We start from the raw sequence: 500,803 nt of genomic DNA, 5'->3' as shown, positions 1-500,803 counted from the left end.
GTCTTAACTTTAGAAAAAATAAGGGTCGATTGAGATTTAACCTTTACGACAAAAGATATGTTTTCAAACACCCATTGAAACTTTTTCTGTGAAGCACCATTTTAGTAGCACCTCCCTTTGAGATATATATATCCCGGTTGGTACGATATAACAGGCCTTGCGTTTCCTTTGAAAATGTTTTTAATACTCGCATGAGGTTGCAGCTTAACAGAAAGATATTACTTGATTGATTGTTTGTGTTTGATGCCACTTTTAGTATTGCTATGGGCTATTTTGGGGTGTCCAAGTTTTGATTCTTACGGGGGGCCAGAGAACCACTGACGTTCCGCAAGAAAACTGGCAATCCTTGTCAATAAGCATTAGATTCACCTTTCACATACCGCGTTCGAACTAGCAACTTCAGTGTTGACATGATAATAATACAGTAGTTGTACACTCGACTGCCGATGCCAATAGAAAGCGACTAAACTAACGGATATATTCAACTTCTCGTTAACGAAGTTTCATTCTCCTTCCGACTGTGATATCATTCATTGCAGTTTTGTGGGATGATGGGTTGTTAACTTGTTATTTATGATAAAATTAAGTTTTACCCAGGTCGATGTAATTGCTAGTACCGTTAATGCGACATTACGATGAACTCAAGAATAAGCTAAAGAGGCAAAGGCTGACGACAACTTAACACAATTATAGGTCAGGTGTCCACTGTATAAATAATTCACAGAAAACCCCAGTAAGACGTTGATATTTTGTGTACACGACGCGCGTTTCTTCTAGATAAGGCTCATGGTCCGCGCTCAAATAAAAAATGTTTGAAAATCAAAATCTATAACAAAGTTGAAGAGCATTGACAACCATAACATAAATGGATTCCACCTCTCGATAAGACCACATATGCCTGGGGTTATGTGAACAGTAAATTAATGGAAAAAGATCGCAAAAATAACATAATTCATATCAACACCAGAGTGCATGTTGACCATAAAGACGATTTATTTTTTAAATCACTTTGAAAGAGCAAGACTTACAGACATGCCACAATGATATGTTTTGTTATGTTGTTTTTGTTTGCCCTGACGTACCTGTTCTAGAATGATTAAAATATGAAATCAGAAACAAACTTAACTTGGTAATATTACATATGTGCGCATTTGGGGAATTACAAATATTTTACATTTGCGAGCAGCTTTTAATCACATTTGCGTGCATTTACTGTACATGCATATATGTTATATGCAAAATTTAGGTAGATCTAAAAAAAAAATACCATAAGTAACATTCTGTTTATACCGAAAAACAAATGCCAACAATAACAACTTGTTATTATTGAATTTGTTTTATGGATTTATTTCAATCTTTTATTATCAATTTCTTCGCCTGTTGAAATGTTGCAGATTCCTTTTTTATTATGAAAAGGAAGTAACTAACTATTCTCATATGTTAATGAACCCTATATGATAACAACCCCTCCCATTTTTTGAGGTAAACCTATATCAACTATATCATCATGAGTATATGTAGTCACCACGTGTTTTCCTTTAACTAATCATATCCCCATAAATCTATAGGAGGTAAGATCATATTGAATCTATATGGTAAAGTTTCATGTCGTACACACAAGCCATCAACTACCTGCTTCTTGCTTTTTTATAAATAAACATATAAAAAAATCCACGAATTGAAACTGTTTACCTATAAACAGCGGTATACTACAATTGCCTTATTTAGGAATTAGGGAACCTAAATTTTTTTATTCCATATGTAATGAGTATGACATGACTGAAATTTTTGCTTGTCTGGGGGTATTTCACTTCAACTAGTAAAACATGAAATGATATACTGCATTTAGTTTGTAAATATCAAAACGTCTGATGAATGAAGACAGAGGTAGTTCTTCTTTGACGAAATGATTGTGTTTATTGATATGGAGAATGTTTAAGTTTAATCGAACTTGTTTTATATCAATAGTAAGAAAGTGTGTGGCATCCTCAAGATTGCACTTTTATACAGGAAAAGAAATACGCGTCTGGCATAAATACAAAATTTAATCCTGGTATCTATGATGAATTTATTTACTTTTGAAAAGAAATTAACTTTTGATGTGACCAATCTTTAGTATACCAATGTCAGGTTAAGAAAAAGATAAATGTTCCACTATTTTATACAAGTACATTATCAGCAAGTAGAATTAATACATAAGAAGTTAAGAAATCAAAATGCATTACAGATAAGTATATAATTTTCTGATAATCTATCGTTTGATTAAATTATAGCAAAAGGACCATAATATAAATTTTGATTTACAAAGAAACCATATCATATGCAAGTGTTTGTCTAAAATAAAGTAGCTGTTCGCTCGATATTTATTTAGCGTAAGAGCACATACTTAGTTTCATGGTAAGTTTCAAACTTAGAACAAAGCTCCATCCGGAGAGATCGCATAGATCAAGCATGGCTGTATAAAACAAAAAAACACAGATTTAAAATATAACGACCATCGTACCTAACAAAAGGAACACAACCCATACTAAGAATATCTTATCAAAATGCCGCAATTTACAACTAATTCTTTGCCAGCTACAGTACTATTCAGTTGTTTTACAATATGGTTTCTTTGCTAACCAAATTGATAATAAATTTCTATTTATGATTAAATGTAAAAAAAAAAGTAATACATGTATACCAGATTTAATCAAGTGATACGAATTGTGAAAGTATTTTATCAGCATGTAGTGCTTTGTGTTAGCTAAGTTATTGAGTTCAATTCGGTACAACTTTCAAACGCAACCATTTTACAACTGAATTTCAAAAGACAATAGATATAAGAAGATGTGGTATGAGTGCCAATGAGACAACTCTCCATCCAAACAACAATTTATATAAGTAAACCATTATAGGTCAATGTACGGCATTCAACACGGAGCATTGGCTCACACCGAACAACAAACTCTCGGGACAACCAACGGACTAATCTATAAAAAAAATAAAAGAAGCTTGTTTCTTCTGTTGTTCCTCTGGATGTTAAAAGTGCTTAAACACAAGTTTTGTAGCGCTCGCTTTTCTACATGTAGGTATTTGTTTTTGTTTTGTTTGTTAGTTTGGTCAGTGAAAGTAAATCCTCTAATTGTTTAAATGAACAATTTACTGCTTGAAAAAGTTTTTAAAAGGAACAATGAAAATTTCCCCTGTATCTGTATCTTGTTCTCTTATGAGATGTGCTTTATCTAAAGTTGCTAAAACCTTTTGAAATTAAAGTATTAAAGAGTATGTATGTACTTAAAACTTGGCAATATTGCTAATTTACCTGATTTTGTAAAATATTGCATCTAATAAGGTACGTCGTTAAAAGAGGGACGAAAGATACCAGAGGGACAGTCAAACTCATAAATCGAAAATAAACTGACAACGCCTGACTAACAATGAAAGAAGACAAACAGACAAACAATAGAACACATGACACAACATAGAAAACTAAAGAATAAGCAACACGAACCCCACAAAAAAATAGCGGAGATCTCAGGTGCTCCGGAAGGGTAAGCAGATCCTGCTCCACATGTGGCACCCGTCGTGTTGCTTATGTTATAATAAATCCGGTAAATAGTCTAATTCGGTAGGTCACATTCATGAAAGGGAAGGGGATTGGAGTGACGATGTAAGGAACATATCCGATATCATTTGTGAAACGGTTATTCCATAACGGTCAACCAACTCGTGATAGCGTCCGTAAAATGTACGAAGGGATGATTTCAACTTCACCATTTGGAACTCTTGGTTTAATAGCTTCCTTGTGAGCAGCAACCCTATATCGTTAATCGAACTAAAGTAAATCGAAGCCGAAGGAATATTTGCAGCAAAACTTAGAATGAATAGATTTATTGGTTAAAAAGATCTTTCTAGTTTTGGATTGAGACCAATTTTGTCAAATTCTATCTAAATAGCTGTCGTGAAGCATTTTTAGTGATTCATAGTTTGATTACAATATGAAAATGAAGAGATGTGGCAAGATTAACAATGCCACAACTATCCATCAGGGTTCAAATAACGAAGATACAAACTGGTTTAATGAATTGTTGTGATACAGTAAAGGTGTTGATTCCGGAACACTAAGTTCTATATCAACATTTTTAAAAAGAGAGAAAGAAAAGAAAAAAGAAACAAAATATGTTTGTGTAATCATAATAATTTATCAAATATATTTTGTGAAATAAATTATGTTATTAAAACTAATATTATTAAGAAATAATATCTAACCAATTAGTGCTTCCCTTAACTATTAGGTAATCTTACATGAGGAATACTAAGTTAAAAGCTGTAAACTTAATAAATTGTTACAGCAAATATGCAATAAAGAGATTGTTTAATTGAAAAAAAAAATCTAACGTATACACATGAATCGATGATATAGAAAGTTTTTTGTAAGACTGAGGGATTTAAAAAAAAAAAAAAAAAAAAAAACCTTGTACGATAGAAATTCAGGGGAAATCGTCTGTTTGAGCACGTTATTTTTCAATTGTGTGATACAAACTTATTCTTTTGCGCAGTGGCAAATTATTTTGTTCGATAATTTATTACAATAAAAATATAATGTTTTTAAATGTTTTATTTTAGATAAAGGGATCTTAACTTAATTCGGTGGCAATCGTCCATTTAGTAATTTAACGCTGATAGTTTCACGAACACATAGATTAGAGTAACCATGAAAATTATCCACTAAGACGTCTTATATGGTCAAAATATTCCATTGTTTTAAATCATGTATGACTCTACAAACTGTTGACATACTAAAGTAAACGAATAGGAATGACTAAGATCAATACATCAATTGGAACCAGGCAATGCATAAAACCATATGTGAAAGACATTACCATGATAAAACATTTTAATTCCGCTAAACCAAGATTCATTATTTTTGTATCAACTTTATTTTTATTAACATATTCAAAATTGATGTTGAGTCGAGACAGCAATCCATCAACACTAGTATTCTAAAAGAAATGTTGGAGTCCACATAAACTGTAAAACAATCAACCATTGTTTAAAAACCATTGCATAGAGTTACTTACTTACTTACTGCCCATTACGCATATTGGCGTGTGGGGCAGCAACGAAGTTTCTCCACATCTGTCTGTTTTTGCCATCTTCTTCACGCTCCCCCAAGTATGTTGGAAATTTGCCATCTCAGACTCAAGTGTGCGCCGCCATGTTATTTTAGGTCGTCCTCTGCGTCTCTTTTCCTCTGGGGTCCAGAACATTGCTGTTTTTGTAAGTTCTTCAGGGCTCTTACGTAGAACATGGCCAATCCATCTCCATCTTCTCCTGCTAATGAGTATTCTGATCTCTTTCTGTTTGCATTTATTGAGGAGATCCTGGTTGGTGATTTTTTTGTGGCCAAAATATCCTAAGGATTCTCCTCAGACTCTTCGTATGGAATGTGGAGAGCTTCTGTTGGTCTGCCTGTCATTCGCCAATATTCAGAACCATACAACAGGATAGGTAGTATACAACAGTTGTATAGTTTAAGCTTTGTCCGGATGGTGTATTGACCGGATTTCCATACGGGCTGCAGGTTATTTAAAGCATCTCTAGCTTTCGACAGTCTTTGTTTGATGTCAGTGTTGGCTCCACCATCTGATCTTACAGTACTCCCTAGGTAAGTGAAGGTATCGGTCTGTGGTAATGATTTCCCGTTTATTATAATTGGTGCTGGGTTGTTTAAACTCATTACTTCAGTTTTCTTAGTATTTATTTTTAGACATATCTGTCCTGCATATTTTTCTATTCGAATGGACTTTTCCAGGATATGTTGATGAGTGTGCGATAGCATGGCAATGTCGTCAGCAACGTAAAAATCTTCAAGAATGGTGAAAGTTCCCCATCTTATGCCTCTTGGGATATCTGCAGTTGTTTGTTGCATCACCCAGTCAATGGCTATTATAAATAGTGCAGATGACTTTACACATCGACTCCAGTTATAATTGGGAAATAAAGTTGTTCACTTCCGACTGTACATTTGAAGTTTTCATAAAAATCCTTGATAAGATGGATCAGGTGTTGTGGGATGCCATAAAGTTGTATGATTTTCCAAAGGGTTTCCCTATGAATGCTATCAAAGGCTTTTTCGAAGTCGATGAAATTAATGTAGAGTTGCCGCTGCCATTCTGTGCATTGTTCGCTGATATTTCTCAGGATGAAAATCTGGTCAACGCAGCCTTTTCCCTTGCGAAATCCTGCTTACGCCTTTCTTAGTAAACTGTCGATTGCTTCAGATATTCTTTTTATAATAATTTTAGCCATGATCTTGCTAGAAATAGATATAAGAGTGATTCCACGCCAGTTTTTTGCAGTCATTTAATGCACCCCTTTTAGGTATTCGGATGATAATACCTTTATCTCATTCTGTTGGTACTATAACTTTTATATACCTATTGCATAGAGTAAAAACAGAAATTTCATGACTTTAACAGACTATCTTAGAACTGTCGGCAACACTTTACTCATTAAAAGACGACAAAAGACGAAACAGAAAATAACTAAAATACAACTAAAAAAACAACAACAAGAGGCTCTTGCCTTTTTACAGCGTAGATAAATAATGTGATCTTATGTCCCTCTCTCTTTCTACCGTTAAAAATTTAAAGACGTGTGGTAAGAACCGACAAACAGTATGCGAAGAAAAGCAAACATCATTTAAACTAAGTATAAAATAAAATTGTAATAATTATATTTAAAATTTTACTTTCAGGAGCTATGTATGCATCATAACATACACTATAGAGTATAAACAGGTAGTCCATATCATTTAAACTTTCCTATGTACATTGTTAATTTGTATTTTCATGTTGAACACAAATACTTGTTTTATTTTGGAATATGCTGCGCAATATTGCGGACCCTTAATCTCCTAATGGGCAAATTGCGGACGATCTTGCAAAGCTGTGGCGTCATGTCAGCTATGTGATAAAAACTCCAGGCGAATGGAAGTGTGTCGAATGCTTCGAATTATATTGTGTTGATTGCAAGAACATTCATGAACGCGGTAAAGCCACACGAAACCATCAGATATCTGCCGTCAAAGATCTAAACAAAGAAATTGTTGTGAATTCCGTTTTGAACTTAGAGTGTACTTTACACTATCATGTTTGTTCAATATACTGTGTCAATTGTAATAAGTGCGCGTGCATAAAATGTGTTACCGACAATCATTCTGGACATATATTCCAAGATCTGAAAGCACTGTTAGACAAGAAGAGAAAAGAATTAAAAACGGTTCTTAACGATGTAGAAACTAGGTTTATTCCGGAAACCCAACAGAGGATTGACTCTTTACCGGCGCATATTCGTTCGAACGAGAAAAACATAGAAGGTTTGAAATTACAAATGGAAAAAGAGCAAGTTCGTTACAATTAGCTGTAAATGAATGTTTAAAACATCATTATACAGAACTGGAAAGATATGTGGACGACAAGATTAACAAATTCTCTGGACATAAAGTCAATTTAGAACAACAAATGAAAGAATTGAAAGAAAGCCTGATAAAATTGAGAAAACTTCTTCAGCCGCATAGTACCTCTGACGTCGTCACCTTACTGGCGTCCTCACTTGATATACTAGCCCCGGAAGCTACCGAAATAGCACATGTCGAGTTCTTACCAGGAAATATGATCGAGAATGATATACAACGGCAATTCGGATCGCTCGAATTTAGTAGAAAGAATGAAGGTCAACAAACGTTCGATGTCGAACCTAGTAATTCTACAGGCCAAATTGATAATCGGGTGCTGAATGTAGTTCAAGAAACTGATGACGTAGTGCCAAAACATATTCCACTTTTGAATAATATAGTAAGATCGTCAAGGTTAACTAGAAGCCTAGAACTCAAAACGTTAAATTCAAGTTTATTTTCTGTCATACCGATTTGCCTTGCGCAAAACGATACAGTATGGGTAGGTTGCGCAAGTAGCAGGCGATTGGAACTTATCAATAACAGTGATTGCGCTTGTGATTTGCCACCTGTTATGACAAATTCTCATGGATTCTCTATAGCCTGGAATGGAGATCTTTTTATTACGGACTTTGACAACTGTATAGTACGCAGGCGTATATATCCGTCAGGATAATTAACACTGATTAAGAATTTCAAGACTCAAAAATCCGGTTTCTATTTTTGCTGATGTTAAAGATTTTAAGAGTATCATCTATGTCGGCCTTATTGATTCCGCCCAGAAATTGACCGACGATTACAAAAACATAAAAGGAAGTGTTGTAAAATTTTATTCGAACGGTGAGGTGACACACACATTTGGAAATGGTCAGCCGATACATTTTACCGTGCCAAACAGAATTACTGGCGGCGTGTATCCTGACAGTTTTCTTGTGATCGACTCTACTTCAAGAGAGAGGGGGCGGATAATATCACTTTTAAAATCTGCCAACATACAATTTACCTACAGACCAATCCAGAACAACACGTTGAATCTGTTCAACCCACAGATTTTGTCTGTACAGAACATGACCAGATCATTATCTGTGATGTTGGCAATGCCATTCTACATATCCTTGATCACAATGGTATACTCAGCCACGACATTGATACACAATTTTGTGGAATAGTACGTCTGTGGAGTTTGGCTTTGTATGGTAACTACACTCTATTAATCGGAACTTTTACTAACATAGGAGGTAAACGGTCAAAGGATACACAGACAGGGGTGGTTTATATAGTTACGGAATTTATGATTAACATGTAAAGTAAACCATAACATGTAATAAAACAAGTTTAGACATTTTATATGCATTAGTTTCAGGAAAAAGAATTTCATTCAACAATACTTCTTTTAGTTTATCAAATCGAAAACTTTATCTAAAGTCGGCATATCACAAAACAATAACAACAAATTATTATGAGCTTTCATAACCGATAGTTTGTAGGTATTCCTATGGCCACAAGTATGTCCCTTACTGGAGGACTTGTTCTTATATATATTCATGGATCGCAGTTTTATGGCAAAACTTAATAACGATATTTCAAAAGGTTATTCAATGATAAAAAGTTAACGAAATCAATTAATCTGTGGTAATTATATTTGGCTGATAGTAATTTAAAATTTATCTATTTCTCATCAATTCGATGGTTTGTAAGGTAGTCGTTTTATTATTTTTGTTTGTATTCACACATCTTCTCTGAGGGCGTTCCTACAGTACCATTAATATTGAATATCACAAGAAGAAATTTGGTTTGATTTCTAATGAGCTGACTTTATATCACAGACCACATGACAACTATATTAACTCACTGAATATGAAAACTTTGAAAACCAAATTTTAAAAAAAGTTTTTCTATCTCTGGATAAGTCAAACTATCTCTACGCATTTTACAGGAATTTATTTTACAGGTAACATATAAAATGTAACATTTAAATAGAGAAATTAAGAATATGCCAAAGGAGACAGTTTATTTCAAAATATTGAAATTCCACATATATAGAAATTTTCTGTTGATTATTTGCATCCGAATCCAAATCCGGTACAAGGTAATTCCAGTGTTATAAACATCGATATACAGCCGACAAGTTTGTTCCCTTGTAACATTTCCATCTGAACTCTCAGCGCTGTTCCCTGTAAACAAAACGATAACATTGTTGACGAAGACGAAATAATTCCATGGCACACACTAACATTTTTTTTTAATTTCAAAAAATAGTTTTTCGTTCTGAATATGCATGAAACAGTTTCCAATGAACGTTTAGCGAGCAACAATAATGAATATTCAGTCGATTTCGAAATCGTATACTTGAAGTGTTGATTTTAGACACATTGTCTATAAAGGCAACATAAGTATACCGATGTTAAAAGGTCATTAAGTGAAACAGTCTATGACTGTGGTCAGTATAGCATGAAATCGTATTCGGAGCCACAAATAAAAAAATAAAAATAAAATTCAAAACGGAAAGTCCTTTATCAGAAGGCAAAATCAAAAGCTGAAACACGTCAAACGAATGGAAAACAACTATCATATTTATGACTTGGTACAGATATTTCCCTAGGTAAAAAGAATGGTGGATTAAACCTGGTTTTATAGTTAGATTAACCTGTTTCTTGTATGACAGTCGTATAGAATTCCATTAGATTGACAAGAATGTGTAAGCAAAATAAACACACTTAATTGGTTAAATTGTCAAAAAATGGGGTACAGAAGTCAACATTATAATCTTAATTACTATAAAAACAAATACATATAACCAATGAGTGCCAATGAGACAACTATCCATCCTAGTCACAATTTGTAAAAGTGAACTATACATTAAAGACCAAAGTGCGGCCTCAACACAGAGCATTGGTTCACACCGAACAGCAAGCCATAATTGGCCTCATGAATATTGTGAAAAGTGAAATAACAAAAATACAAAACTGAGAGGAAAATTCTTAATAGAAAGTGCCTAAGCAAATGGAAAAATCAAAGTCCCAAACACATTAAACAAATTCAACCAAACAGGAATACCAACATACAATTTATAAACAAAGCGAGAATCGAGAACAATTAAGAACCACATGTACATCAACAAACGACTGAGTAGCAGCTACAAGCTTTTAACTACCGAACAATATTAAAATCGTCTTGATTATCATACTGGTACTGAGATGGCCGCTAATGTCAAATTCGAGGTATGAGTCTAACAATGATTTAAATTACATGTAACAATAGACATAACAAAACGTGAAATCCCGTTTTTCATAAATTTAAAAAATAAAACAAGAAATTGAGCTATCAGCTTATTTACACTGTATGGAACAATGTTAACTCGCAATTCGATTTTCAAAAACGCAAAAATATTACAACTTCTGGATATTGAGTTATTTTACTTTACGTTATAATATATATACTAACCGTCAGTCGACTCTTTGCACCTTCTGCTGCCTTAGACAGATCAAAAGATACTATTGAATCTAGATGGTAACGAATCGGGTCATATATACTAACCGTTAGTCGCCTCATTAAGCTTAAACCTTAGGATGCCGTATACTAGCGAGGCTAGGCGGAACGAATCGGGGTTTATATATACTAACCGTCAATCGGCTTTTTACACCTTCTGCTGCCTTAGACAGATCGAAAGATACTATTGAATCTAGATGGTAAGGAATCGGGTCATAAATACTGAGTCCACTACAGCCTGACCCTCGAAGAACTTTAGGACAGGTGTTCTGGTTAAAAAATGTTTTGACAAAATCACACATTCCATCGTAAAGGCTGAAATAATAAAGATATTCTACAATTAGTTTTCGCAAATATATAATTAGTAAATTTATTGATCGTACATTTTCTGTGTAGATGTAGGTATATAAATTGTACTATTATCTTATTAGATATACGCACTGTTTTGGCGACTAACAATCAGGGTCTCCATACAAGAAGTCAGAAAGCCAAACACAATACCTACGAAAAGGACAGCAAAAATGTTTATGAGCATTCCTAATGGAGACAACACAAGAAAAATGTCTCTAAGTAATTAATGAAAATAAGACGTTATAATTTAGGTGCGCCTAAGACGCTTTTCTGGAATTCACCAGGAACACTTAACCAAAAAAATTTGAAGGTCATGGATGTATAAATACATACAAATGACAGGAGCTATATGACTTATGGAGGACCTACAAAGAATAGCTAGATTCATCTAAGGTCTTCTAACACATTATGGGTATATATATAATATCATTTCTTTCCATTAGGACGACACCAACGCTGAATTTTAGTCCGCACACAATTCCTTCATTTAATGATCAATGGTTTTACACTGGAAGTGAGAAACGTTTATTTTTTTTTTATTTATAACATAGTTATTGTAAAAGTCATGATCGAGTTAACATTATTACCATGATCCTATTTTGTTTATACACGGAACAGTTGACCAGGGTCCATTCAAGTTCTTCTCTATGGTAACATTGAGCTTAGGTGCGGCATGTAAGGCTGACTCTATGGATCCCTCAAAATGTACAGTTAAGTTGCCTCTAGCGGAGTTAATATCTAGACTCGATACATGTATCAAACTTCCCCGTCCAGAACCTGTAATATGATAAAACGTATCATGATAAAGCCTGATTGATTGTGTTGCATCGGGTTGCAAATAAAGAATGCTTAGAACGAGAGCAAATGAACAATGAATACAATAGTTCATGTTATAAAACACGTTCGGGTGAATTTCGGCGAAGATTATTGGAGTTGCCACTGGTAAATAAGGCACCAGTAGTATACTGCTGTTCGAAATTTATAAAATTGAGAAAAAAAGAAAAAAAAAACCCGGGTTACAAACTAAAAGTGAGGGAAACAAATCAATGAGGTAAATGGTAAATGAGGGTATATTGGATAAGGATAACTTTGCAGCGAAAGGAGAACATTGTAATCACTCTACACGAGACAATACATTAAAGATCCACATTTTGACCTTACGTGATAAAGTGGATTAACTACATGATACGATTCTCCAAGCTTACCAAACCAAATATTCATACCCCATTTTGACGTATTTTCTGTCGAGAGTTTTACTTGTTGATATCTATGGTTGATATGAATTAAACACATAAACTGTTAGAGCATGCGATCCAGTTTTGATCCCACAGTGAACTTCTGACAAAAATGTGCATACAAGCTATTTGTCACCTTGACAATTCAAATATGTGCTACTTTGAGAGATAAAATGGGGTCGAAATATTGAGCATTTATTCAAAAATCGGTTTCTTTGATTATGATATTTTCAGCCTGTAGAAAGACAAACTTATTGTTTTTTTGTTTTGTTTTAAAAATTAAGCACATGTAGGTTTGTGTTGACACATTTTAAATATCTTCTCTGCATAACTATGCTCGGATTTTGAATAATAATTCTTTGGGTAAGATACATTTTTATTAAATATCATGATTTTAGATATTAAAAAAACATTTTTGCTGAATATTTATTTGATTAGAAAAATAATCTATTGGTAAATTGTTCCTTGTACACAATCAAGCCAAATGAGGGGTCAATATACTCGTTTTCTCACTAATTGTTAAAACCAGTCTAGAATCTATCTTTCCTCGGTATACCATACTTTGGCTTCGCGATTAATAACATTTTTTATTAGCAACGTCATAATGATAACCTTCCCTGTAACTGTATCGTATACCATAAATGCAACAGAAACCCATCAACACCAAAATCTATAAGGACGTCTAGAGGTCAACGTACATCCGACAATATAATACAATACAAATATGTCATTGTAGAGTATATTCGCCTAAAGTAAAGCTCTAAATGTATATCTCTACAGATTTGTTGGTTCACCAAAATGTCGAGACAAACCATGACCACTATACTTAGTGGTATTTATAGGTACATGTACATTAGCATATAATTAGTATTGTACATCGGAATCAGTTGATAATACGGATAAAGATCATCTGAGAACGTTGAGATATTTTTTTCGTGAGAAAACAGTGAAAACAGTTCTAAAAATTTAAATAAAATAATCGGTTAGTAATTATTATGTATTACTGTCAGTCACATCGCAAAAAAGATTACATACCACAATCTGCCCATTGTAAGGACAGCTGGACAAATGACAGCACACACAATACAACAAGTACGCAATATCCCATAGTCTCCCTTCGTTCCTTAAACACTTGATAAAATGTGATTCCCTTCGTCCCTAAAACACTCTACAGAAAGAGATAGACAAGATAGTGAAGACGTTTGTTATCTGACTTCCTGGTGCACTCTACCTGCATACAGCATGGTGAACATAGAATGTTCTCTTATCTACCCGTAAACACTTAAAAGTATATAAAATTCTTTGCGGTGGGGTTAAACACGATCAAAAAGGAAAAGCTGTTTCCCGACGTTCAAATCTAATAAATCCATAACGATGACACCAATCAGGCTTAAAACTTTTAAATTTACTTATCAAAAGACTTATCTGGTCTCAGGCATTGAAGTTTTGGTGAAAACGGAAATGTTCGTATTTCATGAAACAGCTACTCTTACTTAAGGTGGTACCTAACACTACAGGGAGATAACTCTGTAAAGTCAGTTAAACGTTTTAATTACGTTGTGTTGTAAAGGGAATATTAAGTTTCTCAGTGATCAAAATTGGTGGCTGTCAAAGTGGGTTTCATTGGGGTCTAAGCGTGACGCGGGATTGTCGTTTTGTTTGTAAGCGTGACACGTGAAAGTCAAATTATTGTGCCGGGAAAATGGGAAATGACGTCTAGCGGGACACGGGAAATTACAAAAAAATTAGAATTGCTTAGGTACATAGTGTAAGCGGGATACGGGAATCTGACAAAGCAGTAAGCGGGATCCGGATCAGAACCCCCCAATGAGACCCCCGTCAAACTGCTATATACCCAGTGTAAATTTTCTGATATAATGGTTAAAATTTTTGAATTTTTTATATTTTTGTTAAAGGGTTAAAGTAAATAATTTGTCAAAATTTTATGAAAATTAAACGAGCCAAATATATTTTAGTCAGGTGTTGGATACCACATCAAAGGCAACAGGACGTTAAAATAATGTAAAAAAAACAAATCCAGACTCTTAAGTTTTACCACCAATACGTAGTCGAAAAAGTAAACAATTTTCAACGATACGGTACTATTATATTTCTCTATCGGTCAAAGGGCAACCACCATAATAATATTTCTTCCATGTATTTCTATTTCGAAAGGGGAATAACTTCTGTAAACTAAGTGGTCAGCACTCTTCCAATTAAAAAAGAGATGATCGGCACTGGTTTTAACTCGACGAAACGTTATAAATCGCATGATTTAAAATGAGGGACGCTCAAACAGAATATTTGAACGCCAATGCATGCATATGCTATACACGTTTTTAATAGTTAATACACATATAACGTATTGTCGATAAATAATATTTCATTTAGTGGTTGTTGATCGATAGTTTAATATCTTTCGAGTTTTTTGTTTAATAAACGATAAATACAGAGCACGTATGAAGATTTTGATTTTATAAAGATTTTTTCCTTTAGAAAAAATATCACGTTCACTACTTTTTGAGTAAAACTTACCCATTCAGGTATATGAAAATGTTTTATTTTATTTATTTTTGAAATTTCATATTACTTTGATAACATTTAAACGCAATTCATATTTTAATGGTACAGGGGTGGTGGCGTCACATTTTTTGTAAGAATGAGTATCATTATAAAGAGTACATTGAGAAAATAATGATTCAGAAGGAAAGTTGAAATTTGGGTACACATTTATAATCTGAAGCACTGCAAAAGCAAATAACTGTTTAACAAAATACTACACAAAATGGCATATAGATAAAGTACATAAGCCAAAATTAAAGACAAGATCTCAAAAATTACCATAGCACTATAACACAATGGCGAGATGTATAAGTACCTACGATCCACGTCATAAGCATATAATCAAAAATGGATTAACAGTTAAGGTTAAAAATTTAAGATAAAAAAGAACTTTAACACGTAATAAAGATGATGATAAACAAATGCATTCCAGTTTCTTGAATCTATACTTTAAGACCATCGTGTATTATTTGTGAAGTTGATACGGAATTTTTAACAAGGTCTTCAAATTTAACCAATCTAATAAAATATAGAACATTTTTTATTATTCTTGTATTGAGTATAACGAAATGAGAGTTCTATATTTCAAATAGATTACCAATGAACATTTAGAAACAGGACAAAACGTTCTTTGGATAAACTTTATTTTCAGACACTGGTGACGTTTTATAAAGTATATGAATAGCAGCTGCAAGCTCTTCAATTAAGAATTGAATGCTTCTTATTGTAACTTCATTGGGGTGTAAAATCGTTGACCGAAGTACATTTTGTATGAAGCGCGGAAGCGCTTCATTCTAAAAATGTGCACACGGTCAACGCTTTACAACCCTATGAAGTTACAAAAAGAAGCATTCAATACTTATAATTACATTTTTTACCTAGGATCATGAAAACACGATTTGTATCAAGTTTTTATTTAATTTACCAGTGTACTTTATTGTGGGACCTCGTGTCATCATGAATGATAAATTTTATTGTGTAATGCAATTGACTAAGGAATAACGCGAGATGTGCAGTTAGCCAATCAGAATACCGTATTATAATGAAACATATACATCTAATGTAATTATTACCGAATGAGTTGGGAAAAGTTTATCTCATCAGCAGGTGAAGTTGGTATATTGTTACTAAGGTGAGGGAAATTGATAACTCAAAATTAAAATCGTCTCGTTTGTTATACAACTTGGTATTTAGATGACCGTTTTTCTCAAATTCGAAGTTTAAATCACTAAAGTTAGGCAAATGAAGCCGTGCCTGTTGTTCCTAGTTCTGGAGTATATATATATGAATGAAACTCAATCAGAAAAGTTTAGATTGTTAAGGGAAAGAATAACATCAATATATCTGAATGTGAAATTAACTGATCGGGTTTCTTTGATTTGGTTTTTTGTTGACAAGTGTCTGAGGAAACTCCGTCTCATTTAAAAATAGGAAGAGATCGGACAAAGGAGGTGAGCAGTTGGTTTCAAGAGAAATGCCGACAACTATCTGAAAAAGTCTACCTCAACATTATTTACAAATATGCTGCCAATGAGAAACTCCAGTAAATTGATCACTAGTTTCTCTGTGAAGCATGGATTACTTTTTAAGGATTTTTTGTCCTCAATGCTATTCAACTTCGTTCTTTATATGGCCTTTTTATCTTTTTTGGATTCTAGCATCACTGATGAGTTTTTTTGTAAACGAATCGCGCGTCTGGCGTTATACAAAATGTAATCCTGGTATCTATGATGAGTTTATTTACCTTTTTGTCACTATTAACACAATATGCCGAATGGTAGCCCTAAACAATAAATGTATAGCGTATACTGCCATTTTCATAATTTCAAATAGCTAGAAGGGAAATAATTGAAAAAGTACAATTTTTTATATATACTTTTTTCTATGTTCTGTATTGGTATATAACTGATTGTAAAGATTAATGTTTGTTTTTTGTTTGCATTTTTTGTGTGATGATGACAATCCAGATTTTGGATTTTACATCAATAAAATCTTTGACTTTAATTTCAAGTGAATGATGTGTAATAATTGAGTGTGAACAGAAGTAGCAATGCTATACAATTGTTTTAGATAAATAAAGGCAACAGTTGTATACCGCTGTTCAAAACTCGTAAATCGACGGAAAAAAACTAAATCGGGGTAACAAACTAAAACTGAGGGAAACGCATTAAATATAAGAGAAGAACAACGACACAACATTAAAATGTAACACACACAGACACGACATAAGCATTAGACAAAATCCGATGAGAATAACAAATATAACATCAAAACCAAATACATGAATTTGGGATAGAAAAGTACTGTGACACGTCTTATAGTAATGTGAATTCACACTCAAATATAAGAGAAAACAAACGACACAACAGAAACACAACGTTAAAATGTAACCCACACAGAAACGAACTATAATATAACAATGGCCATATTCCTGACTTGATACAGGACATTTTTTAAAAAGAAAAAGAAAAAAGGAAAGAAAAATGAGGAGTAAATTGAGTTGTAGACGAATGAATGGAAGCGTTTTTATAAGCGTCACAATACTTAAAAAATATCATAAGTAACGCAAACATTTTCGAAATAAAGCAAACCTCTACCAAACAACACAAATATTTGTTTGATCTTATTGCTTATTTGAGGTTTCAAGGGAAGCAGTTGTTAAAATGGAGAAGGCTGCACATATCAAAATTTATCACCCTTTCTACTCATTGTAAAATAAAATGCTTGCATATTATTTCGCAGTTTATCTTATATAGCGCACATGTTTGCGTTATTTCGCAAATGTTTTCGTTATAACAAAAAGGCTTGCATTATTTAAAAAAAATGCATTATAACGCAAACCTAGGAAGAAATTTGAATAAAAAATATGTAAAGCGCTAATACACTTCCGTATGATCCATAACATTTTACAGATTATTCTTATTCAAATTATTTTTCTCCTTTTAATGTTCATAATGCAATTCACTTTCTGAACGCCTAGTTCTAAGTATACTTAATCGAAATAAACCCTAAATAGACTGCATATAAATTTATCAATGATGATATAGTAGTGTTTAATTTACGTGTCTAGGGTAGAAGCACCAGAACAAGTTTAGCTCAATGTGAACACTGCCTTATATTAAAAGTAAATAAATGTGTGCACTTCTCTTGATATAACAACCGATGTGATTTAAGAATTGGTATGGTATATGACTGTCCATGGTTATCAATTGACATAAACATAATTACAACTATAGCTCACGGTACGGCCATTAGAATGTAAACGTTCATCTTCCGACTGTTTTGAACAATGACGAAAACCCATACTGTATTACAAGCGACAAAAGATCCCAGTTTAACAAATGTGAAACAGTCCATAAGAGATATATATACCAAAACAATGAACAAATTAAACAGAAATGCCTGATATAAAGCAACGACAAACCCCAACCATAGGGCAACCGGCTTTTGTTTAGGACTGTCCCATAAAGACTTCTTTACCTCTAGTTGTCAGTAGAAAAAAGTAAAATAACAAAACAACCGAACTCCATGGAAAATCCCTTGTCGAATGACAAAATCATGAGCCCAAACACATCAAACGAAGGGAAAACAACTGTCATATTCCTGATTTGGAAAAGGTGTATCATGCATGAGATCATGATGGATTAAACCTGGTTTTATAGCTAGCTAAACCTCTCACTTGTAAGATTTTATTTATGAACAGACAGAAATACCTAATACGTTTACTTTTATTAATTTGTACACTGACATTTTCCATTCGTACATTTAGCTTCACCAGGCGGGCATCTGGATTTATTGCCTGTCGGGCAGTCTGCTGTTGTAGTACATGTATCTAGAAGAAAAAAAAATCGTAATTATTATTATGGTAGTCGTTCGCCATATTGAAATGCAACATAGCAGATCACAAAATGTCTAGATTTTTAAGCAAATCCGAAAATTTCGATACAGGAATGCAATGTAATACATCATTTTTATTATAACTCTGAGAATAGCACTTTGCGGCAAAATAGACGAATTCAGCTTTTCATTTGTAAACTTTCCATTTTTATGTAGGAACACTTCAGTAGCGTCTGCATACGGAGTATATATTTCCTATTATGATTTCCTTGATAGGAAGTTGCTGCTCACAAGTAAACTATTAAACCAAGAGTTCCAAATGGTAAATTTAAAATTCTGAAAATTAAAATGTTATAAAATCAATTAAAATCAGCAATTTTTATCTTTTTGGAAAGGGATGATGTTTGAAATTAAGATTTACTACACATGAGGAAGGAATCACGTGGATTGAGGAGGGAGTTTCTGTCTTTTGATGTTACCGTATTTTTATATTGCAACAACTCTTAATGCAATTAAAGTGATTCTGAGAGTTTAATAACCACACACTGATTACATGCTGCCTCTTGTAATTTTAAGCAACGTCCATTTGGAATTGTGCATTCAAATTTTAACATTAAACCATTACAGTACCATATTCAAACACTTTACCCCTTATACTGCAGTATTTTTCTACTATGAACTTTTGTTTCGGTAAGCCTAATAATGTCTAAAAAAAAAACCAAACACGTAAGAAGTGACAAAACGCTAAGCAAGCAAGAGGTGATCGATAGTTTTACAATATTCGATTCAACCGAATCCAGCTGCAGTCAAGGAAGAAAATACTTATTACATTATAAACACTTACGATCGGGGCATTGGCACATGCCACTTACACACTGTTCATGGTAATCGTTTGCACACGAATATACACACTCTGCATTACTGGTGCAGTCCCGAGCATTACAGATACCTAGATAACAATACAAATAAAATGTAACCAATTTAACAGACGTATACATAGATAAAGTACAAATATCGTAAACGGAAAGTATGTAATCAAATGGAAAAATCAAAAGCTCAAACAAAGAAACCAACAAACAAAATTAATGAATAACAACTGTCATATGCCTGACTGTGTACATGCTTTTTCATATGTAGAATATGGTGGATTGAACCTGGTTTTATAGCTAGCTAAACCTCTCACTTGCATGACAGTCGCATAAAATTTCATCGATGTGTGATCAAGACAAACAGACATAATAGGAAAAAATGTCAAAATAAGGGTACAACAGTCAACATTGCGTTTTAATCTTAATAACTTTGAAACCAAACAAATGTGTAACAGAGAAACACAAAAAGGCATAAATTAAAGACAAAGCACTTAAGAGCATACGATACAGTTTTATCCCATAATGAAAAATTGATGAAAATTTGCAATTAGGCTATTTTTTACCTGATTAAATATGTAATAAAAAATGTACCTTCATGTTATACTTTTTTTAGTAAATGAAGTCGAAATTTCGGATATTTGAAACTTAGTTCCTTATGATATGATCTTTCTTATTTTAATGCCAAATTAGTGATTTCATCCTATTTTCTCGGTCCACTGAACATAGAAAATAATAGTGCGGATGGGGCATCCGTGAATTTGGGACACATTCTTGATTAAAATAAATATACAGCAAAATATGACGTTTTTTCTACATTTATAAATATTTTATTAATATGAGTTATTTGTAAAAATAAAATGCACAAATTTATAGGACATTTATATAAAACAAAATTTACAATTAATTCAACAAAAACAGCTTGTGTTTGTCTTTTAAAACAAAACATTTATGTGTTTCTGTCGAAAGGAAAAATACGTCTACAAATCCGAATTTTGAAGCAAAAATTTTCGACCTCAATTTTCTCAAAAAGTAGCACATGAAGGTACATTTTTTGTTACATATTTGATTAAATCAGATAAAAATAGCCTTTAAGCAAATTTTCATCATAATTTCATTATGTGATCAAAACTATCGTATGCCCTTAAGCAAAAATAAAAGACAAGAAAACAAATATTTACAATAACACAATAACACAATGACAGGATGTATAAGTACCGAGCCACGTCAAATGGTTATTATCAAAATAGACTAAACAGTAAAAGAAATATGATAATAATGAAAAAAAAAAAAAAAAGAATACTATAAAACGTTATCATAAGATAATAAACAAAGTCAGTACCGCAGAATTTATTCTTCAAGAATAACGTGTATTTTTTGTGAAGTTAGCGAAATAAGTTACATAAATGGTTTCATATTTTATAAATTTGGTAGGTTTAACTTACCAAAATACGCGATTAAGCAAAATAAACTAACTAAAACTGCCTTCATTTCTATAATCCTAGAGCTAACCTTAACTGTCAAATAAATTGGTTGAATTATGAAGATAAGGCTAGTTTTTATATATGTCACACTATCAGTAGAACTGGGTCATCTGTTATTGAATCGTTTCCCTCAGTTTTACGGATTTGTTTTTTTCTCTCAATCGATTTATGAGTTTCGAACAGCGGTATACTACTGTTGCATTTATTTGATAATAATATCAAAGGTACCAATTTTACTGTACCAGATGCGCATTCCGACAAATAATTTTCTTAACCATATTTATTTATAGTGGATTTGGAAACAAATTATTACAACTTATATTAATCCCTTGTCACTTTGCGGGTGCGAGTGCTGCCTTGTAGCGGCATTATCCTGCTCTTTTTCGAAATCTACTAGGGTGCAAGATATTGCACTCTCTTAACACGGGTCAACCATTTATCGTCCCAATCCAACGGACTATTATGGTTTCTCGAGACCATACTCGCAAATGGTGTCAAGGGAGAGCCGAAAATTCAGTCCCAGATATTCCAATTTTCTTCTGTGATGCTCGGGGCCACAATATTAAAACCTACATGTAATACAAGGGTTTTGTTGAGGTTTGTTTTTCTCAGTCATTATCTTTTTTATGTTGTGTACTGTTATGTGTACTGTTGTTTTTCTTGCAGTCTTTTTCTTTATTTTTTGACATGGCGTTGTCAGTTTTTTTTCAACCTATGAGTTTGAATGTCCTTTTGATATCTTTCGCCTCGCTAAAACATACGCTGAGAAGATGATTAAACCTTGAGAGACCAAAAATTAATTCAAATCAGACAACAGAGAAAAATGTAAAATCACAAAAATACTGAACTCAGAGGAAAATCAATTCGAAAAGTCCATAATCACATGGCAAAATCAAATAACAAAACGCATCAAAAACGAATGGACAAGAAGTGTCATATTCCTGACTAAGCCATACAGAAAAACATATGTATAAACTGTTTTACAAAATTTGGAGGCTACATTTTGTTTATTAATATTAATCAGTCGGTTTATATTTTGTAGAACCCAAATTATTATTTGAATACATGGTCGTGGACCAACCAAGAGATTAACCCTCGGAGATATTTTTTATCAAAGAAACGAAAAAAACAACTTTAATATTTATTTGTTAAACATTAACAATCACAATATAACAAATTCTTCATTTTACGACAATATTGACAGCCCTAAATTAAAATTATATCATAATTACATTTGACTAGAGACATATCTCTTTAACTGGTATTTATTACATCGTCAGAGGGAGAGGGGAATGATTTTCTGATTCAACCTTTTTAAGTATAGAAATGTACATATTCTCATATCTGTGGAAATATTGCATTCATGCAAAAATAAGCAGATACAAATGTGTACTATATTTGAAAAAATAAGCATTCAATACTCAATATGTAAATGTATAGAAAGATCAAAATTTATATCCATGTATTGGTATTTTCATTATGTAAATTTCAAACGTTGTCATATTTTTTAAATATTAAAAGAAAGTGTTCGAAACATTTCTAATTGAAATAAATTGTATACTTATTTTTCTGTTTAGTAAGAATTATTTTTGAAATATAAATTTTTAACGTGATTTTTACTCATGCTTCTACAGAAATAATACATACATTCGAACATACACTGTAAAAATTGAGCACAGACTCGTATGATAAAATAAATAAATAATAATAAAATAAGATTTTATTATGCATATAATAACATTTTACTATAGTGTCGCATATTGGTCAACACCGTTTATACTATGAACAAGTCACTAATCAATACCAGAGACATATTGTATTATATCTCTACCCATGCTTAAACATTCTAAGAAACCTCTTTAAACTATAAACACTAAATTATAATCTTACGACAAGCGATATAAATTTTAAAATAATTTGAACTGCTCTTATATTTAAATCGTTCTCAACTGCATGCACATCTGTTACTTTAAGCTATTTACAAAGATATAAAAATTAAAATTATCAAGAATAAACTGTCTCCTTAGACGAGAAAATCGTGGTGACGGCTAAAATTTCAAAAAGAAGTTAAAATTAAAATTTCTGGTTAAAGTGCAAAGCAGTTAGTTAATAATTTTCAAAGTAAGTATTATATATTTATCTACTGCCAAAGAACATCGAATTAAAATTGATTAATCATTGGAACCCTTTATATAAATATATCATATAAATAAAACTGAGAAAGAGACAACAACCCGACAAACGAGCAGAAATCATGATTGTATTACATTAAGAACATATATATTAGATATACTTTACCCAGATCACATGTTTAATATGATATAATTATTATATGAATTTCGTTTTTCTTAACAAAGTCGAACAATCATTTACCTTAGCATGCTACTGTTTAAGAATTTGAACTGGACATACATTATTGCATCAAATTTTGATTTCCTCTGAGCAATTTTAAGCAGTTAGCATTTATGCAATTATTGAATATTTTAGTGTATTTTTTTCTTTATATGAAATCTAAAGCGCCAACCGAGACAAAATGTCACATGGAGACTGTAATAAATAGTTTTTTCTGTTGTTGTTGCAATATTTGTGTATTAGTAGTGCTTCACAACCTGACTGGAAAATAGACATTTTTCGAAATACATAATTCAAAGTATGGATAACAGATGATTCTAACCGACTTACATATACTACAATTTAATTCTTCTTACATTATAGACAAAAAAGACAGTAGCGTATTTTACATAGAGACATAAGTATCATTAATCACATAGACTTTTTTTCTTCTGAATGACAAAAAATGTACCATAATTATGAATGATGGTCTTTCTATAATTAAATTAAAAATTAATATGATTTTATTTTCTTAATCAAATTATCTTTTCAATTTGCATTTTTATTTTTTGTATTTTGAAAGTCTTTTTAAAGAATGCTAGAAACAACCTACAATTCAACTTTGAAAGATAATCCACATAATTGTATGCATTTCTTTTTAGATAAGTCTTTCTTGTTTAAAATTAATATCTGATACCAACTGAAATACTGGGTAAAATTTCAGTTCTGAACCATCTGATTGCATTTACAATAATTTGCTAATATGTTTTAAAATAAGACAAATGTTACGCCACAATTAGTTTTCTCCTATTGTAGATACAAAATTAAATGACGGGGGGTTTACGTTTTGTTTTTGATGGCATGCGTTGGATTAATTCATTTACATACATTTTAAAAAATCAAAAAAGTTAAATTGTATACATGCATATATTCTATTCTTGTTTCTGATGGATAAATGTCTCATTAACAGTCATACACATCTTTATATCTATATCTAACAAATCACAATAGGTCAAAGCATGAAAAGATGCACCGTCAACGGGCATAGGACATTTGAGCAAAAATTAAAAAAAAAAAAAATGCACATACTATGGACATTTGAGCGCCGACATCATTGAACATTTAAACGCCAGCATATTAACCATTCCTGTATTTTCAAATAGTACGTTTGAGCGAAATTTTATGTGATACTTTTATATGAAAATAAAAAGGTATGGTAATATTTCCAATAAGATAATCCTCCACTAGAGACCAAATGAAATAAATATTAGTACTATAGTAACTAACTTCCATTATAATGAGCAATTTTATCAATTTATACTTTCCTTGACACCATTGTCAAATACAATCTGCGACTTAAATAAAAAATGATGAATTTTGTTTATGTCAGAAGCCTATGATATAAGTTTCAAGCCCTAACTGACTTGTATATAATGCCATTGCTGATTTGCAAGTTTAATATGAGAGTGCAGTTAAAAGATATGATAAACTTGATGCGTTATAAACTCTACATAGTAAAAAGTATTTCCTACTCGAAATCCTATTTCTACAACTCTGGGGTGAGTAGGGATCATAGAAATAGATCGGCGAACGGACAGATAAAAAACGTAGACTCCTTCATCTTTCTTAATTTTTATCGTTCAAATGTCCTATGCTTTTTCATTTTTTTTTTGCTTAAATATCATAAAATTTCGGCGCTCAGACGTCCTTTTTATCGCTCAATTGTCCTACCATTTCGCTCAAATGTCTATTGTCGCCGTCAACGTCGTTTTAAAATTCCAATTATATAAACCATAAAATAATGTGATTTGAAATTGACTGGCTATACATCCAAGTAATTGTTCTCTTGAATACAATGATTTTTTTTACACATTCGGAAGTGACGTTATTTCGTTCATTCCCAGTGTTCCATACTCAGGCCAGACGGTACATTGTTGTGGATTATTTCCAGTAACGTGGTGCTGAAATTATAAAAACTAGCGTCAACTAATAGCTAAAATACAAATTATTTATTTATTCATTTATCTAAATTAATTAATTTATTATTTTTTATCTTTGAATCTATTTCTTATATTTCAAATATTTATTTATTCTTTGGCAAAGTTACAGAAAAAGAAACAATTGGCCGTTGGATTTTTGTCCCCAAAAATATTACTCCTACTTGATAGTTATCAAAGATACCAGGATTATAATTTAGTACGCCAGACGCGCGTTTCGTCTACATAAGACCCATCAGTGACGCTCATATCAAAATATTTATAAAGCCAAACAAGTAAAAAGTTGAAGAGCATTGAGGATCCAAAGTTCCAAAAAGTTGTGCCAAATACGGCGAAGGTAATCTATGCCTGGGATAAGAAAATCCTTAGTTTTTCGAAAATTTCAAAGTTTAGTAACAGGAAATTTATTAAAATGACCACATTATTGATATTCATGTCAACACCGAAGTGAACGTCTCGAACTTAATGTTAAATTATCCTAATACACAATGTTAAATCAAATGTCAAATAAGACTTAATAAGAAATAATTGTAAAAAATTATCGGATGAACCAGTTTGATCAATACAGCTTATTTTTATTACTTTTGTTGAAATATTCCGCAATGTGTTCAGTTGTAGTTTCCTCTTTATTTTTGATTATAAGAATTTAAAACTGTATCTTATAAAAGTATTACCTCATTAGATGACTTTTCGTCCGGCCAGTTATATCCGACATTGCCCATTTTAGCGCCATTGTCAAGTTGCCTGTTTGACTGGAATTCCGTCAACGTCCGGTGGTTGTAATGTCCCGCCATTTTACTATCGTGGTCGTCGATCATATTCTGAAGATTCGATATATAATCGATAGCAAACTGTAATGTTTTAACTTTCGATAGCCTTTTCTGCTTATTTTCGAACGGAACATGTTTCCTCAACTTTTGGAAAGCACTGTTAACAGCCTGCACGCGCTTTCGCTCTCGTGCGTTTCGTCGTGCCACCAAATGTGGCGGTTTCTCGCTATGTGGTATATGTCGATAAGTTGATTTCTTCGAAGTTGGAGATTTTATCGTCATTTTTTCGGAAGTATTTATGAAGTTACCATAATCACAGGTTCCTGCTTTTATAATTAAATGTGAACTTGAACTACACTGCATTCGTGATAATCGAAAATAAAATTGAAATAACAACTTAAAACTGTCTTCAAATGTCAAAATTTGCGTGTGAGATGTTCTAGGCAGATGCTTAGACGAAGAAAATATTGTTCTAGCGGATATAGGATCATTTAATATTTATGGTATTCGATGCTCCTTATAATTGTTTTCGATAAATGTAAAAGTGACAAAGTTAGCAACCGAAAGGCGAAAATATAATTAACACTTGACTACCACCTTGGCTAAATGTCTTGGAAACGGGGGAAAATTGACGTGCATTGTTTATTTTCTTATTAGCACTATAAAAGGTTAAAAATCTCCTATTTATGGTTCAATACTTAATATATCATTATTTACTTGACAAAATATTCAGAATTATTGAATTTGGTATATACCTCTCAGTATAATACAAGGTTTCTAATGATACAATATGTACGTTCAGTGGTGAATTTTCCATCAATAGTCAGTTTGAGCTCTATATAATAACATTAAAATTTATTTGAAAGACTATTGAAAGGATATCAAAATTAAAAGATGTGGTATTGCCAATGAGACAACTATTTACCAGATACCAAACGACGTAGAGGTGATAAACTAATGGTCACCGTACGGACAATTACCAAAACCAATATTGAGTAGTAAAAACAAGACAAAGGATACCAAATTTTATGAAAATTTAAACTCAAAAGTCGAAAACAATCTGATACTGGCATTGCAAAAACTATATAACAAACTGTATACAAAACACAACAAAGAAACTTATGACTAAGCAATACAACTCCCCCAAAAACGGGAGTGGTCTCATGTGCAACTTAAAGGGAAACATAGTCGCTCCAAGTATGGCAAAACACAACAAAGAAACTAAAGATTAGCAACACAACTCCCCCAAAACGGGAGTAGTCTCATGTGCAACTTAAAGGGAAACATAGTCGCACCAAGTATGGCAAAACACAACAAAGAAACTAAAGATTAGCAACACAACTCCCCCAAAACGGGAGTGGTCTCATGTGCAGCATAAAGGGAAACAGATCCTGCTCCAAGTATGGCAAAACACAACAAAGAAACTAAAGATTAGCAACACAACTCCCCCAAAACGGGAGTAGTCTCATGTGCAACTTAAAGGGAAACATAGTCGCTCCAAGTATGGCAAAACACAACAAAGAAACTAAAGATTAGCAACACAACTCCCCCAAAACGGGAGTGGTCTCATGTGCAGCATAAAGGGAAACAGAAATGAAAATTTCAGGGACTGAATTTTCGGCTCTCCCTTGACACCATTTGCGAGTATGGTCTTGAGGAAACGATGATAGTCCGTCGGACAGGGACGATAAATGGCTGACCCGTGTTAAGAGAGAGCCATATCTCTTGCACGTTAAAGACACCCTTGTAGATTTCGAAAAAGAGCAGGCTAATGCCGCTACAAGGCAGCACTCGCACCCGCAAAGTGGAAAGGGATTAATATAAGTTGCAAAAACTTGTTTCCCAATCCACTATAAATAAATATGTTTAAAATAAACAGATCCTGCTCCAAGTATGGCAAAACACAACAAAGAAACTAAAGATTAGCAACACAACTCCCCCAAAACGGGAGTGGTCTCATGTACAACTTAAAGGAAAACATATCCTGCTCCAAGTATGGCAAAACACAACAAAGAAACTAAAGATTAGCAATACAACTCCCCCAAAACGGGAGTGGTCTCATGTACAACTTAAAGGAAAAAATATCCTGCTCCAAGTATGGCAAAACACAACAAAGAAACTAAAGATTAGCAACACAACTCCCCCAAAACGGGAGTGGTCTCATGTACAACTTAAAGGAAAACATATCCTGCTCCAAGTATGGCAAAACACAACAAAGAAACTAAAGATTAGCAACACAACTCCCCCAAAACGGGAGTGGTCTCATGTACAACTTAAAGGAAAACATATCCTGCTCCAAGTATGGCAAAACACAACAAAGAAACTAAAGATTAGCAACACAACTCCCCCAAAACGGGAGTGGTCTCATGTACAACTTAAAGGAAAACATATCCTGCTCCAAGTATGGCAAAACACAACAAAGAAACTAAAGATTAGCAACACAACTCCCCCAAAACGGGAGTGGTCTCATGCACAACTTAAAGGAAAACATATCCTGCTCCAAGTATGGCAAAACACAACAAAGAAACTAAAGATTAGCAACACAACTCCCCCAAAACGGGAGTGGTCTCATGTACAACTTAAAGGAAAACATATCCTGCTCCAAGTATAGCAAAACACAACAAAGAAACTAAAGATTAGCAACACAACTCCCCCAAAACGGGAGTGGTCTCATGTACAACTTAAAGGAAAACATATCCTGCTCCAAGTATGGCAAAACACAACAAAGAAACTAAAGATTAGCAATACAACTCCCCCAAAACGGGAGTGGTCTCATGTGCAGCATAAAGTGAAACAGATCCTGCTCCAAGTATGGCAAAATACAACAAAGAAACTAAAGATTAGCAACACAACTCCCCCAAAACGGGAGTGGTCTCATGTACAACTTAAAGGAAAACATATCCTGCTCCAAGTATGGCAAAACACAACAAAGAAACTAAAGATTAGCAACACAACTCCCCCAAAACGGGAGTGGTCTCATGTACAACTTAAAGGAAAACATATCCTGCTCCAAGTATGGCAAAACACAACAAAGAAACTAAAGATTAGCAACACAACTCCCCCAAAACGGGAGTGGTCTCATGTACAACTTAAAGGAAAACATATCCTGCTCCAAGTATGGCAAAACACAACAAAGAAACTAAAGATTAGCAACACAACTCCCCCAAAACGGGAGTGGTCTCATGTACAACTTAAAGGAAAACATATCCTGCTCCAAGTATGGCAAAACACAACAAAGAAACTAAAGATTAGCAACACAACTCCCCCAAAACGGGAGTGGTCTCATGTACAACTTAAAGGAAAACATATCCTGCTCCAAGTATGGCAAAACACAACAAAGAAACTAAAGATTAGCAACACAACTCCCCCAAAACGGGAGTGGTCTCATGTACAACTTAAAGGAAAACATATCCTGCTCCAAGTATGGCAAAACACAACTCCCCCAAAACGGGAGTGGTCTCATGTACAACTTAAAGGAAAACATATCCTGCTCCAAGTATAGCAAAACACAACAAAGAAACTAAAGATTAGCAACACAACTCCCCCAAAACGGGAGTGGTCTCATGTACAACTTAAAGGAAAACATATTCTGCTCCAAGTATGGCAAAACACAACAAAGAAACTAAAGATTAGCAACACAACTCCCCCAAAACGGGAGTGGTCTCATGTACAACTTAAAGGAAAACATATCCTGCTCCAAGTATGGCACGACTTGTGTTGGTCATGTAAGTACAAACTCAGTGATAAGTCTGATTCGGTATATGTCACATTCGAGAATTGGAACATATCCGTTGTTCTCTGAGATAGACAGATCTAGATATTTTATAACGGTCAATCAACTTGTGATGACGTCCGTAAAATTTTCGAAGAGATAATTTCAATAACTGCTCCGGATTTTTTTTCAAATCATGGTCTAAAACCTCCCTTGTAAGTAGCTACCCTCTAACAAGAACATTAGAATAGAAATGTAAGCGTAAGCTTAAAAATGGGAACATAAGTTTCTCCATATATTCTAACACAAACTAAATTTTTAATAAAATTAAGTCCCGCATATTCCTTTTGGTAGTATAATATTTTCACTGATAAGTTTTAAATCATTATCATCGATACATGATATATGTCACACATAAGGAAATAAAAACAGCATCCAATTACAAATGTACTTGTAAAAAATAAATCAAGTTAACAATTAAAACAAATACGTTGAAATTAATATGATAGAAATAAAGGGAATGCAAACATGTCGATCAATGTAAACTTGAAGAGATTTAACAACTTATCATTGAAAAGAACGCATTTAGAATATTATCTGCTGGAAAACAAACTTCACATTATTATTGACAATGTGATTACGACAGCTCAGCCACAGGGTTGTCTCCCCTAATATTGAAAACATATTAAACAGGACATTAAAGGAAATTGAATCATGAATAATTAACCATATCATTCTATATTTCTACAGGCTGTATACATGATGTCAATCTGTTTAGTCACAAATTTAACCTAAGAAAGGATTCTGATTTTCTACTTAAATTTTACAGATGAAAACTCTGCATTAACTTAAGCTTATTCTTCTTCCTATTTCATTAGTATCATTTAACAAATACCAATTTACATGACGGAATGGATAGTTTGTTAGTAGAAATACCAGATACCAGATGAGAACATTGAATATAAGTTAAAGTAGCAGACAGGTGAACGAAATGTTATGTTTGCAAAAACTGTTAACCCTTGGCAGACATTCTAAAATATTGACTGTTCATTTGTTCATATTATTAATATTTACATTTCAATGATCGTTACATAAGCGATTTAAGTATAAACAGTAATCATTGAATTACGATACCGGTCAATAGAAAAATATTTGTATGTATTTCTTAATTTTGATTAAGGTAACGTTAAAGTGTGAACTTAATCAAAATGTAAGTAAAATATCAAATTATTATTTTTATTGAGACATGAAAGGACAAATACTTCTTGCCAGACTTCGTATGGTTTGTAGTAATCTATACGAACATTTATTTAAGAGAAATCTTGTAAAAAATAAAAACTGTACTTGCGGTAGAATCGACAGCAGTAATCATTTTCTTCTCGAGTGCAATAATTACTCCCTTGTCCGAAAGCGTACAATATAAACAATTCCGTTTCCATACAGTATAAAAATACTACAGTAACTATTTGGCTGCAATAACCTCAATCAAGAGGAAAATCTTCTCGTGTTTAAACAAGTACAACAATTTTCAGTAGATTCAAAGCGATTTGTCATATAGCTTCGTTCGTGCATGGTTAGGATCGTAATTGGACGAGACAGTCTTAGCAAAGTCCTGGAAACACACACCGCCGCCGGTACATACATATAGGAAAGATCTGACGAAAAAAGTCAACTTTTTTATTTGCAGTTATTTCCTTTTATCTTTTTGACAGGGACACGGATTAATACAACCTTGTTTCCGAATCCTTTAGTATTTAGTATTATTGTATCAATGTATTTATATGTGTATGTCATGTACATGATTTTTTGAAATAAATGTGTTTAAAGTAATGTATTCAATTGTTTTTTTAAATGAAAGCACGGCCTTGTATAAAAAAGTAACATTTCACACCACACGAATTGCAACTCTTTCTGGCATGAGTTTGAATAGTTGAATAGAGCAACCAATATTCTCGTTATAACGATCTGATATATATAAAAAGTTTTTGCTAAAAAAAAAAAAAAAACCCAAAAAACGATGACGTTTTTTGTGATTAGAATTGTAGTTTTAAGCGTTATACATAAAAAAAAATTAGATGAATACACTAGTCTAGTATTTAAATACTCCTTTCTTTTATCGAATACTTAGGTTATTCCGTATAGATTCCTTAGTGACAGTAAACTTCCGTATACAGAAATCTACATTGACCCGTGATTATTTTGCTGATGGTATCAATATTGTAAATCACTTTAGAAATAAATTAAATGTCAAGTGAAATGCGTATTTCCGATATTTAAACACGCCCACTCTGCTCCTGCAAAAGGAAGTCATACTATCCTTTGGAATTATCAAGTTTAATGACCAGCCAGTGATATCTTCATCAAGTGAGTATTTCAGTAATGCAGTATGTTTCGGATTTCAATAAAAATACATTTGACGCTAATATGGAAACTATAACTAGAATAGTTATTACATCAAGAGCTGTTGACCGTAACAGATTGTTAATTGGCAGAAACTGTGCCATTTTATTATAAATTTCAGAAACTGTGCCATTTTATTATAAATTTCGAAAACAGTTCAATAAAAATATTTATTTCATAGCATGTTTATTTTGAAGAGAAAGGGTATTTTGCAAGCACCAATCTTTAACTCTATACATTATGTGTATCATTTAGCCTGGAAAGTCACATGCACAGAAACGTCGTACTTTAAAGGGGCACTAGCTGTTAAATTTATGGTCACCGATTTGACTCAAATTCTCATATTTGATTTATAACGTTAACAATGTAAAACATTTATCCAAACTAGCAAAAGTCTTAAAAAAAAACAGTTTACAGAGCATGGGGTAGATAATATATAGGTTCGTTTCGTGTGTATTTTAGTCCAGAGGCCATCTAATTAACTATCGATTGACCTCAGATGACCATATAAGCGATGTAAACATAAATAAAGATATGAATTATACGTGCAATTGGATTTTTATAGGTCTGTTTGATTTTATTTTATAGATTAAAAATAGATGTTTCTCATTGTTTTTAACCGTATAAGAATGATTTTATGTGCATCGAATTAGTAATCAAATGATTTACCGTAGTTTCACTTTCATTGTTGACATTCTTTTTCTTTAAATAACCAGTACACGTACAATGCATGCGTTGCCAATCTCTAGCTAGGGGTTAAATTGAAGTTCACATGAATACGGATTTAAAGAGGTCGACTCATTCACTTGCAAGTGAATAACTAATTATCAATGTTTCTTAGCGTAATTTGACAAAATTGAACCTTTTTGGCTGCAAAAAGCGAATTGTTATTTCACTATTTCTCTTTCATTATTGATTGAACAGAAAAAAATCAGACTTTAGATTTTTTACATATCTCGTAGCTAGTGCCCCTTTAAGAAACGTCGTACTTTAAAAATCATGTAGAAAAGATAAAAAAAATAAAAAATAAAACAATACACTTAAGGCTCTCAACGTAAGTATGCATTTTGCTTTAAGGATATACGAATACGTCTGTTTTTTTGTAGAAGCAGTAAAACTTCTCCGTCTTTTTCATTTTACTTTTGCAGATGGCTTCAGTTGTTGATTGTTGAATGTGTTCTTGACCTTGTAGTCGAATTTTATGAAATGTATTTTGAGATAACTTTATAGTGACGATTTAAGACAACCAAACATATGTATTGTCATATTGATAATGAATTTAAAAATTGATAACTCGTTTCAGATGAAGATGTTTTTGTTAATGGTTTATGTTTTATGCCACATACATCACGTGTTCATGTCTACAGGAGAAAACATAAATAACGATCACCCATCTTTTACGCCATGTCCATTTGAGCCAAAGTGCAACTGTCACTACCAAACAGGGTCGGAACCGGGAGTTACAGCCGACTGCTCTCATAAACGTTTATCTGACATTCCATTGGTTGATTCATCAGTACGGAACCTTGACCTTAGTTATAACAATATTCATGATATTCCAGAAAATATATTTCAAAATTCAAGTTCACTGATCATATTAGATTTATCCAATAACGTCATAGATATTTTACGTAATGGATCCTTCAATGGGCTTAATTCTCTCAGACATTTAAATCTAAGGAGCAATTTACTGGTTTACAAAACAACCACCTTTCAGGATGCTTGCTTTTTACAACTGAAATCTTTACAAGAATTAAATATTGAGAATAATGTTGGATTTTACAGTGCTGGCCAGATCTTCCCAAAACTAAGCGACCTTATTAATTTAGAAAGCTTAACAATGGACGGCGTAGACGACAAACATCTCTCGGTTCAACTCAGAAACCTAACAAATCTTACTTCACTGAAAATCTCTAACCTTTCTGGTATCTGTGTCATCAAATCTCTTGAAACAAATGCATTTATCAATGTTCCTAATTTGAAAAGGATCGAGATTTTAAAGTGCCAAATAAAAGAAATACGTAACGGAACTTTCCGTCATTTATCAAAATTACAGTATGTTGATTTCTCCTATAACACAAAGCTATGTTTTCACGGAGTCTTAGGATTAATATACGATTTACAGTTTACCTCAAGTAAGGTATTAAAACTGAATAAAATTCACGAAACTTTCCACATGAATACCGCAGTACCAGTAAAATTTGGAGAGTATCTTCGGAATACATCGCTGGTAGAACTGCACGTTGATAGTAACAGAATACAAGAAGTAGATATTGGCGTTCTGCCAAATTTCCCGCCATCTTTAGATAATATCTCGGCTGCAGACAATGATTTCTCGTTTGGAAACTATTTATACGAGACTTTAGCTATGAACATCAGCATTTTGAACGTGTCAAATTTGTTTTCAACTCACGACATATCAAGCGGACATATCAACAAACGTCAGGTATCACCAGCCTTTCAACGAACATCCGAGTTTGTCCAAAATTATATCGATACAGTCCTAAATAGAGGATACGGAGTAAATGTTCATATTCCCTTTCCAAAAAACGTCAAATATTTTTATATCAAGAGATCACTAATCCGATTTACTATTCCAAGATGTACACTTCTCAGTAATAGTTTGGTACATTTTGATGGTAGTGAGAATTTAGTGACGGCATGGATAGGACCTATTTACAATATCAAAACACTTAAGTATTTAGATTTATCGTCTAACTTTTGTTCAAATATAAGCGATTTCTTTTTCCAAGATGGTATTGGCATTGAAACCTTAGTGGTTAATGACAATTTATTAGGTTTCATTATACCTTTTGACGAGAAAGGATATATACTGTCAGCATTAACACGACTGACAAAACTCAATTTGGCACAAAATAGGATCGCTACAATACCACTGTCCTTTTTTAGACAACAAGTCGCCTTAAAAACATTAGACTTAAGTGACAATTACCTTTCTGATATCTCATTTGACATTGATCATATGAATAAATTAACTAAAATTGATCTTTCGACCAATCACATATCATCGCTTGGTATGAATGCTATGAAGGACTTAGACGACTTAAATAGAAAGAATAATCTTACTCTCGATCTAAGTAACAATCCGCTTGCATGCAACTGTAAAACTATAGATTTTATCAAATGGATATCTGAAACTGACGTCCACCTGTTCAGACGTTATCAGTACAAATGTCTACGGGACGACAATACAAAGATCGTGCTCCATCAGCCAAAGTTAGTCTACCAACATTTAAAGAAGGAATGTTCATCATATGGATATGTAATTGCCGGGGTTTCAGTCGCCATTATCTTTTTTATTATAATACTTTTCTTCGGAGTGATATACAGATATCGATGGAAACTGCGATACTTATATTACATGACAAAACAGAAATATCGAGGATATCAACTGCAACAGGATCGCGATGAAACCGATTATTTGTACGATGCATTTATTTCATACGCTGATGAAGATCAAATGTTTGTTCATGATGAAATGATTAAAAATCTGGAGGATAAATATTCTATGAAATTGTGCCTTCACAAGAGGGACTTTACACCAGGAAAAGATATCGCCGGTAATATCACAAATGCCATTCATAACAGCAGGAAAACGATTGTCGTGATGACAGAGAACTTCTTGGCATCTTACTGGTGTATGTTTGAATTCAACATGGCGAGAATGGAAACCACTTACTCACGTCACGGTGACAAGGTATTACTGATGATTTTATACCAACCGATAGCTGTAAAGGATTTACCTTTGATCATGTTGGAACTGGTGCAGTCAGAATCGTTTATAGAATACCCACGTGACCACTTTGGGAATGATGTCTTCTGGATGAAAATCAAAGAAGCTTTGGAATGACATATACAATTAAATAGAATAATTCCAGCAAGAGATTTAAAATATAAGAACCTAAATCGTATTATGAAAATTTAAAATATTGTATATCATATTTGTAAATCTGCCTTTGTATTGTAATTCTTTTTCATCTTCAGTAACTGTTATACAACAAAACTTCAGGATACTGATGATTATTTTTCGTTACGCATGCGCGGTAATATTTGATTTTCTTGTACATGCCAAAGAAAAAAGTATAGAAATTTTACAATTTGTGTATTTATAAACACAAGTGATTCAACCTTACATTATTTACAAAATTAAGCATCTGGGTTAAATCAGTTGACACAGAACATCCTGTGTAAGGTGTGCTCTGAAAGTGTCAACTTTGGTTGATTTTACTGTGGCCGTAGTTAGAATGTTCCATTGAATGATGGTGTATTGGAAAAATGACCATTCATATGTTTCCTTTGTGGTTCGTATGTGTCTATAAGTATTAGGGTGGTTTTGTCTTGTTTTACTGACTGTTGGCAATACTATTTCAGATCTTATGGCAAAGTTGTTAATGCTGCACAAATCTGGAATGAGTTGCCAAACCGTTGTCGAATGGAATTGTTTTTGACTAATTAAAAAAAATGGTACAAACATGGAATCCAAGTGACAAATCATGCCAGTGCAGTGAATGCATATAGTGTTTAAGCCTGCGCTTATTTTATTTTTGTGTGACTATTTGATTTGTGCAATCTTATTATTAAATTGTGCTATGTTTTTTAAGTGCATACAATGCTTTTAACTTTTATATGCCATCTATGGTATCTTGATATGTGCACTTTATTTTTTAAATTGTGTTTTTTTTCATGACTTTTGTATGTGTGTATATCATTTGTTAATCAGTCGATTTGAAAAGCTTACTAGAGCTTGTGTTTCTGTAGTTTATTGCATATCGACTCTAAATAAAACTTTCAATCTTAAATCTTGAATCATTTCAGACGCTACTGCTGTTAAAGTGGTTGCTACAAATGTACCTAATTACTGGTCTTTGAACCCTTTATATATTTTGGATTAGCATCTTTTGTGTGACGGTCGCACAAAATAACTGTCAATGTATTTATCAGAAATGTTGTTATATTCATGTTATATTCCTACTAAAATATATCTTGTACGGAAAAGTAAATGATTCTAACTTTAAAACATTTCAAACATTTAAGTGCAATGTTAAGTATTCAAAATAAATGAATGTTTCGACAAACAGAAAACGTTATGGTTGCACATATTTATATTCAAATATCTAAATTATGCATAATACACAGCTTTTTTTAATTAATCTAGTTATGTAATAACTTTATTTTATTTTCATAGTATTACTTATTGTATGAATCTTACAAAACAAAAGAAAAAGTGGCGTAGACATCAGTGAACTACAATACGATTCCAAGGTAAACATAGACAAGGCTGTTGACAAAACAACCGGAAGAATGTAGTGATGGAAATACTGACCTTTCAGTTCCTCAAGATAAAAAGTAAACACGTATAAATCTCAATTTTATAGATGGTGAACTTTGTTGACATAATATGTTGAGTGTGTCCCAGTTAGATATTATACGTGATACATGACAAGTACAGTAAGTTTTTAGATTGATACCACTTGGATCTACAATCTCTAAGATATATTTTCATATACACAAAGATAAGAAATGTACTTAATATATTTATTGACATGAAGATTTTCAGTGTTCTTGTCATTGACGTTCAAGTATACCCGTATCGCCTTTATTATTAAGTTTATATACACTGGATCTTGGAAGTAAAAAAACTATTTGAACTATTTGAAGTAAAACTATATATCTCTTTATTAAAAAAAGACCAGAATGTTGTACAATGTATCGTACTCGCCTTGAGTGCAAAAGTTTTTTGTTAAATCCTCGGAGGCCTTCAATCTGAGTTTCAAAAGGGAAATACAAGTTGCTGTATGATAAATGCCTAAAATAAACAGTATCAGAAATGGAAACACGTTATGATTAATAATGCTGCATTAATTCTATAGAATTGGTTATACAGAAATAATTTTGCAAAAAAATGCTCCATTTGATAATTGAAAAATTAAGAATAAAAACGTTTTTGGTTTCTCTCACGAGCGAATCCTGACAACAGCGATATATGATCGTATTTAAAAGTAATGATAAGCACAGTAGGTATTGTGTGCCACCGAGATCGTGTTGTTTTCGAGTCACTCGGTCCACTTTCTCAAGTTTTTTTTTTTTTTATCGATACTACATGCGATCGGATTGACTTAATGCTATTTTGCGAATATAATAGTTGTATATTCGTGACTATTTATTGATCAGATTTGAGAAGACATTCGTATTCTCCCGCAAAAAAAATGTGTAATCTCCCATGCAGAGTTATCGTTCCTTACGATTACAAACGGTCATCCCTTTATATTATTTTTTTTAAGTTAATAAGTTGGATCAGCTGTTTATTTCCCTGGATAGTCAGTGGAGTGTAACAGGGTAAATCAAGAGAAGATTGGACTCTTGGTGAAATTTGTAACAAGCAAGATTAGATGAATAAATATTATTATGTTGTTAAAAAAAAACCAACTTTGGTGGATAGTTGTCTGATTTGCAATTATACCACATCTCCTTATTTTCGTATTATAAAAAAATCTTTTCTAAATAAGGACGGTTGTTTCCACACAGAAAATATGTGATGGAAAACTGAATGAAATTTGCATAATTATTTTTTATGTTATTTCGAATAGACAGAAAAAATATTACAGTCATTTCTTATAATTTAATTCTAAATTCCATTTTAAACCGTAGAAAACCATGAAAAAACGTTGATGATGTCACGGTCACAATCATGACTAAATCATGTCTATGGGCTCATAACAAAATAACGTCAGCCAATCAGAAGACGCGTTACATCCAAAATTAAATTATTGAAGTACATTTCCAGAAAATTAAAGCATAATTATGACGTAACGCTGTGAAATCATAACATTGCGGGATTTTGAATTCAAAGTCAACTGAAATGGAGATGTCGTCTTGCTAAGCATTTTCATGATTTTTCAATAAATTCGGAAAATATAACAGAATATAGGTATGTACTTGTACTAAACTTAAGATAGCGGGAGACGGGGTTCAGATAATCGTTGCTATAATTCCATATCTTATATTTTTTACCATTTTCTACCATTTCACTTTAATATTCTTTATCCTTTGATCTCTACTATATTTGTTCTTAACATGCTTGAAATATTGGCCACTGGTCATTAGGCAACCAAAAAACAATAAATGGATTCTTTATATTTCATCCTTTCTTTATTATGTTATCTATAGATTTAGTCCCGCTCCTTTTTGAACATTGGACACGGACAAATAAGTCGTGGCCATGGACAAGTAAGTCGTAGCCACGGACAAGCAAGTCGTGGCCACGAATTAGGAAATCTTTTTTCTACAGCACAGAATGACCCAAATAAGCTTTCACATAAAACCACAGGGTTTCAAATATCTGACAGAAACTAAAAACAAGAGGAGCAGACATCCTTAAAGTAGGCATGTTATACATAGTCTTTTAATAGTACTGAATCACTTATTCATAAGCTAGTGATTTCAAATGGTATGATAATGAATACCTCGTGTGTTTGAAAGAGGGAGTATTTTCGTTTTGCGTTTTTAAGAACCCTTTAAAAAGCAATCACACAACCACAAATATAAAAAAGAAGATGTGGTATGATTGCCAATGAGACAACTCTTCACAAGAGTCCAATGACACAGAAATTTACAACTATAGGTCACCGTAATGCCCTCAACAATGAGCAAAGTCCATACCGCATAGTCAGCTATAAAATGCACAGAAAAAAGTAAAATCACAAAAATACTGAACTCGGAGGAAAATCTAATCGGAAAGTCCATAATAACATGGCAAAATCAAATCACAAAACACATCAAAAACGAATGGACAAGAACTGTCATATTCCTGACTTGGTACAGGCATTTTCAAATGTAGAAAATGGTGGATTGAACCTGGTTTTATAGCGCTAAATCTCTCACTTGTACGACGGTCGCATCACATTCAATAATATTGATAATGATGTGTGAACAAAAAAAACCCCAGGCACAATAGGTAAAAATGTCACAAATAAAGGTGAAAAGTCTAATTCGGTAGGTCACGTTCGTTAAAAGGAAACGGGATTGTAGTTATGACATAAGGAACATAGCTGATATCATCTATATAACAGATATTCCATAACGGTCAACCAACTCGTGATGGCGTCCGTAAAATTTATGAAGTGATGATTTCAGCTTCCCAAAGTTTCACTATTGGGAAGCTGGAATCATCTCTTTAGTCGTAAAGATTTGTTTTCAACCGACCCTCATAGTCAATTTCTAGATATAAATCATAATCAAGTTGCAAAATCAAGAGCTCAACCACATCAAACGAAGGAACAACAACTGTCATATTCCTGACTTGGTACAGGCATTTCCTATGTAGAAAATGGTGGATTAAACCTGGTTTTATAGCGTTAAACCTCTCACTTTGTTGACAGTCTCATCAAATTCCGTTATATTTACAATGATGCGTGAACTAAACAGACATAATAATGACAATGTAAAACAATGCAAACGAAAAAACTAACGGCCTAATGTATGTACATAATATGAACAAAAAACAAATATATAACACATAAATAATCGACAACCACTGAATTACAGGCTCCCATTGACGTAGGACAGGCACATACATACAGAAAGTAGCTCGGTTAATCATGTATGCGGGATCCCATCATTCCCCTAACCTGAGACATTGGTGTAACAGTACAACATAAGAACGAACTATAAAAATTAATTGAAAATGACTTAAGGATGTACTAAGATGATCTTACGTGAAATCAAATAAATCAAGAATTTGGAATTGATACTATAATCTGGAAGAATATTAGTTAAGGATCAAAATAAGCTAAACATATTGATAGGTCATGCAGTTCCTTTTCGAGATATTTGATTCAGAAAATATGACAGGAAAAGGCTTACTCAGACTTTTACCTTGTATTTGCATTGGTATTATTTTGGTCTCAAATCAAAAGAAAGAAAATCAAAAATCGGCTTTAAATTTGGTAAATGACCTTTTATGAGCTACTATGTCTTAATGGGTGTTATGGGTAAAATATTTTACCTTGTATCGTATTGAAAAACACCAAGGAGTCCGAACATCTGACACAAATTCCAAAACCTCACCTAAGTACAAAAGTCATCCTAACTCATCAGATGAATACAAATACAAATACTACACAGAGTGGACGTGGCCGAATACTTGTATATATCCCAACAACAAAAAGACACAGATCTTAGAGTACTCGCAGTAACTCACAGCTACTTCAAAGCCACTAACAACGAATTAAAATAAATCAGGTATCTAGACTAAATGACTGTATGTTGACCTCTAGAGGTTGTTTTGTTTTGGTTTTTGTTTATTGGCTATGGTTGCCGTCTAATTAATGTACAACAAAATTAAATCATCACTGGAAATTCATAAAATAGCAAGGAACCAATTGAAACAGTTCACAGCATTATCCAAAGAATTTTGACGAAAGTAAAATAACAGTACTAGTCCAAACACTGGAAAACACGCCCCTTCCCTCAAAATAACAAAAAAAAAACCAGATCTAACGAAGTATTATAATTCAAATAACTACCAAGAATCTAAGATCCCAGAGTCATATCTAACTTGGATGATTTTGGCGATTTATTTTGGTGTTTTTTTGCCGTTTAGCTTCTAACATTTGGAGGTATTTATGCATCTTTTGCTTTCAAATATTTAGGCTTTCCTGATTAAGACAAGATCTAGAAAATCTCTATGGACGCACGACACGTTTAAAATATTTTTCTTAAATTGACCACAAAACACTATACCGATAGCAAAAGCTTAAAGCGGTCATGAGGTCAAATATCCCCTTACATGCATGTAATGGAATTATATCTTTTGTAGACTACTAAGAAGAGGAGATCTTCTAGCTGTAGAAGGCGAACAAGAAGGAATACAGTATTTCCATCAGGGAATATTTCTGGGACACGATAAAGGCATAGCAGAATTTGGAGGTGCTACTAAAAGAAACGCAACAGTAAGGAATGTTGATTTATTGCAGTTCACTAATTACGGAAAGAGAAGACTTGTAAGAATATTAGTGAACAAACAAAATTGTTTACCCCCTGAAGAAACAGCACAAAATGCCGAAAAGCTCATTGAAAATCCACATCGGTGGGGACCATATGATTTACTGGCAAATAATTGTGAACACTTTGCAATGAAGTGCAAAACTGGTGTAGCAGTGTCATTTCAAGTTATTCAGAGACTAAGGGAATGCCTCAAGAATCCGTTGCAGATAATAAGGTATGCCGGAGCATCAAGTGGTGGAGTAGGATCGGGATTCGGATCATTAGGGAGTAGATAAAGATTACATCAATATTAATTCATCTCTCGTCTGGAAATAAATCATGGATTTTCGAATGCCGCAAATATTTCTGACAGAACTACGTATACGATCCCTGTATTTATTAAGAACAATCTAATCGTTATATGATATATAAAAATTAAATGTACAGCGTTCTCTTATACATTACGTTGAATTTGTTTTCTTTAGAAAATAAATAGAGATTATTTCGTTAATTTCTGAAGTTAATGTAAATATTTTCATTGCAACACTATAGTTTCAAAATTTCCAAAATATCTATGATTAGCCTTTGTATTTATTTTTTGATGAAGTATTTTACTATCCTAAACGAAATGAGGATTTATTCGTAAGTTAAATTTACTTTTTTATGACTGATAAATGTGTGACTGTTGTCATGTATACCGCTGTATGTCGTCGGTCTTTTCGGCAGTTCACACGCCAATCGAACACAAGGGAATACTTTCAAGTCAAATTTCACGAAACTAGTATTGAATATTTAAATTATAAAAAGAGAGTTCTTCGATTTGATTTTTTTTTAGTTTGCTCTAGACTTGTGGAACTTAAAACCGTTAGATTAAAGACAATAAAATTGAGAATGCGACAAAGAGACAACAACCCGACCAAAGAGCAGAAAACAGCCGAAGGCCACCAATGGATCTTCAATACAGCGAGAAAATATCACACCCTGAGGCGGCCATTAGTTGGCCCTTAAACAAAAAATGTGCACTAGTTCAGTGATAATAGACAGCATACTAAACTCCGAAATAAATAAATGAGTTAAAATTAAAAATCGTACAAGAGAGGCTCCTGACTTGGTACAGCCGCATAAATGTATAACATGTATCCCCTATTCCTCTAGCCAATATAGAAAGAACGAACACACATCAGTACGCACAATAAAACTCAGCCTAAAAGAAGTCCCGGTCCGGTGTCAGAATAGGTAACAAAAGAAACTAAACAAAATGACGATGGCAATGATACATAATTTAACAAAGGACTACTAGCAGTTATTGACATGCAAGCTCCATACCTCAATTCAGCAGGTTGAACGATTATGTCTGACTTCATCATATGAATATCTTTAGTTTGGGCAACGACAAACATGAGTGATCCAAGTTCAAAGTTCTTGCCTTTATGTTTCTATTCAAACAATATATGATACATCACCTAAGCAAGAAAATACAAATCCAATCACTGTTCTCATGGAATACATGTAGTACGATTCTAGCAAGCTAATCACATCAAGTAATATAAATAAGATGGAAGACATTTCAGTATACAAAAATGTTTTGAATTTTTTTTTAATTTGGAACACTTTGTGTATAAGCAGACCTTTGATTGTTTCAGCTGATTCAATTAAAATGTGATATAGATGATATTACGAACTTACTATATTTTGTATCGACGCCAGTAGACCATTTTAGGTCAAAGTATACCCTTCAAAATCCAAACAGCAAGCTATAAAGGGTTCAAAAAATGACATGGGTAAAACTATTTAAACGGGAAAACAAGCGGTGTGATTTATATAAAAAGCGAGAAACGAGAAACACTTTTGAACAACATCAACAAACGACAACTACTAAACATCAGATTCTTATAAATACATGTATGTTGCTCTATAGATGTATTTTGTTGGCCTCTATACATACATGTATGTTGCTCTATATATGTCTTTTGAGTGTTTTAGCCTTCTATATACATTTGTATATACATGTCTCTATAGTATTGCTGAGTTGTATACACTACGTTTCCCTATATATGTCTTTTTTTGACTGTATACATATTTTGCCCTAAAAATTTGATGCACCTGTCATCCAAGTGAGAGGTTTAGCGCTATAAAACTAGGTTCAATCAACTATTTTCTACATTTGAAAAAGCATGTTATTAGTCAGGAATATGACAGTTTTGATTTTGCCATTTTATTAGGGACGTTCCGTTTTGAATTTTCCTCGGAGTTCAGTATTTTTGTGATTTTTTGGATTGTATACATATGTTATTCTAGAGATGTCCTTTCTGTGTTGTTGGACTGTACACGTATGGTGTCTTATAGATGTATTTTTTAGAGTTGTTGAACTGTATACCTATGTTGTTTAATGGATGTCTTTTCAGTGTTTTTGGACTGTAAACATAATTTGCCCTTAAAATGTCTTTTGTTGGACTGAATATATATGTTGTCTTACAGCTGTAATTTGAGTGTTTGTTTGTATACCTATGTTCCCCTTGTTTAACCGTTATTAATTTACATAAAATTTGGCAAATATTTTATTTACTCAAAATATTTTTTGTATATGTTCAACAGTTTGTTAGTTATTTATATGTCGGCACTCATCAAACTGTCGCCTTATGTTCCCAGACTTACATACTTGTACAAAATTAAAAATCATCTTGTCCCAGATTATCTCTGTAATTTTCATCCATTGTTCCATCATAATATTGAAAACTATAACTTAAGACGACACGCTAACCTGATACCCATCAGGTCAAGAACAGTAGCATACTATAATTCTTTTCTTCTAGCTACGATTAGAGACTGGAATAGTTTGTCAGCTGAACTAATTACAGCAACATCTTTGGCGAGTTTCAAAAGGTTGTTAAAGAAGAATCTCAACTTGTGTAGTAAAAAAATATATGCACGAGGACATGGTTATGAGAAAAAGATTCATACTAGATTACGCTTAGGGCTTAGTGCCCTTAATGACCACTTGTATAAATATAATCTAACATTAAATAGGTTTTGCAATTTCTGCCCAGGTAACCGTATTGAAAGCACTGAGCACTATTTAATTCATTGCGCCCGTTACACGAACTATCGGATTACTCTTCTACTTAAAATTAAGAATCTGATTTGTCCAGATATAAATATAGCAATGTTGCGGGATCCATGTCCCAACTATCTGAGCAAAATATTAATAGAAGGTAGTGAGTTATATTTGCTATTTTACTTCTTAATCTTGACCGTGAGTGGTTTAATTGGTTAACTTTCTCTTAATTTAAGTTTTCTGAAATACCTTGATTCAGATTGTGGAAGTTGTAGATGCTTAAAACTGCTTTACCTCATTTTGTGCCGAAGTACCTTTGTTTGTTGCAGATTGCAAAGGTTCGCTTAACCTAAATTTCTGCTTATATACCGATATGTTTAATTCAGTTACATTATTTTTTATTTAAAACATTATCTTCATTGATTAATAAGGTACCAAATATTCGTACATGTAGACGGAAATAAACACAAGTTCTATATATTATGATAAAAATATACTATATAAGCTATTGATAAGAATGTACAATCAGCAGCACATGTCATAAGGTTAGAATGTCGGTCATCATTGGAAGTTATATCACTGATTACAGTTATAAGACAACGTAAAGGGAAGATATGAACGCAATGATATTATGTGAGTTATATATCAGCAAAATGTTAGGTTTTATTGTGTTTATACTTTCCTTTCAGTTTTAACCTCTTTCAATACCTGTCTTATCTCATTTAGTAAAAATCGAAAAAAATAATGCTATTGTTACATAATCATTAAAATCTATACGTACCCCCACGAAACCCATTAGTCAATGATTTGTTAGATACATGTTTAAATAATTCATTTCGATTAGTCATTCAACTTTAATAAATACAGTAAGTTTGGTTCATTTAAGTTTCCACTCGCTCAGAAAATGCTGAATTGGAACAGTTTTTGTTTTTATTGGTTAGCTTTTCTCTTTTGGTGATCAGGAATAAGGCTTTTTATTTTTTAGGTGTTCAGCTTACTTGTTTTAAACAAACATGCAGACGCTCTTAATAGTTATCAAAGGTACCAGGATTATAATTTAGTACGCCAGACGCGCGTTTCGTCTACATAAGACTCATCAGTGACGCTCATATCAAAATATTTATAAAGCCAAACAATTACAAAGTTGAAGAGCATTGAGGATCCAAAATTCCAAAAAGTTGTGCCAAATACGGCTAAGGAAATCTATGCCTGGAATAAGGAAACCCTTAGTTTTTCGAAAAATTAAAACTTTTGTAAAACTGAAAATAAACCAATAACATCAATTGCATGAAGCTGAAGAATATGTCTATACTTGTGGCCACGTTCCACAGTGATTTACATGATTTTTACCTTTGAACAGCGGTATACTACTGTTGCGTTTTTCATTATTGTCTTTATTTAATCCTATTTCCAAATTTCTATTCGGCTACACTTCACAAGTTATTCTTTATCCATTTAGTTTCAATGTTGCTTGATTTTTTGCCTTTTTTCGTAGTTTTGTTTTGGGATTGTTTTATAAGTCTTTTTGCTACTTGTGAGTTTTGATTGTTCTTTTGGAAAACTCCAAACTCAAAATTTCCCTACATTAATAGATTAGACCGTTGGTTTTCCCGTTTGAATGGTTTTACATTAATAATTTTTGGGGCCCTTTATAGCTTGCTGTTCGGTGTGAGCCAAGACTCCGTGTTGAAGGCCGTACCTTGACCTATAATAGTTTACTTTTATAATTTTTTATTTGGATGGAGAGTTATCTCATTGGCACCCATACCACATCTTCCTATATCTACTTACTTATGCAAATAAATGAAGCATTCGTTCACATTAGCCGACAAATAGATTCCTTATGATCTAAACCGAATCAAACGCTTTAATTGTAAACATGGTAAAAGTCCTTATTGTATACACTTTAAAAGGTTGTTAATGTAAACAGGTCGAAAGATCGTACTGTCACATTTACACAGGTCTAATTTTAAGCATGTAAAATGGTGTTATAGAATAAATCATTCTAAGATGTGTTGTGTTGGATCTTCATGTTTTGGCGAATCAAGTAACTGATAATCTTCTACTGTTTAAATACTATCTGCGTTTATATATTTGTTTTTACAGATATTACATTTGCTGTTTTATTTGTCCCATCATCTTCAGGTATGTATTGCTGTACTACATTTTGTATTTCAAGTTATCTACCAAACAAGTAATGCTATGTGTAGGCATAAATGAAGGCAACAGTAGTATATCGCTTTTCAAAATTCATAAATCGATAGAGAAAAAAAACAAATCCGGGTTACAAACCTAAACTGAGGGAAACGTATCAAATATAAGAGAACTACGACACAACACCGAAACGTAACACACAGGGTAACGAACTATAATGTAACAATGGACATTTGCCTGACTTGGTACAGGGCATATAACTGAATGGAGATTTGTCTTATTGACATTCATACCACATCTTCTATCCATATATCAATGTTATGAAATAAAAGGGTCTTAATTGTCCTATGCAAGAACATACTTTATATAATTCGATTTACATGAACTATTTTTCAGGACTCACATGTTTGATTTGTCCAGATATTGCTCATCCAAGGTTCTGTGAAGATGTCGGAGCATGTGCGTCAGGAGAGGTACATATTAATTACATATGTGTATTGCATTGTAAACGCAACATACAGTTCAACACACTCACGAAATGTTATTATACTATTCATTTGGCTAAAGAGTGGATATGGGGATGAACATAAAGTCGAATGAAAAGCTATGTATTGAAAACGATGACAGATTTTTTGACAAGAACTCTACATACACACTTGACAAAACCCAAAGTTCCTTTAACCATCTATTTTCATCTCAAAGACATAGAAGAGAGACCTTGGATACAAAAAAATCAAACCATTATCACTGCAAATTCAAGTCGAACGCTAGCACCGAATTGAACGGAAATCGTTGGAAAATTTTCGCGACAATTACATGTTTACCAAAAAAATCCCACTTTTGCACAATACTTAACCATTGCTAGCTTTTATGCAAATGCAGGACACATCAAGTGTTGGTCCATAATCCATGTGTTGTTTTGAATTAAGGATGAGCATTTTTTAAAGACGGACCTTATTAGCAGACAGTTATGCCTTGATAGCCGCCTTTGGAGATAACTTGACAAATATTTCATTGACACTATATTTCATCTGTACAACCTTTACACGTAGCTTAAACTATACATGCGCCACGACTATCTACAAAACTACTAAAATAAATTTACCAGAGATCTTATGAGTATTATCGGTTGTAGAGCAATACACGTCATATAGAATAGATGTGTAATCTAAATGTTCAGTCATTTTTTTCTGTTAATAATTTTGCACAATATTCTCAAATTTCTATTTTAGCACCAATTACTCTACATTTCAGATTTTTTTTATTTGGCAAATGTTATCTATATTCTTTATTTTCCTGTATTTTTTAAGCAATCATCCAAATTTGCATATAAAACATGAATAAGCCTGCTGAAATACACTAAACCTAGAAAGATCAAATATACCAATAATATCGCCAACATACTATCATTATACATTTCTGATGAGATCATAAGTTCAATGAGAAGTAATGGTTCTAATATTCGATATCGGTAGATAACTTTTTCTGTTTTTGTATAGAAATGTGGTATGGAACGTAAAATGGATAACTTTGGAGGTGTATCATACAGTATAGGATGCAGGAGCGAGAAGGTAAAAGATCAACATAAATCGATTGTCAAAGAAAAATGAAAGACACAAAGGTTGAGCAACCGGAACCCCACCAATAATTTAACGAAATTGTCATTGTATTTACAAAGTGCAAAAATGTGTTTTATTTGTTTCTCATTTTGAGTTTTTTGTGTTGTGGACCTTGTGAACCCGTTTTATATGAACTAAAAAACCAATACAACAACGAAAAAACACCATTACATGAATAAAAAGCAAACAAAAAACCTCGAAGGTACATCATTCAAACAATTGACTGAACTCATGCGATCTTAATGTTAGGTATTGCAATCGGAATGAAAATATAGAAGATTATACTGCATTTGTTAAAAATAAAGTCATGAGCACACATCTCTTTATTTATATATTTGAAGATTTTAAAACAATTCTGAACGATTAGAAGCTTGACATGCTGTACATAATAACAGCAACAGTAGTATACCGGTGTTCAGGAGTCATAAACCAATGAAAACAAATCAACTTTATGAGGAAAACAAAGTAACAGCAGGAACACTGAAGTGCAACACAAACATACGAAACACACATAGAAACGGGCTAGTTGATAACAATTGCCATATTCCTGACTTAGTACAGGACATTGTACGAAAAAATGGATGAACATAGTTAAATGGCTACCACAACCTCTTGTTATGCCAATGTTAAAAAATGTCGTTGAAATTACTACACTACGCAACTGATAAATAAAGGCACAAATAGTGTACCGCTGTTTGAAAGTCGTTAATCTATTGAGAGTAAACAAATACGGGTTACAAACTAAAACCGAAGAAACACATAAACTGTAAGAGGAAAACAACGAAACAACAGAAATATTGAAGTGCAACAAAAAAAAAAAAAAAAAAAAAAAACAAACGACAATGCCACGCACATAGAAATAACTATAAGATAATTGCCATTTTCCTCACTTGGTACAGGACATTTAAAGAAAATATGGTTGGTTGAACCTGATTTTGCGGCTAGCCAAACCTCGCGCTTCCACTGAAACACAGCACAAACACACGAAAGAACATTCATCACAAAAAACGCGCACCTTGATAATATAATGGTCGACGCCATATGCAAACTGCAACACAACAACGAACATATAACATCAACAACAAACATGTAATCTCGAAATTTATAAAAACTTTAGAAACTAGCTTAATACTGAAACCTGATTATTGCCTCTCTCTGTACTTGTGTCGTTCAGTAGCTACCTCATTTACGTATATTCTTGCATACATAAGTTGTAGATTTATATTTTAGATATGTAATACACCTCCGAATAATGTCACATCACAGTGTAATGAATGTTGTTCTACAGATCTGTGTAATACACAAGGGTGTGGGGAAACAGGTAAATATTCGAACAAAATAACCATGTCTGATATCGAAAGAAATTCTATTGCAATCAATACGATGAGAAAACTATTAAGTGATGATAGGAATAAAACGACAAGTGCCAAGAGTGGAACAAGAACTGTTTATCATTCCAGGCTACCGGAGCTCATTTGGGCTTTCGGTTCGGCTGATTGTTCTCAGTCAGTTGGTTTTTGTATTATGTCTAAGCTCTTATGTTATGTCTTATGTAATGTCTTGTATATTTGTCACAATGAAACTAAGAAAAAAGCGCGACATCCTCATCAAAGGAATGCAACATAGCACAAATATCAGCAACTGACAGGAATATCTAGAAGCCTTACTGGTCTGTTCCTTGAAATTCAAAAGTAATAAACAAATTTGAGAGGTCGAAAGTAAATCGCACGAATGTGACTTTTAATACTTTAACATTAATCGAAATACTTTTCCCATAGATAATAATGGTGCTGGTGTAAATGTGTGTTATCGCTGTTCTGGTAATCTACAGTCTGAAGTATGTCATAAAATAGCTTTCTGTAAGCAGGAGGAGGTAATTAAAATGAGTTTATATTTCTGTTTTATGATTAATGCTATGAAGAAAACCTTTTCAGTGATCACTAAATCTTTTTCTTGTTTCACCTTTAAAACCACAAAGAGGCAAGGAAATATTTCAAGCATATGTCATGATTAAATCAAAAAGAGGTTCCAAAGAAAGCAGATTTATCTCAATAGTGTTTGGTTAGGTTAACGATCATTACAAAAATTATAATAAAAATGTCCCAGTTTAATGAAGCCCACAATTCAATTTCCAATATAGTCAAATATTGTAATATCATCATTAAAGCATTGTCCAATGCCAAGCAGACATGTGAATGCAACATTCAAATTACACCTAAAATCTGTCTGAATCTACTTTTATTAAAGCAAACGAATAATTGTAAATTAAAAAGATAAAAATAAAAACAATTAAATAGAGCACAAATATGTAAGAACGTTGAACATGGCAATACATCAATTGTTATAAGGACCGACGTTTCAAAAGAGTGATACTGATAGTTTGCAAAGCTTGCCATTTAAATGATACCTTGTTATACTTGTACCTATTTTGCAATGCTTAACATATTTTGTTTTATCAATTTTGTAGTTATGTTTCACGAAGGAAGAGTTTAGAAACGGAGAAAAATACATTTTCACCGGCTGTATGGAAAAGCGCGTAAGTACATTATAGTCTTTGAACGATAATTCAACAATAAAGTCAAAATATTGGTACCGACATCGACTTATTTCATTAAAAAGTCTGGGAATAAATTATCTTTCGTTTGTTGTTTTGATGGTACTTGATAACAATGAAAATTTCATTAAATGTTTTAAAATATTTCGTGATGTGATCATAAGCATCTATAAGTAATAATATAAAAGCTGCAGACATTTTATTTTAAACCTTGAGTCAACTTAATCTTTTCATTTGCAATATGGTCCTAACAAGTCGGACATATACATGAAATTAAAAAACCCCGACTCACCCTTCCCTCATTAACTACAATAAGCATTAATCGATTTGTATTGGCATGCATTAGGACTTCTGGTATTCCACAATTGTAGGTTTTTGGAAGAAGTTCATAAGTGTTTAACAGAACCCTATTATACTTTTTGATCATTGTCATAGAAATGAATGATATTTCTATTACAGATTGACTACACTTGGTCATTGTTGTATTATGTCTCTGATAAGACAAAGGGAGACATGGTAAAACGAAGAGGAGATATAAAAAAATCATAATCATAAGTCGAAAACGCCATAACGGCCGATAAAATGCGAACAAACCATTTCACTAGACAGAAAACTTAAAATGATTGAGTAACACGAACCCTACCAAATCTTCGGGGGAACCCATGTGCTCTTGAGCAACACGAACCCTACCAAATCTTCGGGGGAACCCAGGTGCTCTTGAGCAACACGAACCCTACCAAATCTTCGGGGGAACCCAGGTGCTCTTGAGCATAACGAACCCTACCAAATCTTCGGTGGAACCAGGTGCTCAAGTGTGGCCAACTGTTGTCTTCTTCAATCGTCGTGTAAATCCCGTTCAAGTACATTGATGAGTTATCCTAGTAGATTGTGATTCATGCTATAAAAATATGTTTTCAGTAGTCATTCTTCTTCTGATGGTTCTTTTTCATGTGGAACCGTGTTTAGACAAAAACTTTAATACAATTTGACACATTAAATGGTTAAAAATTTTGAAAACTTACACTTGTATTGTACAAAACGATGTATCTGGAACAGCAAGACATTCACGTAAATATGAACTAGGAACTCCAGGTCAAGATAATTAAAATTTTGAATTGAATTTATAATTTCCTGGAGCATACATGTTTCTGCATTTTTATTTTATATAGATTAGACCGTTGGTTTTCCCGTTTGAATGGTTTCACACTAGTAATTTTAGGGGCCTTTATAACTTTTTGTTCGGTGTGAGCCAAGGCTCCGTGTTGAAGGCCGTACATTGACCTATAATGGTTTATTTTTTAAAAATGTTATTTGGATGGAGGGTTGTCTCATTGGCACTCACACCACATCTTCCTATATCTATGTATCCTTATATCAAAATTGTGTTACGTACTGTACTACAAGTCAGGAATATGACAGTTGTTTTCTAATTGTTTGATGTGTTTGAGCTTTTGATTTTGCCATTTGATTAGAGACTTTCTGTTTTGAACTTTCCTCGACGTTCAGTATTTTTGTGATTTTTACCTTTTGCAGATAACATTGAGGTCAAATAATAGATGTTTAGAATGTTACATGTTATTCCAATGTCTATAATTTTTTTTTATTGCTATTGAAAAACATTTTCAGTGCATATCATATTATAGCTTAAATACGTGGTAATGTTCCGCAACCCCCACATAACAAATTGTTGAATATATGTATTAAAGAACTGGTTTGGATCCCCAAATCTAGAATATATATATTTGTTTAAACTATCATGACAAGTTCGTTCTAGTTAACCATATGTATAAATTACCCATGGGGACATGCCCTACACCCTTCATATAGACAAATGTCTTATTCGTCATGTTTGTTTCTAAGCAATCCTTATTTTGAATTGCTATGATAAGTCGTTTTCATCAACCATAAATTGTTTAAATATCACTACAACTGTTCTGATTTCAAACCGTACAACCGACTATATTTCCAAATTGTCAGGAGAAGATACTTTGCATTTACCATTCATTTATTTTGAACGGAATGATGGGTCATTCAGTGCATTGTCCCTATATACCGAAAATGACTAGTATTTCCACCTTGACAGTACCTTAAAAGTATTAACATGACTTTATTGTGCATATCCATTGCATATAGGAGAAAGGAGATAGAATATTTTCAGTCGACTCAATCAGTATCACCTAGTTATTTAACTTCATTGCTTGACAAAACGTCACCGAACAGAGAATAGTATCTGCTCACCCTTCCGAAACACCTGTTTTGGTGGTATCCGTTTTGCACAATATTTAGTTTCTTGGTATTAATTTGTTCTCTCGTCCTTGGTTCGCCTCTTTTCGTTGGTTTGAAATCATTGGCTTTGATTAGTTTTTATAAATATAACGTTCTTAATATAAATATATCCCAATCAAAAAAAGCTTTCAAGTTTTGAATATCAAATTCGTGTTGAATATATTATTAGTATCACATTAAATAACTCTGCAGACAAATGGATTTATAGAAAAGAGAAAATTAGTTGAAATCTTGTTTTCATTTTCAATCTTAATATATTGATACTTTTCTTGTAGATGTGTAATATGGACATTGGTTCTATATTTGGAAAGAGGGCGGAACCTGATCTACAATGCTGTTCTGATAATCTATGTAACGGTCACATTAACCGAACACTGACTACAATACAACCTACAAAAACGTCAACCCCAGTTATTCCGGCGTCAACAATTGAACCCGTTACATGTTTGTATTTTCAAATTTTGATTGATTGTATAATGGTCAAATAGACACGAGTCACTTCAAAAATCTTTTCGTACATTGGAATATAAGAATTTAAGTCAAAAAGATGATCACAAATTTGACAGCTAATGTTCCTTTTTGATGGTTCTTTTTGTTCTCTGATTGATGTCTTTTCAAACCAAATTTCCACTATCTGAGCTTTTTTTTTTACAGTAATACCAAGTGAATGTACAAATACAGCTACATCTGTAGATTCACTAATCAACTGTGACTTTGAAAAAGTCGATATATGTAATTACATGGAGGATAAAAACAATAACATTGATTGGAGGCGACACACTGGTATGACGTCCTCATTGAATACCGGACCGTCTGCTGATCATACTACATCTAAAGGTTACTACATGTATATAGAAACATCTGTGGCATTGAGAAAGGGAGATAACGCTAGGTACTTCTTTATAGAATAACTGTGATATAATATATACTCTCTTATCATCTATATTATTTTCATTTGTGGCATGTAAGTTGAAATAAAACGATATTTATCTTGTATTTCAAGAGATTCAGAAATGAATATTTGGCCTGGTAATAACTTGAAAAAAATAACGTTGCTCCAGACAGAATGAAAAGGAATGTTCTATAAAGCAAAATACAAAAGATCAGGCATATGCAGGAACTATTCGTGTACTGTATCAATAATATTAAATAAAGTGTTTGCGCGCCAAAGAAACAAATAAGCTGTACTTAGTCTCGCAACCGATATATCAATCCAACAAAACCAAAAAAACAAAAAAAAACCAATAAAAAGTATTATGTTTTATGTATTTATATAGGCCAATGTATGAATTATGATGTTCTTCTATTGTAATACATGTACAGCATTTAACATTCAGGATATGGTCTATGACAGCATCATCGACAAAAGGTCAGTGTATATCCTTCTGGTATAATATGTATGGTGTCTCCATAGGAACACTCAATGTTTACATTGCTGACAATTCTACCGGTACTGAGCAGACAAAGCTGGTATGGTCCCTGTCTGGTAACCAAGGCAACGCATGGCACATTGCAAATGTTCCATTATCGGATCTGCAGTCGATGAAGGTAACGAAAACACAGTTGTACATTTAAATTCATTTTTATTTATTGATTATATAGAAAATTGAAAACTGAACTAATCATAATTATCTGAAAATATAAAATCATAATGTATAATTGATGACTTGTAATATGGTAATAATAACTTATTTTTTACCAATGATTTTCATGTCTTACGTCAGCCAGGGCTCATAGATCTATACAATATTTTAAGCCCTCCGTGAATTACACTTTATACTGCTAGTTCTAATTTAGATACCATTCCCTTTTATAAAAAAATATGTTTGAATAAAGAAGATTTGAACTGTGAGACAACAACCCAATATAACAATTAGAAATAACACATGTTATTTTTTATTCTGTGGTTCGTGACATATGACAATATAAAGGTAACGTAAGGACATTGATTTTTTGGGTTAATTTAGGTAATATTTGAAGGAATAGCTGGTGATGGTTATACAGGAGACATAGCAATTGATGATATACAGCTGATGGATGGCTGTCCCTGTCCAGACAGTATCCATACCCCGGGGCCTTCAACCATTGCTCCTTTATCAACAGAATCTCAGACAGATAGTACAACACCGCCTTCAGTTACATTTACAATAACACCTCAGACATCCGGTGTTGTATCTTCATTACCAACCACTACGGGTAATATATAATTAAAATATATATTCGATAAACCTTGCAAGAAACACAATTCAACATTGAAAACTAAATATTGAGCAGAAATAACCTTACCAATAGACCTAATCTTAGTTGCTTACGAAGTGTGACCAGATCCTCCTTAGCAATGCTATATGTGATAGTTGCTTCAGACCATAGCGGATTGCCAGAAGTCTTTTTGTCGAACCGAGATGTTACAAAAAGCATAAACTAACAGATCACGCGAAAACTCTAAACAACATCTCGAATAGGAAAGAATACGAACTAGTTTTAAACAAAAAGCGATTTGACATATAAAGATACGACATCTCTGTTCACATTTCAATTTATACATTTGTACAAAGAAACGTAATATTAAATGTTACAAAGTTTGTTTCATATATATTTTTATATACATATACAAGCCATGATGCCTAAACGATAGATTCTGGGAGCTGTTCCTAGAAAAGATATCAATTTATCTAAATATTTAAAATAGTGCTATCATACCAATATTTTTCTAACGTAAAATAACTAACGATTAGTTTTAATTATTGAGGTCTATGTAAGATCTTTAATGATATAGACATGAATGTCCTCCGAAAATGCTAAAAAAAAATTCCGCCTTTCTTTTGAAATGTTTATTCAATATTAAAAATATCAGAGTTTACCTTAAGACTGTTAAGAATATAACTTACTTACCGAAAAAAAGATATATGGCTTTTCTCTTTTTTACGTCATTGTTAATATTTTTTTAAAGTACCACTACCTCCGGTGTCAACCAGTCCTACTATTGTGGAATCACCTATCAACTGTGCCTTTGAGAACACAAGTATCTGTCAATATCAACAGGGGTCAGGGGAAGACCATGATTGGTTAAGACATTCCGGAAGAACAAATTCTTTAAATACCGGACCGATTGCGGATCATACCTACAATACTTCCGGAGGCCATTATATGTACCTAGAATCATCAAATTCAATAATGAAAGGAGAAACTGCAAGGTATTATACTCTAAAAATTACGAAAGAAAAAAAAAGAATAAAATAAGGAGAGGTGATTTGACCAGCAAGGGAAAATATCAGGGACATAAACATGTGGATATAAGAAACGTTATGTAATGGTATGTTTCATCAATGAATAAAAACTAATATTGTAAAGGAAGCTATATAAAAACCTATGTCATGATACATTTAGGAAAAAAATAGTCTGATTTATGTAAAGACAATACACAGGCAAATTTTGCTCACTTAAATTTCATACGAATCTCACATGAAATTCAATTCAAAAATTTTACAAGAGTTTCACCTCAAACGAGCTTATACATGAAACCTGTGTGGCCATTAAAGCGGGAGGTTTGGCATGCCAAAAAAACCACGTTCAACCCACCATGTTTTTATTTGAAAAAATGTCCTGTACCAAGTCCGGAAAATGGTCATTGTTATATTATAGTTCGTTTATTTGTGTGTTATATTATAGTTAGTTTCTGTGTGTGCTACATTCTAACGTTGTGTTTCTTTTGTGTCGTTATGTCACGGTACTTTTATATTCCAAATTCATGTATTTAGTTTTGATGTTATATTTGTTCTTCTCATCGGATTTTGTCTAATGCTTATTTCGTTTCTGTGTGTGTTACATTTTAATGTTGTGTCGTCATTCTCCTCTTAAATTTAATGCGTTTCCCTTCTTTGGTTTGTGACCCGGATTTGTTTTTTTTTCTATCGATTTATGAGTTTTGAACATCGGTATACTACTGTTTCCTTTTTTAAGTAATAAATGGCGGGACTTTTTTTTAGAGCCAATGGAAATGAGGCTATGTTGGATAGAAATAGAAAATAGTCTACGTAACAAATCACATATGCACCAAATCGAGAAATCATACATGGGATTTCTAACGTGAAGAGAGCCTAGAACTATCACTACAATAGGCATACGACCTACGTGGCTTTGTATTTATAAATCCTTTCAGCCAGTCGGACACCAATTTTTAGTCAGGGCTAAATTGTCGGAACTAGAGAAGTTCAGTGATGACCATATGTCTTTACTTCAGTCATTCCATAAAATGTGTAATGACGAAAATATCTTTTTTGTCGTTAATCTGTGTACATCATATCCCCTGTTGAACTGTAATATACAATTTCAGAAAAGAACATTTTTTGTTTATATAAGAGTTATGTATAGTCAGTTCCTTTTGGTATATATTCGTAGTACATGTATAGAAAATATTCTTTGATGATTAAAAAAGCAAGCACGATAAGTGTTATTTCAAAGCTATAAAATTAAATAAGAAAGCTTGCTTTGAGAAGATATGACTTGTCGAATTGTAGTGTTGAAGGCCGAAAAGTCATATAAACTATCAACCTATTTGAAAGACCATCAAAAGCAAATAAATTAATGAAAACACATAATAGGTGCTTTGACAATCCAAAACTAAATCATTTCATTATTTATTGAACTATTTAGTAGTTTTATAACTCAATGCACGAATAAATTATAACTTCTGAGTTTTTTTCAAACTTGGATGAAATATAATGATTGAGAGATATTTCAACAAAAGCTTAAACGCTTTTATACTCATGTTTTATGAAATTCTGTAAGTCACAGATGTAAGTTCACAAAACCTTAATCCTATGAGATGTTTTCTTTGTTAGACTATGGACCCCGATGATCACACCAACAAAAGGTCAGTGTTTGTCGTTTTGGTACAACATGTACGGCATGACAGTGGGAAACTTGACAATTTATACTGGTGATAACTCAACAGGAAGTGGACAGCTAGATGGCGCTGTATGTACAATCTCGGGAAATCAAGGACAATCGTGGAAACAAAAATGTATTCTTCTGCCAGATTCTAAACCAATAAATGTAAGTTTATAAACGACATTTAACAAAGGTGTATCTGAGAAAAAAGTGCTTTATTATTTTGAAATTCTCTTTTCATTTGCACTAAAATGAAGCATGTATCGAATGTTTATTAAACAGTTAACAATTTTTTTTATTTTATGAAATTAATAACCGACCTTCATCAAATGAGCACATGTAGAGGTTCTTTTGGGTCTCGAACGTACCTGATGAAGTTTCTGTTTCAAAAACGCACGAGCTCTTAAAAATCGTAAAAATAGTTTTTATAATATAGTTAATTGCTACCTCAGTTTTATATAAATAAGAATTAAAATGTGCTTTGTTATTAAATGCAATATCAGTATTTAGTTCAAATATATAATCTTAAATTAATCCTAATTCTATCTTATTCATTCTTATGTGACGTCATTTTTCATTTTTTGATGCTCTGTTTTACTAATTCAAATGACGTCATTTTTTCGTCATTTTTCAGTTTCAAATAGGACGTCACTTGGCGTAGAGGTTTTAACGTATTCGGATGTGTCTACTTTTGTGTTTCAAATGTCTGGTTATGTGAATGTATTTCAGTTGTTTTCTGTAATTAGTTAATACTTCAGCTTTATCATGTACACTTTTTGTATATTCATTTTATTAAATTTACTGTTAGCAAAAGTATGAATTACTCTAAATTATAGGGATTTTCTGGTAACTTAACAGAAAACTCTTGCCGTTTTTGGCACAACCTTTTTGATCTTTTGGTCCTCGATGCTGTTCAACTTTGTACTCGTTTCGGCTTTCAAACTTTTGTATCTGTGCGTCACACATGGGTCTTGTGTGAACAAAATACACTTCTGGCGTATTAAAATTTTGAACTTGTTGCCTTTTGTTGGCTGTTGTTCGTGTGATTCTTTGTTAATTGTGTTCTCCAATTTATTTATATTGTAGTCCTGTGTTGTCATTTTGATGTTATATTTCACATGGCCATAAAAGTGCGAGGTTTGGCATGCCACAAAACCAGGTTCAACCCACCATTTTTTCCTTTAAAAATGCCCTGTACCAAGTCAGGAATATGGTCATTGTTATATTATAGTTCGTTTCTGTGTGTATTCCATTATAACGTTGTGTCGTTTGTTTTCTCTTATTTTTGAGTGTAAATTCACATTGCGATAAGACGTGTCACGGTACTTGTCTATCCCAAACTCATGTATTTGGTTTTGATGTTATATATATTATTCTCGTGGGATTTTGTCTATGTGTGTTACATTTTAGTGTTATGTCGTTGTTCTCCTCTTATATTTAATGCGTTTCCCTCGGTTTTAGTTTGTTATCCCGATTTTGTTTTTTGTCCATGGATTTATGAGTTTTGAACAGCGGTATACTACTGTTGCCTTTATTTACCTACATCAATATAAGTAATAAAGCTGCTGAAATAACAAAACTCTTTGATTTCGTTAAATTTACCAATACATATTGGTATTTATTAGATTGTGTTCGAGGCAGAAACAGGTGATGGCTATACAGGGGATATTGCCTTAGATGATGTCAATCTTAACTTTGTTTGTCCATGTAAAGGTAAGCTATATATTTTAAAATGAGGATTACTTTACATTACATTTGCTGCTAGCCGAACATAAATATTATTCCAAACCCATGTAGCCTGCATATTAAATATAGAGCTGTTTTCATATTTTGTGATGAGCCTACTCTAAACGAAAGGTAGAACGGATCTTTCGAAATGTTAGGAGTTTTACACGCCTTAACATTTGCTGTGCATACAAACATGATGTCCATGCAGTTAAGGTTTATAATCTTGTAAAAAAGCTGCCCTCCTTTCATTTAAATATTCTTCTAGGTCCTTGAAGAATACTTGCCTAATTTTCAATCATTACACACTTACATATTTTTCTATTTACCTAGTTGTTAATATTGTATTTGTCTGCAAAGATAATTTTATTGACATTTAACTATTTTTCTTATATTTCAGATACTTGTAGCTGAGACCTGAATAGAAATAGGAAAAGAAATTAAAATATTTTGTAATTCTGTATGCTGATGCTATTCGATTTCATTTTATTTCACCTGTATGTATTTCTGAGGTTAAAAAAAATACTGTCTTAATAAAAAGATGATCGATGTCTTAAGGTAGAAGCATATTTTAAAGCCAGTCTTAATGTCTTTTTGATCAAATATAAATACCAAAATTTGATGCAAGAAGTCTGACAATTCGGAAAATTGAGCACTGGCATATGTATCGATTTGATATACGTATATACCGTCAATGGTATATAAAGTATTTTCACAAAGACAGTTACCTTTGAAATTAATATATAAAAAAATAATATATATATACAATGTAAAACATAACATTTCGAACAATAGACGATTTAGGAACAGGGAAGAGTTGCCAATGCTATAAATTATACAAACATAACTATAAAAGTTATAGAAGCAAACCCGCTTTGCATGTACTAAATTCGGATGAAGGCCGACGGTAAATGATCTATAACAAATCTATGACTGTTGTTACCCTTTTAGTTGACAATTTTACGTATAATGTCTGTTTATTTTGTTCATACATTGCTGTCAATATAATGACATGTTATACGACTGTCATTCAAGTGAGAGGTTTATTTGAATAAAAGCCATGTTAAATCCACCATTTTCTACATAAGAGAATGCCGAACGGTGACCTATAGTTGTTAATGTCTGTGTCATTTTGGTCTCTTGTGGACAGTTGTCTCATTGTCAATCGTACCATATCTTCTTTTTTATATGTACCGAGTCTATGTAAATTTGGTGCAGTGTTGTACTAGTGTTATTAAGTATCATATCTTTCATCAGTAAATTTATAACAAAAACGAATCTTAATTATGTTGATCAAAGTTTGACTGCACTTGCGTGTACACAAAGTTGTATCAATGTCGAAACTGAAATTTCAGAGGAAAAGTGTCGGTACACAATGTAAAAAAAAACATGTATGACATTCGGGCTCATACAGAGAAAATCCAAGATTGTCATGACCTCTACAATCGATAAATTTACATGATTAATTAAAGCGAATGCAGTGAACTTAATACATGCAAGTTTAGAAACATTTTGGCTTTGAAAAATAACGATATAAATTCCTTTATAAACAATTTGGTCTGAATGTTTTTTATCTTTCGAGATTTCCCGTCCGTAGATAATTCTATTTTATACAGCATAGGCATATCGTTTTACGTGTTTCAAAACCCTGCGAAAAGGTACAGTGAAAATGGAAATTGTACACTAGAAGATATTTTCTATTGCAGTAAAATACTAATTATAGATTAACTGTACCATTGCAATAAAAAGGGCAACAGTAACCATCCGCTATTCAATAACCTTAAATCGATTCTGAGACAAAACATCCGGGTTTATACTAAAACCTGGGATTATCACATATATCTGTATTTATAACTAACATCTTCTGTACAATCAAACATATTTAGCAAACGTGTGTTGGACATTATTATAGACATTTTCGTAAAATCACAGAAAAAATCAGCTACATATGTTCAAACGCGGAGTTCGAAATTTTTTTGACTACGTCGAAATTTTTTTAGAAGCACTAGCATGGACACAAATTATTTTGTTGTTGATACCGTCAAAAAACATAAAAAGATACTTATTCTAGGCAATCTTTGTACAAAACCATTATGGTTAAGCAGGGTCGTAAATCACCTACATAGTTTTCAGTGTACAGGCCAAGTTTTTTCCTGTGAACAACATCATTGGAAATCGACATAAATCTTAAAAACCTCTTTAACCGATTGCAAAAATGCACCACCGTATTGAAAGTACTTTTGCCTACGTGAATAACGGCATATATTCAGGAACTATTAGTTACTCTGATTCATAGATCTGGATTTACTTAAGGTCTTTTTTCGGTTTTATCAACATTTTAATGTTTGTACTTATTTTGATCGTTTCAAATATTTTGGTCCCGAGCACAAGTTTCCATGCATAAACAGTTAACAATTATCAGCCAAAGAACGGTCTTCAACACGGAGCTTTGGCTCCCATCGATGCAAGCAATAAAATGACTAATGCAAAACAATTCAAACAGGAAAACCCACGGTCTAATTTATAAAAAAATGAGACACGAAAAACACATATGAGCCAAACCAACAAACGGCAACCACTGAACAACAGTTACCTCCTGCCATAGGAAAGGGGCATAAAATTGAAGCATTTTAAACGTTATTACATGCCATAACCGTCACCCTTAACTGATACAGATAGTCACATTACAATATAAAATTAAAAATACAAAAATACTGAACTCCGAGGAAAATTCAAAACGGATAGTCCCTAATCAAATGACAGAATCAAAAGCTCAATAAAATCAAACGATATGTATGACAACTGTCATATTTCTGACTTGGAACAGTCATTTTCTTAAGTAGAAAATGGTGGATTTAACCTTTTTTTTAGCTAGCTAAACCTCTCACTTGTATGACAGTCGCCTCAAATTGAATTATATTGACGACGATTCGTAAACAAAACAAACAGACATAATAGGTAAACATGTTACGACACATTCTAAAATATCAATTGAAATCAACCTAACATGATAAAAGTAGATCGTTTAAGAAAAACAATAACACTGAGCATACTGTATAGAACTCTTAGTAAGCTATAAAAGACATGAAAAATCTTGAACACAAAATGATAAAAAACTGTGAAAAGTTTACTCACTAGACATTATGCACGAATATGATTGATATTTTTTGTCTTTATATTATTTAAGGATCTACTTACCCTTCCAGAAACAACGACATCAACCCCAGTTTGTGGTTGGGTTTGTGTTGTTCAGTCTTAAGTCTTTTACATAGTGTTTCGTTTATGGTTGTGTTTTTATTTTAGCCATATTGTTTTCAGTTTTTTTTCGACTGATGAGTATGATTGACCCTTTGGTATTCTTCGCCTCTCATTTGATAGTCTTTGTGTGTTTTTATCGATCTCTGAGTCAAATCATTTTTATAAATTTAACTGTAGGGGAGGATTCACCATCCACAACCTCTAACCTTGCATCATTCTGTATATACCTGCCCCATGTCAAGGCCCTGTGATTCAATAAAAAAAACTCCAGAATATTGAGTATGGTGCATCAAAAGCAGTCAAAAAATAGATTATTTACAAGAAAAATGCTTACAAACAAACAAGTTCCGATATAATCGTTCCATTGTATGCTAGTTTTCTTATGGTAGCCTTGACTTCTTTATATCTTTGACATATATGTACTCCTACACGTTGAAAATAAGCATGCGTTGGATAATTGCCTTGATTTCAATGTGCAGAATTCCATGTTTGATAATAAACCTTTCACTCTGTTTGAAGAGTCTTTGATTTATTCGTGATGCCAATTTTAGGTAAGTGATCAAACATAAGTGAAAAGTCATTTGAAAAAAATTAGTATTTTATATGTTGTAATTATTTACCAAAAGTCAGTTGTGTTATTCAAATTAGAAGATACGAAATGGGGAATCAAATAGTTATAAAAGGTATCAGGCTTATAATTTGATACCCCAGACGCCCGTTTCGTCTACATAAAAGTCACCAGTGACGCTCAGAACAAAAATAGTTCGTAAGCCAAACAAGTATAAAATTGAAGAGCATTGATGACCTTAAATTCCAAAACGTTTTGCCAAATACGGCTAAGGTAATCTATTTCTGGGATATGAAAATCCATAATATTTCGAATAATTAATATTTTTGCAAACAGTAAAGGAGTAGGTTCGATAAGGTCCTTAAATGGCCCCTTTTGTAGCTAAAATTTCACAATATCACAATGAATCATTGCTTATACAGTGACTAGATAGAAAATAAAGCCTGTGGTTGAAAATTTACGTTCCTGCGTTTTATTCATAACGTTATAATTACATTAGATGTATGTTTCATTATAATACGTTATTCTGATTGGCTAACTGCACAGCACGTGCTATTCCTGAAACAATTGTATTAGACAATAACATTTATCATTCATGATGACACGAGGTCCCACAATAAAGTGCACGGGCAAATTAAATGAAAACTTGATAAAAATCGTGTTTTCATGATTCTAGCTAAAAGAATGTAATTATAAGTATTGAATGCTTCTTTTTGTAACTTTATAGGGTTGTAAAAGCGTTGACCGTGCGCAAATTTTAAGTATGAAGCGCGGAAGCGCTCATACAAAATGTACTTCGGTCAACGCTTTTACACCCCAATAAATTTACAAAAAGCAGCATTCAATTCTTAAATACATGTAAGTAGTACTTATTTTGATTTTGCACTCAAAAAGTCAAAGAAAGTTGGTAAATTTCCATCGATTATTGGACAGAAAACATAGAGCGCATTCGAACAACAGATTTCTTTTATAATAATGTTTGTAAATACATTTTACATGTCTACCTTGAATATCGAGTTTGTCGACGCCTACACTGAATGTTTCCTGGTCCTAAATTTGGTTGAAATTCGGCTGATTTTGTAAAAATTTGCCAAAAGCTCATATATTGACCTATTTTTTATGTACAAATCAACGCTTTAGAATAAACTTTAAAATAGTTCTATTTAACCTTCTCACATGTAAAACGTTTTCTTCTTGTTACATTGAACTTTATAATTGCGGCCAAATTGTCGCGATGAATTTAGTATACGTATATGTCGAGTTTAACTAAAATAATAAAGCGGCCGACACAGTACCATAATCTATGACAAATGAGATGCTTTTAAAGTTTAAAGTATAATTTAGACAAATGCAAGCAGCACTACACTTACTTCACCCGTGTATGGCATGGCGAAAACATTTCTAAATCTTTTCAAAATTATTGTTTACTTTAAATAACAATGCAGATGTTATTGATGTCTTCACCTATTGATTTAAAGTACTGACGAGAGAATCATTGTTTTAACTTTTCAAATTATTTGTATAACTCTTTGACGTGGCTCAATATTTGTTTTTCGAGGTTTTGATTTTGATTTTGGGCGTTCTTATTGGGGATTGGTCAGGGGGTCCAAAGACTTCTCTTGAACTGAATTTTAATGTGCGTATTGTTATGCGTTTACTTTTCTACATTGGCTAGAGGTATAGGGGGGGGGGGGTTGAGATCTCACAAACATGTTTAACCCCGCCGCAATTTTGCACCTGTCCCAAGTCAGGGGCCTCTGGCCTTTGTTCGTCTTGCATGATTTTTAATTTTATTTTCTTGTGTATAATTCGGAGTTTAGTATGACGACAAAAGAGATGATTTCAGCTTTCCAATTGTGAACTTTCCATTTCTAAGTAGCAACTTTCCAGCAGCACCTGCATACGGGGTATATATCTCCCAACTGATACGATATTCCCGTGCTTGCATTTCCTATCATTATTTTCTTGATAGAGGGTTGCTGCTCACAAGGAAGCTATTAAACCAAGAGTTCCAAATGGTGAAGTTGAAATCATCCCTTCGTAAATTTTACGGACGCCATCACGAGTTGGTTGAACTACACTCCCCTTCCCTTTCATGAATGTGACCTACCGAATTAGACTTTTTACCGGATTTGTTATCACATAAGCAACACGACGGGTGCCACATGTGGAGCAGGATCTGCTTACCCTTCCGGAGCACCTAAGATCACCCCTAGTGTTTTGGTGGGGTTCGTGTTGTTTATTCTTTAGTTTTCTATGTTATGTCGTATGTGCTGTTGTTTGTTTGTCCTTTTCATTTTTAGTCATGGCGTTGTCAGTTTGTTTTAGATTTATGAGTTTGACTGTCCCTTTGGTATCTTTCGTCCCTCTTTTATCACTGTACTAATATACATTTTTTTAGGGGCCAGCTGAAGGACACCTACGGGTGCGGGAATTATCGCTACATTGAAGACCCATTGGTGGCCTTCGGCTGTTGTCTGCTCAATGGTCGGGTTGTTGTCGCTTTGACACATTCCCCATTTCCTTTCTCAATTTTACACATTAGGTCTTCATGGTGTTTTTTTTTTCAATTGTTATATCGTTAGTTTTCATATCTTACTTACTCGGGAAATAGTATATGTCATTATGGTGTACTTTACCGCTTTAAATTTCAATTAAAAAACTGTTCCTGTTGAAGTGTCTTTTAAATTTATATTGATTTTTGTGTTGTATGTTTATGAAGTATATTTTTTGATGCTGAATCCCATATTAACCAAGTATGTCTGTTTGTGTTGCTTAACAAATTTTGACAGTTTATCTAAATTATAAACAACTATTTTACAAATGCAGTGGTCAGCATAGCTAGCTATACAATCATGTTTAACCAATCTTTTCTTGTATCAAAATCTGCTTTCCACTCGTTCCGTTAATTAATATAGTTTGATTTTGTCAAATTTTATGGACCTCCCTCTTTTTTCAGTTTAGGGAGCTACCATCTGATTTTTATGGAGGGCTAGGATGAAAAATTTTGTCCTGCATTTTTATTTAGTTGTAATCTCTGTCCTGCCTTTTTATTTTTCACTCTATTCGGTCCTGCCTTTTTTTTTATTAGTTATCCTGACTTTTTTTTACCTAAATTGTCATCCTGCCTTTTTTTTTTGCAAAGTGTCGCATCCTGCCTTTTTTTTTTTACTCAAAACTCCTGTCCTGCCTATTTTTTTCAAATTTCATCCTAGCCCCCCCATAAAAATTAAATGGTAGCTCCCTTACCTTGGAATCTGTTATTTTTGTTGATACGTAATTCAATTGAAGATCATGCAATTTCAATGCTTGTTACCACCAAATTAGTCTGTTTGAATGCTGAATTCTTCTAACACACATGACTATGACTGAATAAATAGTCAACGATCAATCTTACAGGGCGATGAATCAAGTAATATGATTCTGTACACTACAAAATATAATATATAACAAGTCAAAAAGGGTACAACATCACCATTAAATATAATAAAATGAACAAATATTAGATATTTCGGATAACAGATATCCTTCTTCAATAATAGCACGATGTCAAATGAATCATGTAAATATATTAAACTGAGAAACTTTTTCTAAATCTTGAAATTTATACAATTTAAGCGAACACCACAGAGGCTGATACAATTTTAAAATTTCCAAAGACGGCGCAAAGATTACAAAGATATGCCAAATGAAAATAGTTATTTTCGATGTGAACTGGCACAACTCTAAATGTCCAAAGGTTGTGACAGTTTATATGTTATAACTGCATTTAGGGCAGTCCTCAAACAAAAAAAATCAAAAATGTCCTAACCGATCCAAGTTGGTACATGTATAATATTTCAAATTTGACAACGGTAGGGCAATTACAATAGAAACTACACATTTAAGCTTCCCAAACGAATAGCAGTCTTATAAAGATCAATTCAAATTAAGACTCTATCAAAATCTTGAAATTTATACAATTTAAGCGAACGCTGGAACAATTTTAAAATTTCCAAACACGGCGCAAAGACTACAAAGATATGCTAAAATAAAAATAGTTATTTACGATGTGAACTGGCATAACTCTAAATTCCCAAAGGTGGTGACAGTTGAGATATTAAACAACTGCGTGGAAATACAGTCCCAATAAACAGTCCTGACCGATCTAAGCTGATATAATATTTTAAATATGACAACGGTAGAGCAATTGCAACAGAGACTGCGTATTTAAACATCCCAATAATATAGTAATTTGATGATAAGAAAAATGAGTAATAAATTTTTACTAAGGTTCAGGAATAGAACGTGGCTGCGTATTTACACATCCCTGCCAACTGTAATTAAAACTAGTATAATTAAAAAATTCCTGCAAAGTGTAAGGTAGCAATACACAGTTAGGAAAAAAACTTAAAATTGACACTCAAAATTTTTAAACACCCTCTTTCCCCTCCTGTCTAACAAAGAAGTCTTTATATGTGTGTTATGCATGTATATACTTATAGAAAGAGAATCTTCCATAGATTTGATTTCTAATGGTCATAAGGGTGAAATATAATCCCTCTTGGGTGTAACCATGGCAACAAGCTGCATTTCTTAGATACAAAATATAGCAAAAAAGGGGGGTGAACATGTCACAAAAGTCTCCAAAATTTGGTCTAAAGGAAAATTTCAATCAATTACAGTGATACCTTTCCTGAATCCATAGGTTTATATCTACCAAGTGGTCCCAAAAAAATCATATGCTTATCTGCTCGTTTTTCCATAAAATTGAATTGAAAAGATCGAGCACAAAATCTTTGTTGATAAACACTACAATAATGTATGGACCTATGAACGGTACGGATAGGAAAATACGGACTGTCAATCATATAAATGGCCTATAAAACATGTTAAAAACAATCTTAATGTTCATATAAACCCACTAAGAAGGCTATATTATTCTTCAATTATCTAAAAATCAATTTTATTGTACAAAAACTTTCATATTTAAAAAATTCACAGGGGCCATAATGCGAAACTAAACTTCTAACTGTGTATTGCTACCTAAGAGTCTGGACAGTACGGAAGCCGGAGTTACTGGACACAAGTGAAAATAAGCAGCCACGTTCTATTAATTTATTATAGTTTCTTATATCATCGGTTTCCAATTACATTGACATTATTTAGCAGCGACTTTGTCCTTGGTTGACATATTGTAGTTATTTTTAATTACAGAGTACTAAATCGTGTTGCACAATCAGTTGTCCTTCGTGTCAGATTTAAAATTGTGGTCTATTTAATGTTAATCAAAAGGATGGGGTCTTGTTGATTGAGAGCCAGTCAATTTTACACTGTCTTTATCGGTTATAATATGAATTGTGTTATAAAACGATTTATTACCACACATTTATCTACACCTGTTGAAAAAATCACTTATGACATTTTCCAGATTAAGAACTTTTCGTTCTCTATGTAAAAAACTTATTTCCACTTTATGTGTACTGAATGTGAACTGAAGGATATTTTGGTCGGGAACAACATGTTTATTATCACTAGAATTATTTCAATAGAAAAGTTGTGTTCTTATGATTATTATACTATTTGATTTAATTTCTCTTGATAAGTAAAAGGGTTGAGCGCTCTAAAACATATAATACCAAACAACATTCCGTATGTGCCTGTTCAAGTAAAGTGTTTGTAATTTACAAATATGAATACACATCCATTTAAAACAATTTAAAAATGACAAATAAAAAATTGTTTTAATACTTTCTTGCATAAAAAATAATAGTAGAAATGTTTAATTTCCTCTTATCTCATGTTTCATAATATTACCTTCGTTTTTTAGGTATTGTTTGTATTGGTATTGTTATAACAACATCAAATGGTAAGTCAACTATTTGTTATAAATTATATATTGCATGCTGCTGAACTTGGGATTTTGTTGTCTACCAAATTGTTATTAAGGCATTACGTTCCTTTTCTATGGTTTATATATTGTACTTTTTTAAAAATTAATTTTCCGTGTAGGCTTGGTGTATTGTATAGAGTTTTGTTATTTGTTGAATGCCTTACATTGGATTAATTCATAATCTAAATAACTTTTTGTTTTCGTATAATGAGGTCAGACGTCTCATCTACGTGTATACAATGTGCATTATGTTGTTAAGTTTAAGAATATAACTTTGGGTTTTTGCGTTAAGTGGTTGGTTTCATGAATGTTTTTATTTGAAGTAAAACAAATCTTATTACTTAGAATCAGAAATAATGTTTTTGTGCTCCTTGTACATCGAGTGTTGTGTATTATTTTATAAAATCGGTCAGGTCTTTACTATTATCACAATTATTTTTTTTAGATATAATCTAGGAGAGATAATAAGAAAATCGTTTCGCATATATTAAAACATCATAAAAAAGTTTACATCATTGTTTACTGTGGACCATTGGTTTTTAATTCCTCAGATATAATTTTCTCTTACTTTACCAAAATGAGGATTTTACCACGCTGATATTAAAAATTTGTAATAAAAAGTATTGATCGTCGTACTAGATTTCAATCTAAAGGTCAAGCAAAATTCCCAAAACGTGCATAGATTGTTCATGAGAAAAAGATTTTTTTTGTAAAATAAAATATTTCAATGAGACTAAAAAATAAAAAAATGCTGTCACTATACTTTTTTTCTTGTTACAGGTAGATACAATGAGAATTTGCCTTTCATTTGCATTAATCATTTTTTGCTTTAAGAGATATTCCCTTATAAATGGTTAAATTAAAGAAAAAAGATTTTAAAAACATTTTATTTGATATTGAATGAAGTATTTTGGATAAGTAAAAAGTGCAATTATAAATAACTCATTTTTTCTTATTCATATAAAATGTTATTGCAAATATGTCTCAAACTTATTGTACAATCCATGATATAAACTGTATACATGGAATCTTCCTAAAAAATTATCTAAACATGAAAGAGCTAATCTGTAGCAGCTTAACAGTTTAATATACACAAATATGTTCCTTTTATTTCTTTTTATCTGTCCTCTTTTTTTTTTTTTTTTTTACATATTCGTCATTATTTTGATGGTGTATTGTAAAGCAGATATTTAACAATCCCGTTCTTCAGAACTTAATTCATATTTGTTTAATTTTTTCAGCTTTGACATGTTTAAACTGTCCAGATATTATTCACCCTAGATTCTGTCAGCATGTGAGGCAATGTCCATCTGATGAGGTACTATTATTTTTTCTAACTCACAGACATGCTTGTTAATTAATGATTATAAAAATATTTCTGTGCAGTGAAATAAGTATTGTCAAAATTACACGTGACAATCATTATGAATTTGAAACGCTCCTCCTCTGTATAGATATGTACATCTCTGAGTTATTGCAATCATTCAATAACATGCTTAGTATCGACCACTTTCACTTTTCTTTGTGAATTTACGCGAATACCACAATTTTTATTTGCTTATATGCTAATAAACTTTCAGATAAATTATTGGTTACTTTTTTCTTCTGAATTGGTTATTGAATTTAAAATATCTAATATAAAACATATTCACTTAAACTCGCCTTACCATCCTTGCAAATGAGTTTTTTTTTTGTATCACTGATGACAACAGAATTTAACACTTTTATACAACATTACAATATCTTATATCTAGGTGATACGAATTAAAAACATGACTTTTTATTATCAGGTTTGTGGTTTAGAGAAGTTTGTAGACTCTTATGGTGATGTTCGATACAAGCTTGGTTGCTTTTTACCAGCGGTAATCATTACAATTCAACATTACACATTTCAGAAACCAAAAAATAAAAACAGATTTTCGAATACTCAAACATCATTATTATAAAACAGTTAAAGAGGCACTAGCTTTCAAATTCCTGTAGACCAAATTGATTTAAATTCTCATAACATGCTCAAACGTATATCCAAATTACAATTAGTCTGAAAAAAATAAATTAAACAATTATATACCTATATGGAGTTATTTTCTTTCAGAACGACAGGTCATTCTTTTTCAGAATCAACCCGGACGATACCATGTTTCAGTGATATATGCTCCAAGGCATACAATAATGACCTGTGTGAGGTCATTATTTTTCTTGATAAACATGCAATCTATGATTTACTTCAAAACTTTATTCGTCTAATAGTTTTTTGTTGCCGATTTGGAAATTTATTTTTTAAGTTCAATCGATGATAGGTGTAAGAGAAACCGTCATTGTAGTCCCGCATTTTAATTTTAGAGACAACGTGAAGTTTTGATAATTTATCGCTACAATAAAGAAACATTATCATATATGTCAGATGAATTTTAATGTAGACTTTCATAAAATAAATCCAGATTTAACATATTTGTGTGTAAGATTTTGAAAATCTTATTGAGTCAAACTGAATAGGTTGATTGATTTTTGGTTGCTTGCTTAACGTCTAGTGGCAAATATTTCATGCATGTTCAGAACGATACACACTGAATAGGAAATCATACTGTGAACTACATATGTTTTTATTCGTCTTCGTGTCAGTTCTTAACTTTTAAAAATTTATGTATACCTTTTACTCTATCAAATGATAAACTAATATTAAGATAATCTAATATTCTATTGAATATGATTAACGTATCTCACGAAAGGGTCGGAGGGTATATAATAATGTCCTGATTATCTTTTAATAAAATGTATTGCTATTCAAAAGACAATCTTTCTGAATTTTTCATTCGATTCAAGTAAAATTGTTAAAAAAAATAACCACTTTTCCGCGATAGAAATAACATAACAAATAGAAAAAACAAAATACACCCTCCCCCTTTTCCATAAGCTAAGTGATACAATAAAGTACTTACAATGTGTCTTGTATTTGTCATACGCCGTTATCGGACGGTAACAATACATGTGTGTCTTACTTCATGCAGTTAAAGTAATATTTTTATTGTGTATGGATAATAATTTTTAAAAAGGTTTATATCTAAATTATTTAGTGAGTTTTATTTCACATTCTAAATGAGCCGCAGGGCGTATTAAAACCTGAACGCATTAGAAAGGAATATCCCACTTTAGTGTTGTCGGTAAAATAGGATACTATTTACAAATCTTTATAAAATTAATGTTTTTTTGACGGTATATAAGTCAGATAATGCGGTGTGTTCCACGACAAGAAAAACCTTAAAATATTCATTATCTGTAACAGAATTTACTCGATAATATATATATATCAGAAATTCGTTTGGATTTTAGTCTAGACGTCACATAATTAACCATCGATATAACCTCCGATTACTTTCAACGGACATATAAGCCGATATAAGCATCAACATACATATAAATAGATTGCAACCTCGTGCAATTGGATTTTTTTAAAGTCTGTTTGATTTCATTTTAGAGATTAAAAATAAGTTAATTAACGTTTTACCTGTTTAAGAATGATTTATAAGTAAATCGATCCAGTCAACGAAAAGGTTCACCTTTGTTTCATATTTAATGTTGACAATCTTTTTCTTTTAATGGCTGAACACGATTTATTCATGCGTCACCAATCGCTAGCTAATAGGTTAATTATTGTTCACATAAATACGGATTTAATAAGGTCGAATTATTTCTTTGTTTTGTTTTTAACAAAATTGAACCAAATTGGCTGCTAAAAACGAATTATTATTACATGATTTCAATTTTATAAATGATTGAACCAAACGAAATCATATTCTAATTATTTTCATATCTTTTAGCTATTGCCCATTTTAACGTTAAATGGAGAACATTGAATAAAACCCCCCCACCCGTTTTAGTTGTTAAAAAAACAAGTACCATTTGATTTCAATAAGATGTTCTCTATTCATCATTTGGAAAATTCATAGTTTGATTGACAGACAGATGGGAAAACTGACTGAGGAACATTTAGAATATGCAGTGTTTATTGGATGATATAATTGTATGTTGTCCAATGTGGACGTTTATAAAATAATACGTATTGCAGGTATGCGATCGACGAAAAAGATTACTCAATCTTAATCCTCCAACCTCCGGATCTGGGACCGGTCATACAAACTGTTTTAAATGTTGTACATCAGATATGTGTAACACCAATGGTTGTGGAGAAACAGGTCTGGTTACCTTATGATTTTGTTAACAGTATATGTGGTAACACGGTTTTGTTCTTCATTTCGAGGATTCGAACTCACAAGTCACAAGTATGATAAACTTGGAATTACAAATGTTAGATTCACATTCACGTTTGTCATATGATTTGACAATGGTCGATGTTTAGTATATATTTTTAAGATATGGATGTCTGTGGCATATATTATATAATAATTTCTGAAAGTTTAGATGTTGTTGGACTTCGACATTCAGATTTACGTCATCTGTTGGTACATAGTTCTGTGTGTTTAGCTATGTTGAAAGCATAATGCGCATATATATGTCAAATCATGATAATACTAATTTTTGATACTGTATGAGAACTTGTAAAATTTCTAATGCTATTTATGCTAAATGTGTGACATTTTGGATACTGTTACGTTTTTAAGTATAATATATATTCTGTTTAAATCCTAAATATTTGTTTACAGATTCTTTTCAACACAATAGTAAGGTGTGTTACAACTGTGAAGGAAGTCTGAGAGGAGATGTTTGTCGGCAAATATCATTTTGTAATACCAATGAGGTAAACTGTTTTTCCGTAATCAGTACGATATTTTACGTTTGAAGTTAGATTCAAAACAAACCGGACATAGTTTTATAATAAAGTTAATTGCTACCTTAGTTTGATATTAATAAGTATTAAAATGTGCTTTGTTATTAAATGCAATATCAGTATTTAGTTCAAACATATAATCTTAAATCAATCCTAATTCTATCTTATTCATTCTTATGTGACGTCATTTTTCATTTTTTGATGATCTGTTTTACAAATTCAAATGACGTCATTTTTTCGTCATTTTTCAGTTTCAAATAAGACGTCACTTGGCGTAGAGGTTTAAACTTATTCGGATGTGTCTACTTTTGTGTTTCAAATGTCTGGTTATGTAAATGTATTTCAGTTGTTTCCTGTAATTAGTTAATACTTCAGTTTTATCATGTACATCTTTTGAATATTCATTTTATAACATTTACTGTTTGCAAAAGTATAAATTATTCTAAATTATAGGGATTTTCTGGTTAACAGAAAACCCTTGCCGTTTTTGGCACAACCTTTTTGATCTTTTAGTCCTCGATGCTGTTCAAATTTGTACTCGTTTCGGCTTTCAAACTTTTGTATCTGGGCGTCACACGTAGGTCTTGTGTGGACAAAATACACTTCTGGCGTATTAAAATTTTGAACTTGTTGCCTTTTGTTGGCTGTTGTTCGTGTGATTCTTTGTCAATTGTGTTCTCCAATTTATTTTTATTGTAGTCCTGTGTTGTCATTTTGATGTTATATTTCACATGGCCATAAAAGTGCGAGGTTTGGCATGCCACAAAACCAGGTTCAACCCACCATTTTTTCCCTTTAAAAATGCCCTGTACCAAGTCAGGAATATGGCCATTGTTATATTATAGTTCGTTTCTGTGTGTATTACATTATAACGTTGTGTCGTTTGTTTTCTCTTATTTTTGAGTGTAAATTCACATTGCGATAAGACGTGTCACAGTACTTGTCTATCCCAAATTCATGTATTTGGTTTTGATGTTATATACATATGTTATATTTGTTATTCTCGTGGGATTTTGTCTATGTGTGTTACATTTTAGTGTTATGTCGTTGTTCTCCTCTTATATTTAATGCGTTTCCCTCGGTTTTAGTTTGTTACCCCGTTTTTGTTTTTTGTCCATGGATTTATGAGTTTTGAACAGCGGTATACTACTGTTACCTTTATTTCCCCTCAAAATCTACCAATAAGCAATGCTGGCATGCATGTGTCCGAATTTTGATTCAAACTATGTCACAGTTAAAATGGCATCAATAGCATATTTTTCTTCCTATCAAACATGCCTGTAAGTCATATTTAGAGTTTTGTTGTGAAGGCATTCATACATATTTTTATGGAAAAGCATATACTGTACATGGCACTAATACCAAACTAAATGAGAAGCGGATATCAAGATACAAGAAGGAAATAAATGAACAATATTAAAATATTTGAGAAGTTGAAAGTAGATACTGGTTGTTTATATTTTCATAATCTGAGATGTGACGAGCATGTGATATGTTTACATAATTAAACGATATAAATATTGAGAGAGGTACGTAGATAGAGGAATATGCAGTGTGTCCTGAAAATCAGGAAAAACATACTATTAGCTCTGTATTGTTGCAACACGATTATCCTTTCATCAATCCTAATAAGTTTTCTAATATCTGTAACGTTGTTATGTACGTGACGTCATGATAAAATTCAACAGTTATAGACAATTACAATAAGACATTTAGTTAAAAAAAAAATTAACATATAGCTGAGAGGGTGATATAGAAGATTAGTAACCCTCGTAAAACATTGTCAACCTCGGGTTCGCCTCAGTTGACACTGTCTTGTCGGAATAACAATCTCAGTGCTCTATTACCCTCGCAGCTATTTGTTATTTATATAATATTTTACAGAGTAAATTTAGATCTTCATATTTTAGATGTGTTACATGCAAGAAGGAACACGGCAAGGAGAAGTATTTTATAACAGTGGATGTATAGAGAGTCACGTATGTAACTTTTGTTTCAATTATTTATTTATATTCCTATATCTATTTTAATGAATGTGTAAAGAAAAGGAAAAATAAAAATCACAAATATACTGGACTACGCGGAAATTCAAAACGGAAAGTCCCTATTCAAATGGCAAAACCAAAAGCTCAAACACATCAAACGAAAGGATAACAATGAATTACTGGATACAGTGCTAGCAGTTATTTCAGTAAAACAAGTTTTTTTTTTAATATCGTATTAGTTCAAAGAAGTACAAATATAGACTAATTGGTGTGTGATCGACTTTAATAATTCTACATGAGGATTTCTAATTGTAAATGTTGTTTTAATTCAATTCTTTTGTCATTTTTTTTTAACAAATTGTCTTTAACATGTCTGTAAAAAAGTGGCCTGATTTCCTATTTTGTATCCAATGCATCGAAGCAGACAAATCGGTACCACACGAGGGTCTAGTTTTTGTCTATATTGTTTTGTTTTGTTTTGTTGGACTTGTTTTTGGTTTTCTTTTTCGCCAACCTGTCACTAATTTATTAGTTTTGAATGAATTCTTCATTTGTATATTTTGCCTTTTTAAAAGTCCTCTACTTTAATATCGCTTTGACATAGTTCGTCTCTTTAATTTTGTTGATATTTGCTATATTTTTGCAAGCATACCAAATTATCTGCAGCTTTTAAACCCTTGCAAAAAATCCCTAAGAGATCCGGATCCCTAGGTTGCCGGTTTTAAGACACCGTGTTTCTCCCTATTCAGTATTCCGACATTTGATTAGGAGTCAACATTTCCGCGATCTTCATACTGGACAGTTTGTATTAAAGGAACGACCTAATGTATTCATTGTGTGTTTGTTTTTTCGTTTTGAACATGATTTTCTTTTCGCCGAAAAATATTTTCCAAACAAAAATGAACAATCAATCAAACTATCACAAAGTTTTTTAATCAATATTCATATTTCTTTTATATATGAGATTTGTGTAATGTTGTTGCAGATATGCATGTCCATTACTGCTCCTGTAATAGGTCGTAGAGATCTTGAGACATCGTACAAGCGTGACATTTTTAAAAGATCAGGTCAAAACCTCCGCTGCTGTCAAGGTCATCTTTGTAACAAAGAATATGGATCTTTACCAACCCAGAAACCTGGAAGTCAAAATTCCCATCCAACACCAACTTCTAACATCTTTACTCAGTCACCTCATATAAGTATGTTTTTACATTAGCATATTCTTGTACACATTTAGTCTTTCAAAACATTGTTACCTTTGCAACTACATTGTAAGTCTATTACATTTTGTTTTTTAGTATGATCTGTTGCATCTAAGCACTTCTACGTTTCAACAAAATAGAACAATTTTCGGTAAATATAAAACCAAACGGCCAACAATTTGAAAAAAATCAGAAGTCTTTACAACTCTTTTTACGCTTTAACATTTGGATGCTGTTTTGGAACAAAATGACATTTGTTCTGCAACCATATGTTTTTTGAACATACGGATGACGTAAACATATGATTGCAGAACAAATTTTCAATTTTACAGATTTCTTATAAAATAGTGTCCTCGTTTTTAACGGCCTTCAAAGCCTTTGTAGTGCTTTATAAATTCACAATACTTAAAAAGTGCCTCATGCAATAATGCAGTTCTCATAAATGTTAAAACTAATTTTGGTACCACAGTTCCCAAATTCTTAACGGTTCTTCAGGTTGAAAGTAACATGTTTGGGCTCCTGATGGGAAGTACATTTTAGTCACAAACTTTTGTCGTCCCAGTTCAGATCTGACTAGTTTTGTATTGGCCATGGTATATATTATCGAACAGTTGTATTAGCCATCTAAGCTTCTTGGATTCAGGTAAATTTAGATTATAACATCGAATTACACAATTTAATTGATAACCAGCTGTATATATATGTGTATATATTTATGACAATGTCTGTCTATGTTCTATGATTTACCTTTATGATTGTTCAGTTATTTTACATTGAATTTAGGTATATGTCAATCCGGAAAACAATGTTATAATGGCGGGAATTGTCAGTCATCAAACTGCATATGTCCAGATGGAGTTTTTGGTGACCATTGTGAATACACAGGTAACAAGATGTATGCATGTGCCCAAAAATTGGAATTGTTGTTGATAAATGGTTAAATAATGGTTTTAAAAATAATCCAAGTATAAATGTTTTTAACACTAACGATTAAGCGATTGCCATTTAAGCAGTATTAAGTAGTATTTTTTTTTATTAGATAATAATGAAAAATAAAAACAAAATTAATTTAAAAACCATATGAAATTCTTTTACAGATACTTTTTACATTTAGTACTGAAATCACAAATATGTTGCTTTCAACCGGTGTTTTTGGTTAGACCGTTATTATTCAAATGATTGCAAGTCTTTAAATTTCTGAAATTAGGATATAACATTTTTATGATTTTTTTGTTGTTTGTTCCTTTTGCATACTTAGTACACACTTAACATTAAGAATACCTATGGTTATCTTATTACTGATTTAGTATGTAATTGTTCTTTCAGATACACGCGGTACTACTTTTCTGCTCGTATTTCCTCAGACACAATTCCCGGGTTGTCAATCCCCACAAGCACTGATCGGAACAAAACAGAATGGAGTTTTTCACAAATTCTCTTTTTCCTCTCATTACAACACTTCTATACAATTCTCACCAAAGCTGTATAACATACATTTTAACCGGAGTGTTGCGATGACTTCGGATGGAACATTTCTTCATGGTGTTGCATTATCATTCAGTTCAAAAGTTAGTGTATATGCCTTGACATACTGTAATAAATCTACAGAGAAATACAGTGAAGGCTATATGGCTATACCAACTAATTTTCTATCAACAAAATACATTGTTCCTATGTATACAAGTTATTCGTATAATGCTCTAATTGTAGTAGCAGCATATAAACCAAACACTATAGTTAACATTCATCAGAAGCGAAATAAAGCAAAATACACATTTAAAAACATTGTTTTAAGTGCGTATGAAACCTACCAAATTTCAAACTCTTATGATCTTTCTGGAACTCTTATTACTAGTACTGAACCCATAGCTGTTGTGAGCGGCCATGAGGGTAATTACATAGCAGGTGGTGGTTATAATCCTTTTATGGAAATGATTCTTCCATCAGATCAGTGGGATAGAGTGTATGTGATTCCACATATTGCCAGACGGCCATCCAAGATTGTCCGAATTTATAGTAATCAACCAACAAATGTGACGGTTCATTATCAGTTCAAGATAGAATCAAAATCCATTCCCGAGAGAAGCTTTGTAGATTTTGATCACGGCATGATATCGTATTTCAACGCTAGCAATGACGTTATGGTTATGGTGTTTCCTAAGGGACTTGCTGATTATTCCGGTGATGCCTTTATGATGACAGTCCCGGGTATCAACCAGTACTTATCAGTATACGAGTTCGCGGTACCGTCAGAATTTACTAACTATATAAGCATCACAGTATTATCAAATGCCCGGGATGGATTTATTCTTGATGGGAACCCAATGCATCACGAGAACGGAAGTCATATCTTTGGTGGACCGAATCACTATTCTACATTTACAATGCCTATTCATAGTGGTGTTCATCAAATTAGTCATACATCAAACGTCCGATTTGGTCTTTGGGTATATGGTGACGGTCCGAAAGATGGTTACGGGTACCCGGCTGGAATAGCATTCCGAACCGATACTAAGTAAAGCTTAATTAGTCGGAAACACATTTATGACACATATTAAATGGTATTTAAATCTTTCAGCTTTGATTATTGAAGTTTTGTTATAGAAAAAAAAAAGAATCAATCAATGATTAGCAGGTTAAACAATGGATGTACATAAACCCTGCTGACTGCCAAATAAATGAATCCCCAGATGTAAAAAAAAAATGATCTTAATACCAAACTGAAAACAAAAACTTTCAGAAAACTTGGTATACCGTAAACAAGAGGTACACAAAAAAGAACACCATATCTGGATTTCGACAATTAATATCTCTTCAGTGATGTTAGGAATCGAATCTGTATTTGAAAGGCCATATAATTAACCTCAATTAAGTACAAACTCTTGAATTTGAAGAGTCGAGAAAAGAATGAACAGATTATATAAGGATCACCTAAAATAACCGAAACCACTTTTTCTTTATAAAGTTGGAAAAAGATTATTCAATTATACATGTAATACTTTCTTATACCTAATAGGATATCTAATAGTCCTTAACAATTCAAGCATATCAAACACATTCAAATTATTTTTTAATTTGAAGCTACATATGACTTTAAATAACAAATATTTCAATTTATAATATGCACAGTTTGTTCTTAGAGTTTGAATAACAGTATAACAATACATGTACAATTTTTTTTGCTTATAATATCAAAACTTTAAAAAAAAAAATGATAATTTATAACCTTTTGAATAAGTAGAAGCAAACTTGATTCTATGATTCAAATAGAATAAAATGAAACTAACACTTTATAAATGTCTAGCGTATTAAGCGCTTTTCTGCATTTCCCCCAAACAGGAACGCTCAAAGTCTAATATTTGAAAGCCAAGGGTGCATGCGAACCGAATCAGTTGAAGAACTCAGGCAAACAGTTTTGACCACAACCAATTATCCACTCTAAAATATAAAACGTACAGGTTCATAAAATGTCTGTAGTTTACTTTTCGCGAGTACTAGTATAAGTTTAATTACAGGAAATAATAAATACATGGTCATGAGTGTACCATAGCACTATCAACTTAGGGAGAGGTACTTTTTGGATATATTTGTCTCCAGCAGCAGCACCGACCAAATGGTAATAAAAACTAAAGCTACAACTACAATTTCATATATTTATTAAGAATTGCGTTCAATAAACACAACTGCGTATATCACCTTACAGAAATCTAGGTAATCTACAAAATTGAATCAACAATGTAATCTTTACCACAGTCTATCTTATGCCTGTAACGATTTTAGTACGCTTGCACAATAAAAATACGTAGAATATGTATATCTGATTGCAAAATTCCTTGTTTGACTACAGTCCTGTTATTTTGATCACAGTTCCATTTTCGTATTAAAAATGATAATTCTACGTGAGTAACACAATCATAACTGGTTGCTAAAAAATACAAATTATAAGATAGTGGACACACATTGGACATTATTTTTATATGTTTAAAACTTATATTAAGCATACGTCAATCAGGTAGGAGTCTAAAGTCGCTAAGAGATTCCGAAAGACAGCTTGTACTCTTTATACAAATACATTTAACCTTTTGATATATATTAATATTTAAAAGTATCTATCAGTTGAACATTTGCAAATGTAAGGATCTGAAGGAATAAAACAAAAGTATGATTATTAAGAACTAAATGAATCTTTTTGTAAAGTTTGTTTTGTGTAAAAGCGTTGAACAAAGGGGATTTTGTATGAAGCGTGGAATACTCATTTTCGCTAAGATAAAAATAACACGTCATCAATCATATTTTTCTTTTACTTACCTGTGCACTTTATCGTAGAAACTCGTTTCATCATGAATGTAACATTTGATTTTGAAATGAAGGCTTTTAGAACTACGCGAAAATGTCGTTAGCGAATTAAAATAAGATATTATATTATTATACTTCACGTTAAAATGCATTTACATCAAGTAATTGAAAACAATGCTTAAGTTTTACGTTTTGGCTCCGATTTTATTATTTAACTGTCAAAAAAAAAAAAATCTGGCTTAATTTTGTTGTTTTTTCTAACACCCGTAACGTTGTTATGTACGTGACGTTATAGAAAATAATTTTGAAATAAATTGAATATTTAAAAGACAATAATAGTAGGACGTTCAGTATACAAAATTAAATACCACATAGGTGAGAGTGATAGAGCAGATTGGTACCCCTTGAAAAAGCATTGCCAACCTTGGCTTCGCTTCGCCGCGGTTGACAATGTTTGCTCGGGGTACCAATTTGCTCTATCATCCTCTCAGCTATGTGTTAATTATATAATGAAACATACATAAAAGTAATTATAAAGCATAGAACGATATTCAAATTAGAAAAAAAAACATAATGTAAATTGCATTTGTAAAAAACCCTAATATATTTTTTGGTTAAATAAAAAAATTCTCAAAGTCCTGTGCTTTAAAATCGGCATAATATGACGTAAATTTCCGTTGCAATCAGATCATATTTATATTTTGGATGTAAAGCGTCTTGTGATTGGAATTGTTTTGTCAATCAGTTCATAGACATATTATTTTTCATTTGAAGAACGTCATAAACTTTTAATCACGCTTTAATCCGTCTTAACATAGAATTTAGATTGATTTGTAAGTAATGACTCCTCAATTTTTTCTGTCTTTTCAAAATACTATCACAAATGTGGTGCACACATTATAATATCCAGCTACGCGGGTTATATAGTATGCACCACATTATTTATGCTATTTCCTTTTACACTAGTAATTTATGGGACCCTTTATAGCTTGCTGTTCGGTGTGAGCCTAGTCCCCGTGTTGAAGACTGTACCTTGACCTATAATTGTTCGATTTTATAAAATGTGACTTGGATGGAGAGTTATCTCATTGGCACTCATACCACATCTTCCTATATATAAACTAAGATAATTGCACCATCAACATCACATAGTTAGTACATTTTATTTAATAATATTTTGTTTATCGGAATAAACTAAAACGAATACAATAGATCAAACATGTGCTATAAATCCCCATTAAGGCATGTTGATTAAACACATGAGTAAAAAAAAAGAGGTAACTAGAAAATATATTTTTTCTTGTATCAATTTTTCTTGTTACTGTTTTATATGTAGTAAATGAATTTTACAAGATCAATAACAATGATCTAAATATTTATCACTCTCTGTAATAGACGTCATTTATATCATTATGAAGAAAGTATTTCTCAGTTAGCTTCATTTCTTTTTGTTGAAAAAAACAAAGTTTTTCTCAAAACATAGGAGTTATATTAATGTGGAATATTATTCCATCTCGTAAGCGCTTTTCTGAGGTAAGCTTTTTAACAGGAACACATTTAAAGCCATAAATGTATAACACATAAACACATGAATAATACATTATGTACATATGTGACCAAAGCAAAAACACATATGAGTTCAACTGACAAAACGGTACTTTAAACCCATTTTTGGTATATATACAAGCAACATGCACGGTATTTCAAGATACACAGCTAGTAAGTGACGAAATAACGCTTTCAATCTATTCAATTTTTTTTTTTTTTTAAATTTATGTAGAAAGATTAAAAAAAATTAATTGAAACCGTTTTCGAGCTATGAGTGCCTTTGGTATTTTTGAGGATTTAAAACAACTAGCTGTTGCTCAAACAAAGTTTTTTTATAATTGTAATTTTATAACTTTTATAAAAAAAAATAACGAACTAGTACTGGGAACATCAACCCATGACAGTTCATAAAAAAACTTACGATAAATCTTGAACAAAACGTAAAACGATCCAAAAAACCTTGAGCAATCATTGAATATGGCATGCAGCTGTGACCAGCTCGAAACAAACTCAAGTCATCTAGTGAGGAACACGAAAAATACTGCGAGCAACTGTGAACATATCGTGGCGGTCTCGAATAATATAAGGAGAAGATGTGAGCATTTAGAAAAATATCGTGACATCCATGACTATCTATCTCTACCATAACGAGAGCAGACATTAGAAACATAAAAGAAGTAAGGCTGAAGCTATGATTATCTCGAAAAAACAATATATGAAGCAAACACGAGCACAACAAAAAAAATAAGGAGCAGCTACAATCTATGACGAATCGAAAAATGTCGGGAGGAGACAAGCAACATAACAAATTTAAGGCCGGAGCGATGAAATTTTAAAATCAAAATAACGGGAGTAGACGTGAGCAACTTGCACAACATATGGAGGAGCTATGAGAAATCGAAAAAAAGTTGTGAGCAGACTTAAGCTTCTCTAAAATATCGAGGTCACGCATGATTAATATGTGAATTGAGACCGCAGTTCTAAGCATCACAGACAAATGTAATGGGGCAGCGATCAACAGCTTAATAGATATTAGGGACAGCCCTTAGCAGCTCGACAATTACAAATGTCAGTCATGATCAGCTCAAAATGATATAGGGAGCACCTTGAAGAAGCTCCAATCAAATGTTTGCAAATAACTCCAACTGTTAATCAGTGATAAAGAAACATGTGAAATGAAACTGTTAACAATTTTATTAAGACGGTTATGACAGACGCCATTGCTATATTCTAATCTCTAATCAAACGAAACACCTTACAGACCCTAGTATGGACACATGTACTTAAACAAGATTTAGCAACGGTAAATTATTAGTGATTCGGTTCACAAGATGATTAACGACGTTTAGGGAAGAAGATTATGTTTTGAGGACGACTTGTGTTTCTTTATTAAGATGATGCTGGCTTCATTCCAGAGCTATTTACATAGATTGAAAATAAGCTAAATCTATTCTTTAACTTGATTTTCTAGAATAAAGAAACAATTTCCTCCAGAATTTAATTATATCCGTTCCAAACCCAAACACGAGAACGAGGATCTCATACATACATGTAGCATCATCACAAGAAATTGAAAAATATCTGTCCTATTAAAAACTTTAAAAACCTCCCAAATAAATCAAAATTTATATGAGTAATGTCATCTGAGAATAATGTTATAATTGAAAAAGTAAGTATATTGTTGTGTAATTTATTCAAAGAGAGAAATATAATTCTAGAAACAATTTGGTCAACGGTAGTTTGTCCATCTATATTATATTATATTGTAAAACTATACATATTATTCATGTAGAAATTATTCTGCTGAAAAAGACTTGATTTTGTTTATTGAAAAATAATCAATGTAATCAATACATTTGTATGTAATCACTTGATCAGCACGAACCAAAAAGCGGGAAATAAGTCTACTCCATTAAAAAAAATTACGGGTAGTAACGACTTCTGCAATAATTTCATTAACTTTACGAATAATTGCGTGTTGCCTATAAACAATTAAATTATACTTATAACTGAAATACAGTATTTATAAAAGAAGTATCATGTTATCTTAATTCCTTTTGATCTTTATCTATTTATTCACGCCTACACATTGACATGCATAACATATTCGCTTTACCGGAGCACCTGAGATTTCTCCTAGTTTTTGATGGGGTGCGTGCTGTTTATTCTTTAGTTTCCTATGTTGTGTCATGTGTACTATTGTTTGTCTGTATGGCTTTTTCATTTTTAACCATGGCGTTGTTAGTTTACGATTTATGAGTTTGACTGACTGTCCTTCTGGTATCTTTCGTCCCTTTTTTACCAGACTCAAGCTAGCGAACAATAAGCCAGCGAACAGTAAGGAAAACGCGTCAAACTGATCATGCCTTAAAACCGAGGACTTGCAATAACAGGAAACGTACTTATAAATATGATGACAAATAAATAAATATGATGACAAATACTTTCCAGTAGGAAGATGAAATGTAATTCCATTTCAACACAGACAAAGTTTAATTATTTATTCGTGTATTAAATACAACTTTTTTTTAAAGCCGGGAATCTAAAGAACTTTTTAGCTAAGTAACCCTTTCTCCTTTCTCTCTGATAAGGGATGGGTTATTGTCTGTATACTATTAATAACAATTGATAACAACAGGTTACACTAAACTAGAAATTAAACGATTGAAAAGTAAAGCTGATAAATTATAACCATCATATTCACCTTTCGCCTAAGAACTAGCTAGTTCAAGTAATTATTCAAAAGTAAAAAGTCACTCTAGTAGTTTATTCATTACATTTCGATAATAAAAGCGATAAGTTTAAGAATTACACACGTCAAATAGAATGAAAAAGATTTCACATAAATATTTTGGTTAATCTAAACAAAAATTTATTTAGATTCGAGCCTATGTAAAATAACTACATAATCAGGAAACATTTACCTACGGCAAAGAACCGGATGGGGTAGAGTGACCCTACCAACCCCCTTCTTTCCTTCATAACATTTCCCCTATGGCAAAGCTTTTTTGCTCACTTGATACAAATGATAGGCACTTGCCCTAGGTTGCATTGGCCCAAAGACCCAGATGGGTAAAGTTACGAATCTTTTTGAATTGAGGTCCAAAGTTGGGGTTGGGTGACCCTTTCATCCCCCTTCTTTCCTTCATAAAATTTTCCCTACGGCAAAACTTTTTTGCCCACTAGGTACAAATGATAGGTACTTGCCCAAGGTTGCATTGACTTAAAAACCCAGATGGGTAAAGTTACGGATCTTTTTGAATTGAGGTCTAAAGTTTGGGTTTGGTGACCCTACCATCCCCCTCCCTTCCTTTTTAAGATTTTCCCTACGGTAAAGGATTTTTGCCCACTAAGAACAAATGATAAGCGCTTGTCCAAGGTTGCCTGGTCCCAAAGACCCAAGTGAGTAATGTTACAGAACTTTTTTCATTGAGGTCCAAAGTTGGGATAGGGTGACCCTACAATCCCCCTCTTTTCCTTCAAAAATTTTCCCCTACGGCAGTCTTTTTTTGCCCAATAGGTACAATTGATAGGCACTTGCCCAAGGTTGCATGGGCCCAAAGACCCAAGTGGATAAAGTTACGGACTTTTTTAATTGAGGTCCAAAGTTAGGGTAGGGTGACCCTACCATCCCCTTCCTTTCCTTCATAAGATTTTTCCTACGGCAAAGCTTTTTTGCCCACTAGGTACAAATGATAGGCACTTTCCAAAGGTTACCTGGGCCCAAAGACCCAGGTTGGTAAAGATTCGGAACATTTAAAATTGAGGTCAAAAGTTGGGGCAGGGTGACCCTTCTATCCACTTTCTTTTAATCATAAAAAAATCCCTACGGCAAAGCTTTTGTCCCCACTAGGTACAGTTGATAGGCACTTGCCTAAGGTTGAATGGGTCCAAAGACCCAGATGGGTAAAGTTACGTAACATTTTAAATTGACGTCAAAAGTTTGGGTAGGGTGGCCTTACCACCCCCTTCTGTAATTTATAAAATAATCCCTACGGCAAAGCTTTTGTCCCCACTAGATACAATTGATAGGCATTTGCCTAAGGTTGCCTGGACTCAAAGACCCAGTTGGGTAAAGTTACGGAACATTTTTAATTAAGGTCAAAAGTTTGGGTAGTGTGACCCTTCCATCCCTCTTCTTTCCTTCATTAAATTTTCCCTACGGCAAAGACTTTTTGCCCACTAGGTATAAATGATAGGCATCTGCTAAAAGTTGCCTGGGCCCAAAGACCCTGGTGGGTTAAGTTACGGAACTTTTTTAATTAAGGTCCAAAGTTTGGATAGGGTGACCATTCCATCCCCTTTCTTTCCTTTATAAAATTTTCTCTACGGCAAAGCTTTTTTGCCCAATAGATACACATGATAGGCACTTGCCTAAAGCTAAGGTTGCCTAGACCCAAAGATCCAAGTGGGTAATGTTACTGAACTTTTTTTTATTGAGGTTCAAAGTTGGGATATGGTGACCCTTCAATCCGCCCTCCTTTCCTTCATAAAATTTTCCCTACGGCAAAGCTTTTTTACCCACTAGGTATAAATGATCGATACTTGCTTAAGGTTGCCTGGGCCCAAAGACCAAGTTGGGTAAAGTTACGATACTTTTTAAATTGAGGTCCAAAGTTAGGGTAGTGTGACCTTACCATCCCCCTGTTTTCCTTCTTAAAATTTTCCCCAAGGCAAAGCTTTTTTGCCCACTAGGTACAGATGAAAGGCACTTGCCCAAGGTTGCATAAGCCCAAAGATCCAGGTGGGTAAAGTTATTGAACTTTTTAAATTGAGGTCTAAGGTTAGGGTAGGGTGACCCTACCATCCCCCTCCTTTCTTTCGTGAAAATTTCCCTACGGCAAGGCTTTTTTGCCCACTAGGTACAATTGATCGGCACTTGCCTTAGGTTGCATGGGCTTGAAGACCCAGGTGGGTAAAGTTACGGAACATTTTTTATTCAGGTTAAAAATTAGGACAGGGTGACCCTTCCATCCCCGTCTTTCCTTCATAACATTTTCCTAACGGCAAAGCTTTTTTGCCCACTAAGTACAGATGACAGGCACTTGCCCAAAGTTGCCTGGGCCCAAAGAGCCAGGTGTGTAAAGTTACGGAACATTTTTAATTGAGGTAAAAAGTTGGGAAACGGTGACCCTACAATCCTCCTCTTTTCCTTCATAACTTTTTTTAGGTCCAAAGTTGGGGTTGGTTGACCTTTCCACCTCCCTTCTTTAATTCAAAGCAAAGTTCCCACGGCAAAGCTTTTGTCCACACTAGGTTCACTCGATAGCCAATTGCCTAAGGTTGCCTGGACCCAAAGACCCAGGTGTAAAGCTACGGATTTTTTTATATTATGTACAATGTTGGGTTTGGTTGACCTTACGACCCCCATTCTTTCATTCATAGCATAGTCCCTACGACAAAGCTTTTGTCCACACTAAGTAAACTCGATAGGCAATTGCCGAAGGTTGCCTGGACCCAAAGACCCAGGTGGGCAAAATTATTGAACTTTTTTAATTGAGATTCAAATTTTAGGTTTGGTTTGGTGTCTCTACCATCTCCCTTCTTGAATTCATAGAAAATTCCCTACGGCAAAGCTTTAATTCGTGAAAAAAATCTTTATGCCGAAATGCTTTGAACCACACAAGATACATATACAATAAAATTGCACAAAGCTTATTTGATTAGATGATGCATGTGAGTCAATCATATGCATGTCCAAGATGTAGCAATAAATCAATACCTTCGATATAGGAAATGTTGACATGATATCGTATCGATATCGATGTTTGCTTCAAACATCCATGACACAACCAATCATACCAGCTGGATGTAAATGTCAACAATTTTCATAAGACAAACTCAGATATAGCAGATGTCGACGATATCGACAAAATCGAATGGATTTGATTTGATATCGAAGCTTGCTCTATACATCCATCACATAACCATATTTCGATATTGCATGAATGCTAGATATTTGAAGATCCATCAAAGTGGAAAACACATTCTGGCAATCAACGCACAGAGATATCTGGTTAGACCATTCAGACAGCAAACCACAGTGATCATAACTTTCATGCGAACTGGGGTTAGGATAGCACATCAGCTTACAGAGATATAACACCTCACGGAAGGAGAAGAGATAAATCTGATAAAACCAACAGTTAGAAGAGAAATGTTACCGCAAAGGAAGGAAAATATTAAGTAGCCAACTAGTGCTAACAAAGTGATATGGAAAGCTTTTGATGAGGATCTCCTGGAAAACATCTTAGAAGCAAAATTAGCAGGAAAAGTTGAGATCAGTGACGTCCATTATTTACTTCGTAGGAAATGAGAGATTTTGGGTTGATTACATCTGGGAAAAGAGAAAGAACACGAAGTCAGAGTAACCGCAGACAGTAGAAGAACAGGGATCTGAGAGTGGACTTCAGAAGGTTAAAGAATAGTTAAAGAGATGCTATGGAGTAGGAAAGGTTACATCTACAACAGTTAAGGAAAGAAAGGAGTAGATTCAGTAAGACCCCTTTTTGGCCCCAAAATATAGCAGTTTTACAAAATTGTTTAAATGTAAACTTTTAGTAATTTTTTGGAAGGTATAATGCCTCTGCTGCATAAATATAAGCTGTTTTTGGCATTACAATGCACATATATTGGGTACTTGCATCATTAAGTCATGCTAAATTACTGAAATCTTCACAATTTCAGCATTTAAGTTAAATTTGAGACGGTTTCCGTCTTAAATGAAAATGGCCGCATTCGTGTTCATTCTTGATATTGAAAAGTAAGTTGTGTTTAATGATAATACATAACATATATAAAGGTCGAGGATGAACACGGATGCGGCCACTTTCATTTTTGACAAAAATCATCTAAAAAGTGCCATGTTTTGGCAAGTTTGATAGATTAATCATATTTAAGTTTGAATCGGAGCGTTCTTCATGAGTGAATCAGTTAAAATCTTTCACAAAAAAGAATTGAATCAATTGAAATAGACATTTTAGTGTTTGAAAAGTGTCCAAAATCTTCGTCAGATGAACTTGAAATTTGAGGCCAAAACCGGCCCTTACCGGACCTACTCCTTTGGGGGAAATTTAACACACTAACAAGAGCAATAACACATATACTGGTAACATATATACAGAAATAAAGGGGCAAAGGAACGAGTTCAATTTACAGCACAACCGTTTCTGTATATGAAGAGAATATTTGGCGCCAGAGGAAACTCAAAGGATGAAGTCGAAGAAAATTAAAAAAAAAACACAAAGTGATGAAAGGCGAGAGGAAGATCTGGAAGAATGTAAGAAACTGGTAACGCCAGATGAACCAATATAACTATTTGCAATTGATGAGTCAGAACTGAAGTTAAACAAAGTGCAGGATGTTTTGAAGAAAGCAAGAGCAGTACAAAAGCCATTTATCGCACCGCGGGTAAAGTATCACGTTGTGATTGGTTTAGCGCCGTCACGTGGTGTCCCCCTATGAGACCGTAGGGGGTTAGTAAATTTCATAGGGGGTTCATGACGACACGTCCTACTGTTAATGGTGACGTCGTCTATTGATGTTGTTGTATTTCATTTTTTATTTTTCTACAAAACGCAGCAGAAAAAGTCCTGCGTGCGATAAATTCGTTATACGGTTCACTACTGACCCCCTACGAATCCGTAGGGGGTCAGTAGCAAACCATATAACTTATAATAGTATATGTTCCAAGCTTACCAGACGATTCTGGAAGTTTTTGAGAGTAGTTTGGAGAAGAGAAAGATGATTGATGCATGGTATAAAACTGATAGATGTTTTATTCCGAAGGGAGAGAACTCCATGAAAGTTTAGCTGTTTAGAACCATCCCTCTACTGAACATCGAGGGTAAAAAGAACAACAAAGTTCCTGCTAAGTTATGAATGCATAGACCTATCGGTTCAGAAATGAGGCATGCCAGAGGTATCCGGATGTATTGAACATACTAGTGTTTTGGCACAGATCTTAAGAGAATCACAAGAGAAGAAAAGCGACTTTGGTTAGCTATATATAGACCTTGCTTATCCTTACGGATTCATACCTCACACACTGGTACTTTGTGCCAACCACAACAGGACAATGCTGCAGGAATACTTTGATCACATTGAGATGGTTTTTACAGTAGGAGATATCAACACAGCTTGGCCGTGACTATGAGAAGGAATATTAACGGGATGTACATTGTCCTAGTATTGTTTGTAGCAGCAGTGAATCCTCATTATGAAGTCATTGGAAAAACCAAGAAGATGACCATTAATGTCATCAGGTAGAAGACAGCCACAAATAAAAGCATTTATAGATGACATGACTGTTAATTATTATGTTAAAATAAAGCTCTGATTCCTTTCACGGATTTGGCTATACTTTTTGGACCTTTTGGGTTATAGCTCTTCATCTGTTTGAATTTTTTTTATGTTTTCATGGCAACAGCAGCATTTTTAGAAATTCCAACGCCAAATTCTGCTTCAATACATGACAGTCAACATTATTGTGAAGTTTCATTAAGTTTAAAGCATTTTGAATTTTTTGAAATTTTTGCTGCTATATCCATGGTAATATTGTAGTTCCAATGATTGTCAAAATCATTCAAAACCTGGTTATAGTTGAAAACTATTTTGTATGAAAATTAGATGATTCAAAATTAAGGCATACCAAATTTATTCACCAAACCCTGACGTTTTTCGAGTATTTTGACCTGTTTTGCATTGTTTCCATGGTAACGGCAGACATTTTGGAAATTCCAACGCCAAATTCCATATCTACTAATGTTGCTCATCGTTACTGTGAAGTTTCAAAAAATTCACTAAAGGTGTGCCTTATATTCATTAATCCTTAATTAAGTCAGCCCTAAAATACCTACCCTTTTACTTTCTTATTTTGTATCTTGGATTATATCTTTAATTTTAAAACAAAAATATCAAGTTAGTAAATAGCTGTAAAAATGACAAAGAAAATCAGTGAATACCAGTAATCACTGAAACAACTAGTAAATACATGTAATTACTAAATTGGCTAGTAAATACATGTAATTACTAAATTGGCTAGTAATTACAGGTATTTACTGACATGTTTAGTAATTACGTGTAATTCCTAATGTCACCTATTTACTGTAACTTATATAACATAATAGTAATATTTAGTTTGCTTTTAATTTAATACACGGCCAACACTCGGCTAACCGAGAGTTTGGTCGGTTAATCTATATTGAGTATGCGGCTATATCGGCGGTTGGTCTGTTAATCGGGTTGGCTAAAGTCTGTTAATCAGGTGTTATCGAGAAAATCATTGCAAGGTCAGAATGTTTCAGTGTATAACTTTTTAATTATATTTATATCATAAAAACTATTCATGTCTGACAAAACGATTTGGAGTACTGAATCAAGTGGTGTAATTATTTTTTTTCTAGCTTCAATAAACGATCTATAAAATGAAAAGGCGAGTTACTCATCAGTAAATTTATACACATTTTACACACAAAATGTACACAAAAATGACAAGTTGGTTGAGTTTACTTGCATGCAATATTTTGAACATCGAAAAAAGATAGGCATTATGTTTGTTTACCATATTAACATCAATATGTGAAAAATCTACACGAAAAACTGTATTTTGGTGACATAAATCAGTTTTTTTATAAAAATGTGGTCTGTAAATGGGTCGGATGTATAAAACTCGGTCTGTTAAGAGTTATGAATGACATTACAAGCATAATTTAATTGCTATATGGGGTGTTATCTGAATAAAGGGATAGACTCAAGATTAGTGGCTAGAATATATGGAAACAACACATGAACAATGAAACATAAGTTTAGACAATGGAATCTGAAAATTAATAGAAATGGTTTCAAAAAGTGTAATATCAAAGTAATATTAATTTCAAAAGACAATACATACCGGAAATAAACTCCTCATAGATACCAGGATTGAAATTTTATATTTACGCCTTATATTTACGCCAGACACGCGTTTCGTCTACGAAAAACTCATCAGTGACGAAAAAAATGTTTAAAAGGCCAAATAAAATACGAAGTTGAAAAGCATTGAGGAAACACAACTAATACCGGCGTCACACATCAGCGTATAGCACTGGCGTGTTAAAAATCATTTACGCTGCCAATACGCTAGTAATTTTGGATGCATTTAACCTGTCAATCATATTTGTAACGTGTGCAAAACGAGCTTTAAGCGTGTATTGGGCGTACTAGAAACGTATGTTGGCGTATGTTGTATGTTTTTTATGCTGCATACAAATTTCCTGGGATCGTAGCGTTCATCAAGCGTATTTACTTTCCTTCATTGGCTAGAGGAATAGGAGGAGGGTTGATATCTCATAAACATGTTTATCCCCGCCACAATTTTGCGCCTGTCCCAAGTCAGGAGCCTCTGGCCTTTGTTAGTCTTGTGTGATCTAGTATACATATTTTTTAAGGGGCCAGCTGAAGGACGCCTACGGGTGCGGGAGTTTCTCTCTACATTGGGGACAATTTTACCTTTGTCTTTCGACGTACTACAAACTTATGCAACGCGCTTTGAACGATTGCTAAGCGTTCCTATGGCATGCAACTAACGTATACCGACTTTGTCAATTTTCTCTGTACGTTAGGTGTACGCCGGTCTATACGCCAATGTGTGACGCCGGCATAAGGTAATCTATTCCTGAGGTAGAAAAGCCTTAGTATTTCAAAGAAAACGTATGGAATTTAACCAGCTGCATTGCAACACATGACAAATTCATAGATGTTACAGACTTTGAACAGACAAAAAAAAATAAGGCTGGTTGATAACTTGGCGTAAATAATGAATTCGTACGAATTCGAGCGGCCAATCAGTCCATATAACGCTATATTGAAGTGACACACCCTTCAATGAAATGCAAAGAAATAAAATTAAAATAAAAGTTCTCTTTCTATAAGGATACTGTTGCACCGTAATGTAATTTTTTCGTCACAAGTACATCTCATTTTTTCAATGAGAAAATATAAACTAAAGGTAAAGACTATTGTCGTGGCTAAATAACTCTTAACTGACACGATTTAAATTGTCCAACCCATTAACAGACTGTATTCCCCTAATATTCATTAACATGTGGTATTACTCAACTTATATAACAATTATGAAATATTTATCAATGACAATTATTTTTTTAGAACCAAAGTACTATTTTGTGTCCTTTAAATCATATATAAAAATGTGTTTTAGCCTTTTATCCAAAATATTGCTATGCGTACAAGCATAAAACCACATACTTGCGAGACGCCTTTTCGTTTTACTTAAAACTGCGCAGGCTATGCATTTTTTTTACTGGTGGAAAATGTTCTATGATAGATATCATTTTGTCAGACACTTTTCTTTTTTTTATGTGGTTCTCATAATATGGCAAAAATCTGTATATTTAACAGAGTTTAACATTAAATTGTGAGTTTTACTCTTAACAGACGTATAACCAACCCGATTAACAGACCAACCGCCGATATAGCCGCATACTCAATATAGATTAACCGACCAAACTCTCGGTTAGCCGAGTGTCGGCCGTGTAATAACAAAATCGATATTGATACCAATAAACACAATATACAATGATTTAATTACAGTGTTGATTTGGTAAACTTTTAGAACAAGTTTATTTTATATAGGTAATTTGTGGTTAAAAAATCCCGGGCTTAATAATTTTACCAGTAGAACATAAATGGAAAGTTTTAAAACATGTTTTGTTGTTGTCCCCTACTACTTTATTTTTTTTTCAAAAAATATGAATCTACAGTTCCATACTAGAAAAGAAAAACAAATTATTATTATCAGCTCCATTAACAACATGTTTTTTTTTTCAGTAACAAGAATTCTTAATCAAATATACGTGGTTAGTAGGCTAGCTTAGTGAGTGAAAATAATAGTTAAAAGTAATATTGTGTATTAATAAATACACATTCACTATCATATCTAACCTGCCCTACAGGGTCAGTGTGAGATTTTCATAAAAAATGATGTCTGTCGTTTGTAATCCGTAGTCGTCCGTTCTTTTACAAAAGACTTTCCTAAAAAATGAACCGCTCATTAAGATCTACTTATTAGCACATACTTACAACTTCTCGTCTAATCAAATTGCTTGAATTTGCCTTCTAATTTTCATAGTACATACTTTTTCCGTGTACTAAGTAACTACGCATGAATGACCACAAGGGTAAGATTTCATTGTATTGTAATCAAGATATTAGAAAAAAAATTGCTACTGGCTATTTTGAAATAAATGATGTGTTCCAAATTTAACTAAATAGTTTGTAATTAGTTTTCAAAAAGATTTTTAAAATCCTACTAATCAATCTTTTGATCTAAATTTTGTTTTGACAATTAAAAAAGTTTCTTTCATTTAAATAAAGAGTAATAATAATGGTGCTTTATACCTTGATTAAAGTACAACTCAATCTAAAATTTGTAATCCTTTATCTTCCGTGCAATTACTTTGTACACAAAAAGAGTCAACCATGAATCTTTTAAAGGGAAATTATTAATAAAGCAATTTGATATATTTAGTCATAAATTGGTCGATAATTGGTTGCCTAATGTCCAGTGACAAATATTTCATGCATATAAACTATCCACTAGATTACCTTTGGGTACATACCAGGGGCAGATCCAGCCATTTTTAAAAGGTGTTTCAACCAAAGATGTGGGAGGGGGATCCAACTGTTTGTATTAAGATAGTTTAAGGGTTTTATGTGAAATTAAAAAAATGTTTTCAAGAATGTAAAGCTTTCACTGCAATTTAAGAATTGTCTGCTCTTGGTCAATTCATTTTGTCATCTTACCATGTAAATAAGTACATGTATAGTAAAACAACGCTTCGTTCATATCAATAAACATACTTACACCAGCAGCTACCTTCTTTACATTCTAAAGTCAAGGGCCTTTGAAATCCAATTTTTACAATGATATTATAGTGAGTAGATTTACAAAACTACGTAAATGAGCTACATCCAGTCAGCCAAAACATATCAATAGACTAATTACAGGATTACTCAAGTTGTAAATATGTGCTAAATTGGATATTGTATAGAAAGGTATATACTATGAAAATAAGAGCTTGGGGCAAAGCCCCTCGCTCTAATTTTCATAGTATATACCTTTCTATACAATAACAGACGTATTTATTTTCGTCAGTTGACTGTTTATATTGTGTTAATACATTTCTGTGTTATGTTAAATCATCTCAAGTGTAAACAGCGTTCCTATTATTTTATAAACTTTTCAACTAGAAATTATGTGTTGTATGGAATGGCTTTCCTTACTTTCGGCATCCAGTAGTTCCTAAAATAACATTTTCTGTAGATTAAACGTATAAACAATGTATAAAATATTTAGACGATAACCTTTCAAAACAAAAGCGATTGAGAAAACTTACTTGTGTCGAAAAAGCAGATTTAAACCTCCTTTTTAATTTGTTAAATGACTGAGAACTATATTATGTATCAATGTCAGGTGCGCAACTTTGTTTTTCTACCGACCCCAACTTTAGGTATTTGGGTCCAGGCAACCTTAGGCAAGTACCTATCGAGTGTACCTAGTGTGGACAAAAGATTTGCCGTAGAGACTTGGCTGTGAATTAAATAATGGGATGGTAGGGTCACCCGAACCCAACTTTGGACCTTAAAAAAAAAAGTTCCGTAACTTTACCCACCTTGGTATTTGGGTCCAGGCAACCTTACGCAAGTACATATCGAGTATACCTAGTGTGGACAAAAGATTTGCCGTAGAGACTTGGCTGTGAATTGAATAAAGGGATGGTAGGGTCTCCCGACCCCATTTTTTGACCTAAAAAAAAAAGTTCCGTATCTTTACCAACCTGAGTATTTGGGTCCAGGCAACCTTAGGTAAGTACCTATCGAGTGTACCTAGTGTGGACAAAAGCTTTGCCGTAGGGTCTTGGCTGTGAATTAAATAAGGGGATGGTAGGCCAGGGTCACCCGACCCCAACTTTGGACCTAAAAAAAAAGTTCCGTAACTTTACTCACCTGGGTATTTAAGTCCAGGCAACATTAGGCAAGTACCCATCGAGTGGACAAAAGCTTTGCCGTAGGGACTTGGCTGTGAATTAAATAAGGGGGATGGTAGGGTCACCCGACCCCAATTTTGGACCTAAAAAAGAAGTTCCGTAACTTTACCCACCTGGGTATTTGGGTCCAGGTACCATTAGGCAAGTACATATCGAGTGTACGTAGTGTGGACAAAAGCTTTGCCGTAGGGACTTGGCTGTGAATTAAATAAGGGGGATGGTAGGGTCACCCGACCCCAACTTTGGACCTAAAAAAAAAATTCCGTAACTTTACCCACCTGGGTATTTGGGTCCAGGCAACCTTAGGCAAGTACATATCGAGTGTACCTAGTGTGGACAAAAGATTTGCCGTAGAGACTTGGCTGTGAATTAAATAAGGGGGATGGTAGGGTCTCCTGACCCCATTTTTGGACCTCAAAAAAAAAGTTCCGTAACTTTACCCACCTGGGTATTTGGGTCCAGGCAACCTTAGGCAAGTGCCTATCGAGTGTACCTAGTGTGGACAAAAGCTTTGCCGTAGGGACTTGGCTGTGAATTAAATAAGGGGGGTGGTAGGGTCACCCGACCCCAACTTTGGACCTAAAAAAAGAGTTCCGTAACTTTACCCGCCTGGGTATTTGGGTCCAGGCACCATTAGGCAAGTACCTATCGAGTGTATGTAGTGTGGACAAAAGCTTTGCCGTAGGGACTTGGCTGTGAATTAAATAAGGGTATGGTAGGGTCACCCGACCCCAACTTTGGACCTAAAAAAAAGGTTCCGGAACTTTACCCGACTGGGTATTTGGGTCCAAGCAACCTTAGGCAAGTGCCTATCGAGTGTACCTAGTGTGGACAAAAGCTTTGCCGTAGGGTCTTGGCTGTGAATTAAATAAGGGGGATGGTACGGTCACCAGACCCCAACTTTGGACCTAAAAAAAAAGTTCCGTAACTTTACTCACCTGGGTATTTAAGTCCAGGCAACATTAGGCAAGTACCCATCGAGTGGACAAAAGCTTTGCCGTAGGGACTTGGCTGTGAATTAAATAAGGGGGATGGTAGGGTCACCCGACCCCATTTTTGGACCTCAAAAAAAAAAGTTCCGTAACTTTACCCACCTGGGTATTTAAGTCCAGGCAACATTAGGCAAGTACCCGTCGAGTGTACATAGTGTGGACAAAAGCTTTGCCGTAGAGACTTGGCTGTGAATTAAATAAAGGGGATGGTAGAGTCACTCGACCCCAACTTTGGACCTAAAAAAAAGTTCCGTAACTTTACCCACCTGGGTATTTGGGTCCAGGCAACCTTAGGCAAGTACATATCGAGTGTATCTAGTGTGGACAAAAGATTCGCCGTAGAGACATGGCTGTGAATTAAATAAGGGGGATGGTAGGGTCTCCTGACCCCATTTTTGGACTTAAAAAAAAAGTTCCGTAACTTTACCCACCTGGGTATTTGGGTCCAGGCAACCTTAGGCAAGTGCCTATCGAGTGTACCTAGTGTGGACAAAAGCTTTGCCGTAGGGACTTGGCTGTGAATTAAATAAGGGGGATGGTAGGGTCACCCGACCCCAACTTTGGACCTAAAAAAAGATTTCCGTAACTTTTCCCACCTGGGTATTTGGGTCCAGGCACCATAAGGCAAGTACATATCGAGTGTACCTAGTGTGGACAAAAGCTTTGTCGTAGGGACTTGGTTATGAATTAAATAAGGGGGATGGTAGGGTCACCGACCCCAACTTTGGACCTCAAACAAAAAAGTTCCGTAACTTTACCCACCTTGGTGTTTGGGTCCAGGCAACCTTAGGCAAGTGCCTATCGAGTGTACCTAGTGTGGACAAAAGCTTTGCCGTAGGGACTTGGCTGTGAATTAAATAAGGGGGATGGTAGGGTCACCCGACCCCAACTTTGGACCTAAAAAAAAAAGTTCCGTAACATTACCCACCTGGGTATTTGGGTCCAGGCAACCTTAGGCAAGTACATATCGAGTGTACCTAGAGTGTACAAAAGATTTGCCGTAGGGTCTTGGCTGTGAATTAAATAAGGGGGATGGTAGGGTCACCCGACCCCAACTTTGGACCTAAAATAAAGTTCCGTACCTTTACCCATCTGGGTATATGGGTCCAGGCAACCATAGGCAAGTACCTATCGAGTGTACCAAGTGTGGACAAAAGATTTGCCGTAGGGACTTGGCTGTGAATTAAATAAGGGGGATGGTAGGGTCACCCGACCCCATTTTTGGACCTGAAAAAAAAGTTCCGTAACTTTACCCACCTTGGTTTTTGGGTCCAGGCAACCTTAGGCAAGTGCCTATCGAGTGTACCTAGTGTGGACAAAAGCTTTGCCGTAGGGACATTGCTATGAATCAATAAGGGGGATGGTAGGGGTCACCTGACCCCAACTTTGGACCTAAAAAAAAGGTCCGTTACTTTACCCACCTGGGGTTTCGGGTCCAGGCAACCTTAGGCAAGTACCTATCGAGTGTACCTAGTGTGGACAAAAGATTTGCCGTAGGGACTTGGCTGTGAATTAAATAAGGGGGATGGTAGGGTCACCCGACCTCATTTTTGGACCTCAAAAAAAAAAGTTCCGTAACTTTACCCACCTGGGTATTTAAGTCCAGGCAACCTTAGGCAAGTGCCTATCGAGTGTACCTAGTGTGGACAAAAGCTTTGCCGTAGGGACTTGGCTGTGAATTAAATAAGGGGAATGGTAGGGTCACCCGACTCCAACTCTGGACCTAAAAAAAAAAGTACCATAACTTTACCCACCTGGGTATTTGGGTCCAGGCAACCTTAGGCAAGTGCCTAAAGAAGAAAACTGCGTGTAATATAGTTGTAAGCCTTTATTTCTAGTGCCTGAAGAAGAAAACTACGTGTAATATAGTTGTAAGCTTTTATTGCTACTGCCTAAAGAAGAAAACTGCGTGTAATATAGTTGTAAGCTTTTACTACTACAGAAAATCTAACAACAACAAAAAATTAACGTTCCGAATTCTGTCTGTTTTTTCATTTCTTTTCTTTTCAAACACATATATAAGCTAGAAGGTTGAATTGTATCGTTACACTAGTTAAGTGTGAACTATAATTGTTATTCATTGTTCAAACATAAAGACAACAAACACATCTCTAATCAGAGAACACTAAAAAGAGAAAGGAAAAGCTAAGCAAATGTTTTAAATACAAGAATAACTTTATAATTTTGTTTGTGTTAAAATGGTATTGCATTTCGTCTTCCTACTGGAAATAATTGTCTTTAGATTTCAAAGTACGTTTGATGTTATTGCAAGTCTTCGGTTTTTAGATATGATCATGTTGACGCGTTTTCTTATTGTTCGCTGGCTTATTGTTCGCTAGTTTCATTCATCTTATTGTTTGCTGGCTTATTGTTCGCTAGCTTGAGTCTGGTCCTTTTTTTTTTACATCGCCATACACATTTTCTTATCTAAGGAATATTAAGGATGTACACCTCTGAGGAGCCAAAAATTTCTAGAATTAAACTTTTTTTCTTAACCTGATTTTTGGGTTAATGAGACTGTAACAAAATAATAAGTGAAGAAAAAGTCATAGGGTGGTGCACTTCTTTTTTTGCTACGGCCCGTTAAAAATGTCCAATTTTGATGATTTTCCCATTTTTCAACGATTTTCACCTATTTTGGGGCTATTATTGTGAAAAAAAATCACAATTGCACAATTAAACTTTGTTTCATACTTTCTATAAAGATGAAGTGGACCAATCTGAATAATTTTTACTTACAAAAACTATAGGTAGGTAATATAAAAAAGTTTTATCATATTTTTACGCTTTTTTGTGTAAAATTTTCCATGCTGTCAATTTTAAATTTTATGATTTTTCTCAGTTTTAAGAACAAAATGCATATTAATTCAACTTTTTTGTTATAAATGATTGAACAAAATACATATCTAAGAAATTTGAAAAGACCAAATTGATATGGGATGTACATGAATCTTGTAAAATCATTTTTTGTATCCTTTTTTTGGCTAAAAATACTGACTTGATTGGTCGTAAAATTTGAAAAATACACATTTTTTTACACAGATTTATGTTTGATTATTATATTTTTAAAATTCATTGATATTTTCCACTACTAATACATGTTTTGGAAATAATTCACGAACGAGATTTCAACGAGACTGATCGAGACTGAAAAGTCAGAAAAATACATCCTTAATTCAATTTGTTCAAGGAGCCATTGACTTATCGGTAATGTTATTTATAGGTGCAAATGAAGGTGGTTCATGTAAGCAATCTATAAAAGGTGAACAAATAGATTGCATTTGGGAATGATTTTAGTGTTATAACTTGAACTAGATTGGCTACTCTAATACAAAAAAATTGACTGATAAGCATTCATTAAAAAAAAGTATGAAGAGGTCACGCAATGTTAATCATTAGTTTTGAAAAAAAAGATAGGAACATTTGCATAACCAACCAATCTGGAACTTATTTACTTTCATTTTAGGTAAACGTTTTGTGTTGAACATTGTTCATATCAAGTATAAATCAGTATTTATTGTTAATTTGTAATAATAATTTACAGACTTATAATTATATATATGAACATACTTATCAATTATCAATTTACCCACCTAACAACTTCACGAGACATGAGATATACATTTCCAAACCTATTCGGTATTCAAGAGCTTGCAGCTAATACTCAGACTTTGTAAATCGTCACCAGTGTCTGCGCAGAAAATTTATAAACCAGGGGTATGTAAAAGAACGCCTCGTCCTTTTTAAAAAATCATTGGAAGGTACCAAGACCTTGTTGATATATATTCCGTATCAACTTCACAAATAATACAAAATGGTCTTGAAGTATAGATTCTGGGTACTGACGTTGTTTATCATCTAAATAACGTGTTAAAGTATTCTTATATTTGTCTTTATGGATATTACTTTAACTGTTTATTCTGTTTTATTTGGTAATATCCTTTTGATGTGACTCTGTACTGAAACATACCGTAATTGTGTTATTGTAATATAATAATTTATGTATGTTTGTCTTTTATGTTTGGTTATGTGGTTTGTTTATATATATATATAGGAAGATGTGGTGTGAGTGCCAAAGAGACAACTCTTCTTCCAAATAACAATGTTAAAAAGTAAACCATTATAGGTCTTCAAAATGGAGCCTCGGCTCACACCGAACAACCAGCTATAAAGGGCCCCAAAATTACTAGTGGAAAACCATTCAAAAGGGAAAACCAACAGTCTAATCTATATAAAAAACGACGAGAAACACGTATAAAGAACGTAAACAAACGACAACTACTGTACATGAGATTCCTGACTTAGGACAGGTGCAAACATTTGCAGCGGGATTTTAACGTTTATAACGTTTTAATGGTGCCAAACCTTCTCCCTTTTTCTAAAACAATAGCATACATACCTTTTTATCTGTCTTTGATACATATGACGTGACTCTGTACTCATACTTCCCGTCATTGTTTTATTGTGCTATGATACTTTTTTTATATTCTTGAATTTCATGTTTGCTAATGTGCTTTATCTATATGCCTTTTTGTGCTTCTTTGTTTTATAATGTTTTATTGGTTTTATAGTGATTAAGATTATAATCCAATGTTGACTGCTGTACCTCTTTTATGACTTTTTTTACTTATTATATCTGTTTGTTTTGTTCACACACTGATGCAAATATAATAGAATTTGATGCGACTCTTATACAAGTGAGAGGTCTAGATTATTACAAAATTAAATTCAATCCACAATTTCTACAGAAGAAAATGCATGTACCAAGCCAGGAATATGACAGTTGTTATCCATTCGTTTGATAATAGCATATTTACATGACGATATCAGGATATTGGTATTTAGTCAAATCTTAACCGTATTTTGCGATACAATTATAATTCCAAAACTTATAGTATGTAAACCATATGTCGAAATGTTAAGGCTTTAAATAAATATCTATTTGGGTAAGTTAATGCAAGCAAACGAGTTGTATAGTGACTTATACAGTTAGAGGTTTATAATGTTTAATAACCATATTAGATCAATGTGTAAACACGATAATTATGAGCTAAGACAGTCAAGTAGTTCGAGCATTTTTCTGAGTAAGTTTAAAAAAAATTCAAACTGTAATTCTTTACTGTGTGTTAGAATTCATTGGTCGTCACTATCCTATCAACAAATACTTTATAACGGTCAACAATTTCGTGATTGCGTCCGTAAAAGTTTCGATTGGATAATTTTAACTTTACTACTTACAATCCTTTGTTAAATAGCTTTCTTGTTAGAAACAACCCTCTATCAAAAACACATGATAGAAAACGCAGTTTCTAGTAGAGATTTCCAATAAAATTACTTTACTCGACTTAACCCACCTAACTCAACGTATTTCGTCCTATTACATTGAAGCATGACGGAGGGGAGCATACACTGCATGTATGTTTTGCTCTTTGAATACGCATGTTTTGCTGGAATATACTTTATATAAAAACCAACCCCTGTTTCTTAAGATTAAGCCATTGCAGGGTAAAAACTTATTAAAAATGTAATGGAGTAATCCTAAGACACCACTTATAATCTGAGGTGGATACGCTATGGAATGCAATTTATATATTTTATGAATTAGAATTTCAAATAAAAAATCACTGTTGTTTTAAACTTGTACTTGCAGGAAATTAATGAAACAAAATAATGGTAGAATCTTTGAAACACTATGATCTGTTGTTGTTAAAACCAATGAGAAAACGTCTAAAATTGTTCTTTGTTTTTTCTAGGTATTTTATCCATTGGTATTGCAATACATGTATCAGTTTCTTATGGAAAGTCCACCATTTTTTATTGTATGAAATTGAAATTGTGTGACTTCTATATCTTACCGTTGTAAAGAAGGTGAATGAATGTACTTGATATATTATATTGAATTGTTTTTTTGTTTATTTTTTAGTTCCTTTAATCTTAGCTACATTTAGTATACAGAGATTGATGAAAGCAGTATGTTGACCTCTAGGTGTATTTTATTGTTTTTTGTTGGAAGTTGATCGGAATTTAGATGTAATGATATATCTAAAAAAAAAAAAGGTTTACCACCATGACTTGTACTTAGTTCAACTATTTCTTTTTCACATATTTAAAACCTATTCTTCCGGCCATCCGAACTAATATCATTTCTATGATATTTTGATTTTTTTTCAGGCTATATATAACCATGATAACAATCAAAATTACATTAATTTTCTAATTCTAACATCCATTAGAGAATGTAGTGACAAAAATTACCTTCCGTGCAAACACATGGAGCTAGAAGAACTCATTTTTTGGCACGTTTTCCGCGAGGCCATTAATGATTATAAGCTCAAGATAAAGTGTTTCGGAAAATACTAGTAATGAAATCTAAAATACCATAGACATCAACTCCTCGAACACCACCTTCAATTTATTTTAGTACTAACTGTATACTTCTTTGGAACACGCCAATTCAACGTATACAAAGCAAATGGTCAAGAGAAAGAAAAAAAGAAAATAAAATAACATTAATAAGATCGCTTGATATCCAGTAACAGTAAAGACAATTTTAATTTTAAACAGCTTGGCAAACAATTATGTAAAATAATTTCCATTTCCCGAAAACAAATCAAATTGCAAATGAATTTTCTAGTCTACAGGATTATCAGACAATTACTTCCAAAGGGAATGAAAGCTAAACATGACTCGATATGTCGTTGTATTAGAACTTTAAAAATCATACAGACTAACTTGTTTTACATTCTGTATGTGCCTGTCCAAAGTCAGGAGCCTGTAATTCTGTGGTTGTCGTTTGGTGCTGTGTAACATATTTGTCCCATGTTAGGAGGAGGGTTATAGTCTTCAGAAGAGATAAGAAGATGTGGTATGAGTGCCAATGAGAAAACTCTCCATCCAAGTCACAATTGGTAAAAGAAAAAAACATTATAATACTTATGTTTAACCACGCCACATTTTGTATGAGCCTTTAATTTCCAAAGTAAAGTGGTTGTCGTTTGGTGTTGTGTAACACATTTGTCTCAAGTAAGGAGGAGGGTTAGCGCCTTCAAACATGTTTGACCCCGCCCCATTCTGTTGATGTATATTCCGAGACAGGAGCCTGTAATTCAGTAGTTGTCTTTTGTTTTTGTTAAACATATTGGTCTCAGGTTAAAGAGGGGAATGGCGCACTCAAACTAGTTTAAACCCGCCACAATCTGTATCTACTTGTCCCAAGTCAAGAGCATGTAATTTAGTGGTCGTCGTTCTTTTCTGTGTAACAAGATTGTTACAAGTTAGGGAGAGTTTTAAAGCATTCAAACTAGTTTTAACGCCGCGACATTCTGTATATTTGCCTGTCCCGAGTCAGGAGCTTGAAATGTACAGATTATCGTTTGTTGCGACTTGACATATTTGTCACAGTTTAAGGGGAGGGTTGGCGCCTTCAAAGTGAGTTAACACCGTCACATTCTGTGTTTTCCTGTCCCAAGTTAAGAACATGTAATTCAATGGTTGTCGTCTGTTGATGTTTGTACAAAATAAGGGGTATGGTTAGAGCTTTCAAACTAGTTTAAATGTTAAAATCTAATTCAATGTATTGACTAAAAAATTACTTGTAGAGATCAAACACATTTTTTAAAAAGGTGCTGGAACTCACGTTTTTATTAAAAAACAATTGTTTCCCAAAAAAATTACACGTGTTCATTAAATAAGGGACATTACTAAATAAATTCTTTCAAAGATGGGTAAAATAACTTATCCAAGTACTATTTTTGTAATTTGTTTTAAGTAACCCTTTATCTCTAAACTCCACTAAAATCTAATAAATTCTTCATTTTATCCTATAAAATGATGTAAAAATTCATGAAAACTACATTTAGCTCATGCTTCTATTGAAATTTAAAATAATTCTTTGAGTAATTTTCTTTCAAAGTTCCTTTGTTGGCCATGGCGCTGTCTTTTGTCGACTTATGAAGGTAATTTCGATTCAGGTATCTTTCGCCTTCTTTTGCCTTTATATACTCTATTGCCCTACATGTTCTTTTTTGTTATTGTATACTGTCTAGGTTAGTTTTAAATGTTTGAAATCATATAATTAGATGTATATCATATTATTAAATTACGCATTCAAGTATTACCGTATCAACGTGCATAAAAATAACAGAAATAATATTACTTTTTTTACCTAGCTTTTTGATAGCAATAATTGAATAATTTACCTAGACTTTTTATTGTTCTTTTCTTGGAAATCTTCCCTTTTTTAAAGGCACCTTTTATTTCTTGGAAAAATGCTGTACATCCCGATGAATTGTTTACAGTATACATTGTCCATTAAATCAAATTTGAATTCAAATTCTCTGTGTGTGATCATATGTAGATTTTATCAATCCCCTTAAGTGACAGAACTACTATTATAGACACAGTATAGTTTGTGTCAAAGCTAGTTCAGGTAATTGAACCATTGAACCAAAATTTAACATCAATCAAAATGAATTATAAAACGTGTTGGGTATCAAATAAAACATTTCATAGTTTCTATTTTTGTTACAAATAAACAATGGATTTTTACCACAGGGTGTAACGAGGTGGATTTCTGGAAACCCTGAGTATACATCCCTAAATATAAAATTGTAATCCTGGTATCTATGATGAGTTTATTTCACTGATGCACAGTACATGATTATTCACAAACATAGAAATTTTGATTATACATTGTGTTCACACTTCTTTTTAACTCAAGACATTAAAACATTAGTATTACAGTTAATCCCAATAGTGAATTTAGCATTGATTATCATACCACATCTGTTTTTTGATACGTTCATGTAGAGCAATAAAGTTCAGAAGGTCTTTATTCAAATGAAAGAACAAAAACTAACTTGGAATCGGACAAATGGTCCAAATTTAATAGGAGCCTTATGTGTTAGTGCTTATGGTAAAGATGTATTAGAATTTTATATGTTTTATGTTATAATTATCGTAACGAAATTAATATAATATATACAAAAATACTGACTCCAAGAAAAATTTAAAAACGGAAAGTCCTTTATCAAATGACTAATAAAAAAATACATCATAGGATGATCATGATGATGGGAAACATCTGTCATATTTCTAAATTGGTCTCTTTTGCTATATCCAACGTCTCAAAATGTCGCCCGTCTCATATCCGTCTATATTGAAAACTACGACTAGAAGCGTGATGCATATTTTTTTATAGGCAAACATTGATTACTCTGTAAAAACTGCAGTCCATGTCAGAACATGAATTAATAGGGAATATGCAAAACGACAATTCAACATTTGTAAAATCTACTCACTTTTCAAAGTTAGAATAAAGATCATCAAATGAAGTTTACAAGTGGGGTTTCATTAAAAAAAAGATATTCTTATATTTTATTTTTTTCAATTTAAACAAATATATATTGGTATAAGATGGTTATACACTTAGGGATACTTAGATGACACAATTGAAACATCGGATTTAGATAAGTGTCAAAATGTAACATAACATATATCTAAATCACCGGGTTTAGACAAGTGTCACAATGTCATATGAAACATTAAAATCACCGGGTTTAGATAAGTGTCAAAATGTCATATGAAACATTAAAATCACCGGGTTTAGATAAGTGTCAAAATGTCTTATGAAACATTAAAATCACCGGGTTTAGATAAGTGTCAAAATGTCATATGAAACATTAAAATCACCGGGTTTAGATAAGTGTCAAAATGTCATATGAAACATTAAAATCACCGGGTTTAGATAAGTGTCAAAATGTCACATGAAACATTAAAATCACCGGGTTTAGATAAGTGTCAAAATGTCATATGAAACATTAAAATCACCGGGTTTAGATAAGTGTCAAAATGTCATATGAAACATTAAAATCACCGGGTTTAGATAAGTGTCGTGTCAAAATGTCATATGAAACATTAAAATCACCGGGTTTAGACAAGTGTCAAAATGTCATATGAAACATTAAAATCACCGGGTTTAGATAAGTGTCAAAATGTCACATGAAACATTAAAATCACCGGGTTTAGATAAGTGTCAAAATGTCACATGAAACATTAAAATCACCGGGTTTAGATAAGTGTCAAAATGTCATATGAAACATTAAAATCACCGGGTTTAGATAAGTGTCAAAATGTCACATGAAACATTAAAATCACCGGGTTTAGATAAGTGTCAAAATGTCATATGAAACATTAAAATCACCGGGTTTAGATAAGTGTCAAAATGTCATATGAAACATTAAAATCACCGGGTTTAGATAAGTGTCAAAATGTCATATGAAACATTAAAATCACCGGGTTTAGACAAGTGTCAAAATGTCATATGAAACATTAAAATCATCGGGTTTAGATAAGTGTCAAAATGTCTTATGAAACATTAAAATCACCGGGTTTAGATAAGTGTCAAAATGTCACATGAAACATTAAAATCACCGGGTTTAGATAAGTGTCAAAATGTCACATGAAACATTAAAATCACCGGGTTTAGATAAGTGTCAAAATGTCATATGAAACATTAAAATCACCGGGTTTAGATAAGTGTCAAAATGTCATATGAAACATTAAAATCACCGGGTTTAGATAAGTGTCAAAATGTCATATGAAACATTAAAATCACCGGGTTTAGACAAGTGTCAAAATGTCATATGAAACATTAAAATCACCGGGTTTAGATAAGTGTCAAAATGTCATATGAAACATTAAAATCACCGGGTTTAGATAAGTGTCAAAATGTCACATGAAACATTAAAATCACCGGGTTTAGATAAGTGTCAAAATGTCATATGAAACATTAAAATCACCGGGTTTAGATAAGTGTCAAAATGTCATATGAAACATTAAAATCAACGGGTTTAGACAAGTGTCAAAATGTCATATGAAACATTAAAATCACCGGGTTTAGATAAGTGTCAAAATGTCACATGAAACATTAAAATCACCGGGTTTAGATAAGTGTCAAAATGTCACATGAAACATTAAAATCACCGGGTTTAGATAAGTGTCAAAATGTCTTATGAAACATTAAAATCACCGGGTTTAGATAAGTGTCAAAATGTCTTATGAAACATTAAAATCACCGGGTTTAGATAAGTGTCAAAATGTCACATGAAACATTAAAATCACCGGGTTTAGATAAGTGTCAAAATGTCACATGAAACATTAAAATCACCGGGTTTAGATAAGTGTCAAAATGTCATATGAAACATTAAAATCACCGGGTTTAGATAAGTGTCAAAATGTCACATGAAACATTAAAATCACCGGGTTTAGATAAGTGTCAAAATGTCATATGAAACATTAAAATCACTGGGTTTAGATAAGTGTCAAAATGTCATATGAAACATTAAAATCACCGGGTTTAGACAAGTGTCAAAATGTCATATGAAACATTAAAATCACCGGGTTTAGATAAGTGTCAAAATGTCTTATGAAACATTAAAATCACCGGGTTTAGATAAGTGTCAAAATGTCACATGAAACATTAAAATCACCGGGTTTAGATAAGTGTCAAAATGTCACATGAAACATTAAAATCACCGGGTTTAGATAAGTGTCAAAATGTCTTATGAAACATTAAAATCACCGGGTTTAGATAAGTGTCAAAATGTCTTATGAAACATTAAAATCACCGGGTTTAGATAAGTGTCAAAATGTCACATGAAACATTAAAATCATCGGGTTTAGATAAGTGTCAAAATGTCATATGAAACATTAAAATCACCGGGTTTAGATAAGTGTCAAAATGTCATATGAAACATTAAAATCACCGGGTTTAGATAAGTGTCAAAATGTCACATGAAACATTAAAATCACCGGGTTTAGATAAGTGTCAAAATGTCATATGAAACATTAAAATCACCGGGTTTAGATAAGTGTCAAAATGTCATATGAAACATTAAAATCACCGGGTTTAGATAAGTGTCAAAATGTCATATGAAACATTAAAATCACCGGGTTTAGACAAGTGTCAAAATGTCATATGAAACATTAAAATCACCGGGTTTAGATAAGTGTCAAAATGTCATATGAAACATTAAAATCACCGGGTTTAGATAAGTGTCAAAATGTCATATGAAACATTAAAAATTCCCTCTATTCCCACTTTTTATAAATCTGGTAAGAAAAGGTAAAATTTCATGTGGGAATAGAAGGAAAACTTGTGCAAACAAAGGATTATACTGTACAAACATTTTTTAATCAACTGTTAATTGACCAGTGTTTTTTTTTATTAGAACAGGTAATAAGTTATTTTTGCATCTGTATGAATTCTGTTTTTTTTAAACAAAATAAATAATGAAGTAAAGTTAACAGTTTTCACCCATTATTTTATATCTTTGATTATTGGTCCAAGTAATTATGTTTTAAAGTATACTTTTATTCCACATCTTAAGCCAACAGGAATCACCAAAAGCATTAAATTATCGTTAATTTAAAGTTACTTTGGAGTTTGAGAAATATTTATTTTGGATGAATGGCAGATATCCTTATTTCTTAAATTTGGAACTTTGAACATGAAATCTCCAATAGAAACTGGAAGATGGCAAAATATAGAAAGAGAAAACAGAAAATGTGTATTGTGTTAATATTCAGATGCCATTGGTGATGAATACCATTACATTTTTAATTGTTCAGCTTTCGATAATTGTAGAAATAGAAATAGAACAAACACATTGAAGTTTTATGACTTAATGAATTCCCCAAAATGTACAGAACTGAACGAACTTTGTAAACTTATAAAGGAGATCAATAACAAATTGAATTTTTCTGGGTGAACAATTGTGAATGCCTCTATCTACTTTCGTACATTATATATGTATGTAATTGTATTGAAATATGTAAAATTATCTCTATACCTTTCTGTTATTTGGTTTGTTAGAATAAAGATTTATATATATATAAGATTATACTTGGATATAATATTATTTATATCATGATTTATTAGTATGGCAGACAATTTTTTAAAGTTACAAATTCAAAAATTTAAAAATAAATCTGACTCCAATCTATTTATCATAATTTTTCTCTATTTTTAAGTATTTATTTGATGAAAAAAGAAACATATTACAAATAAACAAGGTATTATACCTAAACAGTGTACCAAATATGTTATGCTTTAAAAAAGAAAGACAGGTAAATCTTAGGTGAAATTCTAATTAACCCTGATTGTTATAAAAACAAATTATTTATCAAAACATCTATTGTTATTTGCAAGTGGGAATAGAAGGAATAGTATTTTTAAAAAGTGGGAATAGGAGGAAGACACCATTTAGATAAGTGTCAAAATGTCACATGAAACATTAAAATCACCGGGTTTAGATAAGTGTCAAAATGTCATATGAAACATTAAAATCACCGGGTTTAGATAAGTGTCAAAATGTCATATGAAACATTAAAATCACCGGGTTTAGATAAGCGTCAAAATGTCATATGAAACATTAAAATCACCGGGTTTAGATAAGTGTCACAATGTCACAATACAAAATAGAACAAATGTATTTATATAAGACACCATTGAACCTTTGCGTTTAGAAAAATGTCAAGATGTTTCACGACCCATACCACGGTGTTTAGATAAATGTCGACATGTCAAATTAATCTAACAGAACCATCGCGGATAACAAAGTGTCAAACTGGCACATGACACAATTGAATCACCATTTTTAAATTAATGTCAAAATTTCACTCGACACAACTGAAACACTGTATATAAATGGTCCAGGAACAGGCGAAGCCCTAATCATATGTATAATGGGCTACGTCGTACTCCGGATAATGTTATTACTGAAACTTGTACGCCCTATGACTCAGATAAAGTGCCCTCGTACTCGAGTCCTATGCCTAATTGCCCTGTTATAAACGGGCAAAGGCAAATGGAGCTGGAGTCAACCGGGCAAACATCGGAAAACATGGGCTCATACTAGGACATGTTAAATTGCCAGAGTCTGATAGTCTGGAAAATTAATGTACTAACAGAAATGGAACGACTACGGAATTAGCGAATACTTGGTGTATCCGTGGAAGGAACGTTCCTCCATCTAATGAATATCCTTTCCGGAGGACCTTTTCCGGAGCAAGGAATGATGTTTGGAATGAGTTTATTCAATACTTTGAGAATATATCCGAGTTTAACGTATGTAGCAACGAGAAATCACGAAGGGTCCTCTACTAAGCACTCTTAGGGGACAAGCCGAGACGTATGCATACGGGATGCCAGTAATAATACAGAGAGATTATAATCGCCTGAAACGAAAGATGGAAGAGAGATTTGGACATACGGCGATGAAAGAAAGGTATGTGACAGAGGCAAAACTGAGAAAGAGAAAACCGGAAGAATGTTGAGAGATTTCGGTCAAGCCATAGAGGATTTATACCGTAGAGCGTATCCGAGCAATCCTGAGATTATAGAGGTGAACTCTATTAACACGGCTGGTAATCTACACACGCAGAACATTTGGTTCTGCAATGAAAACCGTGAGAGGATTTTCCGGTTGTGCTTGAGTGGAGTAATTGTCACCGCTTCAAAAGGTATGTACATTTCTAAATCTCAATTTTCTTATTCAACTGATCAAAATATTGAAAATCAGAGAATGCTATGCTGTGGTGAATACTTTAACGAAGAAATACATGTATCATTTACTGTTGTAACTAGAGTTGAACTCTTACAAAATCAGTTGCCCCACGAGAAATCGCCTAAAAAAGTGACATTTTAATTTTAAAATGGTTCTATTTACAGACCTACAAGTTCAAATTTAGTTTTTTTTTAGGGCAATGGGTATGAATGTTGTTTTTGGCGGCGTGTACTCTGTCCGGTGTTGATAGACGACTTAATAATTCAAAAAACTACATTTTTCATTAAGTCATGCGTGAGGGGATCGGTTCTGATTGAGGACATCGTGTATGCGTGAGGGGAAGTACAGAAATTTTTTTTAATCTTTGGCTTTGTGACTTTTGTTGACTCAATAAATGTGATCAATGCTGATTAAAAATCATCACAGATTTGTCCTTATACTTTAACAGATGTAAACTGATCACTGATTCAATAAAATCAAACTATTTAAAATTGTTTGCTCAAATTCAGAAAATGCCATTATTCAAAGGTAAAAGGAAAAGAGGACTAAAATTGACTCTCTACAAAAAGCCATGGAGATAAAAGTTATCCCAGCCCTCGAAGCGAACTAAACCCTGTGGGAGTAGTCCTGTCGTCAAATATACGTCACAGAGATCACCACATATATTAAAGAAAAGTATATCGCCGATCAAAACTTCAACACTTATATATATTAGACGTAATCTGTTCACCCAAAATCACGAAATTTCCGAAACAAAAAGGGCAGATATACAGAATTTATTATTCACGAACATCGATGTAAGCCAAGATAATCTCGAGGAAGACCATAAGGAAGAGCATGTATTAGACAACGAAGAAGACATAGAAGAAGTCACAGAAGAAGACCACGTAGTAGACCACGAGAAAGACCACATGGAAGACATTGAGGAAGAACATAAAGTTTTTCAAAGTGCTTTAGATAAACTCTCAGACGAAGGGAAAAGGGAAAGATTTTTTTTTTTTCATTAGTGGACGTTTTCCTTTAAATCAACATTGCATTCGACCTGTTTTTGGACATTGTTGAGTGGTTTGAAAAGGACGAATCAAGACGAATGAGATACTCCCCAACATCTCTGCAGTATTTTTGGTTATCGTTGACAACATTTTTTGTTTTTATTCTTCGTGAAACATATTATTAAACCCTAGGTTCCAACAATTTATTTCAATATCAATCTCAGTGATTTTTTTAGCACACATTATGTGTTTTTTCATGAACAATGTAGCCTTATTTAGGTAAGTTTCAACGACTCATAGCTTGAATATAAAGATATGATTTGTACTTCCCCTCACGCATTCACGATGTACTCAATCAGAACCGATCCCCTCACGCATGACTTAATGAAAAAATGTAGTTTTTTGAATTATTAAGACGTCTATCAACACCGGACAGCGTACACGCCGCCAAAAACAACATTCATACCCATTGCCCTAAAAAAAACTAAATTTGAACTTGTAGGTCTGTAAATAGAACCATTTTAAAATTAAAATGCCACTTTTTTAGGCGATTTCTCGTGGGGCAACTGATTTTGTAAGAGTTCAACTCTACGTACAACAGTAAATGTTTCTTCGTTAAAGTATTCACCACAGCATAGCATTCTCTGATTTTCAATATTTTGATCAGTTGAATAAGAAAATTGAGATTTAGAAATGTACATACCTTTTGAAGCGGTGACAATTACTCCACTCAAGCACAACCGGAAAATCCTCTCACGGTTTTCATTGCAGAACCAAATGTTCTGCGTGTGTAGATTACCAGCCGTGATTAAAGCGTTCCTTGACAAGTGCGGACATTCTGAAGATTTTCGCCTTGCTGTCAAGCGAACCAGACCTAATACCCTGCAAGAGGCGGTAATTAATTCAATGCAGGAAGAATGCTTAAGAGTTGGAGAAAAGGACATCGACAAGCATTTCAAACCAGTTCAGCGGCCGATATTTGATGTTGGAGACGGGGATAGTGACGGAGATGTAACTACAGAAGCAGAAGGAACACAAAGAGAAATTGTCGACAGAAATAATGTGCCTGATAATTACCCACAAAATAACGGTATAGGATTCCAAGGGCGATTCTATAACCGTGATAGGTGGCGTGGAAGAGACAGATCCCCGATGTTTAAAAATCGTCCACCAGAATTTCCGGAACCGAGAAGGGGACTGTAGAGATTCTTGAGAGACAGATTTACGTACAGGAGATCGACACCAGAGGCCAGGTGTCGGTCATCCGGCATGGACAGCCTAATGGAAAAAAAAACACACAATGAAACTACGGAAGAAGATAGTGAATAAACCATGTGACTTTATGAACAGTTGTTTATTTATTATGTAAACTATGTTGTTTTATACAGAGGATTTTCTGTAACTGTTTATTGTCGAAATTTAAACTTTATTTGGTGCTCAATACCCTAAACACATTGTTATGGTGTCTCGAAGCCCTTAAAACAATGATTAACTACATTTTTTTAAAGAACAGTAAATTCTATGGGTTTAAAAGTTTTAAATGTAAAAACCATTTGAAGACTTAAAATATATCATTGTCAGCACTAGTTAGCACACATATTTTGTTATATTTCTTATTTTAAATAAGTGGTGCTTAATTTACATGGACTTAAATTTTGTTCGCAAAATTAGTTTAAAGTAATTTTGTTTATATGGAGCTCTGTGACCCTAGGTATTTGCTTGGTGTCACTTGGTCAAAATTTTGTTTAGCCTTTTATTAGTAACTCTCGATCTTGAATCCCTAGAATTTTGGTGTTCCAAGAATATATAAGATGAGTTATTTTATAGTTTTGTTATTAAGAGATGCACTATGCATAAAGTCTAGTCAGTCGAAGTTTATTTGTATGTGCAAGACTTAGTGTGAGTTTTAATTATATAATGAAACATGCTACGTCACAGGGTTTCTTAGTTATATATATATATATGTGTGTACCAAAGAAATAAATCACGATGAAAAATGCATTGTTTTGATAATATTTTATTTTTAGACTTCTTGGCTACATGTGTATTTGTTATAAGGTTTTTTAATTTAAGTTTTTAATTGGGTTTTTTTATGGTGCTATATACTGAAAAGTGGATGTTCATATTAAAAGGGGGGCTGTGTAACATTTTTATATGTTAGGTCATGTGTGTTATCTGATTGTATCGGCTTTACATACATCTGAGTATCACACATAGCCATTTAATCGAATAAGAGATCATCAGAGATTATATTTATTAAGAGTTATATTTAGATTTCTTTGTATGACTAGCTAGCCCTAATAATTTGCATATGGTGCCCTAGTAAATTTATGTAAGGAGCACCGAACATTAGGAGCCCGGATGACCGGAGCATCCGGACGTCTGGAGCACCGACTACACGGAGCCCGGTTTCCCTAGCAGTCTATATTTGTATACAGGCTTGTTGGGGTCATATAGAAGAGAAAAGAGCGTGAGAGAAGGCTTGGGGGGGGGGGGGGAGAATTTATAGTATGGAGAGGACAGTAACGTTTATATAGTAGAGATGAGAGCCGTATTGTTGAGCCTGTAGTTAGATGTACATTGTGTTATACGTGTAACTTTGTTATAGTCGTGTGATTTTAGTAATACAGTATTGAACTTTTATTCGACTTCGTGTTTATATTCACGTACAAGACTTCGTTCAGACTACACCAGGATCCATTTATTTATTTATGTGACCAGGATTCCCTTAATTACGCTACCAGTAGATTAAAATGGTAACCCTGTTAAAGAGTATACTTGGCATTTGTCGTTCCGTGTACGAGTGAAACTTAGACACCCAACAACACAACACAATCACAAGAATAAACACTTTACTTGAATTTGCATCACGGCAAACTAACCAACTAACTATTTTTCGTCTCATGACTATTCAAAAACTCAAAACACATCAAAGGATTGGAAACATATGTCATATTTCTGAATTGGTGTGTTTTTCTAAATCCAACGTCTGACTCAGAATGTCTCCCGCCTCATATCCGTCTATTTTGAACACTACAGACTACAAGCCTGATGGTGGTTTTTTCAAAAGAATGCACTGTACGGCCAACATTGATTCCTATGTAAACATTGCAGTCCATGTCAGGACATGAATTAAACAGGAATATTTATTTATCATGATTTGATAACGTCAATAAAATACTATTCGTTCGTTTTCATTTAACCTGCAATGTTAACAAATATATGGTTTAGTATCGGATATATATTGGTTATATACTCTTACGGATGCGGAGAACTTGGATAAGAAACTCATTGAATATCTAGTGCAGGAAAAACACGTTGGCATATTGCCTCAAGCGGTTTCAGCGATTGAAAGAGGTATGCTACATTTTTTTTCTAGATCAATAAACTATTGTCAAGACATCTAAAGAACATTCTCTATTTTTTGTGCTATTTTCACATTTCCTGACTGGTGTGAGAAAAATATTTCTCCTCACTAGTAAAAAATCTGTTCTCGGCAAATTATAGGTTAAAATTTAATTGTGACGTTACATTTTCTTGTTTTCTTCTGAATGTTCTTATTGTAACGTCATGAAAAAGGCGACCATGCCTGAATACGTCTCATCAAAAGTACACAACATTTGTCGAATCTTTGAAATGGAAGGATAAAAATCATAAGAGAAACAGATTCCATCACTGTAACTCGTGTATCAGGATATTTCTCCACTCTCAACAGTTAAATTTTAATTATTTAAAAAGCTCGGCAAGGCTCGCGCTTTAAATATCAAAATTTAACTGTCTCGAGTGGAGAATTATCGTATACACTTGTTACAGTTGTGGAATCTTTATTTCTCTAACAAATGGATTAATGTTCTTCCTTCAGTTGAGGCCAGGGTCAACATGGCACATGACACAATTGAAACATCGGGTTTAGATAAGTGTCAAAATTTCACATGCCTTATTTAAACCATCGGGTTTAGATAAGTGTCAAAAAAAGTAAAATCACAACAATACTGAACTTCAAGGAAAATTCAAAAAGGAAAGTCCCCAATCAAATGGCAAAATTAAAAGTTCAAACACATCAAACGAATGAATAACAAATGTCATATTCCTGACTTGGTACAGGCATTTTCTTATGTAGAAAATGGTGGATTGAACCTGGTTTTATAGCTAGCTAAACCTCTCACTTGTATGACAGTCGCATCAAATTCCCTTATATTCCCTTAAAATTTCACAAGACATAATAGAACAAATGCATTCAGAGGAGACACCATTGAACAAATGCGCTTAGAAAAGTGTCAAAATGTTTCACGACACATACCACTGCGATGAGATACATGTCGAAATGTTAAATTAAACTATTGAACCATTGCAAATAGAAAAGTGTCAACGTGGCATACGACACAATTGATTCTCCATGTATAAATTAATGTCAAATCCCACTCGACAAAACTGAACCACCGCGCTTCGATCAGCGTCAAAATGACTCACGACTTTATAGAACTTTCACGTTTAGATGAATGTAAATATATCACACGATACAATTAAACCGCATTCAGATAGCTGTTATAATGGTTCACTAACAACAGAACAATTGCATTTAAATAAGTGTAACCTGAATGTGGAATGGCGTATTGCTTAAAAACTGCTTCGTCAAAAAATGTTTATCTTACCTGTTGTGCTCAGATGTCTTCTATAGAATTGTACAAAATACTCATATGAAATTGTAGAAGCTTTGGGTGGGAAATATTTACCCTTAAATTTATATATTCGCTAACATAAATTTGAAAAGTCATTGCTGTTTATCAACATTTGAAACGTTTTCAAAATGTAATACGACTCGACTGAACTACCGCGTTCAGATAAGAGTTGAAAAGTGTTACAATACTATTAAACCACTGCATTAAGAAAATAAAATGTGTCAAATTGTTTCAAAGGCAATTGAACCACAAATTTTAAATGTCAAACGGTGTCTTGACATTAAAAAACCACCGCGTTAAGCGTCAAAATTATGCATGACGCAAATAAGAGCTAATCTGTTGACGACTGGTGAAGTATTTATATATTTAAGTTCTTTTAGAATATCAATGAACGTAGTTTAACTGTTTATCGTAAGTTCTTGAAATTGCAATTTCTCACATCCGGAGACTTCGTCATTGTTTTTTTCAAAATGTTTAGTTATGGTACTTTTTTGTTTTTGTTTTGTTATTTCAACACAAAGCTTTGAAACTTTACAAAAAAGTTTGCAATCCTAATGCGATAGTGCACTTTCTATTTTGAAGTAAATGGACTAAATAAATCAACAAATATCAAAATGCTTTCGAAGCATTCAAATGAAAAATATATTTACAAGTTTACAGAAAAACTGGAAGTTTCAAAATAAAACCCTCGAATATATATCAGCAATGAGAATTATATAAGTGTTAAAATTAATTAATCAATGTAATGTTTATGTCAAACAGTTATAATCTACGAACTATTCTTTCAATTCTGAGGGAACTAGCTATCAATAGAGCTTTCATGTTAACTTCTAGCGTGTTTGTATGGAATGTAATATTTTATAGCACACTGTAATTGAACCTTAATAAATGTTACAGTGCATTTCAAGTTTACTCAACAAGAATAGGATACAAAACAATATTTATTGGTGTTATGAGATACATTATTTTTTATAATGCATTTAAAAGATAGGATTGTTTTTAATTGAGAAGCAGATAAATAAAAAATCACAAACTGTTTTACCGAAAACATGTCATCATAGATTTTTAATGTTTGATTGCGTCATTTATACTTTTAATTAAACAAGGAACTTTCAATTGAATGCATTTTTGAAATTGAAATTTGAAGTGCAGTCGTAATCTGCACATCACGAGAGCAGGGAATCAGACCATTCTATTTATGTTAAAATTGTACCAGAGGTGTCTGATGTTTTGTTTGCTCCAATGGTTTGCAAACAACCAATTAAAACATGTACATACAAAGCAGTAATGCTCATTGATCGTATTATGTAAATTTGACCTTGTCAGATTCTAATTATAAAAATGAAAGTAACACTTTTTAAATTGCTGGTATCAAAATACCATCCTTTTTTCTGTGAGTGTGCCACCACCGTACTAGATTTATAACCAAGGTTGTATTAACATGAGCAACACGAAGTTTTTTATATTACGTAATATATGAATGATTAAAGATCTCGAACGATGTCTTGTATAGAAATATGTCTTATAATGAGATTGATAATTCATATAAAGGTACTGGTATAGACAATAAACAAAATATTACACTCATTTGTTTACCGTCAGTTATGATTTTAATGTGATTGGTGTTATTTTGTTATGTTAAACAATTTAATTTTATAAACACTAATTCCATTTTATCAATACAAAAATGTTTTCACAATACGAATTTGAAAAAAATACCCGAACTAAAATATTTTGTTTGACAGTTTTCCACTCAACTGAAGAAAAAACCTAGAAAAATTGGAGGCAAAAGTGCCTTAACCGATATTTAAGATTTAAATTTAATTAATAAACGACCCATTTAGGTTGTATTCTGATTGATAAGGAGATCCAAGAAACAAAATCGTACCCGAAGCAAAGCCTACACCACCGTTGCAAAAAAATACATAAAGACGGAAGAAAGCGATATGAAAAACTACAGTCAACAAACATCCTTGAAGGTGATCGTGCACGTATTCACTTTTAGTAGGAATACGTGAAAGCCGTTAAAGGGTTGCATGAGGCTTTGTCCACATGGGTACAACGTAAGAAAAAATACATAGATATGTGAAGCAGAGATTCTTGTTTCTATATTATCTCTATTGTCAAATACATTGATATGCATGAGATTCAAGGAATTTGTTGACAGGTAAGATTTTGATATGACACCAATAGTAACTCTTCACTGGAATCTAACGAACTTAGTGAATGCTTCTCTACGTCATTAAGAAATTTTGCATGCATTTATTCTTTATATAGCATATATAATGAAAACAAACATATTTTAACAATATGATGACACATCTATTTTAATTATTGGCTTGTAACAATATCCTTCAGGAATCCAAGCTTCTCCTGATGTGCTTTGTAACATTCAATTAATTGCACAGGGCTATATTATTTGTACAATTCTAACATCAAATATATATTCACAAATATTAATCATAATGATCGTTCCAAATGATTTCTAATAGTAACTAAATATTGTTGTTTTTTAAAGTTACTTAATCTTACTTGAAGATTCATTTATGGAAAATGCGTAACTTTAAATGAATTAAAAAATTAAAAGATTAAATAAATAACAAAGGGTGTACAGCTGGTCTTAGCAATAATGTAAACATTCTGATCATGATATTTTAAAAGCTTGCATATAATTTTAAAACGTAGTAATAATGCAGACTATGAGTAAGAGTTATCTTTTCTTAGGTGTTCTGTACCCCCTTAAGTATACTCAGCCATTTTGTTATCTTATAGGTGGTTTAGATTATTTTTAATATTATTTATCAGAGACTTTAATAAAAAATTGTTTGATAGTGATTCAATTTTATACATAAACCTTTCCATATAAAGTTGTTTCTTATTATTTCAAGTTTCTTTTGTAAAATTTCCTCAGTTTAAAGTCGCTGCCTATGCCTTTGGTAGCGATTTCTTTGCCAAATTTATTTCAGCTATCAAGTTGGATTTTGTTTTTATTCCATTCGAAATCACGTGTTTTTATCTAAGATATCAATTACATAAATTAAATTGCTTTTAGTCCATTTGTTTCAAACTAAAGCTTTCTATTTTATTTTTTTAATTTAAAATATAATAAATGTATTGTTCCATTATTTGTTTTTTTAAATCTGTAAATATTTAAGGCTTTTTAGTTAGACCCCCGCCAGTTAATTTCCATATAAGGATAGTTTAAAAAAAAATTGTGTATTCTTATGAAGGTTTTGTTCTGGATTATCTGCACTCTTTAGTTAATTTTTTTTAATTTTCCGTCCCTTTGTAGAGTTTGCCTTCGAGCTCGGAATCGTAGTTATACTTTTTTACAAGATGACAAGTAATATTATATTTAAATTTGAAAGGTGAGAACATGTAAAAGGGTAATAATATGTATACCCTTCCATAATTCAAATCATCTGAGAAAACAACAGAGAAGATGTAAATATTCACGCCTTTTGTTGGTAGGAAAAATGTTTTTTTTTATTTCCATCTCGTCCATTATAGTTACCTAACAATGTTTAAATGGATATATTCATTTCTCATTTATTTACAAAAAAAGAGTCAATCTGCAATCAGTACAAACATAACAGAAATGTGAAAACGAGATAACCATCATTATTATACTCATAATACATTTACAACATAGTTTAACATCCTTAATAGTTATATGTCATCGTCATCTTCTACGCCACTATAAAACGACTGTACAATGACGAGACTATTTAGGTTATGCCCCCTTGATATATAACGTGGGTGGGAAATGTTCACACTGATATATGATCCTGACAATAGAAACGTCTTATCTTTTAGTTCAAGGGTTTCGTACGTATTCTTCTTCAATAAAACTGTTTTGCATTTCTCCCATCCGTCACTGTAACGAAGACATGCCTCTTTAACAGTATGTCTACTTTTACTGATGTGTAGTTTAAGTCGAATTGATAATATATTCTGCTGTTTAACGACGAATTTATCGTTTGATGAATCGTATTCAACAAACGATGAGGAATTTGTATGTTTTAACGTCCACTTGATATCAAAATGTTGGCGGAGCTCCAATTATTGGTTCGAAATGAAGTGATTGTCCTTTCTTTACTTTTCGTTCTTGTCTTGGTTTTGTATGATTACCAAGCATGAAATATGCAAACAAAGCTATGAGGCCGAGATATAAAATAAAGACCATAATTAACGGAAGAACAAACCCTTTTCCCTTTATCAGTATCTGAAAAAAAAATGATACAGTGATAAGGTATTGGATAATTAATTATATAGCATTCTAAATGTTAGAACTTGAACTGTTAAGATTGCGTAACAATAGAGTACTCTAGTGGGTGTACACAATGTTAATTTGACATTTTTAAATTTAGGGTTTTCTGTTTGACATCAATTCAAATTAAGTAATTGAATTGGACCATTCAAGATAGTATAACGAAGCATGAATTGCAATGTATTGTGTGCCTAACCACGGGTGTCATTCGGTTTATCGAGAGAAATGATCGTGAAAGAATATCTAACAGCGGTCAAGTATTGAGAGACGATCGTGAAAGTTCTGGTAACGGATCGTGAAAGATATTTAATCGAGAAGACATATGAAAGGTCAGTAAATATTCTAATTTAATTAATTACACAGACACATTATCGACAAAATATAACTGTCTGTCAAAATGGTTCAACATTATGATCAGTATGTCAGAATATCCAGTTTCAAAAGTACATAGTTATTACAAAACGACAAAAGGCAGCTTGCTTTTCGACATTTCAATGACATAAAAAATGTAAACAAACACGATTTTTTTCGCAAATTCGACTAGATATACTACTTTTATCAGAACAAGGGCATTGTATTTGAATTAATTAAACGCTTCTCATAGTTATTTTGTATACATATAATCTGAAACTTGGTAAATAAAGAACTATTTACACAAAATTGATTTTTTGGATCGTGAAAGATCACGTACCGCATTTTGAAGATCGTGAAAAGGATCGTGAAAGATCTAATGCTACGAAGACGTTCAAATTATTCTTCAATTATATGACAATTGATATTTGTTATTGGTATTGAGAAAGGCTAGATAGGTCAACATCCTCAATAGGTTTAAGCATTTCAAAGTATAAATATTTTCAAAAAATGAAAAGAAAAAAAAAATAACAACTACGGCAATGTTTGTTTTATGTTGTTTGGCATTTTGAATATATACCTGTATGCTATAGCGACAAGGTGTTTCGTGTATGGTGTACATGTATGTCTGCATGTTTCATATATGACCATGATGACTTCAATTGTGTTTGTTTTATTGAATGATAGTAAGATGTCTATGTCTGGCTGTTGGTCAGGGTTCATATACTTTTGACCTTATGTTCCGAATTAATTGGCCAATCATAACTTTTATACATGTGTCAGTTTCTAAGGCACTGTAAGGATCGGAACACATTTATTCGGTGTACGGGATATTTGAGGAGATCTGTATGGCATGAATTATCTGACCTTGACATTGTTTATGACAATCTTAACTGCATTTGACCCTTCTAGTAAAACCCTTGATATTATAGACGTTCAACAAATATACTATCATAACTTAAGTAAAGCAAACAAGACATTACAGCATTTGCACTTTGGTATTCTATAGTATGTACTATATAGTTAAATCAATCCTTATCTGCGTTGTTTATAAAGAACTTAAAAAGTTCTGTTGCACAAAATGTTGGTTATCGTTCAATCCCAAATTACACATGAAATGTGCTGTTTTTGCTATGATTTTTTGTTTGATGGATAACGTACGTTTTGGTTTAAACGTTGCATATCCATATTATTGGCTAACTAGAGTCGGTCTGCCTGAAGTGCACTAGACCGATTCACAGAGCTGAATCTTTCTCACTTATTAAGACACGTTATTAGTTGTTGTTTTTTTTAACTTTCGAGGTAAAGTGTTGAATAGAAAAAAAGATAATAGCTTTAATGCTCATCCTTATCAAAATAGTTACAGGCTTCAACCACTTTCAGATTTATCAAATGGTAAAAGAAATACTGATATCTGATTACAAGTATTAAGTCTGGTCACGCATTTTCTTTCATGATCGAAATAATACGTTGCCTGATCTTTCACGATCAAGTTTGATGGAAATTCAACAAATTCAAGGTTTTCATAAACAAATGTACGCTTTTAATGGAAGAACATACATTAATTTTCCTGTACTATCAGATACACCAAAGATTAAATTTCAAATATATCATGATATTCTGAAATATGACCATTATAGGTACAAAAAACGTGTTATTTGTAATTAATTTCATAGACACGCATTGCGTCTTTTGTGTTTTTTCAAAAAGTACTTCATATTTTCTTTATCTCTTTTCACAGTTATGTTGAGGAAGTTAAACCATTTTGAGAGACATATTTTTTTGTTCGGATTTGTTCCGCATTTGAAAATTAAGCGATTTTTTCAAAGATTCTGAACTAGAATGTACATTAAATGTCTTTCACGATCCGTTACCAGAACTTTCACGATCGTCTCTCAATACTTGACCGCCGTTAGATATTCTTTCACGATCATTTCTCTCGATAAACCGAATGACACCCGTGCTAACCGGATTATCAGAAACCTTAATTTTAGATACTAAATACTAAATGCATGTATAATAATTTTGTGTATGCCACGGCTGGTAATCTACACACGCAGAACATTTGGGTCTGTAATGAAAACCGTGAGAGGATTTTCCGGTTGTGCTTGAGTGGAGTAATTTTCACCGCTTCAAAAGGTATGTACATTTCTAAATCTCAATTTTCTTATTCAACTGATCAAAATATTGAAAATCAGAGAATGCTATGCTGTGGTGAATACTTTAACGAAGAGATACATGTATCATTTACCGTTGTACGTAGAGTTGAACTCCTACAAAATCAGTTGCCCCACGAGAAATTACCTTAAAAAGTGACATTTCAATTTTGAAATGGTTTTATTTAAAGACTAACAAGTTCAAATTTAGTTTTTTTTTTAGGGCAAAAGGTATGAATGTTGTTTTTGGCGGCGTGTACGCTGTCCGGTGTTGATAGACGTCTGAATAATTCTAAAAACTACATTTTTTCATTAAGTCATGCGTGAGGGGATCGGTTCTGATTGAGGACATCGTGAATGCGTGAGGGGAAGTACAAATCATATTTTTATATTCAAGCTATGAGTCGTTGAAACTTACCTAAATAAGGCAACATTGTTCATGAAAAAACAGTGCTTAGAGAAAAATTTATGAGATTGAATTATGAAATAAATTGTGGGAACCTAGGTTTAATAATATGTTTCACGAAGAATAAAAAGAAAAAATGTTGTCAATGATAACCAAAAATACTGGAGAGATGTTGGTGAGTTTCTCATTCGTCAAACTACTCAACAATGTCCAAAAACAGGTCGAATGCAATGTTGTTTAAAAGGAAAACGTCCACTCTGTACTAATGAAAAAAAAAATCAAAAATCTTTCCCTTTTCCCTACGTCTGAGAGTTTATCTAAAGCACTTTGAAAAACTTTATATTCTTCCTCAAGATCTTCCATGTGGTCTTTATCGTGGTCTACTACGTGGTCTTCTTCTATGTCTTCTTCTATATCTTCTTCGTTGTCTAATACATGCTCTTCCTTATGGTCTTTCTCGAGATTATCTTGGCTTTCATCGATGTTCGTGAATAATAAATTCTGTTGATCTGCCATTTTTGTTTCGAAAATTTCGTGATTTTGGGTTAACAGATTACGTCTGATATATATAGGTGTTGAAGTTTTGATCGGCGATATACTTTTCTTAAATATATGTGGTGATCTCTGTGACGTATATTTGACGACAGGACTACTCCAAGAGGGTTTAGTTCGCTTCGAGGGCGGGGATAACTTGTATCTCCATGGCTTTTTGTAGAGATTCAATTTCAGTCCTCTTTTCCTTTTTCCTTTGAACAATGGCATTTTTTGAAATTGAACAAACAATTAATAGTTTGATTTCTTTGAATTAGTGATCAGTTTTTATCTATTAAAGTATTAGGATAAATCTGTGCTTTTAATCAGCATTGATCACATTTATTGAGTCAACAAAAGTCACAAAGCCAATGATTAAAAAAAAATGTTTGTTCTTCTCCTCACGCATTCACGATGTCCTCAATCAGAACCGCTCCCCTCACGCATGACTTAATGAACAAATGTATTTTTTGGAATTATTAAGACGTCTATCAACACCGGACAGCGTACACGGCGCCAAAAACAACATTCATACCCATTGCCCGAAAAAAACCTTAATTTGAACTTGTAGGTCTGTAAATAGAACCATTTCAAAATAGAAATATCCCTTTTTAAGGCAATTTCTCGTGGGGAAACTGATTTTGTAGGAGTTCAACTCTACGTACAACGGTAAATGATACATGTATCTCTTCGTTAAAGTATTCACCACAGCATAGCATTCTCTGATTTTCAATATTTTGATCAGTTGAATAAGAAAATTGAGATTTAGAAATGTACATACCTTTTGAAGCGGTGAAAATTACTCCACTCAAGCACAACCGGAAAATACTCTCACGGTTTTCATTGCAGAACCAAATGTTCTGCGTGTGTAGATTACCAGCCGTGATGCTGTTTTGTCTTTTTAGGGTTACGTTTATCTGCCGTTTACTCTATAGGATTAATAACCCCTTCACTTTCTTCTCTTTTTACTGTATTGTTCAGGATATGTTTGATTAATTTGATCATACTAGAGAAAATAAATGTCAATTATATTGTATATGTGTTAATTAATATAAGCTTAGTAATATTGTTGTCTTTCCTCTTTATTCGATGGCTTGAAATACAATAAAGCTGCAGGAAACGTATTACCTTTAAAGTATATTAAAAAACAACACAGCTCTTTAATTCTATTTTTGTTTTTCTTTCCTGGAATAAGTCACATTGTTTCTCGCTTTAAATAATTTCATTGCATTTCCATACACTTATTCAATTGGTAGAATTTAGTAATTACTGAACCTTGTAAAGTATAACTGTATTCATGAGCTCTATTAATTTTATAGATGAATATTTTTCATTTATGAGCCAGTAAGAAAGAATAATTAATGAGTTAAATAAGGCATTAAAGTAAGTTGTATTTGGTTAATAACAAAAAAAAAATGAAATACACGTTTTATCCCCTGCAATTATAAATACATCGACTTGGACATTTTTACTTTATACTTATTCGTAAAAGTAGCAAAATACATATGATCTTTTTTTTTACCTCTTGGAAGATAAATGTCAATAATTTCTGAAAAAAGGTATCACTCTAAAGGATTTAAATTGTAATTTAGACCAAATGTTTGCACTTTTGTGACATTTTCGTCCCAAATATATTTGCAATATTTTGTATCAAATTGAATGCAGATTGTTACAATGGTTAATCTGAATAGAGAGTATATTAAACAATCGGAAATTAAAAAAATAGAAGATGCTGTTTGTAAACACATGAACATACATACTACAAACATAAAGCCTTTATAAATGTATTTCCTAATTGTGTTCTGCTACCAAAGCATGCAACATTAAGAAAAAAGAGCAAAGACTGGTCGGCAGATCAAAGTTATGTTTACGGACAGTGTCATATTCTGTACAACACATTTATAATGTGTCAGCGTGTCAGTTTAGTACGAAGCAGAGGTTGTACATGTAAGTATGCAAAATGTTTTGTTTTCTAATTATTAATTTCATTCCCCTTGTTTTATATAGTTTTATAATATATACCTTTCAACTTGTTATTAAGTTTGTTTCCTTCTAAAGACCTTCTTTATTCCATCTTAAACTTTATAATGGCATTGGACATTGGATAATGGTAAGTGTATTTAATTTTATTCATTTGTATCTATCGATTTCTCTATTTATTTATATATGCCAATCATATTTAAGTTTTTTCCTCCATTGGCATACTAATCTGGTTCTCGAATGGATTAATGAATGAATAAATACTGTAATTGCAAGACGAAAATACTTGCCATGTCAAAGAAAGCCTTTTTTAAATGTAGAATGCTATTTACAAAACAGGATGTATCCGGAATAGTCTGGTCAATTTGTGAAACAATTGTTCAGATTGTGGTATAAGCAACAAACTGTGAAGAGTTTTAGTTGAGGTCATAACTAACCTTTATAGCTATGGACCCAATTCAGAATCCAATACACAAATACCGAGTCACGTCAGAAGTCATACGCCGAAAGTAATATAAAAGTAGAAAGACATACAAAATAAAAACTGTAGTATAAAATGAAAAAAATTTAAAAAATGATACACAATCTTTACTATGAGTTGATATTTCTTAAATGTGAAGAATATATGTCATGCAATCATTTATCTCATTTAAGGCTCCACATATTATAAGTTTGTAAGAGAATGGTAATTCATTTTATAGATGCATAACTCTTTATTTAAAATAGTTTGCCTACGACAGGTTAGCTCTTTTAACTATACATTTGGTATGTAGTATTTTATGTTAATGTACACCCTTTGTATTTTAACTACTTGAGATAGTGAGAATTACATGCGGGATGCAGGCTAGGTTTTACACAGAGTGGCGGTTTTGAATAGAAGAACAACGATAAATTATTATTCATATAAATGTTAGATGTTTTAAGGGGTGGATATTTTTAATATAACAGAGTGTTAGGCATTTATAACAATTATAGATTAATGGGTTTAAATGTCCCTTTCCTATCTGTTGCCTCTGTTTACAGTTCCGAATATGAAAATTAGTGCAACTAGATAGTTTTCGAAATTGACTATTGTCTTTTTGGTATTGCACCCGAAGCTGCCTTATTTATTTTAACAGTAATTTCTTTAACTTGAAATAAGACTTACTTAAAAACAAACTTCTCCTTATTCGAATGAATGCTTGACACCCGTGCGATGCATAATCTGTCAACACCGCGACAAAATATCTGTTGAACTCATACATTTTATGAACTTCAAAACAAAGAAAAGTTGACTTGGAAGTATTACATGTATAATATAGGTCTATTAATATGATATGAACGGACTCTCGCATAATATAAGCAAGGAAATAGGTCGAGGAAATGTAGTGTTTATCAAGAAATCAACATTTGAAGTTTTAAAAATAGCAACACGGAAAGTTGAGCAGGGGTGTATGAGAAAAGCGGAGCTCTGTGTTCGTCTGCTTGCTGGAAATAGATGATCAATCGACTCTTACTGTGCAATACATTTTTTATTGATGAATAACAAAAAATTTGCTCCGAAACCGTCGCTCCGTATAAAATATTCTCCGTACTTTGATCTTTAATAATTTACTTTTACATATTATGACTTGGATGGAAATTTGTTTCATTGGCACTCATCCAACATCTTCTTATATCTTTCAACATCTCGAATGTGTCGTCTTACATGGTGAGTGTGTTTCCCTCAACAAAAATGATGGATTTTTAAACTATCTATTTTATATATCATTTTATTTATCTTTCAGATATTCGAGGTACATCTTTTATACTTGTCTTTCCACAGACAACATACCCGGATTGTCAATTGCCACAAGCACTTGTAGGAAAAAGTCAAAATGGAGTATTTTAACTCTCATTTTAATACTTCAACACAATTTTCACCAAATTTATTTACAACCGACTTGTAACCGGCATCAGATGGCCAACTTCTTCATGGTGTTGAATTAACATCTAGTTCTAAAGTAAGTTTATATGCAATGACAACTTGCAGTAAGGCTGGTGAAAAATACAGTGAAGGTTTTATGGCTATACCAACTAATTTTCTATCAACAAAGTACAGCTGGCTATGGTTCACTCATCGTGATTGCAGCAACCAAATCAAACACTATGATTAACATATACAAGAAACAATATGGGACAACATCTACATACATTAACTTTGTCTTACAAACCTGCTCGTGCATTTTTCATTGTTATTCAACGCAAATTTATTTTCTAAGATACCTGGGACGATCTTATTTCACAAAGGATTTCTATTGTCTACTTATTGTACCTCGAACTTATTTACCCGATCTAGGTCTTTAAGTTGAAGTTCAATTCAATAAACGTTAATCGGGCATGACTAATTAGATACGCCCTCTTAAAATCAGGGGGCCCGAAATAGGATTGGGAAAAACACCCAGCAAAATACCTTAATTTACCATTTCAAGAATTTGTTTGATTCAAAGTGCTTTTGGTTGCTTAAATATCTTCGATCAATAATCAGGCGGTATTTTGTGGAAATAAATAACCTGTCCCGAACCGGGAGATGTTGGCTGCGATAGGAATTAATTTATAAAAAAGGTCCATATCTCATTTACTTATAGTGGCCGTTATTGTTTGTAAATTCATGACGTTTTGTATATGACATTCGTCTATCGTGGAGAAAAAAAAGGAAAGGGGGGGGGGGGGGCTTTATAACTTACGAGTTCGATCATTATTGTTCAAATCTATTATATTACGGCATACGTTTTACCTCTAGCGAACGCTCTGCCTTATTGTAAAAAGTGCCACTCCATTTGCTTCAAATTGATCCACTTTGAATCTAGTCGTGAATATGCATGACATATTTGCCACTGGACACAAAGGAGCAATAAATTAATCAGCTTCATTTAGTGATTTATAATAATTTGTCCTCAGTTGATTATAGTCTCAAACAGTTTTCCAATTTTTTTTATATTTTATTTTTATTTACATTTGAATTTTTATGCGTAAATCTTAGCATTTCTTCCATCATTTTTCTCTTTGCATTTAATCTTTTTTTCTATATTAAAAAAACGTTGTCGTAGTACACATCAGGGGTTACATTGTATAATTTCCAGCAAAACTAACAGGGGAGGGACTACATCAGAAAAACAATCTTCATTGAGTGGCAATAACTCATATATTGAAGCATACAATGACGGCTCCCTCGTCTAGGTGACAACATTTGCTGTTTGAAGTTTATTTATATCTCAGACTGGTATAATAGTTGTCATAAAAGGGGAAAAAATGATAAAAAAAAAAGTTGACAACAATTTATAAAAAAGATTCAACTTATTTTGAGCGTTTCATTTTTTTTAATATTGTCTTGCTAATCGGTTTTGTTATATATTTTTTTCATCTACTATTGTTCTAGCAAAGTAACAAAAATGTTGTTAAAATCAGAATGCGACTTATAATTATTTAAAAAGATTAAGCTGACTTTTCTTGTTGTTTACACATTTCAATCATTCAACTCGTGTGTAGATCATCTTTTCCTTAATGTTTTTTTAAGGTTCAGATAGCTTGGAATTCTCACTGCACCAGGCATCTGATATACATTCCCATTATATTTTGATCGGACAAAGCTGCGTATTTATATAACCAATAAGCCAAACGAACGCACCCATTTAGCAAGGGTATACTGTGGAACGGCCGGAGAGGTCAAGAGATGTAAATATTTCTTTACCCAAGCAAATATTGGTTTTGAATAAAAGGAGTTAAAGGTATACATTAATGCGACAGCAACCCAAAGACACAGATAAATAAAAATATTTAGAGTCAACATTTGGTCTTTTTTTTATAGAACATTCCGTGTACAGAATAATGAGCTCAAAACCGACCCATGACTTACTGTCTAAATAATAGTTATACGGAGTTAATTCAATATTTTCCGTCAAATATTATATATCCGAAAAGCCACATTTGATTTACTATAATTATTTACCGTGAAAGATAATAATCCCAATACTTCACTGTATAATAAAACGGTAAAATTAATAATGATAATGGATGACGACCAGCGGCGAATAAAATTAATATTCAGGACGATTACGTGAAATATAATAAGAGCATTAACCCCGTTTTTTACTAGACTGACAAGCTGAGTCTCTTTTTTTATCGTGTAAGTTCACAAGATATTAGTTCGCAGGAAGAAAAGTCATCCGACCAGGACACATTTGCAACGCTGAGCCGGCCAGTCTGTGCTCTTACTTTATGATGCCACGTGTAAAGCGTTGAAAAAAATAAAATCACAAAAATACTGAACTCAGAGGAAAATCAATTCGGAAAGTCCATAATCACATGGCAAAATCAAATAACAAAACGCATCAAAAACCAATGGACAGGAACTGTCATATTCCTGACTTGGTACAGGCATTTTTAACTGTAGAAAATGGTGGATTGAACCTGGTTTTATAGCTAGCTAAACCTCTCACTTGCATGACAGTCGTATCACATTCCATTATATTGTCACCGATGCTTGAACAAAACAAACAGACATACCAAATAGAATACCAATTTAATTAACGTCTTTGTTTGACCCGTTCGGGATTCGAACAAATTTAATGACCTCCCGCTCTCGAGGCGAACGCCCCACACGAGACCAACCAGGAGAGCAGTAGTGATCGGTAGAACAGAATATCATACCAAAAACTAAAGTACAATACACAATACAGTTTCACAGAATTCTCACAGTTACTAAAGCGAGCTAAAAGTATCTAACCTAAATTGGATGCGTGAAATGATATTGTAAACTACACGTAAACATGGATGATCGACTTCAGGGTAGATTTTATGAATCAAATTAAAAACTCTTGCACCTATTGTACGACCTACCTATTGTATTTAAAATGTATGTGTTATAGTCATTAACAGGCATGAAATATTTGCTACTGGACTTAAAGCAAACAACAATCAATCAATTTGATTAATATCTCTGTTACAGTACTAGTACTTGGCACACAAAGACAAGATCTTGTAAAAGGCTATAATTTACAATTTTCATTTAAATTTTTATGTTGTTTTCTTTTCTTTTCTTTTTTTTGGGGGGGGGGGGGTCTCTTCAGTTTATCACATAAATGACTGCTTATTCAAAAGTTTTAGATATTTTTTACTATTGTTCTTATATAATGTTTAAATACGATTTATAACATATGATTTTTTTTTGTCAGGCAAGGATAAAACTAAGAAATATAAAAGTTGTTTTCAGGTGTTTTTGCTTCATTTAGACACGAAAAGGGAATAACGGACGACTAAATTAAAGTGTTTGTTTTTATATAATATTTTAAACTTGCGAATATATCTCACCCAACACGTTTTGATCGGGACAGTGAAACCTAGTTCAATACGGTTTTATTCATTGAAGTTTGCATGCATAGTTCTTATTTAAAAAAAAAACACAAATAAAGCAAGATCTATTAATTGATTGGACTGAATAGACAACACTAATTATTTTGCATTCGCATGTATCTTAATGTAGGAAAATTACCAAATCAGAAACAAAAGGAACATTTGCCGGATGAATATTGTGAAGGACCTTATGCATCTAGGACTGTCCGACTAAAAGTTCTTTAACAAGCTGTTTAAAAAGCTAATTGTTGGAAGAGTTTACTTACTGTTTTCTAAGGTGTGATCTTTACGGTTCTATTTCATGATTACTGACAGATCAAAAACATCAAGTATATATAGCATGAAGTTGTTGGGCACAATATTCATTGGTCAGTTATAAATGAGGTCTGTACGGGGGTTTTGATTGCTGATTTATTAAATAAGAAATCGTTATTTTGAAAAGTTGGCTAAAAAATATAAATGTACCCCCTAATTTTGTAAAACTATCATTTGGTGTTATTTAGATGCTATTTTTTTTTTATCATTAATAAATAATTATATGATGTAATACCATTAAATTGGTCCGTTTTCATTTCAATTTGGTAACTGTTAATTGTATATACCAGTCTGAGTACTGTTTAACTATCATTTAAGTTAAACATATTTAGACTCGTCCAGTTCAGGGAAATTAGGTTTCTGCAAGTGCATTTTATGTACTTTTCATATATTTTTGACGGTTTGTAAGTCAGTAAAAGTTCAATGATTAAGTTAATATTGACATTAAAAGACCTCCTAACAAAAAGGGCTGTTCAAATCCCCTCGCCCTTCGGGCTCGGGGATCTGTACACCCCTTTTTGTTCGGAAGCCTTTTAATATCAATATTAACTTATCATTGAACTTTTACTATTACTTACGTCCTTTGAAATCTACCAAATGTCAAGCGTGTACGACCTTTCTGGAACTCTTACAACTAGCACTGATCCTATAGCTGTCAGGGCCGTAACTACCTATGAGGCAGGGGAGGCAACTGCCTCCCCTGAATTTTCTACACCAAAATTTTTTTTTGAAGTAAAAAAATAAAATATTGACAATATGTACACGTAGAACTTGAATTTACATTATAAACAACACAAGTTAACAGTTCTTACAGTGTTATCATGATACGTAATATCTGTCATTTTTCGGATTTTTGATCGAAAGTAAACCGTTTCAGTATTTGTTTTATTTTTAGTTTTTTCGTGTGGCCGTCCGTCTGTTATTCAGTATTGAGAGGGTCAGTATTCGTATGAGAAAACACATGAAACTTTGCTTTCGATAATTTTGAATAAAAACTTAACTATTCACTTTTAGTTGGGGGCTCAATTATTTAAGCAGAGGAAGTTCCTTTTGTATTGTGAATCTTTTAAGATAACGGAAATTCGTTACCGGCTGAATCAGCTGTTGGATCGTTTTTTTTAAAGTTTCCCGATCGTACGAGAACATTATGGTCAATGTCTCAGTAGTTAAACACTCTCATTCGTTGTACCAGGGACTTTCTATACTAAGTATATACTAGACTAGTATAGAAAGTCCCTGGTTGTAGTTATATACATGTCTGTTCAGCTTTCAACACTATTGAAATTCAAGATCCTCGATAAAAAAATATCTTGCGTTTATAATCTTGCTTTATATGTTTTTTGAACTTACCAGTTTCTAAAAAAAATATCTTTAAATACAGAAAATACAGATAATAATTGTTTGCATGAAAATTGCTCAAAGGATCCAGCAAAACTGATCTTTCTTAAAGTGAGGAAATCGAAGGAAAACGGGTAATTTTAGCCATATCATTTGAGAAAAAATCCACGGTCACAATATATTTAATGTTAACAATTATAGGTAAAAGTACAGCCTTCAAGACGGAGCTAGCCTTGGCTCACCCGAACAGTAATCTCAGCTTGTTTTTGCATAAAAGTTGCTTCCAGGTTCAAGCATTACTGATGTTTCTTAAAGTAAGGAAATAAAAGGAAAGCGGGTAATTTTTAGCCAATGACTTCTAGAGAAAAAAAATCGGCGGAGGGCTGCGCCCCCTACACCCTATCAAAGGGGGCTCAATCGGCGGCCCCAAACCCCTGCCTCCCCTGAATTCGAACCCTAATTACGGCCCTGGCTGTGGTGAGTGGTCATGTGGCAAACTTTATAACAGCTAGTGACGTTAATCCTTTTATGGAAATGGTAATACCAACAGAGCAGTGGGATAGAGTTTATGTAATTCCCCACATTGCCAAACGGCCTTCCAAATTTGTCCGAATTTATAGTAACCAACCAATAAATGTAACCATGTAAATGGACTATCTGATAACAACAGCCATATTCCTGACTTGATACAAGACATTTCCAGAAAATAATGGTGAGTTGAACCTGGTTTAATACAATGAAGATAGTCAATCCTACCGCTTATTTGACAATATGAAAATATATCACTTCGTTCCAGGAATACAGTAATATACCTCAAGAACACTCAGCACAAAGAAATGCCAAAATAAGTAATATTATCTTATTATTGTATATATATATATATATATATATACACACATAGATTGAAAGGGGGGCCTATATAAAATGTAAGTGTACTAGTATTGTTTAAATCTGTATTCTCATTGTTTGACCTCATGATGTAATTAATGAATCCAACAAATAAACTATAAATCAAAATCACTAAACAAATTATGTTTTATTTGGCTGTAAATTTGTCATGGCATTTATTGCAAGAAAGAAACACAATCAACTTGTCAATCAAAACTTGATGACGATTGAATTACTGAAGGGCGATCCAGCAGTAACAAAGTTATATCAGAAGCCACTGGGTAGTCCATAGCAGCTTAAAGTAAATTCCGCCAAAATTACAAGTTGAGTAACTAGTTGCACAACTTGTAATCCGCCATAAAATTTACCGCATGACAAATTTAACAGCAAGAATCAACATCAATCAACTTCAACATCATTATCAACTTCAACATCATAATCAATTTCAACATCAACAATATTATCAACATTATTATCAACTTAAATATTACCAACGTCAACATTATTATCAACTTCAATATTATCAACTTCAATATTATCAACTTCAATATTATTATCAACTTCAATATTATCAACTACAACAATATTATCAACTTCAACATTATTATCAACTTATTATCAACTTCAACATTATTATCAACTTATTATCAACTTCAACATTATTATCAACTTCAACATTATTATCAACTTATTATCAACTTCAACACAAACATCAAAAAATTCAACATCAACTTAAATTCAATACTTTGAACTTCATTAAATTGATATTCATGTGGCAACATCAACATAAACTTCAGCTAAAATGCAATACTGTCAACATCTAAGCTATTTTATTCATTGTAAGGGAAAACCAAACAATGAGGAAATTTAAAGAAAATAACATTTTCAGAGCTCCTTGAATCTGATTTAGGAATACACCCAACTATCTCTAATCCGAACGATGCACCTATAAGCTTAATATGACAGCTCCTATGACCCTATGACAATTAAAGAGTCAAATACCCAAATATCTTTCAGGTACCCTGAAATTAAGTGTTTCAACTATACAAGGTTTGTTCTTACATAACCTTTTTTAAGGTGTATGAAAATGTCCATCATCTATGTGTCTCATGGCAATGTAGTCCGACATCAACCGGACAGGACAAATTGAACTAGTTTATTCTTTTCCAGAATTGTCGTTACTGAATTACCCAGCTGATCTGTTTTCTAAGAAGGAACTTTTATAATCAGTCGGAAACCAGGTTGAAATAGAACAAAAGAATCGAAGCTCTCTATTAGAGAAGGCGATAAATGTTTACTGTATTGTTTACTATAGTGACAAATTTTTAAAAAGTTAATAGAAACAAACAAAACTGCAATTTTCTTCTCAATTACGAGGTGTTTTATTTCAAAAACACCATTTGCATAAGTTTTCAATTTATCTAGTACATAGTTAAGCAGAACAATTAGATATCAAGTCGACGACATGGGTATCTTTCAAGTTGGATGACAAAAATGCATAACCTCCGATTTTTTTGAAAAAATTACCACGGACGGAAAAGATATCAATCTATTAGTTCAGTAATTTTCGTGTCTGCCCTTCCATTATGTGACTGAAGAAAAAAATCAAAAAAATAGGTAACAATTGTATCGAAAAGAGAAAATCGAGTGCACCTTTTTATGTTAGGGCGTGTTTGAGTTGAGTATTTAGTCTTGATATCGTTCAAAGTAAGAATATTTCATACATCGTCTCGCTTCAGATTCTATCATTTTTATATATTAAAGCTACAGGTTGACTTTATAACACAAAAAAATAACAGTACTAAAAGATGAAATATATGGGTCAAGTGAAATATCTATCTAATGAGTCACAAAAACAGGGAAGGTGTGTTCGAATAGCTATTTTTTTACTGAAAGTACTTGACGACAGTCTTACAAGTTGGATGATGAAAATGCATATCTTCGAAAAATTCTAATTTTTTGTGTGTGATAACTAGGGTTTATAGTCTTCAACCACTAAAAAAATCTAGTCTGCCCTTCCACGAAATATTTAATTAGATTTTTTTTAAATGTTTATGATTTTTCGAAAATTCCACCTAACAACCGATTAGACAATAGTTTTAAGTTGAATCAATGCAGACAAGATCATTAACTGATGCTCATTAGCTAGTTGATACATTTGTCTTTTAAAATATAACTGACATATAAGGATCGTATTGGTGCAATGTGGATAAATTTATCGGTTTCCAAGAGCAAAATTGGTAGCGCGTCATCGCTACAATGGCTTCCATTTTTACGATTGTGAAAATGAACTGGCGTAATGGGGAGATAATTTTGACGAAGTAGGATCCTGACTGTAATAAGTGACCCTGAATAAGCATCAAATTATATCTTGGATCGTTTTACAATAAGATTTTCATTAAAACTTGAATTTGCAATTTCTCCAAAACTAAGAAACCCAAAATTCTAGCTGAAAATGAAGCTTTGAATAAACATGTTACATATACTGCACAACAAACTAAATTCAGCGCATCTAAAAGTCTAGTTAATATACCAATAGTAATAGGCTTACGACAGACGTGTCGCTTATGTCACTGAGCATCTTTTGAACAATAAAAGAATGAGTGTTGTCCAATAAACCATTGATCTTATGATTAAACCTAATGCCTGAAAGGTACGCATTTCCAGTGGAATAAGAATATTCATCCTTAAACATGTCAGCTAATATTAACTAAATGTGAAACGGGGCATGGCCATACGTCATGCAGGTTTAGTTTATGTTTAAAGTTTTGAAATTAATTTAGTCCATTTGATACGTAAGCCAAGTACTGGAATAACTCTTGCACTACCGATAAAGAGATTTAAAACAGAACTCGACAACCACTTGTCACCCAAAATATAAGAAATGCCATTATAATTTCTAAAATTATTTTCCAAACACGTAGATTAGAAATAAAAAGGCCCCGCAATTCTACCATTTTCCAATTCAATCATGATTTTTTCAAGCTAAATTTGGATCTTGTAAAACAGACTTTAATGTTTTGCTTGTATGATGTGCTCGAAAACCATATTTAAAACGATTATATAATAAATTTGCAAATATTTTAACGGGGTAGTCAGTCAACATATTCCCTTAAACCGTAGTATTAACAGGGGTACAACCAAAAATACCAAATATCATACTGTGATTGCAAGCTGTAAACAAAATTATAAAATTTGAAATGATTAAATTGCATCCGTGGAACATTTGCCTGCTGACAGGGAAATCTTTATTTATCGAAAAACGAGTATTTGGGTTAAAATTTCCATGTGTATTCAAAAACCTGTTTGACTGCGTTGTAGCTCTAGCACTGGACTGATACCTTGGTTCAAAATTGTTTGCATCAGGTGCCCTAGGGTAGTTTTGATACTTAGGAGCAGAATAGTCCGAAGTTACAGAACTTCGATTATTATTCTTGTTATATGAATAATTTGTACAGTACATTGAAGGATGGAACTGGCTACATCTTATACATGAATTCATGGCTGTATACACAATTCATACGAGTACAAACGGCCTTAAAATTATAATCGTAGCAAGGACTAATGACTGTGAGAGAAGTATAAGAAGATGTCTGTGGAACATGATTTATGCCTACTGCAATAAACTGAAGTCATAGCTGCCCATCAATGACGTCCCATGCACGCATATGATCACGAGCTTTTCTAAGTCGAAATTGCATGTCAAATTTATAAACGTTCTCAAAAGGTACACCCCCTTATAATCGTCATGTAGCTAATCAATTCATTTGCCAATTCCGGGAATCTTTGCAATAAAATTTATATAATTTAAAAACCCTTCAGTCCACTCACCTAAGTTAGATAATGATTTGCTTTTGAATATTTGTTTCTGTCAATTAAAATGTCCCCATCTTCATCAAAACCGAGCACTTTTTTCGGTTGATCAATATTTGAAACAAAATTTTTTGTAAAGTAATTGTGCCAAATCAACATAAAAATTATTCTAAATTCCATATTTGGTTTATAATTTTTTGTGGTACAAACACATCAACATCATTACTAGTAGGTATAACTAAAATCTCACCGTTTTGTACAGAATTATGAGCAGAGGGCTGCCCTTGGTGTACACATTCCTGATCAGGAACTTGTTGTTCAGCGGGCTGCTGAGGAAGTTTGAAGTTCAAATGAGTTGTTGTTGTAGAATTGGCTGTAGTGGTACAAACGGCTGTTGTGGTAATAACTGCTGTTGTGGTTATAACTGATGTGGTGGCATTAATGGCTGTTGTGGTGGCATTAATGGCTGTTGTGGTGGCATTGATGGTTGTTGTGGTGGCATTAATGGCTGTTGTGGTGGTATTAATGGTTGTTGTGGTGATATTAATGGCTGTTGTGGTGGCATTAACGGCTGTTGTGGAATGGCTATATTTTGTCTTATAATTTCAGCTCTCCTTGGGCGAAGCCTTCTGTTTACCGGTAGCTGTATTTAATTTTGCCTACGTACAGCACGGTTTGGCAGCACCCTCTCCCCTTTTCCTCTCGGCATACTGGCTTAAACAATTAATTATAATGTTAGTCAATGCATTAGTAAAATAGTATATCATTTGTCAATGTTACATCCCTTAATTAAACAATTGAATCAATATTGAAATACAAATATTTCAATTTTTTCCATCGACTAATTAGTATTAAGATACAATGGCAATAACCAAAGTAAAAAAAAAAAAAAAACGCAAATGCTTGATTGTGGCTGTCAATGTCCAGTGGCAGATATTTCAAGTATATTCATAATGATAATATCATATTGATAATGAAAGTCATAAAAGAAAATAATTATTGTATCTACCGAATATCAATTGAAGTGGCCTTCGTTAATGAGAAATATTCCTATCCTATAATCGACTATAATACATGAAAACTATGAAACAATTAAATCGAAAAGTATATATATTTAAATAGTCAACTAACATCCTTGATTGCTCGCAAAAGTTTACAAAAAGTAATGATTCATTAGGTACGGAAAGTTTTTTTTTTTTTTTTTTTTTTTTTAAATCAACTGATCTAAGAAAACTTTACCTCATTTTAAAGGCATTGTAAAGACATTTTCAAAACAGTTTCAGTTTCATCAATACACATAATAACAACGAAGAAAGAGCAAATTTTCAAAATGGTAATTTTTTACTACTCTGGAAAAACTGTTTCCTCTCTTTAAAAAATAATAAAATATATATATATTTTTTTTTTTTTTTTTTTTTTTTTTTTAATCATTTGGGTTATAGCTTTTGTTTATTTTGTTTCTTTTACATCTTGTTAGTCAATTTCAATCCTCCATATTAAGTTTTTTGGTCAAAATAGAAGCTTAAAGCATGAAAATGTCAACAACTCTCATGAAATTCTATCGTCCAAAGTCACATAACATGACGATTTTGATATATTCCTTTGTTAAGAGCATCAGTTGGTATATTGAAAATGTAAAGTAAAACTTTATTAACATTTGAATGTACAGAAACAAAATATGAAATATTACTCTTTATATACAAATGTATATGTTTGTGTGTGTGTATAAAAAAGAAGATGTGGTATGATTGCAAATGAGACAACTCTCCACAAGAGACCAAATGATACAGAAATTAACAACTTTAGGTCACCGTATAGCCTTCAACAATGGGCAAAGCCCATACCGCATAGTCAGCTATAAAAGGCCCCGAAATGACAAATGTAAAACAATTCAAACGAGAAAACTAACGGCCTAATTTATGTACAAAAAATGAACGAAAAACAAATATTTAACACATCTTCAAACGAAAACCACTGAATTACAGGCTCCTGACTTTGAACAGGCACATACATACAGAATGTGGTGGGGTTAAACATGTTAGCAGGCGCCCAATCCCCCCTGACCTGTGACAGTACAACATAAGAACAAACTATAAAAATCAGTTGTACCATGAGAGACAAGAAAAGTTTTGAAATATGTCATCTGTCTTTGTATTGTCATGATAGTTTTAGAATGTTCCCTTTTCATTAACATTTAATGAAATATTCTTATTCTTATATAGCATGTATAGTGAATGCTTATAAATAAAGATAAACAACAAACTTTTAACAATTATTCTACTGGACTAAAATACCTGTTGCACTGAAAAACAATGAAAATAATATAACATTATTCTTATTCCAGAAATTTCAAACAAATAATTATGTCAGATCACTGTATTAAAATACTTGTATGTATAAAAGTAAAGTAAATTCATATCTGTATATCGGTTACAATATTTATACAGTGAAATCTGTAAACCAATCTCCTTCAAGACTGAAGTTCAAAATGCATTGAATGTGAATAGCATTCGTTGCCATACCTAGATTCATAGATTGTTTTCTTTATGTCCAGTGGCACCTATATCATGCATATTGAGGACTAAAAAGTATTTATATATACTTTTATGTTGAAATTAATATGTGGCTTACTGAGGGGGAGGACAGGGGGGTACCCTTCTCCCTTATCCCACCCCTCTTCTCCTTTCTCCTACCCCTGTTCTCCTTTCTCCCATTAGATAAAACATCTCCTTTTGAGATATTTTTTCTTGAAATATTAGAAAAAATTTTAAAAGGAGAGATATTTTATTTTTTCTCCTTTCTCCAACTTTTTCTCCTTTCTCCCAGCCTTCCTCTCCTTTCTCCTACCCCCTTTCTCCTTTCTCCCACCCCCTTTCTCCTACCCCCTTTCTCCCTGTCTCCCTTACCCCTGTCCTCCCCCTCCTTACTCACCGGTTACTTCGCGCTGCAAGATTTGGATTTGGATTAAGAATAAATAACATGGTAAATGTTCATTAGCGTATTTTAAAAGACAGTAAAACAATTAGATATAACAACTCGCACAATAAGTATAACCATCTACTCAATTTACAAATATAATTATAAAATAATATTCAAGAAAAGATTGACAATTTACGCAATGATAGAATTTAAATTCAGTTATAACACCAAGTAAACCATTATAGGTTAAAGTACGGCCTTCAACACGGAGCCTTGGCTCACACCGAACAACAAGCTATAAAGGGCTCCAAAATTACTAGTGTTAAACCATTCAAACGGGAAAACCAACGGTCTAATCTATATAAACAAAACGAGAAACGAGAAACACGTATATATTACATAAACAAACGACAACTACTGTACATCAGATTCCTGACTTAGGACAGGTGCAAACATTTGCAGCGGGATTAAACGTTTTAATGGATCCAAACCTTCTCCCTTTTTCTGAAACAATAGCATAACATCACAACATAGAAAAACACACGATAAAATATCAATTGGCAGACTTAACTCAATCAAAAACGTATGATTACACAATGCACGAATAAATTTGATCTGCGATATCTGAATACAAATGCACAGTTAATTAAATATTAGAGACAAACATTCATGACCACAAAGCTAACAAACAAATTCAAACAGTCTGCATTCTGAGGATTGAACAACGGAAATGAAACAGTGATAATAATCGAAAGTCGTACTCGAAAAAGGCTGTGAAATATTTCCGTTTCAAGTCGTTACAAAACAATGAACTTCATTTAAACTTGTTTTTATGATATTAGGTTTAAAAAAAAATTAAAAAAATGTCACACTTATTTAAATAAATAAACGACATTTTGATTTAATCGATGTCCCGTTTCATCTGTTCATAATGCATGACTGTGATTTCGTAATGCACGGGTGTGATTTCGTAATGCATGACTGAGATTTCGTAATGACTGGCTGTAGCAATTTCTTCGTTCATAATGACCAGATGTCGAAATTTTCCTTTTATAAAGCATGGGCATTTCTATACATATTGTAGTAAGTTGGTTAATAAGTAATTTTTAATAAACAGTCACTTTTGGCAATAATGCACTTAGTTGGTTAATAAAATATTGTAACGTTTTTCGTTTCAGGATACCCGTGTTTCTTATGTGGGCTCCCGCAAAAGGAAGGAATAATTTAAATCATAATTGGAGTTCATAAATTATATTATTTTCTGCTTCAATAATAACATTATAATAAGATATGTTAATATGTCACAAATAATCGACAAGGTGCATTACTTGCAAGTTTGGCTCTAGGTGCTAGAAAACCTACTTGGAGCACTGCAGACTAATACTCGGCATACCTGGTACAGGAAAATCTACATGTGCACTGAATTAAAAATCCTCAGCTTACTCTTTGCATGGCTAGTCATTTAACCTAGCAAACAGAATGCAGCATTTTGATATGAATATAAAAAAATAAAATGTGGTATGATTGCCAATGAGAAAACTCTCTACAAGAGACAAACTGACACAGCAACACTTGGTTAATTATCAAGTCTGTGAAATATTGTCAGCAAACACTCTTTCGTGATGCACCAAATTGAAGTATGAGATATACTATTAACCGCTTTACATCAAATACTATCTGAATATAGGAAATTTAGGAATTTTGGATCTCAATGCTCTTCAACTTCGTACTTTATTTGACCATTTTTTTAAAAACCTTTTGGGATTCGAGCGTCACTGACGAGTCTTTTGTAGACGAAACGCGAGTCTGGCGTATATATAAAATTTAGTCCTGGTATCTATGATGAGTTTATTTGACATGTAATATAGACATACACATATAAAAAAGTAATTTGTCACCATGTGCTGTGATTTGGTTTTACGGTTGATACAGTAAATTCAACAATTACACATTGGAGAGAAGTAAAAACAAAACAAAAAAAATGTTACAGAAGAATTAGGAGCAGAATACAAGGCCAAATAGGTTCAATGGAATTGAAATATAAAATTCATTTGAAAAAAATATCTAAGTAATAAAAAAAAATCCGAAATTAATCTGCTCCATCAAATGATGTCAGTGCCATTGCAGTGGCTATGTCACACTGAGATGAATATTCAATATTGATTGTTTCTGAAAGCAGTTGTGTTTGTAACCCAGCATTGGTCCGATATTTGGATTGCTTTCACAAATAAAGGCAACAGTAGTATACCGCTGTTCAAACTCATAAATCCATGGACAAAAAACAAAATCGGGGTTACAAACTAAAACTGAGGAAAACGCATTAAATATAAGAGGAGAACAACGACACAACACTACAATGTAACACACAGAAACGGACCAAACATCAGACAAAATCCCACGAGAATAACAAATATAACATCAAAACCAAATACATGAATTTAGGATAGACAAGTACCGTGACACGTCTTATCGCAATGTGAATTTACACTCAAAAATAAGAGAAAACAAACGACGCAACGTTGAAATGTAACACACAGAGAAACGAACTATTATATAACAATGGCCATATTCCTGACTTGGTACAGGACATTTTTAAACAAAACTATTTAACCAACATCTATTTTGTTTGTTTCAAATGTCTTTTGATTTTCTATTCACTGGTTTGTTGCTTTATATACATAGACCCTACACATTCCTGTATTTATAGTGACTGTCTTTATATATGGGCACTATACATTTTGCCAGCTCCTAAATCAAACACTCATAACCAGAAATGTGGATTTTTCGTTAACAGCATAAACACCAACAGGACCTGATATATGTTCAAAGATTCTAACGACAAAGTGTGTGCTTCTTCACAAGTGTGAACTGAAAACAACAATTCTTATAGATAAAGTAGATCAAATTAAGAAAAACCTATATAATCGTAACATTTTATTCCGGTCGACTGTTAAAAGGATAATTTTAATATCATTCGACATTACAATAACTTTAATTGTGACACCTGTTAACCGTTAAATAGTTATACTTTCTAAACATATGAATGAACTGTATAGAATTATCGCAATTAATTAGTGCTATTTATCTATGGTCGTAAAGTCGCCACTGAAGAACACTTAAAGTTTCTAGTTCAACATTCAAAGATAAAGACAGAGTTAATGTATATTCTGGTTAGTTTTAAGGTTGTTGCTCAATGTGAATAGTTGGTTACATGTTTGCAATATATAAATATTGTATATGAACCAAATGTTGTCTTTTTAATTAATATTAAGGTGTAACATCAACAAAATTAAGTCAACAAAATAACCTTGACTTCTTTATATCTGTGCCGATTTATACACGCCTACACATTGAAAATGTACATGCGTAACATATTTGCTTTGACTATCAGTTTGCGAACTTTCCTTTGTGATAATAATCCATTAAATTTGGTAGCGGAAACATTGACCTATCGGTAATGATAATTCTAGGTGGGTATACAAATATAATTAATAGCAGAAAAATGAAAAATTATCAAGATTGCATCTTAAAATGATTTTACATCTCGACTCTAATAAACATGTTTTTGAAATAATTTATATTTAAGGAATGACTGTATTAATTGTCTTTCTATGAAGAAATAGCATACAAAATGTGGTGCTTACTGAATAACCAGCGTTTTGCCACATTTTCTATATTATTTTGAATAGACAGAAAAAAATATTACAGTCATTCCTTAACATTTACTTCTAATTTCCATTTTAAGACGGATTAAATCTAAAAAAAAACGGTTGATGACGAAACAGTCACATGAAATAATGTATATGAGCTGATAGAAAAAACACTGTTAGCCAATCAGAAGACACATGGCATCCACAATCAAAGGATTCGTTTATATCACAAAGAGGAAAATGTTCCAAAGATAGCAATAGATAAACATTGATGTTACGATTTTTTTTTATTTGATGAAAGTGTTGGTAAAATTGCGCAAAACACATATTTTACATATCTTGTTTTTTGTAGATATTTATTGATTATCGTTGATCATCTCAACGAAAATGATTTTCTTGCTTGAGCCGGAAGCGAGAAAAGCAATCGAGTTGAGTTGACCAATGATAATCTTTTTATCGCTATTTTACGTATGACGACGTTGTCAATTTCATTAGCAACGCCACGTGCCTCCTTAGTTTCTAGTGAAAATATTCCATGGCAAGCCAGGAGCATGATATGAAAAATTTTCACAAAAAAGAATAGAGCAAAAATGCACAAAATAGCTATAAAATTGTCTACCAAGTTTTTAGTTAACTTTGTAAATTGTTAATACATAAATCATGTATATTTATTGTAAACATAAGCTCGCGATTATCAATTTGAAGTGTTGTCACATTGTGTTTTGTAGATAAACTGTAAAAAAGAAAGTCATTTGAGTTGCCACTATGATGTGAAATACATATCGAAATCTTAATACAAGTATTTGACCTAAATTGCCTCAATATATCCTATAAGATTTTCCACACATTAACGTATTTGTTCATTTCAAAATATATCATGCAATATCTCTAAATGATGCTTTTGACATACTTTTTTTATATGTTTAATTAATTACCCATACACAAATAAGTAAGACGATATCCATAATATAAAATACCGACGACAGGGTAATATTGTATGAATATCAGAAAAATATATATTGTTTTGTTTATTTCTATATTCAAATTCACGGGTTAAAAAACTACATGATCCATTTACATTTTACAAATTTTCAAAGCCAACATACAACTATAAAACATTTGTTGATTTGTGTTGCTCAATTTAGAGCATGTTAAAATTAATTGACGGATGATCAATAGAGAGCCTTACATATTCAATAGACATTGTCAAGGTTAGGAGATATTTTGATCTTTCACACACATTTACTTTATCTATATTTCTGTCAAAGGTCAGGAACATGGTTGTAGTTGTTTACTGTCAGTTATTTTGTTGATCGTCTATGTTTTCAAGATAATTTTACCTGTTTTTTTTTCGTATATATTCCTGCGTTGCATTAATGTACATCTCTGTATTTAGAAAAAAAAGTTCGTTCAGTAGAATTAACCATTATGATAAAAGCTTTCAATTCCTTATTCCAACCACACCTACCAAAAATATGTGTGAAACAAGTATTGCAAAACTGAACTAAAAGAGGAAAACAACAATCACATCCCTGCCTTAGTAAAGGTATTTTAAGAACTTATTTTTCGTTTTCTAGGTTTTTTGTGCATTGGAATTGTAATAACAACATCATTTGGTAAGTCAACTATTTTCAATTAGATCACATTGTCATTGTCATGTTATCTTTTATACCGTTTTAAAGAAGTTAATCAATCTCTCATAAATTTGTTTAATGTGGCTTTATTTACTAGACTGTTGTCAAGAAATATATCATTTTTAGAAGACCTTATGAATAAGGGTTGATATCTAAACCATCGAGCATATCAAAATAAAAATAAAAATGTCGGCCTGAATTGTCGTTTTAAAATGTTTCGGAAAAATTTCAATGAATATTCTCCAGAAAAACGGTTCTATTACTTAATGCGCTTGGTATGTATTTTATTTTAGATGCACTCAGCATATATAGTTACTTTTAGAGTTCCTCATATTTCGACATATAATTTGTTTTAGGTTTGACTTGTTTAAACTGTCCAGATATTACTCATCCTAGATTCTGTAAACATGTGAGACAATGTTCTTCAGATGAGGTAAAATGCATTACTACTTCCTAGGGAAGCCTACATGTTCAATATTTAATACAAAAAGTCATTTCGGATTCAATGTTCGAATGTCGTATCATTGTTAATCATTGTTCTGATTTTCGTTACTTACGTCTGTACTCTCACAGCTTTCATCGATATAAGGTTAACAACATTAACATATTTATAAACGCAAAATGTCCGACAGCAGGGATGAAAATACATGTACTCTCTAAACTGTGGCAGAATCAACCTATAATTGTTATAGTATCAATTAACGACCATATTTGTATCAAAATCGTCAATGCAATATATTTTCTTTGTTCGATCATTTTTTTTTTATAGATTTTATAGAAAACATGTTGTCTTTTTGACAATATCAACATATTATAATTCGTAGACGTAATTTCATTTATTTGATTATGCTTATGGCGTACATCTTATGTATTTGAAGAGTTGTTTTTGGAATAATCATTGAACATGTCTGTACCAAGTCAGGAATATGACAGTTGTTGTCCATTCCATTCGTTTGATGTGTTTTATCATTTGATTTTGCCATGTGATAAGGGACTTTCCGTTTTGAATTTTCCTCGGTGTTCAGTATTTTTGTGGTTTTACTTTTTTGATAAATATACACGGTTACCATGGTTAAACAAATTTTCAACTACATCAAGAAATTTACAAGTTATATTGGATTTTAGATATTCGAAAACTATCGTGCAATATCATTTTTGCTATCCGTCGTTTTCTTTCTACCTTCGAAAATATAGTTCACATGTGACCCTCATTGAACGATTCCATTTGGTTATAATATACGAACTAAAAATATTTCAATTTATAGTTCGAAACGATTTAAACATAAAAAGATGTGGTATGAGTGTACCAAGATATAAGAATAGTCTCGACATACCAAATGTAAAACAATTTAAAGGAGAAAGCTTATTAATTACAAAACAATTAACGAATCACAAAAAGGAAAATTTAATACAAGATCGAACGACAACCACAGATATCTGGACTCCTTACTACAGTTCATGACAGGGTTAAAAGTATGTACCCGCCTGCAGCAGCGATGTTACAGCACATGCACAGCGTATGAACAATATATATCTAAATAAAGTAAAAGGCTTAACTTATGAGAAATTAAATACGCAAAAGTATCAAAAGGACCTAAGACAAAATGTACAGATCTGAAGTTCACGTATTTTCTGAAAACTACTTTTAAATTGGAGGACAACAAACAAAACAATATAGAACTCAAATATGAATCAGTACATACCAATTTAGATTTTGTACCAAGGCGTCATAAACAGCCCAAGAAAAACACCACACTATAGGTACCGATAGATTTGTCAGCGTTTTAACTATGTAAATAACTGTTTCGCGATCTTATATATATTTAGATACCATAATAATTATTTAATCTGAAAATTGACCGATTGTATAGTATTCTTCATTTTGACAATTGTGAATGTGGATTAGCGTTTCGTGTGATTTAATATTGATAATTGTATTTTGTATTAATTCACTTGTACATGAACTTCATGCGATTTCCTCAGTTTTAGATTGTTAATGAGGTTTGTTTTTTCTTTATCGTTTTTTTCCAGTTTAAACATCATTTAAATATTGTAATTTAAACAGTAGTTTTTGTGATTAGATAAAGACATCTAGTTCATAATTAGATGTAATTAGATATCGACATTCTTTCCAACAATCAAAAATAAGTAAGATTTTAAGGAAATCACGATAAAAAAGAGGGTTGGGATCCTGCTAACATGTTTAACCCCGCCATAGTATGTATGTATGTGCCTGTCCAAAGTTAGGAGCTTGTAATTCAGTGGTTATCGTTTGTTTATGTGTTACATATTGGTTTTTCGTTCATTTTTTTTTTAAATAGATAAGGTCGTTAGTTTTCTTGTTTGAATTGTTTAACATTGTCATTTCCGGGCCTTTTATAGCTTACTATGCGGTATGGGCTTTACTCATTGTTGAATGCCGTACGGTGACATATAGTTGTTAATTTCTGTGTCCTTTTGGTCTCTTGTTGAGAGTTGTCTTATTGGCAATCATACCACATCTTTTTTTTTATATATAGATAATTAAAAAAGTCGTGAACCTAAATTTATAATTGATTGTTTAACATACTGATGCCTAGACGACACGGCTAATTTATAACTGACTTTAACATTATCAGATTTGTGGTTTGGAGAAGTTAGTAGACTCTTATGGTGATATTCGATACAAGCTTGGGTGCTTCCTTCCAGCGGTACGTTTGAGTTTTAATTGACAGAGATAACGATCGATAATTAATATAATTTAATTCATTTTGCCCATGGAAATGTTGCCTTGTTTGTCCTTAATTGTTTGTCTTTTCAGCTATTCAATCTTGAAACATGTTTTGAATTATCAAATAGTTTGTTCTCAATTATTACTGATACTTATTTTGTCGAAATTATCTTTTGAAGTAAAATTGGTACCATTAATGTAATTACTGGCAAATGCATTTTGTAGTCCTGTGTACGTCTTTCTTTGATATATTCTACTACTTATAGGTTTGTGGTCAGTATGATCAACGAAAAAGATTACTATCACTTAATCATACAACATCCGGTTCTAGACCTGGAAAAACAAACTGTTATGAATGCTGTAAATCAGACTTGTGTAACACCAAAGGTTGTGGGGAATCAGGTGAGCATGTAAGGCTATATTTTGGAAAACGCCAGTACCAAGTCAGGAATATGACAATTGTTTTAATTAACATTCGTTCTGTAAGTTGACAAGTGTAAAAACACTAAATCAATTTAGTACGTCCAAAGCGCAATAATTACATTAGTACAGGAACGTTGCAAATCAAACAATTGAAGGTGAGGTATAACTTTCTGAACACATTAGGATCTTAACGACCTATAATCAATTGCAAAGCTCATAAGAGGTCAATTTTGCCATAGTTGGTTGATAATGTTTGTGTGTGAATGTTTCAATAGAATCAAAATAGAGACCGTAAAAAATACAACGCAATATATGAAAATTGAAAATTGAAAATTACTCATCAAAAATAATTTTAAATTACAGATAAAATAAAAATGCAATAAAAAATAAATATGAGAAATGACTAAAAATAAAAAGAGTAAAGGAATAAAATGCAATAAAAAGTAAGTATGATACATTAAGATATATACTGAGATCGAATAAAAGTCTAATACCGTCCGATTGATAATCATGTGGAAACGCCTGTCTGCATTATGGTAGCCAGATGCGGCCATTTCGCCTTTTTCGCGTTTTCGTGTTTTCTTCCTTCACTTTGCAAACGCGAAATCGGTAAATCGGGAAATCGAGAAATCGAGAAAGCGAAATCGAGAAAGCGAAATCGAGAAATTGAGAAATCGGGAAATAGGGAAATCGAGAAACAGGGAAATCGAGAAATAGAGAAATCGGTGAATTCGAGAAATCAAGAAAGTACAAACGCGAAAACACGAAAGCGAAAAACGCGAAAACGATTTTTCTCGATTTGGCGTTTTTGCTTTCTCGTTTTTCCAATTTCCCGATTTCCCAACTTCTCGATTTCTCGATTTCTCGATTTCCCGATTTCCCGATTTCCCGATTTCTCGATTTCTCGATTTTGCGTGAAAGTGAAAGAAGAAAACGCGAAAAGACGAAATGGCCGCATACTGCATAGATAAGTTTTAATTTATTTCTTGAAAGCATTCACAGTTTCCATGTTTCGCAGTTCTTTCGGTAAGTCATTCCATAAGACGGCGGCAGCTCCATCAAACCGTATTTCTCCGTATGTTTTTGTTCTTACTGTTGGTTTGACTAAAAGCATATTGTTTTCAGACAGAAGAGTTTTTGTTGGCTTGTAAGTGTTGACTAGTTCTTGGAGTTACGTAAAGGCAACAGTAGTATACCGCTGTTCAAAACTCATAAATCCATGGACAAAAAACAAAGTCGGGATAACAAACTAAAACCGAGGGAAACGCATTAAATATAAGAGGAGAACAACGACATAACACTAAAATGTAACACATATAGACAAAATCCCACGAGAATAACAAAAATAACATATATATGTTAGACTCAGATCGACGTCCGGCCTCTAATCGACGTCCGTTCCTCAAACCGACGTCCGTTTCTCAAATCGACGTCCAAATCTGACGTCACATTCTCAAATCGACGTCCAATATTTTTATACTCTAATCGAACGTAATGTATTGCCCAAAACGACGTCCGATTGATGTTGATTGTGGTCGTCTTTAATCCATGTTCAATATCAATAAATGATAAATTAATGGGCTTGATTTACACTTATACATATACATGTTTTTCAGGCGCGGATCCAGAGGGGGGTTCCGGGGGTTGGAACCCCCCCCTTTTTTTGGCCGATCAATGCATTTGAATGGGAGCATATAGCTGGAACCCCCCCTTGACTCTGGGTTGGGAATCCCCCCCTTTTTAAAATGGCTGGATCCGCCCCTGTTTTTGTAGGGTTCTTATGACAACTATATTTTCAAACATTATACATACTATTCATATACATTTCTTCAACCAGAAAACATGCATATTAATGTTTATCTTGATAAAAAGTTAATCTATTGATCCACATAATAATATATCCTTTTCCATATACCCCGGCGCCGTTAAAAAATGAGCGATATTTATAGAATAAAAGTAAATTGGTGAAAAATACACTGGCTATCAACCAATCAAAATCCAGCATTCTTAGATAAGGTGTAATTATTTTATAAAGAAGACCGTTAATTTTCTTATTTGAATTGTTTACATTATTTCTGTCGTGGCCTTTTCTAGCCTTTGTGGTATGGGTTTTTATCATGGTTGAAATCCGTATAAGTTATAATTTCTCACATCCATTTTATTTGAACTCTGTGTATAGTTGTCTCTCTGAAAATCATATCAATCTCTAAAATTTAAAAATTAATATCACAACATAATATGTTTAAAGGTTTAAATGTTTCAGCTACTATCGGTTCACTTCAGTTTTGTATTCTGTGTCAAAAACAGACGTTGATTAGAGAAGCTCAAAATCGGACGTCGATTAGAGAATGCCAAAAAATGGACGTCGATTAGATAGGCATAAAATTGGCCGTCGATTTGGAAGGATATTTTATTGTGACGTCAGATTTGGACGTCGATTTGAGGAACGGACGTCGATTAGAGACCGGACGTCGATCTGAGTCTTACATATATATATAACATCACGTACACGGATGCTCTTGTTTCAGAGCTTTAAACACATAAAGCAACACTTTGTTTTTGCAACGAAATGTTATTGGCAGCCAATGAAGATGTTTTAAAACTGGTTTAACATGTTCGTTTTTCTTTTTCCTTGTGATAAGTTTTGCTGCGGTGTTTTGTACACACTGTAATCGTTGGATTGCAGTGGCGGGAAGTCCATATAACAATGTGTGGTAGAGTGGAATTTAGCATATTTTTGTAAATGTAAATTTGTATATATTGATTAGATATATTGGAATAAAATAATTTTCATACTATTGATATTATTAGTTACAAATTGAATGGTATTTAATTTGTCCAGTCTGAATTCAAATGTATTCCCGTGGTCCAAGCGAGACGTCAATAAGGAGAAAACAAGTGTCTTTGTTGCATTCTTTGTAATGAATGGACGAATTCGACCGATATTTCTGATCTGGTAGAAACAAAATTTCAAGATTGCAATAATCCGTTGGTCCATCGCCTATGTTTTGACAAAGTTAAACTGTATCTCATTCTATATATAAACATAAAGAGTGGTAGGGGAAAGTAAGATATCCTATAAGATATTTATCTTATTTACTCTGTAAATCGGGCAGAAATGTACACGTTTTTTTTATTCATATGTATTCCTGCTCTATGACTGACATTTGCTACAAATTTGATTTGTTTACCTTTAAATAAAACTAGGCACAGATTTGCTCACGCAGGAAATGCAAATGAATCTGGGAAATAAACTGTAAGCATTAGTTTATATGGTATCGGTTGTATAAATAACTCTTAAACTTTATTTACAGATTCTTTTCAACAAAACAGTAAGGTGTGTTACAACTGCCGAGGAAGTTTGAGGGGAGATGTCTGTCGACAAATATCATTTTGTAATATTAATGAGGTATACTAGATTCGTTAAAAAATATTTTTGTAAATAACTGTTGTCTTCATCTTAAAAACATAGTTAATAAATTTCAGTGCATATAGTCATATTTTACATTTTCATGCAAGGTATTTTCACAGTCTACATTTCTTAAACTATTACTGAAATCATCGTAGACACCAGATTCATTTATTTTAAGAAATGTAGAAGACCAAAATTCCGAAAGGTTTTGCCATAAACAGCTAGGTTAATATATTTCTGAGTTAGTAAATTAGTAAATACTTAGTATGTCGACAAAAAACCTAAAACTTGTGTAATTATATATATTATTATAAAATGACAGTATTTGTGATAACTATTGTTCAGATGAAGAGACATATGGCGAAGAAAAAGTAAAATCACAAAATTACTGAACTCAGAGGAAAATTCAAAACGGAAAATCCCTTATTAAATGACAAAATCAAAATCTCAAACTCATCAAACGAATGAAAAACAACTGTCATAGTTCTGATTTGGTACAGACATTTTTTAAAGTAGAAAATGGTGGATTGAACCTGGTTTTATAGCTAGCTAAACCTCTCACTTGTATGACTTTCGCATCACGTTCTATTATATTGACAACGATACGTGAACAAAACAAACTGACAAAGTCGGTAAAAATGTAAAAAAATCAGTCAACATTGTTTTATAATTTTAATCATAATAAAAACAAACAAATAAGAGACTCATTGACAACAATGTGTGACCAAAACAAACAGGTATAATAGGTAAATATGTTAAAATTTGGGGTAGGATGCTCACTAAAAGTATTGACTCGTATTCGTGTTTGTTCAACTGTTAATAGTAAATTCATAACTTTAATTGTAGATGTGTTACATGCAAGAAGATACACGACAAGGAGAACTATTTTATGACAGTGGATGTATAGAGAGTCACGTATGTTACAGTTGTATTTATTGTGTGTTTGAAATATACATTTGTTGAAATTAGCTTTTGAAACAGCTTTTTTAAACTTATAAATACCCTCACACTTTTTGCATATGTAGTCTAATTCAGAAATTGTACAATTTATAGAAACAAAGTAGTCAAACTCGGATAATCACCTTCTTTCTAATCTAAATGAATATACCTATTTGATATTTGATAACTAGGCACAGGGTTCTCTCTGGATGCTGTTTACTACAACTGATACAAACAGAGGATCTGGTTTGGACATCCACTCGAATAATATAAAAAACAATTCTAAAAAATCTCATAATAACAATAGCAAGCATGTTGCATTATAATCCGTCATTTTGATTGGCCAAGAGCAATCTTGCGACGTTTTCTGAAATTCTGAATGCTTCTTTTAGTTATTCTACACGGTTTCAAAAGCGTTGACCGTGCACAAACTTTTAAATGTACTTTGGTCAACGCTTCTACATCGAAATGAATTTACAATATTAAACATTCAATTTTTAAATAAACTGAGATTTATATTTGTGGTCCTAAAACATCTTAAAATAATATTGTACAAGTATCATATATTTAACATTAGGTCAACTGTGTATGTAAGAAAACCTTTAAAACCCGAGTAACGAATGGTTTATAATGGAAAAATATCTGCACTCATGAAACTACAATAAGAAGGTCAATTTGCGGAAGCTGGCGATGGATGCTAGGTTGATATGAGGTTTCCCTGATACATTGATATGTACACAATATTTTTTATTTCGAATAATTTATACTTTTATTTAGACATGTTTTATACTGATGAAATTCATTGAAAGCATCCTTCTCTAAAGAGAAAGGTAAATATGCTAGACATACTTACTGGAGGTGTGATGAGATGAACGAAGCTGCTAATTTTCTCCTTGATAATATTTATGTATGGTCAACAAGAAAGTTTATCGACGAGATATTTGTATGTAATTCAATTGATAGTTCAACAACAGTAACCGAGAGGACTAGGTCCGCTAAAGGCCGATTATGGCCTCTAATTTCATGTTCATATGACGAAAGATTTTGGACACTTTCTAAACACTTAAGTGTCCATTTCAGTTGATTCTGTTAGTTTATTTGAAGGATTTTTAGTGATTTAGTCATTAAAAACTCCCCGATTTAAGCTTAAATATGACAAATCTATAAAATATGCCAAAACATGTCACTTTTCGGATGGTTTTTTGTTATTTTACAACCACTGGGCCAATGCTCCTGTTGGTGTAGTTTTTAATTCCATGAGGGTATCATCAACCCAGGAGTCAGCACTTCTGTGTAGACATGAATATCATTGATATGGTCATGATTCAGTTTTAAATACTAAGGCTTTTTTTCCTGAGGAAAAGTTTCTTTAGCTTATTTGGCACTTTTATGAATTTGTGGTCCACAATGCTCATCAACAGCGTACTTCATTTGGTCTTTTTATTCTAGCGTCATTGATGAGTCTTTTGTAGGCGAAACATGTGTTTTGCGCAAATACAAAATTGCAATCTTTGTATCTATGATGAGATAATTTACCCAATGCAACTTAATTTAAATAAATCAAATATAGACGGTAATAACTACTCTTTCCTAGATTAAAATATTTCAGTTTTCCTTTGGAAGCTCAACACTAAAACTTACGACGAAAGGGACGTTTTATCCGTTCCCTAAATTAAATTTTTTTTTTGGATGGTGATATTTTATCCTTTGGCACCATCTTACGGTGTTGATATATCCAAACAACGAGTTTGCTTTGGCCGTGTCTGATGTGACGTTTTGGATTTAACTATACTACTGGTCATTGATTAGTTTAGGGATTTTGTTCCCATAAATTTCTTAAAACCTTTACTAAATTATTCCATTGATATAAACAAATATTTTTATTGGTATTCATATTTAAAATTAAACTAAATATTATGCTATAGACATATGCATATTCATGGCTCTACAATATGTCAATACTTGTATCTTTGCATTGTACAAAATCATGTTTATTTGACTGTTTATGACGTCTGTACACTACAACCATTAGATGATGGATGTGTACTGATTGATAATGAAGCCCAATATGCATGTTATGTTGTTTTGACTTAGCTGTCAGTAACTCTGAGTACCCTCACATCTGTACTAAGTGTACTTTTGTATGCATGAAGACAACATATTTTTCTTTTATTTATTCAATTTGCATGTTTCAAATCTCGCTTTTTGTATTTAGCATACTTTCAGTATCAACTTATGAAAATTCGATATATATGGTGACTCTAATGTATGTATACAAGCTTAATGTGTTGCTTGCAGATATGTATGTCTATTAATGCTCCTGTAGTTGGTCGAAGGGACCTTGAAGCATTTGATAAGCGCAACATCTTGAAACGATATGCGGAAAATCTACGTTGCTGTCAAGATCATCTTTGTAACAAAGAATATGGTTCTTTACCAACCAACACACCTGGAAATTTATTTACTTCACCGACGTCAACTATTTTTACACAGTCTTCTCACACAGGTATGTTTTACAATCATGATATTTTCTTTCAAACATTATATTTTTTGTTGCACACAAAAATGCATCTATTATTCTTATGATTGGATAGTTTTTGTTGAATCGTCAGGTATTGATTTATACTGATAATGTGCACGAGATAGAATTTATTAGGATGAAGATTGTGGTTGCCTGGGTGTTAGGAATACAAAACATTATATTTCCATCTCATTTACCATTTCATGAACGGAAATCACATTACACCTAAAGGTATTTCTACCCTCTATGATTACACTAATTATATAGAATTCTTTATGAATTTCTATGCTAGTTTTGTTATACTTTTTTTTTTTATTATTAAGGTAAATAAGAAATAATAAAGATGGTGCTTACATGCTATCTAATTTATTTCCTAAATGTGATGATATCTTACATAAAGTCAATTCATTTCATTATGAAACGAAATACTGTAATACTTTCATGGTAATTCAATAGACGAGCTTGAATTAGATTACACATTTACCTGATTTTTGCTATAGTTCTTATATAGGTCGAGGCCCGTCATCAACATTATGATAGTTTTCTAAATGGTTTGCCTTTGCCTCCTGGTTGATTTGATAGCATTGGAATCAATCCGCTATACACATATAATAAACGTAGCTTAGTAAATGAAAACGTTTGTAAGATAACAAAAGAGTACTTGAACATTTTGCTAAAAGGAAAAAGCGACCAAAAGACAATTGAAATATATGTCTTCGAACGCATGTTGTGTCTAATTTGTTGGTTCTATTTTTAAGTTTCCGTTACATTATTTTCTGTTTTTACATCTTTCAATTACCTTTCGATATAGGCATTGATACAACATTGAAATTATAAACAAGAAGATGTGGTATGAAAGCCTTCGGTTACATGTCATTTGTAATTTAATTTAGGTGTGTGCCAGTCTGGAAAGCGATGTTATAATGGCGGTAAATGTCAGTCATCAACTTGCATATGTCCAGATCAAGTTTTTGGAGATAATTGTGAATACACAGGTACTTACAGCATTAAATATTTGGTGAATACACAATAACAAATAAAAGTAAAAATATTGGATTTAAAATTATTTATTTATACAGATTGAAATCATATTCAATACACTTAGAATTTAGTTTAAACATTTTTTATTTATAGTGGATTGGGAAACAAGTTATTGTAACTTATATTAATCCCTTTCCACTTTGTGGGTGCGAGTGCTGCCTTGTAGCTAGCGGCATTAGCTTACTCTTTTTCGAAATCTACAAGGGTGTTTCTTACGTCCAAGAGATATGATTCTCTCTTGACATGGGTCAGCCATTTATCGTCCCCTTCCGACGGACTATCATCGTTTCCTTTTGACCATACTCGCAAATAGTGTCAAGGGAGAGCCGAAAATTCAGCCCCTGAAATTTTCATCCCGAAACGGGAACCGAACCATGAACCTTTGTGATAGAAGTCCGATGCACTAACCACTTTACTTACAAATGAAACATTTGGTATTATTTGATTTGATTTTATTTCATTCGGAAATACGAAATATTTTTTTTCTATCAATGAAAGTAGCTTTAGTAAAGAACAATATAAATGCAATTTTTATTTTACTCGGTAAGTTGTTTGATATAGTTTGATTTTTTTTGGACTTCCCCCTTAATGAATTTATCTTGGAATTTGCTATTTTTTAATACTTTTTTCTCTTTCCCATCGCATGTCAAGATTGACACACGTGTATATAATGAGAGCAGTAAAAGATGGACGCAGAATTTACACTAATTCAGATCAAAAGATATGCTATATGTGTTAAATCGATTTCTAATATTTTGAGAAATATTAGACAGAAAGTAGAATTTACTTCTGAATTTCATAAGTATCCAATTCTTTCAGTTTGCTCTATTTCAATGGTTCAATTTTAGCTAGTAATATAATAAAGCACAAGGAATAGTTGTAAAGAGAGGCAATGTTTGTGAACTACAATATAGTTGGAAATGAAATATTCAAGAGTATTATAGTCGCCGTCAGCTGCAATTCGTAGCGGTTATCGGTAAAATAATCTAAACTATCAATCGCGTTCACTCGAGATATAGTTTTTCACATTCCATTCATAAATCGCAAAAAGAAAAAACACTACTGACCTACCTTTTAAGTGATCGCACTGTAACAATCCTGACCTTCACATTTTCCAGAATGTTTTCCATTGTAATTCCGCCATCTTCGTTTCTATGAGGATCGTTTGTTTACATATACCATTCGTCACTTACGCAGTTTCCTGAAATGTTCTTTTCATTGATGTGATAAGATTTCCCGCGCTTTATGCAAATTTTATGAAATTGAACTCCACGGAAACGCTTCCGGTAAAAACAATGGCGGATTCCACCATTCAAAATCGTCTTGGAAAATGTGAAGGTCAGGATTATCACAGTGCAATCACTTAAAAGGTAGGTCAGTAGTGGTTTTTCTTTTTGCGATTTATGAATGGAATGTGAAAAACTATATCTCGAGTGAACGCGATTGATAGTTTAGATTATTTTTACCGATAACCGCTACGAATTTCAGCTGACGGCGACTATAATTTTTACAATCAACCTACAAAAATATAATGTCTCACTCCACGATAAAACGATGAACTCTTTTATCTCACAATAGTAGCAGTTGACGTTGCTATGTTTTTGTAGAATCCTGCATTTTAAATGTTTGGATTTAAGCCTTCCTGATAAGGTAAATACAGAAAAGCTCTTCGGAGCACGAAATTTATAAAGTTTTTATTTTGAATTTACAGTTTTTCGTTCTGTTATGTTAGAATTTGCTTACCCTTCCGGAGCACCTCAGTACACCCCCAGTTTTTGGTGGGGTTCTTGTTGCTAATTCTATAGTTTTATATGTTGTGTCGTGTGTACTATTACTTGTCTGTTTGTCTTTTTTCATTTTTAGCCATGGATTTATGACTTTGACTGTCCCTCTGGTGTCTTTCGTCCACTCTTCTTATGAATACGATATTTTTTAACATAAAACCTAAAAAGTCTCTTATATAAGACTTCCAATTTTCTCTGTGAATAAGTAAAAGGCATAAAACACAAAACATTCATCAATTAAATACACAGGCAATAATATCATTTCTTTATTTAAACCAACCAGGAGGTTATATGAGCCTTCCACACTTTGTCACATTCTAAAATTGTGAGAAAGTGATGAATAAATGTTTGATGATAAGTCATTTTGTACGCTCGTACTCACAATTTAAGGGATTAGAATTTTATCATTCATGTAATACTAAATTAATATACGAAAACATCAGCACCATTTTCTTAAATTGTGGTGTTTTCTACAAATGTGTAATTTTTAGTTTTGCTATTGATGTATTCCGCAATTATGTATTATTCATAGTTGGTTATGCTGATATTATTCATTTTCTACGACAGTTTAATTGATAACAAAGTTTTGTCTCTCTACAATAAATGACCTCACCATTGCCTGATACATTATTTTATTGTATTTTTCAGACGTACGAGGTACCTCCTTTGTTCTCATATTTCCTCAAACACAATTTCCTGATTGTCAAACACAACATGCTCTCATAGGAACAGGACAAAATGGAGTTTTCCAAAAGTTCTCCTTTTCCACTCATTATAATATATCAAGTCAATTTTCTCCAAAACTGTTTACGACCCACTTTAACAAAAGCGTTGCTATGACTTCAAATGGAAAATTTCTGCGTGGTGTCGAATTATCGTTCAGTTCTAAAGTAAGTTTATATGCCATGACGTATTGTAGTAAGTCCAGAGAAAAATACAGTGAAGGTTTTTTGGTAATTCCAACTAATTTCTTATCAACAAAGTACATTGTTCCTGTGTATACACCAGAATATGGATTACATAGCCTATTCGCAATTGCAGCATTTAAACCAAACACTATAGTTAACATAAATCTGAAAGTAAATGGGGCAACTAGTTCATATATAAACGTTGTCTTACGTGCTTATGAAACCTACCAATATTCACATCCAGACGACTTATCTGGAACATTAATAACTAGCACTGAACCTATTGCGGTCGTCAGCGGGAATATTGGACACACAATAGCAGCTGGTGGCCATAATCCTTTTACAGAAATGGTTCTTCCATCAGACCAATGGGATACGTTTTATGTTATTCCGGAAATTGCTAAACGGCCTTCAAATATTGTTCGGATTTACAGTAACAAACCAACAAATGTAACAATTCATTATCAGGATAAGATAGAATCAAAATCTATTCCGGAGAGAAAATTTATAGATTTTGATCATGGCACGATATCCTTTTTTAACGCTAGTAATGCTGTTATGGTTATGGTATTTACAAGAGGACTAGCTGATAATTCTGGTGACCCTTTTATGATGACAGTCCCGGGTATAAACCAGTACTTATCAACATATGAGTTCGCGGTGCCATCAGAATTTACTAACTTTATAAGCATCACAGTTCTGTCTAATGCCTTAGATGGATTTATTCTTGATGGTAACCCAATGCATCACGACAATGGTAGTCATATATTTGGTGGACCGAATCATTATTCTACTTTTACAAAGCCTATTCATAGTGGTGTTCATCAGATCAGTCATAAAGCCAACGTCCGGTTCGGTCTTTGGGTATATGGTAACGGCGTATTGGATGGCTATGGGTATCCGGCGGGAATGGCTTTCAGGACCAATACAAATTAAGTCGATATCATTCGGAATAATAATATTAAGGATAGATACAAATAAAATGTCCAATAATTTCTAATCTGTCATCTCTGAAAAGAAGAAAATGGTTGTGTTATACTGCAAATTAATTTTTATAGTCATGTCACAAACTCAAGGGCAGTGTTCTATAGAAAATCCACATGGTTTTAAAAAAACTATGAAAAATAAAGGATTTTATAATTCCCCAAAACGCTTCTTAGACTATATATTTTTTTCTCTTTTTTAAGTTATTTTTTTGCCATGGCGCTGTTAATTGTCGATTTATGTTCGATAGCAAGAAACAATTAATCTATTCAGATTTTTTTTGTCTTTCTTTTCTGGGAAGTCTATTCTATTGGGGTGATAAGGCATCTTTTATTTCTTGGAAAATGTCGTAGAAACCAATTAAATTGTTTACAGTATACATTTTTCATTAATTAAATTTGAATTTAAATTCTTTGTGTGTGATCATAAGTAGCTTTTATCAATCCACTAAAATCAAGGTATTAAATTAAACTGGAAATCAACATCAAGTTTTGAAAACCTGCATTACTTCGAATTCTTACTGCTTAATTTCATGATTTTAGTCCAATTACGTTTTTAATTTGATGTTACACTACTATCATTTTTTTTCTTCTTAATTGATATTTTCATATTCAACCTATCTATTATGATTTAAAGATATATTGTGCAATATAACTTATCTTACGAAATAAATTGCGAAAACGTGATAGTATGACTAAACCTTTTCATATTATGTTAAAAAGAAAACTTGGGAACTAAGCTTACTCCATGCATGCTTGGACGAACGCAACTAATGTTAACTTGGAACATAAAAACCACCCTGTTTAAACAACATTTATTTCAATTATTGGCCTGTAACAATATCCTTCATGATGCCAAGCTCATCCTAGTGTTCCATGTTACATTTTATTAGTGCACAGGGCTATATTATTTGTACAATTGATCTACATATAACATCAAATTGTTATCTGTTTTTTACTGTTAAAACCCCCCAAAAATTAATGGCTAGTGAGTTTAACATGGCGCCTGGCAACATCACAAGGATTGTTTTCAAGGTTGGCTGTCTCAGCTATTCTTGGCGAGGTTAAACAGTAACATCCTATCTCAAACCATAATCCTTGCTCGCTCTTGGTCTGTTTGCAATTCCATTGTGTTTTTATTTTCTTGACATCCTGGTTGACCACAGGGACAATTGTACATCTTATAACCATCAATTCCATTATTAATATGCTACTGGTCGACTGCAGGGACCATCGTACAACTTGAAGCCGTCAATACCATTTATTTTTATAAATATAGTCCCTGGTCGATTAAACCAACCGTGACACAAGATTACTACAAACCATATACTTCCAGCCAATACACCTTGCTACAACTATTACTAAGTTTTCCTGCTTGGGTCAAAAAACAATAAATCGCTTCACGTTTGGGTTCGACAGTGTACTTGAGTCTTACTAATGACATTCGCGGTGACAGTATGCTTGGGTCCTTGTGTCAGGAGGATATTTCACTGCTTGGGTTCTCACGACAGGATTTTCACTGCTTGGGTCCTCATGTCAGGATTTTCACTGCTTGGGTCCTCATGTCAGGATTTTCACTGCTTGGGTCCTCATGTCAGGATTTTCAATTCTCTGGTTGGGTCCTCGTGTCAGGATTTTTACTTCTCTGCTTTGGTCCTAGAGTTTTGTGGTAAAGGCTTGGTTGACAGAGAAAGACAGCTTATACTGTCACCACAAGAGGGACCGAAGCAAAACAACACTTTCACTGCCAGAACCATTTTCAGGATAAAAAGATTAAGGTTGGTATAAACCAATAAGACAACCATTTGGATGAAGATTAAAGGTTTTAATTCTGTAAAAATAGACAATACAATTTCCCATTGGAACTCCCTTTGCGACTAGAACTTTTACTATGTACTTTCGTGAAAATTATATCCCAGAATGGAAAATTGATAATTATTACTATTTTATTCAAAGGTCACAATATAGAGCTGTGCGGCATACTTTCGACACGACATTAGAAAGCAATGACACAATACAAAAAAAACGACACAAAAAAATGTTTTGATGGATAGAAAATATTAAAATCAAGTTCATTATGCATTTAAAATAACGTTTAATTCTCTGAAATGATTAAAAGATTAATCGCCTTGCAGAAAATTCGTTTATAGCGAACATCTCGTTTTTGGACAATTTTCTATTAATTTTTCATATATTAACATTAACTTTATTAAAAATAATTTGTAAGTACTTTTCTCCTCTTTAAATATTAAACACAGGTATTAAATATGGAATCATAATTTGAGGAAAAAGTAGTTATTGCACGCACTGTTAGATGTAGGTAGTTTTGGTTTGTTAAATCAATGACACTGCTCTTAGAAACAAAATAAAAAACCAAGTACATAAGATATGAAAGGATTTGAACCTATCATCATCTATTATATGTTTACAATTATAAAATATTTGCATCTTGCTGCAAGACATCATCTATGTAACATTTTAAAGCTCAAGTATATGATGTCAGACAAACATAGTAATCCCGGTTTCTTGTGTATTTGATGAAATACAAAATCGCCTTTAATCAAAATTACAAAATTGGTTCGGAATTCAGGAATTGTAGAATGCCACATGCGGAGTGTTGTCTAATAAAATTGAGAAAGGAAATGGTGAATATGTCAAAGCGACAACCACCCGACCATAGAGCAAACAACAGCCGAAGGCAACCAATGGGTCTTCAATGTAGCGAGAATTCCCGCACCCGTAGGTGTCCTTCAGCTGGCCCCTAAAATATGCATAATAGTACAGTGATAATGGACGTCATACTAAACTCCGAATTATACACAAGAAACTAAAATTTAAAATCATACAAGACTAACAAAGGCCAGAGGCTCCTGACTTGGGACAGGCGCAAAATTGCGGCGGGGTTAAACATGTTTATGAGATCTCAACCCTCCCCCTATACCTCTAGCCAATGTAGAAAAGTAAAACAATAACAATACGCACATTAAAATTCAGTTCAAGAGAAGTCCGAGTCTGATGTCAAAAGATGTAACAAAAGAAAATAAATAAAATGACAATAATACATAAATAACAACAGACTACTAGCAGTTAACTGACATGCCAGCTCCAGACCTCAATTAAACTGATTGAAAGATTATGTCTTCATCATATGAATATCAGGTACAATCCCTCCCGTTAGGGGTTTAGTATCATACTATCATAAAATATATGAGAAGAACATAACCCGTGTCATGCCAACAACTGTTTTTTTTAGAAATAAATGTGTTTAGTTCCGATGCAAAGACCCTATCAGTGAATCAATGTTAAAGCCAAAATATGCAATCTTTAATGACCTGACAACAGTATCGTAACTATATCCCCTTTTAATAAGTCTATTTAAAGGTTTTGTTAGTTTCTGAGGAGAATACTGACATTTTTGTGCTTTATAAAGAATATTTCCATAAAATTTTGGATGTGAAATACCTGAACGTATAAGATGTCTGCATGTTGAGTTATATTTACGAATTATTTCCTTATACCGGTGATAAAATTTAGTAAATGTTTTGACCAGTTTGTGATATCGAAAACCCTGGTGTAATAATTTTTCAGTAATACATAAATTTCTCTCGCTAAAATCTAATACATTGTTACATACACGAGCGAATCGTACAAGTTGAGATATATAAACACCATAAGATGGTGACAAGGGAACGTCACCATCTAAAAATGGATAATTAACAATAGGAAATGAAAAATCATCTCTTTTATCATAAATTTTTGTATTAAGCTTCCCGTTTATGATATAGATATCAAGATCGAGGAAAGGGCAGTGGTCATTGTTATCATTAGCTTTATTTAAAGTCAGTTCTACAGGATAAATTTCTTTAGTATACATACATACATTCTAAGTATGAAACTGTAGATTATAAGGTAACAAAAAATTACCAAGGGAAATGAAATTGTCGAATTTCCATTTTTTTAAATTATTAAAAAAAACCACCATAATATACTACCGACTTGTTACCTATTTTACTCAATCAAAAACAGATGTCGTGAGTTCTCCGTTCTTTCAATGTCTTCTTGTTACTGTTATAATGATCTTTTACTGGTTACAAATCATTCCCAAGGATCTGATTCTGTATATTGTTTAATAGAAATGAATCCATGTAAAAGTCGGATACATGATAATCAAAACGTTTTTTTTTATCATTTTTATTTTGTCTTGAAATATAGAGTGTTGTAAGGTATGCAGATGTTGTATCTCGCAGGGATTAAGGATTTTTTTTTATAACTCTTTGGCTATATCAAATCAAAAAGGCTGCCATTCAAACGTGTCTGATTGGTCCGTTTCGAAAACAAAAGTTAAAAATATTCAAATAAATGTAGGTGTCGAAATAAAATTGAGAATGGAAATGGGGAAGGTGTCAAAAGACAACAATGCGACCAATGGACCCTTTAACAAAGGTAGCCCATACACCAAAATATGTACAATTGTTCAATGAAAATAGACGTCACACTAAACTCCAAAACATATAATTTTACTAAAAGAACCACACACGATCAACAAGGGCTGGAGCTCTTGACTTGGGATAGGCAAGCTTTTAAATTGATAGTATAAAAAAGTATGAAAAAAAACAAGAATTTTACATGTTTTAAGACTTCCAAATAAGCGTCTTAGATTATATTTTATCTCTTTTTAATGTTTCTTTGTTAGCAATGGCGCTGTCAATTGTCGACTTAAGAAGTTATCTTTTAAGTATCTTTTGCCTTCTTTTGCCTTTATATACTGTATTATCCTAAACGTTCTTGTGTGTTATTGTATATAGTCTAAGTAAGTTTTAAATGTTTGAAATCATATACATAGAACATCATATTATTTAATTGAGTATTGAATTATTACCATATCAACGTGTGTTGAAATAATAGAAACAATATGTTTTTTTTACCTAGCTTTTCGATAACAAGAATTGAATAATTTACCTAGACATTATTTCCCCCTTCTTTTTTATTCGAAATCTTCATTTTTTTTAAAGGCATCTTTTATTTCTTGGAAAATACCGTACACCCCGATGAAGTTGGTTACAGTATACCTTGTCCATTAAATTAAATTTGAATTCAAATTCTTTGTGTGTGATCATACAAATGTAGCTTATATCAATCCACTAAAGTACTACTATAATAAACACAGTATAGTTCGTGACAAAGCTAGTTCAGGTAAATAAACCATTGACGTAAAATATAGCATAAATCAAAATAAATTATAAAACGTGATGGGTATCCAATAAAACACTCCAGTTCTTTTGTTTAGTTTCAAAGTTTCTATTTTTGTAACGGATTTTGACCACAGGGTGTAACGAGGTGGATTTCTGGAAACCCCTGATTATACATCCCTGATGCACAGTCCATGAATATTCACAAACATAGAATTTTTGATTATCCATAGTGTTTACTTCTTATTAACGTAAGACATTAAAACAATATTATTACAGTTAATCGCAACAGTGAATTTAGCATTGATTATCATACCACATCTGTTTTTGATACGTTCATGCAACGAAATATATATATTGTTTAGAAGGTCGTTGTTCAAATGAAAGCACAAAAACTAAATTGGCAAACGGACAAATGGTCAAAATTTTAGAGGAGGCTTATCTGTTAGTGCTTATGGTAAAGATTTATTAGAATTTCATATGTTTCATATTATAATTATCGTAACGAAATTAATGTAATATATACAAAACTACTGACTCCACGAAAAATTCAAGAACAGAAAGTCCATTATCAAATAACTAATCAAAAACTCAAAACACATCATAGGATGATTGTAAACATATGTCATATTTCTGAATTGGTATATTTTGCTATGTTCAACGTCTGATTCAAAATGTCGCCGTCTCATATCCGTCTATATTGAAAACTACCGACTAGAAGCGTGATGCATATTTTTTCATAGGCAAACATTTATTCCTCTGTAAAACTGCATGCAGTCCATGACAGAACATGAATTAATCTGGAACATGTGGAATATGCAAAACGACAGTTCAACATTTGTAAAATCTACTCACTTTTCAAAGTTTGAATGAAGATCATCAAATGAAGTTTACAAGTGGGGTTTCACTAAAAAATACATTCTTTTATTGTATTACTTCCAATAAAATACTATTCGTTCTTTTTTAATTTAAACAAATATATGGTTTAGTATCTGGTATAAGATGGTTATACACTTAAGGATACTTACATGACACAGTTGAAACATCGGATTTAGATAAGTGTCAAAATGTCATATGAAACATTAAAATCACCGGGTTTAGATAAGTGTCAAAATGTTATATGAAACATTAAAATCACCGGGTTTAGATAAGTGTCAAAATGTTATATGAAACATTAAAATCACCGGGTTTAGATAAGTGTCAAAATGTCATATGAAACATTAAAATCACCGGGTTTAGATAAGTGTCAAAATGTTACATGAAACATTAAAATCACCGGGTTTAGATAAGTGTCAAAATGTCTTATGAAACATTAAAATCACCGGGTTTAGATAAGTGTCAAAATGTCTTATGAAACATTAAAATCACCGGGTTTAGATAAGTGTCAAAATGTCATATGAAACATTAAAATCACCGGGTTTAGATAAGTGTCAAAATGTTATATGAAACATTAAAATCACCGGGTTTAGATAAGTGTCAAAATGTTATATGAAACATTAAAATCACCGGGTTTAGATAAGTGTCAAAATGTTATATGAAACATTAAAATCACCGGGTTTAGATAAGTGTCAAAATATCTTATGAAACATTAAAATCACCGGGTTTAGATAAGTGTCAAAATGTCTTATGAAACATTAAAATCACCGGGTTGAGATAAGTGTCAAAATGTCATATGCTACATTAAAATCACCGGGTTTAGATAAGTGTCAAAATGTTATATGAAACATTAAAATCACCGGGTTTAGATAAGTGTCAAAATGTTATATGAAACATTAAAATCACCGGGTTTAGATACGTGTCAAAATGTCTTATGAAACATTAAAATCACCGGGTTTAGATAAGTGTCAAAATGTCTTATGAAACATTAAAATCACCGGGTTTATACAAGTGTCAAAATGTCTTATGAAACATTAAAATCACCGGGTTTAGATACGTGTCAAAATGTTATATGAAACATTAAAATCACCGGGTTTAGATAAGTGTCAAAATGTTATATGAAACATTAAAATCACCGGGTTTAGATAAGTGTCAAAATGTCTTATGAAACATTAAAATCACCGGGTTTAGATAAGTGTCAAAATGTCTTATGAAACATTAAAACCACCGGGTTTAGATAAGTGTCAAAATGTCATATGAAACATTAAAATCACCGGGTTTAGATAAGTGTCAAAATGTTATATGAAACATTAAAATCACCGGGTTTAGATAAGTGTCAAAATGTTATATGAAACATTAAAATCACCGGGTTTAGATAAGTGTCAAAATGTTATATGAAACATTAAAATCACCGGGTTTAGATACGTGTCAAAATGTCTTATGAAACATTAAAATCACCGGGTTTAGATAAGTGTCAAAATGTCTTATGAAACATTAAAATCACCGGGTTTATACAAGTGTCAAAATGTCTTATGAAACATTAAAATCACCGGGTTTAGATACGTGTCAAAATGTCTTATGAAACATTAAAATCACCGGGTTTAGATAAGTGTCAAAATGTTATATGAAACATTAAAATCACCGGGTTTAGATAAGTGTCAAAATGTTATATGAAACATTAAAATCACCGGGTTTAGATAAGTGTCAAAATGTTATATGAAACATTAAAATCACCGGGTTTAGATACGTGTCAAAATGTCTTATGAAACATTAAAATCACCGGGTTTAGATAAGTGTCAAAATGTCTTATGAAACATTAAAATCACCGGGTTTATACAAGTGTCAAAATGTCTTATGAAACATTAAAATCACCGGGTTTAGATACGTGTCAAAATGTCTTATGAAACATTAAAATCACCGGGTTTAGATAAGTGTCAAAATGTCTTATGAAACATTAAAATCACCGGGTTTATACAAGTGTCAAAATGTCTTATGAAACATTAAAATCACCGGGTTTAGATACGTGTCAAAATGTCTTATGAAACATTAAAATCACCGGGTTTAGATAAGTGTCAAAATGTCTTATGAAACATTAAAATCACCGGGTTTAGATACGTGTCAAAATGTCTTATGAAACATTAAAATCTCCGGGTTTAGATAAGTGTCAAAATGTCTTATGAAACATTAAAATCACCGGGTTTATACAAGTGTCAAAATGTCTTATGAAACATTAAAATCACCGGGTTTAGATACGTGTCAAAATGTCTTATGAAACATTAAAATCACCGGGTTTAGATAAGTGTCAAAATGTCTTATGAAACATTAAAATCACCGGGTTTATACAAGTGTCAAAATGTCTTATGAAACATTAAAATCACCGGGTTTAGATACGTGTCAAAATGTCTTATGAAACATTAAAATCACCGGGTTTAGATAAGTGTCAAAATGTCTTATGAAACATTAAAATCACCGGGTTTATACAAGTGTCAAAATGTCTTATGAAACATTAAAATCACCGGGTTTAGATACGTGTCAAAATGTCTTATGAAACATTAAAATCACCGGGTTTAGATACGTGTCAAAATGTCTTATGAAACATTAAAATCACCGGGTTTAGATAAGTGTCAAAATGTCTTATGAAACATTAAAATCACCGGGTTTAGATAAGTGTCAAAATGTTATATGAAACATTAAAATCACCGGGTTTAGATACGTGTCAAAATGTCTTATGAAACATTAAAATCACCGGGTTTAGATAAGTGTCAAAATGTCTTATGAAACATTAAAATCACCGGGTTTATACAAGTGTCAAAATGTCTTATGAAACATTAAAATCACCGGGTTTAGATACGTGTCAAAATGTCTTATGAAACATTAAAATCACCGGGTTTAGATAAGTGTCAAAATGTCTTATGAAACATTAAAATCACCGGGTTAATACAAGTGTCAAAATGTCTTATGAAACATTAAAATCACCGGGTTTAGATACGTGTCAAAATGTCTTATGAAACATTAAAATCACCGGGTTTAGATACGTGTCAAAATGTCTTATGAAACATTAAAATCACCGGGTTTAGATAAGTGTCAAAATGTCTTATGAAACATTAAAATCACCGGGTTTAGATAAGTGTCAAAATGTCATATGAAACATTAAAATCACCGGGTTTAGATAAGTGTCACAATGTCACAATACAAAATAGAACACATGTATTTATATAAGACACCATTGAACCTTTGCGTTTAGAAAAATGTCAAGATGTTTCACGACCCATACCACGGTGTTTAGATAAATGTCGACATGTCAAATTAATCTAACAGAACCATCGCGGATAACAAAGTGTCAAACTGGCACATGACACAATTGATTCATCATTTTTAAATTAATGTCAAAATTTCACTCGACACAACTTGACCACCGCGCTTCGATCAGCGTCAAAATGACTACAGACTACCACATTTAGGTAAATGTAAAAATATAACATGATACAATTGAACCACCATGTTCAGATATGTGTTAAATGTCACACCACTACACCATCAAAACACCGCATTCAGATAGCTGTTATAATGTTTCATGCAGCAATTGAACAATTGAATTTAGATTAGTTTAACCTGTATGTTCAATGAAGGTAACAGTAGTATACCGCTGTTAAAAACTCATAAATCCATGGACAAAAAACAATATCGGGGTAACAAACTAAAACCGAGGGAAACGCATTAAATATAAGAGGAGAACAACGACAAAAACACTAAAATGTAACACACACAGAAACGGAACAAGCATCAGACAAAATCCCACGAGAAAAACAAATAAAACATCAAAACCAAATACATGAATTTGGGATAGACAAGTAGTTCAATGGCGTAGCTGCTTGAAAACTTCTACGTGAAGAAATATGTATCTTACCTGTTGTGTTCAGATGTTTTCTATAGAATTGTACAAAATACTCATATGAAATTAAAGAAGCTTATTGTGTGAAATATTTATATATTTACTTACTGACATTTGAAACGGCATTGCTGTTCATTAACATATGAAGCGTTTTCAAAATGTAAAACGACATGATTGAACCACCGAGTTCCGAAAGATGTCGAAAAGTGTCATGATACTATATATTAAACCACTGCATTTATAAAAAAAACCCGTGTCAAAGTGTTTCACAAGGCAATTGAACCACCACTTGTAAGTTTCAAAATGTCGATTGATTTTGGTTCTTTTAGAAAATGGGTGAACACACTATAACTGTGTATCGCTAGATTATTCTCAATGTCTCACATCCGGGGAGTTCGTCATTTTTTTTTTGACAAAATGTTTAATTATGGTACTTTATTGGATTTAGTCCAGATGCGGTCTTTAGCTATCCCATAATGTACTGAAGTGCAATGAAAATAGATGTCACACTAAACTCCATAACATATAATTGAATTAAAACAAAAACAAGATTAACAAGGGCTGGGGCTCCTGACTTGGGACAGGCAATATAACCTAGAAGCTTTTAAACTAATAGCAATTAAGTAACGGAACTTAAAAAGTAGAAAATAAAAAAAAAAACAGGTCCATGTCCTTGTCCTTAAGATAAGGTGAATTAAAAAAAAATGATGGTAATTATTCAATCTATATTTTATATAATTATATTAAATAATTTTTCTTTAAAAACAACTATGAAAAATAAAAGGATTTTATAAGAATTCCCCAAAAAGCTTCTTAGACTATATTTTTTTCTACTTTTAAAGTTATTTTTTGGCCATGGCGCTGTCAATTGTCTACATATGAAGTTAAAAGTTTAGGTTTCTTTAACTTTCGTTTGACTTTATATTATGTATTGTCCTACGCGTTCTTGTTAGCTATTGTATATAGTCTAGGTAAGTTTTAAAAGTTGTAAATCATATAAATATGTGCAGATCATAACATTAAATTAAGTATTAACATGTCAATGTGCATTGAAATAATAGAAACAGAATTACATTTTTACTTAGCTTTTCAATAGCAACAAATGAATAATTTACTTAGATTTGTTTTTCTTTCTTTTCTGGGAAACCTACCTTTTTAGGGTGAAAGAACATCTTCTAGTTCTTGGAAAATGTCGTACACTCGATGAAATCGTTTACAGCATACATGGTTCATTAAATAAGATAAGTATTTAAATTCTTTGTGTGTGATCATATGTAGTTTTTATCAATCCACTATAGTACTACTATTATAAATACAGTTTTGTTCGTGACAAGGCTAGTTTATGTCATTAAACCATTGACGTGAAATATAACATATAATCGAAATGAATTATAAAACGTGTTGGGTATCAAATATTGCACCTCAGTTCTATGGTTATATTTCATAGTTCCTATTTTTCTTACGAATAACAATGGATTTTGACCACAAAGTGTAACAAGGAAGTTCCATTTTTGTTTACTACGTATTTACTTAAGAGAGTAAAACATGATATTACAGTAAATCACAATAGGTTAAAATTAAGCATCTATTTTTAATTAACAAAATATGTATATCTAACGCGTTAAAAGTAGATACAACGCTTCTGGAGAGTTGTTTCATTGGCAATCACACTATATCTTCTATATCATCGAGATAAAGTGTAGATTTAAAGTTGAAAATGATCTATAGTAGCTCGATAGCGTTTAAACGCGTGAAACACTTAATTCATTGTTTCTTTTTCTATGCTTTCACTCCCCAAGGTAAAGGGAGGCTTTTGTTCCCACTGATATGTTAAATCCATACACATTCTGTATTTATTATATAACAGCTGGTTATTTTTTGTTCATGTTTGAAATAGTTTTATAATTTTTTATTGAGAGGTTCTGTTGCACCATTAGCCAAATATAGGGGAAGGGTTGGACTCCTAAAATCTTATTAACCTTATGTATATACCTGACCAGATTCAGAAGATTGAAATTCAGTGGATGTCGTGTGTAACTGTAAATTGTATTTTTAGTCTCTTGTTTCGTACATTATCCGGCCAGCGTTGTCTTTATTGAACTGTTTTACATTGTTAATTCTTAGCCTTGCATAACTTTGCTCATTCTTGCAGGATCTATATCATTACGTTTCTACTGGACAGTTATATATTGATTATTAAAACGCTTCTGTTTTTATACGTCCATGCATATCAATAGTTTTTAAAAGGTCTTCCTTTAAATGAAAGTAAGAAAACTAAAATTGCATACGGACAAATGGATAAAATTTCAAAGGACCCTAATATGCGTATGGTGAAGATGTGTTAGAGTTTGATATGTTTGAAATGATTTTTTTTCATATAATTATCGTAACGAAATTTATCTAAAATATATAAAAATACTGAATCCAAGATATATTCAAGAACGGAAAGTCCTTTACCAAATGACTAATCAAAAACTCAAAACACATCAAAGGATGGGAAACATATGTCATATTTCTGAAATGGTGTGTATTTCTAAATCCAACGTCTGACTCAATATGTCTCCCGTCTCATATCCGTATATATTGAAAACTACAAGCTACAAGCCTAATGTTTTTTTTTTCTTCATAAAAATGCACTGTACGGCCAACATTGATTTCTATGTAAACATTGCAGTCCATGCATGTCAGAACATGAATTAAACAGGAATATGCAAAACAACAATTCAACATTTGTAAAATTTACTCACTTTTCAAAGTTTGAAAAAAAATCAACGAATGAGGGTTAAAATTGAGGTTTCATTGAAAAAAATTCTTTTGTTGGTTTTATTTACCATGATTTGATAACGTCAATAACATACTATTCGTTCCTTTTTTATTTAACCTGAAATGTAACACACATATATTGTTTAGTATCGGATATATATTGGTTATATACGCTTACGGATACGGACCGCTGGAACAAGAAACTCATTGAATATCTAGTGCCGGAAAAACACGTTGCCATATTGCCTCAAGCGGTTTCAGCGATTGAAAGAGATATGTTACATTTTTGTTAGTAGATCAATAATATATTGTCAAGACATCTAAAGAACATTCTCTAATTTTTTGGCTATTTTCACATTTCCTGACCGGTGTGAGAAAAATATTTTGACGTTAAATTTTCTTGTTTTATTCAGAATTTTCTTATTGTGACGTCATTAAAAAAGGCGACCATGCTTGATTACGTCACATCAAAAGTACATAACTTTCCTCGAATCTTTGAAAAGGAAGGATACGAATCATAAGAGAAACAGATTCCCCCACTGTAACTCGTGTATTACGATATTTCTCCACTCTCAACAGTTAAATTTTAAATATTTTAAAAACTCGGCAAGTCTCGCGCTTTAAATATTAAATTTAACCATCTCAAGTGGAGATATATTGTAATAAACTTGTTGCAGTTGTGGAATATATATTTCTCAAACAAATGGATCAATGTTCTTCCTTTAGTTCAGGACATGGTCAACATGGCGCATGACTCAATTATAACATCGGGTTTAGATAAGTGTCAAAATGTCAAATGCCACATTTAATGTTTAGATAAAAAACTAAACCACTGCATTTAGAAAACAAAATGTGTCAAAGTGTTTCAAAGGCAATTGAACCAAAGTTTTTAAATGTCAAAAGGTATCTTGACATTTAAGAACCACCGCGTTTATAAGTGTCAAAAATTATGCATGAGGCCACAAAGAGATTATCTTTTGACGACTTGTAAACCACAAACTACGAAGTATTTATATGTGTTGCTTATTCTTTAGTTTTCTTTGTTGTGTCATGTGTACTATTGTTTGTGAGTTTATTTTCGATTTATGAGTTTGTCTGTCCCTCTGGTATCTGTCGTCCCTCTTTTAGTTCTTTTAGAATATCAATGAATATAGTTTAAGTGTTTATCGTAAGTTCTTGCAATTGTTAATAGGTTTTTCGAAAATATATCAGCAATGAGAATTATATAAGTGTTAAAATTAATTAATCAATGTAATGTTTATGTCAAACATTTATATTCTACTAACTATTCTTTCAATTCTCAGGAAACTAGCAATCATTAAAGGCTATCATGTTAACATCTAGTGTTTGTATGTAACGTAATATATTATAGCACACTGTAACTGAACCTTAATAAATGTTACAGTGCATTTCAAGTTTACTCAACAAGAATGGAATACATAACAAAGTTTATTGGTGTTATGAGATACATTGTGTTTTATTATGCATTTAAAAGATAGGATTGTTTTTAATTGAGAAGCAGATAAATATGAAATCACAAACTGTTTCGCCGAAAACATGTCATCATCGATTTTGAATGTTTGATTGCGTCATTTATATTTTTATTTAAAAACTGTACTTCAAATTGAATGCATTTCTGAAATTAAAATTTGTAGTGCAGTCGTAATCTGTACAACACGAGTGCATGGAAGCAGACCATCATATTTATGTTAACATTGTTCCAGCGGTGTCTGATGTTGTGTTTGCTCCAATGGTTTGCAAACAACACCAATTAAAACATTTACATACAAAGCAGTTATGCTCATTGATCATTTTCTGTAAATTTTACCTTGTCAGATTCTAGTTCTAAAATGAAAGTAACATTTTTCAAATTGTTGGTACCAAATACTATTCTTTTTTCTATGAGTGTGCAACCACTGTATTAAAATATCACCAAGTTTGTATCAACATGAGCAGCACGACGTGTCATATATAGTACAGAATCTGCTTAGGTTTCTTAGCACCTGCGGCTTATCTTGGGGTTCATTTGTTCTCAGTCATTTATGTTGTGGGATTTGTTAATTGTTGTGAGATTTTTCGTGTTTTGCCACGACATTATCGGTTTGCCATTGATTTTCGCATTCCAGTCTTCATTTCGTATATTATGTTTCTCTTTTTCAAACAAAAGGATTGGATGTATCTCATTAAATAAATAGTTTAAGAATAGCAAAGCAATTCACAGCTTTGTTAAAGATCCCTTAATAACCCCATAAGTGAAAGAAAGGTAAAAAGATCATCCCTTATTAAAGCTGAAATATTTGCAAATATTGCAGTTTTCTATATATTGATACAATAATTCCTCACATCCATATGAAGACAGATAAATCATATTTGATAGCTTAACATAAAGTGTTGACTGATAATGGAAGCAGAACAAAAAAATATTTTTAGTGCACAAGGAATACAAGCACTGTTTGACGCACTTTTAATACTTTTATAATTGCATAAGAAAATTGTATACTGAAACGTAATAACAAGTTACTCCAACAAATAATCTATTTAAATCACAAATACAAATAGCAAATACATAAGAATATAAGTATTACTTTTCCTTAAAAGGATTTAACAACTTTATAATATTTGACTCCATCCGATTCAACAACAAGTTTTGTTTTACATATTTATATCGTTGTATTCAATCCCATTTGACAAATCAAACAGACGCGTTGAACTTATACAGTTCATTTCACAAAATTCACGAGATCGTCTGTCCTATACAAATAATTTCGATCTTCTTCATTTTATTCTGGTAAATTGTCTAAACAATTCGCGGCACGTGAAAATATGAATACCATTTACGATCATAAATTTAATAAAAGAGGTAGGTAAAGAAAATGTTTCTAGAAACTATATTTAAATCATTTGTTAGTTTCTGAAATGTAGTTTTAGGTAGAAATTATAGGTACAGGTATATATTTAAAACATCTCAAGTGCTTTCTATTACTATTCTTAAGTATATCTTCAGGGTCATTATGTATCATGGGTAATCAGTTTTACAATACCAGTCTTGAGTTATATGTCAAAACAAATATAGGTCAATGTAAAGGAAAAATATTTACATGAATTATATAATCCTAAAATCTATATTTACATTACGTAATATATGAATGCTAAATGATCTCGAACGATTTCTTAGGTAGAAATTCATTATATGTCTTATAAGGAGATTAATAATTTATATAAAGGTACTAGTATAGAAACTAAACTAAACATACTCTAATTTGCTTACCGTCAGTTATATTTTTAATGTGATAGGTATTATTTTGTTATATTTAACAATTTAATTTATAAACACAAATTCCATTTAATAAATACAAAAATGTTTTCACGATAAGAATTTCAAAAAAATACCTGAACTAAAATATTTTGTTTGACAGAGTTCCACTCAGCTGAACAAAATACTAGACAATTAACCGATATTCAAGATTTGCATTTAATTAATAAACGATCCATTTAGATTGAATGCTGATTGATAAAGAGACCCAAGAAACACAATCGTAACCGAAGGAAAGTCTACAACACCATTGCAAAATCCTACATAAAGAAAGAAATCGGCGATAGGAAAAACCAAAGTAGACAAACATCCTTTAATGTGAACGTGCACGCATCCACCATTTGAAGGAATACGTGAACGCCATAAAAGGGGTGCAAGAGGCTTTGTGTCCACTTTGGTACAATTCAGTGGTTGTCGTTAATTTTTTTAATATAAATAAGGTCGTTAGTTTTCTCGTTTGAATTGTTTTACATTGTCATTTCGGGGCCTTAATTAGCTGACTATGCGGTATGGGCTTTGCTCATTGTTGAAGGCTGTACGGTGACCTATATTTGTTAATTTCTGTGTCATTTTGGTCTCTTGTGGACAGTTGTCTCATTGGAAATCTTACCGTATCTTCTGTTTTATATATACAAGAGATTCTTGTTTCTATATTATCTTTATTGTCAAATACATCGGTATACATGAGATTCAAGGAATTTGTTGACACGTAAGATTTTGGTATGACATCAATAGTAACTCTTCACTGGAATCTAACGAACTTAGTGCATGCTTCTCCTTATCATTAAGAAATTTTGAATGCATTTATTCTTTATAGCATATACAATGAAAATAACAATGTTTTAACAATATGATTAAACTTTTATTTCAATTATTGACTTGTAACAATATCCTTCAGTAATCCAAATAAAGGCAACAGTAGTATACCGCTGTTCAAACTCATAAATCCATGGACAAAAAACAAAATCGGGGTAACAAACTTAAACTGAAGGAAACGCATTAAATATAAGAGGAAAACAACGACACAACACTACAATGAAACACACACAGAAACGGACCCAGCATCAGACAAAATCCCACAAGAAAAACAAATATAACATCAAAACCAAATACATGAATTTAGAATAGACAAGTACCGTGACACGTCTTATCGCAATGTGAATTTACACTGAAAATTAAGAGAAAACAAACGACGCAACGTTAAAATGTAACACACACAGAAACGAACTATAATATAACAATGGCCATATTCCTGACTTGGTACAGGACATTTTTAAAGAAAAAAATGGCGGGTTGAACCTGGTATTGTGGCATGCCAAACCTCCCCTTTTATAGCCATGTGAAATATAACATTAAAATGACAACTCAACACCACAGGACTACAATATAAAAAAATTGGAGAATACAATTGACAAAGAAACACACGAACAACAGCCTACAAAAGGCAACAAGTTGAAAATTTTAATACGCCAGAAGTGCATTTTATCCACACAAGATCTACTAGTGATGCCCAGATACAAAAGTTTGAAAGCCGAAACAAGCACAAAGTCGAACAGCATCAAGGACCAAAAGATCAAAAAAGTTGTGTCAAAAAACGACCAGGGTTTTCTGTTAGTTACCAGAACATCCTTATTATTTAGAATAATTTATACTTTTGCAAACAGTAAGTTTATAAAATTACTAAACAAAAGCTGTACATGATAGAACTGAAATATTAACTTCTTACAGGAAACAACTGAAATACATTACATAACCAGACACATCCGAACAAGCCCAAACCCCAACGTCAAGTGACGTCATATTTGAAATTGTAAAAAATGACACAAAAAAAAATGATGACGTCATTTGAATTTGTAAAACAGATCATCAAAAAATGAAAAATGACGTAATTTGAATGAATAAGATAGAATTAGGATTGATTTAAGATTATATTTGATCTAAATACTGATATTGCATTTAATAACAATGCACATTTTAATATTTATTATTAGCAAATTAAGGTAGCAATTAACTTTATTATAAAGCTATGTCCGATATGTTTTGAATCTTACTTCAAACGTAAAATATCGTACTGATTACGTTGAACAAAATGAAATCTAATAAGTGAATGCGGTGATTAATATTATTTACCATAACACATAAATATAATAGAAAAGACATCAAGACATTTGACAAAATCCGATGACAATTACAAATATAACATTAAACATTTAAACTAAATACATGAACTAGGGATAGACAAGTACCGTAACACGTCTTATAGTAATGCGAATTCACACTCAGCAAAACAGTCACAATCGGGAATAAGTCACGTTTGGTAATTAAAAGATTAGACGACATACTGACAAACCACAATCTACCATGAGGTTAAAATGTCCTTAGCTAGTTTGGTCAAAGATACATCGTATGGATCCACCAATTCGTGATGGTGTCCATAAAATTTACGGAGTGTCAATTTTAATCTGTCCTCCTCATAACTTTGTTGGGGCAATTTCTGCGTAAGGATCACACTCCTGTATATGGAGTCCGTATAGTGTGAACAAGCACGAGAATAACGTATCAATTGTGATATGTAAACACCATACGAAGGGGCAGAGGCTCCTCCTGATGTGCTTTGTTACATTCCATTAGTGTAACAGGGGTATATTATTTGTACAATTCATCTAACAACAAATATATATTCACAAATATCAATCATAATGATCGTTCTAAATGTTTTCTAATGGTTATTAAAATATTTTTTTGACTTGTCACACTTGCTCTCATACTGAATTCATTAAAAAAATTGAGAAAACATTGACATTGTTGTCTCAATGTAAGAAATGTTATATGAATCTAAAATAAAAAAAAAATGATAGTTTTGAAAAAGAAGTTAAAGTCAATATATGACTTTTTGACGGAAATGTATAATCCAAATACTAAACGTTTTATTTTTTTTTACTTAAGAGTTACTTAACCCCTCGTTTTAACATCGTGCATGTGTAAAAACTTTCTATATACGAAAGCATTTTACATAAGTAATCGTAATTGTATACTTGTGTGCAAAAATTCCAACATCTATTCATCTATTGTTTATAACTTCCCACCTAATTAAAAGTTTCCTTGTAGTAAGTTTCTTTTAAAGGTATAAGTTTATTTTCCTTTATATTTTTTAATAAACATTCATTTACACTGTTCTGATATAACACATCATCTATATTATTTTTTTTATCCAAAATATGGTTTGAATTTTTTTATAAGTCTTATATAAAAAAATCCTTGATACTAATTTCCATTTTATATGTGAACCTTTCCATATAAATTTGTTCCTACTTATTTTAACACTTTGTTTTGTAAAATTTGCTGACTTTTATATTGCTGCCTTTTTGTTTGGTAATGATTTCTTTACCAAAGGAGTAGGTTCAGTAAGACACCTTTTTGGCCCCAAAATATAGCAGTTTTACAAAATTGTGAAAATGTAATCTTTAAGCTATCTATTGGAAAGATGGATGCTTCTGCTACATAAATATGGGCTATTTTTGACCCTACAATACACATATATTGGGTACTAGCATCCTTAAATTATGCTAAATTACTGAAATCTTCCGAATTTTAGCATTTTATTTAAAGTTTAGATGGTTTCCGTCTGAAATGAAAGTGGCCGCATTCGTATTAATTCATAATATTGAAATGTAAGTTGTATTTGATGATGATACATAATATATATAAAGGTTGAGGATGAACACGGATGCGGCCTATTTCAGTTTTGACATAAACAATCTGAAAAATGCTATTTTCTGGCATATGTGATAGAATTTTCATATTTAATCTTGAATCTGAGCGTTTTTAATGACTAGATCAGTTAAAATCTTTCACATAAACTAATCGAATCAATTGAAATAGACACTTAAGTGTTTAAAAAGTGTATTCATAATCATAATCTTTCAGTCAGTTTAATTGAAGTCTGGAGCTGGCATGTCAGTTAACTGCTAGTAGTCTGTTGTTATTTATGTATTATTGTCATTTTGTTTATTTTCTTTGGTTACATCTTCTGACATCAGACTCGGACTTCTCTTGAACTGAATTTTAATGTGCGTATTGTTATGCGTTTACTTTTCTACATTGGTTAGAGGTATAGGGGGAGGGTTGAGATCTCACAAACATGTTTAACCCCGCCGCATTTTTGCGCCTGTCCCAAGTCAGGAGCCTCTGGCCTTTGTTAGTCTTGTATTATTTTAATTTTAGTTTCTTGTGTACAATTTGGAAATTAGTATGGCGTTCATTATCACTGGACTAGTATATATTTGTTTAGGGGCCAGCTGAGGGACGCCTCCGGGTGCGGGAATTTCTCGCTAAATTGAAGACCTGTTGGTGACCCTCTGCTGTTGTTTTTTATTTGGTCGGGTTGTTGTCTCTTTGACACATTCCCCATTTCCATTCTCAATTTTATAAATTTTTTCGTTACAAGAACTTGAAATTTGAGGCAAAAATCGGCCTTTACCGAAACTACTCCTTCATTTCAGCTATCCAGTTGGATTTACTTTTTAGTTCATTCAAAGTTACGTCGTTTGAAACGCAACCTATAATATATCAATTACATCAATTAAATTACTTTAAATCCATTTTGTTTTGAAAAGTAATGCTTTCACTTTTAATTTTTAATTTCAAACATAATAAATTTATTGTTCTGGTTAATTTCCACTGTTTAGTTAGTTTTTATTTTCCTTCCCTTTTGGAGTTCAGTTTTGCCTTCCAGCTCGGAATCTTTGTTATACTTTTTTTACAAGTTTATATTTGAATTTGGAAGGCGACACCATGCTAGAGGGTAAAGATATTTAATACCCTTCCGTAATTTATTTCTGAGAAAACAAAAGAGAAGATGTAAATATTCACGCCTTTTGTTGGTAAGAAAAAATGTTTTTTTTTTATTTCCATCACGTCAAGTAATCTAACAGTGTTAAAATGGAAATATTTATTACTCATTTATTTACATAAAAGAGCCAGAGAGACACGATGTTGATAACATGCTTCATGCAATGATTTGGACAGGATTAAAACCACACTTGAAGGATATTTCAGGACATAAATATGATACCATTGGACATTTTGATGGACTACGTGTTGCTTTAAGGCAGATAGAGAGCGATCATAGCAGCAGAAGTGAAACACTACCAGCAGAGACCAAGACACACATAAACAAGGCTATAACAACCCAACCTGAAGACGAAGGTCTACAGGAGATCAAAGGTTTGATTAATCAGATACATACCAGACTGGATTGTAATGATAAAAGATGGGAGCAAGCACCATGGAACCATCAGGAACAACATACACAACCCCCACAATTTCAACCACCAAATCAGTCGAGACAATGGCAGCAGCCCAATCAGTCATCACCATGGCAACAGCAACCACAGTTTGGACAACAACAACAAAATAGAGGAGGTTAGAGGTAGAGGAGGAAATTCAAATAGAGGTAGAGGACAGAACAACTACAGAGGAGGAAGAGATAATCCAGATAGAGATTACCAATGCTGGAGATGTGGACAGACAGGACATCTGAAGATAGGATGCAAAGTTAGAATGGATCATAGTCAGCAACATTTAAACTCCAACAAGCCTATGCAGGGGGAACGTCCATAGGTTTAGAGAACAGCAAGGTTCCCAAAGTCAGTCGGGTAAAGACACCACCAGGACTCTTTGGTCAGCCAACAGAAGTAAAGATGAACATAAATGGTATGGAAACATCAGCCTTATTAGATACCGGCTCAACAGTGTCAACAGTCAGCCAATCTTTCTTCAACCAGTATATACAGACACCATTAATGGACATAACAACCTTGCTAGATATAGAGTGTGCAGATGGGCAACAGTTACCATACCTTGGCTATACTGAAACTTGCATACAGATACCAGGTCACCATCAGGAATACCCATGTATACTCCTAGTTATACCAGACAGTAGATACAACAAACAGGTACCGCTGCTACTAGGAACAAACATGCTTTCAACCATCATAGATCAACTTAAGGTAAGTATAGGAGCTAGATTTTTACAGGAAAGCAGCTTGACTACACCATGGTACCTAGCGTTAAGATGCATCATACTTAGAGAGAAACAACTTACAAAGAACAGCAACCGTCTTGGAATTATCAGAAGTGGTGAGATCAAGTCTGTAACAGTACCACCAAATTCATACATCACATTAACCGGCTACTTAGACAAAGAAATACCATATCATGATTCACCAGCAATGTTACAGTCGTCTTTACTTGCAAAAAATCACGAGGACTTAGACATCGAACCAACATTAATCAGCTACCAACACAGAAAGAATGGACCGGTGAAGATACGCATTTCTAATAAAACTATCCAGAACCCTATACATAGTCAACTATTATTTACGCCCAGATAGTGCGACTCCATCATAATTATACTCATAATACATTTACAACATAGGTTCACATCCTTAATAGTTATATGTCATCTTCATCTTCTACGCCACTATAAAACGACTGTACAATGACGAGACTATTGCGGCTATGTCCTCTTGATATATAACGTGGGTGGGAAATGTCCACACTGATATACGATCCTGGCAATAGAAATGTCTTATCCTTTATTTGAAGAGTTTCGTACGTATTCTTCTTCAATAAAACTGTTTTACATTTCCCCCATCCATCACTGTAATGTAAACATGCCTCATTAACAGTATGTCTACTCTTACTGATGTGTAGTTTAAGACGAATTGATAATATATTTTGCTGTTTAACGACGAATTTGTCGTTTGAAGAATCGTATTCCACGAACGGTGAGGAATTTGTATGTTTTAACTTCCACTTGATATCAAATGTTGGCGCAGCTCCAATTATTGGTTCAAAATGAAGTGATTGTCCTTTCTTTACTTTTCGTTCTTGTCTTCTTTTTGTATGATTACCAAGCATGAAATGTGAAAACAAAGCTATGATGCCAAGGAATAAGATAAAGACCACAATTAACGAAAGATGAACAAACCAATTTGCCATTATCAGTATCTGAAGTTAAAAAAATAACACAGTTATAAGGTATTGGATAACTAATTAAACAGTATCCTAAATGTCACAAACTACACTGTTAGGATTGTACACCAGTAGATTACTCTAGTGGGTGAACAAAAGGTTAATTTATATTTCAATCTTTGTATGTTGAAGTTCTTCCCTTTTCAGTTCCCGTTACATATTAAGTAATTGCTTTGCACCATTAAAGACGATATTTATCAAAAAGGATGAATCTCAATGCAATACTTTTCTTACAGAATAATCAGAAACCTCAGTTTTAGTTGAGTTAGTATAAACCAATATTAAATACTAACTAGTTACATGTATAATGTTTTTGTGACTTGCTGTTTGTCTTTGTGGGTTATGTATGTTTGCCGTTTACTTTTTATGTTAAATAACCTCTTGTTTTTTTCTCTTTCACTATAGAGTTCAGGATAGGTTTAATTCATTTGATCTTAAAAAAAAAGTATTCAATTATGTCTAATCAGTGTTAATCAATATAATATAAGTAATGTTTATGTCTTACCTTTTTGTTCGATGGCTAGAAGTGAAATACAGTTTCAAGTAAACTTATTACCTTTAAAGTATACAAAAAAAGCAACGAAGATTTTTATTCTATTTTTGGTTTTCTTTTCCTGGAATAAGTCACATTTTAAACCGCTTTAAATAATTTGTACTCAGCATTTAATACACTTCTTGATTTATGATTACTGAACCTTGTTAAAGTATACATGTAGTCATGTGGTCTATCAATCTAATTGATGAATATCTTTGATTTATAAATTAAAAAAGTATAATTGATTTAACAAGGCATTAAGTAAGTTTTATTTTGTTAACCAAGAATATTGACATGATTATGTTAATTAGTTGATAAGGGATAACAATGTTTTCGATTAGGTCTGACTTAATATACGTCCAAAAGAAATATATTAAAGACACATTATACTAAATTTCAATTGATGCGATCTCTATTGAGATCACAAATAATTAAAAAGTAAAATAAAAAAAATACCGAACTCGGACGAAAATTCAAACGGAAATTTCCTAATCAAATGGCACAATCAAATGAGTAATCACATAAAACAAATGAATAACTGTCCCTTGACTGACTTGGTTAAGACTTGTTCTTATGTAGAAAATTGTGGAATGAATCTGGTTTTATAAATAGCTTAACCTCTTACTTGTATGACAGTCGCAAACAATTGCATTATATTAACGACTATGTGTGCACAAAATAATCCGACATGATAGGTAAACACGTAAAAATGTGATACAGCAGTCAATAAACTCATCATAGATACCAGGATTGAAATTTCATATATACGCCAGACGCGCGTTTCGTTTACAAAAGACTAATCAGTGCCGCTCGAATAAAAAAAAAGTTAAAAAGGCCAAATAATGTACGAAGTTGAAGAGCATTGAGGACCAAACATTCCTACAAGTTTTGCCAAATACAGCTAAGGTAATCTAGTCCTATTCAACATAGTGTGTTAATCTCATAATCACTGAAAAAAACGTAAACAAAGAAAACAAAAAGCATAAAGCAAAAACATTTTACCAAAAACGATCGACAAGAATACAAAAAAAAAAAAAAAATACCACTAAAAGTAATAATTTACAAAGACAAATAAAAGAACCTAACAACACTTAATTAAGTTGCATAATATTCTTAAATGTTCACTTTTAATGGTATAATAAAGTGAAAAGATATATGTAGATTTGAATCGAATAAAGTTGTGAGTGATTTAAAAAAAACAGTAGTTAAACGATGTTCAATAAACACTGCAAGATAATTGTATATACCCTAAATTGATCATGGTCACGTTTGATGGTAGAAACTCCTCCGTTTTACTAGTTTAATGACCAGGTTTTATCCATCATTTACTACATAAGAAAATGCTTGTACAAAGTCAATAATATGACAGTTGTTATCAATCGTTTGATGTTTTTGACCTAGTGTTTTAGCCATTTCACTACGTTTTTAATTATCATAGGAGTTAAGTATTTTTGTTATTTTACTTTTTGGTACACCAGACCCACATATCGTCTTCCGAATACTTATTAGCACTGCTATAATCAAAACAGCTACAAGGCAAAATCAGATTTCAAAACCAAACAATGTGGTTCCAATCGTTGTTTCACGTACAGGTTAGCATTTCCTGATAGGCATTGTTAACTCATAATATTGATGTTGATTATTATCAACGAGAAACAATGTATCAAAATTATAAATTAGTTTATATGAGAAAAATATTGCTGTGTTTGCAGTTTTATGTGTGTGTAACAAAATCTTGAACAGAATATATATATAGATGTATGTCATTATGAATATTTTGTTTGCAAATGCCTAAATGATCATGTTCTGATGACGCCGTTTATAGTGTGCAGAAGTTTATGGATTTAATATCCTGCCTGTGTCAAACTATGAACATGAAAATTGTTAGTTGCTACTTTTAAAATCGCTCAGCATGCGACATATAGAGGTAAGAGCAAAGACTGGTCGTTCCGGTTTGGTCATAATGACGTGTATGCGAAAGCGAATGTCTTCCTGGTACATTTTGAACTAACAAATTAAAGTCCGGCTCAGTATGTCGGTCCAGTATTAGGCAGAGGTTATATGTATTCAAATATTTTGTTTTAAAATCTTATTATCCCTTCTCTTATATGATTTTATTATATCAACATCTCAACTTTTTATATAGCATTTTGGACATTGGTTAGTGTTACGTCATTTTTAATCGTTCTGATCTATCGATATCTTTATTCATTTGTATACGACAATTATCTATATCTATTTATATATATATATATTATTTAAGTAATGTTTGTATGCTAAGCCGGTTTTTATATGCATGGATGAATGAATGAAGTAATACTTTAGTACAAGCAGAATATATATACAATGGCAAACAAAGACTTTGTTTTAATTTTATTGACCAAGCAGGATGTATCCTGACCAACAAGTATAAACCGGTAAAAGCCAGAAACATATATAGGTTTGGGAAATTTTTAGTCGTTTTATATCTAAAATTAGAAACGATATTTTGATATAAATCAAACTTATAATACTGTCTGTAGAAGAATAAACCAGTTTGTGCTAGTTAAAATTGTAAGAGTTGCCTCCAAGGGATCAATTAGTTAATAATAACGAAACATATGGATGTTATATCTAATCTGTGCACTTCACTTCAGAATGGCGTTTGTTAGAAATCGTAAATGGTTGTAATGAAGGGATATAAAATACCATTGACAAATATTAAAATACACAAACACGTTTCTATTTTTTTTTTTGGATAAAGGACTTTAACGGTTGAGTTAAGTCAGTTTTGACGCTTTTTTTTTATTCAACTTCAACTTCTCACTATGGTAAATCGAGCATTGCAGAAAAAAACTACATAAGCTGCTTCTTATCATTAGCCTTATGGAATCTACACCCGATTGTATTTTCAGGTACGTTAACTTTTTGTTTCGTAAAGTATCATCAGCTAGATATATTTGTTAAGCTAAGCTGACATGTCTACTCTCATGGTTTTTGGAATTTTTTATTTTCAATTCTGATACCATCAAACACATTTGATTAATCGATACTATGTGACCTGGTGTAATGATTGAAAAATACATCATTAATTTTGAAACACACACACACACACGCATTCACACACACACACACCGGCACACATATGTATATAAGAATTATTTATCCCGCTCAAAACAGGATTTCAATTTTGATTAGCTTGGGCAGTACTTCCCAAAAAGGGCAAGACTAATAACCATAGCAAGGATCAATGTAATAAAATAAAGACGATGCGTAGTTGTTCCCTCACGTAAGGACCAGCTCTGCAGTATCTTATTGGTCATAACAAGATTGCATAAGAATGACGAGGACTCGGTTTCTCTATCATGACAAAAAGATCAAATTGTAAAAGAAATGTGCTATTTTAGTCAGCATTGCTAGAAGTGACGGTTTTATCAAATGTCACCGATAAGGGTAAGAGTTATAATGTCGCATTTTTTTTTACCCCGCCACATTCTGTATGTATGTGTCTGTCCCAAGTCAGAAGCCTGTAATTCAGTGGAGGTCTTTTGTTGCCGTGTTACGTATTTATTTTTCGTTCATTTTTTGTTCATAAGTAAGGCCGTTTGTTTTCTCGTTTTTGTTGATTAACATTTTTCGTATCGGGATCTTTTATAGTTGACTATTTCGTATGTGATTGCTCATCCTTGAAGGTCATATGGTGACCTACAGATGTTAATATCTGTGTTATTAAGTCTCTTGTGAAGGGTTGTCGCATTGGCATTTACACCAACGGTATTTCGTCAGTCTTGCGCATGTTTTTTTTCACGGGTTTGAAGTCATTAAACAATTTCTTTGTAATGTTTTAATACCTTTCAAATTATTCTCTAGACATATTGTTTCTTAACTGCTTGCTAAGTTCACGAACAGTTTGAATATAAGGTTTTACATAAAAGATTACACCTCACCCCGTTAATCAATTGTGGCCTCTGTCACGACGGAATCAGTTGATATCATGTAGGTGTTTGGTTCATTTTCTGTACGATAATTGTTAAATCAGGTTCCATACACGATAAATTAGCAACACCATTAAAAGTAAACGATATTTATTTTCGGGGCGTATATTGAAGTGAAATTAATTGTACTGATATAGGAAAAATTATAAACAAACTCAGATATATTCGTAGAGGGGATATATATGAAAAAGGAATCTGATTCATTATGTAGGCCACATATTTGTTCATGGTTTTTCTTTTACAAATTGTGTTTTGGATGGAGAGTTGTCTCATCGCACTTATATCCCATCTCCTAATATCTCAATATCTCGGAAGAGTGTAAGTATCGGCATGAAAGGTCGAAGGTAGAAACCATCAGTATATTGTTATCACACCCTAGTCTCGATGAATTAATACAGAACATATCAATATAAGTAAAATCGTGTTCGATGTTTGTGCAAAGTAAGGACCAACTTTCATATGATATAATCAACTTTTTGCTCTAATGAAATATTCAATATGTTGTTAAAATTGATCAAACAACGTATACAAAACTGAATGCACCGTCATAGCATTTCATTTATTTTAAGTAAAACACGAAAGGGAAATACTCTTCTAGTATGTATAAAGCAAAACAAAACCAACATGAATGCGGTTTTATCGAAACGACAGTTTTGAGGATTAAGTATTTCCATAACAAACTGTTCATTTACAAAATGTCATATAATAAGTTTTTTTTTATTAAGAACGTTTACTTTCGACTACTTTGGAGAACAAGTTGATTTTACATCTTTTTCATATGGTGAAACAGTTATAAAACCTGGTTTAATCAATTCTATTCTACATCAGAAATTCCTGTACTACGTCAAGTTGTATTTCATTTTTCTTGTTTGAGCTTTTGATTCAACATTTGATAAGGGAGATTCCGATTATGATATCGTTTGAATCCTATATTTTTGTTATTTTACTTCTTGTTTGGTTGGTTGATTGAATACTGAACTCTCAAGAATATTTTTTTGGAAAGAATAATTAAGATATGAGATGTATGTATACGAAAACAAAAACCACCACAATAACAAACCAAAAGTAACAAAGAAATAAAAAACAAATGCACATTTTTAGAAATCATTCTGTATCATGATTATGAACCAGAATAACTATGTGATTTTATGGGGCTGAATTTACTTTTACAGTTCTTAAGCATTTCAAAAATGTTTGACAGTTTGCAATATTAAAATGACGTGAAACTTTATATGTATGTGTTCAATTTAAATAATGAAAACGAGGTTCATAAATAAGCTTGTATATTTATTAATTATATTCAACAATGAAACAGTGGATGCATATACATTAATAAATCATTTAATAAATGAAGTAAAACAATGGCAAGTCTCAACTAATGGCATATCAAATGATTGTGAACATTTAGTTGCTAATTTATTAAACGAATATCAAATATCATGTACATAAATATTGAAGGCAAACCAGTACTTCAAATGAATAGGGGATAAAGGTAACAATTTCAGTAAAAATAAACTAATACGAAATATCTTCTGTGTCTTTTTGCTGTTGGGATGTACAATTACCCACCCACGTCCACTTGTAGTTTTGTCCATCTGATGAGTAAGACCTTTTTCAACTGATTTTTATATGTCGTTCTTATATTGTACTGTTATACCACAGTCCCAGGTAAGGCGAATGGTTTGGATCCCGCCACATCCTGTATGTATATGACTGTCCCAAGTCAGGAGCCTGTACTTCAGTGGTTGTCGTTTGTTTATTTCCATTCGTTTGATGTGTTTTATCTTTTGATTTTGATATTTGATTAGGGAGTTTCCGTTTTGAATTTTCCTCAGAGTTCAGTATTTTTGTAATCTTTCTTTTTTCCGTCATGATGACAACGATGTGTGCACAAAAAAAACCCAGACACTATAAGTAACAATGTCAAAAACAGGGGAAGAGTAGTCAACATTGTGTTATAATCTTATTAACTATAAAACAAACAAAGAAGTAAACAAAGAAAATCGAATGGCATATATCCAGTTTTGCTCAAACAATTTGTGTTTAAACAGTTATCTTAACATGGCCTTTAATTGGTGCTACTGGATATACTCCTTTCAAAATTGTAAGAAGGATGATAGGTCAGCGATCAAGATATATATTCATGTCTTTTTGTATAGCAATATATGTAATAGAGATAAAAAAATTTGTGTACATCATATGTTTGTACAAACAAAAACACCAAAAAGAAAGAAAAACAAATGAAGAACACTAATTGACATCATAATGCATATTGAAAGAATATAAGGATGCAAACATGTGCAAAAGTAAATTATAAAACTGAAAAGAAGTAAAGGTTAACATTTCAATAAACTATTTGTTTGTGGTATCATTTTCTAATCAGATTTGTCCCAGTATTTAACATTACAAAGTGTGTAAACTAAAGTTGTCAAAAATCTAAATCAAGCTGCGTAATAACAAATTGAAAAAAAAGATGAAAACAATATATTATTCTTTATCAGATGTTCAAAGTACGAAACTGTATTGATTACATTGATGCATTAGGACAATACGTAAGCATTTACAGAACATCGACGCATAACGATAAAGGCGTTAATTGTTGAATAGCTAAAAGACTTCCATATAATCAGCTTGGTCATCTGGTCTTTTAGATGGATTAGACATACTGATTGAGTCATACGTACTGTCTTCATCTCTACAACAACAACAAAAACACCAACGTTATAAACATATATTTACCATACACTTATTATTATAACAGCTTATGACCGTGTTTGACAATCGTGAAAGACAAGAATTCTTTCTCAGCCCACCGTGTTAATAACAAAATCATTCAAAGGTGCTTTTGCTTTAACAAAACGAAGCATAAAGAAATAGGTTATTAGCGGCATCTTTAGTTAAAGGAAAATGGTTACATTTTGTAACTGTTCAACCGGCAACTAACTTGTATATCAATTTTCAAGAAATTATCTCATTTCAATGTTTTATATTTGGTCATGTAGAAGGGATTGATAGAATATATAATCGAATGATTCGTTCGTCGGTTAATATGTTACAAAGTATTTTGTAGGGTAAAAAATAGGTATACAATAATTTGCCGTTTTACTCGATAAACAGAATTCATCTAGACTTGAGATATTAATTGAACATTAACTGATTACCATATCTGAGTAAAGTGAGTTCACCCACGGCCTGTAGTAGGTTTTCCAAATAGTAGCTTTTTTTATTTTTCGTCGTTTTTTGTCCATGGATTTATGGGTTTAAACAGCGGTATACTACTGTTGCCTTTATTAATGTCATTACTACTAAATATCCGGGTAAATATGATTTACTACTGTCCGTTTTTTTTTATCTGTTTGACACTCAGCGAGTTTATAGTTTGCAAGGTTCCTCCTTCACTAATATATCTACCTAATTCAGGTTATAAAAAATGCAAAGGCAGTGTATAATGAAGGATTTTGTTTTTCTCTTTTATTGTTCTATAGATAATAAGATTTTACATTTTCGTTTCTAGTCTTGACACCGATTTTGACACATGATCGGTTTTATGTTTGAAAAATGTCTACTGTATCATTTCCGGAATAAACACTTAAACAATGCACAAATCACTAACTCATGTGTTTTCGATAGTCATCCAATGGGAACAAACTGTGCCCCTCTACTCGCCGACTTGTTTCTTTATTATTATGAGGCTGACTTCATGCAGGAACTTCTTAGGAAGAAAGATAAGAAGTTAGCAATATCCTTTAACTCTACTTTCCGCTATATAGATGATGTTCTTTCACTAAACAATTCAAAATTTGGTGACTATGTGGAACGCATCTATCCAATCGAACTAGAGATAAAGGATACTACAGATACAGTTAAGTCGGCTTCATATCTTGACTTACATCTAGAAATTGACAATGAGGGTCGGTTGAAAACAAAACTTTACGACAAAAGAGATGATTTCAGCTTTCCAATTGTGAACTTTCCATTTCTAAGTAGCAACATTCCAGCAGCACCTGCATACGGGGTATATATCTCCCAATTGATACGATATTCCCGTGCTTGCATTTCCTATCATGATTTTCTTGATAGAGGTTTGCTGCTAACAAGGAAGCTATTAAACCAAGAGTTCCAAATGGTGAAGTTGAAATCATCCCTTCGTAAATTTTACGGACGCCATCACGAGTTGGTTGACCGTTATGGAATAACCGTTTCACAAATGATATCGGATATGTTCCTTACGTCGTAACTACAATCCCCTTCCCTTTCATGAATATGACCTACCGAATTAGACAATTTACCGGATTTGTAATTACATAAGCAACACGACGGGTGCCACATGTGGAGCAGGATCTGCTTACCCTTCCGGAGCACCTGAGATCACCCCTAGTTTTTGGTGGGGTTCGTGTTGTTTATTCTTTAGTTTTCTATGTTGTGTCGTGTGTACTATTGTTTTTCTGTTTGTCTTTTTCATTTTTAGCCATGGCGTTGTCAGTTTGTTTTGGATTTATGAGTTTGACTGTCCCTTTGGTATCTTTCGTCCCTCTTTTATAGTATTCTACTATTTCTGTCTATATTCATGTAAATATATTACTATAAACTTCGTACATTAGCGAAAGACCGGTAATGTTTGTTGAATAGCAGACTATGTGTCTGATATAAATAAAGTAAATGGATTAATCAAAAATGTATCCGTCAGCAGCCCTACTTCATTTCTTTTTGCTACCCTACTAGGCTAGAAGACAATTGTTCAAAATGCCGTGTATTCATCGAAATCTTTTCTATGTGGTGAAGGTTCATATAAAGGTTAAAAGGATAAGTATTGTGAAGAATGGTCGAGTAAAATTGACATTTGAAATAAGATTTTAAAGTTCATCTTGAATATAATTATAGCCAGTTTATCTAATTTAAATTTATGTATGATATGAGCCAGTCCAGTATTATTTAAAACCTTACTGCACAAACTGACAAGTGAATAACATCAGATCAAATCACTATCATTGATTCATAAACTATTGTTTACCTAGATGGCTTCTCGTACTATTTAAACAGTACATGTATCTGAATATTCAGTTCACAAGTAAGTATAGAAAACCGAACATTTTCTGGTACAGATCATAACTAGATGTGTCGAAACGACACGAATGCCCGTTCTCAAAAAGTTGAAAAATCTGCAATTTCAACAACACAAGTGGGCCCAAACATGATGGTAGTCTAACATGTAAAAAAATCAGCTCAAAGTCTGAAGCCGTCTAAGAAAAGGTCCGTATAACTGCGATTTCAACAATTTTAAAAGACGTAAACCTTTAATTTCGGAAAAAATCAGCGGAGCGGAACTAAACTTTAACTTGATCTGTAACTCATCATGGTTAACTGACATTCCACAAAAATCAGCACGATATCTAAAGGCGTTTAGAAAAAAAGTCCGTATAATTGTGATTTCTAACAATTTATCAAAGTCTAAAGCCCGTAATTTCAGCACAAACTAGCGGAGCAGAACAAAACTTCATCTGTAACTCATCATGGTTAACTAACATACCAAACATCCGCCCAATATCTGAAGTCGTTTAGGAAAAAAGTCCGTATAACTGTGATTTTCAACAATTATCAGAGACGGAATGATGAAATAACAGAATGACGGACGGAATGACGGAATGACAGAATGACGAAATGACGGACAAGGGTAGAACTATATGCCACCGACAACTTTTTTCCGGTTCATAAAATGATAGTGATACAAGAGTAATGTCATCAGTCATAGGGAATCTACAATACTAGTTACCGTCTTAACTACGTTCCCGAAATAAATTCCTATTCTAAATACAATTTTATCAGTTGCGATGTCTGTTATTTTGGCTTCCATGATACAGTTATACCTTGGACATACTCAGTTCAAATTAAACAATAAAAATTTGAAATAACAGATATTTGCTTCTGCAATGTTAGCCCAAGTGTTGCACACAATGGTAAAAAGATTTTGATTAACTATGTTGAGTATCTTGATGTATAAGATCGCAAAAAAATATAGTTATTTTAGACGCTCACATCTCGAATCGGTTAATCAATACAATGAAATGTGTTATATAGATTTCAGTCATCCTTTCAAATCATCTTATAGGAACGTTATGTTTCTTCTCGTTTTGAGAAACATGGTAGCTTATCATGCAGTCAGTATTGATACCAGGTTTACATCAAAATTACTGTTGTTTTAAAGGATACAGATACTGCACCAAAGAATCTTTTAATATAAAATCTTCGTTATTTATACACGCGTCAACTAACGATCTTTGTTTGTATCAGCTTTTCAAAATTTAAATGTAAAATAATGTGTTCAGCTGTTGGCGTTCTAACCAAAATGTATAATATTAATATTGAGGTTTTTTTTCGTTCTTTTTCAAACTTAGCTATTCCAGACGAAGCGAACAATTGACACAGCTGACTTAATTATATCTACCTACCTTGTTGGCATTGAAGAATTATATCTGTCTGAAAAACGAAAAGAATACCTTTTTCAAATATTGCACGAAATGAAAATAACATGTTATAGCTTTCATACGTCAGAAGAGCTTTTCTTAAGTCACCTTCCCAAGGAATGCTCAAAGCCGAAATTTTGAAAGGCTAGGATGTTTAAAAATCTAAACAGTCCAAGAGCTATATAACCACAACGGACCAAAAAATTGTCCGAAAATTGCTCTTTACTATTGATTCAGATTTGTTTGATAAACTGCTAATGAATAATTGTGTCATTGAAATGACCCCAAGGACATCATAACGACAATCTGATAGGAAATAAAGAAATGCTTCTAACATCTTGATACTATGGAATGCAGTTTACTCTTATTACTATAATACTAGTAAATTGATGTTATAAGTTGTTACCATTTGAATATGTCGTATTAGCGTGTTCGAAAAGTAGTTCATTAGTTTCCCTATGTGGTCGAACCTAAAACTTTGCATTTGCTGTTTCTTCGCCAAGCTTGCGACATTCCAAAGTAGGATGGATAAAAGACTGGGCAAATCAACAGGCGATGGTGAAATGACCCTTATTTCACTTTTTGTCAGTTTCATCTACCCTTAAAGTTTAATCTAAAAATATGTATAGTTTAATAATCCTAACCAAATTTGATGCATGACGTAAGTTCAACATGGATTATGTATGGTAAACATGGAATTCAATTTCATGACACTTCACCACTATAATCAATGCAATAGTAAAACAATACATAAGAACGTACCCTGAGTAAGATTCATGTTTGGATAGGTATCAGTTTTTAGAAACGTTTGATAATCAATTTAATCATGCTGAACCCACACTTGCTTCATAGAAATCTTAACAGAAATGATTATGAATCCTGAAACGTCGCATCCGGTTTAAACCAAAAAAGCGTCGACAACAATTTCCATTGAATTTGATAGTCGTAGGATTTAACCCTTCATTTCACTGCAGAAGGAAATGTATAGTGATAGCGTATAGCTTGCAATTGGGTGCTTAATCTTATCACATTTAATGAGTGTCAACAACACAAACAAAGATTCACAACTGTATAGCTCATTTTTCGAATAAAAATTCGTTTGTCTTAATTACATATATTATGATCTCTTCTAATTTCAGACAAATTCAAAAGGTAATATAACATTATTTCTAATGGGGAAATGATTTTTGATTATAAAATGTTTTTGAACAGAGTAATATGGCTAAAAATTCGAAGTCCAAGGAAAATTCAAAACTGAAAGTCCCCTTTCAAATGGCAAAATACACAGCACAGACACATAACACGTTTTGAATAAATGTAATGTATGTAGTTCTTTCTTTATCTTAACCGTCAGCGAATGATAAGGTTCAAAATAAGAAATTTATTAGGTGTGGTATTTCTGATGACGATTGAGTATTACCTGACATTTTCGGCGACATTCTTCTGATATAAATAATTATGACCACAACCACTACCACTATCCCAATTACGGATGAGCATATGGCAATTATCACAGTCACGCTGTTTCCCAAAGAATCTGGTGATGCGGTGGCTTCTGTGATGATGATAGATTTATTTTGTTCTAAAACATATCATAAAACAGCCTAAATTTTATTTCTGGATGATATTCAAACGTCTAAAAAATTAAAATCACTATATACATGTAACATGATTATATGTCTCATATAATTTAATAGTGTGAGAGCTTGTCTCAAAACGAAATTCAGTGTATACAGACTTGTGTAAGGTTAGTAAAGGTTATTTTATTCTGTTGTAGAAAGATCTTTCGCAATTGGAATTGTTGGTATTGGTACTTAGGTCGATGCTTCTTCAACAAATTAAAACATAACTGGTTTTTAATCTTTAGAAATGGTTTTGGAGATTTATGAATACCAAACACTTTTGTTTTCTTTTAAAGATTGCTTTGTCTATATATAACATGATACACATTTGATACAAGGTTAAACATAACTATCATATTGCTGGTCAATACCTTTATTTTGGCATTTGGCGAGTCATGCCTTCCTTGACTGTTCATGGCGTTAAACATGTTCAAAAGCTAAATCCCTGTATCTGTATTCAATAATAGTTGTTTAGGGGCCAGCTGAAGGACGCCTCCGGGTGCGGGAATTTGTCGCTGCATTGATTGATTGATTGATTGTTGGTTGCTTAACGTCCAGTGGCAAATATGGCATGCATGTTCAGGACGAGAACAAGTTAACAATAAATACAATATGTAGGTCTTGTCATAATAGGTCATTCGGGATGACGGTCGGGGAAATTTGGACTGCCAATGGAAAATGAAGGTATATAGGGACAGAAATTTTGCCTTTTTGCAGGCCACTTACGGACCCCTCAAAAGAGTTGTTGCAAGGGTTCTTAACATGCAAAGAGCGTGGCACTCATACGAGGCATCGGATTTAACGTCCCCATTTTGACCGGACGTGACTGCGAACTTGATACATCCCGCACAGCAAAACGGACGCCTCACTTCAGCAAGCGTTTTACTGCCGGTCGGGAGAAGACAAAGTGACCATATTTCGTTTTCCTAGTAACCCTTTGGGGCTCGCTGCATTGAAGACTTGTTGATGACCTTCTGCTGTTGTATGTTCTATTGTCGGGTTGTTGTCTCTTTGACACATTCCCCATTTCCATTCTCAATTTTAATATTTATATCGTCTCCAGTTTGTTGTTATGTTCTACCTTTAATACGTATTCAGTTTGACGATAAATATTCACTTCTGTGCTCATACTGTGACAAAAAATTCATTATTTTTGTAAAAATAAAATAGATTTGTTCTTCGTTTGTTACCTGCGTGCTTTGTTTCATAAACCGTTTTTTTTTTCTCAGGTAAGAGTTGTCGTTTTGACAATTGCCCTCCATATTTATTTAATATTGTATTTACATTGTGTCGAAGATGAAACGAGTATACTTTTAAATTGTTTTTGTTGGAATGTCTTTTTGATCGGGTTGTTTTATGTAATGTATTAGTTTTTATTCTGTAGTGTATCACCACTTCGGTTTTATCATGTATATCTATTGAATAGTCATGTTACAACATTTACTGTTTGCAAAAGTATAAATTGTTTTAAATAATAAGGATGTTCTTATCCCAGGCAGAAAACCCTAGCCATATTGGTCACAACTTTTGGAACTTTTATTCCTCGCTGCTCTTCTTTGTACTTATTGTGGTTTTCAAACTTTTTTCATCTGAGCGTCACTGGTAAGTCGAGATCTTGTGTGGACGAAACGCACGTCTGGCGTATTAAATTTTAAACCTGGTACCTTTTGTTAGCTATTATTATTGTGTTTCTCTGTCCTATATTTTCTCCCATTTATTTGTATTGCAGTCCTGTCATGTAATGTTGTCATTTAAATTTTATATTCAACATTGCCATTTAAAGTGGGACATTGGCATGCCACAAAACCCACCATTTTATCTTAAAATTTCCTGTACCAAGTCAGGAAAATGGCCATTGTTATTTTATAGTTCGTTTCTGTGTGTTATATATTTTAATGTTGTGTTTCTGTTGTTTCGTAGTTCTCTTATATTTGATGCGTGTCCCTCAGTTTTAGTTTGTTACACGGATTTTTTTTTCAAATCAATTTATGAAGTTCGAACAGCGGTAAACTACTGTTGCCTATATTAAGCAATTTCAATTGATATTCTATAAGTTGTCTTTTTTTTATGTTGCAGTGTTAAATTCCTATATCAGAATACGGTGAAGACAATTGGATTATAGTGACCGGGTAGCATGTAGCATACACATCAGAGATTACATACTAGATGTGTTGAGGAAATATAAAACAAATCTCCAATGTCCACCAGTTGGCCTCTCGGGTTATTTTTTGTATGGTAAATTGGTGAATAGTTATAAATAAAATGAACGGAATTGCAAGGCTAAAAAAGGATGTATAGACACATACATGTAAGATGAAGACAAACTGTCAATGTAATAGCAAAAAAAGTATAATAACAAAAATAATGAATAGGGATTTTTTTATAAACTGGAAAGTTCCCAAACAAATGACAAAACTGAAAGCAGAAACACATCCAACGAATGGACAACAAGTGTCATATTTATGACTTGGAAAAAACAAAAGACGAAAAACGACGAAAACACAAACAACAAACTAAAAAACAACATCATAAAGACAGAAAAAACAACTCTATCAAAACGGGGGGGGGGGGAATCTTTTATGCTCCAAACGTTCAAGTAGATCCGGCACATTTAAAACCATATACTGTTTATATTTTCGACTAGTTAAAGACACCTGCTACTATATCAAAATGATGACTGCTGTAACAGACATTGTTGTCAAAAAAAAATGGAATTGATACGTCATTATGAATGATAAGATAAGTTAGCTAGCTAGCTACAAAACCAGGTTTTATCAAACATTTTCTGTTCGAAGTCAGGCATATATCAGTTGTTTTCCATTCATTCAATGTGTTTGAGCTTTTTATTCTGCTATTTGATGAAAAATTTTCCGATTTGAATTTTCTAAGGATTTCGGTATTTTTGTTATTTTACTTTTTAAAGAGTAATGCTTGATTTTTTTCTTTTTCGTTAGAATCTATGTATAAACTTTTTCCCATATGAAATAAGGGAACAAGTTCAGTAAATAAATGCTTGTACTAAATATTACCTTGTTCAATAACAAACAACTGGTTCACCTCTCCAAAACTGTTCAGAATCACACATTTATAAAGTCCATACTCAGCTTTATGTACAGTTAAGTTGCTTATGAAACCTTCTTCGTTTACCAAAACACGATGTTGAATGATTTGTACAATAGAATATGTTGTTGTTTGTAGAAATTGTGTTCCTAATACAACTGGTTCATCATTAAAGTACCACTTTGGATCCATTGGAAATGGTTTTGAGAAGAACGTGACAGAAAAAACCGTATCGCTATCATCGACTGAAATGGAGTGTAATATGACAAAAGGTGGTCCTGAAAAAAAAAACGAATGTGCAAGGTTGTTTTGTTTTCATTTTGGAACAAAACTAATGCATGTTTTTTGTTCTACATTTCAAAATATATGTAAAAAACAATACATGAACTTTGTTTGAATGGGTTATATTTTGTTTACATTTTCATATATAAATTTCATCCAAAAACGTCTTTCTAAGTCAATTTCTTTTTCATTGGTGAAAGAAAACGGGGGAAAGACTTATATCCGTTTTTTTCTTTTGCATAATACGTGTTAAATATTCTGTATTAAAAAAAAACACAGAATAATGATATTTGAATTAATAGGAAAAACAGTATTTAAAGAAATTTTACGATCGCCATCATGAGCTGATTGGCCATTATGACAAAAGTGTGTCAGAAATCATATCTGATATTCTTCCTCAGTCATAATAACCTTCCATCTTTACCGAACTGAACAAAGAAATAACACGACGGGTGCCGTATACGGTGCAGAAAATGCTTACTCTTCCGGAGCACCTGAATAATTACTCTCTTCTTTTCACATATTAAGCACTCTATTTAAAATCGAACAAACTGAAGGGTGGTTCAATAATCTTTTCTGCATATGTTCTAGTTCATATGTTGCTGTTCAGGCAGTGATCAGTTTAGTTCCAAAACTTAGTAAATGAAATCAATGAACTGACAACTGCAATTGTTGATAGTATTCTTTAGTCGTGTGGTTCTTTAAAATTTATTTAACGTTAAGATTGCACTTTGTACATTTTTGAAAATTAAAAAAAAAAGAATAATATTAGTTTGGTAACAAGTTTGATTCAATTGTGTGTATAAGTTTTAACCAAGAAAGACGCAAACAATTACATCTGACCAAGTCCTAAATGTATCAGCAAATTGTTCTAGAATGAAAAATAAAATCGATTGTATGAGAATCAGAAAAACGGACACCAACACATAAATATATCTAAAAAATATTTGCGTGAAACAAGTAACAAGAATTGGCGATTGTTAAAACAATATTTACCGCTTACGGACAATGTTGTAGACTTTTCCATGAGTGTCTGACCGAGTATATCTGTTTTCCATCTACAAGTGTAATCACCGGTGTCTTGACTATTGCAGAATGGTATAGTCAGAATGTTTGAGTTGTTGATATGCTTGCCTTCCAGTGACCGAATAGTTTTTCCAGCGTTCGAGTGAATCCAGGAGACTGGAGTGGCGCCGACTAATTTTAAAGTACAGTTTAACTCAATGCTATGTGAAGTGTCACAATAGGTCCGTCTTTCCAAATCTAAAGTTGCTGATAAAAAATAAAAAAAAAAAACAAACATGTTATATCGTTTATACCTTTCTATAGTTCTACAAATTAATACAACCTAGAACACACCTGCGAAATCGCGAAATCGCGGGCATTAAGATCATGGCTTAAAATACATGTTTGAAATATAGGAAAAGTATTAAAAGTATCTTACACATGAACTGATTTCATTATAACTTTGAAATTTTTACGAGTTCAAAACATTGGATGTTAATATTACGAATGTCAAATAATAACTATTTGAAGTAACATGAACTAATATTTTTAGGAGGCGGGTTGCTTTGTTACCATGATTTCTGTTACGTTGTACAGAAAACAGAACAATCGATATGTTAACCTTTCAATTTCAGTAAATCGAAACAGATTACACTAATGAAATCAGAGTATTATGTGATAAGTGCAAAGGCGATTGGAATATGAATACATTTGTTTTCATTTTCATATGGGTTTGGATAAAATTCCGATAAACCGACAAGGTCAAAATGTTCAACAACTGTATGACAAGGTCATTGATATTTTTAAAATATTTCAAAATGAAATCAGGGACATAATTACCATAAATAAAATTAGAGAAAAAAAAATAAGAGAATCATACTTAAAACTTTAGAATATTTCGAATTTCTATAATTGCTAAGCAAATTCAAGCTGTGACCTAGTTAGTTCACGACTGCACATGAAATGTGTCCGGTCAGGTGATATGCATCAAATGAAATTCGCTATTCTACTCTTTTTTTGTCATGTTTATATATAATTTATCATATCTATTATAGCTACACTGAATTAATATTGTTATTAATTTACACAATACAACGCTTTGATACTGCATTCATGTATCGTTAATTATACCACGTGCACTTTCGATCTTTTTTTTATCTTTGGTTTGATCGCAAAAAATACCATTTACTGAAAAAAAATTATGTTGTTTATACAATGTCTGAAAAAACAATTGTCTTACCTAATCATTTAAGACCCCTATTCACAATTACACGGAGTAAACTAACAAAACATTTCGAAATTCTACTGTCGGCTGATAAGTCATACTGTCAGTATCAAGGATCATCATCAATTTCACGGTTCAGTGAAGCTTCAATAAATAAATTATATACAGTTTGGGTTAAGAAACGTACCGTATTCCGGTAGGAAATTGTATTCTGTAGAACTGATACTATGTATGTAATATAATACAACTAACTTTATAGATATACTTATTGAATATTTTCCCCTAAATATGCAATGACTAATTTAAGGGATACTTAATTGAAGCTGTAGATTGAGTAAATTGTTAACAGCAAAAGTGCAATAAAACTTTGATTAATTTAAAAAAAAAACAAAAAAAAAAACAACCCCAACTGTATAGCTTGCATGAAACATTTAAAAGAAATGATAATATATCGGTCAGAGGGGTCCCTAGAATACGGATTTGTATCAGGGACCGTATGAATGGTTGATACCGGTTCCTGCAGCTCAGGTACACAATAAATTGTATGTTATAAAGTAAGGAGTTTTAAAAGTGTAATGTGGAAGTTCAGCAACATTCTGTGTTATTTTAAACAGTACTAGACTGATGTCTTTTCTATGACTTAAAAGTCCGTATGACGGAAACAATATCCGGACGCCGTTTTTCCTATCAAAATAACCCAAACGGAATATTCATGAAGGTGTTATTATTCAGGACAGCATGACAAATGCGAGTTAGATGGTACATATATGACACAGAGGCATTACGATAACTGTATTGTTAAAGAAAAAAAAAACGACGCACAAAATGAGGTCATATATTATAAATAGATTTGTTATTACCGACTTTGTATAACATGCAATTATTGTACATTTGTAAATACAATATATTTTCATTTGATTTATTGTCAGTTGTTCAGTCATAATCTGTTGTCAGGTATCACGATGGTCGAATAGTGATGCAGTACTTGACATTACACGTCCCAAGCGGTGTCATCACCGACCCCCTCCTATTACAGTATATTTACTTGTTAGTGTTAATATGTCTTTTGATTGAGTTGAGTCATTTCACTTGATATTTTAAAGTGCGTCGTTCTGTGTTGTGATGTTATACTATTGTTTTAGATAAGGGTAAACATTGATACCTAATAGAACGTTATTTCCTAAGTCAGGAACCTTATATTCAGTGATTGTCGTTTGTCGGTGAGGTTCTTGGCTTTTTCTCGTTTGTATTTTGTTTAATAGAGTATACCGTTGGTTTTACCGTTTGAATAGTTTTACACTAGTCATTCTTGTGGCCCTTTATAGCTTGCTGTTCGGTGTGAGCTTAGGAGCCATGTTTTAGACGGTACCTTGATCATCAATGGTTTACTTTTACAAATAGTGACTAGGATGGAGATTTGTCTCATTGGCACGCAAACCACGTCTTCTTATATCTATGAATACTAGAAAATACCTGCGAAATATACTATGTTTCATAATTTAATTTATGTGTGAGGCGATATTCAGGTCTTAATTCTTTTTGAAGCGTGTCACAGACGAAATACCACCACTCAATATGACACCCAAAATAATTTTCCTTCCAACATAAACTATTCGAGCGTCAAGGGAATGTGCATCACAAAGTGTTTCAGTGAAAGGTCAATCCGCATCTGATTTCAGGTGTTTGAATGCTCAGAACCTACCCCATATATGAGTGGGATGAACATTGTATGGATTGATTTATGAATAGGGGTCACATTACAGCCGTACGTCTGTACCAATTTTTAACCGAAAACCGAAGTTAATCCCCATCATTTAGGGGTTCGTGTTGTTTATTCTTTAGTTTTCTATGATGTGTCGTGTGTGCTCTTGTTTGTTTGTCCTTTTCATTTTTAGCTATGGCGTTGTCAGTTTGTTTTAGATTTATGAGTTTGACTGTCCCTTTGGTATCTTTCATCCCTCTTTTAGGGTGTTCTTTTTCCTGAGCACATAGTAATACTTGTAGACAAAGCGGAAATGATGACGGAACGTACATTTTTGATAATTTACCAAAAAATATTTCGCATCATACTTTGCTCTGCAGAACAATATTTGTTTCACTCCCTAACATTGAATCCTGGCTGCGCATCTGATTTTAGTTGTTTCTGTGCTCAAAACTACCCCCATTTATGACTAAGCTGAACATAATCATGCATTTATATATAAAAGAGGGTGGTTCACATTCCAGCTGCACTTTTGTTCCGATTTTTAATTATTTTTTTTTAATTTTAATTTTTATTGAAAGCTGTACATTTGTTAGTAATGAAAACATCGAATATCGGTACCTTATCCCGGCCTCGTTAATGTTAGAAATAGATAATGCAAATATATATGTGTTAGTATTTGTTAGTTCATTTTACAAAAAAATATATCAGCTGTAGTTACAATATAATACCGCATTTTTCATTTGCATTAGAAAATAACATAATAAAAGTTCAAAAATAAGGACCACAAATAAATGTATTCATCATATTATAATCATTGTTTTAACAAACATACTGATATTCTAAGTTTTTATAGTTTTTTTAAGAATGGAAATTTTGAGGAAAAATAAGTTAAATAAAATTTAAAATAATAAAAAAAGAAAAAAATAACATTGTTCCCATTTTTAATCGAAAAATGAAGTTAACCCCTGTGACGAACTTCATTATGTGATTTTTATCTTTTTTTAATTATTTGCTTATTGTTCATAAATTGTAATTCATGAAGGGCAACTCACTATCTTATTTTCATGGTTTATAAAGGTATGTATAAATTGCACCCTGATTGGCACCGCACTCATTGATTTACGCGCCAGGTAAAAATCATGTGACAAGTAGCACATGGTTTTTCATACAGGTAAAGTAGTGAGGCAGAGCACACCTATGTTTTGATGTGAACAGACGTTTTGTCTGCTGCAGTTCACTTATATTTGGTGATACCTCAGAATTGTCAATTCAGGACATGGAGATTCACAGGACAGTATAATGAATAAGCTCAGGGAAGAACATTTATTTATATTTTTGAAGGTGTTATCATTTAGTTGTCATTTTAAAATATCAAACAGACCCGGAAATTTAATTTGGGGTTCAATTTTTTGTTCAGGGGTTGGTCCATGCAGTTTTAATGCTCAGTTTTGGAGTGGCAACGTTTAAATGGGCAGAAAACGTACGTCCCATTTATTGACACAGATCTTCCCAAATACAAGTCGTTAGGTTTAGTTAAACGTATCATACAACGGCCAATATATATATGTTATGTGGCAGAAATTACGTATTTGCGTTTATAGAAGCTGTGGTTTATCCACCGGAAATTGGTGTTAGTTTTACCGGAAGTCCGTGTTTGATTTAACGGAAGTGGCATCAATATAGAAGCTATACAATTAGTGAAATATATTTTATAAGTGAATATATAGTGAGCCATACATCTTATTGATGTTACAAGCTTAAGTGTATACAAGTCAATATTAAATAGTGAAAAGTTTAATAAAGTAAAAGTTTAGAATAATTCAATCTGAAAGTATTAGATGTTCGTTCCAAGCGACGTCCTAGATCTTGACCGCAAACAGAGTGTATGATAGCAGATGTGATGAGACATTTTTCTGATTAGTTTTAATTTATACTTACTAACATTTCAGTTGTTTATTTGGTTTATTTGTATTCATTTGCATGTTACAATTATGTTTAGTTTTGTTTGATTTTGTTTATTTTTGTTTTAGTAAAATATTATTTTTTTCTTGTGATTCTATGAATGTTGGCCAACTGACAATCCGATTATCCTACGTCTTTACAACCCCAACCTTTTCATGTTAAATTGATGCGGTTTCCCGGAAGGAAAAGCTCATGACGTTTAAAATTATGTTGCTGAGAGCGTCAAGGCAATGTGTATCACAAAGTGGTACAGTGAAAAGTCAATATTTACCATATTTGCTACGAAATAAAATTTAATATCCCGGCAGACTTGCAATTTGCAATGACGGAAATAATGACGGCATGTAAATTTCAAAGTCGAACGTCGTGACAGACGGTCAATTCGAACAAGCTTTTTTCGGATTTTAACCCGCAAATACTCCCCAAAGTATCTTGAAATGAACACATGATAAACTACACTAATCAATACTCCTTTATGGTATAATACAATATTCGTGGTTTTTAAGTGAAGAAGAAAACGCGACAGCAATTTTTACGAATATATACCGGATTCGGGGGTTCCAAATAATCGGGTTTTTATCGCTACCATGGAATGTAGATATGTTTGATACCTGTTTCTGTAGCTCTTGTACCAACAACATTGAAATCGAGCTTATGTAACTGAAAACATATACTTCTGCTAAATTATTTCGGGTTGAAAAATGCAATACAAATCTCTATGCGTAGTCTTTTAATGTTTTAAAATTTTAAAAGAGACAAATATTCATCCCTTTTGTAATTGATTGTTAAAAAATCAACAAACTCATCGTATATTATCAAGTTACAATTTAAGGGTTGTTTTCAGGAAGAGAAGAGGCACGAACATTGAGGTAGTCTCGTGTAATAGTTAAGATACATATCAGTATTCCAAAATAAGGAATACATACGCATACTTGATCACATTATGTTTACAACATACATTTTTTCTAATATTTCTTAATATTGACTAGGTTAATATTGATTTTCTTAAAGACTTTTTAGTTTAGCTTACAATTAAGTATTGATGTAATTGCTTTGTTTTCCTTAAAGGAATACCGGTGGTCACCTTTATTGAAATGAGATTGTGTTGCTTAATCTGTAGATTATACCGTGCAGGGATTTATTAAATGAAAATAACCGGGCGATGTTTCATTAATAAATGAGTAGGAAAATATCGAAGTCATTTCCTATCGTATATTTTTTTATTCACATTAAATGAAAATATTTCCAATTTGCATAAGGACAGTCTGTTCGAATATGTGTGTGATAAGGATGATTGCCGTTTTAATTATTATTACTTAACCCATTTCACTGACGTCAGTCTATTGTTCTTACAGTCGATTATTTTTCAAGAATCCACTGACCACTATGTTAACTTGAGATAACTTATATCATAACTTTAAACGTTTAACTTACGATATGTCATCCTTTCAAAAACGAATGATTAATGAAAGGTTCGAACTCGCGCGGAATTTCGACAGTAAAGTCTGTAGTCTATGCATACTACCACAACACCACGAGTGCTGATTTAAATTATTATTTAAATATCACTCTTTTTGCTTATATCTGTCAATCAATTATGTATGTCAATAAACTGTATTTCTGTCTTTGAGTTATCTAATAAAATATATAAACACTATAAAATCAAGGAATTGTATAGATTATTTATTAGTACAATTCCTTCATAAAACAAAAATCCATGTACACATTACACTTATCACTTTTAACGTGCGAGGCCTTTCCCTTTTCATCATAGCAAATGCTTACTTTTTGTTTTATGATTATAATGATATCATACTATGATCGCTTAACTTTTCTTTGTTTGATTATAAATGGTCCAAATACACATCACCATTTAACTGACTTTTCTGTGAATAACGTGTGATAAGCTATGACTGTAAAACTACTTCTTTCACGATAAAATCAGAAACAAAATACTCAACTTTATAGTAAATATGAAAGATAGATACCTCTAGGATTAAAAACAATATTTTGGTAGAGAAAAACCTTACCAAAAAAAATAATCATTCCCGGTACTAAGCTTGAACTTGGCAGTGTTATTATCACAGTTATGTGTTTCGGTACCAACGACTAGACGATCACGGATATGAACAGCTTACATGACACATTTTATAATTGACATAACTATATATTGTACATTTGTAGCAAAAGCAATTCTGCTTCGGTTTCAGAATGCGTACCACGAAAAAATACTTGTTCAGATGGATGCCAAATGTGATGATACTAAAATAATCAAAACATAATGAAAGGAAATCAGTTTCCACAAAATGTTTATCTAATTTTTCAATTAAGACCAATCATTGTATCTGTTTTATCATCTGGTATTATTGCGAAAGAAGAAGAAGAAGAAGAAGAAGAAGAAGAAGAAGAAGAAGAAGAAGAAGAAGAAGAAGAAGAAGAAGAAGAAGAAGAAGAAGAAGAAGAAAAAAAAAAGAAGAAGAAGAAAACAAAAACAAACAAACAAACAGACAGGCATATTAATTATAAAACGATAAACATGTATGTGTATTTTCATCTAAATCCAATTGTTTCTTTCTTAATTATGATCTATTATATTTTCATCTCATCACCGTGCCTCCCCTCAAACAAAAATATAGAATAATGCATGTAGAATATCAGAAATGTTAAAAAATGGGGTGCATTGACTGCATAAGAGGGTGTCATCGCCATTCGGCATCGGTGATACCCAGAACGAGAAACCAAACATTTATCCACTAGAAGGGACGACCCCTTAAAATTGGTATCTGAAAGGGAGAAAAATTAATATTTTTAAACGTTATAGAATAACGTCATATGCATATTTTGCAACTGCTGCTGTCGTAGTTTTACTTTCATATCCACAAATTTCAAAATGTGACCATATCTACATTTTTTAAACTCTGCGTTAAAAGTAATTAAACAGCTGTGTCTCATAATTCATTTTGCGATAAGACACATAGTGTTTACATATTTTAACCGAATCATATCTGGACACATTATTAATTATCACAAGGCACCTGTCTGTAGATTACTAATCTATTTTGAGCGTACGGGTTAAATGCAGCATAGTGAGGTGAAATAAATCAAGTAATACATGGGACGTAATGTAAAGGAAATTACACATTACTGTTTTTTTTTCTTTCTCAAACACTATTTATCTCATAATACCTTTTATACAAAAATTGAACGTTACCTGGTCCTAAAACAATTTGTTCTACAACTACTCCATATGCATTAGAAATCTGACAACTGTAAACGTCGTTCGGGCGTCTCTTAAAATCATGAATCGTTAAGTTTGATATAAACCCCGCAGTGACTACATCCACATTGTACTGCTTTAGTCCAACTGTCATGTCTTTAACGGCTACGGTGTATTGTGGATCTCCGTTTAAGCTTTTGTTTTCTAGCAACCATTGAATTTTGAAATCGTTTGGAATGGAATAAAACACAACGGACAAAATTTTATCATCTCCGTCGTCTTTTGTGTGTTGATTCAATACAATAGGCCGACCTGAAGAAAAACAACCCTTAAAATCTCGATATTGATGAAGTCACTTTTAGTACACATTGTAAGTAAAAAAATTAAATGTTAATAGGGATGAATGGCATTGTTTTTGTAGTATTTCTGCTGTTCCGTTTTTATTTTTATCTCTTATAGTTGATGTGTTTCCTTCAGTTTAGGTTTGTGACCAGGATTTGTTTCACTTAAATAGATTTATTACTTAATTTATTATCTCTTAGATTGGCTATATCTTTTTCAAGTACAGTTGCAACTGCGAGTGATTCACTACAGGTCAGTACTGGCTCAACGTATTCAGAAAAAATGTCTTGCGTTTTATACAATGATGTTCATTACTTTTTAGTACATTTCGGTTCATTGATTAGATATCGTACAGCGGGTCATTTTCGCGGGGTGTAAATGTTCGCTAATTTTCGCGAAAGAACAAAATCGCCAACATATACTCCGCCAATTTAAAAGTGTACATGCGAAGGTAAAGTTATGAATCCGCCGAAACAATAACCGCCAAAATAATTCGTATACCTTATTCAATAAAAATTTTACACCCGCGAAAGTAACCCGCTATACGGTAGTTACTTGTAAGTTTTTCAGCGGGAACACCTATTATTATCTCATTTACATACTAGCATTGCTGTGTTTGTACCTCATTTTTGAAGTTACAAAGATGTACTTTTAAATGCATACTATTGCTAACGTACCATTAACGAGCAAATCTATAGATCTGTTAATATTTGGCAGCAGAGAATAGTCTGTTGACAGCATGCAGGTGTATTCTCCAGAGTCGTCATGATTACAAAATGTAAAATGAAGAGTATTCGTGTCCTCATCAACAAGATCTTTATTCAGTTCCCTTATGAATTTGCCATTACGTGAATGTATCCAACGTATCAGATTTGTTGTTAAATAGTTATATTCACAGAGAAGATCGACGGGTTGAGATTCAATGCAATTCTGTACAGTTGATACATTGTCTAAAATATATTGATAGATAATAAATAATTAAAATACTCAAATATCTATGAATAAGAATCCATTAGAAAAGTACAGTCGACAATATAAAAAAAATTATTCTCTACTAAAGCAGACATATCTTTGGTTTTCAATTGAATTATATATTGGGTTTTACATGTGAAGCAGGATATTTCCCTATCGACGTGCTCTCCCTTTTTGTCTAAGTTCATTCTATTCCCACAGTATTTGCATTTTTAGTAATTCGATTGAAATTTAAAAAGGAAAGTCCGTTATCAAATGGCAAAATCAAAAGCTAAGACACATCAAATGAATGGATAACAACTGTCATATTAGGGACTTTGTACAGGCATTTTCTTATGAAGAAAACGGTGGATTGAACCTGGTTTTATAGCTAGCTAAACCTCTCACTTGTAAAACAGTCGCATTAAATTTCATTATATTGACAACATTGCGCACGCGTGAACAAAAACTGTTACATTAAATCGTTTACTAGATATCTTTTCAATATCATGTTTCTTAAAACAAAATGTGCGTTGCATAGAGGTTAACTTTCTGTTAGTACTTACCAATGCAATGAAAATCGTCAGGGATCAACTCAGATACGCTTTTGTTGTTGTGTACACATTTACTATAACTCCCAACTTTAAACTGCTGATCATGGCGTAAGTAAGCAAACCACATTAAGTCACAATCACACTGTGTATAAATACCAGTAAAAAATCTAAAATTGGATAAATTAATGCTTTAATATCTGTCCAGATTGTCCATGTGGTAACACGAGTTTACAGAAACTAGCATAATCCTAGCTCTAACATTTATTAGTTGCAGCGTTCAAGAAGAAACAATTCGAGAAGACGTTTCGGAAACACAGAATTTTTTTTTTTTAGATTTATGAATATACCATAACACATTTCTATGTATCGGAGGAATAAGTTGAATATGCAGGAAACAAAACACTCGCTACATTTTTTTGTAAGCGTATACCTAAAACGCGAACGAATCAGCTGCTGCACATAATTTGTGAATTGCAGGTGATATTTTACTTTAATTATCATACATCTAATAAAAGAAACATATAATTTCCAATAAGCATACATGTCTTTTTTATTAACGGGTAAAATGACTTGTATAGTTTGCAATGCATAAAAAAGATATGGTATGATTGCAAATGAGACAACTCTCCACAAGAGACCAAAATGACACAGAAATTAACAACTATAGGTCACCATACGGACTTTAGCAATTCGAAAAGCCCATACCGCATAGTTAGGTATAAAAGGCCCCGAAATGACAATGTAAAACAATTCAAACGAGAAAATTAATGGCCTTATTCATATTAAAAAATCAACGAAACACAAATATGTAACACATAAACAAACGACAACCACTGAAGTACAGGCTCCTGACTTGGGACAGGCACATACATACATAATGTGACGGAGTTAAGATGACTCTGTGAAAATCTTCTTTTTCTGGTAGTATTCTTTTATTAACAGATACAGTTAAGTCTGTCTCGTATCTTGACTTATATCTAGAAAGTGACAATGAAGGTCGGTTGAAAACATAACTTTATGTTTGCAATTACGTTCAATGCGTTGTACATACATGTTAATTGAGACTGTAATTAATCGGTTTTCTTTCATCGTAGTGTTTGAACCAAGCACTCTGAAATTTGAAAGAAAAGCCAAAATAAGCCGTTTATATATCATCCGATGCAAAGTATAAATTAAATCTTAAATGAGGTATAAGATATATAGCTTTATAGGTAAATAGGTAAATTGGTAGATGCATTCTGTTAAATGTTATAGTCAGTCTTATAATACCACCTCTCTCCAAACATCTTGCATGTGCTGAACAATGTAGATAAACTAATTGAAAATTGAATTTTTCAAATTCCTCAAAATTATTTTACAATTTTGAAAGTGTATTTTTATTAAAGGTTTGAAGATAAGATGCTTTATACATTGTTTTTTCTTCGTCTTAAGGCGGCACGCGCAAAAGAATATATTTACATTGAATATAATATATCAAAAGAAAATAAATTTTAGATGACAGATGTTAACATTGATATTTAGTTTTCAAGCTACAGAGACTATTCAATGTAAAAAAAAATGATACATGTGTTGCAGTCGGTATATAAACAACACAATTTAGCTAAATATTAACTTCTGTAAATGCCGAACCTAAGGACTTGCTGAAATCTTGAACTTATGATTTTTTTTTAGTTCAGTGTTTATAACTTTCCTATATTGAATGATAGCATCTATCACTGCCTGTGTTGTGTACGCATTTAAGTTCATAAGATAGATAAAATCAAGTTCTAGTTGTATATAGCAAAGTTTGTGCTGATCTTCAGAACTATAACAAAATTGTCAGTTTATTAGTTCTACAGACGCCATCACATATTGGTTGAACATTATCTAACCCCTTTGAATTCAATAACACCGCTAAGATTAATTTATAAAAGAGGGGCGAAAGTACAAAAGGGACATTCAAACTCAGATGTCGAAATTTAACAGACAAAGCAATAGCTAAAAAAATAATCCCTTAGACAAACAATAGTACATCGAACTGAACTTATTTAAAAAGCAGTGCAACACAAATCCTACCAAAAACTGGGGTGATCTAAGGTTTTCCGAAAGGGTATGCAGATCCTGCTCCACATATTGCACTCGTCGTGTTGCTCATGTTATTACAAACCCGGTTATACTTCTAATTTGATCGTAAAGTCGCATTCGAAAAAGGTTTCGGGATTATAGTTACGACATTAGGAACATATTAGTTATCACGTGTGAAACGGATATTCCATAACGATCAACCAACTCGTGATGGCAATCATGAAACTTACGAATGTAAGATTACAATATATCAAACGCCAAGAAAAACTCAAAACGGTTAAAAAAACTTTAATCAAATAGCAAAATTATAAGCTAAAACACAACAAACGAATGGAAAACAACTGCCATATTCCTGATTTGGTACAAGCAATTGTCTTATTTATAAAATGGTGGATTAATGCATGACTCCAACTTCGCTACTTGGAATTTCTTGATTGTCCGTGTGAGTAGCAACCCTATATCAAAAAATTTAGTACCGGAAATACAATGCTAGAATAATGCTTCATAGAAAAGGAAAATTAAGAATTGGGAAACAGAAATTATCTCTTTTGTGGAATTATTTTGTTTTCAACTGATCCTCATTTTCAATTTTAAGACGTACGTCAAGATATCTTTATAGATTATAGAATATGCAAGACTTTGTCCTCATTTTATTCTATGGATTTATGCTTTTATCTGAACAATTTACAAGGAACACCTTAGTTCTGCAGTCGCCTTCGTAAATTGGTTGATCAGTTTCACATCCTTTAAAACGGTGAATCTTTCATATGCATACCTGTCCACCTTTTATTCTCTTCTAATCGAACATCATGCGTTCCTGATAAAGGTAATACCAGAAAAGCGCGTCGGACACAAGACATTATTAAACGAATTGTTTTCAATTTGTCACGAGAGTTTAAATATCTACCTATGATGCCTGCATGACTATGTCGCACCAAATTGTATGCTATACCTGTTGTCCCATCTAATGGGTTTCTTTCTATAACCTTTTACGCAAGAATGGTTATTTGACATTAGTATGCGCCATTTTGCGATAGGTATTAGTTATTCTAGGGAACCAGGACACCAGTGTGGTTGTGGAGTAGGGGTTAGGACGGGGGATTTTCAAAATGAATATGTAGCCGTACAACGAACTGACAAAAATAATATGTCTAGCTCTACACACAATTAAAATGGTACATGGAAATGTCACAATAAATTCGAAAAAGAAATGTCCATTAATTTGACAAAAAATTAAAAATTTATCAACTTAAAGATCGGTTAAAAACAACCATAATTAGTTCGAAAACATTTAATTTATCCATGTTATCATAGATCGTTGATTGTTTTTTTAAACAAAATTTAGTACGCAATATATATTCCTGCTTGTTTAATGGTAGTAGTTGCAATATCACTGGCGTTGGTGGTGAAGAGAAAGTGTGTATCTGTTAACGTACCTTTTGTAAGACCACTGATAAAGATTGAACAGGAAGTGTGGATATTGTAATAAAAAAAAGTAACCGAAATACTTTTTCATGTGCCAATTCTAAATAAGGAACCATGCAATTGTTTCTCATGCGTTTAATTCATAAAGCCTTTAATAAATAAGACTTGTTTTACTGGCAGTTTCTTTATTAAACGGAGACTGATTTAACAAATGTATTTAATTCTTCTCATACGTATTATATGAACAGTTGTTTGAAGCGGAACATCTTTTGTTGCATTGCTCTTTCTGAAAATTCAACGTAATGCTCGAATTTTACCAAATTCATTCATTTTTCGAATTTTTGAAATATCAAGTTGAGCCCTTATTAGTTTTTTTTAATCGAAACAAGAAAACACTACTTTTAAACCTCATAATTTGACATAGAAGATTCAAATGAAAGTAGACAATCAAACTGAGAGGATCACATGAACTTTAAACTTTTAATATCTGCGAAACCAGGTGTTTTGACAGGGTACGCGTCCACATCTATGTATGCATCATCCACCATATGAATTCCCACTCAGTCAAAATTTCAATCAGGAAAATGTCATAATAGCTACAATTACTGATTAGACGGCTATTATATGTTGTATATACATTAAAGAACAAGATACTAGTAGCTGTAGTTAATGAGTCGAGACACCGACACATAGTATCATTTAACATAGTTATTCATTAACATGACCGTTAGGGTCGATTTTGCACGTTCATCCTCACAACTATGTTTAAGCAGTGTTTGTGTACGTCAGTTCTAAGAGCGTATTTTTAAAAATACAATACTTACAATTGACTGAAGTGAACATTCATGAAGGCATTCTTCTGTATAACTGTGTCTCTGTTTCCTGCTAGCACTGTGTTTACTTGTCTGCAAAATATGTTAAGTTAAGCTGAACAACAAAACTTTGAACCGAAAAAAAAGTAAAATAATATCTTTCATGTTTATGTTCTCTCAATACATTTGTTTTTAATTATTATTGTATTCAAAATACAGGTGTAATAGATAGAAAAGAGGTGAAATTTTGATTGTTTAATTTCCAGTGATGTTTTTTTTCTTATATGCAGTTAAATGTGATATGAAACTTTGTCAATAGTACCGGACAAGATTCAAGTTTACTCATGTCAAGTATTTTTTTATTTGTAAAAAAGATACATTCTGCATATTTTTTTAAAGTTCAAATTCAATAAACACTTATAAGGGATGATTAATGTTGGTTTTATATATATATATATATATGTAGAACTCTTAAGTGCGATGGTACTCTAAAATGCGATGGTCACGCTAGGTACTCTAAAGTGCGATGGTACTCTTAAGTGCGATGGTCACGTTAAAGTACGATGGTCACGCTAAAGTACGATGGTCTACGCTAAAGTACGATGGTGTCTCACGCTAAAGTGCGATGGTCTACGCTAAATTACGATGGTGTCTCACGCTAAAGTACGATGATTGTTTGTTCACTAATGTACGATGGTATATCACGCGAAAGTGCGATGAACCAAAAGGCTCAGATTGATAATTCGAGGGATTCAAACATCAATGAAAATAGTCTTTTTGCAAAAGTTAGTATGCTAAGGTATAAAATATATGATAGGCTTTATAATTAACCGATAGGCTTAAGTGATTGTTTTTAAATTAAGAAGACCGACCACGTAATAATTGCTAAAAAGGTAATTAATGTGTCGCAAAATATTATATTTTATGTAAAATGAATTTTTAACAATTCGGAGCGTATGGAATACTTGGCGTAGATTGCCGTTCACACTTATGTGACAACCTCCCTTACAGTCGATATTGAAAATTACAAATACAAAATTTGTTTATTGTCGGAATATGCAACATTTATTTGTATAAGCTTTAATTTAAATGCGAGAGAAAGGCAATTTCCGCCGAGTTTTCTCCTTTTTCGGAGCAAGAACAAACACATGTTTTATTTTCCTACAATGTACAGTACATAATGTAACTAATGATTTAGCAGACAATTACTTATACACTCATGAAAACATGTTACATTTTTTTCCTGAAATTACTTTTCTTGGAAATCGACAGCATTTTAACGGGGATCGAAAAATAAACTGCCACATTAACAATGATTCAAATGTATCCATTCGTTTTAAATAGAAGCAGGATAGGTATGCGTATAATGTTTTGTATTTATATACTTGTAAAATGGTCTAGTGTTGGATACAAGTCCTTCTTTCTTCCAGCACTCGAAAAAAGATAAACATTGTGCTTCAGCCGACAAAGAACGCGGTTGAGTTTAAATCAATTATTAGTAAGTCATGGACATTTTGGTGTCAAAGTCGTTAATCAAATAATCCTGATCCATCTTCCGGCATGTTCATTTTTTGTTTGTATAAACGACTCTTAACGAGATTATCAAACTACATTTCTAACGTCTATATTTTCGCGTACCATCGGACTTTAGAGTGAGGAAGCATCGCACTTAAGCGTAAACCAACGCACTTTAGCGTGACCATCGTAATATAGCGTCCCCATCGTACTTTAGAGTCCTACATATATAATATGGGAAGCTCCATTTGCACCTTTGACCTTGTGAGTACTCATTTGTTTAAAAATTTTATGCTATTTAAGGATGTATTCTTCTGACGTTTCAGTCTCATTCAGTCTCATTGAAATCTCGTTCTGGAATTATTTCCAAAACATGTGAAAAACAGCAATGAATTTGATAATTATCATAATCAAACTGAACTCTGTGAAATAATTGTGTATTTCCAATAAGTAGTTTTAGAGTAATGAATTTTTTAAATTTTATAACTAATCAAGTCAGTCTTTTTAGTCGAAATTTTGAGAAAAATAGGTGAGGGGTACAAAAAATGATTTTTACCAGAAACATAAACATCCAATATAACTTTTTCATTTCAAATGTCTTAGCTATGTATTTTTTTCAATCATTTTTATACTAAATTATAATCCTAGTACCTTTGATAACTACTTGTAACAAAGAAGTTGAAATTATATGCATTTTGTTCTTTAAATAGAGAAAAATCGCAAATTTATAAAATTGGATGAACATGAGTTTTGTAAAATCATTTCTTGTATCCCTCACATATTTTTTCAAAATTTTGGCTTAAAATACTGACTTGATTGGTCATAAAATTTGAAAACTGATATCTCAGAAACTATCTTTTATATTTTTTAAATTCATTGATATTTTCCACTTGTATATTTCATGTTTTGAAAATAATGCAAGAACGAGATTTCAACGAGACTGAAACATCAGAATAATACATAACATGTTCTTGGATTAATTTGCACTTCTCATAAGTGCAAATTGGAACCACACTTTTTTTTGTCGTAGATTCATCAAATTTGGCAATAATGTACCTTTGGGGATAAATAACACAATACAAAAAAATAATTGGTGTGGCTCGCCCGGTTCGGCAACTGGAGTGAAAATAGTGACAAAATCCTGTAGGATATTTTTTTCTCCCATAGGATTTTTAAAAATCCTACAGGATTTTGAGAAATCCTATAGGATAAAGTCATAATCCCATAGGATATTTTTTATATCCTACAGGATATTTAAATCCTAAGGGATTTATAATCCCTTAGGAGAATAAAAATATCCTATAGGATATAGTTTCGCCCTTAGGATTAAAAAAATCCCTTAGGAAAAATAAAAGCATTTCCTATAGGATATTTTTTATCCTACAGGATATTAGTCTAATAAAATAATCCCATGGGATTAAAAATATCCGATAGGATTAATAAATATCCTAAGGGATTTCATAACAGAAAAAATATCCTGTGGGATAAAAAAGAATCCTAAGGGTAATAAATAAATCCTAAGGGTAATAAATAAATCCTAAGGGAGATTAAAAATCCTAAGGGAGATCAAAAATCCTATGGGAGATCAAAGCAACTCATAAGAGAGAAAAAAATCCTATGGGAGAAAGAAATATCCTATAGGAGAAATAAATATCCTGTAGGAGAAACAAATATCCTATGGGAGAATGAAATATCTTAGAGAAAAATCTATTTGTGAACTCAACCAAAGAACAGAGAATAGTTTTATATGTTTTTGTAGTAGGTAAGGATATTATTTTATTGGAGCAGACCAAATATTCCCAGATATTATTGTTTAAGAATTGTTAATTTTTCTACCAATGACACAAATTACCGATAAGTGTACTTCAAACATGGAGCTTGCATTGAGTTACTGCTACTGGTCCGTTTGTTATTTTATGTTTATTATTGCCATTTGCGTAGTTTCTTCTGTTACCTATTTCTACATTTGACTCTGGCTTCTTTTAAATCGAGTTTTCTTTTGTTTAATGCATTGTGGTTGTTTATTCCTCATTTGCTAAAGGAATAGGGGCCGCTTGAGATATCAAAAGTCATGAGTATACATCCATCGCCTGTCTCAAAGCAGAAACCTTTATCCTTTGGTAATCTCATGTGCTTTTTTCAATTTAAGTTCAAAAGTGCATTTTAGTGTTTAGTGTAGCAACCATTTCTCTGAACTATTATTCATTATTGTTTAGTGACCAAAAGAGGCCCGCCTCTATGTGCGGAATTTTCTTTCTGCATAGAGGACTCATCATTTTGAACTCATCAGGGTTCCTGTACTCAACCGACTTGTTGGGTACTGAGACATGACTGTGACACCATCTGAACAAAAACTGTGAATAAAATCAGAAGCAATTTTAAAACAACACATGGTGTTGGAGCTAAGAATACCACCAGCTTTTCATTGAAAGTAATGACAAGACAGAAACATGCGTCCAACGGGTATATCCAATACACTACAATTACTTAAACAACTTTGAAAATCGTGCATAAGTGTTTTTTATTTTTTTATTTAGTATAGCTTGCTTTCCGTGAAGATATTTTTATTGTGGAGATGCCTGGATAGGTTTGCCAGTAACCATACTTCTTCTATTGTGTCCTCAATATGCATGTAGTATTTGCAACTGAACATTTACATTAACTTTCACCAATAAATTCTTCAACAAAATTTGATAATAACTGAAATTTTATGGAACTAAACACTAGATGTAACTAAAGACAGTATTGTTCACCTAGGTCTATGTGCATCTCTGACAACAGACACATCAACACGTTAGGCTAGAATATCACGGTACGTCTAAACACTGCTAAGGACTCCTTAGTGCACTAAGGACTATACAATGCCACTAAGGACTAGAAGGAGTGCTGTTGTGTGTATTATTTTTACATATTATGTTAGAGATTGATATTTCATGCATAAATTTCAAATTTTATAGAAAAATAATCATAAATAAACAAGATATTCAACATTATTGAGGCACATGCCCGTTCTTCTTTGATATGCCGAAAATCAATGAACCGTTTGACACGTGCCAAATGACAAAACAATTCATTAAACAATCATAATCTTTTTATTTTAGGTAATAAACAATTGTATCTAAAAAAAATGTATGCTTAATATTTATAATTAAATGTGTTGTTCTTATGAAAAATGATTACAGAACAAATAATTTTGTTTTTGTTTTACTTCTTTCCAAACCACTAGTTTTCAACCAGCTTGATATTTGTTTACAAAGGCTCCATACGGCACTTATTTGTTTGTATATTTCGACATTTTATTATTCTTCTAAAAGTAAAAGAAGTTAAATAAATCATTTTCCGATTTTAAGTCAGATTAAGTTTCATTTTCAAATATATAAAAGAGACAAATGTTTTAAAAATGTTCCACAGTTTTTAGTACAGTATTCACGAAATTTTTTTCAGTATGTGTAAATTTAGAGCTAAAGATATAATTCTGACAGAGAAAGAGAATGCTTCGTATGAATGCCTTGAAAATATGCCTTTACCACATGATGTGTAAATAATTAATTTTTGTAATGCAATATAATCAGAATATTTAAACCTAAATATATCACGCGAAAAAAAGAAAAAGCCGACAGAAATATTTTCAACTATAATTTCTTTAAATCTACTTTTCTTAAAGAAGAACAAGTATCACAGGCACTTGTCTCAGAAAAGGTATATAGGAATTTTTTTTCTGAGACAAATGCCTGTGGCAAGTATGTCAGGAGGAAATCCGATTTGTATTGTTTTTAACAAATTGTCTGCTTAACATATCGTACGAAATAATTTATGAAATAATGACTATGTGCTATGCGCTTTACTCACTGTTGAAGGCCCGAAATATATTACTCAAACGGGTCATATATGAACTTATATGAGTGTGTTGCATGTAGTAAAAATGCATTATCTTATTGGTTTCGTTTTGTCCAGTTATACATTTCTTAAAATGTCTTCATATATGAAAATAAATTTTGAACAGTGCACCATAAGAAACAAACTAAAGTGTTCCAGCTCCAAACCAGTCTATTGTTCAAACGCATGTCCGTCGTCGCCTGTCACCACATTAAAGCACGCTTGCAAGAAAAAATAAACAGAATAGAGATACGGGCACAAAACACATTATAGATAATGTGTCCGACCACCTGAAAAATAAAATTGGTTCAAGACACAAAGAACGTTACGAAATATTAGATTAATTTTTCGGTACTACCGGGCTTATTACAGCCCAATAACCAGATGGATTTAATGAAAACGCAACAAGCATCTGCCGGTTATCCAAACTTCAACACGTACTTTAAAAAATATATATATAAATGTGATTTAAATATCTATAAAAATTTGTATTTCAGTCACTTATTAATATGAACATCAAACAATCCGACATTAGATATATTTCTCTGGTGACAAATTTATTATTTACAAGAAATATACACTTGAGAAAATACTTCTTCATTCAGATTTTTTTGTTAATAAAATTTCAACAACAATTCATTTATTAGTATCCAACTTTACCAAAAGGATTCCCGTGTAATCAATTAATATGTAATTTGACACGTGTCAAACGGTTCATGGATTTTCGGCATATCAAAGAAAAACAGGCACGTTTCTAAATAATGTTGAATATCTCCTTAATTTATTATTATTTTTCTATAAAATTTGAAATTTATGCATTAAATATCAATTTCTACCGTAATATGAAAAGAAATTGCATGTAACAGCTCTCCATCTAGTTCTTAGTGGCATGTTATCAGTCCTTAGCGCTAAGGACTCCTTAGCAGTGTTTAGACACACCCAGAATATCATTCGTAACTAAAAACTTTAAAAAAAAAATCATTATTGCTGATAATTTCAGAGATTAAAAGGACAAATCATTTTGCTTTTGTTTTATTTCTCTTCCTATAAATATTTTTGTGTGCATGGCTTTGATGGGCGCCAACTCTTAAATTAGAATATGGTGAGCTTGTTAAAATGTTTATACATGTATTAAAAAGTTTTATCAAGAAAATGTAATAGAAATGTCGACAATAACAAACTGAGATATTCTATGCTGAAAATAGATAAAAATATAATAAGTGGTATGAGTGCTAATATTACAGTTGATTTGGCAATGGAGAAAAATGTTCGTATCCATCAAAAATTTTAAAACTTTACACACTCTGTGTTCTCTTTGATTTTTTTTTTATAAAAACCTATCTCCATTTCCAAGTTGTGGTCCCTTACGCGGAATTTTGTTGAAATTTGAAGACTATTAAAAATTTAATAGGTCAAAGAATAGCCTTCAACATTTGAGGCTTTTTATAGCCAAGGCTGCGTTTAGTTTAAACATATCTTATTTAAAAATTGAATAGGTCAAAGAACAGCCTTCAACACGGATCCTTGGAAATTAGAAAATTTGCAATTAGAGGCCGCAAGAATAGTAACAGGTCTACTAATATTTACAAAACCTGAAACTTTATATTCTGAGGTTGCCTGGGAATCTCTTTTTGAAAGAATAAGGATGTAGTCGTAATTGTCGATATCTTGTCAATCGTACTGTTGTTTTATTCGACTAACTAACTTTATACGGAAAATGTTTGCATTTTTTTTAAATTACCATGGTCTGTTGTTTTTAAACTGTTAATATTGGAATTAAGTAAAGAGTCAAAGTTGAAATCATGAATAAGTGTTCCGTGAAAATTGTTTTCGAAAATATAATTTGTTCATAATTACTTAAAGTAATAAAAAATTTTCAAATAAATTCTGATCTTCCCTCATCTGATCACCAGCATGGCTTAAGGTATTACTTCCAAAGGTATTGTAAGGGGTGTGAGGTGACACTTCCAGGTATTCAAGCGATTTCCTGTCGGACTTGCAAGTTCATGCATCGTTTCACTTCTGCAGGTAATATTCAGTGTACACGGCCGATAACTTATAACTTTCCATTTTGAACTATCAGATATAATATACAACTCTGTCTTACTAGTACTAGACATTTGCGGAAACTGTCATACACCTACGATTAGGATTACAATTACACTTACAGGTAACATTAAAATCTTGGGCTTTCTCAAAGTGTAAAAGATAAACCGTCGATCCAAAACAATGTAACGATGTTTATGCTAAGACATACTTTCTCTCTTATGTTTTGTTTTAAAGAGAATGAAGAAATACAGCGGACTGGTGTTTTTGAGCTATTTATTCTTAACGAAATTTCACTTGCCGTTCGGTGTAATTTTTAAAACATTTATTTTTCCTGAATAGGACAAACACTTTTGTCTACGAACTTCTCTATGTCGGAAATAAATTTTAGACTGTTCGCAAGACTCAGTTGAAATGTAAGAATAGGTGTACTCAAAAAATTAAACCTTAACTAAGATTTTTTCAACAGCAACAAACAAAAAGTGACAAACGAGTTCTAAATTGTTTTTCTTTTATGCAATCATTTCAAGAGATCATGGGAATCATTAAGTATGGACGTTTTTTTTTCGCGTTGTCGAAAATTATCCACCATGAACATGGGTGGGACTGGTATGCTCGAAACATGAGCTTGAACACCTAATCCGAGACTGGTACTATTTTCATGAAATTGTAATATAGAGTGCACTGACGACGCAGGGGTCGGTCCAGCCATTTTCAAAAGGGGATTCCATCCCAAGATAAGTAAGGGGTCACACCATATGTCCCTATATAAGAAAAGGGGATGTTCCAACTCCCTGAAACAGACCGTGATCTCTATCTGCGACGTTGTTCATTTCAACACAAAGTTTATACGCAAATCTATTCAATTGATTGTTAAGGAAAAAAATGCAAAAGTGTAGCAGGCGAGAAGAAATTGTTAAAAAAAACACAATCTATTTACGTCTGCAAGGCGACAGATGCGGGTACAAAGTTGTTATCATAACAAAAAAGACATCAACATTACTATTTCAAATGAAACAGTTTGTAGAGTATCCTCTGAACAAGATTTTGGCAGGTTTTCGTACATGTATACCTAACTATTGCATTAAATGTACCCTGTTTCGCGGGGCAGGTTTATTGCTCCTGCTGATAATATATATCTCATACATCTATCTACACCTTATAAATTCTTGTCTTCAAATATTAACGTGTTGCTTGCATCTTTTTTTTTTTTTAATATAGAAGACACAATTTGCTATTTTGTATCTGTATTGTTGGTTTGTTTTTTGTATTTTGATATGACCCCTTGTTTTTGTCACCTGTAATCGTAAGTCTAAAGTGTAATCCTAGGTATAGACCTAGTTTCCGCAAATGTCTACTTGTCATAACTAAACTCATACGCTTGTTTATAAATAACATTTCTGGTTTAAAAATAAAATATAAATAATACCTAAAAAATAAGATTTGATGAAATTACAATCTATTTAAATATTTTTTCCAAGGTTGACTTTGGGAAAATGTAATATATACTCGATGTCAATAGTGAAGGACAGATTGGAACATACCAGAAATATTGATTTAAAAAAATGTACGCACTTGTCGATGATTCGTCTATACGACTGGGTAGAAAGTTACGGAACTATAGCGCAATTTAAAATATATACATGTATACATTAAACATAAGAAAAAAACATATATTTTGAATAAATTGGGGTAAAAGTTTTGTAAATAGACTAGTCCACGTATGCCAACAGTATGTAATCATCGAATGTCGATAGACTATTGTATACCAAAAGAAGAAGACGAAGAAGAAGAAGAGAACCAATTTGATTTAGATACAGGTCGATGTTTAACTTGGTTTGGTTCATCGAAGTTGTGGACATAGTAAAATCACAGATTTATATTGACGTTACGCACGGTATTGGTGCCACTTAGCGTTACACGACGTTCCTAATAAAACAACGATTTTGACGTTGTTCCAAAAAATGTACGCACTTGTCGACGATTCGTTTATACGACTGGGTAGAAATTTACGGAACAAGACTGAAAAATACGGAACAAGACGGAACAAGACTGAAAGTTATGGAACAAGACGGAACAAGACTGAAAATGTTTCAAACGTTGACCTATATATTTTACTCATGTGAAAATGCCGCTTAAAGTACAGAGAATTTCGATGTTGCTTCTTTATATGTTTTTATTTTTTTCAAGCGGGTGCAAATGCAAAATTCCATTTAATTAGAATAATTTTTAATATTTGAAAAGAATTGTCTGCAACAGTAACACAAAATAACAATTTGATGTCTTGTAAAATGATTTAAATATATAAAAAAGATGTGGTATGATTGCCAATGAGACCACATTTCACAAGAGACCAAATTGTCACAAAAATAAACAACTATAGGTCACTGTACGGCCTTCAACAATGAGCAAAGTCCATATCGCATAGTCTGTTTTACTAGGCCCCGAAATGACAATGTAAAACAATTCAGTCGAGCAAACTAACTGCCTCATTCATGTTACAAAATGAACGAAAAAGTCTGTTTTGTATATTTTTTTACTTTTTTTTTTTATCTTCGAAATGTTTTAAAACTTTCAAATGTGAGGCTCTTATTTTATCAACACTTTAATTCTTGGACTATTATACTAACGTAAATATAATAGTCCCAGAATTTTATTATTTATTTTTCTTAAACAGTGACTTATATATTGTAGGCAAATTATTAAGAAAATTCAGGTTATCAAGGAATTTTCACATTTTGTACATAAATCAGGCCGTTAGTTTTCTCGTTTGAATTGTTTTTACATTTATCATTTCGGGTCTTTTATAAATGACTTCAAGGTTAGGGTTTTGCTCATTGTTGATTGCATATAGAAATAAGATTGTTATGTATGCCACTGGACGAACACTAATTGTGAATATTTTGATGGGATCAAAGTTCCAATTATTTCGGGATTTATTTTCTTTTTCGATATTCAATAACAGAAGAAAAAAAAATTGCTTGTCCGCTAAATAGGGATTTTCTTGTTAAACATCGTTAAAAGGATGTGTGTCTAAGGTGAACGCCACAAGAACCCTGTAATACTAGTACGAGAGTATAGCATGTAAACATTCCTTCTTAATGATATGGTTGTTTTGGAAATCTTTTCTTACAACTCATGTCGGCGCTAACATCTCCTTTAGTAGTTATTTTTTTTTTCCAAAAGTCCAATTTCACGTTTCCGCATTTTCGTGCATTACTTTTCCGAAATAAGTAGTGGCGTTTTTACGTTTCCGCAAATTGGTATTACTTTTCCAGAAAAAGAAATTACTATTCCGGAAAAAATTAATTAAGGTATACCTGTTGATTGAATAATAAAAAATAAATATTTATTACGTTAAAGGTCATCATAACAAAGTCTACAGTAGTACATATACATTCACCGTTTACTAGTTTTGTATTTTGGTCAAGAAAGAAGTCCATCTTTTCCTTTTCATATTTCTGAACGTTTTTTTTTTTAAGTTAGAGTTATCATCTTTATGCAAAATTGAATGATTTCGTATACTAGTAGTATTACGTTTTCTGTGTCTCTTAGATTTTTTAAGAATACATTTTCGCATGCTTAAACATGATAAAGAAAGCACGTCAACTGTTGGACTCGTGAAAATATTTTTCAACTTTTTAAAGCTTCATCTGTGTGATCGAAATTGTCGAAAGATTCTTATGACACTTTTAATAAAAAGTGATGCAAGTACAAGGGACCAGACGATATAATATAATTGGTACTAGGGAATGAATTATAGAAGTAAACTATTTCCAAATAAATATTTCAATATTTTATATTAATAACATCTTTAAGAATTACAAAATTTAATGTTTTATCGACACATGCCACGTTCAATATTGATTGCAATCTGTGTAATCGATTGAAATTCATGATCATTCAACCATGGACCGCTAATCACGCACGTGTGTACAAACAGTTTGACTATGAATATGTTTTTTCGGCGACTGTTTTTTTCGTCATGTGTTTGGTATTTCAATTGGTTTATAAAACAAATTATGGTTATCAATAGGTCAATCGGGGAAAAAAATATTCCATTTATCATAAAAAGCTTCACAAGTTCCAAGAAATGGTTTGACACGAAATAAAGATATGTATCTGCTTTTAAGCTATTCTATAAAATATATATATTATAACGTTACTTAAAACTGCGAAAAAAAACTGAACCATTTGTCGATAAAAAACGGACGAACGAAATTGTAAAAAATATATATTATCTTTAAAATTTTTTAGTATATTTATTCTAGTTTATAAATCAAAGGTTGATCACCTGCAGTATGTGTGCCTTACTAGTTTATAATGTCGTGGACTGTGATGTATGCTGCCACCTTCGAGACGTATTTGCTAACGGTTCATTAAAAAAGAGGGTCAGGATGGGGTCGATGAATAGTGAATAATGGGTTAAAAGTGCCGAATAAAGGAAAATAAATAATGACTACAGAAACATAGAGAAAAAGATAAGGAATAGAGAATTACGAAGTGCTTATATATATAAAGAACACAGGAAAAGACTGAACAATTATAGAATTAAGGACCCCCGTACAGGTCCTCATACAATTGACACATCTTATTTTCACACCTAGCAGTTTCTTGGTATATACACATAGTGGTCAGCGTACATCTGCAATGTTCAATTAGGTGTGAAATTTTAATCTGGTAATTGAGATTAAATATAAAAGATGAATATAATGATTATTTCATTAAAGTGTCGCACATTGGTCTTACAGTTAAAACAAAGATCGATAGCCAGCCTTCATAAAATTACGAGACACTAAATTTACAATAAAATTAATTAAAATATATACAATTATGAATTAGTTACAACAAGGATTTGTATAGTTACACACACATCTTTATCAATGAAATCCAGGATTTGTTTAGTAAATCTTTGATGAAATTAAAATAATATCCGCATTTGATATAAGCAGAGACATATAATACATATGTATTATATGTCCCTGATATAAGTAACAAAATAAACGAATAAAATCTTTATTAAAATGCTAATATTCTGATGATGGATATTATAATAAAATTGTCAATTGAAATTATCTTTGCAAAAGAAAATAAAGGTATATAAACTTGGGATTTTATTTGAAACACATCACAGTAACCTTTATGTAAGAAACAAATATGCACAAAGAAAGACAAAAATAATACTGAAGATATATTGTTTGTAAATCATAATTTCATAAAAACTTTTTTCTTCTAATAAAAAAACTATTTATTGTACGAGCTAAAAACTTTTGTTTGTATTTACAGTTCATATGAGCAATACATCTTTTCTCTGTGTTCATTCTGTCAAAGTTAATATGTTCACGTGATGTTTTAAAAAGTTCATATCGGAAGTCTGTATATAAAAGACAGACCATTAAAACATGTATTTCGTTTTCCACACAGTTCGAACTACAAAATTTACAAAGTCTATCATTAAATGGTATCTGCGGTATGGAATATCGTTCCGTTTTAACGGCTAGCAAAGCAGAAAAAAATATGAAGATGTTAAATAAAATTATTTAAACCTTTCTCACAGACTTTTTCCCAACGTGTACACTTTGATTACATTTTTGTGACGTTCGTCCTACTTATAAAAACATGTGCGACTTTTCCCTCAGCATACATGTAAATCGTGGGATTCGTAGAAATACTACAAAGGACCTCCTTAGTGCACTAAGAACAAAATTGTACACTAATGACCTGATGGAAAGATACTATCACAACGGATATGGCATCTAGAAAAAGACTTTGTAAAAAATCATAAAATCAAATTTTATAATTATGTCATTTTTAATTAGAAAGTTATCTAATATTTTCTCGACACGTGCTTCAATCGGTTGATTGCCACCTTTAGTGTAATCAGTAGAAATTCATGTTCGCTCAACCCTGTCCCGTTTATAATCCGCTTGTATATACCGATTTTAACATGTATATGGTATTTCGGGCGTATGACATTTGCGCCGATTTTTTAAATGTTCATTCTTTCATTTGCGCCGATTTCATTTTTCATTTGCGCCGATTTATTTTTTCTCCTAATTGGATTTACAGGTAAGTTACAGGTTATACTTTTACATGTAAATTCCAGGGAATACAAAGAAAGCCACAACAAAAGATAGAATACTAACATGGACCTACCTTTTACAAGCAACTAAAGCTATATTTAATATAGGAGGTACAGACATAATTTGCCCGCTATGCAAACTTGAGGAAGAAAACCTTCAACATTTTCTCACTAGATGTCAATTTCTATGCCCCATTAAATCAGCGGAAAAATAATTTTCAAACTAGGGAAACATTAAGCCAGTTAATTGTTGACTACAGAAAACTAGTGAGTTCTACACTTCCAAACGACAGTAATTTCTTAAATGCGGTTGCAACAATTTCTAGAGATTTGTGGGATAAATTACATCAACAGAAGAGTTAACACAGATCAATGCTCTATTATTATAAAAAATCATCATTCATCAAATGGAATTGAACTGTTTTTAATACTTTTCAGAGTTCAAAACAGTTATATCCATGTTATGATTGATAATTCATAACATTTGTACAACTGGCTAACGAAAAAAGGTCTTTAATGATATATCAAAATGAGAGTTGTCTCATTGGCACTCATACCACATCTTCTTATATATATTCACCTGTAATTTACCTGTAATTTACCTGTGAAAAAAATCGGCGCAAATGAAAAAAAAAAAATCGGCGCAAATGAAAGAAAAAATCGGCGCAAATGAAATGCAGATCGGCGCAAATGCAAAACGCCGGGTATTTCAAATTGTTCTCTTGGTTTTTTTCGTTTGTTTGTTTCTGCCGTGTTTATTCTGTCTGGTAATTTTTTTACTTCTAAGGTAATAGCGTCTTCTCAAATATTTTCAGTTTTTGGAAATGTTTATCCTTTTTTTTTTTTTTTTAAAATACAAATAATTGTAAACACTTCACGGAAAGGTGAGGTTTAATACTTGGTTGCTTAACGTCCAGTGGCCTATACTTCACTTTTTTTTCTGATGTCAGAAACCATGCCTCACCGCAAGGTTTTTAAAAGGATAGAACACAGGCAAATGCAAAAAGATTCTAATGACTATCTTTGCTGCCTAGGTCTCTATATAATGATTTATGTTTTATGGGATACTAAACTCCTGTTCTACAAAAACAAATATATTCAGTTTAAGTGAGGTTTTAGTCTGATCTAAGTTCTGATGTGATTTACTGAGAATGTTCCACTTATTTATAAGAGGCAGTACCAAACATGTTTATCTTTAACATGTGGTCAGGTTAAATACATATAGGGTTAAACACTTTCCTCGACATGTTTAGGAGAGGAACATATTTAGGGTACGAACTTGTTTACAAATGCATTACGAGTATAGATATGTGTAATTTGATGTTCAGGCCCCGGCTAAACACATGTTTAGACTGTAAATATGACTTATTTATTTCTTACAGCTACTTCAATTTCAACGTTTGTGGATAGGTGTTTCATTGACAGCCATACCACATCTCCTTTTGCTTATTTTTGTTTTATATATTTTTTTTTCATTTTCCTTGTCTTTTAAAAAATATTCCATTATAAATTTTATTTGATGCCGAAAATAAGAATACGAAGAGTTATTTGTTAAATGCTATAACTAAGCGAAGTAAAACAACCATTAATAATTGTGTATAAGAGCATCATATATATTTATAAAAAAAAAATCAAATACAAGCAGACATACCATTTGTGACACCAATTTCATTTATTTCCAAATCTTAAAGTCTTATATTTCCACAGTTGTCCAGTTCTTTAGCGTCTCTTAATAATGACAGAACGGGCTTTAGAGTCATATGATTAAGTTAACTAAATTATTTAGTTCTCCCATGCACATTGTGAATTATATTTCTTACATCACTGCTTATTACATTATACAATAAAATGGTATTCATCTTCAATTGTTGAATAAAGATGAATTGTTAAAAAAAAAGCATTGACATCAGTTTTAAAGTTATCGTTCATAGAAGACAGTTATGATTTATATTCTCTTTTAAAAACGTAATATAGTATTTACCCCTTGGAGTTTTTCTATATTACTTCTGTAATCCAATTTGAAGAACCCCACGGACGCCACATACTCTCATATGTCTCTCAAGGTATAATGATAGTCTGTAAACTCTAGTGTTGTAAATAAGGAAATGAAATCGCAAAAGCTTTGTTTCTCACTTTGTATCTCAAAATTGGCTTCTTTAAATAAACAAAGAAGCTTACATAGCAATTTCCTTAGAAACAAAATAAAACAAAGGCAAAGTAAACACAAAAAATTTGAATTGTGGTTCCATTTTGCAGTCTTTCCCTGAATCGTTTATTCCTTCTATAGTTCATGAGTGGAATAAACCTGATACAAAACATTGCAGTGTCAACTCTATATCTAAATTTGAGAAAGAATTGAAAACAAAAAACAATATCTTTTGGTAGGAAATGAAATATTAATTTTTAACGCAATTGCGATGCTCCGCTTTATTCTAAAACTATGAAATTTTTCCAGCTTATATTACAAATGACCTGTTTTGCAAATGTGTGTCAGATATTGTGGATCGGTACGTCTAAATAACAACACAGGACTTCCTGTACGAATAGGGACATAAAAAGTATACCCAAGGCAAGTTATAGATATAGAAAGATGTGGTGTGAGTGTGAGATATAGGAAGATGTGGTATAGATATGCATTCGGCACTTTATTTATTTCAAAAAATATTCGTGTATTGAAAAATTTGTGTAAATTAATTAGAAATATCAATATAGACGTATGTTCTCCAGGTTGATACCCAATCTCTCATTCTTGTTGCTCGTTTTGTGCAAACTTGTCATGCGCAAAATCTGTATGTTATAATATGTAAAAATATCGTTCCTTGTACCATTAAACTTGGTTTTATAAGAAATAAAGAATCTTGATAGAAAATTTAATTTTTGATCTTATACTTTTTGTTTTGATAAAATCAATTCAATATTTGAGAAGCTATTTACAAAAAACGTTAAATACACTTTTCGTTTTGTTTCAACTTTATAATGAAACTCGTCCTCAATTTCACCTAATTTTACATAAAGTATATATAATAAATAAAATGTTCTCTTTAACTATTTTGCCATCTACCAATTTCAATAGACATTTTTTTAATTGTGTTCAAAGTTCTAAATCTACAAAAGAATAACTATTTTTGTAACATTGAATACCAAAGAAAGCTTCGCAAGTTAAACTGTTTTTTGGCATAATTGTTTTTATTCCCCCTTTTCTGAAACTCCTGATAGAATAGAACATCACAAAACAGCTTACACATGCACATTTGTTTAAAAAAATATTTTTCGCCATTAAAACTCATTCTTGTCCCGTATGACATTTCCTGAACGAGTGAAAATCTGAAATAATTATTTTATTAAGCTTATATCTTTATTGCGGTAGCCTATTATTGAAAAAGGGTATAATTTTAAATTTCATGAAGTAAGATTCATACCACCAGAGACATTCAATATACTATTAAACAAAAGAAACGACACAAGGCAATACATTAATCATATAAAATAAAATTAGATACAAAAGCTTTGCTCATTGTGGGAAGCCGTAAGGTGAACTACATGTATAGTTGCTAATTTCTATGTCATTCGTCTCTTTGGCAATCATACCACATCTTCTTTTTTTTATATAAATTTGCGTTCATCAGCTTCATGTGGACCTTGGTGGAAAGCAATAGTTTGAAGTTGTCTCATTCACAATCGAACCACATCTACTTTTTATTCTGTCCAAAACCGGGAATGATAGCTGCAATAGGCAGCGATTAAAAAACAACAGCATAAAGCATCGTAGTGGCCATCTTAGTCTGTTAACTAATTTTCACGTTGGTAGGAATAGGGGGGGGGGGGCTTTACTTTTTCAGCAAGATTAAGTCGAAAGTCGAGCTGATGAAGTCAAGAGTGGACAATATTTCTGTGCTCAAGTCTACCCTTTGGGTTCGAAAAAAGGGATTAAGAGTAAATATTGATGAGACAACAACCCAACAACACAGACAATCAAGATATTGAAAGTTTTTTTTACAGTCTTTTGGGTTTTTTTTATTATAGAGAGATCCCTATACACCTTATCAAGCCAAACAAAAACGTTCCATGTATAAATAAAGTAAGGAGCTAATTTCATATTACCTGCCATTAAAAATATCACAAAAGGCACATACATATTTTGTGAAAAGTTTAACCATACCATTTTTATAATATCAATTCGTGGAAATCAAACCAAGTACATGAAATAAAAATCAGTACAAGGAAAATACTTCTCTATTTATTAACGATTTAGTAGATATATAATGAACGTTGAATATGCCTTATATCCAGACCTGTCCAGAGACAAATTCAAGTTCCAAATGTTATACTGAATATGAACCCTGCTCTAGACTGATAGTGTCGAGAAAGATTTTTAACGTGCTAGTTCACAAGGTAACACTCCGCATTTGGACATCATTTAGCCACTCGAGCATACCAGTCTTTTTTTTTTACAGATATATCATGTAATGGAGGAGAGGTGTAATTAAATTATTAATTCCACTTGCTTAGCGGAGGAACAGCAATTTTAAATGTTGACGTATTTGGATTGACCAGGCCGGGATTTGAACCCACGATTTCCCGCACTAAGTGCAAAAACATAACCAAGAGAAATCTGAAATATAGTATCATACCAAAAAAACTAAAGTGCTATAAATAATCCAATCTAAAAGAACTCTCCCTTTTATTTAAGCCATCAAAATGCATTTAACCAGTTGATATTATTAAAAACTGTACTTGAAAAACGATGGTCGATTTAAGCATAGATTTCATGCACGGAAGACTTCTGCACATTTGGTACTCTTGCACAATTAATTGAGGCAGCTCTGTTTTTTATTCAATATATCCTCATTTTGCATTACCATTCCAAGTTCCATGTCCATTCTCTCAGTCGACCTTTTATATTTGCTATGAAAAGCCTACCTATTGTGTTCTCGTTATGAACAAACATGTAATATTTGCCACAGGACGTAAAACAAACAACATTTATTAAACAGACTCATTAATAATTAATATCATGAAAACCATATACGAAGGCAAGATTTGCACAATCCTATAAAGTAATATTTCCATGTATCCGTTTCGATAATTATTGAAACTATAACGACCCTTTTCAGGGTTGCGTTCAATATCGTAGCAGCTACGTAGTGCGACGTAAATTTATGACCATTGAACGAGAAGCTAGCTTAGCTGCTATTAATATCTATGTAGCAGCTAGGCTAGCCACCCGTTCAAAAGTCATAAATCTACATAGCCCTATATAGCCGATAAGATATTGAACACAACCCAAGGTCGTGTTCAATATCGTAGCGGTTACGTAGATGGGTCGAGTTCAATATCGTAGCAGCTACGAAGTGCTACGTAGATTTTGACTATTGAATGTGTAGCTATAGACTAGTTGTTACATAAATATTGATAGCAGCTACGTAGCCGCTACGTAGCTGCTACGATATTGAACCCGACCCTGGGACGCGTTCAATATCGTAGCAGCTACGTAGTGCTACGTAGATATTGACTATTGAACGTGTAGCTATAGACTAGTTATTACTTAGATTTTGATAGCAGCTACATAGTCGCTACGTAGCTGCTACGATATTGAACTGATCCCTGGTATCAATATCTATGTAGCAGCTAGGCTAAATACAAAGGTTGAGTTCAATATCGTAGTAGCTACGTAGTGATCAATATCTATGTAGCAACAATTGTTAACGTTTGTAAGATACCAACAAAACTGACGAATCCATCTTAGATGACAAAACGTATCAAAATTTAATCCTATGGGAGAAAAAATAATCCTATAGGACAAAGTTAATCCTAAGGGAAAACAAAATATCTTACAGGACAAAATTTATCCTAAGGGAGAGAAAAAAATCCGGTAGGAGAAAAAAATATCCCATGGGAGAAAAAACATCCCACAGGACAAAATAAATCCCTTAGGAGAAAAAAATATCCTAAGGGACATTAGTTTCTGTCAAAAAGTCTTTCATGATAATCCTATAGGATAAAAAAAATCCTATCGGATTTAACACTTTTTTTTAAAATCCTACAGGATTTTAAATCCCATAGGATATTAATTTAATCCCATAGGAGATAAATTTTCCTATAGGATAAATAAATCCGATAGGATTTATATATCCCATAGGATATTTAAAATATCCTACGGGATTATGACTTTATCCTATAGGATTTCTCAAAATCCTGTAGGATTTTTAAAAATCCTATGGGAGAAAAAAATATCCTACAGGATTTTGTCACTGTTTTCGCTCCAGTTGCCGAACCGGGCGAGCCATATCAAATTTATTTTTGTATTGTGTTATTTATCCCAAGAGGTACATTATTGCCAAATGTGATGATTCTACGACAAAAAAAAGTGTGGTTCCAATTTGCACTTATGAGAAGTGCAAATTAATCCAAGAACATGTTACATCCTTAAAAACAAGCTTTATGAGAAATCTGTCTTAGAATAGGATTCTGCCTTGTATATTATAAGACAAACCAAACCATTCTCATTGTTTTGATGTCTTTTTCTGACTTTTTCTCCAAATTTCTTTTATTCTGCTCTAATATAAAACTTTTTCCTAAGTAATACTTTATTAAACATGATAAATATATAGTTATAAGTACATTAAATTATTTTTGAAGCAGTAACAACAAATTATCCACGTAAAGGGAAGCTTTTTATGTCCCTCTCTTGAACGCAGCGTATATTCAGGTTTTACGTAAGGAGTTATTGAAACATCCTTTTATATGAATAGTTTATTCAACTTGAATACTTTAATTACTCGTTAATTATAACATTTCTATCATAAATGAGTGAAAGTTACCGAAAACATTTATTTATTGGCCATAAATTTAGAAATGTTGAGGGAATGAGAGGTAAAAATGGAGCAAAAGGGACCTTATAATGAAGACAAAGCGGTCCATTAGTGGTATTTATCATACTCAAGTCATCTTTTGTATCATATTCAACTGTGTTTAGGCAGATGAGATAATTAGTTGAACATGATCCACAAATTAATCTTACATTATACAAGATATTTCGCAAACTATTGAATTGGTTATGACAAAACTTCACAGTAATTCTTGAAATAACCAGTATTACAAAGGAAAGCAATCACATTCAGGGAGGGACAAAAAATAGAAAGGGACAGTCAAACTCATAGATTGAAAATAAACTGACCACGTCTTTGCTAAAAATAAAAAGACAAACAGACAAATAATAGTACAGAAACACAACATAGAAAACTAAAGACTAAGCATTACGAACCCCTTCAAAACTGGGGGTGATCTCAGGTGCTCCGAAAGGTTAAATAGCTCCTGCTCCACATGTGGCACCCGTCGTGTTGCTTATATTATTACAAATCCAGTAAATGGTCTAATTCGGTAGGTCACATTCGTGAAAAGGGATGGGTATAGTAGTTACGACATAATGAACATATCTAATATCATCTGTGAAACGGTCATTCAATAAAGGTCAACAAACTCGAGATGGCGTCCGCAAAATTTAAGAAGGGATTACTTTAATATCGCCATCTGAAACTCTTGGTTTATGCTTCCTTGTGAGCAGAATCCTCTATCAATGAAATCATGATAGGGAATACAAGCCCGGGAATATCATATCAATTGGGAGATATATACTCCGTATGCAGGCGCTGCTGGAATGTTGCTACATAGAAATGGAAATGTCGTAAAGTTTTGTTTTCAACCGACCCTCATTGACAATGTCTATATGTAAGACAAGATATGAGACAGACTTAACTATATCTGAAGTATCCTTTATCCCTAGTTCTATGGAATAGATTCCTCCAACAGTCAACACATTTTGTATTATTTAGTGAGAGAACATCATCTATATAGCGGCACGTAAAGTTAAAAGACATAGCTAATTTTTTTTTATCTTTCTTCCTAAGACGTTCCTGTACGAAGTCTGCCTCATAATAATAAAGAAACAAGTCAACAAGAAGAGGTGCACAGTTGGTTCCCATTGGCATTCTGAAAGTCTGTTGAAAAACTCGTCCTCCAAAAGTAGCAATATGTTCTCAATCAAGAAATCAAGCATCGTGATAATGTCATTTTCAGAAAAAAATTGTTTGTATCAGAGTGATTATTTACAAAATAGGATTTATCCGTCCCCAAGACAAGATACTTGTGACTTCATTCGCCATTCTTTTTAATGAAACAAAGTAATACCAACAAAAAAGTCCATTTAGGTGTAGTATCCACCAAATCATAGTACGCGACATACGTTGCATACGAATTAGGTTAAAAAAAATCTTCCCATGATTTTGACAGTTGTTAATAGTACTCCTACTTTAAATTGCAGTAAAATTATTGTGGGTCGTAAACATACATCTTGGGTGTTTGAAAGCACCTGTTTTTATTTGGTGTAACTATTTATTGTTTAACTTCCAGTGATGGTTATTTTCTTATATGCAATGCAATTTGAGGTGACACTTTGTCTATAGTACTTTACTTTAGAATTGATTTTTTTTTAAAAACAAAGATAAATTCTGTACATTGTTTTGAAAGGTTCAAATTTAACAAAGACTTATAGAGAAAATCAATTGTGGTATTCAATTTGCAGACTAAACTATTAGCAAACTTTTCGGGAAGGGGTAAAAGTTTAGTCTCAATGTTTAACAATTATTTGGAGATGGTCAGATTTAATCTATACGATGCACAGAACTGGGGCAGATTTATCAATATGTCTACAGTAGCCCAGTGCGAACAGACCTTTAAGTGGTCTATTACCGACGATTCGAAAAAAGAGTTTAGTCCGAAACCAGTCTAAATATCTGATGAAATAACATTAATGATACCTTGTTCTTGCACGGGATGCACAAGGCCAACAAATGTGAAAATACAAAGGCTATTAAAATAAGAGCTTATAAAGGACAAAAGGGTGTAGACAAAGTCGGGTAAGGAATCAGAACTTAACGCGAGGGAGGTCAACACTGTAGTTTATCAATGTGTTAAATATAATGCCCGCTGTTAACAATTTACTTCATTAGTCCAGCTTTCCTTTTATCAGTTCTACAAGATATCCAGGGTTACTCTCTGTTATCATTATTACATAACATTACATTACATCTAAATTAAATCATGAAATAAACAAGTTAGTAAGAAATTTTATTTAACCATAACTGTTTTATTATCTAGCTTGCTTGGAAAAAATGGATTCGGGAAATAGTTCTTACTTTCTGTTATCAATTTACTAGCTTAAAATAGATATAAATGAAGTTGGATATGTTCTAATTGATAAATTGTACATCTATCAATTTGACCACAGTATGATGAAACCAGAAGATGCAAATACATAATTATGTAGATAGAAATGCACACAAGGTACATGTATCTAACTGTTTATTTTATTATTGTTTTATATTCACCGTGCTGTATTGAAAACATTCCTGTTTTACACATAAATATCAACTTACAGAGCTGTTTTTGAAAGGTTAACAAATGCTTCTGTTTCGATTTCCTTTAAAAATGGAGTAATTCCAATGCTAAAATGAAAACTACATTAAATTAGAAGTGGCAATTGATTGTAAAAAAGGAAGCAATATAAAAACCAAAGTTATTTAGACATATGTATTGATAAGTAAAAATCTTTATCGATCTTACGTAATTTAATTTGTATAGTTTAATTCATACTTAATGAATTTTGTGTTTAAATGTTTTGGAATTCAGCTAGGATAAGAAACAGTCAAAATAATCTGTCGAGAACTGTTCTGTAAAATTTCTAGTTAATTCGTAACATTAACGAAACTCATTTAATACGCCAAATCTAGATTTCCACAAATAGTACAATTTTTCAAATGCTTGAGATATATTACTCGATTTATTTCACTTGACCTGGCGGAAGTTTCAACGATTCGCTCACAATAAACCAGTCCCTCTGTAGATAGGTGTTTTGGGATAAACTCATCAATGAAGTGTCCAGTCATTGTTTGAAAATTTCCTTTGATGACACTGATTGGTGATTAGAAATCAGTAATAATTGTAACGACAATCATCCTTATCACACACCTCTCTTCAAATAGACTGTCCTTATGTAAAATAAAACGTAAACTCCACCCGATCAGTTGAAATAACATTAGTAATACATATTTGAAAAGCCAAATTTGACATTCTATCATGTTTTACGGTGACTTGATGTTCATGATCCATGTTGAATGAATTAGTGAGTTTTAGGAAGTAACAGCAGTCAACTATCAATCTGCTAGGATATGAGGCCTTATCACGATAAGAATTGCCAAGATATCGATATAAATAACCCGACTGGTGTCACCTGTAAATTACGATATAAGGGTTCTCCTGGATCACCCGAGATCATACCCGCTTTTGGTGTGGTTCGTGGTGCACATTTGTATTTTTATGCCCCACCTACGATTGTAGAGGGGCATTTTGTTTTCTGGTCTATGGCTCCGTCCGTCTGTGCGTCCGTTCGTCCGTTCAGGTTAAAGTTTTTGGTCAAGGTAGTTTTTGTTGAAGCTAAAGTTCAATCAACTTGAAACTTAGTACATTTATTAGGCAAATTTCGTAAAACCTATTACATGACTTTTGTATATGTTAGCGACTGATTAGGGATATGTTCTAGTTTAGTATCTTCCTTGTGGTTTTGAATGCGTCCTGTAGTTATAATAGAGAATATATTTGAAATCAATTACACTGAATATTGTTTTCGAAGTATTAAATATGTAAAAGTACTTACATTAAGTTTAGAATTGGAAGATTGACGAAAGCATGTTTCTCTATCACTGTTATAGGGTTTCCATAAAGAAAACTGTAGAAGACAATAAGTACATGTATGTACCTGCATGCATGTTGATGTGCACATGGACTAAAATATATCGTTATAAATGAACAGAATTTGCGCAGAAAAGCAGACGGTTTCAGTATTTAAAAAAAAAAATTAAAAACTAAAAAGCATATTGAAGAATAGTTTTGACTTTGAGAAACATATAAAACGATGTTACTCGGAAAAATATATTTAATGATTGTGTTTCCTTTGTCAAACTATGAAACTTATAATTGCTATTCTTTTTTCATATTGGCTGACGTATGTACTACGAATTGCTGTTATACAGTTTTTAATACACGGCAACTCTCACACAAAGTACGCTACTGTCATCCTTAGTATGTTGTAAAATCTAGCTTATACTTATTCTTGGAGAAAAAAACATTTCGATTAAGAATTATGACCAGTATATAAATCAGAAGGAAATGCCATTTAGCACGATCGCGCAGTAACGGTTTTATTTAAGCTGTGGAGGAAGGTGTATAACAGAAGTTACAAAAAATACATAACTCAAAACACAGTGTAGAATGGCAATGAATCTCTCGGGATTTTTGTTTGTTTGTTTCCGCATTTATTGGGTTCAGCAACGGACTTATCGGGTTTTGATTGATGACAACATGACACACAATTAGGAACCTAGACGATAAGAAGTCGTAATGATATAAGTGTTTGTGTTTTTATGATTACGGGAGTCACCAAAGATTTAAGTTTGAATTATTCATTTTTCATTTTGCTTCGGTACCACTCATGGCGTTTTCAATACTAAAATTCAAATATAGAAATAAGGCATAGGTACTATAATTCAATCACGGACCCGCGATATTATATATAAAGTGGTTCGTATCCTTGACCTTAATTGACGAATTTAGATATAAACGCGATAATCGGATTATTTTCTCATATATATTACTATATGTAATACCGTCCTGTTCTGTTTATTATAGTCATAACAGAAAGCGTAGTTGGGACTGGTGTTTAAAATAATCTTGACGCCCAAATCGTTCGTATTTAAACATTTTCTTTTTAAAGATATAATTTGCTTATTTGCTTATTTACACAAAACACCTTACAAATATAGATTTATTTCATCTTCAAGTCATTGTTCCACTACTAAATTGTATATTCTACTTACAAGTACACTTGGTACAATCAAAAACCTGATAATAAATTGTTCAAATAAGGCCTTTGCAAATAGTGGAATTAATTACTTTTGGAGTGTCAAAAACTCGTTGGAAGTACTTAATAAATTCCATGCATATATTGGTGATTTTGAATCTGTCCAAAGTTTAGATTTTTCTACCCTAAATATCATTTTGCACTGATAAGTCTTGTGTAGACGAAACGCGCGTGTGGCGTACTAAATTATAATCCTGGTACCTTTGATAACTATTTACACCACTGGGTCGATGCCACTGCTGGTGGCATTTGTTAGTCTGGTATGTTTTAAATTTTAGTTTCTTGTGTATAATTCGGAGTTTGGTATGACGTTCAGTATCACTGCATTAGTATGCATATTTGTTTAGGGGCCATCTGAAGGATGCGGGAGTTTCTCGCTACATTGAAGATCATTGGGGGCCTTGGGCTGTTGTCTGCTCTATGGTCGGGTTGTTGTCGCTTTGACACATTCCCCATTTCTTTTCTCAATTTTATTAAATCGACGACCGCTAAGCAAACACCTGGATAATTTCAATGTTGTGTGTAATGTATTCCAATGAAGAAGACCTTTATGGCGTGTTATTGTGCAGCTTACTAATGTTTCGTTCATCATTTTGTACATACTAGGCTGTAAGCTTTCTCGGTTGCAATAAATGTATTTCATTTGTCATTTCAGTGCATTTTATAGCTGACTATGCGGTATTATTATCCTATTTCTAATAGATTGATGATGAATTATTAACGATAATAATTTCGAGAAAATGATCGTCTACGTGTGCCGCCGTTATTTTGTTCTGGAATACATAGTATTGGTTTTATTTATGTCCTGATATACTTTTTTTAAGTTAACATGAAAAGTCATAATCACTGTCTGCAGTCCAAAATTCTGTTCTGCTAATCATTAAATAAACTATAACTAAACTTACAGATCACGTAATGAAATATCGCTAAACATATTTGCTGTGATTCTAGACAAATTGTTGTTTTCAAGGTGTCTAAAACAAAAAAAATATATCACAATTATATTATATAGTTATCAGAGGTACCATGATTATAATTCAGTACGCTAGACGCGCGTTTCGTCTACATAAGACTCATCAGTGACGCTCATATCAAACTATTTATGAAGCCAAACAAGTACAAAGTTGAAGAGCATTGAGAATCCAAAATTCTAAAAAAAGTTGTTCCAAATACGGCTATGGTAATCTATGCCTGGGATAAGAAAATCCTTAGTTTTTCCAAAAAATCATAATTTGTAAACAGGAAATTCATACAAATGACCACATTATTGATATTTATGTCAACACCGAAGTGTTGACTGCTGGGCAGGTGATACCCTCTGTGACGAAACTTCCACCAGCAGTGGCATAGACCCAGTGGTGTAAATAGTTATCAAAGGTACCAGAATTATAATTTAGTACGCCAGACGCGCGTTTCGTCTACATAAGACTCATCAGTGACGCCCATGTCAAAATGTTTATGAAGCCAAACAAGTACAAAGTTGAAGAGCATTGAGGATCTAAAATTCCAAAACGTTGTGCCAAATACGGCTAATTAAATCTATGCCTGGGATAAGAAAATCCTTAGTTTTTCCAAAAATTCAAAGTTTTATTATAATTGATTATTTAAGTATAATCATTTCGCTCCATAACGCAAATTTAACATATCTCTATAATAACATTGTAATCTTATTATTGTAAACATTTGTGTCACACACAACAAAGAATACAAACGTAATTAAAACCCAACTCTTTAGAGAACAATTGAAGGTCTTTCCACCTCGATCATAAGAATAAAATTTAAAAGACGATCTTAGAAAAAGTCACTCCTTGTTGATGTATTTTTTTTTTTAATGAATAATTTAATTTTTAGCATAGGTCAAAATCTAGAACATCAAATTGACCTTTGACCTTGACCTCTCTTTCAAATCAAAAGACCTCAGGTCAACCACTTGTATGGTTGTTGAGAAATACCGATTTCAAATACAAAAGGGGAGAAAACTCCTATAATGGTTGACCAAAACACTTCGACTTAAATGAGTTGGACCAAGGATTCCATATCAAAAGACTTTAGGCCTTTACGATGTATAATGTGTGAACTTATCCAACATATCGCCTATCTTAAATTTTCAAAGGGAAATAACTCCCATTAGATGTCATCCGATCACTCCAGTCAAAATAAACCAAATCATTCTTAAGAAGAGACGAACAAGTTGGTGAAAACAGTTTGCTAAAACCTTTTACGATTTAAGAAATATAGCGATAACAAGAAAAAGGGGACGTGGGAAGATAACTCCTATAGGAATAACTGTTCGGTCACTTAGGGTGAGTTTTGAAACTCTCATTACTGTATAACATCATTGGCCAAAAATCAATTCGATATGTTGTAAAGCAAAAAGGCATCTCAGACGGCAGAAGAAGAAAAATCAAACCAGAATTGACTGCACAATGCTTTTTTTTAAAAAAAAACCTGGAGCTTTGAATAAAAGACGCCAAGGAGTGTAATATGCAAGGTTATGAATAATTTATATGCGACATGTTGAACGAGGGATTGAATGAGTTGGGACCTACATTTTGATATCATTTTAAAGACCGATTTGTTTTTATATAAATCATATTTCCACTACATCTGCAGGAAAACTATCAAATTATACATGTTCTACTTATAACGAACTTAATTACACATAAGGATCTTTCATTGTCAGCTCTTTTCTATCACCAGGATAATTTTTTTAGGAGCTGTGGTTCTTTGTAACAAGGGAACCGTCGTTCATTTTATAAATCGTATGTTTTGTTAAATCTGTCGACCAACACAATAAAAAATCTTGATAAAGTAAAAATATCTGCAGATTTTTTAAGATTTCCATATGTATCCATTGTATATTTCCAGTTTGATGATGTTTATTTCAACATCTCATGAAATTTCTTAAACGAAAGCGTTTCACCCGTTTTTATTTTATTATCTTGTGTACTCTAACGAGCAGAATCCGTATATGAGTTAAAAACAAATTGTTGAGTTGTTAAGTACACTTAGCTAACATTGTTTAATGAGGAAATGTAGTTTGATTGTTTATAAGACAACTTTCCTTCCCCACATTTTTATTTCTCATTACTCTTTTTATTTCTTTAAAATACAAATACTTACAATACTAGTCCGGAACTTATTGTTAAGTTTACAAAGCTCCTTGGTTCAATTATTCTTATTCTGTTGTCTTTCAAATACCTAAAATGTATTGGCTACTATAAGACGAAATTGAACAACCCTGTAACAAAATACAAAATAGGAATATATCATTGCATTCTACATATAGTTGAAGATATTAGCAAGCAAAAGAAAGAATTGTGCAAATGATGATACAAGCATGAAAATAAGCACGAAGCATCAATATTATATACTTTTTAAGAAAAAACTGCTGGCCATAAAAAAATCTTTTCTTCTAGATGGTCACGGACTTTTTCGACAATTGCTGTTTTTTCCAGTCCTAAATACTTATTTTTCTGGCAACCTTTTTCTTTAACATTCTTTCAGTGAAAAACATTATCAGGTTTGGTGGCTACTTTCCTTGCATGTGATGTATTTAATAGAAATATATATTTGACTCTTCAGGGTTTGCGCATGCGTGAAAATTTCACAAAATTCACGCATAAATATTGTAACTATTTACTACTTACTTGGTGCAATTAGATTTCAAATGATATTATGAATTGATTTGATACCTTTTTATGGTTATGAAACAAATGCGTTTATCTTTTATGCACATGCGCAGACTATTTATAGACATACAGAGTGATTTGTACTCACTACCAGGGCACAATGATGTAAATCGTAGTTCATCTAACAGACGAGGATTTGAATTTCGTAATAACATCTTGGTCGTCATTTAATTCCTCTATAAATCTATGCTCTTCCCTCCATGTAAGTGTAAAAGAGGGACGAAAGACACCAAAGGGACAGTCAAACTCGTAAATCTAAAACAAACTGACAACGCCATGGCTAAAAATGAAAAAGACAAACAGAAAAACAATAGTACACATGACACAACATAGAAAACTAAAGAATAAACAACACGAACCCCACCAAAAACTAGGGGTGATCTCAGGTGCTCCGGAAGGGTAAGCAGATCCTGCTCCACATGCGGCACCCGTCGTGTTGCTTATGTGATTACAAATCCGGTAAATAGTCTAATTCGGTAGGTCAAATTCATGAAAGGGAAGGGGATTGTAGTTACGACGTAAGGAACATATCCGATATCATTTGTGAAACGGTTATTCCATAACGGTCAACCAACTCGTGATGGCGTCCGTAAAATTTACGAAGGGATGATTTCAACTTCACCATTTGGAACTCTTGGTTTAATAGCTTCCTTGTGAGCAGTAACCCTCTATCAAGAAAATCATGATAGGAAATGCAAGCACGGGAATATCGTATCAATTGGGAGATATATACCCCGTATGCAGGTGCTGCTGGAATGTTGCTACTTAGAAATGGAAAGTTCACAATTGGAAAGCTGAAATCATCTCTTTTGTCGTAAAGTTTTGTCTTCAACCGACCCTCATTGTCAATTTCTAGATGTAAGTCAAGATATGAAGCCGACTTAACTGTATCTGTAGTATCCTTTATCTCCAATTCGATGGGATAGATGCGATCCACATAGTCACCAAATTTTGAATTGTTTAGTGAAAGAACGTCATCTATATAGCGGAAAGTAGAGTTAAAGGATATTGCTAACTTCTTATCTTTCTTCCTAAGAAGTTCCTGCATGAAGTCAGCCTCATAATAATAAAGAAACAAGTCAGCAAGTAGAGGGGCACAGTTTGTTCCCATTGGGATGCCGACAGTCTGTTGAAAAACACGTCCTCCGAACGTAACAAATATGTTGTCAATCAAGAAATCAAGCATCTTGATAATATCGGTTTCAGAGAATTTTTTGTTTGAATCAGAATGGTTCTTTACAAAGTATGATTTATCCCTCCCTAAGACAAGATACTTGTATCTACGTTGGCCATTCTTTTTTATGAAGCAAAGTAATACCAACTCTTTTAATTTGTCTTTTAGTTTGGAATGTGGAATACTTGTGTAAAGAGTAGAAAAGTCAAATGTTTTAATACTGTTACAAGATGAAAGAGAGTTAGATTGTATGTACTCTAAAAGATCTTTGGAATTTTTAAGTATCCACATCTGATTCACGCCACCTCTAGAATAGGCAGTTTCACAATAACTTTGAAGCCCGTCTTTGATTGCTGATAAAATGGATGTTAATAATTTAGAAAGGGGTTTCGTGGAGCACTTGGAAGACCCAGCAATATACCGTTGTTTGTAAGGACACTTATGTAGTTTAGGTATCCAATACAGTGATGGAAGATCCAGTTCTTCATCTTTGGTTGAAATACCAAAGGAACAAAGAACAGACCTATGATTATCCAGGATTTCCTCTTTGGTAAGTGTCGTGAGGGTATATGTTGGGTTTCCAAGTGAATTGTCTATACCTAATTCGTTTATCAAGCAATTAATGTAATGACTTTTACAGATAAAAACGATGTTATTTGGGGCTTTGTCTGCGGGGACAACAACATATTCATCATGGAGGTCAGATAGGTGTTTAGCAACATTTGGATCTTTGAAGATTGACGTAGCATGGGCATTGATGGACCCATTCAGTTTCTTAATTCTGATTTGTATTAACGACCTCACTGTCTTAATCCATTCGGATAGAGTGTCTACGTCTTCCTTCTCGCGCTTAGCCCATTGCCTGGCATAATCCTCGACTGAATCCATCAAAATTTTAAAGTTGTGTTTCCAATTGATGGATTTAGGCTCACGATATTTCGGACCTTTCGATAACACGTTTCGTAGAGAAGTGTTATTAACAATGTTAAGGTCACCGGTAATAACGTGGCCAGCAGGATTATATGTGAATTGGGAACTAGCACAAGTGCAATCAGGAGGTTTAGACTTGAAGTCGTCAATATCGAGATCCTGCAAAACGCGTTTGTAATTGAAAATTTTAGTTGTAATAGGTTTGGTATAGGTATAAGAAATTATTGGTACAGACTGGTCTTTGAAATAAGGAGGTATTTTCGATTGAACTAATTTATGATGAAGGATATTGCCTAGGTTGACGCCATCGAGACCTTTGTTGGCAAAGGAAAGATTTAGAAAAGATCTTTTCTCTTTTTCATCTTTTCCAATGCGAACTGGCTTGAAAAGTCTGTGACTAGCAATATTCGAAATTATAGCTTGTAGTTTGTATTGGTTTGAATGAGGGTTTGTTACAGTGGATTCCAAACATAAATTGAACAGAGAATGAAGTTTTGAAAGGGGTAATGAATAAAGTTTCGTGCGAATGTGATGAATACCTAACGGTTTTTGTATGCATGGCAGCAAGTCATTAATAGAGACATCATGCAGAGAGGGTGATGTATAATGACGATGGCCATGACTACGTCTACGTCGAGGAGTCGAGTTGAAAATATTCATCACATTCACCGAGTTACACGAAGGACTAGATAGAATACCTATACCATCAATTTTGTCATTGCAGCCATACGGTGTTGCAGTTCCCAATTGTCTAATCCAGTAGTCTTCTTTTTGTCTACGGAGAGTCGTTGAAAGATTAGGATTGTTCGAGCTGTGGTATATTTTTTCAATAATTCGAACTGTCATAGAAACGATGGAATGATCGGGCTGATTGAAATGCTGGTATAGAATGTCGTTAGCATTGAGGTTAATGTCTGATCTATGACCGCACATACGTTTGTTTAGCCTTCCTTTCGTTTCACCGACGTATACCAAGCCGCAAAGGTTGCACTCTAATCCGTAGACGACATTTATCGATTTACAATTCAGATCATCGTAACTTCTGGTAAAATATGACTTCTTGGTCAAATTGCTAGTGAATTCAGCATCTGTAATTAAAATAGCACAAGTTTTGCAGCCTTTGGTCTCACATTTTGAAATGCGACAGTGTTGTACTGTGTCATCAAAAACCAAAATGTCTTTAAGGAGAACTGAACAAGGCTGTATATGTGTAATATTGCTGTTGTCACTAGGACGATGATCTGAATGAGTCGTGTTTGGGTTATTTGTCATGTCTGGTGATGAGGGAACACCTGCCGTATCAGACGACACCGTGTCCATGGTGACGTCTGTTTCGGACCTTTTTATACTGGGCGACGTCCGAGCCAGTTTCCTGTTAGTTCTTCGTAAGTTCATGCAATTGTAACTTCCATGATGCCACTGTTTGAAAACACGCCCATTCAGTTGAATTGATCAAGCATTTGATGAATTAAGGGGAAAAAGTGGTTGACTTTCAAAATCCCGGCCAAATACACTTACAGCTGCAGATCACCAAATCTTGGTAGTGGCTAGGCAAATTTAGTGGGAATGGCCAGATTTGTATGGATAAGATAAGTTTATCGTTATATATTGTGGATATATAGCATATTGATATGGCTTGTTGTTTAAAAAAAAGAGTGATATATTACATGAAAGTATATTGATTTGTGCCCTCACTGAAGCCGATATTGCAACACCTAGAACGTCATTTCATTTTCATGTATATTTAAATGTACCTAGGACTAGTCATGCACATCAAATAACTGCGTGTGTTTTGCTCGAATCATTTTAAAATGAGTAAACGCAGAAACTATAGCGTATGACTCTGTGCCGTACAGTTATTTAATAGACTGGTGTAAGAAACGAGAGTCATCTCAACCACAGTTTAATTTTTGACGTTCAATTATAAATCTAAAAGAATTTCTTGTACTTTCGGTCGGGCGCGCATTTTATAAATCGGATACCGTACCTCAAAATCAGTGCATTTCAAGCATGATACCGTGTTTTTTGTTCAAATCGAATAAATTATGCTCGATGGTTACTGATCCATCTCCGAGATATGGCTTAACTTCATGAACATCGTTTGACGGTACGTTAGACCAGCAAGTTGTTTTCTTATTTTATCGGACACAAAAACAGAATAATGCAATTGTGATAGGCGATGTTGGTGCCACCGAAGATCCATTTAAAATGATGGATGGATGGACGTCTGTAGATTGATAGATGAATTTGAACAATGTAGTGGTTCGAATCATTCTGAAACAGACGAACGACATCATAAAGACTCAACACAAAAGGATTTCTTTGAAAAGTCTCAAATGCTTTCTAAAGTAATGAACGAGTTAGGAAATCCATTTTTTCTATTACTATAACAGTCGTCAGATTTGTACAAAATTGACTCTTTTTAGGAAATTGTTGACTCGGAGGCAGGTGAGATATGTATATAAACCCCAAGATAATTGGTCCGAACAATACGAAGATCTTTTGAAGCAAATGCAAAACGACGGTGAATTTGCTTTTTATAACCAGATAAAATATGACTATTTTCTGTTATAGCCGTAAAATGAAACCTGAAATGTCTTTGTCAAAAAACAAAGCTGAAAAACATGAAAAGTGATTGAGATCTCTTTTCTAGACTTTTCATTTCCTGTCAAAGTAGACAGTTTGCCTTGGAAGATTTCTTTATCAATGAAAACAAAATTACTTCTCTCTTTGTCTAAGAATGTCACTTAGATCGCAGTAAATAGGTATACCTGAAACACTGCCATTTGCCATCAACTGATCCATATTCTGACGCATTTATCGTTGGTTGGCCAGCAATGTTTAATTCCGGGCCACGACGTGCAAAAATAGTTGATGATTATGCACAAACGATGTCATACTGCCTTACATAAAATCTTGCGCCGATAAGTATTTAAAAGTATACATTGTATTTGATGTTTATTAAATTAATACTTTAAAAGCTTGACCGAGGAAAGGCAAAGTGCTGATGCTAGACGGAAAGTTGTTGTTTCTGGTAGAACGCCAAGGGTTTTGAGTAGTCTCTATGAAGATGAAAACAACACGGAATGGTTCAAGTTTCTTGCCGACAGAATTGCTTCTGTAGTGACTTATAAAAATGCTTATGCTACTGAAGGTGAGATATTCTTTGCAATTTCAATACTGATACTTCCCAGCTATCCCGTTATAATCACGAACAAGCAGATACAAGTATGTTTGTCCATGATAAGCTTGCTGCTGAAAATGGTTGATACAAGTAATTCTAAATAGTACTGACACAGGTTAAGTAGTATTACGGATTGCAGCTCTCGCAGTATTACGTATGGACAAATTGTGGATATGTTTTTGAAGTAATAAATACTTTCGATGGCTTCATGTATATGACATATCAAATGAATATGACACTGTTTCATTCGGTTAAAAAGTTAAGAGGTCAGCTTGGTAGGCATTTGGAGTATATTAAGATGTAATGGACGTTTTTGCTTACTTTAATTTTGAATGAAAGACACAGGCATGTACATCATAGAAGCATTTGCTTGCATCATGCACGGCAACATCAACATTTGCTGTTAACAAGGCACAAATTTAATCACCGCCCTTAAGATGCTATTCCGCCTACCAGAGGTTCTCTTTCGAAGCACATAAAAAAGAAGCATATTAAGATGGACTCAACCGGTTTTATGTATTCAACAAGTACGCGTACTAAGTCCTGAATTCTGGGTTTGGAAGAAAAAAAAAACAATGACAGTTGGAAACCAACATGGTCTTCTTTGGCTGTCGTTGCATCCTCATATAAGGAACTTTTGAAATACGGATGCAATTAACCCAGCTGTGTAGATAACTTGTATAACCAAACTAGGTATTTGAAATAAACAAAGCAAGTGATATATCTTGTAATTGAGAAGAAAATGTGAAAACAATTAGAAGTTTTCAACGTTTTTACCGCTTTTTCGCAAACCGGAGGTAACTTTTTCTTCATGCATGTATTGGTTCATCGTACTTTATAAGGAACAGTAATCTACGTTTTATCAAAACTTACGTTGGATTTTACCTACAACCAACACAGCTTTAAAGGATTATCGAAACGTTTTTGCCGACATTTAGGAACCGGAAGTTACTTTTTTGCCACTTATGTATTGGTTTTTTTTGTACTTAAGGAACGGTAATTTGGAATACATCTATAACACAGCTTTCAAAGGATTTACGAAATGTAGCCTATTGGATATGATGCCATTTGCAAAATGAGCGGTGGCCATATTGCAAAAATAGATTTGTTTTATGGCCAGCAGCTGATTTTTTTTAATTTTCGTTTAATCAACCTTTATACCAAATTTCATGCTTGTATCGCGATTTTAACCATTATTTCCATAATATCTCCCACTGTTATGTCAATTTAAAGTTGGACACCGTTTCAGAAAAGTACCAGAATCTATGACGATTTAAATTTAGCAATATATCATACACCTGCATATGGGATATACATTTCCTTGCTTATTTTGGCATTGAAGAGTTTGGAGTTCCAACTCAGTAAACATGACTCTGTACTTGCATTATTTATTCCGTCGTTGTGTTTTTGTTCTATGATACTTTTTGTATTATTGTCTTTCATATTTGCTAAAGTGCTTTGTCTGTGGCTTTGTTTTTGTGTCTCGTTGTTACATATGACGTGGTTCTGTACTAATATATTCCGTCATTTTGTTATTGTTCTAACATAATGTTTGTATTTTTGTCTTTCATGTTTCGTACTGTGCTTTGTCTATATACCTTTTTGTGCTTCTTTGTTACATATTTGGTTGTTTTTATATATATTTAGAATATAACATAATCGTGACAACGTTGATAGTTTTACCCTTATTTTTGCCATTTTTACATATTATGTCTGTTTGGTTTGTTGACACATCGTTGTCAATATAATGAAATTGTATGAGACTTTAATAAAAGCGAGAGGTTTAGCTAGCTATAAAACCAGGTTTTCTTATACCATGCATTTATAACCTTAGTAGTATTTGGCACAGCTTTTGTGGAGTTTTGGGTCCTCTGTGCTTTGTATTTGATTGGCTTTCAAATCGTTTTGATCTAAGCGTCACTGGTGAGTATTAAGATGACGAAACGCGCGTCTTACGTCTCAATTATAAGCCTGGTACCTTTGACGAGTGTTTGATAAATGAGGGGTGTTGTTTGGGGATAGGGCTTAGTGTTGAAGGCGGCAATATGATTTGACGTAAAGAATAGCAATAAAAGCACCTTTTCTCTCCTGCTAATGTTATTTTGCTGTGTGTGTACTAATTTTGTGCAATGAATAAGTATTTTCTCTTACAAAGAATGTGCAGTTAGCCAGAAAACAGTTATAATAAGAATTAAAACAAGCAGGTTCAGCTTAATATCAACTAAAACCAAAATTTTAAGAAAAATATATAAACACATAAAAAAGGTTTGCGAATCGATTATCGAATAAACCTAGTTTGACGTAGGGGAAACAATCACACGTTTTTGCTCGGTCTTCAAATACTCCAGATTATAATTATATTCATTAAATGTATTGTCTTTAAGCATTGGTAATTATGCATTCCTTGTAGATATGTTACAATTAACAGCAAAAAATATATATCAGGTAATTCCGAGCATACACCTGTACGTTAGATACTTCAGCTGATTTGTAAAATTCCGTCTTCATGCTTTACAAATCATGTACTGCGTTACGACGCTAGATAAAAACTGACTAAGAAAGGTAGCACCGGCCATCTAAAGCTTTATTATAAAAGAGCTTACGTTCTTTAGTGGTATAGCGCGTCGGGCATTTTGCAAGGTGCCCCGATATATCAGTACCATGAGTTTGAATCCCGGTCAGAGAAGAGCAAATTTTTTAGATCTAACATTGTTGGGCTGATATTTAGACGAATTATATATGGATATATTGCGTGAAAATATTTATATAACACTCATCAGTGTGTTTAATTAAGATTCAGAGGCACTTATATATATATAAATATAATATTAATATAATTATGCAACTATGGGTTATTATATGACATTCATCAATGAACAAAACCGATACATCATAAGAAATAATACAAGGCCCCGACATGAAAAAAGTATAACAATTTAAACAAGAAACTAAGATTCAGTACAAAACAATAATAGGAAACCCAATAAGATCATGATTATGCAACAAACGCCAATCACTAGATAAGGACAGGCTCATTTTAACAGACTATTGGAATCCCAATAGGTACCAATTGCGCTTTTCTACTTGCAGATATCTTTTTGTATTCCTATGAAGCAGAATGTATCCAAGGGCTTGTACAGAAAGGTGAAAAGAAATTAGCCCAGTCTTTTAATTTCACCTTTCGGTATATTGATGATGTACTGTCTCTTAATAATAATAGATTCAGTGATCACTATCATCCCCTCATAAATTTTACGGACGCCATCACGAGTTGGTTGACCGTTATGGAATAACTGTTTCACAAATGATATCAGATATGTTCCTTACGTCGTAACTATATACAATCCCCTTCCCTTTCATGAATGTGACCTACCGAATTAGACTATTTACTGGATTTGTTATCACACAAGCAAAAACGGGTGCCACATGTGGAGCAGGATTTGCTTATCTTTCCGGAGCACCTGATATCGCCCCTAGTTTTTTTTGTGAGGTTCGTGTTGTTTATTCGTTAGTTGTCTATGTTGTGTCATGTGTGCTGTTGTTTGTTTTTGTTTTTCATTTTTAGCCATGGCGTTGTCAGTTTGTTTTAGATTTATGAGTTTGACTGTCCCTTTGGTATCTTTCGTCCCTCTTTCAATATATCCGAGTGAACTTGCCTACCTTTTTCTCGAAATTATGGTAAGTTGAATACCAAAATATATGACAAACGCAATGATTTTAACTTTCTTATAATCAACATTCCATTGCTGTGTAGCAACATCCCAGCGGCACCAGCATATGAAATATATGTGTCTCAACTGATATGCTACTCTAGAGCTAGCTCAAAGTACGTTGAGTTTGTTGAACGAGGAATACTCCTATCTCAAAAGTTGCTAAGACAGGGCTATGAAACAATTAATTTAAGGTAATCACTCAAGAAATGTTACGGTCGTCATCATGAACTGATTGGTTATTATGATAAAAGTGTGTCAGAAATCATATCAGAGATTCTTCCTCAGTCATAAAAACCTCCCTTCATTACCGAACTGAACAAAGAAATAACACGACAGGTGCCGTATACGGTGCAGAAAATGCTTACCCTTCCAGTGTCATGTCTACTATTGTTTGTGTGTTTGTCTTTTTCATTTTTAGCCATGGCGTTGTCAGTTTATTTTCGATTTATGAGTTTGACTGTCCCTCTGGTATCTTTCGTCTCTCTTTTATACATATCATGTAGGTCAAAGTACACGGAGCATTGACTCACATCGAACAGCAAGCTATAAAGGCCCAAACTGATAATAGCATTAAACTACTCAAACGAGAAAACAGACGGTCTGATATACTAGTGTATAAAAGCGAAAAACACTTATGAAGCACATCAACAAACGACAACTATATTATTGTCCCAATTAATACGACATTCCCGGGATTGAATTTCCTATCATAATTTCCTTGAAGCTCACAGTGAAGCTATTAAACCAAGAGTTCCAAATTGTGAAGTTGAGATGATATTGCATCGGATATGTTCCTTATATGAGTTTCTGAATTAGACAATTTACTGGATGTGTAATAACACATGTTACATGAGCCACACTACGGGTGCCACAGGTGGAAAAGGATCTGTTCACCCTTCTAATGCACCTCAGATCACCCCCACTATTTGTTGTGGTTCATGTTGTTTAGTATTTAGTTTTATATGTTATGTCTTGTGTACTATTGTTTGTCTGTATTCGTGTTTAGCCATGGCTTTGTCAGTTTATTTTCGATCTATGAGTTTGACTGTCTTTCTGGTATCGTTTGTTCCCTTCTGTTGGACATTATATTCCTGACTAAAGCCCCCATCATATAGATACAGTTATAAATAATAAAACAAGTACTTGCATGACTTGAAGACTTGGAAGGTTGACGAATGCCTCTCTCTCTATTACTGTGATAAGGTTTCCACTAAGATGACTGTAAACGAACAATAATTGGACTTTATGTTGTTTTGTTTTATTATAAAATAAGCATTCATATCAACACTCAGATGCATACAACATTTCAGTAGATAAAAAGAATAAAAATAGAAATCTTGACTAAACAGACTAGGAAGCAAAATATAGCATTTGAAGCATGAACAAACGCGTTTAAGATCAACAAAGCCTTAAAAAAACAATCGGGTTTCTTTATGTGTTCAGAAGTGGTAGACATATCCTGCTCAATATGTTTACCTCGCTGTGATACTCAAAGGAAGAAGAATTTGATAAATGCAAATATTGAACATATCAGAATGACAGATTTGATGTGTATGCATCGTGCATAAGGATGGAGACCTAGATATGAGAAGATATGATACATGTTTGATTGCCAATGAGACAACTCTCCATCCAAGTCAAAATTTGTAAATGAAAAAGCCTCTACAAAAGTTGATTTTGAGCCAATTGTATACACTTTTATCGCTATTTTGTGCATTTTTCCTTTGATATTTTTTTGTGATAATTTTTCATATCATGCTACTCGCTTGAGATGGAAAATTATCGCTAGAAACTAAGCAGGCACGTGGCGTTGCTAACGAAATTGACATGTAATTGACAACGTCGTCATAGCGATAAACACATTACCATTGGTCATCTCAACTCGATTGCCTTTCTCGCTTTCGCCGTCCCGGTTCAAGCGAGAAAATCAATCTCGTTGAGGTGATCGTCAAAAATAATTATATAAGTCATCCTTAGCTGATAAATTATAGTCATAAGGGATCAGTTTGTTTATTGTTGACTTTTCAACTGCGATAATATTCATTACTGTTAAAGCGATTCGCTTCCAATCAATTTATAAAACAATGTTTCATTATCACTGAACTAGTATATATATTTTTTCAGGGGTCAGCTGAAGGACGCCTCCGGGTGCGAGAATATCTCGCTGCATTGAAGATCTGCTGGTTACCTTCTGATGTTGTTTATTCTATAGTCGGGTTGTTGTCTCTTTGACACATTCCCCATTTCCATTTGCAATATTATAGATAAATCAGTATGACGTTTATTTTCAAAGGTAAATAACAAATACTGAAGTTTCTTAACATATATACTGGACACATTATAAATGACTGCAAGCTAAATTGATTGAATAATATTGAATAAGATTTACTATGCAGTGTTGCAATGTTGTCTACTGTTTCCAAACTTTTGACATTTTTATCTATTATCTCCGTTCTGTTTTGCTTACACAATAGGGTAAAAAAAAGTGAATTATATGGTGCTGTCATATAATTCACTTTTGACAACAGAACAAAAATCAAGGATAGGCAGAAAGGTAAACAATTACAGTTGATATGTGGCTGTGAGCTAATTTGTTGCTAAATTTGTGTTTTTGAAGGTTTTGACATGTTGTTAAGTTTTAGCAGACAAGACATATTCAATTTTTAAATCAACAAGCACACATTTTGTTATTGGGATGTACAAGTACCCGACCAAGTCCACTTGTATTTTTGTCCATCTGATGAGTTAAGCCTTGTTCAACTGAGCTTTATAGTTTGTTCTTACGTTTAACTGTTATACCACTGTCCCAGGTCAGGGGAGAAATGGGATCCCGCTGTCCAAAGTCAGGATCCTGTAATTCAGTGGTTGTCGTTTGTTTATGTAAAATGTTCTTTTATATAAATAAGGCCGTTTTTTTTTCTCGTTTGAATTGTTTGACATTGTCATTTCGGGGCCTTTTATAGTTGACTATGCGGTATGGGCTTTGCTTATTGTTGAAGGCCATACGGTGACCCAAAGGTGTTAATTTCTGTGTCCTTTTGGTCTCTTGTGGACAGATGTCTCATTGGCAATCATACAACTCTTCTTTTATATATACAGGCTGTTAACTGATCATGTTGATCCTCTGACACTTTTATCAGAAAAAGTCACCGTTTTATGAGTAATGGAAGTTTATGAATTCCTCAGGTGTATTAACTCTAAAACTAGAAAAATTGTTAAAATGAAAAATATATTATATAATAATTGGTGTAATTTTCAGACTTATATATATATATATATTGAGTCTATAAGAATCTACCAACCAGTAAACTTAATAGGTATTGGATCATCAAAATTGACAATACTACACAAACAGGAAAAATTATATGAGTCTGAAAGATTGTGTAACAATACCGATAAATAGATGGAAAACAAAACACTAAAAAGTGTTGAATATCATTGCACAAAGATGGAAAATCTGAACAGATGATATAAATTATACAATAATTGCCAATATTTCGGCTCAACAAATGGCCTTCTTCGGTAACAAAAGTTTTAACAATAATGAGATATAATGTATAAGGTGTAAACATAGATCACTAATAATACAGGTAAGTTTTGGTCGATTGATTTTAATCCAAAATCCTGAATATAATAATATAAACACTAGACTGTAAATTTAATTATTTCTTTCTATTGATTCCATCTGGATGGAGGACACCCAGTGTTTTTATCCAAAACCTCTCCCGATTTTCTCTTTGCCTATTTTGCCATGTACAATCCTGTTCGATCACAAGGATCTTCATGTGATCAAAATCTTTCAGATTGTGATCTGGTAACCTGAAATGTTGGCTGACAGGAATATACGGTTTTTTTGTGAGGTCACTCCTGTGGCCATTAAGGCGTTTGTGAAATGGCTGCATAGATTCACCAACATATTGGAGACCACATCTAGGACACTCAAGAACGTAAATCACGTTTGAGCTTTTGCAGTTGACATTGCAGAAGATCTTGTATGTCTTTTCTGTGGTCTTACTGTGAAATGTTGACGAATGCTGCAATTGGTTGCAACATTTGCAGCGCTTATCCCCACAAGGCTGACAATTACCTACAGTATGGTTAGGTTTGGAAAGGTCAGCACGGACAAGTATATTTCTCAGGCTGTTAGGTTGTTTGAATGCAATCATGGGAGGCTCAGGAAAGATTTTGGATAACTTCGAATGTTTCTCGATTGCTGTCCAATGATCACGAATGGTCTTGAAACTATTTCTCAGGCATGGATGGTAGGTGAGCACACATGGGATTCTTTTACTTTTCTGTTTATCTTTGTAGGTTAGCAGACTGCTTCTGGGGATGGATTCCGCTTTTCGAAAACTATTTTTGATGTTTTTGTGTTTATATCCCCTTCTTTTCAAATGTCCTTTAAGCTGTCCCAGACGTTGTTTTGCAGTGTCTTCAGAGGAGCAGATTCGCCTTATTCTGAGAGCTTGGCTGTATGGAATGCTCTTCGTGCAGTGTGGAGGATGGCAACTTTCAGGCGACAAGTATTGATGAGTATCTGTAGGTTTAGAGTATATATCTGTGTTTATTATACCTACAGAGAGGGTGCTAGATGTATCAAGGAAGTTTATGGTGGAATTAGATGTTTCATGGGTGAATTTGATGGTAGGGTGTTGATTGTTAGCATTTGTTATAAAAGTTTGTAATTGTTGGTCTCCCTTGTCCCATTTCATGTCAACGTCATCAATAAATCGATACCAGGAAAGCGGTTTTTCGATGGAGCACTCCAGCAGTTGCTTTCCAAATTTACCCATGAATATATTGGCATAAGATGGAGCCATTTTTGTACCCATAGCAGTGCCATTTGTCTGTAAATAGTGTTCTCTTTTGAATGTGAAGTTGTTCTTTTTCAAGACCATAGTAAGCATTTCAACTAAGCAATCAGTAGGTGGAATTTTAAGAGATCGAGGGTCCCAAACTTCTCTACATGCTTCAATACCATCCACATGGGGAATATTCGTATAGAGAGAGGTGACATCCATAGTGACAAGAGTAGTATTGGCAGGTAGAGGGTTTAAATCCTGCATCTTTAGTAAGTAATCTGTAGAATCTTTAATAAAAGATGGCAAGTTTTCTACATGAGGTCGAAGATAGTAATCAACGAATTCGGATATTTTTTCGGTGGGATGACCATTAGCTGAGACGATTGGTCTACCTGGGTTACCAGGTTTATGAATTTTAGGGAGCAGGTAGAATCGCCAAGGTTTTGAATTTTCAGGTTTTAAATATTTGAAAGTATCTATATCAATGATGTTATTGTCACACATTTCCTTTAAACATTCTGTTATTTCCTCGCTGAATTGGAGGGTGGGGTCCGAATTAAGTTTATTGTAAAACCGGTCATCATCTAATTGGCGAATGGCCCCTTGGACATAGTTAGATTTGTCCATGACGACAACTGCACTCCCTTTGTCTGCAGGTTTAATAACAATGTCGTCATTATCTCTCAAATTTGTCAAAGCCACACGTTCATCAGGTGTTAAATTATCATAGGTCTGATTGTTTATTTTTACATTTGTAAGTATATCCGTTTTAACATTGTCTATAAATGATTCTAAGGTGGTGTTTTTGCTTGGTTTAGGGACCCAGTTGCTTTTCTTTCTAAATCTATATTCGTTGGAGTCATCAGAGTCACTATCTGAGGTGGTGCTATCGTCCTCTTTCGATGCAAAATGTTCATTGATGCGGAGGCTCCTGGCAAAATAATCCAGTTCCTCAGACAATTTAGTATCATTCACTGGACCTGGGACTGGACAAAAGTTTAGGCCTCTGGATAGTAATGACGTTTCGTCCTCAGTAAGTTGTTTGCTGGAAAGATTAACAACGGTAGTGATCTTGTTACTGAGGGCTTGAGGTCTACGTCTAAAATGTCTGTTTTTGGTTTTATTATTCTTTTTTTCTTTTGAACTAACGGATGGGAAAGAAGTACCATCCCGTTGAAATTTGCATCTTTGTCTGGAGCGGAGAGTGGCGGTCTTAGTGTTGGTTATATCTCTCAGGCGCTCTTGGATGTTCTCGAATTCGCTTGCTGTTAGATCTGTTTTGCAAGCCTGAGACAAGGAGTCAAATTGAAGTGTTAGGTTTTTAATATGTTCAATACAGTGTTCTCTAAGAAGTATGAGTAGACGGAGGGAACAGTGAAATAGGGTTTGATCCCACCTACGAAGAAATGTATTAGACAGGTTGCCGGTAGTTTGAGGCAGTGCTTTAATACATAAGCCACTGGGAATAACATTATTGTCAATATAATGACAGTAATTAGAAAGATAGTGTCTAGTACTAATTTGTATATATATATATATATATACGATAAAACAAATAGTAATAAAACCAACATCAAACAAAAATAGTTATTATTATAGTTTTATTATAGTTGTTATTTTATGTTCTAACAAAATTTGTCCTTAAATTTATTTCGAAACATTTACCAGGCATGTGCTGGAAAATGAACACCAGTATGTTGATGGTTTCTGTAACAAACGAAGAAAGACTGTGTGTTGTTAGTCGGTTTTAATCCTTCATTTTCTACATAATTAATTTGCCTGTACCAATTAAGGAATTTGACGGTTAAATTTCATTTGCTGATTGCTTACCTACATAAATGGTGACATATCAAACATAACCGAAAAAAGATAATTGCTTATCTATCATGACTCGAAAGCTGATTGAATATTCAATAATACATCAACAAAAGGTCGCATACCTACCTAATATTTAAAAGAATCAAAGACTGATTGCATATTGCACTTTACAAATTAAACCAGATGATTGCCTAACTAGATTTTACGTGGAATATGGCAAAGCTAAATAAATATTTCACAGTACACCATCAGCTGCTCGAATGTACCTATGTATAAAGTTAAATATTACATAGAATCAACAGATGATTGCTTACACGAGCTATTGTAATCACTGGAATATTGCAGATTATTGATCAACTCTATATTTAATGATTAAAATAATGGAATACTATAAAAAAAAAGTTGGCAGATATTATACAAAAAGCAAATCAATTGCTCTGAAATTCTAACCTGAGTGTGTAAAAATAGAAACAAGATGTGTTAAGGGTCAAGTTCAAGGTACGGCCCTTAACACGGATTTATGTTTGTTTGTTTTGACATTGTTGTCGATATAAAGGAATTTGATGCGACTGTCATACAAGTGAGAGGTTTAAAAAGCAATTAAACCAGGTTTAATCTATCATTTTGATATAAAAGAAAATGATTGTTCCAATTCATGAATAGTGACTTCACATTTGAGTTTTTCTCGGACTATAGAATTTTATTTTTTTTTACTTTTTACATAAATAACATCTGAACAAGGATTTGATGTTGTAAATATTATAGATTTTTTCGTTAAAAAAACACTTCATGAAAGTAATTTTGCCCTAGTGTGATGGTAAAATATACGCCAGGAAAAACGATTTAAATGAAGGAATGAAGGCTATCACTAAGATAATTACTATCAGTAATGGTGGCGTTAAATAAAACAGTGCAGAGTACATAAGCAGGCAATTGATCACCTCTAACATGTCTAAACAAGCATTTAATATTTTCAAAATAGATAAGAAAAAATTAAATAGATAAATTAGAGCAAAATAATTAATGCTCTGTCACCATGTTTGCCCTTAAATGCCCAAGCATTCCATTATCACGGTATATGTACCATTATCACGGTATATGTAAATAAAATAGGTAAACTTATAGTGTATTATATTGATAAATTGCACTTACAAAGTGTAAGTGTTTGCATGTAGTGTTATACGAAAAGTAATACTCATAAAGCTTTAAATAAAACGGCTAATCTAGTATCCTTTTTTAATAGAAATGTTGTGCTCATACTGAATGTCAGATATAAATATATGTCTGAGTATAAAGTACTTTGTTAGAATTATTAGGGGAAAATATTAACAAAAATGTAACAATGTATTTATAAAAAGAGGAATGTCCATCAAACCTGTCTAAATAGACACGTGGCTGGTAGGAAAACAGCTTCCATGTACCTTTCATTATCGAAAAGCGGGTCGATCAAAATTTTCAAGTTAGCTAAACCTCCCACTTGTACATGTTGTATATCATTTATTTATATATCCGTTATTATAGTAAAAAATATTGGCAAACATACATGACGTGTATAACTAGGATCCAGCAACCAATATTTTGTATACTCTTATCATAAACACATTTGAATAAAAACAAAACAAATACATATACAAATGAATTTAAAACGAGATGCATACATAATAGCGTTAAATAACTACTAGTATTATCTAATGAAATAAGAATATAGTGAGTAATTACATGGCAGATAGACGTGGAAGATTGACGAATGCATGTGTCTCTATTACCGTAATTGGGTTTCCAGTAAGACTACTGTGAAAGAAACATATACTTTTTTTTTATGTTATAACCAATTTAATAATTTTTGTGGTTGCACATTTGCAAATATATATAAAAAAGAGATACTAAATGACATTTTAGAATTTAAACGAATAAAACAATATATCGATCAAAAGAAAGATGACGAACAAACAACTGCGGACTGTTAACCTTTAAACAGATATGATTGAGAAAAATAAACCCTTTTAAAACTTAATTTGTAACTAGTTTGTTCGAGACGGGTAAACAGTTGGGGCGCACATGAGCAATGCATATCATCGAATTTAAGGTGATCATTGTCTTTTAATTAAAAGTAAAACCATTATAAACGTATCATCACCTGATTCCTAATTTTCATTTCGATAACAGCAATTTCCTTGATGTAAATCTTTTCGTTCTCTAAAATAGCACTATCACAAAAGGTACTTTCTATTTCACATTTTCCTTGGAGATCAGTATCATTTTATTATTTTGCTTTTACCGTCACTTTGTAAGATTTATCAATTATGTCATTTGCGGTAAAGGTATCGTTCTTTTACAAAATAAAAAAGACTGCCAAGGAATATTTGTTATCCAGTGAATAAATTGCCTACTCCTTATATGGCACAACTTTAAAATCCTTGATATAAAAAAAGGATCTTTGTTGCACTTGTTTTGTTATAATTTACATTTTCTCCGACCTACAGCAGTTTTAATAACTCTGTGAATCATTTACAATTGTAATTCATTTATTTGATGTGTTTGGGCTTTTTATTTTGCCATTTGACTAGGAACTTTCCGATTAGAATTTTCCTCGGAGTTTAGTATTTTTTTATTATTTACCGAACATATCAAATAATTTTCAATTTATCAAATCACAGTACCAGACACACATTTTTAATTTACAGATTAGTGAAGAATGATAATCAAATATACAAAATAATGGAATCATTTATACCCATATACAGGAATTCAAGGCTTTCAATGTGACAGGAACGTTAATGTTATGAAATTATCAGTTGGATTGCAAATAATTGATAAATAAGGGAAATGAAAACAAGTAAATTTGAGGTAATGATGCAAAGGGAATTTATGTTGTAATATTTGTTTATTTACTTGTATCACAAAGGAGAAAAAAAAGTGATCCCCTTGATGCCAATGATCATTATGAAAATATCACTTTTTGACGGTCCAGTCTTTCAAGAGATCATATATTTGACTTATCAATGTCTATTTGTAGCTTTTTGTTCGGTGTGAGTCAAGGCTCCGTTTTGAAGACCGTACATTGACCTATAATGGTTTACTTTATAAATTGTTATTGGGATGGAGAGTTGTCTCATTGGCACTCACACCACATCTTCCTATATCTATGTGTATTTATTGGTTTACATATATATATTCGAGACAAAGAATTGTTGCCTGAGATATGGTTAATGCAAAATTTAATTACCTAAGAATATAAAAAAAGCTTTGAAAATCATCGTTATATTAAAGCCTTTTGACGTTAAAAGTCCTGAAGTTAAAATTCTATAACGTTTTAATTCAATTTAACAGAATATGTGTTTTTACATATGTTTTGTGTTACTTGATCTTGACTTGTTTTACAGTTATTTGATTTTAATTTCTATATGTATGTATAAGTACTTTTTTAAAAGTATACTTTATCAGTTATTTCAATTAAAAGATTTTTAGTTTAAAAGCAACTCACTATATGCACATGATTATTTTGTTTATACGCAGAATTTGGTTTAGAAGAAAACCCAACATTGTTAGATAATACAAATAATTACACCATTACACAATTATATTTTGATATTATTGACATGTTTCGAAAATACATAAAACAACAACATTAGAAAATTAATATCGCTTTACATATAAAGATCCGTGCACAAAATTTTATATACTGAAGAAAGATTAAAAAAAATGAAGATATCAGATGGAAAATGCCACATTTGTCAAGATGACAGTGATATAGAAACCCTGAAACACTTATTTTGCAGTTGTAGGACATCACAGTCAATTTCGAAAAATCTCTAAAAAATACTTATCAAATCAAACATAGGAATACATAATCCTTTTGTTGAAAAAGACATTCTATTAGGTTAAATACGAGGGAATTAAAATATGATAATTTTTTAAACATAATTATCATATATTATAAATGGACACTATGGAAAATTAGGAATTCAATAAAATTTGACAAAACGCCTAAAGCACCACAAGATATTTATAACATTTGGAAACAAAACTTTAAAAATAATCTAAAATTTGTCTTTCTTTTGAAAGGCGTTTACATCATTGATAAGACAAAATTTGAATCGGTTATAATGAAAAGTTAGACAGTAAATATAGTATAAGCTTGAGTCAAAGTACATTTTTCTTTGGTTTATCGCATAAAAATATCGATTTTATCAATTTGTACAAACATAAAAATGTATTAGCCTATCATGTTTATTATAGTAATAACATCTTTTGTGTGAGTATCTTATTATTTACTTACTATTTTGAAATTAAAGTATAGAACTGTTAGATGCTTCTAACATTATATTGATATATTTTTTACACTTATTGTAAATCCAAGGTATAAAATGGACTACATTTGTATTGCCTTCTATTTTCCCTGGATAGATGGTTCATTTTGTAAACAGGGACTCTTAGCTTGTTCCTGGGCGACTACGGTAATTGTATAAAGGAAATATTTAGGAATAAAACGTTTATATGTCAAAAAAAAAATAATACCACTTTACATTCATGTACGTGTCTGCAATAAAACAACAAAAAGACCTAACTTCTTTTGGCATTCATACATTCTAGTAAAACACACAGTTAGTAATTCGTTTGTGGTATCTAGGTGATCTGTCATAAATTCATGGGAAGTGTCTGTTGTTATTCTGTGTTTTATACGATGTAATATACTTGTATACTGTTTATTTGTGTGTTTCTGCGGGATGATTGGCTAACCCTAAAACCAGTTCAACCCTCCATTTAACAAAAAGAAAAAGTCATGTACCAATCATGATATGGCAGGAGTTATCATATAGCCCGTTTCTATGAATGTTGATATTTGTTGTTGTTGCAGTCTAATGTGTTTGTTGTTTCGTTGTTTTCCATTTAAGATTTTTCAATTTGTTGAACCGGTTTTGTAACCGGTTTATGACTATTGAACAGCGGTATTTTGTTTTTGACTTTATTAATATGCCTGTACCAAGTCCGGAACATGACATTTTGTGTTTGTATTGTTTTTCATTTTTGCTATGTGTTCTGTATATGCGACTTTTTGTGTTTCTTTGGTTTTTCTCCGTTTTGAGATTTTCCTCGGAGCTCAGTTTATTGCGATTGAACTTTTTATTATCTTAATTAACTATATATCCTTAACGCGAGTCTTGTATGATTTCAGATACAAACGTGGTATCACGAGTCAATCACTTTATTAAAATATCAACACCTATTTTTCAAGACGGATTTTTATTATTTGTCCATTATTGTCCAAGCTCGTTTTGTTTATTTCATACATATACGGAAGGTTAAAGCTAAAACGGCAGATATTTATTTTAATTACATAGGGTGATGATCGATTTGTTCGTAAGTCGTTAGGGTCTATTCGAAAATCAAAATAATATTTCGATATGTATATTTTTAACTTTAACTGAGATATTTACCACGTTTTTCACCAAAAAAAATTAATTTTTGTTTGTTATTTGCTAGGTCAATTTTACGCATTAAAGTAAATTAAGGTATAATATATGTCACCCTATATGAACACGTCATATTAACATCTTCCACCAGTCTATTTCTTAGAAATAGACAGTAAAATTAAATGCAAAATAAAATACCTCAAATGACATTAAAATCTAAATTATTTTTTTTATTAGAAAATACTTTTTTTTTCATTTTGTGGTCTGAGCAGACAAAACTAATTGGACAGTTAAACAGGCCCAACATTTTATATCCTCTATAATTAATTTAGTACTTACAGACTATTAACCGGAATATCTCGAAACATATTTGCCGTAATTCTTAACAAGTTGTTGTTATCTAAATTCCTAAAAAAATTTAAGATAAAGCAAGATTAATTCACAATAGTATCAGTAGCCTGACGACATCAATAAATATATAAATTATTTACCCTCTCTGTCTTATAAACACATATAATTAAGAAATAAACCATGGCTTTACTTCATTTGGGTGTAAAAGCGTTGACTTAAGTACATTTTGTATGAAGAGCGGAATCGCATCATTCTAAAAAGGTGCTCACGGTCAACGCTTTTACAACCCTATCAAGTTACAAAAAATGCATTCAATACTTATAATTATATTTTTTAGCTAGAATCATAAAAACACGATTTTTATCAAGTTTGTACTTAATTTACCTGTGCACTTTATTGCGGGACCTAGTGTCATTATGAATGAAGTTGATTAAGAAATAACGCGAGATTGCAGTGTAGCCAATCAGGATAACGTATTATAATAAAACATACATCTACTGTAATTATATTAAAATATATTTTGCTACACGATACATTTTACAAAGATGACATATCTGATTTTCCACCTCAAGTTACTATTGTGCACAAAATCGTCCAATTCATCTCAATCTGGGTCAGTGTAAATGAAAGTATCCTAGAATTCGTTCCAATATATGTCTTCGAACATCGTTTATAAGGACGTGTTTGAAATATGTCTCAGCATGTAAAACAAAGCTATCTTAGGACAGTACTAATTACGATGGTCCTAGGACTAGAATCATCATTTTTGAAAAAAAAAATATGTGGAGATTTATGACATATGTTTTATTGTATTTCAGTATATACTTAAAGCGAGACAAGATGAGCTTTTCATGGAAAACAATGAACACAAAATAAAAGATTTATTGGTACTGTAATACTCATATTTACGGTATCCTATATGATAAAAAAAATCTCTAAGAATTTCATACGACAACAAAAGTAAATAGTAATTAAACTTTTTTAATGTGATATGCGTTCTGCAATTTTAGTACAGTGAAACTTCTGTAAAACGGTTTCTCTAAATATCGGTTCTCCCTTCATACCGTACAAATCAAGAAGTCGCTATTTATATCATTAAGTTTGGTCCTTTGATCCAAACGAGTGCATTACATGTATTGGATCGGTTTGGTAAGTATCAAAAATGTTTTAATGATGATAGTATTTTTTAAGCTTCAAAAAGAGCATCACAAATTATTTGAAATGAGGGCAATTCAATGACATCGTCAAATATACTTTTTTAACTATTGAGGGCAACTCAATGACATCGTCAAATATACTTTTTTTTAACTATTGATGCCCATTTCATACAAATTCGTATATAGACGCACAATTTTAGGAAGTAAAGCAGTACACAAAATGTTTCTGCTATATCTGAATGTATTTAGATATGTCCATCAAGTTAGTTCTAGAAGACCCACACAAAGTTCTTGTAATATGCTAATTATTCGTAAAACTCAAATGAATACTATCAGCCTTTTTTGTTGATATTAGATTTATGGATCAATTGTCTTCAAATTGAAAATGATCAAGCACAACTGAATCTTTGACTAATATCTAAAAAACATTTTGTTTAATAGGTCTTATTCTAATAGTAACAGTATTTAACATTGCCATTAAAGTGCGAGGTTTGGCATGCCACAAAACCAGGTTCAACCCACCATTTTATTCTTTAAAAATGTCCTGTACCAAGTCAGGAAAATGGCCAATGTTATATCATAGTTCGTTTCTGTGTGTGTAACATTTTTACGTTGCGTCGTCTGTTTTCTCTTATATTTTAGTGTGAATTCACATTACTATGAGACGTGTGACGGTACTTTTCTATGCCAAAGTCATGTATTTGGTTTTGATGTTATATTTGTTATTCTCATCGGATTTTGTCTGATGCTTGGTCCGTTTCTATGTGTGTTACATTTTAATGTTGTGTCGTTGTTCTCCTCTTATATTTAATGCGTTTCCCTCAGTTGTGGTTTGTTACCCCGATTTTGTTTTTTGTCCATAGATTTACGAGTTTTGAACAGCGGTATACTACTGTTGCCTTTATTTATACTTGTTTACTATTGTATTACGTTTTTTTACTATTGGGTTTATGCCATATTTGTTGCTTTTGTTTCGTATTAGGACATTGTAACTTTTAGGTTTATCTTATGTATTTAAGGACGACATTTATGACATCTGATTTAACGAGACCTTTGTTAACCTGACTTATAGTATGAAGACGTGTCTTAAGATCATGTCCTAATTCTGGTCATATGACAGCTTCGTTGACACGACCCCTGTTTATCAAAATCATTAACAATCATAAACTTGACGAGCATACTTAGGGGAGAAGCATCCGTTTACTATTCGACCTACCCTAGAATAGGCCTAAATACCCCATGCTGTGTTTTGCGAACTTGTGTGTTATTTCGTCGACAATTCTTTTATAGCCTGAAGATTGTAGCCTTTTTAAGATAATGAATTTTGTGTCTTTCATTGACATCAATTAGCCTGAAAACAATAGCTATTTGGGCATTTTCATGAGTGACGTAATAGTTTTGATCATACTGCCTTTTTGTGTAAAGAATAAATCAAAACATTTCATTTTCCCTTATTTTATGATGGACATCAGACACAGTTAAAAAATAAATTATATGATGTCAATGTCGAACGTACTTCCTCATTACTCCATATATATCATTTATATACTGATACTTACATTAATACACTGGAGCTAGTAAGGTTTGCAAACCCTCCAGGTTCAATTATTCGGATTTTATTATCATTCAAATACCTAGAAATGATTTGATAACATATTATTTACAAATTGAATAACTTTTAATAATGAATTTCAAATTATAAAAATGTCAAAAAAGATATAACAGTCATTTGTTCGTTTATTATTTTGGAAACATTAGTAATTGTTAATGAAGTATGAAGAGAGTTCAAAGTTAATAAAGCGCTATTTTCATATACTAGCAGTGGACTTTTATTAACTTAGGCCGTGTTCACATTGACCTTAACTCGGTGTTGTGTTATTGTAACTCACACATAAACTAAACTTAATTGCGTTCCCATTGATAAAACTCAATGTTTACATAAAATTGAGAATGGAAATGGGGAATGTGTCAAAGAGACAACAACCCGCCCAAATAAAAAACAACAGCAGTTTAAATCATGTTTTGTCAATATGCAGTCGATAGTCGATGTTAGCCTTGTGTAGGTTTAGTATACACAACACTAGACATTCAGAACTTTAATTTCCCATGTATATTTAAAAAAGAAACAATTTTTACATAAAATTGATACTTATAACACTTATTAATAAAGTTCTTTACAGAAATATTTGTCTAACCTTGATATATTTATGTTTTATAAAAACACTTTACGTAGCCTTATTAACCCCTAATCAAGGCTCATCCATCATCATTGCCGAACACATATTTCATTTGAAAAGGTCTTCCCGAATCAATTAGACGTACACACTGACAGAAATATTTGTCACTTGTCTTTATACTCAAATAACGATTTAATTATAAATGCATTACTGAAAAAGGGTGAGGTTAATTGTTTGTTTGTGTAGTATCTGAGACCCGTTAAATACAATTAAAAATAAAATAAAAAAAACATTACCCCCTCCCTTTGCAATATACTCCTTTGAGAAAAAAATAGCATTTGAAACAAACAGAAGAGATAGAAGTGTAGTGATCCTTAACATCGCAATTCTTTTTCTTCGTAGATGTAAGCACGCTGATGGCGATCCTACGTTTTAAATGTGTAATCAAGTCATCTTTAAACTACTGCAAATCATCCAAAATAACTTTCTTAAAGGAGCAACCACTTTACTTAAAAACAAAGGAGGGAGGGGGTTCTGAGTCAGAATTTTTTCTCGCGCGAAAGTTTATGATTATTTTTTTTTCGATCCAATTCAATATTTAAAACTATTATGTATGGGTAAACTTTGGATTCATAATATTTGTTCATTCTATATACATCTGAATGGCCCGATTTTTTCTAAATGAAATTGTGAGACCCCCCCCCCCCTTTTAAAGTCAAATGGTCGTTTCCTAACAGCTAGAAAAGTTGTTCGAAAATTTGAATTTGATTCTACGTAATGAACCTTAAAATGAAATATAGTTTACAAGTGTGAACAAATCTAATGTACAGGTAACTAAACAAGGTGTATAGATGTGAACAAATTTTAATGTGAAACTAGTGTACATCACATTAAACCAAATGTAAACATGTTTACTGTACACGCACACAAAAAAAAATATTACTAAGTAATTATATTTTACTTGAATTAAGTATTCTTTTTTATTACTCATTACTAGGAATTACTTACAAATTACTCACTATTACTAGCAATTACTTATATTTTACTAGATCTGAAAATAGTTACTTGAAACAAGTAAATGTTTTATTGAAAAAGTGTGTCTATCAAAAAATTACTTACATTAAAACAAATACTAATAATAATTTTACTCACTTGAGTAAATGAATTACTTAATCCATATTTAGGTAATGAATTACCCGTACTGTTTTTAGCAGAAAGAAATAACTTAGATTAAGTCATATATTCAAGAACTACATATTTTGTTTTTTATTTATACTAAAAAGCTGTATGAAAGTTACTGGAATTACTTCTGAAAACACGGATATAAAACTTGTTATTACTAAGTAGGTTAAGGCATTATATTATGTTGTTTTCTTGCATAAGGCTTATTATATATAATAATAAATGCTTCCTATGAAATTTGACTCCATAATTTAACAATTTCAACAACATGTAGGTTTAAGTCTGAATATTTCACAAATTTGGATAACAATTTTCTTTAAACAGGCAATTATTCCAATTTTGAAATATTTTTAATCATATGGAATTTGCATAATTTCCTGTGCTCGAAATTTTTTATAAATTTCATGTATATTCTGTATTTTAATGTTCAGTGTGGCGCCCAACACTTTCTATTCCAAAGTAGATAACACATTTTCAATAGAATGTACTGTGCTGCGCAGAAAACTATCTATACAAAATACATTGTATGGAAAGTATTATGCAATGCTTAAAAATAATAATGCAGAATAAACATGGAATTTCAAGCACAAGAAATCATGCAAATTACATAATTAAAAATAATTTCAAATTAAAAAAATAGCCTGTTTTTTAGATAATACTTTGAAATGCTTAAAACATTTTATCGGAATTACTTAGTATAAGAATTATTAGTCATCTTTAACCTATTTTTATATCAAAAATCTTCAAATTATTATTATCTATTTTTAATATAATTTTTATAATGTAAAATAACATGATTTAGTGTTACTAAAATTAAAAATTAACTGTTTATTATAAAAGTACAAAATTGTATAATATTTCCTGTATTTTTAATAAGTAGTTTTTGATTTGAGACTAAAAAAATATTCGGCCAATCAGAATTAAGGTTTCATTTGACTTTGGTAAGCTATTTTTGAAAATTTGCTGGAGCTCATTCAGTTTTGAATTTGAACAAAAGTTTACAGAGTTTGTTGAAATACTTACACGAGTTACACACATGAAAGGAAAGGAGAACCTTACAAAAATGACACTTTGTGGGTTTTCATGTTTCTGGCTACTTTTTGTGTACTAATTCAATTAAATGAAAATGTAACACAAAAGTTGCTGGGGAGGTAGCCCATGTTAACTTACAGCAAACAAGAGAAATGGATTATAACAAAGATATAGTATATGATCATTCTTTGAAAAGGTATGTTACTATTTCAAATTATATGCATTTATAATAAAACAGTGTAGAATTTTTATTTTAATCTATAAATATATTATAAATATATATATAATTTATGTGTAAAAGAATTACTCAATAAATATTAAAAGAATTACTTACTTTTATTAATACAAATAATCAATATGTATTAAAAGAATTACTTACTATCATTAAAAGAAATACTTAATGTGTATTAAAAGAATTACTTACTTTCATGAAAAGAAATACTTACTATAATTAAAAGAAATACTTAAGGTGTATTAAATGAATTACTTACTATAATAAAAAGAATTACTTAGTATATAGGAAGGAAATTACTTAATTATTCATTAAAAGAATTACCTAAGATACATTGAAAAATTACTTAAATTTAATTACTAGGTAATTACTTACAATTACTTGGCATTACTAGGAATTACTCATTTTTTGACAAACATTTTTACTTGTTTTTTTACTTTATTTGAGTAAATTAAATACTTGTTTTAAGTAAATTTAAGTAATTATTTTTTTGAGTGCGGCGTTTGGTGTGAACACGGCCTAAGATGATAACATTATCCATGTTGCCAGTACTTTGATTTTGTCATAAAAATACAAATATTGCATTTAAAAAACTTAACTGATATACAATTTGAAATCATTTTTGATTTAGGAATGTACCTCTCTGATACACAACTGTACTTTGTTCACTGGTTTTGTTTTTACTCAAAAAAAATTCTAAAAATTAGTAACACTCATGCATAGCATATTTATTTAAATTCATTGTGCTTTAAATGCAGTGCAATGTTACATCATTAGTTTGTATCGTCGGACTCCATTTAGCAAAATAAGAAAGAATTGAACACGCAAAAATGTTTGATAAATAAAGTCAACAGTAATGTAACGCTTTCAAAAGAATTAAATCGATAGAGAGAAACAAATCCAGGTTTAAAATCAGTAGTAAGTGTCTTTTTGTTCTTGGGATAAACAAGTACACCACGGCCAAGTCCACTCTTTCATTTTGTTAGATTTTTTCTAGGTGTATCCACCTGACAAGTTGGGCCTTTTTTTATGCTTGTACTATAAGTTCTTATGTTGTACAGTGTCGTCCCAGGTTATGGAAAGGGTTGAGGTTTCGCTAACATGTTTAATTCCGCCACATGCTGTATGTTTGTACCTGTTCCATGCCAGGAGCCTGTAATTCAGTGGTTTGTTGTTTGTGGGTGTGTTACACATTGTTTATCGTTATTTTTTTGTACATGCATTAGGCCGTTGGCATTCTCGTTTGAATTGTTTTACATTTGTCATTTCAGGGCCTTTTATTGCTGACTATGCGGCATGGGATTTGTTCATTGTTGAAGGCCGTACGGTGACCAATACCAGTTAATGTCTGTGTCATTTGATCACTTATGGAGATTTGTCACATTGGCAATTATCCCACATATTCTTTTTTTTTTATATTTAAACTTAAACCCGAGGAAAACACCATCTAAAATAGGAAAACAACGAAACAATAGAAACACGGAAGTGCAACAAAAACAATCGACATGGAAACAAACTGTAACAACTGCCATATTCCCGACTTGGTACAGGACATTCGACCCTGCCGAATTCCGTATATGTGTGTCGCTAGATAGGAAATTATGTGCTTAAATCAGAACTTTTTTTTATTTTTCATTTTGTCAGGTCGGACCTTTCTTTAACCTACTAACGGTTAGTTTATGCTTATTGATGAAGACCTAAATGGTGAACGATAATTGTATACAGCAACATCATGTAGTTACTATGTATATCAAATAATCTTTTTGACACATTGCTATGTGAATTTCCATCTGACATTTATCAAAGTACGAATATACACAAGATTTAACATAAGGTAGTAACAATAAGGTCCAAGTGTAAATGTTCTTTTAACGTTTCTTAATTCGCCCCCCCCCCCCCCCCCCAAAATTGAGCATATATTATCCGACATTTCAGATGTATTGATGATATATAATCCATTAACAATCCAAACTGTTTTTATTCCATTACTTTGTCCTCCAGAAAAAGAGATTAAAGAAACAACACACACGGCTTCCTCTGCCTCATTTCAAGAGTTGTTACCTTATATGTCATTTTGGTCTCTTGTGGAGAGTTGTCTCATTTGTAATCATATCTCGTCTTCTTTTTTATATTAATACCTCGAATTTAACAGTCATCTTAGTTCTAGAGTATTTGATCATCGTATCTGTTTTTAATTAGTTTATTAAATAACGCAGCTAGATACAGGCAACAGTAGTATACCGCTGTTCAAAACTCATAAATCCATGGACAAAAAACAAAATTGGGGTAACAAACTAAAACTGAGGGAAACGCATTTAACACACACTCAAAAATAAGAGAAAAACAAACGACACAACGGAAACACAACGTTCAAATGTAACACACACAGAAACGAACTATAATATAACAATGGCCATATTTCTGACTTGGTACAGGACATTTTTAAAGGAAAAAAATGGTGGGTTGAACCTGGTTTAGTGGCATGCCAAACCTCCCTCTTTTGTGGCCATGACAGCTAAACTTTACAACATGAACTTACAGTCTATCCAAAGATGGCATGTTGTTGAAATCTCCTCTTTTTATTCTTGTAATACTATTTCCAGTTATCGACCTAATAAAGACAAAAATACTAGTTAAAAATTTAAATATGATGAGGCAACATGTTTCTAAATATACAAATTACTGTTAGTTCGTCAGAGCAAAGTTAAAACCAGGAATGGTGTGGTAAATTTAAAATGCCAACGAGGCACCCGATATTTCACACCGACTACATAACTATATCTATTATTTCCAAGATAGAGCAGTGCTTTGCATGGGTGTGTATACCTTGGAGAAAAACTCCACCAGCAGTGTGACCGACCAAGTGACCGACTCATCATAGATACCGGAGTTTTTGAACGCTATACGCGTGTGTTGTCTAAAAAAAGACTCATTAGTGACGGAACTTGATGTTAACAATGCCGAATAAAGTCATGTTGTTACAATCCCATCTATTTTGTTTATTTTGTTTTGTAATTGACTTGTACGATGTTAGAAAATAATACATATTGCAATTATGACGATTGGAGGATTAAAAAAGTATGAACACAACAAATTTATATACCGGTGTATGTTATCCGATGTTTGGAGATGTTTACTAATTCTATTTAATAACTTAGTAATTTGCATTAACACTAGTGCTACTCAATGCTATCAGCTGTATGCAAGTCAAATACAAATTAATTGCTGGTTCCTTTAAAACTCATCAGTGAAATAGGAGTATTTGAAAGTGACCCAAAAAAGGGGGCACATTTGATTGACAAGCGTTAACAAGGCCTTTATGTTGTACTTTTACACCACTGTCCATGGTTAGTGGAGGGTTGGGATCCAGCTAACATGTTTAACCCCGCCACATTATTATATAGGTGCCTGTCCCAAGTCAGGAGCCTGTGATTCAGTGGTTGTCGTTTGTTTATGTTTTATATATTTGTTTTCGTTCATTTTTCATTCAAATAAAGCCGTTAGTTTTCTTTTTTGAATTGTTTTACATTGTCATATCGGGGTCTTTTATAGCGGGCCTGCTCATTGTTGAAGGCCGTACGATGACCTACAGTTGTTAATGACTGTGTCATTTTGGTCTCTTGAGGACAGTTGTGTCATTGGCAATCATACCACATCTTCTTTTGTTATATTTAAGCTATATTTTCTGTCGAAATAGTCAATGAAATGGAGAATCGCAACAGTCTAATTTATATTTTCATAACAAAATAAATTGCACAATACGTACAAAGTGGGTAAACATATGTTTTGCCTCCTCCGTCCCTAAAATTTTAAAGTTTGGAAATTGCCCCATGCGACGGATAATATCATCCCAAACAAAAACAAAAACACAAAAGTAAAAAAATACACAACATGAATATAAGTAACAGAACTAAGATATTTAACAACGTATGCAAGAGAATGGAGTGATAAGTTAATGAGTTGAATACAGCATGCATAAAGACTGTATCTCTGTATTATAAGAAATAACGAAATATATAATTTATTTTTTCCCGTTTAAATCAACTTATCTTGGAAATCTTTCTTTGGGAGGGGGTACTTATATAGTGCTGTGGTATTAGAAAAGACCAAAGTCATTGAGACTGATTGTGTGTTATAACAATTCGACTAGGATTTAAAAGATTTCAACTTAACTGCTTAGCATACCAATTAACGAGAGGTTTGTACATGGATGTTTTATGGTTGCAGTTACTCTTGCTCCGGTAGCTTTGTAGACACTCTATTTAACCTTTTTACAAAAACAGCATTTTTGAACATAGTTAGATTATTGATAATTATAATTTTAATGAAAAATTTCATATAATCAATTATATTTATAAAACAGGGTGATTGGTCACACGGTGCTTATAGACGCACGAATGACCCCATTTACCAACTGCATTCGTTTTTCTCAGACAAAAGAGTTTGTTTATGACATGTTACTGTACTACTTTTCTATAGTTCTGCTGGGGGCAATGTCTTATAACTATTGATAAATTAACAGAATGGTCATAATTATTGTAGCAATCATCATTTGTCTTTTTAATTATCTTTTGACTTACAATAAGAAAACCCCTTTTGGTAGGTCTTTGGGAACTTCTGTGAGATCCGAGCAACTAACTGATGTGAAATAACTATAATCTGGAATAGGAGCTGTGTTTGTGCAATGACAAATAGATTTTACACACGTCATATTTTCTCTTCGGCAGGTAACAACTTCTTCCTCTTCACAACAAGAAATATTTGCGAACGAGCATACTGCAACTAAAATTGCTAATATAGATACATTTTTGTAATCCATTGCATACCTACAAGAGAAATATTTTCGCTCTTCAGTTAGATATTAAGACTGACTTCAACATCACCAGAACCGTATACTCATGCAAACCGGTAGTGTATATTATATCAAATTTAAATTGTACTACAATGTATATGCCAAAAACAGTTGCCTATTTAAACCAACGAGTATCTATTATATTTTCTTTTTACCGTTCGAACTAGTATTGAAGAAATAAAAAGATAGTTGTTTGTGTGCGTAAATATAACGCCAAATGTTGATTTTCAAAAGATGATTATATGATATCTTGAAGATCGTGATGAAAAAAATCTGTTTACAGTGGTAATTTTGGGAAAATTAAGTATATACAAACGTTAAAAGAGAGGCAAAAGATATCAAACTAATAAATCGGAAATACTCACAACTCAATGGCCAACATTACCAAAATAAAACAGACAATTGTAATACACAAAACACAACATAAAAAACTAAATAACACGAACCCCATCAAAGATGTCAGGTGCTTTTAAAAAAAATGTTTTAAAAAATTCACATGTAAGGAAAGAATATAATTTAAAAATATATTATATATAATTACTGAAACAAATTAAAGAGTAACAGGACATAAACTCATCATAATGTTATAAAATTCTGTATGCTTTGGGATTTATAAAGTGAGCAATAACTCAAGTTATAATATCCCCAACAGAATGGTAGACCGTATTTAAAATAGATATTAGAATAAAACTATCAGAAACGATTAAAATATTCAAATTTTATAGTCATATACAGGAGAGTTATAGAAGAAAACAAAGGAACGATATTAATTAGTAGGCATTTTGAATATAGATGGTTTTTCAAGCTTAAGCTATATAACAACCTCAAATTTATCCTTATTTATGGAGAGAAATCAATTTTGAACAGTCTTCATAAAATGGTGTTAAATTGGCTCTTCTTATACAGTGAGTAGCATTATGAACAATATGTTCACATTCTATACTTTTATATCTTCTGGTTAATAAATTTAAACGCATACTTTACATTATTAAATACCTCCTTAAACTGCACTGGATATTTTTTCAAATACACATTTCCTTCTTTTCGTTAAGTTTGGTCAAAGCATGGAGAAAAAATGGCTTACCTGTCGTTTCCTGATTTTGGAATTCATTGTTATATTTTTTCAAGTATGTTGTATATTAAAATAACGTGTCTTTTACAATTTCTTGTCAAGATTTATTTATTGTGCATATAACTACATACAATGTAAACATTCAACGAAAGTTAGGTGCACCCAGTAACATTATATAACAAAATTTATAGACGGAGATCAGTGTGAACGTACGTGCAAATTGGTCTTCCCATTTCGATAATTTGAACAACTTTCAAATCATAATATTTAATCGTATATGCCAAAAGAACCATGAAATACTAACATTTTAGATGTTTGATATTCACATTATGATCTCAGATTTTCTTACTTTCTTTTTGTTTTTTGTTTTTTTGTTTTTTTTATGTTTGTTTTTCATTTTCACACAGTATTACTTATTGTATGGAAACTATGGTGTACTTAGGATACAGCAGAAAATTAATGCAGACAAGGTAGAGGAGGTCAGACATTTCAGAGTTACTTATATAAAACACTATGGGAGAATACCATCGCAATGCACTGATCAAATTTTAAGTATTTATTATTCAGCTATAAAAATAAAATTGAATAGATGAGTGATAATTGTATAGAAAATTGTTTCATACAACTGTCAAGGTTTAAATTCAAAGGAGAAGAGGAAATATGTTTTTGATTATCTTAAAGCAAAAAAAATCCACATATATTGTTTACAAGATACACATTTTTCAGAAAAAGAAAAAATATCATTAAAAATATATGGGGAGGAGACTGTATTTTCACTTCTTTTGCAACAAACAAAAGAGGGTTAGCAATATTTTTCTATCAAAAACTTTGAATACAAAATACATAGGATAAAAAAAAATGATCAAGGAAATCTGTTAGGAATTGATATTGAAATTGAAGGGAAAAGAATAACTTTGATAAGCTTATATGGTCCAAATAAAGATTCACCTGCATTTTATTCTAGAGTAAGTGATAAAATAGAAGACTAAAACAACCAATCAGTTTTAATAACTGGAGATTATAATTCTGTCCAAAACCAAAATCTTGATACTTATAATTATCAAAATGTAAATAACCCAAAAGCCAAAGAGAAAGTTTAAAATATTATAGAAAGTTATGATTTAACAGATCCCTATAGGGAATTGTACCCTGAACTAAAAAAATTTACATGTAGAAAAAATAATCCCATTTAACAAGCAATATTGGATTTCTATTAATATCGCAAGGCCGTAATCAACATGTACATGATATACACATTCGTAACAGTTATAGATCCGATCACTCCCCAATAATATTACATTTAAAGATGAATAACTTCATAATTGGTAAAGGTCTATGGAAATTTAACAATTCATTTTTACATGACATTGAATATTCAGTTGCTGTTAAAGAAAATATAAAGAAAGATAAAGGACAATATGCATCACTGTATACAACAGAGAAACATTAGAAAAGATAAACGACTTAGAAATTCAATTTACAATTAAAAACCAATTGTTCAGAGAACCATTGATGGTCTTTCCACCACTTACAACCTATTTTGATGTGAAAATATTAAAAATTCAGTTGAAATGTCAGTTCCTATGACTTTATGATGTCTAAATATGAATTTGGAGCAAAGGTCAAAATCTAGAACGTCCAATTAACCTATGACCTTGACCTCAATTTCAAGGTCATAGACTAAGGATCTCAAATCTAAGGACACTAGTTCCTTAATATGTATGGTTCATGAGTAATATTACTTTACGCATAATTCTAAACATAAAAGGGGCGAAAACTCCCATTTATTGTCTACGCACCCTTTCAACCAAAATTTATAAAAGAGGGACGAAAGATACCAAAGGGACAGTCAAACTCATAAATCTAAAACAGACTGACAACGCCATGGCTAAAAATGAAAAAGACAAACAGAAAAACAATAGTACACATGACACAACATAGAAAACTAAAGAATAAACAACACGAACCCCACCAAAAACTAGGGGTGATCTCAGGTGCTCCGGAAGGGTAAGCAGATCCTGCTCCACATGCGGCACCCGTCGTGTTGCTTATGTGATTACAAATCCGGTAAATAGTCTAATTCGGTAGGTCAAATTCATGAAAGGGAAGGGGATTGTAGTTACGACGTGAGGAACATATCCGATATCATTTGTGAAATGGTTATTCCATAACGGTCAACCAACTCGTGATGGCGTCCGTAAAATTTACGAAGGGATGATTTCAACTTCACCATTTGGAACTCTTGATTTAATAGCTTCCTTGTGAGCAGTAACCCTCTATCAAGAAAATCATGATAGGAAATGCAAGCACGGGAATATCGTATCAATTGAGAGATATATAAGTTACGACATGTCGCAACTAACAATTTAGTAAAAATAATTTGTTGATATCTTATAAGGTTAATGAAAATGAGTGAAAATAAGCCAAAATCAAAAATTAGAATGTGACCTTGACCTTTGACCTTGACCTAATTTTCATTTTTTTGGACCAAGGATCTTAAATCAAAAGATCCTAGGTCTCTATCACCTATGGTTTCTCAGTTAAAAATGCATATTCTTATATCAAACATAAAAGGGGGGAAAACTCTCATATGGAATTTATATACGGCTTCGGTCAAAATAAAACAGAACATCCTGAGGATATAACGAGCAATTTGGAAAAATAAATTTGTCGGTTTCTAATACGGTTACGAAGCCTTAGAGATAACAAGAAAAACAGTGTTTGGGGAGATAACTCTTATATGTGAAAGTATTCGGTTAAGCAGAGTTGGTTTCAAAAGCGTATAAATTGTTCGATATCATATTCCAAAAATCTAAGCGACATCTTGCGAAACAAAAAAACAGCGAAGGAAAAAAATTAGGCGGAAGAAAAAAAAAAAAAAAAAAAAAATAATAATCAGAAGAAATCCAATAGGTCTTTCCACGGAAAAGTGGAAACACCTAATAAACGATCAACTCTTTCTAGAAACTTTATTAACAGAAATTAGAGGAAAATCAATTTCATATGCTTCTTTTAGGAAGAAACAAAAAGATAAAAAAGAAATAATACTACCAGAAGATATTTAAAAAACTAGAAGAAACTGATCTAAAAATATTTTAAGACAAGAAAAGATTCAGATCCAAAATGCAATGGATAGAAGAAGGAGAAAAAAACTTTAAACATTTTCTAAATTTAGAAACTAAACATTTTATAAATAAAACTATTCCAAAACTAGTCAATGAAAAAGGGGACACTATCAGTGAGCAAGATAATATATTAAAAGAGACAAACAATTATTACAAAAGACTATATACTAAAACAGAAAATTTGAATAATGTTAACCTTAATAATGAAATCCCGTATACTAATATAAAAAAACTAAATAATACCATTAGAGAATCTTTGGAGGGTGAAATTACATATGGTGAATTAACGACAGCTTTGCCAAAAATGAAAAATGAAAAAAGCTCTGGGTCAGATGGTTTCACAAATGAATGTTTCAAGTTTTTTTGGATAGATATAGGACAATTTGTATTTCGGTCTATAACTAATGGTTACGAAAAGGGGGAATTATCAATTACTCAAAGACAAAATAATTTAACCTGTATACCAAATGGAGATAAACCTAGACAGTTCATGACAAATTGGCGACCAATAAGTTAACAAAATACCACGTATAAAGTAGCATCAAGCTGCATAGCTGAGCGTATACAATTAGTTCTACCTCAAATTATTAACAGTGATCAGACCGGTTTTATTCCGGGTAGATTTATAAGGGAGAATACTCGTCTTATTTACGATACATTATTTCATACAGAACTAAGTGATTTACCTGGACAGCTCCTTCATATAGATTTTAAAAAAGCTTTTGATTCTGTATCACGGAATTTCATTGAAGACGTTTTAGACTTTTTACAATTTCGGTCCCTCTATTAAACAATGGGTAAGAACCTTTTACAAAAATATAAGTTCTGCAGTTTCTCAAAATTGTTTTTATCTGAATTATTTGAAATTCAAAGAGGTTGCCGACAAGGGGGTCCTTTATCACCTTATATATTTCTTTTATGTGCAGAAATACTTGGAATATTAATTAGAAAAAAATAAGGAAATAAAGGGAATTAAAACAGATGATACTGAATATTTGATATCTGAATATGCTGATGACATGTCAATTATTCTTGACGGTACACCAGAATCCCTGGGCGCATCTTTCCGCTTATTACATAAATATGCTGAAATGTCTGATCTCCGTATAAACTTAGACAAGACAAAGGTGGTGTGGATAGGAAAGAAAAAATATAGTCAACACACCATGTGTGTAAAGTGGGGATTGGAATGGGGTTCCAGTAGGTTTACACTATTAGGAATAAACTTTTCTGTCAATTTGCAAGAAATTGAATCTTGAACTATTATCCTAAAATAAAAGAAATTGAAAATATAATCAATATTTGGTCTAGACATACACTCACTCCAGTTGGAAAGATAACAATTATCAAGACACTGATTATTTCAAAATTAAATCATCTGTTTTTAACATTACCAGTACCATTCAATACTACTCTTAAACAACTTATTCGTACAATATATTCATTTATTTGGAAAAACAAGCCTGCAAGATTAAAGAGAAATATTATATCTGGAACATAAATTTGGGGGGCTGAAAATGTTAGATATTGAAGAATATATAAAAGGGTTAAAATTAACGTGGGTCCGACGGTTGCTAAAAAACAATGCAACAGAAAATATTGATATTGAAAATCTAGTATTTCTAGGCCCACCAAACAAACGTAAAAACCACTTTTGGACAGAAATGCAAAATAAACTTAAACCAAAAAATAAGGAGATCTTTTAACAAATTCACTTTAGAATAATGGAAATATTAAAATACGTAGCAGATCTGTGCTGATAACGGTATTTTGTCGATTAATGATCCGGTAGATAATGAGGGTAAATTAATGTCGTTTGAGCAATGCAAAAATATTTATAAAATTAAATCTAGCTTTCTAGCTTATAATGGAGTAAATATCAGCAATAAAATCATATCAAAATTCTCGTAAACATAATATCTCTATAGAAAATCTTTATAAAGTTCAAGGACCAATTCTACCAAATAATATTAGAACATTTTTTTTTTGTCAAATAAAGGGTCAAAAGATATGTATAATGTTTTCTTAGAAGATAGTAGTACAAGGCCTAGTTGTGAAGATAAATGGTTTCTAAGATTAAACAAAACAATTGATTGGAAAAAAGTGCAAAATATGTCGTTCTACACCACAAAAAGCTCTAAACTTCATTGGTTTCAGTACAGAATAGTGCACAGATTCATAGGCACAGTTGAATTTTATTTAAAATTAAGATAAAACAATCAGATAAATGTACTTTCTGTAATGAAGCTATTGAAGATATTGAGCACATTTTTTAGACATGCAATAAAATTTCAGATTTATGGATTTAACTGTGTGATTGGATTAATAACCAAACACGAATATTGATTCCATTTAATATAAATATTATTTTATTTGGAAATTTAGGTTACAACGGAAATAATATGACAAAAAACTTAATAAAAATAGTACTCCTGACAAAATTCTATATTTACAGAACAAAACTTTGTGAAAATACAAGACTTAAAAACTACCTCAAAGAATCTCTGGCACTAGAATTTTTTTTTATTTTTTAACTGAAAACCTTTTCATATGGCCAATATCTGCTGGGACCCCTGGCTTCCAATTTAGAAGACTAGGTTGATTATCAAAAAAATTGGTACATTATGTACCGGAATTAATTTTATGTACATTTCTTTCCTTATCCACATCACCACCTATGTCATGATTTGATAATTTTATATATGTTGGTTTATATATATATTCTTGATGTATTGGCTATGTTTATAACTACATGTATGTTTCTCTTAGTCATTGCCTGTACGCAAATATTTGAATAAATAAATCCTGCAAGCTATATTATGAATGCTGTAAGTAAAATATATTTATTATTTTTTTTTTATTTTTCCTTTTTTCAAAATTCTGTGATTTTTTTTTTATTTTGATTTTTTTATCTATTCAGATTTATTGATCATTTTATATTGGTAATGTTTTAGTTGGATATCTTATAATTTACAATGATTTATAAATGTATATATAACAGTTAAATAAACTAACAAAGACTCACCAAATTGATTATATGCTATTAACGGTTAACGAGGCCGGGATAAGGTACCGGCATTTGATGTATCCACTAATAAATGTCAAACTATCAATAAAGTATGAAAAACATATTAACGAATAAAAGTTGCCTTTTTTTTAATAGTAGTTCTACATAATGTAAGTTAATGGAACAAATAGATTACGGGTCTATCTCTCTGGCTACGATCATTAATTGCAATAACGTGGTTGTTCTAACCTTCCATTCATCTTCCTAAGGAATGCAGCTGATATTGAATTGATATGAGCATCTATCAAATGTCTTCTCATTAATTAAGTAGCATGAACAATAATGGTTAACCATTGATACTTGTCAATAAATATAGACAAATCTTAAGGTATCAATATTCAATAAAACTGGACAAGTAACTGAGTAAATTGAACATGTTCTAGAGTTTCATATTAATATAAGTATCTAGTAGTATTCTTTGTACCTTCAGGTAAATTTACTAACGCAAATGTCTATTTATATTAATCAATTGAAAAAGCATTGTTTTGCATTCACAAAACAGTCGCTGTCGGTCGTGGTTTAATATTTAGCATAAAGGGTCAACCTGTGATAAAATCAATATAAAATCTAGCAACTTTGAATTATTTCTTAAATAATGCAAACACAATTTGTTATTGTCGTTGATAGTACAAACCGTATATAGTATATACTCTTTCGTTCAGGGAAAGATTAAGAAAAGAAAAATACAAAGGTAAAAAACAAATGTATGAAATTCAAATATCCGGCTTCATTGATCTTGTTTTCTACAAGTGTCTAAATGAACTACTTCATTAGTTTTTTTAAATGAAATAAGACCCAAAAATATTTTACAAAACAAATGCAGACAGCGTAAAGTAAAATCACAAAAATATTAAACTTCGAGGAAAATCCAAAACGGGAAGTCCCTTATAAAATGGTCATATCAAAAACTCAAAACACATCAAACGAATTGATAACAATGGTCATATTCCTTACATTGTACATGTATTGTCATCTTTAGAAAATGGTGGATTTAGCTTGATTTCAAAGCTAGCTAAACCTCTGACTTGTATGACAGTCGCATAAAAATAAAAATAAAAGAGTAGTGTTGTAGTGATTAGCGCATCGGACTATTAACACAAAGGGTTCCTATTTCGATCCCTGTTTTGTGGAGAAAATTTCATAAAACAATAATACAATGACGGAATGAACAAGTACACAGCTACATCAAATGTATATCACCAAAAGACAAAAACAAAACACCTTAAATAGGTACATCGATAAAGACAAATAAAAGAAAACTATAACACGTTATTAAGATGATAAACAACGTCAATACCCAGAATCTATATTTCAAGACCATCGTTCATTATTTATAAAGACGATCCGGAATATTTTGCAACAAGGTCTTGGTACCTATTTTTTTACGAAAAAGGACAAAAGGTTCTTTGACAAACCCCTGGTTTCTTAACTTTCTACTCAGACCCTGGTGATGTTTTACAAAATCTAGGTAGGAGTTACAAGCTATTAAATACTGAATAATTTGGGAAATGTATTTCCCATTTGCAGTTAAAGTTGGTATATTGCTACTTAGGTAGAGGAAATTCATAAATTTCAAAATTCAAAATCGTCACGTTTGTCATAGATACTGGTACTGGGATAACTGTGTATATCAAATTCGAGGTTTACGTCGAAAAATGAGACAGAGGATGTCGTGTCTGTTGTCTCTTTAATTTATAGTTTCGGGGTAATTATTTATGGAACCCAATCAAAAAAGTCTGGACTGTTTTTTGGAAAACACATCATAAATATATCTGAATGTGAAATTGAATGACATGGTTTCTTTGATCTTCTTGTTTTTGACACGTGTCTGACGGAACTCCAATTTATATGAAAAAAAGAAGAGGTCGGCAAGAAAATCGCACAGTTCGTGTCCAAAAAGCAGCTTTTTTCTATAGTCATGCCCGATACAAAAGTATTCAAAATTCCAAAGCCTTATAAAAAGGTTTAAAAGTTGTTTAAACTAAAGAGTATATAAAGTAAATCCAAACCTGGACACGATATCAGAAGTGGATGACTATACAGTATGGGTTTTAATTAAAACCGAACGATATATCATCATTATTTAGCATTCAGGCGATTGTTGTTTCATTTGCAATCAAACGACATCTGGTTTTTAATTTTATTTTTAAGTTTGGCCAAAGAAGTAGAATGAAGAGAAATTTGCTTACCTGTCGTATAAATCGGATTCAGTTTTTTGTTAAAACCAAAAGCAAAATATCTGACAACAAATTGGTGTAATTGAAAGTTGTTACCGTTCGATTTGATTTGTTCTCAATATAAGTAGCATGTAAATAGTAGCATGTAAATAGCATGTAAATTTATACCATTTTAAAGTTTATTGTATTAAACAAACACTTATCTGATTTGTATAAGTTGATAACACAATCCTTGTAACTACATAGATCTGCATACAAAGTAAACATTTACTATACATAAATAAAACCTGAATAACTCAAAATTTTAGGTGGACAAGAAAGTATATGTAGGCTTTTTATGTATGATATTAAAAAAACTACTTTAATTGAGATATCTATTTTATAAGAAATTCAATATATTTGCAAGCAGATCAAGAAAAACGCCATTTCAAATAAGATGACATAGCAACAACATTTCGACAAATGATCAAAAACGATTATGAATAAAGAAGACAGGAATTAACATCATTAATTGACCAAGAAAAAAAATCGCTTGCAAGTGAAGGACATCCTAGTAGATTTCGAAAATGAGCAGGCTTAAGCCGCTACAAGGCAGCTCTCGCAACTGCAAAGTGGAGAGGGATTAATATTAGTTGTTATAACTTGTTTTCCCAATCCACATATAAGTAAATATGTTTAAACTACTTCTTGATAGATATAGTTGTCTCATGTGTTACCATCAAACTCTGCTGTGTTGATATATGTGTGCATTGCCGGAACGAGTAAGACAAGACAAAAGTTAAAAATAGCTTTACAAAATATTGATTCAGGTCATATGAATGGTTGTTGCACATGTCGGATAAAACGTAACAAGACAAATGAAAAAGTATGAACCGTAATAATTTTCAATACGAATTTTTATATGCATAAAAGGTTTTGAATACGTCAATAAAATGATTAAGGTACCATCATGTTAACGTTAATTTTGTGCTAAGCCGATGAGGATTTCTGTACATTTTATATCTGTCTTATTTGTCAGTTTATAAAGTCGAGTTTCTCGTGTTTCGTCTACAGGGTTTTCGTTTTAATGTAAACTATGTTCATGTGTTTTTACTGTTAACCCTTCAACCCAGTAAAAGTCTGAAATCGCTGATATCTGTACTCGACTGTACTGATTTTTACTCAACCAGTCTGAATTTGTCTAAATTTTACTTGATATACTTGACTGTAGTTTGAACCATACAAAGGCTCCGTGTTGAAGGCCGTACATTGACCTTTAATGGTTTCCTTTTATAAATTGTTATTTGGATTGAAAGTTGTCTCATTGACACTCACACCGCATCTTCTATATCTATTAACAGTCTGAACTTGTACTCGACCAGTACGTAACCATTTTATACGAATCGGAACCATGCTCGACATAGTCTGAACCGTACTCGACCAAGTTTTAACCAACCTAGACCTATTCTTTGTATCTATCAACCGAATTTTATCAATTTTGGAAACGTTTTTTAGAAAAAAAGAAATTTGAACAACAACTTGAAATTAAAAATGTATTCAGTTACATGTAAGTATTGAAATTAAAATTTCACAATATTCAATCATAATATCTTCAACACAATATTCATTAACACTTACATAATATGATAGTTATATATATCAACTTTAAAATATAAATAAAACAAGCTGATGAAATAATCTCCAAAACGAATAGACCACTTTCGAGTTCATCCGTCACCGGCAAAAACTCGTCAATTATGCACGCCTTTATGACGTCATTTACCAGATAGAGGGGGTCGCCTGTATCCCTGCACTATTTACGTTCATCAAGCGTCTTAGTGATCGTCTTTGTGCAGGATAAACTAGAAATAATGGTTGCTCTGTAGGTACTTACTGACAATTCCCTAATGACAGCAGTGTTGATTGTCAATTTTGAGAATTCAATTTGCCGAACAATTCGTATAATATAGAATTATAGTTTTCCAACCACTCGCTCAACATTGGAAGGGAAGTGACGACGCCCCAAAACGCACAAATGACGGTGATAAAAGCGCGTATAATTGACGAGTTTTTCCGGTGACGGATGAACTCGAAAGTGGTCTATTGTGACTAATGTTTTCAAGTTATTCAAATTTTAACTGAAGCTATTCGGAGACTCCATATGCCATTTATTCCAAATTATGCATTTGATATAAGTGAAATGTATTTCTAACTGGTACACCATAAATGATAGAGACCTACACATGTAGGATCTTTTAATCGAAGGTCCCTGGTAACAAAAATAGGGCCAAGGTCAAAGGTCAAGGTAATATTCTAAATTTTGATTTAAGCTAATTTTCACTTTTTCAAAAAACCTTATGAGATATGGACAAAGCAAATTATAAGTTACGACGCATATTAATTGGCTGAAAGCATATGTGAACATTTGATAGGAGTTTTCTCCTCTCTTACATTTAATATTACGTTTATGATTACATTGCCCATTTAAGGCGAAGTGTACGTAATTAAACTACGCAATGGATTTTTTTAAAATTTTACATGTAGATTCTGCTTGTTAAAATAAATCGGAAAATAAAATAATAAAAGGGGGTAACCGTTTTCGTTTTTGAGATACGAGCTGTTGAAGTTAACAGCATCATACACCAAAATTACAAAGGATATATAGGGAAAATCGTGAAATTCGGCTGGAATTGTTACATTTCCAAGATTTTCTATTATATTAGACAATCGATTTTTTTTAAACTTATGAGACTATTCTAAAATGTCTGAGGAATCGATTGGTGCAAAGAAAGTCCTTAGCAACCGTGCTACTTTTCAAGCTATACCCTGTTAAAGTTGAATCTTGAGTGTAAAAAAACAAAAAACAACGACAACGTTATTGACGTCGCCGCAACAGTTACGACGCTTCATGCCTGGACTATACTTGTATGAAATATATACCGTTTTGTTGGAGTTCGTGTTGCTCGGTCTTTAGTTCTTTATGTTACGTTTTGTGTACTATTGTATTGTATTTGTCTATTATATTCGGGTGCGTTCGGAGATCGCCAAGCTAGAAAACGGTTGACATTTTCTTCATTATGAACTAGAACTATTTTCGACCTTGGTGCCTTATTTTTTGTTAAAATCTAAACAGTGCGACGTGTTTTCAAAATCTTTGTTCCCAAAAAACTTCATTTCATCAAGGTCTCTTCTCAGAATATCAGTCATCTGTCTGGCACAAGATAACAAATCAATATTTAAGTAAATATAAGTTGTGTGGTAATTCTTAGTACATTTGGGTAAATTAATCTTATCTTTGCGCCGCATTTATATAAGCATCTCTATAATTCAACACATCCCTGAGCCACGACATTATATATTTTATGCATTGCATGCGCTTCTTTTTATCACAATCCAGACCGGCTAGTAACCGTTGTATAACTGTACACGTCTGAAGACGAATATTTGCGTGAAACATTTTTGTATGATTTTTATTTCTGGAAATCAATCTGAAATCTACAGCAGTCCATTTCCGCAAGTCGGGCTGGACCCTTACTTTTATGTGCATTCGGGATTTACACAAATTGTAACCCGAATAATTCAGTCGTATTATTCAGTTGATGTACGAATGCTACATTTCTCGTGTGGGAGGAAATCGGACATGGAAAGGACTTGAATTATTCGAGTTACTCAATTTGAAACTCGTGAATATATTTCAAGCTGTTCGGAATTCGCGGAAACAAATGATTGTTTTTCGGCATTACGGTATTGAATCAATAGAGATACCAATTATTTCTTTTAGCAAATTCGAACACCAGTCAGTTTATAGGACTTCAGTTTGAAATAGGGGCGACAATCCATTCATTTTATCCAATCAATTGGAAAAGGGGGGGGGGTCAACATTGATAGTCAAAAAGCCTTGAAATATTCGATAACAAACGTTAAATGTAAATTATATGAACTCCAAAGTCTCATATTATAAGACTAGTAAACCACAGGCTTCTCAATTCTTGTACGATCATAAACTGGGTGAAAACCTAGAGCTGATCGAGTGCGAGATCCTCATGGATAATCATCGAGGTCGTTAAACGGGGTACCCCTTGCAGTAAACTTTGGTTAAATTTAATAAAAAAATCGAAATGTAATAGTCTGAACACATTTCACCTCTCATTCCACTAAATATTAAATTGCAGTTACAAGTATCACAAAACTTTCCTGACCTCCTTTCTTTAACCATAATAGAGGGAGGAGGGAAGGAGGGATCCAGATCCCGTAATCCCGGGCTTAAAAACACGAATTCCAGCGAGGTCCCGAATTAAAAAAAAATTAAATCCCGACTACCCGAAATTGGGAAATAGAATTCCCGAATCCCAAAAAGGGTCAATCCCGAAATCCCGAGCTTAAAAACACCCGACCCCGGAGTTCCGATAAAGGTCCTACCCTCCCCCCATAATTCTGTATTCAATTCATTCATAATCGTGAATTGAGACTTGATACTTCAAAATTACATTCTCTAATTTTGAATTATGCACACAGGCACAATAAAAGAAAACAGATTTCGCTATATATCTCTTCGAAATTGGAATTTGTGAAAGAAGAAATGACATGTTATATTTTATCTTACATGTGTACTTTCAATTTCAATATGGTTCTAAATTTAGATTTAGTTTTCCCATAAATTGCGGACGGAATAGAAGACACCTGTTTATTTTCTGCACATGTAGAAAAAGTTGAAAACTTGGATTTGAATGACATAATTTTTACTTATTTTAAGATAAATGTTAGAGTGAGACAATTTTTAAGTTACCGAGTAATTTTTGGGGCATAATTTGTTCATTTTTTGTTTGTTTTCCGTCTTTGTTCTTCCGACTGGTAAGTTTTGCACTAGTGGTCAAATTAGTCTCTTGGTATCGTCTGATTAATTTCTTATATGAATAAAAATCATGTCTTTAAATTTTCAATTGCACAAAATACGAACGTTTTAACGTCTTTTTAATTAAACAATTAAATTCACACGTCTTTCATTTATTATTTGTAACCTATTATAAAACTTTACGTTGAGTACTGTGTTTTTTGTTCAAGACTACGGCTTTTTAAAACGATATTGTTGGGTCAATTCAGGTTTCATTTTAATTTATTATTTGATATCAATAGAAGAAAAACTGTTACATGTTTATTTGTTTATTTGTTTATAATTTTGTTGTAAGGCGTTTTTTCTTTCTGTTGATATCATAAACACGAAATGCCTTCTCCTACGCGTCTAAAACATTAAAAAACCGGTGTTCTTAAGTCAGGCTGCACACAGAACAACGTACAGAATACTGTGATTTCTAATAAGAGTTATTTAGATAATTTTTGAGGTTTTAAGACAGCACAGGCGTGCTTGTTGGGTTCATCATAGACCGCAGAAAGTAGTTTCTCTTTCGTGCGTCCTTTCTTGGAGTAAGGGAGATAACTTGCGTAACTAACGACGAACGTTTTTAATCCCGTATTCCGCTAGAGGCGTGCAATTACGTACACTTCGCCTTAAAATATAAAATACAACCTCGGGTCTTTTGATTTGAGGTCCTTAGTTAATGACTTTAAAATTGAGGTCAAGGTCTCAGGTAAACTTTACGTTATATAGTTTGATATTTGCTTTAATCAAGTATGTGTGTATGAAAAATCTATAGAATTTTGTGCATTTATTTGCGAGCAACATGACTTCAAATCATTAAAATCGAATACAAGTTACCGTGTGTAAATCGAAAGTAGCTATTTGTTGTCATCATCTATGTGAAAATATATAGGACCATATATTTTTGAATTCAGTGTCAAGTTCAAATGATCTTGGAAGGACATTTTTTTCAAAACAATAGTAACAAATAATCTCTCTTATTTCAAACAAAAATTTGAAGAGGCTATATCTTATTAAAATAAGCATATAATAAGCTACCATTTGCGCTAAAAATAAAAAATTTCAAACCGAATTTTAATATATCCGATATTAAAATGTATCGTTTTAATGGTTCTTTGACCAATTGTTATTTATCAATGTATGTTTCTGTGCTGAGTGTTCTTGCATTTATTTTCAATGTGGTCCTTTTACAGTTTATCTGATTCCCTCAATTTTTGTTTTAGACCCGGATTTGTTTCACTAAATAGCCACATTCCAGTAGTGTCTGCATACGGGAGTATATATCTTCCATTTCATACGATATTTCGGGCTTGTAATCTTATCATGATTTCTTTAAAAAAAAAAAGGGCTGCTGCTCACAAAGAGGCTATTAAACCAAGAGTTACAAATGGGGAAGTGAAAATCGTCCTTTCGTTAATGTACAGACGGCAAAAGGAGTTGTTCCGGATATGTCCTTAATACTAGTATCGTAACTACAATCCCGTTCCCTTTTCACGAATATGACCTACCGAATAAGACTATTTACCGGGTTTGTAATGATATGAGCAACATGACGGGTGCCACATGTGAAGCTTGATCTGGTAACCCTTCCAGAGCACCTGAAATCATCCTCAATTTTTGGTGGGGTTCGTGTTGCTTGGTCCGTTAGTTTTCTATGTTGTGTCTTATGTACGTACTATTATTTGTCTGTTTTTCTTTTTTTAACCATGGCATTGTCAGTTTATTTTCGATCCCTCTGGTATCTTTCGCCCCTCTTGCAGTTAAATCAAATTAAGACTATTGAACAGCGGTATAATATCATTGCCTTTTTATCACCTCTTTTAAATGCAACATTGACAAACGGTTTGACAATTTGTATACCATCATCAAATGCTTTTGTCATGGAGAACCCAATTGTGAGGCACGTGCATTCTATTTGAGATGATACTTTACATCAACAGGATTTGTTAATTTGAAAATTAATCTGTGAAACTCTGGTAATGATGGGTCAAGCATACCTAATGTTTGACTTGAAACACTTTGTGATAATCTTTAGATAATCCAAATCAACATCAAAATGTTTAGACAACAAACTATTTCTAATAATCCCTTCCTGAGTTTTATCGGCGTCTCTTATTCATGGTCATCAGTTGTTGTCCATTCGTTTTTTATGTGTTTTGTCGTTAGGTTTTGCCATGATTAAGGACTTTCCTATTTGATTTTCCTCTGAGTTAAGTATTTTTGTGATTTTACTTCTTTTTTATGAGTGTTTCACATCTTACCATACGCTAAAGAATTAAGGTTAGAGTTGGGACATCTTACGGGATAATCAATGTAATAATATCTGACATGTGTATTAATATCCATGAAATTTAATCTAATTCTGCAGGTACGAAATTTCTTACAATATAATTTAAAAAATATTGATGAAATTCAAAATGTTGGAGCATTGATCATTTCCATAGTAAATGTTTAAAAATTAAAATATATGATTTATTTAATTTCAATAACTTGAGAACAATTGTCGACTTAACATATCATAATAATGGTCATACCTGGTTAATCGAATCGAATATTGAAAATATGTTAAACACAGCTACGTCTTATCTATTGTGTTTATAATAATTTTATAAGCTACAAAATAACGTTTGGAGGTTTTTTTAAAGACATCAGAAGAGATATCATACTTCATCAGACTTTGTTGGTTATTGGTATGTCTGGGATAATACAATGATATTTTTTTTAGATTATTTACATTCAGTGTTTGAACTTGTGTTGTAAATTTCTAACTTCGATAGTATCAAATAGCAGGTTAGCGATCAAAGTAAGCATTCAAATGATAACTATTAATAACACATGTAATACAGATCGATTGATTTTTGTTTGCAGAACGTCTTTTTGCTATATATTCAGATATGTGTCGAAATTGTGATGTTACACTTTTGTTGAAGGCTAGGATGAATATTGATTTAAAATATTAAACCAGGAATCTGATGTTCAGTGGTTACCCTTTGTTGATGTTTATCGATTCTCGTTTATATATAGGTTATAACGTTCGTTTATATATTTCTAAAATAAAATCCCCTTCTCCCTTTTCAGTACTTTATGTCAATAATAAGCCAGAAACATCCCATCTAGATCCATTAACAATTCAAAAGATCTATGTTATTTTATTTTTGTATAACTATTCTTCAAAAGATGTTTCAAGAAAGAAAACTTTTTTTTTTACATTGATGCGTTCAGAACATACGTAAGCAGTTGATGAGTTATATAAAATGACGTTTAAACCACACAATATATATGGCACATATTACAAAGTAAAATCACAAAAAACTGAACTCCAAGGAAAATTCAAAAAGGAAAGTCCCTAATCGAATGGCAAAATCAAAAGTTCAAACACATCAAACGAATGGATAACAACTGTTATATTTCTGACTTGGTACAGGCATTTTCTTATGTAGAAAATGGTGGATTGAACCTGATTTTAAAGCTAGCTAAACTTCTCACTTATATGACAGTCGCATCAAATTTCATTATATTGTCACCGATGCGTGAACAAAACAAACAGACACAATAGGCAAAAATGTCAAAAATAGCGGTATAGCAGTCAGCACTGTGTTATCCTCTTAATCACTATAAAACAACAAATGTAACGAAGAAGCACAAAAAGGCATGCATCAAAATTAACATCCTCATTTTGCATATATTATACAATGTTCAGTAGTTAAAACACTTCAATATAATCTGCTTGCTGTTCTTATCTGTTTGATCGAGTAGACATACTTATTGTGTCATAAGTGCTATCTTCATTTCTACAACATAAACAAAAACAACAAAGTTATAAACATATTAAATATATATTTTGTATTAGTTATGTTAATTACAATCATTTGCAATATCGAAAGCAGTAGTGGGCGCACAAACTTTATCAAAATGAAGAATAAAAAATTAGCAACAACTTTATCTAAAATAATTGCTTAACTATTTAATCGGCAATAGACCTGTAAATTAATTTCTGAAAATTTGTATTTTTATTTCTTTCATATTTGGACATGTAGTAGGGATAGATAACATGGATAATCACTTTATTAAACCGGCATCACTAAAAACAAACGAAATTTAACAAACTCGAATAAGTTTAATCATAAGATAGTGTTCTTCTTCTTTTAGTAAATTCCGCATTTTTGCAGAGCACAGTGTCTCACAGAGAACTCAGACCTTTGGTTAAAAAAATCACCACTGTTGAATCGTTGTAAATCATCAGAGTTCTAGATTGACTTCTTTCTACTATTTCCTCCGTTTTCGAAGCACCCGTATTACACAGGCACAAAACTGAACTCGAATCTGTCGAAAATAAAATTACTACAAACCAGCGTCACTGAGAAATTGTATATCATTAGTGTTCTATGTTGTCTTCTCATTTTCTCTGAGTTATTTTCCCCGTTCTAGGAGCACATTTGTAACACCGAGACAGAAACCACTAATAGGACATTCAAACTCCCTTGAGGAAGAACTGACGACCTGATCAAATCAACCAACATAATACATCAGTGGATCAAAACAGTTTGAGAAACACGAACCCATGCTATGTGTCATCATAAACATTTTAAGTAGATTTTCAAGCAGTATCATTCCACATTTGTATGCATTTAGAATGAAAAGGTACTGACCAAACGGGAAAAAGTGATAAAAGACTACGTTTCTAGTATCTTGATGTCGAAGATCGCAAAAAGAGAAATAAAACAGTTAGCTGAGACGCAAACAACAATTTGTTACGGTAACAATGCAATGTGTTATATAAATTTCAGTCATCCTGTCACATCATCTTATTTGAACGCTATGTTTTCTTCATCTCACAACATGCTAGTCAAACCTCACAATGCAGTTAGTATCAATTTGAAGTTTTACTGTTGTTTTTAAGGATACAAGATATTGCAACTGTCAAAGGAAGTGTTTAGTAAAATTTCATCGTTCTTTAAACACGCTTCTACCTTTTGCCTAACATTATTTTAATTGAAACTGCTCTACAAAATGTTATTGTGAATTAATTTGTTCAGCTGTTGGAATTCTAACCTAAAATATAACTGCTAAGGGTTTTCTTTCGTTTTGTATTTATTTAGTCAGCCCATATGAACTACAATATTGATATTACATTTGACTTAAATCCACCTACCTTGTTGGCATTGTAGAATTATATCTGTCTGCAAAAGAATTATATATCAATTGTAAAGTATTGAAAGAAATGAATATTAAACATTAACTTTCATGCGGCCGAAGAGTTTGCTGGGTAAATCTTCACAAATAAAACTGAATACCGAATAGATGAAAACAAAAGATATACATGTACAAGAACAAAATCTGTTGAAGAGCTTTATAACAACAACAAAAATAGCCAAATCCGTTTAAGGTCAGCCTGGCCTGAAATAAGCACTATACAATTAATTTAGACTTGTGTTTTAAACTGCTTAAGAACAATTATTCGTAGCAATGATCACGAGAGCATTCTTGTCACAATCTAAAAAGACATTACTGTACAGTTTTGATACTATGAATTGTCTTCAAATTTGTATAACACAGCAGCGGAATTCGTTCCATATATGATGAAAAAAATCTGATATTTTGATATATAGATCAGTTTACTCTTGTTACTGTACAAGCGCACTGATGTAATAATTTGCTTCTATTTGTGTTGTATTAGCTTGTGACTCCTGAAATCGAAATGCAGTGTGTCTTCTTCCCTGTTGGGTACTTTAAAGTACTATTCTATTTTAATTTGGTGTTTTGATAAAACATTAAAATGGTACAAAGGACGACAATGATTTGCCTTATCAGATCAGAGTTGATTATCTATGCAAACAAGAAAACTTGTGTTGCGTACTGACGTTTGTTATCATCTTAATTACGTATCATAGTATTCTTTTATATGTCTTTTTTAGATATTCATTTAAAGTGACTCTGTGGTTATGTAAAACCACATACTTTGAACGGCAAAATTATTTCATTTATTGATATTACTTTTACTTAAGGATCTTGACATACTATGAATGACAAAACTATTTTATTCAATAAGACTACTTTTTCTGTTTAGTCTGTTTTTTAGGATATACATTTGACGTGAAACTGTACTTATGTATCCCGTCATACTTTGAACCACACCATCGTTTTATTTATTATTATTACTTTTACTGTTAAATCTGGTTTTTGTTATATCTACTTTACGTGAGTCTGCATTTATGTATGACGTCATACGACAAAATTATTTTTATGTCTACCTGTGCGAATTTCAAACGCGCAATTTTACACCAGTAATGAAAACCTTCTATCATTTATGGGTAGACTTTACATAGATAAATTCAGCCGTATTTGACGTGAAACTGTACTTATGTATCCCGTCATACCTTAAACCACACCATTATTTTATTTATTATTTTTACTGTAAGTCTGTTTTTGTTATATCTACTTTACGTGAGTCTGCATTTATGGATGCCGTCATACGACAAAATTATTTTTATGTCTACCTGTGCGAATTTCAAACGCGCAATTTTACACCAGTAATGAAAACCTTCTTTCATTTATGGGTAGACTTTACATAGATAAATTCAGCCGTATAGGAAAAGCAAAATGAGAATGTTGAATTTGATGTATGCCTTTTTGTGCTACTTTGTTACATTTGTTGTTTATGTAGTGATATTAAGATGATAACACAATATTGACTGTTGTACCCCTATTTTTGACATTTTTATGTTTGTTTTGTTCATGCATCGTTGACAATGTAATGGAATTTGATGCGACTGTCATACAAGTGAGAGGTTTAGCTAGCTATAAAACCAGGTTCAATCCACCATTTTCTACATTAGAAAATGCCTGTACCAAGTCAGGAATATGACAGTTGTTATCCATTCGTTTGATGTGCTTGGACTTTTGATTTTGCCTTTTGATTTTTGATTTTCCTTTTTGAATTTTCCTCGGAGTTCAGTATTTTTGTGTTTTTACTTTTTAATAATGATTTCCTATACGATTTTAAGCACAAATTTACAAATACTAATAGTTGTACTAGCTCTAATTCCACTTCAGTATTTGAATTAAATTCATATTTTCTCCTATAATACATGTTGTTTGATAAGAGACTACGTTTCTAGTATCTTGGTGTCGAAGATCGAAAAAAGAGAAATAAAACAATAATACGTATCTCTTCTGTCTGATATACTTATTCAGCTTTTAGTATACCTACAAATAAACAAATAAACAGCAATATCAGGTTGAATATTGCATGTTAGATTTATTTTCGTGAGAAATGTCCCTACCGGCACTTTATAAAATGTCATACGTATATATACCGTATGGATATTGTTTTACATAATACTCATTAAAACATGAATGTCGACAAGGCAAACCAAGATTAAAAACTTGATATTTTCTTTTTTAAGCTTCATAATGCGTTTGTCTTTACACAAATACTGATCTCGTCTAATTTCAGCAATTGAAGAAGACAATTTTAATATTTTGAGGTATGACGGAAAATGTTCTTCTTTTTTCATGGCATTCTCTAATTAATAGCATAACATACATGTTTTTTCCTAAATCTAAACAATCAAAGCTGGAAACTATTAAATCAAATAAAAATGGTCATTCAAGATGACGATTACTCAATAGCTGGTATCGTAGACAGTGGAACTGCAGTCTGATTTTAGAGAATTACCTGTCTTTTTCGATGAAATTCTCCTGATAAATATGATGAAGCATATAACAACTAAGGCTATCCCAAATACTGTTGAGCATATTGAAATTATCACTGTCACACTGTTTACTGTAGAAGCTACTGATGTGGTGGCTTCTGTGGTGCTGATTGAGAATTTATTCTGTTCTAAAACATAGCATAAACTTAGTGTTTATTTATTTCTAGATTAAATTTAAACGTTCAAAAAAATGAAAATATTATTGTTTAACTTGTCTATTTCATAACATCAAGATCGTAAGAAACTCATCATAGATGTAAGAATTGAAATTTTGAATATACACCAGACTTGAGTTTCGTCCACAAAAAATAAATCAACAGTGAGACTCGAATTAAAAAATTACAAAGGCAAAATATAGCTGAAGAGCATTGAGGATAAATTCCTAACAGGTTTACCAAATTCACCTACGGTAGTATATTCCTGAGATAGGGAAGCCTTAATATTTCAAAAATTTCAAGTTTTGTAAACAGATAATTTACAGTTATGACCAAACCAATAATTATTCATGTAAACACAGAAGTGCTGACTACTGGGTTGGTGATACCCTCGGTAAGTATAAATTCAGATTATAGCAAACGTGTTCCAGATATTACAAATACGTTATAGAAAATGCATATTTTAAGTTTTTTTTAGTCGTAGAACACACCGAGGACGAAACATAAAAGTAAACATCGAAAACTTAGAGAACCCGCTGCATTACTTTGCTTCTGTCCTAAGTCCAGTAGTTGTCGTTTGTTGAGGTGATTCATAAATGTTTTTCGTTTCTTGTTTTTTTTTATATAGATTAGACCATTGGTTTTGAATGGTTTCACACTAGTAATTTATTTATCTCTATAGTTTGCTGGTAGGTGTGAGCATCTTATATATATCTTTTGTCATCTACAAAACAGACATTCAATAACGGTAAACAAACTCATGATTACGTCCGTTAAATTTTCGTTTGGATAATTTCAATTTTACCACTCCAATTCTTCGTTAAATAGCATTAATTTTACCACCAAACCTCTCACCCTCTATTAAGGAAACAAATATTGGTAATGCAGGCTCTGAAATATCGTATCAGCTTGGAGATAAATATATACTTTATATACTGTTGAAATGTTTGTACATGTATTTTTTTGTAACAAAAACTTCATAACTACAAGAATTTCTCAATCGGGAGGTTTTGTTGTTTACAAATTCTGTGACAATAATCATATACAGGAAAAGATACATCGGAACAGACACACTAAATTGTATCTATGATGTCATTGATTTCAAATCGAATAAGGTAGATACGATCAACATATTCACAACACTTTGCATTATTCCTTGTGAGAACAACTTATTCATATTTTCTGCTACTCGAAAATGTGAATCTTATGTATGTGTTCCATAGAATTTCCTACGGGTTACCCTAATTGGGTTCCTGTACAGCTAGTAGTAAATTATTACTTTTAAAACTCCAGATACTTTTCAAAAGTTTTAACCATGTGATCTCTTTTTTTTCGACTGTAAATAGACAACTTCTGTAATATATCAAAATGTTTACTTCTGTACCCCAATTTGTTTTTAAATTTTATGTGTGTGTGTTTTGTTCATACAATGTTGTCAATATAATTAAATTATATATTTGTGCTTCAAAACCATATTTAATGAGCTATTGTCTGCACAAGGAAAAATAAAGGCAACAGTAGTACACTGCTGTTCGAAATTCATTAATCGATTGAGAAAAAATCAATCCGGGTTATAAACTAAAACTGAGGGACACACATCAAATATAAGTGGATAACAGTTGTGTTCCATTCATTTGATTTGGTTCAGCTTATGACTTTCCGTTTCGACATTTCCAATGAACCTGATATTTTTTTTCCCTACTTTTTAACAAGTAAAGCTAGCTTCTTTTCTTTCTCCATGTAAGCTTTGAAGTATACCTTACATGAAATAATGCAAAAAGTCAAGAAAACAAAATAATAAACTTAGTATTACCTTGTTTAATAACAAATAATTGGTTCACCTCTTCAAAACTGTTTCGAATCACGCATTTATATAGTCCATACTCAGCTTTGTGTACAGTTAAGTTGCTAACGAAACCTTCTTCGTTTACTAAAACACGATGTTGTCTGATTTGTACAATAGAATATGTTGTTGTTTGTAGAAATTTAGTTCCTAAAGTAACTGGTTCATTGTTATAGTACCACTTTGGATCACTTGGAAATGGTATAGAGAAAAACGTGATAGAAAATACTGTATCGCTATCGTCTACTGAAGTGGAGTGTGATATGACAAAAGGTGGTCCTGAAATAGAAAACGAATGTGCAAGGTTGTTTGTTTCCTTTTTTTATAACCAAATTAATCCATGCATATTACTCTTAGACCTTGAATAATCACAGATCTGACACTTGTTCTTGTTGTTTTTCGTAACACTGTTACGTTTATCCACCCAGAAGTAACAGACTAGATCTTCGAACAAATAAATAGGTCAAAATCGTCAGTCGAGTTATTGCCCTTTGATGACAATTTTTACCAATATTTGGTATTGCTTTTCTTACATCTTTAAATGATTATATTAGATAGATAGAAACTAAAATTAGCAAAAGTTATTAAGACAAGATCTTCATTTAGGACCAAACGAGGAATTTTTTCAACCAATCCTTATAAGAGTTATTGCCCTTTCATGACAATGTTAATGTTAACAATTTGTTTGCCGTCTGAGTGAAACAAAAAAAGAGGACGATGTTAAGAACAATATTTACCGCTTACAAACAATGTTGTAGACTTTTCCATGAGTGTCTGGCCGAGAATATCTGTTTTCCATCTACAAGTGTAATCACCGGTATCCTGACTATTGCAGAATGGAATAGTCAGAATGTTTGAGGTATTAACATGTCTGCCTGGGAGCGAACGTATAGTTTCTCCAGCGTTTGAGTGAATCCAAGGGACTGGAGTGGCGCCGACCAATTTTAAAGTACACTTTAATTCAATACTATGTGAAGTGTCACAATAGGCCCGTCTTTCCAATTCTAAACTAGCTAAATAATAATAATAGACAAGTATTAAATTTCCTTTAAACTCTCTTATAGTTCTACAATGTAATTAATATAAATAAGTATACCCTATATAAATATGTTCAATTATGCAGACGTATAATTTTTCATTTATTTGTTGCCAAATAAAGAAGGTAAATCAAACATTTTTATATCCATGTATTACATTAGAGAGGTACATTTATACATGAACAAATGGCAAGCACTGAATTACAGGGCTCGTGACTTGGGACAGGCACATACATAAAGAATGTGGCGGGGTTAAACATGTTAGCGTTAACCTTGGTCAGTGGTGTAACAGTACAACATATATAAAACGATGTTTGGTTTGTTATCTTTTCAGGAATACCTAACGTCATCCTTATTGTTGTGTTGTCTAATAATTAGTTTTCTAGATGATGTCTTATCTAACAAAGAAGGAAAATAAGAAAATCATCTCGTATCACATCTAAATGGACATGCATGCACATATAATGTTATTCTATATAAAGTTAAAAACACATTCATGTTTTTTTTGGTAAAAACACTTTTTTTTATCGTGTAACATATTGTATTTGAAAAAATAGACTGATATTATATTTATTTAGATATTTGAAAATTACCTGGTCCTAAAATAATTTGTTCTACAATTAATCCATATTGATTAGAAATTTGACAATTGTAAACATCGCTCGGGCGTCTCCTGAAATTATGAATCGTTAAGTTTGATATAAATCCATCAGTCGTTACATCCACGTTGTATTGCTTTAGTCCAACCGTCATGTTATTTACGTCTATGGTGTATTGTGGATCTCCATTTAAACTATCGTTTCCTAGCAGCCATTGAATTTTGAAATCGTATGGAATGGAATAAAACATAACGGACAATATTAAATCATCTCCAACGACTTCTGTACGCTGATTCAATACAATAGGAGGACCTTTAAAAAAATCATAATATTGATATTGATGACACCACAAATGTTCGCCAATTTTAATAACAAAATATATAATATATGGATGGATGAATGGCGTTTGTGTTTGTAGCAGTTCAGTGTCAATTTTGTTCCGTTTTCTCTCTTATAGTTATTCAGTTTTTGTTACTATTGAACAGCGGTGTTGAACTATTGCCTTTATCTAACGTCCAGCGGCAGTTTTTTTCTACACTGAACAACTGTGAAATGCATGAAAGTATAGCAAAGAAAAATGTTGAGACCTCTTAGATTGATCAGATCTTGTTTAGTATAGTTGCGACTGTGGGTGATTTGTTACCGGTCATTACTGGTTCAACTTCTTCAGAAAAAAAGCCTTGCCTTATATCTAATGTTCATTACGTTTTTTACACGCCAGTTCATTGATCAAATAGTTACTTGTAAACTTTTAGCGGATTCACCATTTATTCCCTTGTTTAACGGTATATACTAGCATTGCTGTGTGTGTACCTCATTTGGAAAGTTACAAAGATGTATAGTTATATTGACAAAGAAAAGATTAAGGAACAAACACCATTTAAAAACATTTTGGGTACATATCTATGTTAACGTACCATTGACTAACAGATGTACAGATCTGTTAATATTTGGCAGCAGAGAATAGTCTGTTGACAGCGTACAAGTGTATTCTCCAGAATCGTCCTGATTACAAAATGGAAAATGAAGGGTATTCGTGTTTTCATCAACAAAGTCTTTATTCAGTTCCCGTATGAACTTGCCATTACGTGAGTGTATCCAACGTATTAGATTTGTTGTTAAGAAGTTAAATACACATGGAAGATCGACGAATTGAGATGCATTGCAACTCTGTACAGTTGATACATTGTCTAAAACAGATTGATAGATACATAAATAAATAAATTATTCAAATACTCAAATAACAATGACTAAGTAATAATAAGAACAGTTCAGTGGATTAAATAAGATAAATGTTTGTACTACTCCCCTTTATAACCCAATTTATACCCTTTTTCGAAGGACCCTCCCGCACGCATTTTGGTCTAAACGGAGTATTTTTTTGGAATATTCCCGCTTTCGCCATCCGGAATAGCTATCATGTCTAATTCCCGAACCGTTTTTTTTTTGTAAACAAGCGATTTTAGCATATTAACATAGGTTTTCTTCTTTCTTACTACCATTCCCCTGTAAAAAGCATGCTGACTGTCGCTGTTAGAATAAAGTACGCAGAATTTCTGAAGAAGAATCAGAGCCTTGCATGACGTCATCATTATTTGGACTAAATGTGAACAACCCTCCAAATAAATAATCCTTCAAATGATGGTCTCTCCTTCAGACAAGGGTCATTGTACTGTTGTAGAAAAGAAAAATTAAAAGGGTGACAATTCATCATAATTGGAACCACTCTTTTAAAGGCCCGAAGAAAAGGGGGTCCACTTATTTTTAATAATAAAAATGATGCATATTTAACAAAGTCTAGGAAAATTCTTGAACATGATTTGATCATTTAATACGAGATATAAGCAGATGTATAGTTTTTAAGGAAAAGTTCTTCAAATAAATATGTGCCTTTTTGTACTATAAACGGTTTTTACTAAAACAAACTACTTTATATCACTTGCAATGTACCCCTTATAAAAGGCTTAGTTGTTACATTGAAATAATGTTCCAATTGTCTCATTGGCACTGATACCACATTTTATTCATATACAAAGTGCCAGAATAATAAAGAAATTAAATGAGAACATCAATACTAAAGGGACACAGACAATCAACATATAACACAAAAACTGAAATATACACATATCAATGAACAGCTCGAACCCCAAAAAAATTGGATGTGAACACAGGTGTTCTGGAAAGATGAGCAGTTTCTGCTTCTTTCAAGACAGCCGCCGTGTTGCTAGTTATAAATAATGTACTGTGAAGGAAGAAAGACATCTAAAAATTCAATGGAGATCATTTAAAGCAGTTGAAATATTTGTTTAATTATTTCTTGGTGAACAGGATAAAAACACTACATAAATTAAAGAAATGTCAAAGTACAAGTGGTTAGTCAAGTTTTATGCCATCTTGTTTTGATCAATATTTTCAAAACCTGTTAGTCTATGCTTTGAAAAAAATATATATGCTTGCCTATATTTTTTCAAGCTTCGCCTGAAAAGTTTGCAAATAAATTATTTGTTTTATTAAAATTTCAAACGCTCGCTTGCCCCAATTGTTTTAGTAAAAAAAACTAAGAACAAGAAATTAAAATTTTGTGGCCTAAAGCAGAAAAATCTTTGGTTTTCAATTATATTATATTTCTCGGGTGATGCATGTTTGGCAGGATATTTCCCTATCGACGCACTCGTATCTTTCTTTTTAAAGTTTTGGCTATTCCCACAGTTTTTGAATTTGTCTTCTCAATCGATTTATGCGATTTAAATAGTCTTGAACTAATGTTACCTTTAATCATTTACTCAATATCTATTCAATATCAGGTTTCTTAAAACAAAATTTGCAGTGCATAGATGTTAACGCTCTGATCGTACATACCAATGCAATTAAAGTCGTCAGGAATCAACTCAAATACGTTTTTGTTGCTGTGTGCACATTTAGTATAATTGTCAACTTTAACCTGCTGATCATAGCGTAAGTAAGCTAACCACATCAAGTCACAATCACACTGTATATAAGTGCTAGCGAAATATCTAAAATTGGATAATCAAATGCTTCATTACATCTCTGTCAACTTTGTTCAAGTGAATTCTCGTGTCTGCATATTATATATGATTTCGTATTTTAAAGTGTCAGCTTTCATGAAAAATTGTATTTCCGAAAGCACCGCAGACGCATCAAAGTTATTAAAAAATAGGATTTTAATGTTTCACATCTGATTGTTTCGGAAAATGTTTTATATGCAAATAAACTCATCATAGATACCAGGACTAAATTTTATATATACGCCAGACGCGCGTTTCGTCTACAAAAGACTCATCAGTGACGCTAGAATCCAAAAAATATTTAAAAAAAAGTCAAATAAAGTACGAAGAGCATAGAGATTCAAAATTCCTAAAAGTGTTTCCAAATACAGCTACGGTAATCTATGCCTGAGGTAGAAAATCCTTAGTATTTAAAAAAAATCAAAATTGTGTAAACAGTATATTTATAAATATAACAATATCAATATCAAGAGACACAAGACCATCTACACATTGGTGTAAACAGTACGTGTAAAACGTTATAGGAATCAGCTGATAAACATAATGGTAGGCTTTTACAGGCTCCTTCGATGTGCACACTACCTCAATGACCTGATTTTGTGACCTACAGGTGATTGTACTTTGTTAATTTACAAACACAACCAATGATTTGTAGTAAACACACATGTCTTTTTTAATATAACTCCTTTTGTGATTACATTGAATGCGTTGTACTTACATGCCTACTGAAACTGTAATCAATCGGTTTTCTTTCATCGTAAAATTTTGACCTAGGATTCTGAATTTTAAACGACGAAAAATAAATAAGCTGTTTACATATTATCTGATGCAAAATATAAATGAAACCTCATAGTGCAATATTATCTACAGCTTCACATATATTTTCAAATTTATTCTTTTAGATATTCTAGTAAAACTCATTTGATCTTATTCTACTGCCCCTCCTTCAATATTTTACATGTGGTGAACAATGTAGATGATCAAATTTAATATTTCTGACAGATTTTCTCTTTAAAGGGAAAACAATCCCACACCTTACTAAAAAGTCTGGAAATGTACATTTACAAAAGATTATAGACAAGATGCTATGCAGTGTTAATTTATTTTTACTATCACGCAGTCGGTATATACAACACAATGTAATTGAATATTACCGTCTGCTGAGCATAGGCCTCAGGCATAGGCACCAGCTGACATATTTGATCTATGACAAAATGTTAAGAACTTTTTCAGGAAGAGAGAATACAATAATACTTTTTCAGTTCTCCAGTCGCCATCATAAATTCGTTGGTCAGTTTCCTATTCCCTACAATGGCTCAGTCAAACTTGTCCCACTTTTCAACTCTTCCAATCAAAGGTTAAACATCTACCTATGATGCCTACATAACATTGTCGCACCAAATTATTTATTTAACATCGATATGGATTATTTTGCAGACGTCATTAGTTTTTTCAGAGAGCACACGGGTAGCTATTATTTCGCAGAAGAAGGGGGGACACGGGCGGTAGGATTCATAAAATGAATATGCTTGTGTGATAACAACTGACAAAAATAATTTTGCCCTTCACAGGAAACAAATACATAACTCCACTATAAATTCGAAAAATGAACGACCATTTTAAAATGACAGAAATCAACTGTTATCAACTAACAGATTGGTTTAAAAGAACCCTTATTAGTGCAAAACATTGAATTAATCATGTAGGTCGTTAATTGAGTCTTATGTGTAAATATGTACATCATTTTGTAAAAATAGATTTAGTAACGCAATATATATTCCTGCTTTTATAATGGTAGTGGTTTCAACTTGTTCAATATCAAGGACATTTACGTGTTGTAAATATTTACTGTTCCGAAAAAAGATGTTGGTAGTGTGAAAGTTTTTGTGTATTCTTTAACATACCTTTTGTAAGACCTAAGTTTGGAACCATTTTATTGTTTCTCGTGTCTTTTATTCATAATTGCCTTTAATGATTACATTCTATTTTAAGGTATGTATATTAGTCAACGGAGACTTCACTACCTGTTAACAAAGTTTAACAAAGGCATTTAATTATTCTCGTGACTCCGGACGATCTAAAATTAAACATAATGTATGTATAAGGTAAACTTTCCCCTGTATTGTCTCTTTGATAAATCAACTTTATACTTGAATTGTCCAAGTCAATTAGTTGCGGAATGCCCAACGTCATTAATAGAAAGGTTTATCGAAAAATATCATATTGAGCACTCATTAATTTTTCTAAAAGGAAACTATCAATAAATGTAATAGTAGTTTAAACTCTTGTTATCCTATTAGGAAGATTCCAATCAAGGTAGCTAATGAAACAGGAAATCTCATGAACGTCAATGTGAGCGAAACCGGGTGGGTTCACATGGTAATTGTACATGTACATAGCTATGAATTCACACCCAGTCAAAATGTCTGTCAGGAAAATGACACAATTGTTAAATTTACTGATCAGACGATTATAATGTTATATAAAAATCAAAGACAAAGACCCGTGTCGTCAATGAGTAGCTACACCGTCAAAAGGTATCATACCACTTTGGTATTCGATATGATGACCGCACAGCTTATGTAGTGTCAACCTCTCACCTTCATCCTTACTTCTCTGTTGAAGCAGATTTCGTTTATGTCAGTTTAAATAGCATGGTAAAATAACATACTTACAATTGACTAAAGTGGACATTTATGAAGGCATTCCTCTGTATAACTGTGTCAATATTTCCTGATAAAGGTGTTACTAATTGTCTGCAAAATAACAAATGTTAACATGAACAATAAAAAAAGAGGTAAACAAAATCTTTCATGTTTATGTTGTAGTAATCTTTAAGCATTTTATATTTAAAATATAACAGCAATGTTGTTAAAATTTTAGACAACATGACACTTTTTACAAAATTTGAGTGATGCGGCCAGAGTTAAAGTTCACAATTTATACTATCGTTCGGTTATGCAGATGGTCTCATTAAAAACTGGTTTAGATACACAACAATTAGGCAGACAAAAAAGAATAGACATAGGTCTGGTCTATCACCAACGAAGTTCACATGAAGTTAGCTTCGAAAGCAGTCTCTCTGGTATCACTTTATCTGCAGCAGATGCGCATTTCGACAATAAATTCCACTTAAGTGATGATCAAGGAAAACATATTTGAAAATCCAAAGCCTATTCAAAGTATGAAGAGCTCATTAATCAAAATGACATAAGAAGATAGTCAAAGCCGGGCAAGGACTCAGAGCTTTACGTGAGGGATATCAACACTGTACGTTATACAGGTGAGTACTGCATCCAACTGTATGTTAGCTGTACGTATAATAATTTGTTAAGAATGTCCTTCATAATTTTGATTAAACAAAATACAAAATAATGGGAGGTTGGAAAATATGTTGTGATTCATATTGGCTCAAGGCAAGAACATTCAATTAAATATAAAATAGGCAGTTACATACGGGTCCAGACGATTGTAATAGATAAAATCAACAGTTGTATACCAGTAAGAGGAACACTAAAACAAACGCCAACAAACATAGAAACGAACTTTTTGATAACAATTGCCATATTCCCGATTTGGTACGGCACATTTAAAGAAAAAAAAAAGTAAGTACATGAATGTCGGATGTACAAAATACCGATACATTTTACCGTTTAACATTTGTCATTTTGGGGCTTTTATTGCTGACTATGTGATATGGGCTTTGCTAAATAATGAAGGCATATATTTACCTATACATTGTAGTTGTTAATTTCTATGTCGGATAGTTTTTGTGAATAGATGTCTCATTGGCAACAACACCACATCTTCTTTATATATATATATATATCAGCAGGGTTAAAGAACATCAGTTGTTCGACCTGTTAGTCAAATGCGTTTTGTTTAAATATACTTTTTCACTTTTTTTGTCCTTTAGAAAATGTTGTTTGTGCTGTTTTTAGACCCTTCTACAACGAAATTTGTTTTACATGCACACGTATAAAAATTGCGGTTTTTATCCAACGCAATCATAGGTTTGAAAGTAGTTTTCAATTTAGACTCGTATATATATATATATGAATGAAGTACAAAGTTAGAAATATTATCAAATAGATAAATCGTATATAAATCAACCTTTCCCAATCTATATGAATTTGGAAGGTGCTAGGGAATGATTATGTCAATAGATATGTAAAACCGACATTTAGTTGTTTCCTGTTTATTTCATTTTCGATATTCTCAATTCCATTTTTCCTCTCGAATACCAACTTACAAAGCTGTTGTTGAAATATTCACAAAAGATTCTGCTTCAATTTCCTTCAAAAATGGATGTACTCCACTACTAAAATAAAATACTACATTATTTTAGAAAAGGAAATATTTTTATACGAAAATAAGCTAAATGAAACCCGAAGTTGTTTGAAATATTGGTATTGTTAAATATCTTATCGGAACTTACATACTTTGATTTGGAGAGCTTAATACATACCAAATGTGTATTTATATCATCACAAAAACAAACTTAGTGCCATCCTGTCGATAATTATTTCTTTTTTGCGTTGTACACAACCAAGTTTTTCACAGTATGCTTAGGACATTTTAACACTAAATACTTTGGATTTCTATTTATGCTTGGAAAATATTTTGAATTTAGTTCAGATAAGCTCCTACCTGTTTAAAGAACAGTCAACATAATCTATCGTGAACTGCTCTGAAATATTTCTAGTTATTTGGTAATATTAACAAAACAAATGTAACTCATCAAATCTGTATTTCCACAACTACACACATGGTAAAAAGTATTGCAACATCAAATTGAAATTGAAATTAAAAAAACACTTTTTATTTTTTTGTGCTATAATTTGGTAAAATAGAACTAATTAAACATTATTTAAGTATCGTCTGAGTTTAATCGATAAATATCGACTCGATAAGTTTTTATCTGCACATGCAGCTACTGTACCCGTAAACAGCAAAACAGATGTTTTCATCCTCATTGTTTTCAACACTTTAGATAACCAAGTTTTTAAAGTTATGTGATTGACACCTTGTAATGGGTCCTCGACAACTCTAAACTACAGCAAGATGGCAGATTATCAGCATGAGAGAAGCAGGGATGTCGCTGAAACAACTGCACGTATTTTTGGTCATCACCATTCCACTTTAAGTCGTATTGAGAATAAAAATAAGGCACTAAACGATGTTAAAGACCTTCCAAGATAAAGAAGACCCCCTATACCATTTGCTAGGGAAAATCAAGCATAATGAAGGTTGGTCAGAAGGAAACCCATTGCATACAATACAATCCTAAAAAGAGAGTGGTGGGCATACAGGAGCCTTTTTACAAGAACTGTTCGAGATCGACTCATCGCTACTGGTTATCGTGCGATAAGACCATTTCGGAGACCTTTGCTTACGAACAGACACACATTTTTCCGTATCCAATGTAGTGCAGAGCTCGCTAAAGTTGAAACTTAGCATCGTGGAGGAAGATCCATTGTTCCAATGGAATTCGGTTCATCTTCCTTGGACGGATCGTAGCCCGGATTTGAACCATATCGAGCATATATGGGACACTATTGGGCGGAACGTGCGCGAAAGGACACCCTAGTTCAAACACATCATGAAATAAACAATGCCCTTCATCAGAAATGGTTGCTGCTACCTTATCAACAAATTAGTAGATTTTTGGCAGGAATCAGAAGACGTTTAGATGCGGTTATCCGTTTGAATGGAGGCTGCGCACAAAGTACTAATTCTTTGGCGTATAACGATCAACCATGATGTGAACAGTCATCTGAAGATTAATTTTGAAATGTCTGACATTGTAAAGTTCGACTACAGTAAAAGTTGTAAAATGCATTTTTTTGTACAAAAAACACTTCATTTTGTTATTAAAATTGTGGTTATATAAATCATTTTTTTTTTTAATTTATTTGTTCGTTTCAATGCCAATTAATGTTATCATAATGTTTCAATAATATTATACAAATATTTTAATATATTTTATCCAAAAAAAGAGGCTGATTTTTCAAATTTTAAAAAATCAAGGTGTTGCAATACTTTTTTTCCATATACATTTAGTACCCTTTTATAGTAATTTGGGTTAAAATATCTGAAAAGCTAAAATTTGACATTCGGTCAAATTTTATTGTGTAACGATTTTCATGATTAATGATTAATGAATAAGTTTAGGGATTTAAAAGCAATCAATTATCATTCAGCTATTACGTGAGGCCTTCGTTTGTTAAGACTGGTCAAAATTTGCATATATTAAGTAACCCGAAAAGCGTTCAAAGTGGAGTAAGTATCATTTACCCTCCTGGGACACCATCGATAACACACGTGGGGTTAGTATAGCTCATTCTTTATTTTTTTGTGTTGTGTTTTGTATACTGTTGTTTGTCATTTGGCTTTTTTTCAATTTTGCCTATTGCGTTTATCGTCAGTCATTGAGTTATGAGTTTGAATATACATTTGTATCTTCCTTTTGTCTATTATAAAATACACAAAACTCTGACAAACAATGAGATCAATATATTAAAAATATGCATTGCAATCCTCAAAGCATAATGCTTTCAAATCAAAACATTTATAACTTATGTTTTCTATGAATGAACCATGTTAAGCTGGCTACCTTACTTGGATACTTGAGACTATCCAGGTTCGTGTAGGGTTCATGAACCTGAATCTCTAGTTTTCTATAAAGGTTTTATATACTGCTATTTGTCTTTTTTTATAATAGTTTCTATGGAGGGTTGAGATCCTTTTAGTATTTTTATAAATATAAGACAATGTGACATGAGATAACTCATAATCTGATAATCTTTGGTATATGTATCACTAATGACAAAGACCATCATCCGATGACTTTATATATTGAAGTACTGGTGGACATCAATCATATACATCATTTGTATACCTCTTTTTTGTAAAAATGTGTTTGCCTTGTTTGACCACTTGATTATTATCCAATTTAAATAGCAACAGTCATACATATGTATAATAATGGTTTTGCTAAACTAGTTATAAATACTTTTAAAAGTTAAGAATGAATGCAAATAACAAATGAATAATCATAGCCAATATGATATGTGAGAAATTCTTGTTATAAAAATGGTCACCATTCAAGATGGCTTCCAGTACTTCAATACCGGAAGTCCTTAAACGATAGTATTTTTCATTTGTAATGAATATACCATGTGTTCAAAAAATTGGTAGAGCAATTTTTTGTTCATAATTTGTTTAAACGACTGGACTATATGACAACCCCTCGGGGCATCCATGTAGCAAGAGTATAAGTACTATGTTAAATTGATAAAATGTGAACTTAAAAGTTAAAATGGTTGCAAAAGACCATGCAAATATTTCGAGACAGCAATAAGTTGTACTACTCTATGTAAATTTTGAGGACAATGTGAATTGACATACTAGAACTATATCGCTATTTTATGGTTTGACAGATCATGTATAACTCATTATTGTGTGATATTGTTAAAGTCAATTGAGAACATTTCAACAGATGTCATTCTTATGACATTACTTGTATGATATGATACTCAATATGTCTGCCAGAGAGGTTTTCAAATTAACAGTATCAACCAAATGATGTATTTTCCTTAATTATGAATTTCTAGTTCTACCTATTTTGGCTTAACTTTGAATTTCAAGATTTGTCAAGTTGGCCGACATTCTATATACTAGTATGTAACATTTTGTTCAACAAGGCAATTTGTGTAAGCATTTTCACTCATGTTACCAGGTTTCATGTCACTATCTTCATTGATATAATTTTTATGAATTTTATAATAAAATTGAGAATGGAAATAGGGAATGTGTCAAAGAGACAACAACCCGACCATAGAGCAGACAACATCAGAAGGTCACCAAAAGGTCTTCAAAGCAGCGAGAAATTCCCGCACCCGGAGGCGTCCTTCAGATGGCCCCTAAACATATATATATACTAGTTCAGTGATAATGAACGCCATACTAAACTCCAAATTGTACACAAGAAACTAAACGTCAAAATAATACAAGACTAACAACGGCCAGAGTATTTTTTCGAACTCAAACGTCCACCATTTTAAAATTGGCCGCCTTTCCCGATTTTAACTAAGTGTGTCCATATCTCAAAATGGTTTACATGACCTTTACTAAAATTATGCCAAACTTCATGCTTTTACCACATTTTGAGCAATGTTGCTTAAACTCTGCACAAATCGACTGGACTATTATAGGTAGTTTCAGATATACAACCTTGACGGCTTATTGATTGAATGTTATTTTGATATATGTTGTGTACCTTTTGTAAGTGCTTCATAGCTACATATGTATCGTATACGTGAATTTTGCAAAGATTATGATAGTTTTAGTCAGCTCGGTACACGTGAAAGTCTTTAATGAATAAAATATCTATTCTAGGGAAAACTCATAAAAATCATTGCATTATATGTAGCTTTAAGCTACAGCATTGGTTGATTTTTCTAGTTTACTATTTTCCTCGTGTTTTGAATGCTGTAGTTAATATAGAAAACAGTTATAATATAATAATTATACACCATATTGTATTTGAACTATATCATGAATAAAAGTACTTACACTAACCGTAGAAGAGGAAGATTAACAAATGCATGTTTCTCTATCACTGTTATAGGGTTTCCATTCAGAAGACTAAGGAAGACATAAAGTATTTATCTGTATGATTGTTCATGTACATACACAATCAACAAATGGTAATATAAAGAGAAATTAGAATGAAACGTTGACTGTTTCTTACAATTTAACCTTGTGTCATCATTAGCTTTATTGTAAAATCTAGCTCATACATGTAGTAATTTATGAAAAACATAATGTCGATTTCGATAATAATCAGTATATAAATAAAAATGGAATGCCATTAACCATTTTCTCTTTAATTTGTAACATTTGTTTATGAAAACATCGGGAGTGGGAGTATATGAGTATGAAAGAAGTATATATATAAAAAAAACCACACCAAATTAAAGGAAATTCAAAAAGAGGGAATTCCATTAAACATGACAAAATATAATGCTGGACTATATCAACCAACGAGAGTTACAACTTACGATTATGGAATTTGTAATAAAGATTTATTATATAGACAATTGTGTAACTTTACATCACAGACAAACAACACAGTTGATCTAAAAATAAATCAAACATACAAACAAAGCAGCTTGGTCTGGACGATATGTTAATGGGACACAATCACAAAAGAGTGGATTGTTAATATTTAATAACACAATCAATGTACCTGTTTGTGAAATTAAATAATAGTTATCAAAAGTACCAGGATTATAATTTTATACGCCAGACGCGCGTTTCGTCTACATAAGACTCATCAGTGACGCTCAGATCAAAATAGTTAAAAAGCCAAACAAATACAAAGTTGAAGAGCATTGAGGACCCAAAATTCCAAAAAGTTGTGCCAAATACGGCTAGGCCATTGATCTTCTTGTTTTACAAAAGGAACAACGACTCGTTAGAAAATGTTAGCAAGAAGACCTACAAAGTTAATTCACATTAAAATGTTGACAACCAGTTTGCAAACACCTCCATATTCACAAATATGATTTCAAACGGGAAAATGTACCATACTGTGATTTTCGGTAAATTTTAATCATTTTATTAAAACAATCCATTGCTCATTTGATTATAATGTGTTTTTCAATTTGTTAAAATTTAATACGGTGAAAGATTTGCTCAAATAGTCAATAAATTCAATCCAACACATTAAGGTATTTTATTTTAGTCATCCTTTCAAACATGCACTATGACTGTTTTCGCAATGTAACATTGATTTCATTTCGAAGAATGGATTCTTTTAAAGGCATCTATCCTCTGGAAATTCAAACAGACTTCAGCAATCGTCAACGTTCCACGTTTGAATGAAAAACACAACAAAAATATGCGGGAAGGATGTTTCATTTTTCATTTTTTGTCTCCATATTTTTAAAAGGTTTATTATTAGTTATTAGCAAAAATATTCCAGAAATGCAGCGTTTACGTGAGCTGTGATTTGGTTGGTGGTTGCATAGAATTGGTATTTATATACACTGATATACTTTTTTTAGGTTAACATTAAACGATAAAATCAATTTGTACACTCAAAACATTACACGACGACTCCAAAATTCTGTTAAGCTAAAAATTATATAAGATATTTCAAAGACTTACAGCTCACGTAGTGGAATATCTCGAAACATATGTGTTGTAATTCTGGACAAATTGTTGTTTTGAAGGTGTCTAAAAATATATTATGATTCAAATCAATTATTGTTTGCGTTTGCTGTCACTGTATTCTTTAGAACATTAATCAAATTGAAAACTATATACGTCGAAGTTACTTAAACGTATTTCGACTACAATGTTCATGCCAAATTGAATATTTCTGATTACAATTGAATTTACGTCTGACACTAAAAGGTTTAAAATTGCTAATTGTCGCTGTCGGTCGCTTTAAACGGTGTCAATACTTTCTTTTTATAAAGTATTATGTATCAGTATTTAGATTCTGTTTGTTGGGACCTCAGGATGAATTGTTCTACACAAGGTGAAAGCTATAATGTCTAGTTATCAAAGATACCAGGATTATAATTTAATACGCCAGACGCGCGTTTTGTCTACACCAGAATCATCAGTGACGCTAAGATAAAAAAAAATGATAATGCCAAACAAGTAAAAAATTGATAAATCAGTTGAAGGTCCCTATTTTTCTAAAACAAATAGTCATGTTTTGCTCTGATAATCTTTTTTATACTTCAAACATGATTGATTGAGACTAAAGAGAAGCTACTATGATTTAAATCCTCTTGTATTGTTGTCGATATTCATTTAAGGTACCAAGAGTATCCCTTTATTTTATATATAAATATAAAATATACCACAATTTAATGGATTGATTGAAGAAGCATGTTGTTACGGGATAAAAAAAAATCATTTATTGTTTGCAAATTGAAATTATAACCAACATATCAATTATTCAGACAATAAATGATAAACGGATGAAAAAATTTACAACAATCGGAAAAAATACTTATCTAAAAGGCTTGTGAATTTATAATTAATTTCATTATACTATGTTATACTCGCAATTCATACTTTAAAATGCACATTCGTTTTAGGTTCGTCCACATCTGATTTGATGTCAAGTGCTTCAATTGATTTTTTGATAATTCCAAAGTTATGACAAAAAGTAACTAAAGGAGGGACGAAAGATACCAAAGGGACAGTCAAACTCATAAATCTAAAATAAACTGACAACGCCATGGCTAAAAATAAAAAAAGACAAACAGAAAAACAATAGTACACACGACACAACATAGAAAACTAAAGAATAAACAACACGAACCCCACCAAAAACTATGGGTGATCTCAGGTGCTCCGGAAGGGTAAGCAGATCCTGCTCCACATGTGGCACCCGTCGTGTTACAAATCCGGTAAATAGTCTTATTCGGTAGGTCATATTCATGAAAGGGAAGGGGATTGTAGTTACGACGTAAGGAACATATCCGATATCATTTGTGAAACGGTTATTCCATAACGGTCAACCAACTCGTGATGGCGTCCGTAAAATTTACGAAGGGATGATTTCACCTTCACCATTTGGAATTCTTGGTTTAATAGCTTCCTTGTGAGCAGCAAACCTCTATCAAGAAAATCATGATAGGAAATGCAAGCACGGGAATATCGTATCAATTGGGAGATATATACCCCGTATGCAGGTGCTGCTGGAATGTTGCTACTTAGAAATGGAAAGTTCACAATTGAAAAGCTGAAATCATCTCTTTTGTCGTAAAGTTTTGTTTTCAACCGACCCTTATTGTCAATTTCTAGATGTAAGTCAAGATATGAAGCCGACTTAACTGTATCTGTAGTATCCTTTATCTCTAGTTCGATTGGATAGATGCGTTCCACATAGTCACCAAATTTTGAATTGTTTAGTGAAAGAACATCATCTATATAGCGGAAAGTAGAGTTAAAGGATATTGCTAACTTCTTATCTAAATAGTAACTAAATAGACACTTGGAATTGTAACGTTTCTTAGTAACATATCTTTAAAAGTACCGTGAAGGATAAACCATTTAGAACAATTATCCTGTTATTATCAATTTTCATGAAACATTACCGTTTCGTAATGAATATTGTTTATAAGATATATAAAGTACTTAAAACAATAACTGTACGACAATAACTGTACGACAATAACTGTACGACAATAACTGTACGACAAAATAACTAGTTATAGAGTTCCGTAACTCAAACAAAAATATTTGAATGACAGATATAATTATATGTAAACGTAAATGTCATATGAAAGGGGAAATTTGAGATTTATTAAACATTTTAAGTTTGATAACTTTCTATACGGTGTTTTCTTTGTTGATACGGTGACACAAAGAAGTTTGTATCTTCACGTCAAATAGTATCTTGTGAAAAGTTGTTTCAGAAATAATTGCCAGCTATACTTTATGGAAGATTGTACATGGGTAGGCATTATATTCGTGATTATTTTTGCTCACGCGATAGTGAGGGCTAGAATAGCACGAGTATAGTGTCTACCCATGTTAAAACTACAATAAAAATGGGACAGTCAAAATCATAGATTAAAAAAAACTGACAACGCTATGGCTAAAAATTAAAAAAAACCAAACAGACATATAATAGTACAGAAGACACAACATAGAAAACTAAAGACTAATCAACACGAACCCCACCAAAAACTGCGAATGATCTCAAGTGCTATAGCTTGCATCAATTATTTCGATTCTGATTAGGGCAATTAAGATAATTTCTATGTCTGATGTGTTTAGGTGTAGAGCGCTTGTATAGGCTCTTCAACGAACCTCCCTTTTTTTATTTGTAAAAAAGACACGACTGGCACCGTGATTAATTACAGGGCGTAGTTTTTAACAGCCAGCTTGGACGGTTTTCGTATCTAGGTTAAATATGTCAATTTCGAATTGCAACACATTACAGTCATAAAAAAAAAAAGTATTAACATGTGCATCATTTAAAAGCTGTGCAGTATTTTAAGTTAATAAAATATATTAAATGTATATGTTAGTTCTTATTCTGCAATAGTCTGCATGTTCAAACACATATTATTGGATAAAGTGGAAGGGTTTATTCGCAAAACGAAAGAAGCACGTCATATTAGAATTAATTATCAATCCTAATACTTCTTAATTCTATTTTCATTAAATAAATCAGATTTGTTTTTCATTCATTATTTTGTTCTTAAATGAGGCCGTTAGTTACGTATATTCGTTATGTTGAGGCCGTTTATAGATGACTTTGCGGTATGGACTTTGCTCATTATAGAAAGCCATACGGTGAATTATAGTTGTAAATGTTTGAGTCATTTGGTCTCTTGTGGAAAGTTGTCTCATTAGCAATCATAACACATCTTCTTTTTTTTTTTAATAAATACTTACAATATTAGTTCATAACTGTGTGTTAGACTAATAAAATTTCCTGGTTCAATTATTTTTAGTCTGTTGTCTCTCAAAAACCTAAAATATATTCACCACTTTAAGATAATATTTTCAGTCTTATAATGCTTCTTTTTCTATGACATGCAGTTAAGATCATAGTTATGGTGTTGTAGTGTAAAGTTAGGTTAATTCAAATGTATAGTAATTCAAAAGTATACCGTGAGGAAATTTGCAATTGGTTAAAGAGTTATCTGATTAAAAAGAATAAATCTTAGTGCGGTTAAAGGGCTAGATATTTTCGCTAAGTTAAATATAGCAGCACTCTAACAAATAACATTACATAGAGGATTTCCTTCCTTAAATATAGCTAAGTATTACAGTGCCATCTACAATATTTTGGCTATGTCAACTAGTTGTTTTAAGAAAACTAAATAAAATTTGAATAACACATTAAGGAAAGATATGATACCATATTACCAAAGTGAACTACGATTATGTTATGCTATAAGTCCTGGAAAGAATTTGAAAAAAAATTGAAACTTATACCAAAAATTACCGAATAGTTATCAAAAGTACCAGGCTTATAATTTGACACGCCATATCATACACGCGTTTCTTCTACATACAATGTAAGAAGCATCAGTGACCCTCAGATCAAAATATTTAAAAAGCCAAACAAGTGCAGAGTTGAAGAGCATTAATGACCCAAAATTCTCAAACAAATGTGCCAAATACGACTACGGTAATCTATGCCTAGAATAAGAAAATCCTTAGTACTGTAAACAATTCGTAATTTTGCAAATAGAAAATGTATAAAAATGCCAAATCATTGATATTCATGACAACACCGAAGTGCTGGCTACTAGGCTGGTTATACCCTCGAGAACGAGACGTCCACCAGCAGGTCCCAGGCTTATATTTAATTTGATAAGTCGGTAATTTGAGCGTAACTGTTTTACGCCTAAATGTTTCATACAGAACTTTTTTCACTATTTAGCATTAATTTTTGTGATATTAAATTTCTGAAATATAGTTCTGAGTTTCATTAAGAATTTAAAGTAATAGAACCTTGCAATAAGTGTTACCCGTGTTCCTTGTGGCCATCTATAATAATGTTTATTTTGAGGTTACGTCATATTTTGAATACAAAAGATCATAGTAATACATCTCTAAAAACGTAGTTTTTGTTACATTAACCGAGCAATTAATGTTGCAGCACAAAATAACTAACACAGTTATATGCAAGGACACAGACTTGGAAGAAAAACGCATGTCAAATTTGGAAAATAAAATATCTGATGTTTAAAAAAAACAAGAATTAAAAATAAAAATAACAAAAATCAATGCAACCAAAAGAGTAAACATCATTCTCCGTTCTTATCTTCTTGTTCAATCGCTGTTAAACCAACACTCTTAAACAAATGATATAAAAACTTGCACGTCTACAAGTTGTGGAAGATTGAAGAATGCTTCTTTCTCTATTACTGTGACAAGGTTCCCACTAAGAAAGCTGTAACAAATATTTAATTATATGCTGTTTTTTCACAACTTTTAGCACTAATTTTGTTAAAAATATAAAAAAAGAATATTACAAAATATGAATACATAAGCCTTTTTCAACTGATTTTTATAGTTCGTTCTAATGTTGACCTTTACATCTCTGTCCAAAATTATGGTAGGGTTGGGATCCTGTTAACATCAAACATGTACAGCCACTCAACACTATGTATAAACATGCCTGTCCCAAGTCAGGGGCATGTTATTCAGTGGTTATCGTGTGTTGCTGTGTGACGTGTTTCTTTAATTTTGTTTGTGCATAAAAAAAAGGCCGTTAGTTTTCTCCTTTGGATTGTTTTACATTATGCATTTCGGGGCCTTTGATAGCTCACTATGCAGTATTGGCTCATTGTTGAATGCCGTATGGTGACCCATAGTTGTTTATGTCTGTGTCATTTTCTTTTGTGAAGCGTTGTCTCATGGTCAATCACATAACATCTTTGTTTTTTATATATACTAAATTATTATAATATAAACACACTTTCACGACAAAATTCAAATAGAACTACTATTATCTAATGAAATGGGAATGTATGCTTACATGACATTTAGACGGGGTAGATTGACGAATGCATGTGTCTCTATTAATGTGATACGATTTCCGGAAAGACTACTGTAAAATAAACACATACATAATTTCAATTTGTTCTAGTTTCCAATTTAACAACTTGTGTGGTTACGCATTGACAAGTATGACAAAAAAATGGAGATAAGGCTTAAATTACATTTTCATCCTTCACTGCTCTCATCAAGATATAAAACGTTTCCACAGGATAGTGTGACGTTACGTTATTGGTGGGCATAAACTCCGTACGTTCCTGTGAAACGTTTCTAATTTTAAGATCAACAGCCATGATAAACACAAACTTAAAGTAAACAGTCGTTTGTAAGACGCATTTTTATTTACTCACCATATACATGCCGAAACGGTCAGCGTGGCATATATTTCAGTCTGTAGACGGTCACGTTCATTTAAAAAAAGTGTTTGTTAAGCAAACGATTGAATTATTTTAGGTTTAGGCAACGATTAGATTAACACAAAGTTCATTTGTGTCATTTCTTGTGGAATGCCGACTTCATTGATTTCATGTTTACTTTTGCTTCTCGTGCTTTGTAAGCTGTCATTTATTTTTCAACCCGAACTAGGCAAATAAATTGTTGAAGGGTGATCAGTTATTGTCATAATCGTCGATCTTCAGTCAGTTGGGTTATGTAATGTTGTATCATTTTCAATTATATTCATTGAACTAAATTTATCATTTTGGTAATCCTTTTGTTTCTGCATTGATCATGCCATGACTATTTAGGTGTTGCGTCTAAATATAAATTGTTGCACTTTATAGTGACTAAAAAAGGGTAACAAAAATCATCAAAAATGTAGAAGACACCTGGAAACAGCACCTGCTCATTTGAAATGGCAGTTTATAGAAGGTACCTCTGATGTTGATAGTTCCACTTCAAGATCAAAAGATAAGTTCTTTCGAAATAAAACTAAATAATGTTAACACTGTAGTTAATAAATAAAGGCATTATGACGTGAGCAGTTCTGTATTGGCCTTGCTTCCGGTCTGTTGTATTGGTTTGATGTGAAGCCGAAAGACAATAATATTTATATATAAAGGTGTAGTATACATCAATTACAATGATGTGCTCAACAACTGTAACAGACTATATGGCAATATATCAGAGGATATTGACCCATTATACACTATAACAATTGTGTTACATTGTTTCACACCTGAAATATATTTGCAAAACTCTAACTTAACGTGTTTGATATTCGGAGCTTGATGAAAACCCCATATCTCAATTATATATAATTAGACACAGCTTATGTATGTATTAAACAAAATGAGTGTGAACACTCATAGTACTTTTGATTTTAATGCAAATACGGCTTTCCTACCTTGCTCAGATATTTGTTTTTTAAATTTCCTTTATAATTCAACTTATACATAAGTAACAAAATTAATCAACAATGTCAAAAACATTACCATCAAAATACCACACTCACATTACCAACATGTTTGTTTTAGCATTGTTTATAGTCAAACTTCATTTATGAGTGTACAAGTATAAGTGTGTCGAACATATCTTGTAAGCCTTTTACAGAATCAGAAAACAGAATCATATCATTGGCATACATAAGCAAAAAGAACTTCATATGGTACATTATCGTTTCTTGAAAATTCTAAATCTGTCCGGTGCAATGAAAAATGAATTGGAGAGAGTAATCCTCCATACAGTAATCAAACAGAACAAGTGAACTTTTCTTAATAACACCGATTAATTCGTACACATGAATTTCCATTTGTAAACATCGATTAAAGTAATGTTAAAAGTTTTCCTGTTATACCAAAATTTGTGGAAAAACTGTCAATGTTGTTTTGGATATATTATGATTTTGTTGTTTATGCGCATAAAACATACGCATAAAACAAAGTTACGAATTAAAAACTGTTTCACATCCACAATGTGAAAATAGTCAAACAGTACTATAAGATAATCAACGACATTCATATCACGCAAACCACTAAAAGTAAAATTGTTAGCAATTTCATCGATGTGTCGACCATTTACTGGAGTTGTTGGCATTTAAGGACATTTTTACACAATTTGTTTAGTCATGTTTTCTAACTTTAAAAAATCTTCTCCGCTGAAACCAATGAACTAAATGCAAACAAACTTGAACAGAATGATTTGTAGGTTATCTAAAATAAAATTTGTATTTTATTTTCAGTTTCCCCAGGAAACATTGTTGCCATGGCTAAACTTAGAACATCGGGTAACACAGATTTTCAATTTTACATGTATCACAAAAACTGACGCATTTAGAGCCAATCAGACAAGAAATTAAAGTATTCATTCAATCAAGGTCTACCTACTCTGACATTATCAGTCAAATCGGGTATCTGAATTTGTTGATTATTGCCTCTAATTTGATGATTTTGGGGGAAATGTGACAGTTTTTCGTTACTATCTTCAAAATTATTATAGATAGAACTGTAAACAGCAGAAAAGTACAACAAAGTAAGATCTACAAATATGTTTACATGATCAGAAGTAATTGCTCTTAAAAAACATTTTTTTCAACTACTTGTTCACTTAGTTGCTTACTTTAAAACAAATCGTCTTCTTTGAAACTGCGAAATAAATTTCAACCAAATTTGTGCTGAAATAATTTCAGGGTATCTTGTACAAATTTTGTAATTTATGTCCTTGTACGTCAAGAAACATAGCTTCTATGGCTAAAATGGAACATACTGGACAAATGATATTTTGTTTTTGTATGTGTGCCTTAATTGTAGTTTGTATTTATATCTTGTTTATTTCTTGTAATTAGTATACTTGTGGTCAATAATGTAAATCTAAAAAATAAAAAGAATCAATCAATTAATCAAACCATATGAAATAATAATGAAACATCTTCCATCACTCTGTTTCTTAAAATTGTTTTTTTTTTATTGATTGTTGGTTGCTTTACGCCGCATTAGCACAAAAAGGCTATATCGCGGCGATATTGGACAGTTAAACTTAATGAAATAAAACTTTTCTGATGATATTAAGGCTTAGTTAGTTTTTCAAAAGAAATATGCAATACGACGTTATTCAAACAGTACAAGCTGGGTTTTTTTTCTCTAAATTTAATTTAGTACTTACAGACTACTTATTGGAATATCACTAAACATATATGCCGTAATTCTGTACAGGTTGTTGTTATCAAGCTTCCTAAAAAGGTACGATGAAGCAACGATGTTTGCGATTGTTTGTGTTTGTCTGTATTAATTACAGTTATTTTATATTACAATCTATTTCAATTTCCATATAGTTAAAATGTAAAAAACACAAAATAAATCACAACATTGTATAGATTGAAATGTCAAATATTCCACAAAATGAAACAACACACCAAAAATTTGTGATTTGTCTTTATACCTTTTTCTGTTTTAATACATATGAAGTGGCTCTGTACTTTAACATCTCATTATTGTGTTATTGTGCTGTTGTAAAATTTTGTATTCTGGTCTTTCATTTTTGCTTATTTGATTTTTGTACTTTCTACATATAATCTTGTTTCATAGGGATTAAGATTATAACATAATGCAGACTGTTGTTTCCAGATTGTTTTTGGCATTTTGGCTGTTGTTTGAGAGAAAAGGAGCGCAGTATACCATAGAGACAGTCAAACTCATATTATGTGTTGGGTTTCTTTTCTTCATCAGCTCAGTAGTCAGTACTTTGGTACTGACCTGATTTTACAAACGTTTCTTAAATTGTCCTTTTATAGATTTTAAACAATCTTTAAGAAACTAAGGTTTCAACTCTCTAAGTTAAAGTTTACTTTAGATAAATTTGGCTTTTCAGTTTAAGTATTTTTGTCATTTAGCTCTGCAACAGTTTCGATACTTATACAACCTAGGATTTCAAATGTTTGACTATAAGCGTTCCTGATAAAGGTAAATCCAGAAAAGCGATTCGGACGCATAAAAAAAAACCGACAATGCCATGGATAAAAAAGAAATTAAAAAAACAGACAAATAATAGTACACAAGACAGAACATAGAAAACTGTAGACTAAGCAATACGAACCCCACCGAAAATTGGAGGGATTTCAGGATTCCGAAAGGGTAAGCAGATCCTGCTGCACATGTGGTACCCATCGCATTGCTCATGTGTCTGTTTGGTTTGTTCACACATCGTTGTTGAATATGGAATTTAATGCAACTATCATACAAGTAAGATGTTTAGCTAGCTATAAAACCAGGTTGAATCCACCATTTTCTACTTACAAAAATGCCACTACCAAAATTATTTATTTTTACTTAAGTTAAGGGTGTTTTAGTTGCCTTAGTGTTGTCGATGGAATTTATTCATACTTTCTATTTTAAATATATATATAAACAAACAACAATTCGTGTGTATTTCTAACTGGTCGTGCATCCGCCTATAATTATGAAATTAAAGTAAGCATAATATACATACTACTTAAGCGAATACCTACATTAATATACCTGAGCTGGTAAGGTTCGCAAACCCTCCGGGTTCAATTATTCTGATTTTGTTGTCATTCAAATACCTGAAAATAATTTGATAACATGTTATATAAAAATTTAATAACTTTTCAATAATCGATTTCAAACAATAAGATATAACATACATATTTCCGCTTATCATTTAGGAATCATGCCCATATTGTAACCGTTAATTGGAGTGTTAATTAAGTTGAAGCAAAATTAAAAAAAAGATTTATGTTCAAATACTAGCACTCGGTCGATACCTCTGATATTGGACTTTAAATTTATTTACTCAGTTATACATTCGCCACGTTGCCAGTACAAAAATACAAATATTTCTAATCAATAAGCTGTTATTTGAAATAATTTTTAATTCAGGAATGTATCTTTCTCATGCATAGCTGTACTTTGTTGACCGGGTTTGTTTTTACTCACAAAATCCTCTTCAAAGTATATACTAAATATAACTTTACTGTAGAAATATGTTATTTTTTATCATTTGTAATTGCTTTCAGAAAAAATAGGGAAGTTTGGAACACGTAAACCAGTTTGACCCTGCCAAATATAATAAAATAAGATGTGGTATGATTCCCAATGAGACAACTCTCCACAAGAGACCAACATGAACCAGATATAAATAAATATAGGTCACGGAACGGCCTTCAACAAAGCCCATGCCGCATAGTCAGCTCTAAAAGACCCCGAAATGACAATGTTAAACATTTCAAATAAGAAACCTAACGGCCTCATGTATGTACAAAAAATGAACAAAAAACAAATATGAAACACATAAACAAACAAAAACCACTGAATTACAGGCTCCTGAATTGGGACAGGCACATACATCAGTCTATTTTGGTGACCATACGCAACAACCTGATTTTTGGCGTCAATCAGGCAGTTCGCTTTAATTGTTTCCTATTTAGTCAGGTCGAAGCTTTCTATAACATAATATATGATATATGTTATGCAATGCGAATTTCCATATTATCATAGTACAGATATACACCAGATTCATTATGCGGTTCTTTCAATGAAGTTCCTAGAATATAATGATTGTTTAACGTATCTTAATTCTCAGGAAAAATTAACAAAGTGTATCCCACATCATTGGCTGCTTTTGTTTTCGTAAAATTTTCTTTTAATTTTTTTTTTTAGGCTTGTAAAGAATTTAATATGTTGTGTGATTTTGGAATGCAGTCATGATAATGGTGCTTGTGATTTGAGATTTCTTCAAAAGAACTGTCATGGTTGAAAAAGGTTTAAATATTTCTTAAATCAGAAAATGAGATGATTTAAGATATGATTGACGGGAAAGATAGAAGCTCAAAATCATTTTCAAAAACAACAACCTCATCAATAATAAGAGTACATTGCTTATATAAAAAGCGTGCAAGGTTTTGTGAGGTTGCAACTAACTGAAACTAAACATCAGCCATAATAATGAGGCAGAAATAGAAAGAGCTATTTTTGTGAGCAAAGGGTTGATTGATATTCTATTCAAACAGTGGACATTGAGAAAGGCATACGTTTAATCAAGAAAATATGTTCTCATTAAAAGAATAAAATCAGAAACGACTGTTAAAATATATGGTTAACGTTTAAAGGCATATTTCACACACAATATAGAATAAAGAAGGTAAACTTAACAACATAAACATACAGTCTATCCAAATTTGGCATGTTGTTGAAATCTCCTCTTTTTATTCTGGTAATACTATTTCGTGTTATAAATCTAATAAAGAAAACAAAACAAGTTAGAAAGGTTAAAATAATCAGACAACATCTTAACAAATAAAGTATCACAGTTAGTGACAGAACAGTTTGAAAACGAAAATTTCGGCAGTGAAAGGTTAACTTGGCACCCCGTTTATTATTTACAAAATAAAAAAAAGAATGTTTTTTGTATGATTTTTTTATATAAATCATTGCCATTAACATATTAACACGCAAACAAAGAATCCAATATATATTTTGGTAAAAGATGGCTAACTCCTTAATTTTATATATATTTAGGAAAGGTGCCATAGAAACAAAGTTCAGCAAACTGTATATTCAAGTCTGATATGCTATTGATAATAAACACACACTCCTAATAAGAAACTAGAATTGAAATTGTTAACACCAGACACGCGTTTATCTATAAAAGACTTATCTGTGTTGATGGTATCTACATAGTGGAAAAGTTCTATTAACGTACAAAGCAGTGAACACCAAAAATGTCTTGTCAAATACACTAAGATTATTTTTCCTGTGGTATGGCGAAAAATCTAAAGCTTTGATAAGCCTATATTCAATAATAATATATGTTAATACAGAGTTACGGACTACTTGGTTAGTGATAACCTCGATGACAAAACTCGACTAGGAGTGGCATCGATAGTAAATGAATTCATCAGAGACACAAGAATTTATATTTATTGAACGCAAGAAGCGTTTTCCATCTACAAAAGATTCATCATTGACGAACGTTTGAATTAAATCAGTTTTAAAGGCAAAACAAAATAAGAAGTTGAAGAGCATTAAGGATTCAAAATCCATTAATGTTTTGCAGAATAGAACGAAGGTAATCGATTTCTATTCATTAATTCGGAAATCCAATGTTTTGTAAACAGTTAAAAAGTTGATATATCCATATCAATAATAATGCATGTCTTAACATTATATATCTTATTAGCGTTTTTCTAATTTGTGGATCGTTTGCTCGTCTTTAGTTTTGAACACTGAGGTATGAGTTCGAACGCCGTCCGTGCCGGTGCATTCGATTCTAACTTTATTTCACTAGTAATGTCAGTTTTCCTACCAAAAGTCTGTGCTTTCCTCCGGACTCTTTTCTGCTTCTTCTACCCCTTCAAATTGACCACAACAAAAAAATGATGCATTAGAACACCAACAATCAGTCAACCATTTTTTTTTGTTTTATTCTCAGGTAAAATTTGTGAAATCATACTTGTCAATATACAGGGTTTCTTATCAAACAAATTGTGTAACTGTATCTATTATTATGGATAAACAAAATAAATCACCAGAATTGTCACAATTATTACAGCTAACAACAATTGTCTTTTTGATTATCACTTTGACTTACAATGCGTAAAATGCTTTTGGAAGGTCTTTTGGCACTTCTGTGAGACTAGAGCAATGAACTGATGTAAAAGTGCAATGACAAATAGGTTTTGCACACGTCATGTTTTTTCTTTCGCAGGTAATAAATTCTACCTCTTTACAACAAGATATGCTTGCGATCGGGCATACTGCAACTAAAACTGCTAATATAGATACATTTTTATAACCCATTACCAACCTACAAAGATATTGTCACTATTTAGTAAATTTGCAGATTCAACTTTACCAAACATGTGTATCTATTCTATTCTTGAAATACAATTCTCACCTCGTGATATCGATGAGAGTTTAGCACAGTCATGTTATCAAAGTTTTGTGAAGTTGAACATAGTTAAGTTAAGTTACCTCCCCGCAGGAATTGCATAATTTCCATTCAAACTATCAAATAAAAATAAAATAGAATATTTGAATCTATATAGTAGGTCAAACAATCTACATTAACTTCAAAATGTTGTTTTCAAGAAATTAGCGCAGAATAAGCACGTATTGAAATTGGTATGGTTTTGTGAAGCGATTGACATTGTTCGATTCGGTTAAGTGTCTTAAATTCGTCATGGTTTTGATATATCTGTCATGGTTTAGATCCAAAATCATATATGTTTTTAAGCTCAATATTGATAGTTTGTTAAACGAATAAATATAATTTATCAACTGACTAAGAAGGGACAGCCTTTTAAAACAAATGGAGAGTGTAACTGGCAAAGCGTAAATAACACAATTTTGCTTTTCGTGACTTGTCTTTGTATACAAATCTTATGACTTCCAGTATCTTGTAAGCGAATAAGGAAATTAATGAGCACTAGTGTAATTATAAATACAAATACATTATTTGGCATGAATGAGCTAATTATAACTCCTTTATGGCTTCATTGAACATTATAGTGAGCAGCAAATCGGAGGACTTAACTAGTTTCTATTAAATATATATATGCTACACAATATTCCATACCTAAACCCGTACATTGCCGGCTCATCTACCTGTTCGCTATGAATTGATTACTTTATCATACCATATGCCATATTTTGTAAAAATTGAACACAAAAGAAAAACACGCTACAGCGAGGAAAATATGATCAATATGCTGGATTTTTTTGTTTGACAACATAATATGATTTTGGAGGTAGACCTTTTCAACAAAATGTCGGCTTTCCTATGTGACTAAATGTGTGCTTCTCCTTGCAGACCTTTAGTTATTTTCATGTGAGTCGGAATTCCGTTAGTCATTTGTCAAAACCAGAAGATCACTGACGCAAGATTATTTAACTTTACAATATTGTTTATCGAAATTAAGTTCAATCTGACAAGCCAAAAGTCAATCCAATTTTTTTTTATTTAGTTCCATTTATATATCCGCCCCGAACAAGAAATTAAAGACTCATCAGACACGACTTCATCTGCTTCATTTTTTGACTTAAACCTCGAATTTGACCTGAACAGTCATTTCAGTACCAAAAACTACTCTGTGTGAGTAGTAAATAAAATAAAAATCGCCATGACATTCAAAGTCAACATGGAAAATATCTTCACACTTTAAAATATGTTGGAGCTGCTATACAAATTCCGTTTATATTGTTCAAATTTGTGACAAATTCGTCCATATAGTGAACATAGTTTATTCATATTTTATTATGGGGCCGGATCGACTTGGGGCCGGATCGACGTGGGCCGGATCGACTTGGGCCGGATCGACTTGGGGCCGGATTGACTTGGGGCCGGATCGGTTTGGGGCCGGAACGACCGGGTACCGGATAAACGATATGATTTAAATTTTGAAATTATCAATTCCCCTCTTTTAGGAGCAAAAAAACAACTTCAATTGTACTTTCCTCGGAGTTTTTTTTTTTTTTTTACTGTGATATAATTAAAAAGTCACTGCCCTTTTTAAGCTAGCTTTCGATACAATAATTATAAAAACAGAACGCGCTGCGTCGGTTTAAAATATAATATGTTCTCCGTTTGTCCATGATGGACTCTTCCAGAGATACCGTGAGCGGCCTCACTTGTTGAATAGTAAAAGAGGTCTACTTGCGCAGTAACTTTTATTTTACATTTTTTTCTAGCAAACTAAACATGTATTGTTGTATTTTGAATCAGTCTATGATAAATGTGGGTGTTATACGCTCATGATATATTAACTACAAAACTAACCAGGCGATATTAAGAGGACAACATAGTCTTCAACCATCCACAAAACAAACTATTAACGAGTGACATGGACAAAGGTTACACATAATTTGTTGAAACTTATTAGTGAAATTTATATAAAATATAATGTTTTAACCACAGAGTGGTCATCTCTCATTTAATACTACAACGTGATACAATGAACGACCTGAAATTATACATTTTCTAAAGTTTCAAAATTGATTATTCTGTGAGAAGCAATATTTAATTCACCAAACCGGTGCTAGGAGCCGTTTTAAACTTTAGCTATCAGTAAGGATATTTTATCGCCCTGCTGAAGATGTCACTTGGATTTTGAGATGAACAGGGAAAATGCACTGTTGTTGATTGTTTTGCGCTTTTCTTTTTTTTTTTAATTTTGCTGTTCATTCACTTATGATGTGTTATTTATACACGACGGGTGCCACATGTGGAGCAGGGTCTGCTTACCCTTCCGGAGCACCTGAAATCACACCTAGTTTTTAGTAAGGTTCGTGTTGTTTATTCTTTAGTTTTCTATGTTATGTCATGTGTACATGTACTATTGTTTTTCTGTTTGTCTTTTTCATTTTTAGCCATGGCGTTGTCAGTTTGTTTTAGATTTATGAGTTTGACTGTCCCTTTGGTATCTTTCGTCCCTCTTTTATAGATACCACATTGCCTTGGGTATTTCTATTCAGGCTGTACAAATTAGCCAATTATCCTTTATGTCACCTTTTGTCATTTAATAATGAGTAAAATCTAGACCGTACAATCAGTTACCAAAATCATCAAAATGAAAAAGTGTTACAAGATGTAACGGAAAAAAACAACGACATAATTAATGAAAAATGGAAAAAAACGAACCGTTCATTTTTATTGACATTTAAAAGTTCATTCATATTGAAATTTGAAAGTAAAACCTATCTACCTTCCTGCGAGTTGTAAATATATTTCAACACTTTGAAATTATGCTACATTATATTTCTCAAAAATGTGTTATAAAGTGTAACATTTATATATTAAATTTCTGGAATGTTTAACGATATGAAATGAGTTATCAAAGGTACCAGGATTATAATTGCATACGCCAGACGCGCGTTTCGTCTTCATAAGACTCATCAGTGAAGCTCTGTTCAAAATAGCTATAGAGCCAAATAAATACAAAATTGAGGGCATTGATCCGAGGACCCAAATTCCAAAAAGTTGTGCCAATTACGGCTATGGTGATCTATTCCTGGGAATAGAAAATTCTTAGTCTTTCTTAAAATTAAAAGATTTGTCAATTTACTAAAATGACCAAATAATTGATATTCTATTATAAACTATAAATGCTATATGAACTGTCGTGGTATTGAATTTTGATAAAAACAAAAACAGTAGCAATGGCTTAAGATCTTTTATGATTCAAATTAACCAACATTTTATTTTTTTATTTTTCAGAACATCAATATTTGTGTTCGGTGTATGCGAAATTGACATATTAACAGCAATAGTTGGAATAGTTAGTACGTCTAGTTATTTCTTGATTGGCTCAGCTCCAAAAAAATATATGGACGACAGTCAAAAATTCAAATATATTCTTCAAAGCAAAATATGGAAAGAAATAGGCTTACCAGTCGTAATGAAAACATTAAACGAAAGTGATTAAAAAGTTTCGTGCACCCAAACACATTATGTAACAAAATTTATTAAAGGAGATCATTGTGAACGTTCGTTGCAATGTGAATCATTTAATCAACTATCAAATCATATTTTCTAAATCGTCTCCGTTTCAAACCATGAAATATATGCATATCTACTGAGCATATTAATAAATGAAAGATACTATTATATATAATACCAACTAACTTAAACTTGACAATATCTAACGCTATCATTAAGCATAACAAAAGAAAAATAACTACTATATTTCTGACTTGGTGCATGCATTGTCCGAGGAAAATGGTGGGTTAAACTTTGTTTTATAGCTATCTAGACCTTCCGATTGTATGATATTTGTTGATAGTTTCGTTATATTGACAAAATTGGCAGAGCAACCAAATTATACATAATATGTTGATGGGACTACAATAGCGATCAATCAGCCAAAACTATGATAACGTACAAAACAGTCATACAACGCTAACCAATCCAGTTTTCTTTGCTCAATGTTGGTTGTTAATAGTTGTGTAATTTTGGAGGGTTGTCTCGTTGGCAATTATAACATATCTTCTTATTCTTATATAACCGAACTGGCTGAATAACCTAACGAAGAAGCCAGGAAAAATTGTAGATAGTGAATTTGACAATGACACAAAAAAAAATTATTGTCGTTGATAATACATACCGCATATAGTATATGCTTTCCTAATCAGGTAAGTATAAATACGAAGGGAAAAAATGACTGAAGGCACTAATGAATTATACTCCTTTTATAAGATGAACTAAACCCCACAATTTATTAACAAAAAGTAATAGACAGCCGTCTTCTCTAGATATGCCTGTTCAAAATTATTTTGAAAGTCCGAAGCCTTAAAGAAACGTTAAATAGTCGTTTAAATAAAAATGGATAAAAAGTAAACTGAAACCTGGACACGAGAGGTAGCGGACTATATACAATATGAACTGTAGTGCAAAACGAGTTTAGTTCTATAAAATTTGATCAAACCAAGATGAATGGAGAGAAACATGCTTACCTGTCGTGTAACTCCGATTCAGTTTATTTTAAACCAAAAGCAAAATACCTGGCAACAATTTGCTGTATGTGTAACTTGATACCGTTTGATTGATGACTGTGTTCATTTGATTCGTTGTCAATAACATTTAAATTTATACCTTTTTTCAAGTATATTGAATTTAACAAACACTTATCTGATTTATATAAGTTGATAACACAATCCATGTTACTGCATATATTTGTATACAAAGCAAACATTTAAAATACATGAAAGGAATCTGGATGACCCAATATTTTACGTGAACGAGAAAATGCGTGTAGCCTGTTTTGAATTAAATCAATTACTTGAATATCTATTTTATGAGAAAATCAATATTTTTGAATGTAGACCTAAACCCAAAATCAAAAAAGACTTTACGATATGAAAAGAAATAGTGAGAATATAGTGACAAAACAACAGCATTTCGAAAAATATGATAAAAAATAGTTATGAATTAAGAAGACAGTGATTAATCTCATTAATTGATCAAGGAAAGAAAAATCAATGTAATAAAGAATAACTATATATTACTGAGTAAAATGCATGAAATCAAAGTGAAACTTAACTAGATCATGAACAGGGTTGGCCACTTCTGCTATGAATAAATCATCTGCAAAGCAAATCCACATTAAGTTAACATGAAATTTGTCTAAGGTGAAATTACAGATCAGACGACTATATTGTTCCCTAAAATACCAAAAAAAAAGACCAAAACAATTTGTTAGCTCAGACACCAAGACAATCTACCAACACGTACGGAAATGGAAACATTGGCTGAGATGACTGGATTTCTAACTTTATGCAGATTTACCAAAATTATTTCAACACGCAGGGTTTGTTTTTGCACAACGAAATGCATAAACATTACGCAAAACAAATATCTGTAATAGGACATAACTACGAGTACTCTTAGTGCGGTGGTTTGACATATTTGTCGTTTTGTTAAGGTTTTCTTTGTGCTAAATGCCGATCTGGTGAGTCAATTTCTTTTCATATAATTGCACTTGACCTTTTCAACAACTCTCGACACCGACTAATGACACCTAAAGTTTACAGGTAAAATGGAGGGAACGTCTCAAAGACAAAAACGTCTGACTATTATAATTATACAAATTCGATTTGGCGGTTATACATGTATATAACTACCGAAGATATATAAAGGAAAACATATATCTTTCTCTATCTGTATTTACACGTCATTTCACGTTGAATTGATTAAAACAATTACTGCAATCATTCCGTATCCTAATATGTTTCTCTTTACATTGATGATTATGCCGCATTCCAATAACGATACATTTGTATCTGCAAAATTTTTCAAACAATCAAAACCGTAACCGATGTACATATTCAAATTGGGAGGGGTAAAAAAGTTCGAAGGACAAGATCACATCGCCATTTTTATCAACGAAGGACTACGCCGCTTCAATATACCATGTTTAAGTTCATGTTTCCCGTCATGAATTGGGAGGGAATTTAATTTACTTCTCGTTCCAATGTATCATTACTTAAGCAAAACATACCTAGACGCTAGTTACTGTAGACCTTTGTCATTGCAAATTATTTTTGGACAGTGCCAATCAGGGGTTGGGGTCTAATGACTTAGGTTATCCCTCATTATAATCATATGGTAGTCCTCACAAACTGATAGACCAATATAATTGCCCGTGTTCTAAAAGACAAGATACGTTGTCCCTTAAACGGGGAGTCATGATTTTCCATTTTTCGAAAAAAAAATCTCTGGGTTTCTTACAAGAAGCGGGAAATGCTTAGCAATGGATTTTAATATGGTCCGTGTTGATCAAGTTTCGTTGGTTTTATAGGTTACACTGTCATTGCTATATTTTATTTTATTCTTTTGTCAACGGGTCAGAAATTGTGTCTGTTTCTCTTTTTTCTTCATAACGCTTTGCCGGATTTATAATCTTTTCTTTTTTTTCGTACTTATAATTCTTTCTAAATATCGTCTATGACAATACATACGGGAGTTTTTTTCCCCAATAAGAATAGTAAAACCCCGTCGCAAGTTTTGTGCGCCTGAACGAAGTCCTGAAAATGTACGGCCTTCACACGGTTGATATTTTAGTAAATGATGTCACATTTTGACTTTATGCTTCGTTTTTATATTTGATTCCTTTTTAGTCGATCAGAGATCGCTGTTTTTTTTTCCATGTTGTTTCTCTTCCTTTTTTGTACCGTAAAAATAATTTATTTCTTCATTCTAAATTTAAAAAATCCATGTCATTTGGACTCTGTCTTCATTGCCAATCAAATCAATTTCAAGTCCAATAGTAATCAATAGTATTATTTTCAATTTATATTTTTGAGACGACCCCTCACAAATTACCTGTCGTAGTCGTGCTGAACTGTAGGTGTAGACAATTAGAAAGGTCTACTAGTGTGTTCCTATATTTTACACTAATATCACAGTTTGAGGGGAGAGTTCAGCACACAAAAACATGTTTACAAACGTTATATTATTTATGTGTTTGTCTTAAATACGCACCTTGTACTTAGAATATTGTTCTTGATTGCTTTATGTCTTATTTGTATGTCTTATTTGTTGAAATGGCATACATTTGGTTTTCTCTTTTTAATTGTATCCCATTTTTGCCGGAATCTTTCACAAATGACTACACAGTATATGTTTTCGTCATTGATGCAGGCCGTACATCCAGTCAGGATTCTTCTCCGTTAAAATTATCTAATTACGTCAGCTAATTTTTACAATCTTGAATAAGGAAACCGTTTAAAGGATGAAGTGCTGCCAATTTGTCTCTTAAAACCGATAAATTTATCCAGAAAGCATCATTATAGCCTTATTTATATTAAAACCATTGTCTGGTCGGCTGTTAGTAAAAAAAAAGTATTTAATATGCATGAAATCCTAAATTATGCACTTTTTTTTTAACTTAAAGCACATAGAAACAGATGCAAACAATGCATATATACCAACTTCACTGTTTTCCCACTCTTACGAAGAGTTTCATTTCTTTTGTTTAATTGCAACTGGGTATAACTTTTTAACTAAATAAATTATTTTCCAAATGCACTGAAAATAAATATGTTTAAACTAGTGCCTGGTGAACAGGTGTCTCATATTTGCAATCACCAACATCTGCTGTGTTAATATATATGTACTGCCGGAGCGAGTCAAAGATGCCATAATTAGCTAGATCATGCCTTCACATTAAATACCTTAAATACAGTAAAAGTACCATTAACAAATATGGAAGCAGGTCATATGTGTACATGTTGCACATGTCGGATGCAACTAAAGAAAACAAATGAAAAATTATGAACAGTAATAATTTTTAATACAATTTTTAGATGCAACATAGATACGTCAATAAAAATAAGGTACTATGATGTTAACGTCAGCTTTGTGCTAAGCTGGTTTTAATTGCTATACATTTTTATATCTGTCGTATTTGTCATTGTATATAGTCGAGTTTTCGTGGTTCGTCTACAGGGTTTTCGATTTTATGTAGATTGTTGTCATGTGTGTTTACTGCTAGGTCTTATATGATCGTGTATTATTTTATATTTAAGAAATAATTCATGGAAGCCATAGATTATTGGAAATTTACACATGGCCTGGGCCGTGATATTCTAATTTTATCCTGAGCGTTAGCGAGTGATAAAATTAACGAATATCACGGCCCAGGCCATGTGTAAAATTCCAATAATCTATGGCTTCCATGAATTATTTCGATTCTAATAGGACAAATACGATCATTAAAAAAACTGAAGCGATGGTGGGTAACGCTGTGTGTGCGGCTGTTCTTTTTTACTCCCTGTTAGATAAAGCTCAAACATTCTAATAAATCCGTAGCTTGCATGGACTATTTCGTGAATAACCGCTAAAATAAAAATCTGTTTCATTCTCAAAACCAACAATTGTGATTTTGATTTAAATGTTTTTCTCGTAAGCTACCGTCAAATCCAAAGTTGACATTTCGTAACTAAGGAGCCGCCATGTTGACTTGCTGAAATCAGTAAATATGCGAATAATGCAATAGAATAGACAATCAAACAAAACCTACCTTGATAATCAATTTTAATACAATAGTAAACAACATTTCAATGGTTCACGTAACAGAAAACTTTCAACTGTAGCGTTTTCATTTGTTTGACGTGATGTTTTGAAATGACTTAAATGCGCCAAAACATTAATAGACTTTCTTGGAATTTTATTTTATTTTTATATTTTGTTGGTTTCTCCGAGTTCTTGTGCATTACTTCTTTTTATTGTGCATTCGAAAAAGAATAAAAGTGATTTTGTCTTTTTTTAATTGCAATTTTAAAACAATAAAATCGGCAAAGGGTTTACAAATAGTTTTCAATACATGTGGAATTACGTGGGAAGTATATTGTAACAGCCATTTTTATGTACACCACGGAGTCTGCGCTAAGTATAGATATATCGAGAATTTTATCACAGTGTTGTTTACAAAGCGAAAGAAGCACGTCATATTAGAATTATTTTTTAATTATTTCGGTTTTTCTTCTAAATCAAATTGTGTATAGTAAATGATCAATAAATACTTAATACTGGAAATTAAATACCTTCCTGTAACTGTATGGTTCTAGTGCATTTATACAAATGTTCATTATATATGCATCCAAATATGTGTACAATCTTATAAGATGTACATATTATATGCTTTTCATTGAATATACAGTTTATACAAATCTTTGAAGATTATGTATATCTTTGCAGATTTACAGTGTATACTCAGCTTTATAGATGTAAGGTGTATATATCAGTATTACAGACTTACCGTTTGAATACAGTTTTTTTTTCAAAACGAAAGTAACATATTGTCTCTGTTATTTCGAACAAAAATTAGCAAGACGACGGTTTCCACATGTGGAGCATGATCTGCTCACCTTTCCGGAGCACCTGAAATCATCCCAAGTGGTGGGGATCGTGTTGCTTAGTCATTTAGTTTTCTATGTTGTGTCTTTTGTACGTACTGTTATTTGCCTTTTTTTTCACTATGGCATTGTCAGTTTGTTTTCGATCCCTCTGGTATCTTTCGCCCCTCTTGCAGTTAAACCAATTTAAGACTATTGAACAGCGGTATCATACTATAGCGATTATGTATCACCTCCTTCTTATGCAACATTGACAAACGATTTGACAATTTGTATACCATCACCGAATGCCTTTGTCATGGAGGACCCAATTGTTAGGCACCTGCATTGCAGTTGTGATAATTCTTAACATCAACAGGATTAGTCTTGTGAAATTTAATCTGTGAAACTCTGGTCAATCATACCCAGTGTTTAACTTGAAACATTTTGTGAGAATCTTTTGATAATCAAAATCAACATGAAAAATGTTAGACAACACACTATTTTAATAATCCCTTCCTGAGTTCTATCAGCGTCTTTAATTCATGGTCATCCTTGACCATCTATTGATTGAACGTTGAAGGGCCATACATCATGCAATACGCTAACGGATTAAGGTGAGTGTTGGAACATCTTACGGGATAATCAATTTAATAATCGCTGACATATGTGTTAACATCCATGAAATTTAATCGAATCCTGATTGTACGAAATTTCTGACAATATTATTTAGTAAATATTGATCAAATTCAAAAATGTGGAGCGTTGAGCATTTCAATAGTAAATGTTTAAAAAAATAAAATATTCAAATACATAGGTCATAATTGAATAATTTAATTTCAATTACTTGAGAACAATAGTAGACATAACATATTGTACTAATGGTCATAATTGGTTGATTGACTGGAATATTAAGAATATGTTAAACGCAGCTACGTCTTATATATTGTGTTTATAATAATTTTATATGCTCCAAAATAACGTTTGGATATTTTTTTAAGACATCAGATGAGATATGATAATTTATCAAACCTTGTTGGTTATAGGTATGTCTAGGATAACAAATTGATTTCTAAAGATATTTACATTAAGTACTTCAGCTTGTGTTGTAAATTTCTAACTTCGATAGTATCAAACGGCAGGTCAGCGATCAAAGTAAAATTTCACATGGTAACTATTAATAATACATGTAATACAGATCGATTGATTGTTTTTTGCGGAACGTCTTTTTGCTATATATTCAGATATATGTCTAAATTGTGATGTTATACTTTTGTTATAGGTTAGGATGAATATTGTTGCCTCTTAAAACCTTCAAATCCGCTGCATTTGTGTGCACCTGTATTAAGTAAGGAATCTGATATTTAGTGGTTGCCCGTTGTTGATGTGTTTCATAAGTATTTATCGACTCTCTTTTTTTATATAGGTTTTATCGTTCGTTTATCTATTTCTATAAAAACTCCACTCTCCCGTTTCAATACTTTATGTCAATAATAAGTCAGCGAACATTCATCTGGATCCATCAAAATACAAAAGATCTATCTCATTTTCTTTTTGTGTAACTTTTTTGCAAAAGATCGATGTTGCAAGAAGGAAAATTCGCGTGTTTCTCTGCCCCCTAAATGTTCTCCCATTTATTTGTATTGTGGTCCTGTCATGTAATGTTGTTATTTTCATGTTATATTTTTAACATTGCCATACAAGCAGGAGATTTAGCAGGCCACAAAACCATGTTCAACCCACTATTTGTTTCTTAATATGTCCTGTACCAAGTTAGGAAAATGGCCATTGTTATATTATAGTTCTTTTCTGTGTGTGTTATATTTAAATGTTGTGTTTCTGTTGTGTCATATTTCTCCTCTTATATTTGATGCTTTTGTCTCAGTATTAGTTTGTTACCTGGATTTTTTTTTCTTAAACGATTTATAAATTTCGAATAGTGGTATACTAGTGTTGCCTTTATTTAATTACAGTGATGTGTTTCGAACATACGTAAGCAATTGCTGAGTTAAATAAAATGACGTTTAAACCACACAATATATATGGCACATATTACAATGTTAAGCAGTTAAAACACTTCAATATAATCTGCTTGCTGTTCTGGTCTGTTTGATCGAGTAGACATACTTATTGTGTCATAAGTGCTATCTTCATTTCTACAACATAAACAAAAACAACAAAGTTATAAACATATTCATTCTATATTTAGTCTTAGTACTGTATATGTTTATTACAATCATTTTCAATATCGAAAGCAGTGGTGGACGGACAAGCTTAATCAAAATGAAGAACAAAAACTTAGCAACATCTTAAGCTTTATCTAAAATAATGGCCTAACTGTTCAACCGACATTAGACCTGTATATTCATTTTTTTTATATTTTGACAGGTAGGAGGGATTCATGTAGATAACATGGATAATCACTTTATTAAACCGGCATCACTAAAACAAATCAAATTTAACAATCGCGAAGAAATGTGTTTAATCATTAGATAATTTTCTTCTACTTATAATAAATTCCATCTTCCAGAGCACACATGTCTCACAGAAAACTTGCACCATTGGTAAAAACAAATTTACCACTGATGAATCGTTATAAATCATCAGAGTTCAAGATTGACTTCTTTCTTTTATTTCCCCCGTTTTGGGAGCACCCGTATTACAAAGGGACAAAACTAGACTCGCCTCTTTCGAAAATAAAATTACTACAAACCAGTGTCACTGAGAAATGGTATAATCATTAGTGTTAAAGGTTGTTTTCTTATTCTCTGAGTTATTTCCCCCGTTCTAGGTGCACATTTGTAACGCCGAGAAAAAAAACCACTAATGGGACATCCAAAATCCCTTGAACAAGAACTGACAAAATGATCAAATCAATAAATATAAACATCAGTGCATCAAAACAGTCTGAGAAACACGAACCTAAATTGTGTGTCATCATAAACTTTTTAGTAGTCTTTCAAGCAGTATCATCCCACATTAGTATTCGTTAAGAGTGAAAAAGTACTGATCAAACGGGAAAACTTGATAAGAGACTACGTTTCTAGTATATTGATGTCGAATATCACAAAAAGAGAACTAAAACAGTTATTTGAGACGCTCACATCAGTTTGTTACAATAACAATAAAATGTGTTTTACAGATTTCAGTCATCCTGTCACATCATCTTGTTTGAACATCTGACAACATGCTAGCTAAACCTCACGATGCAGTTAGTATCATTTTGAGGTTTTACTGTTGTTTTTAAGGATACCAAATATTGCAACTGTCAAAGGAGTCTTTTAGTCAAATTTCATCGTTCTTTATACACGCGTCTACCTTTTGCCTAACGATATTTTGATTGAAACTGCTCTACAAAATGTTATTGTGAATTAATTTGTTCAGCTGTTGGAATTCTAACCAAATATATTAATGCTAAGGGTTTTCTATATGTTTTATTTAGTCAGCTCATATGAACCACAATTATAATATTACATTTTACTTAAATCCACCTACCTTGTTGGCATTGTAGAATTATATCTATCTGCAAAAGAATGGTATATCAATTGTCAAGTATTGAAAAAAATTAATATAAAACATTTTAACTTTAATGCGTTCGAAGAGTTTACTGCTAAACCTTAAACAAACGATGAAAGCCGAATAGTTGAAAGCAATAGATATATAAGAACAAAATCAGTTGAAGAGCTATATAACAACAACAAAAAATAGCCAAATCCGTTTAAGGTCAACTTTGTATAGGGGGAGGGTTATAAACATACAATTTTGCGCTTGTCCTACATCGGGAGCCTCTGGCCTTTGTTAGTCTTGTATTATTTTTAATTTTAGTTTCTTGAGTACAATTTGGAGTTTAGTATGGCGTTCATTATCACTGAACTAGTATATATATTTGTTTAGAGGCCAACTGAAGGACGCTTCCGGGAGCGGGAATTTCTCGTTGCATTGAAGACCTGTTGGTGACCTTCTGCTGTTGTCTGCTCTATGGTCGGGTTGTTGTTTCTTTGACACATTCCTCATTTCCATTTTCATAAAAAGACATGATTCTACAGTCTTGATACTATGAATTGTACTTTTTCAAATGTGTATAACTCAGAAGCGGAATTCGTTCCATATATGATAAAAATAATTCTGATATTTCGATATATAGATAACTTTACTCTTGTTACTGTACTAGCGCACTGATATAATAATTTGCTACTATTTGTGTTGTATTAGCTTGTGACTCCTGAGTTCGAAATGCAGTGTTTCTTCTTCCCTGCTGGGTACTTTAAAGTACTATTCTATTTTATTTGGTGTTTTGATAAAACATTAAAATGGTACATATGACGACAATGCTTCGCTTTGCTTTATCAGACCAGAGCTGATTATCTATGCAAACATTATAACTTGTTTTAATAGTGATTCCTAAGCACATGTTCACAAATACTAAAAGTTGTACTAGCTCAAATTACACGTCAGTATTTGAATAAATTTTTTTAACAATGAAAAAATATAATTATGTCGACTGTATTAAGTTAATTGGTAAGGTTTTCGATTCAGTCCTTTTATACTGATACTGTAAATAATGAGAAACTAGAAAAGTATTTGTGTTTGTATGGGATTGTTTTTTTTTTTATTTGCTTATAAAAAGTTTTAAATTTACCAGCATACATGCTAATAAAACATTTTATAAGGCGAATGCTTGCCTTTCTTATAGCATAAAACAATATTGTAATTATAATATCTTAAGTCAATCAGAATCACTAATACTTATTTCTTCTGTTTAATATACTTATTCAGCTTTTATTATACACATAAATATACAGCAATAACATGTTAAATATTGCATGCCAGATTTATTTTCGCTATAATATTTCATTGGAAGATTAATTAACGGAAATTTTAACTCTACCGGCACTTTATAAAATGTCATATATATATACTAACACCGGTAACGTATGGATATTGTTTTACATAATACTCATTAAAACGTTTACACACTTAATGTGTGTCGACATGTTGGTCGATAAGGCAAACCAAGATTCAAAACTTGATATCTCCTTTTTTAAGCTTTATAATGCGTTTGTCTTTACACAAATACTGAATTCTCGTCTAATTTCAGCAATTTTAGAAGGCAACTTGAATATTTGAGTTATGACGGAAAATGTCCTTTTTTTAATTACATGACATTCCCTAATGATAGCATAAATATATGTGTTTTACAAATCTAAACGATCCACGAATGAGAAAGTTCGAAACTAAGAAATTCAAATTAAAAACTGTCAATCAAGATGACGATTACTCAAAATCAGGTATCGTAAACAGTGGAAATACAGTTTCATTCTAGAGATTTACCTGTCTTTTTCGATGAAATTCTCCTGATAAATATGACAATGCAAATAACAACTAAGGCTATCCCAAATACTGTTGAGCATATTCCAATTATCACTGTCACACTGTTTCCTGTAGAAGCTGCTGATGTAGTGGCTTCTGTGGTGCTGATTGAGAATTTATTCTGTTCTAAAACATAGCATACACTTAGTGTTTATTTATTTCTAGATTAAATTTAAATGTTCCAAAAAATGAAAATATTATTGTTTAACTTGTCTATTTCATAATTTCAAGATTGTAAGAAACTCATCATAGATATAAGAATTGAAATTTTGACGCAAGTTTCGTCCACAAAAAATTCAACAGTGAGGCTCGAATTAAAAAGTTACAAAGGCATAAAAAAGTTAAAGAACATCGAGGATAAATTCCTAACAGGTTTACCAAATTCACCTACGGTAGTATATACCTGAGGTAGGGAAGCCTTAATATTTCAAAAATTTCAAGTTTTGTAAACAGATAATTTACAATTATAACCAAATCAATAATAATTCGTGTAAATACAGAAGTGCTGACTACTGGGTTGGTGATATCCTCGGTAAGTATAAATTCCACCAGCAGTATCATCGACCCAGTGGTTATAAAAAAAACTCAAAGATACTGGGAAAAACTCATAATAGCTCGTCTAAAAACTGTTATTAAAATATATAAAGAATCAAAAGAATTGTATTTGCATTATCATTCGTATGAAACATACTTTCTGAAACCTCTAATATGTGTTCCTTATGTCCGTAAACGCTGTATTTTTCTCTAGATATGATACAAATAGTCAATATTGCAATTAAAGCAAACAGTGGTATACATCTTGTCTGAATTAATTTATTTTCATTTGATTTAGCTTTCACCACCAATTATTATTACACCAAAAAGAATTATAAGTCATACCTAAATTAACTTTACAATACAACAAAATACACCAAAGACCCACAACGTATTTGTCTACATTAACTACATACAAGGCTTAAGCCAGACAACTTCAATCAACCCATGACTCACATAATATGTCATGGTGAAGGTACACTATGTATTTTGGTTAAACCAATTATAAATAAAGGCAACAGTAGTATACCGCTGTTCAAAACTCATAAATCCATGGACAAAAAACAAAATCGGGATAACAAACCAAAACCGAGGGAAACGCATTAAATATAAGAGGAGAACAACGACATAACACTAAAATGTAACACATATAGACAAAATCCCACGAGAATAACAAATATAACATATATATATAACATCAAAACCAAATACATGAATTTGGGATAGACAAGTACCGTGACACGTCTTATCGCAATGTGAATTTACACTCAAAAATAAGAGAAAACAAACGACACAACGTTATAATGTAACACACACAGAAACGAACTATAATATAACAATGACCATATTCCTGACTTGGTACAGGGCATTTTTAAAGGAAAAAATGGTGGGTTGAACCTGGTTTTGTGGCATGCCAAACCTCGCACTTTTATGGCCATTTGAAATATAACATCAAAATGACAACACAGGACTACAATATAAATAAATTGGAGAACACAATTGACAAAGAATCACACGAAAAAACAGCCAACAAAAGGCAACAAGTTCAAAATTTTTAATACGCCAGAAGTGTATTTTGTCCACACAAGACCTATGTGTGACGCACAGATACAAAAGTTTGAAAGCCGAAACGAGTACAAAGTTGAACAGCATCGAGGACCAAAAGATCAAAAAGGTTGTGCCAAAAACGGCAAGGGTTTTCTGTTAAGTTACCAGAAAATCCCTATAATTTAGAGTAATTTATACTTTTGCAAACAGTAAATTTAATAAAATGAATATTCAAAAGATGTACATGATAAAGCTGAAGTATTAACTAACTACAGGAAACAACTGAAATACATTTACATAACCAGACATTTGAAACACAAAAGTAGACACATCCGAATACGTTTAAACCTCTACGCCAAGTGACGTCCTATTTGAAACTGAAAAATGACGAAAAAATGACGTCATTTGAATTAGTAAAACAGAGCATCAAAAAATGAAAAATGACGTCACATAAGAATGAATAAGATAGAATTAGGATTAATTTAAGATTATATATTTGAACTAAATACTGATATTGCATTTAATAACAAAGCACATTTTAATTCTTATTAATATAAAACTGAGGTAGCAATTAACTATATTATAAAACTATGTCAGGTTTGTTATGAATCTAACTTCAAACGTAAAATATCGTACTGATTACTTTGAACGAAATCAAATCTGATAAATGAAGGGGGTGATTAATTTTCTTTACCATAACACATAAATATAATAGAAAAGACGTCAACACATTTGACAAAATCCGATGAGAATTACAAATATAACATTAAACATTTAAACTAAATACATGAATTTGGGATGGATAAGTACCGTACCACGTCTTATAGTAATGCGAGTTCACACTCGGCAAAACAGTCGCAATCGGGAATAAGTCACGTTTGGTAAGTAAAAGATTAGACGACATTATGACAAAACACAATCTACCATGTGGTCAAAATGTCCTTAGCTAGTTTGGTCAACGAAACATCGTATGGATCCACCAAATCGTGATGGTGTCCATAAAATTTACGGAGTGTCAATTTTAATCTGTCCTCCTCATAACTTTGTTGGAGCAGTTTCTGCGTAAGGAGCACACTCCTGTATATGAAGTCCGTATAGTGTGAACAAGCACGTGAATAACGTATCAATTGTGATATGTAAACACCATACGAAGGGGAAGAGGGTATGTTACTGCTGAGAAATGGGAAATTGATAATTGGGAAGTTGAAATCGTCCCGTTTATCATAGATTTTCGTGTGAAGTCGTCCATCTACGTCAATATTGAGGAAAAGATCAAGGTATGAAGCAGTCCTTCTAGTATCAGTGGTATCCTTAATTTCAAGTTCACTTGGATATATGAGATATAAGTGTGCTCAGACTTTTTTTTTCAGATGATAGGAAACTTGTTCTAGATATTACAAATACCGTGGAATAAAGTTCCGACATACATTTGTAATTTTGCACTAAACTAAATGAACAGTAGTTTACCAGTTTGTGAAGACTGATCAATCGACGAGGACTAAACATAAAAGTAAACAACGAAAACTTAGAGAACCCGCTGCATTACTTTGATTCTGTCCTAAGTCCAGTAGTTGTCGTTTGTTGAGGTGATTCATAAATGTTTCTCGTTTCTTGTTTTTTTTTATATAGATTAGACCGTTAGTTTTCCCGTTTGAATGGTTTCACACTAGTAATTTATTTATCTCTTTATAGTTTGTTGGTCGTTGTGAGCTAATGCTCTGTGTTGAAGACCGTACTTTGACCTATAATGGTTTTCTTTTACAAATTGTAACTTGGATGGAGAGTTGTCCCATTGGCACTCATTCCACATCTTATATATATATATATATCTGTTGTCATCTACAAAACAGACATTTCATAATGGTAAACAAACTCATGATTACGTCGTTAAATTTTCGTTTGGATAATTTCAATTTTACCACTCCAACCCTTCGTTAAATAGCATTAATTTTACCACCAAACCTCTCACCCTCTATTAAGGAAACACATATTGGTAATGCAGGCTCTGCAATATCGTATCAGCTTGGAGATAAATATATACTTTATATACTGTTGAAATGTTGGTACATGTATATTTTTTAACAAAAACTTCTAGAATTTCTCAATCGAGAGGTTTTGTTGTTTACAAATTCTGTGACAATAATTATATACAGGAAAAGATAAATCACAATCACACTAAATTGTATCTATGATGTAAATTTTTTTTGTAATTATTTTATTTTTGATGATGAAACATGTGAAATTACATACTACAGTATTCGATACACATTTTAAAAATAAAGTAATACTTGATAAATCAATTAAGTCATATGGATATAATAAGATATATATATAAATATTACAAAAAGATTTTGTTAATTAATCAAATAAATTAAATAAAAGCTGCTTCTATCATATGCCATTTCTGATCCATTTTTACTTTTTGTACAGGGGTTAAGAAACATACAGAGTATTTTTCTATATTAATCCAATATTTTAAATATTCTACCCCACCATATTTTGTGGGGGATATGTTCTTACATCTACATTTGTATATATAAAATTTGAATAACAACAAAATATTGTTAACTGTTTTACTGTTAACAAAATCCTCAGACACACCTAACATGACTTCTTTTGCACTGAAAGGCAGGAGAATGCCATAATTTTTAATCCAATCTATAACGGATAGCCAGAAGTTTTGTGATACATTACATTCCCAAAAAATGTGAAAAATATTTTCTTTAAACTCTGAACAAAAAGTACAAAGTTCAGTTTCTTTTAATTTACATTTCAATAAAAATGAATTACATGGTAGAATCCTATGAACAATCTTAAATTGAAAGTTTTGCAAAAAAGAGTTTCTGGTTATAATGAAGGGCATGGAATAAATAGCATTCCAATCCTCAATCTGCATATTTAAATCTCTTTCCCATTTTTCACGGGAAGATAAAGATAATACTTTATTATCCTCCAAAAATAATGTATAGACAAATTTACAAGATTTTGGTTCCTTTTTAACTTTATCTATTAATTTATTTTCAATAATTTCCAGTTTTGAACTACCTTCTATTATACTTTTCCATCTCTTTGGAATCGCACTTAAAATACTATAAAATTCTACAAAATTAGTATTGATATCATACTTTTTTTTAAATTCATCATATGGGAATAATGTATTATTATCTAACATCAGATCATTAATGAAGAATATACATATATCTATGATGTAATTGATTTCAAATCGAATAAGGTAGATACGATCAACATATTCACTACACCTTGAATTATTCCTTGTGAGAACAACTTATTCATAACTTCTGCTACTCCAGAATGTGAATCTAATTTGTGTGTTCCATAGAATTTCCTACGGGTAACCCCAATTGGGTTCATGTACAGCTAGTAGGAAATTATTACTTTTAAAACTTCAGATACTTTTCAAAAGTTTTAAACCATGTCATTTATTTTTTTCGACTGTAAAAAGACAACATCTGTAATTTATCAAAATTTTACTGCTGTACCCCAATTTTTTTTTTTACATTTTATGTCTGTGTGTTTTGTTAATACAATGTTGTCAATATAATTGAATTATATATTCGTATTACAAAACCATGATAAATGAACTATTGTCTGCACAAGGAAAAACTGTACCAAATAAAGGCAACACTAGTATACTGCTGTTCGAAATTCATTAATCGATTGAGAAAAAATAAATCCGGGTGATAAACTAAAACTGAGGGACACACATCAAATATAAGTGGATAACAGTTGTTTTCCATTCATTTGATTTTGTTCAGCTTATGACTTTCTGTTTCGAAATTTACAATGAATTTGATATGTTTGTTACTCAACTTTTTAACGAGTAAAGCTAGCTTCTTTCCTTACTCCCTATAAGCTTTGAAGTATACCTTACATGAAATAATGCAAGTAGTCAAGAAAACAAAATAAGGAACTTAGTATTACCTTGTTCAATAAGAAATAATTGGTTCACCTCTCCACCACTGTTTCGAATCACGCATTTATATAGTCCATACTCAGCTTTGTGTACAGTTAAGTTGCTTACGAAACCTTCTACGTTTACTAAAACACGATGTTGTCTGATTTGTACAATAGAATATGTTGTTGTTTGTAGAAATTTAGTTCCTAAAGTAACTTGTTCATTCTTATAGTACCACTTTGGATCACTTGGAAATGGTATAGAATAAAACGTGATAGAAAATACTGTATCACTATCATCTACTGAAGTGGAGTGTGATATGACAAAAGGTGGTCCTGAAATAGAAAAACGAATGTGCAAAGTTGTTTTTTTCCTTTTTTTAACAAAATTAATCCATGCATGTTACTCTAAGACCTTGGATAATCACAGATCTGACACTTGTCCTGTTTTTTTTCATAACACTGTTACGTTTATCCGCCCAGAAGTAAAAGGCTAGATAAATAGGTCAAAATCGTCAGTCGATTAATTGCCCTTTGATGACACTTTTTACAAATATTTGTTATTGCTTTCCTTACATCTTGAAATGGTTATATTAGATAAATAGAAACTAAAATTAGCAAAAGTTATTAAGACAAGATCTACATTTAGGACAAAACGAGGATTTTTTTTACCACTCCTTTTAAGAGTTATTGCCCTTTCATGACAATGTTTACAATTTGTTTGCCGTTTGAGTGAAACAGAATACAAGAGTGGCGATGTTAAGAACAATATTTACCGCTTACAAACAATGTTGTAGACTTTTCCATGCATTTCTGGCCGAGAATGTCTGTTTCCCATCTACAGGTATAATCACCAGTATCCTGACTATTGCAGAATGGAATAGTTAGAATGTTTGAGGTATTAACATGCCTGCCTGGGAGTGAACGTATAGTTTGTCCAGCGTTTGAGTGAATCCAAGGGACTGGAGTGGCTCCGACCAATTTTAAAGTACAATTTAACTCAATACTATGTGAAGTGTCACAATAGGCCCGTCTTTCCAATTCTAAACTAGCTAAAAAATAATAATAAACAAGTATTATATTTCCTTTAAGCCCTCTTATAGTTCTACAATTTAATTAATATCAATAAGTATACCCTTTATAAATATGTTCAATTATTGAATATTTATTTGTTGCAAAATAAAGAAGGTAAATCATACATTTTTATATCCATGTATTGGATTAGAGAGGTACATTTATACGTGAACAAACGACAAGCACTGAATTACAGGGTTCATGACTTGGGACAGACCCATACATAAAGAATGTGGTGGGGTTGAACATGTTAGCGTTAACCTTGGTCAGTGGTGTAACAGTACAACATGTATAAAACGATGTTTGGTTTGTTATCTTTTTAGGAATACCTAATGTCATCCTTATTGTTGTGTTGTTTAATATTTAGTTTTCTGTGCAGTGATTTAGCAAATAAGAAATATTGATGATGTTTTATCTAACAAAAGAAGGAAAATAAGAAAATCATCTCGTATCACATCTAAATGGACATACATGCACCTATAATGTTATTTTTTATAAAGTAAAAAACACATTCATCGTGTAAAATAATGTATTTGAAAAATTGGACTGATATAATATTTATTTAGATATTTGAAAATTACCTGGTCCTAAAATAATTTGTTCTACAATTAATCCATATTGATTAGAAATTTGACAATTGTAAACATCGCTCGGGCGCCTCTTGAAATTATGAATCGTTAAGTTTGATATAAATCCATCAGTCGTTACATCTACGTTGTATTGCTTTAGTCCAACCGTCATGTTATTTACGTCTATGGTGTATTGTGGATCTCCATTTAAGCTATTATTTCCTAGCAGCCATTGAATTTTGAAATCGTATGGAATGGAATAAAACATAACGGACAATATTACATCATCTCCGAAGTCTTCTATATGCTGATTCAATACAATAGGAGGACCTATAAAAAATCATAATATTGATATTGATGAAGCCACAAATGTTCGCCAACTTTAGTAACAAAATATGTAATATATGGATGGATGAATGGCGTTTGTGTTTGTAGCAGTTCAGAGTAAATTTTGTTCCGTTTTCTCTCTTATATTTATTCAGTGTTTGTTACAATTGAACAGCGGTGTAGTACTATTGCCTTTATCTAACGTGCAGCGGCAGATTTTATTTTACACTGAACAACTGTGAAATGCATGAAAGTATAGCAAAAAAAAATGTTGAGACCTTTTAGATTGGTCAGATCTTGCTTAGGATAGTTCCGACTGTGGGTGATTTGTTACCGGTCTTTACTGGTTCAACTACGTAAGAAAAAAAGCCTTGCCTTATATCCAATGTTCATTACGTTTTTTACACGCCAGTTCATTGATCAAATAGTTACGTGTAAACTTTCAGCGGATCCATAATTTATTCCCTCTTTTAACGGTATATACTGGCATTTCTGTGTCTGTACCCCATTTGGAAAGTTACAAAGATGTATAGCTGTATTTTCAAAGAATAGATTAAGAAACAAACATCATTTAAAAACATTTTAAGTACAATGTACATATTTATGTCAACGTACCATTGACTAACAGATGTGCAGATCTGTTAATATTTGGCAGCAGAGAATAGTCTGTTGACAGCATACAAGTGTATTCTCCAGAATCGTCATGATTACAAAATTGTAAATGAAGAGTATTTGTGTCTTCATCAACCAAATTTTCATTCAATTCTCTGATGAATTGTCCATTGCGTGAGTGTATCCAACGTATTAGATTTGTTGTTAAGTACTTATATACACATGGAAGATCGACGGGTTGAGATGCATTGCTATTATGTGCAGTTGATACATTGTCTAAAATAGATTGATCGATTAATAATTGATAAATATACTCAGATATCAATGAATAGGTATCAATAAAACCCGGTTCAAAGGATTACATAATAGACTTCTAAATCAGACAAATGTTTGGTTTTAAATTGCATTATATTTCTCTGGCGATGCATGTATAGCAGGATATTTCCCCATTGACACACCAGTCTCTCTCTCTTTTAAGAATATGTTTTTCTTACATTTTGAGAATGTTACATTGATTTGTCTTCTTAATCGATTTATGCAATTTAAAAAGGAACTTAACGAGTTTTGACAGGAATATATTAGTGTATAAACTCGACCAATTAACTCGCAAACTAATAAAAGTCCAAAGATTTATAACTTCGAGCTGCTTTGTCTTATACTTGCCACCATTTTGTTAACATTGGTTACGAAATGTATTTTTGTCAACGTCATCTATCGAAAAAATAAACAACATTAGAATCCACTACCGGAAGCCCCCTCAATTAATATTATTAAAGTTTTCCCTAGCATACAAATCATATTAGAATAATATCATTGTGTAAAGCATTAAACTACTATTACATTGAAACATTTTCTTCATATCTGTTCAATTTCAAGTTTCTTCAAACAAAATGTGCGGTGCATAGAGGTTAACGCTCTAATAGTACATACCAATGCAATGAAAGTCGTCAGGGACCAACTCAGATACGTTCTTGTTGTTGTGTGCACATTTACTATTACTCTTAACTTTAAACTGTTGATCATGGCGTAAGTAAGCTAACCACATTAAGTCACAGTCACACTGTGTATAAGTACCAGTAAAATATCTAAAATTGGATGAATTAATATTTCTTCCTGTGTTACGTTTACATTCAGACATCAAACACGCGACTATACACTTGGGTTGATGTTATTGCAGTCACAGGAATTCAAATATTAATCCTTTATGGGTTGATTTAAAATACATATATAAGAAAGCAATGACTGTGGTTGTTAAATTTGATAGAAGCTTTTTGAGCTTCTTTTTAAATAGTTCTAATTGAGATTATGACATAGTGATGACTGCTGTACTCCAATTTTAACAATTCTATCTATTATCTCTTTTTTTCACGCATCGTTGTAAATGTATTGGAATTTGATTCGACTGTCATACAAGTGAGGGTTTAGCGCTATAAAACCAGGTTCAATTCTCAATTTCCTACATTTGAAAATGCCTGTACCAAGTCAGGAGTATGACAGTTGTTGCCCATTCGTTTGATGCGTTTTATCATTTGATTTGCCATTTGATTAGGGACTTCCAGTTGTGAATTTTCCTCCGCATTCAGTTATTTTTCTTTTTCTTAATGCTTTAATGTCTGTCAAATTTGTCCGTGTTGTAACACGTGTTTGCATATATTAACATATTCCTTGCTCTAACATTTATTAGTTTCAGCGTTCATAAAGACACAATTCGAGAAGGCGTTTTGGACGCATATAATTTAAAATTAGATTTATGAATATACCATGTAACAGCGACGAAAGATACCAGAGGGACAGTCATACTCATAAATCGAAAAAAAACTGACAACGCCATGGCTAAAAATGAAAAGTACAAGCAGACAAACAATAGTACACATGACACAACATAGAAAACTTGAGAATAAACAACATAAAACATCTCTATGTTTCGGGGAATGCGTGTTATATATAAGAGAAAAAAAATCATTACATTTTTTGTAAGCGTACATCTAAATCGCGAAAGGGTCAGCTGCTGCACATACTGTGGCGAATATACTTTATATGGACAATAACTCTAGCACGATGTCAATTGATAGTTTTGTTAAGTTATGTTGACTCTGTGTAAATCTTCTTATTCTAATATAATTATATTAAGGGATTCCCTAGACGAAAACATGTGTATGTTTTTCCAATAGAGTCATATGTTCAACTTACACCCCTATTTTCAGCCATCTTGGATGACAAATCAGCTACAAAGTTACAACACCTAGTCTGCAGCGCATACGCAACATTCATACCATATTTAGTTTCTATCCTATATATTGTTTTCTCGAAGAAGACATTTGTTTATATGTCCAACAGATTCCATTGTTATACTAAGCCCCCCCTTTTCCGTTGGCAGCCATCTTGGTTGATAAATTTGCTTCAAAGTAACAACACGTGGTCAGCATCTCATAAGAAACATGCATGTCATTGTTTTTTTACGCCATTTTGGTGGTTCTCTAAAAGAAGACCTTTGTATGTATTTCCTGTAGGGACCTGTTAAACAAAGTCCTTCTCTGGTGGCCATCTTTGATGATGGATCGGCTTCAGAGTGACATTACCTTGTTAACATCCCATAAAGAACATTCATGTTATGATTGGTTTCAATCAAATAAACGGTTATCTAAATGAAAACATTTTTGTTTTGTCCAAAGGTTCCTATTCTAAACGGTGTACCCCGCTCGCAGCAATCTTGATGATGAATCAGCAACAAACTTGAAAGTATGAAATATTTTTCAGACCATGTCCCGGAATGAACTGTACGTTCATCTATAATGGTTAACAGTTTGACTGTCCCTCTGGTATCTTTCGTCCTCTTTTATACAAATTGTGACTTGGATAGATGAGTTGTTGCATTGTCACTCATACCACATCTACTTATATCTATTTGTATGATTTCCCATTTGGTTCTTTTGTTAAACTAAGTCCCTCTTGATGGATCTGCATTAAGGTACCAACACTTGGTCAGCACCTCATAAAAACATTCATGCCATGTTTGGTTTTATTCTATTCAGTTGTTCGCTAGAGAAAGACATTTTCACGTATTGTCCATAGTGTCCTATGTTTTTGTTTATTCAGTGATTCTTTAGAAGAAGTTGAAAGTGTAAAACGTTAACGACGACGATGATATACGAGAAACGACGACAATCGACGCCAAGTGATAAGAAAAGATTGGCCATAGGACGCAGTTGAGCTAAATAATATCAATTTACATTCATCCTCAATATAAACAAAAAGAACAAAATGTACATTAAATCTTATTTATTTGCGATTATGTTGAAAGCATTGTACATACATGCTATTTGAGACTGTTATCAATCGGTTTTCTTTCATCGTCGTGTTTGAACCAAGTATTCTGAAATTTGAAAGAAGAAACATAATGATCTGTTTGTATATCATCCAATGCAAAATATAAATAAATCCTTATATGTGGTATTAAATATATAGCGATAGCTTCACAGGTAAAAAGGTAAATTGTCAGATGCATTTCTTTACATTTTGAAGACAGTCTTAAACTACCTCTCTCCCAACATCTTACATGTGCTGAACAACGTAGATAAATTAATTAAAAATTGTTTTTTCATAGATATACTACAAATTCCTGAAAAACAATTTTACAAATATGAATGTGTATTTTTAAAAAAAGGTTTCAGACAAGATGCTTTGTAAATTGGTTGCTGTTTTTTTTTTCTTCAGGTGGCATACGCAAAAGTATATATTTACATTGATATAATATAACTGAATATATACATAATGTATTGTTTGTATGCATGCTTTGTAAATATTCTATTGTAATAAATTGTTATGGGAGAAGACTTTATAAGTTTGATTAACTTGTGTCTCATCCCTTTTGCACATTTACGCAAATAAAATATGTTTAAACTAAATATAACTGAAACAAAATAAATGTCAGATGACAGATATAAATATTGATATTTTCAAGCTACAGAGACTATTCAATGTTGAAAAATGATACATGTGTTGCAATCGGTATATACACAACACAATATAGCTAAATACTAACTTCTGTAAAAGCCGAACCTAAGACTTGCTGACTTCTTGAATCTAAGAAAACAGTTTTAGATTTCAGATTTTACAACTTTTCTATCTTGAATGATAGCATAAAAGCTGTCACTGCCGATGGTGTGTACGCAATTAACAAGATGATTAAGTCCATAAGATAGATAAAATCAAGTTCTAATTGTATAAGACAAAAGTTGTGCTGATACCATCAGAACTATATCGATATTGTCAGTTTATTAGTTGTACTGTCGTCATCGAGCAATTTCTAACCCCTTTAATTTCAATTATACAGCTAAGATCAATTTATAAAAGAGGCACTAAAGATACAAGAGAAACATTCAAACTTAGATGTAAAAAATTAAACAGACAAAGCCATTCCTAAGAAAGAAAATAGTCTCAAAGACAAGCAATAGTAACTAAAACAGAACATTGAAATATGGGGTGATCTAAGGTGCTCCTTCACGATTGTTAAACGGGAATAATATCATTTGTCAAAAACTGACCTACATTGTCAATTTCTAGACGTAAAGATAGTAATTAGTTATCAAAGGTACCTGGATTAAAATTTAATACGCCAGACGCGCGTTTCGTCTACATAAGACTCATCAGTGACGCTCAGATCAAAAAAGTTATAAAGCCAATCAAGTACAAAGTTGAAGAGCATTGAGGACCCAAAATTTAAAAAAAGTTGTGCCAAATACGGTCAAGAAAGATATGCCAGAATTTGTTCTTATAACATTCTATGGACTTATGCTTTTATTTGAAAAAATTACGAGGAAAACCTTTGTTTTGCAGTCGCCTTCATGAATTGGTTGATTTGTTTCTCATCCTTTAAAATGTTGGCTCTGTCATACCTGTACCACATTTCTACTCCTCCAACCGATCATTATGAGAGGTTTAACATCTTCATATGATGCTACATTATTCTGTTGCACAAAATTGTCTGCTATACGTGTGGTACCATCCAAAGGGTTTCTTTATATAAATTTGACCCCGGAATAGTTATCTTACATCGGTATACGCCATTTTTCTTTACGCATAGTTATTCTGGGAAGCCAAGGTGGTTGTATGGGGAGTGATAGTCAGGGCCGGGTATGTTCAAAATGAGTGTGCTGTCGTGAATCGAACAGAAAAAAATAATCTAACCCTACACAGGATAAAAATGGTGCAAGAAAAAAAAAACACATTTCCACAACAAAGGAGTAGGTCCGGTAAGGACTCATTTTGGCCTCAAATTTCAGTTTCATCTGAAGAAAGATTTTGACCACTTTTTAAACACTTAAGTGTCTATTTCACTTGATTCAATTAGTTTATGTGAAAGATTTTAACTGATTAAGTCATTAAAAACGATCCGATTGAAGCTCAAATATGAAAAATCTCTCAAATATGCCAAAAAACGTCACTTTTCAGATTGTTTTTGTCAAAAATGAAAGTGGCCGCATCCGTGTTCATCCACAACCTTTATATATCTTATGTATTATCATAAAATACAACTTACATTGCAATATTAAGGATGAACACGAATGCGGCCACTTTCATTTTACACGGAAACCGTCTAAAATTTAACTAAAATGATAGAATTTTGAAGATTTCAGTAATTTAGCATGACTTAATGGTGCTACAACCCGATATATGTGCATTGTATTGTAAAAAACAGCCCATATTTATGTAGCAGAAGCATTCAACTGTCCAATAAATAACTAAAATTTTAAATTTTAACAATTTTGTAAAACTGTTATATTTTTGGGCCAAAAATGGGCCTTACCGGACCTACTCCTTTGAAAAAAGTACTATTAATATTGACAAAACTTAAAAGATATCAATTTAGAGATTGGTTGAAATCAACCATTATGTGTTCGAAAACATTTCATCGATCCATGTTATCATATGTCGTTGATTTTGTCTTATGTATTGATAAATTTTATTTTTTAAAAGAGATTTAGTTGCGCAATACATATTCCTGCTTGTTTAATGGTAGTATTTTCTATAATTCAACATCACGGGTATTTACGCGTTATAACCATTTCTGACTGAACAAAGAAGATGTTGGTAGTGTAAGAGGTGTTGTGTTATCTTTTTACATACTTTTTGTAAGACTACTGTTACTGATTTAACAAGAAGCAATAAGAAATCAATCACAAAACGTAACGCAAACACTTGTTCATGTGCCAGTTCTAAGTTCAAATGCATTACATGTAGGTTGTTTCTACTGTGTTTTATTTATAATTGCCTTAATGAACAAAACATATTTTAATGGCAGAAATGCTAGTCAATGGAGACTTTCTTCTTTGCATCGCCCTTTTCGAAAGAAAAAAACTTTTAAAATACTCAAATTGTCCAAGGTTTACTCATTTGCCGAATTTTGATGTTATTAACATAATGTTGTATCTTAAAATATCATGTGGACAATTCGTCGATTTTTTCTAAATTGAAACAATTGATTAAGGCAACAATAGTTTACAATCTCGTAATCAGAATTAGGAAATTAAAGTCAAGAAAGCAAACCAAACTGAGGGAATCGTATGAACTTCAACATGAGTGAAAAAGATGTCTCTACAGGGTAAGTGTCCACAGTAATGCATGGCATGCATCATCACCCATGTGAATTCATACTCGTATTCACATATCAATCGTTACAATTACTGATCATAGACTAAAATGTTATTCAAAATTCCAAGACCAAGAAAACCTGTCGTTAATGGGTTCCAACACCTATACATGGTATCATGCAACCTTCGTTATAGTGACCGTAAAGTATAGTTTGTGTCGACTTCACACGTCCATCCTCATAACTATATTGATGCAGATTTTGAATACGTCATTTCTTATATCGTATTTAAATAATATGCTTACAATTGTTTGAAGTGAACATTCATAAAGGCATTTTTCTGTATTACTGTGTCGTTGTTTCCTGCTAGAGCTATGTCTAATGATCTGCAAAATATTAAAGTCAACATGAACTTAAATAACATTCCACTTTTGAACGAGTTCTACATGTAGACAATATCATTTACAAACTGTTTCATACATACTAAATTGTTTACGTAAGGATATTTCACTAAGGATAGAATATTAATTGCTTTCCTATCATATCATCTTCGCTATCCAAGGGTTACGATCCACTCCCGTTCTCTTCGCCCTTGGCGGATTAAGCCAACATTTGTGATATCAATGTTGCGACATCTATCGAAAGATTAAAATCACGCCCATTCCGAATTCATTATTCTTGACCAATGGTAGCACTTGAACTCAATTTGGAGGTATAAACACGGTAGCGGCTAGATTCTACACACTTGGTAAATTCAGAAACGAAAATATACGTCATGAATTTGTGCATGAAACACACACAGGCACTTCTTTTAGTTGATTTAAAAACATTCAAGTTGTCACTAAAGATAGTCGTATGTTTAGTGATGTAAAGACTTGTTGCACAATAAACACGTGGTAATTGTTTACAAACAGTTCTGTATTTACACGTGATCATGTAATAGTCACTTGATTGGATGCAGCGAGTTTCTCCTGAGACCAATAAAAATCCTTACCTTGCCTCAATCTGCCAAGGATGGTGAACACGGAAGTGGATCATAGCCCTTGGCTAGCGAAGATGCGATCATATAGATATAGTACCAATCAGATAACTCTCCATCCAAGTATCAATTTGTAAAAGTAAAGCTTCATAAGGGCTTCAACACAGATGCTTGGTTATGTATACTTTTAAAAAACTTTTATAAACACAACTTTGCATTGAAAACGAGGATAACAAATCTTTCATGTTGTGTTCTCGTAATCTTCAATCATTTGTGTATCAAAATTCTACAGCAATGAGACAACTTAACTTTTCGCAAGTTTTGAGGGAAAGAGTTAAGATTGAAGGTCACACGTTTAACAATTATTTGCAGATGATCAGGGTAAATAATCTAAAATCAGCCAGACAAAAGCAGAACTAGGTCTGGTCTGAACTTGTGTGTTGGCGTACATTTTAATTTATGTACCTCGAACGCAGTCAACAAGTTTGCACCGAGTCTACATTTGAACAAGTAAGGACTAGATCTACCTGTATTTTATCAGCACTTATATTTTTATTTTCTAAATGCATTTTTTCTTAAAAAATTTGGTATAAATACTTAAAAACTGTGAAATTTCGAGATATCTTAATATTTGGCCATCTTTACGAAATAAGACATTTATATGTTAGAAACTCAAAGTTGACAATAAAAACTGTAACGGTCCTGTTAAAAAATAAAGTGTACATTACACCAACAGGAAAGGCTTTGTCAAATGCTCGGCGAATATTTGCTGAAGGACAACAAGCTATACCTCTTTCCATAAATTATGCATTTTGGGGATTCGAAAAGTAATAAAACAGAAGCGAAAAATGCAAAAGAAGATTCATAATCTCAAATAAGAAAAAAAAATGCAATGGCAAAAAAAAAACCTGAAAGAAAGATATAGAACAGTGAACAAAACACATTTATATTAAAGACATAGAGAATAGGTTACATTTTGTGGTTCATAGGTTCATAGTAAAGAGGTTCACATAAATCTATAACAGGCAATTGACAGCATTCGGTAAAGTTTTTAATGGTTTTATGATATGCGATGACGGCTATATTTCTGACGCGATATCTTTATGAACTCAGAAGATGTCAATGGAAAACAATATCTGTAGAAATGTACATCTCCCTTTTACCGCTGAAAATACCTACCTAATAATAATAGTCGCTGGAATGAATTCGTAACAAATATAAAAAACAAACTTACAATACAAAATTATAAACATATTAAAAGAAATTATGAACATACTACAACATCACAATCTACAAATAGGCATAATCTTTCAATAGAAATAACTATAAACATACTACATCATCATAATCTATAAATAGGCATAATCTATTAAAGTGTAATACCACCATTGATTTTCCCCTATTTGTCATTATTAAATTTGCACTTTTCAAACAATTGTGGAGAATTTATCTTTGTTTCAAATAAAGAAATACTTGGCAGGAGTAAAGTGTTATCCTGTCCAGTACTATAGAAAAAGTTTCACATAACATTTTATTGCATATAAGAAAATAACCATCATTGGAAGTTAACCAATCAAATTTCTCTCCTTAATGTATCGGTGTACAAGGTTTAGTCACCATGTAACCTTAAGATTACCAAATTTTCTATAGAAATCCCCCCAAAAAACTAATGGTTTTGAAATACCCAAGACATATATTTATGACACAGAAATTTTTTACTGCAATAAAATGTAGGATTAATTACCTTCAATTGTCAAATTCAAGGGAATATTTTTGTCGACCGACTTTCGTATTCAACCGGATGTGACGTACCATGATTTGGTGGTATTACACCTTAAGGATGTACTTAGCTGAGGTTAAGTAAAAATTTATAAATCAAGAATTTAAAATTGATACTATAAGCTGGTAGAGCGTTCTTTAATGATAAAAATAGGCTAAAAATATTGATAGGTCATGGACCTTCTTTTCGAGATATTTGAGATTTAAAATATGGCGAGAAAAGGCTGACTCGGACTTTTACCTTATGTTTGCATTGGTATTATTTGGGTCCCAAAACAAAAGAAAGAAAATTAAGAATCTTCTAAAATGTTGGTAATATTTAGTCTAATATGAAAAAATAAATGGGTGTTATGGGGCAAAACAGTTTACCTTGTTTTGTATGGAAAAACACCAAGGAGTCCGAATTTTTGACACAAATTCCAAAACCTCACCTAAGTACATCCTTAATAGACGAATTCGTGAACATACTACAACATCACAACCTATTAATAGGCATAAATGTTCATTGCAGATCATTTCAAATATAGTATTATTAATAAGCTGGATAGTATATAGTACTATTTTATTTGAATTTTACACTCTCAAATATCAACTCACAAAGCTGTTCTTGAAATGTTCACAAATGCTTCTGTTTCGACCTTCTTTAAAACTAAAGTAACCCCAACACTACAAATAACAAATACAATAAGAAACAACAATGTATTAATTCAAAAATAAAAGCAACATAAAAAACCAAAGTTATTTGTCAATATAATATATTGATAAATATCGTTATAAAAATTGAGATAATTAAAAGTTGATAGTTTATAAAAACATACATAAATGTGTACTTATATCCAGTTTCAAAACTAACAGACATATATACTGTTGATACCTATGTTTTGCATTATACAAAAACTGCTTTTATCAGAATGATAATAACATACTAGTATTCACATAAATACTTTGGATTTATATGATTGTGAGGATATTTTTTTTCTAGTTATAATTTGTCCTGAACTAGTTATAAATGTTTTTCTGTGTTGTTATGTTACACTATTGTTTCAGGTGAAATTTGGTACCTGTAAAAACGTTTAAACCCGCTGCATATGTTTGCATCTGTAATAGGAACTTGATATTCAGCGGTTGTCGTTAATTTATGTGGTTTATAAATGTTTCTCGTTTCTCATTTTTTTATATAGATCAGACCGTTTGTTTTCCCGTTGGAATGATTGTTCACTATCGTGGGGCCCTTTATACCTTGTGGGGTGTTAGCCAAGGCTCCGTGTTGAAGACCGTACTTTGATCTATAATGATTTTTTTTTAAACTGTGACTTGGATGGAGTGATGTCTCATTGGCACTCATACCACAATGTCTTATATCTATTTAACAATTAAAGTTTGTAACATTACCGGTAAATATTTTACAACAACAAATATCTGTTTTGACATATATTGCACTTTTAGTAATGCTTGAGGCCTGTATATCTGAAAATCAAACACTTAATATTCGGTCAAGTTATATGTTAGACGATTTTCATGATCACTAATTAACCAATTTGATGATGTCTTATGAAAAGACAACAAAATTATTTTGTGAATGTTTACCATCTAGTTGTGATATATAAAAGAAGATGTGTGTGATTGCCAATAAGACCACCTTTCACTAGAGACCAAATGACACAGAATTTAAAAACTATAATTCATCGTACGACCTTCAACAATGACCAAAGACCATACTGCATAGTAAGCTAGTATAAAGGCCGCATTTCCACAGCCTACCCTGTGCATGTATACTGGTAACAATCTAACAATGATTCTAGGAGATGAAACATAGAGATCATATCTGGGAACCAGTGCATAATCAAAACAACATATCCATGAATATGATATTTCTTTTATATTTCACATTACTCGAGCTATGTGAGACAACTAGTGAATATCTGTTCTCACCAAATGATTGGTTCGAATAAAATAATGACGTTAAAGTTGTCCTGATTTCTTCTAAATGTCCTATTTGGACGCCCTGAAAAAATACGACCATGTCTGATGACGTCACGTATAAAGAATACACCTTTCGGCAAATCTTTGATAAAGGATAAATAAAAATCATTAGAAAACCAAATGCCACCCCTTTAGTTCGTGTATTACGATATTTCTTCACTATCAGTTAAACAGTTCAATCTAAATTTTTAAAAAGAAAGTAGTGGGGTTACTAGTTTGAAGACGCCAAACCTCCCCGAACCTAGAATAGTGGAATCAGTACAACATAAGAGCACACTATTAAAATCAGTTGAAAAGGCTTAACTCATCAGATGGATACAAATAGAAATACATCTAACAAAAATACAGAGTTGATGTGGACGGATACTTGTTCATTCCAACAACAAAAAAAACATTGCGTGCGTATAGATCTGAAAGTACTCGCAGTTACTGACAGTTTGAATACACATTTTGTATCTTTTGTTTCTATATTACCCCCCCCCCCCAAAAAAAAAAAAAAAAAAAAAAAAAAAAAAACCACAGAAGAGCTGATAAAATAAAAAAAAGGACAACATTAAAGCAAAACTCTCACAATGAATTAGAGCGATGCCTTACGGAGATACATTGAATATCCTGCATCTATGCTATGATGATTTCACAAACATTTATTACTGGGTTTTTTTTCTAAGGATGAACCATGTGAAGCATGATCTATCTACGTTACCTGAAAACCAAAGATTCCGTAGGGATGCGTGTTTGCCAATAAGATAACGATCTTACATAAATATTGTTAATGTAAGCAATTATAGGTCACCGTATGAACATCGTCAATGAGCGTAGCCCTTACATACATATGATCAAATATACAAGACTTAACAAAATACTAAAGTCATATGAAACGAGTTTTTTGTAATTTCAATGTTATTAGAATTATTGAACCATTACATGTATATATACTAAAGTATGCCCTACATGTATTTCGTATTATCGTCAAATAACATTGTATGTAGTCATTTATTGTTTCAAGCTTATAAACTTTCAACTTTTAATAAAGCAAGACATGTATAATCCAACAAACACAGAGTACGTTGAGCACGTGCCAAATAAAATTGTTATTGCTGTTAAAAACATTTTCGATATTTTCAATGCGTCAATTTGTTATTTCAAACTTTCTATAATAGTTGTAAAATGATTTGGTCTACTTCATTTTTTCCCTAAGAATAAAGTATTACTGTTTACTTCCAGTGCATGTTTGTTTACATACTGCAATCACTGTTCTCAACCTTGCCCTTTCACTGTGTGGTATCGACGTTTGAATGAACGGTATCATGGTTCAGGTAACTTTTTCAAATTGAAGTTAAATATGAAATAAAACAACTCAAATTTGGCAACAAACGGCCTACATTATGCACACAACAAACAAAATTGTTTTTGACCGACGGCATAAACATTGTTTTAGGTTCATAACATGGGACAGGATGTATACTTATATTTTTGGTATTTTTTGTTGTTAGGTTGCGATAAAATTGTCGGATCTTACACATGTGTGTGTTTTTATTCAAATGATGCACATGAGCTATTCATAAAAAGCAAAATATTTTAGTAAAAGATATTGTACTTTGATCGTACTTTGATTTTGTTTCAAGAAGCTGGAATAATTTATTTCGATATAAAAGTCTTTATATAGCTTTACACTGTTTTGCAATCATTTTTAAAATTGAAAATGAAGATGGAGAATGTGTCAAAGAGAAAACAACCCGACCATAGAACAGACAACAGCAGAAGGTCTTCAATTTGTCTGTATTATGATTAAATTATTTCCTTTATTTCTATATTGTGCATTGCCCAGGATTTCAAAGAATGATTTCTTCTAAGCGAAATGGGTAATTCCAAAATTGATGAAATGTCCGTTCCAAGTAATATATTTCGTAGTGCTCAATTGAATTTGTGAACTTCATCATGGTTATGCTAGTTTTTGTCAAAAAAGTGGTGGTCTTTAAAGAATGAACATGACTTTATATGGTACAGTCGTAGACATATTTTAATGTATATGTAGCTTATGTCTAGCTAATGTTTCTTGTATTATATGTTATGCATGATTTGAATGCGTTCTTAAGTTATTCTTGAAAACGAATTAGAAAACAGTTATAACTTCACAAAATATTGTGTCGTATCTATAAAGTATGTAACAAGTACTTACACGAAATGTAGAAGTGGTAGATTGACGAATCCATGCTTCTCTATCACTGTTATGGGGTTTCCATGCAGATAACTGTGAAATAAATTAAGTATTTAACTATAAAATATAAAATCACAACATTACCAACTCCAAGGAAATTTGATACGGAAAGTTAATCAAATGGCAAAATCAAAAGCTAACACTTCAAACTGCTCAGAATCTGAAAAGACCATATATTGTGCTGGACCAGTAAGGTCAGAGCACATAATTTTCTTAACAAGACTTTACTGTTCTCGACTCTGGTGTCGACTTTACTGTTCTTGACTCTGGTGTCGGCTTTACTGTTCTTGACTCTGGTGTCGACTTTACTTAATAAGGCGTATGCTGAATTGATACTCTTGTTGAAGTCTGAAATAAGCCACCACAAATGATGGACTTGTCTAATTTCAGTCTTGACCTTTAAACTTAGTCTTGACTGCTTTAAATCAGCCCATCTAACTCAATTATATGTTGAGTATTAACATTTTTACAGAACCCATTCAGACATGTTTGGATTTTTTATGGAATGAACATTGTCAGCATATCTAAATGTAAAATTAAATTATCTGGCTTCTTTGATCTTCTTGTGGTTGCCAACTATCTGATAGAACTCTTTACTCATATGAAAATAAGAATAAATCGTCAATACGCTGCGCACAGTTTCTGTCCAATTGAATGCCGACATTTCATTGAAAATGTTTACATTTAAATTTTGTATGCACCTTTACGTATCAAGCTGCATAAGCACTGCCTGAAGCTAGGTTCACACTGCCGATCAGATCAACTCGATGATCCTGATTGTCCAAATTTCCACGACCAAGCTCAATCAAATTCTTGATCGGGCCTGTTTTTGACTTCTACCCGACCGCCATCTGACTGTACACGACCATTACTCCATTATTCACGACTCTTTAATGACTCCATTCCGACAACACAATGAATACTTGTTCGATAATTCCGATCAATTCACGATATTTACACGATCTGTTCGACTAGCTAGACCAAATCAACTATTCACGATCTCAGCCCGGTCTCGACCAGACTAGATCGATCTGATCTGATCGTATATGGGTCGTAGGTATAATCGGGAATAGGTCGAGTATGTACATTTTGAGTATTAAAACGTCCGATTTTTTTTATTCCCCGCCGCTTCGGAGTGGGCGTTAAGTACTAGTGTTAGCTCCGTACGCACGTACGTCCCGACATGACCCTTTATAATGTTATATATTTTATCAGGGGCATTATCAGTGTCCCATGGACACATTCTCCGTTTATTTGGTTATATTCAGTAGAAGGTCCGAGTAAAATCATACATTTAAAATATCTACATAGAAATAAATCATTTGGATTTGTGGGCAAGGTGGTAAGAGCTCAGGGAGACAAGTTAAACGCTGTGACGGAGCTTGTAGAGTGTATAGAAGACAAAGAAGATGGTCTAGACAGCAATAGGCGCCGATAAATCTGGGTGAGGTAGTGGTAGACACGACGACCACGATGTGGGCAGTTTGAGAGACTTACACTAACTCAACAAAAAGGAACTCAATGCTTATAAAAACTTCCTCATAGTGGACACCGATATGTTATGGTATTTTTTATTGCTTTTTTTTGGAAATGACACCACTTAATGAGATTTGTCACTGGATTAGTACTTATGTTAGATAGCAATATACATAAACTTTACTATCCCCATGTCCTTCCTTTCTTACAAATAAAAGCGTACTGTTTGCCAAATATATGTGCATTAGTATGTAATCAGGATTTTTCATAGATTTAATATCCAGTAGTTCAATGGGTAAAGATATTTATTTTATTTTTGTTGTATGGCAACAACCTGTATGTATTTGCCAAACAATATTGCAAAAAGAGGACAAAGATGTCACATATTTCTCCAAAATTTGACCCTAAGTAGAATTTCATTCCCCTGGTGTGATACTTTTTCTGAAACAGTTTACAATTATACAAATATCTATCAAGAGATCAACAGTGCATTTCTTTCTAACCAAAGTTTGGTAAACGTTGTGTGCCGTTTGTTATAGTTTGTTAAACGTTGCAGAAGTAGAAACAAATGCATTGTCTGGTTAGAGGGGATTGAAATTTTGAATAATTTTAGGCAATGTTTTGGGTAAAGACAAACAAGAAAACATTTTAATGTTAGAGTTAGAAAGAATTGCATCGTTTGAACTAACAACGACGAACGACAAACTGTAGACAAATTGTAGACGCATTTGCAGAGAGTGTATAGTTTGTGATTTATGATTATGCAAACTTGCAAAAAGTATCTTAGAAACAAATAATCAAAACGTGTGCTCGCTGGTCAAATTCGCACCAAATAAAAAAATATTTGTCTTTCGTCTCATTTTTGTGTGAAAAATGAAAAACAAAGTAAGTGTAAGGTTACCTATAGTTGTTATTGATAATTTCTGTGTCATTCGGTTTTCTCTGAAGAGGTGATTCATTGGAAATTGTACCACATCTTACTTTTTTTATGTTACAGACATTTCTGGACAAACGGAAAATACTGACAAAACAGAAAATAGTCCATAAAACAGTTAAAATATAATCTTGATGTTCTTATAAACCAACTTTGAAAGATAGTTTAGTCATTAGCAGTCTAACAATGTATATTTTTGCACAATTACTTTAAATTTGAAAAGTCCGCCGGTGCCAAAATTGCAGGATTTTTTTCCCCGGCCGGAACATCTGAGATCATCCCAGGTTTTGTTAGGTTACGTGTTGCTAAGTTTTTAGTTTTCTATGTTACATGGAGGACTGCTGTTTGTCTTCTCGTCGGTTACAGTTTTTCATTATGGCTGTGTCGGTTTGTTTTCGAACTCTGAGTTTGATTGTTCCTTTGGTGTCTTTTGTCTCTCTTTTAAAATGTTACCTCTCCTTGCAAAAGTAAAGGCATGTACTAAACATGGGGGAATTTTTGTACAGTTTAAAATAATGTTGCCAATATATTTTTTGAGGAAGCAGAGTTATGACAGTTAATCAGATTTGCATACACTTTAAGAGAATCGTGTAGCAGTCATGTGTTCTCGTGTATGGCCTAGTAGAGATCGAAGAGTTGTCGAATGTGGTCGCAAAGGGATAGGGTTTTGGTCGAGTTGGTCTGGGATAAAATAAATATACAAGTCGCAGTGATCTAGAAGCGAGCGGGCATTGGTCGAGTTAATCTGGAAATGATCGAACATTAGTCGAGCAAAGGTTGGAATGATCGACTACTAATTGGTAAATTTTTTGTATTCCGACCAAACTCGATCTCTACACGATCCTTTCCGGATCAATTCGACCGCTACTCGACGAATTGTCGATCTCTTCTCGAGTGACTTGCTTCGTGATCCTTACTCGAATGTTTTTGACATGTCAAAAACTCTCGGGTAGAAAGTCAATTCGATGACGATGAAGGTAGATTATCCCGGATATCTACAGTTATTCGGCGTTCACATAGTGCTCCAGTTAAATCTAGGTTCACACTGCGGATCAGACCAACTCGATCAAACTCGATCAAGACAGATTAAGCGATCGGGAGACTGGTCAGACTCAATCGACCTGAATATTCGGGGTGGTCTACCTTGGTCGTCGTCGATCTTACTTTCTGCTTTCGAGAGTTTTTGACATGTCAAAAATATTCGAGTAAGGATTGAAAAGCCAGTCAGTCGAGAAGATATCGAGTAGCGGTCAAATTGATCGGGAAAGGATCGTGTAGAGATCGAGTTTGGTCGGAATACAAATATTTGACCAGTCAGTGCTCGATTATCTCGACCTTTTCTTGACTAATATTCCATCATTTCCCGATCAACACCAACCTGTTCGATAACTGGTTCAGATTATCTCGACCAATGCCCGATCGCTCCATAATCACTGCGACTTGCACAAATTCTTTTTCTTATCCGCTTGTTTTTATTATTAAACACGACATACATGATAAACAGTACGAATAAAAAAGTTGATTAATAGTCTTTTTGTTTTAACGTCTGAAATAAATTGGTACAAGATAATAATATTTGCTATTTTTATTTAGAAAATAAGAAGTTTAAGACGTTATGTACATTAACCGCGCATAACATGGCATGATTTAGTCCCGACATTTCAGATGGGAATATGATACTGAGAGGGGAATATGAAGATTTGTTCAATGACATGTGGAATAGTCTCAACCAATCCAATACTGTTTAAACTATCAATATGTATAAACAGTGGATTCTTGTACTGTCTTTACCTCCGGATACATTGTCTGGCAAACATTGCATCCGTTGGTAAAGACAGTACATTGTTATTAAGCCAGTACTATTGCTATCTTTCATTGCCTTCCTTTTATGTTAACAATTGCAAAATTTGTAGATAACATCGTTATATGTTGCTAATTTCTTCTCTTTGTTCTGGCATTAAAGTTATTTTCCTTTGATAATCTGTACCAAGTCAGGAATATGACAGAGCTTTTGATTTTGCCATTTCATTAGAGACTTTCCGTTTTGAATTTTACTCGGATCGGAGACTAGTATTTTGTGATTTTACTTTTTTTTTGGTGTCTTAGGTATATTGAACAAGAAAAGAGCTATATACATGTACATACACGGTTATTAAAAAAATATTTCGACAATAACTTAGCGTGCCAATATTCCATACATTTTATTGTATTTATGTTTGGCCTGATAACTTTCACAGAGCTCTTTTTCTGCCCATCAGTAAATGAATTATCCTTCTAAATGTTCATTATGATCTAAACATTATCTGAAAAACTAATTATTCAGTTATGGTATCTATTCAGTTAATTTTTAGACATTCATTCTCACTTTTATATTTTACACTAGAAAATGCAGACCGGCTTAAACATTTCCATCGCACTCAACGAAAGGGCTAAATATAAACTGACCAGATGTTAATTGGCTTGCTAGTGAATTATTTGAACTATACGGAATTTAATGCAGAAGATAACCCGACAACTGACAGGAAACTGAAAATTATTTTATGGTCTAGTGTTTTAAGAGCTGTTTCAGATCAACATTGTCTTTTCTTTGGAGATTGATTTTGAAACGGAATGGAGATAAGATTCAAATTAATCCATGTGTTGTCATAATCTAAAGATGGTGCTATCAAAACTATTTGTAGAATATTATATAAGGACATTATAATTGTGCTTTGTTGATACCTCATGACTTTTAAAAGAGAGGCATGTAACGTTTAAAATTGCTGAATTCGTATATTTAAACGGTGCCAATATTTTCCTTTTTCTAAAGTATTATATATTGGTATTTGGATTCTGTTTTTTATTTTTTGTTATTTTTTTTTCCTGATGATGGATTAAACACAAAGTAGGTCCGGTAAGGGCCGATTTTGGCCTCAAATTTCAGGTTCTTCTGACGAAAGGATTTGGACACTTTTTAAACACTTAAGTGTCTATTTCAGTCGATTCAATTAGATTATGTCAATGATTTTAACTGATTTAGTCATGACAAACGCTCCGATTCAAGCTTGAATATGACAAATCTATCAAATATGCCAAAAATGTCACTTTTCAGATGTGTTTTGTCAAAAATAATAAATGGCCGCATTCGAGTTCCTCCTCAACTGTTATACATGTTATGTATTATCATCAAATACAACTTACATTTCAATATTAAGAACGAACACAAATGCGGCCACTTACATTTAAGACGGAAACCGCCTAAAATTAAAATAAAATGCTATAATTGTGAAGATTTCGGTAATTAAGCATGACTTAATGATGCTAGTACCCGATATAGGTGCATTGTATTGTCAAAAACAGCCCATATTAATGAAGCAGAAGCATTATACATTCCAATAAATTACTAAAAGTTTCCATTTTAACAATTTTGTAAAACTGCTATATTTTGGGGCCAAAAAGGGGTCTTACTGAAACTACTCCTTTAGAGCTATATACGTCTACTGTTATTATTATACCACTGTTTAACTTATGTCTAGATCAGTCAAAAGTCCCTGGGTCATACATATTGCTGTGGTGACCGTAAAACATAAGAAAACTATTATGGGGTTTGAATGCAAATGAGACAATTTTCCACCAGAGCTTTAGTGATTCTTTTGCGTAAATCCATTACTGTCATTTATAAACAAATACTTACAGTTCTAGTCCGGAACTATGTGTTAGGTTTACAAAGCTTCCTGGTTCAATTATTTGTATTCTGTTGTCATTCAAAAACCTAAAATGTATTGACTTGTATACTATATGTATATTAAATAATCCCTAAACAAAATAGGCATAATGACATGAAACATATGACAAACCCTGAAGTTGTAAACACGTGCTATGGTGGATTATTTGTCTTTGTGTATATAATCGTGAATAGGGGAAAGATGTCATTTAGAGTTTTAATTCTTTTTTAAACTTTCTGCAAATAACCTTATTAGATTTTATTTCTAATAATAAACTAAAATAATGCTATTCCAGGAAACCTTTAGAAAACAAACTCACATGAAAAATCCGGCTTACAATTTTGCATGCCAGAAACGCTTTTTGTCTACAAAAGACCTATCATTACCAATCAGATCGAAAACATTTAAAGACCAAATATAGACGAAACATGAAGAGCATTCGAAGAACAAAAGTTCCGAGAGGTTTAACGAAATACAGCTAAGGTAGACTTTTCCTGTTTGAAAATGCAAATTCTATACTTTAAAGTGAAACTCAGAAATTTAATATTTTTTTTCAGGTTTCACCGCTGCATTCATTTAATTGTTGATATTTGTAAGAGTATATTCACAGGACTACAAATATTTCAATCTTGCATGGGTAGATTTAAAATACATTTATGAGGAAGCAATGAATGTGGTTATTAAATTTGATACATGCTTTTTATGCTTCTTTGTTAAATATTTGTTTTTTTTAGTTTGTGACACAGTGATGACAGCTATACTCATAATTTGACAATTTTACCTATTATGTCTGTTTTGTCCACGCATCTTTGTAAACATAATGGAATTTGACGCGACTGACAAACAAGTGAATGATATGTTTACGGAAAATATACTAGGATCCAGCAGCCATAATTGTGTTTACTTTCATCATAAACACTATTGATTAAAAACAATTAAAAAAATTACCAACTAATCTATAAAATGATACCGATAAGAATGTGTTCGTACTTGGTGGAACAGACTATTAGCAAAATATTATGGTATAAACACGCATTCACGACTAAGTACAAATAGAATAAAATAACTATAATTTTAAAAACAAAATAGAATATTACTAGTACTTACATCATAAATAGAAGGGGAAGATTTACGAATGCATGTGTCTCTATTACTGTGATACCGTTTCCTGTAAGATGACTGCAAAAGAAACACATATTTGCCTTTATGTTATTTTATGTATTAATTTCATATTTTTTGTTGTATACACTGACAAGTATTTCAAAATGGGTGATAAGGCACAACGTGCCGTTAAAGAATTGAAACGAATAAAAGCAACTTCTTGACCAAAAGAAAATTGACGAACATACAACTACAGCATTTAAGCTGTCAAACAGATATGATTATAGCCATTTGTGTATCTTTGATACAGGAAGACAGTTCATGTTTCAAATGCCCTAAAGAATATAGAGTTGTAACACAGTACATGATAGATAAGCCATGAAGATTGAATTGACTGCAGATAAACTAAATGTCAAACGTAAAAGATCGTATGCTACAGTCACATAAATACTTATTTAACCAAATTACAACCCTTCGACAGATTCATTTATACATTATATATATTTATATAATAAGCAAGTCTAAAAGAATAAAACAGTACAACAAAAATGTAAACTCATGAACGAATGATAAATATATTTCGGATAAAAGACATCCTTCACTTCATCAGTATGATTATGATGTAAAATGTAACATCTATTATGCAACTATACAATAAAAACCGAACTCAAAAATGCTTGTACAATTCTAAAATTCATAAAAAAAAATGACGTGGGTAAGGTATTTACAGTGACTGCAAAAATATGCTACTTACTAAATTAGAAATGAGTATATTTCTAGAATTTCAGCAGTTTGATAATCATTCGTTTGATGTATAAGAGAGTGACGAAATATACCAGAGGGAGAGTCAAACTCATAGATAAAAAATAAACTGACAACGTCATGGCTAAAAATAAAAAGACAAACAGACAGATATTTGTACAGAAGACGCAACATAGAAAACTAAAGACTAAGCAAATATGTATTTGAGCTTTTGATTTTGAAATTTGATGAGGGACTTTCTGTTTTGATTTTTTCGCGGAGTTCAGTACTTTTGTGATTTTACTTTCCCAAAATAATTAAAGAATAAAAAAAGAATCACTTATTTTCAGTAACTAAGGCTTTATTACTGGACTCGTACTGTTTTAAGGAATGTATTCCCCTTTCCGAACATTAATTTTGAAAACATTTACCACCGTATCGATTCGTCGGTGTTACCATTCCTTTATCTTAGTCAGTTCGAAAATTATACCAGTTTGAATCGGAGAGTGTTATTCATTTTGGGATGTTTTTATGTACGCAGTAAGTTTTTAAGTACGCAGCCATTTCAATACTTTATTGTTTATTCATTATCAAACTGCTGACAGTTTAAACACGTGAACAAGCTGATATTGCTGGAATGCAGGTGGTTTACTATCTGATAATTATGATATGAAAAATAATAAGGAGACTCATATTTGATATGAATACAACATTTAGCATGATAAATTTGAAAATGTTCACTTCTTCCAGTTTTGTAGAGAAAAATCAGTATCAATAACAAATACTTTGTTAGACTTGGCATCCTCATCAGGAAAAGTAAAAATCACGTATATTTTTTTACTTCAAATAATAGAACATCTGATGAGTTCCAATGTCTACAATTATTCAAAGATATATTTTTAGTTCGAAAGAGACATATGCATGTGTCTTGTATACTATAAACGTCTAGTAGATATCATAGAACATATGTTATTACCTTAATAAATTAAAGATAATTTATGACAGCCCCTAGGTTTTCATAATTAACGGGATTATTCTGTTTAGATAGACTAGAACACAGTGCTACATAGCAGTACTGTGACTGAATTGAAGTGCATACACCTAATTTTTAGCACATATTTTAAGTACTCTTATTTTCATCTGATTAAGTCTTGTCGATTATAAGTTGAACAGTTTTCTCTGTTTTCAACATCTATCATTTTGAAATCAGCCATGATTTTAGGATATTTTGAGAAAGAGGAAATCAGGTGAATATATGTTCGTATGTTTTATTGCATTGTACTTATTGTTTAAGTTAAAGGTTTACTTTTTTGTAAGTAATACCCGTCACGGATAAATTGGGGAACTGGTAAGGCAAATGTTCATATTTAATCTGTACCGATACAGTGTGTTAAATGTCCCTCTTAATACTAAAACGCATTGCTGTACTCCTATTATAGATTTTTTCTTGTTGTTGAAGACCCTACAGTTGCCTATAATTGCTCACATCTATTGTATTTAACTTTTGGTGATTGTTGTCTCATTGGCGATCATACCAAACTCCATATTAATACAATATGGCCGAAAAAAATCTATCAAATTTAACTACTGAACTTTAAGCTAGCAAGTAAAATGATTATACCGTATAAGTTAATGACATGTCTTCTTCAAATCCTCTGTTACTCAAAATCGGACATTGAAATTGAAAAAAAAAATCAAAAGTGACATTGAAATTGAAAAAAAAAATCAAAAGTGACATTTAAATCTAAAACATACATTTTTCGGTTTGTGGTCTTAAAGGCCAAGATATATTGGACGTAGATTAAACAGACCCAGCTGTTATTTTCCTTATAGTTAATTTAGTACTTACAGACTAGATATCGAAATATCCATAAACATATAGGCTGTAATTCTTGACAAATTGTTGTTTTGTAGTTTCCTAAAAAAAAAAAGGGTTGCGATTGTTTAAGAATGACATGAATATCAATGCATGATCATTGTTATTAATTTTTCGAAAATCTAAGGATTTTCTTATCCCAGAAATAGAATACCTTAGCCGTATTTGGTACAACTTTTTGGATTATTGGTTCTCAATGCCCTTCAACTTTGTGCTTGTTTGACATTATAAATATTTTTATCTGAGCGTCACTGATGAATCTAATGTAGACGAAACGCGCGTCTGGCGTATTAAGTTATAATCCTGGTACATATGATAACTATTTATGTTGTCAAAAATGATATCCATAATTCTATATTATAACTTATATCAATTTTAAGATTGTAAAAAAGAATATCAGAAAAATCAAAAGCGAAATGTCCCTTATCAAATGACAATATCAAAAGTTCAATTACATCAAACGGATGGATAACAACTGCCATATTTCTGACTTGGTACAAGCATTTTTTTATGTACACAACTGTGGGTTTAACCTGGTTTTATAGCTTACTAAACCTCTAACTTGTATGAAAGGCGCTTTAAATTTTATTATATTGACAACGATGTCTGAACAAAGCTAACAGACATTATAGGTTGAAATGTCAAAAATAAGAGTACATCAGTCAACATTATGTTATAACCTCAACCACATTAAAAAAAATACAACAAAGAAGCACAAAAAGGCATATAGACAATGCACATTAACAAATATTAAAGACAAGAATACAAAAATGTGCCATTGCACAATATCACAATGTCGGAATGTATAAGTACATATCCACGTCATTTGTATCAAAGACACACAAAAAGGCACACGCCATGTCTTCCTTGACTGTTCATAACGTTAAAAACCAAATCCCTGGAATGTGTTTTAGTTGCTTTTAGTCTCTGATGCATGGTTCTTTTATTAACAATTTGTTTTGGCTTTTAACTCACTCGCACTCCCTCATCCTCTTCGTGCCTGCTAGCACATAAGGCCTCAACCAGTACTCGCCACATTTGCCTGTCTTTTGCCTTCTTCTTGATCTACTTCCAGATTTTTGCAAGGTCTTTCATATCTGATTCTATCATTCTGCGCCAGGTCTCTTTTGGCCTCCCTCTTTTTCGTCTACCATTAGGTGTCCATCTCAAAGCAATCTTGGTGAAATCCTCATTTCCTTTCCTCAATACGTGGCCAATATAACGCCATCTCGTCCTTTTAATATCTTTCTCATAACAACACTGATTGGTTTTCTGGTACAGGTCTTTTAACTAGCTGCCAGTAACTGGGTGTACTCTCAATTCGTATTTTCGTGTTAATTTGACCTGTTGATAGTAATTGTAACGCTTTCTTGTTATTTATTGTTTACTTATAACGTGTTCTAACTCGTCTATATACCAGCTTTGATAAGTGTATGATATTATTATAAATTCGTACTATGAACAACAAAGTTGTTTTGTAAACAATGTTCCCATTCTTCATTTAAACAAGAACAGCTTCAGTTGCAATATTCTCACTACTGGTGCCCTCCCTATAGAGGCCGAGCTTCACAAAAGACAATTAAGCCTTCTGCACTCAATCCTTGCGTCAGAAAATAAAAAAAACTAAGTGATAACTTGTTTCGCCAATACAGACTAGAAATTTACATGGAAACCTTTCTACACAAAACAGAAATGTCCTGCTTCAATATAGTCTACAAAGCATTGATGAGCATCTAGCAATTCTTCAAACAAAAATAAAATGGAAACAAACCGTCTGATATGCTATTTATACATTTTGGATCAATAAATTTAGATCTTTAAGTAGAGAAAAATAAACCCTGATTCGACTCTGTTCTGGCATTACCAATGTCGGGCAAAACATCCAGTTTGGAAATTCCATTTTTAACGAAGCAACAAAGTGAATAAATTTTAATATCTTTGTGTAATATAATCCCATCGTCTTTTAAATATGCAATTGTGTTTTATGCTGTAAAATAGCAAAGTGATTTTAGCTAGTTTCGACCCATGTAATATAAACCCATTGTGAATAATCAAGCAGTTGATGTGCTCCTAACCACAGGAGGAAATTACCGAAAGAAGGAGAAAAGGTATACCTTACAACACAATTATTTTCATTTACCTGTGTATATTATTGTGTTTGGCGGCGGCGGCTTCTTGTTGTTGTATCTGTTAACTGTTTACCATAACACATGTACAGCTGTATACTTCTGTTGTCTCTATTTATTCACCACTTATTTCATTGATTTTGTATTTACATTATTTCATAGATCAAATTTATTTGTCTAGTGTATGTTCAGTGTATGTTCACTTCTCTTTTGATTGAGTTAATCCATTTCAATAGTTATTTCATAGAGCGTCTTCCTATGTTGTAATGTTACACAATTGTTTCAGATAAGGATGAATGTTTGTTCCTATTTAACGTGTAAACCCGTTGCATTGGTTTTCACCTATTCTAAGTCAGGAATCTGATGTTCAGCAGTTGTTGTTTGTTGATGTGGTTCATATGTGGTTTTGCTCTCTTCTCTTTATATAAAGTAGACCTTACGTTAGCAATGAATGAGCTTGTTAAATAGGACGCATGTTTTTTTGTGATTCTTTGTTAGATATTTGTTTGTGCTTGTTGTGATTAAGATGGTGACACGGTGTTGGCTGGTGTATCATTATTGTGACATTTTTACCTACCATCCCTGTTTGTTGCTTTCCAATAAAATAAAATTTGATGCACCTGTCATACAAGTGGGAAATTTAGCGCAATAAAACCATGTTCAATCCACCATTTTGTACATGAGAAACTGCCTGTACCAAGTAAGGAATGAACAGCTGTTTTCCATTCTTTTGATATGTTATTGCTTTTGATTTTGCAGTTTGTTTAGGGACTTTCCGTTTTGAATTTTCCCCGGAGTTCAGTATTTTCATGACTTTTCTTTTTACTATCGAAATGACCCATCGAAACTGTCGATCGGCATTTGTTCCGTTATAATTATCTAACTATACATGTTAAAGCTGACATACAATTTAAATGAATGGTTTACACTTGCAACAGACAGTATAAGGTGTATTGTATTGTCGAAATGCGCATCTGGTGCAAGAAAATTGGTACCGTTAATTTTATTATTAGTTCTGCGTTATCCCATTTCAAAAATAAAACATTCAAAGCAAATGAAGTTAAATATTTGTGTCTGGAATGACTTCCTATATCGCACAGCATTAAGTTTTCGGTCACATAAGGAAAACTAAGTTGGCATATTTAATTTTGTGTTTATTAAAGACATTTTCTTATAATGGTATATATATCATTAATAAACGAAATCCATACTTACATTGCTATACCGGGTCTAGTGAGGTTCACAAACCCTCCAGGTTCAATTATACTAATTTTATTGTCATTCAAATACCTGCAAATGATTAGATAATACATTATATGAGATTGAATAACTTTCAATCATTGATTTCAAATCAAAGAATGTAACAGTCAAGAATCATTCTCATGTAGTAGCTATTAGTAAACGTGTAAAATCAATTTAACGAACTAAATTAGGCGATATTTTCATATTCTATCACTTAATCGATACCTCTGCTAGTGAACTGTTAGTCCCTTAGAGTATCTTAAGCCAAGTCGACAGTCTTCGTTATGGGGAAATAAAGAAGAATGATTTATGTTCAATATCTGAAATCGTGTTATCCGTTGTGCTTTTACTTTTAATATTTTTTGGTATATAATTTCTTCAACGTTTGTAACAGGTTTCAGATTTTTAAAATTGGTTTGCCTAGATTCGCGAGCACTACTTTATTGGCATTACTTTTTATCGAATTATGAACTTGATGCAGCAAACTTGGTATTGCTTTTATTAACAACTTTTCTTCATTCCCCCGTTGACAAATTGAGAAATTATTAGCACCCAAAAGTTTGAAAAAAATCAGGGGAAGTGGACCTCAGATGATTTGTTTTTGTTCACACATCAGTGTCAACATGATAGAATTTTGTAAGACTGTCATTCAAATTAGAGGATTATCTAGTTATAAATCATGTTTAATCCACCATTTCCTACATAGGAAAATGCCTGTACCAAGTCCGGAATATAATAGTTGTTATCCTTTCGTTTGATGTTTTTGATATTAAGAATTGGTTTTGTTGTCAGATAATATTTATAGAGAAATATATATATGATTCATATTTTACATACAAATTATTATGTGTTTTGTTTTCCATTTGCCTTAAACTAGCTTTCTTAGAAAAGACGGGAAGAGTTGAACACTCAAAAATTGTAACCGCATCCAATTCTGTATATGCTAAGCTTGTCCCTAGTCAGGATATGGTGTTTTGTCTTGGATAAAGTAGTTGTTTCGTTGGTTTGGATTCTTTTCCATTTTTCCAGGTCGGAGTCTTCAGTATAGTTTATGATTATTGGTGAACGCTAATCGATTACCCATCCACATCATTAATGAATGGTTGATAATTGATTCCATTATAATCATATAACATCCTTCTATGTGAATTGTTATCTGACGTTTATGACGGTACGAATATACACCAGTTTCAACATTCGGCGGTGCTCTCAGTTAGGTTTCGAGTGTAAGTTGTCTTTAAACGTATCTTCATGTTTTAACTCGTAGTTTTCTAAATTATTTATACGACATCTGTGATTGCTGATGTTTTAGGGTACTTGTCTATCCCAAATTCATGTATATTGTTTTAATGTTTTATTTGTTATTCTCGTGGGATATTGTCTGATGATTGGTCCGTTTCTGTGTGTGTTACATTTTAGTGTTGTGTCGTTGTTCTCCTCTTATATTTAATGCGTTTTCCTCGGTTTTAGTTTGTTACCCCGATTTTGTTTTTTGTCCATGGATTTATGAGTTTTGAACAGCGGTATACTACTGTTGCTTTTATTTAGATTGATTTTGATGATTCCCGTTTTCAGTCTATTGGGTTTATTAAGGATCTGTCGGTTGTGCGGTTTGTGTATGCCATCATGACAAAAATATGCGATCTTTAATGATCTGACAACAATATTATAACTATATCTCTTGTTAATAAGTCTGTGTAAAGGTTTTGTAAGCGTTAAAGCAGAATACTGATATTTTGTGCTTTGTAAATAATATTACCATAAGAGATTGGATGTGAAATAATGCAATGTATCAGATGTCTGAATGTTGATTTATGTTTACGAAAGATGTCCTTGTACCGATGATAAAATTTAGTAAATGTTTTGACTAGTTTGTGAAATCGAAAACCTTAGTGTTATAATGTTTTCGTACAAGTAATACATAGATTTTTTTCACTAAAAAAGTTGAGATATATAAACACCATAAGATGGTTAAAAGTGCGCCACCTTCTAAATATGGATAATTAACAATAGGAAATGAAATATAATTCCTTGTATTATAAATTTTGGTATTTAAAAAATTTCCGTTAATGATATAGATATCAAGATTCAGGAAATGGCTGTGTTCAATGTTAGTTCAGCAGGATAAATCACTGAAGTCGTCATTATTGAGAGCAAATAAATCATCCCAGTATATAAAAGTGTTTTTAAATTTTGTATCACACTTTGTTGATTTTAGTCATAAATTGTAATTAAAAAAAAATACAGAAACAGGTCCGTAATAAGTGGTACACGTAAGTCCCCATTATAATTCCGATGATTTGACGATATACGGAATCTTTAGAGCGATCAAAAATGTTATCTACTAGAAATTCATGGGCAGTTATAGTGTCAAAGCATGCCTAATTGACATAGTTAGTTTGTTTGTTTTTCCCAAAACAAAATGGCCTCAATTTATGTATTATAGGTTTTGTCATTTTGATAATTTGGTTAAGATATATCAAAATGAATTGTCAAATTTTTCTTAGATCCATTTAAGCATTTTTATCCTCAAAATTGAGCATAAATGACCTGCAAAATTATTATCTAATGATTATTGAAAGTAGAGGTTGTTTTTTTCAAATTTTGAAATTGACATTGACAGGACAGTATTCCTCATCTACAATATCAGACTGTGAATGAATACATCGAAAATCCTGAGCCTTTCCCTCAACATTTGTCTGACGTGTTCTTAAGATAATTTATAGATCGATTAAACTTCAAATCATCAACATACAGTCTATTCACGTTTGGCATGTTGTTGAAATCTCCTCTTTTTATTGTTGTAATATTAGTTCCAGTTATAGATCTAAAAAATAATAGTTATAGAGTATTATTAGGCAACACATTTACATATATTCAAAAGTAAAATAATGAAATGACCACTAGATGGTCTAGATCTTAACAACGTTTTAAAAGGGAATTTGGGCGGTAAAAGGCAAATTCCGCAACAGATATACATGTTAGTCAGTAAATAGAACATGAAACAAAAGTGCCAGGAAAGATTCGTAGGTATGTGCATATCTTACAAATCATTATCAAGTAAAAGCGAAATAGACCACAATAACGAAAGTAAGGTTCAATAAACTACATATTCAGGTCTAAAATGTTAAATTGTCATTCCGTGTGGGAAAATAACATGAAAGTCATTATCACGATCGATCAGCTAGATAAGATAGCTATTGTAGAAAGTTGATGAACCAGGGGTAATACAAACAACGTCTCGTCCTTTTTCTAAAAAAGTTCATATGTTCAATGTGTTTGTATTATCTTTCATTTTTTTTGCTGGTGTGTTTTGTATATGCGACTGTTTGTGTTTCTTTGGTTGTTATAACGTGACTCTGTACTTTAAAAGATACCGTCAGTATGATATTGTTCTATTATATGTCATGATGTATGTATTTCGAGATTCCGCCAGTATAGACGCACACCTCGATTGACTGCAAGGGTACAGCGGATCCATGTACACTCCCTAAGGATTAATGGAGATGTGTCCTTTACAATATTAACCCACCAACAGAACAATCCCCATTCCCACACCGCCCAAGGGAGCATGTAGGACACAGGGAAGTCTGTTATTATGGTGGAGGAAGCCGAAGTACTCGGAGAGAACCACCGGGCTTCACGGCTGGAACAGACAACCCGAAGAGATTTCAGAAGATTGATCTCCAGGTCAAGCTTGGAACAACTATGACCTACCGAGGCCCCCGAAGTATCCAAGCTAGTTTAAACTGGATACCAGAGATGTGTGCGAGAGGGTGAAAATCACCCTTCTGATGTACTGACATTTTTAGCATCCCGAGTGAGGATCGAACTCGGGACCTTCAGCACTGTAGCCATCGGTCTTAACCATTAGACCACGAACTCACACATGATGATATATTTTTATTATGAATTAGTAAATACATTGAATCACAAACGTCAAAACTATTCAATCGCGTAGTGGTATGAACTATTTGTGGATTCTTATAAATTCTATATTCAACTTTTGGACTTATTTAAATCTCGGTCAATTTCTGAAATTAATTCTTACATACTTTTGATTTTTTAACCCTGTATCCTAACATTGCCCATGTGAAATTTTAAAATTGTTTGTATATACATTGAACAACAAATATATATGACGTATAAAATTTTCTGACGTCAGACACTCGAATCAATGAATGTGTTTGTAGATAGATGTTTTTGTGTTCTGTTAAATTGTCCCTCTTTAAATTGTTACACGATGATTACTGCTGTATCCATATTTTGACTATTTATTGATTATATGTCTGTTTAGTTCACGCATCATTATGAATATTACGAAATTTGATGAGACTGTCATCAAAGTGAGAGGTTTAGCGCTATAAAACCAGGTTAAATCCACCATTTTCTGCATTTGAAAAAGCCTGTACCAAGTCAGGAATATGACAGTTCTCGTTTTTTTTTTGTGTTTTGTCATTTGATTTTGCCATGTGATTATGGACATTCCGATTAGATTTTCTTCTGAGTTCACTATTTTTGTGAATTCAACTTTTTTTTGTAATGAATAGATCTTTTTTTAATATTAACATATCAGCAAATTTTAAATTCGAATATCAGCAAATCTATTTCCTACAGTTTCAATACAAAAAAGGCTCATTAACATTCCTTTGTTTTCTTCTTCTTTTGTTGATATAATCTACAGCTTTTCATATCAGATAAATTGTGTAACTGTATTTATAACTTAACAAAATGTAGATTTTTTACCTAAATCATCACCTATATGATTTTTAATTACCCTTCTGACTTACAAAAAGTAAACCTCTTGTGGAATGTCTTTCGGAACTTCTGTGAGGTCTGTACATATAACATCATCAAAATATTCATAAAATGGAATAGGAGCCCTGTTATAACACCTGCACAGAGATTTTAAACACGTCATATTTTCTCGCTCGCAGGTAACAAATTCTTCCTTTTCACAACAACAAATGTTTGTGATCAAACATAATGCAACTAAAACAGTTATAAATATATCTTTATAATCCATGTCATACCTGCAAAAGAAATATTTTCACACTTCAGCTGCATTCTACTTCATATGAACTCTCTCCTTACCAGGCGAATTCATATTGTTTTGTAAAGAAAAAGTAAGTCCATGCTTTCAGTCTTTTTATAGATTTATGTATCTAATTACGGGGAAATAAAGGTAAATAGTACACTTACTCATTTTCCTACAAAAAGATCATTTAAAAACTTGTTATATGTGCTATGGAAACTCCGATTGGTTCACGACATTTAAATATAAATTAGATTCCGAATGTTAAACCTACATTTAACATAGGTTCGTATTCACATTTATGTGCACACATTGCCCACAATTGTCGAAATATTTATGAACCATTTACATGAAGAATTCTCAATAATTATCTATTTACTCAATTTAAACAGGTTCATGATAAAAGCAATATGGCAAACTAAGTATATTAAAAGAGAGGCAAAAGATACGAAAGAAACATTAGCACAAAATAAACTGATAACGCAATAGCCAACAACAAAAGAACAACACAAAAACAACAATACACAATATACAACATAAAAAACTAAACATAAGATTGAACAACACGAAACCCAACAAAAACTGGGGTCCCAGAAGGGTAATCAAATACTGCTCCATATGTGAAATGAAGAGAGACACAAATAATTGATTAATGATGTCGATTCATTGTATTTTAGTTTATAAAAAAAAGGGGACAAGAACAGTATACGAAATAGACTAGAGGACAGTAAAGGAAACATATTATTGATGCTTTCATATTATCATGTGAAACCTTTCATTTTCCGATATTGGTCAGGTCCTAACCTGTACATAATAGATTAAACGTTAAAACAGACTTGGCCCTAGAATTGTTTTGATGAATTTCCAAACAGTTGCCATGGCGGTCGAGTTACATCAAACTTTCTGGTCAGGCCGGGTATTATGAAATCACAGAAAATTCAAGAACAAAATAAACCAATAATCTGTAGTCTTGTTGTCAAAGAAATATACAAGTAAATTCACTAATCTATTTATTAAAATTCCATTCCAGGACACTATTTACATTATATATAAGTACCCAACATTATACTTATCTTGGCATAACTTTTAGTGCATCTGGCAGCTTTTCAGAAGCCAAAAACATGTTATATAAAAAAGGCTTAAAAGCATTCTTTAAATATACAAAATATTTTACTAATTATAAACCTAATATCTCCACTCTAATGCACATTTTTGATCACACAGTGAAACCTGTATTATTATATGGTTCAGAAATATGGGGCTGTTTTAATTCAAAAAAGTTAAATAATGACACAGAACTTAATTATTTCTATAGATTATGTAAAGATCTAAAAAATGAAAAAGTGCATCTAAAATTCTGCAGATTTACATTAGGAGTGAATAAGCACGCAACAAATTTAGCCATATTTGGCGAATTAGGTCGTTATCCTCTAATGATAGATATTTTAACAAACATGATTAAATATTGGAAAAGAATTCATATTAAAAATAATATTTTATTAACAAATGCATACTCTCTCTCAAATACATTATCTAAAGCTGGGAAGAATTGTTGGGCTAGTAGTATTGATGCTATCTTAAAATTACTTGATTTAAAAGATTATCAGGTGCTCTCATCTAAAATAAACATTAGAAATATGGTGAAAAAGAAATTATATTTAAAGTATTGCAGCATATGGAAGAAAGAATTATTTAATGATAAAAGACAAAATAAGACCTCTGGAAATAAACTTAGAACTTATCGATTATTTAAACCAAATTTTAATTTTGAGCCTTACTTATTGAAATTACCATATATTCAAAGATGTGTTTTAACAAGATTTAGAATTGGAGCTCACAAACTTGAAATAGAAAAAGGTCGTTATTTTAATATTAAACTAGAAAATAGAATATGCAAACTCTGTAATGAGGAAATAGAAGATGAGATGCATTTTCTTTTAACATGTAAAACTCTGGATAATGTTAGAAATCCCTTTCTAAGCAAAATATATAGTAAAAATAAAAATATTTCAAAACTTGATAACAAATCTCTTTTTATTTGGCTAATGGGAAATGAAGATAAAAACATTTTGATAATAATTTGTCAGTTATTAGAGGTTTTAAATATAAACAGAAATACAATATTAAATTAGATTTTCTCTATATAAAATTATGTATGATCAAATATGCATTTACATAAGTTATTTCTTTTACATTTGATAAATTATTAGTATATACTACGAGGTGTGCTGTCCAATAAAGGGACCAGAGTAACAGACTATTGGTCATATTGTATTATATATGTTTATTATTTACAAATTGCCTACTTCATTTTCTTTAATATTATATCAATCAACTAAATCAAAATCAATCATATTATGTTTAACCTATTTTGAATTTACTTTACATTATGTTTGAAAATTGTATTATAATTATTCTGCTCATTCTGGGCGCCGTGATTGGCAAATAAAATATTTGTTTGTTTGTTGTATAAAGTTTACAAAATGTATAGTTCAAACATTCATTAACACATTACTTTCACACAGTATCATAAACGGCACTCTGTATAAATTCGGCAACAGTGTCCAATACTGTTCACTCACAAAAACCAAGCATAGCGTCCAATACTATGCGGAACCACGCAACAGTGTCCAATACTGTGCGGACGAAACCACGCATCAGTGTCCAATACTGAGCGGAACCACGCAACAGCGTCCAATACTGTGCGGACAAAACCACGCATCAGTGTCCAATACTGAGCGGAACCACGCAACAGCGTCCAATACTGTGCGGACAAAACCACGCATCAGTGTCCAATACTGAGCGGAACCACGCAACAGAGTCCAATACTGTGCGGACAAACAATAAAGAAAATGATAATAATTCCAAAGCTATCAGTAATCTGCTAAGATGTATCTAAAAATGTTATGCGCCTAGAATAACAAAAATCCTTTTTAAATAACTTTTCACATTGTATTGTTCTTAAATGTCTTGCCTTCAATCCTCTCTAAACACTAAAACAGAGAGCTCTTATATACCAATAATCTCCAAATATTCTCCAAATATTCTCCAACTGACCTAAATTATCTCCAAATATTCTCCAACTGACCTAAATAATCTCCAAATATTCTCCAACTGACCTAAATAATCTCCAAATATTCTCCAATTCTTTGTTTACAAAAATAAAACATATAAATCAAATAAAAGTATTTACTATGTGACCTTGGAGAAAAATGCTATGTTAATCTCTTATAGCAGGATAGCCATTTGACTTAATGACTTTAACAGACGATAACCAAAACCTTAATATGACAAACTTAATTACAGTGGACATAAAATAACACTTGTACATTCCTTCCCCTCTAAATGATGACTGACCTCAGTCATCGAACTCTACTTCTATAATGTCTATAGTAACAAAATAAAACCTTAAGTAATAAAACAAATTAATTGTTCAAATAAAATCCAGCATAAACACCATTATAAATTGTCTGCACTTGTAAATCTTTTGTTTTAATTTTTTTGAATGTTCATTGACTTCACTAACGGTACAGGCTGCCAAGGCAGAAAAGTCTATTTCCTCTGGATCCATTCCGTTAGTGTATTGGATACGGCTTTCACGTACTGTTTCCGTCACCCCATTGGTATAGAAAAAGTCTCTTCTGGTTAACGCGATGATAATTGTTGTAGTTGTTTCATCTACAATATCATGACAAGAACTATCCATATCACCAGATGTTGAAGTGTCTGCTATAGAGATTACGTCATCATCAAAGTTGTCTTCTTTGTCTTCAGATCTATTGGCACTGTCCTCAACAAGCTGGAAGTCATTTGAGATATCACAAAACGTTTTGTCCAAATTAACTAAATGTTCCTTTTCATCTATTAAAATTTCATTGTCCGAGACATCACTATATAAAATTAGCGAAAATGTTGTATAAGGGTCTTCTGGTAGTGGTTCCTCATCAGAAAGCTCATCAATTTTCTGAAATGTACCAATGTTGGTATCCTTGAATAGTTTAACGGTTTTGAAGTTTGATTCAACACTTAAAACACAACATCTTTGTCACAAACCTTAGTTAAAACTCTCTATTTAGAAGTTAATTAACACTTGGTTCAACAATTCCAATCATTCCATTTACATCTATTTTTCGAATTAAATTCATCCTGAACAAAGCACTTGATTCGACACTATTTTGATCACCACTTTCTATAGCTATGAACTCTACATACATATTATTCCAGTTAGCAACTTCATCTTTCATATCAATCACTATTCGAATTTATTCCATAATATCAGTTCCAATGATAGCACCATGAAGCAAATCCATGACTACAAATATATTGTGCACAGACACTAAACACTAATTTCACATTCAATAATTCCAGTAATATATAGAGTCTGTCCCGTTGCCGAAACAATGAATTCTTGCTCAAAGCTCTGTGTGTTGCTCATCATAACAAATCGTCTTAAACTAGGATGAAGTCCTTGCAAGAAGTGTTCCATAGCTAACCTGTCATGCTCGTCAAAAGACACGCCACTATGTGCCCGTCTTGCCAGTTTTAAGATTGCATTTCCATAGTCTTCAACACTTTCACCAGAAATTTGCTCCCTCTGAAATAACTCACAATAGTACATACGTTCAAGTTCTTTTGGGCAAAATTTTTGCTTTAACTTTTGCACAGCTGTATCAAACTCATTTTGAATTTCACTATCCAAATCCTCGAAATAGTCAGCAGCTCTCCCCCTCAGGTACGCAGGCAACATTTCTCCCTTTCTGCCATCACCCCAACGATTGGCTCGGCTGATCCTATCAAATATTGTAATCCAGCTTTCAAAGTCTTCCCCAATTTCTCCAAAAAATTCGACGGTGTTACTTGTGATTTCGTTTCAGGCAAATCTCTGCGTTCATGAGGTGTAGATGAAATTGGCGTTCGCACTACAGACACAGATGGAGCAGGTGAAAGACTTCTATTTCTGGTTTTCCTTGTACGGCCCATAATTACGTATTTAAATAATCATCCAATAATAAAAAATGTAATGACGAAACACTTACAGTTCAGAAATATATATAAACGTACATCCAAAAGTTATATCTGGTAGTCCATATGTTGAATATTAAAACCCACTAGTTGTTCTTGTTGTATCCCACTTCTGACACCAAAAATGCCATGGCGGTCGAGTTACATCAAACTTTCTGGTCAGGCCGGGTATTATGAAATCACAGAAAATTCAAGAACAAAATAAACCAATAATCTGTAGTCTTGTTGTCAAAGAAATATACAAGTAAATTCACTAATCTATTTATTAAAATTCCATTCCAGGACACTATTTACATTATATATACAGTTTACAAAATGTATAGTTCAAACATTCATTAACACATTACTTTCACACGGTATCATAAACGGCACTCTGTATAAATTCGGCAACAGTGTCCAATACTGTTCACTCACAAAAACCAAGCATAGCGTCCAATACTATGCGGAACCACGCAACAGTGTCCAATACTGTGCGGACGAAACCACGCATCAGTGTCCAATACTGAGCGGAACCACGCAACAGCGTCCAATACTGTGCGGACAAAACCACGCATCAGTGTCCAATACTGAGCGGAACCACGCAACAGCGTCCAATACTGTGCGGACAAAACCACGCATCAGTGTCCAATACTGAGCGGAACCACGCAACAGAGTCCAATACTGTGCGGACAAACAATAAAGAAAATAATAATAATTCCAAAGCTATCAGTAATCTGCTAAGATGTATCTAAAAATGTTATGCGCCTAGAATAACAAAAATCCTTTTTAAATAACTTTTCACATTGTATTGTTCTTAAATGTCTTGCCTTCAATCCTCTCTAAACACTAAAACAGAGAGCTCTTATATACCAATAATCTCCAAATATTCTCCAAATATTCTCCAACTGACCTAAATTATCTCCAAATATTCTCCAACTGACCTAAATAATCTCCAAATATTCTCCAACTGACCTAAATAATCTCCAAATATTCTCCAATTCTTTGTTTACAAAAATAAAACATATAAATCAAATAAAAGTATTTACTATGTGACCTTGGAGAAAAATGCTATGTTAATCTCTTATAGCAGGATAGCCATTTGACTTAATGACTTTAACAGACGATAACCAAAACCTTAATATGACAAACTTAATTACAGTGGACATAAAATAACACTTGTACACAGTAAACTTGAGACAGGCCCACTTTAGAGGTAAATTTCTGAAGTAGTCCTCTACAAAGTCAAATTCGACTCAGTTAAATTTGATCGCACGAGACCTGTTATATAGTAATATATTAGTCTAATCCGCTACAAACTACGATGATTTAAGAGCAAATTCGCTTTACATCGCTTTATCTAATATCTTACAATTTTCTTGTTTCTTAATATAAACAAGTCATCAATACAGTGTGCATACAACTTTAAAAGGAATAACATATCATTCTATCTTCGCATCTGCTTTTTAACAAACAAAAACTGATAATACACCTTACAAACAATGCATACATGAAAAAGGTCAAATTCTTCAAGTTATGAACAAATAGTATATTTTCTATAAAAGTTATGACTCGTTTTAAGTAACAAACATGGGTATGAGGAAGAATTATCAAAAAAAGCGAAAAAAGTAAAAAAAAAACATTATATAAAAATGTTCATTAGGCGATTGCGCAGATATTAATATGCAGATAACATTACTAAAGATGGCCAGAAAAACACATAAATTGCAACAAAAAAACCCCACATATAGTAGAAAAAAGCAATCCACAAAAGATAATCAATGCAAAAAGGTAAATTTTCCACCCTTTATTGATTCATAATATAAATTAATCTCTCTGGGTACATGGCGTGGGAATCAAATGCATAACAAAGTTGATTAAAGATTGAACGACTTATTTAAATTTAAAGAATACCAATTTGAAATTTATAAATAATACAACTAAAACAATTTAAAAAAAGATTACATGCGTCTTATTTGTCTCAACTTTTGGAATTTTTGGTTCTCAATGCTTTTCAACTTTATACTCTGGCTTTCTGACTAGTTTTATCTGAGCGTCACTGATGAGTCTTCTGTAGACGAAACGCGAGTCTGGCGTTTCAAATAATAAGCCTGGTAACTATTTATTGACTTTCAGATATGTTGTGCGTTATGCTCTTACATTTTTTGTACATGTTATTTTATAAACAATGTTAAATTGCAACCAACTGAAGATTTTTGTATTCAGTTGTTTGATAAAGTCAACAAGAGTATACCGCTGTGCAATAGTCATAATCCGATCAAGCGAAAATGAACCCGGGTCACAAACAAAAACCAACAGAAACGCATCAACTATAAGAAAACAACAACGGAATAGCAAAATACAAAAACAAACGCAAACAAAAATTAGAAGAGGTTATAAGGAGAGGTGCATAGTTCTTTCCCATTTCGCTGACAATTTGTTGAAAAATCAACCTCCAAAATCAACAAACATGTTGTCAATAACAAACTCCGTTATACTGATCACTTGTTCCTCTGTGTAGCATGTTTTACGTTTTTTGTTCACTATAAACAAACTATGACGTATGGTTTCACAAAGTAATAAAAGTATAGCGTATGCTACCATTTAATGTTGAAAAGTGTGCAGTATGTTGAAAGTATGCTGAAAGAAACTCATACAAACTTGAAAAAGTTTTTACAAATATCAACATCTCTGCTTTGTCTACATATCCCGAAAGAATTCTTCCATCGGAATGAAACCAAATTATAGAAGAAGAATTTTTGAGAAACAAGACTCAGTCACTGTAACTTTTCACCCGTTGTGATATATTATGGTAATGGGGGTTGAAAATTCTCGATTTTACAAAGAGGAATTAAGGCGACAGTAATTTGCCAATTTGTTGTGGTGACCGTATAATTTATCAATTATTGATTTCAGTCTTTTCCTCATATCTGTGTTTTGTATAAGGAGCAAAACCCTTGTAGATTAAGTCCTGAAAGTGTGACCATGGATGACGGAAACGTGTCAACCGAGATGGCAAACGCCATAAACTGTATCATTAAAAGTTATCAGGGTTTTTTTCCAAGCATTCCAAAAAAATGTTTAAGTAAATAAAGTATCACATAAATTGACGGAAGAAGAAACAATTTCGTTTTTATCCTGATGTGCCGTAATAAAAGGGTATACTGCACGCTCTACTCTTTTCCCTAGTATGTCATGCCACATGCGAATAACATATATAAATTATCATAATTCGTTGTTCTTGTCAATACATATAGAAAATCTAACAATTGTGTACTAGTTCAGTGAAAATGGATGTCACATGCACTAAAATCCAAAACATATAGATGAACTAGAATAAAAATCATACAAGTCTAACAAAGGACAGAAACTCCAGACTCGAGACAGGCGCAACAATGCGGCGGGGTTTAACATGATTTGTTAGATCTCAAACCTCAAGCCAATGTAGAATAAAGAAACACATAGCAATACACACAATAAAATAGTTATCAAAGGTACCAGGATTATAATTTAGTACGCCAGACGCGCGTTTCGTCTACATAAGACTCATCAGTGACGCTCATATCAAAATATTTATAAAGCCAAACAAGTACAAAGTTGAAGAGCATTGAGGATCCAAAATTCCAAAAAGTTGTGCCAAATACGGCTAAGGTAATCTATGCCTGGAAATAAGAAAATCCTTAGTTTTTCGAAAAATTCAAACTTTTGTAAACAGGAAATTTATAAAATGACCACATTATTGATATTCATGTCAACACCGAAGTGTTGACTACTGGGCTGGTGATACCCTCGGGGACGAAACGTCCACCAGCAGTGGCATCGACCCAGTGGTGTAAATAGTTATCAAAGGTACCAGGATTATAATTTAGTACGCCAGACGCGCGTTTCGTCTACATAAGACTCATCAGTGACGCTCATATCAAAATATTTATAAAGCCAAACAAGTACAAAGTTGAAGAGCATTGAGGATCCAAAATTCCAAAAAGTTGTGCCAAATACGGCTAAGGTAATCTATGCCTGGAAATAAGAAAATCCTTAGTTTTTCGAAAAATTCAAACTTTTGTAAACAGGAAATTTATAAAATGACCACTCAGAAAACTCAGTTTAAAAGAAGTCCGAGTCTGATGTCAGAATAGTAAACAAAAGAAACTAAGCAAAATGACAGACTGAATTTTTTCCAAATAATCAATTATCTTATTCTTTTGTTAAACCTTCATTATGAGTTGAGATAATATGCTAAAAGACAGTGAAAAAATCGATCTCAAATATTTTATGACGTTTTAATTTTCATATACAAAAGGCTACCTTTACTGCGTCGCTCCCAAACTTTTGATAGTTGTTAACAATAAAAAAGAATAGCAACATCAAAACATGGACACGAGAGGAGGCTGACTATATGGGTTTTATTATAAGCACTCTAAGGGATAACTGTCTCTTTTGGAAAAATATGACATCTTATTTTTATAAACCTCGGTTAAAGTAAGAATAATGGAGATATATTTGCTTACCTGTCGTGTAACTCTGGTTCAGGATTTTAAAAACCAAAATACAAAATGTCAAAAACAAATTGGTGTATGTGTAAGTTAAAACCGTTCTATTGTTGACTGTATCCATTGAATGTGTTGTCATTTAAACATATACTATTTTTTAAGTATATTTAATCCAATACAATATCATGTTATTCATGAAAGTTGATTACACAGTACATGTAACTGCATAGATCTTCATAAAAAGAAAACATTTAAACAAACAAGAGGCTTAAAGGAAACTGGATGAATCGATCTTTTGTGTGAACGAGGAAGTTCAAGGAAGCCTTTTTGCGTACTAAAATTAATAAAATTGAGAATGGAATGGGGAATGTAACAAACAAATGCTGAGAAATTCGCATGGACTAAAAAAGAAATAAGACCGATGCTTTTATACGTTAATCCTTTTCGGCTGTGCATGCATGATTCCTTATTGTGTCCAATTCATTTTACTTTCAGTAAATAAAATGTGTTTAAACTGAACTTCGCCAGGAAAATTCACATCTAATAAAAATAAAAATGGCACAATAAGTAAACTTACTGATTAGTGAACTATATTGTTATCGAGAGATATTTGACCACATGACTTAGTGGACTGAGACATCGAGATAATCTACCAACACGGCAATAGGCTCATTGCATGATATGACTGAATTACTAGTAATTTTATGCAGACTTATGAATATTTCTACACGCGTAAAAGGGGAAGGTGCACTTCAAAATGCATAAACAAGACACAGAAAACTTATCTCTATAACCGGACATAACTGATATCATTATTAGTGTGGTATTTTGAAATATATGCGGTTTTGTTAGAGTTTTTTGTGTGCTTAGTAGTGCCGATCTGTAGTGTTAATTCCATGCAATGGTTTTTATTGTGTGTTTTACACTTCGGTCACAGTTAAAGGGATAGTTAAGCACTCACAAATTTGTCTAACAACGCCATATAATTTATGTATTTGCCTGTAATGCAGTGGATGTCCTTTATGGTTGTATGTTTTATTGTTGTTAAAGGCAAACATTTGAAGGATGGTTATCTCCTTTGAAATCACATCACATTTTACTAGAGCCTTTCTTGTATGACTGTAAGGTATAGGTTTTTGTCATTGTAGTATGCCGTACATCGTCATATAGTTGTTTCCAATGTATTTTATTCCATAGTGAATACTTGTCTTATTTGAGACAATCAGCATCATTTTTGACTCAAGGAAAATAATCGGACCACAAATGGTTGCTCCTACTTCTAAGGACTGCAATCTTGACTAAAAATAGCTTGAATACATAAATCAAGAAAATAAAATTAATAGAGAGGCAATCAAGAGGTAGCGACACAGGGTGTACCGAATGAGTACGCGTCTGTTGCTATGCATAATACATCAACCGGTATGTGAATTAAGATTTAATCTAAATTTTCACAATTGGAAATAATACCAATCGGTTAATTTGCAGGACAAATTAGGAGTCGAGCCTTAAACTATCACATTATAGGCAAGTTCACAAATCAAAACTCTTTGACGTATATAAATAGGTAAGGTACGCCACAAATATTCATACTTTAAATATATCTGTTTTCTGACTTTAAATGTCTAGAAACTGTTTAAAACAATCATTGTAACAAATTAAAAGCATTACAGAATACTATAAATGTATAGCTAATACTACTTAAATGTGCTACGTCCTAACAAGATAATTAACATCATCTAGGTGTATGTTATCGGAATGTTTTCTGCAAACTATAAATGTGTTACGATTTTGTTTATTGACGTTCGCTGTTTTAAATCATGGTTGTCCTAGAAAACTGTATATAAGTATATATTATACAAAAGACGTATCACAAAACACAAATTTTTAAGACATCTATAAGTAAACAGTCAGTGACCAACACTAGATAAGTATCTAGTACATGCATATGGTATATGTTCTGCCTGAAAGATTAATTCATAAAAATACTCCTAGGAAAATTCTCAACGGATAATCAAATGGAACAATTAAAAGGTAAAACACATCAAAGGAATGTATACCAAGTATCATATTCCTGACTCGTTACAGGCATTGTATTATGCGAGAACTTAAAGTAAGATAAGATCGATGTATGATGATATCTCTCTTTTTAAAGATCTGCCGTTTACACTTCATTCCCTAAGTAACTCCAAATGTATCATGAACAAACATGAAAGCAGACCAAACGTGTGTATCTTGCACATGTCGTGTGCAACTCAACAAAAAATAAAAAGGAAAAAAGTAATAACAGTATAAGGTTTATATTCATATTTTTCGGTGTATAACATATTTGAAATATTTCAATAAAATGATTTAAGTTGTATAACTTTATCATGTAAATGTTAGTTTTATCTCCATGGACTCGTGTCAAATAATCTATGACATACTGAAAGAGGGAAACCATCTGTTCGTGGTCTTTTTTTTTCCTTCTATTTAGCTTAGTATTTTAACATTTTATCAACGATATTCTTATATAAATAATGAAAGGTATTTAATTGGTTTTTGATTTGAGATTTACAATCGGACGTTTGAGAACCGACATCCATATCGTGCATATCTCCGAAAGATCAGCATTTAAAAGTTGACCACATTTCTACATTCATATATCTATGCAATCAATTAAAAGTAACTGCACTCATGTCAGATCATTGTTATTGACAAAATTGTGTTCAATACAGTATAGATTTTTTTGTTTCGCAGAAATGTCATACGTATATATCTGCATACAATAGTTTTTTTTCCATTGGTTTTATTCCCGATAAAAAAAAAACAATTGTATTTGCTTATTTAAAATTAAGCTGAATAAAATACATTTAACTTATGACCAGTGCATGATTATATTACATCTTTCCTACTGGTCAATTAATGATATTGCGAGGTCAGTATGAGTTCACATGTAAGTGCATTGTGGTCACTTCCAGCATTTGATGTGTTAACCTGTAATTCTTATCAAACAATTTGTGAAAAATTCCAATTTTAAATATGAACTTTTATGTCAACTATTTTATTTGCAAAATACATTTTTGGCAATTTTTATTATGAATAAATGACCTTTTTTCGTCAGTTTAGTTTTGATAACATGAAGCAAATCAAGCTCAGACTCGTGCCTGTGTATAATAGTATGGTTAGGGTATTTAACTGTCTGTCTTAAAAATTAATTCTCATAAAGGTCGGATATTATTTCTTTTTTTTAATTTCATTTTTTAAACTTCTGTGACAATGCTGAAATATATAACATATTAAGTTTTCTGTTACATTGATAATGTGAATTCCCCCCCCCCCCTTTTAACCTAAAAAAAACAAACTGGTACCTCCGTAGCGTAATAATAGGTACGTACACATCCAACATATTTGATATAAAACGCCATAAATATTTTTAGAGAACCCCCTATAATTGTTATCTTAAATAGAGAAAAGACCCATCGGTCATCTGTGTTTCTTATCGTCATTTTCTAATGAAACGGTTGGCGAATTTGCAAAAAATGTTTAAGGTATTCATAAAATAGAAAATATCTGCATAAAGTGGTGTTGAGGTGTAGATGCAAAGTCATTATGCAATGCGTTTGAAACGCTGCAGGGATGTTCAACCGGTCAGTAGTGAGTCATATATTACCCAAACCTCTTATCGTTCTGAACATATTTGCCACTGGATGGAAAGCAATCAACAATCAATCAATCACAAACCCCTTATAAAGAAAATACAAATTGAACTGAAACTGTTTAATTCAGACAAAGTTTGAAGGAAATAAAGGAAGAAAATACATGTCTTCGAAGCTATATGACCGGGAGTAAATTTTCTAAAACTACATGTTTCAAGTTGAAATTGTATAAAAATCCTGTTTAAGGTGTTTATAAACAGACTCCATTAGATAAAAATTAAAGGTGGCAAACAACTGGATCGAAACACATTACACTCCTTTGTTTGCTTTTCATAACTATTTAAATATCACCGTTACATATATATTCACTAGTAGGTACAAAATAAATTATAATACTTAAAATTATTTGAAAGACCTATTAAGGACTCGCCGCAGAATTCACACACGTATGTATCCCGTGTCTTTGTTGCCCCGCACATCTACAGCATTTACATGAGCATCTACCATTTTTTGCATTAGAGTTTCTTAAACATTTTATGGAATTTATTAATATCTATTTCTTATATTTCTTATGGTACAAAAGTTATTGAATATTAGTTTCATACGGAATTGCCTCCAAAAGAATCAATGCAGTCTTTAAATAATATTCAATATATACACAGGTAATCTCTTTTTCGTTTTGACAAATTCCCCACATTTAAAGTGTAATTGGTCAACCTCAGCGTCATGAATATACCTTCTCGTAACGGTTAATGTAAGATACATTAGTAATATATTAAAAATGGTTATTCAAGTTTCGGTTGTTAATGAAAAGACAAGGATATTTTTTTGTCAAGTAACAGTTGTACATTTCTTGTAAAGAATTAACATATTCATTTTTTTTCTATATTATGATGTTTTCCATTTTTTATGCATCATAATTCACAAGCCATTTTTTTACCATCTATACATTTTATCTTACTCATTTGTTCAAAATTGTAGATACTGCAACTGGATAATCAACAATAATATACAGTAAGTGTTCGTCTGCGATAGTTTTTATTTGAACTTGAATGCTTTTGATTATACTCCTATGAATATTAGAATTCAGCGGTACCTAATCATAATTCAAATAACACTTCGGCGTTGACATGAATATCAATTATATGGTCATTGTTATAAATTTTCTGTTTACACAACTTTGAATTTTTCGAAAAACTAAGGATTTTCTTACCCCAGGAGTAGATTACCTTAGCCGTATTTGGCACAACTTTTTGGAATTTTGGGTCCTCAATACTCTTCAACTTTGTATTTGTTTGGCTTTTTAACTATTTGGATCTGAGCGTCACTGATGAGTCTTATGTAGAAGAAACGCGCGTCTGGCGTATAAAATTATAATCCTGGTACTTTTGATAACTATATATTCCCTCTGGATTTAATTTGACATTTAATGATCCTTCAAACTTCTCTTTAAGTTTAATAATCATTATTAACTTTTAACGGATGTATACTGGGGTCATATGATTTCAATCCTGATAATTGTTTAAATATTTAGTAGAAGGGTAATTGCTTATAATTGTGTCAATAATAGCGTCATTTAGATTTTTCCATACATTTCTACATGTACTTTTTGAATCAATGTGTGTGTACAATATAATGTACAATCTCATTTATTTATAAGCCATGGGGTTCATTTTCAGTAATTTGTAATTTTGTACTTAAAGTAATGTTATAAGAGTCTCATTTCAAGAGCTACTTACTGGACAGTGAAAACGTATTTATTAATATAAAGATTTATCTTATTGAATGACAGACAAAATACAAAAATCTAATGATGATGATCTTGTCTCAGAAGAAACTGTCGGTTGATCTATTAGTTTAGAAAGAACAAAATAAGTTCTGCCAGCTGATTGAAAAAAGAGATCGTCTGCTTTCAAGATCCATTAAATGTTTAAAGCATCTACTGGTAGTATGTCATTAATTTTTTTAATTGGTAAGTTGTATTACAGTAAAATATTCTTCAAAATTTTGTCCGAATATTAACTACATAACGCATATGGTTCAATGTTGAGTAGTTAAAGCACTTCGCTATAATCTGCTTGGTCATCTGGAATTTTTGATAAAGTTGACATACTGATTGTGTCATACGTACTGTCTTCATTTCTACAACAACAACAAAACAACGTTATAAACAGACTTAGTATATACTAAGTAGTTGTATTACAATCGTCTATGGCAATATATTTTTTTATCCGCCGATCGTTTTGATATCAATATTGATTTAAATATACGATCTGTTGTAAGCTACATCTTTATTAAATCAAAATGCTTATTTGTTCCACGTACAACGGACCGGTATATTAAATTTCATCAAAAGTCTTAATTTCAATTTTTCAAAATTAGTATTGTAGTAGGGAAAGAAATAAAATAACACAATGGTTTGAAAAGTTTACTTCTCTGCAATATTCTAGATATAAAAAGATATACCATTTATACAAGGGGAGTGTTTATTGGAGGATTTCGTTTTGCTTTAAAGATAATCCTTTAGTATATTTTTTTTAGACGCAAACAAAACGGATGATCGCAGGTGCTTGTGAAGGATAAACAGATCCTGATCAACATACATGTATGGTACCCGTCGTGATGCTCATGTGAGTACAAGCATGGTTATAACACAGAAGGTGGAAATAGGGATGTGATTTTAGTTACAAACATTGGAACATATTTGATATCATCTTTTTCGGTTGTTGTGGTTGAGCTTTTGATAAAGGTCAACTAATCCGTGATGCCGTTCATAAAATTTACGAAAAATAACTTCAACTTTATCAATTCTAGATTAAAAAGCACCCTTGAGGGCAGCATCCGTCTATCTAGGAATTCTCATGATCGGAAATGCAAGACCTGGAATATCGTAATTGTTACAACTGCTAGTGAGTGCAAGACTTTATCAACTAACTTGCAGTCCACAATAATTGAATGGTGGCTTTACGAGTGGGGAAATAATTAATAGGAAGATACATTTCTTGTAAAATTACATTGTTGATGATTATTTCATTTCAACTTCACAAGTAGTAAATGATGGTCTTGAATCATAGATTCTAGGTACCAACGTAGTTCACTCTTTCAGAATGAATTAAGGCAGTGATGTCGTTGATACAAATCAGTGCTCCACGAAACCTCTTTCTAAAAAATTAACATCTATTTTATCAGCAATCAAAGACGGGCTTCAAAGTGATTGTGAAACTGCTTTTTCTAGAGGTGGCGTGAATCAGATGTGGATACTTAAAAATTCCAAAATTCTTTAAGGAGTACATACAATCTAACTCTCTTTCATCTTGTAATATTATTTAAACATTTGACTTTTCTACTCTTTACACAAGTATTCCACATTCCAAACTAAAAGAGAAATTGGAAGAGTTGGTATTGCTTTCCTTCATAAAAAAGAATGGCCAACGTAGATACAAGTATCTTGTCTTAGGGAAGGATAAATCCTACTTTGTAAAGGATCACTCTGATTCAAACAAAAAATTCTATGAAACTGATATTATCAAGATGCTTGATTTCTTGATTGACAACATATTTGTTACGTTCGCAGGACGTGTTTTTCAACAGTCTGTCGGCATTCCAATGGGAACAAATTGTGCCCCTCTATTTGCCGACTTGTTTCTTTTTATTATAACGAGGCTGACTTCATGCAGGAACTTCTTAGGAAGAAAGATAAGAAGTTAGCGATATCCTTTAACCCTACTTTCCGCTATATAGATGATGTTCTTTCACTAAATAATTCAAAATTTGGTGACTATGTGGAACGCATCTATTCCATCGAACTAGAGATAAAGGATACTACTGATACAGTTAAGTCGGCCTCATATCTTGACTTACATCTAGAAATTGACAATAAGGGTCGGTTGAAAACATAACTTTACGACAAAAGAGATGATTTCAGCTTTCCAATTGTGAACTTTCCATTTCTAAGTAGCAATATTTCAGCAGCGCCTGCATACTGGGTATAACTCCAAATTGATACAATATTTCCGTGCTTGCATTTCCTATCATGACTTTCTTGATAGAGGGTTGCTGCTCACAAAGAAGCTATTAAACCAAGAGTTCCAAATGGAACAGAATGCCTGAACTAGGTCAGGAATTTGACAATTTTTTCGTTTGATGTGTTTGAGCTTTTTATTTTGCCATTTGATTAGGGACTTTCCTTTTTTTATTTCCTTCGGAGTTCTTTTTTTTTTTTTTACTTTTTAGTTGGACAATGCAAATTGAAACAATGATGAATTTAACTTAAATCCACCTACCGTGTTGGCATTGTAGAATTATATCTGTCTGTAAAAGAATGTTATATCAATTGTTAAGTATTAAAAAAAGCTCTATGTATTTATCGTTTTGCCATAACTTTTGTTTAACTCCTGTCAAAAATAATCCGTTGTACGACTCTTTACTATATCAGATTTGCATTTGTATTTTGTCATTTTGTCTATGACATTCCTAAGTCAACAGCATAAAATATATGTATTTTATTGACAAACCTTTAAATTAGAATTAAAAAAAAAACATCTGACGTTCCTTACTACGATTATCATAGAGAAGAGCATAGCTGGTATAATAGGCATGCGTTATCGGAGCATGCGTATTGCACTAACAAATCAAATGTGATTATGATTCATTTAAAATAATTACCTGACGTTTTCGGCAAGATTCTTCTGATAAATATTATGATGCAAAAGACCACTATCACTACACCTAATACTGATGAGCTTATTGCAATTATCACAGTCACGCTGTTTTCTGTAGTTTCTGATGATGTGGTAGCTTCTGTAGTGCTGATTGAGAATGTATTATGTTCTAAAACATAGCATAAATATATAGTGTATATTTTATTTCTTGATGGGATTCCAACTTCTAAAAGTGAAAATACAGCCATACAACGTATATATCTTATAATTGCACGATTGCAACAGCTTTTTTCGAAAATCTTAATCTAATATATAAAGTATGTTCATCATTTTCATGGCATTATCTGTCATCTGAAAGATAATTTTAGAAATATGTCAAACAATTTTATCATCTTAGTTTTAATGATATGTTACAAATACTCCGCTTAGCATTTATAGCAAAAAATGGTATAAATCTTGTCTGAATTTATTTTGTTTCCTAAAAATGTAGTTTCCATTCCTATAAATATCATAACATAAAACATTTATCAGCCTTGTTTGACTAAATTAATTGTACAGTACAACAGAAATTACCAACCACCTGCAATAGGTAAACAAAAAAACAGGGACAGCAGTCAACATTGTGTTCAAATCTTAATCGCTATAAAAATTAACAAATATGTAACAAAGAAACACAAATAAGCATATAGACAAAGCTCATAAGCAAAAAATGAAAGACAAGAATACCAAACTTACATAAGCACAATAATCCACTATTTTGTACATAAGGAAAGGCTGTACTAAGTCAGGAATATGACAGTTATTTCCCATTCATTTGATCTGTTTGCGCTTAATATTTTTCTATTTGATATAATACTTTCCGTCTTGAATTTTCCTATGTGTTCGGTAACTTTGTTATTCTAATTTTAAAAGAGTAATGCTAGCTTCAATACTTTCTCCTTAGAATCTTTGTATGAAATATACTACCTATTAAATAAAGGAACACGTCAAGTAAGCAAAATAATGTACTTAGTATTACCTTGTTTAATAACAAACAAATGGTTCACCTCTGCAAAACTGTTCAGAATCACACATTTATACAATCCATACGCAGCTTTGTGTACAGTTAAGTTGCTAATGAAACCTTCAACGTTTACCAAAACACGATGTTGTCTGATTTGTACAATAGTATATGATGTTGTTTGTTGAAATTTAGCTCCTAATGCAACAGGTTCATTATTAAAGTACCATCGTGGATCATTCGGATATGGTTTCGAGAAAAACGTCACAGAAAAAACTGTATCGCCACCATCGACTGTAGTGAATTGTGATATGAAAAAGGGTGGACCTGAAATAGAAATGATGAATTTACGAGATGGTCTGTTTAAATTTTTCAAACTACCTTAAATTATCACACATCTGAACATTGTCCCATCAATTTTACCTTTTTAGCAAACATAATTGCGTATAATTGTCCACATTGTCATATATACATATTTTCTCCCGATCCAAAAATCTATTAATATGTTCACAAGTTAAACTTGTTCCGTTTCTTTATATTTATTCAAGAAAACAGCGCAAAAACTTACTTCGGTTTAATACCACCAAATCAAAGTACGTCACACCCACTTCAAACAAATTTGACAGTTGTAAGACATTAATTCTAATTTTCATTGCAATAAACCAAATTTAAGTCATACGTATATATCTTATCTGTTTCAAATCATTCGTTTTTAATTGTGTGTTTCTATAGAATACTTTTGCATGAAATAACCAGTATTACAAATGGAAAAATACACATTTATTTTGTTAAGAAAAGTCGTCTTTAAGTGCAATACAACCTTATTATAGTATGTCACATCAGGTTACATACAAAAAAGGGACAAAACAATTATTTCCCTGAATTTTACAGTTATCGGAAACTAATCCTACATGAGTCATAAATATGTATTGGGCATTTCAAAACACCATTGTTATTTGTTTTTATTTTGTGTATCTATAGAATATTTTGGAAACTTAAGGTTTCTTATGATTACTTAGTCCTGTATATAGGAAATAAATAGTGAAAATTGGATTTGTTAAATATAAGGAATGATTATTTTCTTAAAATTTTAATATTACAATAGAAGAAAAAAGCATCATTTTACTACGGTGGCCGAGTGGTCTAAGTAGTTACTACTATAATCACTAGCCAGTCCAACACTGATGTTGTGAGTTCGAACCACGCTCATACAGGTGCATTCGACTCCAGTCTTAATTGACTAGTATTGTCAGTTTTCCTATCGGAGGTCGGTTGTTTTCTTAGGGCAATCAGGCTTGGTCTTTGCATCGGAACTAAACACATTTATTCTAAAAACAGTTGTTGGCATGACACGGGTTATGTTCTTCTCATATATGTTATGATGGTATGATACTAAACCCCTAACGGGAAGGATTGTGCCTGATGTTCATATGATAAAATCATAATCTTTTAGTCAGTTTAATTGAAGTCTGGAGCTGGCATGTCAGTTAACTGCTAGTAGTCTGTTGTTATTTATGTATTATTGTCATTTTGTTTATTTTCTTTGGTTACATCTTCTGACATCAGACTCGGACTTCTCTTGAACTGAATTTTAATGTGCGTATTGTTATGCGTTTACTTTTCTACATTGGTTAGAGGTATAGGGGGAGGGTTGAGATCTCACAAACATGTTTAACCCCGCCGCATTTTTGCGCCTGTCCCAAGTCAGGAGCCTCTGGCCTTTGTTAGTCTTTATTGTATTATTTTAATTTTAGTTTCTTGTGTACAATTTAGAAATTAGTATGGCGTTCATTATCACTGGACTAGTATATATTTGTTTAGGGGCCAGCTGAAGGACGCCTCCGGGTGCGGGAATTTCTCGCTACATTGAAGACCTGTTGGTGACCCTCTGCTGTTGTTTTTTATTTGGTCGGGTTGTTGTCTTTTTGACACATTCCCCATTTCCATTCTCAATTTTATTCTCTACCAATAAAAATTGACCGTCATGAAATAGCCTAAATGCGGTGATTAAAAGTGGCGTTAAAACACCAAAAATCAATCAATGGTTGTGTATGTTTTTAAAATTCCACGTCATAATCAAATTTCGACCAATCGTTTGCTATGAACAGATATTTCACAAATGAGGAGAAATATTCTTCTCGGATTGCTCAAGAAATGTGAAAAATAGTACAAAAAATAGAGACATTGTAATTTATACTTTGTTTTTTGTTTTGCACATGGAATGAAAAAAAAATCAAATACTATCAACAATGACCAGGATGACCTAACGCGTTGAATTAAGTTTGTGTTTAAATCTTAACCTAGAATGACACAAGCAATTAGATCTGATGCGGTCCTGTCAGACATTGATTTGAATAAAAAAATAAAACGAAAGTTATAAAAGATGCGAATATAAAAAAACACATACATATCTAAATAAGTACATGTATGTTAAGTGTAAACTAATGCCATATGTGCGGAACATATGAATATGTTTGTAACAATATTTACCGCTTACGGACAATGTTGTAGACTTTTCCATTATTGTCTGCCCGAGAATATCTGTTTTCCATCTACAAGTGTAATCACCAGTATCTTGACTATTGCAGAATGGAATAGTTAGAATGTTTGAGGTATTAACATGTCTGCCTTGGAGTGAACGAATAGTTTCGCCAGCGATCGAATGAATCCATGAGACTGGAGTGGCCCCGACCAATTGTAAAGTACAATTTAACTCAATACTATTTGAAGTGTCACAATAGGTCCGTCTTTCCAATTCTAAAGTAGCTAAATAATGAATAAAACATTGGTCCGCCTTTCCAATTCTAAAGTAGCTAAACAATAAATAAAACATTGGTCCACCTTTCTAATTCTAAAGTAGCTAAATAATAAATAAAACATTGGTCCGCCTTTCCAGTTCTAAAGTAGCTAAATAATAAATAAAACATTGGTCCGCCTTTATAGCGTTACTGATAAGTCTTATGTAGATGAAACGCGCGTCTGGCGTACTAAATTATAACCCTTGTACCTTTGATAACTATTTAAACCACTCGGTCGATGCCACTGCTGGTGGACGTTTCGTCCCCGAGGGTATCACCAGCCCAGTAGTCAACACGTCGGTGCTGACATGAATATCAATAATGTGGTCATTTTTATAAATTTCCTGTATACAAAACTTTGAACTTTTTGAAAAACTAAGGATTTTCTTATCCCAGGCATAGATTACCTTAGCCGTATTTGGCACAACCTTTTGGAATTTTGGATCCTCAATGCTCTTCAACTTTGTACTTGTTTGGGTTTATAAATATTTTTGATTTGAGCGTCACTGATGAGTCTTATGTAGACGAAAAGCGCGTCTGGCGTACTAAATTATAACCCTGGTACCTTTGATAACTATTTCCAATTCTAAAATAGCTAAACAATTAATAAAAAAAAATAATTCTTTTATGAACTTAAATGCATTAGTTCTACAACATAACAACTATAGTTATGCTCCAAACGGAAATAGAAACAAAAGACTTGTCATTTATTTTGTACTAAAAAATAAATGATAAAATTATACAAAATTATCAGCCCCAATATATTTCAATTTTCAATTGAAACCTTTGAGAAATAAAAAAATAATATTAGCAATTGTAGTTGGTCCTGTCATAGGTGATATTGGTCCGGTCATTGTCACCTATGATCAGGTCGCGTATTTGCAATCTTTGAAAATACTGTTTCGTTCTTTTATTTAGATTAATGTATTAAATAATGTATTTTTGGAAGATAAATCCTACGATAATGTAAGATGAATAATACTTATTAGCATTTTCATTTTCATTTCAGTTTACTGTGAACCAAATTAGAAGAACCGACGTTTTCGCGTCACATGCATAAACACGGATGTAAACGTTAAAGTAAACGCCCATTTAGTTTTTTTTTCCGCACGACTTCATGTATAATGTTTGGTCTGCACCAAACTGTACAATATCTTAATGAAAAGTAATGAAAATACCTGGTCCTAAAATAAATTGTTCTACAACTTCTCCATATACATTAGAAATCCTGCAACTATAAACATCGCTCGGGCGTCTCTTGAAATTACGAATCGTTAAGTTTGAAATAAATCCATCAGTCGTTACATCCACATTGTACTGCTTTAGTTTAACCGTCATGTTGTTTACTAATATGGAGTATTGGGGATCTTCATTCAAGTTGTCGAGTCCTTGCAACCAATCAATAATGAAATCGTATGGGATGGAATAGAACATTACAGACAAAATTAAATCATCTCCCTTTTCTTCTGTATGCCGATTTAATACAACAGGAAGACCTATAAACAGAAACGTAGTTATTGACTATAAAAGAATACACATTTGTTTCTTTAATTTACCTTAAAAAAATATAATGTTATGAGAGATGGGTGGATGTGCAAAGTTCAGCTGTATATTTGTGGATTATTTTTGACTGTATGATTGCTATAAAATTGCGAATTTTCAATTAGTTTTTCGTCTGAAACAGTCATTTTGAACTGATTAACTCTTACATTCGCTAAACCAATTGACAATATCTTTTGTGGTTGTGCAGTAAATAGTCAGTACACTAACAACTGCAAATGGGTTAGTACCGGTCATTGCTGGTTCAGGTTTAGAAGAAAAACGTCATGCATTTTACCCAGGAGTGTTTATTAAGTTTTAGTTCCGTTGTTTTCCTCTAATAGTTGATGTTATCTCTCGGTGTCACTTTGTTACACGAAATTGTTTTCTCTAAATAGCATTTTGAACAGCAGTATACTGCTGATGTTTTCAATTAGAGGGTCACTTCATCGATTGAATATCTGTTTCGAAACGTTTTTTTTATGTCCGAAAAGGAAAACACATGTTAATCCCTAATATAACATAACAAGCTAATATGCTGTTTGTGAACCTCTCATTTTGAAAATTACAAAGTAGTAAATCGAACAAAGATATTAGTATCAAATGAATTAACGTAACGACCTGTTTGAAAGTCAAAATAGTTAAATGATAATTATTAAATTTACACAACTAACTTTATCTGACTATGAAGCGACATAAGCTTTTTTTGGCACAAAATAAAAAAAATCAGAATACAACCATTTTGACAAACAAGGCATTATGAAACAGAGCATATTGTAAACGCTTTTGGGTATATTATTCTGCTTACATACCATTGACTATCAAATGCACAGATATGTTGATACTTGGAAGTAAAGAATAGTCTGTTTCCAGCATACAAGTGTATTTTCCAGAATCGTCATGATCACAAAATGAAAAATGAAGAGTATTTGTGTCCTTATCAACAAAATCTCTATTCATTTCCCTTATTAATTTTCCATTACGTGAATGTATCCAACGTATCAGGTTTGTTGTTAAGTAGTTGTATTCACATGGAAGATCAACGGATTGAGAAACATTGCAACTCCTAATAGATGCTACATTGTCTAAAATAGTCAAACTATCAAAGAAAACAAAAACAATCATTTGGTATCAATACAAAAACATTGGACGTCTATCTTATTACATCCACTTTTTTTTTTATTAAATCAAAAAACCTTTTCGTTATATACATAACTGCATGCATCAGTTTAGCAGGCGACGCTCATCATGTCGACGCACCCGGTTATCCTCCTGTACCAAGTCAGAAATATGACAGCTGACATCTAATAGGTTCATATGTTGGAGCTTTTGATTTTGCCAATTGATAAGGGACTTTCCGTTTTGAATTTCCTCTGAGTTCGGTTTTTTTGTTGTTTTATTTTTCTTTTAGTGGTGCGTTCGTTTCCATCAGTGTTTTAACGGTTAACAAAATACTTTATTTCTTAAATCGATTACAGAGATTTCAAAAGTACTCTTGTTTTTATATATTTACTTCATATGTATTCCATGTTAGGTTAACAAAAATGAAGATTTGGTGCAGGGGAAGTCTTATTATACATACCAATGCAATCAAAGTCTCGAGGTACCAACTCAGATAGTGTTTTATTGTTTTTCGAACATTTTCCACCCTGAGTTCTAAACGGCTTATCATGGCGAACATACACGAACCACATAACGTCACAATCACACATTAGATTTTCATCATTAATATATCTAAAATTAGAAAAATAAATTGCTGGATGTTTGTGTATTTTTACCAATTAGCTCATCGCGTGTGACAAAGTTTAAACATTCTTGGCTTTTATTTTGTTTTGTATTTTTGTTTGTTTGTTCGTTTGTTTGTTTCGGGTTTGTTATTTCTTCTTTTTGGAAGGTAGAGCGTTTCTGATAAAGGTAAAAGGTAAAAGGCATTTTAGAAACACGAAATATGTAAAAAAAAAAAGTGTTTATCTATTAATGAATATGCCTATTACACATATTAAAGTTTTTTAGTATCGATAAAATGCATCTATCAGTTTTTAATTTCTGTGCTCTTCAGTCGAAATTTGATTATGAATTGTTTAATGTATGCTTCATTAACCTTCCTATTTTCAAGATTACTTAAACAACATAGTATGATGTGACTCAATTTATGGAACCATCGAAATATTGATATGCCCGTGATTATCGTTTGTTTTAAGTAACACATGATCTTGTCATCTTATTTTCAAGTTAATATGAGAGATCTTTAATTCGTGTTGTTGAAATTGCAAAATGGATAATAATTTGTTTCTTTTTATTTTCTATACGAGAGACTAAGTAATAATGTACATGGGATAATGCAGGCCCACGTTGCCATTTCTGTATTGAAGTGTTCTCCTTCAGAAGTTATGTTCTTCAATATATCTCCAAAAACAATTGGAGTATGCCGTGGATATTATATCATTGTAGACGAGGTATTGAAAACATTAGTGTATATTAGCAGAGCTAGCAGTTTTTTTATCAGGTATCATTCTAAAAGTTAACACTATTGTTGAAATTGTTTTACAAATTCAGCGTTGAGATTAAAGGTGTTGTCGACATTTACTCTATAAAAGAAAGTTAAAAAGGCAAAATATAGTAAGAAGTTAAAAAGCATTGAGGACCAACAATTCCTAAAAGTTTTGCCACCTTAATATTGATTACAGATTAGCTGGTCAGAGGAATAATTATTTAATAAATACGTCTAAACAAGAGACAACTCTACGACAAATTCTTCAATTGGATCACCTAGGTCTAGTAGGCCTAGTTGCATAGAGCGCTGGACACAGTGCATGTAATGCTGTCTCGTTATCGCAATTAAAATCAAATATCCGGTGAGGAAAGAAAAAAACATTTGTTTACACAATGTGTGCATTCAACATTGTTGTGCTGATATTTAGAGTAATTATGAACATTATACTAGTATGTATTTTCACAACGTGTATCAACTTCACTGTCGATTCAATGGATGGATTGGTCGTAAACCTGGTTTTATAGCTAGCTAAATCTCTAACGTGTATGATAGTCGCATGCAATTTTATTATATTGACAACTATGTGCGAACAACACGAACAGACATAAAAATGTAAAAGTGAAAAATGGGGGAACATCAGTCAACAATAGTTTTAATCACTATAAACAGAAACTAATTTGTCAACGCAGAGAAACAAAATGACATATAGACAAAGCACATAACCAATAATGATAGACAAGACTACAAAGAAATACCATTGAGCAATAACACAATGGCGGTATGTATAACTTAAACCACATCATGTATTATGTGTTAAATTGATACAGAATATGTATCAACAAGGTCTTGGTATTTTTACATTTGTAGAAAATAGACGAGACGTTCATTGACATATCCCTGGTTCATAAAGTTTCTGCTCAGACAATTTTAACGTTTTATAAAGTCAAAGTGGTATATGCTCTAAAATAAAATAAAAAGAAATATCGATGGATCGATTGATCAGTTTGTGTACTGAATGAGGTGAGCCCAATTTGAAAACTCAGTCAATCGAAAGTATATCTTTATCCATAGTTTTTATAAAAAGAAAACAGATACATTTTTTTTTCTAAAATGCGCCCTTTAATGCTTTTTCGTATGCGTTATTGCGATGTACGTACATGCTGTCTGAGATAGTAATCAATCGGTTTTCTTTCATTACACAATTTTGACCGAGCGCTCTAAAAAAAAAGAAAAACAAATAAGTCGGGAACACATAATGCGATGCCATCTATAAAGATAATCTAATTGACTTGTGCACTGTAAGCATGGTATTAACTGTCGCTTTATATTTTGTTTTATAACAGAAACAAAGTAATTTTCCAATGTTTTGTTTACCAATTTTTAACCAAGGAATAGCTAAAGAGTAACCTACAAAAATAATTCAAAAACTATGAAAATCTTGTCTTTTTAACGAAAACATGCCTACACAATTATGATATTTACATGTATTTAACTAATTCTTCTACCAATTACTATATCGCAATCGTCCTCCATAACTGGACATAACATAGGTTTGAAAGAAATGTTGACCTCACAATAGAAAATTTAGTGTGCGACATAAAACTTGTCATTTCAGAACGTTGGTTTTACTGTTTGTATTGCTGTACACTAGACAATTTTGGGACTGTTTTCTGTGAGTCAATGATCCGTGTTGAAGGTCGTTTTTTTACCTATAATTTTTAACTTCAAAAAAAAAAGTTACTCGGATAATGATTTGTTTCATTGGCTCTCATAGCACATCTTCTGATATAAATATGTAGGACTCTGAACCGCGATGGTACTCCGAACCGCGATGGCTTGACGCTGAACTGCGTCATTGTGACACTATCTTAATAAACTGTTTATAGATACGCCGAAATACGATGGTGGTAACACTGTAGTACGATGGTCTACTCAAACTACATTTACAATACTTTTCGTGTCGATGTAGAAGTCAATGTGTATGCTAGAAGAAGTCTTCTAAGTAAGAACGAAACGCGTGTTTGACGTACTAAATTATAACCCTGGTACCTTTGATTACTATATATAATAAGAGGTTTACTTACTTAAAATACTGCGAAATACGGGGAGGATTGGTGGAGAGGGGTTCCGTATACAGATTTGCAGTATCATGACTTAGAAGTACAGTGAAGGAAGAAATCACGAGAGAAACAACGAAAAGATAAATTATTAATGCAGAACTATGTCTAAATGTAAAAAAATAAAATTAACGATCTCTCACTTAGTATGCAACTGTAATAAAGGGCAACCATAGACAATAATGAATGAAACTTTATGTAATAACTACTAAAAATCTATTTTTTATAATAATTGTACGTATATAGATTTTAAACTAGCAATCATGCGTCAAATAGACCATCGCACATCAGCGTAATAGCCATCGCACTTCGGCGTAGACCATCGCACGTCAGCATGACCATCGCACCTCACCGTCCAAAGCGCACCTCCGAGTCCTACAGATATACACCTGTTTATTGTTAAAAACTATACGACTACCTCTAGATTCATGCGTGATGTTAGTTTGCTATCTCCTTTTTGTTTAAATGCTGTTAGTTAACAGCATAAAAACTAGTAGAATGATCTATCGATTTATAAATTTTGAACAGCGGTATACTACTGTTGCCTTTATTTAAGAGTGTTCCTAATGCAAGTTATGTCTAAAACACGTATTATGTGCTTTGAAACAGCCAATACGACTCATTGCGATCCCTTTCGAAACGGAATATATTGTGTAATATGGCCTTTTTAACTCTTATATTATGTAATAATACTTAATTTATCGAAATTCTAAAAGATTGTTAAGAATAATGCTTACAATAAATTGAAATGAACATTCATGAAGGCATTCTTCTCTATAACAGTGTCATTATTCTCGTTAATGGCCATTCCTCTGAAACAGATGTAGAAAGTTAATCTTAACAGCAATGAACTTGTAAAAGAATGCTGCATCTAGATAATGGCATAAACAAATTGTTGAACTTTAATACAATGGTCCTAGACAGATATAATATGACATGAGCATCCGTTTAAATGGTCACATGTAAACACTTTTAACAATACTTGGGTTATATGCAGCATGCATACACTAAAATACAATTCAAATGAATTCACATGTTCTAGAATAAACGTTTTAATAAAGGTTGTTAATCTATTATCGTAGTAAGGTCTATTAATATTGTATATATCGGTAGTTTCACCGATTTCATTCTCAACACATACACGTAACACCATATATTGAACTTAAGTAACCAACGCGTTTGGACTAGCAGGCTGTTGATACTTATAGTTTGTCGCTGAGAAAAGTCATGCACATTTGAATGCATGTTTTAACTTTCATTCTTATGTGTTTTTGTAAAAATGAGTCTCTTTTAGAAATAGTATTTTACACATATTAAATTGGTGCTAGTGTCACAATCATATCGGCGGGAAAAAGAAGATAAGGTAGTAGTATCAAAGACTGAAAATATAAACGTTGATTGCAACTGAATAATGTATTAGCCATATTTCTCTATTTATTTTAACAAATGTGTACCAAATGGGGTGATGAAAACAAATTGTGATTTCATTATTTAACTTTTATGACTGCAATTATAAGTTATATGGTTCACTACTGACCCCTACGGACCCATAGAGGGTTAATAAAATCCTAAGGGGGTGAGGACGGAGGCCGAGTCCCCTATGAATTTTATTCACCGTCTATGAATCCGTAGGGGGTCAGTAGTTAACCGTATAACGAATTTATCGCGCGCTAGACTTTTTCTGCTGCGTTTTGTTGAAAAATAATCAACGAAACACAACAACATTAATAGATAATGACGTCACCATTAACGCGTAATGAACCCCCTATGAAATTTACTAACCCCCTACGGTTTCATAGGGGGTCACCACGTGACCAATCACAACGTAATATTTTACCCGCGGTGCGATAATACTCGTCGTCTCGGCTACCAATGGGTTGTATCTTAGACGTCGATGAAAGATATATGAACAAACTTATGATACACATCTGTACAACGGGCTTATTTATAGAAATATATTAGACAATTGTATAGTATGAGTTGGCAACTGTGACGTTTGGATGAATGAGTCGTAGAAACTTGAGTTTTAGAAGTATAGATTTTTGCTCAAGTTTCGAATTCCTATTTTCTCTTTTTTGATTATTTCTTTTAGTTTTTCCTGGTTTTTTTATTTTGTATGTAGACATTGTTGAAACAATAGCGGGGTTTCAGATATTTTTCTTTCATTCATAATTAGGGCATGTTCATTTGTGTGATTGGTTTAACAGCTGCTTTTAAATAGTATCTTATTGTTGCTATGCTTATTGGACACTAAATATATAAACGCCAATTTCTAAAGACTTTCGATATATAAATTCACAGCATCATAGTTTCAATTTTGCAGTTTTAGATTCTTTTTTAACTGACTCAAAGATGATTATTAACTATGATTTTGAAAGATCATGTAAATATTTGATTAAACCCCGCCCAAACAAATGAACCCAAACGGCAATGTCTATAGAGAGGACATGCCTTAGTATTATCAAATCATTGTAATGTCATTTGATTTTACCTAAATTTAATAAATTTTGTAATGTTATCTCATACATCAAGAAAAACGAATAAAGTTAAATCTTTTTCGTCGTAAAATTTAGGTTGATTTTATATTCAACAGTTAATAGTTTAGAATACGATTTAATCACAAATGAATTACTATTGCACATGCTAAAAAAGCAAAACAGACCTGACTATACTTGCGATAATATGAAGAAGACAGAAAACGTGTGGTGTTATGTAAATTAATATTCGAATTTCTATAACTGATTAATTGAGAACTTTTTTTCATTTATATGTTCGGAGTTAAGTGTGAAATATTATTACCACAATAATCTACATTAGAATTTGCCTGTATCAAGTCAGGACAAAGACATGTTTATTCATTCGTTTGTTGTGTTTCAGCATTACATTTGACAATTTGTTAGTTTAAAGAATGTATTTATAGTGAATTTGGAAACAAGTTATTGCAATTTATATTAATCCCTTTCTACTTTGCGGGTGATGAGACCTTTCGTTTTCAGTTCTCCTTGGAGTTCGATAGTTCTTTTCTTTTACTTTCTCTAAATTTAATTTAAAAAATTGGTAAATATGAGGGTCGATTAAAAACAAAACTGTACAATCATCACGAGTTGATTGACCGTTATGGAATATCTGTTTTGCAGATGACGACAGATATGAACTGATTGTCATAACTACAATTTTCAAAGTGTAACCTACCGTTATACACTTATCACAGGATTTGTATTTATATGAGCAACAAGACGGGTGGCTGATTTGGAGCCGGACCAATTTACACGTCTGTGTCACCTGAGGTCATCCCAAGTTTTGTTCCGGGGTCCTTTTTTTAATTACATTGCATAAATAAGGCCCTTATAAGGTTTCATGTTCGAGACTTTTTATCTGACTTTCTGGTATGAACTTCACATAATTGGGGACCTTTATTCATTTTAATACTGGTGTACGCGATGTTGAATTCACAATCATATTACACCTCCTTATTTTTAGATTGGCTTACGAAGACACAAAACATCACACAAGTCCAAGTTTAAATTTTACACATCATACAATAACTTGTCCAGCAATTGCGCGGTATAATTATCAACATTTCTTGATAATGTTACGTAGCGGTATATACAGAAAAATGTGCATACTGCTGGATGCCAGTCCATAAAATACGTAAAATAATCAACTATGTCTTGATGTGTCCCTCAGCAATACAGCACATTTTTCACACATTTATGGAATATCTGTTTAACATACGACAGTTTTGATTCAATTGTTGTAACCACAACCCTACCTCTTTCTCTGTAATGTGACCTACCAAAAAAGACTTATCATCGTTTTTGTACTAGCATGAAAACCCCGATGATTACCACATGTGGAGCAGTTTTTACTATATCTTTATGAGCACTTTTACTGGTTTATCGTGATTTATATATAAAAGAGTTAATATCATAAATTTGTTGTAGGATATTGCAAACAATCATGTCTTTTGTCAGATTAAATAGATAGTATTCGTGTGGTAAAGCTTTACGTAATTGTAAAGAATATCTTTCGTTAATTGTTTTAGTTTTTCACACTATTGAAAGACTGTTTCTATTAATCCACAACATGAGCAACATGCCATATGTTAAGCAGTATCTGCTTACCCTTCCGGAGCACCTGAGATCATCCCTAGTCTATTGTTGGGATTCGTGTTTCTTAGTCTTTAGTTTTCTATGTTATTTCATGTATGCTTTTATTTGTCTGTTTGTCTATTATGTCAACGTACGGCCAAAATGACTGATGTACAACAACTCAAACGAGCAAACTAATGACGTGAAAAATGTACAAAACAAAGAACAAAAAAACCTATTATATACAGTTATAAAGTAGTTAGTGTATGTTTATTTAATTTTGTAGTCAGGTAGGCTGTATGATGTATGAGTATACAATTTTGGTTGCTGGATCCTAAGTATTGTCACAATAATATAATATGTCTGTCTGTCAACTTAACTGAATCATACACAACTGAAATAAAAGTGGGAGGTTTAGCTAGCCATTAAAAATCGGGTTTTATATACTATTTTCTTCGGCAAATGCCTGTACCAAGTCAGAAATATGGTCGCTGGTTGATAATATTTGATTTTGACAGTTACTATGGACTTTTTTTAAATTTACCTTGGAGTTTGGTATAATTGTTTAACTTGTTTACTCCTATATATCAACTTACAAAGCTGTTGTTGAAAGGTTCACAAATGCTTCTGTTTCAATCTTCTTTAAGAATGGTTGTATTCCAAGACTGAAATATAAATACTTTTCAAAGTTGAAATGATTAATTCAAACACAAAATCAACACAAACAGCTGAAGGTGGTTATACATATGTATAGATAAATATCTTTTTTGAGCTGACGAAAGTTAGTATCGATAGAGTAGTAATCAAATTAAATATATATTGCCATCCAGTTATTATAATTAGTAAAATTAGTGGTTATTTTTGCTGAAACTTATATTATTTGCATTGTATAAGGTCATGTATGCGTATTACATATTAATATTAAATCTGCTGGATAGCTTTGCTAGATTTGAAATTGTTTGTTATTTTTTTTTCATATAAAATTGGGTATTCCACTACTGCTGGGATCAATAATTGTCATCATTACCTATACAAAATTGTTCAATAAAATTTCTACTGTAGTACTATAAATGGTTCTAATTAATTGCCTACTGCGTCTTCGGTAGTGATCGAGAAATACATATTATATTCCAAAACGTCTGAAAGAATTGGAGAGCTTATCAAAATAAACAAAAATCGAAAGGAAAACCAACATAATGAACCACTGCAATTACAATAGTTATCAAATGTACCAGGATTATAATTTAGTACGCCAGACGCAAGTTTCGTCTACATAAGACTCATCAGTGACGCTCATATTAAAGTATTTATAAAGCCAAAAAGTATAAAGTTGAAGAGCATTGAGTATCATGACAAAAATACTGAACTCCGAGGATTATTATAACGGAAAATTCCTTATCAAATGGCAAAATTAAAAGCTCAAACACATCAAACGATTGGACAACAACTGTCATATTCCTGACTTGATACAGGATTTTTTTTATTTTATAAAATAGAGAAAGAATTGAATTTCTCTCACTCTGAAATTTTAATAAAATTTGAAAAACATCATGTTCCAATGTATACTACTTGTGCTGCAGTATTTCCTTACTTTTCTGGAGTACCAAATGGCAATATATTGTATAAAAAAAAATTGAGAGCAAGAAACGAAAACCACTTTATTACAACCACATAACTATATATAAAACGTGCACGTTTTTTTTATTGGTATTCGTGTTACCGACATATAGGTGTATATCCAATATTTTCTTTTCTTTATTTCCTTGACATAAACTATTCAAGACAAAACTAATAGGTGAGATCTCGACAGAAAAGATAAATTATTGTGATCTTGTCTCGAAGCTCATTTGTTTCGATACAATATTGTCTTGATATTGTATATCGCTTTTTTTTTTATTAACAAAGACTTTAAGGAAGGATTTATATTGTATCGCACTGGTGAAGATCACTTTTTGATGTATTCAAATGTCTATACGCGAGGTTATTTGTAGGTGTACAAACAGGTGCTAAGCTGAATTCAAATTTATTCTCGATGTTTTTGAATGAGTTTCATTTGTTATAGAAAATATTTATTATATAAATCATTACTACATATTGTCTAAATATTATAAATTATAAAACGAGTACTTACATAAAATGTAAAAGTGGAAGATTGACGAAAGCATGTTTCTCTATCACTGTTATGGGGTTTCCGGCCAAAAAACTGATGAAAACAGAAAGTGTTCAACTTTATTGGTATTCATGTGCACTTTGAAACAGTTATACATTGTACATGATAAAAAACATTGCAATGAAAAATATTGACCGTTTAGCGATATATTTTGAAGATTTGAGTATTTCCAAATTAGTGATCGTAGAGAATCCTATCAACATCAGTTATACGGATTTTAAAAATGATGCATGTTTAACTTTGAATATCTAAATTGAGTCTTCGTTATACTATTTTTTTTTTCATATTGGTAAACATATATATATTAGGTAGTTTCATATCCACTTATAACCACTTACAAAATTTTATCACCTACCACTATCACTTCATGGCAATATATGGCCTAGACTATCAAAAATGCGGGAAATAACTAATTTAATATCTTGACCATATTCGTCATTAATATAATATATAAAATGGAGATGTATTATGATTGCTAATGATGCAAAAAGTCTCTATAGTTCAAATGAAAATAATGTAAGTATTTACAGGCAACCAACCATGGCCTTCAACAACGAGAAAAAACGATAACACATAGTCGGTTATGAAAGGCCACGGCATGCAAATTAGAAAAACAAGTTTGATGTTAGGCTTTCAAACTTTTAATCCTGGTTTCTATATTATGAGTTTATTTACAATCACTGGGTCGGTGCTACTGCTGGTGGAGGTTGAATCTCCGAGAGGGAATCACCACCAAGAAGTTGGCTCTGTCATTTTGAAAAAAAACAACATTGAAATTAATGTCTAACTGTGAAAAAATTAAAAGATGTTCTACACGAGGAAAATATTACAAAAGCTTTAAATTTGGGATAAATCTTTCGGAATTGCTGTTTATTTGGACGTTGTCATTATTGTATTCGAGCCTCACTCATGGGTTTTTGTAGACGAAACGTGCGTCTGGCGTACACAATTTAAATCCTGGTATCTATGCGGAGATATTAATGGTACACGTTAGTAACAAGAAAATGACGAAAAAAATCTTAACTCCAATGGGATTAATAGTCAAAACTAAATGCTGAAAGACATTACACGAATAGAAAAAAAAGCTGTCATATTCTTGACTTGGTAAATATAAATTGTCAAAAAAAATATTTAAAAAAGAAATACCCAGCTCCATTAGATTTCTGCTAATGATGTTTAATAAAACAACCGCCGACTTGCATTTTTTGCACATTATTTAGCATTAGTTAGCAGAGAAAAAAATAGTTAATAATTGTTTTGATTATGTGTATAAATTTGATAAAGATTTTCTTTTAAATATTTCTATCGAAATATATGTTGACTGAATTATTAAGCATCAGGAAGCACGACTGCAAAGTTTTGAACGACACTCGTCTGTTGGTAAAGAAAAAATATCATTTACCGATATTACTTATTGAATTATTAAAATTCTATCAAAAATATATAAAATCAGTGGTTATAATTTTTGTATATATTAAATATGTCAAAATAGACAATTAAATTACAGACCGCGAAAAAACTTTTACCAAACTTTTCAGATTGTTATCATTAAAGGGAACAACACTTTATAAACTGAGTAATTTTACCCGTTTTTCAACCAATTATCTTCATTATCACACGATCTTACAAAATCTAAAGTTTCTTCATCTTTAGTCTGATTGTGACTGATCACGCTTGATCGATCTGTCTTGTTTATCTTAACAGTCTTGATAAATCTAACATTCCTCTAGTCACCATCGATTGGACCGATGAATGACCATCTAACTCGTCAATTTCTGTGAGAACGACCGTTGACCTTTTTAACTTTTTTGAATTCGAGCGTCATTGATGAGTCTTTTGTAGACGAAACGCGCGTCTGGCGTCTGACAATATTTAGTCCTGGTATCTATGATGAGTTTGTTGAAACTGATAACTGGCTGTTGGTGATTGTTTAGTGAGATTTCGAGTACAAAACTCCTCTCTCTTTTGCATCAATCCACATGAGAAAAAAAATCAAATCATCACGCAAAGACGCCAAATTCCTGAGAAAATAATCTGCTCTATGGTCAGATTGTTGTCTCTTTGACATATTCCTCATTTCCATTCTCAATTGTAATCATTCATTATAGTTACTTAATTCAAAACGTACATATTACTTAATAAAATATCTCTAAACATATTTGCTGTTATTCTTGTCAAATTATTGTTTTCAAGGTGTCTAAAAAAGAAATGTCATGTTTGAAAATATTTGTGAGTATACTTTATACACAATGTCAATTTGCAATATAATACTATGTGTCCTTCTCGTTGGATAAATAAGGTAATATCTAACGTAATTTAATTTTCCACAGATGTATTTTGTGATTATTGTATATTCGATTTGGCTTAATGAAAGAATTAGTTCTCAACTTCGATGTGCTTTTTGGTGTTAATTTGATACATATAGCGTGGCTCTGTATTTACCCCGTTAGTGTGCTATTGTTAGACTTTTTTATGTTAGTATTTCCTTCTTGCTATGTGCTTGTACTTGTTTGGCTTTATAACTATTTTGATCTGAGCGTTAATGATGAGTCTTGTGTAGAAGAAACGCGCGTCTGGCGTACTAAATTATAGCCATGGTACCTTTGATAACTATTTACACCATTGGGTCGATGCAACTGTTGGTGGAAATTTCGACTTTGTACTTGTTTGGCTTTATAACTATTTTTATCTTAGCGTAACTGATAAGTCTTATTTAGACGAAACGCGCGTCTGGCGTAATAAATTTTAATCCTGGTACCTTTTACAACTATTTGCTTTTTCTGTATGCCTTTTTATGTTTTATGACACATATATGGCGAGGTTCTGTACTTATACACCCCGTCATTGTGTTATTGTAATATGGTAAAGGTAAATTTGTGTATTCTTGTCTTTAATGTTTGCTAATATGTTTGGTTTATATGTCATTTTGTGCTTCTGTTTTATATATTTGTTAGTTTAGTTGTTTAATAGTGATTAAGATTATAACACAATGTTGACTGCTGTATCCCTATTTTTGACATTTTTACCTATTATGTCAGTTTGTTTTGTTCACGCATCGTTGTCAATATAATGAAATTTGATGCCACTGTCATACAAGTGAGAGGTTTAGCTAGCTACAAAACAAGATTAAATCCACTTTTGACTACATACGAAAATGTCTATACCAAGTCAGGCAGTTGTTTAATGTTTTCCGTTCGTTTGATGTGTTTGAGCTTTTGGTTTTGGTATTGGCTTGGGGACTTTTCCGTTTTGAAATTCATCTTAGTTCAGTATTTTTATTATTTTACTTTTTCTTCATTACTCCCTATTATGTCATTTATTTACAAAAACTTACAATGATACAGGAGATTTAGCTGCCATGTTCACAAAGCTGTCTGTATCAATTATCCTTATGTTATTGTCATTCAATAATCTAAAATGGATTGGCCATTTTAATACAACATTAGATTAAAAAAAATACAAAAATCCAATGTTGAATCAACGCTTCAGTTGTTAGATTTTTTTTATTTTCACAAAGTGCATCATTAGTTGTGTCTTCTTCCTAACCTCGGACTTCTATACATTTCTGGCAAGTCTTTTGATAGTCAAGAACACACGAATGACACAGTGAACCTTATCCATTTAAATGCAAAATATGGATTTTAGATATGTTTGTACGAATTTGCGCCCAACAAAGCTATAGAAAGACTATACATTAACGGATGTTACACAGACTCTTTTAAGTTGACACACGGACACTTTTTAGTTGTTAGACGGACACCTTTTATGACCAGAATCATTCGTGTACGATTGGTGAGATATCATTGGCATTTTAAAGTTCAATTAGATTTGAACTTTTTGTAACACTTACATATTTGCTGTCTTTTTCATTCAAATATTTACCTCGGCATCAATAACTATATTTTTCAAACAATTTCGGTATATTACTTTTCATAAGTACCCTGGATTGACTATTTAACTTTAAAATAAAATTCAGAATTTACAGAGAAAACTCTGGCCTGTAGGGAAGTGGTATATAACTTTCTAATAATTTTTCTACCTTTTCTGAATGCAAAATGTACTACTTCTTTCTTGAAACGTCGTACAAGTCATATACAGAACAAAAGTAACAAAACAAATGCCCAGAAACAACGTACCGTGCAATTTTTTAGCACTTAATGCCTACTCGTGCAGAAAACTATCTGGCAACGGTTATTTCATGACTGTTTATTTGGTAACTTTGTATCTTATACATATCCTTCATCCCATGTCAATGTTGTCTGTTTAGTTCGTCACGATATTGTTTATGTACGTTTTATTTTCCGTGTGTACCATTTATCGAGGACTTACGAAACTGTCTTCGTTCATAAAGGAATGATAAACATAGTTAAATTGTAAGAATATTAATTCACGAATACAGACATGCTTTAAAGTTATCTCATGTTAATACATGTTTGTTTTTCGTTTTGTATAGTTGGGTTTTTTTTTCATTTCGACAAATACTTCTTGCAATTCTTAAATTTTTGCACCATAAGAAAACAAAATAATAAATAGCATGTAAAGCATTGGAGTGTGAAATATTTGTTTTTAGTTTTGTCTGTAAAAAGTTTTATGGTTTTGCATTTAAACATAATTTTGTAAACTTGTTTTTCCAGAAAATAATTTACGCGACTTTTTTGGTCAGCGTAATTGGTCAGAAAATTAAATATTCAATGCAAATCGTTCTTCTCAAGTATGCAAATAAAATGAGAACATTTCATTAAGTTGCTGACATGTCAACACCACAGGGCTAAATGAAACAAAAACAAACATTCACGACAAAAGTTGGTCTATGATGTCGACATAAAACAAACAAAAAACTAGTAAATAGTTTAACATAACTTCTTTAACCATTCATAACCTGGTGTGCAGTGGTAGTCGTTTGTTGATATGGTTCATAAGTGTTTCTCGTTTCTTGCTTAACTTTTATATAGATTTATTAATTCAGATTATTGGGTATCCTGTTTGAATGGATTTGCATTAGCCATGTTGGGGTCCTTTATAGATTGCTGTTAGGTGTGAGCCAAGGCTCCGTTTTGAAGACCAGACTTTGACCTATAATGGTTTACTTTAACAATTGTGACTTAGATGGAGAGTTGTCTCACTGGCACCCATACTACATTTTAGATATATCTTTATTCTTATCGTATATGTCTTTGATATGTCAATATTCAATCAAGGGTTGACAGATGATTTACTTAAATACTGCTTTGGTCTTCTGAATGCCTTGAATGAGAATATTATGTGGCATACATATAATAATAAGAAGTTGCGATATTATTTCTAGTGAGACAATTTTCTACAAGAGATCAGCTGAAGTAGAAATAAGCTATAGATCACCGTATGTCTTCAACAATGATCACAGCCAATGCCGCATAGCATAATGCGTTTGTATGTTATCCAATTGATATTAACTCGATATTCTTCACGGAACAATAATATAGCAATTACTTACATAGTATCTAGACTGGGAAGATTGACGAAAGCATCTTTCTCTATGACTGTTATCTGGTTTCCAATAAGATCACTGTGCAAGAACAATTATAAGATTATATGATGGTTGGTACAATTGTAAGCATTTGTATTGATTTATATTAAAACACATTATAGAGTGAGATAAGTGCCAATTTAATGTATGTGGAAAAAAGACATTTTGATCAATAGGGAAATACGAAAAGACCACTTAAGTCTGCGAAACATTCAACAATGGACGATTTATTTTTTCAACTCTAATAACATTCTGAAACTAGAAGCTTTGATCAGTTTAACCCATTTTGTGGAGGCTCCTGAACAGAAACGATAGTGCTCTGAAAACTTGTTTTGTTGGTGTTTTTTAAATGCCATACAGCACTATTTCTTGCTAGTGGATTAAAGAATACACATACCGTCTGAAGCGTATCTTATGACGCGGACTTAGGGTCATAAACATCGAATTTAGCATATGCTTAAATCATTTTAGCATATGCTATATTATAATTGAAAAGTATAAAAGTAGTTAAGAGAGCGAGATTTTGATTGGATAAAACAATTAATTGAGCATAAGCTAAATTCATTTGAGCTTAAGCTAAATTCATTTTAGCATAAGCTGAATTCATTTTTGCCTAAGCTAAAATCAATTTAGCATATGCTGAATTGGTTAGCTTATACATAAATGTTGGCGCGGAATCAAGGTCATAAATATCAAAATGAAAATTTATTTTAGCATATACTTAATAAATTTAGCTTATGCTAAAATGATTTAGCTTATGCTTTAATGATTTTAGCTTATGCTTAATTGATTTTAGCTTTTTGCTAAAATGAGTTTAGCTTATGCTAAAATGAATTCAGCTTATGCTTAATTAATTGTTTTATCCAATCAAAATCTCGCTTTCTTAACTTATTTATACTTTTCTATGGTATAAATAAAAAACCACTTTTCTCAAATTAATAAATGTTTTTCTTATTGTAAATACATATATATATATATATATATATAAAGGGGGATTATGGCCCTCTCCCATCCCTCTAAATCCACCTCTGCTACCAATTAAGCCGATTTTTTATAAAAACTTAGGTCTTGCATGTTGGAAAATTTATTTCAAATTCTTGACACGTGTTTCTTGTTTAAATAAAATTCTATGATCTTCTATGTGTAATTGTGTATACATTGTATTCTATCTTTTAACCCTTAACGGTGCTATAGATATACAATGTGTACATTTGTTGCCGACCACATAAATGAAAATTTCACTACTGTGTGGGGTTAAAAGGTCGAATACAATGTACATACATAAAAATAGATGACAAGTTGAGATTGGAACAAATGATGTTTTTCAATCTTGTAGAATGATTTAGCACTATCAGAATACAGGTCAATTTTTATTTGCAGCACAATCCATTTGTAGTTTTCGAGTAGTTCTGTTTTTGATCGTTCTTAACTTCTGCCAATTCTTTTTACCTGTAACAGGAGGGGTCAGTGCCCAGCTCCGGGGACTTCGACCCACCCACCGGTGTTCGACCATCTGTATATTAATTTCAGATTTCACTATATCATGTCAACATTGAGGTTGTGAATTCAACCCCGCTTGTAGTAAGGGCGTTCGACTTCGATCCTGTATTTCTAGGATTGCCATAATCAGTTATCTATATGATGATGGTCGTTGCTTTCTCTATACACTCCGGCTTATTCATAATCGATTTTTTTTTTTTTTGCTTATTTTAAAAAAATTAAACCATTCCTGCTGCACATTCCGAATTATCGTTTCACTATCTCACTTTAATTAATGATTGAACAAACAAAAATAGTCATAATCGATTTTTTTATGTATCTCATAGCTACTTGCCCCTTGAAGCAATTATATTTTTAGTACATTAATTTGGTTCAGGGCCATGCAAAGACTTATCTCTCCTTGACATTATGTTTGTTGAGCATTGAATTGTCAATTCAAAAAAATGCTTGTAGTAGAATAAACTCAATATTATAAATACTGAAACAACCAAGACATTTCAGTGTGTCCAGTGTTGGTGTGATAATTATATATACAACAAGTACACACCAGGTCCGTGATATCGCGGGTCCGTGACTGAATTAAAGTATATAACTATGCCTAAGCCTTATTTTAGTAATTGGTATTGTCATCTGATAAAGTCATGTCGATTATAAGATACACAGTTTTCTCTGCTTTCAAATCTTTCTGTTTGAACCCGTCGACCTGGAACTTATCAATTATTGGAAATATTAATTATTTGGAAAACAAAAGGTCCAGGCTATCCAGGAATGGGGTATTTTTTAATCAACAGCATTGTCCTATATTAGTTATCTTAGAAAGTCTTGCTGATTGCTGAATAAAGCTACAATAGGGAACGATTTGACAATGATTGAATTTTATAGTAGTGTCAGCCCTTTGATTATGACCCGTGTATATAGCAAAATCCTAAATACACCGTTTGGTGGTGTGCCTATCAAATGCGGAACGTACAGATAAGGTAATAGCTAACAGGTGAATATACTATTGGTATCGGTATCGGATTAGACCCGGAACTTGTTAATTATTGGCAATATTAATTATGTGGAAAACAAAAGGGTCTGAAGTGGTGTAATTTTCAATCTACACCATTGTCCTATATTAGTTATATAAAGAGTTTAATTCTTTGATTTGTCGTTTTTACCCGATGACGGCTGACAAATTGGACCTCGTAATTTTAGTATTATAGATGTAAATATAAAAAAGATGTGGTATGATTGCCAATGAGACAACTCTCCACAAGAGATCAAATAACATAGACATTAACAACTATATAAATCATCATACGGCCTTCAACAATGAGCAAAGCCCATACCGCATAGTCAGCTATAAAAGACCCCGATATGGCAAATGCAAAATTATTCAAACGAGGAAACTAATGGCCAAAATTATGTACAAAAAAAAGAACGAAAAACAAATATTTAACACACCAACAAACGAAATCACTAAATAACAGGCTCCTGACTTGGGACAGACACATACATACATGTACAGAATGTGGCAGGGTTAAACATGTGTTAAAATACGTTAATCCGATAGAAATAATCAATACAAAAATATTGGATGGAGACTGCGTGGTCTCAATGTCACGCATACCACATCTTCTTATTTACACAAGTGCATTAGGTCATAATGATGTATCCTGTCTCCCTCTATTTTAGAGGCAATATTTTGTCAATGGTGTGATTGCAAGTCATTTTATTTAATTACATATAACGTTTATCTTTCTATTTCCTGGTCATCTATACACATTTTTATACTTATTGGTGCCGTATTACTATCTAGCTTTTTTCTACTTTTATTTCGGTAAACTTTATAAAAGTTGTAAAAAATATCTGGAGGGAAGTATAAAAAAGAAGATGTGGTATGATTGCCAATGAGACAACTATCCACAAAAGACCAAAATGACACAAATATTGACAACTGTAGGTCACCGTACGGCTTTCAACAATGAGCAAAGCCCATACCGCATAGTAAGCTATAAAAGGCCCCGATAAGACAATGTAAAACAATTCAAACGAGAAAACTGACGGCCTTATCTATGTAAAAAAATGAACGAAAAACAAATATGTAACATATAAACAAACGACAACCACTGAATTACAGGCTCCTGACTTGGGACAGGCACATACATAAATAATGTGGCGGGGTTAAAGGTTAATGTGGAAGGGCTGTATACATTATTATGACCCAACGTCCCTGTGCTTATGTTTAGTAACAATTCAATTAAATCTAGCAAAATCGGTTCTTATGTCGAATTTATTGTACGTGCTTATGTTTTTAATCATCAACATAAAAGATTTGGAAAAAAAAAGATGATGTCGTATGCATGGGTGTCATTCGGTTTATCAAGAGAAATGATCGTAAAAGAATACCTAACGGTGGTCAAGCATTGCGATTGGACCGTGAAAACTCAGGTATCGGATCGTGAATGTAATGAAATGTAAATTCTTCTTCAAAATCTGAAAAAAAACGCAGATCAAATAAAAAAACAAAATATTTCTGTCAAAATGATTCAACTTTCTCAACAATACTGTGCATTAAGATTAAGAAAATAATTATGCAGTATGAGATAACACAAAAGGCGCAATACATGTCTATGGGATTCATTTTAAAAATCCACGTTTTTTGTACCTATACTGGTCTCATTTCAATTGATCATGATATATTTGAAACTTAATATTTGGTGTGTCCGATAGTATATAGAAAAATAAAAGTATGCTCTTCCCATGAAATCCTTCATTTAAGAAGCGCTTCATTCTAAAAATGTGCGCACGTTCAACGCTTTTACAACCCTATATACACCATCATGTGGAATATATGTGTCTCAATTGATACGTTACTCTAGAGCTAGCTCAAAGTATGTTGATTTTGTTGAACGAGGAATATTGATTTCTCAAAAGTTGCTAAGACATGGATATGAATCAATCAAATTAAGGTCATCACTCAAGAAATTTTACGGTCGCCATCATGAGCTGATTGGCCATTATGACAAAAGTGTGTCAGAAATCATATCTGATATTCTTCCTCATCCATAATAACCTTCCATCATTGCCGAACTGAACAAAGATATAACACGACGGGTGCCGTATGCGGTGCAGGAAATGCTTACCCTTCAGGAGCACCTGATTTCACTCCCGGTTTTTAATGGAGTTCGTGTTGTTTCTTAATTATTATTTATAACTGTTGATATACATGTCCTTTGGTTTTATGAGTCTTTGTTTACTCCTTGGTTTTGATTGTTACTGTCTGTGAAGTTACAAAAAGAAGCTTTCCATACTTATAAATGCATTTTTTAGCTAGGATCATGCAAACACGAATTTTATCATTTTTTTATTCAATTCACTTGTGCATTTTATTGTGGGACATCGTGTTATCACGGAGGATAAGTTTTATTTAAAAATTGAATGCTTCTTTTTGTAACTTTATTGGGGTGTAAAAGCGTTGACCGAAGTATATAATTTATATTTCGCGGTTAATTCTAAAAATGTACGCACGGGGGTGGGGTGGTAAGGGGTATGGATTTTTTCCGGACAAAGTTTTTTTAACAATCTATTTTTTTGGCGACAAGTCGAAGCAATTTTTTTCTTTCAATTTTAGCATTTATAGCTGAGGTTGAAACAAACATTTTTTTTCTCATCTTCCAAAAGCTGGAATAAAACTTATCAAAAAGATCCGAAGCTCCACCACCCCCTCCCCCTCCCCCATAAAATCTAATGGTTGCTGTCTAATTTCGATTTTGCAAATTTTTTTAAATGTTCTTTTTGGAGATTTTCCTTAGTCACTATGTTTTACTTGATTTTGGTTCATTGTGACTTTGAAATCTGAAATTAATATACAGATGGTTGAAACCCGATCGAAGTCCTTGGAGGTGTGGCACTGCATGACCCTTTTAAGAATTGGCAAAAGTTAAAAACGATCAAAAACAGAACTACTCGAAAACTAAAAATGGGATTGTGCTGCAAATAAGAATTGACCTGTATTTCTGATAGTGCTAAATCATTCTACAAGATTGAAAAACATCATTTGTTCTAATCTCAACTTGTCATCTATTTTAATGTATACACGTACATTGTATTCGACCTTTTAACCCCACACAGTAGTGAGTTTTTCATTCATGCAATCGGCAACAAATGTACACATTGTATATCTATAGCACCGTTAAGGGTTTAAAGATCGAATACAATGCAACAAAATTACACAGAATTTTCTTTAAACAACAAACAAGTGTCAAGGATTTGAAATAAATTTTCCAACATGCGAAACCCAAACTTTTATAAAATACAAAATCGGCTTAATTGGTAGCAGAGGTGGATTTAGCGGGATGGCAGAGGTCCATGATCCCCCTTTTATATATGTATTTACATTAAGAAAAACATTTATTAATTTGAGAAAAGTGGTTATTTATTTATACCAGAGAAAAGTATCAAAGTAGTTAAGAAAGCGAGATTTTGATTGGATAAACCAATTAATAAAGCATAAGTGTAATTCATTTTAGCATAAGCTAAAATCATTTTAGCATAAGCTTAAATCAATTTAGCTTATGCTAAAAATCATTTTAGCATAAGCTGAAATCATTTTAGCATCGGCTGAAATCATTTTAGCATAAGCTAAATTCGTTATGTATATGCGAAAATAAACTTTAATTTTAATATTTATGACCTTGATTCCGCGCCAACATTTATGTATAAGCTAAACAATTCAGCATATGCTAAATTGATTTTAGCTTATGCAAAAATGAATTCAGCTTATGCTAAAATGAATTTATCTTAAGCTAAAATGAATTTAGTTTATGCTAAAATGAATTTAGTTTATGCTAAAATCATTTTAGCATATGCTGAAATGTTTTAAGCATATACTAAATTCGATGTTTATGACCCAAATTCCGCGTCATAGTATCTATTGTTTATGGCTCATTAATTAATACATGCCTTATAGAAATAGATTTTAATGCTGTTCAGTGTAATATGTTTGGCAACATATACTATCAAATTCAATAACTGGTGAAGTGTAGAACTACTTAAGACGTTTAGTGTCGTTTTCACTACCATACCGTTGGTTACGTTTTGCAGCAACCATTTGCTTAATGTAATACAAACCTAGAAGTAAGTTCTTCGGTTTTGTCATATTTAAAAAGTGCATATTTGATAAAGAAAAGAAAAACAAATTTGTATAGGATCGACTGTAAAAAATAAATTTCGTTTTTAGAAAATAAGATTTCTTCTAAACGTAAGTATTAACATAACTAGAACACACCCGCGAAAATCGCGGGCATATACAGCTTGTGAACTGTTGTAGGATGATGTTTGTAAAAGATAATTATGTATGGAGAATTTCATAAAAGGTATCAAAAGCCCTCTCCCTTTTTCCAAAATTCGAAAGTTTTGTTAAATTCAACTATTTTCGTGGTTCTGGCCTTAGGCCACAATTATTCTTCTCCTTTGTTACAATGCATCTTTTGGCAGAAGTCAGATTAAATTAAAAAATTGCACAGCTTCAAACATGAAATAAAGGTAACTACTTATATATAGACCATTATTAGTCTAATAAAATATACTTCTAGAACAATAGGATCCATCAGTGCTTTTTTTTTGAGAGCCTCATTAACATGTCGATGGTACAAAAAAAGTAGGATATGAACCTTGTATAAGACCGACAAAGGCTAATTTGAAAGGGAGGGTCGGAGGGGCCCTGATCCCGAAATCCCGGTCTTAAAAACATGAAATCCCGATATGCAGAATTTAAAGAAATTCATATCCCGAAATACCGAGTCGAAAAATATATTCCCGGATCCCGTATTGATCCATCCCCAAATCCCGAGTTTTAAAACACCCGATCCCGAAGTCCCGAAAAAGGTCCTGCCTCCCTCTAGTCTCTACCCTACTTTCATTTTTGCCAAATCACTACTTTCACTTTCAACAATAAGTTCTATGCCCCATTTATGTGCATTATGTTTTTTAGTCTGTACATCCGTGCGTTCGTTCGTGACGTCCGTCCGTCTGTCCCGCTTCAGGTTAAAGTTTTTTGGTCAAGGTAGTTTTTGATGAAGTTGAAGTCCAATCAACTCGAAACTTAGTAAATATAGGGTCGAGGTGGCATCTGTGTACTATGGACACATTCATGTTTCCACATGTTTTATTTATTTTTATATATATGCTACTGGTATGACCCCTTACATAGTAAAAATTTCAAAGAAAACAATAAACAGAATATAATGAGCAAAACCCATACCGCGTAGTCAAATATAAAAGGCCCCGAAAAGACAAACGTAAAACAATTTAAACTGTTTTATGTACAAACCTATACGATATAAAGAAACAAAAGACTTCAACTGAATTACATAATATTGACTATAGACATGAAAACTTCTTATAAAAATAGACTACATTATGTGATAGTCACAGATTAATTGAGTGATTGATTGATTGGTTTATTCGTTCATTCATTTATTGATTTATTTATTCATTCATTCATTCATTCATTCATTCATTCATTCGTTCATCCATTCATTCATTCATTCATTCATTTATAATTTATTTATTCATTTATTCAATCATTTTAGTTCAGGTATATTGGTTCAGGACAGGTCTCTGAAAATATTCTGGAGACAAAGTCCTTATTTTGAAATATAAACCATAGTTGATGGACAGAAAACAACACACATTCATGAGTTTATGGTGACATGGCGTCGTCATTAATCAGTATTGCAAATATACTGATTGATCAACATTTGGGCTGAGATGCTCATATTATTTCATAAATTCTCATATGTCACATATAAATTTCTTTGTTATCGTCATATCAATATCAATTTGCTTAACGATATACATGTATCTAGTTTGTACTTTGTTGGAAAGAGGGACGAAAGATATCAAAGGGATAGTCAAACTCATAAATCTAAAACAAACTGACAACGCCATGGCTAAAAATGCTAAAAATGAAAAAGACAAACAGAAAAACAATAGTAAACATGACACAACATAGAAAACTAAAGAATAAACAACACGAACCCCACTAAAAACTAGGGCTGATCTCAGGTGCTCCGGAAGGGTAAGCAGATCCTGCTTGGAATTGATGTGGAATAACCACTACCGTGTAGAATGTTTCATGCAGGGTAATAGCTATGTTCTCAAATACCTTTCCCAAGGTGTCCGTGTTGCAGAATTTGACACTTCATAGGAATGTTACAGGATACAACAACTATATTCGGTGTGTATTTCCCGTACGATTTATATAGAAAAGAATTGTATAAGAGAATTAAAATAAATGTCTGCTTCTTAGCATTTATTAGTTTTATAGTTATTTTTTTATCGAAATGGTATGTGGCGCCCGGGGTGTCAGATTTTGCGTGAGTGATTGAATTTGTTTCGGAATACATGTAAGTCCTTTTTGCGGAGTGCAGTGTGCTTGGTATAGGAAGAAATTTGATAGCTTCAAGCAAATTTAATACGGAGGTCTGATCTTAGAACTGTAGGCCTCGGTGTCTAAGTGGTCTAAGTAGTTACTACTGTGATCACTAGCCAGTAAACACTGAGCTCGACTCTAATCTTAATCGACTAGGATTGTTAATTTCCTATCGAAGTTCGGTGGTTTTCTCCGGTCACTCCGGTCTCCTCCACCAATAAAAACTGGCCGCCACGAAATAGCCTACATGCGGTGCTTTAAAGTGGCGTTTAAACACCAAAAATCAAATCTGATCTGAGAAGTTCCTGAATGTTTTGGTACAGGTTTGTACATTATTAAATACTGCATTTATTTTGATAAAATTACAAATACTCGTTTCTCTATTACTGTGATCGGGTTATAGTTGAGAACACTGCAAAGAAAAACAATTATTTGACCATAAGTTGTTCAAACAGTCATATACTCATTCATACAAAATATGGCGAGAAGACAGAAAGGGTTAAAGAAATAATTAATGTTCAAAGGACATCTTGACAAACAAAAACAATCGCGAACAAGAAATATAAGGTGTATGAACCATTGAGTTGGTAAAATATTATGCATGAGAGGGAGTATAAAACAATTTTGAATGACATAAATGACCTATGGTGTATGAATAAAACAGAAAAATACATCATCATGTGAAAATTAAACTAGAGGCTCTCAAGAGCCTGTGTCGCTGATCTTGGTCTATGTGCATATTAAACAATGGACACAGATAAATTCATGACAAAATTGTGTTTTGGTGATCATGTGTTTGTAGATCTTACTTTACTGGAAATTCTTCTTGCTACAATTATCTCAATCTATAATGAACTTGACCCAGTAATTACAGTGGAAAATATATTCTAAAAATTTACAAAAATTTATGAAAATTGTTAAAAAATGACTATAAAGGGCAATGACTCCTTAAGGGGTAAACTGACAATTTTGGTCATGTTGACTTATTTGTAGATCTTACTTTGCTGAACATTATTGCTGTTTACAGTTTATCTTTATCTATTATAATATTCAAGATAATAACCAAAAACTGCAAAATGTCCTTAAAATTACTAATTCTGGGGCAGTAACCCAACAACAGGTTGTCTGTTTTGTCTGAAAATTTCAGGGCAGATAGATCTTGACCTGATGAACGATTTATTCCTGTCAGATTTGCTCTAAATGCTTTGGTTTCAGAGATATAAGCCAAAATCTACATTTCGCCCCTATGTACTATTTTTAGCCATGGCGGCCATCTTGGTTGGTTGGCCGGGTCACGCAACACATTTTAAAAACTAGATACCCAAATGATGATTGTGGCCAAGTTTGGTTAAATTTGGCCCTGTAGTTTCAGAGGAAAAGATTTTTTAAAAGAATACTAAAATTTTAGAAAAAAGGTTAAACGTTGACTATAAAGGGCAATAACTCCTTAATTGATCAACTGACAATTTTGGTAATGTTGACTTATTTGTAGGTCTTACTTTGCTGAACATTATTGCTGTTTACAGTTTATCTCTATCTATAATAATATCCAAGATAATAAGCAAAAACTGCAAAATTTCCTTAAAATTACTAATTCAGGGGCAGCAACCCAACAACTAGTTCTCTGATTCATCTGAAAATTTCAGAGCAGATAGATCTTGACCTGATAAACAATTTTACACATATCAGATTTGCTTTAAATGCTTTGGTTTTAGAGTTATAAGCCAAAATCTACATTTAACCCCCATGTTCTATTTTTAGCCATGGCGGCCATCTTGGTTTCTTGGCAGGGTCACGCCACACATTCTTAAAACTAGATACCTTAATGATGATTGTGGCCAAGTTTGGTTAAATTTGGCCAAGTACTTTCAGAGGAGAAGATTTTTGTAAAAGATTACTAAGATTTACGAAAAATGGTTAAAAATTGACTTTAAAGGGCAATAACTCCTAAAGGGGTCAACTGACCATTTCGGTCATTTGACTTATTTGTAAATCTTACTTTGCTGAACATTATTGCTGTTTAAGGTTATCTCTATCTATAATAATATTCAAGATAATAACCAAAACTAAAATTTCTTTAAAATTACCAATTTAGGGAGAGCAACCCAACAACGGGTTGTCTGATTCATCTGAAAATTTCAGGGCAGATAGATCTTGACCTTATTAACATTTTACCAATATCAGATTTGCTTTAAATGCTTTGGTTTTAGAGTTATAAGCCAAAATCTACATTTTACCCCCATGTTCTATTTTTAGCCATGGCGGCCATCTTGGTTTATTGGCAGGGTCACTCCACACATTTTTAAAACTAGATACCTTAAAGATGATTATGGCCAAGTTTGGATTAATTTGGCCAAGTACTTTAAGAGGAGAAGATTTTTGTAAAAGATTACTAAGATTTACGAAAAATGGTTAAAAATTGACTATAAAGGGCAATAACTCCTAAAGGGGTCAACTGACCATTTCGGTCATGTTGACTTATTTGTAAATCTATCTTTGCTGAAAATTATTGCTGTTAAAAGTTTATCTCTATCTATAATAATATTCAAGATAATAACAAAAACAGTAAAAAATCTTTAAAATTACCAATTTAGAGGTTGCAACCCAACAACGGGTTGTCCTATATTGTTATCCTTTTCACAATTTGTATTTGACAATGGGTAATGATATTGTATCGTACAGGATAACAATAGGACTGTTTTATCACAAGACTAGTTTGGGTTGTTTGAGAAAAACAGTTTACCGGTATTGTTTTTCCTTAAATGATATGCTGGCAGAATTAATAAAGATGATTTCAAGATTTAAACTAAGTATACGCAACCTATATAGAACTTGTAGTAATTTGATTGCTTTTTATTTAGTGCTTTTATGTTTATTATTAATATGTGGTGACATTGAACCGAACCCGGGTCCTGAACGCACACACGAGTATTCCGAGAAAACATTGTCAATTTTCCATTGCAACATTAGAAGCCTTAGAAATAAACTGAACTATATTGCCGATATTATTGAGGATTATGATGTAGTATTTTTCACAGAAACACATTTAGACTCTAATATTGCTGATTACGATATATCTATTATGGGGTTTGAAACACCAGTTAGAAAAGACAGAAATTCACATGGTGGTGGTATTATCATGTATTTTAAAAATTACGTTCACATAATCCGTCGACAAGATTTAGAGCATGATGAAATTGAGAGTATGTGGTTTGAGTTAAAGACCAAACTTCGATCTATTTTGATTAATATAAATTATAGGTCGGAAAGGCAATCTACAGTTTATTTCTGGCAATACTTTGATCAAATGTTGAAAAACGCCCTTGATGAAAATAATTGTATAATTTGCTTAGGTGATCTGAATACAAATTTTATGTCTGATCTACCGTCAAATATTAGAGATATTATTTTTATTAATGGCCTGATTAACATAATTGACAAAGCCACACACTTTGACACACGAACAAGTAGTTCGTCACTACTTGACCCTATTTTAGTTACAGACTCTATACCAGTTTTAGATAAAGACACAATACCTATTGATAGAGGTATAAGTGACCATGATGGAACATATGTCACAATTGATTGTGGTTTTAGTAAAAGTCGAACATATATTAGATCTATATGGGATTATAAAAGAGGGGATTATGACTTGATGAAACAAAAAGTACTTAATACTAATTGGGAAAATTTGATTTCTGATGCAAGTGATGTTCATGTTGCTGCTACGAATTTCACTAACACTTTTATTAATATAGCATCTGCGTGTATCCCTACAAGGGACGTAACTATAAGATGTGATGATAAAGTTTGGTTTGATTCAAATTTGAGACGGGAAACGAGAAAACGGGACAGATTTCGAAAAAATTTTATGCGTTCACATAGTACATCTGCTGAACATAAATATAAGCAACAAAGGAATAAAGTTAATAATTTAAAAAAGCAAGCTAAAAACCATTTTTACGCGACTATAAACGAGAATTTGGATGAACTTAAAGTTGCAAACTGTAAACAGTATTGGAAGACCATCAATATGCTAATTAAAAGCGACAGACCAACTCATGATATTCTTCCGCTAAGAGACCCGGATCATAACTTTAACCTTGCGTATGAAGGAACAGAAAAGTCTGAGATTTTAAATAAATATTTTTGTTCTATTTCTAATATAGATGATGCTAATAAAGATTTACCGGAATTTGATGATCGCTGTCATGATTTTCTTTCGCAGATAATTGTTAGTGAACAAGATGTACTTGATATTATTTCCACGCTTGATTCAAATAAAGCGGTAGGACCAGATATTGTTAGCAACAGAATGTTACTTGCTGTTAGAAATGAAATTTCAAAACCATTATGTTTACTTTTTAATAAATCACTTCATGAGAGAGTATTTCCCGATCAATGGAAAATTGCATATGTTATTCCATTATTCAAAAGTGGTGACAAATCACTACCTTCTAACTACAGGCCTGTCTCCTTATTGTCATGTGTGAGTAAATTATTAGAAAAAATTGTTTTCAAAAATATTTTTAACCATTTACATGAAAATAAACTGTTGTATAAGTATCAATCTGGATTTATTCCAGGATATTCCACTACGCACCAATTAATTGAACTTTACAACAAAATTTTATTGGCGCTAAATGATAAGCTAGTTACTAGCATTACATTTGCTGATATAAGTAAAGCTTTTGATACGGTTTGGATTAAGGCTTTACTATACAAACTTGAAAAATATGGTATAAAAGGAGACTTGCTGTGTTGGTTAAAAAGCTACTTATGTAGCCGATCTCAGAAAGTTGTCTTAAAAGATTCACTTTCAAAATTTGGAAAATTAAACGCCGGTGTGCCTCAGGGTTCGGTATTAGGACCGTTATTGTTTTTGATATATATTAATGATATAGCTGATGGTTTTTCTGGATTTGGGAGGCTTTTTGCAGATGACACTTCAATAGGTCATACTGCTCCTAATGAATCCATTTTAAAAAATTTAATCAGCACAGATCTTGTTTATTTAAATGCGTGGTCAAACAGATGGCTAGTGAAGTTTAACCAAAATAAAACAGATATTATGATATTCAGTATGAAAACGATACAAAGTAATTTTTCTTTTGATTTTGATGGCACTACATTAGAGCCAGTTCATACGCATAAACATCTTGGTGTCATATTTAGTAGTGATTGTAAATGGAGTAAGCATGTTGATAGGCTGATAGAAAAAACTTCCAAGCAGCTTAATGTTTTACGAAAACTAAAATTTAGACTTAAGAGGGAATATTTGGAAAAAATTTATATGACTTTTATTCGGCCAATTTTGGAGTATTCATCAGAAGTATGGGATAACTGTGGACAAACAAATTCTGATCGGTTGGAAAATATCCAAATCGAGGCTGCTCGAATAGTTACGGGATTAACAAGTTACGCTAGCCGGAACAGTATCTATTTAGAGACGGGATGGGAAAAATTAAGCGTCAGACGGGAGGTTAAAAAATTATCTATGTTTTATAAGATTATAAATAACCAAGCGCCAGATTATTTACACGATTTGGTTCCGGATTTTGTATCAGATATTTGTAATTATAATTTGCGTAACAGTCAAAATATTACTATTCCCGTAAATCGTTTATCAGCTTATCAACAGTCTTATTTTCCGTCATCTATTGCACTGTGGAACTCTTTAGACTTAAGTATAAGACATATTCCTACATTTTCCTTTTTTAAATTAACCTTGCACAAACTATACTATAGAAATAATAAATCTCCGAGATTTGGTTCTTTAGGAGATCGTTTGTATTCTGTTTTACACACAAGGCTGCGTAACAGATGTAGCGCACTGCGTGCTGACTTGTTCAAAGCAAATTTGATACAAAATGCAAATTGTTCATGTGGTTTTATTAATGAAAATGTTGAACACTATCTATTATATTGTATTAATTTTTCAGCTCAGAGAAATCTGATGTTTAACGAAATTAATGTTTTTAATGTAAATATTACTATCGATTTATTATTATTTGGCGATGATGCTTTACGTACTGAAGAAAATGATATTATTTGTTTATCTGTTCAAAGGTATATAAAAAATACCAAACGTTTTTCTCTGCATTGACAACCTTAATTCTGCTTACAACACATGAAATTAAAGATATTTCTATATACATGTAATGACAATAATCGAATGATCTTGATGAATATTTGATGAATATTTACTGTTAAGTTTTGTTATCAATAACGATTCAATGGATTTTAACGAAAGAATATAAGAATAAGTTTCAAATCTATACTTACCAGTGTGCAGCTGACATCCTTTTCGAAAACTTGGATAATATATTAAGATCCCACGCTTTATTATGAGAAAAACACACACACTTATTTAAGTTATGTCCACAAGAACAAAATTTGCGCATAGGTAATTCCACTAACTATTCGGTGTGTTTGTGTCGTATTTATACTGTAAAAGGATGCACTCGATTGAAATCCATTGATTCGCTTCAAAAAGTTTCCTTTTGTTTTCATGTCTTTATTCTTAAATTATTTGTTAGTATGAAATATTTGATGTGTTCATTAATTAATGTGTATATTTTGTATTTGTTTTGGAGAAGACGTTACTAAGTTGTAAAACTTGTGTCGGATCCTTTTGTCATTTTGAACAATAAAATATGTTTAAACTAAACTACGGGTTGTCCGATTCATCTGAAAATTTCAGGGTAGATAGATATTGACCTTATTAACAATTTTATCCCCGTCAGATTTGCTCTAAATGCTTTGGTTTTAGAGTTATAAGCCAAAAACTGAATTTTACCCCTATGTTCTATTTTTAGCAATGGCGGCCATCTTTGTTGATTGGCAGGGTCACGCCACACATTTCTTAAACTAGATACCCCAATGATGATTATGGCCAAGTTTAGTTTAATTTGGCCCAGTAGTTTCAGAGGAGAAGATTTTTGTAAAAGTTAACGACGACGGACGACGGACGCAAAGTGATGAGAAAAGCTCACTTGGGCCTTTGGGCCAGGTGAGCTAAAAAAAGGTGCGATGGTCACGCTGAAGTGCGATAGTCTACGCCGAAGTGCAATGGTGCGTACGCTGATGTGCGATGCTCAATATTTGACGAATGATCGCTAGTTTAACCTCCTTTCTACAGACGTTCACTTATCATATCGATTAATGTATGTGAGGTATGCGTATGACTTTTCTGATCTATTTTAGTCTTTTGTTTAACAAGAGAATAAACTAGTTTTGCAAATTAGTAGGGTATTTATAACCAGGAAGATTTGGACTATTGAGACTTAGAAATAAATCAAATTGAGACAATATATTTTAAGTGCTAAAGTGACAATTTGTTAATCCGTTTATCTAACCTTTATATTTCTTTGTGTTTAATTAATTCTATTGTTAAATATATGTTTGTCGTGTTGGAAGTCACTCTGACGATGACATTTATCCTTTTCTATAGTAACTGGTTTTTTTATATGCTTGTGTATGTTATTTTGTGGTCAGTTTAGGTCTTAGGTCTGGTACTGTCCGGACCTTGCTAATAAAGTTTAAAGTATTGGTATTCCGTCTTTGAATTACTATAACACGGAAAACGCCCGGTTATATATTTAATAGATTGAAAACGATTTAAGTTTATCAAAGGTTTGGCGGTGACCACTCGACTCGCAAACAATTGAACAAGATGTCCGATTCTGAACTAGACCTCGACGATAGAGAATAAGCCAAGTATCCTGACAAGTCGATTGAAGCCTTACGTTCTGCTGCAGAATCAACGCAAAGAAAAGGTAATTCAGAACAGGATAAGTAAACCAGAAGTTTTAAATGCAGATTTGTTATCTTTGATGACAACATATTTTAATAATAAACTTTTTGGCATAGAGGAGACTTTTCTGATATTACAGACACATTAGTAAGCAAAGACGACAGAGAATATCTTTAAATCTAAGGGAAATCAGGTACAATTTGAGCTTAATTTTGATATTCAAGACAATATCAGAACGGCAATTGGTTACATTGAGAAAAATCGACCTAAAAAGGCAGTCGGTTATTAGAAGATTCGTCCGTTCAGCTCAAGAAGAGAAACAAATTAATCAGAATTGCAGACAAGTCCGAGGGCGGTTTGAGAACTATTCATGAAAACCTTTCAGATGAAGTGGCCAGCGACTCGGTAGATAAGAAAAGAATTCGCGAAGCAGATAACAGGGCAGTTAAAAAGTTCAAAGCAGAGAAAACAGATAAACGCAGCAGTAGAAAGCGTCTAGTTCAGCAACTCAAATGGCACATAATGGTACAGGTGGTTCTGATGCTAAATTTCGCTTGTTAGTATCAGAAATAGTCTTGTCTTATTTATATATAGATTCTACCACTGCATCGAATGTGATACGATATTTATCCACTCGAGACTGTTATTTTTTTTTAATTTAAAACGTGAGGCTCGCCGCGTGTTTTAATATTTAAAATTTAACTGTCGAGAGTGGATAAATATCGTATTACACGAGATTTGGTGGTGGATTATGTTTCTCTAATGGTTTTCAAACAATATGCAGGCAAACTTATATTCCTTCTTTACGAATTATCTGCAAATAGATGTGTTCTTTTTTTGTGACATCATTAGACATGGACGCCTTTTTTCATGCCGTCACAATAGGAAATTCAGAGAGAAGCAAGAAAATTCGACGTCATAATCTGATTTTAACCAATGATGAAATGAGATCAAACGAACCACACGTTCATGACGTTTTTTTATACAATAGATGCAGAAAGGTATAAATTCAAGAAGAATTATAGTAATAGATATATACAATATGAGTTAGTTTAGAACAGAAATTATGGGTAGAGTTGTACATGAAAATTTAAGCACATAAATATGTTATGTTCGTTTGAACATTGTGAACTAAGAACATAAGGAGATGTTTAAGGGTTTGTTCGTTTTAATTTACATTCATTATTGTCTATGACCGTCCTTAATTCAGTCCAGAGAAGTTCGCGTGAATCAATAATGAACCTATGTTAATGGCATATAAATACCCTGCTTTGTAACCGATTTTGACCTATTCTAATTCAGTTGATTACTAAATGATAAATCGAACATTTCGATTTTCTACATCGTACGATGGTGCGTGACATGAATTTACCTCAATACATTCGAGTATGCAGACAAACGCTCTTCATTATATTACTAGTATTATAAACGGAGCACTCTTGAGACAAACAACGTATAGATAGAATGATAATACAGAGTTTATGTCCACATGTTAAACAGAACCTTTTGTAGATTTCCCCTATCCACCAAAAAAATCCTCGCCGTTTCGCGTAGTATTAAAAGTTTATATCATCCTTATAATGTCAGTAAGTGCTATTAGTTCTTTTTAATTCAGTTAATAATGAGTTTTTTCTGTGTGCATTGATTTTTGTTTGTTTAATCTACATTGGCTAGATGTATAGGGGAGGATTGAGAACTCAATAATCATGTTCAAATCCGCCGCCAAGTCAGGAACCTTTGTACATTGTTAGTCTTGTATGTTTTTAAATTCTAGTTCATTTATATGTTTAGGAGTTTAGTATTACATTCATTTTTACTGAACTATAAAAAAAAAAAAAAAAAAAAGAAGATGTGGTATGATTGTCAATGAGACATTCTCCACAAGACACCAAAATGACACAGAAATTAACAACTACATGTATATGTCACCGTATGGCCTTCAACAATGAGCAAAGCCCATACCGCATAGTCAGCTATAAAAAAGTAAAAATACAAAAATACTGAACTCCGAGAAAAATTCAAAAAGGAAAGTCCAAAATCAAAAGGCAAAATCAAAAGTCCAAATACATCAAACGAATGAATAACAACTGTCATATTCCTGACTTGGTATAGGCATTTTCTAATGGAGAAAAGGCCCCTAAATGATAATGTAAAACAATATAGTACACTTTATAGTTTAAGGACCAGCTTAAGTCCTCCTCCATTTGTGTATTTTATTCGCTATGTTGAAGACCCATTGGTGGCCTTCGGTTGTTCTGTATTTTTACTCTTTGGTCTAGTTGCTGTCTCTATGACACATTACCCGTTTCATACATGTATCGTCAAGAAAAGCATATCAAATGAAGTTAGTGTAGACCATCGCACATCAGCGTTACCACCATCGCACTTCGGCGTAGCTATCAACAAGATAGCGTCATAATGACACCATCGCACTTCGAGGTGATAAAAATCGCACTTCAGCGTCAAATCATCGCATCTCAGCGTGACCATTGCGGTTCGGAGTACCATCGCGGTTTAGAGACCTACAAATTCAACAAAAAACGGTAGATCATCCAGCTTTTTGTTAAGCTATAGGTTGTAACAAAATGACATCATCATGTGAAAAGAAAGTAAACTAAACAATAGAAATTTGAAATAATTTATGGAAAAATAGTGTCACGGAACTGTTGTTTTTTTTTCATTACAACATAAAATAAACATAAAAATATTCTGTTAGACATACTATATTTTCTGAGTTACCATACCTTAGTGCACTAATGATTAGTAAAGAAAAAAATACTTTTTAAATACAAATAATCATAATATACATGTAAGAAATGATAAATATGTTTATCTATACGAAAATTCTTATAAATGAATAACATTGAAATTTGCCGATTGCATATACTATCTTTTACAGGTGATACTCTTTTACAGGTGATACTACCCAAAATGTAAGAGATTGACCAATATGACCCCTACTGAAAAAGAGGGTAAAGGAACAAACTAGACTAACAAAACCATACTTAAGTTTCAAGTATATCTTACAACAGAAATTCAGACACACTATATAGCGTCAGTATTGCAACTAATAGACTTTTAAAAACCCTGGAAGTTAGTTTTTTTTGATTAATGAATTAATTAAATATATCATTTATATGGTTATCAAAATTTCATGTCTATATTATTATGTTATTCTTGTAATAAATCTAAAATTTCCCTGTAAAAATGTAAGTAAAAACTTCACCTCTAAGTTGAAATGGGATTATAATCAAATCAAATCAAATATTTGTTGCCGCATAAACATTAAGTTTGTGACATGTAATATAGTATATAATATATTCTATAATACAAATAGTCATTGTAACAACTCTAATGACTTACATTGCGTAAACCTCATTTGGAAATTCTTTTGGAACTTCTGTAACATTGGCACACGTAACATGAGTGCGATATACACTGTTGCAAGTGCAAAGAGATCTCAAGCACGTCATATTTTTTCTTTGGCATGTAACAACTGTTTCTTCATCACAACACAAAGAATTTGTAATCAGACATAATGTTACTGAACATACTAATATAAGTATGTCTGTATAACCCATGTCATACCTACAAAAGATACAATAGTTTATTGAAATAGCTTCAGTTTGATAAGGTTAACTTCATCTTTGTCAAAACTGTCGTATTCATTTAATGTCAATCAGATTTGAAGCCATTGCAGATAAAGCATACTATCGTATATAGAGTCCTCAACTGCGGATTGATGGGCGTACCATGCGAAAATACACCTGCTCTGATTCCTGAATAAAATATGGTTTTGTAAGGATGCGTAAAAGATGATCCCTAATTGTCGTTTTACCTGTATTTTTATATAAGCAGGGGAAGCACATAAATAACTAGAAGCTACATTAAACATACAACGAGTAAGAGAACAATCGTATTTCGTACAAAAAAGCCATAATCCTTAGGTAGGAAGTAACAATCATACCTATTAAAGAATAGAGTTGAGCGCATCTGCCACGTGCGAAATTCAAATTTACACAGGCTAGTGCTTCAGTCTACTAGAGGGTCGAAACATGGCAGCCTCCGAACATGTTGGGTGCATAACCCATTCTTTTAAAGATTGGACAAAAGTTGGCTTCTAAATGGACCAAAATTCTAAAGGTAAGGACAATAATGATATAAAAAAAATACTTCAAAATAAAGAATGGTAAGATCGCAAAATTATACCACATGTGTTCATTTCCCGACAATGATCACATTCTATTGCACTTTTATAAAAATGAATTAATACACGTATCTCAATCAGTAGAACATTTACGTGTTATGTTCTTCACCTAAATAAAGGCAACAGTAGTATATCGCTGTTCAAAACTAATAAATCCATGGACAAAAAACAAAATCGGGATAACAAGCTAAAACCGAGGGAAACGCATTAAATATAAGAGGAGAACAACGACACAACATTAAATTGTAACACACACAGAAACGGACCAAGCATCAGACAAAATCCCACGAGAATAACAAATATAACATCAAAACCAAATACATGACACGTCTTATCGCAATGGCAATTTACACTCAAACATAAGAGAAAACAAACGACGCATCGTTAAAATATAACACACACAGAAACGAACAATAATATAAAAATGGCCATATTCCTGACTTGGTACAGGACATTTTTAAAGGAAAAAATGGTGGGTTGAACCTGGTTTTGTGGCATGCGAAACCTCGCACTTTAATGGCAATGTTAATATAACATTGAAATGACAACATAATATTACAGGACAAATATACAAATAAATAGCAGAACGTATTAGACAAAGAAACACACGATTAATAGATAACAAAAAGCATCCGGTTTAAAATTCAATACGCCAGAAACGCGCCTCGTCCACACAAGACTCACCAGTAATGCCAAGATATAAAAGATCGAAAGTGAAAAAAAGTACAAAGTTGTACAGCACTGAAGATCAAAAGTTGAAAAAGATTGTGTCAAATACCGCTATGTTTTTTATGCTTGGGAGAAGAACATACTTATTATTTAGAACAATTAATGCTATTGCAAACAGTAAATTTTATCAAATGAATATAAAAGATACACATAATGAAACTGAAGTATTAACTAATTACAGTCCGTATAGTGTGAACAAGCACGTGAATGACGTATCAATTGTGATATGTAAACACCATACGAAGGGGCAGAGTGTATGTTACTGCTGAGAAATGGGAAATTGATAATTGGTAAGTTCAAATCGTCCCGTTTATCATAGATTTTCGGGTGAAGTCGTCCATCTACGTCAATATTGAGGAAAAGATCAAGGTATGAGCCCTTCTCGTATCAGTAGTGTCCTTAATTTCAAGTTGACTGGGATATATGAAAATAGTTCGTCAATAATGTGCGCCTTATTGACGTCATTTTAAGAAAGAATGAACCGCCTGTATCACTGTAATATTAAAAATCATCAGGTGTATTAGTGATCGTCATTATGTTGACTGTTTTTTTTTTCTTAGTATAAACATATTGACGTCATCTATATGGAAGTTGGGTTTTTTTCTTGCCTGCACTGGTTGCTAACAACAACAATAAATCATGGCAGCAAACATAATTTCAAGAATACCCTGCACGACTGAATATGCGGTTTTTAGTTAAATAAAAAAGTTCTTAAATGGAATGGGCCTCCCCCTTTATATATATATAGAGAGAGAAAATGTTATTATACATAACTGGAACCTAGTCTTTGTCATTATACATGTTATAGTGACTAATTTAAGAATCGTGTTTGTGATGTCTGTTTTACTTTTTGATTTAACTTTTAGAAAATTCTAATTTTCTGCTTTCTAATCGGCATTCGCCACAATTGTCACAGCGGCACGTCGACGCCAACTTGACCTTTTTTTATATATTGTAAAATTCAGTGTGTTTTATAAAAACTTTTATCATTTCATACGTAGCCTTTCATAACTTCTTGGGCGGTTTTATCCCTGCAAAGTTTCGTTTCACTCAAACATCATCATGTCATACACTCGACGTAGTTATAGTGCACGAAATACTCCTCTCTGTCATATAACCCTACTAGACTAGGACATGAAGTAGCCATGATGAGTTCTATGCGAAAATCTCAAAAACAAAGTCGGGCAAATATAGACACTACAAAATATGTCGCTACCTAGATACAAACTAAATGTGAAAAATGACACGTCTATAACATATGTGCTTAACCTCAACAAAACAATATCAGCCGCAATGTAGGCAGCAAGTAGAAAAGTCAAATCTGTGTGGTGTGAAAACATGATTACGTAGCACTAGAACTTTTACAAGCATATTATGAATTCCCATCTTTAGTCAAAGGACTTCTTGTCTCCAAACATTTTAATTCTGACCACTATAAATAAAACGGATACAAACGTTGGTTGTTGACGAGCAAATATCAGTCAAACACCTGAATAAAAAAAGCAAAACAGAATAACCTGTTTAAATATTAGTAGAAGAGTTCTTATTACAAATGTATTAATGGAAATGCTCTGGAACTGTTTATGTGTAATATTCTATTGAAAGTTGTCAACATACTAAGAAAAACCAAACTGAACTATTTGATTAAACAAACTAGCAGTTAATTTCTACAGCGCTCAACATCTGAAAGTAGTACACCAATTGTACCAATAAATCAAATGAAAAATAACCAAAGACGCATTACCAATGCCTTCTCAAAACATGTAGTAGCCAAAACCACTGTACAAAATACCTCAACTACCTCCGGGGATTACCACACTGCATTTATTTGTGTAGCTTATAATGACTGTACCACTACAAACACTTTCTCCAGGTCCACTCGTTCGTAAAAAGTAACCGAAAGTACAAATTCGAAATTACTCAATGAAACTATCTCAAATGGCTCAAATTCACAAACGGCATAACCGATTCTGATATAATACAGGACACTCATTCTTACGCAATATTTCCGAAGTGTAACAACAATTGTTGGAATGTTGTATATCTACCTACTGGTTCCACCTCATCTTCTTGAACCTTCTATCAAAAGCGCGCGAGTTGACAAATTACCCATGTAGGTGTCGTTGACGGAAACCGGTCTAAAAGTAACTCGAATGCACAACATCAGTGTAGTTGCACAACAAATAACAATAAACCAACAATGCAGTATATTGTGAACAGCGAATTCGACAGCCTCAACTCGAGAACGTCCGTTATGACTGTCGGATGGAAAGCATTGAAAATCTTCAAAAAAGTTAAAAACCTAAACAACTCCGTTAAACATCTGTAAAACTAATGCCTCTAGTACCACAAACACTACAATAAAACAGAACTTAACTGATCCGTTTTGTCCAGTATGTAAACCCGTGAACATAATTCACATTCTTGTCTTATTTCAACACCTCACAGCATTAAGACAACCAGTTTAAACGCCCTGCAAAAAGTGATGCAGGAAATGCTATTATGTCCAAATAGACAATTAATATCGGAACCAAACCAACACAGGTCATATTAGATTGTTCGTCTTGTCACTTTGTGTTACCTTAAAGTTATAATAAATTTGAATGTATTGGTAGAGGATCATAATATGCTCTCATATAGCACATATTACTGATTTGGACATTCCCCCTAAATAACTAGCTTCAGACTGTATTGCAAGTCATTGAAATATACCATCCTTTTTAACTAATTTATTTTTTTGGATTGAGTGATTAAAACCCAGTAGGGACATCCCACTCTTAGTGAATATATAGACTTTTTTAGTGTTCAAGTAACAGTGCATAGTATTTCATGAAGTGCCGTATATTTATATCCCACACTACAACTCTCCAAAAAATGGAGGAAACATACATAACAAACAACAACAACAATAGTTCAATCCGGAAATTACGATCAGTTGATAAATGAAACCAGTACGATTTGAAGTAGGAACCAGTAAACAACCGCATTTACACAAATGCATTTGGAACTACGTATATACCTGAATGTTATCTTTGTGTATTTGATACTCCTGACAATAAGTTATCTGATCTATAAATAAATATACATGTTCATTTAAAAATTAAAAACTAAGGACAGTTTCCTCTGTGGTCATGAATGAAAAAACATAGAATGAGTCACTCATTTTCCCTTCCATCTCTTGTTTCCAGTAACTCGGATTTCCGTACTGAACTATTACATTTTTTTTTAATTATAGCATGTTACATTTAAATGGTTCTATTCATTTAAGAGGGGTCCACAAACACGCAGTCACATTCGATTATTTAACCTTAGTCAAATTAATTTTGTTGTACTCATTATCAAACTGTTATTTTTTTGGTAAAAACGCAGTCTCTAATTTAATAACTCTACCGTTATTCAATTTGAATATTTTGCCAATTCGGATGAGTCGGTGCTGTTGGGAATATGTTTCCACGTCACGGTCATTGTTAGGACATATTTGCTGTCGTCGCCCTTAAGGTTTGAGTGTTGCACCAGTTCATATTGCACAAAATTATAAATCAACTGTTAACAAAACGTTGTCCATTGAGGAGTACTAGGTCAAAATCATTCTTTGAAAATATATCTTGAAATTCGGTTAAAAGTTGGAACATATTTCAATGTTTACAAAACTTTGAATATTTGAAATACTAAGGCTATTCTACCTCAGGAATAGATTACCATAGCTGTATTTGGCATAACTTTTAGGAATGTTTGGTCCTCACTGGTCTTCAACTTCGAACTTTATTTGGCCTTTTAACATTTTTTTTATTCGAGCGTCACTGATGAGTCTTTTGTAGACAAAACGCGCATCTGACGTTAATATAAAATTTTAATCCTGGTATCTTTGATATTTTAATTACACTTTTTATTTGAAGCATGTCTTTTCAGTCTTTGTTGTGGACAGCTACATGACCTGTGTCATGTTTATGGTTTTTGGGGTTGTACGGGAGTCTCTATATATTATGTTAGGTTCAACAGTTTTATTGTATGATTTTTAAGATTGTTATAATTTCATAATCATAATATATTGATATGTTTCATTTTACACCTGAATCATACTGATGAAGGCTATATGTTATCAGAAATATTTAACATTTGTTCCTTGTATTATTATATTTTGGTGATGTCTTATTGAAAAACGATACGTTAACCAGTTACGTTGGTTTCGCCGAGAAATATGAATATTCTAACCCGAATGTAATTCAAGCTGCGTAAGGATTCTGTTGACCCAGTAATCAATATATGCCTGTGATAGAAGAACAACTCAGAAAGAAAATGAGTGCCTTTGTAAAGAATATAGTAATTTATGAATATTTAATTATTTTTTATCTAATGTATTGAAGGCAATTTAAGATGACGACTTAGATCCCTAATGGCATTTTTAGTAAACGTATATGGATAGTGAACTGCACATTGCTAGAAAAGAAAGAAATATTGATGCAAACGTCAAAAACGTTAATAATGTAATACAAATAGACAGAAAATACAAACAAAAAGATTGAAAAAACATAGATAAAAAATATCTGCTAACCGAGTCCCTACGGTCTTTACATATTCATTTATATATTTTCTTGCACGCAACGTTATTGTGTGATTTGGCATACTAAAAGTGCCAGAGATTTCATATTGTAAACATGATTATGATTTGAATTTGAACTGTACTATACAGATAACTATAGGTAAATACTCTACACACTAAAATTGCAGAAAACGTGATATATTGTACTTTTGTTCATTGTTTTCATTTAATTTATATGATATAATTTCTTTTTCTTGAAGATAGCCTTGTAATTATTTGGTAAGAAAATACTGGAAAAAGTATTTATGCATTGAATGAACATATATTTATTAACTATTGTTGTCTTGAGTATAAGGCAACAATTGTAACACAAGATTATGTTATTTCAAATGGAATAATAAAAGACAGTCACATGCATGTTAGCTATAATTGTGTATGATTTCCCTGTGTAGATTGGAATACATTGTCTAACTGGAACATGCTTATTGCTAATATTCCAGATACAGTACTTCTTAGAATATATAGAAGACAAACAAAAACTCCATCCAATATCAATTGATGACTTTTACAGCTCCCAAAACACCTTAGACAACTATTCAAAAACTGCGCAAAAAACGTAACATATAAGCAAGCCATGAATTAACTAATCATAGATACCAGGATTAAATTGTATATTTACGCCAGACGCGCGTTTCGTCTACAAAAGACTCATCAAACGTTTTGCCAAATACAGCTAAGGTAATCTATTGAGAGGTAGTACTTTGAGCTCTCTGGACATGACAGCAGGGTACTGACAGTTAAGCCTCGGTCACACTTTACCGGATATAACGAACGGACGACTAACGGATGAAAATAAAAGTTGTCCGTTGACAAAATTGTTATCCGTTGGGAATCCGTTGATGTACTGACCGAATAAAACGGACGTGTAACGGACGCATAACGAACGCACACCGGATATGCAACGTACGAGAACGGACACGTACCGGACAGAACGGATGTCGAACGTACATCGAACGGACGATTACCGCATAAAACGGACATCTAACGGAAGCGTACCAGATAAAACGGACACCTAACGGAAGCGTACCGGATAAAACGGATGAACAAGATATACGGAAAAATCAAAGGCGACAATAATAATACATACAAATCGAATAAATATTCAAAATGTTTCTGTGTAACTGGTTTTGGTTTGTTCTTCAAAAATTCCGACAAAGGGCAGTGTCTGGCATGAATAAGAACTGCTTGACTGTGAAGGCATGCCTATACTCTAAGATCGATTATGAATAATAAGAATTCATGAACCTTAATAAATCTGACATACCAATAATTGGCATTTCTAAATTTTCAATTGGCATTTATCCGTTTTAGATCCGTTCATCATCCGTTTTATCCGTTATACGTGCGGTAGAAGTCCGTTTCTCATCCGTTCAACATCCGTTTTATCCATTAAACGTCCGGTAGAAGTCCGTTGGTGAATTTATCTTCCAGACCTCCAACGGATGTGTAACGGGTACGTAACGGATACAAAACTGAAACGAAACGGACGAGAACCGTACAAAACGGACGACTAACGGACGTTCAACGGACATTTTATCCGTTGGACGTTCGTTCAAAGTTTTGAACATGCTCAAAATTTTCCACCGGACAGAACGGACGTCGACGGATAAAACGTACGCTTAACGGACATGCAACGGACATAGACGGACGTATAACGGATAAGAACGGACGTCTAACGGACATGAACGGATTGAAAAAAAGTTATCCGTTAGGCGTCCGTTCGAGCTATCAGGTAAGGTGTGACCGAGGCTTGAAGATAGCAGACAGAGACAGATACAATATAAGAATAAGGAGATGTGGTATGATTGCAGTTGAGACAACTCTCCACAAGAGACCACATTAAACAGACATGTCACCAAAAATTAGCAAAGCCCATATCGCATAGTCAGCTATAAATGCCCCGCAAAAAAATATGTAAAATAATTTAAACGAGAAATTAACGGCCTTAATGTAAAAAAAAATGAATGAAAAATGAATATGATATGGAACTACATATGACTACCACTGAATTACAGGCAACTGACTTGGGACAAGCCCATATAGAATGTGGCTGGGATAAACATGTTAGAAGACACCCAACACTCCCCTATCCTAGAAATATTAATCTAACAGTAAACCATAGAAAGAAAATATATTTGCGACTGTAATTCAGTAGTTGTCGTCGGTTATTTACTGTTATTTTTATTTTTCGAAAGTGTTTTGTAATAAATTAGGCCGTTGATGATTTTTTAAAGTATCTTTCACTACAGATAAAGGCTCATTTTTCATGTCTATGATTTATATATGTGATAACGGCTTTAAAAGACAAAGAAAGGGCTAATACCAATACCAAATATGGAGATCAAGAAAAACAATAATATTTAAGTATTCACGTTCCATTCTTTTTTGATAATTTTGTCCACTTAGGATAAAATCTCATGTGACAAGTTATTCAGCCAAGTTGCTCGATGAGCCAGGATATTTCACTTCACTATACATTATGGGAATGACTCATTGTTGAATGCCTACAAAAGAAAAACTGCGGTGGATTGATTTTGGATTGGCTATTATACCACATTTCCTTATTTCATATAGTATGGTAAAAGCAAAATATGAAAAGTAGGCTAACCTTCGCTTGAAACAATTCTTTATATTTACACCTTTTTACAAGTAAGTTATGATTAAAATGGGCGTGCATTTGATAAATTCTTATCTTGATTAATTGATGGTGTAGATAATGTAAAAAAACATCAATGTAACTACAAACAAAGTAAACAATCAAATAAAGTGGCTAGGTAGTCAAGTGCATCAAGTAACATTAAGTAACTAAATTACATGTTACGATTGTCAACGTAAACTGCAACTTCCTCTTCCCATATCGTTAGTTTGATCAAAATCAGATCATTTATTTTGATTCGTCTCTGTCTGAGTGCCATAATATATTCATATATCTACTGACCAATTATGAAAACAAGGTGATAATCGATATACAATTCCACAAAATAGATGAATCGTAAAACAAAGACTGTACTTTGATCTATAATGGTTTAATTTTATAAATTGTTACTTGTATGGAGAGTTGTCTCATTGGCACTCATGCCACATCTTGTTATATCTACTGACTTTTTTTGTATAAGATGTTTTGTGTTAAAGTACTTCAATTATACATTTTTTAATATTCAAATTTCAATAATGAAAAATGAAATAATTCATCCAACGTTTAGTAATGGATAATGTTATAGTTTATATTTCATTACTCCAGTTGAAAAGTAAATAATGAAATGGATAATGTATTGTTTTACTGAGACACTATCCTTCATTTTTGAATTTGCAATCTAAACTAATAACTAAACCAGTTCTCCGCAATTGCTCCTGTGTTTATATGTGACGTGCTGCCAACAAAAAATCACAACTAAATAACTTAAAAATAGTTATTTTTATGATTTTATTGATATTACTGACATAGATTTAGATTACAGGAAACAGCAGTACTCCTGAGAGTAAGAACTATTAAGTTATATTAAGAGATCGTTTGGCTATAATTATGCACAAATTTGGAATGAGCTGTTTAACCATTGTAACATGAATGGGAATGTTTCCTTTGATCTTCTTGTGAGTTAACGTCAGTTATTTTTAGAAGAGTGCTATAACTAAATGATTTTTTTAGTTATTGCTATCTCTTATCCCGCAGTTGACCTCTTGTCATAGGAAAGACATATGGTGTTGAATGGAATCATCTTTTGACCAATTAAAACAATTGGTACAAACGTGGAATAATAATTTAATTACTGCTGTACCCATATTTTGGCAATTTTACCTATTATGTCTGTTTTGTTCACGCATCGTTGTATATATAAGGGTAATTAATGTGACTGCGAGTTCAGTATTTTTTGTTATTTTACTTTTTAAAACCTCAGTTAAGAATTTATGTATAATGATATCTCTCTTGTTAAACATGGCATAACTAGATCTACCTTTAACATTTAATTCCCTAATTACAGCCAAATATATCTTAAACAACATGGAGAAGGTCACACGTGTGTATGTTGCACATGTCGTGTGCAACTAAACAACAACAAAAACGAAATAAAGTATTAACAGTAATAATTTTCTATACATATTTTTCGATGCATAACAAATTTTAAATATTTCAATGAAATGAATAAAATATGATAACATTATCATGTAAATGTATAAGTTTTATCTCCATGGACTCGTGTCAAATTATCTATGACATACTTATAAAGGAAAACCATCTGTTCTGATTTTCTCTTCTTCTTTGCTTCGTCTTTTGACTAATATATCGATAATATTTGTTTATAATCCGTTAGATATTTGATCTATTCTTCAATTTAATAATTTTTATATTGTATCGAAACTAAATTTTCTTCAATTAAAACATGTTTCATGAAAGGAGTCCAGAGTTTTTGAGTTTCAGAGATATATACTTGAAAGTTAAAGTGATGTAGAAGATGATGATAATAATTTTTGTTGAATTTTTCTTGATACAGTAAGTTGTTAATCTGCTAAGTTTGATGACGGAACGAAATCTAAATATGTTCTTAAAATATAAATACATATATATAACAAATACAACAGATAACCAAATGTTTGAACATTATTTGCTTCAAAAAGATTAAAAACCAACTTTTATTTGAAGATTTTTCTTCTGTGTATTACTCGATTTATTTCACTTGACTGGGTGGAGTTTCACCGGTTCGCTCATAACAAACCAGTCCATCTATAGATAGGTGTTTTTAGGATAAACTCATCAATGAAGTGTTCAGTCATTCTTTTGTAAATTCCTTTGATGACACTGATAGGTGATTAGACATCATTAATAATTATAACGGCAATCTTCCTTATCACACACATCTTCAAATAGACTGTCCTTATGCAAATTAAAACGTAAACTCCGCCCGATCAGTTGAAATAACATTGGTAATAAAATTGAGAATGGAAATGGGGAATGTGTCAAAGAGACAACAACCCGCCCAAATAAAAAACAACAGCAGAGGGTCACCAACAGGTCTTCAATGTAGCGAGAATTTCCCGAACCCAGAGGCGTACATGTATAAAGTTTTGTTTTTCAATTTTCCAATGTTTCCAAAAACAAACTGTAAAGTTGCTGATATGTATGATATTTCCGTATTTTCCGGTTTATTGCGATACTGGGAATTGGGATAGTACAATACAAATTTTCAAAGAATAATGAAAGGCGTAATTATTAAGTACAGAGGCAAATTTTACTTAATCACATGAATGCCAAGACCCCAACATATACAATTTTCCGAGGTGTGGAATAGTTATTGCAATATGAAAATGTAACATGTTTTGTTCTATCTAGCCTGACATGCTGATCCATATATATCGTAACGTGCTAGTTATCGGGTGCCACATGTGGAGCAGGATCTGCTTACCCTTCAGGAGCACCTGAGATCACCCCTAGTTTTTGGAGGGGTTCGTGTTGTTTATTCTTTAGTTTCTATGTTGTGTCGTGTGTGCTATTGTTTTTCTGTTTGTCTTTTTCATTTTTAGCCATGGCGTTGTCAGTTTGTTTTAGATTTATGAGTTTGACTCTCCCTTTGGTATCTTTCGTCCCTCTTTTATCAATGTAAAATTATCATACCCGGACACATTATTCCAAGTCCTTACCGACCAGTTCTCTCTGAAACTACTCTTTCTTAGTGGAGAATCAGTAAGTATTCATTTCAAGTATTTAGTTTGACCCGTCTGAAGAACGACTCCACAACCATCAGTATTGGAAGTGAATCTACCAGAATACTATCGAGACAGTAAAATAGTCCGTTTAAGTACAAAGTGCTTCTTTACCATGAGACACAACTGTTTAGATGTGATGTTAATATTGCAATAATTAAATCGCGTCCATGTTGTAAGTTTCAACAAATGTAAAAATAATATTCGAACTTAGTATGTTATGCATTCGAGGCTCTTTTCTGGATCAATTTTCATTAGGAACGAATATTTTACACTTAACATGGTTAACGAAACAAAAATCATGGATGGTTAATGAATTTAATAAATGTTTTAAAAACTTTAACTGCAGATTGTATGTAATGTTAAAAAGTAAAATCCCAAAAATACTGAACTTAGAGGAAAATCTAATCGAAAAGTCCATAATCAGATGGCAAAATCAAATAACTTATAGAAAAAGTAATAAAATTGAGAATGAAAATGGGGAATGTGTCACAGAGATATAGAGCAGACAACATTTATAAGTAAAATACGGATAAACAGAATTGTATTAAATTTACTTCTGGATAATATTTAATGGTCATAAACAATCTATTGAAGTTTGGTGGAAAACTAAATTAGTTTTAGGACGTAATTAAAATTTTATAAACTTTGACCACAGAGTGAATGTTGCTTATTTTTTTGTTTTCTATGTTATGCCATGTGTTCTATTGTTTGCCTGTTTGTATTCTTTCATTTTTAGTCAGGCGTTGTCAGTTTATTTTCGATTTATGAGTTTGACTGTCACTCTGGTATCTTTCGTCCCTCTTTTAGTACTTACGTAGAGTCAATAAAGACAAACAAAAATGTTTATATTAGATAAATTGTCTTTTTTTTAATGAAAGTTCATTATTTTGAAATAAAAAAAACTCCAAACATCACCAGCCCAGTAGTCAAAACTTCGGTGTTGACATGAATATCAATAGTGTGGTAATTTTTATAAGTTTCCTGTTCACAAAACTTTAAATTTTTAAAAAAAAAAGGATTTTCTTATCCAAGGCATTTATTTCCGTAGCCGTATTTAACCCCTTTTTTGGAATTTTGGATTCTCAATGCTCTTCAACTTTGTACTTGTGTGGCTCTGTGAATGAGCGTCACTGATGATTCTTATGTAGACGAAACGCGCGTCTGGCGTACTTAATTATAATCCTGGTACCTTTGATAATTATTGTGTATCTGTACAAATTTGGGTATATAGACCATGTATTGTTGTTGTTTGTTTTCTTTTGTTGCTGCATCAATTTTTTCTGTGGAATCCGTTTATGCTTTTTGTAATGGCTTATTATTTTCTCGAAAAACATGTGATCCTTTTTATGAGCTGTTTGAATATTATAGATCGTCTTGACAATTTTCGAAGAAATATAAGACTTGAATAATATCAATAATTAATTGAATGCAAATGACCTGTTTGTTTCTTTGTTGTAAAGCTTAGATACTTGTACTTAACAATGGAGAATACAGATTAATTTCAAATAAATCGAGTTTTATGTTCCTTAAATGAATAATAGACTGTACATGTTATGACGCCATTGAATGATGTTCAATTGTTCATATTTTTGGCCATTGAGTCGATATAGGAGTGTATGTATATATCGGGGTTGATAAGTCGTCAAAAGATTGTAAATATATCGTGTCGATGAATCGATATGAGATTGAACATAAATCGGGGTTGATAAATCGCTGATAAATTGTACAGGCATTGGGACTAATGAGTCCGAAACAAAGATTGTACTCGTATTGGAGCCAATGAGTCGATAATATGTTCTATATGAATCCTGGAAAATGAAGCAAAATAAATATAAGATATAAGTATCGGGATCAATGAGTCGAAGATAGATTGTATATGTACATGCATTTGAAACAATGATTCGATAGAATTATGCGAAATAACACAGTGGGTGTTCATGTGGCCTTTTCCATTAAGCAGAGGTTACAGTGATTGCTACCTTGTGATGGAAGAAAAAATAAAAATCATAATTGTTTTTAATGTCATATTTTCTTTTAAAATTTAGTGGCATGTACATGACGTCACAGTAGTTATTACAGTAAATCTGTCTTACTGAAATTGTAATGCAATATTTCTCTTAAAGTCCTTCTTTTATCTTTAAATGGTCAGGGAATTGGTTACTTTATACATTTCGTGCTATATTTATCTCTTTGGTATCTAAATATAGAGAAATAACAACGTATTGAAGACTCAGATAAAACGTTGAGAATTAATCGAATAATTTAACAAAATAATATAATTTTAGTATGTTGTGGTAAAACCAGATTTTTTTGTAAAAATATTTAACTCGATTATTTTGATTATAAATAAAAGTATAGTTTACAATCATTTATAATCGAATTATGATAATTACGATTGATGCCTAATTCTTACACTTGAATAAACGGTTATGACCCCATGTGTGACTGTGGAAAGTAATAGACGCGTCTGTCGTAAACATTTTAAGCCTGGTATCTATGATGAGTTGATGGTCACTCTTGTTCTTCTTCCGACATCCACTAAAACCTCTGCCAAATTGATGGTTAATCGACCAACAATCAATCAATGTGTGTGTTGTTTTGTTTTGGTATTTTTGTTATTTCACTTCGAAACAGGTTGATTGTACTTGACCTTAAACCGAAAAGTTGATTATAAACTGGATCTTGTATATAGTAGAGCGAGATGCGATACAATGCATCTCTGCTACTTAGTGATCAGCGGACAATGTTTGTTAAAAGCGTTACACACATTTTATTAAATATTTTCAATGCGCGCGTCAATCAATTATGCAAGCAGAACTAACTGAATAGCTAGCGTCTCTTATTTGTCTTTCTAACGTTCAATTTAAGCTACGTTGGATAAAGGGCATCCGCATACATTATAATATAATTACCAGATCGAACAAAAAGAAAGTTTAAATCTACAGCTTAGATTTCCTTACGGACACCAAAATGACAACTTGTATTGTTGGAAAACTTTAAATGAGTTTTAGGAAGTGTTTGACAGCAGAATGAACTCATGAAACCTTGCATAAGGACCAATTGAAATGTTCTATTAATTAAAAATGATTTTTTTTTCTCCAGTACATAAAACTTCAGAAATATAGTTTAAAATGTATCATATGCTTTCGATTTACTTTGGAATTTAATTTATCAATTCAATTAATTATTTGCTTTGTTTATTGTTTATTTGTCATGGTCCTAATAATTAAGTGGTACAATTGAAAACCGTTCTTTAAAAATGTTATGCGTTCGAGGATTTTTTCTGGATCAATCTCAATTCGGAACGATGAAGGCCGAATATTTGAAAGCCAAGGATGTTTAAGAATCTAAACAGTTGAAGAGCTAATATATGACCAAAAAGGTATATACTATACATAGAAACTATTGCTAAATTCATTTAAAAAGAAGTAAGAAGATGTGTTATGAGTGTAAACTAACGGGAAACTTTCTATCCAAGTCCCAATGTGTATCAATCAAGTTAGATACAAGGGTAATCGTAAATGGGGAAAACAGAAAGTAATCAAAAAGACGAGAAGGGAAAAAAGTAAACAGTATTCAACAGATAAAAATATTATATAATCTTTAAAGAGATTCATCCGCTTCTGTATCCAATGAGGGGGTAGGGTCGGTCGTACCTTTTCTGAAAAAATATATATTTAAATTCTAATATTTAGAATGGAGGTCAGCCTGAGTGTCCCCAACAAATGAACCTCAGAGACCTTTTACATGGTTTGATTATTTTCTCACAAATTTAGGTTTGCCAAATATATCGAGACTATAAGGTAAGTGTTTGTGGTTATTGTGGTTTTAAAAAAATGAAATAATAATTTGCTTTTACCGAAACAAATGTACTATATTATACCACGTAAAAGAAATATAACGGTGATCTCTCTTTACTCGTAATAGTGATAAAAATGAATAAAAATGTCTTGTTTAATAATTTAAATCTATTAGCTTGTGAATACGATCATTGATTTTTTTCTTCGTTTTAAGTATGTAGTATCCCACAGATATGTAATTAAGGAAATAACAAATTAATTATTCTAGAAAGGACTATTAATTAACACATTTTATGTTTAATAAATCTGAATTAGTGTTACATCACTGTCAGTGAAACACATCCAGGGAAAAGGCTGCATCTGTATGTTAATGTTGTCAACCGTTATATGCAAATGTTGACCTTTCTATTAAAGTTCATGTTGTCAAACTATCGTTGAATTTAAAATGTTATGGGCAGATTTTGCATTTGAATTAGACTATCATTGTGTAATTGAGAAGGGTTTTATATCTTTTAAGGGGTTTTGGTATCAAAGATCGAATGTAAATACATCAAATAGGAAAAAGAGGTTAAGATCATCTTCTATTGGAAACTAGTCGAATACGTAATTTTTTAATGTTTGATCTTTCTTTAAAATCTCATCTATATCCACTCTGATGACGAAGCAATGATGTTAATTCAAGGCTTGACCAGGTGGAGAAAGAAGACGAATGTGCAATTAATTTTTAAATTGTTTACTGAATACATTAGAGTCTCTGTCGCTTGAAAGATGGAAAAATAACATCGAGGTCTGAACTACTGGATTTGAGGTTCACCTATTTACTTTAGAAATTATAAAACTTTTGCCAAAAGTTCTTTTCTCTGATGAATTGGTAATCAGGTGCATTATATATACAATCGATATACCAGACATTTAAGGCAGAAGTTGTAATCTTATATTTTGAAGGCTGGCATTTAGAAATTTAGAAAGGCTCAACAACAAACTCTTGATACAGGCATTTTCTAAAGACGTTTCGATGAAATATACTCTCTATCTATTTAGAATAACCTTAATGCACAATGTATCTTGCTCCACTTTCCAAAATCTTACTTTCCAAATTGTTGTTGTAAACATGTATGTTGCAATCAGAGTAACAAAAAACATCGCAAACAGGCGAATTCAGTAACATAAACGATTGAAATGATAAATTATCAAATAATATATTGAATTCTATCGACCGAAATTGTATCAATAAGATTTTAATTATAAAGCACAGAAGTATTAAAGATGCAACATCATTCCTGGATACATACTGTAATGACATTTTATGTTTTGAATCGTTTTTATTCATATTAAGTTATGTCTCTTCAAATGGATTCATGATAGATCTCTTAATTTGCTCACACGCACCAAAATGGAATCATCGCTTTAGTTTAAGAAAATCGAATTGAATGTCACATAAATATAACATTTTCTTAAATATAATGTTATTTTTCGACGATAGAATTTTTGTAGAATGAAATTTGAAACAAAATAATTTTTTGGGGTACAATCTGAAAATAAAATAATCATCAGGGTTTTTTTTAAATATTTTGCTCGTACGCAACAAGTTTTGTAGATATGAAGTCCAAAGAACACGTGTTTGATTTGAACAGGCCATAATCGCATTTTTTTTTTAAATTATATTGAATGGAAACCACTCAGTAATATAAAACAAGAATAATGATAAAGGGAATATGATGTGCCCGAAGTTTTGTTCCGAATTTCTACAAATCGGTTCAAAATCTGTATGTAGACATTACTAAGGAGTTCGCCCCTTGAAATTTAATCCTTTTAGAAGTGAAACGTCTTTAGTTTTATCTGTAGTCCTCAGAATGCACTATCTCATCAAGTTGTCTAAATTATCTGCCTTTTTCTATTTATTCTGATAATAATGTGATGATAAAGTCAAATGGTAAAAGGTAGGTTTATTCGTAGCCAGAAATGTACTAAAACCTAAAGTTAGTTCCGTAAATCGAAAGCAAAATGTACAACACCCTTTTAACTAAATTATGATTGAGTGGCATATTTCTGAATTTGGTGAATACATAATAAGTTGCAGATAAAAATATGAGTTCTAGCATAGAAAAGGTGCTTAATTTGGTAGCTACCAGTACTGCCGAGTCATGGTCACTTAAAAGTCAGTCATTAAAAACGAACAGATAACACAAAACACGAAACGCTGTTCTGTTGATTTTGTACGTTCAGGGACCGATAGTCATGAATCTGAAAATAAGTTTAAAAGAATTACATTTTTTATTAAAATTAATGGAATCAGTATCATTCTCTTTCATATATCACATATATATGAATACATAACTCTGTCAACAGTAGTATACCGCCGTTCAAAAGCCATACATCGATTTAGAGAAAACAAATCCAGGTTTTTACAAAACTGAACCCGAGGGAAACATATCAACTATAAGAGGGAACCAACGAAACAACAGAAACACTGAAATGCAACAAAAAACCTAACGACAATGTTCAGACTAGCATTTATACAAAACGAAACCACTAACAAAGTATTTAAAAAAACATGCCGCGTGAAATATATGTCAAAAAGACAGCCAACCTCTGGCACAAAACTCCTAGAAGATATAAGGACGTCAGCATGCAATACTTGATTCTATTTATATGTGTCCTTAAAAACATATCGCAAGTGTATAAACGATTAAAACGGTGTAATCTTTTACTTTTAAATTGTGCTATGAGGATTTTTTTTTTATTTTACGACGTGATGAGGGTTACACGTTAATCATTTTGACTTTCGGATGAACATTCGGCATATAGCTAGAATAAAATTACACAAGGAATATTCCACCATAAAGTACTTTTATTCTCTTCCTTTTCAATATGTCTAATTATAAATACATTCAATGAAATAACTTACAAAAGAACATCATCTTACTTCACATCAAACATATGTCAACTCTATCAAAAAGTTTGGTAATTTGTAATGGGCTGTATGTAACGGTCTTAAAATGTAATATTAATATGCTAATTAGATTATAATTTATTCATATGATTGATTTGATTTTAATAGATGCAAGGCATGCAGCGATGTTCTTGCATGAGTAAGTACGCGGAGTAGATTGTGCATTCATTTGTAGCATGTCATTGTCGTCAAGTTGGTGCTTTCACCAATGTCATATCATAAAATTTAGAGCAATAGATTTTTTTTAAAGTTTACATTTGGGATTGTAGAATTAGACAATTTCTAATTAAAAAAAAATTTGTATAGTCTTTTCCCTTGTAATTGGTATTCCGTTAGTCCCTAACCATGTGCATTTTTGGCCAAAAAAAATCGATAAACTTAACTGTTAAATTTCATAACAATTAATAAGAGAAAATACATATAAATTTATGTTAACTCATATATACTCATGCACAATCAGTAAAATAAGAGAGAAAAAATGTTACTTTCACAATAATTTGACAGCATAACGGCAGGGTGTAAATAAAGGCAACCGTAGTATACCACTGTTCAAGTTCGATTCGAAGTTGTAGATCATAATAATGAAACCTTCAGTATGATAAGATACGCGTACATTCTATTTCTCTTTCGTCTGCTTGTTGGGGACATAACCAATTATAAATTATAAATTATGTCATTGGTATGTAATATCTCTTTATACAGAAACATAAGTCAATTCAAATAAATGAAAACGAAGTAGGACTTTCGATTACAATGTGAGAACGTACTAACATGATAATTGAAGTTTAACTTTATTCAAATTATTTTTAAAGTAAAAATATCGGTGGTGGCCATTAATATGCATATAACTCTGTCGATTTCATTAAAAAAGACATGATATGATTCCCATTAAAACAACTACCATTAGACTGAGTTCAAATGAAGTGGATATATGCAGCTGAATAATAGAAAACTGTACGGTCTTCAACAATGAGAAAACCCCATACCGTATAGTCCTCTTTGTCAGATCCCGAAAAAAAACGTGAAACAATTCAAACGAAAAATTAACGGCACAATTTATAACAAAGCAATTCACGAAGAAAAAAATAACAGGCACGAACCAACGGTAAACACTGAACTGCGGGTTCTTGACTTGGGACAATGCATGGCAGGCTACAAATGTTTGTGGCACAATGGTTTAACAATGCTATAAGTATGTATATTGTGATATATATCTTTGGCTTTAAAAATCTTAGAGGATATTGTTTCATTTATTTTCTAAAAGTAGCATGTGTCCCTTCCTAACACAATGATATTTGTATCAACTTAAATATCGAGGAAAAAGTTCGAACTATTTTATCGAATTTTTATCATGTTTTGGATGAGAAACACTTTGTTATTGCGTAGCAGTCAAAATGTCACACACATATAACAACTTTAATTGAATTCACTAAACTTTAGAATATTTTCGTACATTTCACCCATATCAGATTTACACAGCCTCTTAGCTAGAAGTTATAATAGAAAAAAAATGATATGGGTTATTCATCCATGACATCCAATCAGTACATGCAAACTTAAAGCAAATACACAGCGCTTTTATTGCTGTTTTTTTTTATTTCCCAGTGACAGGGAGTGAGGCTTTCAAGTGAGGCTTTCAAGTGAATATCTACTTTTTTAACTCGCATAAACACCAGAAGTGTTAGTGAAGGGACCTTTTGTTAAATTTTATGCTTTTGCGTTTCTACATAGGAATGGATTATCCTGTTGGTTTATACACTGACCAGAAAATATATAAAATATGAACTATTAAAACATAAAATTGTGATTATAGACCTAAATGAATTATTGAGAACTTTTAATGGACTGACATATACATATTTTCTGGTTGTTAACATTTTAAGCTTGTTTCATTGTGGGTTCGCATTGCGGGAGATGCAAGTTTAACAAGAGACGCTTTTCAACTCGGATCTTTTTATGAGAGGTTCAGTGATTGATCTTATGAAGACGAAACGCGTGTCACGCGTACAAGTTTTATTCCTGTTATCTATGATGAGTTTCTTTACCCTGTCGACGCACCATGTCTTATTGCAGTTCATGGTTTCCTTAGTTTTCGATTGATACCATTATTTGTCTTCTACTCTTAATGAAATTTGAACATCGATGCACCACATTTGCCTATATTTATCCAATATCTCATTTTATTATAACATAATAGTGCAATACTTCATGCGATAGATCTTGAATCTAATCAAAAGCGTGATAGTGTTTCATGATCAATAAAGAGGGTGCTCTTCATATTTATCTCAACTTCACTGCTATTATGATAACACGTGATAAATACATATACGTCAAAAGATATGATTGAAGGCCTATAATTTGAACTGGTCTATGTTATAGTTAGAATCGTTTATTAGTTTTTCATCCCTAGTCTATGAAATACATTTCATGAGCTGTAAATCTTATTTTATTCAACAATTATCCAAACACTGAATTTAACTTCGACTTCTTAAAACTGAATCTTACACAAAACAACATTGCAAGGTGAAATAGAACTCTTTTGATCGGGTTGAGGTTTGTTCATTGACATATTCCCCTTTCCTATTCTCAGAAATTCAAATGCCCCTTCTTTAATCACTACAAAGTATAATAACATAATGCCTTTTAAGGAAGGACCTTTTTTAAAGAAAAAAAGGTATATTATTAATAATGAACCAATGCAAACACACTGAGATGATTATTGTTAGAATTGTGTGGCCGTTTCAATTCCATGCTTAATTCCTTAATGCGTAATATGGAAACTAATATTTGATATCAGGAAGTGCATTTATTGACTTGTTCGATATGGATAATAAAAAAGGTACTTGCTTTTATATGTAGATATGTTCAGTTCAAAACTAATTATTAAGGTTAAGGATAGCGATGATCCGGGCATATTTCTTTGTAGACAGTACTACTACATGTTCAATATTGATGTTTTGTAAACTTATAATGAATTGAACTATTGTTGTTCACAAAATAAGAGAATATAGTTTTATCTTTTATAATTTATATCACAAGTCAATATGACTTTAATACCCTCATTAGAATTTGGATCACATTAAACATCAATGCATATTGATTCAGTATGTTATATTCTAGACAAATGTCTGTAAGATTAATTATGGAGCATGTAGACTTGTTAATTTTTATTGATTTGATATGGGTTTTAAATATGAAGTATTGGACGTTTTGGATGCAGCAACATATTTTGGAAGATGCCTTATACAAAAAAGTAAAGCAATTTGATGAAAATGACATGTTATGGAGATAAAAAGCAATCGTTATGATGATCAGAACCGTGTTCCTTTCCGATGTCATTATAATATATATGACAAGTCTGTATAATGAGCAATACGTGTAGCTTACCAATTGCATTCTTGTATGACCAGTCTATGAAATTTGGTACTAATTTTGTGCATCTCAATGAGCTTGAACTCTGCAATTCATTTTGTCTTCTAACTGTCAATGCCACTGGTTAGCCTTACGAAGACGTTGTTCTACCACAATAAAAAAGATTATATCCTCCATTTAAACATATAATTTGGTAATTGTGGGTTTTGTTCCTCACTAACATGTTAACTTCATATTGATTTTGCCTTATAGCTTGTTTGATTCAAATGGCACTGGTAAGTATTATTTTGACGAAATGCAAAACTGGTGTACCACATTATAAGCCTGTTATCTTTGATGGGGTTGTCTGGGTTTTTTTTAGATTATATATATATATTTATATATGACTTTAACTCTACCAACAGGAATCCTTCACGCAAAAGCTTCTTTGTAAATGTTCGTTTTATAACATGTTGAATAACAGTGAGGTTTTCTAACCCCCTCTCCCCTGACCCTTATAGCCCAAGCTTAATATTGTCCAACTTTCTTCGAATTTAATATTTTCAACTGTTTTCATTCAAGTGCCACTGGTAAGTCTAATGTAGACGAAATGTGCAAATATCAAATTATGAACATAATATATTTATAGTTTTTGTCAATGTTTCATAATTGAGGTGGGCAATACCTTTTTATGTTTACCTGTTTTGGTCTTTTTCAAGCTGTTGTTAACTGTTAACTGAGATCAATTTAAGCTGTTAATTGTTTTCAACCCACTTTGTTAACTGTTATCAGCATTTTTGCTCTTTTTGTTAACTTTTTTGGCCAAAATCGAGGTGTTGTTAACATGTTAACGGACCCCCTATTGTCCCTCCTCATAATTATTTGGCCATTCCTTACGACGAGCAGCATTGTTTGACATACAAATGACATTATAAAATAACCAGTTAATGTTGGACTTTTCAATGCCATCACAATATTTCCGACATATATGAAAAGGAGAATTAACACATATAATTCTTCTTTTTAAGTACATGTATAACACGGGTTTTTTTTTGCATTTAGATATTGCTAAATCAAATTTAAAAAGAAAGTAAAGGTGCTATCTAGTAGACACAGGATACAGTGTGCACGTCTGTTATGTTAAGGAGGATATAATATATTCATGTCGTGTCATTAAATGCATGCCATGCATCATTCTCACTGCATCATTAAATACGACAAATTTCTGTGTTAATTGTGCACTGGTGTATATCATGACAATGCAGTGCGTTCATCTTATTTCTTTTGTTGATGTTAATGTATGGATTTGCCATCCTGAAATTCTAGTGTTTTTTTTTAGATTAAAATATAGCCGTAATTCAGCTTTGATCAGTAATTTATTATAAGTGATTATAAAACGTTCACCCAGTGTTGTCTCTAAGCCGAATTTGTGAAAGCATTGCTTGGCTAACTAAGAGATTACAAAAAACTTAAATTTCAGTTTTCTTGATCATATTGGTTTGGTCTGATATTCTGCTACCCATTACACTCTCATGTTTCAGACGGGTAATTTTAATTGTGTCGGTTTACTAGCATATTTCTTAAAACATAATAATCAAAACAAAAACGTAGCATGTTAGTTTTGCTACACATTGTCGAATTTCATCTGATACTAATAATATGAACGAGTCCACAACAAAAACAAACGTGGAACTGCTGATCAAACCCCAAAAAAACAAGAAATGGCAAAATCCAGAAAAGGACAACAAACTTTGGCATTTCTCTTTTTCACTCGAAAGGAGTAGTAATGCGACAATGTTTACGACCCCTTTTTCCACAAGCATCAATTAAAAATATATCATTTTATAGATTTCTTTTGTTGAAATCTTATCAATCTATTTGTTTGAGCATGTATATGTCGTTCCTGCGTATAATTGTAAACTATTTCTCACAAGTCCTGTACCAAGTCAGGAATATGGCAGTTGTTATCTAATAGTTCGTTTCTATATATACTTCGTTATCGTTTCTGTTTTGTTGTACTTCAGTCTTTCTGTTGTTTCGTTGTTTTCCTCTATAATTGATGTGTTTCCCTTGGTTTTATGTTGTAACCCTTTTATTTTTCGCTCAATCGATTTATGACTTTTGAACAGCGGTAAAGTAATAAAATCAACGGTACCAATTGTCTTAATTAATAAAACAGCAAATCCACAGCAATGTCTTTTACAGAACAGTTTTTTAATCGACTTGGTTTTAACAGTATAACAAATGAAAAGAAGTGGATAATGGAAAAGCAAATCCAGATAAAAGAGGGACGAAAGATACCAGAGGGACAGTCAAACTCATAAATCGAAATTAAATTGACAACGCCATGGCTTAAAATAAAAAAGACAAACAGACAACAATAGAACACATGACATAACATAGAAAACTAAAGAATAAACAACACGAACCCCATATAAGGTTGGTTAACAAATAGTAAATCAACTAGACTTTTAAATGATCAGTAATTTAACAGACATTTTCCAAAATATTAGATCAACAACATGATCCTTAAAATAGTATAAAGATCACATGTATAAAAGAATTCATGTATATAGCTGACAAGAGAGTCGACTGTGAGACCCTTAGAAGAATCGACAATCAACAATCACCATTTCAATCTTCATCTAAACATTATATATTTCCCGAGTGAAGCTCGTTTTTCAATTCACCTTCTATTTTCGTAGATTAAAATGATGCTAAATTCATTCATTAGCGATTAAACCATTGTTTCCCCTATTTTCTCAGCTGTTTGGTCGTCCAGGGTCTTTCGGTTTGAAGTCGTCTCTTGATCAGAACAGTTATGAAGCTGGTGGATGAATCTAGTTCCTCAAACCCTTTTTTTAAACCAAACACTCATAAAGTTATATGAATCTAGTTCTCGGGCGCCAAAAACACCCTCCTTACCTAAACAGTTGTTAATTTGTCTGCATCTAGTTCTGATCTGCCAGAAATCATCTCTTAACCCAAATACTTATAAAGTAACCTGGATCTAATTATCGGGCGCTACAAACCGTATCTTAACATAAACAGTTGTAAATCAATCTGAATCTAGTTCTCGGGCGCTATAAACCGTATCTTAACATAAACAGTTGTAAATCAATCTGAATCTAGTTCTCGGGCGCTATAAACCGTATCTTAACATAAACAGTTGTAAATCAATCTGAATCTAGTTCTCGGGCTAGAAATCATGTCATCACTCAAACAGTTGTAAAATTGTCTTAATCTACTTTTCAGACTCCAAAATCCCTCCCTTAAACCAAACGAAAATCCAACTCTTAACAACTTGTTACGTTTTCTGAGTCTAGTTTAAGTGCGTTAAGTGCCCTCTTTCAACCCAAACTGTTGTGAAGTTGTCTGAATCTACTTTTCAGACGCCAAAATCCCACTCTTAAACCATACAAAATTCACACTCTTGACTCAAACAGTTGTAAAGTTGTCTGAATCTAGTTCTCAGGCGCAAAAAAAAATCCTTTAACCTAAACTATTGTACCGTTGTCTGAATCTAGTTCCTAGGCGATACCTATCCTCAACCAAACTTAACCGTTGTAAAGTTGTATGAGTATAGTTCCTATGTGCTAAGAAATCCTCTTTTAATCAAAACCTTTAAAAAGGTCTCTGAACCTAGTTCTGTATCGCTCATTATTGTCTATTCTAAGCTAATATACATTATAAATGTAAAAATTAGGTCGTTCTTATTCTAAATGTTTCGTATTTAATCCAAGTATACAAGCTTATTACTATTTCAGAATTACACATTATAATTGTACTTTTGTGAATATTGTCTAAAAATATCACACAAATATAATGCTAATAAAACTAATATATGCATAAAATATTAAGTGCATCTTATTAACATAGTTGATTAATATGAAGGGTACGATATTTGCTGCAGGCATAATATGATTTGAAAGAAATATTATTTTTAACCCTCTTTGAGCAATGATGTGTTTTTTATTTATTGGAGGTTATCATTATTTGTCCATACGTTTTATCGAATCATAAAAATTGATATAAAATATCTTTGCATTTTTCCTTTTGATTTTAGATTTTAACCTTTTTTATTCAATACTTTAAAAGAACATGCATTCCTTGTTCATTGAAACCAGAGTATATAAATCAACGATTTGTGACAGTAAAACGGCGTTAAATAAAGGAGGTAGGCTATACCAAAGGGACAGTCAGTTTTGTCTTCCATTTTATTTAATAGGCTTTGTATATGTTTTGTATATATATGCCTTTTTGTGCTTCTTTGTTATATACTTAGTATTTGTTTGTTTTTATAGTGATTTAGGTTTTGGCGCAGTGTTGACTGTTGTACTCCTGTTTTTTATTTGTTTACCTATTTTGTATGTTTGTGTTCTTCACACGTGGTTACAATATAAAGATATTACTTGCGACTGTCATACAAGAGTTTAAAACATCACGATAGGAAACGCAAGCTCCGGTCCTATCATAATACTTCACACAGTACTCGGAGCATAAAATTTGTGATTGAAACACCAACATCATTTTGATTGATTGAGTTCCGAATCTGAGTACGATAATCATACTCAAAAGTTTGTCATTACCGCAAAGCCAGGAATATCGCCTGAACTGTGAGATACATATCACATATGCAAGCACTGCTGAAATCTTGCTGCGTAGAAATTGTGAAGCTTGAATTATCCCTTTGTCACAAAGTTGTGTTCGCGATTGACACTCATTGCATATTGCTTAATCCAGATATAAGGTAGACTTGACCGTATCTGTGGTATCCTTTAATTCATGTTCGATTTTAATGGTGCGTTCAACATTCCGGTGAATTTCATGAAAATTTTAAATTTTTGTCAATATGTCAAATTAAATATTTTGCAAAATATGGATGAAAATTCAACGAGCCAAATTTGTTTTGGTTCAAATGTTTGGTATCCCCTATCGTACAAGTCCCAGCGATAATTCAAATCGAGATAAGTAGCAAGTACCTGTGATAATCCGGTACCAATTTAGTTACAGGGTACAAATGCTACTCTGCTAATGACATCATAATAGGTACAAGTCTAGGATCAATGTATATCTAACTTATATAATAAATAAATAGACTTGTAAAACCTTTCATTTTTGAAGCAACAAGAATATTTCAATTTAACTTGATTATTTTTTTTATTTATTGCTTTTGTCTAAATATTCTTGTTATAATTGAATTAAGCTGACATTATTTTTATTGGTGGGTTATTTTTTTCGATGGTACAATGTAACATATTTCATCTTTATTTGTTTTGTTAGAATTAACATTGTAAAATTTATTAAGCACATATTTCCTTTTTTCACTTAGGCTAAGATTAGTTTCAGATTTTTTAAGATTAAAAAAAATTAACACTACTTCTCACTTACTTCAAGTGTTTAGTAGTTTGATCACGTGACAGTGCAGCTGTATGTTAATATAGAGTTAGTAAAGCGTCAGTACATAAGATATCTATATATTTCTAAAATGATTGAATAAAAGGTCAAGACCCTTTACTATAGTAACATAACAATGTTAATCAAATACAAACGGCCGCAATACCTAAATTTCTACAATGTAGTGATTTTTTAGACAAGGCACGCGACTGGTGGTCTGCAAAGAAAAATATCTGTTTTTAATTTTAACTTAAATACCGGTTATCTTAATAAGAGAGTTACTTTAGTTGCAACTGATATGTTACACTCTCCAAGACAAGCGAAAATTGGCACACAATAGTAGATCAAAATAGACAAAAGTTTTGCAAAATGCTAAATATATGCAACAAATCGTATATGTCTGTAAGCATTGTTATAGTTCAAAATCTTTCTTAATGTTATAATAAGTTCTTCGTATTTTTGTATTATAAGAAAGCTTTTATACAAAAAACGCAGGAAAACTATTTTTCAATTTGACAATTCTTGGCTGTTTATAATATTGTATTGAACTGTATCTTTTATTTTCTCCATTGAACATTTTAATAAATAGGTTTCAACTCCTAATATGACCTTAGATGGCTTTTCTTTCTCTGTCCCTTTAGGATATAATATAAAACAGACTTCGAATTTGATTTTTTTTTTATTTTCATATATTTCAAATTTTCAAATAAAAGTATTATGTTCATAAATAATAGTCCGAGACTGTTTTGACGTGTGAATTGCTCTGTGGAACTTGCAGAACGCAAGACGCCAAAACAAACTCTAACTATATTTATGTAGTTACATTCCAAACGCAGTCCTTTGAAAACTTGTTAACCAGGCCAAATAGCCGTATAAAAAGTATGGTTAATATGAGTTGATCTTTTTGATTCCGTATCTTCCATGCTGATTATAGCATATAAGGGCCAATTTAAACATATTATTTGATAAATAACAAAATAACAAGTAAATAGTTCTAGTCTTTTAAAGTAAGGCGCTGACAGAGGTTAGTCTATCGCTTTAGTTCAGCACTTGAAATGTAAAGTCCAGTGCTTTGGATTTTGAAGCTAGCGTTTGAGACTTTTTGTCCCCAGCGCTTGATTTTAGAAAGGCTCAACAGGGCTCCGTAGTACAAAGATGCAATAAAAAATAGTTACACTAATCTAAAACCATGTGCATAACCTACAAGGAATTGTAAAAGGGATTACAAACCAGGATAGGAGGACAAATAAATAACATAATTCATGTATACTGTATGTGCATAATATCTGTATTTTCAGGACCTTAGTTCTTGAAATGTCATTATATCATGTCTGTTAGTAAAGTTCGTACTGGAATATTGTTAATGGTTCTCGGTTAATACATTGTACTTGCAATAAAAAAAAATAAAGCGGTATTCATCACCAACTTGACTTTAAGATTACAAAATCGATTTTGTCTTTCTATGTTCTGTCATCCTCATAATTGTGTTTGCGGTTTATTTTATTGTTCTGAATTACACGTTCCTCAAAATGATATGTTATCTCGGTAAATGATTCTGGAGAAACAACGTTAATAGTCTAAATGTTAGCATTAAGTTTTGGGTAGATGTTTTCAGGTATAGAATAGATTATGGAATACATGGGGACCAAAGAGACAATCCGACCAAAGAGTAGAAATCAACCCAAGACCACAACTTGTCATTTCGGTTCCTTATATATCTCACTATACGGTTTGGGCTTTGCTTATTATTGAAGGCCGTACGATTACCTATAGTTGCTAATTTTTGTGTCATGTTGGTCTCTCGTGGAGATTTGTCTCATTGGCAATCATATCACATCTTCTTTCTTTTTTTTTATCATAAACGCAATGAAAAAATTCCGGCCGCAGAATTTCTAATGAACATTTTTTTTTCAAAAATATCATCATGATCAAGTCCCATACTTTGCATCAAAATAACAATATACTTGTCTTGACCATTTTATTAAATATATCCATCGAACATTTTATTTAAAAACTTCTTCCAATTTAGATCACTTTGCTGTACTAAAATTATTTAGTATTAATAATTGTGGTATTAATATTAATATAGCATAACTTGGTTTTTGTTAACATTACATTATGAATTCAAAATAAATCATGCTCATGTGTGTTGAAATATCATTTTGTCGTTTTTTAAGAACAAGCATATCTTTTGTTAAAGAACATTTTTGATCGTAGGTTGCACACAAAATTATCTTGAAGGTTTTAGATTAAAAAAATATACAATATTTTTGCAATTCAAAGCCAAAAATGCACTACTTTTGTGGTCTTTTGGTATGCTTTTATGAAACTATTTGTTTTATTTATCATTAAGGCAATGTATTTAGATTCATGTACCCTTTGGTAGGTTATTATTCAGATGGAACAGAGATAGTAAGTGAAAGTTGGCGGCCGAGCTGTTACATGTACCTGTAGTTGCTATCTCTGTGTCATTTTAGTCTCATGCGAATGGTTGTCTCATTGGTAATTATATCACATCTTCTTTTTTATATTTACATGTACAAACCTTGATTTGGTTTTATTTTCTGTATATCATTTGATTTATTTTTAACTATTAATATTCATATATTTAAAATTCTTTGTATATATTTTTCTTCTAAATGGTCAACACGCTAAAACGTGCGATCAGGAAAATACTAATACAGAAAAGTTAAGGCCATGCAGAAAGCGTTCATAATGATAAGCAAAAATAGTAGGTAAAACCCTTTTGTATTCTTACTTTGACATTTTTTCCATATGAAACAAACATTTTAACTGAACCATAGTGCACATTTTTATATAGGGATGCCTTCAGGTGCGCCGGGATTTCAGCATTGGAGGCCTTCCGCTGTTCTCTACTCTTTGGTTGGGTTGTTATCCCTTTGACACATTCCTCATTTCCATTCTCAACTTTACAATGGTAGAAATAGTGATAGGCAAAAAAATAAATCGCAGATATTACACTTTTAGTTTTGTCATATGTTTCGAAATGAGCCACACTTTTGTATGAACCTTAAAATACTAGAATCTGTGAATTTTGTATTAAAAAAAAGGAATCCTTTTTGTCCGTGCGTAAAATAAATTCAAAGGAAAAAGGCACTTTTCTTTGTATTTTATATTAAATTATATTGAATGTTGCATACCAAAATTTAATGAATATATTTTAACACCCATCCATACATGTATAAATGGTCAATACACTCAATGGTCCAAATACCAACTACAAGTCATGTATGTACTCACACTATTTGGTCTTCAAAATGGGAACACACCTTCAAGAGTAGAGCTGATAGATTCCATCAAAACTCATTTTTTCTATGTTTAAATATGATTTAAATGGTGATATGTTAAAAAGAATGTTTTTTTTTTTTTTAAATTCAAACAAGTTGCAATCTATATATAATCTTTACATATATTTTTTTATCGTTTGCTACGACAATGTTAGAAGTTTGATAAGAATTGACGGAATAAGATATACTTCAATGAGATAATTACCCCCCCCCCCCCTTCCGGAATAAAATACTATTTATCAAATAGTTGCCACTGGGAGTTAGAAAATCAAAAATAATTTAATAAATCAAATGTTTCTAGACACAGTTCTACGCTGAGTCTAAAGATATAGGAGTGATTTATCAAATCCAGCACATTACAAATAAATTATAAGCTTATCACACTCTGTGTTTTAATTATAATCAGTGTGTCTGACATGTTTGTTAATCACGTGGATGATAATTACCTGGAGCGTGGACAGGTATTATGTCAGGTGAGAAAACTAACTGGTCTATTGATACTAGTCTTGGGAGGTATAATGATTACTTTAACAGTTTCATGTAGTTTCACCTAGTACGATTGTTTAATAAAGATTATATCCAATTAAATCGACCCGTATACAGAGGATTTGTGACATTACTGTTTAACTAAACTATCAGACTGTCGATTTCAGATAAATTAACAGTTATTAATTTAGTAAATTAGATTTTTTATTTTATTAACATTATATATTTTTAAGTATGGACTGTCTACACGTAAAACAAAAATTTACCACCACATTAAAAAGTAAAATAACATAAATACAGAACTGCCAGGGGAATTCAAAACTAAAAGTCCGTTAATTATACAATGGCGAAATCAAAAGCCCAAACACATCTAACGAATGTAAAAAAAAAACGGTCATATTCCTATTAATACAGGTCATCTACTGCACATATTTTCCCCATCATAATACTCCTCTTTGCAGTCTGAATTTACAGCCGTTTACCTGATGGATCTTCCTACTGGTAAATATAATTATTCACTGTCCTGAATTATGATAGGTTTATTCAAATTGAAGTGCCCATGGTCAGTTATTTGATTTATTAAATAGTTCTTTTTATTAAATTCAGAGACACAAATAATTTTGACAATTATGTAACAATATGGATAAAATCTTCCTGTTATGATACATTAAGCACCAATTATATGTGTACATGCACTCTTTTCGATAGGAAGAAATATTTTTCACTGGACATATAAGCAAATTGACAGTTTATAAAACAATCTTGACAGGTTAATATTGGCCTATACAATACGACAATAAAAAAATAGCATAGAAAGCTTGAAGTCAATAAAGTGTAAATATCCAATGAATACTCAATCTTTGGTTTGTTTGCTGTATTTCATTGAGATGTCATAGTTATGCACTTCGATCAAACAATAAATGATTGATCATATGCTTTTAAGTTGAATTTGCTTTAGATTACATTAACCCAAAAAAGGCGAGTACAGTGTTACTGTGTTGTATATGAACATAATTCTACAAAAGTTTTGGTTAAGGAAGCTGTTACTTCATAAAATGAAGGCTTATTTGGGTCATTCTATGTTCTAGAAAAAATATATATACGATATGGCCACGACTTCGTAGCTCGAGGCCACGAACAAGTATTTTTTTCCAAGAACATAGAATGATTGAACTAAACTTTCATAACAAAACATTTTTTAAACCAATTGAAAAAGGAAAATATTCCTCAAATTATTCCCTAGGATATGCAAACACTATATAAATCCTATATTTTTTTAAATGTCTGATATATATAATAATATATTTACTTGTTTCTATATGTCACTACCACAATGTAGATATACGGAATACGTTTTAGAATTTTAGTCACATGCTCAACGTATATATTAGACAAAATACCTTTAATACAGTAAATTAATTGACATATTATAAATAAATTCAATTGGAATTATGTGAATTTTATTATAAGATAGCAGATTTCAACCCAGCGTTTAAACATATTCATGTTAAAATTGTACAAATATTTATTTGTATAAGATAGATTATAATTACCGCTGCTTTATCTGTTTTAATGGCTTTAACTTTTATTAACCCGAAAACAGGTGAAGATATTATGTCAAGAAAACTTAATAATTCTATTAATTAAAATCCCCGTCTTTTTATTAGTTAAATTTCATCTATTTTTAGTTTGTTCATCATGGTAAATTATTCACTCTTAGTATCCGACTTTTTTTTAATCATATACCCTTATAAAGTTTTTTTTTAAAGTTTAATTCTAATTAAGGTCTAGTTATCAAAAAGAGGAGAATAATAGAGAAAACTAATATCATGCTGTAAGCTATGCATGCATGCACCAAGAACGTAATTATGCAAGCAACGCGTACAAAATAGTTAGCGTCTCGTATTTGTCAAACTAAACGTTTCAATTTAATTTTAGTTCGAATAAAAGCGGCTGCATACATTTTAATCTTATTAACTTCTTTAAGAAAAAGAAACTTCAAACCACGGCTTTCTTTTTGACAAAATTAATGGCATCTTTTATCAGTGAGGACCATCTCAATGGGACCTCCATTTCTGTTTTTATGACGTAATAAAAGCACGCGACTTCTGATTAAAAATAGGCAATGTTTACATAACAAAAATTTATTGAAATCTTATTACTTGTTAATGGTTAAAACTTCACAAGATGTGTCATTCAAATTTACTTGTTGAATAAAGCTGCAAGAACACCCTTGATTTTGTAATGCTTCCTTGTCACCCATTTATCGTGTTCAGTGGAGTGCTAAGGGCACGCGACAATTCGTGAATAACTTTACCAAACTGTGATAACTACAATGTAGGTGGGGCTTACGTATCTTTGTCGCGTGGAGGTATAAAAATAAACTTACCTTACACACATTTCAAACTGTATCCATAATTTTAGAAATAAGTGTTCCAAACCAGATAACTTTTTAAAAATATCTGCACGCGAGTAAGAGCAGACGACTTCAAAATATTCTTAATCAAAAATGGAAGGAGAAGGAATGATGCATGTTTTTTCAGGGATGACCAGCATAGACGGAAACATTTTTCAAACTTTTCTAGCGGAGAGACCTTCATGTATGTATTCTTCGTCCCCAGAATCGTCTCCAGAATATTACCATCAGCCAAAATATTCCAAAGATGCAATGTGCAAACGTAGATTGGATTTTAATCACAATAATGAGAACTATTTGGGACTCAATCAGAAGCCAACTACTGGAGGAGTAGCGAGACGTAACGAGAGAGAAAGGAATCGTGTTAAGTTAATAAATATGACATTCTCAACTTTGCGAGACCATATTCCAAGTGACTGTAAAATAGGTAAATCTAAAAAGATGAGTAAGGTTGACACTTTGAAAGCTGCTATAGACTATATCAGACATTTACAAGATTTAGTAGACGAGCATGATGCTGTTAGTGCTGTGCTGGATACGAACTATGTTCCCAAGCAGTGTACCGTTCCCATCTCCCCGTCCGAACACTCACCGTCACCAAGTTCCTGTTCTGAGACTCCAAACCTTAGTAATGAAGACGAAGAATTGTTAGACTTCACCAACTGGTTCTGATGAAATGGAGAATGCAGGTTTGTAGGCTTTTTGTAGTAGTTAACATGAATATAGACATGGGGACTAAAAAGTAAAGCGACAACATCCGAACTATACTTTCTAACTGTCATGTTATTATATAATACTTTTTTTTGCATGGAGCTTCTAGAATATGCCACTATTTCAAGCTTCAGTATATATAATAAGTTTTAGAAATTTCAAATATCTGATACTAAAACGTCATCTATATTATCCTTCATGCCCAATGGTTAAATTTGGGATTTTATGTGGTATTTCAAATATCAGCTACTGTTTATTAAAAGCGACGTAAGCTCTAGGAACATTCTCTTCCTTAGCATTTTGCGTTGGTAAACTTGAGACCAATTTTTGCGTATATCGTAAAAAATAGGAACATTTATTATAGTAGAATTTGTTATACCGTAAAATACATGTATTTTTTTATAATACAGAAAATTCAGGGCATGCATGCGAAACTTAAATGTATAGTATACGACACGACGACACTGGTACTGCGACAACTAAATCGTAGGCAATAATTGCAATTTAACGAAATTGAAGATAACGAACATTTTCTTATTGCATGCGACATATCAAGTCATGCTAAATTCCCCATCAGTATCGATATCGGATGATTGGTTTTCTCATTGACAATCATTTATTGACTGAGTTAGTCACTTCCTAAATATTAAATAAAAAACACAAGCAGATTCTCAACTGAGATAACTTGCAACGAACTCTTCACTATAGCTGATTTTATGGCATATAAGAAGTCCTTAATAATAAATAATTCTTTTGTTTTATTATTCTGAATAGTTTTGTATCAATTATACATCTCTTCCCTCTTGTATGTTTGATATCTTTTGTGCTTCTTGTGGTCCAAAGATTGGAAAATAATATACAATTATGGCCCGTTGAAGAGGTGAATATCCAAAATTGTCAACACGAGAAGGTTATTTCATTGAGGGCGCAGCCCGAAGTGAAATAACTTTTAAGGGTTGACAATTTTGGATATTCATCGACTCTAAGGGGCCACAATTGCTTTATTATACCGAACTTACATTGGAAAGGCCTTTCGAACACTTCTTTAGACTTTACACAACAGTCAACACAAACACACAAGCTGAAAATACCTTTACGGCTTTGTGTTCTAGAATTTCTCGAATGTACAACAACGGTAGAATCTTTTTGTAAAATATTGATGGCCCTGAAAAGGACCGTTTATAAGAGACACGGCTGCTGGCACTCTTTTCATGACCACTGCCTTATTTCCATTTCTCTCGGTGGGCTTCCAGTGTAACGTGCACGCTGCCATTTTGTTTATTTACGTCTGTGACGTCATTTTCATGGGAGGTAACTCAAGTACAAATCAACAAACTGAAAAGGTTATTCACCGGTGAATAATAGGGTTATTCACCGCTGGTGCAAATTTTTAGGGTTATTCGTCCTTCCTTGCAATTGAATGAAAAACAACTGAATTATTCCATGTCACGTGATACCGTTTCACCCAATAGAATTGTTTAAAATATATGTAAGGTATAATAAGGTTTTTTATTTATACGTGTACGGGATAACAGGACGCGTAAAAGTTATAAATTTGGTTTATGTTTACATTTTACATTAGTTTCTCTTTATTTATTTTTTGTTGGTTGGTAAAGTATGGTTTGAATTTATAAGCACACTTTCATGTTTACATCGTATACAACATTACATTACGTCACTGACAATTGATAACTTATTGTCTAATGTATAAAATAAAATTGAGAATGTAAATGGGGAATGTGTCAAAGAGACAACAACCCGACTAATATGTCTTTGATGTGTTCGTTACACGAATAATTTTTCAATACGCGCGAAATTCTGATACTCTATTAGCGAAATATTACAAGATACAAACGCAACTTAGAAAACCGCAAATATCCGCTTTCAATCAATACTGTCATTTTAAGCTATTGAAATGGTATCTAATTTGTCTAATTTAGGACACTTCTTTCACGTTTTGTATATAGGTGAAAAGTTCGCTGATTAGGTATCGGTAATAAGGTGATAATTTGTCGCGTGCTCTTCTTTAATATCAGTTTTGATACTGTATATCAATTAGAGATATGTAAGATAAAAACTTTGATGAACTATCTGAAATGAAACATTTTATAGTACATATATCTCGTCTTTATCTTAAAGTCAACACATTAATTGTATTGACGTTCGATAACATTCAGAAGCTACGAAAAGAGCAAACGGTGGCATATTGGTAGTTTCTCATACACATCACATTAAGAAGTAACATACAAATCAGATTGATGAGATTATTTTCTTTTTACTAAAAAAAAAACTAAATTGAAAAATGGGTTGAGATACAATTTATGTATTTATTTTTTGGTGGGGATCCATCAGTTGAAGAAAAACAGACATCATCCCGGGTAAAATAAGTTTCTATTTTTATTGACATTAATTGCAATCATGCAAACATGTGCATATTGAATTTGGATGTCCGGAAAAGAATATTAAAATTAAACACGGCAAAAAGGCTTTTCATTACTTCTCATTTCATGTACATGTTTGTATGCGCAATCGTATAGATTTTGGAGCAAGTCGTTTTTATTGTGATGATATTATGAATTTTTCACAATCACTGCGGGCACATCAGTATATCACACAGAAAACTGTTTTTTACACACGACTGACAAGATCATTAATGTTTTACCAATTACTAGTATGCACATAAATATTTGTAGAAATTGGTACATGGTTATGCAAAGCATGTATACATTTAGACATAACTTTGTTTTTAGTTAAACAACCCCGGTCACGAGTTACGTGTCAAAACTTCGATCTAATCGATCGTAAATAACCGTAAAACGGTCGACCAGTTCATTACATTGTACATTATGGTGTATTTACAGTAATATTTTAAGCTTGATTTCAAATTATCGTCAAAGGTTTAAAACTTTACGTAATGTGTGTTTCTTCTTTTTTTCAGGAGTTTGCTTCCAGACTCGTGCCATCTGTCAGATCAAAACCACGCCCACATTGGCATCGACCACAGGCAGCGGAGTGCTTCAACCAATCGAATCGTACCAAAGGCACTTGTTGTGTTGTTGACATAAAAGATCACTAATGACATTAGATATAACAAATGTCAATCTCATTTGCCAGGTGGCTTTTAAGAATTATTACGTGAATGCAAAGATTTGTTGACATTATTCGTTTTAAAGTGCTTTTTTAAGAGACGCCAGATTTGTTGTCTGAAAAGACAAGACGTTATAATTTATTGTTAACTGATTATATTTATTTATTTAATTTATTGTTCATTGTAAATAATCAAAACTAATAGATGTGCAATAATTAAGAAATAAAATTTCTATACTTTGCTTAGATATTTTGTGTACAGTCTTAAACATCCCAACATTCTTGGTACCTTAAGCTTGATTACAGTATCTACGAGTTTTCATTGAATTTTGTCTTTTATAACAGGTATAATTGGGTAAATTGCCGAATTTGCTTCTCATTCAGTAGTTGCCTTTGTTTTTGTAAATCATATTTGTTTTTCATTTATTGTTTTATCATGCATATTTTTGGGTTGTTTTTGTTTGCTTTGGTTCACATTATGTCAAGTCTGGGCCTTTTATAGTATACATCACTTATTGTTTATGACTTCTTTACACTAAATGTATTGGATGTGTACTGATTGATGTTTTAGTTTGAGAAACTTGATTAATTTTATCTGGCAGATTTTATTGTCTTTGAACTAGCTTAGAGTAACGTCGAGTACTATCAGATCTTAATTGTGTGCCTTTTTAATTTGTTGGTTGGTTTTTGTGCTTTGTATTCATTTGACGAGTTTCAAGTTGAGGGCGGGTTTGGCGCCCACAAAAGTATTTAAGCACGCCATATTCTATATGTGCCTGTACCAAGTCAAAATTATGCAATTGAGCGGTTGTCGTTTTCTTCTGTATCATATTTGATATTCGTTTATTGTTTTGTACAGTTTGTTCTTATGTTGTGCTGTTGCATCACTGTCCGAGTTCATACGTTTATGAGTGTGTTGTGTGTTCTATAACATGGTACTATATCTCTTTATTGTATTTAAAGTGCATACTACTCTTTGTACCTTTTGAATAATCAATGATCGAGGCTTAATGTTAGGGAGGTATATGATCTACAACAACATATTTATACGGTGTCACAAGAAAACAAGTCGGTGGTGACCCCACCTAATTTTCATGCACTGTCCAATGGAACCACGTTGATGGTGTCCCCACATCAATTCATGCACTTTTCAAAGGAACCACGTTGGTGGTGTCCCCGCCTCGTATTCATGCACTGTCCCAAAGGAAACCTGTCGTATTCCCGCACTGTTCCAAGGAAAAGTGAAATAGCAAAAATACTGAAATTCAAAACGGAAAGTCCTTTCTAAAATGGCAAAAATCACACAATTTCAAACACATCAAACGAATGTAAAACAACTGCCACATAGCTGACGTGGTACAGACAGTGAACTGGTTTTCTATAGATCTAAAACGTCGGCAATCCTGTTTTAGAATGAGAGCCGCTATACTAGACTCTAGAATCTACACACCAAAAAGGAAAACAAACTTAAAAATACTGCAATGAATTAAACTTGTCTGCATCAGTGTCCTTGTGTGCTTTTATATGATTGTTGGCTTAAATGTTATCATACCACATCTCACTATAAAATTGAGAATGGAAATGGGAAATATCTCAAAGAAACAACAACCCTACCAAAGAGTAGAAAACAGCCGAAGAGCACCTATTGATCTTCAATGCAGCTAGAAAATGCCGCACCCGTAGGTGGGCATCAGCTTGCCCCTAAAACAAAGATGTGTACTAGTTCAGTGAAAATTGACGTCATACTTAACTTCAAAACATATGAATGAACTAAAATATAAAAAAAAACATGAACCTTATTAAGACTTACAAAGGTCAGAGGCTCCTGACTAGTCCATGTACTGTCATTTAAGAAACGACTGAATATGAAAGCATATAAAGATATCGAAATCCGAGATCTATTTTATAACGATTGATTTGTTTTGTTATCGTTGTATTTTGTTCTCCACGGAGTTGTCTTTCTTCGACTTTTAATTTTTTATTCAAATTCAAATTCAAATATTTATTGTCATATAAACTCGGAACAATAACTTATTGATTCTTTTTTTTCTACTAGTGTTCGGACAAGATTTGTCTGGTTGTGTAATGGTGTATTCTGTTCAAATTTTACTGTTACATTCTGCCTATCTTCAGTATGCTCAAGGTGTTTCGAAAGGTTTGTTCCTGTTCAGATTTTATTAGTTATAAAATGATGAATCCGGCCATTTTTTTCTGGTAGGAACTATTGTCAAATTTTGATAGTTTAAATATGCTAAATAAAACGAAATCATGTCTTATTTATTTTCTATCATATTTTTTTTCAAGATTATGTTCCCTATTCTTTTTAGTAGGGAATTTTGCTAATCAAACTTTTTAATCACAGTCTTTTGTAGGTCAACCTCATACGTTGGTAAGCAGTCATTCCAGTGTCATTCCATTCAATTAATATATCTAACCACATAAAAGAGATGAATAAATTCAGGAATCCTCATAACACAGCCTTTTTTATTTCCTATTATATATTTTGCGTAGATTAATGTTTGTGGTTTCCCACAGGATATGCGGTTGATGCACGAAGCAACCGTATACAGAGTGTACGTGCTACTGTAACATTGGAGTGGTTTTAATTGCTTTCAAATGCCAATCTGGTTCTATTGATTTTAAATTTGAGTGCACCAAAAGGCGTGATTTAAAGCCATCATTATGGTTATCAGGATAACTTTTTTTCCTGGAATTTTAATATGAAATGAAAGTATAAAAAGGAAAATATGATATGACTGCCAATGAGATAACTCACCACAAGACCTTGTCAGCAACATACTTATTCTTCTAAAAGGGAATGCGGTTCATTATACAACTATATATTGCCTTCTTTTATTGATAAACAGTTACAACTCGTGAGTATAGTCTCTATTTTGTTTGTTCCAATAGATATTTTATGTGAATCTGTGACTATAAAATGTATAACTAAAATCCAATTGTAATTTAGGAGTGGGTGTGGTTAGATAATAACCACTAACGCACAAATAATTGCAAATAACCACTACGCTTCAGTCAGCAATCGTATTTATACTTCAAAGGCTATTTTTGTATTTATGATTTCTTTACCTCCTATATATATATATATAATATATCTTTTTTGTTTTCCAGTTTAAAAGTCGTTTTATTTTATTTTTAACAGTTAACAGAGATCAACAGATTTTGGACTGAAATGCTACTATAATTGAAGAAAGACAACTCATACTTATAAAGATAAGAAGGCATGAGCCAACTATCATACTCAATTTACTTCTATTAGAGTCCAAATAAAGTGGATGTATACACATCGCTATAGGACTGACACTATAAGTGCGTCTGTTGCCGCTTTACACTAAGTCTTGGTACCCGGATGTTCATTTAATTTATCATTGCAAGATTTCTTAGAAAATTGTTTTACTTGATATTTTTTTTCGGACTGCTTTGAACCTTTGTTATATTCACGTATAGTTGTGTACATTTTATAAAAAGAAAACAACGTTTCTCTCCACTACATGCACTATGAAATACAGGGCTCTTAATCACCATCCGTTTGGACATATAAATTGTGCAGCTCTATCCAGACACTCTAATCAACACCAAGTGAAGTGACATTGCAATGTATATAACATGCGCGAACGACTTCAGGTTATATGTCATCGTTTTAATTAAATTATTATGCATAAGAGCATTTATTTTATTAGAATGCATTACATTGTTGGAAAAACATCTAGTTATATTCAATATATATTTCAATTTCACTGCTCAAGTTACAAACTTAATGTTAAAATGATACTAAATTGCTTCCCTTTGTTAACGTAGAATGAAGCAGTGTAAGTTTTTAAGGTCATTATATATGAACAAAATCATGATGATATTTTTAAATTACCGTATAATCTTACGCCAAATATTATTGTCAATATATTCTTTTTCAGAATTTATTTTCATGTAGAAAATTTAATTATGATTTACTTTAACTATGGCATTTAAATAAAATCTATCTGAAGATCGTTCTGAGAGCGCTTCAAATATCTGACATCCTTGACGTTAACGGAAGTGGCTTTACAATGTGACATGCGCTAACGACTTCAGGTTATATGTCAAAGTTTTAATTAAATTATTAAATAAAATTTGAAATTTAAGACTCAGTAAATACCTGTAACCCATTTAAAATTCAATTTTTCTTTTCTATTTTAGCGTGTTAAAATTCATAAAATTTAACCTTGCTAATTTGTAAGTTTGACATATGAAATAATTAAAGTCTTGCTAAATAACTAATAAGCACAAAAATTGATTTAAATATTCAATTCTCATGCTATTGTAAAATTAGAGGGAATTAACACTTTAAGGAACGCGAATCATATTTCAAGCTTTAAAATTGTCATTTATGAGATATATTAAAATGAATGAAACAGATGCAGAAAACAAAATATTGTCTTGGTTTATCTTACAGTAAACACGAGACATATATTTGTGTGTCTCTGAGTATCGTTGTAGTTCAGACACAACAATTTCAACTTGAGGCGGATGATAGAACCCATCTTATGTTTTATAACTTTATTTATTTTTGTTGCAGTAAAATTAAGATGTGATGTGTTAAAAATACTAATCGACAATAATGATTGAGTGATTTTATGAAACATAAAAATAAAAATAATAATGGTTAATATAAATTATGTCCCCCTGGAGACATTGTCGCGTGCCGTCTCTATATTTTCAATATTTTTACTTCAATGACTATCGACATTTTGCCGTAAGACAACTAAATGATACGCCATTTGATAAAAGCTTGTTCCAAAAATACATACAAGAGCACATATATTAGTCGAAAGAATTTAACCGTTTGGTGATGGGAATTTAGACATTTGATAACATACATTTTAGACAAAACAAAGGATGAAACACAGTATATATCGAAGTGTCAAGTCTACAACGCACACGAAATTATTATGTGATGTTGATATGTTGTGCCATGTTTCCGTAAAAATACCGAAACTGCATACATCTACATAAAATGATAAATAAGATATATAAACTTATATATTGCAGAGGCATAGTATACTAATAAAATTGAGAATAGAAATGGGGAATGTGTCAAAGAGACAACAACCCGATCATAGAACAGACAACAGCAGTATTTAGGATATTGTTTGAAAGAGACTACTGTTTTCTTTATTTCCAAGAAACCTTTTCTAACGATATTGGTAAGTAACTTCCATGCAGTCTATAGCCTGTGATTCTACCACAATCGAGATTAGACTAAACTTTTTAAGCTATATAAATTTGCTAGTCCAATTTTGATATCAGAAAGTTTTTTTTTCATCGTATTTATCAATTTTATCTGATCTCAAAATTAGTTATGGGCTACTTCAAAATATACACGACTGACAAGTATTATGATACATAAATGTTTTAGTTGAAAGTATCGATACACATGTTAGTGGTAATGTTATTGGCATCCATGGGTCTGTATTATTCGTCATATTTTTATGTCGATTCATATCTTTTTGTCAAGCCCTGTAGAATTTGATACACAACACGGATTACAATGATACACAATATAGTGATTTACAATGATTCGATAAAACAGCGTTAACGTGACACTAGAACAACATTGTTGTAAAAGGTGACAAGAGTTTTAATTCCTCGTGTCAACAAGTTTACCAGTTTGATTGTTGACTACAGGTTTTATAAAGAACCTATCAATTAATTTCAGGTAGGTAAATGACAAATCAGTATTTCTGTTTTAATAACGGTACAAATTAACAAAACTGTGAAGTGTATTAATCCGCCACCATTATCGCGTTTCGCGTGGCACATGTCAAACGTAGGTGTAATAACGGTCCAGTGTGTCAACAACATGTTTAAATAAAACATAGATACATAAAGCAACCGTTAAACAATTTAACACCTTTTGAAATTTAATACACGTTTACTTAGCGGAAACAATGAAGGAACCGGAAGATCAAGTGTGTAAGTAGAAACAGTGAGGAGACCGAAATGTCAAGTGTTGTCTCCCTTACAACAGTAATACAAATATTGATACAAAATTGAAACCGATACAAAATATATACAATTAAACGAACTTAAACGATAAATTAAAGCTTTGTGAAACAATATTATTGTTTTGGTTAAAAATGACAAAAGGTATGAAATAAATTAATATACAACTCAATACTCGAATGTCCTCTACAAAAAAATAATTATTCGCAGCAGTTTTGTTTTACGTGAAGTAATGATATCAACAATTGATAATTTGATGAGTTTATAACTAGATCTTGTTCTGTCATTAATTGAGACCATTTTTGATGATACCTTATAAAACAACCCAAAGGCTTTCAAAGATCAAAAATCAAGTCGGCGAATGTTCTGTTTATGGAACTATATATAGTATTCTAGAGTTTTATTTTGGAAGATCTTTTGTTTTTAGTTACTGTCTAAATGACTCCTACGTCACTTGGTTGATTGTACAACTCGAAAACAGATTCATGTTCGTATATAAGGATCAATATGACGATGATGACGGATGTTTGTTGACGTCCAGCGCAGGCCAAATTCAACTAAGGACGACATGAATAAGTGTGAATGTTATGTACTAGATCGACTTAATATAGTTTAATATCATCATTGATTTTCACGGTTTGCATTTCGGAAACAGATTCGTGTTCCACTATAAGGACCAAGATGATGATGATAACTGATGATTTTAAACGGCCAGTGCCAAATTCAACTCAGGGCGAGAACATGTTAATGCGATATGAAGATGAACTCTGTTTGTATTAGATCGACACGCTGAGTGAAATTTTCAAGTGCTAGCCCAAAAAAGTCAAAATCCAGAGTACCATAGAAAATTTATTCTAGAAATAAATATGTTTTGTGCATTTGAATCATTGTTTCATCACTAAGTGATTACCTTGTTTTTCTTGTATACCGACTTAATATTATTTGTTGGCCTAAATATCCTCCTTGATTATTTCTCAGTCTGTATAGTATCATTTCTCGGTCTGTATAGTATCATTTCTCGGTCTGTATAGTATCATTTCTCGGTCTGTATAGTATCATTTCTCGGTATGTATAGTATTATTTTAATTCTTATCGCAAGTAGTAATTTCGGTACATTCTTTTGTCAAAATACTATATGTATCACAACCAACAACCAATGCAATCAACCAATATGGCTAGAACGATACCCTTTGGTCGATTATCGCAATACATCACCGATTAAACAGTCGATATTACGGAATTGTTGATTAACAGTTACGTACATAATGGCGAATTCTCAAATGAAAACTTGCATGAACCAGGGAAAATGAAACTTTTATAACATGGCTTGAATTTTTTCCTATTTGTTTGTCAAAAAAGGTATGAACCCATCGTCAGTGAGACTGCCATTCAATGACACATGCATACATTGACACATTCCCCATTTCCTTTCTCAATTTTATCTACAACCGGAGACATTTAATGTCTCTAACCCATGTAATTAGACTACAGGAAGCAATGCACAGTTAGGAAAAAAACTTAAAATTGACACTCATAATTTTTAAACACCCTCTTTCCCCTCCTGTCTAACAAATAAGGCTTAATATTTGTGTTATGCATGTATATATTTACAGAAAGAGAATCTTCCATAGATTTGATTTCTAATGGTCATAATGGTAAAATATAATCCCTATTGGGTGTAACCATGGCAACACTCTGCATTTCTTTGATACAAAATATAGCAAAAAAGGGGTGAACATGTCACAAAAGTCTCCAACATTTGGTCCAAAGGAAAATTTCAATCAATTACAGTGATACCTTTCCTGAAACCATAGGTTAATATATATCAAGTGGTTCAAAAAAATCATTTGGATTTCTGCTCGTTTTTCCATAAAATTGAATTGAAAAGATCGAGCGCAAAATCTTTGTTGATAAACACTACAACAATTTATGGACGGTACGGCTAGGAAAATACTAACTGTCAAACCGATAAATGGCCTATAAAACATGCTAAAAACAATCTAAATGTTCATATAAAACCACTAAGAAGGCTATAGTATTCTTCAATTATCTCAAAATCAATTTTATTGGTCAAAAACATTCATGTTTAAAAAAATCACCATGACCACAATGCGAAACTAAACTTCTAACTGTGTATTAATACCTCAATTCAATGACACAGGCATACATCTACAACGTGAGATATCTAACCCATGTAATCAGAGTGCAATTCAATGACACAGGCATACAACGACAACGTGAGGCATCTAACCCATGTAATCAGACTGCAATTCGATGACACAGGCATACAAAGACAACCTGAGATATCTAACCCATGTAATCAGAGTGCAATTCGATGACACAGACATACAACGACAACCTGAGATATCTAACCCATGTAATCAGAATGCAATTCGATGACACAGACATACAACGACAACCTGAGATATCTAACCCATGTAATCAGAGTGCAATTCGATGACACAGACATACAACAACAACCTGAGATATCTAACCCATGTAATCAGAGTGCAATTCGATGACACAGACATACAACGACAACGTGAGATATCTAACCCATGTAATCAGAGTGCAATTCGATGACACAGACATACAACGACAACCTGAGATATCTAACCCATGTAATCAGAGTGCAATTCGATGACACAGACATACAACGACAACCTGAGATATCTAACACATGTAATCAGAGTGCAATTCGATGACACAGACATACAACGACAACCTGAGATATCTAACCCATGTAATCAGACTGCATGTCAATGACACAGGCATACAACGACAACGTGAGGCAAAAAATATATGTTATCAGACTGCAATTTAATGACACACACATACAATGTACATCTACAACGTGAGGCATCTGACATGTAATCAGACTGCAATGCAATGACACAGACATACAGCTACCATGTGAGATATCTAACCCATGTAATCAGACTGCAATTCAACGACACAGACATACATCTACAACGTGAGATATCTAACCCATGTAATCAGACTGCAATTCAACGACACAGACATACATCTACAACGTGAGGCATCTAACCCATGTAATCAGACTGCAATTCAATGACACAGGCATACAACGACAACGTGAGATATCTAACCCATGTAATCAGACTGCAATTCGATGACACAGACATACAACGACAACCTGAGATATCTAACCCATGTAATCAGACTGTAATTCAATGACACAGACATACAACGACAACGTGAGGCATCTAACCCATGTAATCAGACTGCAATTCGATGACACAGACATACAAAGACAACCTGAGATATCTAACCCATGTAATCAGACTGTAATTCAATGACACAGGCATACAACGACAACGTGAGATATCTAACCCATGTAATCAGACTGCAATTCGATGACACAGACATACAACGACAACCTGAGATATCTAACCCATGTAATCAGACTGTAATTCAATGGCACAGGCATACAACGACAACGTGAGGCATCAAACCTATGTAATCAGACTGCAATTCAATGACACAGGCAAACATCTACAACGTGAGGCATCTAACCCATGTAATCAGACTGCAATTCAATGACACAGACATACAACGACAACGTGAGGCATCTAACCCATGTAATCAGACTGCAATTCAATGACACAGACATACAACGACAAAGTGAGACATCTAATCCATGTAATCAGACTGCAATTCAATGACACAGACATACAACGACAAAATGAGACATCTAATCCATGTAATCAGACTGCAATTCAATGACACAGGCAAACATCTACAACTTGAGGCATCTAACCCATGTAATCAGACTGCAATTCAATGACACAGGCATACAACGACAACTTGAGGCATCTAACCCATGTAATCAGACTGCAATTCAATGACACAGACATACAACGACAAAATGAGACATCTAATCCATGTAATCAGACTGCAATTCAATGACACAGGCAAACATCTACAACGTGAGGCGTATAACCCATGTAATCAGACTGCAATTCAATGACACAGGCATACAACGACAACTTGAGGCATCTAACCCATGTAATCAAACTGCTATTCAATGACACACTCATATATCTACAACGAGAGGTATCTGTCAAATGTAATCAGACTATAATTCAATGACACACGCATGCAACGACAACCTGAGGTATACAACCTATGTAATCAGACTGCAATTCAATGACACACGCATACATCTACAACGTGAGGTATCTAACCCATGTAATCAGACTGCAATTCAATGAAACAGACATACAACGACAACCTGAGATATCTAACCCATGTAATCAGACTGCAATTCAATGACACAGACATACAACGACAAAGTGAGACATCTAATCCATGTAATCAGACTGCAATTCAATGACACAGACATACATCTACAACTTGAGGCATCTAACCCATGTAATCAGACTGCAATTCAATGACACAGACATACAACGACAAAGTGAGACATCTAATCCATGTAATCAGACTGCAATTCAATGACACAGACATACATCTACAACTTGAGGCATCTAACCCATGTAATCAGTAACAATTATATTTTGAGTGTTCCTTGTTAAGATAAATGAAGTAATTGCCATTATTGTTTGTTTTATCTTTTAGTATGGGAGAATATGATGACTGTATTCATTAGTTGTAATTTGAGCCGTGAACTAGCATTAAGAACCTACGAATACCCGTTTCCGCTCACCGGGCCCTAAGTGCTCCATGTGAGCTTATACCATCAATTGGCGTCCATCGTCGTCCGTCGTCTGTCGTCGTCGTCTGTCGTCATAAACTATTTAAATATCTTCTTCTCTGAAACTACAGGACCAAATACCTTCAAACTTTAAATGAATGTTCCTTAGATTATTTAGTTAAATTGTATCCGAAGTTTTGATCCATGAACAAATATGGCCGCCATGGCTAAAAATAAAAATAAGAATAAGGGCAAAACGCAGATTTTGGCTTTTGTCTCAAAAACTAAAGCATTTAGAGCAAATATGACGAGGTTAACTTTTTTAAACAGGTCAAGATCTATCATCCCTGAAATTTTCAGACAAATCGAACAAACCGTTGTTGGGTTGCTGCCACTAAATTGGTAATTTTAAGGCCATTTTGCAGTTTTTTGTTATTATTTTGAATATTATTATGGATAAAGATAAACTATAAAACAGCAAAAATGTTCAGCAATGTAAGATCTACAAACAAGTTTATTTGACCAACATTTTCAATAGATCTTAAGGAGTCATTTCCCTCTAAGGCCAATTTTTCCCAATTTGTTGATCATGTTTTCTAACTTCAAAAACTGTTCTCCTCTGAAACTAACGAACCAATTCGGCAGCAGTCCTTTTGCGCCAATTACTGTTTTTCAGGGGTATCATTTGCGCCAATAATCGGAACTCATTTGCGCCAATTTACCTGTACACATATCTATTATACATATTATTGATTAATATTTATTCTTATTTTTGGCTTAAAAAGTATCATATAATCGGAGGTATTTCACCATGAAGATGAGCATCTGGAGAGAAATGACTCGAAATGCAGTAGACAGTCCATTTACAGAGAGAGGAGAAAACTTATTGCTTTGCTGAATATTTAATACAAAATATGCCAAAAGAGAAGAAAATACAAGCTTTTGCTGATTATGATTTAGCCACATACGTTGATGAAACAGTGATTTGTTCCCACAATCCGTATGGCTCTGAAACTCTATCTACCGCAAGACATACTAGTAATGGAGCAGATGCATTCCTCGGGGAATTATTATGAACTGTTTGTCTTTTTGGACAATAAAGTGAAGTTACAAGCTACTACATACATTAAATTAGGAAGTACCCATGCAGCAGCAGTAAGATGAAAGTATATTTCAGAAAAGGAAACATTTGCTGTGTAAACTGCCGGTTCCAAGTCCGAATAAAGGTGGAGGGAAGTCATTTTTCTACTAATTGGCGCAATCGTATGTTTCATTTTTGGCGCAAATGATAACATGTAATTTTAAAACAGGTGGCGCAAACGTAGCATTGGAGAAAAAAAGTTGTGGCGCAAAAGGACGCATTTTTGGCGCAAACGGATCTCTCCCATCAATTCCAACCAAACTATAAGCTTAATGATCCTTAGGGTATCTAACATTAAGTTTGTGTTTCATTTTCTATTTCGTCGAGAAAAAAAAACATGGCCACCATTGTTAATAATAGAACATAGGGATAAAATTCCGGTTTTTGGCTTATATCTCAAACACTCAGCATTTAGAGCAAATCTGATGTGAAGTAATAATGTTCATTAGGGAAAGTTCTATCAGCCATGAAATTTTCAGGTGAATCCAGCAATCCATTGTTGGGTTGCTGCCACTTAAATGGTATTTTCAAGGAAATTATGCAGTTTTTGGTTATTATCTTGAATATTATTAATTATAAAGATAAACTGTAAATAGCAAAATTGTTCAGCAAAGTAAGACCTACGATTAAGTATATATGAACAAAATTGTCAATTGCCCCATGAGGAGTTATTGCCCTTTAAAAATATTGTTTTCACAATTTTTTCATCTAGTTTGCTAACTTTAAAAATCTTTAATCTCCTTTGAAATTGTTGAATTAATTTCAGCCAAACTTAGGCTGAATGAGTTTCAGAGTAACTAGTATAAAATTTGTATTATATGTCCTTGTACGTCAAGAAACATAGCCACTATGGCTAAAATGTAACATAGGGTAAAATGCAATTTTTTTACTTTTATTTGACAGATACAAAAACATTTAAATGGATTTTTAAAGACACTCATTAATATATTGAACAGCAAAAATAATCATTCATGAAAGATTTGAGCAAACAATTTCAGGTGTTCGATTCAGGCTCTTTGTTACCCTCTTGTTTTTGGGTTATTGTGTGTCTTTAACGATGTTCGATTCAGGCTCTTGTTACCCTCTTGTTTTTGGGTTATTGTGTGTCTTTAACGAAGAGAAAACCAGTGTCCAATAACCTTAACAGTACGTTCTAAAAATACATCTTTATAACTGGTGAAGGAGGTGGGATTGTGCTCCCATCATCGTGTAAAACCTGTCACATTCTTAATGCGCTTACTATATTCGGCATACATGTATGTTTGCTCGTTTTGGGATGATCTTAGAGTGACATATAGTTGCTATCTTCTGGTCATTTGGTCTCTGGTGGAAAGTTGTCTCATTGGCAATCATACCACAGCTTCTATTTTTTGTATCATCTCAAGAAAGAAGCCTGTTATTCAATGTTTGTTGTTGGTTTCTTTCTGACAAATTTGTATTAGTTTATTGTTTTGTCATACCGTAATTCAGGTCGTTGCCTTTTTTCGTTTGAATGTTTTAGATTTTGTCATGTTGGGGTCTTTTAAAGCTGACTATGTTGTATAGATTTGTCATTTGTTGAAGGTTGCATTGCGACCTATAATTGTTGACGGATGTGTGGTGACCTATAATTATTGAAGTCTGTATGGTGACCTATAATTGTTGAAACCTTTATGATGACCTGTAATTGTTGGAGGCTGTGTGGTGACCTATAATTGTTCAAGGCTGTGTGGTGACCTATAATTGTTCAAGGCTGTGTGGTGACCTATAATTGTTGAAGGCTGTGCGGTGACCTATGATTGTTAGAGACTGTATGGTGACCTATAATTGTTGGCGGCTGTATTGTAACCTATAATTGTTTGAGGCTGTATAGTGATTTATAATTGTTGGAGGTTGTATGGTGACCTATAATTGTTGGAGGCTGTACGGTATCCTATATTTGTTTAAGGCTGTACGGTGACCTTTAATTGTTGAAGGCTGTATAGTGACCTATAATTATTGGAGGCTGTATGGTGATCTCTAATTGTTGGAGGCTGTACGGTTACCTATAATTGTTGGAGGCTGTATGGTGACCTATAATCGTTGGAGGCTGTATTGTGACCTATGATTGTTATAGGCTGTACGGTGACCTATAATTGTTGGAGTCTGTACGGTGACCTATAATTGTTGAAGGCTGTACGGTGACATATAATTGTTAGAGGCTGTATGGTGACCTATAATTGCTGGAGGCTGTACGGTGACCCATAATTGTTTGAGGCTGTATGGTGACCTATAATTGTTAGAGGCTGTGCGGTGACCTATAATTGTTAATGGCTGTACGGTGACCTTTAATTGTTTAAAACTGTATGGTGACCTATAATTGTTGGAGGCTGTATAGTGACCTATGTTTGTTAGAGGCTGTATGGTGACCTATAATTGTTGGAGGATGTATGATGACCTATAATTATTGGAGACTGTATAGTGACCTATGTTTGTTAGAGGCTGTATGGTGACCTATAATCGTTGGAGGATGTATGATGACCTATAATTTTTGGAGGCTGTACGGTGACCTATAATTGTTGGAGGCTGTATGGTGACCTATAATTGTTGGAGGCTGTATGGTGACCTATAATTGTTGGAGTCTGTACGGTGACCTATAATTGTTGGAGGCTGTACGGTTACATATAATTGTTGGAGTCTGTACGGTGACCTATAATTGTTGGAGTTTATACGGTGACCTATAATTGTTGGAGGCTGTACGGTTACATATAATTGTTGGAAGCTGTATGGTTACTTTTAATTGTTAGAGGCTGTACGATGACCTTTAATTGCTGAAGGCTGTGTGATGACCTATATTTGTTGAAGGCTGTGTTGTGATCATAATTGTTGAAGGCTGTATAGTGACCTATAATTGTTGGAGGCTGTATGGTGACCTATAATTGTTGGAGGCTGTGCGGTGACCTATAATTGTCAGAGGCTGTACGATGACCTATTGTTGTTGAAGACTGTATGGTGACTTATAATTGTTGGAGCTGTATGGTGACCTATAATTATTGGAGACTGTATGGTGACCTATAATTGTTGGAGGCTGTGCGGTGACCTATGATTGGTGGAGGCTGTACGGTGACCTATAATTGTTAAAAGCTGTACGGTGACCTATAATTGTTGAAGGCTGTATAGTGACCTTTTAATTATTGGAGGCTGTATGGTGACCTATAATTGTTGGAGGCTGTACGGTGACCTATAATTGTTGTTTGGGTTATGTTGATCGCTGTGTTGCTGTCTCGTGTATACTATGTTTACCAAGGCCTCTTTCAATTTGTACCTAGGGCATAACTATTTTCAGTTTATATAGAGAAACACCATCAAAAATACATAATAATTTATTGATATTTACAAGTAACAATTACAAAAATATATAAAGGTTTGAAACATTTGTTTGTGTATAACACATTTTGATTCACACTACATATTCCGAGGCACTTTATTAACAATGATTTATACAACAAACCAGTAATAAATATGTATATTTCGATACAACAATGAATATAACATTCCAATGTTAATTGAGACAATAATCATAGTCAAATTTATCAAAACTTATATATATAAATTCGTATAAATTGTCAATCGACAAAACTAATGGTTTTGTGTTATACATCTACCTTGGACAAGGATTCTAGTTATCTCCCTTAATCAGAACTTCCTGTTCGACTGGTAAAGTCGACTACTTGTTCACTTGAACTGGTTTTGTTTCAACAATTGATATTAATGCGTTCTAGTCAGACTGTGGTTGCGACCTTGGATGAGTTAATTACACAAAAACTCACTAAAACCTTTTAGCAATAAAAGACAGTTGCAGACAAACTATGTAAGCTTTGTCGTACTGGCGGCAATTCTACTTTGCACCGATTTTGCAATAAAAATATAACAGCGACAGAATCCTCAACATATCATTGTCTACCAATATATGGTCATGAACACAACATTTTAAAAGAACAAGGAAATAACCAATGTTCGATGTTTACCCGTGTCAATATATTATACTATATATAACAATAGATTTGTACAACTTTTTACAATAACAAATACACGCACACTTCACACATATATACGTGTGAAAGGAGATCATTAATTTCTTAACGAAATATTGCACTTATTTTTAATTTAATGACAAATGATTTAAATACAATGAGAATGACATCAATGGAGGAACATGGAACTATGTAAATGACTTAAAATGTTATTCAAATATATTGTGCGGAACAATTGCAGTTAATCCTGCAGTTTTCTTGACAATTGTGAACTAAAATATGTCCAAATGTGTGTTTTCAATTAGGTTTGATAGTTTCATGGAATTAGAAGTCATGTGTGAGTAAAATAAATTACAGACACTCGTTTTCCTTTCTTTTTTGTTGAAAAGGAAATGCCAAGACTGAAAATCTCTGTTTTTATATAAAAGAAACTTATACCATAATTTAGGAAAATAGGAACATAACTCCTACAGAAAAATATGTGTCAGTTATATTGGTTTCGGTTGTATGATTTTTAGACCGAGGTCATCTTGGGTAGAGATGAATGTGCATCTGTTATACAGAATCGTTGGTGAAGTTTTTAATTTGCTTGTTTGTATTCTGGTTCGTCCATACTAGATCAGCTCATCTGATAATAAAATGGTCTTCCCCCTTTTTTCTCTTCCTTTTTGTTAGCACCAACTTACTTAAATGATCTTAACTTACTTACTACCGATTGAAAATCACGTGGGAAAAAAAAATCAGCGTGATCTCTAACTGACACAAATATAGAAGAATGATTTATATAATCATGGAAAAAAGACTATTCATAAACATACATTTTGACATAATTGAGCTATCAAATAAATACTTTCTGATTGTAAATTACAGTAAAAAACAAGTATATATAATGCAAATGTATGAAACTAGTACACAATGCCAACGTATTTTGAGCGCTGAACGTTAATATGCATTTTAAATGTATAAAAAGACTACTTGTAAATTACTAGGTTCACAAACAAATGCCTATAAATGTCCGATCTTGAAATATTTCTGATGAAGATCGCTATTCAAACATCTCCCTGAGCGATATAAAAAATGTGAAATGTTAAGATGGCAAGTTAACAATGGAGATCAATTTCGTTGTTGACATCAACATTTAAAAAATAAACAAAGATATTAATTTCAATTGTCCATCAACACTTCTGGAGAATGTATCAGTTTTCTTCCAAACAAAGCACTAATGTTTCCCACAATGCACCTTTTCTTCACATCATAGTTGTGAACAATTGTTGCTCATTTGGACCCATATCTGGAAGAAAAAAGCATCTTTACTATATAAATGACGGGTACTCAAAATAAAACACTATTTTTGACATGCTGCACAAAACTTGGCAAACAAACTTCAAGTCATTAGGAAAATCAGCAAGAAACCACTCGAGATTATTGGTCATTAGGGTCCCAGTTATTGTCCAGAAGAATGGACTCTCCAAATTACTTTCCGGGTGACCGGGAATTGACCTGGGGGTACACGAGTCTTAATAATAGGTCGGGGTAGATTGGGGCGATTTTATGCATATCAAGTGAACTTCATCTTTCTCGGTTATTTGACTTGGTAACAATAATGAGGCTTCTATTGTCACGTCTGGAAATATCAAAACATTAAATTTTAAGTTTCATCCGTAAATCTCTTGTTTAGAAAATATGACCCCTGGGGCTTTTATTATTTTCTCTATAGTCATAAAAATGCAGATAAATAGATGAATGATTTGATGGTAAATTGCAGGAAATGAATCGATGTTTTCTATTGTTTGGTGGTATGGGAACCTTTACAGAACAAACTGTTGAGTGTTTTTATACCGGAAATATTTAGTTTAAGTATTAACCATATAGAGACAATACTTCGGACAGAATCAATTACTTCAATACATTGTCTGAGGGGTTCATCCAAACTAGTTTAGTCTATTTTCATAAAGAATGTGAATAATCGATAGT

General features: G+C 32.3%; 10 protein-coding genes and 4 long non-coding RNA genes across 17 annotated transcripts; 6 read left to right on the top strand and 8 right to left on the bottom strand.

Moving 5' to 3' along the window:
* Positions 1 to 9,363: 9,363 nt before the first annotated feature.
* LOC143048717 (ganglioside GM2 activator-like) lies at positions 9,364 to 13,739 on the bottom strand. Its single transcript, XM_076222559.1, has 4 exons — positions 13,552 to 13,739; positions 11,869 to 12,058; positions 11,065 to 11,245; positions 9,364 to 9,615 (listed from the first exon to the last, which is right to left on the bottom strand). Exons 1-4 carry the CDS (start codon positions 13,622 to 13,624, stop codon positions 9,499 to 9,501), a joined length of 561 nt encoding a protein of 186 aa, XP_076078674.1. The 5' UTR covers positions 13,625 to 13,739; the 3' UTR covers positions 9,364 to 9,498.
* An 18,454-nt stretch (positions 13,740 to 32,193) lies between these two features.
* On the top strand, positions 32,194 to 37,295 carry LOC143048716 (toll-like receptor 4). Its single transcript, XM_076222557.1, has 2 exons — positions 32,194 to 32,439; positions 33,779 to 37,295. The coding sequence occupies exon 2, from the start codon at positions 33,779 to 33,781 to the stop codon at positions 36,344 to 36,346; it is 2,568 nt and encodes an 855-aa protein (XP_076078672.1). The 5' UTR covers positions 32,194 to 32,439; the 3' UTR covers positions 36,347 to 37,295.
* A 1,987-nt stretch (positions 37,296 to 39,282) lies between these two features.
* On the top strand, positions 39,283 to 42,654 carry LOC143049447 (uncharacterized). Its single transcript, XR_012970247.1, has 2 exons — positions 39,283 to 39,424; positions 42,314 to 42,654. It is a non-coding gene; the product is annotated as an uncharacterized LOC143049447 (long non-coding RNA).
* Positions 42,655 to 46,053: 3,399 nt separating this feature from the next.
* Positions 46,054 to 226,280, top strand: LOC143048714 (MAM and LDL-receptor class A domain-containing protein 1-like). Of its 2 annotated transcripts, XM_076222553.1 has the most exons (16): positions 46,054 to 46,168; positions 47,642 to 47,680; positions 48,086 to 48,162; positions 49,189 to 49,260; positions 50,539 to 50,629; positions 51,087 to 51,181; positions 51,776 to 51,844; positions 54,424 to 54,592; positions 54,803 to 55,040; positions 55,486 to 55,696; positions 56,116 to 56,344; positions 57,099 to 57,342; positions 58,990 to 59,203; positions 60,664 to 60,751; positions 61,164 to 61,180; positions 226,267 to 226,280. In XM_076222553.1, the coding sequence occupies exons 1-15, from the start codon at positions 46,150 to 46,152 to the stop codon at positions 61,175 to 61,177; spliced, it is 1,869 nt and encodes a 622-aa protein (XP_076078668.1). In that variant the 5' UTR covers positions 46,054 to 46,149; the 3' UTR covers positions 61,178 to 61,180; positions 226,267 to 226,280. The 2 variants fall into 2 exon arrangements, with proteins under 2 accessions (XP_076078668.1, XP_076078667.1); XM_076222552.1 differs by lacking the exon at positions 226,267 to 226,280 and having other exon boundaries at positions 61,164 to 61,224.
* Positions 64,454 to 81,006, top strand: LOC143048713 (uncharacterized). The gene is made up of 10 exons (XM_076222551.1): positions 64,454 to 64,572; positions 70,399 to 70,437; positions 71,703 to 71,779; positions 72,252 to 72,323; positions 74,528 to 74,654; positions 75,123 to 75,217; positions 77,158 to 77,226; positions 78,218 to 78,431; positions 79,218 to 79,319; positions 79,761 to 81,006. The coding sequence occupies exons 1-10, from the start codon at positions 64,560 to 64,562 to the stop codon at positions 80,951 to 80,953; spliced, it is 2,001 nt and encodes a 666-aa protein (XP_076078666.1). The 5' UTR covers positions 64,454 to 64,559; the 3' UTR covers positions 80,954 to 81,006.
* On the top strand, positions 147,261 to 163,912 carry LOC143048712 (uncharacterized). Its single transcript, XM_076222550.1, has 10 exons — positions 147,261 to 147,360; positions 149,118 to 149,156; positions 149,531 to 149,607; positions 151,793 to 151,864; positions 152,151 to 152,286; positions 155,622 to 155,716; positions 156,566 to 156,634; positions 158,957 to 159,164; positions 160,073 to 160,174; positions 162,653 to 163,912. The coding sequence occupies exons 1-10, from the start codon at positions 147,348 to 147,350 to the stop codon at positions 163,846 to 163,848; spliced, it is 2,007 nt and encodes a 668-aa protein (XP_076078665.1). The 5' UTR covers positions 147,261 to 147,347; the 3' UTR covers positions 163,849 to 163,912.
* Positions 194,011 to 420,171, bottom strand: LOC143048715 (titin-like). Of its 3 annotated transcripts, none has more exons than XM_076222555.1 (12): positions 420,059 to 420,171; positions 418,524 to 418,592; positions 414,574 to 414,648; positions 412,877 to 412,936; positions 410,808 to 410,959; positions 410,038 to 410,310; positions 408,865 to 409,182; positions 407,379 to 407,654; positions 404,907 to 405,215; positions 403,893 to 404,057; positions 403,511 to 403,538; positions 194,068 to 194,170 (listed from the first exon to the last, which is right to left on the bottom strand). In XM_076222555.1, the coding sequence occupies exons 3-12, from the start codon at positions 414,642 to 414,644 to the stop codon at positions 194,083 to 194,085; spliced, it is 1,740 nt and encodes a 579-aa protein (XP_076078670.1). In that variant the 5' UTR covers positions 414,645 to 414,648; positions 418,524 to 418,592; positions 420,059 to 420,171; the 3' UTR covers positions 194,068 to 194,082. The 3 variants fall into 3 exon arrangements, with proteins under 3 accessions (XP_076078671.1, XP_076078670.1, XP_076078669.1); XM_076222554.1 differs by lacking the exon at positions 194,068 to 194,170 and adding an exon at positions 401,105 to 401,369; XM_076222556.1 differs by lacking the exons at positions 403,511 to 403,538; positions 403,893 to 404,057; positions 404,907 to 405,215; ... (6 more) ...; positions 418,524 to 418,592; positions 420,059 to 420,171 and adding exons at positions 197,922 to 197,949; positions 202,588 to 202,891 and having other exon boundaries at positions 194,011 to 194,170.
* On the bottom strand, positions 203,378 to 246,850 carry LOC143048814 (uncharacterized). Its single transcript, XM_076222682.1, has 11 exons — positions 246,779 to 246,850; positions 244,561 to 244,629; positions 242,393 to 242,464; positions 241,116 to 241,184; positions 218,175 to 218,255; positions 214,913 to 214,972; positions 213,874 to 214,028; positions 213,034 to 213,306; positions 212,009 to 212,326; positions 203,897 to 204,172; positions 203,378 to 203,394 (listed from the first exon to the last, which is right to left on the bottom strand). Exons 2-11 carry the CDS (start codon positions 244,587 to 244,589, stop codon positions 203,378 to 203,380), a joined length of 1,350 nt encoding a protein of 449 aa, XP_076078797.1. The 5' UTR covers positions 244,590 to 244,629; positions 246,779 to 246,850.
* LOC143049446 (uncharacterized) lies at positions 257,495 to 271,524 on the bottom strand. The gene is made up of 4 exons (XR_012970246.1): positions 271,450 to 271,524; positions 268,722 to 268,790; positions 264,688 to 264,759; positions 257,495 to 257,567 (listed from the first exon to the last, which is right to left on the bottom strand). It is a non-coding gene; the product is annotated as an uncharacterized LOC143049446 (long non-coding RNA).
* Positions 297,066 to 305,320, bottom strand: LOC143049445 (uncharacterized). The gene is made up of 6 exons (XM_076223077.1): positions 305,005 to 305,320; positions 304,112 to 304,387; positions 303,345 to 303,653; positions 301,340 to 301,504; positions 298,814 to 298,841; positions 297,066 to 297,452 (listed from the first exon to the last, which is right to left on the bottom strand). Exons 1-6 carry the CDS (start codon positions 305,258 to 305,260, stop codon positions 297,398 to 297,400), a joined length of 1,089 nt encoding a protein of 362 aa, XP_076079192.1. The 5' UTR covers positions 305,261 to 305,320; the 3' UTR covers positions 297,066 to 297,397.
* LOC143048813 (uncharacterized) lies at positions 341,794 to 352,197 on the bottom strand. The gene is made up of 5 exons (XM_076222681.1): positions 352,155 to 352,197; positions 351,767 to 352,075; positions 346,205 to 346,369; positions 344,369 to 344,396; positions 341,794 to 343,029 (listed from the first exon to the last, which is right to left on the bottom strand). The coding sequence occupies exons 1-5, from the start codon at positions 352,195 to 352,197 to the stop codon at positions 342,942 to 342,944; spliced, it is 633 nt and encodes a 210-aa protein (XP_076078796.1). The 3' UTR covers positions 341,794 to 342,941.
* LOC143049444 (uncharacterized) lies at positions 352,529 to 354,676 on the bottom strand. The gene is made up of 3 exons (XR_012970245.1): positions 354,325 to 354,676; positions 353,395 to 353,712; positions 352,529 to 352,791 (listed from the first exon to the last, which is right to left on the bottom strand). It is a non-coding gene; the product is annotated as an uncharacterized LOC143049444 (long non-coding RNA).
* Positions 377,675 to 383,907, bottom strand: LOC143049443 (uncharacterized). Its single transcript, XR_012970244.1, has 3 exons — positions 383,825 to 383,907; positions 381,043 to 381,117; positions 377,675 to 377,743 (listed from the first exon to the last, which is right to left on the bottom strand). It is a non-coding gene; the product is annotated as an uncharacterized LOC143049443 (long non-coding RNA).
* Positions 420,172 to 479,190: 59,019 nt separating the features above from the next.
* On the top strand, positions 479,191 to 483,266 carry LOC143049442 (achaete-scute homolog 1b-like). The gene is made up of 2 exons (XM_076223075.1): positions 479,191 to 479,915; positions 482,876 to 483,266. The coding sequence occupies exon 1, from the start codon at positions 479,320 to 479,322 to the stop codon at positions 479,896 to 479,898; it is 579 nt and encodes a 192-aa protein (XP_076079190.1). The 5' UTR covers positions 479,191 to 479,319; the 3' UTR covers positions 479,899 to 479,915; positions 482,876 to 483,266.
* Positions 483,267 to 500,803: the final 17,537 nt, after the last annotated feature.

The sequence above is a fragment of the Mytilus galloprovincialis genome, chromosome 10 (genome assembly GCF_965363235.1).
Source record: "Mytilus galloprovincialis chromosome 10, xbMytGall1.hap1.1, whole genome shotgun sequence".
In the NCBI taxonomy this organism is placed as follows: Eukaryota; Metazoa; Mollusca; class Bivalvia; order Mytilida; family Mytilidae; genus Mytilus; species Mytilus galloprovincialis.
The sequence above is the reverse complement of the archived record's forward strand: the minus strand, read 5'-3'. Positions and strand labels throughout refer to the sequence as shown.

Coding starts and splice junctions, on each gene's coding strand:
- LOC143048712 (XM_076222550.1), top strand. Junction 151,865..152,150: donor TTGGGTGCTTCCTTCCAGCG/GTACGTTTGAGT, acceptor TACTACTTATAG/GTTTGTGGTCAGTATGATCA. Junction 159,165..160,072: donor TACACAGTCTTCTCACACAG/GTATGTTTTACA, acceptor AATTTAATTTAG/GTGTGTGCCAGTCTGGAAAG.
- LOC143048713 (XM_076222551.1), top strand. Junction 72,324..74,527: donor TTGGTTGCTTTTTACCAGCG/GTAATCATTACA, acceptor TACGTATTGCAG/GTATGCGATCGACGAAAAAG. Junction 78,432..79,217: donor TACTCAGTCACCTCATATAA/GTATGTTTTTAC, acceptor CATTGAATTTAG/GTATATGTCAATCCGGAAAA.
- LOC143049445 (XM_076223077.1), bottom strand. CDS start 305,260: ATGTTTTATTCCATTCCATACGATTTCAAAATTCAATGGCTGCTAGGA. Junction 301,505..303,344: donor ATTATTTGTTATTAAACAAG/GTAATACTAAGT, acceptor GCTATGTTTTAG/AACAGAATAAATTCTCAATC. Junction 297,453..298,813: donor AATTCTACAATGCCAACAAG/GTAGGTGGATTT, acceptor TTTATGTTGTAG/AAATGAAGATAGCACTTATG.
- LOC143048714 (XM_076222553.1), top strand. Junction 47,681..48,085: donor ATTTGTCCCATCATCTTCAG/GTATGTATTGCT, acceptor ACTATTTTTCAG/GACTCACATGTTTGATTTGT. Junction 59,204..60,663: donor CAGATTCTAAACCAATAAAT/GTAAGTTTATAA, acceptor GGTATTTATTAG/ATTGTGTTCGAGGCAGAAAC.
- LOC143048716 (XM_076222557.1), top strand. CDS start 33,779: ATGAAGATGTTTTTGTTAATGGTTTATGTTTTATGCCACATACATCAC.
- LOC143048814 (XM_076222682.1), bottom strand. CDS start 244,589: ATGTTTAGCGATATTTCATTACGTGATCT. Junction 214,973..218,174: donor AATGTTCACTTCAGTCAATT/GTAAGTATTGTA, acceptor TTCAAATTTCAG/AGTGCTTGGTTCAAACACTA. Junction 213,307..213,873: donor TGACGATTTTCATTGCATTG/GTAAGTACTAAC, acceptor AATATATTTTAG/ACAATGTATCAACTGTACAG.
- LOC143049442 (XM_076223075.1), top strand. CDS start 479,320: ATGGAAGGAGAAGGAATGATGCATGTTTTTTCAGGGATGACCAGCATA.
- LOC143048715 (XM_076222555.1), bottom strand. CDS start 414,644: ATGGCCATTAACGAGAATAATGACACTGTTATAGAGAAGAATGCCTTC. Junction 410,960..412,876: donor ATTACTATCTCAGACAGCAT/GTACGTACATCG, acceptor TTCTAATTTTAG/ATATATTAATGATGAAAATC. Junction 403,539..403,892: donor AATCTTGCCGAAAACGTCAG/GTAATTATTTTA, acceptor ATTCTTTTACAG/ACAGATATAATTCTACAATG.
- LOC143048813 (XM_076222681.1), bottom strand. CDS start 352,197: ATGAAAAAAAACAGGACAAGTGTCAGATCTGTGATTATCCAAG. Junction 346,370..351,766: donor ATTATTTCTTATTGAACAAG/GTAATACTAAGT, acceptor GCTATGTTTTAG/AACAGAATAAATTCTCAATC. Junction 343,030..344,368: donor AATTCTACAATGCCAACAAG/GTAGGTGGATTT, acceptor TTTATGTTGTAG/AAATGAAGATAGCACTTATG.
- LOC143048717 (XM_076222559.1), bottom strand. CDS start 13,624: ATGGGATATTGCGTACTTGTTGTATTGTGTGTGCTGTCATTTGTCCAG. Junction 11,246..11,868: donor ATAAACAAAATAGGATCATG/GTAATAATGTTA, acceptor TTATTATTTCAG/CCTTTACGATGGAATGTGTG. Junction 9,616..11,064: donor GTGTAAAAAGCCGATTGACG/GTTAGTATATAT, acceptor TTTTGTTTACAG/GGAACAGCGCTGAGAGTTCA.